At 41.0% G+C, this 526505-nt stretch overlaps 7 protein-coding genes across 26 annotated transcripts; 4 read left to right on the forward strand and 3 right to left on the reverse strand.

The window, feature by feature from the left end:
• The first annotated feature begins 11335 nt into the window (after nt 1-11335).
• On the forward strand, nt 11336-48873 carry ankrd13c (ankyrin repeat domain 13C). 2 transcript variants are annotated; one of them, XM_078407353.1, is made up of 13 exons: nt 11336-12050; nt 17748-17789; nt 22822-22926; nt 25546-25631; nt 27021-27066; nt 28699-28765; nt 29029-29173; nt 30683-30814; nt 32940-33101; nt 38340-38419; nt 42783-42881; nt 43343-43443; nt 47054-48873. In XM_078407353.1, the coding sequence occupies exons 1-13, from the start codon at nt 11756-11758 to the stop codon at nt 47182-47184; spliced, it is 1491 nt and encodes a 496-aa protein (XP_078263479.1). In that variant the 5' UTR covers nt 11336-11755; the 3' UTR covers nt 47185-48873. The 2 variants fall into 2 exon arrangements, with proteins under 2 accessions (XP_078263479.1, XP_078263480.1); XM_078407354.1 differs by having other exon boundaries at nt 30683-30709.
• Nucleotides 48874-57167: 8294 nt separating this feature from the next.
• On the reverse strand, nt 57168-85382 carry srsf11 (serine and arginine rich splicing factor 11). 3 transcript variants are annotated; one of them, XM_078407357.1, is made up of 13 exons: nt 84906-85381; nt 80534-80667; nt 77371-77490; nt 76946-77055; nt 73387-73485; nt 71296-71342; nt 70689-70816; nt 69345-69426; nt 60574-60702; nt 60344-60427; nt 59388-59507; nt 58223-58376; nt 57168-58054 (listed from the first exon to the last, which is right to left on the reverse strand). In XM_078407357.1, exons 3-13 carry the CDS (start codon nt 77390-77392, stop codon nt 57851-57853), a joined length of 1179 nt encoding a protein of 392 aa, XP_078263483.1. In that variant the 5' UTR covers nt 77393-77490; nt 80534-80667; nt 84906-85381; the 3' UTR covers nt 57168-57850. The 3 variants fall into 3 exon arrangements, with proteins under 3 accessions (XP_078263483.1, XP_078263481.1, XP_078263482.1); XM_078407355.1 differs by lacking the exon at nt 77371-77490 and having other exon boundaries at nt 85037-85382; XM_078407356.1 differs by lacking the exons at nt 80534-80667; nt 84906-85381 and having other exon boundaries at nt 77371-80518.
• A 3312-nt stretch (nt 85383-88694) lies between these two features.
• lrrc40 (leucine rich repeat containing 40) lies at nt 88695-140523 on the forward strand. Its single transcript, XM_078407984.1, has 15 exons — nt 88695-88910; nt 93253-93434; nt 94525-94598; nt 100549-100678; nt 101754-101877; nt 104846-104988; nt 105573-105745; nt 107272-107362; nt 109427-109472; nt 112999-113098; nt 116069-116176; nt 124898-125008; nt 126445-126522; nt 138087-138272; nt 139423-140523. The coding sequence occupies exons 1-15, from the start codon at nt 88766-88768 to the stop codon at nt 139526-139528; spliced, it is 1797 nt and encodes a 598-aa protein (XP_078264110.1). The 5' UTR covers nt 88695-88765; the 3' UTR covers nt 139529-140523.
• Nucleotides 140524-140930: 407 nt separating this feature from the next.
• On the reverse strand, nt 140931-407266 carry lrrc7 (leucine rich repeat containing 7). Of its 15 annotated transcripts, none has more exons than XM_078407368.1 (27): nt 407000-407266; nt 283498-283564; nt 268448-268536; nt 247361-247558; nt 244672-244789; nt 241292-241370; nt 234184-234273; nt 229368-229424; nt 227016-227079; nt 219246-219320; nt 217508-217652; nt 211079-211151; nt 209443-209572; nt 208609-208724; nt 199089-199158; nt 197347-197446; nt 192287-192411; nt 189160-189360; nt 187889-187985; nt 184743-184914; nt 178828-180508; nt 162900-163019; nt 155190-155468; nt 153125-153217; nt 152981-153040; nt 148140-148214; nt 140931-145742 (listed from the first exon to the last, which is right to left on the reverse strand). In XM_078407368.1, the coding sequence occupies exons 4-27, from the start codon at nt 247547-247549 to the stop codon at nt 145641-145643; spliced, it is 4311 nt and encodes a 1436-aa protein (XP_078263494.1). In that variant the 5' UTR covers nt 247550-247558; nt 268448-268536; nt 283498-283564; nt 407000-407266; the 3' UTR covers nt 140931-145640. The 15 variants fall into 15 exon arrangements, with proteins under 15 accessions (XP_078263494.1, XP_078263493.1, XP_078263489.1 ...); XM_078407367.1 differs by having other exon boundaries at nt 178828-180505; nt 187874-187985; XM_078407365.1 differs by having other exon boundaries at nt 140932-145742; nt 187874-187985; nt 192287-192408.
• A 7240-nt stretch (nt 407267-414506) lies between these two features.
• Nucleotides 414507-440625, forward strand: LOC144598102 (DEP domain-containing protein 1A-like). The gene is made up of 12 exons (XM_078407985.1): nt 414507-414554; nt 418069-418334; nt 421131-421269; nt 425957-426078; nt 428651-428781; nt 430112-430159; nt 431591-431731; nt 432076-433110; nt 434877-435049; nt 437080-437256; nt 437369-437554; nt 440467-440625. The coding sequence occupies exons 1-12, from the start codon at nt 414507-414509 to the stop codon at nt 440623-440625; spliced, it is 2625 nt and encodes an 874-aa protein (XP_078264111.1).
• A 15592-nt stretch (nt 440626-456217) lies between these two features.
• Nucleotides 456218-485605, forward strand: LOC144597785 (retinoid isomerohydrolase-like). 2 transcript variants are annotated; one of them, XM_078407374.1, is made up of 14 exons: nt 456218-456357; nt 456494-456576; nt 462491-462641; nt 464561-464668; nt 466586-466727; nt 469536-469683; nt 474723-474804; nt 475690-475822; nt 476110-476249; nt 477017-477146; nt 478657-478771; nt 478866-478960; nt 479054-479165; nt 480050-485605. In XM_078407374.1, exons 1-14 carry the CDS (start codon nt 456347-456349, stop codon nt 480196-480198), a joined length of 1599 nt encoding a protein of 532 aa, XP_078263500.1. In that variant the 5' UTR covers nt 456218-456346; the 3' UTR covers nt 480199-485605. The 2 variants fall into 2 exon arrangements, with proteins under 2 accessions (XP_078263500.1, XP_078263501.1); XM_078407375.1 differs by lacking the exons at nt 456218-456357; nt 462491-462641 and having other exon boundaries at nt 456505-456576.
• A 3316-nt stretch (nt 485606-488921) lies between these two features.
• LOC144597787 (biotin-dependent 3-methylcrotonyl-coenzyme A carboxylase beta1 subunit) lies at nt 488922-521028 on the reverse strand. 2 transcript variants are annotated; one of them, XM_078407376.1, is made up of 13 exons: nt 520860-521028; nt 517695-518048; nt 513641-513837; nt 511229-511407; nt 510974-511054; nt 508762-508940; nt 506860-507052; nt 504009-504100; nt 497659-497815; nt 496524-496646; nt 492664-492806; nt 491899-491980; nt 488922-490254 (listed from the first exon to the last, which is right to left on the reverse strand). In XM_078407376.1, the coding sequence occupies exons 1-13, from the start codon at nt 520877-520879 to the stop codon at nt 490171-490173; spliced, it is 1884 nt and encodes a 627-aa protein (XP_078263502.1). In that variant the 5' UTR covers nt 520880-521028; the 3' UTR covers nt 488922-490170. The 2 variants fall into 2 exon arrangements, with proteins under 2 accessions (XP_078263502.1, XP_078263503.1); XM_078407377.1 differs by lacking the exon at nt 520860-521028 and adding an exon at nt 520670-520852.
• Between the last annotated feature and the right edge of the window lie 5477 nt (nt 521029-526505).

Here is a 526505-nt window from a genome sequence, read left to right on the forward strand (position 1 = left end):
CTCATGCCTCTGTAATCCCCTTTGCTATACTGTAATACTGACACTTCCGATTTTCCCTTCTGCCTTTCCATTTGCAGAGTAAAACTTATCATGTTGTGATCACTGCCTCCTAATGGCTCTTTTACCTCTAGTCCCCTTATCAGATCAGGATCATTACACAACACTAAATCCAGAATAACGATATATTCCTATCTATAATTGCTATTGCATTGCCACTCACACATAAGGTTGTAAAGATATGCTGGATAGGGGGAGGAGAAAACTTTGCAGTACTTAGTAAACCTACCCTACTGGAAACACATGTTTAGTACAGAAATTCGGGTTTGGTCTTGTAAAACTGCAGAAGGCGCAATTTTAGGGATTGTCTCCTGGAACAATGATTGCCGGTTGTTACAAGAAAATGCAGTAGTAAGGGCAGTAAACCCCATCATGATAATAGACGAGGAAGTAAAATAAAACATAATGTACAACAAGAGCGGGCGTAGAAGTAGATGGAGGATCTGGGGGAATAATCGTGAAAGCCTTTCCAGAGGTTGGGCAACATGTACAAAGTATTACAATCACCTAAAGGTGGAACCAATAATAGTATAATGGGAATTATGTCCAACCCATAAATAGTATCCTATTAAATCAGAACTGATAGCAGCAGAAGGGGAAGATAAATAATATAAGGAATTGGAGACCCATCACATTGTTGAATGTAGATTACAAGATCCTGTCTAAGGCCATCGCCAACCGGCTCAATTCTGCTCTGGGACGGGTGATCCACCCGGACCAAACCTGTGCTGTACCTGGCAGGAAAATTTCAGACAGCTTGGCGCTGCTGAGAGACACCATTGCCTACGTGCAGGACAGACAGGTGGATGCCTGCCTGGTTAGCTTGGACGAGGAGAAGGCCTTTGACAAGATATCGCGCACGTACATGAGGGATGTGCTCTCCAAAATGGACTTTGGGGAGGGAATCAGGAATTGGATCCAACTGCTATACACCGACATCTGCAGTGCAGTCCAAATCAATGGGTGGGAATCAGACAGCTTCCCCATCAGGTCTGGAGTCAGGCAGGGTTGCCCTCTCTCCCCTGTCTTGTTCGTCAGTTGTATTGAACCCTTTGCCAAGTCCATCAGGAAGGACACGAGCATAAGAGGTGTGACATTTCCAGGCAGTGGGGGCACTCAGGTTAAAACCTCCCTGTTCATGGACAATGTCGCCGTCTTCTGCTCGGATCCAGGGTCAGTCCACAGATTAATTAGCGTCTGCGACCAGTTTCAGTCGGCCACAGGAGCCAGGGTGAACTGCAGGAAGAGCGAGGCCCTGCTCTTTGGCAACTGTCCGACCGATCTCACATCCCCTTCACCATCAAGCCTGACTTCTTGAAGGTGCTAGGGATCTGGTTCGGGGGGCTGAGGCGTGTGACAAGAATTGGCTGGAGCGGATAGCCAAGATGGGGAAGAAGCTGGAGCTGTGGAAGCAGCCCTCCCTCTCTTTCACAGGTGCTCTCTGGGCTGCTGTACTTGACGCATGTGGCCTGTCCCTCCCTCCTACACCACAGGGATCACCCGGGCCATCTTCCACTTCATCTGGGGGTCGAGGATGGACCAGGTGTGATGGGCCACAATGCACAAGTCGGCAGACAATGGGGATAAAAGCGTGCCCAACGTCGCCCTCATTTTGATGGCCACCTTCGTGTGTGGCTGCATCAGGCGGAGCGTAGAGCCAAGGCATGTGGGTACCGTGTCACTACCTGCTGAGGTTCTACCTGTCCCCGGTGTTGCGAAGGATGGGCCTGGCGCAGATGCCATGCAATGTGCCAGTCAGTTGGACATTGCCGCACCATCTGTCACTCGTGGAAAGGTTCTTCTGGACCAACACTTTCGACCACAAGTGCATCGGGCAGTGGTCAGCATGGAATGACCTGCAGGCACTGCAGGGAAATGACTCCATGGATCCTGTGGTGTGGTTCCCAGAGCAGACTGTCCAGCTTGTCTGGCAAAATGCCTCATCACCAGAATTCACCAACAAGCACCAAGATCTGGCTTGGCTGGTGGTGAGGGGAGCCCTCCCAGTCAGATCCTTCCTGCACTGCCGGAACCTCACCACCATCATACACTGCCCTCGGGACGGCTGCTATGGAGAGGAGACGGTTGCCCACCTCTTCGCAGAGTGTGGATTTGCAAAGAGAGTTTGGAGAGGTTTGCAAGGGTCCTTGTCACGATTTATTCCAAACAGCTCCGTCACAGAGGACTCTGTGATTATGGACTGTTCCTAGGGACGCATTCAGAGACTGACATCGAATGCTGCTGGAAGGTCATCAACTTGGCGAACGACGCTTTTTGGTCTGCCCGAGCTTTGTTGACCTCCGAGCAGAGCGAGATGTCCGTCGGGGAATGTTGCCGACTGGCCCACTGCAGACTGCAGGAGTACGTGCTGAGGGACGCACTGAAGCTTGGTGCAGCCAACGCCAAGGCTCTGTGGGGGAGGAGCACAGTCTAGGGTCCTTCTGCTGCCGGACATGGAGGGCAGGGTGTGGTGGAGACGCCCCTCAAAATAAGGGAAGGGATTCCACGCCAGTGGGCCACATGAGTGGCAAGGGTGGTGGGTAATTTTGTGTCATTAGTGTATTGAATATCTTTATTGAATGTATGTATAGCCTCTGAGAATGTCGGATGGAGTTTTGGAAGGAACATATTTTGTATATATTTATTTCTTGAATGAAATATTGTTTAATAATTTTTAAAAAGTTAGGTAGACAATGAAGTCTCTTCAATAGAAACAAGGAACTGCAGATGCTGGTTTACAAAAGACAGAGTGCTAGAGTAGCTCAGCAGGTCAGGCAGCATCTAAGAAAAACATGGAGAGGTGATGTTTTAGGTCAGGACCCTTCTCCAGTTTGAGTGAATCTGAATAAGGGTCCCAATCCAAAATGCAACCTATCCATGTTCTTTCAAGATGCTACCTGACCTGCTGAGCTACTCCAGCACTCTGTGAACTCTCTTCAGGAGCAAGGTAAAATGCAGCCAACTATATTGAGCACTAATTTATCCATTTGGTCAGTAAAGAAACCAGAGAGATTGTACCATCTTTGCCATTCTGAAACCTGAAACTGTGGAAGAGTATCACATATTCACCAATACTCCAATAATCATTATTAACAACATATATTTAAGATATATTTTGGTATTATACATAGTAGTTGAAATTTGCAATGTCCTAGTCAGAACTGGAATAAGATCTAAGGTCTTTTTGACGTCAGTATTGAATGAGAGCAAAGACACACAAGTCAAAAGGATGTAAGCTTTTTAATTTGAAGAAAATGTTTTCAGTTAATGATTGTAATTCTAAAGTTAATTTTAATCATTCAGTTATTTTTTTTAATGCCTCTGAATGTCAGATGCATTAAATGTATGACTTTACATTTTTTAACAAATTTGAATTTGAAAGGTAATCTGGCAACTCTTGTGTTTGTCTCAGTGTAATCTGCCATTCTTACACTCTTGTGATTGTGCCTATGTTTACCAAGATTTTTACTGAACTGTATCCAAAAGTTGAATTTCACTGTACCTAGGTACATGTGACAATAAAGTGCCATTGAATTATTTATTAATAAACATTAATCAATAACTGATTTAAATTTGACAAATCTCATTCTAAAGGTCTGAACGTTGTCAATCTGAAGCATTAACTTTGCATTTCTCTCCCCTGATGTTACCAGACACGAGTATTGAATTTAAATGGGTTTTGGTCAGTGCCAGTACATTCCAACCACTAACTTAAATTTGCTTTAACAATATTTAATTCCATGGGCATGGAATAGGTTGCCCAAGGGGTTTCATAACAATCCGTCATTTTCCATCGACATATGGCACAAGTGCATAGTCAGATCACCCTCAACGGGCCATGGATTAAATTTTCGAGTATGGTCATGACATATTTGTAGCCTTGGAAGGAGTAAAGGTTGATATTGTGGTGGTCTCGAGGAATTAGGCCACTCCCTGGGTCGAACCCCTCGGCACTAGATGGACAGGTCTTGGGGGATGGCCCTAGGCTACAGGGTTTCTTGGAGGGGCAGAGATCATTCCTTTTTCTGTCTCGTGGCTTGGAGAAGAGCAGTTGATAATAAATAGTTTTCCTGAATCTAACCAGCATTTAGCCTCATTCCGTACCCATTCCCCTGGTCGACACGTCTACGGCTACATGTGCACACACCCTGGTGGCCCATTGGATTGCTCGTTTCGGCGTGCCCCTGGACATGACTTCGGACCGGGCTGCCCAGTTCACGTCCGAGCTGTGGTCGGCCATGGCTCGCCTGTTGGGGGTGCAGCTTCACCATACCACCGCGTACCACTCAAAGGACAATGGTCTAATTGAGCGCTTCCATCGTCAGCTCAAGGCCGCCCTGAAGGCTTGCCTCATGGATCCGGATTGGCTCAATGCCCTGCCGTGGGTGTTGTTGGGTATCCGCACTGCCCCGAAGGAGGACTTGGCCACCTCCTCCGCTGAACTGGTTTACGGTGCTCCGCTCACGGTCCCGGGGGAATTCATTCCGTCGGTGTGGGGCCAGCGGGAACTGCCGTCTTCCGTCCTGATGCGCCTCCGTGACCGGGTTGGTACCCTTGCTCCCGTCCCGATGTCACACCATGGGCCTGCCGCTCTCACGTCCCTTCTGCCCTGCAGGACTGTGCCTACGTTTTCTTGCGCAGGGATGCGCACCGCACTCCACTCCAGCGGCCGTATGAAGGCCCCTTCAATGTGGCTGCAGCACGGCCCTACCACTTTCGTGCTGGACATGGGGGGGTCGGCGTGAGATGGTGTCGGTCGCGCGGCTGTAGCCGGCTCATGTGGATATCGACCACCCGGTGCGGGTTGCTCAGCCTCGGTCTCGGGGCCACCCTCCAGTTTCCTGTCTTCCACCTGGGCCTGCGTCGGTTCCTGCGCCGCTGGGGGTGTGCACTGGGGCTGGGCGGCTCATACGGCCCCCTGTCCGTTTTGTGCCTCTGGTTCTGGGGGGGTCCTGTGGCGGTCTCTGGGAATTAAGCCACTCCCTGGGTCGAACCCCTCGCCACTAAATGGACAGGTCTTGGGGGATGACCCTAGGCTATGGGGATTCTTGAGGGGCAGATATCATTCCTTTTTCTGTATCGTGGCTTGGAGAAGAGCAGTCGTTAATAAACAGCTTTCGTGAATCTAACCAGCGTCTAGCCTCATTTTGCACCCGACACCGCTACAATATGATATCTTTTTCAAACCTTGGAACAAGATGAAAACCCTGAATAGGCACAATTTGGACAGTCCCAAATTATGTTTCTGAGGTATCAGATACCACAAGGAGAGAAACATATTCCAAGGAAAGGGAACAGGCTGTTCTGAATCTGCCCTAACCGATAACAGTGAAAGGTGTAGGACAGGTACAGGGATTATTTAACCACTATGAACATTTTGTGGAAAACTATTCAGAATTGGCCAAATCTCTGCAGGAACTTACAAGGGGGTGGCAGACCGTCAAGAGAGAAAATAGAATGAAGGAAAGAACTGTAAAGGGAGGCAGTGGAATGATTCCTGAGCCTTGGAACCAGATAATACCAGCCCCGGCTCCCTGCAAAGAGCTAAACGTGAACTAAAGTGAACCTATGCCTAGATACTGCATGGCAACCAGTACTCAGACTCCAGGGAGGGGTTTTTCATTCTACAAACATGGTAAAAATAGAAATTTACTCAGCTTATGTAACACAGAGAATAGAACGGCAAAAACAACTTACCTCATCCTAGTTCCTCACAGTGCACATCGGGTAGAGATGACGGGGGTGTGGTGAAGTACATAAAGAATATAATTAAAATAATGTACATTTTGGACCAGAGAGCTACTGCTCAAGGACGGGTGTCTCCTAATTTGGCCAACTTGCAGTAAAAAGTTTGTTCTGAATGATAGTGAAGGAAGGAAAAGAACATGAGTATATAGAAGAAATATACACAGGAGAGAACATACACTGCAGACTTGCTGATGTATATTTGGAGGAGCTGGACATATGGGAATTATATATAGATGAATCAAATAAAAATTAGGATGGTTCTCTTAGAACCACATGGGTAGTAATTGGCAGAGAATGAAAAGGGAACCAAATTCTGGGACCAGGTCAGCACAGATAGCTGAATTAATAGCCCTAATGGAAGCCTTTGAATTAGGAGCAGGAAAGAGTCTCCAGGTGGAAATTATTAATGGAGGAGGAACAGCATTGGATAGGGGGCATAAGTCTAATCCCCCAAAAATCGAATAACAAATACATCAGAGAATATGCAGGACATTCAGGAGATCATCCCAGGAGAAGGAAAACAAACGTGGATGCAACAGGGAAGTGGGTCCAGCTGGCCACGGAGTTTGGTGAAAGGAAGGGAGGATAATAGCCCCAGCCAGAATTCAGCAGACTTTGTTAAAGGTTTACTATGGACTAGTGCATTTAGAAAAGGACAGGATGTGACAACGGGTTAGTCATTGACAGTGGTAAAAAGGAAAGGGAAAAGATAGAGCTGTACAGTGCCAAAGGTGTATAACCTAGGCGCAGTGCGAATGAGTGAAAGTACCAAAAATACAAATGGGAAATCAGCCCAGGCCAAGGAGACCATGGGATCTTATGTAGAAAGATTTCACTGAAACTTTGTCCCAACCCTAAAATCAAAGGTAGTGTCTAGTTTTCATTAACCACTTCACCCACTGGGGTAGAGGCACAGGCTTCTTCCCAGCTGATCAATCTTGACAACATGGTGGTGTTGTGGGCTCAGGTTTGTGTCAGTGGCTTAGTCTTCCACAAACCTGCAAGAGGGGAACACAGCTGGCAGGGAGATGCCCCACTTTCTCTCCCTTCTCCCTCCTGCTTCCTCTCCCTTTCTAATTAGACCCAGCTGTCACCAATGATGCTGAGCACTGGCCTCTCCAAGCTTGTCAGCCTGAGATAGGAATCAAAGTGGCTGCCGATGGAGAAGGCACTGTCACACTTAATGTAATTGTATCATAGAAACATAGAAAATAGGTGCAGGAGGGGGCCATTTGCAACGAGCCAGCACCGCCATTCATTGTGATCATGGCTGATCATCCACAATCAGTAACCCGTGCCTGCCTTCTCCCCACATCCTTTGATTCTGCTAGCCCTAAGAGCTCTATCTAACTCTCCCTTTTAAATTAATCCAGTGAATTGGCCTCTACTGTGGCAGAGAATTCCACAACTCTCTTAGTGAAAAAGTTCTTTTCTCATCTCAGTTTTAAATCCCCCCCCCCCCCTTTATTCTTAGACTGTGGCCTCTGGTTCTGGACTCCCCCAACATTGGGAACATTTTTCCTGAATCTAGCTTGTCCAGTCCTTTTATAATTTTATACGTATCGTATGATTTGCTTGGATAGCATATGATTTGCTTGGATAGCACACAAAGTTTTTCACTATACCCAGTGCAATAATAAATTATACCAATATCAAATGGGTGCTTTTCAGGCTAGAGGTATGTAATCAGTGGAATACCACGTAGATAATTTCTTGACTCTCAATTGTTTATAATTTACATCAGTGATCCGGAGGAGGGAATGAAATCAAAGTTTGCTGACGATATAATATTAGGTGGAAGGGCACCTTTTGATGAGGACATTGTGATTCTGCAGAGGGATAGAGTCATTAAGTCTTTTGGTGAAAACCTGGCAAATGGAGTGTAATCTGGGAAAGTATGAGGGCTTGCACATTGGTAAGCAGAATAAATAGGCAGATTATTATCTAAAAGAAGAGAAAGTGCAAATGAATGAATACAGGGGGATTTAAGTGTCCCAGTGCATGAATCACAAAAAGTTAGCAGGCAGGTCCACCTTAACTAAAAAAGGTCCACCTTAACTAAAAAAAGGATATAGTAGCATTGGAGACAGTTCAAAGCAGATGCACCAGACTAACTCCTGGAATGAAAGGGTTGTTCTATCAGGAGAGGCGATAGATTCCTTGGTCTCTAGAAGAATGAGGGGTGGCCTGGTCAAACGTATAAGATCCTATGGGAGTTTGACAGGGTAAATATTGAGATGTATTCACGAGTGGGAAAATCATAAACAAAGGAACATATTTACACGATAAGGGGCTGGTTATTTAAAGCTGAGGTACAAAGAATCGAAAGGTGGAAAAAGATAAATATTTGAGAGGAAGGAATTGAGAGCTCTGGGGAATGAACTGAATTGAGGCCATCATAGATCAGCCATGATCGCATTGAATGGCTTGACGGTCTTGGTTGCCTATGCCTGCTCTATTTTCTTGATCTTGAATTCACCCAAGTTTCATTCTCCATGGCCCTTCCTCCTTCACTCTGCAAATTTTCATCACTATGTTTATCCAATTTCATCTTGAAGGTCACAATGGAAGCTGCCTTCAATACATCTGCAGGCACTGCATTTGAAATTCCAACTTCCACTGTAAAAAAATGTTTTTCCTCCTGAAACATAATTTTCGTTCACTTCATTTTCTCAATCATTAATCTGCCGGATTAATTCCCAAAGCAAACAGTCCCCGCATCTTTAGTTGGTCCTTGTTCTTGTAATCCCTTATCTTAAGAACAATTCTTCTGAACTTTTTCTAAACCCTCTTTAATGTCTTCATATTCTTCCTATGAGGAAACAACCAGAATTGAACACATTACTCCAGCTAAAACCAAACCAGTGTTTTATAAAGATTCAGTATGAGATCCTTGTTTTGTACTGTTTGTTGATAAAGCCCAGAATTGTGTATAACTCATTAACCACTTTCTCAATTTGTTTTATCACTTTTAAAGACCTGTGTGCCCATACTCAGGTTCCACTGTTCCTGCACACTTTTTAGTATACTGTTTACTAGTTTGAAGAAGGGCTCTGACTTGAAACATCACCTTTCCATGTCTTCTAGAGATGCTGATTGATCTGCTGAGTTGTTCTGGTTATTTGTGCAGTTCTTTGTATCTACTATATTATACTATAAAATGCAATATTTCTAGAATTTAATACAATAATGACCATTTCTAGATTGTTTTGCTTTGTATGTTTAAGAAGCAATTAGACAGGTACATGGATAGGACAGGTTTAGAGCGATATGGGCCAAATGCAGGCAAGTGGGACTAGTGTACATGGTACATTTTGGTCGGTGTGGTCAAGTTGGGCCAAAGGGCCTGTTTCCACACTGTATGACTCTATGACCTCAGAAATTTAACAAGCCACATCCTGCCATGAGTCATTCTGCAACTTTTATTAGTTTTGCATGGGAATAAAAGCCATGGTATTCCAGGAAGTGATTATCACGGCCACGCCTGAAACAAATATCTTTAATGATGCTGTGGCAGACTGGGATGCACAAAGGCGGGTCATTGTTTATTATCTATTCTTCAACTTCCTCCTCCTGAAATTCCCGACACAGCCTGATATTCTGTTTCCTCCTCAGAAAACAATGCTCTCTTCTAATCGATACCTTGCCTTTCCCAGCACTGATCTTGTTCACTGAACAACTCAACCACAAACCCAGGCCATCCATGAACCAAAGCCCTAATCAGACCCCTGACTATACTCTCTTTCCCCCTCATGATCAGCACCTGCTCTTGCTCCTCCACGGAGTGCACTTTCACTGTTTTACTTAGCGAAATCTGGTTTCCATTTTCTTCCCATAACGTTACTGTCCTTTTACAGACCCAAAGACCTTGTTAGAAGAAAATGGAAACCAGACTTCTGTAACGGAAGTAGTAACTTCTGTAACGAAGTAGTAACGGAATAACGATCGGCCCTCCTACCTTTACACTCCGACCATTCTCTCACACCTTACCATGTAGTTCTTCTGTCCCTTCCTCGGTGAAAACCACTCCTCTTTCCTCTGTTCTCCCCACTAGAAAACATAGGTGTAGTAGTAGGCCATTCGGCTCTTTGAACCAGCACCGCCATTCAATATGATCATGACTGATCATCCAAACTCAGTACCCTGTTCCTGCTTTTTCCCCATATCCCTTGGTTCCATTAGCCCTAAGAGCTAAATCTAACTCTCTCTTGAAAACATCCAGTGAATTGGCCTCCACTGCCTTCTGTGGCAGAGAATTTCACAGATTCACAACTCTCTGGGTGAGACTCTTCTTCAGACATTGGTTAGGTTACATTTGGTGTATTATGTGTTCATCACACTATAGGAAGAAAGTAATTGTGCTGAAGTAGGTGCTGAGGAGATTCACCAGGATGTTTAACAAAAAATAAAGTGCTAGATGAACTCAGTGGGGCAATATCTGTGGCAGGAAATGGGCACACAACGTTTGAGGTTAGGACCCTTATGACAAACAGAATGGTTGGAATCTGGAATGCTGAAAGGAAAAGTCAAGAGAGATTACTTCCTGACGTAATAGAATGCTCTGTTGCAGCAGCAATCACAAAACAGGATGGTGAGGTAAAATGTATCTCACGCCTATCTGCATAAGTGATCCACTTGACTTAAGAGTGGAAAATTAAAGATATCAAGTGCAACTTGCAATGAATAATTCAGTAATTGACATGATTAAGCGATCTGGCAAATATACTATTTACGTTAATGTAAATACATTACATTAATGTAGTTAACTGATTGTATAATTCCATTAATGTACTCAATGGCTGGTTAGAGAAAACAGGGTAATGTATATAAGTGAAACTAAGTGTAGCGTGATTTTAATATATTATTGTACTAAACAATGCTATATAGTTGAGATTTACTATTTCTTCTAAAGTGCTGTGCATCATTCTACTTGTATATTTGCAACACAAAAGAGCCATCAGACATAGTTGAAGAGCCTCCGTGCAGCTCAGATTCACCTGAAAGATCAGGCACCAGACTGACAGAACCGTCCACAATAAGTGGGCGACTGTAAATTCCTTCATGAAAAAGCTTATTCCATTTTAATATCACTTCCAAACGGTCCCCCTGTATCTTCCTGGAACTTGAGGCCGAGTTGCTCATTTTGCAACAAAGTTTTACACTCTGTGGCCCAACATGTTTTCCTCAAATCCACTGGAGTCTGAAGAAGGATCTCGACCCGAAACGTCACCCATTCCTTCTGTCCAGAGATGCTGCCTGTCCCGCTGAGTTACTCCAGCATTTTGTGTCTACCTTCGATTTAAACCGGCATCTACAGTTGTTTCCTGCACATGTTTTCCTCAAAGTTATTTTATTGTGTGTCAGCCTTTCTGCGACATCTCACCCAGCGCACGCCGCCGGGGCCCACTGGTGAAACCGCGTCGCTGCCCGCGTTGCCACGGCGACGGCGCAACGCGACAATCAGGAGTCATGAAAGATCGCGACAAAAGTGGAGACCGCTCAAAACATCGCGATAGTTGGGAGAGGGGAGTGAGGGGAGTGAGGGGACAAAGATGGCGCTCTAGGCTGGAGTGCAGGTTGAAGAGTTTACGAACTGGATGGTGGCGCCGCCGATCAGCGGCCCTCCGGCTTTATATGCGTCCGTGACTATATTTCAGCGGTTGTTTGGCGTTGCTTTTTCAATCTTCCCGCCCCTCCCCTCAACATTGCTCAGCGCTTGCTGCCTTCCCCGGGCTCTCTCTGGTGCCGCCCTCTCCCCACCCTCCAGGCCGCTGTCTTATTCCTATGTTACCGCAGCCTCCGAGCCCCGTATCTGATTGCTCTACATGTCGTTGTGTGGCGGTCGCGGTGCAACAAAAGCAGCTAGAAGTGCTATCGTCAACCTCCAAGTGTGTGCGAGGTCCACGGCAGCAGTACTGCCACTCTGCCCTCTTCCATCTCCCTCGTCGTCATGACAGGAGAGAAGGCGGAAAGGATTTCTAACGGCCGCTCGGTGCGTAGGGATCACAGGCTGTTCAAAGAGGAAGCTGAAGCGGAGCAAGACGACGAAGCGACCAGGACTAAAAACCGGACTAAACTCTTTGCGAACCATAAACTGATCAAGAGCCCAGCTTCCACCACGGAGGCGGCGGCAACAACAGCCAGGGACGTTGATTTTCCAGTCCACGAATGCGTCTTCAAAGGCGATATCCGTAAATTATCGTCATCGATAAGGACCCACAACATAGCTCAAAAAGATCTCCACGGTAAGTTTCGACACAGCGTTAATGAACTCTTCTGGGAAAATGGGAATCTCTTTGCCAAAGAGTAGTGTTCACTAATCAAAGTTGAATGTATGCGCACGCGTGTTTTATGTTTGATTTGTTGATAAATTTGAATTGTTTAATATTCTTACATTTGGTATACGCTGTTCTCGTCATTTATACAAAAGCGACAAAGATAAGTCTGTAAAGTAGGAGTAATCCTTGAAGGGAAAGAACTGGAATCTGTTTAGTAGTAGGCCTCAAATATCTGAAAAGTTTCAGATAAGAACTGTGGTTTGGAGAATCAATGAAGTGGTGTCTGAATTTTGCTTAAATTAATTAGCTAATTCGTGAATTTTAAAATGAATTAATTTCATTAATTGGTAGTTAGGCTTGTTTTAAAATAATTGTGTTGGAAGGAACTGCGGATGCTGGTTTAAAATGAAGATGGACACAAAAAGCTGGAGTAACTCAGTGGGTCAGACAGGATAAGAATAAGTGGCATTTTGGGTTGCTATCCTTCCTCAGACCTAGTCAGGGGAAAGGGAAAACAATCGTACTGTTTATCTTCAATTTTTGTACATTCTGGAAATTCTATGACAGATTACGTTGACCTTTTTATCCCCTTGTTCTTAAAGTAAGGGGTGGCGCAGTGATTTTGCTACCTTATAGAACTAGAGACTGGGGTTCAAACCCGGGTTTGGTGTTGTCAGTACGGAGTTTGTACGTTCTCTCAGTGACCATGTGGGTTTTCTCCGGGTGTTTTAGTTTCCACTCGCATCCCGAAGACTTACAGGTTTGTAGGTTAATTGGCTTCTGTAAATTGTCCCTGGTGTGCAGGATGCCGTTAGTGGACCCAGTGATCATTGGTCAGCGTGGACTCGGTGGGCCAAAAGGCCTGTTTCCACGCTGCATCTCTAAACTAAACTAATCACCAGCTGGCCATTACAGATATTTAGTGCTCGGGCTTCTCATGTTAACTGTCAAAACACTCCATGATTTTAGAATACTTTAGTAACTTGTTCTGTAATCCTCTCTTTTTCCTCAATTCTTTAGTCTCTTTCATCACACATCCAATTTCTGTAAATTACTGCAACACTTTCTAAGATCTTGACACAGTAAGTTTATTGTCCAGCTTTGCACAGTTTCACAAACAAACAATTGGATTTTTGTGGCGTGTGATGAATGAACAACACTAATCATTCATTACACTTGACCAAATCTTCTATGGGCTTTCACCCTGACCATGTGGAAAATTGACTCAGAACAGCACATTTTCAACAGTGGGAGATCTGGAGCTTTAGTGGACAACTAATCAAGCATTGACCAACAATTAATCAAGTATTCTCTGTTTTTATTTTGTAACAAATTGGATTGATTAGTTATGAAATAAAACAGAAAAATACTTGAAATGCTCAGCAGGCTATGCTGCACCTGTGAGAAGAGGAGCAAAGATCTTTTATCAGTACTGGGAAGAATATTGTTAATATGCAGGGAGGGTGGGATGGAGGAGAGCAAAACCAGTGATTATGGAGCTGTTAATTAGGTTATTTGGTCAATGAGTGAATAAGTACAGTTAAAGAGGGAAATTATAGATTATAGAAGTTGCAATATACAGAGAAGACAGGTCAGGTTGGGCAAGTTCTCCATTTCCAGAAGGGAAAAGGTGGAATGGGGAAGGGAATTAAATCCCTTATTGAGTAATTAGGAAATTATGCTGAAAATATCTAATGCCAAATCATAAAAAGCAGCATAAGGAAACAAAAGATTAGAACTAAGATAAGAGACAAGTTTTCAAACACACAATTTTTATGTTGTAGTAAAATTAAGGTCTAATGTCACCACACCACCACAATTTGTCGCTTCCAAATACATGGTTGGCTATATTTAAGACTTTATCATACAGCTAAAGGTTTACTTGAATTGACAAGCTATACTTTCCTCAATATGTAACTATTAAGTGCAACATACAACTATCTTCAGTCAATGGATGATCTATTTTGGCCTTGTCATTGCCACAGAAGTCAAATCTTAAGCCAACTGAGCCAGTCCATGTGATATCAAGAACAGGCAAAGCATACTGAATACAGAAAAGGTTGTGACCTTCAGCAATATTCTGCAGCAGTGCCAAAGATGTGCTCAAGAACCAGATTTCTCTCTAGCCAAGCAAATCCAGTACATCCACAAAATCGGCCTCTATCCAGCAAAGTGGACCATTGCTCTGAGATGTCTTGGGTCCCAAAACCAGGACAAAAAATCTATATCTATACCCTATCTATTATAATTCTGTTAGTAAAGAAATGGAAGGTATTGTCAACATTCCTATCGAGTGATAATTACTCAGGAGTCACTTGTGCAGACTTCTTTTGGCACTGGAACCATTCTGCTGCTGACCTCAGTATTGTCCTGGTCAAACTAAGAACAAAAGGGTTAAATTCAGGAGAGCAGAAGAGTAACTGAGCTTTATGTTGAGATGCTTGTTGTGGACCAGTGCCGGGGTATTTATATAATCGGAGAAGTGTACTAGGCTCATCCATCGTTAACTGCTTCATTGATATCCAGCACTTCACCCCTCCACAGTTCTTTCAGATTAGCAGATGTGTGCTGATGATTGCAGTGTTCAGTGCTACTTGTATTTTCCTTGGATAATTGCTTGTGCACATATACAGTATGTCCCAATATTATTTGTAACAAAACAGGAAATACAGATTGAACACCAATTATCCAGCAACTGATGGTCCGCCCATCCCTTTAATCTGGTCAAAATTATGAAATCTCATTTGAAATTCTCTGAGCAGCCACAAATGGCATTGCGAGTGGCGAGCGCTCTTTTCAGTCAAGTCCCTCTGTTGTGAAATAATTAACTATACTCTCAATCTTCTCTCCTAACTGTTTTGCAAAGATAATGCAATAAACCTTTGTTTTATGACACCGTTATAACATGTTTAATATACCAGACTGACCTGCTGACCGGTCCCTGGCTTGCACAGTCTCCGCGGCCGTTTAGAGAGCCAGCTTCCGACGCCACTCCCGTCTCGCAAGGAGCTCCAGCAAGTCTTTCTTTATCCACAGTAAGGACCAAAGTGCTGGAGTAATTCAGTGCATGAGGATCTCTGGAGAACACGGATAGGTGACATTGGGGCCCTTCCTCCGAATGATTCAGTCGGCTGTTACTCCAGCATTTTATGTCATTTCAATTTAAAACTGGGAGCCGATGCCGCTGATCTGCAGCAGCGAGCCCTTCTTCACCGGTTCGCATGGCTGGTGTTGCGGCTCACAGAGTAGCCCCTGGCAACGGCGCTTTCATCAGTGTGCCCCCACTGACAGAATGTGCTTCCTCCCCTGTCACCTGCTGTCGCTTCCAAGGTGGAGTATGTCGGTGACTCGGGGGAGAAGGTGCGGGGGGAGGTGGGGGCAGCGACCCGAAAAACCGATGTTGCCAGGGGATAACAACGTGAGCCACAACAACAGCCATATGAACCAGTGAGGAAGGGCTCGCTGATGCAGACCAGCGACATCGGCTCCCAGTTTTAAAGCGAAATTAAGCAAAATGCTGGAGTAACTCAGCTGACTGAATCAGTCTTAGGAAGGGTGCGATGCAACCTACAGTGTTCTCCAAAGATCCTGATGGGCTGAATTACTCCAGCACTTTAATCCTTGGGGTGGGTGAAGAAAGACTCGCTGGTGCACCTTGCGAGTCGGGAGTGGCGTCGGAAGCTGGGGCTCTAAACAGCCAAAGAGACGGTGCAAGCCGGGAATGAGTCGGCAGGTCATTTTATACCTGTTTCTTTTAAGTTTCTGGCAATCCATGGTGCTTTAAAGACACAGGATGGGTGTCATTAGTGGGCCAGGGGTGTATAGCAGTTTCATAATCACCTGACCTCTGTTGGTCCAGAAAAACTGATAATCCAGAAAGGCTCTGGAACGGAGTCTGCCAGAAAATCGGTGTTCAACTTGTACTGGAAAAAACTCATTCCAATGCGGGTGGATAAATAATGCCTTGCATTCTCGATTGGCATTAATCATTGAAAATAACATTTTTGTTTCCTGTCTGCTTACCTACCATTCCCTGACATTTCTTTTGCAATGTTTCTATTACCAAGTCTTTGTTGTAATCTTGTGGGTTGCCATTTACTGCAAACTTAACTAAACCTGTCACACAAATGCTGTGGCTACAGAACAAGTCATAGTTAATGTATTCTCTACTCATTACCTCATTTCCTGATTCCATTGACAAAGAAGATGGACCATGAAGCAGATGATGAAATACTCTACATGGCCTGAATGTGTGCTATTCTAACAATAATCACAGCAATACTTTATTCAGGGCAAAGTTGATTTGTTTGGCTGACCATTTGCAGAAGTTTGTCGGTAGATCTTGCCAAGTCCTCTTCAACATCTGGATCCAAGAGTAACAGCTCCATGCCTGATCTTATCCAAATTGTCTATTTTCTAAGCACCCCTCCCAACCCTTCCGAATTTGGTGGAAAGTTTCCGCTTTCTTATTTCATTTCGGCCACTCTCATTTTGCATCACATTTTTCCGCGAAACAGTCGGTAATTGCAATTTGTCAATTCGGTCGTTAGGGGTTCTGCGAGAACCCCCCCCCCGCCCTGGAAGTCTCCCCGAAGATGTGGCACCTAGGCTGGGCAAGGCTAGCCAATCTCAACCTCATCGGGACTTCCATAGCCGATCGGTGGGTTGAATTTGCAACCTGCGGCTGGGGCTCTGGAACTCAAGCCCAGCAAATCTATCCCCATAGCTAACTTCCTTGGCCAGCTGGATAAACCAGCAAAGCTCTAGAACTAAGAGTGCCAGAAAATCAGTGGTGGAACTGTGAGTAAATATTAAATTCAAGTGCAAGATTATATAACTATATTAATTCATTAAGACAGGGTTAAAATAGAAAACACAGCAGAAAAACCAATTACCACCTTTTTGGGCTGATTATCAATTAATGTGCAAATTTACTTCAACAAGTACTTCCGTCTGCTTAATCGAGTCGCATATATCAACTCTTCATAACTTAGTCATACATTTTATGACTTGTTCTTTTATTCAATACCACGAGAATTGGGACGTGTAAGGAAAAAGCAAAATAGAAAAAACAAAACAATTTTTTCTTTATGTTTCAAAAGGTATCTCTGTTCAATAACTTTTCTATAAATCGCAGAATATAATCATGATAGGCCTGACATTGTACATGTAGTCCAAGAACTACAGACTGTTGGAATAATAGTCGTTTTTCATACATGTAGCACAATGCATTTGTGCATTTGGCGTGCATACTTTTTTTTGCTGAAAAGTTGCATTACATGCCATATTATGAATTTTGAAGTAAAATTCTGAATTTTGGACATCAAAATTATGAATTTGTAAAATCAAATGTTCGGAGGTCTGGTTAAGTCTATATTTGTATGCTTTTACAATTGTCATTGTTAAATTCTTATTTGCAATACAGTGAACCAAACAAAGACTGCGTATCCACCTATGAAACATAATTCTACATATTGCAAAAGTTTTCATTGACGTCATTCTGTTTCACTAAAGTTATATTTCGGGTAACGGTGAAGCTAAAATAAATGGTTCAGTTATTATCAGATATATTTAATTTAGTAAGCGTAATGATAGAAAGTAATAACTGTTATGCTGCTGACAAAAATTATGCACATGTCCCTTGTCTGCATCTTGTCTTTTCAGGAAACACGCCATTACACCTTGCTGTGATGTTAGGGCACAAAGGTAAATACTTTTTCTTTAGCATCTCTTTGCTTAAAAAGTTGCACATTGTATATTGCAGAACATTCGGCAGAAGATTGGATTACGATAGAGCTTGAGGTGCTGTTGGATATATCAGTGGTCATGTGATCTCTTAAAACATTGAATTTGGCGGAATGTTTCTAAAGTTAAATTAGAAATGTTTTCATTGCACTTGCTTGAATGAACCTTGACCATCATTTCACAGAATGTTTGCAGTAACTAAGATAAACCTGCAATTCTTGTTGGTTACTTTCACCTAATTGAAGGTTACAATCGGGTCGGGATCCTTCAGACTGATTGTAGTTGGGGGAGAAAGCTGGAAGACGGGTGGAGGTGGGATAAAGGTTGGTGAATGCAAATGAGGAGGGGTGGTAGTTGATTGGCCGATGGGCGGACACAGGCCAGAGAAGGGAAGAAGACAAAAGGCTTGTGAGATATTGAAAGAAGAGACTTGAAATGTGGTCAGTTAAAGGGATGTGGGTGGAAATTGAAAGGGTTGTGGTTAGTTAGTTACCTGAAAACTGTGAGTTCAATGTTCATACAGTTGAGTTGTAAGCTATATATGAGATGCTGTTCCTCCATTTTCTATGTTGCATCACTCTGGCAGTGGAGAAGGCCCAGGCCAGAAAAGTCACTGTGGCAATTGGGAGAGGAGTTAAAATGGTTAATAGTCTGGAAATCCCGCTGGCATTGGCGGACCGGATCCAACTGTCCACTACCACCTCTCTTCTAGCTTTCTACCCCCTACCATAATTAGTCTGAAGAAGTGTGGACTCAGTGGGCCCCAAGAGCCTGTTTCCATACTGTATCTTTCAATCAACCAATTGAAAGTACAAAGTGAATTTATAGAAACATAGAAAATAGGTGTAGGAGGCCTTTTGGCCCTTCTAGCCAGCACCACCATTCATTGCGATCATGGCTGATCATCTACAATCAGTAACCTGTGCCTGCCTTCTCCCCATATCCTTTGATTCCACTAGCCCCTAGAGCTATATCTAACTCTTAAATTCATCCAGTGAATTGGCCTCCACTGCCTTCTGTGGCAGCGAATTCCACGAATTCACAACTCTCTGGGTGAAAAAGTTTCTTCTCACCTCAGTTTTAAATGGCTTCCCCTTTATTCTTAGACTCTGTCCCCTGGTTCTGGACTCCCCCAACATTGGGAACATTTTTCCTGCATCTAGCTTGTCTAGTCCTTAAAGCAGAGAAAACTGCTTTAAGTGTCGAACAGGTCAGGAGGACGCGTTATTGGCAGCAACGCTGAATACAAGATTCAACTGTCACCTCCTTATGCCAGTTTACCAACGAAACAAAAATCAGATTCCTTTCCTTTTGCATGTTGATTTATTGTAAATGGTGCTTATTTGGGATTTATAAATGTAGTGAATGCATATCTAACAGTTACACCAATCATAATACAGTTTTCATTGTTTCCAATTCATGGACTTCTTGTAAACGGTTTCTGGAATATTTTGATGATTGCACATGTTAGAAGGCTCAAAAACTGGTTGTTTCTAAACCTTCCCATTTAATGGGAAGTGCCTCCTCAGTAAAATCGGTTAGTTGTTCAGAACTCAAAAGTTTTTTTTTTCCTCTATTAAACATAAGAGTATGTAGTGTGAAGTCTTTACTTGAAATAATCATAAATGTAATAACTACAAATACAGGAATAGTAGATATGCACTCTTGAGAGACTCCAATGCTGGATTCTGGAGAAAAGAAACTGGAGGAACTCGGCATGTTGAGCAACATCTGTGGGGGGGAAGATATTGTCAATGTTTTATGTGACAAACTTAATTTAAGAAAAAAAAACCCAGAAAATTCTGATAAAACTCAACTTTTTTCAGGCAGCATCTGAAAAAGAAAGTGGCCCACATTTTGCAGATTCAAAACAGAAACATCTATGACTGTTTCTCTTTTCATAGATGCTGCCTGATCTGCTGATTTAAAAAAAATGTATTTTTTGTTTTTATTCCAGATTTTCAGCATCTTTTTTTAAATCTGAAATATTAAACAATACCAGGTTTTCAGTGTTTCAATTAAGCCATCAATTTATGTTGTTAGAATTGGATAAAATACAATAAATTCCTCTTCTGTTTCTGCCCCTTATTTTCATTAGCACATTTGGATTGCATCCATCAAACTTGCATTTTCTAGTGTGTCTAACCTTGCTTGAATATTGTCCCTGTCTATTTCCGTCTAAACGACTTTCCACCATCACTCTCTGCTTCCTTCCATGAGGCCAGTTCTCTATCCGGTCGGCTGGATCCCATTTGATCTATCCTTTCAGAGCAACCTACCACGAAGAACATTATCAAATGCCTTGCCAAAGTCCAGTTAGACAATATCTACAGTTTTGCGCTCTTCAACCTTTTTGTTACCTCCTCAAGAAAAACGAAATCAGATTTGTGAGACACGATCTTCCACATACAGAACCATGCTGACTCTCCCTAACGGACCCTGTCTATCCAAATGCATATATCCTCTCCCTCAGAAAATACTCCAGATTTGTACATCTTAACTAGGGCGCCTGCAATTTCTTCTCTAGATTCCCACAGTGTTCCCGGATATATCTGATCAGGCCCGGGAGATTTATCCACCTTCATACACCTTAAAACATTCAACACCACCTCCACTGTCCTCGTGGCACTTCCATTAACTGCCCCAAGTTCCCCAGTCTTCGCATCTTTCTCCACAGTAAACACAGGAGAAATACTCATTGATAGGGGCGGTCACAGTGGCGTAGAGGTAGAGTTGCTGCCTTACAGCGATTGCAGTGTCTGAGAGCCGGGTTCGATCCCGACTAGGGGTGCTGTCTGTACGGAGTTTGTACGTTCTCCCTGTGACCTGCGTGGGTTTTCTCCGAGATCTTCGGTTTCCTCCCACACTCCAAAGACGTACAGGTTTGTAGCTTAATTAGCTTGGTAAATGTAAATAATTGTCTCTAGTGGGTGAAGGATGGTGTTAATGTGCGGGGATTGTTGGTCGTCGCGGACCCGGTTGTCCGAAGGGCCTATTTCCGCACTATATCTCCAAGCTAAATAAAAGACCTTGCCCATCTCCTTCAGCTCCACACAGATGTCCGCTTTGGTTTCTTAGGGGCCTTATTCTCTCTCTCTCGTCACTCTCTTTCCCTTAATGTACTTATAAAATCTCTTTGGATTTCCCTTAATATTATCTGCCAGAGCTATCTTGTGTCTCCTTTTTCCCCCATCTGATTTTCTTCTTAAGTATGCTTCTGTTCCCAAAACTCCTCCAGGGATAAACTTGATCCCAGCTTCCTATTCCTGTCCTATGCCTCCATTTTCCTGACCAAAACCTCAATTTCTCTCATCTTCCACACTCCCACATGCCTTGCCCTTCACTCTAACATGAACATGTAAACCCGAAACTCTTGTCATCACACTTTGGAAAACATCCCACAACCAGCAAACAACCTACTCCAGTCAACTTGAGCAGGTTCCTGTCTAATACCATCAAAGTTAGCCTTGCCCCAATTCAGTATTTTAACTCGTGTGCCTGCCCTGTCTTTATCCATTAATATCTTAAAGCTAATAGAACAGTTTAAAGCTAATAGAACAGTATAAAGCTAATAGAACAGTGATCGCTGGTCCCAAAAGGTTTATCCACTAACACCTCAGTCACTTGCCCTTCCCCCTTATTGAAACATACCGAATAGTGAAAAGTTTGGATGAGTGGATGTAGAGGGGATGTTTCTACGTGGGGGAGTCTTGGACCAGTGCACATTCTCCAAATAAAAAAATGTACCTTTAGAAAGGAGATGAGGAGGAATTTATTTTGTCAGAGGGTGGTGAATCTGCAATTCATTGCCACAGATGGCTGTGGAGGCCAAGTCATTCGGTGTTTTTAAGGAGGAGATTGACAGATTCTTGACTAGTGAAGGTGTCCAAGGTTATGGAGAGAAGGTAGGAGAATGGGGTTTAGAGGGAAAGATAATCATCCATGTGGCGGAGTAGACTTGATGGGCCAAATGGCCTAATTATGCTCCTATCACTTGTCTACATTCGACGTCTGTTTCATGATGGCATCCTCAACAAGCAAGACAAAAAGATTGACTCCAGCGGATTGGCTCCCCGGCATGGCCTAGTTCCAGTACCATTGGATGCCTCTTGGAGATCGTGACATCTGGTCCGACAAAACGGATAATCCAGAAAGTCTGAACCAAGGGTGCCGAAAAATCGGTGGTGGACCTGTACAAACATTTAAAGATACTTTTTTCAGAATCTGAATGAATTATAATCCATGTCCTTTTTTTTAAGAGCTTGAGTGTTTATATGGGTGTGATTTATGGACTTGTATGCCATTTTAAATATATATATTCACTACTCGCACATTAAAGCTTAATGTTTAATCTAATGGTGGAAATCTTCGCGTCATCAATTTCATAGTATGATGGCAAAAGGTGTCAGCTTCACCAACAGGGCAACAAAGAGTTGATCCAGTTATGCCTACTCATTCATCTCTGAAGTATTTGGTACCTTGAGCAGTTCATAGAGGAGTCAAATTCCTGATTGATTTGCTGACTCGGGTGCACAGAAACCAGATGTACCATGCATGTTTCAGCCCAATTGAGATTCAACTTGACGATTTGAACTGAGCCCTTTTCCAACTGCTTGTGATGGATTGACCTTTTTTTCATTTAATTTCTTAATTTGCTTGTTAATTAATTTAACGACTTATTTTGGGAGTTGATCGGTGGTGGAGAGTTTTGTTGTACCAACAAAAGATTTTATTAGACTTCAATTTCCTTTTTTGCATTTTCCAGTTATGCAACCTGCTTATTAAACACTTGCTGATACTTAAACATTGCTAGTTAATCTTGAACCATTTATATTATACTTAAGCTGAAACAATGCAAATGGATTTTGGGACTTTATTTTGTGTAATTGAAAGTAATGAATACAGCCAGTAAATACTTGCCATTCAAGTGAAAATGGAGATGCATCATTGTTGCTTGACTTGCGTCATAACTTGTTTTTATTTCCATTTGCAGAGTGCGCCCATTTACTTCTAGCTCACAATGCGCTGGTAAAGGTGAAAAATGCTCAGGGATGGAGTCCGCTGGCAGAAGCCATCAGCTATGGAGATCGACAAATGAGTATGGTTTTTGTTTCATTTATTCAAGTCTGGAGTGCTACAGAATACATTAATACTTCTCACTCCCAATCTACCTCTGCTTATTTTCTCCCTCTTTGTTCAAAGGATGGATAACCTGGCGTTCAATAAGGTTGCTAGCTGTTAAATTGTCGATTTTGATCTAGAGAAAACAACGAATTGGAGAAAATGCTTGAAATACAATCCCCACAGCATTGTAGCTATGCTAGTCACAATGTAATTAGCACTTTGTAAACTTTGACCAACATAAATTGATTGACAATAATCCATTCTAGAATAAAATCATACCACTGTGTAATTTTGTCTGCCACAAAAGGAATCTTAATCTTTTTGTCTATTACTGCCCTTACAACATACAACAGCACAGGAAGAGGCCCTTCGACCCACAATGTCTATGCTGAACATGATGCCATGACCAACCCATATCAGCCTGCATGTAATCCATATCCCTTCATTCCCTGCATATCCATGTTCCTATCCCAAAGTCTCTTGAATGGCACTGTCGAATCTGCCTCACACCACCACTCCCCGCCACGTGTTAAAGGCATTCAACGCCCTCTGTTTAAAAAAAACATCACCAAAAAAATTAGCCCTCTCACCTTTTAAGTACTGTCATCTAGTATTTGACATTTCCACCCTGGTGAAAATGGTTCTGACCATCTACCCTGTCGTAATTTTATGTACTTTTCAGGTTGCCCCTTCAAACTCCATTCCAGAGAAAACCATTCCAGTCTGTCCAACCTCTTTTTGTGGCTAATACCATCTAATCCAAGCAGCATTCTGATTTACAATAAAGAATACAGTGCTGGAGTAACTCGGGGGTCAGGCAGTGTCCCCGAGGACATGGATAGTTAATGTTTGGATTGGGACCCTTCCCAAAAGGGTCCTGACCTGAAATTACACCTACGTTTTCCAAATATGGTCCTGCCCTGTTGAGGTACTCCAGCGCTGCCTTTTTTTTGTAGGCCAGCATCTGCAATTCCTTGTTTTAGCATTCTTGTAATCCTCCTCTTATTCTCTCTCTTGTCACTCTCTTTCCCTTAATGTACTTATAAAATCTCTTTGGATTTCCCTTAATATTATCTGCCAGAGCTATCTCGTGTCTCCTTTTTTCCCCATCTGATTTTCTTCTTAAGTATGCTTCTGTTCCCAAAACTCCTCCAGGGATAAATTTGATCCCAGCTTCCTATTCCTGTCCTATGCCTCCATTTTCCTGACCAAAACCTCAATTTCTCTCATTTCTCGCAAGTGCGGCCAAACCAAAGACCTTTTAAAGATGCATCATGACACACGTACTCGGTGCCACATGCCTACTTTACCACTATCTACTTGTGCTGCCACTTTCATGGAGTTATAGACTTGGACCCCAAGATCTCTCTGTACATCAATGCTCCAAAATTTGGACTGATCCCAGTGGAACTCCACTGGTCACAAACATCCAGCCACCACAAAATCTCTGTCTTCTATCAGTAAGCCAGCTATGACTCTATAGGACCAAGTCGATATTAATCACATGCATCTTAATCTTCTGGATCAGCCTACCATATGGGACTTTATCAATGTCTTGTACTACCTGAGACACAACCTGCTGTGTACAAAGCCATGCTGACTGTCCCTGATTTTCTTCCGAATGAAAATAAATCCTTTCCCAGAATCCTCTCCAATAGATTCCCTTCCACTGATGTGAGGCACACTTGCCTATAATTCCTTAGATTTCACCAGTTAAAAATTAATTTTTGTTGGATGCTTGATGTCTCTGAATAATGTTGAGTTTAGCTGTTGGCAAATCTGATTGTGACATCCCTAAATACTAGACTGTTACTTTTAACAAGTTAGCTCTTGATGTAAGTTTGTTGCTGTCTTAAATTGGCTAATGCATGGCTTGCAAAAGAATGCTGGAGCTAAATTGCCCTGTATTGAACTAATAAACTAAGGAATTTTTATCTGATGGCACAGTGTTGAGGTATGTAGGGATCCACCTAGTTTCATCATCTTTGTAAACAATTGAAGGCCAATGGGGATAGGTAATCGCAGTTTAAACTATTGGAAAGGTTACTCAAACTGACTTAAATGGTTTAGCTTTTAGTTTAGAGATACAGAGAGAAAACAGGCCCTTCGGCCCACCGGGTCCGCACCAATCAGCGATCCCCGCACATTAACACTATCCTATACCCACTAGGGACAATTTTTACATTTACCAAGCCAATTAACCTACAAACTTTGGAATGTGGGGGGAAACTGAAGATCTTGGAGAAAACCCACGCAGGTCACGGGCAGAACGTACAAACTCCTTACAGACAGCACCCGTAGTAGGGATCGAACCCTGGTCTCCAGCACTGCATTCACTGTAAGGCAGCAACTCTACCACAGCACCACCGCGACTGACCAAAGGGTTGCCCCTTTGAAATTTTATAATAGGCATCTCTGGGGATGTAAAGGAGTATCACAATTTACATGGCAGCTTTTCAGGATGTAAGTAAAAGTTTGCATATCTGATCTATAATTAAACATTACAGTAGGAGTGAAATCTGAAAGCCACTGAAACGTTTAATCTTGAGCAATCAAGGTGCTATTGTAATTTTTTTTAATGGATTGTGTTTAGTTACAGCTCTGTTGCGAAAACTTAAGCAACAGTCGAGAGAAAATGTAGAGGAGAAACGACCTCAATTACTGAAAGCTCTGAAAGAGGTATGTTTGAAATTTTGTAACGTTTAAATTAAAAATAATTTAAATACAATAGATTAACGTAAGAATGTTAAATAATAATTAATTAATTGAATTTGGTGGATGTTTACTTCATTCAGTATGACATTTTATATATATCAATGACTTGAAATGTGGTTAAAAACCCATGAGATTAAATTAAAGTTTAATTGTTGATTTGGAGGTTTTATTTCAGATTTCCAAGCTCAGTTTGCTGTATTATAGGTAAAGGATAGTTCCCCACAAGTTGAATGTGTTTCTCTAGCTTTTTCTTGTTCTCCCAATGGTTCATTTTGATGTCATGATTTATGGATTATGTTATGTGATTCGGAGAACTAATAGGTTCTCTGGGGGAAATAGTAAGTGCCCTGAGGTAATAGTTACTCAAAAATTGTGACTTGCATGTTTTTTCATCTTGTACATTTATTTCTATATTATGTCAAGTTATGATATTAAAGTTTCAGAACTGTTTGGAATTTTGGTCCCTCCATCCATTCTTGTATCCAACTTAAAACTGGCTTTGTAAACAGCTTTCAACTGTACGAGAGAAAAATGTGTCTGAAATGTACAGTGAAAATTTGTTCTGTAAACAATGTAACATTGTAAGTCACCACAATTATTTTAAATATTAACACTTGCTTGGCATGAATAACTAAGTTGCCCTTTCAAGAGGTGTGTACAGTATATAATGGATCCATATTGTTGTATTATTGTTACCATAAATTCCGCAACAATACTTAATCCATCTTCAAGTGCTACTTAGCTAATTTACTAGAATCAGAAAAGAAGCAAGTTAAAAGACACTTCCAAAGCTTTCAATCAGGCAAAAGGTACAATGGAAACATTGAGAATATTTTCTTTACCAGAACTGGCTATAAATTGAGATACCTTATTTTTTTTAATTCACCACTTTTTAATCTCTAACAGATTTTAAACATTGGTGAAAACGGTTACAGATTATAAAACTGTCCTTTTAAGTTAGTTTTAAATAAGCTCTTTTTAACTAAATGACATTAAACTTTAAACATTTCACCATTAGTGATTTTAAACTATAGAAGTGCTAGACTCCTGGATTTCTTAAGTCTGATTTTAAATCTATCATTGAGAAAGATTAAAGGAATTATTTACCACGTGATTTTGTCAACAGCTAACCCAAGGTGACTTGATTCCTATTAATTCCATTCCTGAGATCTCGGATCCCTCACATTGTGCACAGAAATTTATTAAAGCCAGCAAGTTCTTGTCTGGACTGACATAGTTAAGTTATAAGCTAACCAGAGGAAACCAAAACTGTAAATTGGAAAATTATTGAATGTTACAGCTCAAAAGATATAATAGGAAATTGACATAAAACTTTGTTTATATTTTCTTTAGCTGGGAGATTTTTATTTAGAGCTTCACTGGGATTTTCAAAGTTGGGGTAAGTGAAATGTTTTTTTTTAATGTGTATATCCTCAGTCACAGAGTCATAAAGCACAGAAATGGGATCTTCGACCCAACCTGCCCAAATCCCCCCATAACCATTGCTGTCCAAATGTCTTTTAAATATTGTTATAATACCTGCCTCAACTACCTCCTGGCAGTTTGTTCCATATATCATCCTCTGTGCAGAAAAAGTTGGCTCTTGGGTTCCTATTAAATTGTTCCCCATTCATCTTAAACTTTTGTCTTTTGGTTGTTTATTCCCCTATTATCCTCTTATTTCAGACTTTAAAAATTATAATATTAGACATCCTTGTAGCAAGTTTGGAATTATTATGTGACATGTATTTATTTTAATATTTATAAATGTTATTGTTCAAATCATGAATGACAAAATAAAATGTCTTAATTTCTCATTTCCCAAATGGATATAAGGAACCTGGGGTATATGAGTGCAATTTGTTGAAAGTGGCAGGATAGTTTGAGGAAATATTAAAACAAATGGAGGATTCGGGGCTTTACAAAAAGAGACATTATGACAGGAATTAGAGAGAAAACAAAGGGACATGTTGCTGAGACTTGGTGGTGCCCATGAAAGAAAAAGCTCTTTTTTTTGCTCATCAAAAAAACAAACTTTTGAAGAAACAGCAGGCCTGGAGGCATCTGTGAAAGGTCATAGACATGATGTTTGGGGTCAGGGCCTTCAGAACATATCCCATGTCCTTCTAGAGATGTTGTCTGGCTTGCTGAATTACTCTGGTACTTTGTCCTTGTTCAAGATTCCAATATCTGTAGTCTCTTGTGTTGCTAGTATTTATTCAGATTTTCTATCTCTGCTTGATCTGTTTGGCATTTCAACATTTGCTGAACTTGTTTCAGCGTTCCAGCATCCTTTTTTTCCCCCAATTATTTTGGAAGATAGGTAGCTAGTAGGTGAGCTTAAAAACTAGAGAAAAATAGATGTTCATAGATAAATTTATTAAATGTTCATAGATACATTTATTTTGTTGATATTAATACCTGGTCATTAAATTAGGCTGATTGAAAATCACTTTCACTTTTGTGCTTGCTTATGCTGCATTGAAACAGTAATTTTAATTTCTATTGATGAGTTTGTGCTGCACTGCAAAGGCTTAAATTATTGGTTGAAATTTGATAAACTTCACTTTTTTTGGAATTTCATGTCATTAATAGAATCAAAACACAAATTTATAATGAGTGGGTTGAACGTGAAATACCTCTAAAAATCGTTAAAATTACATAAAGCAAAAAATGTTCCATTCTGAGCTCCATTTACAACTTGTCTGTCCACAAGCCACAGGCTCCTAGTTCAGTGGTGGTCCTTTATATTCTCTTATTTGTTTAATGTCAACACAGCTTTGTATTTAAATACTTAGATACCCAAAGCCTCCATTAGTTATCAATCACACTGATTTAGTTATTGGTAAACATTTTGTTAAAGTTTATTTTCTACTGTTTCATGTGCTATCTTTGTTATTGAACTTGTTTTCCAGTGAGTTAAGGTTTGTCTGATTGGAAACCACACTGTGTTCTTCAGTTGCTAGAGAATTATTAAATATATAGCTACTGCTAGATTCATTGTTCCCTTCCTGTTGTTTCTCTGTTACAGTGCCTTTACTTTCCAGAATTCTGCCTTCAGATGCTTGTAAGATTTACAAACAGGGTATAAACATCAGGTATGTTTGTTTTGCACCCAAATTTCATAATGAAAAGTGCATAGATATCGGACAGTCCTATAAAACTTGTGCACTTGTGGATACAAGGTTTTTCATGAATTTTTAAAGTATTTGTGTTTTGGATATCATCAACAGACCTGCATTTATTTCTCTTCCCTATGGTCCCTGAGAAAACTGCTTTAAAGCCTTTCAGTGCAACTGAATGGTTTGCTCGGCTTGCATCAATGTGGAGTTAATGGTTATGATTTTACGTGCATTTTCAGGCTTGACACAACTCTAATAGACTTTACTGATATGAAATGTCAACGTGGAGATTTAAGCTTCATTTTCAATGGTGACTCAACACCCTCTGAATCTTTCATAGTATTAGACAATGAGCAAAAGGTTTATCAGCGAATACACCACGAGGTGAGTCTTCTGCTATTTAAATAATGTTGACAAATGCTATTCAACTTGATTACAGCAACCTGTACAATATAGAATCATACAGCCTGCAAAGAGGCCTTTTGGCCCAACTTGCCCACACCAACTAATAACATGCCCCATCTACACTAGTCCCACCCGACTGCGTTTGGCCCATATCCCTTTAAACCTAGCCGATCCTTGTACCTGTTTAAATGTTATTATAGTACCTGCCTCACCTACATCCTCCGGCAGCTTGTTCCATGTACCTATTACTCGGTGTTTTAAAAAAAATGTTGACCCTCGGGTTCCTATTAAATCTCTACCCCCCCCCCCCCCCCCCCTTCACCTTAAACCTATGTCCGTTGGTTCTCATTTCCCCTACTCTGGATAAAAGACTGCATTTACCCTATCTATTCCTCTCATGATCTTATATCATATCATATCATCATATCATATATATACAGCCGGAAACAGGCCTTTTCGGCCCTCCAAGTCCGTGCCGCCCAGCGATCCCCGCACATTAACACTATACACCTCCATAAGATCACCCCTCGTCCTTCTGCAAGCCCTAGCCTGCTCAACTTCTCCCTGTAGCTCAGACTAAATATAGAGAGAAGGTTACAGAGGGATTGGTACAGTAAAGGGAATATCTGATAGGCTGTGCCCAATTGATTTAATAGAGGTAGTTTAAAACTCATTAAGTAATTTTGTCTGTGTAATGTATGTCGCGAAACAGTGGGATATGATGTTAGACTATGTGATTAGTATAAGAAAAACAAAGCCAAAATACCTCTGGTCAGGGATGACCAGTTCCGATACAGACAGAAAGAAACAATAAGTTACCTAAAAGTAGAGAATTCAATATTGAGTTGCTAACATTGCAACATGCCTAGACTGAAGATGAAAAGTTGTACCTTAAGCTTGCATTTTGGCTCGTGGTAATAATGCTATTGTCCATTGAAAGAAGAATCAGGATGTGAGTAGATGGTGAATTAATGTGGCAGGCGATTGCAAGGTCAGAGTTCAGGAAAAAACCTAAAACAACTAGTGTGGCGCAGTGCCTCACATCGCCAGAGACCTGCTGCCTCACATCGCCAGAGACCTGGGTACGATCATGACTAAGGGTGCTGTCTGTGGAGAATTTTTACATTCGCCCTGTAACCATGTGGCTTTTCTCCAGGTGCTACAGTGTCCTTCCACATTCCAAAAATGTGCAGGTTTGTAGGTTAATTGACTTCTGTAAATTGCCTCCAATGTGTACAATGGGATAGCATAGTATGAGTGATCAATGGTTGACATGGACGGTGGGTCGAAGGCCCTGTTTCCACACTGTATTTTTGAACGAAACTAAAAGAATAATGAAATAACTTTTGCAGATATCAGGTACAACTGTTTATCTGTAGGGTGAATTAGGTATTTTCCTGTGGACATGATTGCATTTTATATTTACCAGATTAATTGGGTAAATGACAATTCTTGATTTCTTGCTGCTCAATTATAGTTTTATTTCAGGAATCTGAGATGGAAACTGAAGAAGAGGTAGATATTTTGATGAGCAGTGATATTTATTCGGCAACATTATCTACAAAATCTATTACCTTTGCACGTGCGCAGACTGGCTGGCTTTTCCGAGACGACAAAACGGTATCATTGTTTTAGTGTGTGGATGAATTTTAATCACATTTTCTAAACCCTGTGTATAAATCAAGCTTTCTACGATGTTCACTTTTATGTGGAATTAAATCTTGAAATTTCAACAGGTATTGTCCATGCTCCACTCATATCTTTGTTCTGTCCTTTGTTACTTATCTAGCCTACATATCATCCTCAACTATTCTCTGTGGTAATGGGTTCCACTTTTCTGCCCCATTGTGAATAAAAATAAATTTGTTGCACATTCCCTGATTTAATCTCTTGGTGACCATTAAATGCCCTGAAGACTAGGAAAGGGACTGTGCCTGGTCATTGTTTGCTGATCGGCAAGGCCTGACACTTCTGGAACATTATTTTTCCCAATATCCTTTTGCCAATATTATGAGAAGAAACACGCAAACTCCTCTGTGTGGGTATAGTCAAGGTTTGGTACAAATTTGGCAATTCTACGTCCAAAGGTCAACTTGTCTTTTTTGCCTTATTTTTCTGCATTGCAATTTAAGTGATTTATGTTTGTAATCTCCGATTACCTAGTACTTTTGGATTTCTTTGCTTCTCTAAATTTTCTCCAAGTAATACGTGACCTCAGTTTTACATTTCTAAACAATATCTATTATGTTGAAATTCATGTTCTGATTATTTGCTCATTTTACAAATGTATTAATGACTTCCTACAATATGTTACATTCCTCAGTGTAGACTATTCCTCCTAACTGGTTGTTCACAAACTTAAAGTTTTTTTTGGATTGCTGGTCTATCTATCACCGATATAAATTCTGAGCAATGGTAAACATGCAAATTCTGTGTGACCACATTTTCCCCCTTTAGTTTTGAACAGTTACGCTTTCTCCCTAAATTTTGCTTTTTATGTTGCATCCATCTGGACGTACATTTCTGCCTCTTATCTATTGACTCTGCTTGTATTTAACTGCATTAATCTACATTTTGTTCTTTGATGATAGGATTTTCTTTTCTGCATAATAAAAAAAGGCATTGACCTAACAACAGCTTGTATTTCTGCAGCGTCCTTAATGTAAAATGTCATAATGCTCTTTGCAGGACAATTAGCAGAATTAATTTGACACAAATCTTTTGAGAAATGACGTAAAAGAGGGAAGCGAGGACATTTTAGAGTTTAAAAATTATTGAAGGCATGATGAGGCCCGAATGGAAGGAACCCAACAAGACTATTGTGCTGGAGGAAATTGCAGTTATGAATAGGCATTTTAATGGTCTTAAAATCAATGATTTTTTAAAACTGAGATTACTTTTAACGGGACTAGAACAGATATGGAAACATAGAAAAATAGGTGCAGGAGAAGGCCATTCAGCCCTTCGAGTCAGCACCACCATTTAATATGATCATGGCTGATCATCTAAAATCAGTACCCCGTTCCTGCTTTTTCCCCATATCCCTTGATTCCTTTAGCCCTAAGAGCTAAATCTCTCTCTTGAAAACATCCACTGAATTGGCCTCCACTGCCTTCTGTGGAAAATTCCACAGATTCACAATTCTCTGGGTGAAAAACTGTTTCCTTATCTCAGTCCTAAATGGCCTACCCCTTATTCTTAAACTGTGACCCCTGGTTCAGGACTCACCCAACATCGGGAACATTTCTCCTGCAACTAGCCTGTCCAATCTTTTAAGAATTTTATATGTTTCTATAAGATCCCCTCTCATCCTTCTAAATTCCAGTGAATACAAGTCCAGTCGACCCATTCTTTCATCATTTGTCAGTCCCGCCATCCTGGGAATTAACCTGGTGAACCTACGCTGCACACCCTCAATAGCAGTAATGTCCTTCCTCAAATTAGGAGACTGAAATTGCACACAATACCCAGGTGCGGTCTCACCAGGGCCCTGTTGAACTATATATCTTTGGCTGTGATTGTAAGAACAGAAGTGCGATTGCAATTTTATGAATAATATATAGATTAAGGTATGGAATGAGAAAAGATTATTTGAATAATAGTACCTTTTTTTAACATATTCTTTGCTCTACCAATTCTAATCGTAAGATAGCATTTTGCCTTTCCCTTGATCTTATTTAAATATGATGCTGTGCAATTGATAAAATAGGACTGCTGACTAATTTTGGGAAAATTACTTCCATAGGAGCGAGTTGGGAATTTCTTGGCAGATTTTTACTCTGTAAATGGCCTTGTTTTGGAATCTCGAAAACGACGCGAGCACCTCAGTGAAGAGGATATTCTAAGAAATAAAGCTATAATGGAAAGTCTGAGCAAAGGAGGAAATTTAATGGAGCAAAGTTTTGAGGTAGGTTTGATACTTTTTTGAGTGGTAAGTAAAAGCAAATCTGGTAATTCTCCCATGTCTTCAAACTTGTGAATAAGTAATTTGGGTTTTAAGTAGCAAACCACTTAATCAGAGTGGAATTAATTTGATTTTGTTAGAAGTGCCCAGAAATAACATTTGGTGGTTTAGGTTTAGTATTGTCATGTGTTCAGTGGTACAATGAAAGGCTTATCCATATAGATCAGATATACTCAAGTACAATAGATCGTACAAACGGGAAGATGCAGTGTACAGAATATTGTTCTCAGCATTGTAGCACATCAGTTCCATAGATAAAGTCCAGTGTTCACAATGGAATCCACAATCCAAGCTTCTGTACATTTTACCGGACAAGAGCATGGAGAAGGAAGAATAACAGGGGTGGGACAAGTTTTTGATTATGTTGGCTGCTTTTCTGAGACAGCGTGAGGTGTGGATGGAGTCAATGATGGGAAGTCTTCTATAACTCTGCAATTTCTTGGGGTCTTGTGCAGAGCTGTGATGCAACCAAACAGTATGTGTTCTATGGGCATCAAGAAATTTATAAGGGTCATTGGAGACATTCACAGAAAGAAGAGGTGTTGGTGTGCTGCCTTGGCTGTCGCATGAATGTGGTTGGTTCACGACAGATCTTTGGTAATATTAATGCCAAGGATCAGCTATTTCCACTTCGGCATAATTGATGCTGATTGGGAAAATGAACTCCACCATGCTGCTTGAAGTCGATAACTAGTTCCATTGCCTTACTGATATTGCAGGAGAGGTTATTGTCCTGACACTATTACTAAGTCTCTGTCTCTTTCCCGTACTCTATCTCATCATTGTTTGTGATTTGGCCTACCAGTGTCATGCAGTGTCGAAAAAAGACAGAACGCATCATTGTGGGGCAGTGATGTTGAGAATTATTTTGGAGTAGGTGGTGTCGCTGTCAGTGTATTCTCACTGATAGTGGTCTGTGGTTCAGAAAGTCCAGGATCCAATGGCTGAGTCCTAGGTCTGGGATTTTGGTGATGAATTTGGATGGGATTATGGTCTTGAAGGTCGGGCTATGCCTGATAAATAGGAGTCTAATGGATATGTTTTTATAGTATATATGGTGGGTGACAAGAAAAACAGTGCATGATAATTTGATACTATTTGTAAATAACCTTACCAATTCGTATCCTTGTATTTTACTAATAATTTGCAGAAATAATAGATTTTAAATTGATTCACTTCAAAGCTGAGGGTGTGCACCTTTTACAAACATCCTTTTTATTGTAAGAAATTAGTTTAAAATATCTTGTCAATTTGTTGCAAAGGATCTTGTCCCCTCCCTTCCCTATCATCACCGATCATTACATTCTGCATCACTCTGGATTAATATGAGAAAAGTTAAAATACAAAAATTCTTTTGTGCCTGGATGTATTAGATGCTACCTGTCCGGGTGTTTACTTGGATGTTCTAAGATCTGGATACTCTTGTGCTCAAACCTACTAGCGGAAGAGAATTAGTGTCACAGGACCATTTGCATTCACCAGAGAGAGCAGATGAGCCTTGCTTTAATGTATCATCCTAAAGGATTTACACCCAAAAATGTAGTGGTTGTTTGTCATTGCAAGATACAAGGCAATTGGGTGGCTTGGTTACAAATTATAGATTTAAATCTTGACGAGGAGTTAGATTTAAATCTTCACAAATGTGAGGTGATGAGAATTAGATGATAGGTGGAAGCATGGTATGAGATCAGTAATGTATGACTTGTAGTTTGAAATTCCAATTTGAGTCAGCAAAATCTGCATAGACAAATGAATATGAAGGACTAAAGCAGCTGGGGAAGCAAAGAGCACATCTTTGCACTTCTGCAGCTGTTTGATTGAGCTGGCTTATATCTGCCTAAGCTTGGTTTTATGCATGTGAATATGCCCACCAATGAATACAAGCAAATTTCTCTGAAAGTTTTATATTGAGCCTAAACCTGTTGCAATTGAAGTACATTTTAGAATCACTTGGACAACATAAACATCAACATGTCAGATGTTGATATTCAATAGTCAATAGTCAATAGTCGTTTATTTGTTACATACACATAAATGTGTAGTAAAATGAAACATTACCCGCAGTTGAACAATAAGACCAATAAGATTAATCAATAAAAATGCAATAACACATACAATCACAACTAACACCAAACAAAAAGAAACATCCATCACAGTGAGTCTCCTCCAGTCCCTCCTCGCTGTGATGGAAGGCCAGAATGTCTTTTTCTCTTCCCTGCCGTCTTGTCCCGCGGTCAGGCTGTTGGAGTTGCCTCGTTGGGGCGGTCGGGGCTCCCGATATTGAAGCCCCCGCTAGGCGGTGAAAAAAAATCCCGCGGCCTATTTCAGGCCGCGCCGGATGGTGAAAGGTCCGTGGCGGGCCAACCCAAGCCCCGCGATTCGGGGCGGGCGAACACATTGCCTCTGCCGCTGCCGGAGCTCCCGATGTCGGCCCCCATCCAGGGGCCTGCGGGCTTCCGACGTCCACGCGGCCCGCGCCGGAGCCTCCGGAGACGAGTCGCAGCCGTTCCCGCAGCATTCGCAGGCAGCCAGCGCCGCAGGTGGTGAGTCCGGACCGCGGGCTCTGCGAACCAGAGACCCAGGTGGTCCCAGGTGCATGGCCGGTGGTAGGCCGCAACGGGAACGGAGACACGGCACAGAACAAAGGTCGCGTCTCCGTTCTGGAGAGAGAATGTTACAGTTACAGTTCCCGTTCCCTCCCACCCCCCCCCCCCCCCCCAAAACATAACATACAACACTACATCATATTAACACTACAATTGAGACAAAAACAACAAAAAACACAAAAGACAGACGGACTGCAGGCAAGCCGCAGCTGCGACGGCAGCGCTGGCTCCTCAACATGGCTTGTCAGAATCAACATGACAACATTGTTTCCTTTCTGTATACTCTAATCTATAGTATGTTTAGTATTTTTGGTGAATTTGAAATACATATGAGGCACAAATTAAGTTTTCTACTTTTGAATTTTAGGCTGCATGTATTTTATCAGCCCAGATTGTTAGTTTATCTACTCTCCTAAATTGATTTGTCTGCTTAGTTAACTGAGTGTCAGTTGAGATAATGAAAATGAAATATTTGGAGTAATGTTCTTAAAGAATAGCTTGATCTCTAGGTGGTTGAACTATTCTTCAAAGATTGGTACATTTTCTAAAGAGAATATTGTGTGGTCATGGTATGTATGGTTAATTAATTAGCCATTACAAGTCTACAGCACGCATGCAGACATTATTTGCATTTCGTTCATTAATTTCAGAAAGCAATTAAGTTGAGAAAAATGTCTTCGCTGTTTAATTTTGTAAGAATTTAATAATAAACAAAATTTGAAATTCCAATGACTAAATATCTAAATGTTCCATTAATATATTTGCCATCATGATGACTGTAGTTAAGATTATGTTTTTCAAGTTTAGGTGAGCTGTGACTGAAATACTTTCAATTTTTCTTTGTTCATAGCAGACTTTGCCACTGAACGAATTTATACATTAGCTGGCACATTCATCTTTTCTGGTCTTAACCTAATGTGTGTGTGTCATGATCAGCAGTTCTGTTAGTTTTATGATGTACAGATCTAAAATTCCACTTCAAACACTGTACAAATCAGTTTACAGGAGTATTCTCAGATATCTTTAACCTCTCCCTACACCAGTCTATGGTTCCCACTTCCTTAGGACGCCTATGTCAAATTATTATTTATTGACTATAGCCCCTCCTTAAACATCAAACAAACTCCTTCTCCAAGCTATTGGACCTAGGACTCGGCAACATTCCCTGTAATTGGATCCTTGATTTCCTGAGCCGTAGACTGCAATTAGTAAGGATAGATGACAAAACATCCTTCACAATAATTCTCAACACTGGTGCCCTTTAAGGCTCCTAACTCAGCCCCTTACTATACCTCCTATATGCTCACGGCTATGTGGCCAAACTATGCTTTAACTGCATTTATAAGTTTGCCGATTACACTACTACTGGCCTGATCTTGAACAAACAGACCACAAGAAGGAGATTAAAAGTTTAGTGATCCAGCACAGAAACAAGCCCTTCGGTCCACTGAGATCACCCCGTCTACTAGCACTATCCTACACACTAAGGACAAATTACAATTTCACCAAAGCGAATTAACCCACAAACCAGTACGTCTTCATGCCTTGTACGTTTAGCAATGGGTCAAGCATCGAACCCTGAGGTACACCATGAGTCACAGCCCTCCAGTCCGAAAAACAACCTTCCACCATCACCCTCTGCTTCCTTCCATGAAACCAATTTTCTATTCATTTGGCTTTCTCTCCTTGGATCCCATGCAAACAACCTTCCAAAGCAGCTTACCATGTGGAATCTTGTCAAATGTCTTGCTGAAATCCATATATACAATGTCTACAGCTCGGCCCTAATCAGATTTGTGAGACACACCCTCCCACGTACTAAACCTTGCTGACTATCCCAAATTCGCCCTTATCCATCTAAAGGCACATATATCTTATCCCTCAGAATACTCTCTAGTCATTTTCTGACCACAGATGTTAGGTTCACTGGTCCGTAGTTCCCAGACTTTTCCTTGCAGCCCTTCTTAAATAGAGGCACAACATTTGCCACCCTCCAGTCTTCGTATAGTATGATTTACCTGGATTGCACTAAAAACAAAGTTTTTACTGTGCCTTGGTACATGGAAAGGTTCTGTTTAATCGAGAGGTGAGTGACTAGTGCAGAGAACCCAGCTTTTTGATCTATTCTTGGAACCAAGCTATTTATGTGACTGGTTCCAGTTCAGTTTCTAGTCGGTGGTAATCTCTCAATGATGTTGATGATGAAGAAATTGGTAATAGTAATGTTATTAAAAATCTAAAGTGGATAATTAATCTCCGTTGAAGTTGTTAATACCGTGACATTTTTATGAAACAAATGTTAATTGCCACTTATCTGTCAAAGCTTCAATCTGACTAGGGTTTGCTGCATTTGGATATGGATTAGTTTTGTGATTAATTTAATTAAGGGAGTGGGGAAAATATCTGAAAGGAAAGAATTTGCAAGGCCGCGGCAAGGGTGCAGAGGTGTGAGGCTAGTTGGATTGCTCTTACAAAGTACTGTTATAGACCTAATGAGTTTAAACTTCCCACGTTGTAATAATTTTGAAATTTTCGATTGATATTAAACTTTAAATCTACATTTCTCCCCTTTCAGCCTGTTCGAAGACAGTCACTCAGTGCTCCCCCCGCCAATACAATCACTTGGGAAGAGTACATCTCGGCAGAATCTGGAAAGTAAGTACTGTGTAATCACTGGTAGCAATGTATATTGTTTTCATCATGAAACAACACCTTTGGCCTTTGATTCTAATCCATATCTTGACAAAGGCATTAAAAGTTTGATTTGTTTGTCATATGCACTAGATTGCAATGAAATTGTTCATCTGAAACGTATCAGCAATTCCATGATAATGATAGATAAAATTATAAGTCCAAAACCGCAAAACGGTGCAAAGATTGTAGTGCAATGTGAAGTAGTTTCATAGATTAACGAAATGAGATAGAATTATCGTACATGGCAATGGGTGTGAGAAAGGTGATTGGTTCAGGAATTTGTTGGCAGTGTTTCCTGTTCAATTTGTGTTACACAATCGGCATATCATAGATGAATAATAGCAAGTTTCAAAGATTTGTTTTGTGTCAACAAGATTTTGTGTCAATCTCCTGAATATAAAGATATGGTTGAAAATAAAAAGCAACACCACAGTTGCCCACCAAAGTGGACAGGTGCGTGGCAGATGCAGTATAATGTGGATACATGTGAGGTTATCCACTGGTGGCAAGAACAAAAAGGCAGGTTATTATCTGAATGGTGTCAGATTAGGAAAAGGGGAGGTTCAACGAGACCTGGTTGTCTTTTTACATCAGTCACTGAATGTAAGCATGCAGGTACAGTAGGCAGTGAAGAAAACAAATGGCATGTTGGTCTTCATAGCAAGAGGATTTGAGTATAGGATGAAGGAGGTCCTACTGCAGTTGTACAGGGCCCTAGTGAGACCGCACCTGGAGTATTGTTTGCAGTTTTGATCTCCAAATTTGAGGAAGGATATTCTTGCTATTGAGGGAGTGCAATGTAGGTTCACCAGGTTAATTCCCGGAATGGCGGGACTGACATATGATGAAAGAATGGATCGAGTGGGCTTATATTTACTGGAATTTGGAAGGATGAGAGGGGATCTAATAGGAACATCTTAAGGGATTGAACAGGCTAGATGCAGGAAAAATGTTTCTCCTGTTGGGGAGTCCAAAACCAGGGGTCACAGTTTAAGAATAAGGGGTAGGCCATTTAGGACTGAGATGAGGAAAAACGTTTTCACCGAGAGAGTTGTGAATCTGTGGGATTCGCTGCTGCAGAAAGCAGTAGAGGCCAATGCATTGGATGTTTTCAAGAGAGAGTTAGATATAGCTCAGGGCTAACAGATTAAAGGGATATGGGAAGAAAGCAGGAACAGGGTACTGATTTTGAATGATCAGCCATGATCATATTGATTGGTGGTGCTGGCCCGAAGGGCTGAATGGCCTACTCCTGCACCTATTTTCTATGTTATTTCAGGAATTGCATGAAATTCACTCCAATATTACTCAGTTAATACCTGGTATAGGAACATGGTGGCGTAGTATGTGGAGCTGACATAGTCCTAAAACAGACACAAGCAGCTGGAGTAACTCAGCAGGTCAGGCGGCAACCCTGGAGAAAAGAAACGGATGACTTTTCTGGTTGAGACCCTTCTTCAGACATATTCCTGTTCAGTGAGCAGTTAAAAGAAAATATACATCCCATCCTTGGAATCATTCTGGTGAAGCTTCATTATGTTCCCGCTATCACAATTAGATCCTTGGGTAGGGAAGCCAGATCTGTCAACAAGAATCTAGGTGCAGTCGCATCCAGGCTCTGTAAGGTTTCTTTCCACTTGTATGCAAATTCTCTTGCAGTTAAGCTCAATAAATTTGTTTGCATAATTGCTTATTGTACCATCAAGTTAACTGCAAGTGATTTGTCTACTATTCCACCTAATTTCCTTTGAACACCAATAATTTTTGATCTATCACCATGTTTTGTTTTGTTTTTCAGCAAAGTAGACAATTTGAACTTTTTCCACATTTATATTCAGTCTGATGTCCCTGTTCATTCACTCAGTCGATATTCCCTTTAAGTTTTATGCTGCATCCTAACAATTCTCACTACAATCAATGTTTAATAATTTGGATTAGGGGAGTGTAACACAAGCAAACAAAAAATATAGTGTTGGTCCCCTAATCCAAATCATTAATATAAAGTATAAACAACTGTAAATGCAACACAATTTTCAGGTTACAACCTCAAACTGTGAATGAGCTATTTAATCATGCCCTCCATCTTCAGCCTATTAACCACTTCTTGGTCCATGGTTTGTTCTTGCCTATTCTGCTAATGATAACTTCAACATTTAAATTTCCTGCCAAAATTGCTTGCACTAAGATTACATTGGAAGCAATAGCTAGCCTTTAACATATTCTCCTCACTTCAACTGCCTGTCCTATTACCATGACTCTTTCAAACCAAAATGAAAATAGATGCCTACTGCTGCAAAATTGTGATCTGTTTAGCTGTTGATGCTATTTTCTGTGAGGTTATGTTCACCCAATGTTGTCTTTAAAAAAATATCTGCCCCATGCTATCTTAAATTGTAGTTTATTTTTCTTGGGTACCACCTCTTTTCCCATTTACAAAACCATTGTGGTTACAATCCATCCCTCCTCCCTGCCCTGCCACCCCCCCCCCCCACCTCTCAAGAGTCCATGCTAGGAGTTTTATCAAACTAATGTCCCTTCAGCAATCATCTTTTTCCACTGCAACATCCTTAAGTGTGGAAGCCTCCCAAGTTTTTGTCTGCTTTTGCTGCAAATCCCAGTTTGAATTCCTGCATCTATCACAGCACAAAAATGACCTTAAACTAAATTGATCTCTTCTGACACCCTTCATTGACATTCCCGCATTTTTTAACATGTTTAGCAAGGGGAACTTAATGTATTGCATAGAAATGGGCGTCATCAGTAAAATAAAAATACAAAGGCTATCATGGCATGAAGACCAGCAAATTTTAGAACTCTGGTTAGTGTGGCGGCGCCTAACGGCAGCGGCTGACTAGCAGTCTGTCCGTCTTTTTTTTGTTGAGTGTCGGTGTTGGGATGATTTTTATATATATATTTTTTGGTTGTGTATGTGTGGGAGGGGGTGGTGGTGGTGGGTGTGGGTGGGTGGGTGTGGGGAACTTTTCTCTTCCTCACGGCGCGGGGTGCGGCTCGGCTGCGGGGCCTAACATCCCCCGGTGCGGCTCGGCCGCTGGACTTTACATCCCGGCGCGGCTTGGCCGCTGGACTTACATCGCCCGGTGCAGCTCGGCTGCGGGGCTTAACACCGCCCGGTGCAGCTCGGCTGCGGGGCTTAACACCGCCCGGTACAACTCGGCTGCGGGGCTTAACACCGCCCGGTACAACTCGGCTGCGGGGCTTAACACCGCCCGGTGCAACTCGGCTGCGGGACTTAACACCGCCCGGTGCAACTCGGCTGCGGGGCTTAACACCGCCCGGTGCAACTCGGCTGCGGGACTTAACACCGCCCGGTGCAACTCGGCTGCGGGACTTAACACCGCCCGGTGCAGCTCGGCTGCGGGGCTTAACACCACCCGGTGCAACTCGGCTGCGGGACTTAACATCGCCCGGTGCAGCTCGGCTGCGGGGCTTAACACCGCCCGGTGCAGCTCGGTTGCGGGGCTTAACACCGCCCGGTGCAACTCGGCTGCGGGACTTAACACCGCCCGGTGCGGCTCGGCTGCGGGACTTTTCACCGCTGGTGCGGCTCGGCTGCGGGACTTAGCTGCGCAAGGCTTGGTCGCGGGCCTTTCATCGCCCGGTTCGGCCGCGAGACGTTTCAGCGCCCGGTGCGGGGACTGTGCGGGTCGGTCGGGGACGAGCTGTCTGTCCGTGGGCGTGGGGAAGAGAGGGGAAGTTTTGTTGCCTCCATCACAGTGAGGGGGTGTTTGGAGTCACTGTGATGGACGTTTGTGTTGGGGTTATGTGTCTTGTGTTCTTTTTTTTCTTTTTCTATGACTGCTATGTAGTTTCGTTCGGTACTTCGGTACCGAACGACAAATAAAGCTCTGTTATACCTGTTATACCTGTTAATTGTTAAATATAAATTACTACAGAATACACATTTGCTTCAATAATAATTAATCCAAGGAACTCTATTTGAAATTTATTTTGATTTTTGCATCTGACATTGAATCGTTTAGGTAGAAAGTGGAGAAGCAGAGATTTCAGGGAATAGTAATTTGGGATATTCTGCATTAAATCTGTCCATATGTTCACGTTGTTTTAACAAACTGCAGGCTTTCTGATGCTATTTTTAAGCCAAGCATTTCACTTTTTGACTATGTTTTGGTCTGAAGAAGAGTCCTAACAGGAAACGTCACCCATCTTTTTTCTCTAGAGATGCTGCCTGACCCGTTAAATTCCACCAGTACATGGTGTCTATTTAAGATCACTTGAATTGGATATGGAAGTATAATTAATCTGAAATAAATGGTGATTAAATACAACTTCAATTTCCATTTAGGGCTCCACATCTTGGACGAGAACTAGTCTGCAAAGAGAGCAAAAAGATATTCAAAGCCACAATAGCCATGAGCCAAGAGTTTCCTCTGGGCATTGACTCGTGAGTAGCCTTGTGTGGATGTATAAAGGTTGAAAACTTTATAAATGCACAAATCATATTTGCAATTGAAATATGTGTACAGAGAAATGGCAAAATGAAAATTTGATTCTATAAAAATTTAAATTTCCAAAACATTCCAGCTGTTGGTTGGCATAGTTAATTTAGAGAATATATTTGGTAAAATAACTTTACTTTCACCAAAGTAAAGGTACTGTATAATTTTTTCCCATTCCTGTCCTCTAACAAAATTATGTATTAAATTGATCAAAATGATTTAAAAAGTCCATATATTAAACAAGTTTTTCAATTGTTTGTAAGCTTGTTCTATGTGGATATTGGCACACGATATCAAATGTTTGCGTGACGGTTATATAGAATCAATTCAGGTTTTTTCTTTTCCACTTTAATGCTAACAATTTATGTTTCCTAATTTTTTCATTGTTTTGGTCTCTTATCAATAGATTACTGAATGTTTTAGAGGTCATAGCACCCTTCAAGCACTTTAATAAACTCAGAGAATTTGTTCAGATGAAACTTCCACCAGGATTTCCTGTTAAACTAGGTAAGCAGTCTTGGTAATGTGAAGAAATGCTGGTTTACTAGATGAACAAAACCAGGAATTTGGATTGTTCAGGGCATATTTTCCATTCAGTAATAATTTCACAACTGGTAATGTGGAATTAGGTTTGAGATGATAACAAACCATCAAATTGACCAACAGTAATATCTAAAACTGTCTTGGAGAGTGTGGTGTTGGAAGTTTATTTCCATGGTTTCAAATGGTATTAGGAAATAACAAAACTCCCTCGACTATACTATACTTTCAGCTCTGAAATTTTGAGTGTATGCATTGATGTATTAAATTTCCTTCACTACTATGCTAATGCTTGTCTGATTTGCATTGGAGGTTCCATTGAATATTATCTTTTATTGCAAAATAATTCAAACATTTTGGCCTAGATGAATCGATTGTATCTGATACCTGTCATTTTGTAATTGTTAAATCTCTCTAATCTCTCTGTCTGCTGTATGTTCATTGGATTTTATTTTAATTAAATTAAAAATTCAGGAGAGATACTTTTAGTTTTAAAAAGATTGGAGTCATGCTGGAAGTTGTTCCTGAATTTTCTTGAGTTTCTGCCGAGCTGCTGTAAATATATTAGAAATGTGTTTAAACATGGAGGGATGTTAAGAAAATTCAAGATTTAGAAATACGATGCTCTATAGAGAAACAAAGTCCCAACTATGTATTTAATTTGCTAAACCACTGTGAAGGTGGATAAGCCACTTGGACCGGCTGGACTGCACACCAGGGTGCTGAAAGAGGTGGCTTTAGAGATTGTGGAGGCATTAGTAGTGATCTTTCAAGAATCACTGTAGGCAGGAGTTGTTCCAGACAATTGGAAAATTGCAAATATTACTCCACTGTTCAAGAAGGGAGCGAAGCAGAAGAGTGGAAACTATAGGCTGGTTAGCCTGATTTCAGTGGTTGGTATGATTTTAGAGTCCATTATAACGGATGAGGTTTCTGAGTACTTAGAAGCACATGATAAAATAGGCCGAAGTCAGCATGGTTTTGTGAAAGAGAGATCTTGCCTGATGAACCTGTTGGAATTCTTTGAGGAAGTAAATAGCAGGTAGACAAAGGAGAGTCAGTGGATGTGAGACCACACGTGGAGTACTGTGTGCAGTTTTGGTCTCCAAATTTGAGGAAGGATATTCTTGCTATTGAGGGCGTGAAGCGTAGGTTTACTAGGTTAATTCCCGGAATGGCTGGACTGTCGTATGTTGAAAGGCTGGAGCGACTAGGCTTGTATACACTGGAATTTAGAAGGATGAGAGGGGATCTTATCGAAACGTATAAGATTATTAAGGGGTTGGACACGTTAGAGGCAGGAAACATGTTCCCAATGTTGGGGGAGTCCAGAACCAGGGGCCATAGTTTAAGAATAAGGGGTAGGCCATTTAGAACAGAGATGAGGAAAAACTTTTTCAGTCAGAGAGTTGTGAATCTGTGGAATTCTCTGCCTCAGAAGGCAGTGAGGCCAATTCTCTGAATGCATTCAAGAGAGAGCTAGATAGAGCTCTTAAGGATAGCGGAGTCAGGGGGTATGGGGAGAAGGCAGGAACGGGGTACTGATTGAGAATGATCAGCCATGATCACATTGAATGGTGGTGCTGACTCGAAGGGCCAAATGGCCTACTCCTGCACCTATTGTCTATTGATGTTGTTTATCTTGATTTTCAGAAGCCCTTTGATAAGGTGCCCACATGTAAGGCTGCTAAAGATGATGAGAGTCCATGTTATCAGAGGGTAGATACTAGCAGGTTGGCTGGATGGCCGAAGGCAAAGAACGGCAATAAAGGGGGCTTTTTGTGGTTGGCTGCGTGATTAGTGGTGTTCCGCAGGGGTCGCTGTTGGGGTCGCTATTCTTCACGTTGTTTATTAATGATTTAGATGAGTGAATGGAAGGCTTTGTGGCCATGTTTGCAGTAATATGAAAATGGGTGGAGGTACAGGTAGTGTAGAGAAAGCAGGTACGCACGGAAGGAGTGGGCAAAGAAGTAGCAGGTAGAATGCAGCGTAGCAAAGTGTGGTGTCATGCATTTTGATAGTAGGAATAAAAGCATAGACTATTTTCGAAATGGAGAGAGAATTCAGGAATCGGAGGTGCAAAGGGACTTGGGAGTGCTGGTACAGGATTCCCAAAAACTTCATTTGCAAGTCAAATCAGTAGTAAGGAAGGCAAATGCACTGCTAGCATTTATTTTGAGAGGACTAGAATATAAAAACAGATAGTAAGGAAGGCAAATGCAATGCTAGCATTTATTTTGAGAGGACTAGAATATAAAAACAGGGATGTAATGCTGAAACTTTTTAAGGCACTAGTCAGACCACATTTGGAGTATTGCGTGTAGTTTTGGACCCCATATCCCCATGTGCCACCTTTAGAGAGGGTTCACCAGAGGTTTACAAGAATGGTCCCAGGAGTGATTGGGTTAACATATGATAAGCATTTGATGATACTGGGCCTGTAATCACTGAAGTTTACAAGGATGAGGGGGGACCTCATTGAAAATTGCCGAATAGTGAAAAGCCTTGATAGAGTGGATGTGGAGAGGATGTTTCCACTATTGGGAGAGTCTAGGACCACAGGCCATTGCCTTAGAATAACAGACGTAGCTTTAGAAAGGTGAGGAGGAATTTCAGTCTAAGGTTGGCGAATCTGTTGAATTCATTGCCACAATGAATTCAACAGGCCAAGTCATTTAAAGTGCAGATTGACAGATTCTTGATTCGTAATGTTATCAGGGGTTATGGAGAGAAGACAGGAGAATGGGGTTGAGAAGGAAAGATAGATCGGCCATGATTGAATGGTGGAGGAGGTTTGATGGGCTGAATAGCCTAATTCAGCTCCTATAACTTATGAAAGAGTTCAGACGCACAAAACTACAGATGCTGTAATCTGGAGCAAGCAACAAACTGCTGAAGGAACTCAAATGGTTGGGGAGCAGTGGGATGGTCAACTTTTTGTGTCAAAACCCTGCAACAGGGATCATTGACTAGCTCTTCTGCCTTCCCAGATGCTGCCTGATCTGCTCTGTTCCTCCAGTATCTTTTGGTTTTGCTGGTTATCCTAGGAAATGCCACACAGAACTATTGTTCCATGCACTGGCCACTAGCTATCATGCTGCCATACAATTCTCCTACATTTTATTTAAGATGAACTGACGGTGAATTTGTTGGCAGTACTAAGTAAGGATTGAAATATAACAAAGGCCAAGAATTTTATTGGCTGAATGGATTGTTTCTCTAGTGCAACATTCTATTCTTACTGAGTTGCCTGATGCTTGTCAGGTAAGTATTTAAGGCTATCCAAAAGCAATGGACAAGAAAAATCTAAGAGTATTGGCATCAGAGAATTTCACCTAATTTAATATGGTGATATTTGGTGCGGAAAAGCTTATTTTTAATTTTGTTCTTGAATGAATTAAAATCAATATTTGATATGGTCTGTAACTTCCCATTTAAAATGGTAACATTTATTCCAAAACATAATGATGTACAATGAAAATAAAGTAATAATAAAACCATTTGATGGAAATAACCAGTTTGGAAAGAACAATGTAGGATCAACGTGATCTAATCTGACTTTTCTCCCAATGTCTAGACATACCCGTGTTTCCAACCATCACTGCCACTGTGACATTTCAGGAATTCCGCTATGACGGGTTTGATGAATCAATCTTCAATATTCCAAGAGACTATAGTGAAGACCCCAGCCGCTTCCCTGAACTTTGATCTGGCTGCCTGGTTACGGTCGGATGATGAGAAGTGTTCGGTGCTGTGTGCTTATTTTCCCCCTTCACAAGTTTAACATCTTTCTTCCTTGGTGATATAATGATGTCACTTGGAAAAACTTTGGAACATTCCTAAATGGGAGAGTCTTACAGAAATAGACTATACGGCTTTTTCGTTGATTTGGAAAAATCCTTTTATTAAATTCCTGACCTTAAATTCAAAATGTTCTATTTGTAAAATAACTCTTCACTTTCATAAATGTGTACATGCATATATCTATCATTTGGTTGCTATAAATTTCAAAGGTTATTACTTTGAAGTAATCCACCTTCAAAAATTGGCTAAATGAAAAGAAAAAACGATTATGGAATACATACCAGTAACTTCCAAAATATCACTCTGCTGCGTCATTTGTTTCCAGAATAGGTTTGCTGTTACAATTTTGATATTTATTTGTATACTAGATTTTGTGTACCCTTTTATGATCTTAAACGCTATTGTAACTACATTAATTTAGTTTTATAAGTATCGCAAATTGAAATGCTAGGTTTCGAAAGAGTAACCCACAATGTTAGAGGGAACATTATTCACACTGTATGACTGTTCAGAGAAGGAAACGGTTTGTATTCTACAATTCCAAGTTGAACTTTATTTTAATTAGGTGATTCCATAAGGGAAACCGTTTCAATGCAACTGAATACTGTATAAAAACCATTGTGCATACAGTATCAGTAAGATTTCAAAGTGGTGGTACTTGCTAAAGCATATTATAAATATTCCATTGCTTCAACTGGAATAGCATGGAATTTACAGTAAGATTTTGAGGTCTGTTCAGGTGTAAAGTAGTACAACATTGTTTGGCTATGCCTGACAATATTTATCCCTAGTGAAAAGACAAGTGGCCAGTCAATTTCTGTTGAATACAATTGACGATTCCTAACATCTTCCACATGGGGAAAACCTTGTGTCAAACACACAGGTAGGCCTCAGCTGATGAGAAATGGTGTCATGTTCGATACTCAATCTACACAATTTTGAAGTATTTTTTGTATAAAATGTTTTTAAAAACTAATAGAATAAATCCACAATGTTTTGCAGTTACTGTTCATTCAAACAGTTGTTTTGTGGTGAACAGAATTATTCATTTAATTAATGCACTGTATATAACTACAAATTAAACTACTTTAAAAAAAAAAACTTCTCTGTTTTAAAATTTAATGCTTGTATAACCATGTTGAAAGTCGAAGTAGGACTATCCAAGTGAGAACTGTCTGAAGGCTACCTCACTTGTGGAACAGAGTGATGTGACTCATTTATAGCCTGAGTTGTCATTTCTTGTAATTGATTTACATGTCTTATTCATGACTGCTGACCTTGAGGTTTGCAATTCCCTTCAAGTCTTAGACATCACAAGTTAATTGCAGGGAATTTTATTGTACTCTACTTGAAAGATTGTGTAAAATTAACATTTCAACAATTATCGGAGACTTTCCTTAATGCTAACAAAAATGGGAGCATGAAGCAATGAATACACATGTCATGATATGAAAATATTAAATTGGACGATTAGAGTTTTTAAAGAAAAAGTATCATATATATATATATCAGTATCTTGAGGTATTGATATGATAAACTAGCATAAAGTTGTTTACCAAATGTACTTTGTACAAATAAATATAGTTCAAAATCCAGCGCATTTGTACTTGTTTTCTTTAAATTGTTTTTAGTTTTATAAAGACTGAAAAATTAACAATAATTTAGTAACTATTGTTACTATAAAAGACTTGTTCGGTTATGATTCATTTTGAGTTTTTTCTCTTCTAAGTCTAATTGTATCTTCCTGATTGTAATTCCTAAATTTCCTAAATTGTATTTACCATTAAAATTATATAATTAGACTTTCCTGTTGCTTCTTTTTCTTAATTGAACCCAATTAACCCACTGAATCTGGGAAAGGGATACCAGGTACAAAGTGGTTTGATGGAGGGATATGAATGAATGCTAACAGCCTTTCCTAATGGGGAAGAGAGTACTGTAAAATTCTATGAATAGTTGTATGCATCCCTTTGATACTAACATACAATTTGGAAGAGGTAATCCACTACATTGTGTTGGGAGCCTGGAATGCATTGCCAGGGGTAGTGGTGGAGGCAGATATGATACTGGCATTTAAGAGGCTTTTAAATGGGTACAGAAGTTTGAAAAAGCATTCCTCCAGATTTGGGGATAGTTTCTTCCCAGCTGTAATCGGGCAACTAAACAGTCCTCTCATCAACTTGAGTGTGGTCCTGACCTTCCATCTACTTAATTGGAGACCTTTGAACTGACTATAATTGGACTTTATCAGAATTATCTTGCACTAAAAGTTGTATCATTTATATGTACACTATGGATAACTTGATTTGTAATCATGTTTGTCTTATTGACTGGATGCCATGCAAACAAAAGTTTTTCAATGTACTTTGGTATACGTAACAATAATAAACTAAACTGGAACATTGTGGGCCTAATGCCTGTTCTTGTGCTGTACTGTTCCATGTACAAAAATATATACTTTTAAAAGTTGCTTAATTCTGTATGAAAATGTATTGTATTATTGTTCCTGTGATCAGGGAGCTCCAACTACAGCACTATGTCCTTAATATCATTCCTACTCAATCTGGAAAGGTTGCAATTGCCACCTTTATCTTTTGGTTGCTAAGCAGTAGCCATATTACCACACTCTGCTGTTTTTAACAGTTTCTGCATTTTAAACTGCCACTGTTTGAACCTTTCCCTGGTGTTGATTTCGGCTGTCTCCATTTTATGATTGCAAAATTGTTCATGTGCATTCTTGCAACAATCATGAAGATGGATGGTATTTCCAATTCAGGATGATGTGATTTGGAGATTGAGTGTTTCAGTATGTATGCTGTCCTAGTACTTGCAAGAGATAGAAAACAGTGTTTGGGGTGTGCAGTTGAAGAAACCTTTGGGGAAATTGCTGCATTGCACCAGAATTGCATTGTTGTGGATGGTGTGTCAATCAAACAGGCCATTTCAAATCTCTGCAAGATATTTGGCTGTTTTTAAAAATTAAGAAATTCAATTAGTTGCTTTTCCTGTCATAACATTTGTACAGTGGTTTCAAATAAGTTTAGTTTAGAGATACAGTGTGGCAACACTCCCTTCTACTCACTGTCCAAGCCGATCAACAATCCCAGCAGTTACGAATGCTTTTGAGGACGTTGATCCATATTGAGGGTTAGTGATTAGAATCTCTCTTATTGAAGATGAACTCTGCCTGTTGGTTGTATGTTATGAGTGCTGTCAGCCCAAGCCTAAATGTGTCCAGGAATCACTGCAGGTCCTGATGAAGTCCTACTCACTGAATGATGAAGGAATAATGATAATTTAAATATCTGAAGATTTAGGACAACCCTGAAAAATCCTAGGGCTGATATGATTAGCAATGAAAACTATCTTTTGTGTGAACAATGATAGCTAATCAATGGTTCAATGCAAAATTGTTCCCACTTCCCATAATTTTACTCAGACTCCTTGATTCTACCCTATTAAATGCTGGCATGAAATCAAGAGAAGTCACTCATTTCACTTCTGGAAATAAGTACCGTTCCCAATCTGGAGCAAGGTTCTAATAAAATCAAGAGACAATGTAGTCTTGCAGAACTGCAAAATGAGCTTTAATGAGCAGGTTATCGGTAAGGAAGTACTCTTTGATAGTATTGATTATTTTTAATGATTAAGAATAAATTGTTATGATGGGTATTAGTATGGAAGTACTGTTTGATCGTACTGACAATTTATTTTTCTGACAATTAAGAATAAATTGTCATGATGGTAATTTCAGATTACATTGGACCTGCATTTTGTGGCCAGGATGTCCATGTGTGACCTTTTACATTATTGTACAGACACCAATGTGGTGGTTACACTAAAATTGACGTGCTTAGAGGCATGATTCTTCTTCATTGCAGGGATTTACCAGGATGGTTTCTGGGATGTAGTGTTTCAATTATAAGGAGAGACTGGAGATGAAGGATCTGTTTTCCCATGAGTAAGGAGGCTATCCAGGGGCATGAATAATTAAGGTATTAAATTATGAGGGCTATTTGATGATAATGTAGACTGCAGAAAACATTTCCCTAGAACAAAGGTAGATACAATTAAGAAGACGTGGATCTAGAAGAAATCTAAAGGGGGTGTGTTTTTTCACCCATGCCTGAGTGAGTGCAAGAAACAGTCACTAGCAGCATTTTAAGTCTAGATGGCCACCGGGCATAAAGAATATGGGCCAAATGATGAATGATAGGGTTAAAACATGAGTCCCCAATGTTTTGTGGGGAGGTGAGTCAAATAGCTCGTCCACGTTGTATGACTCTGACTCTTAAACTTTGTGTTCAGTCCATTCAGACATCTTGTTAACACATGAAGTGATCTTAACAAGATTTATATGATGGTGCCCCTTAAAAGGTTAAACTGCATTACCAATCAGCATATATAGATGAAGAATGCCACAACTCCAACCTGCCTATTGGTCTCTGTCATCATTGAAGTCGTTCATGGAACTGTCTACTTTTATCTGTTTGCCTCCCATAACTCATAAATGGTTGTCTCGGGACCATAGAATTTTTATCCAACTATTGATTGTATCCAATTATTGATTGTCATTGATTTAAATTCCACTTTCATAACAAAGGGATCTGACAACCAAAAGCCCCTAATTCACCTAGTAGATGCTGCCAATTAACTATCACATTTTGTTGATTCAGACATTTAGCCTTAACCCTGTACCTCCATTCTATTTTCTTTGTTCTGAAGCTCCAGCTCCACTCTCACTCACTCTTCTGTTCATCCAGAACACAAAAGTACAGCACAAGAATAGGCTCTTCAGCCCAAAATGATGTGCCAAACATGATGCCAAGATAAACTAATCTCATCTGCCTGCATATGATCTAAATCCCTTCATATCCATGTACCTATTTAAAAGCCAATGTGCATCTGTTTCCACCACGTCCCCCCCGGCCCAGCATTCCAAGCACCCACTTTATTAAAAAAAAATACCCAGCATTTTATTACTTTGGATGAAGGGATTAAAATTACCATTAGCAAATTTGCAGATGATACAAAGCTGGGTGGTAGTGTGAACTGTGAGGAAGATGCTATGAGGTTGCTGGGTGACTTGGATAGGTTGTGTGAGTGGGCGGATGCATGGCAGATGCAGTTTAATGTGGATAAGCGTGAGGTCATCCACTTTGGTGGTAAGAATAGGAAGGCAGAGTATTATCTGAATGGTGTCAAGTTAGGAAAAGGGGATGTACAACGAGATCTGGGTGTCCTAGTGCATCAGTCACTGAAGGGAAGCATGCAGGTACAGCAGGCAGTGAAGAAAGCCAATGGAATGTTGGCCTTCATAACAAGAGGAGTTGAGTATAGGAGCAAAGAGGTCCTTCTGCAGTTGTATAGGGCCCTAGTGAGACCGCACCTGGAGTACTGTGTGCAGTTTTGGTCTCCAAATTTGAGGAAGGATGTTCTTGCTATTGAGGGCGTGCAGCGTAGGTTTACTAGGTTAATTCCCGGAATGGCGGGACTATCATATGTTGAAAGACTGGAGCGACTAGGCTTGTATACACTGGAATTTAGAAGGATGAGAGGAGATCTTATCGAAACGTATAAGATTATTAAGGGGTTGGACACGTTAGAGGCAGGAAACATGTTCCCAATGTTTGGGGAGTCCAGAACAAGGGGCCAGTTTAAGAATAAGGGGTAGGCCATTTAGAACGGAAATGAGGAAAAACTTTTTCAGTCAGAGTTGTGAATCTGTGGAATTCTCTGCCTCAGAAGGCAGTGGAGGCCAATTCTCTGAATACATTCAAGAGAGAGCTGGATAGAGCTCTTAAGGATAGCGGAGTCAGGGGGTATGGAGAGAAGGCAGGAACGGGGTACTGATTGAGAATGATCAGCCATGATCACATTGAATGACGGTGCTGGCTCGAAGGGCCGAATGGCCTCCTCCTGCACCTATTGTCTATTGTTTGCCACTTTTACCTAAAGGCTGTCTTCTAAGATTTGACATTTCCACCCTGGGGTGAAAAAGGTTCTTACTATCTACCTAGTTATACTTCTCATAACTTTACATACTTCTATCAAATCTCCCCACAACCTCTAGTGTTCTAGAGAAAACAAACCAGTTCTATTCAACTTGTAGCGAATACCCTACAATTTAGGTAGCATTCTGGTAAATCACTTCTGCACCCTTTCCGAGGTCTCTGCATCCTTCCTGAAACAGGGCCACCAGAACTGCAATACTCAATGTGGTTTAATCAGTCTTATAAAGCTTCCTGACTCTTACATTCCTGATCCTGACAGATGAAGGCAAGCAGACAGTGTCTTATTTACCGTGTAAGAAAGAACTGCAGATGCTGGTTTAATTCCACCGTATGGCGCTGCAATGGCAGCCTCGCCTACAGTGGGTGGTGGTGGTGGTCCGGGGAAAGTTATTTTCAATCTCTTACCTTGCCGGAGATGTGGTTGTTTTCCAGATTGTATCTCTGGTCGCTCTGCCGCCTTACATCACAGAGCTGGAGTCCTTGCCTGGGACTGACTTTGAGCCCCCGCGGGGCGTGGACTTACCATCTGAGCGCACTTCAACATAAGGAGCTCGCAGTCTCGGGTTGAGACCAAGTCGGGAGCTCCAATCTGCATGACGTTCGACAAGCCCCGACCCGGGGTAGATCGCCTGGCGTGGGGGGGGGCTGAGATACCCCCCCCCCCGGATGCAGGAGCTTGATCGCTCCGACGTAGAAGGCCAGCTACAGGAGTCAACGTTCTGTCAACGGAAGGTTAGAGGCTCCCGATCGCTAGAGTACAAAGAAGGGAGAGATTGAACTTTTTAATCTCCTTCCAACTGTGAGGAATGCGGAGGAGTCACTGGTGGATGTTCATGTTAAAATGTATTTTGTGTGTCCTGTTGCTTATTGTTCTGACTATGGCAAATGAACTTCCTCGTATGTTGCAAAACATACTTGGCTAATAAAGTATGATTGTGATTGATTCGAAGGTAAACACAAAATGCATGAGTAACTCAGGAGGACAGGCAACATCTCTGGAGAGCAGGAATGGGTGACGTTATGGGTCGAGTCCCTTCTTCAGACTGATGGAAGGGCCTTAACCCATTCCTTCTCTCCAGAGATGCTGCCTGTCCCCCTGATTTAATCCAGCATTTTGTCTACCATGCCTTCTTTACCACTATCTACTGTGTTGCCACTTTCAGGACGCTTGGACCATCAGATCCCTTTGTACTTTAATGCTGTTGCCATTAACTGCATTACTCTTACATTCACCCTCCCAAAGTGCAACACCTCAATTGGTTGGATTAAACTCCATCTGCCTTTTTCAGTCTACTTATATAGCTAATTTGTATCCCGCTGTGTACATTTGATCATCAGTCTGAAGGGTCTCAACCCGAAACGTCACCCATTCCTTCGCTCCTGAGATGCTGCCTGACCTGCTGCGTTACTGCTGCATTTTGTGACAACCTTCCTTGGTCGACTCTGCTAACCTTGCTGTCAGCTGCAAAATTACTAACCAAGCCATTGAAATTTATGTCTGTCACTTATATATATTGCAAACAGATCCCAGCTGAACTCCAATGATCAGACCTCCAGCCCAGAATAACATCACAACCCTGTCTTCTATGGGTAAGTCTGTCCTGAATCCATACGATGAAATCTTTGTGAATCACCTTAATCTTCTGGATCAGTCTGTTATGGGAACATAACAATGTCCATGTAGACCACATCCACTGCCCTACCCTCATTTCCTCAAAAACTCAATCAAGTTTGTAAGATATGACCTGCCAGACAAAGCTATGCTGGTACAGTGGCACTGCAGTAGAGTTGCTGCCTTACAGTATGAGACCTGGCATGGGGGAACTGTTGGGGGGGGAGGGAGAACCAAAGGGGGAGCCGGCGTGCTTTGTAAATTTGTCAGCGGGTAAGTGGCTGCTATTAGTATACATTGTATGCCAGCAAAGAATCTCACTGTGCCTAGTCACATGTGACAATAAAGTATTCCTACCAGAGACCGAGATTTGATCCTAACAATGTCTGTACATTTCCAAATTGGAACCAATAACTTCACTATTCCATTCATTCTTGCCTATAAATTACAGCCAGGCATCCTCTACTTGTAGTATTATCTCCAATGTACAGAGAGCTAGATAGGGCTCTTAAGGATAGTGGAGTCGGGGGGTATGGGGAGAAGGCAGGAACAGGGTACTGATTGAGATTGATCAGCCATGATCACATTGAATGGTAGTGCTGGCTCGAAGGGCCAAATGGCCTACTCCTGCACCTATTGTCTACATTCTCCCTGACACTGCATGGATTTCCTCCCACACTCCAAGCCAACAAGTTGTAGGTTAAATGGCTTTGGTAAAAATTGTAAATTGTCCCTAGCATGTAGCAGGCTGGTGGTTACCTGGATCAAGTGCATGGACTGGACTTTTTGTTAATGATGCCAAAACAGACTCGTGCATGAGCGATCTATGCAAAAAGAATTTCACTGTGCAGTGCATATGTGATAATAAAGCACCCCTGAATCATTATCTTTCCTCCTATGGCACTGGAACATGCCATCCTAAACTTTGATCAACTGCTCCCAATTTACACTCCCTCGCTCCTGCCTAATAATGTAATAATCTGCCATACTCCAATTTAGTATCTTTCCCCCATGGTCCAAACTGACCCCTATTCAAAACCATCACATTCCCAAAACTGACTGCCTCAGCCAATCCAACCACCCTTTTAAAATCTCCTGCTGCTTCTCCAAGCTTGAAATTGACTACTGTATCCATTGTGGCATCCCATAATTTTTGTTTTCATTTTAGAGATATAGCACAGAAACAGGCCATTCAGCCCAGACTGCACTGACCAGCAATCCCTGCACACCAACGCTATCCTACAGGGACAATTTACATTTACACCTAGCCAATTAACTTACAACCTGCACGTCTTTGGAGTGTGGGAGGAAAACCAAAGATCTGAGAAAACTCATGCGGAGAACGTACAAACTCTGTACAGACAGCAACTCTACCACTACACCACCCGTTCATTGGTGTTGAAACTAATTCTGTTTGGAATTTATTTGAATTGCCTTTCAGGAGTCGTGATTGTCATGCTGCAATTTATCAGACTGAAGAAGGGTCTTGACCTGAAACGTTGCCCATTCCTTCTCTCCTGAGATGCTGCCTGACCTGCTGAGTTACTCCAGCATTTTGTGAATACCTTTGATTTGTACCAGCATCTGCAGTTATTTTCTAACAATAAATAATCTATCTATCTGTCTTAAAAATATCCACTGACTTGGCCTCCAGTCTTGTGTGGCGTTGAATTCCATGGATTCACTACCATCTGACCAACGAAATTCCTCTTCTTCTCCTTCCTAAAGAAATGGTCCTTTAATTTTGAGGCTATCACATCTGGTCCCAGATTCCTCCACAAGTGGAAACATCCTCTCTACATGCACACTATTTAACTATTCAGTAAGTTTCAATGGGGTCCCCCATGAGTATTCTTAAATTCAGCTATGCCACAGTAGGCCTGGACCGAGTGTTTGGCCAGGTAGATGCGGGGGAGAATATTTCTGCCTGCGAGGAGGCAATGACAGGATCCAGATTGGCAATATACTCTTCAAAACAGGTCACAGTAAGGTTCAAATTCTGCCATAGCAAACTGTTCATGATTTCTGGAATCCAAGGAGTAAAAAAAGAATGATCAGCTGTGGGTCTGGCCATTTTACTCCTCAAGCTGTCTGAAAAAGATTGGAGGCAGAAAGTAAAAATCCCTCAAAGATTAATAGCTAATTTAAAATATTTCCCCACAGCTAGTGCGACATTTGAACGGAAAAATTTACAAGAGACGGAATAACTTCTTAAGACTCAAACACATTCCAAGTTAAAATAATGAGGATCTGAGCCAGGCTTTAAAATAGCTTTTATTATGAAAGCTACATGTAAAACAAATTTTCTTCATAGACTGTACAAGACCATGGCACATATTGCAGCCAAAAATTGCTAACCTGGTAGATCTGTCCGTATCAAGGTAAAGAAAACTATTTTCCCCCTCGCATGACGTTGCACAACAAATCCAGTTGGGGCAGATGCCCTTTGTGAACAATGAGCGATACACGAGTGATAAGTTGAAAAGCAGGGAATATCAAAGTAGTTTATTACGTAGATACATACAAAAAGCAGAGTCACTTAAAACTAAGAAAGCCAAATAAACAGTAAACTACAGGAACTCAAATCTACAGTCACAAGGCTCATAGGATATGTAACTATCTACATCAATATTGGTTGAGTCTCTTTAAACAAAAAATACACATTACTGAGGTTCCTACTCTTGTCAAAGGAGATCCCTGCATACATTTCAGAAAAAAAAGCTTCTTACTGGCACACCAATCTGATGCTATAAGAAGTGCAGTTCACTTCCTGAACCAAATCATCTGTACACATTTTTCACAAACCGTGGGAAGGCAGGTGCCAAGGTCACCACTTTCTGTTACTGTAGAAAATATAATAGAAGGGCGACACTTCAATTCTGACAGAAAGCACTGCTAAAAATAATCACTTCACATTAGGAATATAAATCAGATTACACTAAATTTATTCACTCATGTCCATATCTTCTTCATGATGATCGTCACCATTGACTTTTGACTCTTTCACAATATCTGTGCTTCCCTTGTCAGTCGCTTGTACCAACTCTTTCAGTTTTGGCGATGTCCCAGATTCAGAAACATTCTGTTCTTCCTTTTTCTCTTTTTCACTGTCATATCCCTGTTCCTCTTCATCATAATCTCTTGTCACCTGTGCAAGTGCAGAATGACATATCAAATTGAATAAACAAACCCACGTAAAAAGCATCAATCTGCTTTAATACATGCCCCATGGAACAGAAGGATATAAATGTTATGTTACACAATTAAAGTTGTTTTTTCTCTTTCTAACTAAAGCCATATATAGTTCCAAACTTACCTTCACATCTCCTTTCTCACTTTCGGCTTTTTTTTCCCTCTCTTTCTCCCGCTCCTTATCTTTGCTCTTCTTCTTTTTGCTAGCCGACCTCTCCCTTTCCTCTACTTCACGGCTTCGGTCCCGGTCTTTGTCCTTCTTCTTTTCTTTCTTATGCCTGGAAAATAAATCATCCTCAAACATACATTCCCATAATTAAATTTTAAAAGTTCATAAGGCATAGAAGCAGGATTAGACCATTCAGCCCCATCTTTCCCTCTCAACCCCATTCTCCCCATAACCTTTGACACGCTTACTAATCAAGACCATGCCAATCTCCGCTTTAAAAATACCCAATGACTTGGCCACCACAGTTGCCTGTGGCAATGAATTCAACAGATCTGCCACCCTCTGACTAAAGTAGTTCCTCCTCATCACCTTTCTAATAGTACATCCTTTTATTCTGAGGCTGTGCCCTCTGGTCCAAGACTCTTCCATTGGCAGAAATATCTTCTCCACATCCACTCTATCCAGGCCTTTCATGCTTTGGTAAGTTTCAATAAGATCCTCTCTCATCCTTCTAAACTCCGAGTACAGGGCCAGAGCCTTCAAATACATTATTTGTTAATCATCCCCAGGATCATTCTCATAAAACTCCTCTGGGTCCTCTCCAACAACAGCACAATTCTCCTCAGATATGGGGGCCAAACTGTTCATAATACTCCAATGGCAGTCTGACCAGCGCCTTATAAAGCCCCAGCATTACATCCCCACTTTTATATTCTAGTCCTCTCAAAATGAATTCCAACATTGCAGTTGCCTTCTTTACTGATTCAACTTGCAAATTAACCTTTTGGGAATTCCACACCAGCAGGCTAATGGACTCCAAAATATTACCAACCGTTGAAGTCAGGCTAACCGGCCTATAGTTTCCCCTCTTTTTGCGTGCTCCTTTCTTGAGAAAAGTTCTCATTGGTGTTTTATTTTAAGATTTCTATAATGCAGCACTGAAGTATCAGCTTACATGACTGCTATCCAGTACTTTCTGACAATGAACAATTCCATTGTTAACCCAGACCACAACAAAATCTAAAACTACACAAGTTTTACCAAAATTTGCTATGATAAACTGTTAACATAAATTGTACAGAACTGTGTTTAAGTCTAGATCTTTAAAAAAAAAAATTACCTTCGAGGAGATGGTGACCGCGACAGTTTGCGCTTAGGTGATCTTGACTTCTTTGGAGATCTGGTAATTGATCTACTTCTTCTACGTCTTCGCTCTCTTTCTCGCTCTCGTTCTCTGTCTCTGACAAAGCAAAAGTATCTTGATTACAAATTCAATAATTTGTTGAATCATCTGTTGTCATGAGACTTTTAAAACTATCAAATGGTCTTGCAACTAGATTGCTTTAAAAACTGCTACACTTGTGAGAGAAATGTTGCAAAAGTAAATACAGACAAAAAAGAAACCAATGACAATGGTTTCGTTTCAAAAGTAAACTTCAATCTTCAATTGAGCAGCTCCACATCTGTATTACTGCATTAACTCATTTCAAAAATATTTTGAATTTAACAGCTAGGTCAGAAAGCGATGGGAATCAGATATCAGCAGGTGTCCACATTTTTTTTACAAACTTTATGAAAGGTGGTATTTTGGTGAATATTGCTCTCTTTAAAAGCACACTAAATTGTTTAGGTTTATTGGTGACATGTGTGGCAAAGTATAGTGAAACGCTTTTGTTTGCATGCTATCCAATCAAATCATAATACTAATCTGAATACAAACCAAGCACAAATATAAAAGGTAGAGCGAAGAGAAAGATACCAGAGGGCAGAATATAGTTTCTCAGCATTGTATTTTGATGACAAAATACCACACATTCACACTGAACACCATGTTGCACTGAAGACGTAATATCCTATTCCAAATAGCAGTGCAAAGGGAGACTTAACACTCAATTTTGTTTTCCGTTGTAACACATTTCTTGGTAATGTATGGAATAACAAGGCCCCTTTGCTTCAATTTCCCAAGTGCTGCACAGACCAGAGACCAACTAAACTGAAGGAGGAAATGGAAATATATGCTTTCTCCTCACCAACATCTCCAAAACACAAACAACTTTCTATAAAGTACATACATACCTGCTGGGGCTGCGTGATCGCCTGGCTGTGCTATAGCTTTTCGGGGGGGTTTTAGATCTTTTCTTCTCTTCTTTCTTTTTTTCCCTAGAAAATTGTCCAAGAAATACAAAATTCATGCTCAAGTGGCTTACAATAAAACATGATTAAACTATACACAGCCATTTAAAAAACTGCACCAATTCAGTAATATTAAAAAAAAACATGACAAGGAAACTGCAAAAAAAACCAACCTTGTCTTTGATACACTCCGAGATCTCCTTCGCTCCCTTGAACGTGATCTTCTTCGTCTTGGACTCCGTGATCGCCGCCTGCTCCTTGACTTTGAATGTGAACGTCTTCTAGATCTACTCCTGGAACGCCTGTAATAAAAATGCACTTTGTTAAGTACTCAGAAAAATAATATAAATATAAAACAATTATGTTTTAATAGCCTATGACTAGTGGTGTGCCCCAGGGATCAGTGCCGGGCCCCTAAAAAGTTGTACTTTATATCAATGAATTCGTTGAGAATGTACAAGGCACAATCAGCAGGCATGTGAATGAGGTATAAAAAAAAAGAGGAAAAGAGCCGAGCTAAGCCAACACCCTACAGTGCGGTCAAAAAACGGATTTTTTTGGGGAAATTTACACACAAAACTACCAGTTTCAAGCCTCTTTTAGTGCATTTCAAAGTAAAAACACATTACAAAATGTGAATGTCACTGTATACTAATAATTTTTTTATTATTTTAATTAATTTAGTTATAATCTTGCACTTAAATTTAATATTTGTAGGAAAATAACTGCAGATGCTGGTTTAAATCAAAGGTAAGACACAAAATGCTGGAGTAACTCAGCAGGTCAGGCAGCATCTCAGGAGAGAAGGAATGGGTGACGTTTTGGGTCAAGACCCTTCTTCAGACTGATGTGAGGGGAGGGGGTGGGACAAAGATAAGATGTAAGAGGAAAAGGAAGACAGTGGGAGAACTGGGAAGGGGAGGGGAAAGAGAGCAACAGAGGAACTATCTGAAGTTAGAAAAGTCAATGTTCATACCGCTGGTGTGTAAACTGCCCAAGCGAAATATGAGATACTGTTCCAATTTGCACTGGGCCTCACTATGACAATGGAGGAGGCCCATGACAGAAAGGTCAGACTGGGAGTGGGAGTAGAAGTGCTGAGCCACCGGGAGATCAGGTTGGTTAAGGCAGACTGAGCGAAGGTGTTGAGCAAAACGATCGCCGAGCCTGCGTTTGGTCTCGCCAATGTTGACATCTGGAACAGCGGATACAATAGATGAGGTTGGAGGAGTGCAGGTGAACCTCTGCCTCACCTGGAAAGACCGTTTGGGTCATTGGATGGCGTCGAGGGGGGAGGTAAAGGGACAGGTGCTGCATCTCCTGCAGTTGCAGCGGAAAGTACCTGGGGAGGGGGTGGTTTGGGACAATTTGACCAGGGAGTTACGGAGGGAACGGTCTCTGCGGAAAGCAGAAAGGGGTGGAGATGGGAAGATGTGGCCAGTAGTGGGATCCCGTTGGAGGTGAGGGAAATGGAGGATAATTTGTTGTATACAACGGCTGATGGGGTGGAACGCGAGGACAAGGGGGACTCTATCCTTTTTACGAATGGGGAGCAAGAGCGGAACTGCAGAATATAGAGGAGCCCTAGTGAAAGCCTCATCTATAATGGAAGATGGAAACCCCCGTTTCCTAAAGAATGAAGACAACTATGATGCCCTAGTATGAAACACCTCATCCTGGGCGCAGACGGAGGAATTGGGAGTAGGAGATAGTTTTTTACAGGAAACCGGGTGGGAAGAAGTGTAGTCAAGATAGCTATGGGAGTCAGTAGGTTTGTAGTAGATGCCAGTCACTAGTCTGTCTCATGTGATGGAGATGGTGAGATCCAGAAAAGGTAGGGAGATGTCCAAGTATATTTAAGAGTAGGATGGAAATTAGTGGTGACATTTATGAAGTTAGTGAGTTCTGCATGGGTACAAGAGGTAGCACCAATGCAGTTGTCAATGTAGTGAAGGTGGAGTTCAGGGATGGGGCCAGTGTACGCCTGGAACAGGGATTGTTCGACGTACCTTTCCAAGAGGCAGGCACAGCCAATCTCCATCTACCAATACTCTCCTCCACCTAGCAGAGCTGGTTCTTACCCTCAAACAACCAGCCAATCTCCATCTAGCAATACTCGCCTCTGCCTAGCAGAGCTGGTTCTTGCCCTCAACACTTATCTTTGGACCATGACCCCACTGACGAGCACCAGACCTTTATCACCAACACTTTCACTGATCTCACCAATTCCGGCTCTCTGCCCTCTTAATGCCTCCAACCCGTTATCGTTCCCCAGCCTCGCATGGCCCGATGTTACCTTCTCCCTAAAATCCACAAACAGAACTGTCCTGGCAGACCCATTGTTTCTGCCTGTTCATGTCCCAACCAATGAATTTCCACCTACCTCGACTCCATCCTAACCCCCCATGTCAAATCCCTACGCGTGTCCAAGACACCTCACATGCTCTCCGTCTCAATAACTTCCGGTTTCCAGGTCCCCACTCCCTCATCTTTACCATGGATGTCTAGTCACTCTACACCTCCATCCCCCACCAGGTTGGTATTGAAGCCCTCCGTTTCTTCCTCGACCGCAGAACCAGCCAATCTCCATCTACCAATACTCTCCCCCGCCTAGCAGAGCTGGTTCTTACCCATAACAACTTCTCCTTTGACTCCTCCCACTTCCTCCAAATCCAAGGCATAGGCTCTCGCATTGGCCCTAGCTATGCCTGCCTCTTTGTAGGGTACGTCTAACAATCCCTGATCCAGGTGTACACTGGCCCCACCCCCGAACTCGACCTCCGCTACATTGACGACTGCCTTGGTGCTACCTCTTGTACCCATGCAGAACTCACTGACTTCATAAATTTCACCACTAATTTCCATCCTGCTTTTAAATATACTCGGACCATCTCCGACATCTCTCGACCGTTTCTGGATCTCATCATCTCCATCACAGGACAGACTGGTGACCGACATCTACTACAAACCTACTGACTCCCATAGCTATCTTGACTACACATCTTTCCACCCTGTTTCCTGTAAAAACTCTATCCCCTACTCCCAATTCCTCCGTCTACACCCAGGATGAGGTGTTTCATATTATGGCATCACAGATGTCCTCAATCTATAGGAAACGGGGGTTCCCCTCTTCCATTATAGATGGGGCTCTCACGAGGGTCTCCTGTATATCCCGCAGCTCCGCTCTTGCTCCCCCTCTCCCCATTCGTAACAAGGATAGAGTCCCCCTTGTCTTCACCTTCCACCCCATCAGCCGTCGTATACAACAAATTATCCTCCAACATTTCCATCACCTCCAACGGGATCCCACTACTGGCCACATCTTCCCATCTCCACTCCTTTCTGCAGACCGTTCCCTCCGTAACTCCCTAGTCCACCCGTCCCTTCCCACCCAAACCACCCCCTCCCCAGGAACTTTCCCCTGCAACCGCATGAGATGCAACACCTGTCCCTTTACCTCGCCCCCCTTGACTCCATCCAAGGACCCAGTCTTTCCAGGTAAGGCAGATGTTCACCTCCTCCAACCTCATCTATTGATCCGCTGTTCCAGATGTCAGCTTCTCTACATTGGAGAGACCAAACGCAGGCTCGGCGATCGTTTCGCTCAGCATATTTGCTCAGTCCGCCTTAACCAACCTGATCTCCCGGTGGCTCAGCACTTCAACTCCCCTCCCACTCTCAGTCTGACCTTTCTGTCATAGGCCTCCTCCATTGTCATAGTGAGACCCAGCGCAAAATGGAGGAACAGCATCTCATATTTCGCTTGCGCAGTTTAGACAATAGGTGCAGGAGTAGGCCATTCGAGCCAGCACCACCATTCAATGTGATCATGGCTGATCATTCTCAATCAGTACCCCGTTCCTGCATTCTCCCCATACCCCTGACTCCGTTATCCTTAAGAGCTCTATCTAGCTCTCTCTTGAATGCATTCAGAGAATTGGCCTCCACTGCCTTCTGAGGCAGAGAATTCCACAGATTTACAACTCTCTGACTGAAAAAGTTTTTCCTCATCTCCGTTCTAAATGGTCTACCCCATAAACTGTGGCCTTCTGGTTCTGGACTCCCCCAACATTGGGAACATGTTTCCTGCCTCTAACGTGTCCAATCCCTTAATAATCTTATATGTTTCAATAAGATCCCCTCTCATCCTTCTAAATTCCTGTGTATACAAGCCTAGTCGCTCCAGTCCTTCAACATATGAGTCTCGCAATTCCGGGAATTAACCTACGCTGCACGCCCTCAATAGCAAGAACATCCTTCCTCAAATTTGGAAACCAAAACTGCACACAGTACTCCAGGTGCGGTCTCACTAGGGCCCTGTACAACTGCAGAAGGACCTCTTTGCTCCTATACTCAACTCCTCTTGTTATGAAGGCCAACATTCCTTTGGCTTTCTTCGCTGCCTGCTGTACCTGCATGCTTCCTTTCAGTGACTGATGCACTAGGACACCCAGATCTCGTTGTATGTCCTCGTTTCCTAACTTGACACCATTCAGATAATAATCTGCCTTTCTATTCTTACCACCAAAGTGGATAACCTCACACTTATCCACATTAAACTGCATCTGCCATGCATCTGCCCACTCACAACCTGTCCAAGTCACCCTGCAACCTCATAGCATCTTCCTCAGTTCACACTACCACCCAGCTTTATATCATCTGCAAATTTGCTAATGGTACTTTCATCCCTTCATCCAAGTCATTAATGTATACACCCCAGTGGTATGAACATCGACTTCTCTATCTTCAGATAGTTCCTCTGTCCCTCTTTCCCCTCCCCTTCCCAGTTCTCCCACTGTCTTCCTGTCTCCTACGACATCCTATCTTTGTCCCGGCCCCTCCTCTGACATCAGTCTGAAGAAGGGCGTCGACCCGAAACATGACCCATTCCTTTTCTCCTGAGATACTGCCTGACCCGCTGAGTTACTCCAGCATTTGTGTCTACCTACCTCAAATTTAATATTTACTCATTACAGTTCCACCACTGATTTTCTGGCACTCTTGGTTCTGGAGTTTGCTGGCCGGCCAAGGAAATCAGCTAAGGGGATAGAAGTGCTGGCTGCAGCTGGGCTGGAGTTCCAGAGCCCCGGTCGCAGGTTGCAAATTCAACCCACCGATCGGCCATGGAAGTTCCGATGAGGTCGAGATTGGCTGCCTTGCCCAGCCTAGGTGCCACATTTTCAGTGAGACCTCCAAAGCAGGGGGATTAAGTGGGCTCTCGTAATTTTGTCCGGATTTCAATGATTAGTGGCCATTTCTCGCAGAACCCCCAGCGACCTCTAGCAGGACCCCAATGTTTATTTTCTTTTTTTCTTCAATCCGATTTCTCCATTGGTAAATGCGATTTTGGCAAAGTTAAAACATTGAAATCATGCAAAAAGCACGGAAAATGTATTTAAAAAACATGTAAATCCGCTGAAAATTCACATGCCCGACCGAATCAGCGAGTTTCAGATGCCACTAAAGTAGATGGCATCATAGATGGTGAAGACGGTTATCAGGAAGTGCTGCAGCCGGACAACTGGGCCAAGGAATAGTTAATGGAGTTTAATGCAGATAAGTACGTTGTCTTTGAGGAAGTCAAACCTGAGTAATACCCTCCCAATGAATGGTAGGGCCCTGGCGAGTGTTGTAGAGCAGAGGGATCTAGGAGTACAGGTACACTGCTGCCTGACAGCGGTGTCACAGGGTAAGAGGGGTGGTAAAGAAGACTTTTCGTACATTACCCTTCATCTGTCAGGGCATCGAGTATAGAAGTCGGCATATTATGTTTCTAGTTGTACAATACATTGATGAGTATTGAGTCCAAAGAAAGGCCCCAACCTGAAACTACATTCTCCTAAGATGCTGGCTGACCTGCTGAGTTACTCCAGCACGTTGTGTCTTCCTTTGGACTATTGTGTTCAGTTTTGGTCACCCTTTTATATGAAGGATGGCATTCAATGGAAAGATTGCAGAGAGGATTTAAGCTGGGGCTTTATTCCTGGAGCACAGGAGACCAAGGCATATCTAAGAGATGTATAGACATCTTTTACTCCAAGATTTAAGGCGAGAGGTGAAAGATTTAATAGGAACTTAACCTTTTCCACTCAAAGAGTGGGTGGGTATATGGAACGAGCTGCCAGAGCAGATAGTTGAGGCTAGTACTGTAAGAATTATTAAAAGGCACTTGGACAGGTATATAGATAAGAAATGTTTAGAGGGATAAGGGTCAAATGAGTAGCTTAGGTAATAGACAATAGGTGCAGGAGTAGGCCATTCGGCCCTTCGAGCCAGCACCACCATTCACCGTGATCATGGCAGATCATCCACAATCAGTACCCCGTTCCTGCCTTCTCCCCATATCCCTTGACTCTACTATCATTAAGAGCTCTATCTAACTAGTTAGATGGGGCATCTTGGACAGCATGGACAAGTTGGGGTGAAGGGCCCGTTTCCCTGCTGTATGACAAGCCTGACCCAAACACCCAAATACAGGTGCTCCTCAACTTACGATGGCGTTACATTCCGACAAACCCATCGTAAACCTAAAATATCGTAGGTTGGAAATGCATTTAATACTCCCAGAAGCCTCCTCGCTAACCGGTGCATGCGCCCAGGAAGCCGTTTGAGTGATGCTGCTGCAGCCGCAGCGGCGGGTAAATGTTGATCCTGTGGCCGGGCCGAGGAGATAACGGGGCGGCAGCAGCAGTCTGCAAGTCCGGGAAAATATCAAAATTCAAAGTACAATTTCTAATGAATGTGTATGAATTTTGCACCATCGTAAAGGCGAAATATCGGAAGTCGAAGCATCGTAAGCCGAGGTGCATCTGTAAAGGGTGCTCATGAACTTGACAGTGAAATGACAGCACAGCCAGATTACTTTACTCAATGGAAACAGATAAGATAGTAAATTGTAAACCTAAATGTGCACCGAAATGCCGAAGGCCAATAGTTGCTAAATAATACTAGGCATTGGATGTCTAATGTTCTACTGCCAGACTCCCCAATATATACACTGTGAATAAACTCTTGGATCCTTCAACAAGTTGAACATGACACCAGGTGCACAAGACAACTGATTTTAATAGGAATCATCAGGTTTATGGGGGAAAAGGCAACTTATTTGTTTCAAAGTAATTGTAATTTTAAAAAGTGATTTAGTTGACGTTTATTTTGTGTTTAATTGATTCTCAATTCACAATTGTTTTTAAATCCTTGTAACTTTGATAGAAAGGCTCTGGCCAAGGTTTTTGTGACTGATAAAGCTCAGAGCAGTTTAAAGAGTAGAAGTCAGTGGACCATTCACACCCCGCTGCTGTTGCTTGGGCCTTGTCCGGGACGCTTTGGATTAGCAAGGTAGGTTATCCACATCCAGACCAGTTGAGTGGGCAGGTTTGTGCTAGAAAGATCTGGCCAATTGGTTTGTTAGTCTTACTCAAATTGCTGAAAAACTACTAGAGATCAAAATACAAGATGAAGCATAACATCAACTTGGGATATGTTGCAGGAGTTTTCTGAGTGCTTGACAGCACTTGACTCATGTTAAGGAATAATGGACTAAATGCACATGAACAGATTGGATCGGTTTTGTTTCATCCCGAAACATCACCTATCCATGTTCTCCAGGGATACTGCATTACTCCAGCACTTTGTGTCCTTGTGTATTAACCATCATCTGCAGTTCTTTATTTCTACCTAGTAAGAAAAGGTTGTCAAAACTAGTCGGTCTTCAAAATTGATGAACTTCCCAATATCGTATCATCACCAGGTATTGCCTAATACAGATGCTACCCAACTTACGATGCTTCGACTTACGATATTTTGACTTTACGCTGGGCAGCGGCAACTCGCTTCCGATCACGTGATCGGGTATATATAAATGCATTTTCGACTTACGATATTTTCGATTTACGATGGGTTTATCGGAACGTAACCCCATCGTAAGTTGAGGAGCAACTGTATTCGAACGATGAGTGAAGGCCAACAAAAGAATGCAAGCTAATGATCATGTTGATCATTCTATGTTGCAAAATCAGGCAACTTAGAATGAAAATTGGAGAGTAAATACAACTACATGGAAAATTATTTATTACATTTACAATCAATGGGTCCTACCAAGTTTCCCATATCAGTTCTAATTCCTGCATTAGGAATAAACAGTACGAAGAAGCCAATCCATTTCTGAATGGATCCCAAAATCATTTACATTGTAATTAACAATTCCTGCCAATTTTGATTTCTTTTTAAGTTTAATTTATTTATTTGACTATCATCATAGGAATCAAGAATCTCAAAACCTGTTGGAAACGATGTAGTGTGGATTCATGATGACTTTTCAGGGTAACAAGAGCAAAGAAAATATATGTTGAGAATAAAGATTTGATATATTTGACATATATTATGTCACAGAATTTGACATGTATTCTGTGCTGCACCTTTTTACACTTTCCACAATTTATAAAGAAAAACTATTTGGGCAGGCCCCTAATTATTAGAATTTTGTTGTAAATATTTTCCATTCTTAAGACACTTTTCATTGACTTCGAACTAATGTATCTATATACTAAAACTCTTGTTTGTTATCTCGTTTGTGACTAACTTCAGCCAAAACGGTACACGACAGCGTGACAATTTTAGGCCCACCTTACTCACCAGCGTCACTTTAGTGATAATGCAAGTAGTTTTATTGAAATCGGTCGTATATTTTTAAAGTTATTCACATTTTAAAGTTTAAAAGGAGGGGAGGGTGAGAAGGGAGAGGAGAGGGGGTTGAGGAGAGAGGGGGGGGGGGGGAGGACAGGGTGCTGCACCAATGCAGGAGAGGTTTGGGCCCAACGGGTCCACTTGCTCTAGTAAGTACTTCATTAAATTCTCAGTACAATTCACAAGAACTCTTGAGTTGTCCTACTTTGGAGTAATTTGTCTTAATTATATACCTTTTCCAAAAATATTAATTCCTCACCTATGCCTTGAACGGGAACGAGAGCGCCGCCTGCGTGAACGAGACCGTGATCTAGAATGTTTCCTTTTGTCATCCTTTTTTTCTGAAAAACAAATGTAACAATTAAGAAAAATATACACAGCAATGATTCATTTAAGCGAGAGAGAAACTGGTGTCAAAAGTACAAACAGGTTTTGGTGGAATGAACTGAACATACTGTGCACATACACAAAATGCTGGAGTAACTCAGCAGGTCAGGTAGCATCTCAGGAGAGAAGGAATGGTGACGTTTCAGGTCGAGACCCTTCTTCAGATTCCCATTCGATCTCTCCTGAGATGCTGCCTGACTTGCTGAGTTACTCCGGCATTTTGTGTATACCTTCAATTTGAACCAGCATCTGCAGTTATTTTCCTACACTTCCTGAACATACTGTGGTTTGGATTGTAAAAAACCAGTAACGTTCACTGCAACATTCGAAATTGTTGCAAAATACTGTTGCTGCACCATTGAGAGAAACTTTTATCAATCATGGGGAAAGTATGTAATGATGAATAAAAATTACCTGGTACCTTAAATCTCAAATTAAAATCTGTATTAAAATGGAAATGATACTTTTAATTTAATTTTGATTAAACATTGAATTTAGACCTTTAAAAAATGTTCCTCAATTCACTAACTGTAATTTGACATCCCTTAAAACTTAATGGAAATCCTCCAAATGACCAAAAGCAACTTATAGATCGTATATAACAGCAGTTAATATAAAAGAGTGCAGAAGGGCAGAGTGCAGAAAACCAAAAGGGCAGAAAATGCTGGAACAAATGAAGGATCCTCAATCTGAAATGTTAACCGCTTCTCTTTATACGGATGCAGCCTGACCCGTGCATTTCCACACATTTCTGTTTTGGGTCTTTTCAATGGCATTTCTGTTGCAAAGTTGATGGCACTAAACATCTTCAGTCATAACTATTGGGTATAGAAATGTTGTCAATGCATTAAATGGAAACCTTGCCAAAATACCACAATATAGTAGACAGATTGCAGCTCGATGTAAATAGAGCTCCAAGTAAAATTATGTCACAGTACAATATTCCTCTTATTTAACGTTTGTTAACAGACTGCTTGGATACAAAGCAGGTAATTTAATGTTGTCAAGATTAGGACAATTTAATTTTGATTAAACATTGAATTTAGACCTTTAAAAAATGTTCCCTCGCTAACTGCCTCCCACGTTTAAAGATCTTCAGATTTCTAATGGTTTGTGAAAAAGTTGTCCATTTTCAATAATCGTGTTAAAGTATGTAGTCACAGGAATTATATATTAGGCATTGTTCAAAGCAAGACATTAGAACTAGTAGTATTACCGGTTTCTATGGCCGCTGAGATCAGTGACTGGGCTTCTTTAACCCTTTTCATTGCTTCTTCTATGTCTTTGGAAGAAGTATCAGATTTCAGGGCTGGGCTCACAATGGCACCAGAAGCATGGTTTAACCTTAGGAAATAAAACACACGTATGAATAAATGAGTTTCCAATTTTCATGTAATTGAAAAATATTTGCCAGGAGGCATATCCTTGAAGCTTAGTTAATTATTAGCAACCAAATAACAAGACTGGTTTGACTACTTCATGCTTGTGTTTGGACTGCACAATCACCTCAGTGACTCAATTGAAAAGATGCTAATTTCATAGCCGTGAATAAGATTACTGATGTCTTGGGCATTTTTGAGCAGATTGAATTTTGACAGATTACTAGGCCATAAAGCAGCTCATCTCTATACACCATTATACCGGCTATTTTCTTGAGAATTATGTTTTCCATCCCCTTTCCCATGCAAGAACTTATACTACACATTTAAAATTGAAATAAGTGAGGAATAAGCAGCCCATGAGCATCTCTTACTGGATGAACTGGAATGTGCAAAGATTTTATTTTTGCTAAGGACAGAAAGTGCGAAAATGATACAACTTACTTTGGATCAACTTGAGTGATGAGTTTTAAAAGCTGATCTGCTGTAACCTAAAACGATAACATTAAACATTACAAAACAATGATAGGCAGATTTGTAATGCACTTTAGAGATAAAGATAGTGCTAATATAATGCCACTATAGAACTTCCATTTCCACGGCAGAGCATCAAAGTACAAACATCTGTCATTCACCAGCAATTTAAAAAAAAAAAATCATCTTCTAGTGACCACATTTCCAATAATGTGCATCCTGCAACTTTATGTAGCTCAGCAGTGACGATAAAATGTTCACAAACTTTTCCCGAGTGCAACTACTTTTCACAAGGAAAAGGTGAAGCCTAACAAATGCAGCCTTCTGATCTTAGCAAATTCCTTCTAGTAATTTTAAACATGGGACTTCACACAAGTTGTAAACAAAAAATTAATGAAAATCAATATATTGTCTGTCTGAATGTTTTTTAAATTTCTACCAGTATCTTATTTGAAAATTATTTGGTCCTGGCTACTGGAGTAAATACCAAATTATGTTAATGTAGCTTTTAAAATAAAACATTTAGGAAATGAAACTTGAAGCCACTCATCTACTGACCATACAAGGGGAAAAAAAACCTTCACTCACCCGCTCTTCCCAAGTTCTATAATACCTCCCTTTCAGGGCACCTTCCTGCACATCTGGCCCTGTGACACGAGCATTTGGCCACTAACCACATTCTGAACATGCACCTATCAACATTCCACACTGTATATCAGTGAGGATTCCCCAAGACCCATGGTTGCACCCACAATGAAGAACATTGCATTATGCCATATCCACCATCAAATAAACGAATTAACCATGCAGGTTTTAAGCATGCAGCAATAAATTGCACTGTTCATATTTAGCATGTTCCACCACATTTCATTAATCTTTTTCCTGCATTTCCCAAAGGGCACAATTAATTTATATAAGGTGTACACGCCATGGATCATGAGATAGTAGAATTAGGCCATTCGGCCCATCAAGTCTACTCCGCCATTCAATCATGGCTGATCTATCTCTCCCTCCTAATCCCATTCTCCTGCCTTCTCCCCATAACCTCCGACCTGTACTCATCAAGAATCTATTTCTCCCTAAAATATATCCAGACTTTGCCTCCATAGCCTTCTAAGGCAAAGAATTCCATAGATACACCATCCTCTGACTAAAGAAACTCCTCCTCATCTTCCTAAAAGAAAGTTCTTTAATTTTGAGGCTATGACCTCTAGTCCTAGACTCTCCTGCTAGTGGAAACATCCTCTCTATCCAATCCTTTCACTATTCTGAACGTTTCAAGGTCTCCCCTCTTTCTCCAAAACTCCAGCGAATATAGGCAGTGTCATCAAATGTTCATCATAATACCATAGGGAAGTAATACAGAATAGAAAACGGGGCTATGTTGTCTCTTCTGAATTCTAGCCTGGAACATGTGTAATCTCCCCTCCCATTAATTTTGCAAATGCTATGGGTAACACTTGAACGTACAGTAGTGAGGGCGGAAATAGTAACCAAATTGAACAAAAAAAAACCCCAGATGAATTGAAAGCAGAATAAACCAATAAAACAAAAATGATGAGTAAAAGTAACAATATTTATTGGGCAGAAACTTTCACTTAAGGTCGTAAATGAGCACATTGCCCACTATAAGGTGTTTCTACAGTATGATCTCATACATCATTTCCCATCCAGTGAAAGACACCCACATGTTGTACCAGTTCAAAGTGGCAGAAATTGATGGTAACTGAGGCTGTTGGCGGACACAAGAGTAGGAGACGCTTCTGGCCCTCTGAGCTCTACTGTGAGCTTAGAGGCGCAGCATGATCTTCAGACGCGCAATACAGAATGATTGCAAAGACAGGCAGGCAGACAGCCACAAGTATGCCCAAAATCCAAATTGAAAATACTGCAAGTAAAAGCAATTAAAGTATGGATAGCTGCCAAGCCTATGGAAAACGGTACAGTATGGCATCAAATAAATAAGCTTGTAAAATATTAAGTGCCAAATAGCACATGAAGTCAAAATAGCAACAATAACTATTTAACACTATTCTATCACAGCTGTCATATGGTATTTACCTGGGAATTTAAGGTTGCTCCTGGCAGTCCAAGTGCAGCAAGGGTAGGGTCCAAGCCGGGATTAACATTCCCGATAGTAGCCAAAGGAACACCGGTGAGCTGGTTAAAAGAAAACAATAATTGTTTATATTAAAAATCAAACGTGAAAACAAGTCTTATGTTTTAATGCCTGCACTGTGACAATACTTTAAAAAACCTTGCCTTCAAAATTCTGTTTGGCATTTTACAAAAGTACACCATGTTCAAATTACTTGTTCTCAAACGACCAAATTAAAATCAAATCTAGGACCTTCCATCTTGAAGTTGAATTTATCTCCCTTACCATTCCAGGTTTTGTTCATATAATGCCTTGCTTCTAAAGCAAATCATGAACAAATGAATACCAATAGTTTAGTACAAATGCAAAATTAAGAATCTGAATAGACAAAAATTACATTCTACATGTTTGACGAAATGCCACAAATTTCAAGTTCTCCCAATCTCACAAGTATTAACAGACTGAAAGTCAGTATTTTTCATTATTACTGGAATACAGCATATCAGTGAGTGTGCAAATATAAAATACTTTATATCTAGTATGGTGTACAACACAATACTTATACCTGTTACTAGCTTATCATTTCAAATGACTTCCAACAGTGTTTACACGAATCAATATATTAATATTTTGCTTTAAATTCTTCCTTTAAATATATATTATCAAGAATGTTAATATATTAAGCACAACCTGTATTAAGGATCCAGCATTTTGTGTCCATCTTAAGAATGACCAATTAAGAATGGCCAAGTCAATGGATATTTTACGGCATAGATTCTTGATTAGTACAGGTGTAAAGGCAGGAGAATGGGGTTCAGAAGGAGAGAAAGACCAGTCACGATTGAATGGTGTAGTAGACGATGGGCCGAATTCTGCTCCTATTACTTATATATGAACTATAAAACAAAATACTTCATTAAGTGCTTATTGTACCTCAATCATTACAAATTAACAATTCATGTCCGACTGCTTTTAGCTGACCTGCATTTGAACATCTATTGCATAGCACACCAAAGAAAACAAACAATAATAATAATAATATATTCCTTTATTCGTCCCACACCAGGGAAATTTAGTGTTACAGCAGCAAAGTGGATAGCAAGAGATCATTCATTATAAATAAAAGTAAAGACAAGGATAAATTGTCATCAGTTTACTGTGTGTTCCTTAACTATTACCTCGTCTGCTGGGAGCAGTGCTGGTTGTGCAGTCTCACAACAGCGGGAAGGAAGGACCTCCTAAGGACTTCCAAAGACGTACAGGTATGTAGGTTAATTGGCAGGGTAAATGTAAAAAATTGTCCCTAGTGTGTGTAGGATAGTGTTAATGTGCGGGGATCGCTGTGCGGCGCAGACCCAGAGGGCCGAAGGGCCTGTTTCCGCACTGTATCTCTAAATTTAAATCTTTTTAAAAAAAAACTAAATCTCTCCTTCACGCACTTGGGGCGAAGGAGTCTGTCACTGAAGGAGCTACTCAGTTCAGTGACAGTGTCCTGCATGAGGTGGGAGTCATTGTCCAGCAGCGATGTTAACTTTGCCATCATCCTCCTCTCTCCCACCACCTGCACTGAGTCAAGGGGGCAACCCCAGGACAGAGCTGGCCTTCCTGACCAGCTTGTTGAGACTCTTCCCGTCCGCCACTGAGATGCTGCTACTCCAGCAGACCACTCCATAGAAAATGGCTGATGCAACCACCGTGTTGGAGAAGGTCCTTTGGAGTGCCCTGCTCCTAAGGACCCGAGTCTCCTTCGCAGATAAAGTCTGCTTTGACACTTTTTGTCTAGTGCATCAGTGTTTTTGATCCAGTCCAATTTATTATTGAGGTAGACACCCAGGTACTTATAAGAATCCACCCTCTCGATGTCCATTCCCTGGATGTTCACTGGTGTCGGGGGGGACCTGGCTGTGCCTGCGGAAATCTACCACCACGTCCCTGGTTTTCCCCGCGTTGATCCGGAGGCGTTCCGCTGGCACCAGCCCACAAACTCCTTGATCAGTTCTCTGTACGCCCTGTCATCGTCGCCTGTGATGAGGCCGACGATGGCAGTCTTCAGAGAACTTCTGTAGATAGGAGTTTGCAGAGCTGTGCCTGAAGTCCGCAGTGTACAGGGTGAACAAGAATGGCGCTAGCACTGTTCCCTGCGGAACCCCTGTGCTGCAGACCACCATGTCCAAGACCAGATCCTTTGTCCTCACATACTGTGGTCGGTTGGCGAGGTAGTCCAGAATCTAGGATGTGAGGTGGTGATCCACTCCTGTGCGCTCCAGCTTGCCCCCCAGAAACCCCGGCTGGATGGTGTTGAATACACTGGAGAAATCAAAAAACATGATTCTCACAGTGCTATCCGGCTTCTCCAGGTGTGAAAGAACTCTGTTCCATAGGTAGATGATGGCATTCTCCATCCTGATGCGAGTCTGGTTGACGAACTGCAGCGGATCCATTGATGGTCTCATCTGGGGGCGGAGATGGGAGAGGACCAGATGCTCCAGTGTCTTCATCAGGTGTGATATCAGTGTTTTAAAACATGTTAGCCAACCCACCGCTCGTTGGCCAGACAGACATTCTCTTTACCACAGCCCTCAACTAGCTTCTCACACCCACTTCAAGTTCTTCATGCTTAAGAATACAGGTCCAAAACCCTTGTCCCCATTATGAATAAACAGAACCCGTCAGCAACACTCAAAAGTTCTCAATTCTATCTCATCCTTCAAAGTTACCAATCTAGCTCTTTCCTCAATGACATTGCCATCTCCCAAATCCATATTTGTTGAAATTTCACATTTGAACATCGCTCCTCCAATCTGATTTGTTCTCCAGAGTACTAAACCGATCTGATTATGTCATCTTCAAGCATTTCAACTGTTGTTGATATCCCAGTCAAAACTACAGCAACATAATTTTTCTCCCATTCCTTTATCTGACACATGCCAAGGACCAACCTTGGCCTTCATTTTTAAAAATCTATAAGCAATTGCGCAAGACTCTCAGAAATCTGTCAGATTTTAAATAGAGCCCGACTGTACAAAGCCAATGTACAAACCAATCACGGTTCATCTATCCAAATATCTTGCAAGTACTTAATGCAGAATCAGTTAGTTTGCAACCTTGCCATTGTATGTGCACAACTACAAGATATTCCAATCATATATTTACCACTGTTAGAAATATTTTTATTTTCTAATCCATCTCTTACTTGTCTCTGCTTGTTTCCAACATTCCAGATCAGCTTTCCACATTCAACCTTCCATAAGCAAAGGGTCATTGAAGCCCTGCTGCTTGGTTATTAAGTGACACTCAATGACCTTTAATGTTAATATTTATAAATATCAGGCAATAATTGTTGGTATTCAGTTTACAATGGTAAATGTTAATATTTATCAAAGTTTAAGACGTCTTCAATGTAACATATACAATAAATTATACATATCCACATGCTGGGCTCACATCAATGTGCACAAAAACCTGGAAATCTGTGTCAATAATAAATTCTCTTTACGTAACCCAAAATTGAAATTTACTTACTGACGCAAGAGGATTTGGTGTTGGCAAAAGTCCACCTCCAGGCAGCAAACCTGCCACTGCATTAGCTGGCGCCAACAGAGACAAAGCCTTAGATTCATCAGGAATGACTCCTGTAGAAAAATTCAGATCTGCATTAGAACAAACTCTGTGATGTTGCGAGAACACATACATACACCTAGAAAAACAAGGTCTCACTGTTTTCAGCACCTTAGCTTGTAGAAAGTACTTATAATCTTGCTAAAATAGATTTATGATTTACTAATTACAACTGAAACCTTTAAACTGTTAGAATGAAATGTCATAGACGTAAAATTTGATTTTTTTTGCCCTGAATCTACACATCAGTATATACTATAGTAAAAAAATAAAATAAATATCACAATACACACTACTTTTTTTTCGTAACACTGCCAAGATATTATCACCTGTACTCGATTTTTTAGTCATGAACCAAACGTAAGCAAGCACAGTCGGTTCTCCAGGGGTTGTGCTCTCAACTTTTCAAAAGATGTTTTATGAACAAGCGACTCGTGTCGGCTGCTTCACTATAAAGCACACAGAAAAATCAAGATACACAAGACAAAAAAAGTTTATGATTTAGGGACCAAAATCATGAAAAAGTTCACTATGACTTGTTTAGAACTTACCATTAGACAGGAGAAATTCATGAACAAGCTGAAACATACTGCTCATTATATATTAAATGCTACTTTGTGCAAGTGAACCAATTTTTTTTTTTTGCAATGTTACTAGATATTAATTTGCCACTGTGCCCCAATGCCCCACAATCAAGAGTGACATTCGGTAAATATATATACACACCAACTGCATTTCTATCCTTTACAGATAACAGTAATCAGCACTGCATGTATAAGATACAGTGTGGCACCTCAGCAAGAAAACATACAACAAGTAAAGGACACTTAAGAGAAACTGGATTAGCTGCAGAAGGCAAAACTGTTGGGTGGTATTTTCAGCAGGGCCTGGTAAATAGGTCTGGCTGAACCAGGGAAAAGAACTGTAAAACACAACAACAAAAAAAGAAAAACCACTGTTAAACAAAGGCAATGGTTCCACTTTCTGCACTGAGTGGTGCTGATAAAATTAACAGAATGCACTTAGTATAGAGATATCTGGGTTGTTTACATCACTCTGATGCTACCAACTGTCATCAATAAAGGCTCATCTTTTAAATGATTGTATAATATTATGCAGTTCATTTGTACCTTTGGTGTTCATACTCAGATGAAAGACTAATTTGACAGGAGGGAAAACAAAGAAAAAGGGAAAAGGAAAATAGGCAAAAGAATGAAAGACAACTGACAGCCATTGTCTATCAGTAAATAAGAGTTCTGACATGCTGCAAGTCCTTTCTCAAGCTCAGCAGGGAATTGCAGGTATTACTTGCTTACCGTGTTTCTTGTTTGGACTAAATTAATTGAGATCTTCATTACAGTACAAATTACAATCCCACAGAAATTAAAACATGCACATTAAAATCCCTGCATAGTACTCCAGAGAAGTTGAAATTCCATGATGCCGAAACAACAGTATGCTTTCTGTTATTCAAGTTATATACATTTTGAAAAAGCTTTTAATGCAGTTTTACTACACCAGAAATGCTTTTGTGCTAATCCAATTATTTTTCAATAAGCTTGAATGCATCAAATTTAGCATGGGTGAAAGCTACACATAACAGTGAAGTATTTTTGGACTCTATGTGTAATAAATATTTTAAAACTAAAGTTAGTATTCAGTTTGAAGCACTAACGTCTGCAGCTTCAAAAGAAAAATTTAAAGAATAGTTCTTTGGAGTACACCGTGTAATTGCAGATACCACAAAGCAAGTCATTTTGGCATACACAGCTTTGTGTTGCCATTCCTGGTGTGTAATTTGATTCATAAATGTAATTGTTTCAATGAACTTCCAGATGCCTACAAATGGAAATAGAATATGCCAAAATTACCTACTCTATAGTACACTATCTCTTTTAAGCAAATTTCTCCTTTAGCCTGTCCTCTTAAATCTGCTGAATTCTTTCCTTCATAAAATCTAAACTGGATAACATCAAAGCCTAGAAATATAGAAACAGTAAAGAGAAAAGGTAGTTAACAAGAACAAATGTTTACAACAGGACAACACATGGGGACTCTTATGCTTGCTGGCCTTTTGTAAATTGCCTAGAATCCCCTGTCGCTGCAGAGGACCCACTTTTTCAGTCATCGGGGAAGGGGCTCTGCAATTGCCTTCTCCACTATAAAAATCACACACACAAATAACAGAGAGAAGAATTTATTATTTTGGATGATGGTCTGGGTTTTTTTTTTAAATGAAACAATATGGTTATTTAAAAAAGACAACTCCACCATTGCTAAAGCACACAAAAAGCTGGATTAACCAACTTTTTAAAAAAGCAATATTTTTTTACCCTATCCCATTAAAAACCCTTGGTATACTGCATTAATAATAAATTTCTAGCAATATCATTTATTTCTGCAAATATACCACAAATACGAAGGAATGGTATTTCTACTTTTAATTGGGGGTTCTTGTGCAATAAGAACTTGTTTCAACAGGTTTGATACTACTGTTTTTATGATATAGTTTGAATTTAAATGTAGACAGAATGCTGGAGTAACTCAGCGGGACAGGCAGCATCTCTGGAAAGAAGGAATGGGTGATGTTTCGGGTCGAGACCCGTCTTCAGATGTTTCGCTGTACAAATGTGTTACTAAAATATAACACATACAAAAAAAAATAACGGTGGGTAAATTCCAATTTCTTTGAGACAATTGTCATTCAACATTATTGTAAGGTGTTTATTCTTACATACTACCTCATTGCATATACACCATTGGTGCTGTTTACAAATTAAAGACGTGCATTACTGTCTGGGTGAAAAAACCGGTTTCATCCAGTGTTGTGAATCTGTGGAATTCTTTGCCACAGAAGGCAGTAGAGGCCAATTCACTGGATGTTTTCAAGAGAGTTAGATTTAGGTCCTAGGGCTAATGGAATCAAGGAACATGGGGAAAAAGCAGGAATGGGGTACTGATTTTGGAGGATCAGCCATGATCTTATTGAATGGCTTGAAGGGCCGAATGGTCTACTCCTGCACCTAATTTTTATGTTTCTTTTACTATGACCATGATTTATTGAATTCCTTAATGCTGATATCATTTCATCAGAATCAGAATAACCTTTATTGTCATCGCAAAAACCAAGTCTTTTGGACGAAATTCCGTTACCCACAGTCATAAAATATTGTTTTATATGCAGAATTAAACATAACCACCTAGAATCATTTGGGCCCTACAATTTTTTTTAAATGGTCTTGATCCTATGTTAGTTATGAGCCTAGAGGTAATCCACTGAAATAAAAAGAGCAGCCAAGGTCACCAGAAACCTCTCAAGTACACTGCAGCTTTAACATTTGGCATTTCTGATGTTGTTAATAATGACAATATACCAAGGGTTAATTTGTCAATGACGATTAACATGCAGGTCCAATGCAATTTACTCAAAGGCTTTAATGTGTACAACCGAAGTTGGAAAGGGTCAAAATCCCCAAGCAATAAAACACAAACCTTCTGCGTAAGGTACAACTATCAATGCTCTGTCAATGAAGACTGTATTTGTCAAATGCTGCGCCACTCCCACAGCGTCAGGATCATGAAACTTTACGAAACACACACGGGACGTCACTGGCAACGGTGATTCACTGGGAAAAAAAAAACATGGTTGAACCAACACTGACTTCACATGCCAACTTATAAAAAACAAATGAAATTAATAACCGTTCCAAACTTAATCATATAAAGTTACATTGTTTCATAGATGGCCACACCAGATATATCAGTTTTTTCCATACTTTCTACCAACAAGCACTAGGTACATACATACAACAGGACACAAGCTAAAGTCCACGTGTCCCATTTAAATTTTTTGCAGAGCAACTCCTTAATTTTGTCATTGATCATGTCCAAAGAAAATAAATCACAAGCTAGCAGGGTGACAGTGGGGCTGATAGGGGAAAGCAAAGTAGAAATGACACAACTATTTCAGCTGAGCATTAAAAAAAATGAAACCACTCTGGTTTGCCCATTCCTTAAAGATCAAAAGGCAGAAAGAGCAAGATTTGATATACCACATAAGAAAACACAAGCAAAGGTGCCTCCACTTTAATTGCTGAACGTCATTACATTGCCACAGTAATCTTTTGAGTACAACTGAAGGACGTTTTACATTGCCACCCAATCAATAGGTAATTTAAAAAATCATTTAATTTTTTTTAAAGATATTATAGATTGAGTATACTAGAATGGTTTACCTTATGTTCAGTAGTCAACAGCATTAGCAAAAGCATTTAAATTGCTCAATAATATTTTAAACATCTTTTTGATCAAAATGGAATTCATAGAAAAATAAGATGCAAATGAGTTTAACTTCAACAACCATTACGATTTATGTAGCTTTAACCAATCAGATTTTAAAATCTATTTGTTGCTTTGGGAATTGTATCTTTGTCTTGTACAAAACTGACAACTCTTCAGTACAATACTACAAAATATCGATAGCGTCCAAAAACCAGGCAGTAAAACAAGATATTTACTTTTCATTCCAAAAAAAAGACAATCAATATTAGAACATTCATCTGTCAGAACAAATGTACCACCCCTTTGCCTCTTTTATCTGCCATCTTTGCATTTCACTTCTGAGTTTTGATTTTCATCCTTGTTGCTTTTCAGTCTATTATTCTTAACATGCATTCGCTAACTATGGGCATTGAGGGAAAAATTAATACGCATTAATCTCAGCAATATAACGAGAATTACAACTCCCCCCCCCCCCCACCAATGTTTAGAATTTTTTTAAATTAAAAATAAAATGGTACTCTTCTTTATGTGGTATCATTCTCTGATACACTAATGATCTGGATGGGAGATCCCCAAAATTCAGTGTTCCCTGGTCTAAACTCACAACATAAACCTTGACAAAAAAAGATGTAAGTGAAACTAGGGAATGACACAAATTCTCAGACCATGGTGTCAACTTCTAAAACTAGCTAAAATATTCTATCCACATTCTCTTGGAACACTAAAACGCCCTTCAAAAAGTTTGAGATGAGTCAATGTATATTCCATTTCTGAACCCTCCTCCAGCATTTTGAGGAAAATAAGTGAAGTGCATCAATTTTACCTCAAGTCAGCTTCAAAACAAACTGTATATAGTTGTACTCTCTTCTAATTTGGTAGGTTCTTTATAAATATGTAAAATCAAAATCATTCCTTTGGATGTCTAACATCCAGGTTTTGGTATGCCAAATTCTGGCTGGTTGAAAATAGAAGAATAGAGGTTGCTCGGTAGTCCCAGTTAGGCAGATCAGAGCAGCAGCCATTCCCAATGAAACTATGCTACTCAACCCAAGTCTTGTGGATTATTGTTTAGGTGACATATCAAAATGAAACATTACATGGGACTTGTGCAATCTACCAGTTGTACTTTGTGCATGTTACATTTTAAACCTAGCGAGCAAAATATATTTATTCAACCACTCGAGAAATTTACGTTAATTTGTAACAAAAGATTTCCATGTAGCAGGTTTAGAGGATTTATATACATACATACGAATGCAGATGTTTTTGATTAAAAGATATAAATGTTGTAATTATAAAATGATATATACATTTGCAGTACATTATAGCTATATTGCCGTTATTAATACGATGAAATATTGTAAATGCATTACTTAGACATGCTACGTTAACTTTGTTAAGCTGAACCAGAAGTAGCAAAAATTCTGATAGACGATCAAGCAGTACTACAGGCGATTTATTAATACAAGCTATCTGCATTTAAAATATTTTTAAAACATTCACTAATTTCATGAAATTTGAAGCTAAATACTTAAAACCTAGGTATTCTACTTGTATAAACACAAATGCTTATGGCCTGGGTCACCAAATTGTTTTGGATATGCTGCAAATAATTTGTTATGGTGCAAAAGAAATTGTATTTTTATGATAACTTTGATATCTTAGGATGCCTTCTTGGCATGAAAGATGCTGGGAATTACTTCGGAAACAAGTTATAATGATGCAGGCAAACTGACTGAAAAGGATACATTTTTTAATTAGTTCAATATTGATGTACAATGCATACAAATTTTTGATGTAATAGAGAGGGTTGCAGAGCAGGAAGCATTTAGATTTAACAAGATTTTTTTCAAACATGTTATTAGTACTGTATTTAAACAATGCAATAGGACAATAAAATGACATTTTGAATAGAACATGTACCAAGAAAGCACAAGCAGAGCAAAAACTAAGCAATAGGAGTGGAAGAACAAAGTGCAAATATTTGAATGGCGAAAAGGACATGATATAAATTTAAAAGTTTGAATAGATGAAGAAATTCAAGCAAGGTCGTCAGGAATATCTGTAAGACAGCCAGGAGATGTCAAAGCTTTGCAATGAACAGGACTGCCCTAGATGAAAAAGTATAGTTCGGGAAACAAGGTTGCACAAAAGAGAAAAAAAGACATGACAACAGAAATATGAAATGCAGTAATAATATATTAAATTAAAAACAAAACTTACCTGACAAGGAGGAAGAAAATGGAAAGCAGACCTGGGCAATTCGTACCACAGCTCCACCAGTGGTGGGAAGCCTGCTTACACTGACAGGCAATTGTTTACACATAAATTTTCATTATCAATGGATACATCGTACTTTTATAGTGCAAATACTGATGAGTCAAAAGATTGACAACAGGACAATTTTTCAGTCACTGCCACAAGACTTGGTTAAATCTATAAACAGTTACTTCAAAGAAATCAAACATCTATTTCAGGCAATAGAACGTGATACTAATTTGTGGCTTGAAATGGAGCACTTTCTCCAGTGTCTTAGCTTTCTTATTTGCACTGTACACTTATTTTTACAAAGGCAGCTGATTATACATGGTTATCTATATCTAAATGCTCATGGATGTTTCTGTTTCCTTGAATCATAGAATTGAAATATGGATTTATGAGATGGGATTTATTTCAATTCCCTACACAGGGTCTAAAATATGAAGTAAATAGCTTCTAATCAATGTGAACCTTTATTCTTCATCCTTGGTAGTACTCTTCCATGGACCTTGGCATAGCATTTGCTTGCTTCAAACCAATATTTCTAGAGAACAATTAACACACCAATGTGTTGAAACCAGCAACTATAAAAATAACTAATTTAGAATGCATAGATTTGACATTAGAAGACATCCTCTAGTTCCAAGTAAAATTGTGAATTAATTCCCTAGTCTCACACAAGCAAGAAGTTTACTCATTCTCTGTACATTCAACCACATTTCAACAACATAAAACAAACCGTAATTCAAGCTCCACATTAACTATCTACTATGGTTAGGAATGTGTGCATATCCTCAAGAAGGCAAATTACTGTTCGCTTTTCAGCAAAACTAAATGAATTACATGTACCCATTTCTTACTTGATCACTTGCCCCAGTATTCGGTTCCATTTCAAAAATCAGTATTCCGCTATCAGTACTATGCTATCTCAACATTTCATTTAACAATCTGTCTAATATTAGATCTGTAGTGTATCGTGTATCCCGAACACGAGTACCTGGAACAATTATTGCCTGTGCTGTGACTATCCGTGCAGAGGCTTCGCATTGGCGGCCATTTTACATTACTCTGGTAATAATTCTTATGTACACTTTGATGCAACTTAAAGCGATATTTCTTGTTATTTAAGTGCATCATACAGCCTTATCGTTGGTATGTGATTAGACCAGCACGCAATCTACTTCAAAATAAACGCGGCTGTGCAGAAACGTGGCCTGGTGAAATGACATTAGTGGGCGGCCAATGGCCAGACAATGGTGGAAGTTGCCGGAGGCCCGTGAAAAGGGCATCTGCTGACAATTTTGAAAGATATTTGGAAACGTACATCCGAACAAGCAGACTGGACACACGGGGTCGGTTTCCCGCAGCAAGTTAAACGTTTGGCGTCAGGTCATGTGGAGCCGCTGGACGGCGCGGCCTAGGCCCGGCCCCGCCTGCGAGTTTGGAGCTACTCACTCTGAAGGGAAGAGCCGCAAATCGTCGATTTTGCCCAAGAACCCGAACAGAGTTTTCATCTGCTCGGAGGTCGCGCTCGGTGAAACATTGGTCACTTGAATCACGTCCGTAGCCATCGTTTAAAATTATTTATGCTTTTTTTTTTTGAAAAGGGACAGAAATTTATTTTCCCGATCCAACTTTCCACGACGTTTTCACGAACCTAAGACATTAAAATACATAAGAAAAGAAAGTGGGAGAGTACATATGACAATTTGACGATAATTAATCGGCAGCGAACACTCTCGGCCGTAAACGCTCAACAACGACGACAACAGGCAACCTCCGCAGTATCCCACAATACCACGCGCCCGGCCGCGCACGCGCGCTGCTCCCCCCTCGGCCCCGCCTGCGGCAGGTGTGGGCGCGAGCCGCTGCCCCGCGCAGCCGCGGTCCCAACACCCGAGGCGCCCCTTCCCATCACCCGAGCCCCCCCTCCCCGAACCCCCATCATCCGCACCCGAGCTCCCCATCACCCGAGCCCCCCCATCACCCGAGCTCCCCATCATCCTATCACCCGCGCACCCCCTCCCTGATCACCTGAGCCCCCCATCATCCGAACCCCCATCACCTGAGCCCCCCCCCGAGCTCCCCATCACCCGAGCCTCCCCATCACCCAGGCCCACCCCTCCCCATCACCCGAGCCTCCCGATCACCCGAGCCCCCCCCCATCACCCGAGCCCCCCCCATCACCCGAGCCCCCCCCCATCACCCGAGCCACCCAACGCCCCGCCCCCCCCCCCCCCAAGCCCACCCATCACCCGAGCCCCCCAACCCCCTCCCATGACCCAAGCCCACCCATCACCCGAGCCCAGGGGTGCAGTGCTGCTGGAGCTCACCGGAGCGCCGCTCCGGCACCTCTGTAAAATAAAAACCAAAATAAACAGCGGGGAATTTAACGGCGGCTGCTCCGGCACAATTGACAGCTCCGGCACCTAAAAAATGAGCACTGCAACACTGCCCGAGCCCCCCTATCACCCGAGACCCCCCTCCCATCACCCGAGTTTATTTTTTGCTCCACTTTACAGCTTCTACATTCTCTTGTGTCTCCATTATCCCTTGCTTGATTACTGAGAGAAACAACAGGGCGGGGACAGAGTGAAAAAATAATTAAGCCACAAAAGGCTGGAGTAACTCGCGGGACCGGCAGCATCTCTGGAGAAAAGAAATGGGTGACGTTTTGGGTCGAGACAATGAATTCTTCAAATAATGAATGTCTTCAAGCCTCCTTAAAAAATAGTTTCACTTACTGCTGGAAATCCCTGGCCCATTGGAGATGCACTTAGATTGGCATTGAGAACCACGAGTCCATGCATTTACAGACAATGTGAATTACACAATGCCTCCTATAGTGGAAAGTATACACTGCTTCACAAACCACCTTCCTTTGTCAGGTACCTTCTGCTTCATCTGTGAAAGAATCTGAGGTTCCACATTGGCTTCATCTATAACTGCGAAACTCAAGGAAATGGGTGAGGTTTCAAGTCACCATTGTATAGATAAATTACGAAAGAGAAAGAGACAAAGTTAAAAAATGTTTCAATATCTATATACTAAAACTCGTTTGTTATCTTGTTTGTGACTGAACTTCAGCCAAAACGGTACACGATAGCGCGACAATTTTAGGCCCACCTTACTCACCATTGTCACTTTAGTGATAATGCAAGTAGTTTTATTGAAATCGGTGTTATATTTTTAAAGTTATTCACATTTTTAAGTTTAAAAGGAGGGGACGGGGAGGGGAGGAGGAAGGGAGGGGGGAAGGGGGGAGAAGGGAGAGGGGAGGGGGGAGTTGAGGAGAGGGGGTTGAGGAGAGTGGGTTGAGGGGAGGGGGGGAGTGAAGGGTGCTGCACCAATGCAGGAGAGGTTTGGGCCCAACGTGTCCACTTGGTCTAGTTATTTTACATTGTGCATACACACTGTATGTCAGGTGTGATCGTATCTTAACTCAGAACAAGTATAACATTACTTCTTAAATTTTTGCACCAGTATATCAAATAACGATCCTTTCCATTCAAAGGCATTACTGACCCTATCACAAACATTCTGGGATTACCATTTACCAGCAACTGGACTAGTAACATAAAAATTGTAGCAGCAAGAGCAGTTCAGAGTCTGGGTATATTGTGACATATAACTCATCTGTTGACATCTTAAGCCTTTTGGCCATCTTCAAGTTATGCTAGGAATATGAAGAAGTCACCCATTCCTACTCGGCATGATATTTGACTCTGCATTAAAATTTGATAAGCAAGTCAACGCTGTGGTAAAAGCCAGCTTCTTCCAACTTCGTACCATAGCTAAAATCAAACCTTTCCTCCAATTCGACGACACAGAAAAAATCATTCACGCTTTCATTTCCTCCCTCCTAGACTACTGCAACTCCCTATACACTGGGATCAGCCAATCTTCCCTGTCCCGCCTGCAACTGGTCCAAAACGCCGCAGCGAGACTCCTGACGGGTACCTGTAAAAGGGACCACATCACCCCGATTCTGGCCTCTCTCCACTGGCTCCCTGTACGGTACAGAATCAACTTCAAGCTCCTATTCACGTATAAAGCCCTAAATGGACATTCCCCCCCCCCCACATCAAAAATCTTCTAACCCACCTCTCTAACTCCAGGTCCCTCAGGTCGGCCGACTTGGGGCTACTCACTATCCCGCGGTCTAGGCTTAAGCTCAGGGGTGACCGCGCTTTTGCGGTTGCAGCTCCTAGACTGTGGAACAGCATCCCTCTCCCCATCAGAACTGCCCCCTCCATCGACTCCTTTAAGTCCAGGCTCAAAACCTATTTCTACTCCCTAGCGTTTGAGGCTCATTGAGGAGGCGCTGAGAACTGTTTGCGTGCTACTGTATGTTTCATTTTTTTCCTTAGTACCTAATCAGATGTACAGCACTTTGGTCAACGTGGGTTGTTTTTAAATGTGCTATACAAATAAAATTGACTTGACTTGACTTGACTTCTCTCCAGAGATGCTGCCTGTCCCGCTGAGTTATTCCAGCTTTTTGTGTCTACGGTTGAAACCAGCATCCGAAATTCCTACGTAAATATGTACTCTCCACTTGCCTGGTTATGTACTGCTCCAATAACTCTAAATAAACTTGGTAGTGTGTGGCCATTTACAAAATGTACTGCAGTTCATTATCCAGGCTCCCTGATACTATCTCCCAAAACCAGCAACCTCTATCACCAACAAGGACAGGGCAGACCCCCTTCATGTAGGCGCCATCCTGATTTGGAAATGTATCGCTAGTCTTCATTGTTGCAGGATATAAATCCTAGAACTTCCTTCCCAATAGCACTTTTGGAATTCTTCACAAGAAGGACTACAGAAGTTCAAGAAGATAGTTTATCACTACCTTCTCCAGGGCAATAAGGGATGTCCAAGAAAGCCCAGATTCCAGAAAGTAAGTGAACTGAAATTTGAAAATGGTTGAAATTCACTGCAGTATCTGTGAAGAAAGACAATATTGTTTTCGCTTGGAAACTTTTAGGAGGGGAAGACAAACTCAGTAGGTGGGGCAGCATTCATGGGGAAACATGGGTAGGGGGGCGTTTCGAATTGGGACGCTTCGCCAGGCGGTTTCCTGCGCATGCGCACCATAGGAGACGCGGCCTTCCTCGAGAAGACGCTGGCGGCCTGGTGTTGTTGTCGTCGCTGCTGCTGTCGTATTTTGCTCCTGTAGCAATGTCCCGGAAGGGAGGAAGTAGGTTCGCAAATTGCAAGACAAGATTTCAACCCGCAGTGGAAGAGTTGCCTGTGCCTGCGGGCATAATTAAAGCGGCAAGGAAAAGTGGACAACTGAACCTTTCCAACCGAGAGTTGAGTGAAGGTGGGTAGGGACTAGGGGCGAAGCTTGCGAGTGCATTCGGTCGTGGAAGTGATTGGGATGCAAGGTGCTGAAAAATCCTCTAGAAAGAAAATATGAATAAGATCTTGCTTAAGGGGAAAACATTTAAAAATAGATCTACCCGGTTCTCCAGTACTTTGCTAAATATTTGAGTACACATAACACACAATGACATGTTGGTAACTTATATGTAGCAAATTTGTGAGTAAGTGCACAGAATGTTATGAAATATTTCCTGAAATGATTCTTGGATTGTTCTGTTCGATTTAGACAATAGACAACAGGTGCAGGAGTAGGCCAATCGGCCCTTTGCGCCAGCACCGCCATTCACTATGATCATGGCTGATCAGCACCCCGTTCCTGTCTTCTCCCCATATCCCTTGACTCTGCTATCTTTAAGAGCTCTATCTAACTCATTCTTGAAAGTATCCAGAGAATTGGCCTCCATTGCCTTCAGAGTGGAAAATTCCACAGGTTCACAACCCTGGGTGAAAAAGTTCTTCCTCATCTCCGTTCTAAATGGCCTACCCCTTATTCTTAAACTGTGGCCCCTGGTTCTGGACTCCCCCAACATCGAGAACATGTTTCTTGCCTCTTGCGTGCCCAATCCCATAATAGTGTTGTATGTTTCAATAAGATCCCCTCTATTCTTTCTAAATTCCATTGTATACAAGCACAGTCGCTCCATTCTTTCAACATACGACAGTCCTGCCATCCTGGGAATTAACCTCATGAACCTACATTGCACTCCCTCAATAGCAAGAATGTACTTCCTCAAATTTGGAGACCAAAACTGCACACAATACTCCAGGTGTGTTCTCACTAGGGCCCCGTGCAACAGCAGAAGGACCTCTTTGCTCCTATACTCAACTCCTCTTGTTATGAAGGCCAACATGCCATTAGCTTTCTTCACTGCCTGCTGTAGCTGCAGCTGCATGCTTACTTTCAGTGACTGATGAACAAGGACACCTAGATCTTGTTGTACTTCCCCTTTTCCTAACTAGACACCATTCAGATAATAATCTGCCTTCCTGTTCTTACCACCAAAGTGGATAACCTCACATTTATCCACATTAAACTGCATCTGCCCATTCACAGAACCTGTCCAAGTCACTCTGCATCCTCATAGCATCCTCCTCACAGTTCACACTGCCACTTTGTGTCAGCTACGAATTTGCTAATGTTACTTTTAATACCTTCATCTAAGTCATTAATGTATATTGTAAATAGCTGCGGTCTCAGCACCGAACCTTGCGGTACCCCATTAGTCACTGCCTGCCATTCTGAAAGGGACCTGTTAATCCCTACTCTTTGTTTCCTGTCTGCCAACCAATTTTCTATCCATGTCAGTACCCTACCCCCAAAACCATGTGCTCTAATTTTGCCCACTAATCTCCTATGTGGGACCTTATCAAAGGCTTTCTGAAAGTCCAGATACACTACATCCACTGGCTCATCCTTGTCCATTTTCCTAGTTATATTCTCAAAAAATTCCAGAAGATTAGTCAAGCATGATTTCCCCTTCATAAATCCTGTTACTGCTATTTAAATGTGCTGCTATTTCATCTTTTATAATTGATTCCAGCATCTTCCCAAACACCGATGTCAGGCTAACTGGTTTATAATTCCCTGTTTTCTATCTCCCTCCTTCCCTAAAAACTGTGATAACATTAGCTACCCTCCAATCCACAGGAACTGATCCTAAATCTATAGAACATTGGAAAATGATCACCAATGCGTCCACAATTTCTAGAGCCACTTCCTTACGTACCCTGGGATGCAGTCCATCAGGCCCTGGGGATTTATCAGCCTTCAGTCCCATCAGTCTACCCAACACCATTTCCTGCCTAATGTGAATTTCCTTCAATTCCTCTGTCTCCTATTTATTTCTCGCCCAGTGCAATTTTCTTTCACTTCCTCTGTTTCCCTCGATCCTCTGTCCACTAGTACATCTGGGAGATTGTTTGTGTCTTCCTTAGTGAAGACAGATCCAAAGTACCTGTTCAACTCGTCTGCCATTTCCTTGTTCCCCATAACAAATTCATCTGTTTCTGTCTTCAAGGGACCCACATTTGTCTTAACTATTTTTTTCCCCTTCACATACCTAAAGAAGCTTTTACTACCCTCCTTTATATTCTTGGCTAGCTTACCTTCGTACCTCTTCTTTTCTCCCCGTGTTGCCTTTAGTTATCTTCTGTTGCTCTTTAATAGTTTCCCAATCCTCTGGCTTCCCGCTGATCTTTGCTATGTTATACTTCTCTTTTTATACTGTCCTTGACTTCCCTTGTCAGCCACGGTCGCCTCTTACTCCCCTTGGAATATTTTTTCCTCTGGAGTGAACTGATCCTGCACCTTCTGTATTGTTCCCAGAAATACCTGCCATTGTTCTTCCACTGTCATCCCTGCTAGGGTCTCTTTCCAGTCAACTTTGGGCAGCTCCTCCCTCATGCCTCCATAGTCCTCTTTGCTCAACTGTAATACTGACACTTCAGATTTTCCCTTCTCCCTCTCAAATTGTAGATTAAAACTTATCCTAATGGCTCACTACCTCCTAATGGCTCCTTTACCTTGAGTTCCCTTTTCAAATCCAGTTCATTACACAACACTAAATCCAGAATTGCCTTCTCGCTGGTAGGCTCCAGTACAAGCTGTTCTAAGAATCCATCTCGGAGGCACTCCACAAACTCCCTTTCTTGGGGTCCAGTACCAACATGATTTTCCCAGTCTACTTGCATGTTGAAATCTCCCATAACCACCGTAGCATTACATTTGCGACATGCCAATTTTAACTCTTGATTCAACTTGCACCCTATGTCCAGGCTACTGGGGCCTGTAGATAACGCCCACTAGGGTCTTTTTACCCTCAGTTCTATCCATACTGACTCTACATAATATTGCTATCATACATGGGCGGCACGGTAGCACAGCGGTAGAGTTGCTGCTTTACAGCGAATGCAGCGCCGGAGACTCAGGTTCGATCCTGACTACGGGTGCTGCACTGTAAGGAGTTTGTACGTTCTCCCCGTGACCTGCGTGGGTTTTCTCCGAGATCTTCGGTTTCCTCCCACACTCCAAAGACGTACAGGTATGTAGGTTAATTGGCTGGGTAAATGTAAAAATTGTCCCTAGTGGGTGTAGGATAGTGTTAATGTACGGGGATCACTGGGCGGCACGGACTTGGAGGGCCGAAAAGGCCTGTTTCCGGCTGTATATATATGATGATACATCTCCTGATTCTATGTCACCCCGCACAAGGGACTGAATTTCATTCCTTACCAACAGAGCTACCCCACCTCCTCTGCCAACCTGTCTGTCTTTTCGATAGGACGTATACCCCTGAATATTCAGTTCACAGCCCTGGTCCTCTTGCAGCCATGTCTCTGTAATTCCCATAACATCATACTTGCCAATATCTAATTGAGCCTCAAGCTCATCCACTTTATTTTTTATACTTTGTGCATTCAAATACACCACTTTAACTTCGGTATTCACCTCCCCTCTCACACCAATCACTATTGGCCCTGACCTTACTCTCTTATCCCTTCTCGAACTTTCCTTCCCATTAATTCGTGAGTCTTTTCCTGTACTCACTTACCCTTTAACTCCATCTTTATACTCCCAATTTGTCAACCCCTCCCCCCCCGCTATTTAGTTTAAACCCACACGTGTAGCACTAGCAACCTGCCTGCCAGAACGTTGGTCCCTCCCCAGTTAAGGTGTAACCCGGCAATAATATTGCTATCATACATTTTGTATATCTAAATTCTGGTCTTATTTCCCACCTTGCTTGAATGATCATATCATATCATATATATACAGCCGGAAACAGGCCTTTTCGGCCCACCAAGTCCGTGCCGCCCAGTGATCCCCGTACATTAACACTATCCTACACCCACTAGGGACAATTTTTACATTTACCCAGCCAATTAACCTACATACCTGTACGTCTTTGGAGTGTGGGAGGAAACCGAAGATCTCGGAGAAAACCCACGCAGGTCACGGGGAGAACGTACAAACTCCTTACAGTGCAGCACCCGTAGTCAGGATCGAACCTGAGTCTCCGGCGCTGCATTCGCTGTAAAGCAGCAACTCTACCGCTGCGCTACCGTGCCGCCCATGTATTATTTTTTTTATTTCCCTCACTGTTTATTTTGTGCTCTTGCATTTGTAAATCAGTATAAAGAAAAGATTCAATGTAAAGTTTTACTTTGTCATACTATCACAGTTCAGATGCCTTATAATGGAAAAAAGATAATTTTATTAAATGCTACGAATTAGGTTCAATTATAATTGTTGCTTACTACATTTTTTTATTTTAATGCAGTACCCCCGAGTGTATGGCGGATAAATCTGGACCCACCAGAGGATTGTCATTTGAATGTCTCGTTTAACGCAAGTGATCAATGGTGGGATCAGACAGACCTAAGTAAACTTATCCTGGCTTCCAACAAACTAGAGTCCTTATCAGATGATCTTCAGCTCCTCTCAGCTCTCACAGTACTTGATGTAAATATGCACTTGTAATAATCTTTTGAAAACTAGTTTAATACATCTGCATTAAAATGTAATTGGGTATAATACTATATGATTATATAACTATTATTCAAATAAGTTAGCAGTTCTACGTTAATTGCCATTTTTAGGCTCTTAAAAACAATTTTAATCTATTACGATATTTAAGACAACATCAATTGTCATTGGGCATGGATAAACATTTACTGATTACTCCCATTTTCAGTTTGATAAACTATCTGCTTGTATCATGAAGAATAGGAAGCTTTCTTCTGATAAATTTACCAGACAATCTGCTAGAAGATAGCTATAACAATCAAGGAAGATGGTCGGTTAGGCAGAACAATGGGTCAGCTCTGAATAGAAATGAGCTTTTTTAAGATTTACTATGAAAGAAGTTTTAGTAAAACAAAAATACTGAAATTTTACTGTCCAATATAAATTGTAATCCTTAATAACTGAATAGGTTTTTTAATGTCAATAATACCTGTTCAAAGGTTCATTTACTGCTTTTGGGAGGACACATTTTTGGACTGAGGATACAATTATTCAATTTAAAGCACAAATCCCTGTACTTCTGGGAGAAGGGAAGAATTGATTAGTACTCAGCCTCAAGGTAGTTAAGTAGATGCAATTGAAATCTTTGACTGTCTCTATCTATTATTTCAATGTAATTATTGATGTGCTGGTTAATGATTCTGTGATGTATATGCCTGAGAAAAAGTCTCACTAAAATCCTTCACTTTGTAGTTACAAATTATTTTAAAATTGCCTTTTAGGTCAAAGTTTCTTTTGAAATGAGAACTGCTCTGAAAGTAATATCACTAATCAATATGTATATTTATAACTTTACAGATATATAATAATATATTCCTTTATTCGTCCCACACCGGGGAAATTTACAAATTTAATATTGGCTAATCAAGGCATTGAAGAAAAATAGTGTCCCCCAAACATTTGTATTAAAAAGTAGGATCCGTGACTGAAATTTATTATGCAACAATAGCATTCAATCGAATGGTGCACTTTACTATGGATATTAATCTATAGGTCAAGATATTGATTTTATTAAAATTGGTTCCAGGTCCACGACAATCAGCTGACTTCTCTTCCTTGTACAATTGGGCAGTTGTTGAATCTCCAGAAGCTCAATGTCAGGTACATTCATGGATACATTCATGTTTATATATAGATGAGTTTAATATATTACAGAATAATAAAGTAGAATTATTATTAAGTAAGATTAAAATGGTATTAGGCAAGAATATAAGCAGTTTCAAGTACAGACAATGATCATTAAGACTGAAAGCCCTGCCCTCATTCATGTTTCAATGTTGTTTATCTTTCTTACGATATTGATCAATTGCATTTAATTGCATCTTGAACTCACTCATACTGTCCACTTAATGGTATTTTTTGGCAAGGATCCTGATGCATTTGTTCATCAGCTTATCTTTTCGAGTGAAAACCTTGTTTCTCTTTAGAAGTTAAAATTTAAGATTTCGTACCTTGACATTGTTCAAGTGCCTGTCGATTGGCTCTTAAACAATGCTATCGATCCTAATTGCTTAAACCAATCCCCTGACTGTGATTCAGGCACTGACCACTTTATGGATGTGTGTAAAAATAAAAAGACTTGTTGCTCAAATCTCCTTTAAACTTTCCCCTTCTCACCTTAAAACTATGTCATTGTGGAAGGTATACCATTTTGTAGGTAGTGAAAAGACTTTGGGATGTCAGGAAGTGGGTCATTTACTACAGGATCCCCAAACTATGACCTGCTGTGGTAGAATCATGGAATAATACAGCATGGAAAAGGTTCCTTTCGTCTAACTCGTTCATGGCAGCTAAGATGGTCCATCCAAGTTAGTCCCATGTGTACGATAGTGCTAGTGTATGGGGTGATTGCTGCTCAGGTGGACTCAGTGGGCCGATGGGCCTGTTTCCAGTCTGTATCTCTAAAGTCTAAAGAATAAAGGGATAGCCTGGGCAACTTCTCCCTGTAGCTTAGGCCCAGCGTCTTGGCAACAACCTCGTAATTCTTCTCTGCAATCTTTCCAGCTTAATGGCTTCTTTCCTATAGCAGGGTGACCAAACCTCAATACAGTACGCCAAGTGCTGCCTCACCAATGTTTTATACAACTGTAACACTACGTTGCAACTTCTACACTCGATTCCATGATTGATGGCGGCCAGTGTGCCAGAAACTGTCTTCACCACCCTATCTCCCTGCGATGCCACCTTTAAGGAATTATAGATTTGTACTCCTAGATCCCTCTGCTTTAAAACACTCTCTAACCCGAGCAGTCACTGTGAAGGTTGTGCCTTGCTTTGACTTCCCAAAATACACCTCACACTTATATGAATTAAACTCTATTTGCCATTCCTCAGCCCAGTTGCCCAACTGATCGATCCAGCAGTAATTCGTGTTAGTTATCTTCACTGTCTACGATATCATTTTTTGTAGTGTCATCTGCAAACTTACTCTGTACATTATAAATTGTGCATTCTCATCTAAATTGTTGATATAAACCACAAACAGCTACCGATACTGACTGCTGTGGCACACCATTATTTGCAGGCCTCCAGTCCAAAAAGTAACCTTCCACCCCACCCTCTGCTTCCTATCATGAAATCAATTCTGTATCAAGGGCTGGGTCTCCCTGAATCCCACGCAATCTAACCTTCCAGAATGGCTAACCATGCAGAGCCTTATCAAAGGCCTTGTTGAAGTCCACATGCACTATATCTACAGCCCTGCCCTCTTTAACCTTTATGGTACTTTTTCAGAAAAACTGAATAAAACTATGCTGAATATCCCTAATCAGCCCCTGACTTTTCAAATACATATATGTTTTATTCCTCAGAATCCTCTCCAGTAACTTGTCAATCAATTAAAAAACTTTTGAAGCAAGAGTCTCGGGCAAAGTGATTGAAGTGATTAAAAGTGTGGTAGGTTAGAATGTCTTAGAAAAGAGGTGAAAATTAAAAAGGAATCCCAGAGTAAGGGCGTTGGCAGCTGCAAACGTATTGATCAATGATGGAGTGAATGAAATTGGGAATGTTCATGGGCAGGGTTGGAAGAGTGCATTTTGGGAAGGGTCAGACCATGGAATTATTTTCAATCAAAATTGCGTATACATGATTTGGAATTGTGGCGTTGCTTCACCAGGATTTATTGAAGGTCAGTGCACTGATGATGGTTGTACAGTGTAAATTAAGAGTGCAGAGAACATGGCTTTGGATAACCTCAGATTTAGGGAGCATTGAGAATAGGAACTCGCCATGATTTGGAACCATTCAGCCCAGCCGTAGTAAAGGTATATTTATGTTTGAAGAATTGGGTTGGATGATATTAGAGACAAACCGATGGCTTTGATGTATTGCTGGTGTTAATTTTTGAATTAGGTTAGGTAACTGGAGGGATTGGATTCCCAAAGACAAGTGTAAATTTGCAAACACAAAAAGACATATTTGAATATTAACGAACAATGAAATAACAAATGAATTATCTTTGCTATTCACATACAGATTTTAAAGGATCATTGATAGACAATAGACAATAGGTGCAGGAGTAGGCCATTCGGCCCTTTGAGCCAGCACCGCCATTCAATGTGATCATGGCTGATCATTCTCAATCAGTACCCCGTTCCTGCTTTCTCCCCATACCCCCTGACTCCGCTATCCTTAAGAGCTCTATCTAGCTCTCTCTTGAATGTATTCAGAGAATTGGCCTCCACTGCCCTCTGAGGCAGAGAATTCCACAGATTCACAACTCTCTTGACGGTTTAAACAATTTTCAAATTCACAGCGGACTGCCAAGCTGTTTATATAGTATAGGTAGTTCTGTTATAATGTGATAGTTGTATTCTGAAGAAACCTTGTATTATATAAACCATGAAATGTAGACAATTTTGACAAGGGAAAGGGGTGTAGTAGTTAGAGAGTTTCACAATAACAAAGTAATTTTTCTGTGATTTTTAAAAATAGAGGTCTTTTCAAGAGAAATGTTTATTTTTATTACTGCAAGCCAAAAATACAAAAGGTATACTACATTGTTTAATCAAGTATAGTTGCACAAATTTCAATATAAGCTTGTCAATTTCAATGATTGCCTGTGGTTAAGGTAGCAGCTAATAGTCTTAAGAGGCAGTGGTGTCTGATTTCTATGGGGAGGTTGCATAATTTTCCCCCTATTCTGTTTAAATCCAAGGCAGTTTTTTTGCTTGTTGGTTTCCAAATTAACATTTAAGTGGTTCTTCCTGTCAAAACCGCTTTATCACAATTCGGCGCATGTAATGCAAAAAGTGTTCTCTAATTCACCATTCCTACCTTGTCCGATGGAAACACACAAAGGTTGAGTTAGAAAAGCAGCTGGCTGACAAGGGAAATCAAGGACAGCATAAAAGTAAAAGAGAAGTATAACATAGCAAAGAAGAGTGGGAAGCCAGAGGATTGGGACTCTTTTAAAGAGCAACAGAAGATAACTAAAAAGGCAATACGGGGAGAAAAGATGAGGTACGAGGGTAAGCTAGCCAATTATATAAAGGAGGATTGTAAAAGCTTTTTTAGGTATGTGAAGAGGAAAAAAATAATCAAGGCAAATGTGGGTCCCTTGAAGACAGAAGCAGGGGAATTTATTATGGGGAACAAGGAAATGGCAGACGAGTTGAACCGGTACTTTGGATCTGTCTTCACTAAGGAAGATACAAACAATCTCCCAGATGTTCTAGTAGCCAGAGATCCTAGGGTGACGGAGGAACTGAAGGAAATTCACATTGGGCAGGAAATGGTGTTGAGTAGACTGATGGGACTGAAGGCTGATAAATCCCCAGGGCCTGATGGTCTGCATCCCAGGGTACTTGAGGTGGTTCTAGAAATTGTGGACGCATTGGTGATCATTTTCCAATGTTCTATAGATTCAGTCAAGTCAAGTCAAGTCAATTTTATTTGTATAGCACATTTAAAAACAACCCACGTTGACCAAAGTGCTGTACATCTGATTAGGTACTAAGGAAAAAAATGAAACATACAGTAGCACGCAAACAGTTCACAGCGCCTCCTCAATGAGCCTCAAACGCTAGGGAGTAGAAATAGGTTTTGAGCCTGGACTTAAAGGAGTCGATGGAGGGGGCAGTTCTGATGGGGAGAGGGATCCACCCTCCTGTGGATTGGAGGGTAGCTAATGTTATCCCACTTTTTAAGAAAGGAGGGAGAGAGAAAACGGGAAATTATAGACCAGTTAGTCTGACATCAGTGGTGGGGAAGATGCTGGACTCAATTATAAAAGACGAAATTGTGGAGCATTTGGATAGCAGTAACAGGATCGTTCTGAGTCAGCATGGATTTACGAAGGGGAAATCATGCTTGACTAATCTGGACTTTTTTGAGGGTGTATCTAGGAAAATTGACAGCGGAGAGCCAATGGATGTGGTGTACCTCGACTTTCAGAAAGCCTTCGACAAGATCCCACATAGGAGATTAGTGGGCAAAATTAGAGCACATGGTTTTGGGGGTAGGGTACTGACATGGATAGAAAATTGGTTGGCAGACAGAAAGCAAAGAGTGGGGATAAATGGGTCCCTTTTAGAATGGCAGGCAGTGACTAGTGGGGTACCGCAAGGCTCGGTGCTGGGAACGCAGCTATTTACAATATACATTAAAGACTTGGATGAAGGGATTAAAAGTACCATCAGCAAATTTGCAGATGATACAAAGCTGGGTGGTAGTGTGAACTGTGAGGAAGATGCTATGAGGTTGCAGGGTGACATGGACAGGTTGTGTGAGTGGGCGGATGCATGGCAGATGCAGTTTAATGTGGATAAGTGTGAGGTTATCCACTTTGTTGGTAAGAATAGGAAGGCTTATTATTATCTGAATGGTGTCAAGTTAGGAAAAGGGGACGTACAACGAGATCTGGGTATCCTAGTGCATCAGTCACTGAAAGGAAGCATGCAGGTACAGCAGGCAATGAAGAAAGCCAATGGAATGTTGGCCTTCGTAACAAGAGGAGTTGAGTATAGGAGCAAAGAGGTCCTTCTGCAGTTGTACAGGGCCCGAGTGAGACCGCACCTGGAGTACTGTGTGCAGTTTTGGTCTCCAAATTTGAGGAAGGATATTCCTGCTTTGGGGGCGTGCAGCGTAGGTTTACTAGGTTAAATCCCGGAATGGCGGGACCATCATTTGTTGAAAGACTGGAGCGACTAGGCTTGTATACACTGGAATTTAGAAGGATGAGAGGGGATCTTATTGAAACATATAAGATTATTAAGGGGTTGGACATGTTAGAGGCAGGAAACATGTTCCCAATATTGGAGGAGTCCAGAACCAGGGGCCACCGTTTAAGAATAAGGGGTTGGCCATTTAGAACGGAGATGAGGAAAAACTTTTTCAGTCAGAGAGTTGTAAATCTGTGGAATTCTCTACCATGTGTGGAATAAAATTTGAATAATCTGCAATCCCATTATTCGGTAATTCTGATGGTTCAGCATCTGGCTTGGGGCATATTTCCCTTAACCCTTTTAAACTCAATGGTGCCCTGTGCCAGTGCTATTTTTAAATTCACAAATCCCAGTCCCTACTCTCCCTTTAAGATCACCTGATTGGAAAACCTATTCCACTGCTGTGTAACATATTTTTAAAAAGTGAATTCAGAGTGTGTAGTTTTAATAGAAGTAACATTCAATAATCTAGAAAACCTATCAATTCAGTTCCGCCAACATTGTAAATATGCCTGATGATTGGAGTTTTCCTGTCTTTATGATTGTATGCTGCAGCATATTGACTGATAAAATATGTCAAGTCAAGTCAAGTCAATTTTATTTGTATAGCACATTTAAAAACAACCCACGTTGACCAAAGTGCTGCACATCTGATATGAAGTAATATGTTGGTTTTGAAACTTAAATCCTTAATGTCAAACAGTTCTTATTAAAATATAATTCTGCAGGATTTTCCATGAATGCTTTATTATTTCAAAGGAATGAAAAATATGGGAAACATTTTTTTTACAAATGCCATAAAAATATATATAAATACTGTATATATTGCCTTCAGAAAATGTAAATATATGAATATATACATATTCACTCCCTCTTTCAACTCTTAGCCACAATAAACTTAAGGAATTGCCAGATGAACTTTGGAATTTAAGGTCCTTGAAAAATCTCCATTTACAGCATAATGGATTGGAGTACATTCCAGATGATATCGGTCAACTTGTTCATTTAGAAGACCTGGTATGTTGATTATTAAAAAAGTTGCTTAGAATGTCAAATACAAATCTTACATTTTGCCAAAACACTAAACGTTCCCCAATCACTGTTCTCTTTAATAATCCCTTTTACTCTTAGATTACATCTTTTTACATTTACATTTTACATTGCATTTCTTTTTACTTGTTGCAGAAAGCAGGACAAATCCAATCCAGTTAATTACCACCCAATCAGCTTTACCAGCACAGCATGAGCACTGCATTGCAAGATGTCTATCATGCTATCACTTTCTGACTAAAGGTCCCCTTCGAGCAACATTTATCTCACAGTTTCCGGCTGACATGCTTACTGCTCCAGCATTTTTCTCTTTCTTTTTCATGTTTCCACAGTTTGGATATTTAATTTTTTGACACTTACATATTAATTGTTCGCCTGTGTCCAGTTTGGGTTTCACCAGGGCTCCATGGCAACAGATCTTGTCGGAGCTTTAGCCAGACACAAAAAGCTGGAGTAACTCAGTGGGTCAGACAGCATCTCTGGAGAAAAGGAGTATGTGACGTTTTGGGTTGAGACCCTTCTTTGGAGCTTTAGTTCAAACATGGGCCAAATGAAATAATAAAGCAATTTTAGCCCTTCATGCTTTACTGTTTACAATTATATTGCGTTAATCGATTGTGCACAATGTAAGTGAACTTTGGACACTTATACCAAATAAAATCTCTCCCATTGTTTCAACATTTCGCTACTGTTGTAAAACTGCAAACACTTGGCACCCAAAAATACCAGAGTCTCCATGTTGGCTTTCCTGGTCTCTCTACCTTATTACTTATCCTGTCAATATGTTGCAATTTCATATAATATCCTTTATTGCATAATTTTAAACTTTAAATATGTGGTTATGTCTATAAAGTGAATAAGCATATTTTAAAGATAAACGACTACAATCTGAAATGAAACCAAAGTTTCATGCAAAATGTTTGGATTTTCATACCAATTTGCTTTAAGGATGTTCTTCTCCTCTCCACATCCAAAGACTGTTATTTGGAAATCCGCTGTATGATGGCAGTGGGGGTACTAATTAAGCGGTGTATCTTGACAGGATGTATCCAATAACCGACTTTCAACAATTCCAAGCTCGCTTGGCGAGCTGACAGTTCTGCTGCGATTCAACCTGGCTGCTAACAAACTGAAGAGCATCCCCCCAGACATCAGCAAAATGACAAGTACGTTGGGAAATAAGATAAATCCAATATTTATTTTGTCTTAATTATCCACATTGAAGCTATCTTTTGACCTTATATATGCTAGCAAATATGTAGGTATAGATAATAATGTCACATGAAAAACAACAACATTCCCAAATTCTGTGATAAGACTTGTAAATTACCATAACGAAAATCTTAAAACCTACAATATTACGTACCGTGTCTAAATTGTGGTATTAAATGCACGGTTTAAAAATTCAAACTCTGAAACTATGGCTCAGAATTTCATAAGACATCGGAGCAGAATTAAGCCATTTGGCCCATTGAGTCGACTACGCCACCCAATCTGGCTGATCTATCTTTCCCTCTCAACCCCATTCTACTGCCTTCTCCACATAAGCCTTGACACCCTTATGAATCAAGAATCTCTCAATCTCCGCCTTAAAAAATACCCAATGACGACCTCCACAGCTGTCTGTGGCAATAAATTCCACAGATTCACCATCCTCTGACTAAAAAAAAATCCTCCTCATCTCCTTTTGAAAGGTATTTCCTTTTATTCTGAGGCTATGCCCTCTAGTGGGAGAGACTAGGACCAGTGTGTTCAACAATAAAGGCATGCCACTAGCTTTGATTACTGCAAAAGGCAAACACACTACCTTTAAAATGGAATGATAAAGGATGAAAGAGTGATGAAAGTGTTAGTGGCCACAAGCAAGTAATTAATCAAACTGAGGCCCACTTCATATTAAAACAGCTGTGGGGCTTGGGCCTTGCCTATATCCTCCCTCCTTCCAGTCTTGCCATCCTTTTCTTTAAATCCTCCATATCTCTACATCTTTCTTTCTATCTTATCCTCCCCTCCTTTTTCAACAGAGCGAAGTAATGCAGGACTAGTTTTTTTCCACAGACGATCAGCCTGCTTGTTTTCACAGTCCCCACAGTTCACTGCCAACAAACCCTGTCACCTCACTGGTAGTGGTAATTGAGGAGTGGCTTGTTCATCCCCGTTTAGCTCAGGAGTCAAAGAGTGAGTGGTGAGGGTGACATCATGGTATGGTGGCAGAGGTCATGGTGGGGAGATCGGGAAGCTAATTGGGTGCTTGATGTGTCCAACTGTGAAGGCCTATGGAAGATTTATGCACCTAAATAATTCTGCAGCACACCAATAATTCTTTAGCTCGCAATGCATTCTTAGCGTTTTTCTCAAGGGGGGTTAAATTAACAGCTCGTCTCCCTCAAAAAACATTAATGATTATTTTCTGAGATCAATTTCATACTGAACAAAAAATAGTTGTTTTTTCTGCTCTTGGATGGATACAAGTGCCAGAATGCACTAGATCTATTATTTTCTCATGTTTTTCTGACACACAAGATGATATTGCCCACTGAATCTATACCAGCACCCAGATCAATCCCACTCTCCTTATTTCTCTGCAACCTATTTCCTCTCTGCTGCCATCAACTCCTCTCAGATTCTCCTACCACCCACCTGTGGGACAGTGACCAATGATCTGAGTAATCATTGTGCTGTTTGGTTGGGAAAACAACACTGGAGCATCTGAGGGTAGTGGTGGAAGGATACCTTTCTGAGACCCATGGTACTGTAGGGATCGTTGCTGGGACCTTTATTGCTTGTGATATATATTAATGACTTGGATGCGAATGTCGAAGGTATGATTGAGATTTGTGGAAGACATGAAAGTTGGTATGGTATAGATGCGAGGAAGGTCATCTCAGGCCACAGTAGATCAGATGGAAATATGGCGGATGGAATTTAATTCTGACACTGAGGTAATGCATTTTTGGGAGTTAAATAGAAGTAGAACATATATGCAGTAAATGGTAGGGTGCTCAGGAATGTTGATGAACAGAGGGACCTTGGGGCTCGTCCATAGTTCCTTGAAAGTGGTAACGGAGGTGGTGAAGAAAGCATATGACATGCTTACCTTCACAGGTTTGGCCATAGGATATAAAGGTTGTGTTAAGCAACTGGGCCAAACACTTGTTAGACAACACTTGGAACACTGTTCAAGTCAGCACAATGTAAGAAGGAAGCGGTTTGCGCTGAAAGAATGTAGAGGAAATTCATCAGGATGTTCTTTGGAATTCAGGATGTTAGTTATGAGGAGAGATTGGATAGGCTGGGCTTGTTTTATCTGGAGCAGAAGAAGCTGACAGATGTCCTGAAAAATTATGAGGTAGATAGTGGGATTTTTTCCCCATGGTAGATGTATGCAAAACAATAGGATTTAACGTGATAGGAAGGAGTTTTCAGAAGGATTTGAGGGGAAACATTACACAGCTGCATATAATTATATACAATCACTATGTTTAAGAGACATTTAGAGAGGTACTTGAATGGGCAATGCATAGAAGCATATGTACTTAATGCATGCAACTGGGATTAGTATAGATGAGTAAAAAGTGTGGCTTGGGCATGGTTGGCTGAAGGGCCCATTTCTGTGCTGTACAACATTGAGTCTATCTGCAAATTCCACACAGACAGAACTGGGGGCTGGAATCAAATCCAGGTCTCTGGACACAGCACAATCATCTAGCAAAGAATGCACTGTTTTGCTGCACGATCCAATTAAATAGCATCATTGAATAAATGAGGAATTGGAAATCAATTGAGAGTTCATAATATACTTGTAAATCAACTTTTCTTTTAATTTATAATATAACTTTCTTGGTTCCAAAATGTTATCAAGATGGGAAAAGAAACTTACTGAGGAATTGTTCAGAATTTCCCAACACAGCTGAGGCATTGAATGCATCGTTAGATGTATATTTATGGTCTGTGAACTGTATTGTGCAAATTTTGCTGTAAAATAAATTATATTATGAGAAAGGAAAAAGATGTATAAAATTAATTGGGAAGGTTCTGGATGAATTATCATTCCAAATGGTATCTGAATCCTATGGTTGTAGTGTGAAACCAGCTATATTAAATTTATTTTATAATTTGTCTTAATTTATTCAGGCTTAAAGTTTCTGGATACGACTCATAATGAACTGGAATGTGTCCCTCCAGAATTAGCGGGCTTGGTTTCATTAGAACAGCTTTATTTGAGACATAACAGGCTTCGCCACCTGCCAGAGTTTCCATCCTGTAAATATCTGAAGGTACTTTGAGAATACTATCATTTTAATATATTTTGTAACTATCTCCAAGTTGCTAGTATGTTTTGGGCTGTTACCTGTATAGATCTATTCTCTCGTCTATGTTAAGGCATTAAAACTAAGCTTTGACATCTGATGCCGTTACTACCATACTTTAAATTTAAAATTTAATAAAGTTCATCTCACTTTTGAAATTGTTAGAAGGTCAGTGGGAAGATTTGAATGATACGGATTTACAGCTCAGGTGTTTGAGCATTATATGAATGAGTAGACATTGTCTAAATCCATGTTTGTGATGTTAAATAATCTACTTATTTTTCTGTCTGTGGTCTGACATAGTAAATATTAATGGCATCCATATTTATAGATTTGAAAAATGTTATCCAGTTTTCTATTTGGAATATCTTCAAAAACTAATGTTTATAGTTTTGTGCATTTCCTGTGTCCTCTGGAAGGAAAAACAATCTGATTAATAGGTGGTTAAAAATAACATCTTATAATATAATTGAAATGAAATATTATGCCTGTGCTGGATTACATGTACTTTTACAGTAGTTACCAATTGTACTGTTGCCTCTGCACTTCAGGAACTGTATGTTGGAAATAACCAAATAGAGTATTTGGGGTCAGAGCACTTGCAACCTTTAAGTGCCATCAGTGTATTGGAGCTCCGTGACAATAAACTGAAATCACTGCCCGATGAAATTCTTCTGCTTCAAGGTCTAGAACGATTGGACCTCACAAATAATGATATTTGCAGGTATGTTTTTTTAGTTCAGTTTTGAGATACAGCACGGAAATAGGCCCTTCGGCCCACCGAGTCCACACCGACTAGCGATCCCCACACATTAACGCTATCCTACATACTAGGGACAATTAAATTTATACCAAGCTGATTACCTACAAACCTGTCCGTCTTTAGAGTGTAGGAGGAAACTGGAGCACCTGGAGAAAACCCATGCAGGTCACAGGGAGAACATACAAACTCCATACAGACAGTACCCATAGTCAGGTTCGAACCCGGGTCTCTGGTGCTGTGAGGCAACATCTCTACTGCTGTGTTACCATGCTGCATACGATAGTCATTAAGGCATGCTATCTTACTTTTCTTTGGCACCGGGGTGAGTGGTCCTCTTAAGCAGATGGGAATCTCATAATGGAGTTGGGAGAGGTTAATGATGTCTGCGACTATTCCTGCCATTGGGCTTCTGAAGCCAAGATTGGGGACTCCAGGACAATTGTTTTGCATGGGTTCACTTGCAGGAAAGTTGATCTGATTTCTGTGACAGTAGACATGGGTGCAACTGAGACTATCGGTGACTGCAATGTTTGCCCCAGCACCAGCTCTCGCAAGCTACCTCTCCACACTGACCATGGGGTGGTCCATTGCTGCAGGAGGGCCAGTGGTGGGTTCCTAACACAGCGAGTGTAGCAGTGGAGAGAGCAGGGGTACCTAATATAGGCTGCTGTCAGTAATGCATCAATATGATATTTGTTACTGTGAATGCATCCTGGACACTAAAAGAATTACCAGCTTATCTGGAAGTAGGAATAATATGACACATTATGCTGTGCCATTTTGTTTATTGAGATCGTAGGTGCAATTGGACCAGCTGTGGCTATAAGGTAAGGTCAGTAAGAAGTGACCTACTATGGCGAGTGACTCACCAACTGACACCCCATTGCCTTTCCACCATCCATAAGGCCTAAATCAGGACTGTGATGGAATGTTATCCACTTGCCTGGATGGGTGCATTTCCAACAACTCTTGAGTGGCTTGATGCCATCTGGCTTACTTGCTTAATATTCCATCAATCACTCAATCATTCATTGCCTCTACTGCAGGCTCATAGTGGCAGCAGTTCACACTGACGTTACTCATTTTGGCAAACCTATGATCTCCTCCAGCAAGACAAAGGTAGAAGGTAACATCCCATTAGCTGGTTTCCCTCATAGTTACATACCATCCCAATTTGGAAATATATCAGTATTCCTTTTGTCTAATTTTTGGAACTCCCTACTATAGCAATGAGGGAGTACTTTCACTACATGGTGGTTTCAGATTGAATCGGGAGAATCAATCTATTGATCTGAAGAAAGGCCTCGACCCGAAACATCACCCATTCCTTCTCTCCAGAGGTGCTGCTTGGCCGTTGAGTTACTCCAGCATTTTGTGTCTACCCTGATCAATCTATTAATATTTATACAAAAATCCCATAAATAATTAGGATGTAACATTTGCTGGAAAATCTCTTGTTCATTCATGAAATGCTCTTTGACATGCAGCTTGCCGTATCAACTAGGAAATCTTCCAAATTTGAAATCTCTCTTGCTGGAGGGCAACCCACTGCGTTCTATTCGCAGAGACATTATTAATGTGAGTAATTCCATATTTTATCATGTCTTCTTTATTAATTGTCATTGTGATTGATTATGATTTGTAGAATACCTGAAGGATTAATGTTGGTGTGCCAGATTTTCATAGCAACAAAGATAGACTCAAAATGCTGGAGTAACTCAGCGCGTCAGGCAGCATCTCAGAAGAGAAAGGATGGGTGACGTTTTGGGTCGGGAACCTTCTTCAGACTGCAGGTAGAAGGGAGGTAACTGGAGGTAAGGAAAGGCCAGAATAGAAAAGGGCCAGCAACAGATGACCAAGGAAGAGTGGAGCCCATAATGGCCCATTGAAGGCTGGGGCAGAGGTGATAACAAAGGTATACAAGGATGCAAACAGTGGAACTGGTAGGACAACTAGGATGGGGGAGAGGGGGAATGCTGGGGGTTACTTGAGATTAGAGAAATCACCATTCATATTGCTGGGTTGTAAGTTGTCCAAGCTAAATATGAGGTGCTGTTCCTCCAATTTGCGTGTGGCCTCACCCTGACAGTGGAGGAGGCCCAGGACAGATGGGTCAGTATTGCAATAGGAAGGAGAGTTAAAATGTTTGGAAACAGGGAGATTGTGTAGGCCAAGGTGGACTGCGCTTGTGTTCAGCGAAACGATTGCCCAGTCTCCGCTTGGTCTCGCCGATATATCGGAGCCCACACAGAAAACAATGGATACAGTAGGTGAGGTTGGAGAAGGTGCAAGTGATCCTCTGCCTCTCCTGAAAGGACGGTTGGGGACCCTGGATGGAGTCAAGGGAAGATGTATAAGGACAGGTGTTGAACTCTCTGTCTACTCCCTTTCCTCATGGTCACCCACCTACTCTCTTCCTGTACCTTAGGTATGGCCACCTCACTATAACTCCTATCTATGAAGCCTTCAATCTCCATGATCCAGAAGTCATCTAACTGCAGCTCCAGTTCTCTGACGTGGTCTGTAAACATGTAGGAAAAAAAACTGCAGATGCTGGTTTAAATCAAAGATAGACACAAAATGCTGGAGTAACTCAGCGGATAGACACAAAATGCTGGAGTAACTCGGGAGAGAAGGAACTCAGGTCGAGACCCTTCTTCAGACAGTGGTCTGTAAGCAGCTGCACCTGGACACACCTCCCACAGGTGTAGTCATCGGGGACACCAGCAGTTTCCCTACTTCCTTCCCCACAGGCTGCAGAAGGACATTGCACCATTCTACCCGCTACCTTGACTGCACCGAAGGAAGACACAAAAAGCACGAATCACACATGACAGGTTACACAACAGGCTGTATCTTGACCTCCTGCCCCCTCCCCTCCCCTCCCGTCCCCTCAGAAGAGACAGAAGCAGATCTACAATCACACATTACAATTGCTCCACACTTTTAAATCTCTATTCTGACTGTACACTGTAAATGGCTTGATTGTAATCATGTATTGCCTTTCCGCTGACAGGTTAGCACGCAACAAAAGCTTTTCACTGTACCACGGTACATGTGATAATAAACTAAACTGAACTGAACTTAGTTCCTTGAAGGTGATGTCTTAGGGGTGGTAAAAAAGGATTCTGTACATTGCTTTAATTAGTCAGGGTATTGAGTATAGAAGTTATCATATCATATCATATATATACAGCCGGAAACAGGCCTTTTCGGCCCTCCAAGTCCGTGCCGCCCAGCGATCCCCGTACATTAACACTATCCTACACCCACTAGGGACAATTTTTACATTTACCCAGCCAATTAACCTACATACCTGGTTGGGACATAAGTTGGGACATTATTTTGCAGGTGTACAAGATGTTGGTGAGGCTGTATTTGTGTTCAGTTTTGGTCAGTCTACTCTCGGAAGGATATCATTAAACTCAAAAGGGCATGAAGACATGAACAATAGGGAAAGATTGGACAGGCTAGGACTTTATTCTTTGGAGCGCAGGTGGCAGAGGGGTGATCTTATAGTGGTGTATAAAATCATGAACAGAATGTATAGGGTGAATGCATAGTCTTTTATTCAGAGTAGGATAATCAAGAACAAGACATGGGATCGATGCGTATGACTCTGATTCTGTGTCTTTTTTACAGAGAGGAACACAAGAACTTCTCAAGTACTTAAGGAGTAGGATGGAAGGTACATAAGCGACTTCAAAAGGCTACATAAGTAATTTTCAAGTGTAAATTTATTGAAAATGAATCCATTTTTTTGGAATGTTAACATAGGGATTTTTGGCTTGAATTTTTCTAGCTCGCTAGCTAGCTAATTGGAAGCAAGCTTCCTTATCATGGGTGCTCACAATGGCCTTCAATGATTCAATGATACTTTATTGTCACATATACCTAGGTACGGTGAAACGCTTTGTTTTGCAGACAACCCGGTAATATATAGCAGACCTCTTCTAGGCAGTATACAATTTGGCGCCAACAAATTTGCAGACGTTCACTGAACAGTCTCTTCTACTGTTTACCCCTGCTGGGTCCCCCTTCATTCTCGGCACTGGTATTTTCTTCCCCAGATTGTGAATATTGCTGAAGATATCAAAGTCATTACCCATAAAACATCAAAAAACATGAATTTTCTTCCAATGTCACAGTATAAGACATGTGGACAAGGGAATGCCTATATGTGACAGTTGGGATTGCATATATTGAACCCAAGGCTCCTATGCTTTTCACCATCTTTATGAACAACATCCTGATGGAATCAAGAATATGTATAAGAAAATAACTGCAGATGCTGGTACAAATCGATTTATTCACAAAATGCTGGAGTAACTCAGCAGGTCAGGCAGCATCTCGGGAGAGAAGGAATGGGTGACGTTTCGGGTCGAGACCCTTCTTCAGTCTGAAGAAGTAACCTGCTGAGTTACTCCAGCATTTTGTGAATAAATCAAGAATATGTATCCTTGTTTACTATTAGACTATTTTACTTAACCATGATGTTTTGTTAGATAAAAGCAAAAAGCAATAAAGAGGCAACATTTAGTTATTGGGGGAAAACTGGCAGATGGAATTCAATGCGGATAAACCAAAATATTCTCAATTCAGGAGATGAGGAGTTCATGATAATGGTATTTAAGAATGCACGTGCACAATGTTAAAAGCAATAAAAATGACAATTGGAATAGTATCCTACATTGCACAGTAGAGGTATGAAATAAAGTGGCAAATGATGCTGGAATGGTGGAGAAGCTTGGTCAGGCCACACTGGGAGTTATACAGTGCCATCCATAATGTTTGGGACAAAGACCCATCATTTATTTATTCACAAAATGCTGGAGTAACTCAGCAGGTCAGGCAGCATCTCGGGAGAGAAGGAATGGGTGACGTTTCGGGTAAAGACCGATGCTGCCTGACCTGCTGAGTTACTCCAGCATTTTGTGAATAAATCGATTTGTACCAGCATCTGCAGTTATTTTCTTATACCCATCATTTATTTATTTGCCTCGGTACTCCACAATTTGAGATTTGTAATAGAAAATAATCACATGTAGTTAAAGTGCACATTGTCAGATTTTAATAAAGGCCATTTTTATACATTTTGGTCTCACCATGGAGAAATTACAGCATTGTTTATACAGAGTCCCCCCATTTCAGGGCACCATAATGTTTGGGACTCAGCAATGTCATGTAAATGAAAGTAGTCATGTTTAGTTTTTTGTTGCATATCCTTTGCTTGCAATGACTACTTGAAGTTTGCGATTCATGGACATCACCATTTCTTGGGTGTCTTCTCCGGTGATGTTCTGCCAGGCCTGTATTGCAGCCATCTTTACCTTAAGCTTGTTTTGGGGGCTAGTCCCTTCGGTTTTCTGTCCAGCATACAAAAGGCATGCTCAATTGGGTTCAGATCGGGTGAGTGACTTGGCCACTAAAGAATTGACCATTTTTTTAGCTTTGTAAAACTCCTTTGTTGTTTTAGCAGTGTGTTTAGTATCATTGCCTTGCTGTAGAATGAACCGCCGGCCAATGAGCTTTGAGGCATTTGTTTGAACTTGAGCAGATAGGATGTGTCTATACACTTCAGAATTCATTATGCTGCTACCATCAGCAGTTTTGCATTAATTAAGATAAGTTAGCAGTACCTTCAGCAGCCATACATGCCCAGGCCATAAGCCCCACCACTGTGTTTCACAGATGAGGTGGTATGCTTTGGATCTTGGGCAGTTCCTTCTTTTCTCTATACTTTGCTCCTGCCATCACTCTGATGTGTTAATCTTTGTCTCATCTGTCCACAAGACCTTTTTCCAGAACTGTGGTTGATCTTTTAAGTACTTCTTGGCAAACTGTAACCCGGCCATCCTATTTTTGCGGCTAACTAGTGGTTTGCATCTTCCAGTGTAGCCTCTGTATCTCTGTTCATTAAGTCTTCTGCGGACAGCGGTCATTGACAAATCCACTCCTGAAGAGAGTTTCTGACAGGTGTTTAGGGATTTATCTTTATTATAGAGAGAATTCTTCTGCTATTGGCTGTGGAGGTCTTCCTTGGCCTGCCAGTCTCTTTGCGATTAGTAAACTCACCAGTGCTCTCTTTCTTCTTAATGATGTTCCAAACAGTTGATTTTGGTAAGCCTAAGGTTTGGCTGATGTCTCTAACAGTTTTATTCTTGTTTCTCAGTCTCATAATAACTGGGACTTTCTTTGACTTTTGTTGGCACAACGTTGGTCCTCATGTTGATAAACAGCAATAATAGATTCCAAAGGCGATGGAAAGACTGGAGGAAAGACTAGGTGCTGAGAGGTTTCTTACACCTGCATTAAGGAGGCAATTAAACACACCTGAGCAATTACAAACACCTGTGAAGCCATGTGTCCCAAGCATTATGGTGCCCTGAAATGGGGGGAACTATGTATAAACACAGCTGTAATTTCCACATGGTGAAACCAAAATGTATAAAAATACCCTTTAATACAATCTGACAATGTGCACTTTGACCATATGTGATTTTTTTTTTTAAATTCCAAATCTCAAATTGTGGAATACAGAGGCAAATAAATAAATGATGGGTCTTTGTCCCAAACATTATGGAGGGCACTGTATGTGTTGTTTCGAGAATCAAACATCAGAAAATAAATCGTGGCCTTGAAGAGATGGAAGGCAAATTCACCAGAAATATTCCAGAACATGAAATCATCTTTAACTGTCTTGTATTTAAGTCCTCATCTCTATTTATTTATTGTAAACTTTGTCTTTGACTGCTAGTAACCTGAGAATAACGAATTGCAAGGCGGCACGGTAGCGCAGCGGTAGAGTTGCTGCTTTACAGCGAATGCAGCGCCGGAGACTCAGGTTTGATCCTGACTACGGGTGCTGCACTGTAAGGAGTTTGTACGTTCTCCCCGTGACCTGCGTGGGTTTTCTCCGAGATCTTCGGTTTCCTCCCACACTCCAAAGATGTACAGGTATGTAGGTTAATTGGCTGGGTAAATGTAGAAATTGTCCCTAGTGGGTGTAGGATAGTGTTAATGTACGGGGATCACTGGGCGGCACGGACTTGGAGGGCCGAAAAGGCCTGTTTCCGGCTGTAGATATATGATATGATATGATATGATATTGATCAAAGAACTGAAAAACCAAGTGTCAGAAGCTTTTTTTAATGCATGTGTGTTCATCACAAATATATTCCTTGATTTGTTGTGTTTTTGATTTGAACAAGCAGATGGCGAAGGTGACAGTGGCCCAGGAACAGCTATGACATTTCCAAGTGAATCTAATGCCACTGTCTACAACATAGGAACACACAAGGTGTTAGAATACAGGTATGTAATGTGGAAAAAGATTAAATTTGGTGATATTGAAATTTCTGCAGATTTATTAGTTTGTTCTTATAATGCGTACTTGATATAATGCCCAGTTTCACAGCAAAGATTCAACATAAAGTTTGCTTTCTCTCCCTCCCCCTGATATCCTCTCTATCACACTCTCCCCTTCTTTGTGCCTCTCTTCGTGTATCCCTGTCAAATTGGTTTGACGATAAGAGACAGGGTGGCAGTGGAGCATTGTTATTCAGATTGGATGTCAGTGATTAGTGGTGTGCTACAGGGATCATTGCTAGGTTAAGTATTTGGACAACAATATTGTTAATATGGTTTATGTCTGTGAATTACATAAAAATGGTGCTATGATGGACAATGAAGAAAGTTATCTAAGATGACAACACAATCTAGATGAACTGGGTAGTTGGGCCAAAGAATGGCAGATGGAATTTAGCTTGGATATGGGTGAGGCATTATATTTTGGGAAGTTAAACTACGGTAGGACTTAAATAGCAGGGCCCTGGGGTGTGTGATAGATGGAGAAATCCAGGAGAAAAGGTACATGGACCCCTGAAATTGGTGACACAAGTAGTTGGGGTGGTGAAAAGGCATTTGACACGCTTGGCTTCATTGGTCAGGGCATCAAGTACAATTGTTGAGATGCCATGATGCAAATTTACACATTGTTGGTGAAACCACACTTGGAGTATTGTGCACAGATCTGGGTGCCCAGCTTTAGGAAGGATATCAGAAGCTGCAAAGGGTGCAGAAAAGATTCACTAGGATGTTACCAAGGAGGGTGGGGGGGTATTGGCTGAGTTACAACGAGACTCTATAGGCTGGGGGGGGGGGGGGGTTCCCCAGTGTGTAGAAGGTTGAGGGGTGACTTTACAGAAATATATAAAATCATGATGGACATAGATAAGGTGAATGGTCACAGTCATTTTCCCATGGTAGGGAAGTCTAAAATAGAGGGCACGTTTTGAAGGTGAGAGGAAAGATTTAAAGGAGACCTGAGGGGAAACGTTTTCATAAATGGAACAAGCTGCCAGAGGATTATCAAGGCAGGTACAACTAGCTTGGATCGACATCTTGTTTACAATGGTGAGTTGGGCCAAAAGGCCTGTATATATATAACTATAAAACTGACTTTATACTCTCAATTATTTCAATATAGTTTCCGTCTATCATAAGCAACTCACAATATCCTTATTTGTTTTATCCAGATCAAATTTAATTCCACTTTTCAGGTGAAATTTTACCAGATAATTTCCACTTAACAAATACTTTAACCACTAGAATATAAATTCATTATTTTGCATTAACAGTAATAGATCTAAAATAGATTGTTCCCATGTTGCTTCCTTACTTTTCTGATCTGGATGACTATCTCTTTTACACGCAATTAGTTGCAGTTTTAAATTTAACATATGAGCTTAAAACTTTACGATGGGAAAGCATATTCAAGAGAAATGTAATATTTTTACCATATCTGTAAATACATATAATGTGATTTGCTGTGTAATTATTTAGGTACATGGCTAACAAAAGCCATCTGTTTTCAGACTTAGTGATTTAATGTTGCAGAATTATTTTGCATTATAAACTGTGGATTAAATAAAGAATGCATGGTTTATCAGCATTGATGTTCAAAGGAGGTTATGTTTTTGCTGAAGAGTAGCTTTTTTAAAAAAAATCATTTAATCTCTGCATTGATTCATAGAAATCCTCTGAAATGATCTGGCAAGCCACACAGTTCTAGGGCAATTATTGATGCCCAATAAATGTTGGCCAAGCCAGATTCTTTAACAAAACAAGCTTTTAAAAGAAGGATTTGTGCTGACATCACTGTTCTAAGGGCAATAATCTTCACAGTGGCCTAGACATTAAATATTAACAGGAGGAAGGCACTGAGGTAATGTCACACTCTAGATTTGAACATGGCTATTTTAACACAGGTGGAGTCTCTTATGCTTCCCTTTTTATGCTTGAGTACTTTCTAATCTCTCCAATTCCACACCAATCTGGGAAGTGTACGTCTTTTGCTCCATTGCAAAAGATGATTCTTAATCTTAATTGTCTACTATTGTAAAGCATGCTGCAGAATTATGAATATGACCATCACATCATCCCTTTTTTACAAGCATTATTCTGAAAATGACATAACAGTTATATAATTAAAATCTATTTTGACCAGCTAAACTGTGCAGCACATTGATAAGGTGTCTTCCTACAGTTGTGTAGCTCAGATTAGCTTTAATTTCATAGAAAATAAGTGATGCATTTCCAGAAAATGTAATTAAACAAAATAATTCAGATTCTGGCACATTTATTAAAAAAAAAGAAAAATTGGAATGTAATCTTTCAAAATATCCAGACAGATTCATAGAAAGCTGAGCAACATTTCCTACATAATAGGTAAAATTGATCTCTCAGTGTTTCCCTGAATTAGGTTGTAATATAATGCACATTTAAAATTTAGGGAATTGGTACAGGCTAAATGCTGTGAAATGACACGAGATAGCCCTCAGGAGAGGATCTCAAACCCCTGCAGGCTCCTCTGAGATATATATGCATATTATAGCTTTCATTTTTATTCATGAAGCATACATTATTTGTGCTTTTTATTGCACTACAATCATGCACCATTCTGTGGCCTTGCATTCATCATTGTATTTATTGTTGTATTTATCATTTGTGTATGTATACTGTTTACTTTGAACTTCGTGTGACATTAAACTAATCTGAAGCAGAATAACATTAGAAGACTTTAACTTAAGCGAAAGAATCGTGCGCCATAAACACAGTGCTGGAGTAACTCGATGGACCAGGCAGCATCTGTGGAAAACACGTAGAGGTGATGTTTTGGATCAATCTGCTGAGTTACTGCAACACATTTTTAAAGAATTTTTGTTACTTGACCCGAAGTCTTCAACAACTAAACATTCTCTTTGTTATTTTGTCTTGGTCTAGTGACAAGAAAGCCGTGGTTGTTCCAGATGAAGTATTTAATGCCTCTAATGGAGTTCCCATTGTTAGTGTGAACTTGAGCAAGAACTTGTTGACTGCAGTGCCTTCTAGGTAGGTCTAATATACTGACTGCTTGTGATCCTGTTTTGTGTAGTAATGTTTAAAAACATTCTAATTCATAGCATAATCTCAGGTCTCAGTAGTGTTTGGACATGAAATACAAATAATCTGTTTCAAATGTATTCTATTATTAAGAAGCACTTAATGCAGTAAGTAATTTGTAATGCTTGAAATTGATTAATAAGTAAAAAGAAAACAATTATCCAGTAGTATTTTGCATTAATGTTAATTTTTGTTATGCTTTAAAGAATCTTTTGCAAATAAAAATCTGCTTATTGGGTTATTGTAAAATGACTATCATGTATTCTGATAATTGGAATTTTATTTTTCTCCTTTGTTTAATATCCAGTTCTGAATTAGAATTATGATTCATTTTCCCGTAATGTAAAAAGAAACACTCGCAGTAGACCTATATAAAATTCTGTCATGGCTGGTAAACGGTTTACATGAGTGCAACACAAGTGCCAGATAATGACCATTTCCGTTAAGACAAGGTGCAATCACCTACCCTTGATATTTTATTAGCATAATCTTTACCATTTGTACCCCCTTCCCAGTTAAGAATCTTGGAGTCACAATTGACCAGAAACACAACTACACCAGCCACACAAATGCTGTGGAGATAAAAGAAGAACAGATATAATGTATCTTACTATAAAGGTATTACTTCCTGCCCTCCTACTTTACTCCATCTACACCAGGAGATCCCAACCTTTTTCGTCCCGATTACCCCTTTGCAACTTTTCAAAAGTAAATTCCCCCCCACCCTGTTTTGTTCAGTAACTTGAGTTTACACTTCTACCATAATAAAGCAACCGGCAAAGGGGAAATTTTAAAATACTGTTTATAACATTATTATTTGAAGTTCAAATAACAATAATAATAGCACATAACAATGTTATTTCACTTATTTATGAACAACTAATGATGAACAGATACCAGAACCAAACACAATCAGTCAATATGTACAAATCCAGAATCACCAAATGCACCCCCTGGGTAGGCGAAATTTACTCCCTGGGGGTAAATTTACCCCAGGTTGGGAACCCTTGATCTACACTTCAAGGGAAAGCAGTAAACAGTATCAAGGACCATTCCAACCCTGGTAATTCTCACTTCTCCCCTCACCCTTGGAATACAAAAGGTTTAAAGCACATACCACCAGATTCAAGATTGGTCTTGTGAGCAGACCTCTCAGACACTAAGGATGTATTCCCGATCTTCCAATTTACCTCGTTGTGGCCCTTGCACTTAAAAATATCTTCACTTTCTCTATAGCTGCTAACTATATTCTGCACTCTGTTTCCTTTCTCTCTACGCACTACCCGTTGTACTTGTGTATGATATGATTGGCCTCGTGTACAGTATGATCTGCCTGGATAGCACGTTAAACAAATTATTTCCACTATATCATGGTACTTGTGACAATAATGGAGCAATACTGATAGAAGTGATGAGTTTAGAATAATCCCAAGTTGACACCGTTCTGGACACAGTAGCCTGCTTGACTGGATCTCCATCAACCACCTGCAGAAGCTTTTAAAATAGCTCTTCCCCAACCTATAATTAGAACTATTTAATAGGACAAGGGGTCATGAATCTATAGAATACAGAAACAGACCTTTGGCCCATGTTCATGCCAAGCATTTTTCCCCACATTCATCACCCCATTGGCCTGCATTTGGTTCATATCATTCAATGTTGGGCGAGTCCAGAACCAGGGGCCACAGTCTTAGAATAAAGGGGAGGCCATTTAAAACTGAGGTGAGAAAAAACTTTTTCACCCAGAGAGTTGTGAATTTTTGGAATTGTCTGCCACAGAGGGCAGTGGAGGCCAAATCACTGGATGGAATTAAGAGAGAGTTAGATAGAGCTCTAGAGGCTAGTGGAATCAAGGGATATGGGGAGAAGGCAGGCACGGGTTATTGATTGGGGACGATCAGCCATGATCACAATGAATGGTGGTGCTGGCTCGAAGGGCCGAATGGCCTCCTGCACCTATTTTCTATGTCTGTTCTAATGCATTGCCTAAATTAAGTGTCTGTTTTAATGTTTCTTGCACTGGTGATTATATATCATTCCACCACCACCTTTGACTGCTGCGTGTTCCAGATATCAATTACTACGATGTAATTTTACATTCCTCCATCAGATTACCTTTCAGCCTCCTTTGCTCCAGAGAAAACAAGCCTAGCTCATCTACGCCCTCTCCACAACTAAAGTCCTCTAATCCAGTCAACCTCCTTTGCACTCTCTCCAGTGCAAATGTGTCCTTCCTAGAGTATGGTGACTAGAACTGCGCACAATACACCAAGTTATTTAGTTTAGAGATTCAGCTTGGAAACAGGCCCTTCAGCTCTTCTGCGCCAATCAACGATCACCCGTACATTTCACTTTGACGTGCTCATAAAGTTTCATTCATTCATTCAATTTACAGAAGCCAATTAACCTACAAACCTGTACGTCTTTAGGACAGTTTAGTTTAGAGATACAGCATGGAAACAGGCCCTCCGGCCCACTGTGTCCGCGCCGACCAGCGATCCCTGTACACTAGTTCTATCTTACGCACTAGGAACTATTTAAGGCCCATTAACCTAAAAACCTGTATGTCTTTGGAGTGTAGAAGGAAACATGAGCTTCCAGAGAACACCCAAGTCTCTGAAACTACGGCCCGGCCGAAGCAGGCAGATCCGTTCCCATAGCCGACTTCTGAGGACATCTTGCTGGCCTGTGTCTAGGCCCCTGGGCGGGCGAGGCGGACCGTTCCGGTACCACTGGACTCCTTGGGGATGCTCTAACCTCTGTTTGTTCAACAAAATAGATAGTCCAGAAAGGCTCTGAAAAAAGGGTGCCAGAAAATTGGTGGTGGACCTGCATATATATCCCAAAACTTCCTTGATGCTTGGGGCACGTCTTGGGGAAAAAAAGGATTCTTTGTTCCATCAGCTTCACACAGAAACATTTAAGAAGCAGAAAAGGAACATGCAATACTAGGATGATGGTAACAAAGACAATCCTTGCACCAAGGAGTTCCCTATCAATCCCAGCCATTCCATTGCCCATCCCAACATAAACCATGGACTCTTCCTATTACCATCATGTATCTTGGCTGTTTCTTTGCAGATGCAGTCAGCCAGATGAGTTTGAGTTTAGTTTATTGTCATGTGTACCGAGATACAGTGAAAAGCTTTTGCTGTGTGCTAATGAGTCAGCGAAAAGACAAGGCATGATTACAATCGAGCCTTCCACACGTACGGATACACGAAAAGAGAATAACGTGAATACCATTTCATGCAAGATAAACCCAGTAATGTCTGATCAAAGTTAGTCCATGGGTTTCCAATGAGGTAGATAGTAGTGCAGGACTAAGAAGGGTCTCGATCCGAAACGTCACCCATTCCTTCTCTCCAGAGATGCTGCCTGTCCCGCTGAGTTACTCCAGCATTTTGTGTCTACCTTCGATTTAAACCAGCATCTGCAGTTCTTTCCTACACAGTAGTTCAGGACTGCCCTCTTGTTGTGGTAGGATGGTTCAGTTGCCTAATAGCAGCTGGGAAAAAATCTGTCCCTGAATCTGGAAGTGTGCTTTTTCATACTTCTATACCTTTTACCCAATGGAAGAAGGGAAAAGAGGAAGTGGCCAGTGTGCGACTCGTCCTTGATAATGCTGGTGGCCTTGCCGAGGCAACATGAAGTAGTACGGGAATCACGATCATAGGGTCATAACGTTTATGAACTCACTTATTCATAGTAGACAGAGAGTTGTGGTGGAAGATAGATATTCTAACTGGAGATCTGTGACCAGTGGAGTTCTGCAGGGATTTGTGCTGGGACCTCTGATGTTTGTGATATATATAAATTACCTAGATGTAATATCGTCCGAAGAAGGGTCTTAACACGAAACGTCACCCATTCCTTCTCTCTAGAGATGCTGCCTGTCCTGTTGAGTTCCTCCAGCATTTTGTGTCTACCTTAGGTGTAATATAGATGTGTCTCTGTAAGTAAGTTTGCTGACAACACCAAAATTAGAGGAGCTGCAGTGAGGCAGGCTGTCAGAAAATACAGCGATATATAGATCAGCTGCAGAAATGGGCAGAGAAATGGCAGATTGAATTTAACCCGAACAAGTGCAAGGGAGTTGTACTTTGGGAGATTGAATGTTGGGCGAGAGTATACAGTTAATGGCAAGTCCCTTAACTGCATTGATGTGCAGAGAATCTTGGAGTTGGTTCATAGTTCAATGAAAGGTGCAGCGCAGGTAGATAGGGTGCTAAAGAATGCATATGGTGTGCTTGCCTTCATTGAATATAAGAGTTAGGAAGTCATGATGGAGCGCCAGAGGACTTTGGTTAGGCTGCACATGGAGTATTGCAAGCAGTTCTGGTCGTTCCATTACAGGAAAGATGAGGAGGTTTACCAGAATACTGCCTGGATTAGAGGGCTCAATTACTGGAGAAGTTGGATAGACTTGGATTGTTTTCTCTGAAACATTGGAGGTTGAGGGGAGACTTAATAGAATTGTATAAAATCATGAGGCTTAGATAGGTTAGACAGTCAAAATCTTTTTCCCAGGTTGAAATGTCCAACACTAGAGGCATAGCTATAAGGTAAGATGGGAAAAGTTGAATGGAAATGGGCATGGCAAGTTTATTTGCACAGAGGGTGGTGTTGGTTGCACCACAATTGTGGTGTTTAAACAGCTTTTAGATGGGCACAGGGAAGTGTAGGGAATAGAGGGATATGTTTTGGGCAGATGAGATCAGCTAGGCATCATGTTCAGCACAGACATTGTGGGTCTTGGAGCTTGTTCCTGTGCTGTACTGTTCTCAGTTCTATGCTTACTGGTCTATACTTTACAGATTGAGAAGTTGCATTAGGACTGAGAATGGAGTGGGAAGATACCAGTGTGCAGAAGTAATTGGGAGATATGGGACAGAGGGATGGTAGGTGATAGGTGGAACTAGACGAAGATGATGGGCAGGTGGAGCTAGGTTGAGGGTGTGTTGGGGTAATGAGTCTTGGTGATAATGTAGCAATAGGAGCCTGTGGGCTTTTACTGGATCTTGGTGGCTTGTCTACACCTGAGATGGACACAGAGATCCAGATAGGGCAGGGAAGAGTCAGAGATGGAGAATGTGAAGGCCAGACCACTTGCCAAGGACATTTCATGGCCCATTTTAGCCCCTCTAATTTCTTGTTTGTTATTTCCTGCTTTTATGCTTCCCAAAGGCTTCATCTGATTTCAGCTTCCTAAACATTCCACATGCTTCTTTCTTTTTTTTAATTCAACTTATAATATTTATTGTCCACAGCTTCCATGGAGCAAAGAGCACTTTCTCTAGAACATCTTTGTTTCAGTCCTATTTGAGCCCACACACCAAACTGTTTATGTGGTACATAAAGATATATCTGGATCTCTGTGTCCATCTCTGGTGTGGACTAGCCACCAAGATCCAGTGAAAGCCCACAGGCTCCTCTCGCTACCTTGATTATACATCTCCTTCCTTGCCTTCACTCCACTTTCTCAGTTCCTCTGTCTCTGTTGCATTTGCTCGTGTGGAATGAGACACAAGATGCTCCACAAAGGTGATTCTGAAGTATTGCTGAGAGCTACCTAGCTACCTCTACTGCAGTGGACAGAGCCGCTGATTGTATCTATCTATTTTCTGTACCTCTGCTCTTGCTTCACCTGCTGGGCAGAGCAAGAACAAAGTCCCCAGTTCTCACCTTCCATTCCATGAGCCTCTTCATTCAACTATTATCCTTTTCAATCGGCAAGTAGAATTCCTGCTGTAGGATGTGGATATAGGATGTGGGCATTCAGGGAAACTGCTGGTGTCCCTGATGACTACACCCGTGGGAAGTGTGCCCAGATGCAGCTCCTTACAAACCTTGTTGCGGAACTGGAGCTGCAGCTGGATGACCTCAGGATATTCCGGGGGAATGAGAGCTTCATAGATTGGAGTTACAGCGAGGTGGGCCCGCCTAAATACAAGAAGAGAGTAGATGGGTGATCATGATGGAAGGGAGTAGGCAGAGAGGGCAGGTGACCCCTGTGGTCATTCCCCTTCAAAACATTTATATCCTTTTGGACACTGTTGAGGGGGATGACACATCAGGAGTGAGCGTCAGTAGCAGTCAGGTCTGTGGCACTGTTGGAAAGCGTAATCTCAGGTAGGGCCATAGTGGTAGGAGACTCATTAGTTGGGGGGATAGGCAGGAAATTCTGTGGCAGCAATCGAGATTCCAGAATAGTGTGTTGCCTCCCTGGTGCCAGGGTTCAGTATGTCTCCGAGCGACTGCATGACATTCTCAAAGTGGTGGGTGTGCTACCAGATGTCATTGTGCACGTTGGCACAAATTACATCCTAAGAAAAGGGATCAGGCCCTTTAAGTAAATAAAGGGGGTTCAGGAAAAGGTTAAAAAGCAGGACCTCTACGCTAGTGATCTCTGGATTACTCTTGATGCCACATGCTGGTGTGGTTAGGAATAGGACGATAGACCGATGAGTGCGTGGCTGAGGAGTTGGTGCAGGGGCAAAGGTGACCTATACAAGAGGGACGGTTACACCTGAAATGGAGAGGAACCAGTAGCCTGGCAGGCAGGTTTGCTTGTGCTACACGGGTGGGTTTAAACTAGATTAGCAAGGGGGCAGGATCCAATGCAGAACCAAGGGAGATGAGAGGCTGGAAGTCAATATGGAAGGTGATGAAAGCGAGTTTAGTGGGAAGAATAGGCAGGAGCATGGCAGGGAGCGAAGAAGGACTTTTGGTTTGAATTACAATTTTTTTAATGCAAGAGGCCTGGCAGTTAAGGGAGAAGAACTCGGGGGGTGGATAGGTATGTGTGACTGGGACATTGTAGCCATTTCGGAAAACTGGCTAAAGAGGGGCAGGATCGGCAGCTCAATGTTCCAGGGTACAGGTGCTACAGGTGAGATAGAGGTGGTGGGGGGGGGGTTAAAAGAGGAAGGGGCTCTGATTAAGGAGAACGTCACCACAGTAGTCCGAGATGACATAATTGATGGCTCATCCAGTGAACTATATGGGTGGAACTGCAAAATAAAAAGGGGATGATCAGTTTATTTGACTGATCAATATATAGTACACTTGTTGATCAATATATAGTACATTTGAAATGCCCCCATAGCCCCCAAATAGTCAATGGGATTTCAAAAACAAATGTACCGGAAGATGGCAGGGAGCTGCAAGACTAATAGGTTTGTCATTGTAGGGGATTTTAACTTTCCCAATGCAGATGGGACTATTATAGTGCTGAGGGCTAAGATGGGGTGGAATTTGTCAAATGAGTTCAGGAAAGTTTCCTCAGAGCTGTACATGTTGAAGTTTTGTGTGCCAATCTCGTTGCCACAATACAGGAAGGATAGGAGAGGCTTTGAAAAGGATGCAGAGAAGGTTTACCAGAATGATGTCTGGATTAGAGGATACTAGCTACAATGAGAGGTTGGACAGACTTGGATTGTCTTCTTTAGAATGCCAGAGGTTGAGGGGAGACCTGATAGAAGTATATAAAATTATGAGAGGTAGACAGTTGGAATCTTTTTCCCAGGATGGATATATCAAATACTGGAGGCCATCGCTTTAAGGTGAAAGGGGCAAAGTTTAAAGGAAGTATGCAGGACATGTTTTTTTAAAGAGTCTGATGGTTGCCTGGATTACCTTGCTGTGTGATGGTGCAAAAAGATACGATAGCAATGTTTTAGGTTTTTTGGATAGGCATATAAATATGAAGCGAATGGAGGGAAATAGATTATGTGCAGGCAGTTGGGCTTGGAATCATGTTCGGCACATCAATTGTGGGCTGAAGGGCCTATTCCTGTGCTGTACTGTTCTATGTTTGAGAGGCTGATCAGCTGTTTCCCTTTGTGGGCTATTCTAGAAGTTGGGGGCATAGTTTCAGAATAGGGGATTGCCATTCAAGATGTAATGATGAAGAATGTCTTCTCCCAGATTGTGTCGAATCTTTAGAAATCTGTGGCCCGGGAGCTGTGGTTGTTTAATCAAGGTAGAAAGATATAATCAATATTCTCATGGTCAAGCGGGTCAGGGGAGTTCATGTGAAGGGGAACAGACAGGAAAGTGAATCTGAGACCAAAGTCAGATCAGCCATCGTCTTATTGAATAATCAAGGAGCCAGTTGATGTATCCTACTTTCTTACATCTATATTTATTTTCTTAAGGAGAAAAGAGAAGTAGAGGGAAAGTCTTGGTAAAGCTGTTCCTGACAGTTGAGGGTTAAGGATGTATAATTATTCATTGTATTCAAATCAACAATTAACGAACCTTATAAATAGAACAGGGGCATGCTCTTTCACCACAGATGCTGAACTAATGTACTCAAGATTTTTAAAGGCAGAATTAATTGCAATTCTGAATGTACGATTTATATTTTAAAACATTGTTGATAACATTGCATAACTTTGATTTTAATTTCTTTTTTTCAAAAGCCCCGATTGTTGTAAACAATCTTTACGTCAATAAATGAGCAATAAATAGTTGGGTTTTTGTTTTGATAAAATTATTTGCTGTTGTGAAGGATATTTTCTTATCAACTCCTTTAAAAAGATATTGTAAAGAAAACTACCTGAATTGTTGGTCTAAATGGTAGCTATATATAAATAACCATTTGGTGTTCTTATGATAAAGATACAAAGAGGATGCCAATAATATTAATATTATCTTTTTGTGCAGGATTACAGAACTTAAGGCCACAGTGACTGATGTAAATCTTGGTTTTAACAAGCTTGGTTCAATTTCCTTGGAGCTTTGCACACTGGAGCACCTGATACATCTGGATCTTAGGTATGTTGGGATCATCCGTACATTTGTGTTGCTCTCATTTGTGACTTCTGGGGCAATGTAGATCCATCCATCTTTTACAGAAAATTAGCTTTCACATTTTTTTGCTTAATAATGAGGTGGAAATTCCACCTGTGCTAAACAACATGGAGCATGAAGGAAGAGGTCTTTAGCAAGACTTTTGACAAGGTCCTGAATGGCAGATTGGACCAGGTGAGATCTCATAACATCCAGTGCGTGCTAGCAAGTTGGATACAAAATTAGCTTGGGGAAAGAGGCAGAGGCTTGTCTATCAGATTGGAGGCCTGTGACCAGTGCTGTGCACATGGATCTGTGCTGGGTCCCCTGCAGTCTGTCACATACCAGTAGTCCTGGTAGCCAGTGCCATCTTATTCGCTGCCGTGTGCTGGAGCAGCAGGGCGAAAGCCACGGACACCAATAGGATTAACAAACTCATCAGGAAGGCTGGCTCTGTCCTGGGGGCGGAGTTGGATTAGTTGGAGGCGGTCTTGGAGGGGAGGATGCTCCTCAAACTGCGGAGCATCCTGGACAATACAGCTCACCCCCTCCATGACGCACCTGACGAGTACCTTCAGCAACTGGCTGGTTCTACCAAGATGCAGGACAGAATGTCACAGGAGATCCTTCTATCCTGTGGCTATCAAACTGTACAACTCCTCCCCCTTCTGTCGTGGGGTAGATTGAGACTGAGACTGACCCCCTCCCCAATCTCTGCACATCTCCAATTCTTTCCACTTGTTACTTTAATTTCATATTTCATGAATTTTGTGTATTTATGACAGTTGGCAGATCAATTTCCCTCCTGGATCATTAAAGTTCTATCGTACCATATCGTATGCCATCAGCTGGTCAAGAATGCATAAATGGTTGCTATGGATATGGAATCAATCTTTATTTGCATACTTTTGATGCTACTATGTCAGTGGGGTTGCTTCTGAGCATCAGTGCAGTGTGATCACAAAAGGCCCTGATGCAAATTTCAGGATCAACTGCTAAATCAATTTGATTTCTGATAACTCTGTCTTTAGGGGTATAATTGTTCTATATGATGGAGTTTCCAGCCCAGGCTATTAGCAGAATAATGACATTTCCACTTTCTATAACAAGAGCAGTTGTAGGCTAAATAACAGCATGGACATTAAAACTGGATGTCAAAAATAATAATGGTACAAAATGCATCAAGATATAGTCTATATTAAGTTTCTCAGCAAACGTTTTTCAGTTGTACTTTTTAACTTGTTCCTAGTTTTAACTTGTTTCTCTTTTAAAAGAGAAAGTGATTGATAGGACTTGCGGGAGGATGATGAAGATTTGGTCAGTATGGTGTGTAGGGTGGTCGGTACATATGAAACTTGTACTTCTGCACATACGATAACTTTTTGACATTACCTTATCATTATTATTTCCTTTATTCTAAGAAATAACCTTTTGACTTCACTGCCTATGGAAATGAAAAGACTGCAACGATTACAAACTGTAATCCTCTCATTTAACAGGTTAGTATTTTACTTGGGGTTAATGTAGTATTTAAAATGTGTTCTTTAGATGACGGATTATAGATATTGTCTTGCATTTTTTAGGACCGGTGTGAATTTATTTCTATCTGCATTTTACATTTATTTCTATCTGCATTTTACTCTGTTCTGCTGAGAAAACCAGTATGAACAGAACATCCTCATTCAGAACAGTATTCTTGCATTCAAAACCTACATAATTTATTTGGTCCACAGTAAGCAGCACCTACTTGTATGTCATGAAAGGCCCAAGTTACCACACACATGAAAACGACTTTGGGGGCAGGTGAACATATTGTGCCATTAATGCCATGGTGCTAGGTGGAATTTGTCAAGTATGTTCAGGAAAATGTTCTCAATCAATATGTAGATGGCCCTACTAGAGAAGAGGAAAAACTTGACCTCTTTTGGAAATGGCAGGGTAGGTGATTGAAGTGTTAGTTGGGGGGCACTTTGAGACCAGTGAACATAATTTTATTGGTATTGGTTTATTAGTGTCACACAAACTGAGAAACAGTGGAAAACTTTGTTTTGCTTGCTATCTTGGTAAAAACATCTGTACCTGTTAACAATTAAAACCAGACAATGGGTAGTGCAAAGAGAAAAGGGTGCAGAAGCAGAAAAGTGCAGAATATAGTGTTCCAGCTGCAGAGAAAATGCAGATAAGAAAAAGTGCATGGCCGCAGCGAGGTAAACAGGAGGCCTGTGACTAGTGGAGTACCTCAGGGATTAGTGTTGGGCTCATTGAGAATAAGAGTCGGGAAGTAATGATGCAGCTCTATAAGACTTTGGTTAGGCTGCATTTGGAGTATTATGTACAGTTCTGATCACCTATTACAGGAAGGATATGGAGGCTTTGGAGAGGGTACAGAAGAGGTTTACCAGAATGCTGCCTAGATTAAGACGTACAAGGAGAGATTTGACTGACTAGGATTGTTTTCTCTGGAACACCGGAGGTTGAGGGGAGATCTGATAGTGGTACATAAAATTATGAAAGGAGTCGGTAAAGAAGACAGTCAAAATCGTTTTCCCAGGGTGGAAATGTCAAATACTAGAGGGCATAGCTGAACATGGGATCGGCAAAGCCTAAAGGAGATGTGTGAGGTTAGTTTTTTTTTTTACACAGGGATGAGGAAAGATTGAAAAGACTAGGCTTGTATTCACTGGAGTTTAGAAGGATGAGAAGGGATCTTATAGAGACATATAAAATTATAAAAGGACTGGACAAGCTAGATGTAGGATAAATGTTCCCAATGTTGGGCGAGTACAGAACCAGGGGCTACAGTCTTAGAATAAAGGGGAGGCCATTTAAAACTGAGGTGAGAAGGAACCTTTTCACCCAGAGAGTTGTGAATTTGTGGAATTTTCTGCCACAGAGGGCAGTGGAGGCAAAATCACTGGATGGATTTAAGAGAGAGTTAGATAGAGCTCCAGGGGCTAGTGGAGTCAAGGGATATGGGGAGAAGACAGGCATGGGTTATTGATTGTGGACGATCAACCATGATCACAATGAATGGTGGTGCTGGCTCAAAGGGCCGAATGGCCTCCTCCTGCACCTATTTTCTATGTTCTAATATCCACTGCCCTACCCTCATTGATCACCTTCGTCACCTCAAAAAGGAATAAATCCAATCCCTAAGAAACTTCTCCCAATAACTTCCCTATCACTGGCCAATAATTCCATGGATTCTCTCTACTTCCCTCCTTAAATAAAGGATCAACATTAGCTACTCTCCAGTCCTCCGGAACCTTGCCTGGAGTTAGAGAATACGCATAGATCTATATCAAGGTTCCTGCAATCTCTTCTCTTGCCTCTCTCAATAACTTTAATAGATCCCATCAGATCTGGGGATTTAACCACGTTAATGCTCTTCAAGAGCTCCAACACCTCTGCCTTCTTAATCTGAAACTGTTCTTGCATATTAGAATTCTCCACATTGATCACACCGTTCTCCCTGTCCTTCACCTTGGTGAAAACAGATGCAAAGTACTTGTTTAGTAGCTCACCTATATCCACAGGCTCCAAGCACAAATTCCCTCCCGCCAAACCATTTTGTGTCTCTTTTTGGCTATTCTATTCGCCCACTTGAGTTCATTCCTCTTGTCTTTATATTCCTCAAAGGCCCCTTCTGATCCTATCCTCTTAAACCTTGCATGTATTCCATTTTGACCAAAGTTACAACCTCTTTGGTCATCCAAGGTTTTCTTACTTTGTCATCCTGATCCTTCTCTTTACCGGAACATGCCGGTTCTGAACTTGATCAATTGGCCTTTAAACCACTGTCACAAGTCAGATAAAGACTTGCCCAATAATAACTGTCCCAAGTGAACCCTCTTGAGTTCCTGCCTAATAACGTAGTTTGCCTTGCACCAATTTTATACCTTTCCGCAAAGTCCAACCTTCTCCCTATTCAAAACCTTCTTAAAGCTGTGGGGTTGTGATTGCTATCCCCAAAACGCTCTTCCACTGTAAGACCAGTCACCTGGCCTGGCTCATTTCCTAACACAAGGTTCAGTATGTTCTCTTCTCAGGTTGGACTTTCCACCTACTGTTTCTAAGAATTCCTCTTCGATACACTTCACAAATTCTGCCCTGCCTAAGCCTGTTTGAGCAAGTTCTAGTCAATATTGGGGAAGTTAAAGTCTCCCACGAAAACAACCCTGTTACTTTGGCATCTATTGTTAATGTGTGTATATATATCTGTTCCTCTTTCTCCCGCTTGCATTTGGGGGCCTATAGCACTATCCCTTTAGTCCGCTGGCACCTTTCATATTTCTAAGTTCTACCCATATCTCCTCTGGGAGAACCCTCCAGTATGCCCTCGGAGTGCCGCCGTGATAGCGTCCTTGATTAGTAAATCTATTTCTCCAACTCTTCTGCCTCCCTCACAATCACTTCTAAAACATCGGAGCATTGAGATGCCCTCTCCCAACCATGATTCTGCAATGGTCACAACATCAAGCACTGATCCAGACCCTAATGTTTTTTCCACAATGCTACTTGAATTGAAATAAACACACTTCAACCCATTAGCATCACCATATTCCTTCACCTCTCGAAGGCCATCTTTGTCCCTCCCCCTCCCCTGACATCAGTCTGAAGAAGGGTCTCGACCCGAAACGTCACCCATTCCTTCTCTCCCGAGTTGCTGCCTGACTCGCTGAGTTATTCCAGCATTGTGTGTCTACCTTTGATTCAAACCAACATCTACAGTTTATTTTCCTTCCGTCACCTCTCGCTGCCTTTCTTTCCTTTTGAGATTTACTGGTCTTAACCTTCCCATCACTCCTACCAATTTTTGATCTGCTACCCTGATTCCCACCCTGCTGCCTTTCTAGTTTACACCCTCCCAAATAGTTAGTGAATCTCCCTGTAAGGATATTAGGGCCTCTCCAGTTCAGATCCACTCCGTTCCTCTTGTACAGGTCACCTCTGCCACAGAGGAGATCCCAATTGTATAAAAATCTGAATCCCTGCCCCCTGCACCAATTCCTGAACCACGTGTTAATCTCTCCTATTTTCCTATTCCTATCTTCACTAGCATATGGCACCGGGAGTACCCCAGAGATTACTATCCTCGGGGTCCTGCTTTTCAATCTTCTGCCTAACTCCCTATATTCACATCCTTTTTCCTACTTATGTCATTTGTTCCAATGTGCACGGCGACTTATGGTTGCTCACCCTCCCTCTTGAGAATGTTCTGCAACCGCTCGGAGACATCCTGGACCCTGGCACCAGGGAGGTAACACACCATTTGGCAGACGAGCAGGCAGGCAGATGAAATTAACTTATCTTAGCATTATGTTTGTGACATACATGATTGGTCAAAGGATCTGTTCCTGTGCTATGATTATTTGACATGGATGCTCGGGAACTCTGAGAAGTTAATAATGACATCTTGAAGAGAGTTCACTTTGCAGAAGTAGAGGTGTTGGAAGTCTAAAACCGCATAACATGCTAATTGTTATAGACCTCAAGGAAATGTGTGGAGGAGTGTGTGCCCACCAAGTCTATCCAAGTGTTCCCTAATCAGAAGCCTTTGATGAACTTGGAGGTCCACAATCTACCGAAGACCAGATGTCAGACATTCAAGTCTGGCGATGCATGTTCATATAAGAAGTCCAAATATGTTGGTGTATCTGGCCATGTTCTTAAAACCCTTGCAGACCAACTGGCTGGACTTTTTGCTGATATCTTCAACCTCTTACCACTAAGTTCCAAAGTCCCCGCCTGGTTTAAAAGGACCTCTGTAATATCAGTGCCAAAAAGATCAATGATTACTGATCAATGATTACTGACCGACTGCTCTAATGTCCATGGTGATGGTGCTTTGATTGGTTATGATACGTATCAACTCCCAGCCTTAGCAAGGATACGGATCCACTACGGATCACCTACCATCACAACAGATCAACATGGGATGTGATCTCGCTGGCTCTCCACTCTGCATTGGACCATTTGGACAATAAGAACATGTACATCGTGATGTTGTTCATCAACTACAGCTCGGCGTTTAACACCATCATCCCCTCTCATCCAACTCTGAGAACTGGGTCTCTGCTCGTCCCTTTGCAATTGGATTCTTGACTTCCCATTGGCAGACCACAATCAGCCTGACCAGCAAATAACACTTCCTCCTCCATAATTGTCAAAATAGGAGGCTGTGTGCTCTATATCCATGATGGCGGGGCCAGACACGGCTTCAACACCATCTATAGATTCGCCAACAAAATCACCTTTGCTGGATCAATAACGAGTAATGATGAATCAGAGTACAGGAGGTAGATTGATAATCTGTTTAAATGCGACCAGAACAATAATTTTGCTCTTAATGTGAGAAAGACCAATCAGCTGATTGTTGACTTCAAAAGTGGAAAGCCGAAGATCCGTGAATCTGTCTTCATTGACGGGATGGCAGTGGAGAGAGTCAGTTGAGCTAGGCATCATGTTGGGCACTAACATTGCTCCTGGGCTGTACCGTTCTCTGTTCTATGTTCATCGACAGGAAGGTGCTGCAGATTGTCAACAACTTCAAGTTTTTGGGCGTGCATATGTCTGAAGATCTGTCCTGGACCCAGCACATTGGTGCAATCATGGAGAAAGCCCATCAACTCCTCTACTTCCTTAGAAGATCGGCGTGATTCGGTATCCCTCTGAATACGAAATTATCGAATTTCTTCAGCTGACTGGTCACATCAGTCTGGTTCGGTAACTTGAACGCCCAGGAATGAAGTGGTAAATGTTGCCCGATCCATCATGGGCCCAGATCCCCCCACCATAAAAGAGATCTACCAGAGGCAATGCCTCAAAAAGGCAGCCAAGATCATCAAAGACTCACATGGCCATGCTCTCATCTCACTCCCACCATCAGGAATAACATACAGAAACCTGAAAACCATGCTTCAAAATCAGCTTCTTCCAGCTACCATAAGGATCTTGAACACTGCATAACACTAACCACTATATACATTAATGACATATGAAGGGATTAAAAGTACCATTAGCAAATTTGCAGATGATACTAAGCTGGGGGGTAGTGTGAATTGTGAGGAAGATGCAATAAGGCTGCAGGGTGACTTGGACAGGTTGTGTAAGTGGGCGGATACATGGCAGATGCAGTTTAATGTAGATAAGTGTGAGGTTATTCACTTTAGAAGTAAGAATAGAAAGGCAGATTATTATCTGAATGGTGTCAAGTTAGGAAGAGGGGATGTTCAACGAGATCTGGGTGTCCTAGTGCATCAGTCACTGAAAGGAAGCATGCAGGTACAGCAGGCAGTGAAGAAAGCCAATGGAATGTTGGCCTTCATAACAAGAGGAGTTGAGTATAGGAGCAAAGAGGTCCTACAGTTGTACCGGGCCCTGGTGAGACCGCACCTGGAGTACTGTGTGCAGTTTTGGTCTCCAAATTTGAGGAAGGATATTCTTGCTATTGAGGGCGTGCAGCGTAGGTTCACTAGGTTAATTCCCGGAATGGTGGGACTGTCGTATGTTGAAAGGCTGGAGCAATTAGGCTTGTATACACTGGAATTTAGAAGGATGAGGGGGGATCTTATTGAAACATTAAAGATAATTAGGGGATTGGACACAGTAGAGGCAGGAAACATGTTCCCAATGTTGGGGGAGTCCAGAACAAGGGGCCACAGTTTAAGAATAAGGAGTAGGCCATTTAGAACGGAGATGAGGAAGAACTTTTTCAGTCAGAGAGTGGTGAAGGTGTGGAATTCTCTGCCTCAGAAGGCAGTGGAGGCCAGTTTGTTGGATGCTTTCAAGAGAGAGCTGGATAGAGCTCTTAAGGATAGCGGAGTGAGGGGGTATGGGGAGAAGGCAGGAACGGGGTACTGATTGAGAGTGATCAGCCATGATCGCATTGAATGGTGGTGCTGGCTCGAAGGGCTGAATGGCCTACTCCTGCCTACTATTGTCTATTGACTATTGTCACTACCTCAGCAACTGTGGATTTTGTTTTGGGTGCATTATGGACTTAGGTTTTGCATATTATGGTCTGGTTACCTAATATAACAGATTATTAATTTATTATATTTATTATTGTACATTTGTATGTTTTACATCAATAGGCCTGTAAAGCTGCAGTGTGGGAATTTTGTTGGTCTGTTGCCGGACATGAATAAAACCCCACAAACTGATCAAGTTTATCCAAGGTCATTGTGGGAAGCTAGTGAAGAAATTGCAGGACCCCCTGGCAGAGTTATTTGTATTATTAGCAGCCTAGGGTGAGGTACTGGAAGACTGAGGCTGGCTATTGTTATGCCTCAATTTAAGAAAGGCTGCAAGGAAAAGCCTGGGAACTACAGAGCAGTGAGCCTAACATCAGTGGTGGATAAGTTATTGAAGCAGGTCTGATCTTCAGAGACAAGTTCAACTAGTATTTGAATAGCATGGACTGATTAGGGGTAGTTGATATGGCTTAGTGCATGGAAATTATTTTCTCATAAATTTGATTGGTTTTGAAGAAGTGACCAAGAAGGTTGTGGAGGACAGTGCAGTAGACGTTATTTATATGAATTTGACTAGGTACCGCAAAGTAGACTAATATGGAAGGTTAGATCACATGGGAACCATGACAAGCCAGCCAATATAAAATTGGCTTGACGGTGGAAGAGCAAGGGTGTTACAAGAGGACACACAGTACTGGCGTAAAGCAGTAGTTCAGGCAGCATCCCTGGAGAACATCGATGAGTGACGTTTCGGGTCAGGACCCTTCTTCAGACTGATGAGATTTTGCAGTGGTGCAGTCAAACTGTAGAAACCAGGAATTGCAGATGCTGGTTCAGAAAGGACACAAAGTACTTGTATTGAATTATAAGGAAAGACTGGATGGACTTTTTTCCCTGGGCATATGAGGCTAAGGAATAGCAGAGGTACAGTGCCCTCCACAATGTTTGGGACAAAGACCCATCATTTATTTATTTGCCTCTGTATTCCACAATTTGAGATTTGTAATTAAAAAAAATCACATGTGGTTAAAGTGCACATTGTCAGATTTTATTAAAGAGTATTTTTATACATTTTGGTTTCAGCATGTAGAAATTACAGCTGTGTTTTTACATGGTCCCCCATTTCAAGGCACCATAATGTTTGGGACACATGGCTTCACAGGCGTTTGTAATTGCTCAGGTGTGTTTAATTACCTCAATGCAGGTATAAGAGAGCTCTCAGCACCTAGCCTTTCCTCCAGTCTTTCCATCAGCTTTGGAAACTTTTATTGCAGTTTATCAACATGGGGACCAAAGTTGTGCCAATGAAAGTCAAAGAAACCATTATGAGACTGAGAAACAAGAATAAATCTGTTAGAGACATCAGCTAAACCTCAGGCTTACGAAAATCAACTGTTTGGAACATCATTAAGAAGAAAGAGCTGGTGAGCTTACTAATCGCAAAGGGACTGGCAGGCCAAGGAAGACCTCCACAGCTGATGACAGAAGAATTCTCTCTATAATAAAGAAAAAAACCCAAACACCTGTCCGACAGATCAGAAACACTCTTCAGGAGTCAGGTGTGGATTTGTCAATGACCATTGTCCGCAGAAGACTTCATGAACAAAAATACAGAGGCTACACTGCAAGATGCAAACCACTGGTTAGCCGCAAAAATAGGATGGCCAGGTTACAGTTTGCCAAGAAGTACTTAAAACAGCAACCACAGTTCTGGAACAAGGTCTTGTGGACAGATGAGACGAAGATTAACTTATATCCGAGTGATGGCAAGAGCAAAGTATGGAGGAGAGAAGGAACTGCCCAAGATCCAAAGCGCACCACCTCATCTGTGAAACACGGTGGTGGGGGTTATGGCCTGTGCATGTATGGCTGCTGAAGGTACTGGCTCACATCTTCATTGATGATACAACTGTTGATGGTAGTAGCATAATGAATTCTGAAGTATATAGACACATCCTATCTGCTCAAGTTCAAACAAATGCCTCAAACCTCATTTGCCGGCGGTTCATTCTCCAGCAAAGCAATGATTCCAATGTTGCTAAAGCAACAAAGGAGTTTTTCAAAGCTAGAAAATGGTCAATTCTTGAGTGGCTAAGTCAATCACCCGAACTTAACCCAATTGAGCATGCCTTTTATATGCTGAAGAGAAACCTGAAGGGGACTAGCCCAAAAAACAAGCATAAGCTAATGATGGCTGCAATACAGGCCTGGCAGAGCATCACCAGAGAAGACACCCAGCAACTGGTGATGTCCATGAATCGCAGACTTCAAGCAGTCATTGCAAGCAAAGGATATGCAACAAAATACTAAACATGACTACTTACATTTACATGACATTGCTGTGTCCCAAACATTATGGTGCCCTGAAATGGGGGGACTATGTATAAACACAGCTGTAATTTCTACATGGTGAAACCAAAATGTATAAAAATGGCCTTTATTAAAATCTGACAATGTGCACTTTAACTACATGTGATTTTTTTCCTATTACAAATTTCAAATTGTGGAGTACAGAGACAAATAAGTAAATGATTTATTTACATTATGGAGGGCACTGCATATGTAATAGTGAGAGGTATAGATAATGGGAATCACCACAGTCTTTTTCCCAGGGTAGGGGAGTTTAGAACTAGAGAGCATAGGTTTAAGGTGAGAGGAGAAAAAATTATCGAAACCTGAGGAGCAACATTTTCACACAGAGGGTGATGGGTTTGTGGAATGAGTTGCCAGAGGAAGTGGTAGAGCAGGTACAATAAAAAAAATTCAAAGACAGGTAAACAAGAGCATGATAGGATGTGGGCTGGATGCAGGCCAGTGGGACTTGGTTGGTTGGGCAACTAGCTCTGCATGGGGCGGAGCTTGTTTCCAAGCTGTATTGCTCATGACCAAAAGCTTAGTCAAAATATCGTTTTAATGGTGGATTTGAAAGGAAGAAACACAATGACAGGAAATTTATTGAGGTAAATTTCATGGCATGGTGTGTGAATGAATGAATACAGAACAGATAGTCCAAGTGTGTAGAAAGTGGAGTAGATTAACATTTAAAGATGAACACTTTTGACAAAAATGGCAATTTCATCCACATTATGTGGACAAATTATGTTGAATTTCATGAGTTCAGGCTATGTTACCTATGCTAATGTAACCCCACTTTTCAAAAAGGGAGGGAGAGAGAAAACAGGGAATTACAGACCAGTTAGTCTAACATCGGTAGTGGGGAAAATGCTAGAGTCAGTTATTAAGGATGGGATAGCAGCACATTTGGAAAGTGGTGAAATCATTGGACAAAGTCAGCATGGATTTATGAAAGGTAAATCATGTCTGACGAATCTTATAGAATTTTTCGAGGATGTAACTAGTAGAGTGGATAAGGGATAACCAGTGGATGTGTTATATCTGGACTTCCAGAAGGCTTTCGACAAGATCCCACATAAGAGATTAGTATGCAAACTTAAAGCATACGGTATTGTGGGTTCAGTATTGATGTGGATAGAGAACTGGCTGGCAGACAGGAAGCAAAGAGTAGGAATAAACGGGTCCTTTTCAGAATGGCAGGCAGTGACTAGTGGGGTACTGCAAGGCTCAGTGCTGGGACCCCAGCTATTTACAATATATATTAATGATTTGGACGAGGTAATTGAATGCAAAATCTCCAAGTTTGCAGATGACACGAAGCTGGGGGGCAGTGTTAGCTGTGAGGAGGATGCTAGGAGGCTGCAACGTGACTTGGATAGGTTAGGTGAGTGGGCAAATGCATGGCAGATGTAGAATAATGTGGATAAATGTGAGGTTATCCACTTTGGTGGCAAGAACAGGAAAGCAGACTATTATCTGAATGGTGGCCGATTAGGAGAAGGGGAGATGCAGCGAGACCTGGGTGTCGTGATGCACCAGTCATTGAAAGTAGGCATGCAGGTGCAGCAGGCAGGGAAGAAAGCGAATGGTCTGTTGGCATTCATAGCAAGGGGATTTGAGTATAGGAGCAGGGAGGTTCTACTGCAGTTGTACAGGGCATTGGTGAGACCACACCTGGAGTATTGCGTACAGTTTTGGTCTCCTAATCTGAGGAAAGACATTCTTGCCATAGAGGGAGTACAGGGAAGGTTCACCAGATTGATTCCTGGGATGGCAGGACTTTCATATGAAGAAAGACTGGATAGACTCGGCTTGTACTCGCTGGAATTTAGAAGATTGAGGGGGGATCTTATAGAAACTTACAAAATTCTTAAGGGGTTGGACAGGCTAGATGCAGGAAGATTGTTCCTGATGTTGGGTAAGTCCAGAACAAGGGGTCACAGTTTAAGGATAAGGGGGAAATCTTTTAGGACCGAGATGAGAAAGTTTTTTTTCACACAGAGTGGTGAATCTGTGGAATTCTCTGCCACAGAAGGTAGTTGAGGCCCGTTCATTGGCTATATTTAAGAGGGAGTTAGATGTGGCCCTTGTGGCTAAAGAGATCAGGGGGTATGGAGAGAAGGCAGGTACGAGATACTGAGTTGGATGATCAGCCATGATCATATTGAATGGCGGTGCAGGCTCGAAGGGCCGAATGGCCTACTCCTGCACCTATTTTCTATGTTACGCCTTATAAGTGAAATTTGTGTCGGCTTTCTTCGTCTGCTTCTGCTTCATTTTCTTTTTTATTATTATTCCACATCCATCAAGCAATGTTAACAGGATGCAGATACCAACATTATTATAAGATATTATTTTGCTACCTACTTAACCATTTGGAGTAGGTGGTAAACAGAAACATGGAAAAATACTGTATCAATGGATGTATTTAGTGATCACTGAAGGAATTATTTGAGTGTTCTAGCTTTGCGTTCATGGGTTCTTTCATTGAACCTTTTATTAAAAACATTTATAAATTCCACACACGAAGCTTAAGTCATGAGCGGATATTCATAGAATGGCCTAGGAAAAAATATTGTGGATTAATTACAGAGGCCCATTTCTACTCAATTATAATGACCCATTTATTTTTGTGTCAATGATGGATAATTGGATAATAATTTGCATTTATCAATAACTTGCTAGATTTTTTTTAGATGTCTTATTAACCACACTTCATTTGCTGCCCTCAGATTTAAAGAATTCCCTGATGTCTTATACCATATTCCAGCCCTGGAAACTATTCTTCTTAGTAACAATCAGGTTGGAGCAATTGATTCTGTCCAGTTGATGCAACTTACCAGACTATCTACACTGGATATGCAGAACAATGACCTAATGCATGTACCACCAGAGCTGGGAAATTGCATAAACCTAAGGTGAATACTTGTAATTATTACTTTTCTTCACACCTTGCATCTTTGGTTCCATTGTCCGTCTTCCTTTCCCATCAGATTCCATCTTCCTCAGTCCTGGTTACCTCCACCAATCAAGTCCCACCCTCTGTTGTACCCCCCTCCTCTCCCCCACATGAATCCACCAGTCCATCCCACCTCAACGGATGCACATACAGAGTGCCAGCTCTTGCCCCTCCTCTTTAGATTGGCTATCTTCCCTTTGTTTTCAATCCAGAGGAAGGATCTTGACATGAAACATTGATTCTCCATTTCCCTCCACTGATGTTGCCTGACCTGCTGAGTTCCTCCAGCAGATTATTATAGGAGCAGAATTAGACCATTCGGCTCATCAAGTCTACCCCACCATTCAATCATGGATGATCTATCTTTCCCTCTCAACCCCATTCTTCTGCCTCCTCCCCATAACCCCTAACATCCTGACTAATCAAGAATCCGTCAATCTGCTCCTTAAATATACCCAATGACTTGGCCTCCACCCTCTGACTAAAGAAATTCCTCCTCATCTTTTAAAGGTATGGTATTGATTTTGCTCAATTCTAACATCTGCAACCTCCTCTGTCTAAAATGGTTAATTATATAGATTTACATATAAAAGGACATGTTTTGTAATTTAGAAATGAAATTATGGATATTATTTGTATACACATACATCTTCAACAGTTTATTTAGCTAAAGTAAAACATGAATGATTAGTTTAAAAACATACTGTCACTGAGATTGTTTGAATTATGAATATGCTATTAATGTACTCAGCAACTTCAGTCAATAATCATTTAAAGATCAAATGTTGATGGACCATAACCATGGTATTGTGTGCCTTTGACTTTCCTTCAGTTGGCAGTAGTGATTCAAACAATTCTGCACCAGAATGTGAAATAAGGAATGATTGAGATTGCTCAGCTACTATGTCTCACACAGCTGTTGAGTAAATCTTAAATTATAGTTCCATGTTCTCTTCTTGTGCATATTTTCAGCTAAGCTTACATTTGGATTTCCTTGTATACTTTTCCATCTTCCCAGGGATTGTGATTTACTATGTTGAACAATAAACACATGACATATAACTGACTATCTTTAGCAGTCAACAAATGTGCCACCTTATGTTTTGTAGATCTCTCTTACTTGAAGGGAATAAATTTCGTAATCTAAGGCCAGCTATTTTAGCCAGAGGAACAACGTCAGTGCTGGAATATCTGAGAAGCCGCATTCCTACATAAACGTGTGCCTTTGAGAATAGGATTTCTCTTTTTTAATAGATTAATGCGAATAAAATTTGGGGGTTCTGGTGAGAAAGTTTGTTTATTTCGTGAGTATTTTCTTGATTACTTCTGTTTCTGTAGGTCTCAAAGTCTAGGGTTTCACTTGACAAATTTCAGTGCAGATTGAAAACCTTGAATGGTAATTATTTGAATAAGATGTTTTGTTATGCTCTGTTTGTTTTGAATGCTGCTGATTACATTATCATTTAAGTCTATACACATATTTTGTTAAGCAGATATTCTTTGAAATTCGTCGAATTTTATTTTGCTTAGATTGTCTTTTTTTGTGAATTTGTATAAAAATGAATGCAGTAGGACAGATTTTACTATTCAAAGTTAATAGCATTCTCCTCTCTCCATTCTCCCTCCTCTTTCACGCCCCTTCCATATTTCTTCAACATTTCCACAAACTCTCTTTTCTCAAAGCAGTAAGCCTATTTGACGTGTTATTCATATCTGAAATATACATTTCTGATGTCTTGCCTTCCTATTATTAGGTTGCTTTACTCATGATGGTGAATTTCACCAACGTTGGATTAGAATGATTTGTACCTTGCAGGTGGTTGTGAAATTCATCAACTGAGTTGGAAAATGTTCCATTGATGAAGTTGATCAGATGAATTTGAAAGTGCTGTTAAAAAATGACCTTGATTGGCAGTGAAATCTAGCAATAATCAGCTGTTTTGCTACTTGGAAGTTTAAAACTCTTGTATCAAATATGTCAGCTGTAGAAATTTTGAAACATTACTTGTGGGAAAATAATCTCATGATAATTATATTTTTTGTCAACTGCTAAATTTGCTCAATGTTTTAGCAAAACAAAATTATAGCTGTTGCTTGATTCATCATCTAACAGATACATTCCAATCCATTTAATATTGTATAGAATTTTGTAAACTTCTAATCTTGTTTTTAGAGTTGGAATTACTACCTTTTTGCATAATTGTAATTTGTGTGGGTTTTGAAATTGAATTTGCGATCAAATTATTCAAAATATAATTTATTCTGAAACAATACTTTCTAGCAATTCTTAGTGTTGAATTTTAGATGCTTTGCATTAATTAGGTTATAAATAAACTATATTAATGAGTCATTTGAGTGCATATTTTGTAGCTGTTTATATTTTAAGAGATTAAAATACAACATTAAATATTGATTTCTATTGATTGTTTGGGATAAAGTGGTGTGATATTAAGCCATGTAAATTAAATTGAGTTTTCTGCACAGATTTTGTTTCCATGTTTAATACATGTTTAATACATGTGTAGCAGTCTAATACATGAGCAAAACACAAAGTGTTGGAATAACTCAGTGGGTCGGACAACTGAGTTACTCCAGCAATCTGTGTTTTGCTCAAGATTTCAGCATCTGCCGTTTCTCAATTTGCACTGCAATACTTGCCTGGTTGAGGGTTGATAAGTCCAGACAGAGTGTTAGGATCAGGCATGGAATGATCATGGTCTGGTGTTTGGTACCACATCTTTGGAGTTCAATTATTGATAACTACAAGCAGTGCTTTTTTTGTGACTGTACGTGCCGGTACAGTAAATCGGCACCTCTTAAAAAGTTCATGTCATTATTTTGTTTACCAGCCATGTGACATATGTTTATTAATCGTGTGGACCAGAATCTTTTTGTGCACAAAAAAAGCACTGACTGCAGAAAAATGCATCTCAAAAATATAATTGGTTGTTGGTTTATTTGAATCAATATTCCATCGACTCCCATCCTTGCCCAAGTCTGAAATAGAATTTTGTTCCTATGAAAGCTATAGATTGTGTTTGACAATGAAAAAATCAAAATTACCTGCTCCAGAAATGCAAATCATTAGCACAGTTTTATATTTTGACAATAGCATTAATACATTAAGAATTCATTAATTCAACCTAAAAATTGGGATTTAAAAAAACAGACAATGAAATCCGATAATGAAACTTATGCAATACAGCATTAACATGATAAATCCATTCAGCAAAGAGATTATTTACAAATGTGTGACAATTTAAATCAATATCTGTTCATTAAAGAGACTTCATACATTATTCACTCTTTTGAATACAGAAAAAAATCCCAGAATTTCAAAGCCCAAAAATAGCTCTGTTTTTACTTTCACCCAAATTGGAAATGAGTAGTTTAGTTCCTTTTAATCTGGTACATTTCCCCAAGTATGTACAGAGTATGCAAAATGCATTTTGAACACAGATATACACCAGTAAAATTGTTGATTCTTAAATAAAATTGGAAGGATAGACTTTTATGTGCATTTGAACAGACAAGTTTTGTCAACTTCACTAGAGTCTGTGAAATTAAAAACGGTAAAATCCTGCAACTTTTTTTTGTCTTTTGTTGCACATAAAGCAGCTTTCAATTCGATTAAAATATTTTTGACTGCAGAAGCAAATGTTTACATTCACAATCTAAATGATAAGTTATTTAAATGCCATTGTTGACAATTATTTACAAAATACTGCAGTAGACTAAATTTTACCATACTTTCTTATTTATGAATTATGACATAGAAAAATGATTGTTTTCTCTTACATCAACAAAGCTGAATTTACACGGGTTCATTTTTACAATGTAACCTGCTCTGTAATATCAAACAATGTGGCCTGAGGATTGTTTTCCTTCTGTCTCATGCACGATGGAAACTTTATCCACGTACAGCTATAGAATGTTGACTAAACTAGGATTTCTTCTCTCTTACAATCTGACAAGAATGTTGTATTGCAGTTGGATTTATCCCAGATTCCAAACAGCAAGGGGGCTAAGAGCAAATAACCTGTACAAATAGGTTCTCTTTACACTTTACTCTTAATGTTTCAGTGATCTAAGTTTGGAACTCACTTTGTGGAGAGCACAACATTCCTTGCTGCTCTTTTTTTTGGCAACATTCTTCAAAATAGCCACCAAGAAAAATTGGAAGTGTGACTTTAAGTTAGAAGTTGAGTTACAAAACTGCATTATTAAATAAGAAAGAACTTTTAATGGAGCCAAAGGGGGTGTGGGCGGAATATGAAATAAAAAAAGATATAATTAGTCTACAAGAGCTTCAACAGAAATGACTGTTTAAATTATACTTCCCTCGCACTATGTTAAAAGCCCAAAAAGATACAGAATGAGATAATCAATTTTTATTATGAGAAATTTGAGGACATTTCAGTGCATTTAGCTGGAGGTGATGAATTCTCTGCCCCACATCTTTAGTGGAAATGAAGAAATATAAGAAAAACAAAAAGTTGAAAATATTGGATTTAATTATTAAAACAAATTGTAGTTGACAGTGAAGAGTAAACTAGAGGAAGGTATAAGTCATCTGGTTAGTTGGCAGAAAAATGGTAAATTAAATTTAATTGGATAATTATATTGGGGAAATGCAACAAGACAAGAAAATATACAATAAAAAGGAGGCTTTGGAACCTTTTAAGGAATTTTGCACATCCCTTCAAGGTATGGGGAGAAGGCAGGAACTGATTATGGATAATCAGCCATGATCAAATTGAATGGCGGGGCTGGCTTGAATGGCCTATTCCTGCACCTATTGTTCATGTAACATACAAATCAATTATAATTAAAAGAGCATGTATAGTGTAATATGTTATTAGCTGGGATGACGAACATGAGAGTAGAGATATTACACTTGAATTGTAAGCAACACAAGTTCAGCCATGACTTAAGTAATATGTGTAGTTCTGGTCATCATAGTACAGAAAAGATATGATTGCAGTGCAAAATGCAGAGGAGATTAACTAGATTGTAGCCAGGACTGGAAAATATCATCATGAGGAAAGATCGGATAAGCTGGTCTAACAGAAGATGTTAAATGAAATGTATTAAAATGCCTAGAATAAATAGGAAGAACCCATTACCCTTAGCAGAACCTTCAACATGTTTAATAGTACTTGAATGCCTACTTGTACTGTCATTATCTGCATGGGAATAGTATAATTTTTGTGACTGACTTGATGGGCCAAGCAGTCTCCAGTGTTCTAGATTTTTGGGGGGGATTTATTAACTGATGTTCCAAAGCTCACTACACCAGTGTGATGTGAAATTCTGAATCTATGAGAGCCTCAACAGAAGGGGATTAAACATCAAAGTTTTAAGAGATTTGATGTTGATATTGAATTTCAAAAGAAAATGAGGACCATGTGAGAAAAGTGGCAATAATGCATGAATATAAATGTTTTCGCAAAATCAAGTAGTAACAATTCAATAGTACTAGATTATTTCAGTAAAACCCAAGTATCATTCCAATTGTCGTAATATTTCAATATCTCTAACCTGAAACTTGCAAAACCAATTATCTACTTTGGGTGCTGTTGCAAAGTTTAACTCTTGATTATTTTTTTTATATTTAATTTTCCAACATCTAACCTTTGTACTGCATATTGGTTTAGATTATTTAAAATACACTGCAAATTAATTACATGAATTATCTTTCATTAATCTTGATCTAGCAAACAAGTGATGTTGTAAAAATAGTTAAATTCCTCCCTTTCACAAAGTTGCATATTTTTAATTATATCTCTTGTATGACAATATAAACTGACATTTGTCAAAAAACTCCAATTGAAAATTTAGTTAAGTATTGAAGTATCGAAATGTATAGATCAACAGTTAACCGCTTTGAGTGCCAACTTTTATATATTTTCAAATTCGTAATATTTGTATAACCGAATTATACCATACAAATAAGGAAACCCATCACATCAACTGTCTGTTCTGAAAGATTTTAAAAAAGCAAAATAAAACATTGTTTCTTTCAATGCAATGAGAAAATAACATTCCTAACTGGAGATTAATGGATTCCCCATCATTAAAAATTTAAAAATATCATGAATGAGAAAAGCAAAATTGTTTTAACAGTAAAATGTGAATGGCTGCAGTATTGAAACTTACATATTAACCTGAATGCTAATATCCCTACTATATATATAAAAATATTGTCTGCATCGTTGGTTGCTCTTATCTTAAGAGCCCAGATGATTGTACTTAACTCAATTTATGGACAACATCATTTCTATGTTGCTTGTTAAATTCAATCAAATATGACAGTGAAATGAGACAACCTGAGATTTTGCAGACATTCATTCTTCTCTCAAGATGAACAGATTTGTTGAAGGACAATTGCAACATTTTGGTTATGTTCTGTTTTCAAATGAACAACTTGAAGGTACCTTTTCAGTTCTGGTGCAGGGTACATGTGCACACATGCATGTGGGGTATTATAATGCACATGCAAATTAAATTTCCCTTAAATTTCAAAAAGAACAAATGTCTCATGAGTAATTTGCTCATGCTGATGTGCTTTTATCAATGTTACTTTTGAAATAAATATTAGCGGTGGTATTCTAAATAAACTTTACTTTTCCCTTCTGCTCCAACATTCTTTCCATATCTAGAATTTCTCAAAGAAAGGCAGTTTAAAACAGGGGTACTTTTTTACCCCTTTATATGGATGTATATAAAAGCATCTTACACTTCCAAATTTTTTGTTATTTTTTTGATTTTTTTTATGGAACAGATAACATCATTTGCTGAACCCTCCACATCCAAATTCTCTTTCAATTATTGATAAGAAAATAGCTTTAAATTTCTCAGTTCATTTGCATTTGTTGATGCATTTGTTGATGCATTTTTGCTTTATACAAAAAAGGACATGTACAATTTTGAGGCAGTGTTAATGGTGGTGCAATTCCGAAAGACCTGTATATGCTTTTGGTGCTCTGATACTTGACAAAAAAAATCTACTCCAAAAATGAACGATATATGTAATAAATATATAGAAACATTTGCACCGAATGACCTGCCATTTCACAACCTCTCACTGGCTGAAAAATCACCACATAAACATCAATTTCATAAATTATTCATTTGTGAAGATAAAATATTAAACATTGTAATACTGGTTGATAAGTATCTTAGTAATAAGTTTGGCACAAGTGTCGCCATTGGTCCAGCAATTGGCAAAAAAATTTGGAAAAAATTGCCTGGCTTTCCTCACACAGGAAGCTGCAGTAAAGAATTTTAATCTTGTTGGTTAAACATTTTTCTACAGAAAAATCAATTAAACCTCACGCTGGATTATCAGATCCACTGTATTCTGGAAACTCTTAAGAAGCGAAACTGCCTTGTCATGTTCCATGTGTATAAAATTATGTCCGTTGGCCTACAACAAAACAAAAATACATGAATGTTTAAACAATAACTGGGGAAACAAGCAATAATCTATTGACTAGGTGCTTTAGCTTTAGGCAGTTAACCTCACAATCGCTGGAACTCAACTTGGGTTTTTGAGGTAGTCTGGTCCTAATGGAACTCAAATTTGGCAGTTTATTGGTCGATGACTATAAACACGGCCAGGTGGGACTAGGGCAGACGAGGCATCTTGGTCAGCATAGGCAAGTCGGGCCGAAGGGCCCGTTTCTGTGCTGTACTGTTTTTGTGCTGTATGAATGAGTACCACATGTAACACTGTTAAACATTCTACACCTCCTCCCCCGACCCCTCCAACTGCAATTCTCTATCAGCTTAATTTAATTTTGTAAAGTGGACGTGTCTCAACTATTGCATCTCAGTCCTTCAACACCTCTTATTTTCTCATTTAATTCTCTTCCTTTCAAATTTATTTTGAGTCTGTTATACTTTCATTATAATCTGTTATATTTTAATTATTATTTTACATCTATTGTATATTCTGTGGCAGTAAGCTCTACATTCTGATTAAAGGCATTTCTCATTTTGTGATTTTGTAGTAATTATTCTTTTATTCATGGCAACTGGTGTTATTGTTATTGCAGCTGAAAACATTATATTCTTTTTAAGATGCTTCTAAATCTTCTCCATTCTAAGGAAAAGCCATTTCAAACTTAATCCAAATTTATAATTCCTCAGTTTATTTTCTGTTGCAAGATGGAGATTTTCGCTGGCTAAACCAACATTTATTGCCCTTCCCCCAGAACCAGGTGATTGCAAAGCCTTTTCAGAAGTCAATTCAGCATCAGCCACAGTTGCAGGTCCAAAGTCAAAAACAGGCCATATTGGTAAGAGTTGTGGCTTTAATAGGGCATTAGTAAACAAGACAGATTTTTACGACAATCCAATAGTTTCTTTGACATTAGCTTTTATTGTGAATTTATTTTAGTTAATTGTCGAAGTGGCATGTTTTTCAATAAATAACAGTCTGATACATAAATAAATACTCTTGAATTACAATGACAGAAATATGAACATCTTGCTATCAAAATTAGATGAAACTAAACTGAATTTATTTGGGTAGGAAGGAACTGCAGATTATATTTTTTAGAAACTGAAGTTAAACATTACTTCTGAATTTTATATCCTAGTGATAAGGGTCATTTTAAATACTAACAAAGACTGTTTACTCCAAGTGAGTGCATCACCTCATATTTATCCATTAAAAGTTAATTTCTTGTTGACCGGCAAGTCCGCAAGTTATTGAAAGCCTCCCCATATGTTTCATGTTTAGCATCCCCAATCACATTCCCAAATGAATTCCCAGTCTAAAGAAGGGTCTCGACCCAAAACATCACCCATTCCTTCTCTTTAGAGATGCTGCCTGTCCCACTGAATTACTCCAGCAGTATGTGTCTATCTATGGTGTAAACTTGGAATCTGCAGTTCCTTCCTACCCAAATAAATTCAGTTTAGTTTCATCTAATTTTGATAGCAAGATGTCCATATTTCTGTCATTCGGCTTGATTTGGCAGGAGAGTATCAGTAAACGTGTCAAAATTTGTCATCCTTATCCCTTTTCACTCAATTTCTTCATTTTCATGTGGATACATAGAACTGCAAGTGCTGGTTTACAAAAAAAGACAGTACTGGAGTAACTCACAGGTTAGGCAGCATCTTTATGGATAGGTGACATTTCGGGATCGGGTCTGAAGATAGGTGCCGGTCAGAAACGTCACCTGTCCATGTTTGCAGAAACTGTCTGACCACTGAGTTACTCTAGCATTTGCGGGGTTTTTTTCCCCTGTCCACACCTTGGCACGTGAATTAGGAAATCAGGTTTGCTGCTGGCGAGCCAAATTATGCGCTCCCTGTGGAGTTCAGTGCAGGAGTGAGAATTTTCAAAACCAAAATGTTCGATGTCTATGTTCCAGACCTGCTAAAGAATCCTGCGATAGGTTCCCATATTAGTACTAATGGAACACCACTTTCTACCTCCTTTCAACCTGAAACATTAGTCCTTTAAACCAGCACTCACTTTTCCATACTTTAACCAGTTCACCACCATTCAGCCAATTATTTTCTGATTTCGCCCTAATCACTGTCACCAGTATGCCATGTCGGATTTAATTTTTAACTACTCTGCTAATTTTGGTGTTGAACTATTTGTTCTTGTATCTAAATTGCAGGTACAAAAATACAGATTAAAACTTTTGGCTTGTAGCGGTTAATTTCCATTTTTCTTTCAGATCTGGAATTGACTTCATCGTCAACTGATATTAAAAGTTAAATTTTTGTAGGACTATTATGTCAAATAAATTGCCAGTTGGATATGCATAACAAATTGGTAATTCCCAAATCTTCAGCTCACCTTGAGGATCTTGTCTCCGGGCTGTAATAGATTGGATGCTGGCCCATCAGATTGCACTCTAGTAACAAAGATGCCCTGTTGAAGCAAGAGAGACAGTTATGGATTGACTTTATTATTGAAGAAAGTGACTTACAATGCATAATTCCATATTATGTTTTTATTTCATATGAGATTTGTTTAAAAGTTCTATTTCACTTGGAGTGAGGCAGTTTTGCTACAGTAGAAATTGAAAAACTGGTATAGTAGAGGGACTTGTGTGAGTTACGGTAATCTGTACTTGATCTTGGAATTGTCCAAATTTAAATTTGTTGTACAAAATAGAATGTTGCCGGGTCCTGCTCTGGCAATTCTAAAGTTTAGAAAAATATGTTTATTGAACAATTGTAGAGAAATAAGAGAGCCACAAATGGATCAAACTAACATCTGCATAGTAAAGAAAAAAATTCCTTTTGTGTTTAGATTAAATTTATAACTATTGAAATATGACTTTTCATAGAAATATGTTGACAATATGATGGTGAGTTCTCTTTATTTTTTGTTGCAACAAACTTTGGATCTGCTAATAATACAATGCGAGTGCAGTAAATTAAATGGCACTTATGTTTTCAAGATCTGAATAGATCTTCATACACCAGTCATGAATCATGAACATTTCCTATGACAACTCCTTGTATGTATTGCCTTTCCTCATGACACATCAAGTAATTAAAGAAGACTATTACAAGAAATTCAAAGAATAATAACCTGGCTGTATTTTCCATTGTCAAAAAAGCTGTTTTTTTCCTTGCTGGTCATTGCCTTGTGTTTGTTTATCTATGTAGTAACTTGCAGTCAACAATTAGAAGTGCAAAATGAGTCACAATACAAATCACTTGAGTTCCCTCCTCTTTAGACTTCCAGATATGTTGAATTAATTAACACTATTGATTAATTCCCTTATGAAGCCAATTATTAAAAAAAGTTATAAAGAAAGTTAGCAGAAAGCTACTTAAGTAATGTGAAAGCAGTGGGAAGAAACAGTGAGAAAGGAGTTTCATTATCTTTGAGGAATAACCTATCTGAGATAACAGATTCTGATGTGAAAAAGTAAGGTAATAAATATCGAACATTCTGAGCATTCAAGAATTGTTCTGGGCAGTGGCAGAAAGGAAATTATTTTGGTAGTAATGTGTACAAGCAGATGTTCAGCCTGAAATAATTATCAATAAAGCACCTGAATAAGGAAGGTTTAGAAGGATATGGACCCAATGCGTCCAGGTGGGACTAGTGTAGACGGGCATCTTGGCCGGGGTGGGCAAGTTGGATCGAAGGGCCTGTTTCCATGCTGTATGACCAAGTGCTTATAATGTTAAATCTATTTGATAGTATATTGCCAAACCGGTGACATTGATTAGGGTGAGCAAAGTTAGAAGACAGATAGCTGAATGGTTGTGCACTGACTAAAGAATGAAATGTTATATTAATCTTGTACAATTCAAAGGTATTTTGAAGTGTAGCATTCAATCCTGGTCACCTTATCTCAACAAGCATTAGAAACAAATGGATGTCAATTAAAAAGATGCCATATGATTCAGGGCTTTAAGAGCTACTTATAAACTAAGGCTCAATGACCAAAAGCTGCTTCAGGAGAGATATAATTCAAATCTGTAAAATAATAAAACATTGTGGTCAAGGGAGAAGTAAACTATTGAAGTTGAGGGAGCAAGAAAAGAATTCAAAAACATTAAGCAAGGTCCCAAATCCAGAGAAGATGGTTACATTGGATTAATTCACATCTTTAAAAGGGGCCAAGAAAACCATCCATAAAGAAGTCATTTGTGCAGATAGTAAGTCCTTAAAATGAACTTTAAGTGGTGATGGTGTAAGCCATATGACATGAATCACATGTAGGGTCGAGTTGGTTGAATGAACCAAATGATCACCTATTGCTGATGCATGGAAACAAATCTGCCATTTGATAGAATTCAATGCTGTAGTAACTTAATACAAAAGAGTAACAGTCCGTAGTGGAGAGGCAAGTAAAAGAGATTGGATTTTCTTCAAAAGTTCTTGCTCTGCTGTGCTGCCAAAGATACTTAAATAATGTTAAAATAATTTCAAAAATGCCACTTAGAATTAAGCTGTAAGAAAATTGCCCCCTACACAGTAGAAGTGGCTGAGCCGAGAAGTGCTGAACAAAACCTGGGCACTTTTAGTCACCACTTATTTTAATGACATTATTTTCTGCACTTACACTATTGCCCTGACAATGATGTCCATGAGTTTATGCAAGGTGATATTTTGACTTTAAAATCATTGAAAGTTATGAAATGAGAATTGTTTGTCCCATAAGTCTTTCAACAATAAATACTATGATGGCCTAACTATGTTTGTTTGTTTCAGGAATTCGGAATTTTTAAAATCCATTTAATTCACTGAGCTATATTTCTGTTTAATGATTCATGCATCAAAACAATATTCATTGTTCCATCTGAATCATCTTGCAGAATTATTGGTGCATCATCTCTGCAGATTACTGGCATGGAAGCTCCACAGTGTGAGTGGCTAGGAACCTAAATATAAACTTAATCTTTTTACTTTCCAGGCTCGCATTCAAGGCTATCTTAAAAATAATGGGCCTCTTACCATTGCTGAGAGTTTCTGGACTGAAAGGTTACACATCCATATCCTAGCCATCATTGGAATTGCTGGTTTCCATTTTTAGAACATTGCTTTGTCCAATGAATCTTTTGTCTGCGTTCTCTCCCTCTATGTGTAGGAAAGAACTGCAGATACTGTTTTACATCGAAGGTAGACACAAAATGCTGGAGTAACTGGTAAAAACCACTAGTCTTACTATCTAAATAAAAATCTCTCTATCCCCTCCCCCTTCCAAGTTCTCCCACCAGTCTTACTGTCTAAAATCTAGACTACACTTCTTCCCACCCTGCTTCCTGTAAAGACTCTATCCCCTACTCCCAATTCCTCCATCTACACCGCATCTGCACCCAGGATGAGGTTTTCCATACCAGGTCATCGGAGATGTCCTCATTCCTTAGGAAAGGGGGATCCCCTCTTCCATTGTAGATGAAGCTCTCAATAAGATCTCCTCGATAACCCGCAGCTCCGCTCTTGCTCCCCCTCCCCCATTCGTAACAAGGACAGTCCCCCTTGTCCTCACCTTCCACCCCATCGGCCGTCGCATACAGTATATAATTCTCCAACATTTTCGCCACCTCCAACAGGATCCCACTACTGGCCACATCTTCCCATCTCCACCCCTTTCTGCTTTCCGCAGAGACCGCTCCCTCCGCAACTCCCTGGTCAACTCGTCCCTTCCCACCCAAACCACCCCCTCCCGAGGTACTTTTCCCTGCAACTGTAGGAGATGCAACACCTGTCCCTTTACCTCCCCCTTCAACTCCATCCAAGGACCCCAACAGTCTTTCCAGGTGAGGCAGAAGTTCACTTGCACCTCCTCCAACATCTACTGTATCCGCTGTTCCAGGTGCCAACACCTGTACATCGGCAAGACCAAGCGCAGACTCGGCGATCGTTTTGCTGAACACCTCTGCTCAGTCCGCCTTAACCTACCTGATCTCCCAGTTGTTCAGCACTTTCACTCCCCCTCCCATTCCCAATCTGACCTTTCTGCCCTGGGCCTCCTCCATTGTCAGAGTGAGGCTCAGTGCAAATTGGAGGAACAACACCTCATATTTCGCTTGGGTAGCTTACACTCCAGCGGTATGAACATTGACTTCTCTAACTTCAAATAGCCCTTGCTTTCCCTCTCTCTCTCCATCCCCTTCCCTGTTCTCCCACTGGTCTTACGGTCTCCGACTACATTCTATCTTTGTCCCGCCCATTCCCCTGACATCAGTCTGTAGAAGGGTCTCAAACCGAAACGTCACCCATTCCTTCTCTCCAGAGATGCTGCCTGTTCTGCTGAGTTACTCCAGCATTTTGTGTCTACCTTCTATCCCTCTATCATGTATCATACCAAACATTGATGGTTGAGGGGAACTTAACATAGAGTCTTGGCGTACAGCGTGGAAATAGGCCCTTTGGCCCAACTTGTCCATGTTGACCAACATGCCCCATGTACACTAGTCCCACCTGCCTGCTTTTGGCCCATATCCCACTAGAACTACCCTAGACATGTACCTGTATCAATGTTTCTTAAACATTGCCATAATACCTGCTTTACCTCCTTGGGGAACTTGTTCCATACACCCACCACCCTCTGTGTAAAAAAGAAATGTTACTCGTCAGGTTCCTATTAAATCTTTCCCCCCTCACCTTAAACCTATGACCTCTGGTTCTCAATTCCCCTACTCTGGGCAAAAGATTCTGTACATTTACCTGATCTATTCCTCTCATGATTTTGTACACCATCATCCTCCTGTGTTCCAAGATAATCTAAACTCTCCTTACATCTATTACCCTCTAATCCCAGCATCAATCTGGTAAATGCACCACCTCCAAAGCTTACTTTTCTTGACACAATATTCAAAGCCCTGACCAATGAAGGCAAGCACACCATATCCATTCTGCTATTCTCCCAAATGCTCATTCATTTATACGTAGGTCAGGTGATTTTATCCTACAGAATTAAAGTAATATTAATGCGATAATCTAACTTCAGGGCACAAATTGTGATCTATATTTGGATGGCAAGATGCTAAAAATAAATAAACTCGACTACAAAGGCTGTACGCTAACCAATTGAGGTTTTTTGATGTTGTTAATTTTTTGATAGAATAATTCAATCTTAATTATGTAGAAAACATTATTCCCAATTTGTGGAGTAATAAAAAGCATGCTGTTTATTGTTAATGAAGTACCCAGCTTTGCTGACTTACACCATTTCCCTTTACCATCTGTAGCTGACTTCTGCCCATCCTTTGATGGCTGGCATCAACCTATGGAGGATAAGGCAGTGTTACTATAGTCGATAAATTATCACGGAAATTGCAATTGCATTTTATTGTCTTGTTTCAGATTACCATATCAGATGGCTTGAATGGATTCCCTTGTCCACTTATTCCTCCACTTATACTGAAGCCAAGACCAGGGTTCTTCTCTATTCTTACGCAAAACTGAGTTTAAAAAGAAAACAAAAACATCATGGTTAGTGTAAGTACATCAATGAAGACCATTTTGGTATAAATATTGTAATGACAATATGCTTAAATTAATCATCAGGGAGTTTATTTGGTGATCATTTGTAAGGGATCAGTTGCTAAGTCCATTGTTTACAATAGAATCAAGCAATTCTGATCATATTTCACCTTTCACTACTCCACTCTGAGGTCCCCACCTGCTTCAAAAAGACCACCATTATCCCGGTGCTGAAGAAAGATAACAGCATTCTTTAATGATAACTGTCCAGTGGCTCTGATGTTCACCATTATGAACGGCTTTGTGAGACAGATGATGACGCATATTAACTCCAGCTTTCCAGACACAGTTTGCTTAAAATTGCAGTAGGTCCACAACAGACATCATCTCCCTGGCTCTAAACACATCTCTGGAACACCTAGACAACAAAGACTCCTACATTAGGCTGCAGTTTATCAATTATATTGTTGCTTTCAACATCCAAATTAATCTTCAAACTCCAGGACCCATCAATCAGCTTCCCCTTCTGGCACTGGATCCTCAACTTTCTGACCCACAGACTTCAATCAGTGAGGATAGGTGACAACTCTTCTACATTAACTCTCAACACCCCTTAAAAATGTGTTCTCAGTCCCTTAGTATATTCGCTTTACACTCGTGACTACAGGCAAATTCTTCGGCGTTAATAGTACCAATGATCCATCATAGACCAACTATGGCACATCAAGAAAGCACACCAACGCCTCTACTTCCTGAGGAGACTGGGGAAATTCAGCATATCTCCAGTGACTCGTACAAATTACTACAAATGCAGCATAGAAAGTATACTGGGTGCATCCACACCTTGGTCTTTCCATAAGCTAGGGTACCATTTGACTCATCTCTACTTTGAGGCCATTGGACTTGGTCTAAGGAACTGCTATGCTACAATGCTGAGAACCACATTCTGCACTCTGTATCTTCCCCTTTGCTCTATGTATTGTACTTGAGTTGGAACTGATTGCATAGTATATCTGATCCATTTGGATAGCATGCAAAACTAAGCTTTTCACTGTAGCTCAGTACACGTGACAATAATAAACCTAAACCTCAAAGTGTTTCAGATTTGAATATCCAAAAATACTGGAAACAGTCAGACGAAGCAGCATCTCTGCTCTTAATCAAGAGTCAATTGTTTTATTGTCAAATGTCTCAAAACAGAACAATGAAATTCTTACTTGCAGAAGCACAACAGATGTGTGAACATAGTACTCTATAAAACCCATAATAAACACCAAAACAAAATTCAGTATATATATTTTAAAAAATCAAAATAGACAAATAAATAGACAATATTAGTGCAAAGTCAGAAAGTAATGTCCCCAAATCTATAGTTCAGAGCTTATTTTGAGATTGTAGTATTTAAGATGATTGTGGGGAAGAAGTTGCTCCTAAACCTGTATGTCATATCCAACATATTTTAATAATTTTTGCCACAAGATCTGTGAGACCATCAGCATCATTCCCTTGTGCATCTTGCTAAAACCAAACCCCTTCTTGCCTCACTTAAATCCTGTTCCACACAATTATACATTTGGTTTAGGTTATTAGTACTTTGGGTACATTTGTGTACCTTGAGTTTTGTCCAACAGCATTTCTAGGATTTATGTGAAATATTGTTCACAGTTACTGTTTTTAAATTGATACCACAGGCGACTTTTGATCTCGGCCTGGACATTTAACTTGCGGGCAAGTTAGATAATAGCCAGCAATTCACAAAAGAATAAATATTAATTTTTCACCTCCTGATAGTGGCTTGTTGCTTTAACATCGAAGTCAGAATACTAACCATCTGATATGAGGACCAAAATAGTGAATTTACCCACTGAATCTTCAGGATTTTTATTTACAGACTTAATGTTTAGCTGATCTTTTCTTAATATGGACATGTATACAAGACAGCCATTTTACCTGCTCCTGGTAGCTTTCTGTACTTTTTTGTGCTTTAACACTCGTTAGACATCTGCTGGGTTGAGCTGCTCGAGCAGTGGGAAGGTTCTGCGTCGATGAAATGGCCATCTGCAAAGGCTTTTGATACTGTTGAAGCGTCACCTTCGACACAGCTCCTTCATATTGCTGTTCCCTGGATCGATGCTGTAGGCTTTGTGTTGACCCTAATGCACTCTGCCCTTGATGAGGGTGGCTACCTGCCTGTGGGTAATTCAGCCCATTAGGCAAAGATTCAGGAAGCTGTAAAGGACAATCATAACTTACACAGACAGATAAAAGAAAAAAAAGGACACAGGAGACCTAAGTGACGATGACATCAAAACCTGGAGATATAGGCAGTTTCTAAAGTGTATATATATCCAAATTTTGAATATATCACACTGCAAAACAGGAACTGTTTAGTGAATACGTTGTCTTTATTTCCACACTTCCTAAAGAAGCTATCAGTTTTATGGGATAATTTATTTGGAATAAAGGTGCATTTATTAGAAGCAGCATGCCTTTAGAACATTTGTAACTATGATCTTTATGCTGTTATTAATAGGATGAACGGTTGCTTAATCGACTCAAGAAGCCGAAGATAAGACTGATAATTTAAGATTAAGATGAGGAATCAAAATGAGAACAGGAAGCAAAAATAGAATGTTCAATTAATTTAAAACAAAAATAATGCCTGTAAAAAGGGAATAGTCTGTGTGAGAAAGTGATTGATGTGGAATATATTCAATAAAATCTACTGCAGTCGGCCCATTTACTCTCAGTACACAAGGCAAGGATTGTTATGTACTTTGGTGAGGAATAAAGTAATCATTGTGGTGAGATGGGAGTAATAGGAAAGTCCAAATAGGACTCAAAGTCTGAACCATGAGAATTAAATATGGAATATCCTTAGAGTGATGGAGGCAACAGTTGCAACAGGGCTTGTAACTAGAATTGGATCTGTTCATAAACTAGTGACAGCAATGGCATTTATGTGACTCATAACAGTACCACTCACAGCACTGCCACTGATGATGGAGGAGAAATCATTTCTGAGACTAAATATGTATTGTGAAAATTTACAATTGTTCTGTCAAGAAATATTTTAGATATATTTCAAGATCTACAGTTTGTTTCTATGTTTTACCTGATGTTTTCCTTGGGTTGCATAGTTTACTATTAGTTCTGAAGATTAGCTCCAGTCTCTCCCACAGTGGAGTCATACACTTGGAGGACGAGCTCTAAATCATCATTGTCTTGCTGACTGAAATAAGGGAGAGAATGGGCCTGACATCAGCAACAGTAAGGCAAGTACTAATCAGCCCCTTCTGTGCAACACTGACATCTGATAATAAAGGTTCACAGTGAGATCCTAGAGAATGTATGTTTTATGTAGTTCCTTGTTTCTATGTTTTACCTGATTTATAATTTTGTTTTAAGGCTGTGGCTACCTTGAGCACCTTCATTAATAAGATAGGTTTCCCTATGCTTTATTGTTGTCGGTATTAACAGTCTAAAGATTGGTGGTATGCATATTTAGATGCTACTTAGCAAGAGCACACTTGATCTTGTACAGACACACACAAACAAGCATGCCCAGACGTCAAAAAGGTATATCCCAATAAAAATCAACAATCAATACACTCCCTCAGAACTCAGGTCACTCGAACCCCAGTAAAGTTCCAGGTTGCAGCTTATGCTTGCGAGTGCACATATTTGGAGGACTAGCTCTAAATCATCATTGTCTTGCTGACTGAAATATGGAAGCAAACGGTCGCCATGTCTACACGGGTTTGCTGATGTACTGAAGGCCACATCGGGAGAGATTTAAGAGGGACCTTGTGTGAAACATTTTCACTTAACAGGGTAGACCATATCTGCAATGAGCTGCCAGTGGAAACATAGACATAGAAAATAGGTGCAGGAGGAGGCCATTCGGCCCTTTGAGCCAGCACCGCTATTGTGATCATGGCTGATCATCCACAATCAGTAACCCGTGCCTGCCTTCTCCCCATATCCCTTGATTCCACTAGCCCCGAGAGCTCTATCTAACTCTCTCTTAAATCCATCCAGTGATTTGGCCTCCACTGCCCTCTGTGGCAGTGAATTACACAAATTCACAACTCTCTGGAAGCTGTAGAAGTGGATACAATTATGTTTTTTCAACAACATTTGGACAGATATATGGATAAGAAGGGCTTAGCAGGCTATGCACAAAATGCAGGTAAATGGGACTAGTCCACAATAAAAATTGTCGGTATGGACAAGGTGAGCTGAAGGGCCTGATTTTATGCTGTATAGCTCTATGACTTCAAGAAGAATAAAGTCAGAGCTAAGTGCTTTTAGACCATCACCTACAGACCAGACCATGTTACAAAATGCAGTTAAACAAGCAGTTGAAAAAAACTGCTGGAGGAAGTTTATGGGTCGAGAAGCACCTGTGGCAGCAAAGGGGCAGTTAACTTTTGGATTAAGACCCAACATCAAGACTGACAGTGGAAAGGGGAGACAGTCAGTATCATAGGGGCAAGGCAGAGCTGGTAAGTGGTAAATTTCCGCATCACCTTCCAGCTTCTTTCTCTACCTTCCCCCCTCCCATTCCCCACCTGGCTCTATCTGCCCCGTTTTGTGTCTCTGTTTATCTGTCTCTACCTATTACCAACACCCATCTATCTGAACTCCACTCGTCCTCCTCTTCCACTTGGCTTCATATGCCTTTCATATCTCTCCTCACCTGATCTCACCTGCCAGCCCCAGACCTCACTCTCACCTCTTTATATTGGTTGTTTCCCTCTATTTTGTTGGATCTCGACCTGAAACATCGACTACTTTGCTGCCACTGATGCTGCTAAACCGGCTGAGTTCCTCCAGCAGTTTATTTTTTGCCCCAGTTTCCAACATTTGCTGTCTCTTGTGTCTCCAAACCACATCTATCTGTATTTTCCCAACAAATTGACATGCGTCTAACCCTATAAATATATGTTTGATATTTAACATTTTTGAACATAGACCACAAACAACATTGAGTAGTACAATATATGAACAGGGCCTTTGACCCACAATGTCCAGGTCAATCATAGTGCCAAGTTAAACTAATCTCCTCTCCCTGCATGTGATCTATGTCTCTTCATTTCTTGCATATCCACATGCCTATGCAAAAGCCTCTTAAATGCCACTATAATATTTGCCTCCACCACTACCCCAGGCAGCACATTCCAGGCAGCCACCACTCTCTGTGTAAAAAAACTTGCCCCGCACATCTCCTTTAAACTTTGCTCCTTTTACCTTAAAGCTATGCCACTAGTCTTTGACATTTCCCCTCTGGGAGAAAGGTTCTGACAGTACACTCTATCCGCCTCTCATAATTTCAAATATTTCTATCATATTTCATCTCAACCTCTGATGCTCCAGAGTGTTAAAGTTTGAATCCAAGTTTGCCCAACCTCTCCTTTTGGCTAATACCCTCTAATCCAGGCAGCATTCTAGTAGACCCCGTGTGCACCTTCTCCAAATTCTCCTAATCTTTTCTGTAACAGGGTGACCTGAACTGTACACAATACTTCAAATGCTGTCCGACCAAAGTCCTATAAAGCGGCAACATGACTTTCTGACTCTTATACTCAATGCCCCAACTGATGAATGCGAGCCTATCATGCAAATTCTTTAACACTATCTACATATATTGCCACTCTCGGAGTTATAGACTCCAAGATTCCTCTGTACTTCAAAGCTATTAAAGGTTTGGCTGTTTACTGTATACTTTACCCTAACATTCAACTTCACAAGGTGGAACACCGCACACTTGCTTGAATGAAGCTCTATCTCCCATTTCTGCAGCTGACTGACATCCTGCTGTACACGGATTCCTCACAATCCGCAACTCCACTAATCTTGGCATCATCTGCAAACTAACTAACAAACATAACTACATGTAAATCCAAGTAATTTATATATATCACAAAAAAATAGAGGTATAGCTCCCCCAGCCAGAATAATACCCTTCCATCACATCCCTGTCTTCCATGAGTAAACTAGATCTGAATCCAAACCACCAAGTCACCATGGCTCCCATGTTTATCAGCCTACCATGTGGGACTTTTTCAAAAGCCCTACTAAAATCCACTGCTCAAAATCCACAGGAACAAACTTGAGTCCTAGTAAGATCACTCGGACACACAGAGAATATGGCAAGGTTTAAATAAGATAACTGGCTGCAAAGCGAGGTCAGGCAACATCATTGGTGATAGAGAGTCCATACCTGATGAGCTGAATGCTTTCTATGCTCGCTTCGAGCAGAAGGCAAACAGGGCGGCGACACCTGGTCCTTCAGACTCAAGTGTGCCTCTCCCGAGGGTGACTGTTACTGAGGTTAGATCAGCCTTCCTGAGGGTAAACCCACGAAAATAGTACCTGGCCATGTCCTCAGTAGCTGCGCGGACCAGCTAGCGGGAGTATTCGTGGACTTCTTTAATCTCTCCCTACTCCGATCTGAGGTACCCACCTGCTTCAAGAAGACCACCATCATCCAAAGAAAAGCAAGATCTCATGCCTAAACAACTACCGTCCAGTGGCCTTGACATCCATCATCAAGAAATATTTTGAGAGGCTAGTTATGGAATGCATTAAATCCAGTCTATCCAGCGGCCTTGACCCAATGCAGTTCGCTACTGCCACAACAGGTCCATGGACGATGCCATCGCCTTAGCCCTTCACTCATCCCTAGAACACCTGGATAAGAAAGACACCCACGTCAGATTCCTATTCATAAACTACATGTCTGACTTTAACACCTTTCTACCATCCAAGCTTATCAACAAATTTGCGGGACTTGGTGTCAGCACTCATCTTTGTAACTGGGTCCTGGTCATCCTGCCCAACAGACCCCAATCAATGAGGATATGGGATAAATCATCCTTATGATAATCCTCAACATTGGTGCTCTGCAAAGATGCTTTCTTAACCCCATTCTTTACTCCTTGTACATCCATGACTGTGCAACCATCTAATTCAATTTTCAAATTTGCAGACGACATCATCATTGTGGGCTGGATATCAAACAATGATGAGACAGAATACAGGAAAGAGATTGAGAACCTTGTGTCTTGCTGTCGAGACAACAACCTTTCTCTCAATGCCAGCAAGACAAAGGAGATAGTGATTGACTTGAGGAAGCGAAGCAGTACACATACCCCTGTTTGCATTGATGGCGCTGAAGTAGAGATGGTTGTCAACTTCAAATTCCAAGGAGTCAATATCACCAACAACTTCTCCTGGACCTCCCATATTGAAGTAACTACCAAGCACACCAACATCTCTACTTCCTTAGAAGGCTTAGGAAGTTTGGTATGTCCCCAACAACTCTCACCAACTTCTACAGATGCGCCATTGAAAGCATTTTATCAGGATGTATCACAGCTTGGTTTGGGAACAGCACCACCCAAGGCAGCAAGAAATTGCAGCAATTTGAGGATGTAACCCAGACCAGCATACAAAGCAACCTCCCTCTATTGACTCCATTTCTACCCCACGCAGCTTCGGCAAGGCCAACAGCATAACAGCACATTAGTATTACCAATCGCACTGTCCTCCATGTCCTCTTTGATGAACAAAGATGCAAAGCGTTTAGTATTGTGCCTACATCCTCTGACTCCATGTATGAATCAAAGTGTAAATTAAAAAAAAATCTGATAATGAAAGAGCAACTTGTATTTATTTATTTAGCACTATCTCTCAATATATGTTCCAAAATACTTCATACACAACAAATAATGTGAAATTGCAATAGAATTTATGATGCAAATTAAGTAGACATTTGAAGCATACAGTTGGGAGATGAATCATCAGCTAATCTGAGATCAGAATAGCTTTGTTTTCCCACTCTGCTAACGTAAATTCATCATGTACTACATTTTCCAAAATAAATATTGTATTGGCGAAAGATCAGTTCTGAGGACATTTGCAGTCCAATTTATAATCAGAAATACAAAGGTGCAAATTTTGATAGTAGTTCCACAACAAAGTGCCCGCGTTTATCTTCATAGATGACAACATGTTGAGAAACATAAATTAATTGTCTAAGCCCTGCTGGCAATTTCCAGCTGTGCTCTGCCAATGGATTCTGCTCAAGTCCAGTAATGTAGCAGGAAGTGGCTAAAATTCCACAAAGAATCTGCACTTAGATCCTGTGCCATTTAATATGGCGCAATGTCTGTGAGCCCATTCATTTGAACAGGGATTTTATTGATGTAACAAAATAAAAGAATAAAGTGTTTTCTTAATTATTTGTGGTAGCTGTAATATTGGAATTATTTTAACAATTTAAGTGTTAAAAAGTTATTATTAAATGTGTTTAATTGTAAAATCATCCACTCATAATAATTTTAAAAATATTTTTGAATGTCAAGGACATTCAAAAGAATCAAGAATTCTTGTGATCTTTGACAGACACCAACATTGGGGATTTTACTGATATCAAAAGGAATTCCTTGGGAGGTTCTGGCCCACTGAAATTGCCCAATTATATGACATGATAATTTGTCAAGTGCAAGGTCTTGCTGTTTGCTCAGATTCGAGTCAATCTTGGCCAGCAGGTTGTCTATCCAGATAAGGACAGGGAACTGTGTGATATTAATACATTTCAGCTGCAAATGAGAGCAGTGATTCCTACTTGGCAAAATCCAGACAATTATGGTATAAATGAAGATTCTTTTTTCACATGACTTTACTTAAAAATGTCACGTTAAGAACTTAGAAAAGTGAAGCTGAATAAATATCAGATACTATAAAACAGAACTAAGTTGCTTAAAGCTGAGGATTAAGTTCTGTAATCATTTAAATTATTACAGTGAAGTTACTGTAAAACTTGATTTGGATCTTTTGTGTAATATTTTAGCATTTGCTTTGAAATGACAGTGCCGATGTTTAAAAACAAATCTAAACAATTCAGCATAGAAAATTAATTTTGTTCTGTCAGTGGCCAAGGATTAATTCAATATATTGGAGGCAATTTTAACTTCTCAGTCAGTGGGAATAGAGTAAGGGAAAAGTTGAAACAAAGCAAATCTATTTCCCACTGAATCCATAATTTACCACAAAGACAGACACAAAAGGCTGCAGTAACTGAATGGGTCAGGCAGCATCTCCTGACACGCTGAGTTAATCCCGTCTTTTGTATCTGTCATCGGTTTTGTATCTGTCATCTGCAGTTCCTCCCTACACATAATTTAGCACCTTTGTTTTGGTGCCAGATGAGGCCCACATATTCCTGCCTGTTTATTGAAGGAATCAGTCTTCTTACAACATTTGGTGACTGCTTGATTTCAGTTTATTCCGAATTGGACTAATTCCACTTTCCACTGGAAGTGGGCAAATGGTTGACTAGTACCATTCAAATGAAGGCTGACAGTAGAAAATTTCAAGGCCTACAGAAATATTCAAGTGTGAAATTATCATCCCTCTTGCTGGAATGGACTTTATGGTGTTCAAAAAACACATGTTCATAAACATACCAGACTAACTATTTATTTTAAAAAAATACATAGAACAGATACATGAATAGGTTAAACTCACCATATGACAAAGTGAAATTGAATACACTATCAGGAATGCAAAGAAACATCAAGCAACAAGAATGAAATCACAACATATATGACATAAGGTGGCTGTAAATTAAATCCACCTCTGAGTTCTAACCTTTTTAATCATGTTCTCTGGTGGCACATCCCTCCTTCCCAATGCATACGAACTCCACTGACTAGTTGGAGACAAATCTTCCAGTTCACTGTCATGAACATTGCTTTGTTGTGATGGTGTCTAAAAACAAGAAAATCAAACATGCCAGTGCTCTGTACCAGACACTTGCTCAGTTTAATGAGTAACATGGACAATTGAAGATTTTGCACAATTAAGTGCCTTGGCTGGTGCTAATAATGGTAACACAAAGTTTAATTCCTGTAATGTTTTGTTATCCAAGTGTCATTGGCTTCAACGTTCCTGCGCTATTGGGGTAAAAAACATCAACCAGTATCAAACAGAATCCTTGTTTCCCTGTGGCTCAGGCTGGAAAGTGAATATGGAATGGTTTTACAATCGTCATCATGTTGATATTTTCAGAACTAGAACTACCAAGGCTTTAAGAAATTGTTTTAAAACAGCCCCATTAAATTAAAGCTGATACACAAGCGTACAATCGTTAATTAATGGTATAGATGTGCTACCTTGCTAGGAATGTGATAAAGTTGGAAACTGGAATTGAGCTTTTATTAACATTTACTAAATTAGCAGGCTACGGTTACATTTTAAAAGCAGTAATTGAAACAAATAGCGGCAGTGCATGCTGTGAGATGGTTTAGGCTCAGCATGCACTCTTTTTATTTCTACGTATTACACTGACTTGTGCAGCATACGGCGGCACGGTAGCGCAGCGGTAGAGTGCTGCTTTACAGCGAATGCAGCGCCGGAGACTCAGGTTCGATCCTGACAACGGGTGCTGCACTGTAAGGAGTTTGTACGTTCTCCCCGTGACCTGCGTGGGTTTTCTCCGAGATCTTCGGTTTCCTCCCACACTCCAAAGACGTACAGGTATGTAGGTTAATTGGCTGGGTAAATGTAAAAATTGTCCCTAGTGGGTGTAGGATAGTGTTAATGTACGGGGATCGCTGGGCGGCACGGACTTGGAGGGCCGAAAAGGCCTGTTTCCGGCTGTATATATATGATATGATATGATATGATACATCTAAATACTAAAAATCTAGTTTGTTTGTTTGTTCCTGAACTACAGCCAAAACGGTACACGATAGCGCGACAATCTTAGGCCAACCTTACTCACTGTCGTCCCTTTGGTGCTAATGGAAGAAGTTTCATTTAAATCGATGTTATATTTTAAAAGTTATTCACATTTTAAAGTTTAAATCTATTTCCTAGGGAGGGAGGGAGGGAGGGAGGGAGGGAGGGGTGGAGGGAGAGGAGAAGGAGGGAGAGGAGAAGGAGGGAGGGGGTAGGAGGGAGGATAAGGGAGGTTGGGGGAGGGGAAGGGGGAATGGGGGAAGGGGAGGGGAGTGGAAGGGGTGTGGAGGGAGGGGAGGGGGGCAGGGGAGGGGGGCTGGGGAGGGGGGAGGAAAGGGTGATACACCAATGCAGGAGAGGTTTGGGCACAAATGGGTCCACTTGGTCTAGTATGTATTAAATTTCTTTTCTTCAGATAAAATCATAAGGTAAATTATTTTTTTACTGTATGTTTACAGCATAACAAAGTCATGCAGTGCCACTTTGCCCCTGGATTTGGCAGAATGGGACCACAATTGGCATAATAGTTCATGCTTTTGAGAATGGAAGGAATACTCCTGCACCTCCTTTGTCACAAGGAAGTTTCAATACTTTGAAAAAACTTACCTCACCAGTGAGATTTATACTGGAGTACAGCACTGAATAGATCTGGCCTGGTGGGAAACCCATCATTGCCCTCCAACTCAACCCTTAGCTAAAGTTACTATAGCCGCACATCTCTCATGGCATAATTATCAACACACTTGAGCATACACCACCATCCCTCTGCCTACACTTTGAAATATCTGACCACATGGCAGTGTTTCTTCTTCCTGCCTAAAGACAGACAGAAGAGCATGGCATTGGCAAAGAGGACTACAAAGTACTTTTCAGGGGAGAAAGAAGAGCTGTTAATCAGTAGACTGGGCCATGTTCAAAGATTCATCAACGGACCTGAATGGATATGTCACAATCATCATTGATTTCGTAAGGAATGTTTAGATGAGTGCATAACTATGCAAATATTCGGAGTCTTTCCCAATCAGAGGCCCTGGAAGAATCAGGAGACTCGTACTCTGCTGAGGGCTAATCTATGGTGTTTAAGACTGACAGTGTCATACAAGAAGTCCAGGAATTACTTACTGAATGCCATCGAGACAATTTTGAACTAAGCTGGAGCCACAAACAGACAACAACTTGCACACTAGCAAAGTAGGTAGCTTAAGTGGCAATGCACATCTTCACTGGATGAGTTCAATGTCTTTTATGCTCCTTTTGAAAGGGAGAAAAGTGACCCACTGACTTGAGCCCCCACGGTCCCTGAAGCTGTTAGTGAGAAGAACTATCAATGTATACAACAGAACATATATCAGCTGTAGAAATGAGCAGAGAAATATCAGGTGGAGTTTAATCCAAGCAAGTATGAGCTGTTGCATTTTGGGAGGTTAAATGAAAGGATGAGGTATTTGGTTGATGGCAAGACCCAGAACAGGTAGACACAAAATGCTGGAGTAAATCAGCGGGTCAGGCAGCATCTCGGGAGAGAAGGAATGGGTAACGTTTCCGGTCAAGGCCCTTCTTCAGACCCTGAGCAGCATTGATATACAGAGGGATCTTGGGGTCCAAGTTCATAGCTCCTCGATAGTGGCAACACAAATAGAGTGATATAGAGGGTGTATGGTATGCTTGCCTTCATTTGTCAGACCATTGATTACAAGACTCAGGAAGTCATGTTGCAGCTCCACAAGATCTTTTGTTGCATTTGGAATATTGCATGCAATTCTGGTCACCCCATAGTAGGAAGGACGTGGAGGTTTGAGAGGGTGCATGAAAGGTTTACCAGAATGCTGCCTGGATGAGCAAGTATTAGCTCCAAGTAGAGGTTTGACAAACTTGGATTGTTTTTTCCAGAAAGCAGGAGGTTTCAGACGTGATAGAAGTATTTAAAATTCTGAGAGACATAGATAAGGTAGTCAGTTGGATCCTTTTTCCTCCGTGGACATGTCAAATGTTTAACGGAGATGTGCAGGGTAATTTTTGTTTTACATTGAGGGATGTGGGTGTCTATGAGGCAGGTACACGAGTAGCATTTAAAAGGCTTTTAGACAAGCACAAGTATATGCATGGAATGGAATGTTACGGATCATGCAGAGGCAGATGCGATTAGTTGGTCTTGCCATTATTTTCAACCCAGACATTGTGGGCCAAAGGGCCTGTTTCTGCACTGTACTATTCTATTCTGTTTAGAGTTTAGAGGTACAATATGGAAACATGCCTTTCGGCCCACCAAATTCACTCCTGTTCACGCAATAGTTCTATGGTATCCCATTTTCTCAACTATTCCCTACACACTAGAGGCAATTTACAGAGGCCAATTAACCTACAAGCCCGCATATCTTTGGGATGTGGAAGGAAACAGGAGCAGCCGGAGCAAACCCATGTGTTCACAGAAAAAGCTGGAGTAACTCTGAAGAGGCAGCATCTCTGGAGAGAAGGAATGGGTGACGTTTTGGGTCGAGACCCTTCCTCAGACTGGTTAGGGATAAGGGAAATGAGAGATATAGACGATGATGTGGAGCAATAAAGAATAATGAATAAATGTATGCAAAAAATCACAGAGGGTGGTGGGTATGTGGAACGAGTGGACAGTCGAGGCAGGTACTACAAGATATTTGGATAGGTACATGGATATGAACAGTTTAGAGGGATATAAGCCAAACACAGGCAGGTGGGACTAGTATAGATGAGGCATCTTGGTCAGCCTGGGCAAGTTGGGCCGAAGAGCCTGTTTCCGTGCTGTATGACTGACAAGTTCAGCCAGATGAATGTCTTGTGGAGGCGATCTGGTTGGGTCTTTATTTAAGGAGGAAGTGGGAGGCCTTTAGATTCTACTCATGTAGGATGTATGTGGAGGGATTGTATGTCCATGGGGAAGATGAACTGGTTGGAAACAAGGAACTAGAAACTATTGAAATGGCAGAAGGCATCTGAAGTGTCATGAATATAAATGGAAAGAGATAGGACTAGGGGAGAAAAGTAGGAAGAAATAAGTTTGATTGGGCAAGAGTACGCTGAAGCAATCAGTCTTCTGGGACAATCCTGTTTGTGGATCTTGGATAGAAAGTAGTAACAGGTTATGTAGGTCTGGGGCAACACAAAGTTAGATGCTGCAGGGGGACACAAGACCCATAGAGCCTCTGCAAATTTTTGATTTTTAATTCAGTTTTAAATTATTCCTAAACTCCTTTGGGGGATTTAAAGTGAAATGCACAAAAGAATGTAAGCTAATTTTGACATATATTGATATTGTGCAAGCTGGCTTTTATATTTTATAACCATTTTATAACAACATTTGTTGCCTATTATTTGGTTTTTCAACTGAGACACAGATTTGCATTTATTAACAATGATGCTAATAATAAATTTCCCTGGTTGATATATGAAACTATTTAGTCTGCCACATTTAATTCTCAAGTTCAAATTATTCCTTGGGGCTGATTAGACTGAGAGATTCTGCTAATCTCCAACCAACAGCGGTTATTAATGGATCATTACACAACTGGAAAATATTTAGAAACATAGAAAATAGGTGCAGGAGGAGGCCATTTACCCTTCGAGCCAGCACCACCATTCATTGTGATCATCGGTGATCATCTACAAGCAGTAACCTGTGCCTGCCTTCTCCCCATATCCCTTGATTCCACTAGCCCCTAGAGCTCCATCTAACTCTCTTTAAAATTAATGCAGTGAATTGGCCTCCACTGCCTTCGGTGGCAGAGAATTCCATAAATTCACAACTCTGGGTGAAAAAGTTTCTACTCACCTCAGTTTTAAAGTATCCCCTTTATTTTTAGACTGTCCCCCCTGGTTCTGGACTCTCCCAACATTGGGAACATTTTCCCTGCATCTAGCTTGTCCAGTCCTTTTATAATTTTATACGTCTCTATAAGATCCCTTCTCATCCTTCTAAACTCTAGTGAATACAAGCCCAGTCTTTCCAATCTTTCCTCATATGACAGTCCCTGCATCCCAGGGATTAACCTCATGGACCTACGCTGCACTGCCTCAATAGCAATGACGTTCTTCCTCAAATTAGGAGACCAAAACTGCACACAATATTCCGGATGTGGTCTCACCAGGGCCCTATACAACTGCAGAAGGAGTTCTTTTCTCCTGTACTCAAATTCTCTCGTTATGAAGGCCAATATGCCATTAGCTTTCTTCACTGTCTGCTGTACCTGCACGCTTACTTTCAGTAACTGGTGTACAAGGACACCAAGATCTCTTTGCACTTCCTCTTTACCTAATCTGACACCATTGAGATAATAATCTGTCTCCTTATTTTTGCTGCCAAAGTGGATAACCTCACATTTATCTACATTATACTGCATCTGCCATGCATCTGCCCACTCACTCAACCTGTCTAAGTCACCCTGCAACCTCCTAACATCCTCTTCGCAGTTCACACTGCCACCCAGTTTTGTGACATCCGCAAACTTGCTAGAGTTACTTCTAATGCCATCATACAAATCATTAATATATATTGTAAATAGTTGCGACCCCAGCACCGAGCCTTACGGCACTCCACTCTCCGCTGCCTGCCATTCTTGAAAGGACCCGTTTAATCCTCCTCTTTGCTTCCTGTCTGCCAACCAATTCTCTATCCATGTCAACACCCTACCCACAATGCCATGTGTTCTAATTTTGCTCACCAACCTCCCGTATGGGACCATGTCAAAGGCTTTCTGAAAGTCTAGATACACTACATCCACTGGCTCTCCTTCATCCATTTTACTTGTCACATTCTCAAAAAATTCCAGAAGCTGGTCAAGCAGGATTAATGAAAAGGTATTCATCATGATGTCTTTTCCCACATGGTTTGAAATAATAAATGAGAAACAGAAGACTGACAATTAGAATACATACTGGCTATACCCATATTCTATTACTATGTTCAAGCCTCAAATTGCCAAGATTCTCATCTTTGTTAGGCATTTTGTATGGAGTATTGTTACATTTTTTTAGAAGTTCGGAGAGTCTTTACCAAACATATTAGTTATCTCAAAAATGTAAACAGCGTACATTTTACCCATTTCAAATCTATCTGGCTTTTATTGATCATCTTATTTTTGTTCAAAGTTCAGGCCTTCTGTCTCTAATAATATATCTCAATTTTTTTTTTCATTTCCCCTGAATCATGCCTTTCATTCCCCAATGATGGTTACACATGTAACAATGAGGCTTCACAGAAACTGACATGTCACTTGGAGCATTTTCCTTTTAAGAGCAACTCTGACAATGAAAAGGGAAGAACTTCCACCACAGTGGGAAATATGCAGATTACAATGTGTGAACAGTCATGTCTTTGTGAAGCCATGCAGTAAACACAAAAATTATTGTGTCAATCTCATTATCACAATTTCAATGTCCAATGAACAGCACCTAATCTTAGTGTATGCTCGCGAAGCCCAAGTGATTGAAGAGATAGCACCAGGTTGGCAGTTGGATTAACTTCAAACCTTGTCCACAGAGAAGTTCTCTATTCCCATCAACAAGATGGAAGTCAGTTTGTATAATTTTTATATGTTTTAAGGGATGATGGAAGCTAAGGAAAACCATGAGAGCACACCCTGCTGATGTCAAACTCTTCGTGTCTAGATTAGTGATGAGATAGAGAGTGGACTTCAATAAAGAATTTAACAATATTGCACATAAAAGGTTAAAAATTCATTGTTGTTGCAGAGACACACTGAAAGGATGGTCAATCTCTGATGTAGAAATTGTGATATCCAGGCATGCACAAATTGCAACTAGAAATGTGTAGCAAATTTGCGCATGCACAAAACATCAAATAGATTGGGGTGATTCAACTCTAACCTCGATATAGGTTTATAACGAGCTTGGAGCCCAACCTTTCCAGAATGGAAACAGTGAGCAGATCAATTTCAACCCTTGCAGTCTTCAAGTACCCAGCATCCATCCTTTGTTATCATTGTCTCAGTTTCTCTGGACACAGAAACAGAAGCCACCAATATTTGAGTACTACAAAGAACACTCTGACATTAGATGTTTAGCCTCAGCATATTCTTGTAAATTCAGACTGTTGCATTAATGAGTCAAATCATGGAGTAACCCAATGGGTCAGGCAGCGTCTGTGGAAGGAATAGATAGGCAATGCTTTGGGTCGGGGTTGCTTCTTCCAACTGAAGCTTTCTCCTCCAATAACCGACCTGAAATGTTACACAACCATTTTATCCACAGATATTGCCTGATCTGCTGAGTTTCCACAGCATTTTGTGTTTTACATAAGATTCCAGTATCTGCAGTTCATTGTGTCAAACCATGTTGTTCAAAAATGCTCTGACAATGTGTTCCATTTCAGCAATCAATCCTCCAAGGTTATTAGGATGCTGTGCTGATGGTCCTAGGGTGACAGCAATGGCTTGATGAAACATGAATCAGTACCTTCTTCAGGATAACAGCATTCAAAATCCTACTGCTGCCACAGATTTGAATGACCATATTGTTTCTTATCGTATATTCACATAGCTTCTGAAATTCTAATATTGACCAGCAATGAAACTGCAATTAATGTATAGCCAATCCATCTAAACAGTTTTCATCATTCTTGAAGATACTGGCATCCCATTAAACAAAACAATAGACACAAAAAGCTGGGGTAACTCAGCGGGTCAGACAGCATCTCTGACAATGGAGGAGGCCCAGGACAGAAAGGTCAGATTGGTAATGGGAGGAGGAAGTTGAGGTGTTGATCAATTCTGAAGATCAGGTAAGTTAAGGAGGCTGAGTGGAGGTGCTCAGCGAAACGATCACCGAACCTGCGCTTGGTCTCGCCGATATACAGAAGTTGACACCTGGAACAGCGGAAGCATTAGATGAGGTTGGAGGAGGTGCAAGTGAACCTCTGCCTCACCTGAAAAGACTGTTGGGGTCCTTGGATGGAGTCGAGGGGGGAGGTAAAAGGACAGGTGTTGCATCTCTTGTGGTTGCAGGTGGAAGTATCTGGGGAGGGGGTGGTTTGAGTGGGAAGGGACGAGTTGACCAGGGAGTTGCAGAAAGCAGAAAGGGGTGGAGATGAGAAGATGTGGCCAGTAGTGGGATCCCGTTGAAGGTGGTGAAAGTGTTGAAGGATTATATGCTGTATGTGACGGCTGATGGGGTGGAAGGTGAGGACAAAGGGGACTCTGTCCTTGTTACGAATGGGGGGAGGGGGAGCAAGCGCGGAGCTGCGGGATATCGAGGAGACCCTAATGAGAGCCTCATCTATAATGGAAGAGGGGAACCCTCGTTTCCTAAAGAATGATGATCTAGTATGGAAAACCTCATCCTGGGGTTTAAACAATATGTGTTCATGGGAAGGCCAAGGGTAGTTTCTCCTTAAATGTCAAATTCCCTGACTGCAAGGTCTTGTTGTGGGCATGAAGGTTTTTATATTTGTAAGGAATTTCAAAGTAAGTAATTAAATAGGAAAAATATTGAGATGTAAGCAAAAGACAAAAAATTAACTTATTTTTAAAAGTGCATTAACTTTCATGAAATTGACTTAGCTAATGCCAATTGTTTTAATATCTGGTAAATGTCAGTACTCATTGGCATGAAGGTGCTCAGATTTGTAAAGGAATGTTCTCCTACTCCAGCAAACATTAGCATGAAGCTATCTCAGGTAAAGTCTAATATTGTGAGTTACAGTCTAAAAAACATGACATCCCAAAGACAGAACTGCAAACCAAATTGCATTATTATGATATTTGCATTTCACAAACAGGTTCTCTTAATAAGGTAATTAACGTACTCTTAAATAGATATTACATTTGGAGAAGTTCTGTGCTGCAAACCTATGCCAACTAGGAACTTCGCCCATACTAATTTCATGCAGTTTCCTTTTATGTAGCAGACAAAGTATATATTTTCATCTCCAAAATCAGGGCCAGATTTGAATCTGAATGAGACTTCAAATAATGGTAAATAATGTGCAATATAAGCTTGATTTCACCAATAAACCCTGTTCCATGTTTATATTAATTTGACACAAAGGGCTAAGTGCAAGTGAGGAAATGAGCCATTCAGATTTCCATTTCATCCAGGTCGGAAATGATTCACCTTAGCTGGGACAGGATGTAGCAAATGACATTTAGATTGTCATTTATTTCAGATGTTTTAGGACAACCTTTCTTTAAATGAGAATTAATCGATGAAGAAAGCTTTCCCAGCAATTTTCTGTTTGTTCAGACTTTCAACATAATCTTTTTTTTGGTGTTAATTGTAAATATTAGGCTGAGTGTAAGGATCATTTAATAGGATAGGATATCCCTTTCCATCCAACTCAAGTGTACAACAGTTCTGCTAATAGTTATGTTCAGATCTAACACTGAAAAATAGATGCGTGGGTACAATGCAACAAGGTAGCTGCACTTCTTGAATGGTGCTGAGAATAGGGTGGGAGGTGGTGAAGTGTGGGGGGGGGGGGGGGGGGAGGGGGGTAAGTGGTGCACTATTTTTTACAAAAGGATAAATTACATTGAAACATGAACAGATTTTTTGTGTTAGTTTCATTGGAGGCCAAAAGACAATTTTTTGTTAATACCCATGCTGCTGACCTTCAAGTGAACCGGTGAACAAGCACTTGAAGATAAAAGTCAAAAATCACTGTCTTAACCTGGTGATTATTCACGGCAGTTACTTTTGATATCCTGAAAGGAATTAGGCAGATAGATAGGATAATTATTTTAATAGCTGTTACTGTCAAGAAATGTGCTGATGCAGAGGAGCTATTTGTTACTGAATTTAATTATTCTGAGAATAAAAAACAGAAACAGAGTCACATTTTATTCATGGCTGTAAAAATGGAGTAAAATGAACTCCATGTACCTGCGATAAAGCAGTAACAGTATCTTTTAGATAGAGAGCAGGGTTTTTATGGTCTGTCCATCAGACAACAAATATACCTACACAGTTCAACATTAATTATGTTGACCTAATTAATTATGGACAACTTAAGCTGAGGCCCAGTAGAGAATAGAACTTGGGGTAAACCGAATGGAGCAAATCTACCTTACATGCCCATATGTAATCTTTTCTCCACAGAAATGTAAATATGGCTGACATTCACAACCATATTGCAATAAACAATGAATGGGATTGTCACTCGCAAAATAGTTAGTTCTTACTAACACTGAAGTTGTTAGGCTGTTGTTTATAGACTATAGCTTGGCATTGAATATTATAATCCCCTCCCAGCAGGTTATCCTCACGGAACTGGGTCTTTGCGCATCCCACTGAAACTGGATCCTCGACTTCCTCATCAACAGGCCAGTCTGTACGAATTGGCAGCAACACTTCTTCCCCGGTAACCATCAGTATGGGAGCCCCTCATGGCTGCATGCTCAGACCCTGTTCGCTATACTCATGACTGTCTAGCTGGACACAGCGCCAACACCATCTTCAGGTTCGCCAATGACACCACCGTTGTTGGACGAATTACAAATATTGATGAGTCAGAGTATAGAAGGGAGATCGATCAACTGACCAAATGGTGTCAGCACAACAATCAGGCTCTCAAATGTCAATAAGACCAAGGAACTGATTGTGGACTTTACAAGAGGAAGTAGGAGGACCCACAAACCTGTCTGTAGTGAAGGGATGATGGCGGAAAGAGTCAAAAGTTTCAAATCCTGGGCCTGCATATCTCTGAAGATCTTTCCTGCACCTAATACACTGATGCATTAATAAAGACCATCAAAGCCTCTACTTCCTGAGAAGATTGCAGAGATTTGATACGTCAGAGACAACTCTCTTGAACTTCTACAGGTGTACAGTGGAGAGCATATTGACTGGTTGCATCATGGCCTGGTTTGGCAACTTGAACGCCCAGGACTGCAAAAAGTGGTGAACACTGCCCAGTCCATCATGGGTAGTGACCTCCCCACCATCAAAGGGATTTATAGGAGTCTGCCACAAAAAGGCAGCCAACATCATCAGAGACCGACACCACCCTGGTCACACACACATTTAACTCCTGCTATCGGGAAGATATAGGAGCCTGCAAATTATAACATCCAGGTTCAGGAACAGCTTTTTCCCTACAGCCATCAGGCTATTAAACAGTAAAGCCTCCAAATAAGAGGGAGGTGTGTGTGTGTGTGTGTGAGTGTGTGTGTCTGTGTGTGTGTGTCTGTGTCTGCCTGTGTCTGTGTGCGTGTGTGTATGTGTGTGTATGTGTGTGTATGTGAGTGTGTATATGTGAGTGTGTATATGTGAGTGTGTCTGTGAGTATGTCTGTGAGTATGTCTGTGAGTGTGTGTGTGTCCGTGTGTCTGTGTGTGTGTGTGTATGTGTATGTCTGTGTCTGTGTCTGTACTTTAAAAATATATATTATATTGTTTACAGTGTACTATGTTGACATATTCTGTTGTGCTGCCGCAAGTAATAATCCCATTGTTCTGTTGGGGACATATGACAATAAAACACTCCTAACTCTTGAGATATTGAGAGAGGCACAAAAGGAGATGGCGTGAGCCTTGATAAAGATCTTTGCATCTTTTCTAGTCACAGGAGAGTTCCTGGAGGACTGGAGAGTAGCTAATATTCTTACTTTATTGGAAAAGATTCTTCGGGATAGGATTTACTCGCATTTGAAACAGATTAGGTTAATTATGGCTTAGTCATAATTAGCAAGTCAGCATGGCTTTACATACGACACGTCATGGCTTACTAACTTATGTATATTACAAACCCTAATATTTGTGTTACACATTCATGACTTGGACATAAACGTAGATGGGCTCGGTTAGTAGGTTTGCTGGGGTTGCAGACTGTGAGGAAGGCTGCTAAAATATACAGCAGGATATAGATCAGCTCCAGAAATGGTTAGAGAAATGGGAGATGGAGTTTAATCCGAGCATGTGTAAGGTATTGCACTTTGGGAGGTTGAATGTAAGGGGAAAATATAGAGTGAACGGCATGACCTTTAACAACATTGATGTACAGCGGGAACTTGGGCACCAAGTCCATACCTCACGTTGTTATATTCCTATAGGAGCTATAGGAAAAGGTTGGTCAGACTTGTGGTGTTTTCTCAGGAATGTCAGATGTTTTAGGGAAACCTGATAGAAGTATTTGTAAAATTATGAGAGGCAGAGTCAGAAGGTTTTTTCCCCAAGATGGAAAGATCAATTACTAGAGGGCATTGCTTTATGGTGAGAAGGGCAAAGTTGTTTTACACAGAGAGTGATGAGTTCCTGGTACACGCTGCCGCGAATGGTGATTGAGTCAGATACGATAATTACATTTATAAGAATTTTGGATAGGCAAATGGTTGTGCAGGGAATGGAGGGATATGGGTTATATACAGGCAGATACGAGTTGGTCTTGGAATCATATTTGGCACAAACAATGTGGGCCGAAGGGCCTGTTCCTGCACTGTTCTCTTTTAGTGGTAGCACACTAAAATGGGTTAATTGATGCACTAATTACATGAAGGTTATCTTGCGGCAATGATCATGGGAACATATTGGGTAGAAATCAGGTGAAATAGATTGGAGAGGCTAGGAACGGTGCAATGGAGTTTTTAAAATGTTGCCACTGATTGGTAAGGTTTTGTTAAGTAAAGATTGTCTAGGTATTTCCTTTATTAGAGAATGCTGCAACTAGGTTTACGGGATATAAACTTATAACATAAAAGGTTTGTAGGTTTAAGATAAATAGGTAGGATTAGAATGGTATTGAGCAAAAATATTTCCATTCAAAGAATGGAATAGTTAGGGTCTCGAGCTTACTATGTGATATAATGGCGGATGCAGAAATTGTCTTTTTTTAAAAGTAAATAAATGAGTGCATACTATCACCTACAAGGCTACAAGCAGGATCTGGGAACTGGAATTAATTGGAAGAGATTTAGCTGCATGCAAAAAACCTAGTGTGATGAAAATTGCAAAGATTCTATGATAATTGGATTAAAGTATCATATTTGTGAGAATTTGAAGTAATTTAATATCTTTGTAATATTTGGTTAAGTTCAGAATTTTGCAGAACTTGTCGATTCTCCAGTATAAGTTATTGTTAATTAAGCTGCCTGCTCGTGCCAGTTGTACAATTAATGAGGCGGACAGCAAGAAATGATTATGTAGCAATTGCTGTTGGCAGAGGTTGACTGTCTTTGTAATTTTAGCTAATATTAAAATCGGATTGTTTTTCTAATGCATGCAGCCCAGTTGCATGAAGTATGAACACTACGAAGGGCCAGTTCCTGTACTGTTCTATGTCTTTTAGTGGTAGCACACTAAAATGGGTTGATTGATGTACTAATTACATTAAGATTATCTTACAACAATGATCATGGGAACATGTTGGGTAGAAATCAGGTGAAATAGATTGGAGAGGCTAGGAAGGGTACAATGGAGTTTAAAAAATGGTGGAATTAGGTAAAGTTGGGGAAAATAATAAAAACAGAAATGCTGGAAACACTCAGCAGGTCAGGCAACATCTGCAAATGCAGAACCAGAGTTAACAGTTTAGGATGAAAATCTTTCGTAGGGAAAATAAGTGTTGTGTTTTAATGGAATATCAGAGTGGAATGTATACGCACATTCAATAGCAGCAGCCCAAATCAAGAGTTTGAGGAAAAGGGGGAAAAGGTTCAAACTATGATGTCATGGGAAAGCTGTAAATTAAAAATAAAAACACCTGTGGGAAAGAGTCATAGAGTGATACAGCGTGAAAACAGGCCCTTCGGCCCAACTTGTCCACACCGGCCACTAGTCCCACCTGCCTGCGTTTAGTCCATATCCATCCAAACCTATCCTATCCATGTACCTGTCTAATTGTTTCTTAAATGTTGGGATAGTCCCAGCATCAACTACCTTCTCCGCAGCTTGTTCCATACACCTACCACCCTTTGTGTGAAAAGTTACCCCTCCGATTCCTTTAAATCTTTCCCCCACCTTAAACCTATGCTCTCTGGACCTCCATTCATCTACTCTGGACAAGAGACTGTGCATCTATTCCTCTCATTACTTTTTACACCTCTCTCGATAGAGGTTCTGGTAAGGGAAAATATATAAAGGAGAACATGATAGTAATGACAGTGAAATGGATAACAATAATCACAGCTTGACAGGAAGGGATAGTGTCTCAATAAAAGAGAATTTAAAAAATCTGATGTGAGAAAAATAATGAAAATATAAAATTATCAGAATACATGTAGCATTCACAAGATTCTGTTGTCAGTTTAGAGGAGTTATTGAATAAAACTCTGAGAGGATTAATCAACACTTGGAAAGGCAAGATTTTGTTAAGGTTAGATCCTGCGTGACCAGTTTGATTGAACTTTTCAGAGGTAACAAAATGTATTGATGAAGGCAGTGCAGTTGCCTACATGGATTTTTGTAAGGACATGGCAATGTACCACATGGGAGACCAGTCAAAAAGCTTAGAGCCCATGGGTTTTAGAGCAACTTGACATATTGGAATCAAAATTGGCTTGATAAAAGGAGGCACAGGGTGTGATGGATAATTTTTGTGATTGGAAGTTGGAGACTTGTGGTATGCCACAGGCATCATTGCTGAACTCTTACAGCTTGTTATGCACAGCATGTTTGGATATGAATATCAGAGGTATGATTAGAAAGTTTGCAAATGATATGTAAATCGGCAGTGTTGCTGAGGAGGATAGTAATAGGCTACATATTGATCATTTGGTAAAATCGGCAAAGCACTTGCAGATGAAAATAAATCCTAATAAGGATGAGGTTATGGACTTTGGGAATACTAATAAGGGTAGGATATGCACAATAAACGGTAGGGTCTTAAGGAATAGTGAGGAACAGAGGAACCTCTCTCTTTTCAAGTCCAAGGATCTCTGATGGTGGCATACCAATAGTTAAGGTGGTGAAGGCATTTGCCATATTTACCACCTCTCATGAGCAGAGAGATTATGTACAATTATATAAACATTGGTTCAGCCACAGCTGGAGTAATGTGTACAGTTATGGTTAACACACCACAGGAAAGACAAGATTACATCATTATATTGATTATGATGATTATGTTTGTTTTCCTTGACGCAAAGAAGGCAAAAAGGAACTTGACTGAAGTACAAAAAATTATAAGGTGCATACATGTGCGGTCATAGTCATAGAGCTACACAGCACTGAAACTGACCCTTTGGCCCACCATGTCCATGCCGACCAGGTTGGCATACTGGGCTAGTCCCATTTGCCTGCATTTAGTCCTGGCGCTCTAAATTCCTCATCCTTATATATCAGTACAGATGTATTTTAAAAGTTGTAATTGTATCTGGTTCTATAACTCTCTATGGCTGCTAATTCCAGATATGGACTACCATCTGAATGAAAAAATTGACCCTGAGGTCCTTCTTGAATCATTACCCTTTCACCTTAAGCCTATGCCCACTAGTTTTAGAATCCTCTACCCTGGAAAAAAGACAGCGAAAATTCACTTTATCCATATCAATCATGATCTGATATACCTCAAAAGTTTCACCTCTCAGGTTTCTACGTTTGAGAGTGAAGAGTTCAAGCCTATCCAGCCTCTCCCTATAACTCAAGCCCGCAATCCGAGGTGAAATTTTGGTGAATCTCTTCCAACTTTCCAACTTTCGCAGGCTTTCCAACTTAATGATATCCTTCCATCAATGGTGGTCAATGGTGCTTTTATTGTCACATGTGCGAAGTGCTAACGCGTAGTGAAATTCTTTTTCTTACAAACAGTCCAGTAGAGTATTGCCATACCCCGTATTAGCAATTGAACAAATTAATATTTTTTATAGAACTGGATAAAAATTCAATATTTATAAAAAACATTTTTTTAAAACACTCACCCTATCTAACCTTTTCGCTTCTATATGCCTGAGCAGTTGTTGTCTCCAGTCTAGAGGTATTTTGGCACTCTCATCGCCTTTCAACTGTGAAGACCTGATTCTTACATCATTGCTCTCTGAAGGCTTTTCACTGTAGCTAGTGATGTTATAATCTGAAGGTAACTTCTCTAACAGAGCTGCCATGGTAGGCCTTGCTGAAACTGGTCTGGTTTGGGAAAACCCATAGCTTTCAGTACTGTAGCTTCTTGCAGACAAAGGCCTCCTCTGAGTCAAAGGTTTATCTTGAAAAGTTCTACCCTGATTTTTCAAGTCTTGGAATGTTGAATAATCTTCATCATATCTTCCATTCCTTTTGAGATATTGTGACTCAACTAATGATGCGCTGTTCTGATGTTCTAAAACTCCTCTGTAATGAGTCCTGACATATCTGTCACTTTGGGGTATCTCAGGAGCTTCATTAACCCTTCGATGCAATGCCATTTCTGTGGAGGTTGCCAGGGAGTCACCCCTTCTTAAGAATCCAACTCTATCCCCTTGAGTTGCAAACCGAGGATTTATTGGTTCATCATTTCCTGAGGGCTGTGAGAATGAATACATGTGTTCCATGGGTTCGTAGCCTCTGAAGGAGTGTGGATTAATGATATCTTTTGAAACATTCTTGTTTTGCTGGACACCGTAGTCAACATTGTGTGTAAAAGAAGTGGTTACCCGTCTCTCAGGTTTAAGATTTGCGGCACCTTGAGGGTTGAAACTTTGGTCAAAATGGTACACTTTCTTTGCGGTTGGAACTTTATGAGAGATCTTTATGCTTCCATATGTTTCCGATAAATCTTCATCCAACATTGGAGCAGAAAGGCTGCGTGACATGCCTAGTTCCTGGGCTGGCATTTGGTCTGGTATATCAATGCTACCAGGATGTTCTGAGCTGGAACCATAACAATCCAGTGGTATATTGTAAATCTTGAAGGCCCCAATGTCAATTTCATCAATGCTTTGGGATTTCTTAAACTGGCCTGCTTTAACTGATCTCATCATTGGTGCAAGTCGTTCAGTACTTTTACTGATAATAATAGCACTCTTGGCAGACTCAGGTCTGCAGGTATGTGTGAATTTGTCCATATGACCTCCACTTAAATTAGATTCTCTAGAATTGAGAAAACTCCATGGAGAACCCGATGAAAATGTTCTGGAAAATTCAGTAATTCCACGTGTTGAATGTTCCAAATCTTTTCTATCAGGAATAGGACTGCTGAAAGGAGTGGTCTCCAACTTTGAAGGAAATGCAGTTCTATCCTCAAATGGACTTGGTGTTCTAGTCCAGTTTTGCCAGGGATTGGATGGAGGCCCTTCAGTTTCTTGTGTATTTCTGACACTGTGCATGCCATGTTCCAAATCCAATGGAACTCCTATAATTCTGTCCTGTCTCATTAATGGCCTACGCCCCTGAGCAGATGTGCTCCTTGATATTGTGCTTATTAAAGGGTTGGCACTAGGATTTTCTAAAATTGATGCGCTTTCTTCTGAGACAAAACCTGTATTATCATAATGCGAGTTGTCATTCCACTCATCATTAACCGGGCGCCTTTCAGCACGTTGTTGTAGACTTGCTGTTGATGCCATTTCCCTCTGACTGAGTAAAGGTTTTGCTTCAATGTTTTGTTGAAATGTCTGTGTTAACCTGCTGAGTCAGAAGAATATCAGATATTTGAATGCATAATCAGAGAATTCCTGATATTTGGGAGTTTACACATTCATTCCAATGACAAACTGCACTAAACAATGTATACACTTTCAACAGTAAAACATTGGATTATCAGAGGACTTTCAAACTTGTCTATCATTTCCTCATTTGGATTGGTCATCACCCATTGATCCAACCTTTTGACCAAGCTCTTGATTTCACACGTTCTTACACTCTCAAATGTTTCATGATACAATCCTAACAAACATTTTCCGGAAAACTCCATTCTGCACAATAGCATAGAATGCGATTAGTCTGTGTCTGTGAACAGTTACCAAATGAAAGACCAACACATTTCCTTGAGAAGGTAGGCATAAATCAACGTGTTTTACTTAATATTATCTGAGCAAAAGTCAGAGTTAAACTTTTATAATGTGAGACCATATAACAAATAAAACTAAGCACAAAAACATTTTATATTGAAGCTTTACAAAAAATGGACAGAGATTTTAGTCCATTCATTTATGTTTTCTCCTAACCTAAAGGCCTAAAGCCATGGGAATGACTCAAGCTTAAAACATTCAAGAAAATGTAATATATTTTAATTAATAATGGCAATAAAAAGGTCTTGGAATTTGCTAAATATCTATATTCAAAATCCTAATGAAAAAGAACCTGCCAATTTGTCCCACTTTTTCGTGAACCCTATAACCTCTTGGAGAATCTGAAATATGGACCTACCATGATGATAGCTGAGAATATTACTTTAGCACCTGTCCAAATGGAGATATCCAATAAAGCTTGCGTTAGAGTCATAGAGTGATACAGTGTGGAAACAGGCCCTTCGGCCCAACTCGCCCACATCGGCCAACAATGTCCCAGCTACACTAGTCCCACTTGCCTGCGCTTGGTCGATATCCCTCCAAACCTGTCCTATCCATGTACCTGTCTAACTGTTTCTTAAATGATGGAATAGTTTCAGCCTCAACTACCTCCTCTGGCAGCTTGTTCCATACACCCACCACCCTTTGTGTGAAAAAGTTACCCCACGGATTCCTATTATTTTAAGAACTAACCACCGAACTATTTGAGTAACAAGGCAGCTCCTTTAATGGAATATGTACTTAAAAATATCACTTTGCTAAGTTGTTTTATCACTCTACCGGGAAAAAAACATTTCTTAATTGTTTGATGGTTTTAGTTTCCATGGATTTAGTTTCTTACAATTAACCTATTATTTATAAACTGTGTTTTTGTAACTACACTGCAGTGTCAAGTTTAAGGTGAAACAAACATACCTATACCTCGACTCAAAGCAGCTGATCAAGATACATTAATGTTATTCACATAAATGATTAAGGTTCCAGCAGTGATCTTTGTCACACTGCATTAGTTTCTGGATGCCAATCTAAAAATAATCAATTTATTCTGTTTTCTGTTGGTTAGCCATGCCAATATATTACCCCAATGTGTACACTCCTATTTTAGGAAGTAATCTTTTATTGGGGGTCATCCAATGCCTTTAGGAAATCTATATATACTGTTTCCCTTTTATCCACCCTGTCAGTTTGCAGTCTCAAAGCCTGCTGATAATCAGCACAGACTCAGTGGGCTATATGGCCCCTTTCCATGCAAGCCCAAACTGATTTTGAAATTTTCCCATGTTATAATCACACTTTTTCAGAGGATTCTTTGCAATGAGATCATTAAGACATTTTGTCTCATTGCAAAATACCAGATTTAAAACAGCATGGTTCCTTGAAATATTGCACCTAGAAACTCTTTTTAAAAAAACTCTACGAACTCTTCCCTAAGGCTAGACTTAGAAATTAGATTCACCCAGTCTTGAGCGGCATAATGGCACAGCTCCAGGGACCAGGTTTGATTCTGACCTCAGGCCCCTGTTCTGTGAATTTTGCACCTAATGTGGAATAATTTGATCATTATTTTTTGGTATCCTGATCGCAGAAGAACTTGTCTATCTCCCTAATAAATGGCATGTGGAAGTGCAAAAGGCTGGAAGACTGCAAATGTTATCTCCTTGTTCAAAATGTTGCAGGAGAAACCTGGTTATCAAAGGCCAATTAGTCAATGGTAAATCTGTCGACGAAAAAGATTAACAGCACGGCCATTTAGTAAATTATGGACAGCTAGCATAAATGTAAGTATATTGGATATCCAGAATTTTGAAGAAATGGAAGGGGTGGATGATAATGCAGTTGCAGTTGTCCATATGGATCTTTGAAAGGAATAAAGTAACATAAATTAAACTTAACACCCTGGGATGAAAGGTGGTAGCAGCACAGGTGCAAGGTCATGTTAGGGCTGGAAAACAGAATTGAGGTGAAAAGACTTGAAAGAGGTACTTGATGGCATTTCTCAATGATCATTAATAGTCGCTGTCAACTATGGCAAAGCCTGCAAACATGCCTCATCTATTTCCTATGCATCTGCTCTTAGAGAGTACATTGGATTTCCTTGTACATTGTCCTAATTTCTCCACATTCAACAGATCATCCCTTGCAATTTATGTTGCCTTCAACTAGATTCCATTTCAGGACACACTCCCACCTCTCTTCTCCTTTCAGCATTCCAAAGGGCCAATACATTTTGCTAATCAATCCCTGGTCTATTCTTCCATCTCCAACAACCATTTCTCTTTTTTTGACATCCTCCCATATAAATACAGTAGTTGCAACATGTGCTCTTTTACCTTGTCCCTTCAGCCATGAAAGGATCTAATCAATCCTTTAAACCTAAGAAGCAATTCACTTAGACTTCCTACAATTTGCACATTGCATTCAATTCTAATGAGGTGGTTTCCTCTATGTGGGATTAATTAAATGCAAATTGGATGACCACTTCATCAGACACCTTTCTTCAGGAGCTCTGAGCTTCCAGTTGCCTACCCCGTCAATTCTCCGTACCACTCCCACTTTGACCTCTCTGTTTGTGGCCTCCTGCACTGGTCTAGTGAGACCCAAAGTAAGGTTGAAGAAGAGCATTTCATCTTCTGTCTGAGTACATGCAGCCTGTGATTCTCAATGTTGAATTTAACAATTTCAGATAATTTGCTTTCTCTACTTGTATCAGAATCAGCCAAGAGTACTGAATGCAATAGATGAGATAGAGGAGGTGCATGTGAACCACTGTCTCACCTGAAAGGACTGCAGGGGTCCCTGGACGGATGTGAGGGAGGAGGTACAGGGACAGGTGTAACATTTCCTGCAGTTGCAGGAAAAAGGGGGCGGTCTGGGTGGAAAGGCATAAGTGGACCAAGGATTTGTGGAGGGAGTGGTCTCTGTGGAAATCGGAAAAGGGTGAGGATAGGAAGATGTGACCGGTGATGGGATCACGTTTAAGTTGGCAGAAATGTTGAGGACAAGGGGAACCAGTTACACTGAAATTTCTGCAAATGTGCAGTATAATGTGGGAATTCCAAAGTTACTCTCAGTGATCCCATGCATCCAGATGCTGTGCTGTTTGTAACCGTCTCCAGTGGGGTCAACTCAAATATCACTTCAGTTTAAATTCCTTTCGGTGTTTTATGGACTAGTGTCACTGTAGGAAAGGCATAGATAGGATAGACAATCATAACCTTTCTCCCAAGCTGGAAATGTCAAATTCTAGAGGACATAACTTGAAAGATGATAGGGGCAAGGTTTAAAGGAGATGTGTGTGGTAAGTTTTTTATTTACACAGAGTGTAGTGGGAGCCTGCTACTTGCTGCAGGGGTGGTGGTGGTGGTGGGGTAGATATGATAGTGGCATTTCAGAGGCTTTTAGATGAGTACATGGATGTGCAGGGAATGTAAGGGGTATGTATCATGTGCAGGCAGATGAGATTAGTTTAGCTTGGCATAAAGTTTGGCACAGACATTATGAACCAGTGCCTATTTTGTGCTGCGGGGTTCGATGTTCTATGTTCTATGAAAATAATTGCAGACATGTGACAAAAAGTAGTGGAATGTGTTAAAAATTGTGCTCTTTCGAACATTTTCTGCAGATTTAATGAGCTAAATTCTCTCCAGTTGTACTACTGTATCATTCAGTAATATTTGCTTATGTCACCCTAATCTCAATTGTATTTAGAATATGCAGCCATTAACTCTCTTATTTCTTAATAAAGATGGGAAACAATTGAAAAATAGTCAAAGTAATTTGCTCAAAATAACTACACCACTGGAATCTGCAAAGAATAAAAGGCAATTAATAATGTTTATGAATTCACACACCTGTTTCCCCAAGAGGAAGCAGCGACACCATCTTTCACTGCTGTCTGCAATGTGTTGACTTTAATAGGTGCTGCGGAAGAACCTGACGATGCTTGGGAAGGTGAGTAATCCGAGTAGGAGCCTGAAGAACCACTATTGTTGATTCTGTCACCTTCTGATTCATCTGTTGATTCTTAATATGCAACATAACACAGAAAAATGTTTTTGCACTAGTTATCAAGAGCACTTGATATATTTGATATATTTATATATTGATATGCTTGAAAATTAAACTTCTGGATACCATTTTGTACATGGAACATTTTTTTAAAAAGAGCCTACTATTGGTTCAGTAGAAAATTAACCACCAGTCTACAAGAACACAAGAACATTCAATCATTGGCCTTTGTTTTGTCAAATCAATTATTTGCAATTAAAGTGATACTTAATGCAGAGACAGAAAACTGGAGATGTTGTAATCTGGAGCAAAACACAAACTGTTGGTGAAACTCAGTGACCCTGTAATAGAACAACTCTTGTACTGAAATGATAACCATCCCCTCTGCCTGCAGATGCTGCCTGACCTTCTATATTCTTCTAGCTGTTAGTTTTTGATCCTTAAAACACTTAGACAGTGTTAAGAAACGTCAATTCCTTTCTCTGTGTTGTAACCCCTGCTGAAAATTTAAGGACTGCAGAAAATTAAATGTATTCATAAACACCCCGCAAAAATACCCCCCCCCCTTATCCACACACACTATTGATAAAGTCATACAGTGTGGAAAATCTTTCCCCCTCTCTTTAAACCTATGCCCTCTGATTCTCGATTCCCCTAATCTGGGTAAGAGACTGTGCATCTACCACATCTATTCCTCTGATGATTTTGTACACCTCTATAAGATCACCCCTCATCATCCTGCGCTCCAAGGAATAGAATCCTAACCCCTCCCTATAGCTCAGACCCTTGAGTCCTGCCAACATCACAGTAAATCTTCTCTGCACCCTTTCCAACTTAACATCTTTCCTATAACATGGTGCCCAGAACTGAACACAATACTCTAAATGTGACCTCACCAAAGTCTTATATCACTGCAACATGGCCTCCCAACATCTATATTCTATACTCTGACTGATGAAGGCCAATGTGCCAAATGCCTTGACCAAATGACTATCTACCTGTGATGCCACCTTCAAGGATCTATATACCTACACTCCTGATTTACAGATGTTTTGCAAAACCCATGCATTAATACCTTCAGAGAAGAGAAGAAAGTAAAAGAAAAGAATATGCCAAAAGATAAATAACAATTGCTTTAATATGACAATGTATGGATTCAATCCCTGTTTTAACAAAATAAATCATGCTTAATGAAAGTATTGTTTTGGATATTAATTCTATATTCTCAGTAGGGTATCCTATAGGATTGCATTAATAACTTTGAGGATTTTTAATGGTTTTTATTTTGTACAAGTGCACATTTCTTTCCATTTCTTCACGTTACAATCTAGGCACCTAATATCCAGGATTTGACTCTTACAACATTAACTCTGTTTTTAATAAAATAATACCAGAGTTATGGAGCTAATTCTGGGCAATATGCCAAAGGTTTGGTAATTTACTTTTCTGCAGATCAATCGGGTGCTCAGGTTCCTGCCCTATCATTTTAATTGTTACTCAAAACATCTTTCTTTGCAACTCAAATTACCGCCGCACAACCAAAGGTCCTTCTGATGAAAAACCAACTTTAATTAATTAAAGCCTACTGAAAGACTATAAAAATGTAATTATAATTAGTGAAGCATTTGATTGCTAAGCCTTTAGTTCTACTGGGCCTTGCACCTCTCTAGTGGCACAGCCAAGGCATAATTATTTTCACGATGATCTAAATACAGTAAACCCTGTTTTAACCGACCCCTTTATAACGGATTTTGGTTATAGCAGGTGGACCCCCAAATTGCATCCGGCCGCTTAGAGTGCAGGCTTCCGAGGGTTGCTGCCCGACTCACAAGATGTACCAACTAGCCCTTCTACACCCAACATGATCCTTCACGGTCCCGTTGAAGCGGCTCATATTGTAGCCCCTGGGGACAACGCTTTCGTCGGGCCGCCACCACTGACAGGACGGGCTCGGTCATCGTGGGGCTCCCTCCCCTCTCACCAGCTGCAACTCCTCTCTTCGCTTTGTCCACCCGATCGCCGCCACCTCCTCCTTCTTCTCCCGTCGCTGTCCAGTCGGCCTCTCCTCCCCCCTCTCCCTCCATCTCCTTAACCTTCTCCCCTGGAGTCACCGACATACTCCACCTTGGAAGCAACAGCAGGTGAGAGCGGAGGGAGCCCCATGGTGACCATGCACATCCTGTCAATCGCGGCAGCCTGAAGAAAGCACGTCCTGTCGGGGGCTACAACATGTGCAGCAACAACAGCCCTGACAATGGGTGAAGAAGGGATTGCTGGTACGGACCCCAGTGAATTGGCACCTAGTATTAAGGTGAAATTATACACAGTCTGAAGAAGGGTCCTTCTGCTATCCATGTTCTCCAGTGATGCTGCCTGACTCAATGAGTTACTCCAGCTCTATGTGTCCATTTGAGTATTAGCCATCATCTACACTTCTTCACTTCAAATACATACAATGATAATACCTTACTCGATTATAACAGACAATTGGCAATAACGGACAGGAATCCCCCCCTGTATAGTCCGTTATAATGAGGGTTTTACTGTATATCATTGCCATTGCGAAATCTGCCAAATGTCATTCTTGAATGGTCTAACTGACATGAGTGATCAAACTAATTTTAGTGATCTTGTGATCTCCATTAACTAATAACAGATGGAGCTGTTGTAACCAGTACAACCACTTGTTGCAGCTGCACAAAATCTAAATTAAATGATGGCATTTCTTTGGTCATTTGCTATAAATTCCTGGCATTCCTCAACACTTCTAATGATGTATGCTTATAGGTATACTATTAATTTGACAATCTTTTCAGAATATTTCATCCCATGTGATATTTGCAGTTAGATCTTTTCAATGTTCATATTCCTTAGGCAAAATGATGATTCTCTCATTCCCCTCTTCTTTGCACTATGGTCAACCCACAAACAATATCCCGGAATGCTCTTGCACTCCATGGAGGTGGCACAGTACCTTTCTTCTCTTTACCTATCAGGACAACTTTGGGCTTGAATAGTGGAGTTTCAGTAAGTGCAGGTCGCAGTTCTCCCATTCTCAGGTCATTTGGTGAGTCACCTAAGGGTCTCTGTAGAAGACATAGAAAAAATATTTTTCAGAAAACAAGTAGGTCTAACATGTATGAAAAGTCACATCTTGCTTGTGACATTGCTCTGAGACAAATACACGGACTTGAGACCCTCTACAATTATTTTGTTCTTTTTATCCGTTTTACTTCCTTCCACCAGCAGTTCCTTAAGCTATAATATGATTCCATTGACTGCAATGGCTGCCTCGCCAACAGTCTGTCTGTCCCTTCCTTCTTTTGTTGTTTGTTTGTATGTGTTAAATGTATGTTTTAGTGGTCTTTAGTTTGTTTTGTGGGGGGTGGGGGGGTGGGGTTGAGAGAAACTTTTTCTAACCTCCTTCCTCGACGGAGATGCGATTTTTTTCCATATCGTATCTCCGTCCGCACTGCGGTCTAACATCGAGGAGTTGGTGGCCTTTGCTGGAGACCAACTTCAAGAGCTCCACCGCGGGTGCCTGCGGACTTAACATCTTGAAGCCCTCGATCCAAGTGCCAGGGATCAACCACTGAGCTCCACTACGGGAGCCTGCAGACTTTAACATTGCGGAGCTTGTGGTCTCTGGTCAGAGACCGACTTCAGGAACTCCAAGCCGCGGGAGCTTCGAGCGCCCCGATTGAGGAGCTTCCCGACGTGGGAGCTACGATCTCTCAGACGCGGGGGCTTCGACTGCCAGCTAAGGGAGCTTTGATCGCCCCGACTGCGGATGGTTCGACTGCCCCGACCGTGGGAGAATAAAGAGGAAGAAGTTTAGAGTTTATTGCCTTCCATCACAGTGAGGAACGTGGGGAATCCGCTGTGGTGATTTTTTGTGTTAACTTTTATGTAGTTGTGTGTCTTGTTGCTTTTCTTTTTAGTATGGCTGTATGGTAATTCGAATTTCACTGTACCTTAATTGGTACATGTGACAATAAACTGACCTTGAACCTTGACCTTGAAGCAGTTATTCCTTCGCAGCAAACAGTGAACATTAGGAGAATGTTTGACATGTCTAAAACAGTTGCGAGAATTAAACATTTCATAGACAATTCTGTTGGCTTTCTAGCGAACTTGGTGGCATGCTTACGCCCAGTCCATGGGTTCCTATTGGTCGAGATTAGCAAGCTAGCAATGGAGATAATTTGAAAGAACACAACAGATAAAGTAGAGACATGACTTTAAAATTTCCTCAGTTACCTCAAGTGTAGCTTCCTTTGTTGATCCAGGCCATTTATGTTCATATTTGTCTTTTATAGAATGTTCTATATTTGTGGCACCTGTTGAATTTTCAGTTGACCTGCCATGATTGCGTTTTCCTACCAAGTGCTGAACAGATTTCACCATATTTTTCAAGTCTTCTGGGTAAGGGGTAGGGTAGCGTTTAAGGTTTATTTCAGCCTGGAATTGAAAAATGCAAGAAATAAATATAATTGCTTGAAAGTTCTTTATCTGTAAGGGTACAGTTGAACTTCAACATTATCATTCCAACAATTAATGCCAACAAAGATAGACACAAAATGCTGGAGTAACTTAGCTGGAGAGGCTCCTGGGAGGCTGCCTGACCCACTGAGTTACTCCAGCCTTTTGCTGTAAATCAGTGTAAATCAGCATCTGCAATTCCTTCCTACACAAGTAATGCCAACTGTCTACTTTTGTCAACTGTCTTCTTTGTACAGCATTCATTACCATCCTCCCACTTAATATCAAACTCAATACAATTTTCTCACTTATTCTTCTCAATTGATCGAATCAGCTGTGATACAAGCAGTTCACTGCTAACTTACTCATGTGATATTTGCCAGTTATGAAATGTAGCAGGGAAGAAATTATAGGAAATCTATGGCAATGGTTAACAGCACCACTCTGCATCCAATATTTTCCTTTGTCAGTTTTGTGTCCAATTAACAGGAGTAAATTTTAATTTCAAATGAGAACAACATCAGCAACAGAGAATAGTGGGTCTTTAATGCACTTTTGAGCTACAATAGAAATTTAGTCCTAAGGTTTCTTCTCACCAGCTGAGCTAAAAACTAGAATATTCAGACAAACGCAGGATTGAGCAAAACCATGATCTAAAAAAAGTATACATGCACGTAGGAATTAGGTGGAAGTGCAATAAATTTTCACTGAATATTAACATCATTCATTTAAAATAATTTAGCATGAAACCAATATCGAAGCAGTGAACAAAGGAAAACATTTGGATTTAGAGATTCATCTGAACATAGAACAGTACAGACCCTTTGGCCCAGGTCTCTGCTGAACATAATGCCAAGAACATAATTTATCTGCTTGCACATAACCCATATCCCTCCATTCCCTGCATATCCATATGCTTATCCACGTCTTTTAAATGTCACAAGCCTATCTGCTTCAACCACCACACCCGCAGAGTGTGCCAGGCATTCACCGCCCACTGTGTAAAAAAACTTGCTGTGCACATCTCCTTTCAACTTTGGCCCTCTCACCTTAAACCCTCTCACCCTCTACTATTTGATTATTCCATCCTGGGAAAAAGACCCTGCCTGTCTACTGAGTCTATGCCGCTCATAATTTTATGTACTACTATATGGGTTTTATATACTACTATTATGGTCTGCCCATAACCTCCAGCATTCCAGAGAAAACAATCAAAGTCCATTCAACCTCTTCGTATAGCTAATACACCCTAAGTTTAGTTTAGTTTATTGTCATATGTACCAAGGTACAGTGAAAAGCTTTAGTTGTATGCTAACCAGTCAGCAGGAAGACGATACATGAATACAATTGAGCCATCCACACTATACAGATACATGATAAAAGGAATAACATTTAGTGCAAGATAAAGTCCAGTAAAATCCAATTTAAGATGGTCTGAAGGCATCCAATGAGGTAGATAGTGGCTCAGGACCATTCTCTAGTTGTTGACAGGATGATTCAGTCACATGTTAGCAGCTGGGAAGAAACTCTCCCTGAATCTGGAGGTTCACCATTCTGGTAAACCTCCTCTGCATACTTTCCAAAGTCTCTACGTCCTTCCTGTCAATGGGCAACCAGAACAATACTTCAAATGTAGCAAACCAAAGTCTGATAAAGCTGCATCATGACTTACTGACTCTTATACTCGACGGCCCTACTCATTAAAGCAAGCATACAATAAGCCTTCTTTACAACTCCGTCCATTTTCAAGAAGTTATGGACTTGGACCCTAAGATCCCTCTGTATATCAATGCTGCTAAGGGTCATCCCATTAATTGTAAATTTTCCCCTTACACTTGACCTCCCAAAAGTGCAAGTTCATACTTTCTTGGATTAAACTCCATCTGCCATTTCTCCGCCCATTTCTGTAGCTGATCTATATTTCGCTGTATACTTTTACAGCCTTCCTCTTAGTCCATGACCTCAGCAATCTTAGTGTCATCTGCAAACTTAATGACCAACCCGTCTACATTTACGTCCATGTCATTCATATATATTTACAAACAGCAGCAGACCTAGCACAGATCCCTGTGGAACTCCACTGATCACAGTCCTCCAGCCTGAATATTGTCCTGCCACCACAACCCTGTATCTTCTATTAGTAAGCCTGCTCCGAATCCACATGACCAAGTCACTATTAATCCCCTGCATCTTAAATTTCTGGATCAGTCTACCATGGGGTCTTTATCAACATCCACCACTCTACCCTCATTGACCTCCTTCATCGTCTCCTCAAAAAGCCCGCTCATGTTAGTAAGCCACAACCTGCCATGTACAAACAATGCTGACTGTCGCTAATTTATTTATTCTCTTCCAAATGGGAGTGAGTCCTAACCTGAAGAATCCTCTCCAATAGTTTCCCAACCACTGTCATGAGGCTCACCAATCTGTAATTCCCTGGATTTTCTCACTTCCCTTCTTCAATAAAGGGACAACATTAGTTACTCTCCATTCCTCAGGGGCTTCTCCTGTGACTAGGTAAGACACAAAGATTTTTGTCAAGACTCCTGCAATCTCTTCTCTTGCCTCTCTCAATTACCTGGGATAAATATCATTAGGTCCTGGGGATATATCCACCTTAATGCTCTTCAATAGCCTCAACACCTTCTCCTCCTTAATCTCAAACTGCCCTTGCATATTAGTATTCTCCACACTTGTCTCACTGTGCCACATGTCCTTCTCCCTGGTGAAAATGAACACAAAGTACTCATTTAATACCGTGAAATATGTTTATTCTAAAGTTGAAAATCTTCTTAATTTTGCACCATGCATCAGCATTTTAACACCCAAAGGTTGTGCAAATTAATTTCTATCCCTTGGTTTCTGGCAACATGTACAACATAAAGTAAGTGCTGCCAGCAATAACCTTGATGACAGAAGCTTCCTCGTCTTCCTTCTTCTCTTCAAACTCAAAAGCAACCTGCATACGTTGTTGCCTTTGTTCTTCCCACAAGGTTGGGTTGAAGCTATCACTGTCAGAAGGGAAATCTACTGGGAAAAATACACAAACAAAAAGTAAAAATATTGTATTGTCATATTATACCAAAATAATAAACATTATAATTAATAACACTGCATTCTGTTGAGTGAATTATTGATCTTCATTTTTTCTCTTCCGAGGACTTGAACTCAGATAATCCAAAGGAGACCCCCTAAGGCAATTTCCTTTAATAACTATTGACCAATGTCAGAGTGGCTCATAGGTGCACTTTGCCATCCAGTTATTCAATCACCTTAAGTATGGAAGAGGTATGGAAGGTAAAACTTAATGTGCTCAGAATCATGCTGGCATCTCATGCTTTAACACTGAATCTAGGTAGGGATATATGTTGGAGTTCACCAGCAGGAGAATAATTGCTAGGATCAAAGTTTTTGCAAGAATCAAAAGACATGAACCAAGCAGCGACTATTTATTATTTTCAGTTTGAAATGTGCACTCATATTTGTAACCTGTTCTCTGGGGTAAAAGAAAACCCCTCCCTTTCCCTAATAACAGTACTGAAGTACTTGCTGATACATTACAAATACAATTATCATTTTGGTTGTGTACCAGTAACTATTTTAGCAAGCAATCACATCACAAATGTCTAATTCTGCTGTTATCATCCCACCTGATCTTTCCATTAGAAAGTCACCAGTTACTTTCTCAAAAACAGAAGGTATATGTGCTCTTTAAGAATAGAGACATAAGGAACTATAGATGCTGGAATCTTGAGCAAAACCCAACGTGCTTGAGTAACTCAGTCGGTCAGGCAGCATCTGTGGAGGGGATGGATAAGCGACTTATTTGGATTGAAAACCTTCTTCAGACTGATTGGAGTGGGGAGAAAAAGCTAGCTAAAAGAGGTGGATTAGCAAGTGAAAGGTGGATTCTATTTAAGAATGCTTTGGATATTTTATCTACTGATTGAATCAGTAGATTTTTTATAATTTAAATTGCAACATTGGATAACAAAAGACATATGTTTTTATTACCACTATTGAAAAAGGATTCTCTATGAAAATTATCACACAGAGAGTTGTGAGAATGTGAATTTGTGGAATTCTCTGCCACAGAAGGCAGTAGAGACCAATTCACTGGATGAATTTAAAAGAGAGTTAGATAGAGCTCTAGGGGCTAGAGGAATCAAGGGATATGGGGAGAAGGCAGGCAAGGGTTACTGATTGTGGATGATCAGCCATGATTACAATGGCGGCGCTGGCTCGAAGGGCCAAATGGCCTCCTCCTGCACCTATTTTCCATGTTTCTATGTTTATTACACTTCTGACAACCTCAGTGTATCCCAAGGAATTTTATGACCAAGAATATTATTTCTGTACAATGACTATTACAGTACAGGAGAAATCACAATTTACAGTGCAGGAAATAGGCACAGCCAATTTATGATCAGTGAGATTCCACAAACAGTAGTGTTATAACAATGAGATGCTCAGATATAATAACAATGCTAGTGGAAACAATGAGCTCCCCAAATCTTAAATGATTGTAAATAGGAAATACCATTGAGGGATAGATTGAGAAAGTTTACAGTTTACATAGTAATTACAACTGTCCAGAATTTCTTCACAGAAGCAAACTCCCCTGTGTTCCAACTCATGTACTCATTAAATTAGTTTAGAGATAGTTTAGAGATACAGCATGGAAACAGGCCCTTTGGCCTATCGAGTCCGTGATGGCCAGCGATCACTATTACACTAGCACACACTACACACGAAGGACAATTTGCAATTTTTAACAAAGCCAATGAAACTAAGCAACTCCTGACATAGCCAAGTTGCAACTTCTATGTTCACAGAAGAGTATAGAAGTTTGTAATGCTTATGGAAAAAGTGCTGACAAGATCGTGCAGAATACTGGCATTTCTCAAGAATATAAAAGCCACTGTATAATCAAGGCATGTCATTTCTTCTGCAACATAATGTAGCAGAAACTACTCAAGTTATTTTTAATGGAGATATACAAGGGACTGCAGATGGGATCTTGAACAAAAAGTAATCCACTGGAGGAACTCAGCAGGAGGCATCTGTGGAGGGAAATGATCAGTCTTGTGATAGTTGATCGCTTTCGGCATGAGTGCTAAATTTCCCTACTATTGAAAAAGGATTCTCTATGAAAATTAGATATTCTAAAATCCTCAGTTGAATTATTTCCTAGAATTTTATAATTCAAGGAATGCAAACATAATTTATGCAACTAATTTTATTGTTGCTTACATAGTAAGAATATAAAAAAATAGGATCTGGAGAAGCCCATACCTATCATCAACTGCTTTGATGATGTTTTACCATAAAATATGATTGTGTCTGAACTGTGTTGGTCGCAACTTCATTTTCTTTTCCAATTCCCAAAATGCGCTGATAATATTGAAGTAGCTTATAGATACTGATTGCATTGTGAGTGCAAAAGCAATCTCTTCCAGCTTAAAGTTTCATTCTCAGCTTTAAACATACATAATGATTCAGCTTCCATTGTTCTCTTCATCTCAATCCTTACCAGGCAATCTTTACTCTAATACTCTGCTCCCCATTTCTAAATATACCCACGTGGAGGCACATTCACACAGCTTAAAGAGAGATAGAAAACTTCTTATAAAAAGGACTAATGAAACAAGATATTTCAAGCTAATACTAACATTGAATTGTACTATTTTAGGTAACTAACCTACAACATCCCCCCCCCCCCCCCCCCCCCCCCCCATCCCACATGTTTCCCCCTCTCTTCCCTGTGGCCCAGCTGGAAGCATTCCAATTTCTCCCTTCCTCCTTCCCCTCTGTCTCCTTCTACCTATTTTCCTTCCTCTGGCTTCATATTTCACGCATCTTCTAACCTCATCTTACACTTTTTGTCTTTTCATCTCTGGCCTTTGCCCAACCATCTGCCAATCAAAAAAAAATCCCTCATCTGTATCCACATATCACTTACCAGTCTTTGTCTCACCCCCAACTTTCTCCCCCACTACAATCAGTCTGAAGAATGGTCCCGACCCAAAACATCACCTATCCATGTTCTCCAGAGATGCTGCCTGACCCATTGAGTTACTCCAGCACGTTGTATCTTCCTTTGTATACCAGCATCTGCAGTTCCTTGTGTCTGTTACAATTTAATTCAGATAAGGTAAAGATTTTAAATCCTAGATTTGATTCTTATTTGTCTTCAGGTTTCTTCTGGATGAGACATCTTAATACCCTGTATTCATTGATACAACAGAAAGGGAACTTCCCTTTGGGGAAGCAACATGACATGTTCTGGGATATGATGCTTTAATATGAAGAAATGGTTCATACAATTAAACCCGTCTCCATTAGCGAGTCCATTTAAAGAGGAAATATATCAGTAATCTAGATTCAAATTGTCTGCTTCAAACTAATTGAAAAACCAGACACAGTGTAAATCTAATCACAGCATGCCTGAAATTGTATTACATTTAAGGTAAAATATTTTTCTCTAGACAATGGAAACAACTCCAAATGTGTAATAAATTTATTTCAGTAGATGCAATAATGTAAACTTGTTTTTTTTCTCTTTGGGTGGTAAGTGCAGTATCTAGTGTGCAACAGAAGGACTCCTACCAAGGGTATTTTATTTTTCCATCTTAAACAGGCTGAGCTACTTAACCCGAACAATTGAAATTTCCTGTTCCACGATAGCAACAGGAAATAAATCAACTTGGATTTCCACTTCTTGAGGAAGATGATTGAGTGCAATATTATGATTCTGCTTTAGAAGAAATGAAGCCTTACAAATTAATAAAATAACAAGGGGGTGTTGATGTTGATCGCCAAACTCCATGATTTTCTATTTTGACTTTAATTTGTCTGCAAATGATTCACCATCATGCATTGTCATCAAAATAACAACCACTCATTAAGGCAGGCAGTCCAAGGAAAGTGAGGCGGACAATGTAGTTAATTTCTAATGAATATATCCCACTTTAGTTCTGTGGATTCTGAGATGGTAATATCATTTCTGATGACACCAATGTGGGATCCACATGCCTTCACGCGGGTGGTGAAGGAGGCGCTGAGCAGTTTATGTTGGGACTCTGCGTTCTCAATGGATGAAGAGATAGTCAATGCCATCCTGTATGGCCATTCTCCAGTTAGAGTCAGACAACATAGAAACAGGCCCTTCAACCCACTGAGTCAATGCTGAACATACCACATAACTACGCCATCTACACTATTCATACATTTTATTCTTCCCAACTCCTCCCAAATTTTACCCCTCACCCACATATACTTGGGGAAATTTACAGAAGCCAATTAACTTACAAACCCACATATCTTTGGGATCCAGGAGGACATGGAAATACCTGGGGTAAAACCACTCTCTCAATGTGAAGTTTGAGTCTCAGTCTGAAGAAGGATCTCGACCCCAAACATCCCCCATTCCTTCTCTCCAGAAATGCTGCCTGTCCCACTGAGTTACTTCAACATTTTGTGTCTATCTTCGGTGTAAACCAGCATCTGCAATTCCTTCCTGCACACTTTCAATGTGCAAACTCCACACAATCAGCGGCCGAGGTTAGGATTGAAATCAGGTCGCTGGCGCTGTGAGGCAGCAATAAGACCAACTGCGCAACTGAAGTGGAACCACCTTGTTTGTGCCAAGTCAGACATTATATCTCAACAAACAGAGCTATGTAATAATGCATTGTTGTATCAAGGTAATACAGAGAAGAAAATATACATGTGAAGTTTCTCTACCACGTATAATTGTGGTGTACCAGGATAGGAACAAAAAAACAAAATAGAAGCCTGGGAGATTAGCAGGCTAAAAATAAATACTTTTATATCACCATAGAGTATCTTGCTAGGATTACTTGCTCATTACCCAGTTTACACATACAAGAAATACGATCAGGTAAAGAAGGTATCACCTGAAAACCTTCACTGATCTCAGCCCTGAGTGTTGAAAAGTCTCACCTTCATCATTACGTGGCTGCTGAGGAAACATATAGTTTGTCAACACTCTCTGTTTTGTTTCTGGATGAGACTCTGTTTGCAGAGGGATTAGAGCCTTGGACTAAAACAAAAGGATAAGAACACAAAGGAAATCATGCATTGAATGCAACATTTGAACATTTACTGCATCACAAGAAAATAACAAAAGTAATTTTTTTTAATGAAAATGAATATCATTTAACTTTAGCAATTTCTCAGGAAAGAATAAAGGATTATTCAAGCACCTCCTTATTAGAATTACAGTCAGTTAAATCCACTTATTTATGGTTAAAAAAACTGTTTTCAAAGATTTAGTTGGTAAGGAGTACAATATTAGCCAGAATGTGGGCTCACTGGCAAAATAACAGTGTTTCACATGGTCCACAAAAAGCTTCCTTTAATGATAATCTATCTGGCCTTTTTTGACAATGGCTGCCAACATGACACAGGCAGAAAAATGCTCCACTCATCAAGCAGGTGCAGCAATCACCAAAGTAATCTCTCAGACAGCATGTTAGGAAATCATTTTTAATCAAGGTTTTAAAACATTACTCAGATGGTTACATAAATGAGAAGAAACACAAAAATAAATTATAAGTTGAAATGTCACACTTAATCTAAAAAATAAGAAAAAGAAGTTTCACATATTTTCCAATATTCATGCATGGAAATTAAAGTATACAAAATTAGATTTGTAGGACCAGAATTTTATGTACATGATTTTCAGTATATTTTATTATGGAAGTTGTTTTCAAGTAACTTAAATTCATATACATTCTTGCGAGTTCAGCTTAGTTACAGTGGAAAATGTTGCAAATAGTACAGCCTGTGAAGACATATATCATGAACTGGAACTTCAGGATTTTCATGTTAAAGTGTACATGCATAAATGAATGGCTATTTCATATAAAATCGATAATTTTGCTGCTGTTACCATTGTAATATTCTATTTATTCTATTCAAATGTCCTTTTCTATTCCAGGTCTTAGGCTCCTGAAATGAAATGCTTCAGTTGAAAATTATCCATTTGCATTTGTGGTGACATAACCAGCAGGAGTGGTTCTGGGGCTCATCAGAATTGGGGTTAGACTATCATCTAAAGAGTGCAGGCTAATTGCCAGCTCTTCCACAGGCAGCCCAAGTATATACAACATCCAATTTTAAATGCCTTTGCAGGCCCCTCGCCCTCACTTTCACCCCACCAGCTTCTGCATCCAACATCTGACATTTCCGCCGCTCTCAAAGTGAACCCACCATCTTCTTCCCATCTGCACCCCTTGCTGGTTTTTGCAGAGACCACTTCCTTGGTTCACTCATCCGTTCCCACCCAAACCGCCTCCTTCCCAGGTACTTTCCCATGTGACCGCAGGAGATGTAACACCTATCCCTACGCCACTTCCATCCAAGGACTCCAGCAGCCCTTCCGGGTGAGACAAAGGTTTGCATGCACCTTTTCAAAACTCTGCTGCAAAATAAGCAAAAAAGTTGCTACTTTTACCAGCTCGGGATAATGCCAAATTTACAATACTGATACTAGCTGAACATGGACAATTGAGAAAAAGGAGGGATGTACGGTTATTCCGCCTTCTTATTTTCCTGCTGCAGCTTCAGTTACCAGAGAAGATTGAACCAGGGCTTTCCCTACAGTCACATACTGAAGTAAGTAATTTATCTTAAAAGCTATAAATTATCTATTTTTCTTCCACATTGTCATGCTTCATTACCTGGTTATCAGATAGCCACAATGCTGCCAGTTCTTTAAGTTTAGCAAAACTGAATGGCAAATTCTTCAACCTAAAAACAAAAAAAACATTTTGTAGATCAGTTTTCTACAGACATAAAGCATTGCTTACTTTAATGATTTTACAAGGTACAAGTTCAGATGCAAAACAACTAGCGCAGTTATGCTAAATAAACAATATCCTCGTTGATTTACCTATGCAGATGGTGGTTTTAAAAGAAACACATTTTAAAAACAAATGCTAAATATATATGGATATTTTTGAACTGCTTTTACAAAATGCAAGGTAATTAGTATTTCAACTGTAAAAAAATAAAATATAGTTTTTCATGTCCTTAAAGAATTTATTTCAAACTAATATTAGACATTCAGATGTCACACTATTATTATTAGACTCCCCATGCTTAATTACATCATAGTTTCTCCAATATTCACAGATTGACAACTATATCCATTTAATTCTCCACAGTAAGGAGAAGAAAATGACATAACCCTTGGGCAACTCCAACACACTGTTAAAGAGCCAAAAAGACTAATACAGTGAAAGACCTCTAAACATTTTACGCTTGCACAGACAATCTAACTAAAACAGTTGAACATCTGTCCATTTGTCTCAGTGGAGACCAAAATTTGAAAGCAGGCCTTCTATTCAAGAGTTTAACACTCTGGCATTATCACTGCTGGGTAACCTGCTCTGATTATGCGTTTGCTGTGATGGTGACTAACCTAATCTTTAAGGTGTTTTGTGCAATTCTCACCTCATCCACTTAAGAGGCTCCCTTCCAGTGATGCAACTGATAGGCCATCTGCCTCAAAGAGAAATCCAGGTCTTGTTGCCTGTGTCGTGATTAAAAACAGTAGAGGATATGGAGGAGTTTCTGCATTCCCTCCCAAATGAAAATAATGGAGGAGGCTGGCAACTATAAAATAGTGCTACACAAAAAGGATCAAACATCTCTTCTCCCCAAGGAAATGAGGCAAAATAAATGTGGAGTTTACTTTAAAAGTGTAAATTATTACACTGCATTTTAATATTGCAATTTATGAAGTTGGCCTTATAGTAACTATTTTTTAAGCTTCACTGAACTTTCTCATTTTTGTAACCATGTATCTGTCCCAATCATAATGAAGTGAATTCTCTCTGAAGATTGACTTTACGAATAAATGTCAAAAACACATTTCTGTAAAACCATTCTTATTATGCCCATTTTTACTGTATCTTCACTCTTCAACCATAGACTCAAAGGTTTATTCAGCATGAAGGATGTCATGCACCACCAAAAGCCAGCGAAAAAATGAAAAATTAAATCTATAATACTGTTCCTGAATGTTTTCAATGTGATGAAAACAAAATGTCTTTTCCCATTAAAACCTAGTGACCCATAGCCACGGCATTTATCTCCTATTCCTTCCAGGTATAAAACATGCACAGTCTAGTTAAGAGGTAATTTTTCATGTTTATGCATCAGCAATGTTAACTGATGTTCAATGGTCAATAGGCACTTTGTAGAAATATAATCATCTCGTCACTGATTTCTACAAATATAGGTTCTGTACCAGGAGCAGGAATTAGATTAGAATTTGCTTTCTTCATTGATGAATGAAGAGGCTAATTTTGAGGTAAGCTAACTGAACATTTATATTGACTTTGAAAATAAATCTCCTTGTGACTAGGTCATTCAGACTAATTAAACATGCATTAATGAATCCACCGTGTTTCTTACCAACGGTAAATATAATCCAAGTTTAAAACCCTATTCCAGGTTGTAGATGTACACACTGAAACTTGCCACTTTTCAAATTGGTGCAGATCAATAAAGTTTTCACAAATTCCCATTAATAATACTAAACATGAATCACGTTTTAACAATGAAAGTACATTACCAACTTTTCCAAATGACTCCAATCCTTTTATTTGCATCAATCTTCCACATTGGTCATTGCAGTTGTTAATTAGCTTTAGCATGTCAATGTTCCCAAATCTTAAAAATGCAAGAACATATTCTCAACCCACCAATTAGCATCATGGGTAGCCCACAGGCTATCTTCCAATTTTATGTTTTGACCGGCGTGTGAGTTTGATATTCAATTTGTTTTAGAATTATCTTGCAGCTAGAATTTATATACAATATACATTAATTCTATAACTTCTGGAAGAAACTATTCTAATTTAGAAGTTTAGTTTTAGTTTACAGATATAGTGTAGAAACAGGCCCTTTGGCCCACAGAGTCCATCCCAACTATTGATCCACGTTATACCACTTTCGTATCCTTCACACTAGGGGCAATTTACAGATGCCAATTAACCAATAAAACCTCCATTAGAATATGGGAGGAAAGTGGGCCACCCAGAGAAAACCCACGCAGTCACAGGGAGAATGTGCAAATCCGCAAAGACAGCACCCGTATTCAGAAGCAAACCCTGGTCTCTGGCACTCTGGGGCAGCAGCTTTACTGCTGCATCACTAGTAAAATTACTATCCCTATATTATAAGACAATTCCAAGACATATTAGCTGTTATTGTACCATAGTCATAGGGGATTTCTTGTACATCACAATCACTGTACCATAAATGTTAGGTTGAAATTTTTTAAAAATCCCCTATTATGTGTCATTAATTCAGACAATGGATTGTGGGTAGAATACCCTGTTCACCTGCACTGAACTGCTGCTGTGCCTTCTGGTAGAGTATTTTGTACTTAATTCCTACTTTCAGATTGCTCCTTAGTCGGAAAACCCAACAATCTCCACATGAGTATCACCTATTTTTTTGTTCGTTACCAGGCACATGGCTTTATACCCTGGTCTGATGGTCTGAAGAAGGGTCTCGACCTGAAACGTCACCCATTCCTTCTCTCCCGAGATGCTGCCTGACCCGCTGAGTTACTCCAGCATTTTGTGTCTACCTTGGCTTTGTACCCAAATCAACTCCCAAACATATATACACACAAAATGCTGGAGTAACTCAGCAGTTCAGATGGCACCTCTAGAGAAAAGGAATAGGTGACGTCTCGACCCAAAATGTCACCTATCCCTTTTCTCCAGAGATGCTGTCTGACCCGCTGAGTTACTCCAGCATTTTGTGTCTATCTACGGTTTAAACCAGCATCTGCAGTTCCTTCCTACACATCTCAGTCATATACGCACCCTTATCAGGTACAACACGTGTTACTGCATTTATATGAGGCAATATTGACAGCGGGATGTACTTTGTATTTTTCTGCCATTACACTGTTCAGTGTGTTTACAATCATATAAAGGAAGACTATAAACTGATGAGCCAAAACATTATGACCACCTGCCTAATATGCTGTTGGTCCTCCGTGTGCTACCAAAACAGCACCGACCCACCGAGGCATGGACTCTACTAGACCCCTGAAGGTGTCCTGGGGTATCTGGCACCTAAACATTAGCAGCAGATCCTTCAAGTCCTGTAAGTTGCGAGGTGGAGCCGCCGTGGATCGGACTTGTCAATCCAGCACAAACCAGAGATGCTCAATCGGATTGAGATCTGGAGAATTTGGAGGCCAGGGTAACACTGTGAACACTTCATCATGTTCCTCAAACCATTCCCAAACAAGGTGTGCAGTGTGACAGGGCACATTATCATGCTGAAAGAGGCCACTGCCATCAGGGAATACCATTGCCATGAAGTGGTGTACCTGGTCTGCAACGGTGTTTAGGTAGGCGACACGTGTCAAATTGACATCCATATGAATGGCCGGACCCAGGGTTTCCCAGCAGAACATTGCCCAGGGCATCACACTCCCTCCACAAGCGTGTCGTCTTCCCACTGTGCATCCTGGTGCCATCACTCCCCCAGGTAAACGGTGCACACGTACATGGCCATCCACATGATCTAAAAGAAAACGGGACTCATCGGACCAGGCGACCTTCTTCCACAGCTCCAAGTCCAGTTCTGATGCTCACGTGCCCAATGTAGGTGCTTTCAACGGTGGACAGGGGTCATCATGGGCACTCTGACCTTGGCTGCGGCTACACAGCCCCATATGTAGCAGGGTGCGATGCACTGTGTATTGTGACACATTCCTCCCGTGACCACCATTAATTTTTTTTGTGACTTGTGCCACAGTAGACCTTCTGTCGGTTCGGACCAGATGGGATAGTCCGTTACCCTTGCGCATTGATAAGCCTTGGGGGCCCAACACCCTGCCGCTGGTTTGTGGTTTGTACCTCCTCGGACCACTGTCAGTAGGTACTCACCACTGCTAACTGGGAGTACCCCACAAGCCTTGCCATTTCAGAGATGCTCTGACCCAGTCGTCTGGCCATAACAATTTGGCCCTTGTCTAAGTCGCTCAGGTCTTTACTCCTGCCCATTTCTCCTGCATCCAACACATCAACTTCAAGAACTGACTGTTCACTTGCTGCCTAATATATCCCACCCCTTGACAGGTGCCATTGTAACAAGATAATCAATGTTATTCACTTCACCTGTCTGTGGTCATAATGGTTTGGCTCATCGGTGTATAATCATGCTAGAAGAAAAGGGAACAAATTAAATCCTGCGAGAAGATACCAAAGGATTCATTACCATTTCACTTCTCAGATAAATATAATGCTTGAATTTCTTGTCATACCTTACCACTGTAATTCTTCCTAGAAATATCTTTGGCAACACTGCCAGCACCGCATGCTTTGCATGAGGCATATACTTCAATGTCTTTGCTACTGATCCTTTTGGGCCCCACTGCCTCTCATGGCCAAGATGCCTCATACCTATTCTAAATATTCTCCCAAATAGATCCCAATGAAGAAGGAATCTTTATGATTAGTAGTAAGGATTTTCTATCAAGAGCCTGTTTACAATCCACTGTATTCATTGCAATAATACACATTACCTTTTGCTCTGAGATTGGCAGACATTAATGATGTTTGCCCAGATATTCAAATGAACCCGGTCCACTAAGTGTGTGAGTACAGTGTTACCACACTACACTCTTTATTGCGATCATGGTCAAAACACAGTAATGTGCATCACATACTTAACTTTCAAACCTAATAGAACAATGGTTTGAACAAGACTTCAACCAATGACACCTCTGAAAATACGACAATCGCGATTCACTTTTACTTTTATTTCCCTCAATGAGATGTGGCTATTCAGCACTTTGTCAATATTGTAGAATCGGACTTATACCACGCTTTGTCATGTATCAGTGAGAAATGTGAGGTGTTGCATTTTGGGAGCACTAACATGGGCAGAACCTACACAGTGAATGATAGGGCTCTGGGGAGTGTCATCGAGCAGAGGGATCTAGAAGTACAGGTACAGAGTTTGTTGAAAGTGGCATCACAGGGGGTCAAAATGACTTTTGGCACTTTGGCCTTCATCGGTCACAGCATTGAGTAAAAAAGTTGGGAGGTCATGTTGCAGTTATACAAGACGTTGGTGAGACTGCATTCAGAGTATTATGTTCAGTTTTCGGCACCATGTTATAGGAAAGATCATGTTGTCAAGCCGGAAGGGGGGCAGAAAAGATTATCAACAATGTTGCCATGAAGTGAGGACCTGAGCGATGGGGAGAGGTTGAGCTAGGACTCTATTCCTTGGAGTGCAGGCAGATGAGGGGTTTAGTTTAGAGATACAGCATGGAAACAGACCCTTCGGCCCACCGAGTCCATGCCGACCAGCGATCCCCACACATTAACACTATCCTACACACAAGAGGGAACAACTTTTACATTGACCAAGCCAATTAACCTACAAGCCAGTACGTCTTTGGAGTGTGGGAAGAAACCGAAGATCTCGGAGAAAACCCATGCAGGTCACGGGGAGAACGTATAAACTCTGTGCAGACAGCATCCGTAGTCGGGATCGAACCCGGGTCTCTGGCGCTGCATTCGCCGTAAGCCAGTAGCTCTACTGCTGTGCCACCTTGACCGCCCATATGATCTTATAGAGGAATAGATCGGTTAGACGCACAGAATCTTTTGCCCACAGTAGAGGAATCGAGAACTAGAGGCATAGGTTTGGGGTGAGGGGTGAAAGATTTAATAAGAATCTGAGTGGTAACTTTTTTACGCAAAGGGTGGTAGGTTTATGGAACGAGGTGTCAGAGGAGGTAGTTGAGGCTGGTACTATCGCAACGTTTAAGGAACATTTAGACAGGTACATGGATAGGACAGGTTTAGAGGGATATGGGCCAAATGCAGGTAGGTGGGACTAGTGCAGATAGGACATGTTGGCCGGTGTGGGAAAGTTGGGCCGAAGGGCCTGTTTCCACACTGTAAGACTCTACAACTCTATGGTGTTTTTGTCATAAAATATGGCTTCTCATAATTTTGCTTATTAACCACACTCCTGTTTATCCACATCATTTAAGTGGTAAGTTTCTGTAAGACCTCTGGAATGTTAATAAATACTAGATAGCTGATGTTTCACATCATGCCTTTGAAGGTACTTGGCTCTTTGCATCGCAACACAACTAAGATAGGAAGTACACAGTTTAAAAAACTGCAGGCATGTATTCTGCTGACGGAACATACAGCATGCCTGCATGTTTGTTATTAACTTTAACTTTAATAGGTGCGGGTGAAGGGCTGGATGTCTGGAGGGTGGCTAATCTTGTGCCTCTATTTACTTCGCCTAACGTCTGTGGTAGGAAAGTTACTGGAGCGGATTCTGAGGGATAAGATATTGGATAGACAGGAACTGATTAGGGATAGTCAGCACAGTTTTGCACATGGGACATCATGTCTTACAAATTTGATTGAGTTTTTTGAAGAAGTAACCAAAAGGGGAAGGCCGTACATGTCGACCATATTGACTTCAGCAAGGCCTTCGATTAGGGTCTATATGGTAGGCTGCTCTGGAAGGTTAGATCACAGAGGATCTCGGGAAAGCTAACTAACTGGATATAGAATAAGCTTCATGGAAAGACGCAGAGGGTGATGGTGGGAGGTTGTTTTTCAGACTGGCGCTTTGTGACTAATGGTATGCCTCAGGGCTAAGTACTGGGCCCATTGCTGTTTGTGGTTTAGATTAACGATTGGGATGAGAATGTACAAGGCATTGAACATAGAACAGTACAGCACACGAACGGGACCTTCAGCCCACAATGTTTGTGCCGAACATGACGCCAAATTAAATTGATCTCATCTGCCTATACATGATCCATATCCCTCTATTCCCTGCACTTCTATGTGCCTGTGTAAAAGCCTCTTAAAAGCCACTATCGTATCTGCCTCCACCACCACCACCCCAGGCAATGCAATCCAGGTCCCGCTACTCTGTGTAAAAAGATTGTCCCACACATCTCCATTAAACTTTTTCCCTCTCAGTTGAAAGCTATGCCCTCTAGCATTGGACATTTCCACTCTGGGAAAAAAGGTTCTGACTGTCTATCTTTGTCAGCTTTTTTATATGCTTCTAGCAAGTCTCCCCGAAACCTCCGACATTCCAAAAGAACCAATCCAAATCTATCCAACCTTTCCTTGTAGCTGACACCTTCTAATCCAGACAGCATTCCGGTAAAATTATGATGAGTAGTTTTGCAGATCTTGATCTGTCTGGCATGTGGGCTGAGGAATGGCTAAAGTCGTTTAATGCTGATAAGTGCGAGGAGTTGGATTTTGCAAAGTCAAAACAAGACAGGACTTTCACGGTGAATGGTTGGGCTCTGGGGAGTGTTTTTTAGTGAGGGAATCTATGAGTGCCGGTACATAGGTGTCAATGTGGGGTCACAGGTCGATAGGGTGTTAAAAACGACTTTTGGTACTTTGGCCTTTATCATTCAGGAATAAATGAGTGTAAAATGTAGAGACAAGAAAGTGTAGATGCTGGTTTACAAAAAAAGACACAGTGCTGGAGTAACTCAGCAAGCTGCATCTCTGGGAGATATGGATAGCCACTGTTTTGGGTTGGGACCTTTCTTTAGACAAATTGTAGTTGGGGCAAAGAAAGTTGAGAAAAGAGGTGGGGGTGGAACAAGACCTGGCAAGTGTTAGGTGGATACCATGAGATGCTGTTGTAGTGACAGTTGGGTTTAAGCCCAGAGATGACAAGAAGTCAAAAGGCTTTAAGATAAGGTGAGAAGAGATGTACATTGTGAAGCCAGAGGCAAGGATATAGTGGAAGGGAATGGGGCAGGGGGTTCCCTCCGCAGCTCTGTAGATCACTCATCCCTTCCCACCCAAAACTCTCCCTCTCTAGGGACTTTCCCCTGCAACTATAGGATATGTAACACCTGTCACTACACCTCCTCCCTCACATTCATCCAGGGATCCCAGCAGCCCTTCCAGACGAGACAGAGGTTCACATGCACCTCCTCTAACCACATCTACTGCATTTGGTGCTCCTGTTGTAGCCTTTGCATCGGTGGGACCAAGTATAGTCCTGGTGACTGTCACGCTGAGCTCGGCCCGCCTCAGCCTGCTGGATTCCCTGGTTGCTAACCATTTTAAATCCCCCTGCCATTCCCATATCAACCTTTCTGTCCTTGGCCTGCTCCAATGCCAGAATGAGTCCACATACAAACTGCAGGAACAGCACCTCATTCTGCTTGGGGGAGCTTACAACCCAATGGTGTGAACCTTGGATTTTCCAATTATAGGTAACAAACCACTCCCACTTCCCCCCCACCTCCTCTTCCCTGTTCCCCATAGTTTAGCCTATCATTTTGTGTGTTTACTTGAGTGTGGAAAATACATGATATTATACGTTGGTGGGGCAACATTTGGAGTACTGTGTTCAGTTTTGGTCAGCCTGCCATAGGAAGCATGTCATTAAGCTGGAAAGAGTACAGAGAAGGATATTGCCAGGATCTGATGGCCTGAGCTGTAGGCAAAGGTTGGTGCAGGCTAGGACTTTATTCCTTGGAGAATATGAGGCTTTGGGATGATGTTACAGAGGTGTGTAAAACCATGAAGGGAATAGATAGGTGAATGCACCCAGGGTAGAAGAATCAAGAACCAGAGGACAGGTTTAAGCTAAGAGACAAAAGATTTAATGGGAACCAGAGGAGCAATTTTTTCACTCAATGTTCGGTATATGGAACGAGCTGCCAGATGACCTAGTTGTCACAGGTACTATAACACCATTTAAAAAATACTGGGACATGTACATGGTTAGGAAAAGTTTTGAGGGATATCGGCCAAACACAGGCAAGTAGGACTAGCTCAGATGGAGCATCTTGGTCAGCATGGCCGAGTTGGGCAGAATAACCTGTTTCCCAGGTAATTAGACTGCTAAATGACTCCATGACTCTTTATACTAAAGACCCTCAACTTCTAGCCAACTGGGAAAATAAATAGAATAAAATCTAATCCCTAATTTTGCAAATAACATTTAAAATAATGAGATGAGAACTCAAAAACAGCATGAGAATATAATGAGAATGATTCTGCTTTTATGTTCCAGCAACACACTAAGTTGCTGTGTAAGTGTATTCTCATCTGATGATTTAGAAATACTACATATAATACAACAAAGTACTGACACACATTTATTTGCATATCTACAAGGTCAAGAGTTTGTTACCTGTTATCGCTTAAATTTAACACTTTCAGTTTTTGCATCTGTCCAATCTCTTCAGGCAACCGCTCCAGTTTGTTTGTTCGTAACGACATGACTGTCACATTTTTACAACTTCCAATCTGCATTAAAAAGATATTAGCAAACAATTGTGTTATAAGACTCTCCAGAACCTATCCTCCGAAGTGATTTCATGCAATGTCTTTTTAAATAATCATTTAGAGTCATCGAGTCATACAGTGTGGCAACAGGGCCTTCAGCCCAACTTGTCCACACCGACCAACATGTCCCATGGTTATGCAGAGTTGAGGTATATAGAACCTAACACCATTCAAGAGGATGATATGTCAAACAGATCATGAAAACACTGCAATACCAAATTTGGGCAATAGGGAACTCATAGACTGTAGAAAGAGGGGAACAATTGGGGGTTGGGGGAGGTAGGGATCCAAAGATATTGGACAGCAGGGAAGGAATAATTTACAATAAAAGAAAATGGAAAGGAATGTTACATGATGGATTGTTGTCAAGTATGAAGTGATCAAAGTACTCATAAATATTTTAGGAATTACTGATGAAACATTGCAGGCTGTACATACAACAATTTTGATGAAGCCTCTTAATTAATGGCAGGAAAGTTAAAACATAAGATCTTTGTCTTAATCTAGCCCAATTTTCACCAAAGCTGAAATTTGTAAAAAAATAAGTTGCTCATGGATCTTATATTGTTGATGAATGAAAAAAGTGGTTTGGTTCCTTAAGGAAAGGTTTCAAAATTTATATCTATATCTGTCTTTAATATGATTTGTTAAAATCACAGTTATATAAAGTCAATCTCACCTCTCTGGGCAACTCGACAAGGAAGTTTTCATCAACTGCGAAGGTTCGGAGGCTGTGCAAGTATCCTATCGTGTGGGGAAGTGATTCGAGTTCGTTACAACTACAGTCAAACTCCTCCAAAACAGAAAGACTAGCAAAAAGAGGGAAATGTAGTTAAGCTTCTTTTGGAATCCAGCATGGTTCAAAAATCTAAATAATTAAATCACACAATTAAGATTAATAAAGTGAAGTTTCTATTTTTAGCAAAATTGCTCATTAAAATGCACATTCAATTTTTTTCATGTTTCTTGTACTCACTGGAATTTAGAAGATTGAGGGGGGATCTTATAGAAACTTACAAAATTCTTAAGGGGTTGGACAGGCTAGATGCAGGAAGATTGTTCCCGATGTTGGGGAAGTCCAGAACAAGGGGTCACAGTTTAAGGATAAGGGGGAAGTCTTTTAGGACCGAGATGAGAAAGTTTTTTTTCACACAGAGAGTGGTGAATCTGTGGAATTCTCTGCCACAGAAGGTAGTTGAGGCCAGTTCATTGGCTATATTTACGAGGGAGTTAGATGTGGCCCTTGTGGCTAAAGGGATCAGGGGGTATGGAGAGAAGGCAGGTACGGGATACTGAGTTGGATGATCAGCCATGATCATATTGAATGGTGGTGCAGGCTCGAAGGGCCGAATGGCCTACTCCTGCACTTATTTTCTATGTTTCTATGTTTCTTCTCACTCATCTTTACATATCGTCAAATATAAATGTTGTTATGGCCTCGCACCATCAAGTAGTGCTTTTAAATATATCAAGGGAAATCTTTCAAAGTTTTTAGAGCAATTTAATTCAAACAGCTGAAAATCAGTTTAACACAGTCATTTTTGATCACAATATCTGATTTTCTAACTGATTTAGAATAACCAAAAAATAATTTCAAAATTTTCTGAGGAGCTATGGGTTAGTCATATAGATTCACACAGGATGGAAAGTGGCCTTTCAGCCCACTGACCATTAAGCACCCAGTTACACTCATTCTAGTTTATTCTTCCCATATTTCTAAATTGTAGTCGAGTTGCCAGTTTCTCAGTAAATTAATAAACATATTTAAAAACCTTTAAAGTTAGAAGTGATTTTGTGTGTATAGAACCAGCTTAATTTTAAAATAGCTTTGAATCTTTCATACAATTAGAAACTCCCAAGTGCGATTAATTTAACCTGGAAGCATGGCCATATCTGCAGATGCTGCCTGTTTTTAGCTTGTTTTGGAATTATGAAAACTTTAGTCACCTTTACTTGCTTGAAATTCCATGATGTTTTGCCTTTGTCTGACTGAATTCAGAAACAATAAAGAAGTCTCACCTCAAAGAAACTCTAACCCTATGTCATCCAACTGAATTTGCTTCACTAAAATTTAAGTCAAGGTTAACTTCACCTCCACTTGAGAATCAAATCTGCAGGACGGAGATCCACATGAATAACAATTTAACCCAGACTGTTAAATATTAATGTTACAAAAAGACCTGGAATATTGGAGTCAAGCCCTTTTCAGTCCTTGCCAGTTTAATCTCAGGGCCCTTTCTTTATGCATGAACCTAAACAGTGAGAATTCGCAGAATATTTATGCACAGGGCACCACAGCAGAGCTCACTACTTACCCTCCAATTGTGTTAGGCAAAATGTTTAGTTGATTGTCATCCACTTTCAATGTTGTTAGTTTTTTCAATAATCCTTATAAGTAGAAAAAAACCCAATTAAATATTCCATAAATGACAATTAAGTATAGTACTACCAAATGTATAATCTATTAAGTCTATTTGTATCGAATAAGGTCAGCCATTATAACATAATTACTGTTGCTCTGCAACAGCCATGCATTCTAATCAGTTGATCTAGCCACAGGCAAAGTCTGGGAGGACTGGAGAGTAAGACCATGGTGTTCCTTTGTTTAGACAATAGACAATAGGTGCAGGAGTAGGCCATTCGGCCCTTCGAGCTAGCACCGCCATTCAATGTGATCATGGCTGATCATTCACAATCAGTACCCCGTTCCTGCCTTCTCCCCATAGCCCCTGACTCCGCTATCTTTATGAGCTCCATCTAGCTCTCTCTTGAAAGCATCCAGAGAATTGGCCTCCACTGCCTTCTGAGGCAGAGAATTCCAAAGATTTACAACTTTGACTGAAAAAGTTTTTCCTCATCTCCATTTAACCAGGGAAATTGAGATAATCCAGGAAATTATAGACCAGGAGCCTTATACTAGTAATTGGGAAACTATTGGAGGATTCTTCGGGATAGGATTTCGTCCCATTTGAAAGAAAATGGACTAATTAGAGACAGTCAGCATGGCTTTGTCCATAGTAGGTCACATTTTACTAATTTGATTGAGTTTTTTGAGGAGATAACAAAGGTGATTGATTAAGGTAGGGCAGTGGATCTTGCTTTCATGGATTTTAATAAAGCATTTGATAAAGTCCCTCATGGTAGGCTGATCTAGAATATTAAGACACATAGGATCCACGGTGTCTTGGTCATTTGCATTCAAAACTGGTTTACTCAAATAAGGCAGAGGGTTGTGGTGGAAGGGTGTTATTCTGGCTGGAGGTCTGTGATCGGTGGAGTTCTGTAGAGATCTATGCTGGGACCTCTGTTGTTTGTCATAAATCTAGATGGATTGGTTAATAAGTTTACAGATGAGACCACAATTGGTTGACTTACAGATAGTGAGGAAGGTTGTCAGAGTATACAATGGGATAAAGATCAATTGCAGAAATGGGCAGAGAAATGGCAGATGGAGTTTAATCCAGGCAAGTGTGAGGTGTTGAATTTTGGATGGTCGAAAGCAAGGGGAATTTATATGGTTAATGGCAAGACCCTGAACAGCAATGGAATGTACCGAGGGATCTTGGGGTCCAGGTCCATAGCACCCTGAAAGTGGCAACACAAGTAGATAGATTGGTATAGAAGTCATCTTTTCTATACTTGCATTCATCAGTCAGGGCAATGAGTATAAGAGTCAGCTGAGAAGGCTGTTGGCTGCAACCTTCCCCCCATTGCCAAATTGTACACGGCAAAGGCCAGGAAGCGAGCGGGCAAGATCATCTCTGACCCCTCTCACCCTGGCCACAAAATCTTTGAAGCACTTCCCTCTGGAAGGCAACTCCGGACTGTCAAAGCAGCCACAACCAGACATAAAAACAGCTTTTTTTCCCACAAGTAGTAGTTCTACTCAATAACCAAAGTCTGTAGTCTCTTTTTTGCTCTGGTTTATTTTCACCCACATGTTTAGACCGTAATGTTGTATCCTTATTGTTTTGATGTGTTTATGCTTTATTCTTAATTGTTAACTGTATGTTTGTGTTGTCATTTGTGAGCGGAGCACCAAGGCACATTCCTTGTATATGCACATACTTGGCCAATAAACTTATTAATTCATTCATTCATTCAAATCATGCTGCAGTTTTATAGGACTTCAATCAAGCCACATTTGGCTTATTGAGTACAGTTCTAGTTGTCCCATTACAGGAAGGACGTGGAGGCTATTGAGATGGTGAAAAAGAGGAAAACTGCCTCAATTATGAAGTATTGGCTACAAGGAGGTTGGACAAATTTGGATTGTTTTCTCTGGAGCATCGAAGGTTGAGGGGAGACATGATAGATGTTTATAAAATTGCGAGAGGCATAGATAGGGTAGACAGAAACTTTTTCCCTTGGTGAAAATGTCACAGACTGGAGGACATAGCTTTAACATGGGATAGGCAAAGTTTAAAGAAGATGTGAGGGGTAAATGTTTTACACAGCGGTTAGTAGCTGCCAGGGCAGCAGATCGGATAGTGGCATTTAAGAGGCTTTTGGATAGGCATCTAGATATGCAGGGAATGGGGAGATATGGATCATGTGAGGGCCGAGGAGATCAGCTTCACTTGGCATCATGCTTGGTGCTGACATTCCTGTGCTGTAAAGTCCTATATTCCATGTTCTATGATCTATGTGCATTCTATGGATTCCAAATAACATTTCAGCTTAAGTTCTGCTCTTAAACCTATATGGAGAAGTTAACGCGACTGAGAAAGGGTCCCGACCCAAAACATTTTCTGTTCACACCTTCCACAGATACGGCCTGACCCACTGGTATCCTGTTTCGCTCAAGACTCCAAGATTGCAGATTCTTCTGTCTCTGGATGAGTCTAGGTTGGACATGCTATTCATTTATAATTTTTTACTAAAATGTCCATGTTAATTTTGAGCATGCTAAATATAATTTTCCTTTATTATGCAATGCTTATGATGATAGGAATATTCCTTTTGCTGCCCATGGAAATTGATATCCTGTTGATGCTTCTCCATTAGGACATAGCTGGGGGTTTACTTATTGGTTGTTACATACTGAAATAACTCAAACCTAGCCCATAAAGAAAAGGGGACTTTGTGATTGCCAACACAACCAAGAGGATAAAGATGAGTATAGAGGCAATGTGCTCTGTAGGGAAGGCTGTTGGATCAGAGATGAAAGGATGAAAAGAGAATGCAACCAAAAATCACCACCAAAATTGATTTCCCTCTTTCAGATATGAAATACAGAATGAAATTCAAGGACCTCGCTCACTTTTAAGAAAACTCAAAGCACATATCATTGATTCAGACACATCATCTGAATTATGGCAATCAATTCATCATAAGATATTGTTATTAATCCTTCTTCTTGCCTCACAAGCTAAAGTGCCATAAATGTTCTATGTAACCAGAGCATTCCTCAACAGCACCATTCAGTTATTCTCATTGTGCAGAACTCAAGGAGACATCATTCACCCAGCAGCACACAACCCTGTCAATACCAGCATTGTAGCAGCATTCAGTGCTACCCAAGCAGAACATGAGGTGCCATTTCTCCATTTTGCATGTACACTCTGGCAATCGAGGAGGCCCAGAACCAACAACTGCAGTTCTTTGTTTCTAGAATTCTTGCCATTCATCTTCCAGCAGCCTATGCACAGTTGAATCAGAGATTTAAGTAGAAACATGCTTTGGATTTTAATGGAATTGTTGAAGCTACCAGCATTACAACTAATACCGTGATGGCTGCCTAATCCTACATGCTATCTAGCATTTAATGATTCACCCGAGTGTGTGATTGCAGGGGCAGATTGATGTGGCATCATCATGAAATATACCGCCCACGTTATTACCTTTTTCAGACAGTTCCCTGATGTTGGGCACTCCTTCATCAAGTCTACTGATCTCTAGGAGAATGGATGATTCAAATTTGCAATGTCCAAGACTTAGTTGAATCCTCACTAAGTTGAAGCAAACCAGAGGACTGCTGAACTGTGAAGGCCAAAGGTACCTTGGCTCCAGTCAGAATTCATCTCTTTTGAAAGTGGACCAAAAGGAACAAGTACCCTCATCTTCATGTGCACCGTGAAGATCAGTGTACAAGCATGGCTAATGCCTCTTTCAGATCTCAATTTATTCCACAGAACACACAACTCAATTCTACGAGACTTCAGTTAGGTCCGAAATACCAGGGACAATGTCTAAAAAGGAACCTGAGTGGGCTATCCCTGATTAGATGTGTCTTTGCTTTTGCTTGTCATTGCTTGATTAGGTAATACAGGACAGTGCACGTGATGAAGATAACAAATGTCTTTGGACTTCCTCCTTTTGAGTGTCTACAACATCAGAAGCATCATCTAAATATGTTAGAATTCAGTTTGTGGTACATCTCTTAAAACTCAGAATGCATAACACATTACCTACACATTATTAAATTTGTCAGATTTTTAGTGAGTGAGAGCAGAAAGAATAATCTAGAAAGGAGATCACTAGCTCTGAACTTGGCAGAGACCTTTGGCCTCACCCATGATCGTGGCTTCTCAGATAACCCTGGCACATCCTTCTCTTCCTAAACGTGAGAAATGAGGTTGGAATTTGTGACAGCCGTTCGTCTCTGCCAAATTTTAGAAGTTCTGCAGGGAAATTTGATCGTATCAAGAGAATTAGCTAGATAACCATTTGAAGCATGGTAAACTACAGTGCTTTTAACAAAAAGCAGGAAAGATAATTATTCCAAATATTCACCGGACACGCGCTCAGTCTGCCAAGGCCTGCTAGATCTCCCAGTTGTTAACCATTTAACTTCCCATCCCATTCTGACCTTTCTGTGCTGGGCCTTCTGCATTGCCAGAGTGAGACCACATGCAAACTGGAGGAACAGTCTCATATTCCACTTTGGGTAGCTTATAATCTAACAGTATGAACATTGAATTCTCAATATTAGGCAACTCACCTACAAAAAACCCTGTTTGTGCCCCACCTGGACTCACACTCACTTCTTCCCTTTCCCCTTACCTTCCACCTTTATTCCTTCCTCTGGTTTTACAATTGACATTTCTTCTATCCTTATTTCACACCTTTTGTCTTTCCATCTCTGGACAACCATATGCCTATCAAACACCCTGCACCTGTATCTGTGTATCACTCGCTAGGTTTTGTCCTGCTTCTAGCTTTCTACCCTCTCTTCCCCCACCACAATCAGTCTGAAGGAGGATCCTGACCCAAAACATCATCTAAGTTATTCAGCGATGCTAGGTCCAGCACTTTTTGTCTTTTATTCTAAATGACTATTTTTAGATGGCATGGACACAGTGGTTCAAATATCTTCTCGGTTGTGTCGTAAATTTTTATGATTCTACATTGGAGCTTACCTGCTCCTCCTCCTCCTCCTGACCATATCTTGAACATTAACCAATCTGCACAAGTAATATACTTGCAGTAATTAAAATGTCCGCTCCACATAATATGTAAAATAAACATGATACATAATAATCCTCTAATTACCGCAAACCCATTTTATAATTTTTGTCTACAAAAACATTACCAAACCAGTAGGTGGTGCTGTTTTGATTTTAAAATTCCACTTTGCACCATCTGGTCAATTTATATTCATTGTTTTTTGTCCTTTCCTAATATCATACAATTAAGTATATTCGCCTTAACATTATAAAGAAAGCAATTTAATTCAAACAACGGCATCAATATAAAAATATCTTAAAACTGCTTCTTATATGTGCATTAGGGTTACAATCCTTAGTGTGTTACAATAAATAATGCTTCAGAAGGGGAAGGGTAATATTGTAAACATGTTGTGGGCTTGAACTGTTTATTTACTTTCATCCTAATGTACGTAATACCTGTAAGACACTACAATCTGTTATTGTACTTGTCTGAACAAACATTAAAAATAATATGGCATGTTATGCTGGAGTGAGTCACTCATCATTATCCAAAAACTCACACACACAGGTTATACAAATCATTTCACCATAGTCCAGTATCAATGTTGAGTTTGGTTATTATTTCAACCTTGCATTGTAGCCACACAAACAGAAATCAGACAGATCATTTGGAATTCAGAAGATTGAGCAGGGACTTGATTAAAGCAAAGGAGGAGAAATTATTTGTCTCACTGTGTTGTGTCTTTGGAACTCACTTCCTCAAAGAGTGGTGAACACCATCTTTAAATATTTTTATTGCATAGTCAAATAGATCATTGATAAGCAAGGAGTAGGAATGGGCAGTTGAAGTTACAATTAGATCAGCCATGATCTTATTAAAATGTGGAGCAAGCTTGAAACACCAAGTGGCTTACACCTGCTCCTAATTTTAATGTTTGTATTTTTCCCTCTTGAACTGAGAGTTGTGCAGGCAGTAGTAACAATCCTGCTGGTTCCCCATCTGAAATCACCTCACTTAGCGACAACAGGATTTTCCTGATTTGTATGTGCAACAAAATCACTACATCATCCTGAGTCACAGGGAGAAGGTGATGAGACTATTTTCCATAGTCTCTTTAATTCAGATAAACTAAACACATTTTAAAAAACCATGTAGCAATTCATGATACTTTTCAGGAGCGTTGATAATTTTGCATTACCACATCATGGTTTTCTTTCCAAATCTTTGCAAATGTTTAAAAATGAGCATTATACCTCAGTCGTTTTCTGTTTCACTTATTTTGTTAAAAAAGATCCATGGATTCTGCACTGGTGCTGATTGAAACTAATGCGAAATAGTAACATTGTTCCCACCTATGGAGTCAGGCAGCTGCTGCAGCATATTGGAAGAAAGCAGGAGGTCCTCAAGGCCTTCACATCCAGAAATATCTGACTCAATAGCTTCTATTCTGTTCTTCGACATATCCAAGTAGGTCAGACGTTTTAACTTCCCAAGTGGCTGAGAAAGTGAAAAATAAAAATGAATATTTTGCATTCCTTTTTATAATTATTTTAACTTTTACTTTCCATTCTTCCCTCTTACCCCCTCCTCCTGAAAACCATGAGCTTTGAGTCATCGAATCATCGGGTAGGTGGGTTTAAATGAATTTGGCAGAGAATGGGACATCGACTCAGTTGAGTGATGCAGTTGAGTGGGGAGGTACAGTCAAATATAGTAAGAAAGCTAAACGTCCAATAAGCAGAGTGGACAGACACGATTAGGCACATGGGAGGAAAGGAAAGCTAAATTGCATTAATATTAATATAAGGAATTAGACTGGTAAAGCAGTCCATTGATCAGTATATACAAATATGACATTGTTATCACAGAGTGTGGTTGAAAGGGCAGGACTGGCAACTCAACATCCCAGGCTATTATCTTCAGATGTGATACTGAGGGATGCAAAAGAGGAGGTGGCATTGCTGTGTTATTAAGGAACCCATTACTGCAATAATGAAGGAGGTTATCCAAGAAGGCTCTTCATAAGGATGTTGCCAGGACTGGAGTTATTGAGATTCTGTATAGGCTGAGACCGTTTTCACTGGAGCAAAGGAGACCGAAGAGTGATATTTTAGAGGAATATAAAATCATGAAGAGTGAATGGTCACAGCCTTTTTCCCCAGCCCAAACCTCATAGGTTTAAGGTAGGAGTAGAAGGATTTAAAGGTGACCTGAGGGGCTGGTTTCTCACCTGAGGGTGATGGGTATAGGAAACATAGTACATATGTACAGTTTAGAATATGGGTCAAAGATGAGCAAACAGGACTAGATTGGATGGGGCCGATTGGTGGACAAGGACAAGTTGGAATGAATGACCTGTTTCCTTACTGTATGACCCTATGACTCTCTGATTTTTGGTCATATTGAAAAAGATCAATCATTCCCTGCCAATATTATTAAAATTACAACCATCATACATCATTTTCAGTTTCATTTCAAATGCATTTTAGAATTTTAAAAAACGAGTATATTTTCAGCTGTTAAAACTAATTTTCAGTTGTGCTTTTCCAGAAACAGGCAGAATGTCTTGGCAGAATAAGAAGTGATTTGATTGTAAAATATTAGACCCTGAGGAGTCTTGATAGGGTTATGTGGAAAGGATGCTTCCTATTGTGGAAGAATCTAGAACCAGTGGTCACTGCTTAAAAAGAAAGAAATAAGACTTTTTTTTCTGTATATTGAGAATTTTCAATCTTTTCTTCCAGAAACACTTTGAATACGTTAAAGGCAGATGTGGATAGATACTTGATACTAGGTGGCTCGTTACTAGGTGGGAAAGGGGATTTGTGGTTACAATAAGATCATGACTGATTTGATTGCATGATGGGGAGGGTGTCTATTCCCCAGATGTTGCCAGGTACGTTAGATTAGAAGCAACGAGTTAGATTGGTGGCATCCTGATGGATGTGGTGATATGGACATTAAAAACCTAGTAGTATTCTTTAACAAAATTCTTCAGTCATGATTATAGGGTCAATTAACTTTGTAGTATGGAGTAAATAATCATACAGGAAGGTTAGAGAACTCTGATGCTGCATTACAGAATCTTACCCCAGGTAATGACTGTATGGAGTTATTGTCCATCCACAACTCCTTCAGACTTTGCAGTTGTTCCAGAACGTCTGGCTAAATAAACAGAATTTCATGCATGATCACAAATACATTTGAATTAAGATCAACGTTTGAATTTGAATCAATATTTTTATATGACATTCTGACCTTATATACCATTTATATAAACGAGATCTGAGCTTAGGAGGAAAAAGTGGATATGCACTAACAAATGTTCGATATTTTTGTGCAATTAATTCTCTGGTAATTTTTTTTGCATACACCCTCTACTCTTTGAAGACTAACTTCATTTCATTTTTCCAATTGCTCAACTCCACCACCAGCGAATTCACCTGATAAAACACAAAAAGCTGGAGTAACTCAGCGGGACAGGTAGCATCTCTGGAGAGAAGGAATGGGTGACGTTTCGGGTCAAGACCCTTCTTCAGACTGATAACTCTTTGTCCCTTACTACTATGTAAGCATTGCAGCTCCCCATCTCCATTCTCCCTTGAGGCATAATTTTCTTGTTCTTATTTTATCCTTCTATTTGGAATCAATCCACATTGTATTGCAAATAACTTTGGGAGGGAAACTACAATATTACTAAAAGCAATTTTTAGTTGGTTGAGATGGCCAAGTCCAGAAGCTGCCAAACTGAAATTCAAATTCAGGACAGATCCAACAGGTCAAAACTGCGTAAGCATTAAGGGCTAGTTGAGGCACCAAAATTATATTCCATCACAATTTGTGATCTCATGACCCAGTATATTCTTCAATCTACCATTTACAATCTACTATTTTTTTTAAGGCAGGAAACCAACCCAGACGTAATGAGAAGGATACCAGGCAGCAATATCTATATAATAAAACTCTTGTTTGTTTGTTTGTTTGTTCCTGAACTACAGCCAAAACGGGGAGGGAAAGGGGGGAGGGGAGGGGAAAGGGGGAGGGGCAGGGGGGAGGGGCAGGGGGAAGGGGAAGGGGGGAGGGGAAGGGGGGAGGGGAAGGGGGGAGGGGAAGGGGGAGGGGAAGGGGGAGGGGAAGGGGGAGGGGAAGGGGGAGGGGAAGGGGGGAGGGGAAGGGGGGAGGGGAAGGGGGAGGGGAAGGGGGAGGGGAAGGGGGAGGGGAAGGGGGAGGGGAAGGGGGAGGGGAAGGGGGAGGGGAAGGGGGAAGGAGAAGGGGGAGGGGAAGGGGAGGAGGGAGGGGGAGGAGGGAGAGGGAGAGGAAACCATGAGCACCTGGAGAAAACCCACGTAGTCACAAGAGTAACGTACAAACTCCGTACAGACAGCCCCCGTAATCAGGATGAAACCCGGCTCTCTGGTGCTGCAAGGCAGCAACGCAACCGCTGTGCCCATGTTCTTGTCCCTCCCTTCAGCAAAGGGTTGTATACACCACACAACAGGGATATGGGGAGAAGGCAGGCACGGGTTACTGATTGTGGATGATCAGCCGTGATCACAATGAATGGCGGTGCTGGCTCGAATGGCCTCCTCCTGCACCTATTTTCTGTTTTCTATGTAACACACAAACAAAACAGAGTAGAGTGGGCAACCTGACTGACTCCAGACCTGATGGGAAAGCTATCCATTTCTCACCCATTGATTTTGATTTTGATAGATGGGAGGAATACAGGTTTATGAAATAGAATTGGAACCTACTGCCACCTGTAAACATTCATGCTGTACACTGATGAGAGATTAATAAAATTGCATTGGAAACTTGTCACCCAAATTCAGATTTATGTCTTTTATAAAAGATTATGAAATTGGTTAACACTGTTAGAGAATCATATGAAAATTCCAGATGCTTAATTAGCAAATAAGCAACAATTTTCTGTATCACAATTAAACTATGTAGGTAACAAGTAGATTTAGGTTGTAAACATCATACAGGAAATTGAATTATGATTAAAATGATAGAATTGGATTCCGGTATTGTACCTTAAATGCTCTTAGCGAGGGAGAAATTGGTACTATTTTCCTGGACCAATTGAAAGAAAATCGGTCATTAAGCAACAATGAAATCAGACAGATTTGCTGTTTTAATGTTACTTATTCATGGAGTGTGGTTTCACTAGCAAGATTATTATTTATCGTTCCTATTTAATCATTGTTGAGAAAGGCTATGACACCTTCCTGAATCAATGCAGTTCCTATGCTGTAGGTATTCCCAAGTACAATTGTGTACGACTATCAGAAACTTGACACAGTAATAAACACCATAGAACCTAGAGCAGTACAACACAGGAACAGACCCTTTGGCCCACACGTCTGTGGCGCACACGATGCCAAGTCCAATTCTTGCCTGTCTGCACATAATCCATATTCCTCTATTCCCTGCATACACATGTGCCTATCCAAAAGTCTCTTTAATGCCACTATGGTATCTGCCTCCTGAACCACCCCAGCAATGCATTCCAGGACTCACCACCCTCTGTGTAAAAAAAACTTGCCCAACACATCTCCTTTAAACTTTGCCCCTCTGCTATACCTTCTCGTATTTGATATTTCCTTATTGGGGAAAAGGTGCCAACAATCTATCCTATCTGTGCCTCTCATAATGTTATGGTTATAAAATTAAATCTGTCAAACCTCCTCCTGTAGCTAATACCCCCTAATCTAGGCATCAATATGGGAAACCTCATTTGCACCCTTTCCAAAGCCTTCACATCCTCCCTGTAACGGGGCAACCAGAACTACAGGTAATATTTCAAATGCAGCTTAACCAAAGTCCTATAAAGTTGTCTCATGACTTACTCTCTCTTATAATCATGCTCTTGAACTGTTAAGTTGAAAGAAACATTATATTTTCCAAATCAGAATAATGTGTAAATTTAAATTTGAGCTTGGACAAGTGGTGTCCGTTGTCCAGTGCTGCTTTTATACCTTCTTGCTAGTAGATCTCATGCTTTGGAAGCTGTTTTTACAAGGTGATGTCCAAGAAGCCTTGATGATTTGCAGCAGTGCCTTTTCCATAACAAAAATGGTATGTAGATGGTGGAAGGATTGAATACTTTGTGCTGGATTTGGTCCAAATCAAGTGGATTCATATGTTCTGGGAGATGTTAAACACCTTGAATAACGGAGCTGTACTCGCCCAGGCAAGTGGAGTGTGTAGAAACATAGAAACATAGAAAATAGGTGCAGGAGTAGGCCATTCGGCCCTTCGAGCCTGCACAGCCATTCAATGTGATCATGGCTGATCATCCAGCTCAGTAACCTGTACCTGCCTTCTCTCCATACCCCAGTATTCCAGTATTTGTGGATACTGGAAAGTCATTAGATAGGGTCATGGAACATAGAACAGTATATTACTGGAAGAAGCACTTTGGCCCACAGTATCTATGCTGACCGTGTTGCTGATTTAAAATGGGCATCTGCCCGCACATGATCTATATCCCACTATTTCTGCCTATTCATATGTTTGTGTGAATACCTTGTGTATATCTGCTTCTATGTCTGCCTCTGGAACGTGACAGCGGGATCCAGGCACTTTTCATCTCTGTGTGTAAAAGAACATGCCTCGGAAGTCTCCTTTCAACTTCTCCCCTCTCAGCTTAAATCTCGGCCCTCTACTACCTGGAAAAAGATTAAGTACCGACCCTGTCTATGGCGCTCATGATTTTATATAGAAGAGCTGAAGAGGATGACCATTCTCTGCAACGTATCAGTCTCTGGCCATAAATTGCCTAATTCAATTACATTTCTGGTCAGTCATGATCCTGCCCAAAATATTGATAGTTAGTAATTCAATGAAGGCAGGAATCGTAATAATACTTAAGATGTATTTGAATAGGTATGTTAATGGAGGGTAATGTGATTAGTATAAATAAGCATGATGGTCGGCATGGATGTAGTCAGTCGAAGAGTCTGTTTTGATGCTGTACAACACTAGGAGACACAGGTGCAGAAATACATTAAAATTATATTAAAAATACATTAAAATTATATTAAAAATTACTAAATACTGCAAAATTTAATTAAATTTCAGGTTTGCAAAAAAACTTTTATCAGCAACTGAATCTGGCATTTCCCTTGTCATTGATTGAACAGACTAGATTCCTCACTCTTTTATGCCATCAAAGTCAAAATACAAACCGGGCAGAGATTTGCAAGATTCAGCAAGGTCAAGAAAGGCATCCCAAAGTTAGCTCCTTCAATTATTTAAACAAAGGCATTTCCATCGCTCATAACTGATACTAAACATAGAAACTCAATGAAATCAAGTTGGCATTTTAATTGCATGAATATTCTTTTTGAGAAATACACTTTTTCCATGGGTCCTATAAAATAATAAATTCCACTCTCAAGATTTCACAGCTATGGTACACCTAAAATAATAGACAATAGACAATAGACAATAGGTGCAGGAGTAGGCCATTCAGCCCTTCGAGCCAACACCGCCATTCAATGCGATCATGGCTGATCACTCTCAATCAGTACCCCGTTCCTGCCTTCTCCCCATACCCCCTCACTCCGCTATCCTTAAGAGCTCTATCCAGCTCTCTCTTGAAAGCATCCAACGAACTGGCCTCCACTGCCTTCTGAGGCAGAGAATTCCACACCTTCACCACTCTCTGACTGAAAAAGTTCTTCCTCATCTCCGTTCTAAATGGCCTACCCCTTATTCTTAAACTGTGGCCCCTTGTTCTGGACTCCCCCAACATTGGGAACATGTTTCCTGCCTCTAATGTGTCCAATCCCCTAATTATCTTATATGTTTCAATAAGATCCCCCCTCATCCTTCTAAATTCCAGTGTATACAAGCCTAATTGCTCCAGCCTTTCAACATACGACAGTCCCGCCATTCCGGGAATCAACCTAGTGAACCTACGCTGCACGCCCTCAATAGCAAGAATATCCTTCCTCAAATTTGAAGACCAAAACTGCACACAGTACTCCAGGTGCGGTCTCACCAGGGCCCGGTACAACTGTAATAGTAGAATAAGCCCTTGTAAATACAAGATGCTGGAGTAACTCAGTGGCTCAGGCAGCATCTGTGGAAGGAGTGGATAGGCAATGTTTTGGGTCGGGATCCTTCTTCAGACCAATTATAGCAGGAGGAAGAAAGTTGGAAAAGAAAGGCAAGGACAGGACAAGCTTGGCAAGTGAAAGGTGAATACTGGTGAGGGAGTGTAATTGGCAGACAGATGGAGTAAGTGAACACGGCTAGAGATGAAACGGAGAGAATAAGCTGTCAGATAAGGACAAAAAATGGATGAAATGTCAAGCCAGGGTTATATAGGAAGAAGGGGATCTGTTTTTGGGGTGAAAGAGAGGTGGGATAGTGAGAGAAATGGCCGTGCACCAGAGTAGGGAGGGGCATAGGAAAGAGAGGGGGTGGGGGATATTACCTAAAATGGAGGATTCAATGCGCATTGTCCTCCTCCATTTCCAGAGTGAGGCCACATGGAAACAGGAGAAACTGCACCTTGTATTCCGCTTAGGTAGCTGACAGCCCAAAGGCATGAACATTGAATTCTCCAATTTTAAGTAATATCCCTCGACTGCGCTCTCATTCCTGTGACCCCACTCACCCAGCGTGCACCCATTTCCCCCACTATCCTGCCCCTCTTCCTCTCAGGCTCCCTTCCACATATATCCCTCCCTCTGGCTGTCCATTTCATTCCTCATCTCTCTTTATCTGACACCCTGTTGTTTCCTTTTCATCTCTAGCTTTTGTCACTGACTCCACTCATCCCCCAATCTAAAACCTCCTTACCTCATCCACCTATCACTGTCCAGGCTTGGTTCCTCCCCCATATCCTCCCCCTCGTTTTCTTCCCCCTGCTACAATCAGTCTGGAGAAGGGTCCTGATCCAAAACATCACCTACATATTCCCTGCACAGATGTTGTCCTCACATACTGAGGTACTCCAGCCGTTTTGTGCTTTGCTCAAGTTTCCAGCATTTGCAGTTCCTTGTGACTCCAATCCCTTGTAAATTATATTTTTCAATTTTCTTACTGGAGTGAGAAATTAAAATAGCAAGATTGTTGAAACCAAATGCTTTTTTCTTTACTTTCCAGTTTATTAAAAATTCACTCAGCTATTAATGAATAATTATTCCACTATAAAGGTATTGTCAGTATACCCTGGAATAATTAAATTAGTCTATGATTTAAAACCCATAAGAAATTATTTTTAATTATATGTCTAACAATACACCAGAGTTCACTCATAAAACTACAAATAAGTACATTATGATTGATATTCAGAATAGGGTCACAATGAAATATTTTTTGGGCAAATATACCTGAATTAAAATTAGTTATAGTGGAAACCACAGACATTTTGGGCAGACTGAAAATGGATACAGTGACATCTAAACTGAAGAGTAACTTTTTGGGCAATGATCATAGAAACAACAAAAAATAGAAAGAGGAAGAACTATTCAGCTCTTCAAATCTATTCCACCATACAATACGATTACAGCTGATTCTCTCTCAATGCCATATCACCATGTTTTTCACAAATCCTTGAATATCTTTTGTGTCTAGAAATCTACCTCCACCTCGAATATACATGAACAACTTGATCTCCAGTTTCATGAAGTAGAGAATTACAAAGGTCCAACACCCACTGGATGAAGTAACTTCCCCTTATCTCAATCCTAAAGGTCTCACCTTGTATACCAAGACATGTCCTGGATCAAAAGTCACAGAGTTATAGAGTCAGACATAGAAAGACAGAAACAGTCCCTTTGACCCTGCTTGCCCATACAGACCAAGGTGCCCCATTTACACGTCCCACATGCCGTATATGACCCATATCCATCTAAACCTCTCCTATCTATGTACATGTCCAAATGTCTTTTACAAGTTGTTATAGTTTCTGCCTCAACTACCTCCTCTGGCAGATCATTCCAAAGAACACACCACCCTCTGTGTGAAAAAGTTGCCCCTCAGTTTCCTATTAAATCTTTCCCCTCTCTGCTGTAACCTATGGTTCTTGATTCCCCTACTCTTGATAAAAGACTCTCACCCTCCTACGCTCTAAGGAATACAGCCCAAGCCTCTTGTTATCAGATCCTCCATCAAATATTTGGAACAGTCAAAGAAACCGAAAAGAATTAATGATATAAAGGATCAAAGAAAAACCTGGATCCATTTTAAAAAGCCATGCTAAAAGTGTCATAAACGAGGAAGGTGCAAGTCCTAAATATCTCGTTCTTCATCCTTATCAGTGTTCCTTTTGTACCTACCCTTCCAATATTCCTTTTCACCCTCTATTTTCTCTGCTACCTCATCCACTTCTCTCTTGACTTGTCATCTTCCCTCATTCCTTGTCATCTGCTTTGTTGTTATCTCCTTTGATGGTTAACTCTCCAAATACATGATCACAGAAAGAAATGTTAAAAGATGGAACCTGACATGATTTATTTGGCTTGTCCCCAATTAGATATTGAACTAAGACTGATCCAACATTCCAACCTCCCTCTATAATAGTGGAATTCCAGTGAAGGTTGACTATTTTTACGGAGTCTTACCAGATCATTAATTCACATCTTAAAGTTGTAAGTGAATAAAAATCTTCTTGATAGGATACCCATTTCTGATTACTATTAAATACCATAAAAGGTGTTCCAAATAATTCTATTGTGTTGACAGATGAATGACAAGGAGTGCCCAGTTAATTAAATGTAAAACAGATACAAGTGATATTACCATGTACAATATTGAATAGGATTTTTAAAAATATGAAACTTGCCCAAGTTAACAGTACCTGATCTGATCAACTCAACATTTAAAAACAAACCTTCTTACCAGCTCCATAAATTCATTACTCCCTAGATCCAATCGATCTATTTGTGTCAGTCTGTGCATTGACCTGTAACAAATAAGAATGAAAGAATTCAGTCCCAAATAATTCTTTCTGTTATGACATTGATGTAAATCCCCCTTACACCACAGGTGATTAATAACTAGCAATATTAGAAAAGAAAATCATCAACTTGTATTTTTGCATTGATTTTTATCTCAGGATATCCTAATGTTCTTGGCAACAAAATTGAAGTGGGATTCCAGTTCTAATGGAGGTAAGATTGGCTGCAATTTTGCATGGATGGACCAACAAAAAAAAAGGGATATATTACTAGTTAATCTGGTTTTAGTGAAAGCGAACAAAAGGTTGGCCAGATAGGCAAAATATGCCAACATGCAACCAATAAACAAGGTAGACACAAATTGCTGGAGTAACTCAGCGGGACAGGCATCATCTCTGGAGAGAAGGAATGGGTGACATTTCGGGTCGAGACCCTTCTTCAGACCGATAAACAAGGCTTGAGTTCATTCAAGCATCTTCATTTTCCTTTGGTGAAATAGCAAGAGAGAAATAAAAACATTGCACAAATTGGAAATCAGAAATAATAATAGAAAACACTGAACATTTTGAGAAGATAACACTACACCAACACAAAGAAAATTGTGAACTTTTTACTCAGGTGAAAATTTGAATTTGAATTTATTTTCATATAGGCCAGGGTGGGATTGGGACTCAAGGAGGAATGTTGACAAATGGAAGTTAATTCCAAGGAAAGGACAAGCATTTGTAAAGGCAAATAGAACAAAGATAAATGGATTAATGGGTGGATTTTAGAGCAGGCCGGAGGAGCTGTACATTTATTAATGTATATTGCTGCTTTTGAACTTAAGATGATCGAAAATTCATTGGAGGAGTTGAAGATGCTTAAGCTTGGTTCTCTCCGCAACTGAAAACATGTTTCATTTCTAACTTTCTTCATTTCTGATGAAAGGTCTTGAACCTAAAATCTGTTTGTCTTTCAACAGATGTTGCTTGACCTCTGGTATATTATCAACATTCTGTTTTTATTGCTTTCTGCTTACCAAAGTTATGTCTGGGAGTGAAGATGACAGGCTTCCAAGAACCTTACCAGGTGTACCCAGATATAATTCTAGCCATTGGATTTCTAATCACTTCAAATTTACTTGGAGTTCTTGAAATTACAATCAGTCAAAACATTGCCTTGATGGCAAGGTCAGACATTCCACTCTAACCTCTGGAATTCAGATCTTGTTGTTTGGATCAAGGCGCTACAGTGGTCTGAAACTGAAGGATCCTTTGAGAATCTAAACAGCATTGCTACATATCACTCGATAGTATTGACAATACTTTGCTAATGATTATGAGCAACAGATTAAGATGTAATAGGATTTGTCCCGTATTCTATAGTTATATCTGACCATTGTACTTTGTCATTAGATGCTGGTATTCAAGCTACTGAAGGGACAAGTTCTGGAATATGTAAAATCAGCATTATGGTCAAGTCAGACCATTTTTTATAATGCTTGGAGCAAATTGAATTGGCTGACTAACGACTTTTATGATAGCTTACACTTCAAGAAGAGACCAACATGGAATATCCATCAAGTATTTTTGGTTGAAGATAGCTGTAAAAACTTTAGCTTTTTTGGTTCATACTTTCATGCTGGCTCCATCATTGAGGATGAAGATTTTCTAATCAGTAATGAAAAAAGATGAGCAGATGCAGTTCTGAATGGCACTGGGAGCAGTGAGCAACTGAGAGTGTGAGAATCACTGAAGAAAAGAATTGGAAAACAACATGACAGATCGAGGGTTTGCAGTGATCCTAAAAGATGCCGAGGTGGAAAATTGAGGAAATCGTAACTTCAAATAAGGACTTGGCAGAAGAGATGGTGAGATGGACTAGCCCAATAAATGTTCACTTTACCAATATATTTCCTGTTGGAAATAAAAGGACTTCCAAGAATACAAGACCTTCAGTGACCCAATCAAGGAGCATTGACTGGCAATTGGATATCAGTGGTTGAAACTTGCAATCTATTTTCTGATTACATCATGACGATTACATCATGGCTGATAAATCTTTTGGCGGAGCTTCTAGCTGACCCTCTGTCAGCACCCCCCAGCTCACACACTCTGCCAGCACGTACCCAACTGCCCGTACTCTGGCTCCACCCAGCCCCTACGTAAGCATTGCATTAACTCTATAGTGTCCAGACTACAGCAGGATACAAGGTAATGATATCAATAAGCAAAAATAACTAATAACTGCAAAATGGCTCCTACAATTAGTTTGATATCAGCATGGTAACTTTACATATATTTTGACGTACTTTGGTAGAGTTTTCAGATGATTTTCTCTTAGCTCCAGAATGCGTAACTTAGTAAGTCTGAAAAATACAAAAACAAATGTACTTCTAAAAAAATATCAGCACAGAATTTTGTTTCATTCATTTCCAAGGTTTCTGGAGCTGGTGATGTCATTAAGCAACAGTGGTACCTCCGTTGTACTCACAGATAGGACATTAAATTGATACATTGAACAGTTAGTCGAGGAACCCATATGAGCATGTATATAATATTAACTAGCTGCCAGAAAATGATAAGAGATCGGAGTCAAAAAATACCTATCTATCTGTTACCATATTAGAGTAAAATTCAAGATAAAGTGTTCGATTGCATAAAACAGAAGTATTCGACTTTATTTGAGGTAAACAGGGAAAGTACACTGGACAGCATTGTTAGGAAAATATATACAAATATACAAATATTGTTAATATTTTAAAATATATACATAATACAGAATAAAAGTGACTGTATTTCAATGGCACAGGATGTGGTGGTGTCAAGATTGATCATGGGAAAATGTTACTGGATTAGCACACAGAGCTTTGGACTATTGATCCAGAGACTCAAGTTCACATTCAGGCATGTGGTCTCCACTAAGACAGCTGGGGAATTTAAATTTAAGTTAATCAATATTCCATGAGATTTCTTTTTTAAACGCTCGATAACATAACAATGATTGTATTGTCATTAAACACCCATCTGTTTAACTAAAGTCTTCCAGGAAAGGACATCTTACATCCTTATTTAATGTGCTTGTTTGTAACCAGATCACCATTATGGCTGATACCTTACTGCACCACTGTTCACAGTGGGTAATAGATGCAGACACCCATGAACAATAAAAAAGTTGTGAAAAAAGATTGATCATTAATACCAGGTTGTTCACTCGTTTACAAAACAGATACATACTACTGGAAAGAAGGATAGGGGGCAAAAGAGGGGAACGTCTGTTGTGGACAATTTGCAATAATTTTCTAACAATTTATGAAGAAAAATCTGTTGATAAAATGTAAAACGAAGGAGAGTACAACAGACCAAAATGAATGTAAAGGCATCAAAAGAAATTGGTCAGGAGCATAAAATAGAAAATGCTAGATCAGCAGTAGCTATTAAAAGAAATGCCAAGCACCAATATATTTACAGCAACCTGGGGGGAAAAATCTAATGATATTTTAAAAAATCGCAACATGAAAGAACCTCAGCTGAATACAAAATTCATCCTTTCTTGTGTTCACACAAAAGATCATAGGGAATATCCCCAACATGAAATTTGTGAACCAGAGTTTCTTACGAATGGTAGGTCGATGAAACTACCAGTCACCAGCCCTGGGATCAGATTATTTCCTCCATTATGTTCTTAAATGCAATCTTCAAGGGATTCAGGAGTGATTATTTGTAATGTGCACCAGATATGAACTGAAATAATGAAATTTCTACTTGCTGTAGCTTTACATATATTAGATGCACCAACAACATTTAATATGCAGTAAATTATTAGTTATTCTAAATAAATCAAACCAGGCTAGTGCAAAAAACAATCTTAAATCTTGCCACTCTCACCTTAAACCTATTTCCCCTGGTTTTTGATTCCCTTACCCTGTGTAAAAGACTGTCTATTTACCTTATCTATTCCCCACATGATTTTATATACTTCAATAAGATCACTCCTAAGCCTCCAACAATTCAAGGAATAAAGTCCTAGCCTCTTCCTATAACTCAGTCCCTCTAGTCCCTGCAACATTCCTGTAAATCTTCCCAGCACTCTTTCGAACTCTTTCCAGAGACCAGGGTGACCAAAACTGAACACAGTACTCCAGATGTGGCCTCACCAAAGTCTTGAACAACTGTAACTCAACGTTCTAACATCATTCCATTATAGATGAGGCTCTCACTAGGGTCTCCTTGATATCCCGCAGCTCCGCTCTTGCTCCCCCTCCCCCCATTCATAACAAGGACAGTCACCCTTGACCTCACCTTCCACCACATCAGCTATCGCATTCAGCATATAATCCTCCAACATTTCCGTCACCTCCAAAATGATCCCACTACTAGCCACATCTTCCCATCTCCACCCCTTTCTGCTTTCCACAGAGACTGTTCCCTCTGCAACTCCCTGGTCAACTCGTCCCTTCCCACCCAAACCACCCCCTGCCCAGGTACTTTCCCCTGCAACCACAGGAGATGCAACACCTGTCCCTTTACCTCACAGTCTTCCCAGGTGAGACAGAGGTTCACTTGCACTTCCTCCAACCTCATCTACTGTATCCACTGTTCCAGGTGTCAACTTCTCTACATCGGCGAGACCAAGCGCAGGCTTGACGATCGTTTCGCTGAACACCTCCGTTCAGTCCGTCTTAACTTACCTGGTCTCCCTGTTGCTCAACATTTCAACGACCCCTCCCATTCCCAATCTGACCTTTCTGTCCTGTGTCTCCTCCATTGACAGAGTGAGGCCCAGCGCAAATTGGAGGAACAGCACCTCATATTTCGCTTGGGTAGTTTACACCCCAGCAGTGTGAACATTGACTTCTCTAACTTTAAGTAGCCCTTGGTTTCCGTCTCTATCCTCTCCCCCTTCCCAGTTCGCCCACCAGTCTTACTGTCTCTGACTACATTCTATCTTTGTCCCGCCCACTCCCCTGACATCAGTCTGAAGAAGGGTCTCGACCCGAAACGTCACCCATTCCTTCTCTCCAGGGATGCTGCCTGTCCCGCTGAGTTTCTCCACCATTTTGTGTTTCCCTTCGATTTAAACCAGCATCAGCAGTTCTTTCTTACACTTTCTAACATCTATACTCATTACCCTGACTGATGAAGACCAGTGTACCAAAAGTCTTTTTTATCACCATATCTACCTATGACACCACTTTCAGAAACCTATGTTCCTGCACTCCTGGATCCCTCTGCTTTACAACACTCAGTGTTGCTCTACTGTTCACAGAGAAGGTCTTGAAAGGTTTGTCTTCTTAGTTAAAAAATAAGAACAATAAACTGTGTAGTAGACAATAGACAATAGGTGCAGGAGTAGGCCATTCGGCCCTTCGAGCCAGCACCACCATTCAATGTGATCATGGCTGATCATTCTCAATCGTACGAGCTATAATACTGTGCAGGGTTCTTTAGCAAATTCTAGAACTGCTACAAATTAATGATGCCCAGATCTACATACTGGGAAGTTGCCACTGCCAGAGTACTCAATGATAATATGAAGCTGGGTCCTTAACCAACCTCCTGTTTCTTGTTGAACATTCATCCTTACATGTGACGTGTTCTTCACCCAGTACTTCTTGTATTAATTTTAATGGCAACCTTCTAAACACATCCTTTCACCTTTCCAAAGAAGTGATATCATTGCTCTGTTGCCTTGAGAAAGTGATGGACTTGCACTTTGTTACTCCTTCAACACCATTATTGGAATCCAATTGAAATCAGCTTTTCTTTCATTTTGTCAGAGTTCTCCTATTCTCAAAATACCAAAATATGATGCATAGACTAATTTAGAAAGTCAATCAAATCTTTAGGCTGTCTTCCCAGAAAAGTTAGTTGGGAAATCCTGCTGGCTGGTCCCCAACTTGGAACCAATGGTCACATTTAGACCGTAATGTTGTATCCTTATGTTTTGATATATTTATGCTTTATTCTTAATTGTTAACAGTATGTTTGTGTTTTCTTTTGTGAACGGAGCACCAAGACACATTCCTTGTATATGCACATGCTTGGCCAATAAACATATTCATTCATTCATTCGTTCTTTTTACCAACATTGACACATTCCAGTGGAGGATCACAAAAGTGACAGAAACCTTCTGGAAGTGAGGAAATTTTGCCCCCAAACATGGCAGTGCATTTAAAAGCTGGGAGTGATGTTATATTAGGTTTTAAATATAGTTGATATCCATAAACATTTAAAAGCTATTCATCATTTAAGGTAAACAATTTAAAATTATTTTAAGTAAGAATAAAGTTAATGTAAAATAACCTAAAATGCAAATAATTAATAATATGAAATTAAAGCAAAATAATTTAAATGGAATTTACCTTCCCCTAGCCTTCTAGTACAAAGCATCACACCCGCATGGAAATCAGTAGAGTCCCAAACCCTGTGATGGGCTCGGCCAGACTGGATTCCACACATAAATTAGCACAGTGTTCAGCAGCAGAGCAAACCAACAGATTCAGCCTGTAAATCTATCAGTAAGTCTGTGATTTGTCCATATATGTATGGGTGCTCCAGACCTGCACTCTCTGTAGAGTTTAATGCCAGAACTAACAAAATTAGCCACCAAAATTTTGCCCAGTAATTTTAAGGCATTGTTTTACAGGGAGAATGAAAAAAATGAAAAAAAGATAAAAGACTCTACAAGTTAAACTAAATTTATAATATTGTTTATCATTACAATCAACAGCAATATCCCCAAATACCTAGGAAAACAGTTTCTCCTGGGTAAGAGGTCAGGATTGCTTATGCAAAATCTGGAAAATAGCCGCTTAATATCTCTGATTTTAACGAATGATGTCTGTTCTCTTTTTATGGGTTTGCATCTGCTGCCCATGTAATCTAAAAAAATTGTGAAATCTGAAGTCCATTCTATAAAGCACCAATGCATGAATTTATTTGGAAAAGGCAGAAGAGGTTTTGGCATGATTTCACAAAAAGCTAGGGCAGTGCAGAGATTCAGTCACAGTTTTCTTTTCAAATGTTTCCTCATATCCATTTCCATTTTCAACAACATCCATCGTTTCCTTTTGATATACTTTCTGATGTAATCATCCATTTTACAAAATAAAATAATTCATTACCTTCCAAAATTAGCTGGAAGAAATTCCAGAAATGCATCATTTAAGTAGAGCTGCATTAAATTCAACAGTTGGGTGAATCCATCTGGAAGTCTGAAATGATTGGAAAAAGATTAATTACTTGTAGTTACCGTAAAAACTATCAGTGAGATTTTTAAAAATGCATGATTCTGAACTTTTTACTGCCTTTGCAAAATTGAAACAGTGCTCATGCTGTGTTTTATCGCTTCAAAATATTCTATTAAGTGGCCAGAACAAACCTTTGCTTAACAAATTCTTGCTGATTACTCAGTAGATTTCAAATTCAGTTACAAGCAGATTTTTTGATCCTTAAAGTTGTTTTTAATTTTTACAGTTCAGACTTTCTTATCCTAAATTGATCTGATGCTCCTCATATTCTCCAAGTGCAAAAAAACCTAAACTAATTATTTCTGATCATTTGTTCAGCCACTGAATTAAAGCAAGAATATATCCAGGAATCAGCATCACAGAGAGGAGCTTTACCCTCAAAGACAACTGGTTGGAAAAGGAGTAAAACACATTAGCTTTAATTTCCTGATCTCTGTGTGGTGTTTCCAATTGAGTGTGAAGGAGTGCTCAATTAAATTTACAGAGTACATACATATTGTGATGATTTATTCACAAAATGCTGGAGTAACTCAGCAGGTCAGGCAGCATCTCAGGAGAGAAGGAATGGGTGACATTTCAGGTCGAGACCCTTCTTCAGACTGATGTCAGGGGGGCGGGACAAAGGAAGGATATAGGTGGAGACAGGAAGATAGAGGGAGAACTGGGAAGGGGAGGGGAAGAGAGGGACAGAGGAACTATCTAAAGTTGGAGAATTCAATGTTCATACCACTGGGCTGCAAGCTGGCCAAGCGAAATATGAGGTGCTGTTCCTCCAATTTCCGGTGGGCCTTACTATGGCACTGGAAGAGGCCCATGACAGAAAGATCAGACTGGGAGTGGGAGGGGGAGTTGAAGTGCTCAGCCACCGGGAGATCAGGTTGGTTAAGGCGGACTGAGCGAAGGTGTTGAGCGAAACGAGCCTGCGTTTGGTTTCGCCGATGTAAAGAAGTTCACATCTAGAGCAGCGGATACAATAGATGAGGTTGGAGGAGCTGCTCTAGATGTGAACCTCTGTCTCACCTGGAAAGAGGTGTTTTTTGTGATGATTTGGCTATTAAATAATTTCTAGAGATTTTGCAGGCAGATTTTTAACACTAGGTAAAAAGCATTTACCGATATCTGAAACAATATTACAGGCATAACATAATTTACATGTAAAACGTTGATTTGCCCAGAAATTGAGTGCATTTGTTTTGTAGAAGATCTTCTTTGTTCATGAGTCCACAACTGAGAAATCTAGTGGACCATAAGTCTGTGAATACTGAAAGTCTTTTTTTTAATCTGTTCAAGTCTTGCAGAGCGTGGAGAGGAAAATACAATTGGTAGGTCCAGCACTAGAATTGGTCGTGAGGGGGATAGGGGAGCAGCTCATAGAGCAGGACAGGTCACACTGAAACAAGGCTTATAGCTGATGTCAAAGGTGATTACCACATGAATGGTATCACAAAATGCTGGAGTAACTCAGCGGGCTAGGCAGCATCTCAGGAGAGAAGGAATGGGAGACGTTTCGGGTCTGAAGAAGGGTCTCGACCTGAAACGTCACCCATTCCTTCTCTCCTGAGATGCTGCCTGGCCCGCTGAGTTACTCCAGCATTTTGTGATACCTTCGATTTGTACCAGCATCGGCAGTTATTTTCCTACCACATGAATGGTCTACAGCTAGCATTGCCAAGCACACATCATTGAAAAGATGGACTGATGTCAAGTGTATTGTGTTCACCTATCATTGAACAAATTCTTATAATTTGCAGGAAGCCTCTGATTTATTACATCCATTTTTCATTGAAAATTAGATGACATGGCTGACAAAAATATGGTGTTACGCTATCCAAATTCTGGGCTCCTATTTATCTCCTGATTAGAGAAGAAACACAAAGTAAATTGGTGGTATTTTCTGTATTCTTCGGAAGCCAATGTTTCTGTGAGTCTCTGTGAGTGAGATTCTGAGTGGTTCTAACAATCAATTGAAGGAGTGGGACAAATGGGGTGAAAATTGATAAACTCCTGTCATGTTTATAAATTTAAGATGAGAAAGGAGAATTTCATCCCATCTACTGCAACACTCTACATTCCCCACACACAACTCTCATAATTTGTTTTAATGTCTGAAGGCTCTTCAAAGACCAATTTAGGTTAGAAATTCTGGGTACAAAATTGGACTGTGACCAAAAACAAGCAAGGAGATCACAATGCACTCCTGTCTTAATTTGCAGCCATTTGATCTGGTATGGCAAAGCAAGCTATTTGTGCTCTCTGCTTGCAGTTAACACTAGGCTGCTTTTCATAAAGGGGAAATGCTCTATTATCATACCACGTGGTAGAATTAGCTGAGAAGTAGAACTTGACCTGCCTGTAAACATGTGCCACAATGGGGAAAATGCATGATCCATAATTCACATACATGTAATAATTTAGTTTTTAGTTTTAGATTTGAAGATACAGCATGGAAACTGGCCCTTTGCCCCACCGCGTCCCCGCTGCCCATCGATCACCCTACACACTTGGGACAATTTACAGCAGCCAATTAACCTACAAACGTGCACGTCTTTGGAATGTGGAAGAAAATCCACGCAGTCACAGGGAGAACATACAAATTCCATACAGACAGCAACCGTAGTCAGGATAATACCTGTCTCTCCAGTGCTGTAAAGCAGCAAATCTATTGCTGCATCACTGTGACGCCCTTTCTTTTATTGAACCAAACAAAAAAAATCTAGCATGTTATCCAATTGGAAAAAACAGAAACCCAGGCAAGAGCTATTCCTGACAACGGAGAGGGGGTGGGGGAGGGCATAAATCACTACATTTTGATTACACTGTACTGGCAAAACTTTATAATTTGCTTTGTTTTGGCTAGGAAGTCCACAACAGCAGAAGTATTTTATTTACATGATCAATACAAATGAATGTAACTTAAGGGACGGAATGGGTGAAGTTTCGGGTAGAGACCTTCTTCAGACTCGGAACATCACCCATTCCTTCTCGCAAGAGATGCTGCCTGTCCCGCTGAGTTACTCCAGCATTTTGTGTCAACCTTCAATTTAGGCCAGCAGCTGCAGTTCTTTCTTACACAATGCAACTTAAGACTTCATTGTACATATCCAACAACACCAGCAGTGATGGGTGCCTTTGCTCTGTACATAGTATACCTATCCAAGAATCCTCCTGACAGTACAGGCCCACTATACATTTTTAATTTAGCACCAAATAGATTTTGTTTATTTTGAAAAATGTACAGCTTATCAGTGTCTTTGGTTTGTTTTATGTGTGGTAGAGCTAACGACAGACCTGCCAGAAAAAGATCCATTAATATTTTCATAGAAAATAAACAGGGAGGAAATTTAGAATTTTGAGCGTGATCTGGACCTCGAATGAGACACTGATCTTGACACAAGAGCGAGAAGATGAACAAAACTTTGAAAGTGATCTGATTTTAGAGATTGATTTAGACCTGGAACTAGATTTAGATTTGGCCTTTGATCTGGACCTTGACAGAATGAGATGCAAGCCTTGATTTTGACTGTTCATCAATGTCCAATTTCCTATCCATTTCGTCACCTCTACCTTTTTCAACATTCGGCTTTCTTGTCTCTATCTCATTTTCCTTTTATTCTGATCTCCTTTAATCTAGATTGTTCTTTGACACCTTTTCTTTTCCTGCTTTTACTATTACTCGTAGTCTTGCTTTCATATCTGTTACATCTTGGTAGAGGAACTGCAGAGAAGTTCTGGATCTTCAGCTAACCAAAGGCAAGGACCTAGGAGATTAACTAAACTCACCTAACTAAACATACCTAACATTCTATTCAACATCGATGGAAATATCAACTGACTATATTGCAACATATTCTCTAATATACATCTTACTCTCTTGCAGGACTAAGAATATATATTATCTTATATAATAGTCGTTATAGATTCCTTGGGCATCACAGGACAGCATTTCTTCCACTGCTGTTTGCTAACTGGTTGCAAGGACTGAGCCCTGATGTTTGGAAAGTTGTTTTGCAAACTTTTGACCAGCTGAATCTTGAACCTTGAGATTTACACCATTCTGACTTGGAAATACATCCTTACTCTTTCACTGTTGCTGGGTCTAAACCCTAGAACTTACTTCCCAATAGACAAAGGAGTACTTTCAACATAAGAACTGCAGTAGTTCAAGAACTCAATCCACAATCACTTTTCTACGTGTAGGGAGGGGAAATGTTGGTCTTTCCAGAATCAGATCCTGAAAATGAATTAAATAAATATTTCCTGGCTTATCAAACTGGGTAGGAAACTGTTAGAAAATTAACAATTCTACTCGTGGCAGTCCCCATATTTTGTAACCTATTTCTGCTCAAACATTATGTTTCTATGTTTGGTTTTGTTCAGGCTTTCTGTGATACTGACCTAATATCCTTTGCCTACTTTGTTTTTCCTTCATGAAATGCACTCTGCCAATACCCTGCTGAAAGATATGACAATGAAACCCATATAAGTGCAAGTAATTGTGAATTGTATTACCTAGCCGTTTATTAAATGTACACCATCATCAATCTTTCATAATTACTAGACCGCCAAAAAGAGGCCGAATCCTGATATTCAGAGACTGAATATTGGTGACTGTGTGTGAGCATGGTGGAGCAATGAACATTAGGTATGAGTTCAGTTAGGTAGGAGTGTGATTTACTGAGTAATATGTGAAGCTGGTTAACACACAACAAAACCTTTTCGCTGTACCGCGGTACACGTGACAATAAAACTAAAGTAAAAAAAGAGCTAGTTGTATATGATGTTTGAAGTTGGAGTAACTGATGCACTCACCTTGATTAAGACATGTGAAATCCATGAATCTCTTACTGTTCTGCATCAAAGTTCCTACCTTTTGTTTCCCTGAAGATCCACAACATCTCCATGGTAACCACCAAGGCATCCATTAGATATGTTAATCATTGAGCACGTTTTATCTCCCATTACTCTTCTAGAATCGTAGTTTTAGCATGCTTTGTCCTTCTCCCTCAGACTACTTGATACATTATCCAAAATGATATTTATATTTTCTACTTGTGCATGGTTTGCTCAAGAGTCCACATTTATTTATTTAGAAGAGTACACATGTAGCCCAGTAGCCACCCTTTTGTATGACAAGACGCAAACATAAATGTGGCATGGATCCTAATGGCGAGTGAGCCATTATTAATTATTTACCTACATAACGAACGATGTAAGGTCACAGTCATGAACAATGAATAATACACCTTTCAAATCATACACAGCACACATAATGTAACATGCTGGCGGTCAATGACACTGTATATGGGACTTGTCTATATTCACAGTGTCTTGAGAACTGCGTCTATGGAACTGATGCATTACAATGGTGAGAACTATATTCTGCACTTTATCTTCTCCTTCGCTCTACCTACAGGTGCTCCTCAATTTACGATGGGATTACATTCTGAGAAACCCATCAGAAACTGAAAATATCGTATGTCGAAATGCATTTAAGACACCTGATCACATGGCTGGAAGCGAGCTGCGGCTCGCTACGGATCGCTGCCATTTGCACCATCGCAAAGTTGAAATATCGTAAGTCGAAGCATTGTTAGCCGGGGAGCATCTGTATTGTACTTGAATTTGGTTTAATTTTATGAAAAGTATTATCCAATCTGTTTGGATAGCATGCAAAACAAAGCTTTTCATTGTATCTCGGTACACATGAAAATAATAAACCTAAACTTGTTTCATCCTTCATTATAGAATATGAAGTCCTAATGTAAAATCAGTGCTGCATGCACATTGATGTCACAGTTTGCCTTTTGCATGCTTCCACCAGGCATTAGAATCTTTTACTTCTGCTCAATATTCCTGTCCAAACCCTAATCCCTTGATTACCTTAATATCCAAAACATTGTTTGAATATACTCAGTGACTGAGCCTGACAAAGAAGAATTTAGTAATATGGCCCTATAGCCAACAAGAGGTTTGCAGAATGTGAGATGATCTTAACAAATCATAAGACCCTGAGTGATGTTGGCAAGATAGATCTGATAGGCAATTTTGTTTGGCTAGAGAACTTAGAACTGGAGGATATTATTTCATGAGAGGCCAGATGAGAAAATATTTCTTTACTCCAAGTTATGATTTTTTGGGGAATTGTCTGCCTCAGATGCAAGTGGATGCTTAGTCATGGACTATATTTATGACTGTGGACAATAGATTTTTTTAAAAGTATGGGAAACGAGAGATTCCTTAATTAACAATAAGTTGGAAAGTGGACAACCTAAAGAATCAGCCAAGATGTTAATAAATTAGGAAGCGCTTGAAGGGGGAGGGTCATATAGAACTTTCCTGTACAGATTTCTTATATTTCTAGCCTACAATAACACTAAATTAGCAGCATAAGCCAAATTGGAGAAGTGTCTCTTAACTACACCAACAGAGTCGTAAATAATTAAACACAGATCCCTAGAAAGCTGGAAAAGTGGTGCGGGCAGGACAGGGAGCGCCAGATCATCACAGCTCTATACATTTTAAGATAGCTAGGAATAGTGAGAAGGCGAAACCCTGCAGAAAGGTACTAAATTGGAGAAAGACAAATTACAATGTTTTTTTAGGCAGTATCTCGGAAGGGTACACTGGGAGCAGTTATTATTGGGCAAGTCCACATCCGACATTTGGGACTTGCTGAAGGGCCATTTGATCAAAATTCAGGACTGGCATGTTCCAGTTATGAGGAGGGATAAGGATGTCAAAGCAAGGGAAATGGATCATCAAAAAGGATCATCAAAACATGTTCATATTCTTGCATTCAGTCAGTTCCCTAATCAGGTCAATATTTTGCTGTCAACTTTGCCCTGTATTTCTGCTTATATCCAGCACCACTGAGCATTTCATTCTGCTGATAATATGAAAAGATATTTTGCCACATTTCGATTTTCATGGAAAAGTTGCACATCTTTTTGCTTCAATCCAAGAAGGAGAGCTACTAACTCACTTGGAAATGGGATTAACACTGGCTTCAATGACCGCTAAGTATTTACAGCATTTAATGTTTTCTGGAAAATCTTGAACACCTGCAGAAAAAATAAAAATAATCACACTTAATGGGAAAACATTGTTTATAAAGGATGTACAATATCTGCAAGATTGAAATATGTTCCAATATTAATAACTTTGCAGGTTCCAAAATATTTCATGCTGTTAGTCCTAATATCAAAAAGATAATTCAAAAGCATAATTTTTAATAAAATGAGCATAATCTTAATAAAAAGAGTAATTCTTGAGGCTTTTTTACTTAATTTACCTTTCTATGTTCCTCATCTTCCTCTGACATTATCAACAATTGGTGAAGTGCCTAGACTGTTCATATGTGGGCCAAAGCATTTACCCCATATATCATCACAGCCAATATTGAAACTGCTGATTTTTCGGATTGAATGAGTGTACCATTGGCAGCCAACATTTATCTCCCATTCCTAATTAACATTGGGAAGATGCAAGCTGCCTAATTAAGCTTCCATATTCCTTTTGGTGAATGTGCTACCACAGTGCCTTAAGATGGGGAGTTCTAGGATGTAGATTGATCTTCCAAATGGGTGTTCTGAAGAGTGGAGTTGGTTGCTATAGAATACTCTTTACCTTTTCTAGTTTCCAAGGTATTAATTAATTCAAGAGGTATGGGTTTTACAGACTGAACCGACATTTGATTGCCTCATCTAGCCCGAACCATCACCTATCCATTTTCTCCACAGATGCTGCCTGACCCGCTGAGTTACTCCAGTATTTTGTGTTTATCTTTGGAATAAACTAACATCTGCAGTTCCTTTTTATGAGGAGTGACTTGCTGCAGGCTTCCTAGCCTCTGATCTGTTCTTGTTACCAATTGTGTCGATGGCTACTCCAGTTCAATTTCTGGTCTACAGTAACTCCCAGATTATTGAATGGGGGTTGGGGGGGGGGGGGGGGGGGGGGATTAAATTATGGTAACGCCAATGGTCCAGTTAAGTTTCTGAACACCCACCCACATGTAGATACTGACATTTGAAGACTCCATCATGGAAATATCGTTGAAGGTCAAGAGAATGTTGCAAGATTCTTTCTTTCTTGACATGGTTAATGCTCAGCTCTTGCGTGGTATCATTGTTGCATGGCAATTTTCAGCCCATTACTGAAGGCAGTGCATGAACAATCATTCTATAATATGAGAAGTTGCAAATGGAATTGAACACCAGCAATCATCTCCTTTTTTGACCCAATAATGGAGAGAATGTATTAATCAATTCATGGCATTTGGGCTTACTTATCTGTCTTGAGGGACATGCAGCAATATCGGCCTTGAATGCTGGGCTTTAAAGGCTCAGGTCCTCTTTTTAATTTTTAACTTTTTAATGGACTGGACGTGGCAGTACTGTAGAACACTGATTTGTTCCTTTGATTATGGAATACTGCATAAAATACAAAGTGCTGGAGTAACTCAATGAGTCAGGCAGCATCTCTGGAGGACATGGATAGGTGATGTTTCAGTCAAGACTGTTCCTCATACTGGTTGGAGAAAGCTATAAAAGAGGTGCGGGCAGGACAAGGAGCACCAGATCATCACAACTGTATACATTTTAAGATAGCTTGGAATAATGAGAAGGCTAAACCTTGCAGAAAGGTACTAAATTGGAGGAAGACAAATTACAATGTTATCAGGCAGTATCTCAGAAGGGTACACTGGGAGCAGTTGTTATTGGGCAAGTCCATATACGACATTTGGGATTTGCTGAAGGGCCAGTTGATCACAGTTCAGGACTGGCATGTTCCAGTTGCAAGGAGGGATAAGGATGTTAAAGTAAGGGAAACTTGGATCATTAAAAAGGATTATCAAAATATGTGGACAAAAAGCAAAAGGAAGTGTATGTAAGGTTTAAGAGGTACGAATTATACCTCAATGCTAGTTCTCTTCCAGTGCTAGCTGAACAATAATCCTGGCTGAAAACTCTACAACAGTCCTAAAATATGGATCAACACAATCATTAATGTAATGCTTTACACTATACTTCAATCTATGATATATGATATGATATTATGGCAGAAAAATCAACTTGTTCACACTTGGTATAATTCACTCTCCTCCTCACCCCCCCTCCCCCTCCCCTTCCAATATCTTCATGAAAGCTTGCACTTCCAATATGGAATGCATGGCTCAATCTGCCATAGTTTAATGATTAACATATGCGCAGAAAAGGCATAGCATAATCTTATTTTCAGGCCAGTGAAGCAACAGACTAAAAGGAAAATATTCCCCGCTAAAAGTGATTTGTTTAAAAGTTCATATTTCTTTTATCGGCAACATCAGACAATAGTTGTCATTTCTGCATCCTAAAAAATATATTACCATAAAAGTATTTAACAAACCTTGCTCTGCTTGTTCACAACTATGTAACATGAAGATGAAAATTACATAAAAATCTTCCCTTAACTCCTCCCTTCCAGAAAAAAATGAACAGGGTATTTCAGATGAGAGGGGAAAGACTTAATAAGAACTTTTTTCACAGAGGGTGGTGTATATATGGAATTAAATGCCAGACAAAGCATTTTAGCCAGCCGCAATTACATTTATAAGATATTGGAACAAGTATATGGATAGGGAAAGTTTTGAAAGTTATGACCAACTGGGACTAGCTTGGATGGGACATTTTGGCTTGCATGGATGTGGAGCAAAAGAGCCAGTGTCCATGCTGTACGACTCTATAACTCTATATGCTCAAAGATGGGAAATAATTTGAGGGTAAGTGGATAGAGTATTAGGCAGAGGGTTTCAGATAAAAATCATCATAAATGAACAGAGCAATTCTGCATGATAGGAATGGAATATGACACTTCCACTGTATTTGTTGGTTTTCCTTCCAAATTGAGCCTCTAAATATTCATGCATAAAGGAATATATTTATGGAAGGATATGAGATTCTGCATTTTCTACATTGCTTTGCAATTTTCTAGGGGTAGCCAAATCATCACTTCATATCAACTCAGAATATTTAATGGGCAGATCTACTCTTCACTCCATAAACAAAGGAATTCCCAGGTTAATTCCTTGGGCTTAAAAACCCAACAATTCCAATCCCATGGTTCTTAAAAAAAACAATAATCTCAATCCCTTACTATTATCAAATGTCAAAACTAAAGCTGTTAAAGTTCTGTGGTTAATCACTCAGAATAGGTTGTTGATAGGCTGACATTGAATTTAAATGAACACATAGGTGACATAAAGGAATATAACTAGCATTTGACAGGCAAATTATCATGAACTGAAGCCTTCAGAAAAGGTGACCATTACAGATGTGGCACGCTAAAAGTAAAACAGTGTGAAAATAGATGTTTTATTCTTACCATTTTTGCTGATGTCTAATTCTCGTAGATTCACCAAGCTGGCAATGTTGGTGGGCAGATTAGAAAGATCATTGTCTGGAATACTCAGTTTGCGGAGGGCTTGGCAGTTGAACAATTGCTGTAACATTGAGAAACAAATTATATAAAATGTTTCTCATTCTCTGCACTTTAAAGTATAATTCCATTATTAGTAATCGCCATGGATACTAGTTTAGCGCCTGTAGCAACATTAAAATAAAATTGAAGCATGCTTCATATCTATAATTTTATTTCCCTATGGATTATATTTGTGATGAAGTTTGATCAAAGAATTGTGCTTTCTTTTTCCTTAAAAAGCATTCACATTCACAACCAATGAACAATATTTTCAGCACAGAAATAAAGTCTGAAAGCAGGCTGCTTGATGTTCCTTTGCCAGTGATATTATTAATTGTTTTACATTATTATGTCACTTCTTGTTTAAATTGCAATGAGCACAAAAATAAGGGAAGAGCTACATTCCCTGTATTCAACAAAGTCGGATTATATTATTTCATACTTTACCTAAAATGTCACAGTAGACAATCTACTTTAGGTATGTCATTTTGAAGTACATTATAAAATAATCAATTTAGATTTGTTAAGCGACACAGACATTGTCATATTGCACACCATATAATTCAACAATGGAAACATACAAATTATCAATAGCTAGATGTTAACGATGCTGGCTAAGAGAGAGTAAGTGACTTCAAATTCAGGAACATTTCATAAGATGAAAACATCTTTGAATGAACAATGCCTTTCAGCTATTGTAATCTTATTCTTCCAAAGCATTAAAACGTCTGGCCAACAAATTAGTCCAAAAAATTATGTCCTTTTTAATCAAATAGTGTAAACGACCGAATTCCCTGTGGAAGTTTTGTTCTTTGGAAATTGGAGTGGATAATCCATCCGAATGCTGAGAAAATTTCACATAATATTTTATACAATTGATGATATTCCTGGTGTTCTACGAGTATTAATTACCTATTGACAGAAAATGTGTCGAAAGCTAGTGACTTACAACTTGCCATATTAATTCACATTAATTTACATAATGCTGCAAGTAGCAAACAATGTGAAATTCGAAGTACACCCCAGAATATCATTCTTTCGTGTTAATTTCTATCTATCTACCTATCTACTTTTGGAACAGATCAAAGCTTTTGTGAACTGGTAAATGCAGTTTTGAGATTTCTCCCTGACTGTGGGGCAAACAATGAGTCATGGGCAGAGGGTGTGATCACCCTGCTCCAGATTTATGGCAGGTCACCCTTGGGATTGTTGCTATATTCTTGCTGCCCTTCCCATTTCTCCTTTCTGAGCCACACCTTTGAGCAACAGCACCCCATTGATCAACTCATCTCTCCGGTAAATTACTGCTAGTATTTGCTGAGCAAGCACCAATGTCCAGATGGGTTTTAACATTTCTTAAAAGGTGTCAACTATTATAAACAATGCTTAAAACAAGCATATTCCTTGTGGCAACCGGCCGTGGTCTGGCATTGTACTAGTCAAGTGGTATAACTAAAGCTGACAGACGGGAGAGATGTTGATTTGGACCACGTATGGCGTCGAACCAACAAAAGACTGGAAGAGGCTACTGAATTGGCTCCTGTTGTTGAGACAGCTACTTCAGTAAATGAGCCAACCGAGGCTGCATCGGATAACAGCAGCAACTGTCCCCTGCACCAGCTGAGCACGAGGATATCCGTAAAGAAACGGCTCCCCTGCAGGGTCCAAGAGGGTACATTGGCCATTCAACCAGTACCAGGCTCGCTATCATCATGGAGATCCTTCCATCGTTCTATGAACATCTAACATTTGTTTTTCCTCTTTTACATCATCTATGTCATAGATTTCTATGATCCCATCTGCCTCGTACTGTTTAGGGTATTGTACTGTTTAGGGTATTTATTTTATAATTCCCTCCTTAAACTCCTTTATCTCTCTATCTCTCTTTCCTTTATGACACTGCTCTACATTTTTTTCACTTTGTTTTATCGGTCAGAATACGGAATCAGCAGCAAACCATTTGCTGACCTTTGGAAACGATTTCAATTTACCAGAGAGTGATTAAGTTGGATGTTGAGAGGTTGGGAATCAGGAACTAGAGGGCATAGGTTTAAGGTAAAAGAGGAAAGATTTAATAGAAACCTGAGAGGCAAGTTTTCCCCAGGGCAGGGGAATCATGAACTAGGGGGCACAGGCTGTAGGGGAATTGTGATTTAGAGGGCATAGGCTTATGGTTAGAGGTGAAAGGAACCTGAGAGGCAACATTTTTACACAGAGGGTGATGGTTAAATGGAATGAACTGCCATAGGAAATAATTGAGGACAGGACAATAATAACATTCAAAAGACATTTGGACGGATCCCTCAATACAAGAGGGATACATGCAAATGGAACTTGCACAGTATGTGCAAATTGGGCCGAAGGGCCTGTTTCTGTGCTGTATAAATACAATCAGGTCCTTTCTGCCTGTCTAATGTACTTCTGAAATTCAGTCTGGATTCTCCATATGACTTACATTAAAACAGAGGCAGGTATGCATAGAAGTTGGTTTATACGAACAATAACTAGCTGCCCTGTTAATTTTCCTTTTGAAAAGAAGCTTTAAATTGTCGAATAACATTTATAGAACACCATATGCTTTTTTTCCCCATACTTTTGGGAGCTCTTCTATCTGATTTGCATCCAAGTAAAGTTCTTCCAAAGATCGCTCAAAATTGAATATCTCCTTTGGTACTTGTTGAAGGCTGCAATGGGAATAATCCAGTACTGAGATGACTTCTTCTTCACCCCGGAAACATCGGCAGGGCACCAGGCGGCCAATAAGTTTTCTCTTCGTTGTCATCTCCAGATGCTGTAGTGCAATGAGAGAAGCAGATTTTCAGTCAGTGAAAAAGAAACTATGGCTAGCAAACTAAAAGTAAAATACATAAAATCCAAACAGTATTTTTCAAGCAACTTTCCTTCATTTCTTGAAGGTAGGAGTACAGAACGGAAACATGCCCTTTGAACAGCCTTGTCCATGCCGACCAAGTTGGCATATTAGGCTGCGTTTGTCTGCATTTGTCCCTTTTAAATTGTCCAAAGGTCTTCTAAAAGTCCATATGGTATCCACTGCTATAGCTTCCTCTGGCAGTTCATTCCATCTTCGGACTATTCTCTTACTGAAAAAGTTGTTCCTGAGGTCCATCTTGCATCTCTTCCCACTCTCTGAAATCACTCTCTTCTTACATTAATCCTATGGCCTCTAATTTTTGAATCTTCTACTCTGGGGGAAAAAAACTGAGTTCACCTTATCCATGCTCCTCATGATTTTGCACACCTCAATAATGTCCCAGCCTCCTACGTTATCAAGAAAAAAGTCCCAGTCTATCCAACCTCTCCCTATACCTCAAGCGCACAAGCCAAAAATCCTGGTGAATCTCTTTTGCACCCTTCCGCTCTTGTGCCATAGCCCACTTTTAATATCTCTCCTATTGTATTCTAATATCTCTCCTATGTATTCTGACAATCATAAAAAGTGATTGTTATCACACTATTCAGTGCAATCACATTACCAGAGCGTACATCAATCAAAGATTGCACTTGAGGGAAATATCAATTGATAACTAATGTAAAACTTTAAAGTAAAGCATTCCCAATGATAGTTATAAATCACTTTTACTAAAAGCACCGCTATTCCTTTTAGCACATAAATGTAACGCAGTTTCAAATAGCAGCTTCAAATTCCTGAACATGAACATCTCGGATGATCTGTTCTGAGCCCAGCCCATATTTGTGATCACGAAGAAAGTGTGCCAGTGGCTCTCCTTTCTTAGAAGTTTAAAGACATTCGGCATGTCACCAAATACTCTAACAAACTTCAATAGATGCAATTCTAACGTACAGCAATGCAAGATGGTACAGAGAGTGGTGACCTCAGACCAGGCCACAAGGGGCACAGCCCTCCCCACCATCAAAACTAAGTATCCCCTCAAGAAGATGGCATCAATTATCTATCATTATCTCGTGCAAAGGAATAATCTTCCTGGCCTCCTTCCCCCTGAGTTGGTTACTGAGGTATAGCCGACAATTGAATTTTGGCATTTAAAGAATCAAACAATAATATTTAAAAAATGATTTCCAACATCTGCAGTTTAAAAAAAAAATTACTAGTGAATATGTAGATTTTTTTGTACTGTTAATTTCTGTAATACTTTCTCTTCATCATTTCAATTACATTCCTGAACAATGATCTGCATTTTAGGGTTCTGAAGGAATGAACAGCATGTTTCTGTTTTGTACCCCTGCAAAGGGTTGGAATATAAGGAAGATCTGTTGCAATTACATGGAACTTTGGTGAGGCCACACATTTTATGCTCTCCTTGTCTCAAAAAGGATAACAATGCCTTAAAAGTGTAGTAAATGATCATTTAGAAAGTTAGGTAGAATGATTCTCTTTTCTCCAAAGCTTTGAAGATTAACAAACTCCCCACCATCGAAAATATCTACAAGAGGCGATGCCTCAAGAAGTTGAAATCTATCATCAAGGATCCCCACCATCTGGGCTGTGTCCTCTTTACACTGCTACAGTTGGGTAGGATATGCAGATGCCTGAAGTCCCACACCACCAGGTTTAGGAACAGCCATATTTGCACAGAGGTAGAGCTCCTGCCTCACAGCCAGAGACCCAGGTTCAAACCTGATCTCGGGTGCTGTCTGTGTGGAGTTTGTACAATCTCCCTGTGACCGCATGGGTTTCCTCTGCGTGCTCTGGTTTCCTCCCACATTCCAAATACATGCAGGTTTGTAGTTTATTTGGCTTCTGTAAATTGCTCCGAGTGTATAGGATGTGAAACTGGGACAACATAGAACTAGTGTACGGGTGATCAATGGTCGACAAACGGCCTGTTTCTGTGCTGTATCTCTAAACTAAACTACACAACTACTTTCCTACAACCATCAAGTTCTTAAACTAACCTGCACAACTCCAATCCGACTTGACAATGAGCCTTACAGACCACCTCTAGCACCATAGACTTATTTTCTAATTGTGTTTTCCATGAATGCCTTGTTTTTTGTACAGTCTTTTTCTTTGTAGAATGTCTGAGTAATTTATGTGTAACGTATGTATAATTAATTTATTTAGTATTTTCTACTGCGGCACGGTGATGCAGCGGTAGAGTTGCTACCATATAGTGCCAGAGACCCAGGTTTGATCGTGACTACTGGTGCTCTCTGTGCAGAATTTGTAAGTTCTTCCTGTGACCGCATGGGTTTTCTCCAGGTGCTCTGATTTCCTCCCACACTCCAAAGATGTACAGGTATGTAGATTGATTGACTTCTGTAATTTGTAAATTGTCTCTAGTGTGTAGGATAGTGCTAGTGTACTATCACTCGATGAGCTGAAGGGCTTGTTTCCATGCTATATCTAAATTACAATATATTCCTGTATTATTAGCCTCCTAGTTCCTGACTTTATCTGAAATGCTTCCTGTGTCTTTCACTGTGAATACAGACACAAAATATTCACTCAGCACCTCTTTGACACATTTCCCCTGACTCATCCTCTGAGCGACCCACACTTCCCTTCATTATTTTCTTTTTAGACATTTTCCATAAGGCTTATCACAGATTGAGCTGCAGTCTCACAGTGCCTGAGACCCAGGTTCGCTCCTGACCTTTGTGGAGTTTTTACTTGTGAGATCTCCCTGTGACTGCTTGAGTTTCTTCGGGGTGCACCAGTTTCCTCCCACATCCCAAAGATGTGTGGGCTTGTTGGTTAATTGGCCTCTGTACATTGGCCCTAATGCGCAGGGAGTGGATGTGAAATCTGAAAGTAGGTGCGGCACAGTGGGGCAGCAGTAGAGCTGCTGCCTCACAGCTGCAAAGGCCCGGGTTCGATCCTGACTATGGGTGCTGGTTGTACGGAGTTTGTACGTTCCCCCTATGACCATGTGGGTTTTCTCCAGGTGCTCAGGTTTCCTCCCACATTCCAAAGACATGCAGGTTTGTACGCTACTTGGCTTCTGTAAATTGTTCCTAGTGTGTAGGATTGAACGAGTGTATGGGTGATCGTTGGTCAGCGTGGACACTGTGAGTAAATAATGCGTTAGTGGGAGACAATAAAATCTCCACATGGTGGTTGAAGGTTATTTTAAGTTCATATATTGAGCATTTACACCTCTTTATCTAGGCCATGGTATTATATACATGTGAAGTCTTTCCATTTTGGATTTGAAACTGTGCCAAAAATCACACACAGTTAATGAAGGCATTAACTGAAAACAGGCCCACATGTATATAATACCATGGCCTGAACAAAGAGGTATAAATGCTCAATATATGAACTTATATTAACCTTCAACTTGCATGTGGAGATTTTATTATCTCTTACTAATGCATTATTTACTTTTATTAATCAGTAAGGTCAGTCTCTGATTGAAAAACACCACATAATATGAGCAGATAAAAATTGATCAAATTATGATGAATTTATAATACAACCAAATTGCCAGTGCTCACTTGCAATCCTGCTAATACCTCAGGGAATGGATGCAAATAAAAGTTGTCATTGATGCCCTGACGCTCCACATTTGACTGTTTTGCAATTATCTCCTGTGTAATCAACACGATCAGATTACATTCCATACAATTTTTACTAAGTTTATCATATTTCAGCTTCTATCGTATCTTTCTATTTTAATTTCACAATCCAGAACATCTTCAAATGTTCGTTTAAAACAGCTTTAACTTCCCGGTTCATTTGTGAAAATTGGTTTCAAGGTGTTTGGTTATTCAAAGTACTTGATGACATAATTGTTACTGGCTCTTTGATATCTCCTAGCAATGGCACTTGTCAACAGTTGGCAACAAGCAGATAAAATCATTGCACGGGCAATGGTTATTGTGGAGCACTCTCGGCAGCCTTCCTCGAGGTGAGCATCAAGCCTCAATGAGCTCCATCTGCTGACTGCAATGTCTCTGTGGAGAGGCACATACTTGTTGCTGGTAAATACTGGGGAGGTGACATATCTACTGCAGTCTAGAACTATAAAGAATGTGTTAAATATCTTAGAAAGGTGTTCCCTGAGAAGCTGTGTACTCTTAAAAGTGCACTATATGATTGTAATAAACTTCAGTAGCCCTCGCAGAGTGCCACTTATCTGCTGTTGCACACATATCTCCATTGACCAATCTTCTCCCACATGCTCATCAACTCTCCTATGATATTTTTGACATTTATCTACGCTAAGTAGTCATTTATAGTAGCCAATTAACCTATTTTAGAATATGGGAGGAAACTGGAGCACACTAGATGAAACCCAGAGAGTCATAGAAAGAATAAAGTCCTAGCCTGCCCAATCTTTCCTGGTAGCTCAGGCCCTCGAGTCCTGACAACATTCTCTTCAATCTTCTCTGCACTCTTTTCAGCTTAATGACATCCTTCCTGTAGCAGTGACCAAAACTGAACACAATACTCCAAATGTTCCTTCATCAACATCTTGTACAACTGTTATATAACGTCGCAATTCCTATACTCAATACCCTGATTGATGAAGGTCAATGTACCTAAGGCCTTCATTACCATCCTATCCACCTCTGGAATAATCCAGATGTTTTGGAATTTAGGGTGAGAATGACCTTGACGTTTACTGGCAGGGCAGTCTCAACACTTGTGCCTGGCTACAATTCTGTCAATAGGTTGAAAATCTCTGTCAACATTTCTGTAGACTCCTGTTGTGACACTTTCAACACTCTTGGGGGTTGGTGTTCCTCCTCTCTCGTGGGCCTCTTACACCTCTTCTAGTTCCAACTCCTGCCACATGCCTTATTGAACCATGACAAAATCACATATCATGATAAACTATAGATGAAGAAATGACAGCACAACTCAACCAAACATTAGTCTGACATTCTGCAGAGTGACTAGTCTGTCTCCAATGATCATTACAGCAGAATGTAGAAGTAAATGTCAAATGGATGAGTAGACCTTTAGAGCTACAGCTGCAGCAGAATGTTGCATTATGAAACCATGGTTCACAGAACAGGCAAAAATTTCACTAAATCTAAAAAATGCAATCCAAGTTTAGCTGTCAAAGCGCCAGACACAGTGCACAGTGCACAGTGATGATTTCACTCTATGCACACACTGCTAGCCAAATATCTGATATGCACCAGCCAACAGCAAAAACAGAAACGCTGGTTGAACTTTATAAACATTGCAATATGTGCGAACTGACTGAATTTTCATGATTTGTGCATCAAACATATTTGATTTGAACAGAAAAAAAAGTGTTACCAAATCTGATTTCAACGCACTTTTTCTAAATATCTGTTATTTCTGGAGATAGGTGGAATTAAAGATTTTATTTACACATCCAATTGTTAATCTGCAATTCAACACAGTACTAAATCTCATATTTCTGTCCATATCAATGTATCTCCAACAGTTAAACATATTTTCAGCTTCACATCATCACATTTAGGTTGCTATGGGAACAAGTGAAAACTGCACAGCTTGTTGTGCACATTGGTTTATTTTTAAACACATAGTTGCACAAATTATAATTAAGCTGCCATTATCACCAAAAGTAAGGTACCAAGGGCTGGACATTTCTTATTTTTTAACTGCTTGTTTCAAGTCAGTGTTGCTGGTCTCAAAAACAACAATATGAACTATCATGACAAAAGCAGTCCAAAACTGTTGTTTTAATATTCCGTTCTTAAAAATCTGTTCACACGTTCAATGGCTTGGGAGCTGACCAGATTTCACCTGGACTCGCTCGCAATTTAAAAAGATCAACAGGATTCCAACGACTTTGAAGCAAGCTCAGAGTTTTCCTAAGGCAGAGTTGCACATATACTCTCAAAGTCAGGAGAGTTACTCCAGTACTTTGGGGGGTTTTTTTCCCCTGGAAATTTGCAAATATTAAAGGAACACAATGCAGTGGTAACTCACACTGTGTTTCATTTCAGCCTGTACAATAATTTTTTGCTGCTTCATATTTTACATAATTGCTGCATACAGCCAGCAATATCTACCCTATTCATTGTCTGCATACATGAGTAAGGATCCAATAATGCAGCTCATACAACAAGTGCCGAGAGTAGCTGCATGGATCAGTGGGTGTCATTTGGTCTCAGCTTTAGGTAAACATGCAAGAATATGGATGTAGTAATTTCGCTTCAGATATGATAAAGAGAGCAGAGTTATGCTACTAATCGGGGAGACTATCACAGTGGCATTCAAAGAGGACATACTGGAAGGTTCATCCCCTGAGGCAACATGGGTAGAGCTCAAAAATAAGAAAGGTATAAGCACTCTAATGGGTTTGTACTATAGGCTCCCAAATAGAAAGCGGGTGATAGAGAAACAGATATGTGGACAGATTATTGAAAGATGCCACAGCAACAGTGTTGTCTTCGTGGGTGACTTTAACTTCCCTAATATTGACTGGGCCCTTCTCGGCACTAAGGGATTAAAGGGGGAAGAGTTTCTTGAAACTGTATGTGGATAATACAACCAGGGAAGGGAGCATACTGGATCTTGTTATGTTATGTTATGTTATGTTATGTTATGTTATGTTATGTTATGTTATGTTATGTTATGTTATGTTGTGTTGGGAAATGAGCCAAAATGATTGATGTTACAGTGGAAGAGCATCTTGTGGATATGGATCATAATTCTACAGGTTTTCAGATTGTTTGAATAGGGATAAGTCCGGAGTTTGCGGGTAGGTACTAACTTGGTGTAATGCAAATTACAACATCATTAGGAAGGAGCTCAGGAGGGTATATAGGGAGCAGATGTTATTGGATAAGTCCACATTCAACACGTGGGAGATAGTTGTTTAAAGTCCAGTTGATCAAAGTTCGGCCTTAGCATGATCCAATAAGGAGGAGGGATAAGGGTGGAAAACTACGGGAAACTCGTTGACCAAACATGGTTGTATATTTGGACAAAAAGAAAAAGGAAAAAGGCAAGGTTTAAGAAGATGAAATCAGACATGGCCTTTGAGGAATATAAAGCAAGGAGGAAAGAACTTAAGCGGGCAAACGTGGCCACAAAGGCTTTGGCAAATCAGATTAAAGAAAATCCCAAAGCTTTTTAGACCAACATTAAAGACCAGAGGGTCATAAGGTCATGTGATAGGAGTAGAATTAGGTGATTCGGCCCATCGTCTACTTCACCATTCAATCATGACTGATCTATCTTTCACTCCTAACCCTATTCTCCTGCCTTCTCCCCATAACTCATGACACCCGGACTGATCAAGAACCTATCTATCTCTGCCTTAAAATTATCCATTGACTTGGCTTCCACAGCCTTCTGTGGCAATGAATTCCACAGATTCACCACCCTCTGACAAAAATAAATTCCTCCTCATCGCCTTCCTAAAGTAATGTCCTTTAATTATGAGGCTATGACCTCTCGTCTTGGACTCTCCCACTATTGGAAACATCCTCTCTACACCACTGATCACAGATCCCCAGCCCAGAATACCACCTTTCCACCACTACTCACTATCTATTTTGCCTGACTTATCCCAACCTCTGATACAGCAGATAAAGTTTGCTATCCTCCAATCGTCTGGTATCTCACAGGTGGCCACTGGAGATTTAAAAATCACTGTCAGAGCCCCAGACATTTCTTCCCTTGCCTCCCATGGGAGTCTGATGACGATGTCATACAATACCTCATCCTTTTTTATCACACAGTGAATGGCAAGGCCACAGTGAATGGCAGGGCTCTGGGGAGTGTTGTAGAGTAGAGTAATCTAGGAGTGCAGGTACATAGTTCGGTGAATGTGCTCTCACAAGTAGATAGGGTAGTCAAGAAGGCTTTCAGCATATCTTCATTACTCAGAGTGTTGAGTATAGAAGTTAGGAGGTCATGTTACAGTTGTACAAGACATTGGTGAGGCCACATTTGTATTGTAGTGTATTGTGTTCTGTTTTGGTCATCCTGTTATAGGAAAAATGTTGATAAATGTGCAGAAAAGATTTATGAGGATGTTGCCAGGACTTGAGAGGCATGAGCTATGGGGAGAGGTTAAGAACAGGAGGAAGAGGGGTGATCTTATAGAGGTGTACAAGATCATGAGAGGAATAGCTAGAGTGAATGCACAGTCTTTTACCCAGAGTAGGGGAAACAAGAACCAGAGGACATCGGTTTAAGGCAAGGGGGAAAACATTTAATAGGAACCAGAGGGGTTATTTTTTACAAAGGGTGGTACATGTATGAAACGAGCTGCCAGAGGAGGTAATTGAGGCAGGTACTATCACAACGTTTAAGAAACATTTAGACAGGTACATGCATTGCATAGGTTTAGAGGGATACGGGCCAAATGCAGGCAGGTGGGACGAGTGTAGTTGGGGCATGTTGGTTGGCGTGGGCAAGTTGGGCCTAAGGGCCTGTTTCCAAGCTATATGACTCTATGCCTCGATTGTATAACATCCAACACCTTCTTTTTGATAGTAATCTGTTATAGAATGTCACTTTCCCTTAAATCTCCAATCACAATCACCTTCAGATGAAAAGGAAACACAACATGATGGAGTAACTCAGCCGGTCAGGCAGCATCTCTGGAGAACAGGGATAGGTTCAATGGCACAGCAGTATAGTTGCTGCCTTACAGCGCCATAGACCCGGATTCGATCTTGACTATGGACGCTGTTTGTACGGAGTTTGTTTGTTCTCCCTGTGACCGCGTGGGTTTTCTCCAGGTGCTCTGGTTTCTTCCCATATTTCAAAGACTTGCAGGTTTGAAGGTTAATTGGCTTCTATAAATTGTCCCTAGTGTAGGATGGAAATCGTGTACCGGTAATCGTTGATTGGTGTGGTCTTGGTGGGCTGAAGGGCCTGTTTCCACGCTGTATCTAAACTAAAAAAAGGTAACATATCGGGTCAGGACCCTTATGAGCCTGACTAATACGAGTTATTTTAGTACTTTTGTAAACCAGCATCCGTAGTTCCTTGTTTCTACAGATGAAAAGGAGGCTAACAGTAATCATGTCCACAATCTTCCTCCGCTAATTCTCCTGGTCCCTACTTTTCACCATAACAGCCACAATATACAACAGATCATCCTTCACAATTTCAGCCAGCCTTAGGATTTCTTTCCCCATACATATCGCCCTCTTCTCTTCCTTTTTAGCATTTCAAAGGGACCATTCCCTTCAAGACACCTCATCTGCTCTTCTGTCTCCACCAAGCACATGGTATTTAGAAACATAGAAACATAGAAAATAGGTGCAGGAGTAGGCCATTCGGCCCTTCGAGCCTGCACCGCCATTCAATATGATCATGGCTGATCATTCAGCTCAGTAGCCTGTACCTGCCTTCTCTCCATACCCCCTGATCCCTTTAGCAAAAAGAGCCACATCTAACTCCCTCTTAAATATAGCCAATGAACTGGCCTCAACTACCTTCTGTGGCAGAGAATTCCACAGACTCACCACTCTCTGTGTGAAGAAATGTTTTCTCATCTCCGTCCTAAAACACCCCCCTTATCCTTAAGCTGTGACCCCTGGTTCTGGACTCCCCCAACATCGGGAACAATCTTCCCGCATCTAGCCTCTCCAACCCCTTAAGAGTTTTATGTTTCTATAAGATCCCCCCTCAGTCTTCTAAATTCCAGTGAGTACAAGCCCAGTCTATCTAGTCTTTCCTCATATGTAAGTCCCGCCATCCCAGGGATCAATCTGGTGAACCTTCTCTGTACTCCCTCTAAGGCAAGAACGTCTTTCCTCAGGTTAGGAGACCAAAACTGCACACAGTACTCCAGGTGCGGTCTCACCAAGGCCCTGTACAACTGCAGCAGAACCTCCCTGCTCCTAAACTCAAATCCTCTTGTAATGAATGCCAACATACCATTCGCTTTCTTCACTGCCTGCTGCACCTGCATGCTTGCTTTCAATGACTGGTGCACCATGACACCCAGGTCACGTTGCATCTTCCCTTCTCACAATCGGTCACCATTCAGGTAATACTCTGCTTTCCTGTTCTTGCCGCCAAAGTGGATAACCTCACATTTATCCACATTATATTGCATCTGCCATGCATTTGCCCACTCGCCTAATCTATCCAAGTCACTCTGCAGCCTCCTAGCATCCTCCTCGCAGCTAACACTGCCACCCAGCTTCGTGTCATCCGCAAACTTAGAGATGTTGCATTGAATTCCCTCGTCCAAATCATTAATATACACTGTAAATAACTGGGGTCCCAGCACTGAGCCGTGCGCTACCCCACTAGTCACTGCCTGCCATTCCGAAAAGGACCCGTTTATTCCTACTCTTTGCTTCCTGTCCGCCAACCAATTTTCTATCCACCTCAACACTGAACCCTCAATACCGTGTGCTTTAAGTTTGTACACCAATCGCCTATGTTGGACCTTGTCGAAGGCCTTCTGAAAGTCCAGATATAACACATCGACTGGTTCTCCCTTATCCACTCTACTAGTTACATCCTCGAAAAATTCTATAAGATTCGTCAGACATGATTTGCCTTTGGTAAATCCATGCTGACTTTGTCCGATGATTTCACCACTTTCCAAATGTAATGCTATCACATCTTTAATAACTGACTCTAGCATTTTCCCCACTACCGATGTTAGGCTAACTGGTCTATAATTCCCCGTTTTCTCTCTCCCTCCCTTTTTAAAAAGTGGGGTTACATTAGCTACCCTCCAGTCCTCAGGAACTACTCCAGAATCTAAAGAGTTTTGAAAAATTATCACTAATGCATCCACTATTTCTGAGGCTACTTCCTTAAGCACTCTGGGATGCAGCCTATCTGGCCCTGGGGATTTATCTGCCTTTAATCCATTTAATTTACCTAACACCACTTCCCGACTAACCTGGATTTCCCTCAGTTCCTCCATCTCTTTAGACCCTCCGTCCCCCGCTATTTCCGGCAGACGGTTTATGACTTCCTTAGTGAAGACAGAACCAAAGTATTTGTTCAATTGGTCTGCCATCTCCTTGTTCCCTATGATCAATTCACCTGTACCAAGATGCAATGGAAAACTTTAGTTTGTACTAGACTGAGGTGGACCCGTTAGGTCCAAATCTCTCCTGCGGGCCTCTCCTGAGGCAACCCTCCCCCAACTGACGATCCTGCAGGCCTGGCAACCCTCTCCAACTGACGAAGCCCGTTGGCGGGCAGGCAGTGTCCCCCGGGGCCGTGGGCAGGCGAGGGGGAACAGGGAAGGGGAGAGGGAACCATCACCTCTACCCCGTGCCGCCAGCGCTGCAGCCAGAGTGACCCAAAGCCTCTCCTCCAGCACGGCGGCAATCGTCGGCGACGGCCATCTTGTTGGACCCTCTGCCGCCGTGCTGCACCACGGGACGAAGGTCAGGCGCGGGGCACGCCGGGACGGGTGCCGATCCTCCCGGCAGGAGGGGGGGAGTGCATCTATTAAATTTAGCGGCAGCTCGTGGCCTCAGGAGCTCCCTCCCCCTAATTGGCCCCAAACCTCTCCTGCATTAGTCCAGCACCCTCTCCTCCCCCACTCCCCGCACTCACCCACTCCATCCCTCCTCAACCCCCTTTATACGCTCCTCCCCTCACACCCCCCTCCCTCACCCACCCGCCATCCCCCCTCAACCCCCTCCTGCATTGGTCTAGCACCGTCCCCTCCCGCACACCCCTTCCCCTCCACTCCCCCACTCACCAACTCCATCCCCCCTCGACCCCCCTTATCCCCCCTCCTCCCCTCTCACCCACTCCATCCCCCTGAACCCCCCTCCTCTCCTCCCCCCCACTCAATCCCCCCTCAACCGTCCCTTATCCCCCCCTCTCCTCACCCCCCCTCCCTCACCCACTCACCAACTTCATCCCCCCGCAAACCCCCATATCTCCCCCCTCCCCTCCTCCCAGCCCCCCTCACCCACTCCATCCCCCCTCATGTGGCCGGAAGCGAGCTTGTCAAAGTCGCTCAGGTCTTTACTCCTGCCCATTTCTCCTGAATCCAATGCATCAACTTCAAGAACTGACTGTTCACTTGCTGCCTAATATATCCCACCCCTTGACAGGTGCCATTGCAACAAGATAATCAATGTTATTCACTTCACCTGGCAGTGGTCATAATGTTTTGGCTCATCGGTGTATACTTGCAGTAAAGGGCCATTCTCTGTGCTATGTGACTATGATTCTATTTTGTATCCTTTTTTCATCTCCAGTTCTGTTAAATGTTTCTGGAAACATTGTCTTTCGAGATCTATTTCTGTATTTCTGACTAATGAACAAACCCATGAGTGTGCACTGAGCTATTACTTTATTATATTACATATTCACTTCTGTGTCTTTAAAAAAGTGACAGAAGATTCAGAGCTAAAGCTCTCTCTCCACAGAACATCTCAGTCACATGATGCTCAAGACATTTCATGCATCAGCCAGCTTACATTTACTCAAGGGATTATTAACATAAAATTACTAAACCCTGCAGAGAAAAGAAGTTAGAAGAAAAAGAACTGGTTCCTTCCTGGAAGACAACCCATTATCTGTTATAAAAGGAGCAATCCAGTTTTCTTATGCAAAACAAAACCTTCCAGTGACCAATAGACTGTTAGTTATAAAATTAAGTTCTCAGTAATATAGTCATAAATATGGAAGAATCATTGTCCTTACTTGTGTGAGGTGCTGAAGTAACACATCAAAAAGCTTACAGCCACTGGTGAAGCAACTAGCATCTCCAGGGCTATTTGATACATGACACTTCACAGCTAAAACATCACTGCTAGTCTCAGATTCTTTTCATCTGCTCAGTAAAGACCATTGACTGTACTGTGCTCCTTTCCAAACACACAATCAGATAAGAAGTGGCTTAAACAGTGGTATTTGCAAAATGCACTGTCAATCCTCCGCACCTCATGTCGTAGACCCTAACCAAGTAACATACATTTAGGCTATGTACTGCTGTTCTGGAAAAGAGAACCTAGCATGAACCCTCATCCTTCATGTTGCTGTACTTACTGTGCCAGGAACCTGGTTTTAATCCTGCCCTCTCCTGTTACTTTTACAGCAATAAATTTCTCATGGCTCAGTGTGCAGAGGATACCTGTGAGTGCTGGTGTTGGGTAAGCAAGGGCGAGTGGTGTGACTGCTCAGCGCTGAGGTATGGGGCTCAGGGGTGCACTCTAGATATTACAATCCATTGGATGTAATGTTCCCCTCTTTGTTTGGCTGCACAAGGTCAAAATCCACCAAGAACCATTGAACTTGTATCATTGTGAAATCTCAGGATTGCTGAGAGTTGTCCAAATAAACAAGGGAAGAAGATACAACTGCTTCCATTCATCTCCAACAAGATCTAGGTAGTAAGTCAACAGATGAAGCAGGGACTGCCAGTGCCTAGCAATGGCAATGTCTCAACTATATTGTCTTCCTAACACCAAATCTCACAGGCAGCATCTCAACACTGTACTGCAGGCAATTCATTGCTGGATTTGTGCTAGCTTCTTGGCACAGTGGTGCCATCAATAACATATCTCTCAATGCATATTATGATAATGGCCCATTGTAGCACAGATTCCATTAGTGCTTTTATTCACATAACTAATATGGAGGGTCACGTAAGGATATTCGTGCATTACGATGCATTTAAAGTGAATAACCCAGAGGAGAATAACAGCTAACATAAGAGGGAACTCAAACATTTAACATTAAGCAAAAACAGAAAACACTGGAAACACTTAGCAAATAGGGCAGCATCTGTGGAAAACAATCTAAGTTAATACTTTAGTTCAAATATTCTTTGTCAGAATTTATTGTAAGCATTAAAATACAAAGCTGGTAACAAGAGAGATATGATCATCCATTATTGAATCTAGTAGCAGAGCAGGCCCAAAGGGCTGAATAGCCTTTTCCTGTTTATATTTCATATATTTTAATTTCTGCCATTTCAAACATAGTTGTCTCACTATTGTTAACCTGTAGATCAAAGTGCATCCCTTTAAATAATAAAATGAGAGGTTTAGGGGATGGCAGTGAAAATGAATGTGGTTAGGTCTTCCGGCTGCTTAGGCCAAGTTTCCTGTGCAAAGTTAAGTCATTGTGTTAGCTGGAAAGAGGAGGTCTACTGTGGCAAGTCTACCATCAAATTGGAAGTTAACTCAAATTAGTGTGAGATGTTGCATTTTGGGAAGGCAAACCAGGGCAGGCCTTCACAGCCCTGTGGGGAGTGTTGTAGAACAGATGAATCTAGGGGTACAAGTACATCGATCCCTAAAAGTGGTATCACAGGTATATAGAATGATGAAAAGGGCTTTTGTCATGTGACCTTCATCAGTCAGAGTAATGAGTATAGAAGTTGGGACATTATGTTAGAGTTGGACAAGCTGTTGGTGAGGCCGCATTTGTAGTTTTATGTTTATTTTTTGTCACCCTGCTATATGAAAGATGCCTTTACGATGGAAAGAGTGCTGAGCAGAATTATAAGGATGGTGCCAGGACTCGAGGGCCTGAGCTATAGTGAGAGGTTGGGCAGGCTAGGAGTTTATTCCTTGGAGTGTAGAAGGCTGGGGTGATTTCATAGAGGCATACAAAATTGTGAGGCGAATAGAAAGGGTGAACACTCAAAGTCTTCTACCCAGGGTAAGGGAATCAAGAACTGGAGGGCATAGATTTAAAATGATAGGAAAATAATTTAATAGGAATCTGAAGGGGAACTTTTTCATACAGAGGATGGTGAGTATAGGGAATAAGTTTCCAAAGGAAGTAGTTGATACAAGTACGATAACATAGAACATAGAACAGTAGAGTACAAGAACAGGCCCTTCACACTGTTTGTACCGAACACAATGTCAAGACCATCACTTATCTACCTACATACAACTCACATCTCTCCATTCTCTGCAGATCCAAAAGTCCTTAAAATGCCACTAGCATATCTGCGTTAATCACCACCCCAACAGTGCATTCCAGGCACCCACCAACCTCTAAATAACTTGTCCTGTACATCTCCTTTAAACTTTGTCCCTCTCACCTTAAATCTGGCATTCCAGAGAAAACAATCCAAATCTGTCCAACCTCTCCCTGTAGCTAATACCCACATGACCTGAAAAGGTCATGACCTGAAACGTCAGCTGTCCATTTTTTCCAGAGATGCTGCCTGACTCAGTGAGTTATTGCCACATTTTGTGTCTAACTTTGGCATAAACCAGCATTTGCAGTTCCTTGTTAATATCATTCTAGTAAACCTCCTCTACACCCTTTCCAAAACCTCCACATCTGTCCTGTAATGATGCGACTAGAACTGCACACAATACTCCAAATGTGGCCTATCCAATGAAGCTGCATCATCACTTTCTTACTCTTATCCTCAATATCCTGAGCTACAAAAGAAAGCATATCTTCTTTTACCACTCTATATAGTGTCAAGGAGTTATGGGCTTGGACCCCCAGAGCCTCTATACATCAATGCAGTTAAGGACAATGCCATTAATTTTATATTTTCCCTTATATATGACCTCCGTAAGTGCAACAGTTCACACTCACTTAGATTAAGGTCCATCTGCCATTTATCTGCCCATTTCTGCATCGGTCTATAATCCCGCTATATACTTTGACAGCCTTCCTCACTGTCCCTGACCCCAGCAATCTTGGAAAACTAACTAAGCAACCCATCTACATTTTCACCCGTCATTTATACATATCTCAAATAGCACCGATCTCAGCACAGACGCTTCACCATAGGTATGGTATTGGCCAGGTGATGAGCAGTGCCTGCCTGGTTTCCTCCAGACATGACGCTAGGCATTCAGGCCAAAGAGTTCAATCTTGAGTCCTTTAGGTGCCTTTTGGCAAACTCCAAGCAGGCTGGCATGTGCCTTTTACTGACGACTGGCTTCCGTCTGGCCACTCTACCATAAAGGCCTGATTGGTGGAGTGCTGCAGATATAGTTGTCTTTCTGGAAGGTTCTCCCATCTTCAGAGGAACTCTGGAGCTCTGTCAGAATGACCATCGGGTTCTTGGTCACCTCCCTGACTAAGGCTCCTTCTCCCCCAATTGCTCAGTTTGGCCAGGGAGCCAGCTCTATGAAGAATCCTGGTGGTTCCAAAGTTCTTCCATTTAAGAATGACGGAGACCATTGTGCTCTTCAGGACTTGCAATGCTGCAGAAATTGTTTTATACCCTTCCCCAGATCTGTGTCTCAACACAATCCTGTCTTGGAGGTCTACGGACAATTCCTTCTTCTTCATGGCTTGGTGTTTGCTCTGACATGCACTGTTAACTGTGTGTCCGTATATAGACAGGTGTGTGCCTTTCCAAGTCATGTCCAATCAATTTAATTTACCACTGGTGGACTCCAATCACGTTGTAGAAACATCTCAAGGATAATCAATGGATACAGGATGAACATAAGCTCAATTTTGAGTGTCATAGCAAAGGATCTGAATATTTATGTAAATATGATATTTCAGTTATTTCTTTTTAATTACTTTGCAAAAATTTCTAAACACCAGTTTTTGCTTTTTTATTATGGGGTATTGTGTGTAGATTGATGATTTAAAAAAAAGAATTTAATCCATTTTAAAATAAGGCTGTAACGTAGCAAAATGTGGAAAACGTGAAGGGGTCTGAATACTTTCTGAATGCACTGTAAGAACACAATGAGCTGAGTAAGTCCAAATGATACATTTATTTTCAAGGGTTCTATCACTAAGAATTTCATCTCATAATTCTGTGCTAACCAAAAAAAAGTGAAAAGTCAATTTACAAACACACTATGTGCATAGTTAGCATATTTCCTTTGGTATAGAAGTATATAAATCAAGTCAAAATTCATCATCACTATTTTATCACAATCCACTGCTCAACCAATTTCCACTCTTCCCCTAAACCAAGCTTACGTTTATCAAATACTTTATCAAGACAATTGACAGTGAGAGTTTAATCCTACAACGAGTTATATTAAATCGTCCACCTACACCACATTTCTCTCAGCAAGTTATAAATATTATACAATAATAAATTCAGCTCTATCACTGTTATTTGCAGAGTTGTTGTAAATATGAGGCAACCCTAAAGCAATCATTGTAAGCAACATAAGCTAAATAAATTACAACACAAGATTTTGTGAAAGCACATCTACTAAAATGCGAAATAGACTAAACTAGGTATTTACTGTAACATGCAATCGTTTTCTATCCATGTCTGTTGTAATAAAGTGCAGTAATTGATTCAACTACATATAAGATGACAATACAAATTTAGATTCAGAATTCATGAGCAGTCCAAAAACCATAAGTCTGGAAATTCAACCGTAAAATATTGATTTATGTTTTATAAATGTGAACAGTGCACAATTGAAAATCATTTCACTTCACCCTCCTCTCATCTCCCTAGAATTTTACAAACGTGCTCTTGATAGCATCTTTAATGTATTAAATGTAATCTAATCTATTAGATTAGATCTGTGGAACACAGAGATTTTATGTCTATCAATCCTTAAACATTGTAGGAATGTTGATTCACAGCTGGACACTTTATCCCATTAGTATTTGGTTTGTTTGTTGTAACTTAATACATCTAATTTTGAAATTATAAAAAATTGCATGCACAGTTCTGTTCCAACCAGATATCTTAATAATATGTATTCTCAATCTAAATTATATATATTGTTTGAACATGCACATTTCAATGTCGTAGCAGGAATTGCTCCCACAGAATTGAAATAAAGGTTTCCCTTTTCTGGTTTGCCCATTCCATGAAGTAAAATATAAACTCTGTCTTTTTTCGTACTGTTATTGCAATTACCAATAGAACAATAATGCATTAGATGCAGTTAATATTGCAATTCCTGGATATAAAGTTATCTCAAAGCTGGTTTTGAATCAATGTCATTCATCTGTTCTCATGTTGTGTTTAATCTATGCCATGTCTCTCCACTATTAATTCTGTTGTACTTGTGTCATGTGCCCAATGGTAGCCCCAAAATGTTAATATGGATAACATTTTCAGTTTTATGTTCGCTTATTGTTTCCAATTTATTCTATGTGCTTAACATACTGACTGTTAGTTTGTACAATGGGTGTGCTCCATTAGTACTGAGGTCAGATAACCTAAACCTTGTTTTACAAGGCGTCTTAAAGTTCTCAAAGCAGCAGCCGTTTATCCCAATCATTAAACCTGCATTTAACCCGAATACCAGAAATGAAAGGACAAAGTTTAAATCTAATACTCAGAAATGTTGAATGTTAACCTGCTTTATCTATATCTATATACTAAAACTCTCGTTTGTTTGTTTGTTTGTTTGTTCCTGAACTACAGCCAAAACTGTACACAATAGTGCGCCAATTTTAGGCCCACCTTACTCACCATCGTCCCTTTGGTGCTAATGAAAGTTTCATTGAAATCAGTGTTATTTTTAAAATGTATTCACATTTTAAAGGTTAAATCTATCTCCTTGGGAGGGAGGGGGGAGGGAGGGAGGCAGGGGGGTGGAGGGAGGGAGGGGGGAGAGGAGAGAGGATAAGGAGGTTGAGGGGGATGGGGTGGGGGGGGGAAGGGAAGGGGGAGAGGACGGGAAGAGGGAGGGGAGGACGGGAGGAGGAAGGGGGAGGGGAGAGGAAGGAGGGAGAAAGGAAGGGGGAGGGGGGGGAGGAGAGGGTGCTGCACCAATGCAGGAGAGGTTTGGGCCCAACGGGTCCACTTGGTCTTTTTTCTCTTTCTCCCTCTCTCTTTCTCCCCCTCCCCCCCTCTCTCTCTATATATATATATCACTCTCTCTATCACTCTCTCTATCACTCTCTCTATCTCTCTGTCTCTCTCTCTCTGTCTCTCTGCCTCTCTCTCTGTCTCTGTCTCGCTGTCTGTCTCTCTCTCTGTCTCTCTGTCTCTCTCTGTCTCTCTCTGTCTCTCTCTCTGTCTCTCTCTCTGTCTCTCTCTCTATCTCACTCTTTATCTCTCTCTATATCTATATCTATATATCTAGCTATATCCAGCTATATCTATCTAGAGCTATATCTATCTATATCTATCGATTACTAACACTCTTGGTTAGTTTGTGTGTAAATGTTTATGTGTGTACCATGCCCTCTACACAGCCAAAACAGTACCTGACAGCGCGACAATTTTAGGCCCACCCTACTCACCATTCCCCCATGGTCTGAATAAACCCACTTTTGTTACTTTTTAAAAACAATTAACCTAATAAACTTTAATAAATGCGCTCCCTCCCCCCCCCCCCAGGAGGACCAGCGAGAGGACTGGCACCCGTCCCGGTGTGCCCAGCGCTTGATCTTCCTCCCGTGGTGCAGCACGCGGCAGAGGTGGCGGCAGAGGATCCACAAGATGCCCGTCACTGCCGCTTGCAGCCAAGCTGCAGGAGAGGCTTCGGCTCCACGTCTGGCCCGCAGGAGAAATGGGGCCGAGGTCAGTGCCTTCTCCCTGTCCACTCTCGCCCGCCCACGGCCACGGGGCCACTCCCCGCCTGACAACGGGCCCATGCCGTCACCGCCGTTCCCCGCTCTAGATTGCAGCCGAGCTGCAGGAGACGCCTCGGCTCCGCAGGAGAGGCCCGCAGGAGAAATGGGGCCGAGGTCAGTGCCTTTTCCCTGTCCCCCCTTGCTCGCCCATGGCCACCGGGGGGGGGGGGGGAGGGGGGGAGGGAGGGAGAGGTGGGGAAGGGATGGGGGGATGGGGGAGGAAGGGGGGAAGGGGAATGAGTGAAGGGGATGGGGAGGGGGTGAGGGGGGAGAGGGGGGAAGGCAGTGAGGAAGAGGGGTGCTGCACCAATGCAGGAGAGGTTTGGATCCAACGGGTCCACTTGGTCTAGTATATTACTAAAACTCTCATCTTGTGTATTTGTGTTTGTGTGTTTGTGGATATATTTGTTTCCGAAATACAGCCAAAACAGTACACGATAGCGTGACAGTTTTAGGCCCACCTTACTCACCATTGTCCTGGTGTTCAAATGGTTGTTATATTTTAAACATTTTTCACTTATTAAAATTTAATAAATCCCTTTTCACTTGCCCTGCCCACCAGCCACGCCTCCCTCCATTATCCACATCACAATGGGAGAAGGTCCGCGCGTGTGCAGTTGGGTGCTCGGAGGGGGGCGGGACCCACCTGAGTGATGGGAGTGGTGGCCAATCAGGGGTGGGGGGATGAGGAGAGCCCTCCTGCTGCTGGCCGCCGGGGCCAGGGTGTGTGGCTCCCTCTCCCCTTTCCTCTCCCCCCTCGCCCACCCCCGGCCCCGGGGGAATTTAAGGGGGGGTTGAAGGGGAATGGAGTTGGGGAAGGGGGGAAGAGAGGAACCGCGGGAGGGGGATGACAATCAGGAGAGGTTTGGACCCAATGCACAGTTAGGAGCTCAGAGGGGAGTGGGGGTGGGAGTGGCGGCCAAGAGGGGGGGGAGTGAGGAGGCGCCCTGCCGGCCAGGAGGTGTAGTCCACGCAGGGTTGCCGGTCCCACAGGAGAGGTTTGTACCAAACAGGGGTTGCCGCGCCCACAGGAGAGATTTGGACCCAACGGATTCATGCCCGTCTAGTTCAGTAATAAAAATAGAACAGAAATTGGTCAGAGTATCAAATGAGATTTGAACCATTTGAATAACAACTATATTCATTGTACACAAGTAGATAGATTAAAAGTGGAACAGAAACATACATTTTTAAAAGAAAACGCTTCATGTGACTAGTCACACAGTTTTTAGGGGTTCTTGACATTAAATCAATTCAAGGTTATGACTTCTTTTCATGCCTATCATAAAATAGATAAATGCTAAATTACACTTTTTAATTAACCCTTACCGCACGACGGATGATTTACTCGTCGGGTGCACTCTTCTTCGCAGAACTATTGCCAAGTACATACAGCCAGGGGCAGCCTGGTTTCAAAGCTGAAAAATATATCAAAAACTGACTGTCAAACTTTGCCATTTGCTTGAATAAAAATGCAGCTTTGAAGCACCTCCGACATAGCCGGTCATCTCATAAGTGAGACCATCTTTGTTGCACCAAAATATGCTTGGGGGGGGCCACAAAAATGATTCAGCAAGCAATCACTGGTGTCTCTGGCAACATGACAACCATTACTCAGGTTTGGCGTTCAAGATTATTAACAGTCAACTCTGAATGGTTCACTATCTATAATGATAAATTGTGAACATTTGCTTAAGTGAAGTAAACATACAAATTTGTAAACCATTCAATAGCATACGTGAGTAAGACTACAAATTCATGTTATTTATATAGATATTTAAAATACTACCAAGCACTGAACATCACAGAATAAATAATTACCAAATATATATGTGTGCTGAAAACCATGGTAACCTATTTGCATTGTGTTTTATGTTCTTGACCAGTGGTTCAGGTGTCACAACATCTATTGCAGCATTCTTCCTATTGCTCTGACTCACATTACTACATTGCACAAACCAGGAATTAAACCTCTAATTTATTGCAAAATTTTAAACCATGCATTTGGGAATAAACCAGGGCTATTGTACATTGTAAATTTGTACATTACATCTTACATGCCCAATTAAACCATAAATCAGCAGATAAAATCAGAGAAATTAAGCAGGGGGAAAACATTAAAAAATAAAAATAACAAAGAAATGTGAGTTGATGGATGAGATAATTTCTGCATTTTAATGGTATCAACACACATACTGTTCCCCACAACACTGATTACACTGCGAGAGGCAGAGCGAACGGCGAGTTTTGCCTACTAAAATGGCGGACGTTCCGCTCCTTTGCGTACTACACTTCAGTATACGCGATTTTGCCGGAGTGGTTCATCTTGCTCCTCTAGTATCTTTGGTAAACAGAGTACAACATGAACAGAGATTTAAAATCAACGAATGTGATCAGCATGAGAAGTCAGCACAGGGTGGAGGAGCATGGAGCAGGTGTTGGATATGTGTAGCATCAAGGAGCCCAGATAAAAATGAAGTCAGCAGGCTTCAAGGGAAAAACAGTCCAAGGAATTTAGTTATGGTTATTAGAGATAAATTAAGCTGCTTCCCTAGCACATTCCTCAAATGAACTCCTGCAGTACGTCCTTGGCCATGGTTAATTGACCTCTAACAACCACAACCAAATTCCTTAGTCTATTTTCAGCTGCTTCATTAATGGCAATAGAAAGGTAGAGTGGACGTGTTTTTGACCACACAATGTTTAATTCCATTGCAACCTCTCAACAAAAGATGTTATCTGTGTCGGCATGCAGCAAGACCTAAGCAACTTACAGAAACAGGGGAGAGCAGCAACAATAGTCAGGTCTGTGTCACCACCCCTAGCGTGGTGAGTCACACGGAAAACCACACGGACACACAGGACCCGTAGTCAGGATCAAACCCGGATCTCTCTGGCACTGTAAGGTTGCAACACTACCGCTGGGCCACCATGCTGCACTCCAGCATGATTAGTAGCATGACTAATCATTTCTAATGACGTGATTAGTAAGTTTACAGATTACATTAAAGTAGGTAGTATCGTGGACAGTGAAGATGGTTATTAAATATTTCAGCAGGATTTTGATCCTCTGTACAAGTGGACTGAGAAACGGTCAATGGAATTTTATACAAATAATTGCGAGGTAGCATTTCAAGAAATCATACCAGGGGAGAAGGGGGGGGGGGGTGGGGGGGATATAATACAGAACAATACATGTATAATCGAATTTATAATGTAGGTATTATTGGGTACTATGAAATGTAACATGTATGAGCTCTGTTAAAATTAAAAAAAGAAATCATACCAGGGCAGACTTTCACAATGAATGGAAGGCCCCTGGGGGGTGTTGTAGAGCAAAGGGATCTAGGAGTACACCTACATAGTTCCCTGAAAGTGAAGTCAAAGGTAGATAAGGTGGTAAAAAAGGCTTTTGGTACATTGGCCTTCGGTCAGAGTATTGAGTATAGAAGTTAGCATATTACATTACAGTTGTACAAAATATCGGTGAGCCTGCAAATGGAGTACTGTATTCGGTTTTGGTCACCCTGCTAAATGTTGGATTAAGCTGGGAAGAATGCAGGTAAGATTTATGAGGATGTTGTAGCATAGGAGACTTAGGTGTGATCTCATAAAGGTGTATAAAATTCTGAGAGGAATTGATAGGGTGAATGTACTGTCTAACCTACCTAGCACAAGATCAAAATCAAAGAACAGTTCCCCCGTAGGTAGAGTTTGGTCCGTAAGTTAAGAATTTCCACATTCACAAAGGAGTCCAAAATTTACATGAAGAAATGCCAGCACACTGGGTGGAACTGCAAGCATTTACCAACAAAACCTCAGCCAAACATTTACAGTCAAGTTGTGAACTCATATTATGTTTAAATGCACAGGTTGTTATCTTTTATCTACAAAGTGAACTTCTGCAATGAGTTTTTCATTGCATTGCACAATATCTTGATACATAATTATACTGCATTATAAGGTTTTGCATGTTTTACAGATATTACAGATACATACCCTGCAGTTTTCACACAACAGTTGATTTTCAAAATCTTCCACTGTCACAAGTTCTTAATAAGTAGAAGTGTGAGATTGAAAATAGAAAGAATATATTTGGATACAAAAATTGGAAACTTTGAAAGATGAAATGATTCCAATGATAGAGAGATATTGAGAGATTGTGATTCTAATATTACATGGTAAATTCATAAAGCTTAACATTGAGAACATTTTAAACTTCCTTATCATTTTATTCCTAGACTTGTTGTTGATGGAACTAGAAATACAGCACAAAAACAGGTCCTTCAGCCCACCTGGCTCTGGGCTAGTCCCGTTTGGCTGCATTTGAGAAAATGCATAGGAAAAACACTTCCTATCCAAAAGTCTGTCCAAATGTCTTTTAAATGTTGTAATTGTATCTGCTTCTATAGATTCCTCTGAAAACTTATTCCAGATATAGACTGCCCTCTGAGTGAAAAGGTTGCCCCGAGTTCCCTCTTAAACCTCTCCCTCTCACCTTAAATTTATCCCCTCTAGTTTTAGATCCTTTACAGTGGAAAAATAATTGAGAATGTTTTCTTTATTAATGCCATTCATGACCTTGCAGACCTTGCACAGCTGATAGAGCTGCTGCCTCTCAGCGCCGGAGTTTACACGTTCTCCCTGTGACCACGTGGGTTTCCTCCGGGTGCTCCAGCTTCCTCCCACATCTGAAAGACGTGTGACTTTGTAGGTTAATTGGCCTGTAAATTGCCTTGAATGTGCAGGGAATGGATGAGAAAGTGGGATAACATTGAACCAATGTGAACGGATGATCAATGGTCAGTGTGTACACTGTAGGCTGGCGGGCCTGTTTCCTTGCTGTATTTCTGTCTAAACTCAGCCTCCTACATTCCAAAGGAAAATATCCCTGCCGATCCAACTTCTCCCAAAAAACTCAAGCCCCAAATCCAGGTAGCATCCTGGTGAATCTCTTTTGCACCCTGAACCAACAGACGCTCCTCATATATTAACCCTCTTCTGCACCCTTTCCACTTAATTGCACCCTTCTCATTGCTGTGCAACCAGTACTCCAAGTATGGTCACTCCATTGACTTGTACAGCTGCATCATGATTTCCCAACGTTTGAACTCAATACCTTCCCAGTGAAGGCAAGCATGCCAATGGACTTCTTCACCACACAGTCCACTTGACTCACCACATCCAGGGAACCAAGCACCTTTTCTCCCAGATCTCTCTGTTCTGTAACACTCTCCAGGACTCTACCATTTACTGTGTAAGTTGTCCCCTGGTTTGGCATACTAAAGTGCAACACCTCACACTTGCCAAACTTCATTTGCCATTCCTTGGCCCACCTATCCAAATAATCTAGATCCTGTTATAAACTCAGATATCCTTTTTTACAGTCCACTAAACCACCAATTTTGGTGATTACAGGTTCACCACTGATTTTCCAGCAATTGATTGTCTGGCTCCTCCTTTAAACTGGACAAAATCACGAGAGTGCCCAATGTAGCGCCTAGGCTGAGTGAGGTGACCGATCTCGACCTCCTCTGGACTTCCGCACTGGAACACCGGCCCAGCCGGAGCCGGCAGATCCGTTCGCACAGCCGACTTCCACGGTCGATCGGTACGTTGACTTTGCCCCCTCCGGCCTGGACTCTGGACCGGCCCCCTGGCCGGAGCTGGCAGATCTCTTCCCCAGACCGACCTCTGAGGCTGACTTTGTGGGCTGGTATCTCGGCCCCTCAGCGGACTGCTCAGGACTTCTCTTGGAGGCCATGACCTCTGTTGGTCTGGCAAAATGGAGGTTAATCCAGAAACGCTCTGGAATAAGGGTACCGGAATATCGGAGGTGGACCTCTATCTGCAAATTTACTATCAATGTTAACTACGTTGTCATCCGAATCGTTAATGTACATAACAAACAACAGCTGATCCTGTAATGTCCCCTGCAGCACTCCAGTTATCACCTCATCCAACATTAGAATTTAAGGTGTTTAAAATTGAAAATATACTGGTAATAATATTGATACAAGATGGGTGGGATGTCTGTCACCAATGGATCAGATTATGCAAGAGAAATCCTGAACATTTGAGAATGGGCAGAGCATGGATCTAATCACTGTTTAAAGAACTACATTCAGACAAAATGCTGCGGAGGCAACTGAATGAAATGACCGCAGCAAAGGGAAAAAAAGACAAGTTTCTAAATTTTCAGAAGTTGATATGAAAGTGTTCCTGACTAAAAGTAAAGGATGAAGTAATGAAGTAATGTTGGAGTGGGGAAAAAAACTAATTGGCATCTGATAAGTTACAGGAAAGAGCTTAGGGTGTAGATTCCCTGGGCAATATTTAAAAATTAGAATGACCTCACAAGAACAGCAAAGGTAAGCCTATTCTAAATTATTAACATAGCTTACTCATAGAGAAACACATGGGCTTTCCCTGGAAAAAGTCAATAATTCACAATTGTTTACTCCCCAACTTCAGGGCTGAGACTTTGCAACAACTAATTAATGTTTAGCATTCTTTTGACAAAGAAGCAATCTTTCAAGTTCAGGGGAATGCAAAAATCCAGCACTTGATGTCACAACCAATGAACAGAAATGCCTTCACTTCTGACCTGGCTGTTGGGGATAGAAACATGACTTCAGGGCTTCCTTCATCTTTGCTATGTGCACACCAATCTCTTCACCAGCTATTGGAATCTTACCAGTTTACGAATCTTCCTGCTTTCATAGATGATTATCTTTGGTAACCAAAATCACCATTCACTACCTTTAACCAAATAACCAGATAGTAAAATCTACCGGAGTTCCAATCACACCATCTACCGCTTTCTTCAACTAATCACACTCTGGCAATTCACCCTGACTTGTTCCTGAGAGCAGGGTGGGCTCAGATAAAGTGGACGGGAGCTTCCACAGGAGTTTCTACACAATTGTTGTCATTTTGATGCAGGTACAATAGAAACCTCTGGCAATGGCAGAAACTGCAGAGTTTTAGATGAAGACCAGTTCATCAGGCAGACCAGACACTACACCTTGACGACATCTGAACTTCATGCTGCTTTGGAAAAACAGCCAAAGTAATCAAAGACTTGTCCCACACTTGTCTCTGCTACTGTCGGGCAAAAGGTACAGAAGTTTGAAAGTGCTCACCACCAGACTCAGGAACAGTTTCTTCTCCTCTGTTATCAGGCTTCTGACCAGTCCTTTCATAAGCTAGGGTACTTTCTGATTCACCTCTATCCCATTGTGGACATTGAACGTTGTCAATGGAACTGATATGGTGCTAAGAACTGATATGGTGCCAATGGTGCTGAGATCTATATTTTCTGTATCTACCTCTTTGCTCTACCCACTGTACTTGAGTTTGACTTGATTACATTTATGTATAGTATTATCCAATCTGATTGGATAGCATGCAAAATAAAGTTTTTTACTGTACTTCGGTACACGTGACAATAATAAACCTAAACAAACATTTCCAGTCTGTGGCAATGAGGGCATTTTCCATCCATTTCCAAAGCAGAAATGTACATGCTGGGAATAATATCACAAACTAGAAGATCTAATTTCATCGTTATGATAAATAATTCATGGGATTTTCATACGAGATCTTTTCTTTCCAGGTAATTTCAATGGAAAATCAACATTAAAAAAACAGAAACCGCATTACACGGCCTGGGTTTCCACAATATATCAGAAGAATATCATGGAAATTGAACCTCAAAGCAACAGAAAGGTACACAGAATCAACAATGAGTGTGGCCAAGGACTATCAGTTGCTAACTATTTTAACTACCCTTCCCATTCACGTGCTGACCTCTCTATCCTGGCTTGCTACATTGCCAGAGTGAGGCAACATGCAAACTGGAGGAACAGCACCTCATAAGTTACCCTCTTGGGTAACTTACACCCCAACAGTATGAACATGGAGTAGAAACAAAGCACTGAAGATGCTGGTTAGCACACAAAACATCTTCAGCAGTCTGAAGTAGGGTCTCAACCCGAAACGTTACCTAACCATGTTCTCCAGATATGCTGGCTGACCTGCTGAGTAGCAGCACTTTGTGTCCTTTTGAGTATGAATATTGAATTCTATAATGTTCGGTAATCTCTATCAAATGCACCCCCCCCCCCATTTCTCCTTCACGCTCCACTTTATTTCACCCCCCCCACCCCTCCCTCCCACAGCGTGAGCTCAGCGTGTTGCCTCACTGTCACCTAAGCTAATAAATAGGAATTTTCCAGAGTTCCTCAATCTCTTCCAGTTCTTTCTGTGATATTACCTGTATCCTCTACAGTGCAGGCTGATACAAACTACTTGTTAAACTTTAGAACCATTTATGAAATATAATGCCAATCATTGGTTTAAAATTAACAACAAACCAGGCAGCAATTTTCATTTACCCTCAACAAGCAGAACAACATTCAAACTTTGCTCCAGAAAGCCGTGGTCTACTTTTAAAACTTAGTCCTCATCTCAGAATCCCTCAGTGAAATTAGTTACTATCTACCCAGTTTATTATTTTTCTAATTTCTCCCATAAGTTTGCCAGGGCTGTTCCCAACATGCAAATATTATTAGCAACTCTTATCAATGCCCTACCCTATGATTAGAACTAGAGGTTCACTGATAATAACAATCATATTTCCAAGATAACAAATAGGCTATGCCTATATGGAACAATGCTTGGCAACAGTCAGACAGGGGCTGATAGTGGTAAGAAAAATATGCACCACACTATGCCACTTATGTCCATCTCCAAAATTGAGCTTCCAAGCAGTTCTCCTATCATTGGATGGCACATAACCATTACCTATTCCCTTATAGCTTTCAAAAGATATTTGGGGCGAGGGGAGGGGGAGGGGGCGAGGGGAGTGGGGGCAAGGGGAGGGGAGGGGGGCGAGGGGGGATGGAGGGGTGGAGAGAGAGGGGGAGGGGGGGAGGAGGAGTGGGGGAGGAGAAGGTGCAACACCAATGCTGGAGTGGTTTGGGCCCATCGGGTCCACTTGGTCTAGTAGAGTATAAAAGTCAGGAAGTCATGATGCAGTTCTTTAAGAATTTGGTTCGGCCCTATTTGATGTATTGTATGCAGTTCTGATCGCCCCCATTACAGGAAGGATGTGGAAGCTTTGGAGAGGGTGCAGGAGAGGTTTACCAGAAAGCTGCTTTAGGAAGTATTAAGTACAAGGAGTGGTTGGACAAATTTGGATTGTTTTCCTTTGAGTGCCAGACTTGAGGGGTGACCTGATAGAGATATATATTTTTTAATCTGAGAGGCATAATGGGGTATACGCTCGGAACCTTTTTCCCCAGAGCGGAAATGTCAAAGACTAGAGGGTTTAGCTTTGTGAGAGGCAAAGTTTAAGGGAGCTGTGCAGGGCAGGTTTTTTTACACAGTGGGTGCCTGGAATGCACTGTCAGGGTAGGTTACGGAGGAATTATGATAACGCGTTTAAGAAGCTTTCAGATAGGCAAATGGGTATGCTCAGTATGGATCATGTGCAGGAAGATGAGATTAGTTTATCTTAACATTATGTTCAGCACTGATATTGTGGGCTGAAGGGGCTGTTCCTGTGCTGTACTTTTCCATGTTCTATGTTCTATGAATGGGCATTAAATAATAGCCTTTCCAAAAATTGTACTGAAAAACAAAACTAAAATCTGTAGCAGATAGACACAAAAAGCTGGAGTAACACAGCAGGTGAGGTAGTATCTCTGGAGAAAAGAAATAGGTGACGTTTCAGGTCAAGAACCTTCATCCACCGACCTACCGCCATCGATCTCCTGTGTCAGCTCCTCAAGAAACACAATCTAGTTAGTAAGTTATGACCTGCCACATAAAAAGCCATGCTGATTGTCCCTAATTAGATAGAGCTCTAGGGACAAGTGGAATCAACAGATATGGGGAGAAGGCAGGCACGGTCTATTGATTGTGGACGATCAGCCATGATCACAATGAATGGCGGTGCTAGCTCGAAGGGCCAAATGGCTTTCTCCTGCACTTATTTTCTATGTTTCTAATTAACCCAGTCTGAAGAAGGGTCTCAACCTGAAATGTCATCTTTTCCTTTTCTCCAGAGATGCTGCCTGACCCGCTGAGTTACTACAGCTTTTTGGTCTGTCTTCAGATTAAATCAGCATCTGCAGTTCCTTCCTACACATAAAATCTGCAGCATTTCATTTTCTTAAGACTCCCTGTTCCTTTTGTCCATTTAAGGTTCAAGGTTATTTAATAATGATTATATAGGTATGTAGGTTAATTGGCTGGGTAAATGTAAATATTGTCCCTAGTGGGTGTAGGATAGTGTTAATGTACGGGGATCGCTGGGCGGCACGGACTTGGTGGGCCGAAAAGGCCTGTTTCCGGCTGTATATATATGATATGATATGATAGATTTCAAAACAATTTTAGAAGATAATTTTGTTATTTAAATAGCTGGTGGCTTAAGATTTCAAGACTAGGAAATGAAGTCTCTCAGTTTACACAAATATCAGCAGCTCCAATACCATCACTATTCACCACTGAACCTTTCCATGGTGTTGGAATAGTTAAGAGTGAGGATAAAGTTCATGATAAAGTGGTTTACACATATTAATGGAGTAAGTGTAATGAGTCATTTCTTTCATTCAATTCTTTTTAATAAAAGTGTATTGCACATCAGTAAATAACATTCAGGCAAGGTTGGGGTGGAGGGGTCTGCTCTGCTTCCTCATCAACTTCTTGTGGTGCTCGCACATGGTGATTCTGGTGAGCTCCGACTCCCCAAACCTAGAATATCTAGTGGTGAAGTGTTGTCACTACTACATCCCAGCCCATACTGATGCTGAGATTGTACTGGATGAACTACTCACTGCTATCAATAGACTTGAAACAAGTCTCAAGTTTATTGAGGTCTGATAAAGGTTTTTTTCATAATAGCTTCAACCAGGTCAACCTCACAAGTGTCCTACCAAAACACGATCAGCACGTCTCCTGTCCCACCAGAGACCCAAATGCCTTTGACCACTGCTACACAATCATCAAAGACCCTACCACTCCATCCTCCAACAGTATTTTGGAAAATCTGACCTCATGGCTGTGTTTGTACTCTCTTCTTAGAAGAATATATGGAAAGCTGTACATTGCTGGTCTGAACAAACTGATGAGATTCTTTGCAACTGCTTTGAGTCAGTGGACTGTCCATATTTACGGACCCTGTGGTAACTCAAATAACGTTGCCACTGCCGAAACAGACTTCATCAGTAAGTGTGGAGAGGAATGCCTGCCAAAGAAGTCTATATGAGTGTTCCCATGGATGAGCAGTGAGGTCCATTCTCAGGTGAAGTCTGCAGCGTTTAAACCAAAACAAACCCCAGTACAAGAAATCTATTTGCGACCTGTGCAAAGCCATCAAGGATATCAAGAGGAAATTCCGGGCTCAGTTAGAGTACCAGGATAACCACACAGACACCTGTCAATCGCGGCAAGGCTTACACGCTATTATGGGCTACAAAGTGAAGTAGGGCAGTATTGCTGTCAACAAGATGTCATTCCCCAACAAGCTCAATGCATTCTATTCTCATTTTGAACAGAAGATCGATGGAATGACATACTCTGACCCAACAGACACAGGTGCGCCTGTAGCTACGATCATTGTCAGATTGTCTTTCCTGAGAGTAAATCCATGGAAAGCAACTGACCCGGATCAAGTCACCAGCCATGTCCTCAGGCACAGTGAAGCAGCGGTAGAGTTATTGCCTTACAGCTCTAGAGACCTGGATTCGATCCTGACCACGGGTGCTGTCTATATGCAGTTTGTACGTTCTCCCCGTGACCGCATGGGTTTTCTTCAGGTGCTCCGGCTTCCTCCCACATTCCAAAGACATGCAGTTTTGTAGGTTAATTGGCTTTGGTAACATTATAAATTGTCATTAGTGTGTAGGATAGTGCTAGTGTACATGGTGATCGCTGGTCGGCACGACTCAGTGGGCCAAAGGGCATGTTTCCGCGCTGTATCTTTTAAGTCTAAAGCCTAAAGATCTGTGTAGACCAGCTGGCAGGAGTATTCACAGACATCTTGAATCTCTCCCTACTTTAAGAAGACCACTATCATCCAAGTGCCAAAGAAATAAAAGGTAGCTTGTATAAATGACCACTATCCAGTAGCTCTGTCATACACCGTCATGAAGTGCTTCAAGAGGCTGATCATGGTGGACTAACTCCAGCCTCCCAGATAGCCACGATACACTACAATTTGCCTCCTGTTGCAACATGTCCCTGATTTTACACTCATTGTTGGAACATTTCGATTACAAGGACACCTACGTCAGACTCCCATTTATTGATTATAGCTCCACCTTCAACACCATAATACCAACCAAACACATCTCCCAACTCCTGCACCTCGGATGCAGCACCTCTCCCTGCAACACAATACTCAACTTCCTGACCTGTAGATCATAATCAGTAACAACTGCAGCAAAACATCCTCTACTATCATTCTTAACACTGGTGCCCCACAAAAATAGGTTCTCAGCCCCTTACTATGCTCCCTGTACACCCTCGACTGTGCAGCCAAATTTTCCATTTACAAGCATAGCGATGACATCACTGTCGTGGGCCAGATCTCGAACAGTAAAGAGATAGAGTACAGAGAAATTCAAACAACTTCTTCAACTTCACCAAGACGAAGGAAGCCAGGTTTTGCCCTATTGTACACACCCCAGCATCAAGGGTGCTGGAGTGAAGATGGTCAAGAGCTTCAAGTTCCTAGATAGACCAGCAATTTGTCCTGGACCAAACACATTGAAGCCACAGTCAGGAAAGCACACCAATGCCTTTACTTCCTCAGAAGACTAAGAAAGTTTGGCATGTCTCCAACGACTCCTACCAACCTACAGATATATCATTAAAAGCATCCTCTCGGGGTGCACCACAGCTTGGTTTGGCAACAGTTCTATTGTGGATGCTGCCTACACCATCACATGAACCAGCCTCGCTCACCCTCCCTCCTCAACCCCATGGACTCTGTCTATGGCTTTACGCTGCCATAGGAAGGCAGCCACAATAATCATTGTTCACCCATTCATTCCTGTCTCTCTTGTCAAGCAGAAGATATAAAAACTTGAAAGCACGTACCATCATCCCAGAAGCTAGGATGTAGTCCCAATCTTCAAAGCTAGTTGGGTTTTTTTTAACCTTCACGTTCTCTGTAAGTTACACTTTCATGCTGTAACACTATATTCTGCAGTCTAGCATTTTTCTCCATGCACTGTTTTACTTGTGTATAATTTGATTGTAGTCATGTGTAATATGATTTGGCTGGATAGCATGCAAGCAAAGCTTTTCACTGATCTCAGTTCCTGTGACAATAGTAAACTAATACCAATATCAATTCCAATCTCAACAGTGGTAGCTTATTGTACAAAAATATCAAAAGTGCGACTTCTGGTATTAGAAATTTATTTAAAAGATCTGTAATTGAATTGTTACCAAAATCATCTTTTAAATCACTATTTTTCAAATGGTTACAAAGTAATGACATTTATGGCAGATGGGACTGCAATTTGAGTAAATATTTGTTGTTTTAATATGCAAATGTGAAATAATTTCCTACAGCCAAGTCACATCTAAATTAATACATTATAACAGAATGGACCTTCAGCTACACCAAGGCATTTTGGAATAATCTGTACTGATTAATAAAACATGTCTGAGTTTTATTTAATCAAACTATGGTCATCTTAACAGTAAAGGCCCAATACATGCTATTACTTTATTTCTAAGAAGGCAAAGATTCTGCTTTCAAAATTAACTAACATATTATTTCCTAAAATAATGGCAATCTTTGTCTAAATTTAAATAAATCCTTTGTCTAACTTTCTTCGTTAGTAAGACTGTTGAAATACACATCTAACCTGTCGTGTGTGTCATGTAACACTCCAACTTTTGATAAGAAATGGGTAAACAACATGCCTCAAAAGTGATTCAGAAGCATATCACATACCAGGTTTCAGTCAAACTAAGTAAATTGCAAGCAAGTGACCATTGAAAAACCACTTTGTAGAAAACATCAAAGATGAATCCAATTCTGCCTAAATCTGAAATCCACTAATGAGCACAGCGTTCTCTGCATTCATCTTCTTTATCTGCACATTTTAACATGCTTGGGTTCCAATCTTTTTTAGTTCTGATCATTAACCCAAAAGTAATTTTCCAGTTCTGATCATCAACCTGAATCTCCAACTAAGTGTCATTCCACAGATATTGCCTATCTTGCTGAGTATTATCGGCATTTTTCATTTTTATTCCAGATTTTCAACACTTGTCGGTTTTTATTGCTTTTCCATTTTTTCCTAGTTCTGCTCAAACCAAGATGAGAAAACTTGGCTGATATTGGAAGAGAAATTGATATCATTTCCCCCCAAAAATGAAGGATCTCTATGAATCATTGTTCAGAAGACAAGAGAAAAAAGAGTCTCCAATGACTCGAGTCAATTTTTTAAAATTCATTTAAAAAAGTATCCAATCCAGACACGTCATAACGGTGGGGCAGCTGCTCTGCCCCAAACCATGAGAAATTGCAGAGTTGTGGATGTAGCCTTGTCCATAAAAAAAGCAGCAACATATTCAAGTACCAGTCATACCCCAGATCACTCTCTCCTCCTCCCTCTTCGGTCGGGCAAAAGACACAAAAGCTTGAAAGCACCTACCGCCAGATTCAAGAACAGCTTCATCCCCACTGTTATCAGACTACTGAACGCTCATGAACTAAGGATTTATTCCTGATCTCCCAATCTATCTCATTGGGCTGCTGCAAATTTTTAATCTGCACTTTCTCTATGGCTGTAATCTGCACTCTGATGCCTTTATTCTTTTGCACTACCTGTTGTACTCATGTATGGTATGATTTGCCTGGCAAAACAAAGTTTTTCACTGTATCTTGGTAAAAGTGACAACAATAAACCAATACCGATACCAATGTGCACTTCTACAATGTCGTTAAATAGCTTTTCATAATGCTGTTCGAACCAGTTTTGTTAAAGAGCATTACACAAGTAGATGGAGTGATAAGAAAATATATGATATGCTTAGTTTCGTAGGCTGGGGCATTGAGTATAAGATTCGGGAAGTCATGACGCTGTTTTATAGGACTTGATTAGGTTGCATTTGGAATGTTGTCTGCAGTTCTGGTCGTGCCATTACAAGAAGAATGTGGAGGCTTTGGAAAGGTTGTGTGGAGATCTGTCCTTTTTCTTTGCTTCAGCCACTAGACTCTGCATGGTTGGAAACAGGAAGACTAGTGGGAGAACTGGGAAGGGGAAGGGGATAGAGAGGGGAAGCAGGGACTACCTGAAGTTAGAGAAGTCAATGTTCATACCGCTGGGGTGTAAACTGCCCAAGCGAAATATAAGATGCTGTTCCTCCAATTTGTGCTGGGCCACATTCTGACAATGGAGGCGGCCCAGGACAGAAAGGTCAGATTGGGAATGGAAGGGGGGAGTTGAAGTGCTGAGCCACCAGGAGATCAGGAAATATGAGACAGACTGAGACAGATAGATTGAGCGGAGGTGTTTAGCAAAATGATCGCCGAGCCTGCGCTTGGTCTCGCTGATGTAGAGAAGTTGGCATCTGGAACAACGGATTCAATAGATGAGGTTGGAGGAGATGCAGGTGAACCTCTGCCTCACCTGGAAAGACTGTTTAGGTCCTTGGATGGAGTCGGGGGAGGTAAAGGGACAGGTGTTGCATCTCCTGCGGTTGCAGGGGAAAGTGCCTGCGAAGGGGGTGGTTTGGGTGGAAGGGACGAGTGGACCAGGGAGTTTTGGAAGAAACAGTCTCTGCAGAAAGCAGAAAGGGGTGGAGATGGGAAGATGCAGCCAGTAGTGGGATCCCGGTGGAGGTGGCGGAAATGTTGGAGGATAATTTGTTGTATGCGACGGCTGATGGGGTGGAAAGCGAGAACAAGGGGGACTCTGTCCTTGTTAGGAATGGGTGGGGGGGGTGCAAGAACGGAGCTGCGGGACATTGAGGACCCTAGTGAAAACCTCATCTATAATGGAAGAGGACCCCCATTTCCTAAAGAATGAGGACATCTCCGATGCCCTAGTATGGAACACCTCATCTTGGGTGCAGATGTGGCACAGACGGAGGAATTGGGAATAGGGGATAGAGTTTTTGCAGGTAACAGGGTGGAAGAAGTGTAGTCAAGATAGCTATGGGAGTCAGTGGCGTATTTGTATCTAGTTATGTAAATAAGTCAGGTGATCAATGGATGTAATTAAACAATCTCAAGTCTATATGATGTAAACATCAGGTAGTGAGTTAATTGATTTTGGAGTAAGAATAAACATCTTTGTTTTAATCTCCCATGAACCGTAACTATTATTGTGAGAGGAACTTACCAGCACTGCGACAGCATCCAAGATCCACCTTAGGATACATTACAAATGGCAACGAGGATTGGAGAAGCTAAAAAGAAACAAATCAGGGAAAGAAAAATCAGCATTCTGCTTTTAAAGAACTGTTCCTACCTTGTGGGCTCTGAAAACTATGTGGCTGTGTGAAAAAAATGGTAAGAAACTGCAGACATGAGTACTGATGGTTTAGCATTCACTAAGTGCATTCTGAGTGTTTTGTGGGTTGGATCAAAGGGAGACAAGAAGGACTGGGAACTACTTTCAACAATGTAGCTGCAGCAATCAGTCCTTTTTAAAGTTGTCCCCACCAATTTTGAAGCAAAATTAAAGCAAGGTAGACTGTACAAGTCTGCACTTAGAAGAATAAGTGGAGAATAAAAGTGCAAATGCACAAGAAGCTTAAATAATGCAGCACTCTGGACACAAAATGAAAGAAAATCATAGATCAACCAATGTTGACTTCACAGCATCTTGAGAGAGTAAGATCATGGCATAAGAATTGTTGATATCCTAGAAGAACACAATGGAAATGTTTTTCAAGACCAATAACATTCTTGAGCTGGAAGAATTGCTGAAGGTGCACAGACATTGAATGCTGCACTGACAAACCAGAAGAAAGCAATATTACTTATGGAAATCAATTCCACAGAGCATAACAATACACACACCACAGAAAGCTGTAGATATCTAATTTTTTAAGGCAGTTCAGAGGTTGGAAGAATATTTCAACCCACAATGATTTGAGATAGCGTAGAGCTATAAATTCAAACAAAAACTCAAGAGCTAGGTTGAACTGGGTGAATATATCAAAGATCCTACAAATATTGCAGCCTTGGAGTTTTCCCAGGTTGTGTTCAGAAATTCATGAGTAGTCCAAGAGACAAAATGGTCCAGTTGAAATTGTTAAGCACAAAAATGCCTCATTTTTAATTTTGCATATTTTATTACCATTTTCATGGATATAGTAACTGAGAATGTCAAGGAATCCCTTCTTATGCAAGCTGCAAATGTAACAATAACTCTCTGAAGAAAAGAAATAGACAACGTTGAGTCGAGACCCTTCTTTGGAATGAGAGTCAGGGGAGAGGGAACCGAGAGATATAAAAAGGTACATAGAACTCTTGTTGGAGACAGGAGGAGAATTTCTTCAAAGTAGGCATATCTTGAGGAGATTTGCAATGAGAGTTCTATCTACCTCCTCCCTCCCCCCTGACTCAGTGCGAAGAGGGTCTTGACCCAAAACGTCACCTATTCCTTTTCACCAGAGATGCTGTTTGACTCGCTGAGTTACTCCAGTTTTTTGGTATCTTTCTTCGGTGTAAACCAGCATCTGCAGTTCCTTCCTGCATACTAAAAATCAAAGGACCATTCTTCATACTTTGGTCCAAATACAAAAGACAAATCATGTGACTGCAAGTGACTAGAGTGATTTTAACAGAAATTATTCCGCAACTATACTTTTAAATAGTTTATGTGAGGTCAAGTAGGTTCATATAAGTGCAGGGGTTCACTGGCTCATGATTGTATGCTCCTCTACAAGATCATCCCTCAGCCTCCTGTGCTCCAATGAATAAATTCCTAGCCTGTCCAACCCATCCCTATTGCTCAAGCCATCGATTCCTAGCAACATCCTCGTAAACGGTCCCTGCACTCATTCCAGCTAAATGACATCCTTCCTTTATCAGGGTGACCAAAATGAACACAATAATCCAAATGCAACCTCACCAATGTCTTATACAACTGTAACATATCATGCCAACTTCTGAACTCAGTACCCTGATGAATGAAGGCCAATGCACTAAAAGCCTTCTATACCACCCTATCCATCTGTGACGCCACTTTCAGGGAACTTGGTACCTGTACAAAACTTTCCAGAGCCCTACCATTTAAGGTTCTGTCATGGTTTGACTTCAAAAATGCAACATCTTGCACTTATCTGCATTAAACTCCATTAGCCATTCCTCATCCCACTTTCCTGGCTAATCAAGATATTGCTGTAATTTCTGATAACCATCTCACTGTTTGCGATACTACCTACTTTAGTTTCATCTGAAAACTCACTAATTACACCTTGTGCATTCTCATCCAAATCGTTGATATGAACTACAAACAGCAATGGGCCAAGCACCAATCCCTGAGGCACACCCCTCATCACAGACCTCCAGTCCGAGAAACAAACTTCTGGCACCTCACCCGTGTTTAACTATGATTGATATATCTCAGCCAGGGTTCCTGCAATTCCTTCTGTCGCTTCTCCAGTGTCCTTGGATATATCTGATTATGCTGGGAAATTTAGTGACCTTCATACATATTAGGATATCCAACATCTCCTCAACTATAATATAAACTGTCCTCAGGATATTTCCATCAAAAGTCCAAAATTCATTAGTCTTCATGTCTGTCTCCACAGTACAAAGAAAGGAGAAATACTCTTTGAGGACCTTGCCCATTTCCATGGTTCTCCACATAGATGTCTGCTATGGTTCATGAAGGGCCCTAATCTCTCTTGTTATCCTTAATGTACTTAATTTACATTCCCTTTCCCTCAATGTACTTGTAAAATATATTTGGGTTCTATTTGGATTTCTCTTATTTGCGAGCGGTATCTCTTGCCCTCTTTTTGCCCTCCTGATTTCCTGCTTAAGTATGTTCCTCAGCCCGTTAAACTTCTCCAGGGTTACACTTGATCCCAGCTGCCTTTTCCTGGCCCATGCTTCCTTCTTTTTCCTGACCAAAGCCTCACTTTCTCTCACTTTTCTTGCTTACTCCCACCTTCACGCTAACAGAAACATGCATCAAACTTTTAAAAGCATCCTACTTTGTGGTTGTCTGGTTGCCTGCAAACAACCGTACTCCAATCAACTTTAGTAGGTTCCTGTCTAATACCATCAAAGGTGGTTTGCATCAAGTCAGAACTTTAACTTGTGGGCCCGCCCATCCTCATCCATTACTATTTTAAGGACAATAGAAATTTGGTGGCTGGTCCCAAAAAGCACAGCCACTGGCACTTCAGTCACTGAAGAGTCATAATCATTCTTTTAGTTTAGAGAGGCAGCATGGGAAGAGGCCCTTTAACTTTGTTAATTTTACATCCATAATGTTAAACATTGTTAGCCCCACCATTATATTTCCAGCAAGTTCCATGCATTGATACTGATGAACATTTCACCACCATTGTTGATACTTAGATTAAATTGATTTTGCTGATTGGTCCTCCTTCGCATGCTGCCAATACTAATTGCATTGCTTAAAGGCACGATGCCCTTCTGGACATTCTGATGAGTGTTAATCTGGCAGCGCAGATGCCAAAAAAGGGGCGACACGGTGGCGCAGCGGTAGATTTGCTGCCTTACAGCGAATGCAGTGTCAGAGACCCGGGTTCAATCCCGACTACGGGCGCTCTCTGTACGGAGTTTGTACGTTCTCCCCGTGACCTGCGTGGGTTTTCTCCGAGATCTTCAGTTTCCTCCCACACTCCAAAGACGTACAGGTTTGTAGGTTAATTGGCTTGGTAAATGTACAAATTGTCCCTAGTGGGTGTAGGATAGTGTTATTGTGCGGGGATCGCTGGTCAGCGCGGACCCGGTGGGCCGAAAGGGCCTGTTTCTGCGCTGTATCTCTAAACTAAAAGATGACTAACTGCGTACCTTACGGGGAAAAACTAGACATATATACAGAGAGTAGGGGTGGGAATGGATAAGGTACATACAATAGCACATTTAGGTAACAAGGAAAATTGATAAGCAGGGCGAGGTTAAGGAATATTGTGAAACTGATGGGATAAACATGTGTTTATTTCAATGCAGGAGTATCATAGGTAAAGCAGATGAACTTTAAGAGAGGATCAGTGCTTGGGACTATGGCCATTATAAAGACTTGGTTGCAAGAGGGACACACTCAATGATCCATGGTTTTGATGTCTCACATGTGATTGAGAGGGAGGTAAAAGAGGTGAAGGAATTGCTCTATTAATCAGGGAGAATGTCGCAGCGGCACTCAGAAAGGACATACTGGATGCTTCATCTGCAGAAGCTATATGGGAAGAGCACAAAAAATTAGAAAGCTGCAATCACTCGAATGGAATTGTACAGTAAGTCCCCCAATAGCTAATGGGAAATAGAGGACGTACACAATAGAGCCAAGGAGCTGCAGATGCTGGATAACAAAAAAAGATACAAAGTGCTGGAGTAATTCAGCGGGTCAGGCAGCACTGGTGGACATGGATAGGTGATGTTTCAGGTCAGGACTTATTCAGACTTATTTGGTGGGAGGGGGGGGGGGGGGGGAAGGGATGAGTTAGAATGCCAAACGGAGGAGAGGCAGGACAAAGCCTGGCAGGTAATAGGTGAACACAGGCGAAGGGTAGTTTTAATAGGCAGATGTTTGGAACAAAGGCCAGAGATGAAAAAAACAGAAGGTGTGAGACTAAATGTTTGAATTGTGAAGCCAGAGGAAAGAATGTAGGTGTAGGGGAAATAGGTGTGCGCCCAGCTGTGGCACGGAAGAAAAGGGTTGTGTGGGGGAGAAAGTGGAAGGGAAAAGGGGTGTGGGTTGTTAGCAATTACCTGAAATTGGAGAAATGTATGTTCATACAGTTGGGTTATAAGCTACCCAAGCGCAATATGAGATGCTGTTCCTCCAGTGTGCATGTGGCCTCACTCTGGCAATGGAGGAGGCCCAGAACAGAAAGGTCAGTATGGGAATGGGAGGGGAGTTAAAATAGTTAGCAAACCAAGAGATCCAGTAGGCCTTGACTTTGCAGCAGTATAGTTGTTGCCTTACAGGCACCAGAGACCTAGGTTCACTCCTGACTACGGGTGCTGTCTGTACGAAATTTGTATGTTTTCCCAGTGATCACGCGGGTTTTCACCAGGTGCTCTGGTTTCCTACAACATTCCAAAGATGTGGTGGTTTGTAGGTTAATTGGCTTTTGTAAATTATCACTACTGTGCCGGATAGAACTGTGCTAGTTGGCAGGACTCAGTAGGCTAAAGGGCCTGTTTCCACGCTCTCTCTCTTTACTAAAAACTAAACTACCTTTATCTTTGCCCACCTGTTCTACTAATGGATTGCTTAAGTACCCATGATACTCCTGATTACTTGTGTACATTATGATTTGACTGGATAGCACGCAAACAAGGTTTTTCACTGCATCTCGGTATGCGTGACAACAATAAAACCAATACCAATACCAATGTTCTTTGGAGAATTGATCAACAGAAATGCAGATACCAAAGACAGACACAAGCTGCTGGAGTAATCGGGTCAGGCAGCATCTCAGGACAGAAGGAATGGGTGACGTTTCGGGTCGAGACCCTTCTTCAGACTGATGTCAGGGGAGGGGGCGGAACAAAGATAGGATGTAGTAGGAGACTGAAAGACAGTGGGAGAATTGGAAAGGGGGAGGCGAAAGAGAGGGACAGGAACTATCTGCAGTTAGAGAAGTCAATGTTCATACCGCTGGGGTGTAAACTGCCCAAGCGAAATATGAGATGCTGTTCCTCCAATTTGTGCTGGGCCTCACTATGACAATGGAGGAGGCCCATGACAGAAAGGTCAGACTGGGAGTGGGAGGGGGAGTTGAAGTGCTGAGCCACCGGGAGGTCAGGTTCGTTAAGGCGGACTGAGCGAAGGTGTTGAGCTAAACGATCGCCGAACCTGCATTTGGTCTCGCCGATGTAGAGACGTTGACGTCTAGAACAGCGGATACATTAGATGAGGTTGGAGGAGGTGCAGGTGAACCTCTGCCTCACCTAGAAAGACTGTTTGGGTCCTTGGGTGGAGTTGAGGGGGTAGGTAAAGCGACAGGTGTTGCATCTCCTGCGGTTGCAGGTGAAAGTACCTGGGGAGGGGGAGGGGGTGGTTTGGGTGGGGGGCCGAATGGACCAGGGAGTTACGGAGGAAAAAGTCTCTGCGGAAAGCAGAACCAGCATCTGCAGTTATTTTCCTACACAAAAAAACATTGTTGGGTTGACTCGCAGCTTGGTTTGGGAACAGCTCTGCCCAAGACCGTAAGAAATTAAAGTTGTGGATGTAGCCCAGTCCATCGCACAGACCAGACTCCCCACCATGGACTCCAGCTACATATCATGCTGCTCGGAACAACAGCCAACATAATGAAAGATTTGTCCACCCCAGATCATTCCTTCTTACCAGCATCTGCAATTCATTGTGTCTATATTTTATTTTGAATATATATATTTAACTACCCTGTCTTCCTTTGACATTGTATTGGAATATTCTTACATTGGTATATGCTTACTAATGTACAGCACAGGCACAGGCCCTTCAATCCGTGCTGATGGGCAGACCACGATGCCAACTTAAACTAACTCCATCTGACCAAATGTGATCCATACTACTTCATTCCCTGTATGTTTATGTGCCAATCTAAATGCTTCTTAAATGTAACTATCATATCTGCTTGAACCATCCGAACACCGACACATTAGCAGCACCTATCAATTGTGTCTCGCACATCTCCTATAAGCTTTTCCCCTTTCACCACCCCAGGTACTTTGCCCTGCAAGAGGTACTTTTCCCTGTAAATCTTGTCCCTGCACCTTCTCCCTCATCTCCATGCAGGGACCCCAACAGCCCTCCAAGGTGAAGCTGAGGTTCACATTCACCATCTCTATCTTAATCTACTGCATTCAGTGCTTCTGATGTGGCCTCCATTACATTGGCTAGAGACTAGACAACCCATTTTGCCAAATAAGCGCTCGATCCGCCAAGGCTGGGTTGGATCCATTGCCATACCAACCTTTCTGACCTGAGCCTCCATTGCCAGAGTGAGGCCCCATGAAACCTGAGGAACAGCATATTCCACTTGGGTAACTTATAACTCCACTGTATGAATATTGAATTCTCCAAATTTACATAATAACCCCTTTCCCCCCTCTCTTTTCTGTGTTCCCCACCCGTGCATACCCATTTTTCCCACCATCCCATTCATCCCCTACTGCCCTTGTCCCCTTCCATTATATCCCTCTCTCTCTTTCATTCCTCTTCTCTCCTTATCTGGCACCCTTTTGTCTCCTTTTCACCTCTTGGCTTCGTCCACCCATCTGCCAATCACCTTCACCCTTCCTCATCTGCACCCACCTATTACTTGCCACGATTTGTTCCCGCCCCACCTCTTTTCCAGCACTCCCCCCCCCCCCCCCCCCCCCCCATCAGTCTGAAAAAGTGTCCTGACCCCAAATCCACAGATGCTGCCTGACCCGTTGAGTTACTTGAGAACTTTATGTTCTACCTCAAAAAATGAATCTTTAACCTTTACAAACTAGCTGCTTGTGGCAAAACATTTAGTGAATTTGTATCCCAGACCTTTTATTCATCTACACCACCTAGACTTCCATACTCTTGATTTACTCCGGAAGGCAGTTAGCTATCTATTCTGCTACTTTTCACCCAACTCCACATTCTCCAACATTCAGTATTGTACTTTGAAAGAAATTTACCAAAGACTTATTAAAACTCTAGCTAAATTACATCAGCTGCATTATTATTGTCTGTTCCCTCTGTCAACACCTCAGAAGAGTATAAAAGATTTTCTCAATGGTAACTATTTTATTATTTTCCTAGGACTGATTGCTAAGCCTATAATTCCCAGTTATGTTCACCTTCTCAAACATAGGTATGGTGTAAACATTTTACTAATCCTCTGACACCATGCCTTAATCTAATGAATTATCAAATGTGTAACAATGCTTCTGCTGTCTCTTCATGGAATCATTGAAAATCTATAATGCAAAGTTTAATCATTTTTAATTGGATTCCCTTTCATTTAATGATTAACCAAATTAGTACACTCCTGTTCTGTAACTAATTGGTCCCTTAATATCCTCCCTTACCTAATTTATTTCTTTGCTCATTTTTCCAAATGTGTTTATAGTTAGGCTGCTTGCATTCTCATGAATCCCTGCATCCTTCTCACCACTTTAAACCTTTACTACCTCCCTATTTATACTCTTTGCTAGAACACAGCTCCATTTATATTCAGTTGGAATCCATCCCAGAATTGTTGCCAACATCCCATTCCTTCTCTCCAGAGATGCTGCCTGTCCCACTGAACTTTTTATGTCTATCTTTGATTTAAACCAGCATCTGCAGTTCCTTTCTACACATCACATGAGAAGGAACCACTCTTTGCCACAATGGGTTTTTAGCCATGTTAATTCTGCTGATTGGTAGGCTTCCATACCACTTTGCATGTAGTTCAGGCAGTAATCTAGGGATTACTTTTGAGATTCTGATTTTTAATTTAGAGAATCACTCTTGATATTTTTATTTGCAGAATTGCTTCCTAATTTTGGTTATACTGTTAGTTCCCACAAGGACCATGACAACTGGAATTGCTCCCTCCGTTCAATATCAGGGGCCTCCAAACTTTTCAGCATGAGAGCCATATTATATATTTGGCACAATTTTGCAGGCCATAGGAAAAAATAAAGAAATGTCAGTTTTATAAATCTAATGAGGTTTATATGGCAACAAATAAATTATATTCAATTTTTAAAAAGAGCTTGAAATATTGGAATATATATATATACCGTAGGTATACAATTATTTATAAAACAGAAAAAATACAGCGACCACCAGTGGGCATGCAGGCAGTATAGAAATATATGATATAATGGCGAAGTGACCACATGTGTGTCACCGTTGCAGTGACTCACGGGAGGGCACTCAGTTAAGAAATCATTAAAATTATAAATTATTATTAAGTCGGCAGCTGCATACAAGCCCTCAACTTGATAGCCTACCTGACGTGTAAGTTTGGAAACTGCCGCGGAGACCGGCCCTGAAGACCGGAGAACCGAGGAGGAGGGAGCCGCTGGCAAGGGTAATGCCTCCAGCACCTGCAAGGTCGGCTGCAGAAGGCGTTTCCCTCGGGACACACAGGCGGTCGGTCAGGCGGGGGGAGGGACGTCGATTGACAGGCCAAGCCAGTCGAGGGCGACGGAGGAGGCCCCACAGCAGCCTGGGGCTCACCTGGATCGGGTGCTCCTCCAGTACATCCAGCGCACAGACCCGACTTTGGACTTTTTGTAAACGGCGGCAAAATATGGTGGTGACTCGTGCACATGTCATCTATGCTAAAATAATTCTACTGTGCAGTGCACACGTGACAATAAACTACCATTCATATAGGCCGCTAAAAAAAAAAGTTCCCACGCTACCACAGAACCCGCAGCATGGAACGTGATTGCTGCAGGCCGGATAAAATCTCGTGGTGGGCCGGATGTGGCCCGCGGGCCACGGTTTGGAGACCGCTGGTCTACATCATGGCTGTAAACCAGTTTTTCTCGTTTCCACAGGGCCATTTTTTTTTGAGGACCTCTTTCTCAGCATCTTGTAAAGCCCTTTGTTGTGTATAAAAGTACTCTGAAGTTCATTGACTGGTCTTGTGTGGAAATGACTCATACACCAGCTCAGTAGGTTGAAAACCTCTTTTCAAATGTGATTGCACAGGATAGTCTGGCTGTCTAGACCGCACGCAAATTGAAGAAACGGCAGCACATATTTTGCTTAGGTAGTGCACAATCCAGTGGTATGGACATTGAATTCTCCAATTTTAGGTAACTTCTTCCTCTCTCTTTCCTCCCATCCTGCACTAAATGTTTGTTAACCAGCTCCACAGTTAACAACTATGTATCCCTCTTGGGCTCGCACCTGTTTCCAAGCAATAGTCGGTCTATCATGGAACCTCCTTGCCCGAGGTCATCTGTTGCCATCACTGATTTGTCCTGTTTTTACCTCACTTCCAATCCTCATCATCAGTCTGAAGGGTCCAGACCTGAAACATCACCTATCCATTTTCTCCAGAGATGCTGTCTGACCCGTTGAGTTATTCGGACATTTTGTGTCTATCTTTGATATAAACATCTGCAGTTCCTTTTTATTACATCAGGATTTAAACTTGTTGTGTTTGTTGTCTGGTTAATTGGCTAGCATAATTTCATCTTCTCTAAGTGGGTTGAAGGAGAACCAGAGAGGTATAAATAAGCATATATGTCAGAATAGGTTATGGGGAAATAGGGGGGATGGAATTGATAGACTCGATGGGTGGAATGGCTTCTGTCTTTGTCAGAGGCATGTAAGAATATATTCAATGCTTTGCTTAGGTTTATGGGAAAATGGCATAAAGTAAAAATCTTAGACAATTGCAGTCAATAACAATGCTGAGTTAATCTGAGTGGTAGGGAATATTTATGCGTGCCGGAATCAACCAGCATTAGTTTTTCAGTTTTTAAATATTATTTTGGATTTAGAGTGAGATGACTCTGCAAAAAATGTAAAAATGTGGTATTTATTAATGGATCTCCCATGCAGCTATCTATAAAATCTTACAAGATATTGACCTAGAATTTTTATTCTACTTGTATAATTTCAGCATATGACTGCAGTGATAATTTTGTAGAAAATTAGAAATTAGTTGTTTATACCATTTTTGCTCCAAAATTGATCCAGTTAAATTCCCTGGTTGTTTTGGCTCTTTACTGCATTTTTGCCTGCAATATCTGAGTGAATCAATTTGCATACATTAAAGTACAGCCATTTGTGTAGCAATCCGTCCACATAGACTTGAATTTGCTTTTGACAGTGTGAGAACAATAGGATATTTTCAACTCCTTGAAGTGAGCACTTTTCAGCTGCAGATAATCATGGAGGATAAGAAGCATGGCAACGTGTAGCAAAGGAGAAAATAAAAATGTAAGTAAGTTCAATTCCTCCAAATATTGCCTTTCAAAAAGTACACAGGTAACACAAATAACATGACATTTCAGTGATCTGTGCGTGAAGAATGTACTTAAATAGAGAGTTAATTTTAAAGCTCTCATTAAGCACTAAATTAGGAACTGAAGCATAAAACTTATCCTCAGTTCCATCTCTGTTGGTGTGATAATGATAACCACGCTCAACACTTCCAGCACAGATTTATTTTGGCAGCCGTGGAGAACTAAATAATACTGAACTTCAGTTACAAGCATAAGTTTGCCAACTGATTGACAAACTACAGAAAACTTTTGAAAGCATAGTTAGGAAACACTGAGATCATTTACGGATCAGTTTTAATTTATCCATTCATGGGATGAAGACGTTTTTAAAACCACACTCTCATTGACACCGAAGAAGTAGTTAAGATTCAAACATGAATTGAATACAAGACAGACCAGTTAATAACTACAGATCTGAAGGATGTTAACAAGTCACAGGGATTTATGACAATCTGGTAGTTCAGTATCTATTCTTACTGAGAAAAATTCAATTTACCAGAATACTGGAATTTAACTTTAACTGAAACTATTGGATTGGTGTTCAAAAACTCACCCGATTCATAAATCTCTTTCACACAATGAAGTCTGCAACTTCGATATACCGGATTGCTGTATACACGCCATCCCCGCATTACAAACACCCAACTTATGTACAGCCTGTACATATGGACAAGTGATTGGGAGATCTGAAGTATGGATTGGCTGGCTGCTGCAGTTGCAGGCATATTCTGCTATGTGGAAATTCAATTCACAATATTATCTAAATCTGAATTAAAAGGCCTGGTTTAATTACACCTTGCCCTTGGCTGGCTATTTTAATATATTCTCAAGCAGTCGCATTTCAGACTTGTGACCTGTTCTCAGTGATGGAACCCTGTCATAACCTGGGGAGGACTTGTATGTGAATTCAGCAGTATTTGATCCTTGATTACCCTCTAAAGTTGTTTGGAAAATTATTTTGTTACCATCAAATCCAGTAAAAATAAAAACAGACTAATCAAATCGAACAGCCTCAACACTAATTTTGGACATATCAAAGTCACACAGTCCAAAAAGCAAATGGAAAATGTTGGAACTACTCAGACCAAATAACATCTGAGCAGATAAAAGCCGATCTTACGTGTCACTTTGATAACTTTTCATAAGAAACTAGGACAAATTTAAAATTGAACAGTTGCTGTGAGAGTCTTAAGTTGATGAGAAAGGCAGATAACCAATAGAATGGCTAGATTAAGGTGGAGACCAAGAGTCATTGAATTTCATTGTCTGTACTTGTGCAGGCTGAAAGTGAGTGATGAAAGTTTGTTAATTGATGCTGTTATGCCTGGAAGAGCGGTCTCCTTACCAAGAACATCCAAATGTTGTATGGCCTATGGCGTTGATGAAGTTCAGCAGCAGAATTGTACTCCATTACAGAGATAAAACCCTGCTAATATAGCATATTAATTGCCACTCACTTTTATCACAATGACTATGTTGAAACAAAGAAGGAATAAAGTCAAACTGACCACCAAGCATTAATCTAGGCATTGAATATGGACATGGCAAAATTACTCCCAATGTTGAAACAGGTGGTTCAAGAGGATGAGTTAATGGGAATGGCAGAATGACAATCAACAATCAGCTGTTGAATGGGGGAGAAATTAGGCACTGGTCATGATCTGAAAATATTGAACTCTGTCTTCAGAGACTAAAGTAATGAGCCTACTTATAAGAGACAATAAGGCTGAGAAATCATCCCTCCCTGCAATCATCTCTCCCGATTTTTCTTTCCTGTAGCCCACCCCTCTCCTGCATCTTTCCTCTGTATTTTGTCCAAATCTTTCATGGATGTCATCTTTTCTCGTGATGATACCCATGTCTTCTATCTTGATCGAAGATTGTGACAATTTCCAATCAGACTGCAGCCCCTTTGAGTACTTTAAGTTATGTTCTCTGTCATTCCCATCTGAACAGCCTCAGCTCTTTTTCCTAATGACCACTGTGCATTACTGGAGCATTAACTTCTATTACCAAGCTGGCACAATGGTACAATTCACACTGTTGCTGAATTAGCACCAGAGATCTGGGATCAATCCTGACCTCGGATGCTGTCTGTGCGGTTTGCACATTCTCCCTGTGACCACAAGGGATTCCTTTGAGTTCTCCTGCTTCCTCCCACATCCAAAAGGCATGTAGGTTTGTAGATTGATTGGCCTCTGTAAATTGCACCTAGTGCAGTGTGTGTGAGAAATTGGAATGATAGGGAACTTGTGTGAACAGGTGATCAATAGTCAGTGGGCCCATTTCCATGCTGTATCTCTAAACTAAACAAAACCTTATGAAGATGAACACAAAAAGGTGCAGCAACTCATCAGGTCAAGCAGCATCTCTGGAGAAAAGGAAAGGGTGATGATTCAGATCAAGGCCCTTCTTCAGACTGAGAGTCAGGGGAAAGGGGAATGAGTTATATAAACCAGGCCAAGAAGATAAGTTGCCTTATTGAATTGCTGCAGTACTTGGTTTGAGGGTACTCTCACAGTGCTTCAAAAGGTACAGGATTTTGATCCACTGAAGAAGGATTGTATTTGTGTTTAATAGCACAGGAATTGACGAAGAAGTGGCGAGGTGAAGTATTCCCGTACATATCCTTGCTACAGGTTGAGCTGGTAGACTTTTGAGGGGTTCTGCCAAAGAAGCCTGGGTGAGTTGTTTATTTTATCGATGGTGCACAACTGCATCAACAGAGATTGAAGTGAATATTTGCTGGATGAACACTAATCTAGTACAAATTGACCAAGGCTTTAATAAGTCAGGAGCAGAACAGTCTTGCAGACCAAACGAGGCACCAGCTAGAAAGTCCTACTTGATAGAACTGACAATCAAACCCTAATATTTGATTGTAGACTGATGGGACAAATTATTATTAGAACAAATCCCTTCTGATTTTTGTTAGCAGGTCACTTTTCTACTTTGTCTTGTAGATGTCATTGCTGTATTCATATGTAAACCTTTGTGTTATGTAATTGGTCATCACCATTCATGACTGGATATGACCAGACTGCAGGAGGTGATCTGATCCATTTATAGTGGAATGGGTTTAGCTCTCTCTTGCATACTCCCTCTGTCCTTAGCATGCATGTAGCTTCACCAGGTTTGAAACTATTTTAATTCTGACTCTTGCTACATCTGGTGTGTTCTTCTGATCCTCAACATACCAGGGTTAGTTTTTGTCATTGTAAAACAAACTGAGTCACAGATTGTGCTGGGATGGAATTCTTCTTCAGCTGCTGGTACAAAGTGCATGCCCAGTTTTGAGCTGCTGTAGCTATTATTAATTTAACCTATGCAGTGTAGTGGCATAGGATAAATTAGCCCTTGTTTTACTGTTAAAGTTTCTGTGTCATCTTGTCAACTGAGCTCCATTCTGTAATCAAGACCTAGGTTTACAGTTATTTGTGTAATCTTGTCATCTGAGAATATTAAAGTTGTACCAATGTCACACTCGGTAGGTCAGCTTTGGCTGGCCTCCTGGTGCACCAGTTTTAATAAATTGGCCATTACTTCGAACACCAACTTCGCATGACCTTTCCATTTACTCCTACAGTTGGCGTAGTTGGCAGGATACCCCACTGGATTGCAACCAGCTATCAGGCTCCTGATTGGGTGAGTGTGTTTGAGATACCACCCTGTTAGGTTCGGGGATAACCCCAAAGTCGATTGCGTCCGTACATTGTGGCGCAAGAGATGTCGGAGCATGAGGAGTTTGGTGTTGGGGAACGGGGGATTGGGGTGTCTGCGTAACTGTGAAATGGACACAGCACGCGGAACATGCGGTGGGGAATTGGTGTGCGCGGGAGGATCCCACATTAATATTTGTCATGCCGAGACACGGGGTTGACGAACCATTCACGCTGAAGTGCGCCAATGAAACTTGTACCAGTTTTAATAAATCATCTGTGACTTTGAACATCATGATTTTTCCATTTTGCTCCAACAGCTTCCAATCTGTGTCCTTCAAATCCTAAATATTTTATTGCATCCTCAAATCCATTTTTATCAGACTGAGCACCAAGCAATTTTAATCCAGAAATATCATTCAAAGCCCATAACAATAAATGGTCAGCAAAAAGTTTAATTAAAAATCTCCATCATGACCACAAACTAAAATCAAAATCTTCATATTGCCCATTTCATAGTGCATCCAAGTTTGAGAACTGCAAACTGTTTAAAGCTGGCAATTTAAATTAACGTTACTTTAGGGCACTTACATGTCCATCTTTCCAACTAAGTTTTATATATATTTCATTGTAAGAAGTCCAATTTTGTTTGAAATAATTATCAATCCAAAGCCTGAAGTGCAGCTGAATATTCAACTTTCATGTACAAAGGAATAATTCATATCTGTAGTGATAGTTTCGATATAGTCATAGAATATGGAAACAGGGCCTTCAACCTAACTTGCCCATGTCGAGCAAGATGCCCCATCTATAGTAGTCACACCTGTCTGTTTGGTTCATATCCCTCTAAATCTTTCCTTTCCATGTACCAAATATGTGGAAATGTAGAAATGATATGTCGAAAAATAGAGAAGATTTGGTTGATGGAGTTGGGTTTCATGATGAGTACATTTGCAGGCATGATTTTGCAAGGCCAATTGATTCGTTTCTTCGCTACTAAAAAGTACAGAAAAAACCCAATGTATCCAATTAAACAAAGACATCAATCCTGAAGTAAAAAATTAAAATCAACTAATTTTAATTATAAACTCAATATTATTTGTGGGCAAAAATCCCAAATTCCATTAATTTAAAATATAACTACCAAGGTAACAATATATAGAATCTAGCTGTGTCATTAATGAAATGCAACATATGAATTACTTGGGTTGGAGGGCACCAATGGCTAGTCTGTGGTTTGATAGAGAAAAAAATGATATTTGTCATGCATACCTCAGCATGTGTAGGAAGGAACTGCAGATGCTGTTTAATAGCCAATAGCCAATAGACGCAAGAGTAGGCCATTCGGCCCTTCGAGCTAGCACCGCCATTCACTGTGATCATGTCTGATCATCCACAATCAGTACCCCGTTCCTGCCTTCTCCTCATATCCCTTGACCCCGCTGTCTTTAAGAGCTCTATCTAACTCCCTTTTGAAAGCATCCAGAGAATTGGCCTCCACTGCCTTCTGAGGCAGAGAATTCCACAGATTCACAACTCTGAGTGAAAAGGTTTTTCCTCATCTCTGTTCTAAATGGCCTACTGCTTATTCTTAAACTGTGGCCCCTGGTTCTGGACTCTCCCAACATTGGGAACATGTTTCCTGCCTCTTGCGGTGTCCAATCCCTTAATAATCTTATATGTTTCAATAAGATCCCCTCTCATCCTAAATTCTAGTGTATACAAGCCCAGTCGCTCCTTTCTTTCAACATATGACAGTCCAACCATCCCGGGAATTAACCTCGTGAACCTACGCTGCACTCCCTCAATAACAAGAATGTCCTTCCTCAAATTTGGATACCATAACTGCACACAATACTCCAGGTATGGCCCTGTACAACTGCAGAAGGACCTCTTTGCTCCGATACTCAACTCCTCTTGGTATGGCCAACAGGCCATTAGCTCTCTTCTTTGCCTGCTGTACCTGCATGCTTACTTTCAGTGACTGATGTACAAGGACACCCAGATCTCGTTGTACATCCCTTTTCCTAACTTGACACCATTCAGATAATAATCTGCCTTCCTGATCTTGCCACTAAAGTGGATAATCTTCCATTTATCCACATGAAACTGCATCTGCCATGCATCTGCCCACTCACACAACCTGTCCAAGTCACCCTGCATCCTCATAGCATCCTCCTCAGTTCACACTGCCACCCAGCTTTGTGTCATATGCAAATTGGCTAAAGTTACTTTTAATCCTTTCATCTAAATCATTAATGTATATTGTAAATAGCTGCGGTCCCAGCACCTAGCGTTGCGGTACCCCATAAATCAGACTGCCATTCTGAAAGGGACCCGTTAATCCCTACTCTTCGTTTCCTGTCTGCCAACCAATTTTCTATCCATGTCACTACCCTACCCCCAATACCATGTGTTCCAATTTTGCCCACTAATCTCCTATGTGGGACCTTATCAAAGGCTTTCTGAAAGTCCAGGTACACTACTTCCACTGGCTCTCCCTTGTCCATGCTTCTAGTTACATCCTCAAAAAATTCCAGAAGATTAGTCAAGCATGATTTCCCCTTCGTAAATCCATGCTGACTTGAACCAATCCTGTTACTGCTATCCAAATGTGTTACTATTTCATCTTTTATAATTGACTCCAGCATCTTGATCTCCTGATCCCTCGCAAGGGACTGAATTTCATTCCTGACCAACAGAGCTACCCCACCCCCTCTGCCCACCTGTCTGTCTTTTCGATAGGATGTATACCCCTGAATATTCAGTTCCCAGCCCTGGTCCTCATGCAGTCATGTCTCTAATTCCCACATCAAATGCCAATCTCTAACTGAGCCTCAAGCTCATCCACTTTATTTCTTATACTTCACGTATTCACATATAACACTTTAACTTCAGTATTCACCTCCACTCACATTTGCCCGGACCTTACTCTTATCCCTTCTCGAACTTTCTTTCCCATTAATTCGTGAGTCTTTTGTAACTTCTCCTGCACTCACTTCCCCTTTAACTCCATCTTTATATTCCCAATTTTGTCAACCCCTCCTCCCCGCTATTTAGTTTAAACCCACACTTGTCGCACTAGCAAACCTGCCTGCCAGAATGTTGGTCCCCCTCCAATTAAGGTGTAACCCGTTCGTTTTGTACAGGTCACCCCTACCTATAAATCTAAATCACTGCTCCCTACACCAGCCCCCCATTCAGATTCCTTATCTCCCTGTTCTGTCCTCACCAGCACGAGGTGCAGGAAGCAATCCAGAGATAACCACCCTAGAAGTCCTGCTTTTCTGTCTCCTTCCCAACTCTTTAAACTCACGTTGCACAACCTCCTTCCTCTTCTTCCCGACGTCGTTTGTGCCAGCTCTTCAGTTCTTCGGACTGCAGAAGGGTCTTGACCCGAAACATTCTATTCCTTTTCTCCAGAATGCTGTCTGACCCATTGAGTTACTCCAGCTTTTTGTGTCTCTCAGGCTTAGCATATGCTGGACTTCCATCCCTAAGCGTAGTAGTATAGAATGCACTGGAGGTCTGATGGCTACTCATCTGACTTCTCACTTTGCCTTTGAGTCTATTAGTGTTTCTATGAAATACTGAGCTTCAGGGCATTATCAAATATAGCCCCATTTATTTGAATATGATCATTGATCTTCATTAAAAATGCAAGTGAAGTGTTTTTTCTTAAAATCTTTATTTCAAATAATATTATTGCTTTAATTAATTTTCCCGAGTAATGTAATTTCAAATGTATTTATTATTTACTTTAAATGTTTCTAAGTGTTTCTGAACATCAGAAATGTAAAAACTGTGCTGTCAGTAGGCCAAAAGAACAGTCAATGGATAGGTATTTATTCACAAAATGCTGGAGTAACTCAGCAGGTCAGGCAGCATCTCAGGAGAGAAGGAATGGGTGATGTTTTGGGTCGAGACCCTTCTTCAGACTAATGGATAGGGCTCACTTTAGACTTAGGCCCACCGAGTCCACGCCGACCAGCGATCACCTCAGACACTAACACTATCCTACACACTAGGGACAATTTACAATTAACCTACAAACCTTTATACTACGTTCCACCATCTGCAAGCTGCAAAAAAGGGCATGGACATTCCATGGGACACTAATGCAAAGTATGGACCAAGATCAACATGATCAGGCCTGTAGTTTACATTGGTTATAACATGCCCAATAAATTACTTTCAAACTAACTAAAAATATAAATTTAATGATTATGTGCTGTATACATTATGCATCTTTGTCATGGATGTGGATTAAGATTTACACTAAGACGTGGTCAGCAAAAAGCACACAAAACTTGAAACTGTACTATTAACTAACAGCGAGTTAAGTTATGTTGATTGATAGCAAATCAAAAGGGAACTGCCAGCTTTCTGCTGTTTGTACCTCCGGACAACTTAGTCTTTTGAACATGAATGATCAAAAGTGGAATTCCAAAACTGGATGAGGTTCACTCACTTGCACATCTCTAAATCTGGGACAGATGACAAATAAAATATATTTGAATGGGAAATAAAGTGCAGATAAGTACTTTACTTAATTTTAATATTTTTAATTATTTGTTATTGCTTTAATGTGGTTTGTTGGATATATTTTTAAAGTGTTAATACTTTAATAATTCTGTTAGAATTATATAAACCTACATGAATATTTTTTATTGTCACTAAATATAGAATAGATTAAAAATGTAACATAGCCTTTTAGCCTCTGGCAGCCACCAAGTTAAGACATATCACGGTGTACAGAATGCAGTGCCACAGGTTAAGATGCCTCAAGACTATTTTCTACTCAGAGCTCTCAACTGCAACTCCCATCTGCGGGTATTGCGGGACAAGAATAACAGCAGGCTAAGCCGGGAATGATCCACTGCTATGTATAATTGAAGAAAAATCTAATATTCCAGTGCTTTCCAGAAAATAATCAATTTCCTAATAGAAGAGGACTGGTCAAAAGTAAGGAGAGTGGATGAGAATGCACAAGGTATGATTTGTAAGTTCCCCAAGTTGATCCCAAAGTAGTTCCCTCTATTAACACTCTCCGTGCTGACCAAGCTGCCCCATCTGCACCCAGAGTCATAGGTTCATGTGCACTCCTTTAACCGCATCTACTGCATTTAGTGTTCCCAATGTGGCCTTCTTTACATCAGCAAGATCAAGTGTGGACTAGGCAACCTTTTCGCTTGGTCCACATAGGCCTCGCGGGTGCTAACTATTTTAACTTCTCTTCCCATTCCCATACAGATCTTTCTAACCTGGGCCTCCTCCATTGTCAGAGCGAGGCCACATGCAAACTAGACGAACAGCACCTCATATTCCATTTGGATAGCTTGGAACCCTATGGTATGAATATTGAATTCTCCAATTTTAAGTAACTAAAAACCCTCCCCTTCCTTTTTTCACAATTCCCCCCATTCTTCCTCCCCCTCTTCCCCTGTGCCCCACCCAGACTTGCACCTATTTCTCCCCTTCCCCTTCCAAGTACATTTCAAACCCCAACTTCAAAATTCACAACTCTTCAATACCTTTTGTCTCATAACTGATGTCTTTTCATCTCTGGCCTTTGTCCAACCATCTGCCTATCAACCCCCCCCCCCCCTTTCTTTAATTCTTTCTTTAAATTAATTGCTGCCTAATCCGCTGAGTTACTCTGGCACATTATGTCTTATGGTTAGTAAGTTTGCAAATGATATAAAAATAGACAATGAAGATGGTTCTCAATAATTACAGTAGGATCTTGATCCACTGTGTAAGTTGGCTGAGGAACAGCTAATGGAGTACAATTAATAGAAGTTGCATTCAAATTGAATAATGGTCATTTCATAATTGACAATTATGTCTTGACAATTGTTAAGTCATGTTTTCATAAACATTCACTTTCCAATCAGTGGCATCAATTTGTTTCTAAATAAGGCCCAATCACATTTATAACATGCTCAATACTCACCTACAAAATGGGCTAAACCCACCTAACATTGGACAACAGGGTATGATTTTTCAATAGCAAAATACTTGAAAATTAAAAATCTGAAATGCATAATGCATGTATAAAAGCATAAGGGGCATCGATAAGTTTTTTTTCTCCAGAGTAATGAAGTCTAAAACAAAAGGACATAGATTTACAATGAATGGGGAAGAATTTATAAGGGATACGAGGGACAACTTTTTCACACATAAAATGGTTGATATATGGATTGAGCTGCCAGAAGAAGCTGCAGAGACAGGTGCAGTTATAATGTTTAAAATACATTTAGACAAACATAGACAAGAAAGGTTGAGAGGATATGGGCCAAAAGCAAACAAATGGGTCAAACTCAGTCCGACATCTTGGTCTTCATGGATGACTTGGACCAAAGGATCTGTTTCCGTGTACCTTGACTATGGGCATCCAGAAATTCTTCAATTACCATGAAATATTCTTTCTTAAAATTAATTATCATGTTTCCAAGTTATTCTTCTGCCTTAAAATGTACATACCTTAGCTTTTAAGAAATTCCATCAACATCAGATATTAAGTCATGGACATGCTCTATTATCTATTCTGTCTGGTTTTGGAATCACCAAACTCTAACAACCTTATTCCTACACTTACATACATTATTCTAATAAATCAATTTTTGCACCATATTGGTTTACTGAAATATCACTGACATTTCCAAGGATCCACAAGGTTGTACTATGTTTTACTAAATTAAACATACCACATCAAAATATGTACTCAATTTACATAGAAAATAGGTGCAGGAGGAGGCCATTCAGCCCTTTGAGCCAGCACCGCCATTCATTGTGATCATGGCTGATCGTTCCCAATCAATAACCCGTGCCTGCCTTCTCCCCATATCCCTTGATTCCACTAGCCCCTGAAGCTCTATCTAACTCTCTATCTTAAATCCATCCAGTGATTTGGCTTCCACTGCCCTCTGTGGCAGAGAATTCCACAAATTCACAACTCTGGGTGAAAAAGTTTCTTCTCACCTCAGTTTTAAATGGCCTCCCCTTTATTCTAAGACTGTGGCCCCTGGTTCTGGACTTGCCCAACATTGGGAACATTTTTCCTGCATCTAGCTTGTCCAGTCCTTTTATAATTGTATACGTTTCTATAAGATCCCCTCTCATCCTTCTAAACTCCAGTGAATACAAGCCTATAAATTGAATTTTGAGAATGAAAGGCACAAAGTGCTGGGGTAACTGTGCATGTCAGGCAGCATCTCTGGAGAACATGGATAGGCAACTTTTCAGGTTGACGCCCTTCTTCAGACTAATTGTAGTAGGGGAGAGAAAGCTAGACTAGAGATGGGGGCAGGACAAAGCATGGCAAGTGATAGGTGGATACAGATGAGGGAGGGGTTTGATTGGCAGATGCTTAGTTAAAGGCCAGAGATGAAAAGACAAAAAATGTCAGCCGAGGAAATAAGGATAGAAGAGATGTTAAAAGTGAAGCAGGTGGAAGGAATACAAGTTGGAGGGGGAAGGGGAAAGGGGGAAATGGGTGCACATCCACATGGGGCACATGGAAGAGAGAGGGGAAAGGGGGGAGCGGGGTGGGTTCTTCAATAGTCTTACCATTGGGTTTTAAACTACCCGAGCAGAATATGAGGGGTTATTCATCCAGTTCGTGTGTGGCCTCACTGTGGCAATGGACAGAAAGGTCTGCATGGGAATGGGAAGAGTAGTTCAAACCGGTAGCGACCAGAGATCCAGCAGGCCTGGGCAGACCAAGCACAAGTGTTTGGCAAAACGGTTGTCTAGACCACGGATGGTCTTACCAACATAAAGCAGACCACATTGGGAGCAGCAAATGAAGTAGATGAAGTTAGAGGAGGTACATGTCTCACTTAGATGGACTGCTTGTGCCCCTGGATGGATGTGAAGGAGGAGGTATAGGGTTGGGTGTTACAGCTGTTGCAGTTACAGGGGAAACAACCTGGTGCGGGGCTGGCAAGTACGAGTTGCAGAGGGAGTAGTCTCTGCGGAAATGGATGGGAAAATGTGACTGTGGGATCATGTTGAAGCAGACAGAAATGTCAGAGAATGATGTGTTGAATGCTGAAGCTGGTGGGGTGAGAGGCAAGGTCCAAGGGAACAATCCTTGTTCGGTCTGGGGGGTGGCGGAGTGAGAGCAGAACTACAGGACACAGAGGAAATGTGGATGAGGGATACATCTAAGAGCAGAGGAAACAATGCTTACTAAAGAAAGAGGACATGTCGAATATCCAAGAATGGAAAGCCTTATCTTGGGAGCAGATGCGACCCAGGTGGTGAAATTGGGAGTAGAGGAAGGAGGATATGTGGTCTAGATAACTGTGGGAATCAGTGGGGTTATTGTAGTCATTAGTCAATAGTCTGTCTACTGTGATGGTGACACAGAGATTAAGAAAGGGGGGGGGGAGAAATGTACATGCTAATCCAAGTCAATTTGAGGGCAGGGTGGAAGTCAGTGGTAAAGTTAATTAAATCAACAAGTTCTGCATGGGTGCAGGAGGCAGCCACAATGCAGTCATAGATGTTGCAGAGAAAGAATTGAGGGATGTTGCCAGTGTATGTTTGGAACAAGGTTGGTTCGACATAACCAATAAAAAGGCAGGCATAGCTGAAGCCCATGCAAGTGCTCATGGGTTCGATTTAAATTGAAGAAAGTGAGAGGAGTGAAAAGAGTAGTTGTTGAGGGCAAGGATAAGTTCAGCCAGGTAGAGGAGTCTTCCTAGTGGGGAATGGAAGTGTAAAGGGACTGGCTGTCCACGGTAACAATGAGGCAATGAGAGCCTAGAAATTGAAAGTTATTGCAGAGTTGAAGGGCGCGTGAGGTGTCCCAGATGGAGGTTGGAAGGGACTGGGATAAGATGGAATCAAGATGTTTTGAGATGACTTCTGTGGGGCAGAAACAGGCAGAAACAATGGATCTGCCTGGCGAGTCCCATTTGTGGATTTTGGGAAAGTGATATAAGCAGGTAGTGACTGTGAAGGGGAGATCATCAGAGGTGATGAGATCGGTAAGGCTCTGGGTGATGGTGGCCTTGTGTTCATCTGTGGGGTCATGGAAAGGGATAGGTTTGGGGAGGTGTCCGAGAGCTGCCTCCTGGCCTCGGCATGGTAGGGATCAGCCTGCCAGTCTACAACAGCATCTTCCTTGTCAAAGAGTCATACAGCACAGAAACAGGCCCTTCAGTCTAACTGGCCCTTCAGTCTATTCTGCAAAGAGAATAGAGGTATACAAATCTGGTTAACTAGCAGTTGGTTCTTCGATGATGTTAGTAAGATGGTAGCATCTACATTACATTCGACCTTGATATGATTGACCTGAAAAATGGTAAGGAAATAAAATCATATGTAATGTTTGTAACACTTTCCATGACCTCTCATGGAAAGTTTATCCTCGAGAGTGTTTGATATAGGTAAAATGCAGCTGATGTGACTTTCCTTGTGGTCGAATGGCCCAGAGGTCTCAGCAAATAGTTACAGAAAGAAAGAAGTAATAATAGGGAAGACATTTGATAGTATTGGACACTTGATTGATACTGTATTCCAGTTTGAATCAGTTTCTGTATAAAATGTCTGGGCTAAGTGGACAACATAACAATTACTGTGCACATGTTATGACTATGTTGATGGATCATAAACTCAAAGACCTCGATTAATAACAGAATTTGAGATCAAATCCCACCTTGACAATTTGAGTGTTTGAAGATTACTTTTTAAATCCATTATTAAATAGAAATAACCATGAAAAGGTGATGCTTTCATCTCACTAACACTAAGATATTAAAATGATCATCCTTTCGTTGCTGTCATCCTTTCGTTGCTGACTTGAGACCCACACCAACATAGTTAGATATTAACTGAGTTTTGATATTGCCTAGGACATAAGAACTGTTCATTTTGCCAGTCTATATAGAGAATTTTAAAAATGGCAATTTTCTAGTCAACAGAAACTGTGTCATAACAAGATAATTATGCCATTCTTCGCATTAAAGCTACACAAACGTTCACCTCATATATATATATATATATATATATATATATAAATGGGCAATAGATAAAATAGGTGAAGACTCCCAAGAACCTGTTCAACTTAATGGATGACCCATTAAAATCATGCTGAAATAGATATTTAAATATGATGTCTCTAGAAGGATAGTGACGAAGATTAAACAGACCCATTATTATCATCAATTCATAATTACATAAATCAGTTAAGCAGCTCTTATTTTCTCCAACTTAAAGATATTTCAGTTTTGTTCCATTTCACTCTCCTATAAAATAAAACTAGTTCTCAATTATGAATTAAATAGTTCAGATGTTGAGATAGAGAGTGTGTCAAAGATTCAGTTGTAAAAGCAACGATGACCAAGATCTGAATTTTGCAAAGTCAAGTTGTTTAAAAGCCAAGACATGTTTTTGATCTGCCTAACTTTTACAATCCAAATATAAAAGCTGAAAGCACCAAGGAACAGATACATTGCACAAAGTGTAGTAAAGTAGGTGCTTTAGAATGTTAGCTATAAAATGGTCATTATATGTACTGCACAACCAGCTAGCAAGCCAACTCTCACCCTTAACCTATCTTCGAGCAGCATAAATAGCTCACAACATCCAACACCTTTTCATTGTTAAATGTTCTTAGAATATATTTAAACATTAAAACCTCCCACTTTATTGAAAAAAATGGTGCTTATATTTTCAGAACTTTATTGCACGATCCAAAAATGTATCTTTGTACAAAAATAATTATAAGTTCCCAGTTTTCCAAACACAGATTTTCAGTGTAACAATTTATTGATTTTAGTACACATTTCAAACATTATTGATACTTTCCAATTATAAAGCCACCTTAAATCAAGGCTTTAATTTACATACTCACATTGAAATGTTGAATAATTGCCCATTAGTAATCCAGTCGTGAGAAACACTGATTCAGCAATAAGCAGCTTCATTTCTAGCAAGTCTGTCGATAGCTGTAGTCTCTCCATCACTTGGGCGCTAAACCCACAAAGCAGATAAGGTCTCATGTGCAAGGTACACATATATTTTTATTGAACCAAGCCATGTGCTTGACAGAACTGACAGTATCGGTTTGCCCCAATTTTGAGAGAAAGAAAGCAAAAGAATTGCAGCAAAATGAATCAGTAGCACGACACACATATAGCCCACTTTCCCAACCCACACACCAAACGTCACTGTTATAGAGTGCTTTAACGTTCTTTCTGCAGTTGCCTTAATGATTCATTATGTAAGGGTCTCTCGACACCTGCTGCCTCTGCATGGCAACGCAATGTTTTTGTCTCATCTTCGGTGAATTAAAATATTTTATTAAAGCACAGGCATTTTATAATTTATACTTGAAGTTATGAATTAAAAGCACATTGATTTCCTGTATCAACTGTAGGAAGAGATCTCATCAAATATCATAGTCATCCTTCAATAAATAAATTGAGTACAATTGTTCCTCATGTCTATCTGCAGAAATTAGCCACCATGGAACTCGAAATGAACAAGGTAGATTATTCACATGACCACGAGGAAAGATTCATTTTCAGAGAGGATAAAATTATATTATAGCATATGTTAATTATTGACACTTGCCAGGAAACCGACAAGAAATAACAATGAGGGAGAAATCTAAAATAGGTTAGACTTCCATTCCTCCCACCGACAGAGGGATTTGGTACAGTCCACTAAACCATGCAGTTACGATGCATTTTTAGAAAGACTTCAGTCCCAGATTCGCCCAAATGAGATCCTTACCATTTTATTAATACATTTATTTTTCTCAAAGTCAGCAAATATATTATTCTCTCAGAGATAAAACCAGACTAAATACTGCAATCTTCTTGCACCCTGCATTTTTTATAATTATGTTTAAGAATGTATTCAACGATTAGAACATAATTTTAAGTCATGTCCAGGTATTATTTATTCCTGTCTTACAGCTGTATAAAATATGAAAAAATACCCATTGTCTATTACTTCATCAATGATAGTGAATAAAGTCACCATCCCTTCAGATCCCATATTTCAAGTCATGATTTTTGCTGATTTTAGTTCTTGCAGCACCACAAAGTCTTAACAGTTTGGTGAAAGGAGAGGTCAATTGGCATTTAAAACGGAACTGCTGTTTCATGACTCTGGCTAAATGTGTATATAGGCATTAAGTCTTAGCTTGAACATAGAACAGTACAGCACAAGAACAGGCCTTGCAGGCCACAATGTCTGTGCAGAACATGCCAAGTTCATCATTTATCTACCGGCACATAACACATATTCCTCCACCCCCTCCATATTCACCACCCCCAGCAACATGTTCCAGGCACTCACAAATGAAATGGACACAAATTACTGGAGTAACTCAGCAGGTCAGGCAGCATCCCTGGAGAACATGAATAGGTGACGTTTTGGGTCAAGACCCTTCTTCAGACTACCAGCATCTGCATTTCTTTGCTTCTACAGATAAATTAACTGGTTATTCGAGCCTAAGTTCGCTTCAGCAGAACGACATAAATTAGATCCCTATGGGGTAATCTTTCCTTCAATTTTCATTCCTTTGCCTCTCATCTGCCCAATTTCAAATATTTCAGCAAATGCAAATTAAATCCTCGTTATAAACACTATTTGCATTATATACAGCCCAGGTTGCACCACAGAAGGCAAAGTCAAAATGATATCAGTCTCAAAAAGGAGATCGTACACATATCTCCAAAGAGTTAGTTAAATAGCAATCTCTCAAAGGAAAAAAGATGTGGAGACAACTTAAGGCCTACATGATCAAAACCAGTGCCACCGATGGAGGTGGTGAGCAACAAAAGGAAAGCACAAAAGATGGGATGGAATGAGATCATGGACAGATTTGAAGATAGGGACTTTATCTTCAAGGATCAGTAGGATAGGAGTCAATATAGATCAGCAAGCATAATAATATCTACAAACACTGGTGCAAGTAGGAATTTTTAGGATTAATGTTAACGTAACATTTAATTAAATTTTAAGAGGCTGGGAGACCCAGATGGATTAAATATGCCGGAGAGCCTGTAAAGTATGGAAATGCATGGAACGGGGTCACAGCAGCTAAAAGGCCAAGCAGATTCATGATACAAACACTGAAATAGCTAAGGAAATGCACCCCATTTAACTTTTAATAGACTGATGTACAACTGCTGTGGCCCAAATGAGAGAAAAGGGAAGAAATGGCTAACAAGCAATTACAAGGAACCCTGTGCAGTCTCTGGAAATAGGTAGCTGTGGAATTCCATAATGTCAAGAACTCTTTGAGCAGTATATCAGAGCTTTATACAATTACTAGACCAAGTGGACCCGTTGGGCCCATTCCTGGTAGAGGGGGAACAGGGAAGGGGAGAGGATGTCGTCACTGAGTGAGCCCTGGACTCAAAGCCTCTCCTGTATTGGTGTAGCCCCCTCAATCCCCCCCACTCAATTCCCCCTTATCCCCCCTCCTCCCCCACTGACCAACTCCCCCAACCCTGCCTCCACCCCATTTCCCCCTCTCCTGACCCCACCCCACCCTCCCCTCCCCCCTCCTCCACACCCCCACTCTCTCCAGCCCCCCACTGTCCCCTTTCCCCCCCACCGTTCCCCCCAACCCCACTGCCCCAACCCCCACTCTCCCTCCCCCCAACCCCACTCTCCCCGACCCCCTCCCCCCACCCCCAGGTTTAGAGATACTGCGCAGAAACAGACCCTTCAGCCCACCGAGTCCTCGCTGACCAGTGATCCCCGCACACAAACACTATACAACACACACTAGGGACAATTTACATTTATACCAAGCCAATTAACCTACAAGTCTTTGGAGTGTGGGAGGAAAATTGAAAATTGGTTGGCGGACAAGAAGCAAAGAGTAGGAATAAACGGGTCCTTTTCGGAATGGCAGGCAGTGACTAGTGGGGTACCACAAGGCTCAGTGCTGGGACCCCAGTTATTTACAGTGTATATTAATGATTTGGACGAGGGAATTGAATGCAACATCTCTAAGTTTACGGATGACACGAAGCTGGGTGGCAGTGTTAGCTGCGAGGAGGATGCTAGGAGGCTGCAGAGTGACTTGGATAGATTAGGCGAGTGGGCAAATGCATGGCAGATGCAATATAATGTGGATAAATGTGAGGTTATCCACTTTGGCGGCAAGAACAGGAAAGCAGAGTATTACCTGAATGGTGACCGATTGGGAGAAGGGGAGATGCAACGTGACCTGGGTGTCATGGTGCACCAGTCATTGAAAGCAAGCATGCAGGTGCAGCAGGCAGTGAAGAAAGCGAATGGTATGTTGGCATTCATAGCAAGAGGATTTGAGTTTAGGAGCAGGGAGGTTCTGCTGCCGTTGTACAGGGCCTTGGTGAGACCGCACCTGGAGTATTGTGTGCAGTTTTGGTCTCCTAACCTGAGGAAAGACGTTCTTGCCTTAGAGGGAGTACAGAGAAGGTTCACCAGATTGATCCCTGGGATGGCGGGACTTACATATGAGGAAAGACTAGATAGACTGGGCTTGTACTCGCTGGAATTTAGAAGACTGAGGGGGGATCTTATAGAAACGTATAAAATTCTTAAGGGGTTGGAGAGGCTAGATGCGGGAAGATTGTTCCCGATGTTAGGGGAGTCCAGAACCAGGGGTCACAGCTTAAGGATAAGGGGGAAGTCTTTTAGGACCGAGATGAGAAAACATTTCTTCACAGAGAGTGGTGAGTCTGTGGAATTCTCTGCCACAGAAGGTAGTTGAGGCCAGTTCATTGGCTATATTTAAGAGGGAGTTAGATGTGGCCCTTTTTGCTAAAGGGATCAGGGGGTATGGAGAGAAGGCAGGTACAGGCTACTGAGCTGAATGATCAGCCATGATCATATTGAATGGCGGTGCAGGCTCGAAGGGCCGAATGGCCTACTCCTGCACCTATTTTCTATGTTTCTATGTTTCTATGAAACTGAAGATCTCGGAAAAAACCCACGCGGTCACAGGGAGCTCGTACAACTCCATACACGGCACCTGTAGTCGGAATCAAACCCGGGTCTCTGGTGCTGCAAGCACTGTAATGCAGCAACTCTACTGCTGCGCCACCCACTTATTCATTGGAATATTTTCAGTCATCAGAAGACTTTTATTCAGTTTAATACTACATCTGAATAACTTCAAAAAGACAAGGCTAATAATAAGTCTCCAACCCATAATCTTTTAACCCTCAGTACAGAGTCACAGGGTCATACACTGTGGAAATGGGCCCTTCGACCCAACTTGCCCACAAAGAGAAAAATAAGTGTGGCCAGTGAATCAAGGTAAGCATCTAGTTTAAGTACATCTGATAGCTTGATAGGTAGTTATTTTAGTAACTACACACAGCAGGTTAGCATTTGATTCTAGCTGTTGCTAATTTAGCTAATATCATCCAGCAAGGCAGCTTAATGCTTTTGAGAAAGAGTTTCAAAGACTCAATGCGTGGAGATGTTTAGGATTTTATTGAAAAATATGCATCGAGTCAGAAAATACTGCAGGTGCTCAGAATTCGAAATGAAAACAAAATCCGGGAAATACTAAACAGGTCAGGAGGCAGTGGAGAGAGAAACAGTTAAGGTCCCAGCTTGTTGGCTTTGTACCACATGCAAGTTGAGGATAGCAAGAGGTCCATACTGATATTTTAAGCTTTTTACATGTAAAAACAATTGAGAGAAAAGAATGATTAAGTGAGAACATTAGTTTGTTTTCAGTATTCTAAATAATTTGGTCATCTCGTTTTGCAATGTCTGCATATTTACCAGATCTCTTTCTGATGCAAAATATAAAGTGCTAGAACAACATACTGGTCAGACAGCATCTGTGGAGGGAATGCACAGGTAAAGTTTTGGGTTAGAACCCATCTCCAGATAGATTTGAAGTAGGGGAGAAAGTTGGAAAAGAGGTGGGGGCAGGACAAAATCTGGCATGTAGTGGGGTGGATACATACAAGAGGGACACAAAAGAACTGGAGGGTCTGGAATTTTAAGTAAAACACAAAATGCTGGAGTAATTCAGCAGGTCAGGCAGCATCTCTGGAGAACATTGTTGGGCGGTGTATCGGGTTGGGACCTTTTTTCTGACAGATGAATGGAGTGAGAAAAACTAGAGGTGACAAGGAAACAAAAGGATGTCAGATACAGAGATGGAGTGAAATGTAATGCCCAAGGAAAGATAAAATGAAAATGAGGGACTCACAGATTGGACACGAGGGTACGAAGGAGGGGAAAGGAGCAGGTAACTTTATCAAACCCTGCTCACCCATTTGCCAATCAAACCTGCCCTTACTTCTCTTCCTCAGCTTTCTCCCCCTACTACAATCAGTCTGGACCTAATCTGAAACATTACCGGTCCATTCCCTCTACAGATGCTGCCTGATCCACCGAGATCCTCTAGTACTTTGTGTTTTACTCAAGATTCCAACACCAATAGTTCCTGCGAGAAACAAGTCACAGAAAATCTAAACCAAGGACAACACATTATTTTACTATTTTTAGGAGAATCTGAATAATTTAGGATTCAATTCTCAACACAAGTATGTCATTGGGGAAATGGGTTTAATTTAAAAACTATATCAAATGGACACTGCATGAGTTATACAATAACTATCAAAAGCCCAAAATGGATCTGTTTAAGCTGACTGTGGGAAGTGGTTCCAAAGAAATGCTCAAATTTAGTACAACCTTGAAATTTATGGATCCTTTGTAAGTTTTGGACAAGGTCTGTGAATGTTATTCTGCTTCTTTCTCTCTGCATGTCCACTGCATGCCACATCAAATTCAAAGCAGAATCCGGTTGTGTTGGGATTTCCCAAACTCTTAAGTAATTTGCTTCTGCAAACCTATGCCAACACGATCGAGTGTAGAATCAGAATACCTAACCATTTGAATGAGAATTCTAGACAAGATCGGGGGGGAAACAATCAAGTTATTTATTTTACATAATTTTACTGCATCTGAGACATTTAAAACCTCTTCAAAGCTTTGCTGACTTTGACAAATGGCAAGGCTTTATCTGAAGCCGGTCCAGTCAAAAAACTATTGTTGGATTTTGGGGGATTGATTGTTGGTGAGGCACTAAGCGTCCTACAAGAGGAAGATTGAGGACCACTTTTCCAACAATGACCCACGGCGGGTATGGCAAGGCATCCAGCACATCACCAACTACAAGACCAGCAACCGCACGACTGCCGACGGCGACGCCTCGCTGGCTGAGGAACTTAACTGTTTCTTTGCTCGTTTCGAGGTGAAAGCTACAGTGGCAGACATTACACCCTCTCCAGCACCTGACAGCAACACCTTCACTGTGCAGGAGTATGATGTTAAGCGCGTGCTCAGAGCAGTGAATCCCAGGAAAGCTGCAGGCCCCGATGGTGTGACGGGCAGAGTGCTGAGGGAATGTGCAGACCAATTATCTGAGGTCTTCACAAAAATCTTCAACCTGTCCCTTTTAAAATCCACCATCCCTCCCTGCCTGAAGTCCGCCATAATCATCCCACTGCCGAAAAAGTCTGTCATCAGCGGTCTTAACGACTACCGTCCGGTAGCACTCACACCGGTCATCACAAAGTGCTTCGAGAGACTGGTCCTGCAGCACATCAAAGCCAGCCTCCCACCCACCTTCGACCCACACCAGTTTGCCTACAGAGCAAATAGGTCTACAGGGGATGCCATCGACACTGCTCTTCACACTGCACTGACCCACCTTGAACACCAGGGGAGCTATGTGAGGATGCTCTTCCTCGACTTCAGCTCTGCCTTTAACACGGTCATCCCGAGCAGACTGGTCACCAAACTTTCCGACCTTGGATTTTCCCAAACCATCTGCCAATGGATCAAGGACTTCCTGACCAACCGCCCCCAGACAGTCAAAATAGGCCCTCACCTCTCCTCCACCATTACACTGAGCACCGGCTCACCACAGGGCTGTGTGTTGAGCCCCATCCTTTACTCCCTCTACACTCACGACTGCGCCCCCACCCATCCCACCAACACCATCATCAAGTTCGCGGATGACACGACTGTGGTTGGACTCATCTCAGAAGGAGATGAGACAGCCTATAGGGATGAAATCCAAAGGCTGGCAGCATGGTGTTCAGTGAACAATCTGGTCCTGAACTCCTCCAAAACAAAGGAACTTATAATTGACTTTAGAAAAACCAGTGGAGATTACGACCCACTCTACATCAATGGGGTCTGTGTGGAAAGGGTACCAGCTTTCAGGTTCCTGGGTACGCACATCGCAGAGGATCTCACCTGGTCTACCAACACCATCACCACAGTAAAGAAGGCACAGCAGAGACTCCACTTCCTGAGGATCCTCAGAAAAACCAACCTGCAGGAGAAGCTCATGTTGTCCTTCTATCGCTGCTCCATCGAGAGTGTGCTGGCATACTGTATAACCACATGGTATGCCAGCTGCTCAGAAAAGGACAGGAAGGCCCTTCAGAGGGTCATCACGACGGCCCAGAAAATCATCGGCTGCTCACTGCCCTCCCTGGAGCACCTGTTCAGCCTACGCTGCCTCAGTAGAGCAGGCAAAATAATAAAAGATCCATCCCACCCCGGCCACCGTCTGTTTGTTCATCTGCCCTCTGGTCGACGTTTCAGGTCGATCAAATCCCGAACAAACAGACTTAAGAACAGTTTTTACCCCAGGGCCATACGAGAACTGAACACTACCTTGCACTAGGCAACACCGTTAAAAAATCGGTCATATAATTGTATTTAATTGTATTTATGTATTTATTTGTTTTTGCATTTATTGCATATATGTTTGTACGCACCGTCAGGATTGGCTATTTTTTAATTTCGTTGTACTCGTTGCAATGACAATAAATGAATATTATTATTATGACACCTCACCACCTCATCAGCCATGATCACGGCGAATGGCGGTGCTGGCTCGAAGGGCCTACTCCTGCACCTATTGTCTAATTCTTACTTCAGGAGGCCCATGTATTGAACATGATTGAACCACAGGTATAAAGAAAACCTGGACCAAATCAGATCTTAGGGCTGTCAAAGATTAACTAATAACTCCCGACAAATCAGTTAGATACCTGCAAATTCGACAAATCTCATCAACTACTCGGTTAAATTTTGCAATAGTTGATGTACATATTAAGCTACTGTCCATTTGAGCACTGCTGCTTTTAGTATTGGTGTTGCCTGATCTTCACACTATCTTACACCAATGGGGATGGATAGAACTAGATCAGTCATTACTGCACCAGAGATTATTGGCAGAGCTGAAACTATAAACAACCTGATACCAGATATTTACCACCTCATATTTCCCACAAATTATGATTACTGGTGATGTAAACATTCACTTTCACTACAATCTGAAATTCCTTTCTCCATTCAGATAGCCAATAATTATAATCAGAGTAGCTTGTGGTTGAATAGCAAAGAGAGAAAATTACAATACATCATCACTAGATTTCACATATGCAGTCATCAGCTCAGATAACAATATTAATTATGATTTAGAGGTTAATCTTGAGGAATATTTTACAAGTGGTAGACTTCAAGCCTGGCTAGCCTGTGCCCATTGGTGAGTGGGAGTGGCAGGGTTGAAAAGGAAATGAAGATTAATCATGTAATTCAGTATATCCAAATGTATGCGTCACCACAGTATAGTGTATTTGATTGGATGTGTTTATGTCTGAGAAGAGCTTTAAATGCTCCAGATAAACATTTTAGAGTTCTTTGTATTTCCCACATAATACTCCACACACACTGCTCTACCTTAAATCCAGGGAAACCATGTTGGCATATGCATTACACGTGATGAGGACAAAACAGAAATTAAAGCTTCAGAAAGTTTGTAGGATTTATTTCTAATTCAAATTCCAGTGAAGCTCTGGGGAGTGCTGCTTTGTTGGGGGTTGCATATTTTGAATGAGCTAATGGGCCAAATGGTAAATTAATGGCATTTAGCCACACTGAAGTTTCAGCCCAGATTCTTGTGCACGTCTCTCAAGTGACACTCGAGTCTGTAATTTGCTGATTTTGGGGTGCGAGTGTTTCCACAGCTTAATTTTACCTTCAACGTTTATACTCAAGCAATGATTAAAAATGGGAAGTCTAAATTTGTTTTGTTACACTGTAAATGTATGAAAAATAGTTATAAGAGAAGGAAGATCCAGGTGTAAATATCATTTCATGTGATGACCAACATCTGACTGAAAAAATGGAAGGTTTGATGCTTAGTATTCCTGGATACAAGATGTTTAATAAAGAAGGGGAAGTGGAGGGGTGGGGGGTGAAAACATTGTGAAACCTGTATGTAAGGCAGGTGTAATAGTGCCAGATGGTGGGAGAATGTCCTTTAAGGATAGAGGATAACATCTACCCGGATTTAACAAGCACATTTAATAATTATTTGTATTTTACCGAGAGCAGATTTGCAAGGAAATTAGGTTTTTTCAAGAATTAGATTGCCAACAATGGAAGACGTCAATTCTTCTAATATTATGATAAAACCTTATTCATCTCCGGAGGAAAATTGGTCTGCCAACAGTCAACAGACAAGGTACACAAAAATTTGAAATAAAAAGTGAAAACAAAAAGAAAAAGACAAGAATGGGATAGCGATTGGTTCAAGTACATAGAATTCTGGAGTATGTCAGTGAATATTTGCTGAATCAATATGTTGCATACCCAGAAGGATGCATTGCAATTGATTAATTGTTGTCATGTGTACCAAGATGCAGTGAAAAGCTTTGGGTGCCATCTAGTCAAATCATACCATACATGAATACAACTAAGTTGCACAGCATGGAACATGCACAGCAGGTAGTGCAAAGAGAAAAATACCAGAGTGCAGAATTATAGTTTTGTTTAATTTAGAGATACAGCATGGAAACAGGCCCTTTAGCCCACCAAGTCCATGATAACCATTGACCATGCGAATGTTAACCCTTTCACACTAGTTTTATGTTAGACTCTCATCCATTTTAGATACATGGGAAAATTTACAGAGGCTAAATAACTTACAAACCCCCATTTATCATATCATATCATCATATCATATCATATATATACAGCCGGAAACAGGCCTTTTCGGCCCTCCAAGTCCGTGCCGCCCAGCGATCCCCGTACATTAACACTATCCTACACCCACTAGGGACAATTTTTACATTTACCCAGCCAATTAACCTACATACCTGTACGTCTTTGGAGTGTGGGAGGAAACCGAAGATCTCGGAGAAAACCCACGCAGGTCACGGGGAGAACGTACAAACTCCTTACAGTGCAGCACCCGTAGTCAGGATCGAACCTGAGTCTCCGACGCTGCATTCGCTGTAAAGCAGCAACTCTACCGCTGCGCTACCATCTTGGGATGTGGCTGGAAACCAGAGACCTCTGAGGAAAACCACACAGACACAGAAAGGACATGCAAACTACACACAGACAGCACCCAAGATCAGGATCGGACCTGCATTTATGGCAGCAATTCTACCAGCTGTGCCACTGTACTGCCTTATAACATTATGTGTTATGGTTGCATTGCTGAGAAAAAGTCAAAGGTCAGCATCGGGGTAGCTTGGAAGATCAGGACTACACCCTACTTTATGGGAGAACTGTTCAGTAGTCTGGTAATAGTATACAGCATTGCCACAATCAATGGATGTTTCGTGTGATTATCCTGGGACCCTGGCTTGGTCAGAAATTCCCTCTAGGCATCCTGAATGCCTTTGTAAAGATTGCAAGCACATTTCTTGTGCCACTTAGGATGGTTTGACTTGAAGTTCTCGACAAAATTCATCCATCGTTGGGGAACATCCGTATGGTCTTCTTTGGCACACATTCCTCTACATACTTACCAATGAAGTATGTGACAGCAATACTCATTTAGGTTGGCTGCTGAGTCCTGAGGCAATGACATGGGTCAAGTAGAGAATGTCTCTGGTGGAGGGAAATACTTTAGACAAATGTTCAGCCAAAACATGTTACATTGGGCAGAGCTACCTTACAATGACCAATTTACCAATGAAGGAGCACAAAAGAGATGGTGTACCCAGTATGTGATGGCAATGCCATACTCATTTAAATTAGTCACCAAGTCCTCAAGTTCTGAGGCAATGAAATGGGTCAAATGGAGAATATTTCTGATGGAGCAAGATACTTTGACAAAAGGTTGAGACAAAACATTGGAGCTAGCATTCCAGAGCTTCTTTACAATGAACAATTTACCGATGAAGGGCACAAAAGAGATGGTGTATTCAGTAATCAACGTACCAAGAGGTATGGCCAATCAAGAAGTAATTATGCAGCTAATCACCTTGGTACCGTTGCAGACAATCAGATAGAGGGAGGGAGGAATGAACATCAGTACTGCAGTCAAAGTCGGTCTCATTAGTAAATTCAAGTATAAATGGCTTAATGTAAAAATAAGGAAATGCAGATGCTGGTTTATACCAATGAGACACACAAAATGCTGGAGTAACTTAGCAGGTCAGGCAGCATCAAATAATGATAACCATACAAATGGCTTAAAGTGGCGAAAGATAAAACTTCAATAATCCAACACACTTGGCACTTAGTCATAGAGTCAGTCATAAAATTACACAGCATGGAAACTGGCACCAGTCCAACTCATCCTTGACAATGAAGATGCCCCATCTAAGCTTACCCCAATTGTCCATGTTTGAGCCATATGCCTCTAAACCTTTCCTATTCATGTACCTGCCCAAATGTATTTTAAATGTTGTTATAGTACCTGTCTCAACTATCTCCTCTGGTTGCTCATTCCATACACCCACCACCTTTTGAGTGAAAAAAAATGTCCATCAGGTTCCTATTAAATATTGCCCCTCTCACCTTAAACCCATGTCCTGTGGTTCTTTTTATTCTATCCTAGGTGAAAAAAACCTCTGTACATTTACCTTATCTAGTCCCCTCATGATTTTAAACACCTCAAAAACATTACCCCTCAGCTTCCACCTCTCCAAGCAAAATAAAGTCCTAGCCTACCCAACCTTTCCCTATAACTCAGGCCCTCAAATACAGGCAAAGTTCTCATAAATCATGCCTCTTTGCACTCTTTCCAGTTAATGTCATCCTTCCCATAACAGATGACCAAAACTGAACACAATACTCCAAATACGGCTTTGGTGGTATCAGATTTGACTTCCAAATTAATATCTCAACATACTTCAATTCATTTTTCTTAGGAGCTCTATAGTTTTACAATAAATTTCCCCATGAAGCAAGCTTAAAAGGAGTATAGGAACTAGGATTTCTGGAGAGGGAAGTACAGCCCCACATTATCTGCAGGCAGGAAGAGAACTGGCATCTTAGGCTTACCCAGCCACTCAGTCTTAGCCTCAGTAGAGCCCAGGGCTTCTTCCTGGCAGCCTAGTCTTGACCACACAGTGGTGCTGGTGATGTCAGATTTGTCCCAGTGGCTCAGTCTTCCTCAAACCTGCAACACAGCACCAAGCTAGGAATCAGGCATCCCTCTTTTCACCCCTTCTTCCATCTCTCCTCTGGCTAGAATGCCTGGGTTTTTTAGGGCGTCGGCTGACAAGATTCAAGTGGCCCATCAGATGTCAACTAATTGGACCCAGCTGTTACCAATGATGCTGGGGGTTGGCCTCTCCTGGCCTGTCAGCCAATGATTGGGATCAGAGCAGCCTCTGAGGGACAGGGTGCTGTCACAAAAGGAATTCTTCCAGTTTGAAAATGTCAAACACTATTGAAACTTAAACAATTGGGAATGAAGAATGAGGTGGAAATGTCCTTACAGGGGAATAGAAATTCTAATTGCCAGAGGAATTTGGCAGCTAGATTACCAAATGAAGTGCAAACTTTATTTCATTTTAAAGTAATTATATACCAGATATTTATAAACACCTGACTAAAAAATATATTACACCCTGAAAGGATACACTATCATGATGTTGCAGTGTCAGGATGGGACCTCAGTAATTTTACACAAACCCTTATAGAGGCAAAATTCAATCATGTAAAAGAACCAAGGCACATTGGGCAACTGTAGAATTCTTACACACTGTGCCTGAATAAAGGGATTGTATCCATCACCTCCATCATTAATAATTAAATATGTTTGGCTTTGGAAAATCATTGTGCCTCATTTAACACCAAACCAGGTGAAATGTGGTGGTGCAGAGTTAAGATTTCAAATTAATAATCCATAAAACTGACTAACAATTCAGATGCACGAGTTCAAATCTCATCATGGCAGTTGTGGAATTCAAAATTTAGTTATAAATGATAGAATATAGAACAGTACGGCACAGAATGTCTGTGTCAAACATGTTGCCAAGCCAAAGTCTTATTTGCCTGAACATAATCTGTAATGGCAACTTTCCGACTTTTCCAATGACTTATTTTCCAATCGCCATTACTACACAGGGAGTAGGAGTGATCTTACGCAGACCCAACAGAACAGATCTTCCAGTCGTTATTTCCAGTTTAATTAGCTGTTTACTGAAGTAGTTGTACAAACAAGGAGATGAACATACCAGGCGTTCCTTACTCCGCATACAAGTTGTAGCTGGCTGCTCTGTCCCTGGGTGGGTCCCAGGTCTGTCCAGTCGTTGGTCTGTCCAGGTCTGGTGAGAACTGTATGCTCTCCCTCCCTGTGTCTGGCACCCCTGTCCCTTATGCATATATATATATATATATACACCACCCTGTGCTTCTAATGACTGCCCCCAAATGTCCAAAATAATATGGAAAGATATATCTAGACAAAATAATATAATATGCCAATAGTAGCTAGCCTAAACATAAATGGCTCCTACATAATCCATATCTCTTCATTTCCTGCAATTTCATGTGTGCCAAACCAAAAACCTCTTAAACACCATCATCATATCTGCCTCCACTGCTACTCTGGCAGTGCGTTCCAGGCACCCACCATCCTCCCGTGTGAAAAACAATGCTCCGCACATCTGCTTTAAACTTTGCCTTAAAACTATGCCCTCTCATATTTGACTTTTCCAAACTGGGAAAAGGGTTCTGATTGTCTACCCTATCCATGCATCTTATAATTGGATTTATTTCTGTCAGGTCTCTCTTTACCCTCCGGCGTTCCAGAGAAAACAATTCAAGTCTGTCCAACCTCTCCTTGCTTCCTTCCAACTTCCTTTAATCCAGGCATTATTCTGATATATTAAAAAAGATATGGAAAATCGGATGGCACAGTAACCCAGCTGGTAGAGCCGCCGCCTCACAGTTCCAGACACCTAGATTCAATTCTGAACTTGGGTGCTGTCTGAGTGGAGTTTGCATGTGCTCCCTGTGACTGCAGGGGTTTCCTCTGGGTGCTCCAGTTTCTTCCCACATTCCAAAGATGGTGGGTTTGTAAGTTAATTGGCCTCTGTAAATTGCCCCCAGTGAGTAGAGAGTTGATGAGAAAGTGGGATAACACAGAACTAGTGTGAACGGGTGATCTGCGGTTGGCATGGACTCAGTAGGCCAAAGTGTCTGTTTCTATGCGATAACTCTAAACTAAACTCAAATCTAGATAGAGTTAAAACTACCAGATCGGCATGAAAACGTACCAAGTTTAATAATATTCTGTAGGGGAGGTAATTATCTGGCCTACATATAGCTGTGGGCGAATGTGAGTGGCTTCTAGTTGCTTTATGAAATAGACAATAACCGCCTGTTCTGCCTTAGCCTCTGCATTACAATAGGAAATGGATTAACTGGATAACTGCTTGCCAATGACTTCTCTGCACCATGTAAGCATAATCGAACTTACAACAGAAGCTGTCTTACAGGCTAGTCAAGCGAAACTGACATATTTCTTCTCAAAGAATCACATCTCAAAAATAATGTATCAAACTTCATCACAATCCCTGAATACTTTGTGTACCATGGCAAGGCACCCTTCAGAGTGGTCAGTGTTCAGGAGCAGCTCAGAGTCTGAATTCAATTAAGTCTCATTCCATCAAGTCAAATTTGGGTAAGGAAACAGCTTCCTGATAACCAACTACAATACTGTCCTCACTCAAGTGATAGAATAGTGGACTGCCTTGTTGGACCACAACTTGAAAGAATCACAAAGGAGAGCAAAGGGCAGACTCTGGTTGAAGGACTTCAACATTAATCATCATGCGTGAAAAGTACTGCAAATGATTGAAGTCCTAGTTTATGAATCACAAAATAATTGAGGACACATCCAATATCACCAGATTTTGGCTTTTCGTGCAACAAGTTGGAGCTTAAGGAACTTGGAGGCCAAACCTAAAATAATATGCAGAGTTTTGGTCCCCTTACCTTGAAACAGATAAGAGTAGCATTGGGAGCAGTCAAAAGACTAACTCCCTGGAGTTGAGTCAAAATCTGGAATTCACTGTGCAACAGGACGAAAACTGTGTTGTCATAAGTAGGATTGTAATAGTTGAAGGTGGTAGCTCATTACTAAGTTGGTAGCTCATTGTCAAGGGCAAATCAGGACTGGCAATAAAGCTGACCATGCTAACAAATGCTACATGAATATATAAAAGAGTCTCACTCCTTCAGTTGGGACCCAGGTGAAAAGGCTCTGTCATTCATACATCTTTTACACACAGATCAATTTTGTGCCAAAGGTAATCAAAACTTGCCTACCTTTCTCAGCAATTCTAGACTGTATTATTATGTAAACCCAGTGGCACCGTACACATACACGTCATAGACACAGAGAGCCCACATTTAATCTAGAGAGATCATTTTTGATAAAATCCAATTATGTATTGCACAGAATCATTAAAAGGTGATAACATTTTAGCCAGTTGTTTTTCGTGACCTGATTTAATTAAGTACAGGGAGTTCTCATAATAGTAATAATGAATTTTTGTAATCTTGTAGATTTTCAATTTAGGAAGGAAATACATACAAGAAGTTCCATAAGTCATCATTTAATTGGAGGGTTGTCAACTGTTTTAAAGGTATGCAAAATAAATTTGTTGTTGCAGCACAGGCACATGACATGGTCTAAATAATAAGCCACAACTCCCGGATCAAAGGACTTCATGCAGAGTAGAATAAAGGTAATGGGCCAAAATATCATGTGTGATATGCAGATTATCCTAAATTCCACAAGATGGCTACTTCTTTTCAGACATGTAGAAGCACAAAAGGGCACAAAGTGCTGCAGTAAACTCAGCAGGTGAACCAGCATCTCTGGAGAAGAGGTAGGTGATGTTTCGGGTCGGGACCCTTCTTTAGACTTATGAAGGATCCCGACACAAAACGTCACCGATCCATGTTCTCCAGAGGCTGCCTGGCCCACTGAGTTGCTCCCGCACTTTTGGTCTTTTTAGACATGGTTCATCAATGACCTGTAAATGAATCTTACTTTTTTTTTTGGTCATTAATAATGAAATCTTTCATTATAACTATGTTAAATGAGCACCACTAAACAGTTTTAAATGAGGACATATTCATAAAACCTGTTCTTTTTAGACCTTTGTGGATCCACAGCTTGGCAACATGTGACCTTTAAAATCATTGTTGGATTTTCAAATTTCTCCATATCAGCCCACTATAGTGTTGCAATCACCTCTATCCCTGCAACTCTCCAACATCTCTGTGGTTATCCAATTCTGCAATTGTGCATATATGGCTTATTTTCACTGCTCCACCATTGGAGGATCCAATTTGAAAAAAAACAGTCAACAGTATTTTACCAATCCTCCGTGCCAGGGAGTGTGATTCTGTTGGCTGTAACATTTGTAACAATCAGTGGGTGCATTGTGCTCTGTCTGACCACATGACATCACTGACGGTCCTGCCTTACCACTGAGCTTGGAACCACTTTCATCCAACATCTTAGCCTTGGTAGATTGCACAAGTATGATTTATTTTTATAGGTCAGTTGTGAACATTATCAGTTCAATCACAAATTCTGGGACAATGTATTTAAATATAGGAAAGTCTAAAAGCGATCCTACTTTTTCCTAACACCATGCTTCTCCTGGATAGACACACATTCATTTCTTGGTTTGGTGCTTAAGATAAACAAGGAGTCAGGGGACTGATGTATTCATGGTCTCACAATAAAAAGATAATCCTTGCTGCCTGCTTCTTTAAAGTCTATTGTCACCTAATTCTGGTGATCCAGATATAGAAGCCCAAAATACATTACTCCTGGAGATGACAGCAGCAGGCTGCCTCCACTCTACTGGCCCTCAATGTATGAGCCAAGTGATTAAAGGAGCAAATTTTAAATTGGAACAAATCAGATCCTGGAAGTCTTTCACGTAAAAGGAAGCAATAAGGTTGCCATGGTCTGAAAATCAGTAGACAGGGTGTTACCTAGAGACAGAAGAGACAGCAGATGCTGGATCCTGGAGTTTTAAAAAAACAGCAATAGAACAATTAAATTCTTACCTTGTGCAGCTAAACAGACCCAATAACACAATAGCACATAAATAAGCATTTAATAATCAATAATAAAATGAATAACCACAATTTTCAGTAATCATCATTGTGCAAATCCGAATTCTGCGACGCAACCAAAAACATAGTCCCTAGAAGATCATCATTGCTGAGGCAGTGGCTAGTGTTGTGCATCAAGAGCCTGGTGGTTGATGCGAAGCTGTTCCTGAACCCGGTGGTCATGGTTTTCAAGCTCTTGTATCGTCTTCCTGATGGAAATAGCGAAAGGAAAGCGTGGCTAGGGTGGTGTGAGCCTTTGATGATATTGGCTCTCTTTTTGAGGTGGTGTCTTCTATATATCCCTCCGATGGTGAGAAGGTCAGTACCTGTGATGGATTGGACAATGTCTACTTCTTTGTGTAGTCTCCATTGTTTCTGAATTATCGAATTGCCAAATCAGATATGACACAGCCAGTCACAATGCATTCTGCCATACAAGTGTAAATGTTCGCTAGTGTATTCATCGACATTCCAAATCTCAATATTCTAAGGAGGTAGAGGCATGATGAGGCATGAGAGTCTGTTGGCCTACAACTGCTTCTGCTTTAAAAATTGAAGCTTTAGGCTATAGATGATATGAATCAGATGGTAAATTGGACAGAGCAATGGCAGATGAAATTTAGCCGCAATAAGCATGGTCTTGTGCATATGGGGATTAAGTAAAGGTAGGGCATGTACAATGAATAGTAGGGTGCAAAGAGATCATGGTGTACAAGTCCAAACAATCCTTTAAGATGGCAACAACAGTAGATGGGTTGGCAAAGGCAGCATACAGGATGTTTGCTTTAATTAGCCACTTAGATCATATGCTCCGAGAGAGATCGTGGTACAATTACATAAAACATTAATTGGGCCACATCTGGAATATTGTGTGCAGTCTGGTCACGACACTATCGGAAAGACAAGATCACACTGGATAGGTGCAGAGGAGATTCATCCGGATGAAGCCTGGGATGAGATTTCAGTTATGAGGATAGGTTGGATTTGTTTACTTTGGAACAGAGGAAACAGAGAGATGAGCCTGATAGAGACAACGGTAGGGTAAATAGTCAGAAAACATGATGGTCATAGACTCGGTGGGTTGAACATCTTGTCTCTGTTGTAGTCTTAAACATCCTTCTGTACTTCATTTTGCACAAGAAATGATGTCTCAATTCCACTTCCATAACCATGTGTGTTTATCTTCTCAGTTTCCACTATGAAGCTAGCACATATTCACCCACTCTTCACTCCCTCGAGTTGTATGAATCATTTGGTATCACTTCCAAGCAATTCCCTCTGAGTAAAATTAATTGAGATAATGTGTAGGAGTGAGAAAGTGACACAGGGAGTGAGTTTCAGGGAGTTAGAATGGAGGAAGACAAAGCAGAAAATCTTTTCCTAAATGCACTGCAAAGGATTTTGCTTGATATTTTCTTCATTCCTCTCGCTTTTGCTCATGGCCACATTTTATTTTTTTCCCCTGCAATATTACCAACTATCGTCTTTTGTGCCCCAAACTTTTACATTTATTCAGGTTTTGCAGGAACGGGGAGCAAAAAATGATTATGTCTGACTAAGAACCCAGATTAGGAGACAAAGGAGGGGTGGAAGCTTCAGTTTGTGTATGTAGATGCCATGGATGCTTATGGCATTCATGCAACTTCCCAGTCACCAACCTGGCTCTAGTGCTATGGTTCGTTATAACGAGGTTTAACTGTAAAGGGACCCATTGAGGAAGGAGTGGTGTCTGTTATTGCCGATGACTGCAGATGATGATTTATAGACAAAAGGACACAAAGTGTTGGAGTAATTCGCTGGGTCAGGATCTCTGAGGAACATGGATAGATACATTGGAACCATTCCTCAGACTGAGTTTAATGTGGAGCTCATCTCACATGCTGTTGCTTCCCAGGTGGAGTATGTCAACGACTCCGGGGAAAGAGGAGGCGGCGGCAGTGGTAGCGGCGCTGGGGGGAGGAGGAAGATGTCGACTGTACAGAGGGATGGAAGAAGCAGGGGACAATGGTGGATTGGAAAGCGGATAAAGCTCCCGCCGACAGCAAGAAACAGCAACAGGTAAGAGGGGCTCACTGATGCATCTTGCAAGTCAGGAGTGGGGTTGGAAGCCAGGCTCTAAACTGCCAGGGGGACGATGGGAGCAGGGAATGGGTCAGCAGGTCCTTCCATTCACATTCAGTTTACATCTTATATTTGTTTTATTTAAGTTTCTGTCACTCCATGGTGCTATAGATACACGGGAGGGGTATCAATGGCGGGCCAGGGGTGTATTGTCGTTTCGTTATCATGTGTCCTCTGTTGGTCCAGGAAAACAGATCATCCAGAAAGGCTCTGGAACTGAGGGTGCCAGAAAATCAATGTACAACCTGTATATAATTTTGGATACTGTTGTGGGGGTAACCTTTCAGGGGAGAGCAGCAGCACCCAGGTCTGTGGCACCACAGATGGCTCATTTGCACAAAAGAAAATGATGGAGACAGGGATAGCTAGAATAACAAGAGACTCAATAGTTAGAGGGACAGACAGGAAACACAGTGGCCACAGATGAGATACCAGGATGGTATGCTGCCTCTAGGTGCCAGGGTTAAGGATGTCTCTGTATGGTTGCAAAAAATTCTCAAGGGGGAGATTGAGCAGCTAGAGATTGTTGTATATAGTGGTATCAATGACATATGTAGAAAAGGGGATGAGGTCTTCAGAGTCAATTTCGGGAGTTAGGCAGTCGAATAAAAAAATGGAGCTCAAAGGTTGTACTCTCTGGATTACTTCCAGTGCCATGTGCTAGTGAGAATAGGAAAATAGGTCATAGATGATGAATGCATGGCTGAGGAACTGGTGCAGGGGCAAGGAATCAGGATTTTTGCCCTTTGGTATCACTTCTGGGGCAGACATAACTTGTACAAGAGGGACAGGTTGCAACAGAACTGGAGAGAAACCATGATCCTGGTGGGGAGTTTTGCTCGAGCTACCTGTGAGAGTTTAAATTAGTCTGGCAGGGACTGGGACCTAAAGCAGCAGTGAGGTACAATAAGTCAGTTGAGGCAAATATTGAAGTTAAAGAGAGCGTTCAAGACACAGAACAAATAGGAGTATGAGGGGAGACTGATGGATTAAACTGCATTTATTTCATTGCAAAAAAGCACAGCAGGCAAGATAGATGAACTTAGGGCATGGATAGGAACATAGAACTGGGATATTATTATTGTTAAAGAAATGTGGCTGAGGAAAGGATAGAACTGTCAGCTCAATGTTCTGGAACACAAATGCTACAAGAGGGATAAAGTGTAACCAAGAAAGGAGAGGGAATTAAGCTTTTGATAAGGGAGAACATCACAATGGCACATAGACTGCGCATTTCTGGGGAATTATCCAGTGAAAATGGAGAAATAAGGAGGGAGTGATCACTTTGATGGGATTGCACTACAAGTCCCCCAATAGTCAGTAGGAATTAAAGGAGGAAATATATATGGAGATCACAGATAGATGCGAATAACAGGGTTGTACTAGTCAAAAGAACACAAAGTGCTAGAGTAACATATTGGGTCAGGCCTCATCCCTGGAGAACGTGGACAGATGATGTTTCGGGCGAGACCCTTCTTTAGATGGGGAAAAGAAGAAAGCCGGAAAAGGGGAGAGGTAGCTTACAACCCAACGGAATGAACATTGAGTTCTCTAATTTTAGATAACCTCTCACTAAACCCCCCACCTTTCCCCTGCACAATATCTCCCCCTCCAGCACAACCCCCCCCCCCCCCCCAATTCCCTCTCCTGTGCCCACCTGGACTCCCGTCTATTTTTCCGATCCACTCACACCACCCCCATCCCACCACTTTCCGTCCTCTGGCTTTACAATCTGCAACACTTCAAACCTGTCTCACATCTTCCTTCCCTTCTTATCTCTGACCTTTGTTCCAACCATCTGCCTATCAAAAACCTCCCCTTGTCTATGTTGACCTGTTGTCTGCCATGCTCCATCCTGCTTCTCCTATTTCCAGCTTTCTTCTTTCCCTACAATAAGTCTGAAAAAGGGTCTAGACCTGAAATGTCACCTATCAAGGTTCTCCAGGGATGCTGCCTGGCCCACTGAGTTACTCTAGCACTTTGTGCCTTTTTGTGTATTATCCAGCATCAGCCATTCTTTGTTTTGTAGGGTTGTAATCATGAGGATTTTAACTTTTTAAATATCAACCGGGGTTGCCACAACAATAAATGCTTAAATTCGGTGGAATTTGTTGAGTGAGTTCAGGAAAATGTTCTCAATCAATTTGTAGATGACTCTACTTGAGAAGGTTAGATCATATGGGATCCAGACCGAGCTAGCCAGGTAGATACATAATTGGCTTGAAGGTGGGAGCCAGAGGGTGTTAGTAGAGAATTATTTTTCAGACTGGAGTTTGCCTCATGAATCGCCGTTAGGTCCATTGTTGTTCATTACTTATATGAACAATTTGCATATGAATAAGTGATATGGTCAATGTGTTTGCAGGTGACACTAAAATTGGTGGTCGACAGCGAAAAAGGTTATGAAAGATTACAGCTGGATCCAATGGGCCAAGGATGGTAGATGGGGTTTAATTCAGATAATGCGAGGTGTTGCAATTTGGTAGGACAAATTAGTGCAGGGCATACAGAATAAATGGGAGTGCCCTGTGTCCTAGGGAGAGTTGTGGAACAGAGACATCCAGGGTTGCAGGTACATAGCTTCATGAAAGTGGCAACACAGGTACACAGGCCGGTGAAGAAGCTGCATTGCAGACTTGCTTGCATCAGTCACATTAAGTAGAGGATGACATGTTACAGCTCTACATGATGTTAGTACGTCCACATTAGGAGACTCGTGCATAGTTCTGGTCCCCTTGCTATGCTTGTCGTTAAACTGGAAAGGGTATGAAAAGATTTGAATATGTAACCGAGTCTGGAAGGATTTTGATTCTCAGGAGAAGTTGGATAGGCTGAGTCTTTGTTCCCTGAAGTGCGGGGAGCTGAAGGGTGAATCTTTCGTGGGTTATAGAGTCATGTGGGGCATGTATCAAGTGAATAAGCACAGTCTTTTCCCTGAGGAGATGGAGTCGAAAACTTGAGGGCATTGATTTAAGGTGAGAGGGGAACAATTTGTAAGGGATCTGAGAGGCAACGTTTGCACACAGAGGGTGGTGTGTATAGAGGAATCTTTGCATTTACCCTATCTATTCCTTTCATGATCTTATACACCTATATAAAATCACCCTCATCGTCCAGCGCTCCAAGCAATAAAGTCCTAGCCTGCTCAACCTCTCATAATATAGCTCAGGCCCTTGAGTCCTGCCAACATCCTTGTAAGTCTTCTCTGCACCATTTCATAAAGACATACAGCATGGAAACAGGCCCTTTGGCCCAGCTACCCCAAGTCAACCAACATGCACCATCTATACTAGTCCCACCTGTCTGGATTTGGCCCATATCCCTCTAAACCAAGGGTTCCCAACCTGGGGTAAATTTATCTCCAGGGGGTAAATTTCACCTACCATTATTGTTATTTGAACTTAAAATAATAATGTTAAAAACAGTATTTTAAAATTTCCCCTTTGTTGATTGCTTTATTATGGAAGAAGTGTAAACTCAAGTTACTGAACAAAACAGGGTGGAGGTAAATTTACTTTCGAAAAGTTGCCAGAGGTAAACGGGATGAAAAAGGTTGGGAACCCCTGCACCTATCCTTTCCATGTGTCCTGTCTAAATGTTTCTAAAAATTTACGATAGTACATGCCTCAACTAACTCCTCAAGCAGCTCGATACATACATCCTCCACCCTTTTGTACAAAAGTTACCCCTCAGGTTCCTATTAAATCTTTCCCCCTTCACCTTAAACCTCTGTCCTCTGGTTTTGGATTCCCCTACTCTGGGCAAAAGACTGTGCATTTACCCGATCTATCCTTCTTTTGGACATCTCTATAAGATCACCCCCCATCATCCTCCTTTCCAAGGAATAAAGTTTTAGCCTGCTCAACCTCTCCCTATAGCTCAGACCTTCGAGTCTTGACAACATCCTTGCGAACGTGTTCTGCACCCTTTCCAGTTTAACAACAATTTTCCTATAACATGGTGACCAAAACTGAACACAATACTCTACATGTGACCTCACCAACATCTTATATAACTGTAACATGATCTCCCAACTACTCTCCTCAATACATTGACTGATTAATGCCAATGTGCCGAAAGCCTTTTTGAATACCCTATCAATCTGTGACACTATTTTCAAGGAACTATGTACCTGCACTCCAGGATCCCTCTGTTCTACAACACTCCCCAGAGACCTACCGTTCACAGTGTAGGTCCTGCCCATGCTAGCCTTCCCCAAATGCACCTCACATTTTTTCTGAAGCTCTTTACTGGAGTCATATGCTTCAATGTTGCAAGGCCCAAAACCTGTACCATCTTCACTATCTACAATACCACCCACTTTTGTGTCATCTGAAAACTTGCTAATCATGCCTTGTACCTTCTTATCCAAATCATTGAGATAGATGACAAACAGCAATGGGTCCAGCACCAAACCCTGAGGCACACCACTAGTCATAGACCTCCAGACCGAAAAGCAACCTTCTACCATCACCCTCAGCTACATTCCATGAAGCCAATTTTCTATCAACTACCTCTCCTTGGATCCCATCTGACCTAACATTCCAGAGCTAGCTACCAATTCAGAACCTTGTCAAATACCTTGCTAAAATCCATGTATGCAGCATCTACAGCTCTGCTCTCATCAACTTTTTTGGTCACATCTTCAAAAAACTCAGATTCACAAGACACAACCATCCACGTACAAAACCTAATCCCTAATCAGCCCTTGTCCATCTAAATGCATGTACATCTTATCCCTCAGAATATTTTCTAGTAACATTCCGACCACAGATATTGGGCTTATTGGCTTATAGGTCCCAGGCTTTTCCCTGCAGCCCTTCTTGAATAGAGACACAACATTTGCCACCCTCCAGTCTTCCGGCACCTCACCCATATTTAATGAAGACACATAAATCTCAGCCAGATTTATGCAATTTTCTCACTAGCTTCCCACAGTGTCCTCGGTTACATTTGAACAGGCCCTGAAGATCTGTCCACCTTCATACGCTTCAGGTCCTTCAGCACCTCCTCGACCGTAATACTGACTTCCCTCAAGACACTTCCATTGAATGCCCATTCCCCGGTCCTTATATCTTTCACCATGGTAAAAACAGAGGAGAAATACTCACTGAGGACCATCTCATGTGGCTCCACACAGAGTTCACTGCTTTAATTTCTGAGGGGCACCATTCTCTCTCTGGTTACCCTTTTCCCTTAATGTACATAAAATCTCTTGGCATTAACTTTAAAATTATCTGCCAGAGCTATCTCCTGTCCCCTTTTTGCCCACCTAATTTCCTTTTTTAGCATGCTCCTCAGTTCCCAAAACCTCCTGGAATATACTTGATCTCAGCTGCCTATACCTGTTTCATGTCTCCTTTTTGTTGACCAGGGCCTCAATTTCTCTCGACATCCAAGCTTCCTAATGCCCACCTGCTTCGCCCTTCATTCTAACAGGAACATACATGTGCTGGATTCTTGTCAGCGCACCTTTTAAAACATCCCACTTTCCAGACATTCATTTTCCTTAAAACAACCTGCTCCACCAACTTGAGCAAATTCCTGTCTTATACCTTCAAATTAGCCTTGCCCCAATTTAGAATTTTAGCTCGAGGGGCTCCATAACTATCTTAAACCTAATAGCACAGTAGTCATTGGTCCCAAAAGGCTGACTTCTTCTGCTTTCCCCTCCCAATTTCCTGAGACTAGATCAATCATTGCCCTCTCTTGTGTGAGGCCCCCTGGATATTGGCTGAAGAAACATTCCTGAAGACATTTGACATATTCTGCCCTGTCTAAACCTTTTGCACTGTGACATTCCCAGTCAATATTCGGAAAGTTAAAATCCCCTACTGTAACAACTTTATCAGTCCTGCAGCTGCCTGCAATCTCCTGGCATATTTGCATTTCCAATTCCCATTGACGATTTGGTGGTCTGTAGTACATGCCCAACAAGGTGATCATCCCTTTCTTATTTCTCAACTCCACCCACGTAGCCTGACTGTCGAACCATTTCTAATGTCATCTCTGGCCACTGCTGTGACATCCTCCTTATCAAGAAAGCAATTCCCTCTCCTCTTTTACCCCACCTCTCTCTCTCCTGAAGCATCTATACCCTGGAACATTAAGCTGCCAATCCTTTCCCTCTCTTAACCAGGTTTCTGTAATTGTTAAGAAACCATTACACACAAAAATGTGACTAAGATTTATGTCGTTTTTTTATGCATGAATGCACCAGTTTAAAATTTGAGATACCTTTTAAATAACAGAAGATGAATAATTGAGAAATTGAAAGTTATTTTCCATGGAACATTTCACTGCATGGGGACTGGACATTGGAAGATTGTGTTTCTTTCTAATCCTTTATTTTTTGTCTTTAAAATGTATTATCCATTAGCAAGATCCAATTTTACTGCTAAACATCATTACCATGGTAGCAATGCCATTTTTACTTACTAATTTTATTATTTTGTTAATTTTAATGAATGCTAGTATTCAGAGGACCAGGATAACTTGGAATTAATTTGCACAAAGAAAGCTAACTGCCCTTACTATTGTGTCTCCAGTTAATAAAATGTGATTACTGCATTCATTAAATGTAGCGTCCTCTGTGTATCGAGGTTAGTTCTTTAATTAATCATTGACTTTGCATGCCTTAAATGCACAATTCAAATTAAATCCTTAATTCAGTAACCAGAACACAATGGATGTAACTTTACCAATTTCAATTCAAATAGTCCTTAATTTACACCCAAAATACATTAATTTAATATTAGCACCGACCTAACAAAGCCTATAACCAAGCCATTCCAGAACATTGACACTGGTACATATTTGTCTAAATGTCATTGTAATCTTTTGCTCTAATAATTTCTGTAATATCCACATATCGAAGAGGGCAATTTCTGTCAGTACAGTCAAGGTGGGAAAGATGGGGGTCTTGAACTAGTTTAGCACACATTTAATGAAAAATAGCAACTTGCAAAGGCAGTTGTAGGTTTGAGAAGATTTCTCCTGAAATTCTTTAAGAGGCTGATGGGAGATGCTGATGGGAACTGTCAGGCTTGTTAAGGATATTGCATGGCATTCTGAGGTTTGCACACATCCGCAAGTCCGCTCCTCACAGCAACCAGCTAGCTTTACTTAAGCAAAGCATAAAGTGCTGGAAGAAATCCTCATGTCAGGCAGCGTCTGTGGAGGGAATGCACAGATTACATTTTGGGTCGGGATCCTTCTTCAGACTGATAGGAGTAGTGGAAGAAAGAGCGGTGGGGGCAGGACAAAATCTGACAAATCATGGGTGGTTGCAGGTGAGGGGGGTTGATTGGCAGATGCATGGAGTAAATGACGAAGCCCAGAGGAGAAAAAGAGATAAAAGGATGTCAGAGAAGGAAAGGAGTGAAATGTAAAGCTGGTGGGAGGAATATGGATGGAAAGGGACAAGAGTAAAAAGAGGGGGGATTAAGGGAAATGGGAACTCATGGATGAGAGGAGCATATATGAAGGAAGGGAAATGATTAGGGTGACTATGGGAGGAGAGGTTGGGAGATGGTGGGAGTAATGAGTGCACGTCTGAGTGGGGAGCATACTTGAAATTGGAGAATTCAATGTTCACAACTGTTGGGTTGTACACCATCCAAGCGGGATGTGAGGTGCTGTTCCTCCAGTTTGTAGCAGGCTTTGTACCAGGTGACCATTTTGCTGAACACTTGCGCTCTGTAAACCAAAGCCTGCTGGAGATCCTGCTTGCCAACCATTTTAACCCCCCTTTCCATTCCAACCTTTCTGCCCTTGGCCTCCTCCATTGCCAGGGTGAGGCCACATGCAAACTGGAGGAACAGCAACTTATATTCTGCTTGGATAGCTTACAATCCAACTGTATGAACATTGAAGTCTCCAATTTTTTTAATAATGTCCTCTACCTCGGTGTGACCGGCTTCTTGCACCATCACCCAATAATTCACCCCCTCCCCCCCACAGCCCCCTACTCCTTTCCCCTCCATACACTCATTTCCCATCCCTGAGTCCCACTTATCCTCCTATATTCCTCGCTGCAGTTTTACATTTCACAACTCTATTCTCTTTTTCTGACCCCCTTTTGCCTGTTTTCCACCTTTAGCAAATGTCACGTACCCTCCTCCTCCATCTATAGTCACCTATATATTGCCAGGCTTTGATCCGTTCCAATCTTCCTTTTCCAGCTTTCTCCTCCCTACTCCTATTGAAGTCTGAAGAAGGGTCCCAGCCCGTAACGTCACTAGTACATTTTCTCCAGAGATGTTGGCTGATGTCTGAGTTCCTCTAGAATTTTGTGTCTTTTTGAAAACCAGCATCTGCAGTTCTTTGTGTCTACAGTTTCATATTCAATTGCTGCAGCAGCTTTAATCAGGACATCAAAGTAGCATCAGATTTTTTCCTGGGGCAGTTCATCAAGACTGCAGAAATACGCTAGAGTTATTCATCCTACATATTCTCTGAGGTCTAACCAACAAGAATAGTCACACACCCTTCTACCTTATTATACACCTTAGACTCACCAGGAGAAAGTGAGTGTCTTAATCTTCAGCATCGTTTTGGTCTTCAAGAGGAATGGCAAGTGTTTGCAAGGTCTGACAAAGCAAGACCAGCTACTACAAGAGCAAAGCAAAGAAGGAAGAGGTAAATTTGTTGCTCCCTACAAGTAAATGACTTCCCTCTGCCAGTGAAACCCTCACTGGGATATCCTGATTTGTATCTAATGCATCCCCTCACTTGGTGTTTGTTGTACAGCCATGTACTGCAACCCCATATCTAGTACACTATGCAAAATTGTGTCTAATCAGTCCTCAGGTGCTAAACATGCAGGTGTTAAATTCGAATCGTGTTCATGTGCAATTAGGAAGGAAATTGTGGTCAAAATCCATATTCTCAATTGGGCATGTCTTATTAACACAATAGTTATTCAATGCCTTAATTGGCCTTTGACCAAAAATAACCGAGTATTTTTCTCAATAAAGTGCTACGTGTATTCTGTATATTATATAAAGCATTTTCTTAACTGAGGATGTTTTGTCAAAAATGGGTCAAATTTTACAAAATAGGTTACAGAATAATGTGTGCTATTATTAATGCATACATTATGTAGCATCAAAGTAAGGAAGAGAAATTCCATGAATTATGAGTTACTACATCGGCTTACAGATTTCAGTCACTGGTCAGACTTCTGGAAACAAGATCTTATGCTTGACCTCCCGACATTTTATGGTTGCTGCAACTGCACATTAAATCTTCATTACACTGTCACAGAAAATTACATGTAGAAATTAATAACTTGTAAATATACTTATAACATGTGAAATTTTCCTTCCAATCACCAAATATTTCAATAGAACACCAAACATATCCATGTGGAAAGTAAAGCTGTTGAAAACTATTTGAATAGAATAGATCTGAATTTTGGACTATACTGTTCTGTGTTATGCCAACTTACAATTCACAAGGAAAGAGTACAAACTGTAAATCTTGCCATACTGATGTGTCCAAAGCAAATTGGTTGTGTTAGAACGAGTAGCCTATGCCTATATAAGAATGCAATAATTAAGAAACTTGGAACATAGATGGGCAGTCAGTCAGGACAGCATGGCCTAGGTTGTCAATCAGAAACTGATCATGCATGTACACAAATGCATAATCAGGATAAGGAAGAGACGTACTGGTTCTGCTGATCTAGTCAGCCAAGCTGCAATTGGATTTGCTGTTGAGATGGGCTGTTGAATTCCAGACACCACATTTGGTCCAACTGACTATCTGAGGAACAATCATGCACCGTAAATGTCAGCTAAATTGGGGTTTTATGAATAAAATGGTTACTTGATTTCAAACTAGGTCAGATTAAGTGCTTCATATCGGTGATGAGAGCAGGTATAGTACTCATGAGGGATGTCACACACAAACTGAATACGATTATTTGGTTACATCATTGTAGACTTCGGATTTGTAAATTAAAAAGTCAAATGTCTGTAAGTGCCTGACTCTGTTCCCACCTTATGATATTTGTTAATGATTGGCAATCAACTTCTCTTGCCCAGAAATTAGAAACTTCTAACCAATGATATTGCATTCTTTCTGATTGTAAATTATTTCAGGAGTCTTTTTAAAAATGTCATATGAGGGGGGATCTTATTGAAACATATAAGATAATTAGGGGATTGGACACATTAGAGGCAGATAACATGTTCCCAATGTTGGGGGAGTCCAGAACAAGGGGCCACAGTTTAAGAATAAGGGGTAGGCCATTTAGAACGGAGATGAGGAAGAACTTTTTCAGTCAGAGGGTGGTGAAGGTGTGGAATTCTCTGCCTCAGAAGGCAGTGGAGGCCAGTTCGTTGGATGCTTTCAAGAGAGAGCTGGATAGAGCTCTTAAGGATAGCGGAGTGAGGGGGTATGGGGAGAAGGCAGGAACGGGGTACTGATTGAGAGTGATCAGCCATGATCGCATTGAATGGCGGTGCTGGCTCGAAGGGCTGAATGGCCTACTCCTGCACCTATTGTCTATTGTCTATTGACATTGCTGAGGAGTGCACCTAAAAATTAGAAACACTCAGTTGAACGTCAACTCAGTTATAATAACATCAATGAACAACAGCTGAGCCATGGGCCTCTGGCATCTATTATCCGCGGGTAACAATTTGCAGCAATGATATGTTGAGTTTAGCCAAGTGCTAGAGTAAGCATGTGAACGCCAAAAACAAGATGCTTGTGTAGAATAAATCCACTTCCCAACATAAAATTCACAAATTCTTCTGAAATCTGTTCTTTATATATTCAGAGGTCACAAAAAGTCACAAAGTGCCAGAGTAACTCAGCAGGTCAAGCAGCATCTCTGGAGAATGTGGACAGGCGATGTTTTGGGCCAGGACCCTTCCTCAGAAAGATTGGAATAGAGGAATGAAAGCTGGAAGAGAGTTGGCGGCAGGAGCCAAACCCAGGCAAATGATAGGTGGATACCGGTGAGGAGGTTTTGATTATCAGGTGGGTAGTCAAAGGTCTGAGATGGGCAGCGGACAAAAGGCTGAGACATAGGAGAGAAAATGCCCAGAAGGTGAAGAAGAATGGATATTGGTCCAAGGGAACAAGGAAAGGGAAAGGGGGATGAAATAGTGGGAGAAATGGGTGCACAACCAGGTGGGGTACACGCAAGAGAGAAGGGACAAAGGGGTGGGTATTGTTGTTGGATAGTTACCTAAAATTTGAATATTCAATGTTCATACCGAAGCTGGACACAAAATGCTGGAGTAACTCAGCGGGACAGGCAGCATCTCTGGAGAAAAGGCATAGGTGAAGTTTCAGGACGAGACCTTTCTTCAGACTTTTATCTCTTCAGACTGCGAGTCAGGGGAGAGGGAAACTAGAGGGATGAAAAGGTACAGAACCAAAAAGGTATAACCAGAATCTGCAGTTCCTTCCTACTCATCAATGTACATACCGTTGGGTTGTAAGCTACCAGGTGTAATATGAGGTTCTAATATGAGGTGCTGTTGGGTTGTAGTATGAAGTGTTGTTCCTCCATTTTGCATGTGGCCTCACACTGGTAATGGAGGAGGCTCTGGACTGAAAGGTTGGTATGGGAACGGCAAAGGGAATTAAAATGGTTAGCAACTGGGAGATCTGACAGGGCTTGGTGAACCAAGCGCAAGCGTTTGGCAAAACTGCCATCTAGTCTATGCTTGATCTCGCTGATGTAAAGTATCATGCACTATTATTTGCAGCAATGTCCACAAAAATAAGAGCATATTTCATTTTCTTTTTCCACTCAACTTCTCCTCTGGGAACACTGTAATTGGGAGTGACAGAATCAATGGCTCCATTTAAACTTACATATAAGGTAATCTGCACAGCTAGTTTTAAAGGTAAACAAACAAGTAATACATATTAAAATTATTTTAATAATTAATGAGATACACAAATTCTTCCTTGCATGGCTGGTAATTATCAGCCACATTTCCAGAGAACAAATGTATAGTGTTTTTTCGTGGTTAATTAGCAATTTTATTGCTGAAAGCAAGCATTCCTGCATCTGCAATAATTGTACTACTTTCATGTCAACCCAAGTACATCTCATTATAAAAAAACAGGTTGAACACAGATATTCCACCTCCCTCTGTTCCAGAGCCTTTCCAGATTATCTGTTTTTCCAGACCAATAGAAGTCACACAATAATGAAACGACTATGCACACACTTGATCTCTCCCCAACCTTACCTTCCCATTCAAATGGGATCGCTACCTGGAACTATTTTCATTCATGTACTGAAGGTGGACATTGCTGGAAATTAAGGCATTTATTACCTATAATTTATTTCCCTGAATGGAGGAGGCAGATAAAATTAAAAACATTAGTAAAAATGGAGTCACATATAGACCAGGCTAAATAAGGATGGCAGATTTCCATCCATGTAGGATATTAATGAGTCAGAAGTTTTTTTTTAACAAAAATCTAGGAATTTTGAAGGCTACCATTGTTGAGACAAATTGTATTTCTAAGACCTATTATTTGGATTTAAGTCCTCTAGGTGCAATGGTAACATTCAAGCTCACATTTCCTGGATCAATGATCTAGCACTCTGGCTGTTTGTCCAGTCACATATTGTTTTGTACTGTAGGTAAAAGCCAATATCTTTGTGAACTGCCAACATTTAAGCAGAAGATCTGGGTAATCAATAATAGCTGAACTCTTGTTCTAAATTGAAGTGACAAATTAATATAAATACTGTGTATTTATCAAAATTATTTTAGTAAGCCATTGTGCAATTCTTTATAACTTACCACATGCAGGTCAATAGACTAATATCGAAAATATCTGATCTATCTTTTCCATTAACCAAATGAAAAGAATAATAGTCCAAGTCACTTACAATCACTGCCTTGAGCTGCCAGCTTTTTATGTTTGATTTTATTTTTCATTTCCCACCGTAGACTTTTTAACTATTTACCTTTTCAATGATTGCACATAGGGATTTGATAATTCTCAGTAAAACGTTGATTCTCCACTACCCGGTTGTTACTGCCCACTTTGCTTTTGCAAACTCAAGGGAGGCATTAAGGCATTATAATTGCTCCTGGCACACAACCGATTCATCTATTCACTTCCAATGGTTTCCCACTCGAACCACCCCCTCCCCAGGTACTTTCCCCTGCAATCGCAGGAGATGCAACACCTGTCCCTTTACCTCCCCCCTCGACTCCATCCAAGGACCCAAACAGTCTTTCCAGGTGAGGCAGAGGTTCACCTGCACCTCCTCCAACCTCATCTATTGTATCCGCCATTCCAGATGTCTACATCGACGAGACCAAGCGCTGGCTCGGCGATTGTTTCGCTGAACACCTCCGCTCAGTCCCTTAACCTACTTGATCTCCCGGTGGCTAAGCACTTCAACTCCCCCTCCCATTCCCAATCTGGCTTTTCTGTCCTGGGCCTCCTCCATTGTCATAGTGAGGCCCAGCGCAAATTGGAGGAATAACATCTCATATTTCACTTGGGCAGTTTACACCCCTGTAGTATGAACATTGATGTCTCTAACTTCAGATAGTTCCTCTGTCCCTCTCTTTCCCCTCCCCCTTCCCAGTTCTCCCACTACTCTTCCTGTCTCCTACTACATCCTATCTTTGTCCCGTCCCCTCCCCTGACATCAGTCTGAAGAAGGGTCTTGACCCGAAACGTCACCCATTCTTTCTCTCCAGAGATGCTGCCCGACCCTTTGAGTTACTCCAGCATTTTGTGTCTATAGCAGGATATCGATCAGCTACAGAAATGAGGGTAGAAATGATAGATGTTTAATCCAACCTAGTGTGAGGTGTTGCACTTTGAAAAGTTGAATGTAGAGGTAACATATACAATTAATGGCAAGACCCTTAACGGCATTGATGTTTAGAGGGATCTTGGGGGTCCAGGTCCATAACTCCTGAAAGTGGCAACACAAGTGAATAGAGCGGTAAAGGTGGCATATGGTATGCTTGTCTTTATTGGTCAGGGCTTCGAATATAAGGGTCAGGAAGTCATGATGCAGCTTTATAGGACTGATTCAGCTGCTTTTGTTGTGTGCAATTCTGGTTGTCCCATTCCAGATAAGATGTGGAGGCTTGGAAAGGGTGCAAAGGAGTTTTCCAAGAATGATGCTTGGATTAGTGGGTATTAGATACAAGGAGAGGTTGGACAGATCTGGACAATTTTCAGTGGACGTCAGAGGTTGCAGGGAAACCTCATAAAAGTATATAAAATAATGAGAGGCTTAGAAAGGGTAGACAGTCAGAACCCTTTTCCCAAGATGGAAAAATAAAACACTACAGGACACCTATCTTTAAGGTGATACAGGCAAAGTTTAATGAAATGTTTTTTTACACAGTGGGTGTTGAGTGACTGGAAACTGTTGTCAGGATTCGTGGTGTAGATATGACAGTGGCATTTAAGCGATTTTTGGTCACCAATTTCTTCACCTCCCAATCCTAAAATGCTTCAAATCACTTGGACATGTTCTTCATCCCCTTCATCGACATGCTGTCCAAAAAGACAGCTTGAATTCAAATGCTCAAGATAATCAATGGCACATTTCTTCATCATCTGTCTCCACTGCCTCTGTGATGCCATGTTGCTTGTTAAACCTGCAGCATTGAATGTATTACACTTTCCTCCAGTTAATCTTTGGAAAGAATGAACAGATTAATTTTGACATACATAATAAACTTAATGCCATTATCATTAATTCCATCAGTTCGCCTTGCTCTTGCCTTAGTTACCTAGTTGGCTGGGAATCTTGCATTGTATATAACCCCGAATTGAGCTTCTTATCACGACTTCCCATCACCTAGACCACGTATTTATGCTTTCCTTACGATTTTTACTATTCATTACTGGGTAGATCCCATTGAAATCACTGTGCTAGAATGGTTTGCAAGGGAGGCAAACTTTCTGGTGTACACATTTTCTCCTTCTTAACAAGAAAAATATTGGGGAGGCCATAGTCTATAGTGTGGAAAATGCAGTCACTATGAAATTATTACATTTATGTATTAGAATCCAAGTTGACTAGACTCTGGCATCAACAATGCTTTCATCTCTTTTTCCACTAAAACTGTTGCCCCTAAAACTATCCTATTTTATTCTATTGCGCTTTTTAAATCCTTCCCCTAATACACCAATGAGTCCTGATTGTGCTGCCTGTATATTTTAGTGAAGAGCAGTGACAATGTGATTTGGAATATCCTCCTTAAAACTGCACATCTTTGATACACAACATGCACTTAGATATAACCATTGGTGTAATAAAATGTTGCAGAACAATTCAGGGAAGGGCGATGAGACACTGATCAATTTTAGAAGAATTGGCAACAGAGCTGAAAGCATAAACAAAAGATATTTTAAACTCCTCTTGAAAACATAAAGGAAATACCACAAAAAAACTTGTTCAGAGCTCTTCTGAATTTTCTGAACTGAAGGCAAATAAAACAAACAACCCAAAAAAATAGAAGTAAAACTCTAATTGCCCCATCTGAAGTTGAACTATCCTTTCCACCAATGAAAAGGATTGAATTTCTGATTTAAAAATGCAGTTTGAATAAACATTGAGGACAGCATTCATAATTAGCCAAGTCATACATATGCCTCTTGATTGTCTAGCTAGCATTTATTTTAAATGTTTTACCTTCAACAAAGCAGCAACTATTCTATGGTACTTGTAATTTAAATCAAATGAAACCTGCCTTCTCTTTCTATGTGTAGAATGATTTCTTGTGATATTTTTCACATTTTCTATTTCTCCTACCAATTTTCTACATTGGCTTATATTCTAAAGCCTTTTTTAAGCTCCTGCTCAACTCTCTTCCACATCCCAATTGACAAGGTAACATCAAGAGGTGAAAATGTGGTCAGGGATTTCTAAAATCCGATTAGGTCATCCCCCTTTATCATGCAGTTCTTCTTCCATCCCCACCCTTCAACCCAATAACCTTCACTATTTTGGGGACATGAGCAGAAATAAAGTCGAATTTGAAGACCAAAACAAAATTCTGTAAATTTACATGTACTTCATTGTGGTTTCTATGTTTAGTTTCCTAGCAACAGTAAAGTAAGCAGAGAGACTGCTGCTGTGTGGGTGGGCAAGCGGGCAAACAGGATGGCAAGAAAACAGAATTAATTATACATAAATTCCTATGAATTCAATATACAGTACTTTAAAAAACCTGAAATGTTACCTGTGATCCCTATGTTGATTATACATGTAGTATCTATGCAAATAGTCATTTTGCATTAATATCCATCACTAATCAAATAGAAATCAGTATTTCTGTCTTTTGATGACATTTTCTTTTCATTTATGAGCCAAAAATCATTTTTAGCTTGAAGGAGCTCCTATACCAGACTTCACCTTCCTTCACAGTGGGCAAGGTACAGTATCCACACAGATACCACATCATCCTAACGAGCAACTTATACGTGAGAAAGAGAGGTATGTCAAGAATTACCTTCTCAGATTGAGTACATACCTAATTCAACCAAACATCTTCTTCATGAACTGCAGAAGATGCAGGAAGAGAATAAATACACAACGATGAAAACCGTGACAATAAAAAAATGGACACACTAGCAATACTCAGATTAAGATTCATGTATTGTTGTATACACCAAGTAAAGTTAAGAGTGAGTGTATGTGGCAGCACCTACAGGAAAGAGGTGATTGGTTCTGGGGTCTGATAGCAGTGGCAAATATGCTGTTCATAGTCAGTTCATCTGAACTTTCAAGCTCCTGTATCTCCTTGCAGGTAGAAGAGAGTGCCCGGGTGGAAGGCATTCTTCATGCTAGAGTTACAGAAACATATAGCTACACAACATAGAAATAGGCCCTTCAGCCCAACATGTCCATGCCGACCCAGTAGACCCGCTGGGTTAGTCCCAGCTGCCTATATTTGGCACATATCCCACCAAAACCACGCCTATCCATACATGTGTTGAAATGCCTTTTAATACTTTTGACCTTCCTTATACTACAGTGAAGATGGGTTGGAAATGAAGAGGTTATGATGGACTGAGATGTGTTCACCACTCTCTGCAGGTTCCGGCAATCAAGAGCAGGCCAGTTGCCTAGATGTAATCTGTCAGAATATTTCCTATAATGCATTTGTAGAAGTTAGAGAGAATCCCTGTGGACATGACAAATCTTCTTGGAGCTTAAGAAAGCAAAGTAAGATGTGTTTTCTTAATCACCTCATCAGTACGATGGGATCAGGTTGCTGGTGACATGGATGCCTCGGAACTTGAAACTGTCGACTATCTCCACAGCAGCTCTGTTGGCGTGGATAGGATTGTGATCACCCCCCAGTTCCTTAGGTTAACAATCAACTCTCTGATTCTTTAGGACTTGGAGAATCCTAAGGTTGTTGTTCTGACACCATGATGTAAGATTTTTTATTACTTTCCTGTCCCTTGTCTCATCATTGTTGTTAATCCAGCCAACAACAGTGTGTGATCAGCAAACCTAAACATCGAATTGGCACTGTACTTGGTCACACAGTTATGGGTATACAGGGAGTAGAGCAGAGGATTGAGCACACAACTTTGAGGAGCACGTCTTTAGGGTCAGGATGGAGAAAATATTCTGACCAACTCTAACTGGATGAGGTCTGATGGTCAAGACGTCTAGTCAGTTGTAGATGCCTTGGTCCAGGAGTTTAGATATGAGCTTATTTGGTATTATGCTGTTGAAGCTAAACTATAGTCAATGAATAGCATCCTGACACAAGTGTTCTTATTGTCAGTGATGCACAACTGAATGTAGTTCAAGTAAGATGGCGTCTTCTAAAAACCTATCTTTTCTGTATACAAATTGTAAGGGGTCAAGATTGTCTGGAAGATTGGCACCGGTGTGGGCCATTACTAATCCTTCAAAACACTTTATTGTGATTGAAGTTTGAGATACTGGGTAGTAGTTATTAACTCAGATCACTTTACTACTCGTTTATCTGTGGAGAGAGATTGCTATGTTCTCACAAAAATTTGCTTTCCCACCCATCTCGATGCCAACAGTGAACATAGCACCCAAAACTTCAGTGCTCCATGTGAGTCATTAATGGAAATTATATAAATTTGAGGTCCCAACACAGATTCAGGTGGTACTCCATTCATTACATCCTTGAAAATGATCCATTTACATTTACTTTGTTTCTTATTGGCAAACCCATCTTGTTTACACGCCAAAAGCTTTTATTTTCTACACCATAAGCTTTTATTTTCCACAGTAACCTTTGAGGTAACATTTCAGCATATGCCTTCTAAAAAATCCAATAAATTGGTTAAATGTGATTTCTGTTTCACAAAGTGAAGTTGACTTTGCCTGATTTCCTTCAATTTTTGTATGTGCCAGTATAATAGGGGCATACTTGGTCAATTAATCCGCCGTCATGGTCTCAACTTCCACTGCTTCGCCGATGATATCCAGCTCCTCATCTCCACCAAGTCAATCTCCTCCACCACACACTCTACACTGACAAACTGCATTACTGAAATAAAATCTTGGCTTCAATCAAACTTCCTCAAACTCAATTGCAACAAATCTGAAATCATCATCATTGGTCCAAAAATGCTCACCAAATCCACCCAAAACTTCATCCTCAACATTGATGGTCTCCCAGTATCCACCTTACCTCACATCCGGAATCTTGGAATCATCCTTGATCAAACCCTCTCCTTCGACAAACACATCAAACACATCACAAAGACAGCCTTCTTCCACCTCAAAAACATTGCCCGTCTCCGTCCATCCCTCTCCTCCACAGCTGCAGAAACCCTCATCCACGCCTTCATCACCTCCCGTCTGGACTACTGCAACAGCCTCCTCTATGGCGCACCCTTAAAAATCATCAATAAACTTCAATACATTCAAAACTCCGCTGCCCGTCTACTCACACACACCTCGATCCGTGACCATATCACTCCCGTCCTTTATAAACTCCACTGGCTCCCCATCCCCCAGAGAATCCAGTACAAAATCCTCCTCATAACCTACAAAGCCCTCCATAACCTGGCCCCATCCTACCTGACCGACCTCCTCCACAGGCACACTCCCACCTGCACCCTCCGCTCTGCCGCTGCCAATCTCCTATCCCCCCACATCCGGACTAAACTCAGATCCTGGGGGGACAGGGCTTTCTCCATCGCTGCTCCCACCCTATGGAACTCACTACCCCAAACCGTTAGAGACTCCCCCACACTCACCACATTCAAAACATCGCTGAAGTCTCACCTGTTCAGTACTGCCTTCAACCACTGAAGGTCACCTCACCTACTGTCTCCTTTCTCTGTTCATTTATTTATTTACTTATTTATCTATTTATTAATTTCCCTATGTTCTCAAAATCTCTGTAAAGCGTCTTTGAGTATATGAAAAGCGCTATATAAATAAAATGTATTATTATTATTATTATTATACATCTCAGACATAATCTCAATATTTTTCCCTCTACTGCACAGTGCAAACAATTTTTCTTTGAGACAAAGGTTGTATTTATGGAGAAACAATCAGCCAATACAGCTCTTGCTGATTGAGACATCATTCGGTAATTGCACCAAATGGCACAGGATTGGCTTCAGCACCTTTTACATAAGGAAATGTTGATAATCACTGATAGCTTTCCGAATGCACGTCACCATCAACTTTGGGAGTATTTTCATTTTCTTCCTCCTTTTCTGCAAAAAACAGAATCCGCGGGAGAACTAATGAAAATTGGTTCTGCATGTTTGCGTAAGGTCTTGAGTTGTCTGGTACCTAACATCTATCAAGTGTTATCTTCACTTGCGGGCATGAATTATAGGGTGATGCTGAAAAGGCTGGTATTTTTTACTTTGGAGGCTGAGTGATGGCCTTATTGAAGTGTACAAAATCATGAGAAGCATGGATAAATTGAATGCTCATAGTCTTTTACTCAAAGTAAGGAATTCCAAAATTAAATGACAGGCTTAAGGTGAGAGGGGGAGATTTTTTTTAAATCTCAGAAGCAACATTTTCACTGAGAGGGTAGTCCAGATCTAGAACAAGCTACCAGGGAAAGTTATAAAAGCAGATACAACTACAACTTTCAAAAGGCATTTGGACAGAAATATGGATAGGAAGGATTTTGGGCCAAATACATGCAAATGGGATGAGCCTAGAATGCCAACTTGGACGGCATGGATCATTTGGGTTGAAGGGCTGATTTTTTGTATGTATAGCTCTGAGACTCTGCCCTGTCAGAGGGGATCCTGCCATGAAAATAGCATGGCCCCTTGAAGAAAAAACTATTTTTAAGCTAACCTACTTCAATGCATTAAACGGAACATCATCAGTCAGAACAGGGGAGATTGCGAGAAACCGCTTCATTCAGCTATTGCTAAGTTAAAGTTAAGCATCAGAAAGTAAGATAGATAGAGAGATTAAAACTGCGCCCAAGAGCTCTGCAGTTTTCTACCTCTTTTCAATAAAGATAACTTTTTACTAATTCCCACAGGACCAATGGCAATGACAGGCTAAAATTCACCTTAATCATAGATACCCATTTAGGACAAATCTGGCCTTTTTTATAGTCGAATAGATTACAGGAAAGGGAGCAATTCTTTCATTGTATTTTCTCCCATCACTATTCAGGGGAACTTCAGGAGTGTTTTAGTCAGCATTCCTGGATTATCAATCTAATCTCCTTGGTTAAGACAAATATATTAATGATTGCTGCAGTGGTACCTTGCAGTCATAAACAGCTTTTTAAGTTTTCATCATTTGTTTGAATTACAAATCATTCCTTTTGCCTTACTTTATGGTCATCTTAATGACTCCGAGTGAGCCATAAAGAGACACTACGTTTGAGGCAAGCCTGTGTATCTGGTAAAAGAGTTGTGTTCTATTGTGAAGCGGCATCTTTGCAATGGAACACAAAGATGTAAAAGGATATATTTGTAGTATAATCAAGATAGATTCTCACATAGGAGAGGAAACAAGGGGAACCAAGTCTTCCTCCTTGGATGATGGAGTTGGAGAATATGATGATATAAAAAATGTATATATCAGGTTAATTCTTCAAGTGATAACCAGGATGAATACAGCAATTGGAGAGAAAATTACATAGAAAATAATACTGGCAAAGGTAGAACTGAATGATAATTAACATAAAAAGACATCTCATATCTTATTATTGCACATAAATAGCAAACAGATAGTAAAATGCAATGTGATATATGCTGAGATCATGACAAGGCTGGAAAACATGAATATATAATTGGTAACATAAGTAACTGCAGATTGTAGTGTGCAGCAAAAACCTGCTGGAAAAAAATCAGTGATTCAAACATCTACGGAGGCAAAAGAATAATCGGCTATTCAGGTCAAGACCTTACATTACGACTATTGAAGCCTGGTCTTAATCCTAAATATTGGCTATCCATTTGGCTCTGCTAATGGTGTTCAACCCATTGAGTTCTTCAAGGAGTTTGATTTTTATTTGATATTTGGTGTTTCAAAGGGAAGAAGGTGCCGACAACATATCAGTAGAAGCAGAAAATGGTTTAAGTAATGGATAAGGTGTAAATTGAGAGGCAATACTTTCCAGAAAAAATTGACTCTGCAAAGACTGTACAAGTCACCAGGTCTGGAAGGCCTGCCTCCCTGGTTGGAAACGGAACTGGGACAGAAGGTAACAGAAGGTCTTCCAATCTTTCTCTGATGCTGGGGAGATACTAAAAGATTAACGTGCCAAATGTGATACCCTTGTTCAAGGACATTCTTAGCAAAAATCCAGGCTAATCAATTTAACATTTCATTCCCTCTCTTTTCCAGTTCATTCAAAGGGTCTTCAACCTGAAATATTAACTCAGTTTCTCTCTCCACAGGTGCTGCCTGACATGCAGAGATATTGCTATCATTTTAATTTATTTTTTCGGATTTCTAGCAACTGCAGATTTTCTCTATTCCAAATTTAACAGCAGATTTTAGAAAGAATAATTAAGTGAAAAATGAATGGATATCCGGGAGGTTGGAGGTAATTAAGGAGTATCAGCACAAACAGATCTTTGAAAGTGGCGGGGCATTGTAAGAGCATAGTCAAAGCATATGATGTTTGTGGCTTCATGAATAGAGACACTGAGGGGATAATATAGCAAATAAGTTTTTATGAAGAGGTTAATCCACAACTATTGCATCTCGTTCTGATCACCATATTTTAGGAAGTGTATGAAGGTTCTTGAGAGGGTGCTGTGTAATTTACCATAAAGTTTCCAGGAAGGAGAGATTTTAGCTACAGGGTTAGGTCTTTAAAATTTGGGGTATTTTTTATTGGAGCAAAGGAGGCTGTAAGAAGAGTTGTTAGAAGGTGAACAAAGTTACTGTCATCAATGGTTGTAAAATAACAAGAATACAGATTTCAGGTTTTAGAGAAAAGATACAAAGATCGAGACAGAGTCATAAAAAGATATGTCAGGGAAAAAGATACACAGACCTTTAGGCCCACCGTCCATTCTAGCTATCAAGCATCCATTCTTTTTTTGCACCAATCCTACCCAAACTCATTTTATTCGTCCTACATTCCCATTAACTCCTTCCACAAATTACATCACTCATCTTCACACTAGGGAATATTTACACAGGCCAATTAACTAACCCATATATTTTTGGGATGTAGGAGGAAATCAGAGTGCCCTAAAGGAAACACACATGGCCACAGGGAGAATGTGCAAATCTACACAGACACGACCAGTTGTCAGCATTGAACCTGGATAGCTGGAACTATGAGGCACTGGAACTATGAGGCAGCAGTTCAACAACCTGTACCACCATACTACCTTTAGCTTTTATTTGACAATAGGGACGATGACCTTGAACTTGTTTCCTCTTAGGGTACTGATACAAAGACAATCAATAATTTGTAAAGGCAATTCTACACGAGCAGGTGGAATAAGGAAACAGGGGACTCTACAGAATGCCAGCATGGACTAAATGGTCTGAATGGCCCTTTATTTTATGACTCAAACTTGGAAATAAAAATCTATTATCAATAAATAGCGATTGCAAAGTTGCTGTTTTGTTCTAAGAGCCCCAAGGAATCATTAACATACTGCATATGAAACAACGCATCCATGCTTATATGGAACTCCAGTGTATATTCATCTGTCAACAATGTCAACTCCTAACTGTGCTCGAAAGGAATCTATCAAAATACTACCCTGGATTGATTCAAGGAAAAGACCTACTAAGTCAGCAAACTTAGGGGAGCAACAAAAAGTCTAAACCTGTCAAAAATATTTTCTTTTAAATTTATTCAAAACAGAATTGTACATTGTTGGTTAGAAGGAGTCAGTGGTGGTAGAGCTTAAAGTTGTGACGGCTTTTTCATCAACTGGTTGGAAGGTTCTCTGATAATGATCCAGAAGTCATATTCCAGCAAAGGCTATGACTGGGAAAGGGCTTCCCTCAAAGTATTTAAAGGAGAAACTATCTCAGCTTCCTTTGAGGAATCCCATCATCAGAGAAGCCGATCTTTAACCAATTCAATTTACTCTATGACCAACAACATTGAGAGGAGTAAAGGATGTGGAAAGAGACAATATCCTGATTGTAATACCAAATATTTGCTCCTCCAATTTGGAGGAGAATGTACAAGGCATGATTAATAAGGTTGCAGATGGTACTAAAGTGGATGGTCTAGTAGATAGCAAAGATGGTTCTCAAAAATTACAACAGGGTCTTGATCAGTTGAGCAAGTGGGCTGAGGAATGGTTAATGGAGCTTAATGCAAATAAGTACAAGATGTTACTTTTTGGGAAGTTAAATCTGAGCAGGACCTTCACAATGAATGGCAGGGTTCTGGGGAGTGTTGTAGCCCAGGCTGTTACCTTTGTACAATATATTGGTGAGGACGCATTTGGAGTATTGTGTTCAGTTTTGGTGACCCTGCTATAGGAAGGATGTCATTATGCAGGAAAGAGTGCAGAGATTGACAAGGATGTCGCCAGAATTTGAGGACCTGAGTTATAAAGAGAGATTGGGCATGCTGTTACTTTATTCCTAAGAGTGCAGGAGGTTTAGGGGTTATCTTTAGGGGTGTATACCCAGAGTCTTTTACCCAGAGTAGGGAAATCAAGAACCAGAGGACATACATTTAAGGTGAGAGGGGATAGATTAAAAAGGAACCTGAGGGGTCAACTTTTGCACAGAGGGTGGTGGATATGTGGAATGAGCTGCCAGAGGAGGTAGTTGAGGCAGGTATTATAACAACATTTAAAAGACATTCGGACAGTTTCAAGGATAGGAAAGGTTTAGAGGGATATGGACGAAACATGGGCAGGTAGGACTAGTCTAGATGGGGCATCTTGGTCAGCTTGGGCAAGTTGGGCCAAAGGGTCTATTTCCACACTGCATGACACTGAGTCCAGCCAAACTATTCCAGTACATTTACAACACTACCATTCACAAAATAATAGAGATGCACTAAGTGTAAACGTCAAGACAAGTCTACATCAAGTTAATCACCACTCAATCATTCATTTAAGGTAATGGCACATCAACAGCACTGTCAGATGTCACCATTACCCAGACTAGGTTTCAAACAGAACTACTCCACTTCACCTTATTGTCATAGCCCAAAAAGGAGCATTGAGCTGAAAGTGAAAGAGAGATGAGTTAAAAGTGATTGCCCTTGACATTTAGGTTAGTTTAGTCTATTGTCATGTATACCGAGGTACAGTGTAAAGTTTTTTGTTGCGTGCTATTCAGTCAACGGAACAACTATACATGATTACAATTAAGTTGTCCACAGCGTACAGATGCCGGATAAAGGGAATAATGTTTAGTGCAAGATAAAGTCCAGTAAAGTCCAATTAAAGATTGCCCAAGGGTCTCCAGTGCGGTAAATGGTAGCTCAGGATCGCTCTCTTATTGGTGATAGGATGGTTCAGTTGCCTGATAACAGTTGGGAAGAAATTGTTCCTGAATCTGGAGGTATGCTTTTGCACACTTCTGTACATCTCGCTGAAGTCGTGGGTGTATGAGGAGTAAAGAAGGTTGAGAATGCATCCTTGTGGACCACCAATGTTGAGGATTATCATAGAGAATGATTTGTCCCCTATCCTCACTGATCGTGGTCTGTTGGTCAAGAAGTCAAGGATCCAGTTGCAGAGATGAGTGCTGACTCCAAGTTCCACAAGTTTGGAGATAAGCTTGCATGTCTATAATTTGGAGATGATCATGGTATTAAAAGCAGAGTGGTAGTCTGTGAATAGAAGTCTGACAGTGTCTCTCTTATCCTGGTGCTCCAGAAATGAGTGTAGGGCCAGGGAGATGGTATCAACCTTGGACCTGTCGTGGCAGTAGGTGAACTGCAGTGGTGAAAAATGTTCCCGATGTTGAGGGAGTCCAGAACCAGGGGTCACAGTTTAAGAATAAGGGGTAGGCCATTTAGGACTGAGATGAGAAAAAACTTCTTCACCCAGAGAGTTGTGAATCTCTTGTGTGGGACCTTGTCAAAGGCTTTTTGAAAGTCCAGATACACCACATCCACTGGCTCTGCCTTATCCATTCTACTTGTCACATCCTCAAAAAATTCCAGAAGATTAGTCAAGCATGATTTCCCCTTCATAAAATCAATGCTGACTTTCACCGATCCTATCATTGCTTTCCAAATGCGCTGCTATAACATCTTTAGCAATCGACTCAAGCATCTTTCCCACTACCGATGTAAGTCTATAATTCCCCGTTTTCTCTCTTTCTTAAAAAGGTGGGGTTACATTCGCTACCCTCCAGTCCACAGGAACTGATCCAGAGTCGAGAGAACATTGGAAAATGATCACCAATGCATTCACGATTTCTAGGGCCATCTCCTTGAGTACTCTAGGATGCAGACCATCAGGCCCTGGGGATTTATCTGTCTGCAGTCCCAACAGTTTACCTAACACCATTTCCTGACTAATGTGGATTCCCTTCAGTTCCTCTCTCCCACTAGATCCTCGGTCCCCTAGTATTTCTGAGAGATCCTTAGTGAAGACAGAACCAAAGTATTTGTTTAACTGGTCTGCCATTTCTTTGTTTTCCATTATAAATTCACCTGTCTCTGATTGTAAGGGACCTACATTTGTCTTCACTAATCTTTTCCTTTTTACATATATAAAGAAGCTTTTAGAGTCAGTTTTTATATTCCCCACAAGCTTTCTTTCATGCTCTTTTTTCCCTCTTAATTAACCCCTTTGTCCTCCTCTGTTGAGTTGTAAATTTCTCCTAGTCCTCCAGTTTGCTACTTCCTCTGGCCAATTTATATGCCTTTTCCTTGTATTTAACACTATACTTGATTTCCCTCGTTAGTCACTGTTGAGCCGCCTTCCCCATTTTATTTTTTCGCCAGACAGGAATGAACAATTTCTGGAGTTCATCCATGCTGTCTTTAAATCTTTGCCATTGCATCTCCACAGTCAACCCTTTAAGTATATTTTGCCAGTCTATCTGAGCCAATTCCCTTCTCATACCTTCAAAGTTCTGGACCCTAGTTTCTGAATTAACCGTGTCACGCTCCATCCTAATGCAGAATTCCACCATATGGTGGTCACTGTTGCCCAAGGGGCTTTGCATAACAATATAAAACTTTGCACAGACTATAAAACAGAATTGAAAGCATGACGGATATTTAATTTGCAAGGATGAGTCCTGCTCTAACAATTCAAGCAGGTTGCCTCCCATCCAAGACAAACTTTCCCATTCTGAATCTTTATTCCCACGGTCCCTGAGGCACCACACAGTTACTCCTCTAGGCTACTCCCTTCACACTCAGCTGTAGAAGGACACCACCACCTGCAGGTTTCCCTTTAATTTGTGCACCATCCCAACTTGGAAATAAATCACTGATCCTTTGCCACTCAAGATTTCTACCCAGCATTGTGGGAATGCCTTCCCAAAGTGGCATGCAGTGTTTCAAGGGCCTGATTCACCACCAACTTATCAAGGGGAGGGTAACAAATGCCACACTCATTAAAATCAATTAAAAATATAAAGCCAAGACTACAAAAAGAAAATTCCTCAGGCATAGAAAAGCAAGTATGCCTGGGCTGCAAGTAAAACATAAATCCTGGGCGGTTACTGAACACTCACAAGTTGAGCACACTTGTCCTTCTTCCTTGGTTTACGTGTGCACAGAATGCATTGTGGGAATTTGCCAAAGAGGTTTTTCAGTAGCACCTCCCTTACACGCGAGCTCCTTAACCAAAAGGCCAATGGCACAGGACCATCACTTTTAAATCACGTATTATCTTTACTTACACATAAATGACAATTCCTTAAAAGATGCCGAGTCAAAATGCTGAGATACCCTATTTAGCAGCATTATGGGTGGATCTTCACTTCTCATCTTGCATCATAGGTCTTGCCAGTCACATGAGTGAAAAAAAATGCTGGCACTTCAGAATACTGATTCCCATTTTTATATTTGGATATTGCATAAAATGTGGATAGGGGTCAGCTCCGGTGTCTTCCAAGGAAAATTTAATGCCTATGGACCTCCATTAAACACACACCACATAAAAATAATAGTAACTGAACAATAAATCAGTTTCACCAAAGCCATTCCCAGACATGAGTCAGAACACTTCATAAAGGATAGGGAAAAATAATCGAGTAAGGCAATGGGAAGGAAAGGAAACGGACTGTACACTTATCAAGTTAGCATGCTTTCCCACAAATAGTGGGTGTAACAATATTTGTAACTGACAGCTTCCTCCAAAAAGATTAAACTGCAGCACTGCATGCTTCTCCACTTATAGTATGTTGGCATGGAAACAAGAATCTCTGATCAACACGAAAAGCATTGAGGGATCTGTTAGTCCCTACTTCTCTGCAATGCAGCTCTTTAGATTCTACAAACACAAACTAAGTATTCTTGGCAGTACTCAAGAGTTAAACATTTTTTTAAATCATAAATGGTATTATATTATTCACCCTATAATTTATTAAGTTGCATACCTTTTTTTGTATCTGAAACCTATGTTATTGATGTTTCATGAGTAAAAACAATCAAAAGGAATAATTACATAAGGAAATGTAGAAAATATTGTCAACCTTTCCTGACTTTCTTATCATATGCTACTAACTCTATGTATGATGGCCTACATTATATAAACTTCATTACAAGTCCCATTGTCCAGAGGTACTCACAGTAATGTCTATATCTTTTTTCATATAGCAACATTTTGATTAGTACTCATTAGCTTTCCTTGTGTGTTTAAAAATTATAAAATATCTTGAAATGCACCACCAAGATGATTTTCCAGCATCAAAATCAACCAATGCTACTCCAGCCTCACAGCACTGTAACACAAGCCCAGGCTGATTATTATTCTGCACCTAGGTATTGAAGATCACATTACAGTCATTTTATATTTACATGCTGGTCTCCTGCAATGTTAGTGGCTTCCAGGAAAAGGCTTCACCATGTAAGTTCTAATCAGATAAAATATGACTTACTATTCTGTAGCAGATTTTTCCCCCGTTTTACTCCAATGTGCAGAGAGTCATTTGGTGTCAGTGAAATACAGGTACTGATCAGTAGCTCCCCCTGGTTTTGGAGACTATATCAGTACTGTTATGCTATCAAAGGTTCAACCATGTATTTGCAAATGCTTGCAGAGTTTATTTCAACTGTAACAAGAATTCGATTCAGTAAATTTAGCAAATATTTGAAGTAGAAACATTGCATATGAATGAAGGATTCCAGGCAAGGATGCAACGATAATTCATATCTCAAAGGGGATCTTTTATTTTGGTGGACACAATTAAGTGGCCAAGAATCCTGATTATTTTGTTTCTATGTCTGTAACCCAGAGTGTCATATGGCCAACATAGAATTCTGCTGACCACCTGGTTCAAAATGCACAATGTTCACACCGATGCAAATGTCATTCCTTCAATCTCCTTAGTTTGGATATAATATGATGCAACTATAAAAGATAAGAATTCTATACACAGGGCCCACTTTAATTATGTGTTTTTACATTCACAATATTAGGTTTCTGCTGCAAAATGTTGCCTTGACCTAGATGCATCTGTCTGCCTTTCTGTCTGTCTGTCACACACACACACAAATACATGCTAACGTTCTGGATTACTGATCCTGAAAAGAGAGGAAGAGATGGTGGTGGAATGTTAAAATTGTGAGTCAGCTCATCCTAATAGCAACTCTCCTTTATCTGATTCTGGGACTAGTTCAAAGGTTCGATAGCAACTCCCTCCGATTCATTTTGAAAAGAGCAAATCAGCATCCCTTACTATCCAATGTTGGAAGGAACTGCAGATGCTGGTTTACACCATAGACAGACACAAAATGCTGGAATAACTCAGCGGGTCAGCCAACATCTCTGGAGAAAAGGAATCGGTGACATTTTAAGTCTTGACCCGAAATGTCACCTCTTCCTTTTTTCAAGAGATGCTGCCTGACCTACTGAGTTACTCATTATTTAAGAATTTAAGAATTACAGTATTTAAGAATAGATGTAGAGAGAATACAAGGAAGTACGGCCCAATTACCAGCCACCAATTGGTAGGGAAATTCTGAAATCTATAATTAAAGAAACCTTTTACGGGCTTTGTATAATAACTGAACTTGTCAGATTTAACATGAATTTATGAAAAGGAAATTGTATTTGACAAATGTGTTGGTATTGTGATTGTAATGAGCAGAGGAGAGAAGTGTGAACCTATCGATGCAGTGTATTTTCACTTTCATAAGGCACTGCATTATTAAACTAAATTACAGCACACGGGGATAAATGGAGGTAATATAATGATGTGAACTGACGATCGGATAACAGGCAGAAATAGAAAATGCATAAATAAGTTGATCATTTTCAGGTTGTGAGGCATTGTCCACTGAGTTAAAAAGTCATAGAGAGGTACAGCATTGAATTACGCCCTTAGGCCCAATGAGCCCTCACTGATCATCAACCACATTCACACTGATCATATTATTCTCCCCACTTCCTCATCACATGCTTATGGTAGGGCGGCACGATGGTGCAGAGGTAGAATTGCTGCCTCACAGCAATGCAGCACTGGAGACCCGGGAGACTACGGGTGCTGTCTGTACGGAGTTTGTACATTCTCCCTGTGACCTGTGTGGGTTTTCTCCGAGATTTTCGGTTTTCTCCCACATTCCACACTACAGGTTTGAAGGTTTTGATTGGCTTGGTATAAATGTAAATTGTCCCTAGTGTGTGTAGGATAGTGTTAATGCATTGGGATCTGCGGACTGGTTGGTGCAGACTCAGTGGGCCGAAGGGCCTGTTTCTGTTCTAGATCTCTAATCTAATCTAATCATAATCTAAACCTCCCCTCAATTTCTGCCATTTACCTATACACTATGGGCAATTTACAGTGGCCCATTAATCTACCAACCCACATACTTTTGGGACATAGGAGGAAACCAGAGTACCTGAAGGAAAACCATGCAGTCACAAGAACGTGCAGACTCCATGATTGAACCTACAGCTCTAGCACTGCGAGGGAGCAACTGTAACCATACTAGATGTGTCACTGTGCCATCAGTGCTTTGATGCTAAACTGCTCACAATCTATAATCAATGAGTTGGATGGTAGAAGTGCAATTTATGTTTGCTAATGCTATATGGGCTGACAGGAGGATGCTGAGGCTTATGGAAAATATTGATGGGGTAAATGAATGTCAAGTACATGGGAAATGGAATATAATGCAGAAAATAAGTTGAAGTCATCCACTTTAGCAGAAAAAAAGTAGAAAGGTAGAGCTGTTTTATGGATTGAAATATGCTAGTCACGGAGGCATACAATATGGAAGCAGGCCCTTTGGCTCCACAATCCATTCTCACCATAAAGCACCCAACTACATTGATCAAACGTTATTCTCCCCATACTCCCATCAATTCTCCCCAAATATTACAAAACCCTACATACTAAGAACTACTTACATTGGCCAATTAATCTGCCAACCCTCACATCTTTGAAATGTGGGAGAAAACTGGAAATTTAACACAGACAACACCAGAGGCAAGGAGGTTTGGTGGCAGTTCCACTAGTTGTGACACTGCTGTCTTCATAGAGACCTGGACATCCTCATACACAAATCAATGGAAGTTAATTTCTGGTCAGCAAGCAATTAGGAGGATAAATCCTACATGAGCCTTTACTATAACATATTAAAGGCTGTATATTACCGTTTAATGGTGTACCGTTGAACAAGTGCCAATAGAAGTGATTTCCTTCCAGTAGGTTGTTACTTGTTCAAGATTCTAGCAGTTGCGGTCTCTTGTGCTTCCAAAATGATTTAAATTTAGTGGAGCAAATTAATATTTAAAAAAACACCATCTAAAAACAGGCAAGGGCACAAAAACATGAGGAAGGCAACTAATAGAACAAAATATGTAAACATGATTAATGTTTAGCTCCATCATCAATCGTCTTGATGTAAGATTTGGTGTTATTTAATGAAAGTAGCAAATAGGTCAGAAAGATAATTGAAGTTTTGACAAAAATCATTAACCTTGCTTCCCTGTCTGTAGATTCTGTCCAAGTATTTCTACCATTTTTAAATTTCAGATTTCCTGTTTTTGATGTATTTTGTATTTGTAAAAATAAATGTACTTGAGTAATCCTGACTGGTGATATTTACTACTTAGAATGTCACCAACAACTGCAGATTTGTAAGCCCAATATCACAACTGGTTTAGTATGTAACCTTGATTGCTATGTTATTAATTACATTGCCATAATACATATCTGAACTCTAAGATCACTTCCAAATTTGTATTAAGATCTTTCTCTTCTTTTTAGCCAGTCCCTCAGGACCAAGGATGACTTACTTACACTGCACTTGGAAGGGTACAAAATAGCTAATAAGGTCAATGTGAGAACATCAATCTTCCAGAAAATGATTGTCAGAATAGGTGGGTAGATAGTTTGTGAAGCATTGCTTACACATGACTACTGTGTGCTTCTGACAAATGGCCTTGAAGTTCTCAATAAACATCTGCCATGCTCAATAAACATCTAACATTTTCTGTTGTTATGGACTAAAGATTCCAATGAGTCTGTGGGGATGAAGCTCTTCAACGATGTTTTGGAGCACATTTTTGAATATTTTTTTCTGTCCACCTGTAATCTTCCATGATAGGACTCAGAATAAACTAACACAGTACTTTAAACACAACATCTAGTGTCAGCTCCTTAAGCTATCCAAATTGAGAAGGAAATCTTCCATCTTCACTCTCATTACATAGCTTAAGTTTATGGTTTTCTATCATTGTGATGTTAGATTAGAATTGGATTGAAATAATTCTGCTAATATTAAAAGATGATCAATAGACAATCTGTAGATACTTGTAGGATCATGCTCAAACAAGAATCAGTGTTTTCAGGACAGAAGCATATTCAAGTGGGAAAAAAAAAGATTTACCAGAACAGATGTCTGTTTAAATGCCGTAACAAATAGTATAAATTGTGATTCAAAACATCTTGAAAACATCACAATACATTTAGTCATAATGTCATTTCGACCCAACTCATCCATGCTGACCAAGATTCCCATCTACACTTGTCCCATTTGCCAGCAATAGACCCATATGCCTCTGAACCTTTCCTACCCACATGCCTGTCCAAATGTCTTATGTCATTATTGTACCTGCTTCAGTCCTCCTCTGGCAGCTCATTCCATTAACGTACCACCCTTGTGTGAAAACGCTGCCCCTCAGATTCCTATTAAATCCTTCCCTTCTCACCTTACACCTATGCTCTCTAGTTTTTGATTTCCCATCCCTGAGAAAAAGGAATACTTGTAAAATAAATACTTGAAAACAATTGATTGGTGAAGAGTATGAACACAAATAAGCTGGGAAGTTTATTCCCAGGGATAAATGCTATTTTTTTTATTTTGCTAGTCTGCTAAATTTTATATTATCCAGGCAGGTATAAAAGTCATGTTAACATTTGGCTTAACCTGGATAAGACAGATTTTAAGCCAAATGGAACAAGCTAAGATGGGGCATCTTGGTTGACATGGGCATGTTGGGCTTAAGGGCCCATTTCCACGCTGCATGTCTCGATGATTCTATTTGTAGCCAATTGCTCAAACTATTGAAATAAATCATTATCTTTACCATGGGAGGGAAGAGAAAAAAGAGGTAATCTTGCAATATATACATACACAATTAGTTCCATTAATTAGGAGTAAATAAGTTGTTTCAACTGGAGTAATGTTAAATTGCAAATAATTGCATGATGCCTATGATTAGTTTAAAGACTGAATGGGGCAGATTATTCAACACAGCAAAATACATAGGAAGTATACCCCAATTTCTGGCAGAATTTTCATGTAGCAGTATTAAGTTTGCAAAAAATCAAATCAACCAAAGTAAACTTGATTTAATCAATCTACAAAAAAAACAAGCTAATTATTTGGAGTTTTTTTTAAACAAGACTGTTTAACATACATCTTACACGATGTTTTATCTAGCAGAGAGCAAGCAATGTTATAAATGTTTGCACATTAAGGCCAAAGATCCACCTCATTGGCCCAGAGAATCAGCACATTACCAGCGGCCTTTATTCATCAATTATGCATGAAAGAGAGGCCCTGAAGATTGAGGGAAAGGAGAATAAGGAAAACAATTCGGGAAGGAGGGCAAAGCTGAGACAATTTTATCCTCAGAAAGTACTGGAAACACCTCACTATGTCAGGGGTATCATAGGAACACATAGTTAATGTTTCAGGTCAAAGACCGGAAGACAGTTTTGCTTTCCCACTGATGCTGCCTGCTCTGTTGATTGCCTCGAGCATTTCCTCTTTTTATTTCAGATTTGGGCAGAATGGCCTATTTCCTCTCTTATGATCTTATGAACAGAGCGATCTGGAAGTACAGGTGCACACTTCTCTGAAAGTGACAAGACAGGTTGACGGGGTGGTAAGGAAGACATTTGGTACCCTTGCCTTCATTGGGAAGGGTATTGAGTACAAAGGTTGGGTCATTATGATGCAAGTGGAGTACTGTGAGGTTCTGATCGCCAGCTATAGTAAAGGTGTGAATAAGTTGGAAGAATGTCAATAAATTAGACAGGGTGCAGAAAACATTCATCAGGATGTCACCCGGACGTGTGCTTGGGTTCTAGGGAGAGACTGGATAGGCTGGGACTATTTTCTTTAGAGCATAGGAAGGTGAGGGGTGACCTTATTAAGGTGTACAAGATCCTGAAGGGCATGGATAAAGTGAACGCTTTTTTTTCCCCCAAGGTAGAAAATTCCAAAACTGGAGGGAATGGAGTCAAGTTTAGTTTAGAGATACAGCGTGGAAACAGGCCCTTCGGCGCACCGGGTCCACGCCGATCAGCGTTTCCCTGCACATTAACACTATCCTACACCCACTGGGACAATTTTTATATTTACTAAGCCAATGGTGTATGTCTTTGGAGTGTGGGAGTAAACCGCAGCTCTTGGAGAAAACCCATGCAGGTCACGGGGAGAACATACAAACTCCATACAGACAGCACCCATAGTCGGTATCGAATCCGGGTGGATGGCGTTACAAGCGCTGTAAGGCAGCAACTCTACTGCTGCGCCACCATGACCGCCAAGAGTTGAGAGGGAGGGATTTAAGAGGTATCTCAGGGCAACTTTTCACTTAAAGGGTCATTCATTAGAAGCTGCAGAAGTAGATACAAATACATATTTCAAAGACATTTGGGTATATATATATGGATAGGAAGGATTGGAGAAATGTAGGCCAAATGAGGGCAAATGGGACTAGCCCAGAATGCTACCTTGGACAATATGGGCACAAGGACCTGTTCTTGTGACTTTATGACCCTTATGACTTTATGACAGTTGTCAAAGCCTGCCTGCCTGCAATTGATAAGCCATGATCACAGTGAATGGCGGTGCTGGCGTGAAGGACCAAATGGCCTACTCCTGCACCAATTGTCTATTGTCTTTTGTTTTCCAGCTGTAAAGGCTGTCTGGATCATTTAAAACATTTTAGAGTGTCTTGGACTTAAAAACTACTATAATTAAGTAAATTTAAACATTGAAGATAAAATTAATCAACACTTAAAACATTTTAACTGAATGAAAATAATTTACTTCCACCTTTGTATGATTTATAGCCCTACAATCCCCATGGTAAACAATAGGATTGCAGACACAGCTGAATGCTAAGTCTGAGTAGTACATAAAGTCCAGCAGCAGCAAAAATCTGCACTATTACAGTAAAATTACCATCAGAGGGCACGTTTGGGATTTTGGTGATGACAGATGTGCACGCTAATATTAACCCCAAAGCTTTTTTAAATTCACCTTTTAAAAACACTGTATTAGGATTTTTTTAGGGATATTAATTTTTTAGGGATCCTAATGAACTGAGATAGAGCAGAAACCAGGGACAAGGTGATTTTAGTGAAGCCATCTAAAACTTCCCCTGGTAAACTAAATGCCAAACCATTTGGATTGAAATGACATTCTGCCACTTGTCCACATATAATTGTTGGACCCAATTCAAATCCAAGATGTGCTGACAGACAGTATGTAGGAGGGCCTCGACCTAGAACATAACCTATCCATGTTCTCCAGAGATTCTGCCTGGTCTGCTGAGTTATTTCAGCACATCGCGTCATTATGTACTGACAGACAGATGTCTGTTCATTTGCCACTGATTGGTCACTAGACTCCACTTTGTGTAGAACATCAAAGCTGTGTCTTGCTGGTAATTTCATCCCTCCTATCCTATCAGTCAGACCTGTTGTAGGACTACAACCCCCATTCGTTTGAATAGTGATTCCCAACCTGGAGAAGAGGCCGAAATAGATAAATTGTTCCGTTTTTTATTTTATCTTAATGTGCCAAAATTAAATATATTGCATTTGAAAAGCAGAAACCAAAAAGTTAACAAGATACTTGAGCCTAAACATTCCATTATACAGCAAAAGTTTTAAAATCTCATTTCTCATTAAGGCAGCCCACCTTGAACGCTGCTGAGTTCAGAGATGAGTTATGTTTTCTTGATGTAATCCTTCTTGCCACAAGTGCATTCATTCATGCTAAAGACATTCATAATGATAATCAAAGGATTGCTGTTCACAGAATATCCTCTTCCAGTTCAAGGCATTACACAAGGGAACAAAAAGTTAATATTTATTCAATCCAGAGAGGTGCTGTTGATTCACCAGTGACCATAAAACCAGTCTATATAATACAATACAAAAATGTCAATAGTTGATCGCAATCACCACTTAAGTATTCAATCGTATATCTGCGGCTCTTACGAATAATAGCACCAAGTAAAACATACTTTATTCAAAAATGTATAATTTTAATTAGTCTCATCCAATAAAACTAATATGCAATTCATAGAAGACTTCTGGTTGAATGTAATTTGTAACATACCAATACAATAAGCTGTTTAACACAGTTTTAGCAATAATTTCAAAATTTGTAGGACCAACAGTTAATAATCTGAAGAAATTTAGTTGTTACTTGTGAGTTATTTCACCTCCATAAGAGAGACACTCTAACATGAAATTCAGATGTATGTCACACCATATGTTCATGAACTGTTGAATTCAGTCTTATAAGGGTAAGGAAGGCAGAAGATTTGACAGCTGAAGCATAGACTAATTCTGTGCTGTCAGTCTGCACTTCCTCAATTTATCCATCTTCAATTTTACACCATTTCCTTGAAAAATAATGATGACTGATATTGGAGCTGAAATGGACTATCACTGGTCTTCAGACACTGAGAAATGAAGAAAAATAACGATCAAGAATTCTTGCAAGATTCCTCAAAAACAGAAGATTTCTTTATAGGATGTAGGCATAATGTACAAGGTCAAAACATAATGCCTATCCCTACCTACCCTTGAGGTAGAACTACTTTCTTGGCCCACAGCAGTTCTTCTGGTGAAGCTGTTAGGTAAGCGAGTTTCTGGATTTAAATTCAGCAACTTAAAAAATAAATGGCAACATATTTTCAAGTCAGGATAGTGTGCAAATCGAATGGGAATTTGGAACAAGTGAAACTTCCAGATGCCTGCCGTCATTTTCGGTGGCTGAGATTGCAAATTTGTAGAGATACAGTGAGAGGAGAATAGGCAGGTAATTGCAGTGTCATTTTCATAACTTTGGCAGCCATAGTGCACCAGATACGGAACTAATCCATGAATAAATTGGTGGACAGGGGTTCCAATCAACAGGCTGCTTTGCCCTGGATGTTGCCAGGTTTTATGGGAGATGTTGGATCTTGGCTTATACAAATAAATGGAGTATTTCAATCACACTTCTGATGTGTCCTGTAGGAAGTCTGGGCAAGAAGCACTCACCATTATACACCATGACTCTGATCTATGCTTGCAACTATAATATTTATATGGCTGACAAATTAAAGGTTCTGGTTAATGATGGGTCCTAGAATATTAATGGGAGAAGCCTCCAAGAGTCCCTCCAGCACTTTGCGTTTTGACATAGCAGCTATGCTGTACCGTGCTGACTGCTCTGAGAACTTGCAATACAACAGCAATCATTGAAGCTGACGTAGCAGAGCATTACACAGGAAAACAGGCTTGTTCTGTGAGATTTATAACTGAAGTCCATAAACTTTTAAAACACTGTTAATATATATATAATGCGTATTAATGCCATTAAAATGTAGTAAAGTAGTTATGAGACCTACAATGTTTAATAACTGACTAGATTCCTTATCCCCGACAATAATAAAAAACATACATTGCATTTAATCTCCCTTTGAGGCCAAACAAGGTCACAAAAGATCGACAGAACTTAACTGAATTGTTTAGTGTTATTTTACTTCAAAATATGTGTCTCACTTTCATCTGACTGGTTGACAAAAATTACAACAGGACATGTAGGGAACAAATAAATTAAAAATGGAATAGAATAAATTGAAGATACAGAAAGTCAACGTAATCATTCAATAACAGAAAGGAAGAGAAGATTTAATAAAATTATTATGTCTTTAATTTTTCCAATATTTCTGCCATCTTGAATTTTCCAATGCATTGATTAAAATTTCTGGTAACATCAAATCAAGCTGATTTTCATTGCACATGTATGGCAGGGTTTAAGGGCAACACAGTGGCGCAACGGTAGAGTTGTTGTCACAGCGCTAGAGACCAGGGTTCGATCTTAACTATGGGTGCTGTCTGTACGGAGTTTGTACATTCTCCCTGTGACCATGTGGGTTTTCTCCAGGTGCTCTGGTTTCATCCCACACTCTAAAGACGTACAGATTTGTAGGTTAATCGGCTTATGTAAATTATAAATTGTCCATAGTGTGCAGGATAGAGCTAGCGTACAGGGTGATCAGCGTACAGGGAGTCCATTGGTGCAGACTCGGTGGGCCAAAGTACTTGTTTCCACGCTGTATCTCAAAAGTCGAAAGTTGAAAGTAAAGTAGAGGTACAATGAAAGTAGCAGCGTTACAGGCACATAGACAAGACAGTGAAATGAAAAAGACTGTATAAAATAAGACATTAGTGCAATTAGTTCACAGAATCTGAGAAAATTTACTATCTAGGAGGCAGCAATGTGCCGCTTGAGGAAGTTACTGCTGGAATATAGCTATAGATATAGAAAATAGGTGCAGGAGGAGGCCATTCAGCCCTTCGAGCCACCACCGCCATTCATTGTGATCATGGCTGATCATCCACTATCAGTAACCTGTGCCCAACTTCTCCCCATACCCCTTGATTCCAGTAGTCCGCAGAGCTCTATCTAACTCTCTCTTAAATTCATCCAGTGATTTGGCCTCCACTGCCCTCTGTGGCAGAGAATTCCACAAATTCACAACTCTCTGGGTGAAAAAGTTCCTTCTCACCTCAGTTTTAAATGGCCTCCACTTTATTCTAAGACTGTGGCCCCTGGTTCTGGACTCCCCCAACATTGGGAACATTTTTCCTGCATCTAGCTTGTCCAGTCCTTTTATAATTTTATATGTCTCTATAAGATCCCCTCTCATCCTTCTAAACTCCAGAGACTACAAGCCTAGTCTTTTCGATACTCCCTATACAACTGCAGAAGAACCTCTTTACTCCTATACTGAAATCCTCTCGTTATGAAGGCCAACATGCCATTAGCTTTCTTCACTGCCTGCTGTACCTGCACGCCAACTTTCAGTGACTGGTGTACAAGGACACCCAGGTCTCGCTGCACTTCCCCCTTACCTAACCTGACACCATTGAGATAATAATCTGCCTCCTTGTTTTTGCCACCAAAGTGGATAACCTCACATTTATCTATATTATACTGCATCTGCCATGCATCTGCCCACTCACTCAACCTGTCCAGGTCACCCTGCAACCTCCTAACATCCTCTTCGCAGTTCACCAGCTTTGTGTCATCTGCAAACTTGCTAGTGTTACTTCTAATTCCTTCGTCCAAATCATTAATATATATGGTAAACAGTTGTGGCCACAACACCGAGTCTTGCGGTACTCCACTCGCCACTGCCTGCCATTCTGAAAAGGACCCGTTTACTCCTATTCTTTGTTTCCTGTCTGCCAACCAATTCTCTATCCATGTCAACACCCTACCCCCAATACCATGTGCTCTAATTTTGGTCACCAATCTCCCGTGTGGGACCTTATCAAAGGCTTTCTGAAAGTCTAGATACACAACATCCACTGGCTCCCCTTCATCCATTTTACTTGTCACATCCTCAAAAAATTTCAGAAGATTTGTCAAGCATGATTTCCCTTTCATACATCCATGCTGACTTGGACTTATCCTTTTACTGCTATCCAAATGCACCGTTATTACCTCTTTAATAATTGACTCCAGCATCTTTCCCACCACCGAAGTCAGGCTAACTGGTCTGTAATTCCCCGTTTTCTCTCTCGCTCCTTTCTTGAAAAGTGGGATAACATTAGTTATCCTCCAATCCACAGGAACTAATCCTGAATCTATTGAACATTGGAAAATGATCACCAATGCGTCCACTATTTCTAGAGCCACACCCCTGAGTACCCTGGAATAGATAAGGGACATGATGTACTTAGATTATCTTGAGACTTTTGACAAAGTTTTACATTACAGATTAATGGGTAATATTAAAGTGCATGGAATAGGGGTCATACAAAATCCATGCATGGATTGGAGTCTGGTTGATAGACAAGAAATAGAACAGGAGTAAATTATTTTTTTTCTCAGGGTGGCACAAGGTGACATACGGGGTACTGTAAGAAACTGTGCTTGCACCCCCGGTATTCATACCATACATCAACATGTTAAATAAATGAACCAAAAGTAGTATTTCTAAATTTGCTGATGGCATGCAACTGGGTGTGTTTGCAATCTGTGAGGAAGATGTGAAGACACTTCAAGGTATTTAGACAAATTGAGTGGGTAGGCATGTAAATGGCAGGTGCAGTATAATGTGGATAAATGTGAAGCTATCCACTTTTGGAGGGCAGGGAGCCCACAAAGGCAGAATATTATTTAAATTGTGATTGATTAGATAATGGAGATCTGCAAAAAGATTTGCTTTTTTTTCTACACCACTTTCTGAAAGTAAACATGCAGGTATATAAGTAGTCAATGTGGCAAATGATACTTGGCCTCCACTGCAAAAGTATGTCTTATTACAACTATATGAACCTTGACAAGACATCACAAATGGTATGCTGTTCTGGTCTGCTTACCTAACAAAAAATATACCAGCCATGGAGCAAGCATAAAGAAAATTAGGTTGGCTCAGCCAGCAATCAGCAGGGTAAGAACGACAGGAGATCTCAGTGAAATGTAAAATGTTCTAACAGACTTTACAGGCTGAATGTAGCAAGAATGTTTCACCTGGCTGGAAGTAGGCGGAAAGGCAACAAGAATGACAGGTCACAGGACATCTCTCAAGAGATTTAGAACAAAAACAATGAGAGATTTCTGGAATTTTCTGCCACCAGAAAGGCTGCGGAAGCCAAGTTGATGAAAGTATATTTAAAGAGATAGATAAATTGCTGGATACAAATGAACAATTAAAGGACTTAGGAAGAAATTGGGAACATGGTCATAAAGTCATAAGAATTATACAGCACGGACACAGGCCCTTCGACCCAGATTGCCCATGCCGACCAAGGTGCCCCATCTCCACTAGTCCCACCTGCCCGTGTTTGGCCTATATCCCTCTAAACATTTTCCAAATGCCTTAAATGTTGTGACAGTTTCTGCTACAACAACCTCCTCCAGCAGCTCATTCCATATACCCACCACCCTCTGTGTGGAAAAAGTTGCCCCTCAGATTCTTATTAATTCTTTCCCCTCTCGCCTTGCATTTTATCAGGATGCATCACAGCTGGTTTGGGAGCAGCTCCATCCAAGACAGCAAGAAATTGCAGCGAATTGTGGACGCAGTCCAGACCATCACACAAACCAACCTCCCTTCTCGTGACTCTATTTATACCTCAAGCTGCCTCAGCTAGGCCAGCAGCATAATCAATGAGGAGTTGCACCCTGGCCACTCTTCTCTCCTCTCCCATTGGGCCAAAGGTATAGAAGTGTGAAAATACACACCTCCAGATTCAGGGACAGTTTCTTCCCAGCTGTTATCAGGCAACTCAATCATCCTACCACAACCAGTGCTGAACTACTATCGACCTCATTGGTGACCCTCAGACTATCCTTGATCGAACTTTGCTGACTTTACCTCACACATGTATCTATACACTGTAAATGGATCGATTGCAATCATGTATTGTCTTTCTGCTGACTGGTTAGCACACAACATAAAGTTTTCCCCTGTACCTCGGTACACATGACAATAATCTAAACTAAACTGAACTGAGCATTACACTCACTGAACTGAACTAAATGTTATTCCCTTATCATGTATCTATACGCAGTAAACTGCTCAATTGTCATCATGTTTTGTGTTTCTGCTGACTGGTTAGCACATAACTAAAGCGTTTCACTGTACCCATGACAAAATACACAAGACAATAAACTAAACAAAACTAAACTGAACCTATGTCTTGTGGTTCTTAACAGAGGCCCAACATTTGCCACCTTCCAGTACCTAACCCATATTTAATAATGACTCATATCTCAGTCAGAGCACCTGCAATTTCTCCTCTAGTTTCTCACAGTGTCCTCAGATACATCTGATCAGACCTGGATTTGTCTACTTTCATACATATTAGGACATTCAGCACCTCCTCGGCCATAAAACTGACCACCCTCAAGATATGTCCAAACACTCAAAATGCTGGTGTCGAGATACAGGATCAGCACTATTTTGTATTCAATGGTGAAGCATTCATTCTCAAAAGGGCCAAATGGCCTGTTTTGGCTCATATTTTTCTATGCTTTCTAATCACTCGTCAAATACATATCCAAGTACTGTTTTAATGTGATATATGTTTATGCTGCTATTACCTTGTCAGGTGTTGATTTCCAACCCTTTCCTCCTCCATTTGAAAAAATATTTAATCTCTCCTCTAATCCTTAATCAATTACTTAAAATCTAAGCCCCTCACAGAAAGAAAACCTTCACATTTATTCACGAATTGTATATATTTCAATAAAATCTGTCTTCAGCCTCCTCTATTCCAAAAATAACATCTCTAGCTTATCCAGTCTGTCTCCATAGCTATCATTTTCTAGTCCTGGCAGCATCTTCTTTAATCTCTTCTGCACCTCTCTACTGCCTTAATATAATAAGGTCACAATTCTAGTAAACAATATTCAAGTTGTTGCCTAAGGGGTGTTGTATACAGCTCTTGCACAACCTCCATGGCATTACTTTCTATGCTTCGACTAGGTCTAACTCATTAACATCAATTTCAAAAATCAATGGACTGCATACTAGTCCCTGCTGAGCTGGAGTGGTAAAAGTCTTCCAAACACAAAAACATTCATCAACCATACCTAATTTTAGATTCAATATGCCACTCTTCCTTTCATCCCATATATTTTGCATTTTCTAATGAAGCAGCCTTGTGAAACCCTGAGAGAGTATTGTTAAAATCAATGTATCCTACGTTAAATGCATTGCACTCTCTGACCCTCCACATTACCTCCTCAAATACAATTATTCTTCAAACAGGGCTTTTCCTTAACAATCCATGCTTCCTTTCCCAGATTATTCTGTGCCTTTCCAACAAAGGTTAATAGCTTTTTCACCAATCAAAAAATTAAACTAACTGGCTGTTAATTGCTTGATTTATTCTTCCCTTTCTGTTCCTGTGCTGTACTGCTTTATTTTCTATGTTCTATGCTGAAATTGGGAAGCAAAGAGGTTACTGCTTCACGTTTTAATTTTGTTTAGGGTTTTAATTATTTTCAAGTATTGATGTTTTCATTTTTTTAATTTGTTTATTATTTAAACTATTAAAATGTGAAATAAATGTTTCTAAACAGCTCCCGGCTGCAGTGCACCAGTAACATTTACACTAGGCAAGTGCAGTTGTGCAGGAAACTCTGGGCTCAGCAGAAACTGACCTATGGAGCAAAATTCATCCTCTAACTCCATTTAAATGATGAGGTGATAGACTTGCTTGTGAAACAGAGGTTCATAAATGAAACATTTCTTTGATGGGGCCATCAAACTCTGGGCTCAGCAGAAACGGACTTATGGAGCAAAATTCATTCTCTAACTCTATTTAAATGATGTGGTGATAGACATGCTTGTGAAACAAGGTTCATAAATGAAACATTTCTTTGATGTGACCATGCGATAATTACTACTTTTTAAAATAAAACATTTCTTTGGACCATTTATTGGTGCTAATCTGCCACTTTGCAAGTGTGTTTAACAAAACAGATCCCTCAGATATTTCACAACAATTCAATTATAGCATATTGATATTTAACCAATCATCATGCTAGTGGAAGATTACAATCCATATCCAGAGTTCCCTATGGCATACTCCCGATTAGAACAAACTCCACATTCTTCTCTAATTAACAGCAATGTGATTGGTGCACATGTGTGCTTAGTCTTTCTCAACCCACAGGAATATTTGGGCAAATATACCATGTGAAGCAAGATGGTGCTCCCTCTCGTCTTTCAAAGCAACCTCTGGACTCGACCACTAACAATGTATTTTTATTATTACAGAATTGGAAACAATTATATAGAATATGAACAATTTTCTTCTGTCCAAAAATGGTAAAAAGACAGTTTTGATGTAAATATGTATGACGGCCTAAATTTACAAATTCAGCCACCATTTTGATTTTTAAAAACCCTCAAAATGCTGGAGTAACTCAGTGGGTCAGGCCACATCTCTGGAGAACATGGATAGACAACTTTCAGGTCACTATCATTCTTCGGGCTGTATGATGCCCGACCTGTTGAGCTACTGCATCACTGTGTCTTTTTTAGTAAACCAGCATCTGCAGTTCCTTGTATCACCATTGTTATCAGTTGGGTAGCTTCAAATATGCTGTGGTGTCAAAGATACATGTAAGTAATGTTTCCAAGAGATAGTATAAAATATCTGATGGATACAGTTCCTTAATGCCTGCTGTCTGTCAACACCCCCATCTCTTCTATTTCTGCCTACCTCCAATTGTTATTTAAATGTATAACACTGATGACTCACAAGGTATGAGATAAGTTTTGAAGCATTTCTTTACCATGTTAGATTAAAAACATTTAAGTATGTGCAATATAATAAATTAGAAAAACTGATATGAATCACATAAAACCATTTTCAAAATTCAATTATTTTCCTTCATTGTACGCAGTATGGAACACAATTTCTCACTTCCATCCATTACTTGCAGCACAATTGCAGAAGGGTAAAATTATTTCAGGAGAAATCTAGTTTTGAAAATTCAATGCATCTTGAAGTAATTGGCATCCAATTTGGTACCCGACACATTTTCAGGGCCGAATATGTTCATATTGTTTGTGGGCAATATTCTAGATGTGGTGGGAAATCTGCAATATGTGCTAACTTCAAGGCACTATGCTATGTGCAATTACAAATAAGCAAAGAGATGAACGTTTTTATTTGAGTAAGCATACCTCCATGAACTGCAGACATGAAACTTAATAAAATTATGAACTGATTTTATCAATGTACACTGTGGAAGCAGGAAGGAGCAAAAGGTAAGGATATTCAGGACTGCACTGTTTAGACAATAGGCAATAAGAATAGAATGTGCATGACAGGTCATATTAGAGGGGAGGCCACAACTTTGTAAATGGAGTTGAATGGGCCCCAGTTATATCAGCTTTTTTGTTGGACATGTTGAATAGTCCTTGTTCCAAATGTACACTCGCACCATCCCCCAACTCTTTCTCCACCACATCGATGACTGCAACAGGCCTGCGCATGTGCAGAACTCATCGATTTCATTAACTTTACCACTAACTTCGACCCTGCCCTCAAACACACCTGGCCTCTCTGAGACCTCTCTCAATGTGCTTGATCTATCTGCATCACAAGGGACAGACGATCGACTGATGTCTAATGGAAACACATCAGCTCCCACAGGTATCTGGACTACATCTCTTCCCACGCTGCCTTTTGCAAAGACACTATTCCCTACTCTCAATTTCACCGCCTCCATAACATCTGCTCCAAAGATGAGGCTTTTCATTCTGGGACATCTGAGATGGTCTCTTTCTTTAGTAAACGTGGTTTCCCCTCTGCTCTCATAGATGGATCCCTCAAACGTGTCTTCTCTGTTTCCCGTTGTTCTGCTGTTGCTCCCCTTCCCTCAGAGAAAAGCCTAGAGTTTCCCTGGTCCTCACCTTTCACCCCACCAGCTTCTGCATCCAACACACCAATCTCCAACATTTCTATTATCTCCAATGTGATCCCCACACCAGTCACATATTCCAATCCCCACATCTTCATATCCCTTCTGCTGAGACCATTCCCTCTGCAACTCTTTGGTTTACTCATCCCTTCCACTCAAACCACCCCCTCTGCAGAGCTTTCCTCTGCATCTGCAGGAGATGTAACACCTGTCCCTATACCTTCACCTTCCTATTCATCCAGTGACCCCAGCCGTCTTTCCAGATGAGACATAGGGTCACAAGCACCTCCTCTAACCTCATCTGCTGTATTCACACTTCCCAATGTGGTTCCTATACATAGGCGAGACAAAGCATAGACTCGGCAATTGTTTCTCCAAAAACGCGCTCAGTCCACCAAGGCCTACTAGATCTTCTGGTTGCTAACAATTTTAACTTATCATCCCATTCTCATACTCACCTTTCTGTCCTCGGCCTCCTCCATTGCAGGAGAGCGGCCACATGTAAACTGGAGGAACTAGTTAGCTTACCATCAAACCCTTTCCCCTACTTCTCCCAACCCCTCTTCCCTGTGGTCCACCGGGACTCACATCTATTTCTCCCCTTCCCTTCCCCCATATTCCTTCCTCCAGCTTCACAATGTGCAACGCTTCAATCCTTTTGTCTCACACACTCTGTCTTTTTCATCCCTGGCCTTTGTCCAATCATCTGCCTCTCAAAAATGCCCCACACCTGTATATTTGCCAAGCATTGTTCCTTCCCTTCTCTCTTCCAGATTTCTCCCCCGCCACCCCCGATTTCCAACACCAATCCACATTACCCTAGTTACACTGGCACCTTATGTCATTTTTTTTGAAAGCCTTCCTCAGAAAATGCAACAGCTCCTTAGACAAGGTTTCTTAGATGTTCAGGTTTCATCTCGGGATACATTAATGCTGTTGGGGTAATTAAGATCCCTGTTAACATCCACTTACACCTTCTGTCCCTCCAACTTCATTCTAGCACTCCCTTTAAGTGAGCATGTCATCAGAAATACGGTTGCAAGACGACGCTCAGAGGTTTAATATGACAATATATAGAAATAGAACAGCAAAGCATCCAGTCCCGTCTTACTCAACAAATCATAGCAAGATCAAAACTAATCTTTTGCATCTTTTTTGCACTAATATAATCTTTTCCCTAAAATGATGATCCATCAATCTCTGCCTTAAATGTACACAATGGCTGAATCTCCACCTCATCATCATATTGATGACGAGGGACTCCGGTGGTATGGTGTTAAATATTCAGGAACTCTCTTTAGAAACTGTCATCACTTCAAACTTTTATGTTATTGATTGTGATTGTTTTGATTTTCTTATTTTGGTATAATAGAAACCAATATGATAAGTTAAAAACCCTGTCAAGCAGGCATGAAGACAGAGAAAAGCATCAATTAGCACCAGAAGGTACATTGGATGGTGTGATTTAATAAGGCTAACTTGGGCATTGCTAAGTGCCAAGAGGGGGAATCTGATGTAGGAAATTTTGAAAATTATAAGAAAGATGATTAGTTTGTAATATGTTTAACTCAAGTGCTTATGTACTAGGAAAGCACGATGGGAAAAGAGGCCAACAATTAAGGATGTTAGGAGAGGTGATAAATAGATTTATCATGTGTAAATTCCACATGTAATAAGAAACAGGTTAGATGTTGATCAGCAGTGAATTGTTTTAAAGGTGTAAAATTAATCTGTAACCATTGGTGTTGTGGGAATGTAAAAATGGTGTGGACGCTGCAGGTTCTCTCAGAGTGTTTCTCTGTGCGCACTGTTAAGGCCTTGAATAAACCGACTTGTTTGATAAACTCACCAGTGCTCCACAAGACGTTCTTTGCGTGTGTTCCTATCTGAGACATTATTAAGAGGACAACTGGGCCCCACGTGAAGCCAGATTTTAGATACAGGTTAAACACAAAATTCCCTCTAACAGTGGTAAAGAAGGCATATGGTATGCTTGTTTTCATTGCTAGGGGCATTGAGTACAAGTCAGGAAGTTGTGATGCAGATCTATGGAACATTGGTCGGGTGCTTTTGGAATATTGTGTGCAGTTCTGTTGGCCTCATTACAGGAAAGATGTAAAAGCTTTGGAGAGGGTGCAATGGAGGCTTACCATAATGCTGAAGAATAACTCAGTGGGTCAGCCAGCATCTCCAAAGAAAATGGATAGCTGGCATTTCAGGACAGGACCCTTCTTCTTTGATTGGAGTAGGGAGAGTGGAGTGGAAAAGCTGGAAGCAGAGAAAAAACAGGACAAATCGGGGCCAAATCCAGATGACCTCAGGGAAAATTCAGAAAAGTAAAAAAATAATGTGATCGACAGGGTTTTGAGGGCAAATTAAGTAGGTTGTATTAGCATGGAGGATACATTTGTGAAGTGAAAATAAAAGGATTTCAACAGCAGGATGCTGAGAAAACAACAAATAAATATTTTTGCCTCCAACGGGATCCCAACACTAGTCACATCTTACCATCTCCACCACTTTCCGCCTTCTGCAGAGACCGTTTAGGGAAAAGATTTAATATAAACTATTGCATGAAGGTTTGAGTACAAGAGTAGTGATTACTTTCTCTATTTAAGTATGATGTTGTGGGAATTACAGAGACGTGGCTACAAGAGGATCGGAGCTGGGAGCTGAATATTCAGGGTTATACGTCATATCGGAAAGACAGAAAAGTGGGCAGAGGGAGTGGGGTAGCTCTGTTGGTTAGGAATGAAATGTAATCCTTAGCGAGGAATGACATAGGATCAGATGTAGACTCATTGTGGATAGAGATGAGAAATTATACAGGTAACAATACTCTAATGGGAGTTATTTACAGCCCCCCAAACAATAGCCAGGATATAGGGTACAAGTTACATCAGGAGATAAAATTGGCATGTCAAAAAGACAATGCTCCAGTGGTCATGGGAGATTTCAATATGCAGATAGACAGGGAAAATCAGGTTGGTACTGGACCCCAAGAATTTGTAAAGTGCCTCCAAGATGGATTCTTAGAGCAGCTTGTAGTGGAGCCTACCAGGGAAAAGGCAATTCTGGATTTAGTGTTATACAATTGATAAGGGAACTCAAGGTAAAGGAACCATTAGGAGGTAACAACCACAATATGATGTTTTAATCTGCAATTTGAGAGGGAAAAGGTGAAATTGGATGTGTCAGTATTGCAGCTGAGCAAAGGAGACTACAGAGGCATGTGGGAGGAGCTGACCTCAGCTGACTGGAAAGGGACCCTACCAGGGATGACGGTGGAACAGCAATGCCTGGGAATAATCTGGAAGATACAGGATCTTTTCATTCCAAAGAGGAAGAAAGATTTTAGGGGGAAAAGAGGCGGCCATGAGGCGGACAAAGAAAGTCAAGGATAGTATAAACTTTTTAAAAAGAGGCGTATTACATAGCAAACATTAGTGGGAAGCCAGAGGATTGGGAAGCTTTTAAAGAACAACAGAAGGGAACTAAAAATGCTATTTGGGGAGAAAAGGTGAAAAACAAAGGGAAGCTATCCAATAATATTAAAGAGGATAGCAAGAGTTTCTTCATTTATATAAAGAGCAAGAAAGAGGCAAGAGTGGACATTGGACTGCTGGAGACTGATGCAAGAGAAGTGATAATGGGGAATAAAAAAATGACAGAGGAGTTGAATAACTGTTTTGCATCAGTCTTCACAGTGGAAGACACCAGCAACGTGCCTGAAATTCAAGAGAGTCAGGGGGTGGAAGTTAGTGGAGTGGCAATTACTAGGGAGAAGGTGCTTGGGAAGCTGAAAGAGCTGAAGGTAGATAAGTTACCTGGATGGACTGCACCCTAGGGTTCTGAGAAAGGTGGCTTTAGAGATTATGGAGGCATTGATAGTGATATTTCATGAATCACTAAAGTCAGGAGTGGTCCCAGATGATTGGAAAATTACCAATATTACCCTGCTGCATAAGAAGGGACCAAAGCAGAATAGTGGGAACTATAGGCCGGTTAGTCTGACTTCGGTGGTTGGTAAGATTTTACAGTCCATTATAAAGTCAAGTCAAGTCAAGTCAATTTTATTTGTATAGCACATTTAAAAACAAGCCACGTTGACCAAAGTGCTGCACATCTGATTAGGATGAGGTTACGGAGTACTTAGAGGTTCACGATAAAATAGGCCGAAGTCAGCATGGCTTTGTGAAGGGGAGGTCTTACTTGACAAATTTGCTGGAATTCTTTAGATTTAAAAATATATATATTTTTAGATTTAGAGATACAGCGCGGAAACAGGCCCTTCGGCCCACCGAGTCCTCGCCGCCCAGCGATCCCCGCACATTAACACTATCCTACACACATTAGGGACAATTTTTACATATTACCCAGTCAATTAACCTACATACCTGTATGTCTTTGGAGTGTGGGAGGAAACCGAAGATCTCGGAGAAAATCCACGCAGATCACGGGGAGAATGTACAAACTCCGTACAGACGGCGCCCGTAGTCAGGATTGAACCAGAGTCTCCGGCGCTGCATTCGCTGTAAGGCAGCAACTCTACCGCTGCGCCACCGTGCCGCCCCAGTTACATTGAAGAAGTAAATAGCAGGACAGACTAAGCAGAGTCAGTAGATGTTGTTAATTTAGATTTTCGGAAAGCCTTCGATAAGGTGCCACACATTAGGTTGCTAAAGAAGATGAAAGCCTTTGGTATCAAAGGGCAGATACTAACATGGAAAGCAGGTACGCTGGATGGCAGAAGACAGAGAGTGGCAATAAACTGGGCTTTTTCTGGTTGGCTGCCAGTGACTAGTGGAGTTCCGCAGCGGTCGGAGCTGGGGCCGCCACTCTCCACGTTGTATATTAATGATTTGGACGAGGGGATTGAAGGCTTTGTGGCCAAGTTTATGGATTATACATAAATAGATGGAGGGCCAGGTAGTATAGAGAAAGCAGGGACTCTGCAGAAGGACTTAGACAAGTTGGGAGAGTGGGCAGAGAAGTGGCAGATGGAATATAGTGTAGCAAAGTGTAGAGTCATGCATTTTGGTAGTAGGAATAAAGGCGTAGAATATTTTCTAAATGGGGAGAGAATCCAGAAATCGGAGGTGCAAAAGGATTGGGAGTGCTGGTGCAGGATTCTCAAAAAGTTAATCTGCAAGTCAAATCAGTAATAAAGAAAGCAAACTCAATGCAAGCATTTATTCCAAGTATGCAAAAACGCTGGAGTTTAGAAGAATGAAGGGGGACCTCATTGAAACATACAGAATAGTGAATGTGGAGAGGATGTTTCCACTAGTGGAAGAGTCTAGGACTAGAGATCATAACCTCAGAATTAAAGGACGTTCCTTTAGGAAGGAGATGAGGAGACATTTCTTTAGTTCAGAGAGTGGTGAATCTGTGGAATTCTTTGCCACAGAAGGCTGTGGAGGCCATCAGTGGATATTTTTAAGGCAGAGATAGATAGATTCTTGATTAGTACAGATGTCAGAGGTTATGGGGAGAAGGCAGGAGAATGGGGTTGAGGGGAAGATAAATCTGCCATGATTGAATGTCGGGGTAGACTTAATGGGCTAAATGGACTAATTCTACTCCTATCATTTGACCTCATTTTGGTAAACCCGTGGTTAGATGACATCTGAAATATTATATATAGCATTTGGTCACCATTAATAAAGGATAGATAAGTTTGCGATGGAAAAAATGCATCAAAGATCACTAGATTGATTCTTGGAATGGAGGTTTGTTGAAAAAGTAGGGATTAAGCAGAATAGGCCTGTACTCTCCTTTAGTAGAATGAGATTTGATCTCATTAAAATGTAATATAATCTTGAAGGACTTGACAAGTTTAATAAAACAGAAAATACTGGAAACATTCATCAACTCAGCCAATATGGGACCTTAGATGGGAGGTTGATAATTCCTCTGAATGCGGTATCTACAAACAGGGGTTACAGTTTCAAAATGAAGGGGTTGTCCATACAGGACTAAGATGAAATATTTCTTCATCCAGAAGGTAGTGGATCTTTAGGAATATCTGCCCAAGAATGCTAGATATTCTCAATCATTGAGAAGGTTCCAGATAGCGTGCAATAGATTTTGTAGAGATATCAAGGGAATCATAGAATCATATGGTGTTAGTGCAGGAAAGTGGCATAAATCTTATCGAATCAGAGCAGGCATCAGGGGCTGATTGGCCTACTCCTGCTACTATTTCTTAGTTGATGTTTCGGAACTCACATTTGAATGTCAAATTCATTCTTCTTTCTAACTAAATCTCTCAAGCCAACATTCTTGTTTAATAATTGGAACTCTAACTGCCTCATACCAGTAAATTCAAAATTTTAACCATTTAAAAAAAAACCTGTTTTCATCTCCCCACCAGATGCCTTCGACATGCATTGTTAAGACTTCATTGTCCTATTTAATAAGTGTGACAATGAGTAATTACTGTAAGCGAATATTCAATCACACCAAGTATTCCCACACACACTGACCTAGATAACTACCAACAGCAAACTGCAATTCAAACAAACTGGCACCCATCCTCTCCACACACATCCTCCAAAAATAATGACAACTGAAGGACATAGGGTCTAGCCCTAGAGCGTTCATATCCGTGTCCATCCCAATACAAGTAAAAATAATGTGTTCTGTGACTCCTGCCTTAGTTACACATTCCATACAATCCTGTGGGTTAAATTGGGCATTAGGCGGAGGAGATCTGTGCTCCAGAATATCCTGTTTTTAGCTGCTTTTGTAACTAATGATGTTATGGGAGTAGTCTAGTTATATTTTTGATCAATGGCAATTCCAGGATGTTACTTGGAGTGGGGTGGTGGTGACATTCAATGATGGTAAAATACAATACATTTGGCTATTGTGTAGAAGTCAACTGATATGGTTAAATTATTATAATGTGTGTATGCACCAGTGTTTCCTGCATCTAAATATTATAAAAATATATTGGTTGGGAATTACAAATTTTAATATTGTCCTGAACTAGCACTACATAAAATCAGCTCATATCAGCTCTGCTCTGATTAAAGGGCTAGAATTTGGCTGAAGCATGTGCTGGGTATGTTTCTGTAGATTAATTTCACATGGGAAACTAAAAATGGGAAAAAAAACCTGGATTTCCAATATTGTACTGGAGGATTCAATGTCAGAAGTAAAAAGGTTTTTCTATTCTTAGAAGAACAGGAGGACGTCAGACACATCACAAAGCAGTGAGATTTTTTTCAGGAGTACAACCTGATGGAATAAATTCAGTGCTACAAAAGCAAGTTAACTTCATCGTACTATGGATGGACAATGTTTCTGACTGAAGAAGTGTCCCAACATGTGTCGGCACGGTAGCGCAGCGGTAGAGTTGCTGCTTTACAGCGAATGCAGCGCCGGAGACTCAGGTTCGATCCTGACTACGGGTGCTGCACTGTAAGGAGTTTGTACGTTCTCCCCGTGACCTGCGTGGGTTTTCTCCGAGATCTTCGGTTTCCTCCCACATTCCAAAGACGTACAGGTATGTAGGTTAATTGGCTGGGTAAATGTAAAAATTGTCCCTAGTGGGTGTAGGATAGTGTTAATGTACGGGGATCACTGGGAGGCACGAACTTGGAGGGCCGAAAAGGCCTGTTTCCGGCTGTATATATATGATATGATATGATATGATGATCCCTTGTATATGAAAATCAAAAAATAAATTGCCAACACTGAAAATCCAAAAGAAAAACAGAAAATGTAGGGAAATACTCAGTAGGTTAATCAGCTTCGTTGGAAAGAAAAACAGACAATGTTTCAAATTAAAAAAACATCTCATCAGAACAAGGAGAGACAGAAAAACAAGTTCATTTTAAGTTGCAGATGAACTCGTTTTCTCTCTCCCTTCTAGTTCTGACAGTCTTTGACTTGCAATATTAAATCTGTCTTCCTTTCCACAGATTCTGCCTGACATGCTAAATGCTTCTCGCATTTTGTATTTCATTCTTAAATATTGATTTCACAAATGGTTAGACTTAGCAAATACATTTTTACATGCAAGATCCCACCACCTGTTCCTGTACCAATTTTATTCAATTCACCATATCCCATCACTTATCTATCAACAATTTTCATCAAATTGTGCCTAAAAATCATGTACCATCTCGCACCGTCACAAAGCATGATTGCAAGTTTAAAACCTGCATATGTTGTCAACAAATTAATATATCAGCCACTTCATCTTAACATATTACACAACATTCACTGACACACTGTCTTTCTTGTTATAGAAGGTAACTCACAGCTAGAAACAGACAGTATCACAAGCAGGAGACATGCAACTGCATGTCCAAACCCCTTTGGAGCATTATGACAAAGGTCATTCCTGAGGGCACATTCTCAGTTGGAACTGAAATCAAGGGTAAATGCATGTTTAACCTTTCCTTCCTCATTCCATTTATCCCTCATCGCACAGGCCCTACTCACTGGATAAATGTTGGTCTTAGTATACAATTTTTTCTTTCACCTCTCCAGTCAATGCATTCTTTTTCGCTTTCAGCTAATAAAGAACTGCAATCTGCCAAGATGACAGAGGAGGACAAAGATACTGATACTCATTTTGCAACACAACTCAGATACTGATCCTGCACATAATTTGGCATGTAGGCTCGAGGCGAGATCAACACAATGCAAGACGTGTTGTAGCGAAGGTGAGAAATAAAGAATAACAGAGGTGTAAACTCGCCAAAAGATGAGGGAGTGTAATAATTCTGCAACAGAGAATTCAGATGAAAATTTCAAATGTGGAAAAAAAAGTTGATTATTGCATCTACTCGTCTAATGCTTACTGCACCAAAAATGTTTTACCAAGAGAATGCATTCATTGTCAAGGGGGAAGGATTTTTGCAGAGTTTAAAAGGCCCCTTCACTTGGCCATTTCCATCAATACACCTGTGGATTTAATTGTGATGAAACATATGTGGCAGTACAAGCAGCACATATCCATTGTCTGAGTGCTGCAATGAAAGCCTAAATTGCAATACCAGCAAGCAAAGGAGCTTCCAAACCATCAACTGCAACTGAAAGAGCAATCTCTCAAACAATGTCTGATGTATTTTGCAATGCCATTCAAGCGCTCTCTGTACCAAAAAAAACGCCAATGCCTGCTATCTGCTTGTCTCCAATATTTCAGAAATAATGCAGTGTCCAAATTTTGGCAAAATACTGGAAAATAATTATCCAATATTGATTCATTTGATTTTCTGAAAATACATTCAAAGGTTCAAAGGTCTGTTTATTGTCCCGTGTACCAATTAAGGTACAGTGAAACTTGAATTACTAGGAATGATGAATTCCTACAGATTATAATCCTTGGTTATTTTTTGCCACAATCTGCACAATCTTAAAATATCCTTGCCCAAACTTAATCCACTGTGTTCCATTTTAACGAATAGATGGGTTTCTCTATTTGCCCTGTTAAGTTTATTGCTATCTGCTTTCCCCATAGGTTTGGCTCTTTTCTGTGGTGCTTATTGCTGATTTTTGATCCCTGAAGTTTTCCATTAAATCTTAAAATTACTGCTCCATGTGCTTACAGCACTGCGTAATAATTCTAAAATGAAATGTTGGTATCAATAAAAATGACAATGAATTTACGCTGTCATGAAAACCCATGCAGATCACTAACGCCCTGCCGATGTATCATCCTTATTTGGTCTCGCCTACATTCATCTCTCAATTGCCCTTTTAAATAGTCTGGTAAGTTATTCTGGAGCAATTTTGGATAAAACAAAATAAATGATGTCCTTGCCAGCAAGGTCCCCTTCCTGTAAATGAATAAATGAAAAATGAATCAGCCCGCTCGACTCCTTTAGTTTATTGTCACCTGTACTGAGGTACAGTGAAAAGCTTTTGGTGCATGCTAACCAGTGAATGGAAAGACTACATGATTACAATTGAGCCACAGTATAAAGGGAATAATGTGTATAGTGGCAACTTCAATCCTTCCCATCGAGTCATCTCCTTTAGTCACCACTTCACAAAAGGAGTGGAGTAATCATTCTTGATGCAAACAACAACCGAGAGATCTTTACGACGTTTCAGTTTAATTAGTCGTTTATTGAAGTAGTGTTACAGATAGTATTTCTCCCGTCATAGATTTGTTAAGAACTGTATCTAGCCATGGATCCGTGTCTGAAGCATCACGTCTCTGCGTTCCCATTTATACTCATAATTCTGGCTCCTCCCAGTCCATATGTGCACATATGCCCATATATGTATTCATCACACAACCCCCAAGTGTCCAAAAATAATACTGCAAGATACAAAATGATATAATATGCTAAGACAGCTAACAAACACAAGTGACTCCTACACACCAGCGCCTAATTGTTCTATGTATATAGAGAAACAGTTACTAATAAACATTAAAAGGAGCCATAAAAAACCCCACACATAATCAAAGCAAAGCATGCACTATATGTTGGCATCTAATCTACATAAGTGATTCTTCAATCTTAAAGGCTACCAGTCTTTGCTGTACTCAGGTATCAGCTTCTAGGGGCAGACATATTTTCATTATCAGTCTTTCCAAGATGTTGCTCTTAGTCTGAAGTCAAACGGTGCGCACAAGACCGTGTGCATCTGGTGTGGTCTCCAATATTCAACCCATTAGCCAGGATCTTCAATCTACTTCTCTTCCAGCTTAAGAAGCGGTCTGCTGCTAGTCCTCTAGATGCTTTATCTGCAGGATTTTCCTTTGTGCTAACATATCTCCATTGTGATACATCAGTAGCATCCCTTACAAAGAGATTCTGTTTGCTACAAATGTTTCAAAGCGTTTGGTTTCGTTGTTGATATACTTAAGCACCGTTATGCTATCGTTCCAGAAGATGGATTTGTCCAGTTGAAGCTGTAATTCTTTTCGCAGCATTGTGTCAACTCTGACAGCAAGGACTGCAGCTGTAAGCTCCATTCTGGGGATCGTCGTCAGTTTTAATCGTGCCACTCTGGATTTTCCCATTATGAATGCAATATGCCCGTCTTTGCTATTGTTTTGCAGTCGTATATATGAAACAGTACCGTAGCCACTTTCGCTGGCGTTTTCTTGCTTGAACGGTAATTCTAGGCAATAATGTCCATCTTCCACTGTGCTATGGTTTCTCAGTTCACCATCCAGAGTAGTTCCATTTGTAACAGAAATTTCTGGATGGTCATCTTCAGTTTTGCTGGTGATGGATTCATTTAGTTTTCCACCATCGACAAAAACTGTAGTTCTCTGTGGTACATGTTTTTTCAGCAATTACTTTGGTTGAAACGTCTTCAAGGTGTGCTGGGTTTTGTGGTGCAGGATCCCCTGAAATTTCCAGTTCTATCATTTCTTGATCCGAAAATTTACGATTTTCTGGTACTACTTCAACTGAATGCAACATCGATGCATTCTCCTCCAACACTTCATACTATGCTTGTGGATTAACATTGGTATCCCGAAAAAAACTCTCAACTGCTTCGTCATACACAGTCAGTTTGATATCTGGTATTAGTTCTGAGTTGGTCTCAGTCATCTCTGTGTTCAGACAAGTATTTTCAGGAGCAGATTCTCCAGCCAATGGATCAGCTTGAACTACTTTGGAGGAGATGCAGGTTTCATCATCGGCCCCAATATGCCCACACGTTTGAGATGGGAGAACAGCATCACTCGCAATTAGCTTTTCTTTCTGTTCTGTAAGTTCTGGTTTATTTTCCATGTCCTTTTGTTCGATGTGAAGTATTTCAGGGTGATTTTCTTTCACCTGTGCTTCTACATGTTTTGCAGTCGTTGCAAAAATGCTTCTGGCTGTTTGCAGCTTTTCTCTTGCCTTACCAAAGGTAGGGCCTTTGACAGTTCCCCTTTTCAAATAAGAGTTCATCCCATCAAATACTATCAAGCTGTATCATGATCTCATTGCATCAAGTACACTGAGTCTTGTCTTGGTTGCTGCCATTGCAGCATCTAGTTCCAATCGGTCCTTCCATCTTCTCAGCTTCTCAGAGCTTCTGTCTCTTCTGTTCTTCCTCCAATTGTTCTTCTTGTGCCTCAATCTCATGCTTGTCTTCCATATAGACATCCTGTTCTTGGAGAATGGCCAGATCTGCCTTAGCTTTTATCCGAGCAGAGAGCATTGAAGTTGCACAAAATGAAAAATGAGATTTGGCTCAATTTAGAAATGTTCTCTTCTTTTCAATTAACAATGCTATGTCTTTCAATTGTTCTTTCTTTCTTCTCAATTGTTCTTCGTTTATTTTCAACTGTCTTTTCTTCTGTTTTTCTTCTTCTTCGGTTGTAACCCATTCCAAGACATAAGAGAACTTTGAAGACCCACAAAATGAAGAAAAAACATTTTCCCCTTGAGAATCCATTCTGATGTTCCCACCTTGTGGCTGAACATCAGATCTAAGTACAAGCATACTTGTACGTCAATAAGACATGTAGATGTAAAGTTGTATCTTCAAAGGAATTCAAAAACAAACTGATATCTTGCGATGCTCAAGGTCACTTCTTTGTTCTCAGCATTTCAAAATGTTTCAGTAGCAGCTTTCCAATGCAACTGCTGAAAAAAGCTTAATGCTGTACTCACAATTCTTGTGCGAAGGCTAACAATGTTTTCAATCTCCGTAGTCAGATTAACGCAGGTAATGACCCTGATCAGTCTGTAGTATTTGGTTCAGGCTTGCAAAATAAAACAATCCCTGTACCGTCCAGTCGATTTCCAAGGTCCAGTCTCACTCATAGAGACAGGTCTACTTTCATCTTCTCTCACCGAGGTCAGTTCTTAGTTTATTCACTCCGACTGAGGTAGTTCACTCCGGGTGAGACAATTCTTAGAATATAGTGGCAACTTCGATCCTTCCCATCGAGTCGTCTCCTTTAGTCACCACTTCACGAAAGGAGTGATCATTCTTGACGCAAACAACACCAGAAAGATCTCCACGACGTTTTTGTTTAGTTAGTCATTTATTGAAATAGTGTTACAAACAGATAGTATTTCTCCCATCATAGACTTGTTAAGAACTGTATCTAGCCATGACTCCTTCGTGTCTGACACATCACATCTCTGCGTTCCCATGTATACTCATAATTCTGGCTCCTACCAGTCCATATATGCACATATGCCCATATATGTATTCATCTCACGACAACCCCCAAGTGTCCAAAAATAATACAGCAAGATACAAAATGATATAATATGCTAAGACAGCTAACAAACACAAATGGCTCCTACAACATGAATAATGTTTAGTGCAAGATATCTATATATTACTAAAACTCTCATCTTGTATATTTGTTTGTTTATTCCCAAAATACAGCCAAAACGGTACATGATAGCGCAACAATTTTAGGACCACCTTACTCACCATTGGCCTGCGGTTCAAATGGTTGTTATAATTTTTTAAGTTATTCACTTTTTAAACTTTAATAAATCACTTTTTAAACTTTAATAAATCGTTCCCACTTGCAGTGCCTGTCAGCCGTGCCTGCGCAGTAATACCTCTGTGTTCAACGTCACAATGGGAACCCAACAGGTCCGCGTCTGCGCAGTTGGAGCCTGTTGATCTAATACTTATGTAAGTTGGCCGTCGGATCTGCAGTTGGGGAGGGTTGCCATTTTGGGATAACCATTTTGAGATCTCCATTTGATTGGCTCTACCACCTCCCCCCCATGTGGGTTCCGGTGCATCCTGATTGGCTCCTGCCACTCCCCTCCATGTGGGGTCGATTGATTGGTTCCGACCTCCCGCTCGATGCCCGATTGGTCGCTGTTCTGGCTCCCACATGGGGGGAGTGCCGCCGCCGCTCTGATTGGTCGCCATCTCTTCCCGCTCAAAGTGCGCTGGTTGTCCGCCGGGGTTTCTTCCCGCTCAAAGCAACTGCCATCACCGTCGAGCCACCGCCGCCTCAAGGGGGGTTGAGGTGGGATGGAGTGGGTGAGTGGGGGGAGGGGGGGAGTGAGAGGGAAGGGGAAGGGGGGAGGGGAGGGTGCTAGACCAATGCAGGAGAGGTTTGGGCCCAACGGGTCCACCCTTTTCTAGTAATAGTTAAATTAAGAAATGTTACTGTAGGAGTAGAGAATTAAAAGAGTGGAGCGATTGTAATGTATGATTGCAGATTCACTTCTGTGACAAGCACACAAAGCGCTCTGGCGCTATGGGACAGCAGTTCCTTTATATTATCAACTCTGTTTGAGCTAGTGAACTAAATAAAGAGCACATCAGGAAGATCAACCTGACTTTCATGCTCACCACTGAACTACAAAGTCAGCTCTGACTTATATTTTCTGAATCTGTTAGTTTCCTTACTGCTTAAAGCCTACAAAATCCAAAATGCCAGGGCTTTAAACAGTGGCATGAATGCCACTGTGCAGGTAAGATAGGAATAGTCTGTCCACAAAGTAGCAGAAAATAAATACAGTGAGAAACATTTACAAGTATTTGAGGTCTAAGCTACCTGCCTAAACTATCTTAGACTTTAAATGCGTCTGTAAGATTCCAGACATTTGATAGCATTTAAGAGGTAAAAATTAGAATATATTAAAAACACACAGAAGGAATGTTAAACATTTTTCTTACAATATTAATCATGTAAGAAAACCAAAAACATGAAAGTTTTTTGTAAACCAGCATCTGCAGTTCCTTACTACTACAGAGTGATATCCCCACTGCAAAATCTCCCCAAGGTAAGCCTACTTTGAAGAAGTTCTCCTCCACTCTGAAGAAGGGTCCTGACCCGGTGAGTTAATCCAGCACTTTGTGTCTTTTTTTGGGGTCATTTTACGCTTATTTGGGTCACTTGCATCCATTCCTCTCTTCAAATTAATCATATTTATTTTTCCTATGTCCAGTTTAATTAAGTAACCAGGATAAGTACTGGATAACTGACAGAAGGTTGCACTTCACTGTTGGATTCTCTAGTCAAATTTTGGGGTTCAATGGTGAATCTGATAAAATGAGCAAATTTCAGACTTTTGCAGTTACAAAATCCCAAAGTAAGTGACATTTACACTGAAAATTTTTGTTCATTTGTTAAAGAACAACCAGCATCTCCCAACAGGCTCTGACATGTTAGTTCTTTTTCCGTCTCCAGAGTTTCTATCCAGCCTCTAATCTGTTCTTGTCATCGATATATTAACGTGGTGACCACATCAGGTTGGTTGTGGCCGTTTATAGTGCCTGTCTAGTGATGGTAATGCTGATGAACTGTAAATTGTACATATTTAAAATCTTGTTGAAGATAGATATCATGTCTGACATAGTGGCCAAAAACCCTATAAGGAGAAACCAAGTAGCTGATGCAAAAGCTATACATCAGTGTATCCCAAACAAATAATTTCCATGCTTGCTTCAAAAAATAGGACATGGTGTACCTTCTCATGTTCATGAGGCATCTGACAACATTGTGATCTCAGTTTCTGAGGTCAATATCAGAAGATCTTTCACGAGGATGGACCCTTGGAGAGCAGACACAAAATGCTGGAGTAACTCAGCGGGTCAGGCAACATCTCTGGAGAGAAGGAATGGGTGACGTTTCGGGTCGAGATCCTGAGGAAGGGTCTCGACCCGAAACGTCACCCACTCCTTCTCGCCGAAGATGCTGCCTGACCCGCTGAGTTACTCCAGCATTTTGGGTCTACCTTCAATTTAGACCAACATCTGCAGTTTTCTTTCCTACAACCCTTGGAGAGCATCTGGCCCCGATGATGTACCTGGCCACATTCCTAAAACCTGCATGGATCAACTGGCTGGAGCATTCAGGGACATCACCTCCACACCCTGAGGTCCCATCTGCTTTAAAGATCGTCCATTAGACCAGTGCCTATGGAGGGCAAGGTGACATGCCTCAATGATTATCAACCCGTGGTACTCACAATATGAAGGAGTGCTTTGAGAAATTGGTTATGATGCATATTAACTCCTGCCTTACCAAGTACAATTGAAATATTTGCAGGCAACGCCACCTTATGCTGGATTTCAAATAATGACGAGACAGCATTCAGTTTGGGTTGATATTTGGAAGGCACTGAACAAAGGGGGCATGTGTTAGAAGGGGGAGGGGGTTTTTAGAGGTTCACTAAAATTAAATAATTCCATTTTCATACTATTTGGTTGCAAGCTCCCCAAGTGAAATACAAGGTGCTGTTCCTCCAGTTTACGTCTAGCCTCATCCAGGCAATGGAGGAGAACCAGGACAGAAATGTCAAGATGGAAATGGGAAGGGGTGTTAAAAAATGGTTAGCAGCCAGGAGATCAAGTAGGTGTTGTGGACAAGCATAAGTGTTCTGCAAAATAGTCGCGGTGAAAACGTTTGGTCTCGCTTATGTACAGGAGGCCACATCACAAACACCAGATGCAGTAGATGAGGTTAGAGAAGGTGCACATGAACCTCTGTCTCACCTGGGAACACTGCTGAGATCCCTGGATGATGGTCAGGAAGGAGGTAAAGGGACTGATGTTACATCTCCTGCGGTTGCAGGATAAATTGCCTAGGGAGAGGGTGGTTTTGACAGGAAGGGGTAAATGAACCAAGGAGTTGCAGAGGGTCTCTGCGGAAGGCAGAAAGGGGTGGAGATGGAAAGATGTGACTGGTGGTGGTATCACATTGAAGGTGATGGCAATGTCAGAGGATGATGAGTAGGATTTGGAGGCTGGGGAGGAGAAAGGTGAGATGAACTCTATCCTTATTCCATCCGGGTGGAGTAGGTGCACGAGCAGAACGATGGGAGGAGATGTGGGTGAGGGATCCTTCTATGACAACCAGGGAGAAACTACGTTTATTAAAGAGAGGACATCTCATCTTCCCTAGAATGGAAAGCCTAATTTTGGGAGCAGATGTGGTGGAGAAGGAGGATTGAGAGTAGGGGCTACCATCTATGCAAGAGGCAGGGTGTGAGGAAGTGAAGTCAAGAAAACAGTGAGAGTTGGCAGGTTTGTATCCAGATACATGTGGGAATTGGTAAGTTTGTATCCAGATAACTGTGGGAAATGGGAATGGAATGTTTGCTTTTCATTCTCTGATGCCCATTGACTTATCAAGGCTTGTGATAACATATTTCTCCAAATGTCTAATATTAGATGTCAATAGCGGTTACATTTGCCTCCTCTCTAGACTTCAGCTATTTTGTTCCGTGGTTGCGGCCAAGTGGTAGCTCCTGTGACATCTTCATCATCCAATGTTTGAGAATAAATTTGGATTTGGGCAAGTATTAGCAGGTTTGGATTTGTTCCGATTTTATTATCAAGGACATTCATTCCTTGATAATTTCCTACAATATTAGATAAAATCAAATGTTATAATTGTATTGAAACAGCATGACTTGAGCTGCAAGTTTCCAGCACAACCATGTTATTGGGAACCCATCACCTTTTGGAATGGCAGGGACCTCATGGGGAAGCTGATATGGATTATTAGTTAAGCGTTTGTGGCTTGAAATGGTCCAGTCAGAGCGTGAAAAGAGGCCCTTCGGCCCAACTTGCCCACACCAACAAGGGTGCCCCATCTACAATAGTCCCACCTGCTTGTGTTTGTCCCATACCCTTCTAAATCTATCCTATCCATGTACCTGTCCAAATATCTTTTTAAATTTGTGATAGTACCTGCCTCAACTACCTCCTCTGGCAGTTCATCCCATATACTCACCACCCTTTGTGTAAACATGTGCCCCTCAGGTTCTTATTAAATCTTTCCCCCCTCACCTTAAACCTCTGTCCTCTGGTTCCCGGTGCCCCTACTCTAGGTAAAATACCACGGAATAAAGTCCTAACCTGTTCAACCTCTCCCTGTAGCTCAGCCCCCCCCCCCCCCCCCCCCCACATATATATATCTTATCCCTCAGAATACTCTTGAGTAACTTGCCTACCACAGATGTTAGGCTCGCTGGTCTATAGTTCCCAGGGTTTTCCTTGCAACCTTCAAAATCGAAGGACACCATTAGCCACCCTCCCATCTTTTGGCACCTCACCCATATCTATGTGATGATTTGTATTTCTCAGCTATGGCACCTGCCTTTTCTTCTCTAACTTCCCAGTGTCCTCGGATAAATCTGATTTGGCCCAGAATATTTATCCAGCTTATACACCCCAAGACGTTCAGCACTTCCTCAACTGTAATACTGACCATCCTCAAGATACTTCCATTAACTGTTTCAAGTTCCCCAGTCTTAGCATCTTTCTCCAAAGTAAGCACAGAGGACAAATACTCATTAAGGACCTTGCCCATGTCCTTTGGCACCACACAGAGATGATCAAAGACGATTTATTTCTAAGGGGCCGATTTCTTTCTAGGTCAGAGAAAGTGGTCGGCGTGGACTGGTAGGGCCGAACGGGCCTGTTTCCGTGCTGTAATTGTTATATGGGCCCTAGTCTCTCTCTAGTTACCTACTTTCCCTTATTATACATAAAATCACTTTGGATTTCCCTTAATATTATCAGTCAGAGCTATCTCTTGCTCCCTTTTTGCCGTCCTGATTTCCTTCTTAAGTCTGCTCCTCAGTTCCCAAAACTCCTCCAGGGATACAGCTTCCTATACCTGTCCCATGTCTCCCACTTTTCCCTGACCATGCGCATCAATTTCTCTCGTCATCCAAGCTTCCTTGCTCCCACCTGCTTTGGCCTTCACTCTAACAAGAACATGCATGCCCTGAACTCGTCACCACACTTTAAAAACATCCTGCATACCAGATGTTCCTTTGGTGGCACCCACCAACACCTGCCCTTCTCAATTTCCTAAGAGTAGATCCAGCTTTGCCCTCTCCCTTGTGGGGATATTGGTTCCCCTCCAGTTGAGGTGCATCCCATCTCTCTTGTGCAGGTTACCTCTGCCCCAGAAGAGATTCCAATGGTCCAAAATTCTGAATCCCTGCCCCTTGCACCAACTCCTCAGCCACGCATTCATCTGTCCAATCTTCGTGTTACTACCCTCACTAGCATGTGGCACGGGCAGTAATCCAGAGATCACTATTCTTGAGGTCCTTTTTTTTTAACCTTTTGCCAAACATATTCATTATGCATGATTTCATCCCTTTTCCTACCTATGTCATTTGTGCCAACCCTACCCCTCAAGAATATCACGTAGCTGCTCCAAGACATCCTGGACACCGGCACCAGGGAGGCAACACACCATCCTGGACTCTCAATTGCTGCCAATGAATCTCCTATCTGCAGCCCCAATTACAGAGCCATCTACCACTATGGCTCAGCCTGACATCACCTTTCCCCGGTGTGCCGCAGAGCTAAGCCCTTCTTGCTTCTGTTGCTCGCCCCTGATGGGGCCCACCCCAAAAGTAACCAAAACTGTATACTTGTTTTGAAGGAGAATGGCCACGGGGTCAACTGCACTCTCTGCAAGTGGACTCTCTACCTCCACCCCTTCCAAGTGGTCACTCACCTACTCTCTTCCTGGACTTTAGGCATGAACACCTTCTTATCCAAGACGCTCTCTGTCTCTCTGATGATTCTGAGGTCCTTCAGCTCCTGTTTCCTAACATGGCTTATAAAGGGCCACACCTGGACACAATTCCCACAGTTGTAGTTATCAGGGATACCAGCAGGTTTTGGCTTCCCGCTAGCTGCAGGAGGAACATTGCAGCATTCTACCTGCCATCACTACTGCACTGAAAGAAGAAACAAAAAGCATAAGAATCACACACAACAGCCCACACAACAGGAACAGACTATACCTTTACACCATCCCCCTTTCCTCTGACTCCTCACCAAAGACACTTGAACCAAAGACTCGCATTGCCCTCAACACAAAGACTCGAGCCAAAGACTCACACTTGCCCTCAACTCAGCCTCTTTCCCCAACACAGCCGCTCCCAATAGGCCACTCTGCTATACCTCGCCTTTTTATTTGCTGCTCATTAGCCTATTTGGATGCAAAGTGGAGATGAAGATGGAGGGCAACGGCAGTGGCTGCTGGTCAAAAGGCTCGGAGGCAGCTGGTCGGAAGATGAGGGCTAGTGATGAAGCTAAAACACTGTCAGGGACAGATAGAGTTAAGCGAGTGTTGGTCATCCTGGATATGGAAACAGCGCATCCGGAGCTCGAGGTGTCCAAGGCTCGGAAGAGGGCGACATGGACCGGGAAGTCTCCCTGACACCAGGAAGCGGTTTACAGTCTGGCTATGTGTGCTGGGATTGGAGGGATGCACATGGGGGAGACATGACTGGGAAGTGGAGGTGATGAGAGGTCGACACTGGAGTCTGGGAGTCACTGTAGAGTCTGTGGAGAAGAAAGGAGAGGAGAGGTCAAACTGACCCAGAGACAGGTGGCAGATTGCTGATGAGTTTGATGCACTTACCTCCGCTCAATCCCGTCTCCTGGAGTCTTATCTCCAGGAGAGTGGGAGTTTATCTCAGTTACGAGTCCGGGACAGTTTCATTTTACAAGGCGGACGCCAGTGTCTCAGTGTACTACTGCTGTACACTTGTATTGTATGTAGCTCTGAAGAAGGGTCTCGACCCGAAACGTCACCCATTCCTTCTCTCCAGAGATGCTGCCTGTCCTGCTGAGTTACTCCAGCATTTTGAGTCTACCTTCGATTTAAACCAGTATCTGCAGTTCTTTCCTACATCCATGTATTGAATTGCGGATGCTTATCTAAGATGTAAACTGATACCTGTAATGAACTGTATACAAAAATTAATTTCATTGTACCTCGTTACATTTGACAAATAAAGTATCATTGAAATAAAGTACCATTGAACCAATCAACTGACTTGATTTACAAAGCTCCCGCCCAAAACTGTCCACAGACTTGCTTTTGAAGTCAAGAGTGTTTATTGCCATATGTTCCGAAACAAAACAATGAAATTCTTACTTGCAACAGATATATAAACATGGTACTCTATGTTTAGTTCTTCAGGTTAAGGGCCTGTCCCACTTTGGCGATTTTTTAGGCGACTGTCGTAGCAGATCGCCGAAAAAAATAACCGTACGACAATGTCCACGACAATCCCCGTGACAAGCTAAGCCAACCTACCACATAGGCGACGGCAAGCTGAAGAAAATCGGCGACTCAGTCTTCGCTACCTAGGACGTCCACTACGACAGGGACCATGGCAAGCAAGACAACCAACGAAAACCTGCACTTATGTGGAGGTGTCACAAGCACAACTCACACGTGAACAAACCGACAGCAAGGTGCGTCCAGTGAAATTTCTAGGTATATTTTGCATTTGTTTGAAGTGCCCGTATTAAAAAAAAAGATTTTTGCATGCAATTACCCATCTTTCATAGGAATATGTTGTTTTGGAATAAAGTTGATTTTGTTGATTTCTTACAAAATAGCTGTCGGAATTTATTGAATTTCTAAATACTTTTTCATGACATGTCATTCACAGATTCTCGTCGCATTCATTTTGACCATTAAAAAGATATACTGAGTTTTATTGCTGTGTTGTTTGTAGGGGAAATGCACACCTGACCATGAGGACAGCAAGGTCCGGCCAGCCCTTTTCACACATCAATGCCGCCTCCGAGCATGACATCTGTGGTCTAAACCCATCCACTGAAAAGCAGCTGCCACAGCCAGGTGTGGATTGTGGGCGGAGTCCGCGATGCATGGTTTTACATCTTTCATAGGAAAAAATTGTTGTTGAATAAAGTTGATCTTGGTGATTTTTAAAAAAAACAGGGGTCGGAATTCATTGAAATTCTAAGTACTTTATCATGACATGTCATTCACAGAATCTAGTAGCATTCATTTTGACCATTAAAATCAAACGCTGACACATGCGCCGTGCTATGAGAACTCTTTTCATTCATTCATTTAGAATCTAGCATCCCTGGAGAGCCTGCATAGGTAACGTTCTGAATCGGGACTCTTCTTAAAACTGAGGGTGGGGGTGGAAAGAAAGCTGGAAGGAGGGGCAGGACATAGCAAAACAAGTAATAAGTGAACATGGGCGAAGGGGTTTTGATAGGCAGATGGTTGGACAAAGGCCACAGTTGAAAAAAAATGTGAGACAAAAGGATTTAAGAGTTGTGAATTGTGAAGCCAGAGGTCGGGATATAAGTGGAGGTGGAAGGGAGAAATAGGTGCAAGTCCAGGTGGGGCTGTTTAGTTTGCATGTGGCCTCACTCTGGCAATGGAGGAAGCCTAGGACAGAAAGATCAGTATGTTAATGGGAAGTGGAGTAAAAGGTAGTTAGCAACCAGAAGGTCTGGTACACCTTGGCAGACCAAGTCCAAGTGCTCGGCGAGTCTATGCTTGGTCTCGTCAATATAAAGGAGGCCATTTAGAGAACACTGGATGCAGTAGATGTGGTTAGAAGTGATGCATGGGAACCTCTGTCTCACCTGGAAGGATTGCTGGGGTCCGTGCATGGAGGCGTTTCTTTGTTCTTGTTCCAGAAGAATAAAGCATAATTTTACTAATTATTTACAAATGGACATCATCTATCTTCATGATGCTGGCTCGAAGGGCCGAATGGCCTCCTCTTGCACGTATCTTCTATGTTTTCTATGTTTCTATGTTTCTTTCCCTTCCTGGGGCCCCATAACGTTTGCAACATATTTCCCTCGGAAACTTTCCTCATTGCAACGGTGTGTTAGTGTCGGTGGAGAGTTGGAGGGAGGGTGGGGGTAGAAGGGATGGCAGGGCCAGTGGAACGATAGTGATGAGATTTGTTAAATGTCAAAATATAACATTTACGAGGATGTTGCGAGGACTTGATGGCCTGAGCTGTAGCGAGAGGTTGGGCAAGCTAGCACTTTATTCCTTGGAGCACAGGAGGATTAGAGGTGATCTTATAGAGATATACAAGATCACGAGGGGAATAGCTACAGTAAACGCACAGAGTATTTTAACCAGAGGAGGGGAATTAAGAACCAGAGGATAAAGGTTTAAGGTGATTTAAGAGGAACCTGAGGGGCATCTTTTTCACACAGGATGACGGGTATATGGCAGGTGTTATAATAACATTTAAAATACATTTGTTCTGGATTGTACATTCTGAATGCAGGTTTGTACTCCATTGGTCCATTGTATTTTTATTTCATTTCTGTGGCAGTTGAATGTACCTTTTTTTCTTTTATGGGAAATGCAAAGAAAATATTTATTTTGGTGGATGTATTCTGTGGCTTTTACTATTTTCATTTCACACAGTGCATTAAACATATTAATCAAACACTGTTTGAAAGCTGAATCAATTAAATCAATTAATCATTCTAAAGGAAAGTGATTCAAGTTTAGGCTTAGCATAAATTGAAATGATCAAATGTCAAGATTAAAATAAGAATCTTGTTCCTGCAAGACAGGTTAAAGATACAAATGTGAATGTGAAAACTTACAAGTGGACAAACGAGAACTCTACATCCTACTTTTTTTTGAAAGGCTGACAGAACTGCAAGCAAAAGTGTGGAAATACAACTGGAGGTGGAAAGGAAAACATGGACACACTGTTAAAGACTTGCTACCATCAAGAAGAGAGATTGTTCTCAAGATCAATTTATTGTTAAATGTACCAATTAAGGTACAGTGAAATTTGAGTTAGCATACAGCCATACTAAGTGAAAAGCAACAAGATATACAGCCACATATAATAAAATTTAACATAAACATTCACCACAGCGGAGTCTACATTCCTCACTGTGATGGAAGGTAATAAAGTTCCATCATCTTCCTCTTTGTTCACCCGTGGTCGGGGCTATTGAACCATCCGCAGTTGCGCTGCCGACTGTCCGAAGCCCTTGCGTCGGGATGATCTAAACTCCCTGCGTCGGGACGGTTGAAACTCTCTCTGTGGCATGGAGCTCCTGAGTTGGCCTCTTCTTACCAGAGACCGCAGGCTTCATGGTGTTAATGTCCACAGGCCCCACGGTTGGAGCTCTCCAGTCGATCCTCGACAAAGGATCGCAAGCTCCGCGATGTTAAAGTCCACACCACATCATGCGGCATGAAGCACCGGGCCGGTCTCCAGGAAAGGCCGTCAACTCCTCGATGTTAGGCCGCAGTGGGGATGGAGATACGATACGGAGAAAAATCACATCTCCATCGAGGTAAGAGATTGAAAAAAAGTTCCCCCCAATTCCCCCCCCCCCCCACCACCCCCCAAGAAACACTAAACATTCTTTGGAATGGAAGATAATGCCAAAGATGACCAAAGAACTGCTGAAGGCAGTTTACTACCTTGACCTTTACTGAATCTGACATCCGGCCACCTCTCGTAAACAAGGGAACCATGAAAAAGGCTCCTTTCATTTTGAATGTCAAACTTTTGCTCATTCAACTTCAGTTACTTCTCTCTGCATCTGCACTTCAAAGCTTATGGTGATGATCCAGCTTTGCCTCTTATACAATTTCTCCTTCTCCAAAAAGGCAATATACATAATCTGCTATTTTTTTAAGGTTTGTAAGTGTAGCATGTAATCTTGCAGAAATCTTATGGACCTGAATTGATTCCAAATGACAACCTCCTCCAGAGGAATCTACTCTAAAATGTTTTGAAATAGGTTAAATAGAAACTCTTCTTGTTCAATTCTATACACAATTTTTTTTTTTTTTGCTCTTCTATGACTTCTTAGGGAGTGCCTCCTCCTCAGAGCCAACTCAGGGTAACTTAGGTTCAGGCAGGTTTTCACCTTGCCTCTTAGATTTACAAACATATACAACATTGTTTGTAAATCTAAATTCAAAATTGATAGGCTTATCTACTGGGGATATTTTCTCAGACTTAGTCAGACACTTCAACTCAGCTTTTAAGTTTCTTCCCGAGAGCAAATGGAACCCTGCTGAGTGGGTGTACAACTGGATATTTTCTGTCATCCAAGACTAGAAGACATTTGTTTTAATTTTGCAGCTGCATGAAAGACATCTGCAGCTGCAACTTAGAGTTGTGCTGTTGAAATTACATTATGTTTTAAAGCAATCTTCCTATTCCAATGACGGTGCATCATTCATGCCCATCTGCTGCAAATGTACCACTTTCTTCGTCTTCTACAATGAAATCCACAACATAACTGATTCTTCAGCTTCATTATCCGTATTAAACTGTCTCGGATGGCTTCAATATCGTCTTGTTCTCAACATTCACAACAATTCAGCCTTCTTGGTTAGCAGCTAATCTCCACCTTAATATTCACTCCCTTCATTACTGATGCCCAGTGACTTCCATGTATAACATTCACAAAATGCACTGCAACAACTTGACAAAGTTTAATGATAGTACTTTCCAACCTGTGATTACACATACCTGGAAAGACAAGGGGAGTGGTCACATGAGAACACTGCCACTTGCAAGTTTTGCTCCTAACTTAACTTAAATATATATCGTAATCCTTTCATCATCACTAGCACTATACACTAAGGAATTCTCCATCCAACCTCAGTGAGGTTTTCATGACAAGACAAACTGCAGCAATTCAGCATGTAGCTCAACATGACTTTCTCAAGAACATTTCGATGGGAAATAGCTGAACAGTTAGCCAGCAATCCAGCATCCTGTATGTAGGTAAAAAAGTAACATGCAACTACCCAAAATGCATTTTAATATTAAATTCTCACATTGTATCCTGCAACTTACTCATCTGACATTTAGGTAGTAAACCCTTTCTCCCTACCAAGCCACCATCTTTACCACAAGCTAAAACCAATCATCCAAACATCCATGCATCCTTTACCCATCCAGTCCTCCCACCGGCTCTCTATTCCACATGCAGAGTGCTGGTCACAAACTAAAAATGGTTCAAATTAACCAGTGGTACAAGTCCATGAGTTTTAAAACTTAACACTAACATTCAATAAAACCATAAACTTCTAAAACCAAGATCTTTGTTTGTTGCTTAGATCTTGGTTCCAAAAACCAACTTAGTCTCAGCTAATATCTTGTTCTCAACACTTCTACACAAGAATAGAAGAGGGGGGAAAAACAGGAGCTATGGGCTAATTAACCTAACAAGTGTAGGAAAATGCCAGAATCTATTACTAAGAAATAATAATAGAGCACTTGGAAAAGCAACGTATGATTGAACTGTCAACATCGTTTTATGGAAGAAAAATCATGTCTCAAAAATGTTTTCTAAGTCTGTGTGAACAGAATAGTTAAAAGAGGGCCAGTGTATCTATTGTATTCAGGAGTCCCAAAAGGTATCTGGCAAGATAACACTTAAAACATATCAAAAATTTGTGGAAACAGAAAATGATGGAAATACTGAGGAATCAGGCAGCATCTATGGGAAAACAAACAGAATTAACTTTTCAGATTAATCTTACTGACCTTTCTGTCCTGGGTCTCTTGCATTGCAAGAGCGAGGCTACACAGCACCTCATATTCTGCTTGGGTAGCTTACAACCTAACAGTATGAACATTGAATTCTTCAATTTCAGATAACACACCCCCTCTTTCTTGTCTGTACCCTACCTGGATTTGCACCCATTTTCCCCCTTCCCTCTCCACCTGTCCCCTTCCAATATTCCTTCCTCTGGCTTCACAATTTGCACTTCTATCCTTAACTCACGCTTTTTTTCCTCTTCCTTTGGTCTTCATCCAACCATCTACATACGAACAAAAACCTTACCTGTATCCACCTATCACTTTCTGGGCTTTGTTCTGCCCCCACCTCTCTTCCAAAAAGATGGAAGAAATTAGAGATTATCTGCTTTAGTAGAAAGAATCTGCCAGAAAAAGCTGGGTTATTTAAATTATATTATTTCATTTCAATCTGAGAAAGTTAACACATGGTGCAGAAATAAGTAAGGAGGTTGGTCTTTATTGTAAGGCAATGAATACAAGAATATAAATGTCTTACCGCAGGGATTGGCAAGACCAAGACTGCGACATGCAGTTTTTGTCTCCTTATTCAAATTAAAATATACTCACCTCAAGGATAGTGCAGCAAAGGTTAATTAACTGATTCATGGCAATGAGGGACTTATCACTCTTTTTATTCCCTGGGGTCCTTTACAGTCCAAAAATGTTTTAATCTTTGTCTTGAATATTCAACATCTGAACCTCCACAACCCTTTAAGAGAAAGAATTACACTCCCATCTGGATGAATACATTTCTCCTCATCTAAGTTATAAACTGTTCCAATTTTACTACAAAGGTTTGGGAGACTGTGTGTCGAGATGCATGTTTGTGTTTTGAGATTAAGGGTTGAGGCTTTGGCTAGAGATGCTTTGGCGAGGAGGCCAAGTGGAATATGATGGCAAAGTAAGGTAACCACTTGCTTTTGTGACTTTCTTTTTCAAACGGGATGGACAGTGGTATGCACCTCCTGCAAGATTTGGGATGTCAGGGAAACTTAGTGTCCCCGAGGACTACAACGGTGGGAGATGCATCCAGCTGCAGCTGCTAACTGACCGAGTGAGGGAACTGGATCTGCGACTGGATACCCTCAGGAATCTTTGGGAGAGAGAATGTGTCATAAATATGAGGTGAAGGTGAGGCAAAAAGTAAAGGGGTGACCACCAGGAAGGTCAAAGAGTGTAAGAATTTCCTGTGGCTATTCCGCTTGAAAATAATCTATTCCCTTTTGGATTATTTTGAATAACTGAATCGGAGAAAGCAGCAGGATCTGTCATAGCAGGTCTGGCACAAGGCACAGCTGGGTAGGGTGAAGGCAAAAAGGGCCTTAGTGTTAGGAGGATAATTAGGGAGACAGATAGGAGATTCTGTGGTCATAAACAGAAAACCAGGAAGATTTTCTGTAATATAAGAAAATAACTGCAGATGCTGGTACAAATCGATTTATTCACAAAATGCTGGAGTAACTCAGCAGGTCAGGCAGCATCTCGGGAGAGAAGGAATGGGTGACGTTTCGGGTCGAGACCACCCGTTTCAGGATCAGAGCGGCTACAGAACATTCTCAAGGGGAAGGGTGAACAGCCAGAGGTCTTATGCATATTATTACCAACAACATAAGTAGATCAGCTTTTTAGATCATTGGAAACTCTTCTGGGGCAGAGATGAACTACACAAGAGGGATGGGTTACATCTGAACTGGAGGGGTACCAATATCTTAGGAGGGAGATTTTGCTCGTGCAACTTGGAAGGGTTTAAATGGGATTGGCAGGGAGGGTGGGTATCTGGGTAGAAAGGGACAGAGGTTGGGGGCAAATAATGTAGTCAAAGGGAGCAAGATTAACAGACAATCAGGCAGATGCACGGTAAAGAGAGCAGAGAGACCTTTGTTTTGAACTGCTATTGCTGTTAAAGGCTAGAGGCTTAACAGGCAAGATGACAAATTCAGGCCATGGATTGGCTCAGGGGACTGGGATATTATGGCCAAAACAAAAATATGGCTGAGAGCAGGGCAGGACTGGCAACTCAATATTTCAGGGTATAGGTGCTATAGATATGAAAGAGATACAGGTAAGAGAGGAGGGGTGGGGGCTTTTTGATCAGGCAAGTCATAACTACAGTGGTCAGAGAAGGCATTCTAGGGGGATCTCCCAGTATATGGATAGAACTTGGAAATAGAAAGGGAATGATTGCATTGTACACATTATAGGCATCCCAATAGTCAACATGAAGAGAGGAGCAGTTATGTAGGGAGATTATAGATAGCTGTAAAAATAATAGGATATTATTGGGCGATTTCAACTTCCCTTACATTTACTGGATCACCCATAATGTAAAGGGCTTGGATGGGGTGGAATGTGTGCAAATTAAATGTGTTGAAGCTTCCTTAACCAATATGTAAAGGGTCCTTCTCGAGAGGGTGCAACACTGGACCTCCTCTGAGGGAATGAGTTAATGCAAGTAAGTGTCAGTGGAGGAGGACTTTGGGAAGTGACCAGTGACCCACAGTTCTATTACTTTTTAAGTAGTTATGGAGAAGGATAGGACTGGCCAAACATTAAGGCCCTAAATTGGGGATAGGCTGATTTTGGAATGTGTTAGGCGGGAATTTGCAGAGGTCGATTGGAAGAGTCCGTTTGCAGGTAAGGGGACTGCTGGCAAGTAGGCGGCTTTCAAATGTTAGATATCAAGAATATATGAGAAGCATGTGCCTCTTTATTCCTGCTAGGGTGAAGAATATGGGGTGAATGGCAAGACTGGCAAGTTTAGAGAACCCCGGTTCACAAGAGGCACACAACAGATTTAGGCAGTCGGGATCAAGCGAATCTCGCCATAAATACAAGTGTAAAAGTACATTTAAGAAAACAATCAGGGGGCCAAAAAGAGGACATGAAATGGAGCTGGCGGACAAGGTAAAGAAATACCCCAAGAGATTCTACAGGTATATTAAGAGTAAAAAAGTGGTTAGGAAAATAATAGATCCCTTTAAAGATCAACATGACCAAATTTGTGTAAAACCACAAGAGATGGGGGAAATATTAAATGAATACTTCTCATCTGTTTCATGGAAGGTAAGACATTGAAGCTCAAGAGTTAAGATGTCTTAGATCATATACAAATTACCAAATAGAAAATATTGGCGGGTTTACAGCAAATTAGTCCAGGGTCTGACCAAGTACATCTTCAGATCTTGTGGGAAGCTGGGTAGGACATTGCAGAGGCCCTTGCAGATATTTATATCACCGTTAGCCACAGGTGGCTTGAAAATATGATGGTGGCTAATGTTGTACTATTTTTTTAAGAAGGGCAACAAGGACAAGCCAGAGAACTACAAGCCAGTGAGCCTGACATCAGTAGTGGGTAAGTTGTTGGAGGGGTTTCTTAGGAACAGGACTTAACAGCTTTTGGGCAGGTATGAACTGATTATGGATGATCAGCATAGCTTTGTGCATGGGAGATCATGTCTCACAAACCTGATAACGTTTTTTTTTTTAAGAGGTCACCTAGAGAATTCCTGAGGGCATGGCAGTGAATGTTGTCTACATTAACTTTCGTAAGGCCTTTGACAGGGTCCCACATGGTATACTTGTCTGGAAGTTTAGATTGCATGGAAACCAAGGCGAGCTACCCAATTGGATTCAAAATTGGCTTGGTGGAAGCAGTCAAAGGGTAATTGTGGAGGGATGTTTTTCCATTTGGGGGCCTGTGACTGGTGGTGTACCGCAAGGTCGGTGCTGGGTCATTAATGCTTGTTATCTATGTTAACATTGTATAACAATGTATTTAACATTACTAGTAGATTTGCAGATGGCACCATAAATGACGGTATAGTGGGCAGTAAGGAAGGATATCCACGTTTACAGCAGCATTTAGATCAGTTGACAAGATAGGCCATGGAAGGTCAATTGGAATTTAACTCTAACAAGTTAAAGGTGTTGCAAACCAGGGCAGGACCTACACAGTAAATGGTAGAGCCCAGGAGGGTGTTGCAGAACAGAAGTCAGGGAGTATAGGTGCATGGGTCTCTAAAAGTGACGAGTCAGGTGGAAAGTGTGGTGAAGATGTTTGATGTGCTTGCCTTCATTGGAAAATGTATCGAGTACAAATGATGGGACATCATGATGCAGCTGAGCAAGTCGTTGGTGAGATCATATTTGCAGTACTGTGTGCAATTCTGGTCACCCGGCAACAGGAAGGATGTCATTACGTTGAATAAAGTGCAGAAGAGATTCACCAGGATGTTACCTGGGCTTGCAGGTTTAAGTTACAGGGAGAGGTTGGATAGGCTAGGACTTTATTGTTGGAGACTGTCGCGTACAAGATCATGAGGGCATGGATAAAGCAAAAACTCACTTTCTTTTAGATTAGAACACACTTAGATTTAAGGTGAGAGTGGACAGATGCAAGAGGAACTTCAGGAGCAACCTTTTCACTCAAAGGAGTATCTCGAATGGGCTGCCAGAGGAATCTATGGAAGCAGATAAAATTATGACTTTTATTAACATTTATACTGATTTACTGATAGGAAGGATTTAGAGGGCTATGGACCAAATCCAGGCAAATGGGACTAGCCCAGAATGCCAACTTGGTCAGTATGGACAAGGTGGGCTGAAGGGCCCGTTTCTATGCTGTACCACTCTATGACTCTCGGTGTACACACTACCAAGCACCACAACCTTCTTTTCTGCTACTCCAAAAGTATTCTGTTCATAGGTAGCCTTCAGAGTGCAGCACCCATGTCTCATTAAAGTCAAGCTCCAGTGCACTTCCAAATCTGCAACCACCTCCACCAAGAACAAAGGCAGCTTGCAAGTCACATGCACCTCCAAACTGGGAAATAGACCATCATTGTTCCTCTGTTGTCATTTGGTCTAAACCTGGAATGTCCTACACGCCAACATTATGGGTTAGTCTTCAGCAGAAAGACCGCAATGGCTCAAGAAGGTGGCTGTTCATGGCAACTAACCGGGAATAAGCAGTAAATGCTAGCCTTGCCATCTCAATAATTCGTATAAAACTCGTTGTTATTTTAGGGATCTTTTATTAAAAATGAAGAAAACCTATACATGTACACACACTCCCTTCATAAGTATTTAATTAGCTGTGAAGCATTCTAACTGTATCTCTAAATATGAAAGATGCCTTAGCCATAAATGCAGCTCTCAATCAAATCATCAGCAAGAATGTCTGCCTCTGGGCAAGAACAATAGAACATTAATAAATTCTTGATCCCATTAACTGCATTGTAACTTTGAAGTGCACATCTATAAGTGGCGGGTAATTGCTGAATATTTGGATACGGCGATACCTCTAGTCAAATATCATGCAACAACCACCTCTTCGGTTTAAACACATAGAAAGATGGCAACTTCAAAATCAGTGTTGAGGTTCTACTGGAACATCTTGGCTCGGAAACAGGTGGCCAATTATGTTGCACAATTATTTTACCATACAACCTACTCTGAGGCAGCTTTGACTGTGTTCAGATGCAGATTGTTTTAATTGATACAGTTCTCATAAGAATCAACAACATTTTATATTGTACAATATTTATTGAATATTGAACTGCTTGAATATGGAATATGAAGTACTTGCCATTACTGTTTGATATTGTAAATATCCGTGTTCAGTAACTATTGCATCTAGATCATTTTCTGACACATATTTAATAAAATATAATTGAATTAAAAATCATATTTGCTACTTGCAGTAACATACTGAATGGCCTTCTATCTAAATCCAAGTTGCAAAACCAACAGTGGGAGTGTGTCCTTTGAAGCGTACATTGCCCACATTAGCAGTGCCGGGAACTCATAGTGAATTTTCAGTGAAACAAGTAGAAACCTCATAGCACGAAGCAGAAATGCAGTGTGTGTGTGGGTGGACAAACGAAATGAACCAACAGTGGTTGTACATAAATACCACCGTAATCAGTGCTCAAAAAATTAATTCCAATTGTACTGCCGTCATTATAAAGAACGCAAAAACATTTCTATCTAGATTAAATAGATGGTAAAGAAGAAAACGCAATGGGGGACGGAACCAAGAAAATGTACAGTACCGCGTTGCCATGGCATACCCTTCCAGTATCTGACAAGTCTATGAATTACTTAAATTTGACTATCACGGCCATATTACAAAAAAACGAATTAATTTCTCGCATGTTAAAAAGGAAGATGGAAATCGAAGAATTTTAATCTTGATTAAACGTGTTCATAGTTTATATTCTCGCAAAATTCTAAGGCAGAAATTCAGCAAACTGATCAAAGGATCACGACAGCATTAGCTAATTCGTGGACCCACAATCGGTTTCAGACTACGATCTCCCCGTAGTTGCTCGAGTCCCCGATTCCCCCATACACGATACGCATCCATATGTCCCCCTCCCTTTGACACCAACATAATATCCAAAAAAACTGTGTCGAACAATTCATCAAAATGTTGGTTAAACAACGATTTGAAATTAAACTTTTGTGCTAAATCTGAAATCTACATGATGCCACGTGGTTAACAATTTAAACTGCACGAAACCTACCGTTTAGCGATGTTCTACATATTTGTACATGCCCCCAAGGTCGCAGTAAAGATGTGACTGACGTGCATTTCCCTCTCAATCCAAGATCATATCGAAGTTGATTTAATTGCAATTTTCACTTGCCAACTATATGCTCTGGCGATTAACACATTTTTTTTATATAGATTAGGCAGATATCCCAATCAGTCTTTTTCTGGATGCTACCTTGCGATTAATTTGTTAAAACATAATGCGGTTTATTGGTGTGTTCTCACGATCGCAGCAATATCTTGCGGCTCGCGGGAACGAATTCAACGCTCAATTGGAATTAGGCTGTCAATCACGCCATTTATTTTACCGAAGTCTTGCCGATTGGTTTTACAAGCAAAGCGTCATTCCAATGGAAACCCTCAATGGCTGCTGTTAGTATTATTTGAATGGTTTTCAGAGCCTGCCAAAATATACGAATCCTAAGATTCTATACAGTTAAGAGTTAAATGTAACGCATGGGAAGGAACTGCAGATGCTGGTTTACACCGAAAACAGACACAAAAATGCTGGAAACACTTAGCGGGTCAGACAGCCACTCTGGAAAAAAGGATTAGGTGACGTTTTTCGAACATCACCTATTCCTTTCCTCCAGAGATGCTGCCTGACCTGCTGCGTTACTCCAGCTTTTTGTGTCTATCTTAAATGTAATCTTGTATCTTGTGGCCATCACGTCCGAAGAGTTCGCCAGGGACTATACTGGAAGTATCCTATACCCACTAGGGACAATTTTTTAACACTATCCTACTTCCACTAGGGACTTTTTTTTACATTTACCAAGCCAATTGACCTGTGCATCTTTGGAGTGCATGTTGAGTGAGCAGCTTTCTTTTCGAGTGTTATATCGAGGTTCAGAACTGATACCCCCTCCCATAAGGCAACCTGTTGCTCCTGCCACTCCGTTATTTAAACTAACTGAGTTCACTCATCTTAATTTGGGAATCTGACTTGCAAACATGCATTTCTCACAAAGGCTACAGCAATTGAGAGATCGTATGTCCATTGATTTGCTCGTGGTTTTTGATCTTTTTTGGTAAATGAGATGGCAGCATGATGGACATTAAGAGATAGAGGATTTTGAGGAATTCACTAGAGGTACTGGCCAGGTCTTTTGGCATTTACATCTATGTGCTGGGCTCAGGACAAGTCAGCCAAGATATTAACAAGCAGGAATTTGAAGCTGCTAATTCCCTCCACCATAGACCCAGCTAAGAGAACTGAAGAGTGGTCTTGTGACTTTCCCTTTCTGAAGTCATCAATTAGTTCCTTGGTCTTGTTGAGTTGTTCTATCTTTCGCCTGTACACTGACTCATCACCACCTGTAACTCAGCCAATAGCAGTAGTGTCATCAGCAAATTTATAGATGTTTTGGAGCCGTGTTAACCCACAGTTGTGAGTGTAAAAAGAATTGAGCAGGTTAAGCATGCGGCCTTGAGGTGCATCTGTGTTTATAGTCAGTAAGGAGATGTTATTTCAATATACAGTGCACTGAGATTGATTCTATCTCCTGTCTGTTCATGTACCTATCTAATTTCCTTCAAAACGGTGCCATCTTATTTGCTTAGAACATAGAACAGTACATGAAACAGACATCACCTGGCCAATACCATACTTACGGTGAAGCATGGTGGTGGCGGCATCATGCTGTGGGGATGTTTTTCAGCGGCAGGAACTGGGAGATTAGTCAAGATCGAGGGAAAGATGAACGGAGGAAAGTACAGAGAGATCCTTGATGAAAATCTGCTCCAGAGCGTTCTGGACCTTAGACTGGGGCGGAGGTTCACCTTCCAACAGGACAACAACGCTAAGCACACAACCAAGACAATGCAGGAGTGGCTTCGTGACAAGTCTGTGAATGTCCTTGAGTGGCCCAGCCAGAGCCCGGACTTGAGCCCAATCGAACATCTCTGGAGGGACCTGAAAATAGCTGTACATCGACACTCCCCATCCAACCTGACAGAGCTTGAAAGGATCTGCAGAGAAGAATAGGAGAAATTACCCGAATACAGGTTTGCCAAGCTTGTAACATCATACCCAAGAAGACTTGAGGCTGTAATCACTGCCATAGGTGCCTCAATAAAGTACTGAGTAAAGGGTCTGAATACTTATGTAAATGTGATATTTCAGTTATTTCTAATTACTTTGCAAAAATTTCTAAACACCTGTTTTCGCTTTTTTATTATAGTGTGTAGTAGATTGTGTGTAGATTGATGATTTAAAAAAATGGATTTAATCCATTTTAAAATAAGGCTGTAACGTTACAAAATGTGGAAAAAGTGAAGGGGTTTGAATACTTTCTGAATGCACTGTACTTTACTCTTGCACTTGACCACCAAAAATATATTGTCTCACACATTTCTGTATTAAAGTAAATATCCTTTTGTTTTCCAAATGGCTTACATTTAAAGGTAGGTATAATTAGCGATAATTTAATTAAAGTCATTTGTGACCAACCAAAATATTTAAGAATACATTTTACGTAAAGTCATGGGCTTGCTAATTTAGCAAGACAGGGTGAACATATTTAAACTTTACTGCCCTCTGCAGCCTTATAGTTGAATTGATTGTTACTGTAAAATCTGTCTCAAAGTATTGGCTCTGAATCTGGAGTTGCACTGGATAAATATACAGCTAAAGCCATTCAGTTTCTTTAAAATTCAGTCCAATCCAGGTGATGGGTCTAAATCTGAAATGTCGACTGTCTGTATCCCTCAACAGATGCTGCCTGATCCACTGAGTTCTTCCAGAAGATCATATTTTGGAAAATTCTTTAAAATTATTTAAAATCTCCAAAGAACGGATTTGAATTTAGAACAATACATTAAACATTACAATGTTGGTACATTGGGATAGTGTAAAACCTTAAAAATCCAGGTTGAAGTTCCCCAGTCTCAGCCATCACACCAGATGATTCAGTGAAACAGAATTTGCTATGGGAGGACACAAGCAAATTAGACAGATCAGCTGGAGGAGCCTTGGAAAATCCCCATCCGTATAACCTCCATACAGAAACAAATGCACAATTTTCCCCACAGGAAGAAATCAAATACAAGAGAATATAATCACAAAATTAAAGCTACATTTTTGGGAAGAAAATTAGGAAACAACTTTTCACAAAAGTTTGGAGAAATTCCACCACTTCTCCTTGTCTTCCCCCAGAAAGGTGAGGTATTAAGATAATGGGCACTTTATCAATCCATTTTTGTCTGATAATGTCATCAAGGAATGAAGAGCTATGGTGGATAAATTAGGTAGTGCCAGTCTAGATGAAAAATCTCGATCCAAACTGTCAACTGCCCACTTCCCTCCACAGGTGCTGTCTGCCCTGGAATTGTTCCAACAGTTTGTTTTTGCTAACTGTTGGTTATGAGTGATGTTATAATGGACACAAATTCATTTCCTAAACTCTACATTCCCATCAATCGATCCTCCCCAATCTCTATTAGTTTCTGCAATTTCAAAAATCCTAAAATTTCAAAAATACTATTTCAAAAATCAAAAATATCCAAACCTCTTGTTAGCAAACTCTTGTCTGAAATCTCATCTAATCCCATCTCATCATAATCCCATCTAAACTCATCTCTAAACTGGATCTTGGAATCAGAACTCACCTGTGCCACTGGTCCTTGACTTTCTGAATTACACATCACAATCAGTAAGAATATATGAGACATTTGCTAGACAATAATTCTCAACACCAGTGCCCCACGAGAATATGTTCTCAATCCCCTTCTATATTCCTTATACAATACAATACAATATATCTTTATTGTCATTGTACAGGGTACAACGAGATTGGGAATGCGCCTCCCATACGATGCAATAAATGAATTAGTCAGTATTAATTTAAACAACCCAATGAAACAAATTAGAACAGTTTTAAAACAGAATAAACCTAAGTAGATCTGTAGATCTGTGCCGGTTCACTGTGCGATGTGACCATCCGGCTCAGCAGGACCGGTTCATAGCAGCTATGGCCCTGGGGATGAAGCTGTTCCTGAGTCTGGAGGTGCGGGCGTAGAAGGCCTTGTATCGTCTGCCCAATGGTAGAAGTTCGAACAGACTGTTGCAGGGGTGTGAAGAGTCTTTGTGGATGCTGGTGGCTTTTCTGAGGCATCGTGTGTTGTAGATGCCCTCCAAGGCTGGTAGCTGTGTTCCGATAGTCTTCTGAGCTCTATGGACTACCCGCTGAAGAGCTTTCCTCTCTGCCTCCTTGCAGCTGAGATACCACACAGGGATGCCATGTGTTAGGATGCTCTCTATGGTGCAGCGGTAGAAGGTCGTCAGCAGCTGTTGGGGTAGACCAGACTTTTTCAGTGTTCTTAGGTAGAACAGTCGTTGCTGTGCCTTCTTGACCAGCGCATCAGTGTTAGTGGACCATGTTAGGTCCTCCGAAATGTGAGTGCCCAGAAACTTGAAGCTGGACACTCTCTCCACACTGTCCCCGTTGATAAAGATCGGGGCGTATTCCCCGTTGTGTGACCTACGGAACTTGATGATCAGCTCCTTTGTCTTGGTGGTATTTAGGGACAGGTTGTTATCAGAGCACCAGTCCGCCAGATTCTGCACCTCCGCTCTGTAGTTTGTTTCATCACCGTTGTGTCGTCTGCAAACTTGACAATGGTGTTGGTGTCGAATGCAGGAACACAGTCGTGTGTGAATAGGGAGTAGAGCATGGGGCTCAGAACACAGCCCTGTGGTGTGCCGGTACCAGCACTATGGTAACCGACTTCAGGCACTTGGGGACCGTAGCCAGAGATAATGACAGGTTAAAGATCCTGGTGAATACCTCAGCCAACTGTTCAGCACAGTCCCTAAGTACCCTGCCTCGAACTCCAGCCGGGCCTGCAGCCTTGCGTGGGTTGACCCTTTGCAGAGCGCGTTGTACTTCCTGTGTGCTCAGTTGCAAGACCTGTCCTTCCGCCTCGGCTGGGGTTCTTCCACTCAAGGTGGTGTTGCCAGTTTTGAAGCGGGCAAAGAAGGTGTTTAGCTCGTTGGTTAGTGTGATATCGCTGTGGGGGCAGGCAGGGCTGCTCTTGTAGCCAGTGATGTCCCTGACACCCTGCCACATGCTTCTGGTGTCCGTGGTGTTGAAGTGGTCTTCCACCCATTGCCTGTGGGTGTCTTTGGCCCTTTTAATACCTTTGTTCAGGTTTGACCTGGCAACACTGTATGCTGAAGTGTCACCAGATTTAAAGGCGTTGTTGCGTGCCCTCAACAGATTCTGTACCTCCTTATTCATCCAGGGTTTCCGGTTTGGGAACATCTTTATTTCCTTGTCCACCGTGACATTCTCCTCACAGCAGTTGATATAGGAGAGCACAGTGGATGTGTACTCCTCCAAGTCTACCTCAGAACCGCAGGTCGCCTGTTGTGCAAACAGGTCCCAGTCGGTGCGATCAAAGCAGTCCTGAAGTTGTAGGGTGGCGTCTTCGGGCCATATTTTGACCGTCTTAATTGTAGGTTTGGTCTTGCGGATGAGGGGTTTGTATGCGGGCAGTAGAAGCAGTGAGAGGTGATCGGATAGTCCCAGACGTGGGCACGGGAGAGCTCTGTAGGCGTCCTTTATGTTGGTGTACACTTTATCCAGCATGTTTGAGCCGCTGGTAGGGCACTGCACATGCTGGTGGAATTTGTGGAGCGCAGCTCGTAGGTCGACCTGATTAATGTTCCCTGCAACAATGAAGGCACCGTCGGGGTACACTCTTGACTGTGCAGCCAAATCCAACTCTAAATCCAACTACAAATTTGCAGATGACACCATTGTTGTGAGCCAGAGCACAAACAATGAAAAGTACAAGTTTCATTGACACTGCAGGCCAGACCACCTCTGCTGCTATGCTGCTCTCCCCTGAGTGATCCTCCATCACAACAGTCCATCTCACAGATCAGTCTTCCCACCATTAACTCCATCTATACTTCACGCTGCCTCAGAAAAGCAGCCACCATAATCAAAGACGTCCCACCCCAGTCATTCCTTCTTCCTGGTCCCAAATGGCAGAAGGTACCGAAGCTCTGACAAATGCAAGGGTGGATATTGAAGGCCTGTAATTCAAAGACATGAAAAATCATGTAAGACCAAGGAGAAATGTTTACAACTCTGATGTCTAGAAATCTTTCGAATAAGATCACCTTAGGTTTTAGTACTCAGTCACTGAGCTACATGCACTGCAGATACATGGAATGGTGTTGAGCTTGATAATAAGCTAAGACATTGAATGACAAAGGAGGTATGAGAGGCTATTGGATCTAAGCGTTGCTATTTATGATTTAGTTTCGTAGTTTAGTTTATTGTCACATGTTTTGAGGAACAGTGAAAATCTTCCGTTGTGTGTTATCCAGTAGAAATTATTTATATAAATACAATCAGCTGACCACAGATACAGACCTATTAAGAGAGGGACATTCCCAGTTAATAATGGCATATGGTACTTTGTTGATGAATGTAATCATTGACTCTTAGGCAAAGAACTGTTATGTTTCTTGAAAATTATATTGATGAAAATGAAGCAACCACCACCCCTTAATTGGGCATCTATTAATTTGTAGTAGGTATAGTCAGGTATAAACTGCTCTCAGGTAGGATAACATGAAAAGACTAATGCAATTTGAGTCCAAAAAAAATACAGGACACTCAAATCAAGCTGACTGATTACTTAATAGGAATCATTTTGAAATTGCACCTTTTTGAAGACTGTTGTTTTCCATCTTTGATAATCTCTACATAAACATAACATTCTACAATAACAATATTCTACCAAGCTGTTAAACAATAAATTTCTCTACATGTTGATCTATTCGAGACATACAGAATGGAAACAGGTCTTACAGCCCAATTTACCTATGCCGTCCAAGATGTCCCATCTACACTAGTTCCACCTACACACTTGCGTTTGGTTTAAAGCTTTCCTATCCGTGTACCTGTTCAAATGTATTTTAAATGACAATTGACAATACCTGCCTCCTCTGGAAACTTGTTCCATATATCCACCACCTTTTGTGTGAAAAAAAAATGCCTTTCAAGCTCCTATGAAAACTTTCCCAATCTCACCTTTGTCCAGCTTGACTCGTTAACATTTGCCTTAGTTCTACCTAACTTATTGACTGTTTCCAGCCTTTTCCGCTTATATTTCCGACTTCCTGCAATTTCGGTATTTTGTTTAAGTAATATATTTCCGAGAAAAAAAAATGCTCTGAAAGAATATACCGCTACTCACATTCAAACATTAATTAATATTATTTGCAGCGGTCAAGGAGCTGCGAACGAGTTTTTGGACACGGAGCAGCCAACGGCCGCTTCCCATATTAGGAGACGTCGCGTGGGAGTTTTAGCCAATGAGCAGCAGAAGATAGCTGGAGCTCGAGATTCAAACGTGAGCAATGGCTGTCGCCGCGAGCTTGTTCTCGGCCGCGGCTGCCGGGTCCGCAACGGGCTAGCGGTCTCCGCATTGCACCGCATCCGAACTGAAGCTGCAAGGTCATGGAAAGACACGTTATTTCACCCGGCCCTTACAGGGCTACGAAGCTGGTAAGTTATCGATTATTCTCGACGAAGAAGCTTTCTTCGCATTGGGGAGGCGGTCGGGGTCCTGAGTTGGAAAAGGGGTGTCGATCTTTATTGAGAACGCACGCAACATATTGTTCCGAAACTAGTTTCGAAAGAGGTCATTTAAACTAGAGGAAATCCTTTTGTTGTTGTTGTAATGACCCACTTTCTCGCATTCGGCTGATTCCTATGAGAACGTGTCATGGTCCTGTCTTCAATTTCAAACTGATCGCGTCTTTCAGTGCAGAATTTGTGAAGACTGGTTCTTGTTTTTAATTAATAGTTGCCACTCACGTAATTTTATAGCCCCCCAATAGTCCCTAACAGGGCTCAAAGTGATGGAGATTAAAATCTTGGTCCATGGTTAAGAGAGAGATTTTTAGGGACCAGGTCCTTGCTTGGTGGCTGAAGGCATGTCCATTTATTTTGAACCAATCAAAAGAACAAAGTACAATAGTTGTGTGAGTAAAGGATGTGTTTATTTGTAAAGGTTTGGGTTTGTTTGAGTAAAGGATGCAGTCATGAAAGGCTTTGCAATATGACAGATTGAAATATGAAGACGAGAAGAATGAAATGTTGGCGAATTGGAGTAGCCAAATCCAAAGAAAACCATTTTAGGAAATCTTATTTGGAAAAAAAGGAATAAATGCCAAATTGATAGTAAAACCCCTGCCCCACTTAGGTGATTTTTTTAGGCGACTAGGCTGTCGCCTGTATGGTGGAGAGTAGTCTCCTCAGTCGCCCTAAGAGTCGTAGCGTCTTTCTGGTCGCTGCTGGATTTTCAGAATGTTGAATCATTTTCGGTGACAGTGGGTTTGACGCCAATGAGCGGAGCTTGACATCTCCTGATATAGGTGCTGTCGTAGGTTGTCGCCAGTGCTGACTTCGGTGAATTCCATTGGCGACTACCTACGTCAACTGGCGACAGGTTCCGGCGTCAAGAGAAGTCAGGTTGCGACAGGCATTGGAAAAACCCAAGTCCACAGAAGTCAAGCTACAACAGCCTGTTGCAATGCTGATGATTAAAGTCTATCTACGCCTATATCGGTGACAATCTATGACAATATGCGACCATACCGGCGACAACTTTCGACAGCTGGTGACCATTGGTGACAGTTGACACGACTAGCTATGTCAGTGGTGCCTCCGTGGGATACGCCCGTGGTCAGGCGACTATAGCGCATGGACATTGTGCGTTTTGTGTTGTGGACATTGGACATCGAATAGTGAAACATGGCTCCAAGGAGAGGGAAGGGGCAGCACAAGGGCAGGGTCACCACCCACCATGCAGGTGGAGACTGAGGGGACCCAAGAGGAGGAGACCAGGGAGGTGGCTCTTGTCTTCACCACCACCCCAGCCTGGACTGGCCTCCCTGCCAAGACTACAGGTACTGCTGCTGCTGCTTCTGCTGACCCAGACTCAGCATCAGATGATGCTCAGGACACTGATGCCTCAATTGTCAGGAGACCCAAGGTACTTCCTTACGAGTTCAGCAGGGAACAAGTAGGAGAGCTGGTCGAGTGGTATCAGTCAATCCCAGAACCAGGGGCCACAGTTTAAGAATAAGGGGTAGGCCATTTAGAACAGAGATGAGGAAAAACTTTTTTAGTCAGAGAGTTGTGAATCTGTGGAATTCTCTGCCTCAGAGGGCAGTGGAGGCCAATTCTCTGAATACATTCAAGAGAGAGCTAGATAGAGCTCTTAAGGATAGCAGAGTCAGGGGGTATGGGGAGAAGGCAGGAACGGGGTACTGATTGAGAATGATCAGCCATGATCACATTGAATGGCGGTGCTGGCTCGAAGGGCCGAATGGCCTTCTGCACCTATTTTCTATTGTCTATTGTATGACAAGAACCACCAACATTACAGAAACAAGGACAGGAAGAACTCACTACTTGACACCATCACAGCAGGTCGCCACTACTTCCACATGCACTGCCTTGCAGCCTGCAAGATCTAGTAGCTTCTCTGCATTCTCAGCTGCATTCACAGACTATCCCAGCCTTGACACACCCAGACCTGCACCAGGGGGTACCCCCAGAACAGAGACCCAGGACACAAGTGGGGACTTGAGTTTGGGTTTTTTATGAGATCACCCGTCGGTGTAATGTGTCCATAAATGATGATAAGTCTTGTATGGTTTTTGTACTTGTATTATGTTTGAAGTTTGAATTTTAAAGTTTGAAGTTTGGTTTATTGAAACTCAATGACCCTCCTTGGGGTAAGGAGAGTACATAAATAATTGAAAAACAATACATATATACAAATTTTACATGACTATAATATTTTTGTATGTACTGTTATCTGTTCTTATCAACCTTTTTTGTTGTTAAAACTTTTGTTTCAATATCAATAAAGGAAATGCTTGACATTTTGACGGCAAATTGATGTATGAAGATATTGTATTTCAGAGTGGTGTCTCATGGCATCACTTTCAAATAGTCATGATGCAGAATGATTGGAAACCCTACACTACACCCCCTTTTATAGGGAAACAGTGATTCCATTGTTTTGAAGGCCAAAATGATGTGATTTGTTTTCAGTTGTCGCTGACAGGGTCGTAGCTTGTTGCGGGTGGACGTAGGTTGACTTCGGTTGTCGTAGGTTGTTGCCTGTGTGGTTGTGGGTTGTTGCCTGTGTGGTCGTAGGTGTGGACGTCCTAAGTCGCGACGATTGGGTCGTCGGTTGACGCCGACTAGGTGGTAGGTTGTTGTAGCTTGTCGTGGGGGGGGGGGGGGGGTCCAGTCGCCGTTTTTTCAGCGACCTGTGACCTCCAGTTGCTTAAAAAAATCGTCTAAGTGGGACAGGCCCTCACAAAAAGCTGGCATAACTCAGTGGGTCAGACGTTTTTATGGCGTTTTAGGTCGAGAGCCTTCAGACTGAGAGTCAGGAGAAAGTTGTTCTGTCAAGAGCTTGAATTCCCATTGTTCTGTGGAAATGGAGGTGTAATAAAAAATAAGCATTAAGTATTGTTCTGTTGAAATGAAGGTGCAATATAAAATAACGGTTAGTATGGGTGTGCAGTTATAAAAATAACTGACTTTTATTCTGTGTTCATAATGGGAAGAGGGACTAGTTCCCAGAAAAACACATTAATCTAAAGTGGCATTCAGCAGGGAAAAATCAGAATCTCTGATCTACATAACCTGCTGCCTACTCGGATGTATTGGGAACTGCATGTTGGTAAGAACTTGTGACTGTTGTTACTTTCATGGAAGTCATTCATAACATCTGTCATAATGCAGTCAGTGGGGAGGCTCATTTGTGTTGTCGATGTTCAGGCAAAGTTTTTTTTAACGTTTAATTTTGAATTTACTGCTCGTGAATTAGAAATTATTCCTTCTGTCTTTCCTTTTGATTTTATGTTGTACTTCAATTGAGATATTAAAGTGTACTGCAATCAGTGGGTGACCATTTGAATGCCGTTAACAATATTTAAAAGGACCAATTCAAATTTCACAAAACCATGACATGTACTTTCCTTTCTTTCTCCAGTGGAATGAATTGGTCAAGCTTTTTAGGGCTGGAATGCCTCTGAGGAAACATAGTGTGCGCTTGAAAAAATACAATAAATGTTTTACTGCTTCAGCGGCAGTTGACTGGCTGCATGAACTGTTGAAAAATAACAGCAACTTTGGGCCAGATGTGACCAGACAACAGACTCTGCAATTGTTGGGCAAGTTTTTGAAGAACCATGTGATTGAGGATGTGAAAGGAAGATCGGGAGAGGAGAATGTGGATGATAACAGTCAGTTATATAGGTAAGAAAAGAGGGGAGTATCTTGCACTTGAATGTTGCCTCATTATATTTCTTTGCATATGTAAATGAAGTAAACTAACTTCTCTGAACTAAATTAATTACTTTGTAAAGTAGTTCAGTCATGATCATAGAGATGTCCTAATTCTTTAGGGAACAGGGGTTTCCCTCTTCTATTATAGATGAGTCCCTCACTAGGGTCTCCTCGATATGCCACGGCTCCGCTCTTGCACCCCCTCCCCCATTCTTATCAGGGACAGAATCTCCCTTGTCCTCGCCTTCCACCCCATCTGCCGTCGCATACAGCATATATTCCTCCAACATTTTCGCCACCTCCAACGGGATCCCACCACAAGCCACATCTTCCCATCTCCACCGCTTTCTGCAGAGACCGTTACCTCTACAACTCCCTGGTCAACTCGTTCCTTCCCATGCAAACTACCCCCTCCCCAGGTACTTTCCCCTGCAACCACAGGATCTGTCCCTATACCTCCCCCCTCGACTCTGTCCAAGGACCCCGACAGTCTTTTAAGGTGAGGCAGAGAGTCACTTGCACCTCCTCCAACCTCATCTACTGTTCCAGATATGGACTATATATCGGCAAAACCAAGCGCATGCTCGGCCATTGTTTAGCTGAACACCTCCGCCTGAACCTACTTGATCTCCCGGTTGCTAACTCCCCCTCCCATTCCCACACTGACCCTGGGCCTGCTCCATTGTCAGAGGCGCAGTGCAAATTGGAGGAACAGCACCTCATATTTTGCTTGGGCAGCTTACACCCCAGCGGTATGAACATTAACTTCTCTAAATTCAAGTAACCCTTGCATTCCTGCTCTCCATCCCCTCCCGCTTCCCAATTCTCCAACCAGTCTTACTGTCTCTGACTAGATTTTATCTTAGTTTGCTCTGTTGTTACCTTCTCCAACAATGATCTATTCTATATTTTCCTTGATCTCCATTCCCTTTGTCCTGTTTTCATACCTTACGTTTCCGTATCTATACACTGCCTTATCTATGTACCTCCCACTCCCCTGACATCAATCTGAAGAAGGGTTTCGACCTGAAACGTCACCCATTCCTTCTCTCCAGAGATGCTGCCTGTCCCACTGAGTTACCCCAGCATGTTGTGTCTATCTTCATATTGTAGGCAAATGTGTGCAACAAAATCCCACCATATTGCGATTAAAGTTTAGTTACTTTGGTGATACAAAGCACACTGCATGGTTTATTTCTCTATTTTGGATAAATGCATTGGACTCTATCATAGATTTAATTACCTTGCCTCTGAATCCATTACGTTCCCGTGCAACTCAGGGTAAAGTAGCCCGTTTGCTATCTTGGTTTTGCATATGGCTCTGAGATGACCTGTGGGTTGTATCTGGAAGCCTATCCCTATTTGTACTTTCATATTGTCGCTCAATCCTACCCCTGCCTTAGTTATCTGCTGAAGCTTTAATTATTCTACTGTTACTTCCAGGCCTGACTGTCTTTATACTCTCATTGCTATTGTTTGCAAGGTGCAATATTACTCTCTATAAACGTGATGTCATCCAATACTTAACTGCACAATGTCATTCATCCATCAAGTCATCTTGTTAACTTATACTGACTTCCATGATGGAATGCCTTGATCTTAAGATGCATGTTTGCAAACCTTTTCATTTCTCAGCTTTTGCAATCTCCTCCAACCTTGCAATCTTGATGGAAATGTGCATTCCTGACATTCTGGTTTTCTTTTTATTATTTCATAGTGTCATGGGGCGTGGAAACAGGCCCTTCAGCCCAACTTGTTCACACTGGCGAACATGTCCCATCTACACTAATCCCACCTGCCTGTGTTTGGCCCATTTCTCTCCAAACCTGTCCATGTACGTGTCCAACTGTTTCTGAAACGTTGCAATAGTCCCTGCCTCAGTTACCTCCTCCGGCAGCTTGTTCCATACACCCATCACCCTTTGTGTGAGAAAGTTACCCCTCAGATTCCTATTAAATCTTTTCCCCTTCACCTTAAACCTATGTCCTCTGGTTCTCGATTCCCCTCGTCTGGGCAAGAGACTCTGCATCTACCTGATTTATTCCTCTCCTGATTTTGTACACCTATATAAGATCACCCCTCCTCTTGCCCTCCAAGGAATAGAGTCCTAGCCTGCTCAACCTCTCCCTATAGCTCAAGCCCCTGAGTACTGGCAGCATCCTCGTAAATCTTCTCTGTACCCTTTCCTGCTTGACAACATCTTTCCTATAACATGGTGCCCAGAACTGAACACAATTTTCTAAATGCGACCTCACCAACGTCTTGTATAACTGCAATATGACCTCCCAACTTCTATACTCAATACTCTGACTGATGAAGGCCAATGTGCCAAAAGACATTTTGACCACCCTATCTACCTGCGCCTCTTCAAGGAACTATGTACCTGCACTCCTAGGTCCCTCTGCTCTATAACCAGAGCCCTACCATTTGCAGTGTAGGGTCTGCCCATGTTAAACTTCCCCAAATGCAACATCTCTGAAGCTCTGAACATTTTTCTGAAGCTCTTTACTGGAGTCATGCTTCAATGTATTAAGGCCCAAAACCTCTAGTCCGTTTCATAAACCTCTATACCTCCTCCTCTAAAACACTCCTTAAAATCTACTTTAACCAGGATTTTAAGTAATGTAACTAATAATAATGTTGTAGCTTGATCCTCTGATAACTTTTTTAAATGTTAAAATTGCTGCATGAATGTAGTTGGCTCATTTAAAATACTACTTCATTAATGTCTCGATAAAAATAATATATTAATATACTTTTAAACAGATTCCCAATTATATCACCATTGAAAGTTGTTCCTAGCCATCGTGCATTTTACCAAACAAATACAACAGGACTGAACAACAAGAAAAATGATTTTTGTACATTATCCAAGACAATGCCCAAGGAGGTTAGAAGTCCTCAGGTATTATTGAGAACTTTTTTTTTTGCTGTGTGTTTTATTAGTAATGTAATGCTAAGATGCATACACTCACCACTGGATGTTGCTATTGTACTTTTATTATGTAGAGTCTCATTGAATACACATAAATTATATAGATGGTTTTACATATTTTATTTGGGATTTTTGTGTAAAATAGGCACATATGGACCATCCAGAATTTTCAAAGTGCTGTATACGATTGACATATGCATAAGTGTAGGGGGATAAAACTGCAGATGCTGGTTTAAATCTAAGGTAGACACAAAGTGCTGGAGTAACTCAGCGAGTCAGGTAACATCTCGGGAGAGAAGGAATGGATGACATTTCGGGTTGAGACTCTTCTTCAGAATAGATGAGCTGTTTCGTAGGTTTGCTGATAACACCAAGATTGCTAGAGTTGTGGGCAGTGAGGAAGGCTGTCACAATATACAGCTGGAAAAGGATCAATGGTATGTCTGAGGACACTGGGAAGCTAGAGAGGAAATTCCTGGAGCCCACACGGAGATTTGTGAGTCGTCGACTGGAGGGAGCCAAATGTTGTGCCTCTCTGCAAGAAGGCTGCAGGGAAAAGGCTGGAAACTACAGACCAGTGAGCTTAACATCTGTGATCAGAAAATTATTAGATCATTCTAAGGGATAGGATATACATGCACTTAGATGGACAAGGGCTGATTAGGGATAATCAACATGGTTTTGTACATGAGAGGTAGTGTCTCTCAAATCTTGAGTTTTTTGAAGATGTGACCAAAAAGGTTGTTGAAGGCAGAGCTGTAGACATTGTTTACATGGATTTTAGTAAGGCATTTGGCAAGGTTCCCCATGGTAGGCTGCTCTGGAAGGTTAGATCCCATGGGATCAAATTAGAAATAGCTAAATGGATATCAAATTGGTTTCATGGAAGAATGCAACGGGTGATGGTGAAAGGTTGCTTTTCAGACTGAAAGCCTGTGACTAGTAGTGTGCCTCTGGGTTCAGTGCTGGACCCATTGCTGTTTGTCTTCTATATCAATGATTTGGATGAGTATGTACATGGCATGGTTAGCAAGTTTGCAGATGACACAAAAATAGGTGGTATTGTAGATAGTGAAGATGGTTGTCAAAAGTTACTGCAGGATCTTGATCTGAGGGGAAGGTGGGCTGAGGAATGGTTGATGGAATTTAATACAGAGAAATACGAGGTTGTTCATATTGAGAGCAAACAGCGAGATCAATGTGGAGATTACAAAAATCCTACGGCAGATTGAGAAGGAGATGGATCTAAGGCTATTGAAAAGCATTAAGACGGATAAGTCCCCCAGGGCCTCTTGGGATCCATCCCAGGTATTGAGGGAGGCAAGAGCGGGGGCTTGGCAAGGATTTTTGTTTCTTCTCAGGCCACTGGCGAGGTCCCGGAGGACTGGAGAATGGCTAATGGTTTTCGAAAGGAAGTAGAGAGATTCCAGGGAAATATAGGCCGGTGTGCTTCATGTCAGTGGTAGGGAAACTACTGGGGAGAATTCCTTGAGATGGGATTTACTTTCATTTGAAAGAGAATGTACTAATTGGGGATAGCCAACACGGCTTTGTTTGCATCAGGTTGTGTCTCGCTAACTTGATTGAGTTTATTTTAGGAGGTGACAAAGGAGATTGATGAAGATAGGGTGGTGGATGTTGTTTGTGTGGAATTTAGTAAGCTTTTGATAAGGTCCCTCATGGTAGGCTGATCCAGAAGATTAAGATGTATGGGATTCTCAATGACTTGGTCATATGGATTCAAAACTGGCCTATTCACAGAACGCAGATGTTTGTGGGGACAGGTAGATATTCTGGCTGGAGGTTTATGACCAGTGGTACGCTGCAGGGATCTGAGCTGGAACTTGTCATATATGTCTAGATGTAGATGGGTTGGTTAGTTTGCTGATGACACCAAAATTGGAGGAGTTTTTGTGAGAAAGGCTGTCAGAAGATAGTGGGGGGATAGATCAGCTGCAGAAATGGGTGGAAAAATGGCAGATGGAGTTTAACCCGGGCAAGTATGACATGTTTCACTTTGTAAGGTTGAATGTAAGGAGCGACTATACAGTTCGCAAGGCCCTTAATAGCATTGACGTGCAGAGGGATTTTGAAGTCCAAGTTCATGGCCTTCTAAAGGTGGCAACATGAGTAGGTATGGTGATAAAGAAGGCATATGGTATGTTTACCTTCATTGCTAGGTGCAATGAATATGAGCCAAGAAATCATGGATACAACTCTATCCACCGGGTGGCGCCACCAGCACTGGCTGTCATGCCAACAGTCTGTCCTTTCTTCTGTTATTTTAAGTATGTGTTAAAAGTATGTTTTAGTGTTCCTTGGTTTGTTTTATGTGGGGGGGGGGGGGTTGGGGAAACTTTTTTCAATCTCTTACCTCAACGGAGATGCGTGGGTTTTTTTTTGGGGGGGGGGGGGGGGTTGGGTTTTCTCTTCCCGTATCGTATCTCCATCCCACTGCGGCCTAACATCGAGGAGTTGGCGGCCTTTCCTGGAGACCGCCCCGGCACTTCATGCCGCGGATGCGGCGCGGACTTTAACATCGCTGAGTTTGTAATCCTTTGCCGAGGATCGACTGTGGAGAGCTTCAACCGCGGGGCCTGTGGACTTTAACATTGTGAAGCCCACGGTCTCGGGTAAGAAAAGACTGACTCGTGAGCTCCATGCCGTGGAGAGTTTTTCAACCATCCCGACGCGGGAGTTTCGATCATTACGATGCGAGGACCTCGGACCGTTGGCTGCGGCGACTGCAAACGGTTCAACAGCCCCGACCGCGGGTGAACAATGAGGAAGATGATCGAACTTTATTACCTTCCATCACAGTGAGGAATGTGGAATCTGCTGTGGTGGATGTTTATGTTAAATTTTATTTTATGTGGCTGTGTGTCTTGTTGCTTTTCACTTGGTATTGCTGAATGGTAACTCAAATTTTACTGTATCTTAATTGGTACATGTGATAGTAAATTGATCTTGAAATCTTGAAATTGGACTTTGGTTAGGCTGCATTTGGAGTATTGAATGCAGTTCTGGTAGCCTCATTACATGAAAGATGTGGAAGCTTTGGAGAAGTTGCAGAAGAAGTTTACCAGAATGCTGCCTGAATTAGAGGAGGTTGAAGGGAGACTTGATAAAAGTACATAAAATTGAGTGGCAGAGATAGGGTAGACAGTTAGAACCTTTTTCTCAAAGAAGAAATGTCCAATAACAGAGGGCATAGCTATAACTTGAGAGGGGGGGGGGGGAGTTTAATGGAGATGTGCAGGATAAGTTTTTATCTTTACAGAGGATGGTGGGGGCCTGGAATACATTGTCAGGAGTGGTGGTAGAGGCAAATACGATAGTGGTGTTTAAAAGGCTTTTAAATAGACACATGGAAATGCAGGGAATAGAGGGTAGGAATCATGTGCAGGCAGGAGATCAGTTCTGCTAGGTATCATGTTCAGCACAAACATTGTGGGTAGAAGGGCCCATTCCTGTGCTGTACTGTTGTGTGTTCTATGTTTCTGACCTGCCCTTGATAAATGCCATTTCACCTGCTGATCTCTTTAAATTTGGGAAAATACTTTAAATAAAAAATAATATGTTGTTCATAACGAGAGGGTTTGAGTACAGGAGTAAAGAGGTCCTTCTGCAGTTGTACAGGGCCCTGGTGAGACCACATCTAGAGTATTGTGTGCAGTTTTGGTCTCCTAATTTGAGGAAGGAAATCCGTGCTATTAAGGCAGTGTAACGTAGGTTCACAAGGTTAATCCCCTGGATGGCAGGACTGTCATATGAGGAAAGATTGGAAAGACTGGGCTTGTATTCATTTGAATTTAGAAGGATGAGAGGGGATCTTATAGAAACATATAAAATTATAAAAAGACTGCAGGAAAAATGTTCCCAATGTTTGGGGAGTCCAGAACCAGGGGTCACAGTCTAAGAATAAAGGGGAGGCCATTTAACTTTTTCACCCAGAGAGTTGTGAGTTTGTGAAATTCTCTGCCACAGAAGGCAGTAGAGGCCAATTCACTAGATGCATTTAAAAGAGAGTTAAATAGAGCTCTAGGGGCTAGCGGAATCAAGGCAGGCACGGGTTACTGATTGTAGATGATCACAATGAATGGCGGTGCTGGCTCGAAGGGCCAAATGGCCTCCTCCTGCACCTCTTTTCTATGTTCCATTTTTCATAACCAGAAATTGTAGCCGGTTGAAATTTTGGCTTGAAATCACAAGCCTAGCCATTTATTTTGTGCATGTACACCTCTAGTTAACTTCTAAAAAAATACTAAAACAGTATTTAGCTGTTTTCGCTGTGTTGTTCCTTGGTTAAATCAAGCAATTCATTTTGTCTTTCTGTGCTTTAGATAACCAATCCATTTTGCCAGTATGCAGACGACCATGCATTTTACTTTATTTTGAAAGTTGGGAAATTATGCCAAAACATACATACTTGTATGTTCTGATAATTGTCGATACCAACACTGAGTTGTCCATTACCCAAGTTATTTAAGATGTTGCTTGTTGATTGCTATAAATCATTTTCTGCTGTTTTCTTCCTGTTTGGGTTTGAGTAGTAAACATTTAGTCTAAATTTACTATGTGCTTTTTGTTTTTACAAAAGAATGAGTTGTTAAAAAAAATTTTTTGGTTTGTTTTAAATTTGTATATTTGTTGCAAGGTAAATAACAAGGAATTGGATAAGGAGGTTCCAGTGGTCACTTCTGATGAACACTTGATGCATGTCAGACCAGTTACTCAAAGTGACATTGAAGAAGCTTGGAGAGAAGTTGTTCTTAATCAGTAAGTCATGATGCAATGAAACAGACAAAATCTAAAATTACAGTCCACTGAAATATCTGAAAGAGGATTCTTCATGAATGAATGAATAAGTTTATTGGCCAAGTATGCATATACAAGGAATGTGCCTTGGTGCTCCGCTCACAAATGACAACACAAACATACAGTTAACAATTAAGAATAAAGCATAACCACATCAAAACAATAAGGATACAACATTACGATCTAAACATGTGGGTGAAAATAAACCAGAGCAAAAAAGAGACGACAGACTTTTGTTATTGAGTAGAACTATCACTCGTGGGGAAAAAAGCTGTTTTATGTCTGGCTGTGGCTACTTTGACAGTCCGGAGTCGCCTTCCAGAGGGAAGTGCTTCGAAGAGTTTGTAGCCAGGGTGAGAGGGGTCAGAGATGATCTTGCCCGCTCGCTTCCTGGCCCTTGCAGTGTGCAGTTCGTCAATGGGGGGGAAGGTTGCCGCCAACAACCTTCTCAGCTGTGCGAACGATCTGTTGCAGCCTCCGGATGTCGTGCTTTGTGGCTGAGCCAAACCAGACCATGATGGAGAAGGTGAGGACGGACTCAATGATAGCAGTATAGAATTGGACCATCATTGCCTGTGCAGATTGTGTTTCTTCAGTTGCCGCAGGAAGAACATCCTCTGTTGGGCCTTTTTGACTGTGGAGTCGATGGTGGCCCCCCGTTTAAGGTCCCTGGAGATGATGGTTCCAAGGAACTTAAATGACTCCACAGATGTGACTATGGATACGCAAGCTGCTGGAATATTGAGCAAAATATAAAGTGCTGGAGGAACTCAGCAGATCCAAAAGCATCCGTGATTCCATCTTAATAAGGCTCCCGACCTGAAATGTCGTCTATCCATTCCCTCCCCAGGTGCTGCCTGACCCGCTGATTTGCTTCGGCGCTTCAACGTTTTGTGCTTCATGGTTATTATTAACCAAAATTGTACCAAAGCTTCTATCAAATATAATAATTATTTATCCATTTTATTTTGAGCCAAAGCTTTGTTTTTAGTAACTTATTAGCTTATTCTCCATGATTTGCCCTATCTAATTTTGCAACAAATGAACACTGAAATATGTATACTCTTAAGCTTAATGTAAACCATTTATTTTTCCCATGTAAGCTCGCAAACCTATCTCTAGCAAAGTCCGAGCCAAGTTTATACTGCCATCCTTTAATACTGCAACAGGTGTTTGTAGGGGAGAAAAGGTTTTGTGTTTTCATTTGAAATTATTCCATTCTAGTTTTCTGCATTTTGCCCCTTTTTTTGAAACCAATGCAGTTTGCTCTTAAAGTAAACATTTAATCTTGGGGCAATGTTCTTGAAATTCCAATCAAGTACTTAAGTTTCTAGCTAGAGTTGCCTATAGTAGATTGCACATCTACCTTTGCAGCTATGCAAAACCACCTTTGCAGTTATGACAGTTAAAGAGTAACGGCTAAAAACTCCCCCACCCCCTTTCTCCCTCGCACCTTCCTGCTTCCCCTGTGCCGCACCTGGACTCCCCTCTGCGCACACACCCCTCTCCCTCCTACCACTTACTGCAGAGTTACTCAAGCACTTTGTGTCCTTTTGTGTATTAACCAGCAGCTGCAGTTCTTTGTTTCTACAATAGCAATACTGAATATGTTGTCCAGAATTTGAGGTGTTTTATGGGGTTGCTGCAGATTGGAGGATAACAACTTTAATCCTCGAAAGAAGGAAGAGAGAAAACAAGGAACTACGGGTAGTGGGCCTGATATCAATAGTAGGGAGAATAGTAGAATATGGTAATAGAACATTGAGCAAGTCATTCCTGATGAAAGTGCTCAACCTAAAATCCCAACCATCCCCAGAATTCTTCAAGTTGTTTTTTGCTCCAGATTCCAGCATCTTCAGTCTATTGTGTCTCCTGGGCAAGTCAACTTGGAGTAATAAATAGGAGATGATATTTTAAAATCTATTTTGAGATTGTAAGTAGCAAAGAGAATATAACAATGATGATATCTGGGATGGTGCAGAGGGTGTACAATGAAAGAGCTTAAGTAGATTGAGCCTATTTTCTGTATAATTTTTTTTTTAAATAGATTAGATGGATTTTTCAATATTTAGGGTAGGTAGGAGGGGAGTGGGAATCAATAATGCTCACTATCAACCATCATGTCTCATTTGTGTTCAGAATTTAGGATATTGAGGATAATTGATGATCTGTAGCAAATAACCTTTGCACCTATGCTCCCCAAAATTTATTTTCCTTTTCTATATTCCAAGACCAATCATGTGAATTCTTGTTTTGTAATCATATTTGCATTGTATTAAGGAATGAATCTCATGCACATTTTTGTTTGTATCAGTGAGACTGAAGTATTGAAAGATTTTATAGATTGCGAAAATTCAAACAATTATGACGGGTGCTTGAATTAATCAGACTTTGAATTCAAACAAAAAGCAATTAAACTTAATTTTTTTTCTCACTGATGGATTTAATGAACCAACAGTAGCTCATTCATGTACTTGTGATAGTTGTTAAAATTCCTGATCCAATTTTTATACTGCAATGTTTTTTGTTTGAGTCTGCAGAAAATATTAGGCTTGGCTTCATTGGATGATGTGTTGGATTTCTCACAAGTTGTTGCTCAGAATATTGTATGCAATGTATGTAACATCAGCAAACATGGGGTTGTTATATTACCAGATAAATCAGGTGAGGCTACTTTCGTTTTAGGTTTCTAATGCCATGTGTTACATCCAGAGGATGGAGCAGACCACTTGTAATAAAAAGCATTTGCGTAGTATTTACACAGCAAGCACTAATCTAGTTTCCCTCTTTTTCTAAATATACTTCTAAAATACCTTGGAATTTTTCCTTAATCTTGTCTGGCTATGATATTTTGTGGTCCTATTTGGCCCTCTTAATTTTTTTTAATATATCCACCAACAACTGCTCCTGAAGGGCCTTGTCTGTTTTAAGTATTCTTATCTAACATAACCTTCCTTTATTTTTAGCAAAATCTTAATTCCCCCGGCTTCCAGGGTTCCCCAAGCTTGACTTCCTTCCTTTCATCTATACATGTTGGCCCTGAATTCATTATTTAACTTTGAATTGGATGTGTTGTATTGTTCACTTGTTTGAATTTGGAATTTTACATAAAATGGCAATGTTGCAATGCAATTTTTATAACATTTACAAATATTTAGTAACTTTTAAGTAGATTTTTAATACTTTTGGTAATTACTCGGGTGTCCAAAAATATATAAAGTAACAAGAAGCATTGTTCATAGAGCTAGCCCAACTCTCCTATACTAACTAAGATGCCCCATTTAAGCTGGTCCCCTTTTACTTGTGTTTGACCCACATCCCTCTCAACCTTTCCTATCGAAGTACCAGTCCAAATGTCGTGTACGTTGTTATTGTACCTGCCTCAACTACTTCCTCTGGCAGCTCGCTCCATATACCCACACCCTCTGTGTGGAAAAAAATTAACTCTCATGTTCCAATTAAATCTTTCCCCTCTCACTGTAAACGTATGCCCACTGGTTGTTGATTTCACTATCTGGGAAAAAGACATTCACCCTATTTATTTACCCTAATTTTTGCATTTCCACAAGATCACGCCTTCGCCTTCCACCCTCCAAAGAATAACGTCCTAGCCTTCCCAACTTCTCCCTTTAGCTCAGACCATTGGGTCCTGGCAACATCCTCATAAATCCGCTCTACAGTTTTTCCAACATGTTGTCTTTCATTAACTCAATACTCCAAGTGTGGCCCACCTATGTCTTTTACAATGAGTTAGTGCAGTTAGCACTGAAGAATACTTTCAGTGAATTTTCCACTGTAAGAGTAGTTTCTATCATGAAGAATTTAGAATAATGATGTACCTTTGCTACCTTTTTTTTCTCCACTGATTTAGGGCATTTGTAGACTCAATTTTAGCAAATTAACAACTTGTATTTTGAGTCTTGGTATGTCAGTCCACAGTGAGTAATTAATGTCAAAATGTTGTATATGTTCTTAAATGCTTTTTTTGTTGCAGAAGATCTACCTCATTGGGTCCTGTCTGCTATGAAATGCCTAGCAAATTGTAAGTCAATAATCTGAAATAAAAAGAGTAATGGCAATAACTTATCAGAATTGGTACAAAGTTGTTCTTTCTAGCAATTCAAAATGTTTGATTGTGATGGAAAGTAGAAGGTGGGAAGTGGATAGTAAACAAATGTGTGATGAGATGCAAAAAAGGAAAGGATAAGAAAGGTTGTTAACAGGTAAGATGAGAATATAGACAATTAATATATGGAATGATTTTCTTACTACAAAGGAGATAAGATGTGTAGGTGGAGTATATATGTGTAAGCAAGAGCGTAATGATAAGGCAAGCGGAAGGACGATTGCAGAGTGGTGGAAAGTTGATATTGTCAAGAGGGAAGATCGTAGCACAGCATATTAAGAGAGTAGTCTCATGTGGAGAAGGAATGATAACTGGTAGATCAGCCAAATGAGGATGGTGCAGAGAGAAAGCCATTGTGCATGGATATAGGTGTGCGTGAGAAGGATAATTGAGTAATGAGCCAATAGTGTGACCTGAGGGTTTATGTAGAGGGAGAAAAATGGAAAGGTAGTCTGTCCAAGACAACATGGAATCAAGAGAAAAACATTGAAGACAATAGTTCTCGGAAAGTGAGAGTTGTTGTGAGATGTTGAAGTGTTCTTGTTGGGGTAATTAAAGTGAAGGAAGAATTTTCATTGCACCCTTTGCTTGGGATCTTTCATTCGACTTTCCTGAATGTCCAATCTTAGCAAAGCTATGAAGATTAGATACTCCTCATCAATTCCATTCATCATACCATCAGAATGAATATTGGAAAGTGCTGTTACACTTGTTTTGGAGAAAGATTTGCACCTTAGTATCAGGATAGAATATGAAATCGTGCTGAAATGAAATTTAGATATAATCGAATTTATATGATAATAGTTTCAATGAAATATCTGAAGTTTTGATCTGAAGAGACACAAGGCTGGAGTAACTCAGCCGGTCAGGCAGCATCTCTGGTTAAAAGGAATAGGCGACCTTTCTGTTCGAAACCCTTCATCAGACTGAGTCTGGGGAAAGGGGAATGAGAGATACATATGGTACTTAGAGGAAATGAATTGAAGATATGCGAAAAGAAATGATGGTCAAGGAAATGTGGGGCACACTTTTGACTGGCTATGAAATAGGTGTTAACGAGTTATACAGACAGGAACTCAACAGGACGACAGGGTGAGGAAGCGATGGAAAGATAGGATTGCATGGGTCACTTGAAATTGGAGACATCAATATTGATTTTTGAGCAATATTGTTTAATTGGGAAATCATTTTACTTGTCCATTTTATTAGAAAATTGACTTTTTTGAAGTGAAACTTTTTCCATTTCAATTATCTTTTTGTTTAGATCCTCTGAACTATTTTGACCTTGTTAATTCCTGTGCAATGTTGTATTATTGCTTTCTGTTGATATTTATGTCTTTAATTTAGGGCCCCGTCACAATGACCTGAATCAGCCAACTTACCCAGGTTTTGAGCGAGATGTATTTAAAACGGTTGCAGATTATTTTATAAATCTTCCCGAACCTCTGCTTACATTTGAACATTACGAACTCTTTGTGAATGTACTAGGTAGGTACTTGAAAACAAAAATAATCAACACTCTCAAATAGACTTTAACATTGATCGTTATGCTACTGGTAATATGTCTCCTTATAAGGGATTTTTTGTGGCTAGCTAAAATTTCATTAGTATACAATTAATTTAATGATATTGCAAATGCCTTTGAGATGTATTTTAAATTGTTTTAAATAAGTTACAGCCGGTTGTACATGTTCCTTGTCACTTTTTCAACCTACTGTGCTTTTGATGTTCCTGATGCGTTTTGTAATGTTCATGTATTTTGTTGTCTTTGCTGCACTCCTACTGCTTAGTGTTTTGCCCTTTGTATTAAATCTCTTTTGATTTTCTGCTAGTTTTGTGTGGCTATATCATGATCTCCAATAAACAACAAGGAAAGCGCAAGATCTTGGATGAACTTGGCTGTCCACAGCCAGCAAAATCACAGTACCTGAACAGCCATAAAAACTCTTTCAAATCGACAGAGTGTCTGTTACTCAGCTTAATTCGCAAAGACATTTCAGAAAAACCAAAGCAACAACAGAAGGAAATCAGTATATCAGAGCATAAACTATTTCGAAATGAGCATTACCTTCAAAAAGGATGTGCTAGACGTTTAAACCAACATGCAAAAACCTATAAGGAAACTGATATGAAAAAGCAGCTAATAGGAGGCAGCTGTCAAAACCTATCTCACTTAAAAAATGATCACATACACCGCTGCCCAGTCCTGTCAAGACATTACTCAGTAGGGCACATTGCAAGTGGAGAGAAAGTGCACAAGCCACTGAGCCATGTTGACCTGAATGTGGCAAGACAACAAAATGATACTGAGCAGCATCATAATCAGAGCATCCAGACCCTCATTAGTGGTAAACCTAAAGCAGAGTCATTGTTAAATCTTTATCTGGCTAGTGACAAACAGCAAATTTCCAATTATACCTCCAAGTGTAACTCGGCATGGACTTTGGCTGAATCCAGAAATGAACCTTGGACTAATTATACAAATCAAGAATTGCTCAATGGAGAGTCAACCAATTCAATCAACCAAAAATCAGTTCAGGGTCATGATCAACAGAATCAAGATTCGCAGTTCGGAAGATTGCATTTTTTGAATGCTAATTGTCACTATTTAAATACAGCAAGTAACTGTAAAATATCCAAGGATGCGGCCAGCTGTTTTAATATAAATGCTCCAATTGCTGAAGTTACCATGAAACCCTATTGTTCACCTCAGCTAGGATTAAGAAGACCAAGCACATTTAGTTTGGCTAACACAGAGGGAACAGGATATCTAACTTCAGATGGAGCTATGTTCCAGTGTTACAAATGTACTGTGGATGGATCTGAGAATCACTCCTCAAATGGTTGCCATTCAACCTCTGCACGATGTTTAAGTGGTACACAAAGTAAGGTTAATGCTTGATACTGCATGCATTGCTTGTTATTTTTGCCTGAGCTTCTGTTTTTTGTCATGTCCCTTCAAAGGTCAAATAAAAGACGAAATTGCTGAGCATTTGGATAGCAGTAACGGGATCGTTCCGAGTCAGCATGGATTTACGAAGGGGAAATCATGCTTGACAAATCTACTGGAATTTTTTGAGGATGTAACTAGGAAAATTGACAAGGAAGAGTCAGTGGATGTGGTGTACCTCGACTTTCAGAAAGCCTTCGACAAGGTCCCACATAGGAGATTAGTGGGCAAAATTAGGGCACATGGTATTGGGGGTAGGGTACTGACATGGATAGAAAATTGGTTAACAGACAGAAAGCAAAGAGTGGGGATAAATGGGTCCCTTTCGGAATGGCAGGCAGTGACCAGTGGGGTACCGCAAGGTTCGGTGCTGGGACCCCAGCTATTTACGATATACATTAATGACTTAGACGAAGGGATTAAAAGTACCATTAGCAAATTTGCAGATGATACTAAGTTGGGGGGTAGTGTGAATTGTGAGGAAGATGCAATAAGGCTGCAGGGTGACCTGGACAGGTTGTGTGAGTGGGCGGATACATGGCAGATGCGGTTTAATGTAGATAAGTGTGAGGTTATTCACTTTGGAAGTAAGAATAGAAAGGCAGATTATTATCTGAATGGTGTCAAGTTAGGAGGAGGGGGAGTTCAACGAGATCTGGGTGTCCTAGTGCATCAGTCAATGAAAGGAAGCATGCAGGTTCAGCAGGCAGTGAAGAAAGCCAATGGAATGTTGGCCTTCGTAACAAGAGGAGTTGAGTATAGGAGCAAAGAGGTCCTTCTACAGTTGTACCGGGCCCTGGTGAGACCGCACCTGGAGTACTGTGTGCAGTTTTGGTCTCCAAATTTGAGGAAGGATATTCTTGCTATGGAGGGCGTGCAGCGTAGGTTCACTAGATTAATTCCCGGAATGGCGGGACTGTCGTATGTTGAAAGGCTGGAGCGATTGGGCTTGTATACACTGGAATTTAGAAGGATGAGGGGGGATCTTATTGAAACATATAAGATAATTAGGGGATTGGACACATTAGAGGCAGATAACATGTTCCCAATGTTGGGGGAGTCCAGAACAAGGGGCCACAGTTTGAGAATAAGGGGTAGGCCATTTAGAACGGAGATGAGGAAGAACTTTTTCAGTCAGAGGGTGGTGAAGGTGTGGAATTCTCTGCCTCAGAAGGCAGTGGAGGCCAGTTCGTTGGATGCTTTCAAGAGAGAGCTGGATAGAGCTCTTAAGGATAGCGGAGTGAGGGGGTATGGGGAGAAGGCAGGAACGGGCTACTGATTGATAGTGATCAGCCATGATCGCATTGAATGGCGGTGCTGGCTCGAAGGGCTGAATGGCCTACTCCTGCACCTATTGTCTATTGTCTATTGTCTATTAAGGAATTTGTGCATTTTCAATATGGCAAATAAATATTTAACACAATTCCCTGATGCTGACAGCTAAAATGGACATGTTACCCATAATCTCTTGCTATCGCTGTATGTGGACTGGGTAAAAAGATTTAATATTTACAGTTGAGTACTGTGATAATTATTGTTAAAATATATTTTCCAATGTGCATTAAATCAGCATGTTAAAATGTTCAAATTTAAGTTTTTGAAATAATTATCTGTACCTTTATGAGTAATATTTCAATTAAATGATAATTGGGAAGAATAAAATGATTCCTTCCAATATCACAGGTTTACTGCAACCTCATCTGCAGCAGGTTGCTATAGAAGCTCTTCAGGTATGTTGCCTCCTTTTGCCTCCACCCAATCGTAGAAAACTGCAACTACTTATGCGCATGATATCTCGTATTAGCCAGAATGTTGATATGCCACAGCTTCACGATGCAATGGGAACAAGGATGTTGGTAAGTGGCTACTTCTCTCTCTCTCAAGTAAATGTTGTGGTACTAAGCTGAATTTGACTAAATTGTAATGCTTTAAACATAAGATGGGCAGTAACTTGATTTAAAAAAGCAATGCTTTCTACTCGGAGGGAAATCATACACACCCAGTCTTAACATTGATGATTTATAGATCAGACTCGGCCAACCGGCAATAAAGTTACTTCTGTTAATCTTTAATTACATTTGCCACTGTACTCACAGAAACAGCAGCCTCATTTGTACCATTATGATTACTTTTTTTTCTTGCACTGGCCACATTTCTGACTCCTGTACACAATTACTAAATTACTGCTACATTTGATTCTGTGGGAATTGAAATCACATGCTTCTTAAGTTTCTTCCATATTATCCCTTTTTCCAGTCAATGTTTTTATTTCTGGCTCTTGTAAGGTTGAATCTTTGGATAAATTCTGCTGATGGGTATACCTTGAGCTTTTGAATTCTGCATTAGTAAGGGGTAATATAAAAAGAATCGAGTGATTAAAAGGTGAGAAATGTTCTTGTCAATGGGTGATGCCTTACAACATCCTGTTAATTAGCATTTTACTAGTTAAAATCTTATCTTGACTAGATAGGAAAGTGCACTTTTTCATTTGAGGAAATTTTCTCTCCATTAAAGATGTACTTGATGTGTATGAATCTCGCATAGCAAATGCCATCATACATCAAATTATTTATTTTAAAAGCTATTTGTAATGAAATCTGAATTCTAAAAGATCTTTATGTGAAAGCTGTTTTAATTTCCAGTTTAAACCTGAATTTATAATTCCCATACCAGTGAAAGCAGTGTATTATTTAGGAAAGCAAACATTTTAAAATCCAATCTTCCATGACGCCCTACTGCCAAAGAACGTTATCTAATAGCTCATTTACAAAGTTATTTTTCAAGTTATCCTCTATTGGTGCAATTATTTCTGTCCACCATCTATTTCCCAATGAAAAGACATAATTTCCCATTACCGCCAACAAACAAGGGTCTTGACCCGAAAAATCACCTATCCGTGCTCTCCAGAGATGCTGCCTGATCCCGCTAGGTTATTCCAAAACCTTGTGTCCTTTTGTGTATTAACAGCATGTGCAGTTCCTTTTTCTTATTGGTAGGTTAATTGGCTTCTGTAAATTGTCCCCAGTGTATAGGATAGAACTAGTGTACGGGTGATCTTGTGTACAGGTTACATTTCTAAACTGAACTCATCGTGTAGGTTTGTTTTCTTCCTCAAGTTTCATCAGTGCTGCATCCAGGGGTAAAATATTTTGCATTTTATTTGATTTGTATAAAAAGAATGTAGACAAAACTTGCAATCATTCCACTAATTGGCCTAATAATTTCCAGTCAGAATTCATGTAAACTCTGTACCATTACCACAAGGGGTCTAGTAGTCCACTGAAACTGATTTGATTGGCATCTATGAAGAATTACCACTTGAGTGACGCAGAGGTGAGCTTTATTACTATATTGGAATGTGTTTCTACCTGTGGAATGGAAAAGAACTGTGGGAGGGCGCTGGCCTCTTGGGAGGGGGTTGATGAGGCTTGGAATTTGTGCCTTGGACTGCAGGAGACTGAGGTCTGATCTTGGCGCATATAAAATCATGAAGGGAATAGATTGGTGATTGCAGTCTTTTTCACAGGGTAGGGGAATCAAGATCTATATGGCATGGTTTAACGAAAGTGGGAAAGATTTAGTAGAAACGTGGGACAATTTTTTCACACAGGGTTTGGATATATGGAAATAACTATCAAAGGACCATTTGAGGCAGGCACGATAACAACAATTAAGACATTTGGACAGGAACAAGGATAGGAAAGTTTTAGACAGATATGGGGCAAACATTAGCAAATGTGAATAGCTTAGATGGGGCATTTTGTTAGGCATAGACCTGTTGGACCGAAGGGCTAGTTTCTCTACTGTATGACTCTGAGGAGGAAAAATAAAAAATGAGAGCAGAATTTGTATCTTATTTCTTCACTGTAAATATTTCACTTCACAGATGGTTCATACTTTTTCACATTGTATATTGCGTTCCAAGAAAGATGATGATCTTAATGAACTACTGGGTATGCGGCTTGTTTCTTTTATACTGGATCACCATCAAGAGATTCTGCAAGTACCATCTTATCTGCAGAATGCTGTGGAAGATCACATCAATCATCTCCAAAAAGTTCAGGTATGCTATATTTGTAGAAAAAAATATTTTGAAACATGGCAACAATATAATATCAGTTTAAACTGAATGTAATATAAAAGTCCATTATTAATTTATGCTCATTGCATTTCAGATTGGGTATCCATGCACAGACATAAATTCTTCAGCTCCAATGTATACATTCTGCCAACAGATAAGCAGTAAAGAATTTGAACAGCAAAAGGTTACTATATCTGAGTTTGCAATAACTGAGCTATTGGAAAATATTGTGGAAGACAGGATATTATCAGTTAAAGACAAGAGGAAAAAACTTAAACAAGTAAGCAAATGAAGTACTGTCTTTTCATTGGGAAATGGAGGGCTGGGCAGAGATAATTGCATCAATAGGGACCAACGAAAAAATTACTTCGTAAAAATTACTTAGTAAAATTACTTAAGATGTTTTTCATCTTGCAGATAAAGGCACTTTTTATTGGACAAATGCTTCTTAGCACTTCTGCAAGGGTATTTTTCATCCCACCACTAGTCTCATCTTCCCATCACCACCTTTTCTGCTTTCCGCAGATGCCACTTCCCCCACACAACTTCTTGGTTCACTAATCCCTTCCCACGTAAACCACCCTCTCCCCAGGTAACTGCCCCTGCAACTGAAGTAAATGTAATGCCAGTTCCTATACCTCCTTCCTTGCATCAGGGACCTCACCACCCCTTCCAGATGAGACAGTTGTTCACATGCACTGCCTCTAACCTCATTTACTGCATTTGATGGCCTCCCATAAATTGATTAGACTAGGTGACTGATTTGCTGAACACTTGCACTCGTTCCACCAAGGCTTGTTGGATCTCCCAGTTGCGAACAATTTTAACTGTCCTTCCCATTTCCCATGCTGACCTTGCTACCCTAGTCCCCCTTCCGGTGCTTCCCCCCCCCCCCCCCCCCCTGTGAAGCCACATGCAAACTTAAACCCAATGGTACGAACAATGAATTCTCCAATTTTAGGTAACTAACCTACAAACACCCTTTCCCCTTCTACCTATATTCCCTTCCTCAGGCTTACATGTCACACCTCTTCTATCCTTGTCAGTGTGTTTCACACTTTTAATCTTTTCATCTCTGGTGTTTGCTGCCAAATCATCGGCCAATCAAAACCCCTCCTCAGCTGTATCTTCCCAGCACTTGCTATGATTTGTCCCACCACCACGCCCTACCCCCCCTTCAGCTTTCTCCCCCACTACAATCAGACTGAAGAAAGGTCCTGACCAGAAATTTCTTCAATCTATGTTCTCCAGAGATGCTGCCTGACCTGCTGAGCATTGTCTTTATTAGTAAACCAGCGTCTGCATTTCCTTATGTCGATTTTCTATTTATACTGACTCATAAGCCACCTGAGAGTTCATAAAAACACCGAAACGTAGGCCATCATCCTTAACCTCGAGGGATAGCCACAACGATACATTATTCACGGTATTTTGACAATATGTTATATAAATGCTAGCATTTTGTTTGGAATTTCTTCCATGATTATGGTCCAATGTGCTGTCTGGCATTTGGGAGCAGCCAGGAGACATGATATGCCTTCCTATAGTGCCTGATGAGGAAGCACCTTGCCACAATTGGGGCAAGTTGTGCTACAACAGCCTTCATTCCTCCTTCAGAGGCTAATTGTAATAGTTATAGGTTGAACGCCTTAGTATGGTAAACCAAATAGTGAAATACCACTGCAGGTGCTTTGTCTTACCCATGAAATTATGGGATTTATGCTGGGATGGGTAACCAATGGTGGCACAGGAAAATGTCAGTATATTGCCATTAGAGTAAATGGCAAGGCTGGCAGTGGTAGGGTAGCTGTCCTCCAAGTCCTTCTCAGTGAACACCAATACAAGGTACTTGTTTAGCATCTCACCTTTAAACGACTCAATGCAAGTTACGCTGTCAACCTCTAAATTCAGCACTTCCCCCTGGCCCCATGTTTTCCAGCCTTTCACTTTTGGAAGAGCTGGATAGTATGTGAAAGATGTAGACCAGCAAAAGCTACTGCCATTGTGATTTTGAAGACTGCTTTTAAAGGAATGTTCCTCCTCCTCCCCCACCTATCCTGATTTCTGTTTATTCCAGAACTGAGTTAGTTTGCAATTGTATCATGCTGCTTTTCTGGGTAGATTAGGTTGATGCACTGAACATGCTCATCTGGAGACCTTGCCCAGCTCATAGGGGTGGCACAGTGGTGGAGTTGCTGCTTTACAGTGCCAGATACTCTGGTTCGATCCTGACTTGGGGTGCTCGGGTCTGTAAGGAGTTAGTATGTTCTCCCTGTGACTGCGTGGGTTTTCTCTGGGTGCTCAGTTTCCCCTCGCATCACAAAGACGTTCAGATTTGTAGATAAATTGGCTTCCGTACATTTTTTTTCCCTAGGATGTAGGGTAGAACTAGTGCATAGGTGATTGTTGGTTGGCGTGGACTCGGTGAGCCAAAGGGCCTGTTTTCACTATCTCTATATCCCTAAACTAAATTAAATCTCTTATAACCCTCCTCCTGCCCCCTTTGCCATGCCCGAATTAATAACCTGAGGTGTCCAAGCAATCGGAGTTGGTGCTTGAGGAGATGGTTTAATCAGCTTCCCCTCACTGACTCGTTTTCCTTTTTGTTTCTGGATCTTCGCTACTGTTAATAGACAATAGGTGCAGGAGTAGGCCATTCGGCCCTTCAAGCCAGCACCGCCATTCACTGTGATCATGGCTGTTGAATTGGTGTGTGTGTAAGAGTTGGAAATCTAACTTAAATGAAAGGAAACCAAGTGGCAAAAGGTGGACCGTGGGAACACGTAAATGTCAGTATAATGACAGTATAAACTGATATTTTCCTTCCCCTTTTAAGTAACTAGAAATCGGACAAGTTGTAAAACGAGGATTTAACCTGCGTCATACTTTCCACCCAGAATGAAACAGTGAACACTGACTCCAAGTTCCACAGATTAAAAAAATAAGTTGGCTTGTAAGCAATAAAGTTGGAGTCTGTAATTATATTGAACATAAATTTCTTTGTGGATCTATATGCCTCTTGCAGTGAATACAACCATCTTGATTTTGTACATGTAACAATAGCTAATGTTAAATTGCCTTTTTACTACTTTTGGACAAATCTTACTCAAATATACTTCAGAGGGGAACCAAAATACTTACAAATGTTTGTCTATTAATCCTATTTTACTGAACATGTTAATTGTCCTGCAGTTCCAAAAAGAATATCCAGAAATCTATCAAAACCGCTTCCCCACATCTGAGTGCGAGAACAAACTCTTCCCGGATAAACCCAAGATCAAGCCACCATTGCTGATTACAATGAAGAAACCACTTAAACTTCTTCAGAAAAAACAGAACCTCAGGAGTTGAATAAAACATAGGTTCAGAATTTTAACATTATTTAAGAATATTTGCACAATTTCTAAATTCTGCGAGCCAACCATATGAAGAAGATTTCTGTACATAGAAAAATCAGATACATTGAAATTCTGGTCATCAGCAAATATCGAAGATTTTCAGACTGTTTAATTTTTTTTGTGATGATTTATGTTCCCCTATAGATGAACTACTAGGCATATCTATTTAAGACATTTGGGGTTCTGCAGTGTTTCAGAATTACTTTGAAATAAAAATTGTGTATTTGATATATCTCCAGTCCATCAACATATCACATGCCTTTTGCCTTGCAGACAATAAGTCAATCATACAGCATGGAAACAGGCCGTTCGGCCCAACCTTTCTGTGCCGACCAAGATGCCCTTTTAACACTGGTCCCACCTGCCTGTGTTTGGCCCATATCCATTTAAACCTTTCCTATAGAGGTACTGTTCAAATGTCTGTTAAATATTGGTATAGTACCTGCCTCAACTACCTCCTATGGCAGATTGTTCCACATACCCATCACACTTTGTGTCCCTATTAAATCTTTCCATTGTCACCTTAAACCTATGTACCAATGTCCTTTAGTTCTTGATTCCCCTACTCTGGATAAAGGACTATCTGAATCTACCCTATCTATTCCCCCCGTGTTCTTAGACACCTTCCTAAGATTGCTCATCGTCCTTCTGCACTACAAGGAATAAATTCCTAACCTGCCCGACCTCTCCCTATAGGTCAGGCTCTCGTGTACAAGATCATGAGAAGAATAGATAGGATAAATGCACAGATTCATTTATCCAGAGTAGGGGAATCGAGAACCAGAGGACATGGGTTTAAGGTGCAGGGGAGAAGATTTAATAAGAACCTGAGAGCCAACTTAGAATTGCTTCTCATAAAAAGGATAGATTTTGAGGGATATTAACCAAACGCAGGCAGATGGGGCATATTGGTTGGCATGGGCGGGTTGAGCCGAAGGTGCATGTTTCCATGCTATACGAGTCTATGACTCCCTATAGTTCAGACCCTAGAGTCTTGGCAACATCCTCGTAAATCTTCTCTACACTTTCTCCAGCTTAACAGCATCCACTGTACATCAGGGTGAACAAAACTGAATACAGTACTCCCAATACACCCTTGCCAACATCGTGTACATCTGCAACACAATATCCCAACTTTCATACTCGACAAAAGCCAAGAGCCATGACCACCCTATCTACCTGTGACATCACTTTCAAGGAACTGTGTACCTCCACTTTTTGATCCTTCTGCTCTCCAACACTTCCCCGGGACATGGCATTCATTGTGAAAGTCCTGTCCTAGTTTGAGTTCCCAAAATGTAATGCCTCGCATATATCTGAATCAACCATTCCTCAGTGCGCTTGTCCTACTGATCAAAATCCTGCTGTAATTTTTTTATGACCATCTTCGCTATCTATGATACCACCCTCTTATGTTAACTGCAAACTTACTAATCATGCCTTCTACATTCTCATCCAAAGCCTTAATGAAACTGAATGACAGAAATGGGTATTGTTAAAGTATGTTGCACAATTTTTAGTGTTTAAAATTTGAAATTAGTAGCCTGCTACCAAAGTTATAATTATTGTTATAGATTTACCATGAGCGAAATGTTTGACTCATTCCAGTTGTAATATTGTAATCCTTATCTCTAACTGATCAAATTTAACTGAGGATTCCTAAAGTTAATCCATTTTATCCATTTAAGAAAAAGAAATGTATAGCCAACTTCCTGGTAGATTTGCATTACTGCCTCTCTTGATTTCCTTTGTGTGTTTTTGTTGAGTTGAGCAGATAGTTCTTGCTTTATAGAAGCTTAATCAGATTTCTCTAATTAGAAATTGAATTATGTTCAATAGTAATGCTTTAACCTAGAATTATTGTGGTAATTATTTCATAATCTTAGTTACGCACTCTGTGATACAAAATGTTCTAAATTAAAGGTAATGACAACAAAAGATGAAGACATATAATTGAGGCACAAGTGTGCAGACAAATGCCTGAGTAGTCAAACCCCCTATTCCACCTGGCAGTAATAGGTAAAAGAGAGCAATTTTCATGTTGCTTCATTTATTTAGCTCATGTGACATCACTTGTAACATGTAACAACTATGCCAAATTTCAAAACTTAGCTGATGGTTGTTCACCTTATTCTGCTTGATAGGTGTATGTGCCTTGCAGTAAATGTCACAACACACTCTCTTCTGTCCGTAACAAGTTTAAAAACAGTGGATTGATTTCATAAATGCTGAAACGCATGACACAACAAGATATTAACACCTCATAGAAGGTAACTGGAAATAGATTGATTACCCGTGTTATACGGAATAATTTCTAAATTTCAATCATTCTGAAATCAAATTCATATTTTCATCCATACACAACTGCTTGAGCAAAATAATTTTGTAGGGCATGGAGAGATTGGCAAAATGGGACTCATTGAATTCCTTTATAAGTAGGAAGTGGCCCAATGGACTGGATTCTCTCATTCTGTGTTGTGTGTAAAATGTTAACTAGTAGGTTTGTTTTATTGAGTTATCCAAACAGATATTGACCATGGCCATGTATGTTTGGGTGCAGTCAATTATCTTGTGTACCATCTTCCTGGAAAGGTGTGTTTTTATAAAATTTTAATGCACAGAAGGGCCATTCAACTCATTACCATATGCCATCTCATTTTTTAAATTATATTGTTTAGCATTGGAACTTGGGTTTATTTTCCTGTAATCCTGCATGATGGTATTTTCAAAGGTAATCAGGGAATCTGAGTCCACCACCTTTCAGGAAGTGTTTTCTGAGTCTTTTCCAGGTCTATTGGAAATAAATTTGAATTTCCCCTCTGGCTCTTGGCAGTTACTATTAAAGGCACTCATTGAGCACATTTTAAACGATTACGCATCTTGTGTGGGTGGATGTCTGTCCAGCTGTGCTACGTGGCACTGAGAGGATGTGCATGGAGCGGCTTGATCTTGGCTGAGATCTAAGGCCAGTCAGTTTAGCAATGTGCTGATGTAGTGGGCTGGTCAAAGTCTGACATCTCTTGATTTTGAAATTCAGGACTTTCATTTAGGATAATTTGGTAATTAGCTCACACCATAATTTGGTCAGCTCACACCCCAACCGAGTAGCCCCTCCACAACAAAGAGACATGAACAGTACCATTCTTCAGCTGGTTGTTATTACTGTGAAATGGCATTTAATGTGCCATTTGGTGCACAACTTTAATAAACAAGAATAACTGATGAAGGAGGTCAATAACGGGTGAAGGAAACCCAGGCAGGCCACTACAAAGGAAGACCCGGCGGCGTGCCCGAGGCCATGCATGGTGGCAGACCTGGTTCGCTGCCACGAAGAAGGGCCCAGCGGGCTGCAGCCACTGGGGGGGATGCTCGGGAGTCGCAGAGCTCATTCTCAAAGACCAGCGGGATGATGATGAGGAGGGAGGCAATGGCGGAATCAAAGTGTGGGCCAAGAGGAGAGGGACCGGGGTATTGCCTCCAGCATCTTCAATGTTGACTAAAAGATCAGGAGCCGCTCCAGTACATCAAGCACCTGGACTGGACTTTGTGCTTTTTGTAAATGGCGCCTAAGTATGGATGTGTGATCAATGCAGTGCATACGTGACAGAAAAGAACCATTGATATTGTCATGCTTGCATGCAAGATACATGTGCATGGGGTAGTAAGATGGGGTCCATAGCAACTACTGATCCATAAGCATTTTAACCACATCAATGTTTAAACATTTTAAAGGCCAGAAACTTTTCAGCAGAAGCCTGTAATGGCTGATCGTTGGAATTTCAAGAAAACATAATTCTCTTGCCTTCCTCCCTTTGTCTCCCACCAATAAACTGAAGTGTCAGAGGTTCCATATTCCTGTCAGTTCCTGAATCTTTGCCATGAGATGTCTATTTTTCACTTTGTTCAAGCATTCGTAGGCAACTGTTGATTGTTATCCTCAAACTGGTTTATGATATCAACAGCAATTGCTTCAAATCACTATGTGTCTAACTGTATTTTGATACCTTTTCTTAAGCATTCAGTGACCTTACTATGTCACTTTTATTCTGGCATACTGGAGCACTGTCCTGAGATGTGTGCCAAAGTTTTGGTGCCTTTCTATAGTTTGTTGTGCTTCTGTTCGGGTACTGATTGTACCTCAGTAATAGTTAATGGTGATATACTTACAATTAATCCAAAAATTTGACATTATATCTGTAGATCAGTGCATGTTCCTTTAACATAGTGACCTCACCACTACTAACCACTCCCCATTGTCTCTTGTATAATTGTAGCTTCCCCACCTCCAGCTCGCTCTCTAGTTCCAGTGATGACCACGGACAGCTAGGGCATAACTTGTGTAGTGACATTAATAAACAATATCCAGTAAAAGACTCTGTGTGCAAAGGACGTCTCTTTACATGGTGTCAGAACGGTAGACTTGCGTCTCCTGTTTATCGGGTTTTTATTTTTAGCATTTGTTCGTCCCAGTTGTGTCCCATCCTTCCACTTTGCCATGGCTCCCTCGTGTCGTCGTCCGGACACGCTTGTTTTTGATGAGGACATAGTGCACCGCTGGACTGTCTTCCAGCGGGACTACGAGCACTATATAGCGATTGCCCATCCTGATGCAACTGCTGCGATAAAAGCTCACCTGCTCCTCAACCTGGCTGGTCCGGAGGCAATGGAACGCTATGCGTCGTTCGAATTCGTCCCTCCGGAGGACCGCAACGACCCGGTATGTCTCATGGCTAAGTTCACTGCCCTGTGCGATATACCCACCAATAACATTATCGAACGTTTCAATTTTTTCTCGCGGCGTCAGACTCCAGGGGAGCACGTTGACGCCTTCATTGCATCTTTAAGACATATGGCTCGGCGGTGCCGCCTTCAAACGATTACACCCGACGAGATGATCAGGGACGTCCTGGTCAACGGTCTCCTAAACTCTAAGCTGCGGGATGAGCTCCTTATGAAGCCTGACCTGTCGCTAACGGACGCCATACATGCCGCACGCATGGCCTCTGCTGTTGGCTCAGTATCTCGGCCGGCGCCACAGGACATAAATTTCACCGGCCACCGGCGATTGAATGACCCGCAGACCAGGGTCGCCCCCTCCGCGCCCACTATGGTCACCCCTCGCAGATGCCCAAACTGCAACTTCTCGTCACACAGGTATAACGTTTGCCCAGCGCAGGGCAAAACTTGTAATTCCTGCGGGAAGCAGAACCATTTTTCTGCAACTTGTCGTTCTCGTGGGAGACCTGTCCCTGCTCCTAGAGGGAGTCTAAACAACCTTGCGAACGATGATAGCGCAACCGGTTCCCGGTACCAACATGAGGAACTCCATGGCTCAGATACGACTTCCTCCCATGGAGACTCTATGCTGTTTTCGCTTTTGGGTGCACCTGCATTGATAACGGATCCATCCGTGCATGTTACAGTCAATGGACACTCCTTCCCTGCCAAGGTCGATACTGGGGCTTTTGCAAATGTTATGTCTGTGGGCCTCTTCGAGCAGATAAGCTCGGGGGAGAGGGTTACTCCTGACAACTCCCGCCTCCATGCCTATGGGGGAGGCATTCTGATTGCCGTGGGAAAGGCAACGGTTATCTGTACTGTTCTGAAGACCTCTCGGCCCCTCACGTTCCTCCTGCTAGCATCTGACAACGTCACCCTGCTGGGCGCCCGTGCATGCCAGGACTTTGGTTTGGTCTCATTCCACCGCGACATCCACCTGGTGCAGGCCCCCATGGACCCCCTGATCGAGTACCCTGACCGATTTGATGACGTCCTGGGGAAGCTGCCCTGCGCCTACAAGATCGTTGTGGACCCGGGGGTCGACCCAGTGGTCAGACCGGCCCACCGTGTGTCTTTTGCCATGAAGGGCCGCGTGGAGTCCACACTACGTGGCATGGTGGACATGGGCATCCTCAAGGAGGTGAGTGCCCCCACCCAGTGGGTCTCCACCATGGTGGTCGCTGCCAAGAAGGACGCGAGCGAGATCAGGATCTGCATCAACCCCAAGGACCTGAACCTGGCTATTAAACGCCCGCACTACCCCATGCGGACGGTGGAGGACGTCGCGGCACAGGTCGGTCCAGCCACAGTTTTCTCGGTCCTGGATGCCAAGAGCTCCTTTTGGCAGATCCCGCTGGATGCACGTTCCTCCTTCCTGACCACCTTCAGCACACCGTTCGGCAGGTTCCGTTTCCTCCGCATGCCTTTTGGGATCAACTCGGCAAGCGAGGTTTTTCAGCGTACGATGGAGCAGCTGTTTGCTGGGTTGCCGTGCGCCATCATTGTGGATGACATCCTGGTGTACGGGAGGGACGTCGCTGAGCATGACCGACACCTCCGCCAAGTCCTGGACAAGGCTCGTGAGATCAATCTCAAGCTTAATCGAAGGAAGTGTCGGTTCCGCGTTGAGGAAGTCACCTACGTCGGCCACGTTTTCACGGCGGGGGGCCTGAAGCCAGACCCCGAGAAGACGGCGGCGATCACCGAAATGCCCGCTCCCACTGACGTGCCCGGCCTGCAGCGCTTCCTGGGCATGGTCAACTACTTGGGTAAGTTCATACCCGACCTCAGCGAACTGAGTGCCCCCCTGAGGGAGCTGACCAAGAAGGACAATGCCTGGGTCTGGCTCCCGCACCACCAATCGGCCTTCGTGGCCCTGAGGTCCAGACTCGCACGGACCCCCACTTTGCAGTTTTTCGACCTGAACAGGCCAATCGTCCTCACCTGCGATGCATCTCGGTTCGGCCTTGGTGCTGCCTGCCTGCAGATCTACGACGACCGACAGCTGCCCGTCTCCTATGCCTCTCGCACAATGACCCCTGCTGAACAGCGCTACGCCCAGATTGAAAAGGAGCTCCTTGCCGTGGTGTTCGCGTGCTCCAAATTCAGAGACTACGTTCTGGGAAAAACTTTCACCATCGAAACTGACCACCAGCCGCTGGTGTCTATTTTAAACAAGCCCATCCACGCAGCCTCGTCCCGCTTGCAGCGAATGATGCTGCAGCTGCAGCGTTTTACATTCGAAATCGTGTACCGCAAAGGCAAGGAGATGTTCGTGGCAGACACTTTGTCCCGTGCCCCACTACCTTCCATTTCCCGCCATCCGTACGAATCGGCTGACCTGATGGTGTTGAACGTCAACATCGTTCCATCTTGGCAGATGCAGTCCCTGGTCACACACACTGCCGCTGATCCGAACCTTCAACAGCTTGAGGGCGTCATCCGCCGTGGCTGGCCTGAACGACGGTCTTCCCTGCCGGCTGGTGCCGTGCCCTACTTCCTGGTTCGGGATGAACTGGTGCTGCACGCGGGCGTGGTGGTGAAGGGTCACAAGGTTGTGGTGCCGGCTGCGCTGCGAGATCACTACTTCCAGACTGCCCACAACGGACACCCAGGGGTGGAGGCCACGTTATCCCAGGCCCAAGCACAGTTTTACTGGCCTGGCATGGTCAAGGACATCCGGGACAGGGTCTCCGCCTGCGCTGCCTGCAACAGCCTATTACCTCATCAGCAGCGCCAGCCTCTCCTGCAGCAGCCGGCTCCCGAGTTGCCGTGGATGGCTGTTGCCGCCGATATTTTCGAGTGGCGTGGCAAACACTACCTGGTCCTGGTGGACTCCTACTCCAGCTGGTTCGAGGGGGACCTGCTGCCGTCCCTCACGTCTGCTGCCGTCATCGGGAAGCTTCGCCGCCACTTCTCTACCTTTGGTTCCCCGGCATCTCTCCAGTCCGACAACGGCAGCCAGTTTACCAGCGCGGAGTTTGCTGCTTTCGCCACCCGGTGGAACTTTCGCCACATCACCAGCAGCCCCGAGTACCCGCAAAGCAATGGACTTGCAGAGCGCGCTGTCCGCAGCGCTAAGGAACTGATGGAACGTTGCCGGCTTGACAGTTCGGACTTGTACCTTGCCCTCCTCAACCTCCGCAACATCTCCCGGGACCCCGCGCTCGGTTCCCCTGCCCAGCGCCTCATGTCCCGCACCACTAGACCCCCTATCCCCGTCTCCCAGCAATCCCTGCAACCCACGGCTCGGAGCACTGCCGCTGTCAGGGAGCGCATCACTGAAAAGCAGCTCATTCAGAAGCGCTCCTTTGACAAATCGTCCCGTCCCCTTCCACCTCTGTTCGCGGGCCAGGTTGTCCGGATGGAGTCCACCTCCGGTCACCACCGGCTGGCCGTGGTCGTCGGCAATGCTGACTCTCCACGGTCGTACCTGGTCAACTACGAGGGCACCGTGTACCGTCGTACCCGCCAGCACCTGATGCTGGTAAACGAGCCTGCACCGCCTCCCGCGGTCCCGTATTCACCTCCCGTCCAGTCCCCGGTGCCTGATGTGCCTCCTGCTCCGGTACATCCGCAGTCGCCCCAGCCCCCTTCCCCTCCCTCGCCTGCGCGTGTATCGCTTCCCAGTCCTCCTCCTTCCCCTGGTTCCCCAGCCTCTGTACCCGCACCCGTCCATGCTGTTCCTTCGACCGGAGGGGATGGTGGGTTGCGCACCCGCTCTGGGAGAGTGGTCAGGCCGCCTGTCCGGTACGGTGTGTACGAGTAGTCTGTGTTGTGCTGCATTCTATCTGCTCCCTGCTTGTAGTTTGAGCCTAGCGCATGAGCCGTGGTCACTTTTGTTTCCAAGAGGAAGGATGTAGATCAGTGCATGTTCCTTTAACATAGTGACCTCACCACTACTAACCACTCCCCATTGTCTCTTGTATAATTGTAGCTTCCCCACCTCCAGCTCGCTCTCTAGTTCCAGTGATGACCACGGACAGCTAGGGCATAACTTGTGTAGTGACATTAATAAACAATATCCAGTAAAAGACTCTGTGTGCAAAGGACGTCTCTTTACAATATCTTCCCGGTTGTCTTTGATCCTGTATCTTTGGCATTCCATGTCTTCCCATTTCTGAAACTTAAATCCTCTCCAATTCCCTTAGATATTTTGCCAGTGCAGTCATAGTTGGTGACACTCATGATGGCCCTTTCTTTGGAATTTCTTTACTCCCCAGAGGATTCCGAGTGCTTTCAATTTTTCCATTTGGTCTTTGTTCTGTTTGCCGATCATTTGGAATGTAGCTCTTATCACCATCATCAGATTGTTCCAACAATATCATTTTCCTTATCACTGCCAAAGGTATTTGGGTAAGCCCAGCCCTCCATTTTGGTTCCCAGCATATTGGGTGCAATCCTCCATCCACTGCCATTCAATAAAATAAAGTGAAAATAAACTCTTGGGACAATGAAGGTCTTGAAGATCTCAATTGTTTTGTAGGGACTTCAGCTTACCCTTTTTTGGGGGCCATAAACCATTTCTCAAATTTAGAGTACCAGTTCTATTTGGTTTCTCCATCTGAAAGGTCAATCTAATCTACAATATATTTTTTAATTTCCCCAGGCTTGAATTGATGCTTTACTGTTCCAATTTATCAAGAGGTTGTATGTAAAGGTCTTACTCTTATTAATAATATAGAAACTCGGTTTTTCTGACATTAATCTCAAGGCCAGTATTTCTGCAAAAGGTGTGAGTTCTTGAGGTTCTCGGCTATTTCAGTGTAGGAGTCACTAAGGATAACCATATCATGTGCAAAGGCCAGAGTATCCAGCTAACACTCTGGTTGCCTGACTTCAGCCACACTCCTTTTCCTAACCTCAAGAGTTTCTATAGCAATATTAAATATGATGAGATCCCATTGCTTGACTCCTTGAAGAAAATGGCATTTGTACCATCCTCAACCACTGTTGGTGGCTACATTCATTAATATACCCAGATATCTAGAAAAGAACAGATGACATAATAATCTATATTCTTTGAAATGTTCCCTTTAACCAGTCCACAGGATATTTTTAGTCACAGGCATGTGTGTATCCGTGCTTGTACACATAAATATGCATGTTCTATTACTGTCCCACTGCAGTTGTACAGGGCCCTGGTGAGACTGCACCTGGAGTATTGTGTGCCATTTTGGTCTCCTAATTTGACATTATTGCTATTGAGGGAGTGCAGCGTAGGTTAATTCCCGGGTTGGCGGGACTGACGTATGATGAAAGAATGGGCCAACTGCGCTTGTATTCACTGGAATTTAGAAGGATGAGAGTGGATCTTATGGGAACATATAAGATTCTTAAAGGATTGGATAGGCTAGATGCAGGAAAAATGTTCCCGATGTTGGGGGAGTCCAGAACCAGGAGACACAGTTTAACAATAAGGGATAGGCCATTTTGGACTGAGATGAGGAAAAACTTCAACCGGAGAGTTGTGAATCTGGAATTCTCTGCCACAGAAGGCAGTGGAGGCCAATTCACTGGATGTTTTCAAGAGAGTTAGATTTAGCTCTTCGGGCTAAAGGAAGCAAGGGATATGGGGGGGAAAGCAGGAACGGGGTACTGATTTTAGATGATCAGCTGGCTCGAATGGACTACTCCTGCACATATGTTTCTATTTGATTGTAAGAGATTAGGAAATTGTTTTCAGAAATGATATGGTTGACCAAATTCTTTGATTTTTTTATATCTTGAGGAAAATATTTTTTATTGGCTCTCTAATTTAGATCGTAAAATAGTTCAGCACAAGAACAGGCCATTTGACCCATAATGTCTGTGTCAAACATGATGCCAACTCTTATCTAGCTGCATATCATTCATATCGCTCGCTGCAGATCCATATGTCTATCCAAAGTATCTTAAAGCCTCCAAAATGCCACTATGGTATGCTTTTGTGGCAGCTTTTACTGATGGCTTACTGATATTCAGGATAAATGGTCTGTGGGTTGGAACCAAAGTGCATCTCCACAATTGTCCTTTGACTCTAATTTATGGCATATGAATTTGGGAATAACGTTGGCTGTATCGGACCGAAGAGTAAACGTAGTTCCTAATATAGGTGGTGTTGCGTTCTTTGAAGATGGTCTGTTTCACGATTTTCTATAATGCAAAGCCAAGTCAACTGTGCATGCATTGAGACAAACAAATTGGGGGGAAAAACATTTTGTTTATTCATTTTGTTCGCATAAATTCTATGATGACCAATTTTATTCCCCATCTCAAAGTTTTGTATTGTATTTTGTGAATTATGTAAAGGTGAATTTTGGTTATCTGAATGGCCATTATATGGAGGTCATCTGCAGATGTGAATAATGCACCTTTGAAATAATATTAGAAATTAACATTTATATTTCAACATTTTACACATTAATTTTACTCTGTTTATAATTTAAAATATATTTCTGTGAATATCTTTTAGGCATATTGTTTGTTCATAGAGATCCCATGTGTATTTCCTATTATTTATGGTTTGATAATGTTTTTTATCTATTTGCAATAATTACCATTCAGCTTTTTTTTTTAATGGATCTGTAGATTAATTAGAAGCAATCATGTCTGTTTCACAGCATTAAGTGCAAAAAACATTACAATTTTCTTATTGCAAATTGATGTTCATAAATACCAATGGTGTAAAGATAATGCTAATATTTTGTTGCAATGATTTGGTCTTAATTGCCTTTTAAATCATGATAATATATTAGTATAGTTCAGGGGACCTGCACAGTTTTATATTTTGGCTCATCCTGTTTGGAGAATGGCATACGTTCTCTCCTGTTTGTTGCCAAATAGTTTGCAGAACATTTTATTACATTTTTAATACTCATCTCCAGTTAAAAGTAATTATTATTCCTCATTTGTACTAATTGTCAAATTAGAGTTGAAAGCAATTACAGTCAGCACATAAAATATATAATTTGTTTCATTTTGTCCTACAAGTTCATGGCAGTGAGAATCATTTTACAATGGTCAAGCTGTTTTTTTTTTTGTATTACAGACTACATTCTATTATTCCACCTCTTGCTGACATATACCTGCAGGAATTATAAAATTATATTATTTTTATTGCATATGGATTATGAGGTTTTCTTTGCTGGAACATATAGCTGGTACAGTTTCAGAAGAATGGTCTGCACATGTAAGACCAGGTATTAAGAATTCTAAGAGCTGTAATATAAGGCAATTCATCAACCCAGCAAGCTAAGGAGGCAGAGATATTGGAAAATATTCAAGGTGGAGATTGACAGACACTTAATGCAAGGTATATGGGGGGAGGGGGTGACACCATTCTCCATTCATATGGGTGACACCATTCTCTCCCCTGTCCTGGCTTCCAATATTGAACAGCAGAGGAACAAACCCTTTTGTTCACAATGTCTGTGCCTGCACATATCCCTCCATTTTCTGCATATCTGTGTGCCTGCCCAGTCTCTTGAATGTATCTTTCTCCACCACGCTTCGTAGTCATGTGTTCCAAGCACCCACCATTCTTTGTTTTAAAAAGAACTTGCCTTGCACATCTCTTTTAAACTTTGCCCCTCATTTTAAAGCTACAGGTATGCCCTCTAGTCCTTGAAATTTCCACTTGGGTGAAAAAGGTTCTGACTATCTACCCTACTTATGCCTGCCATCATTTTATATACTTCAACTTCCAGTGCTCCAAAGAAGACCGTCCATGTCTGTCCAACCTCTCCTTGTGGTTAAGACCCTCTAATGCAGGCAGCATTCTCTAAACCTTTTCTGCTGCACTTCAAAGCCATTCTGTCCATGTGACCAGAACTGCAATACCCAAAATGCAGCCTAACCAAAGAGTTATAGAGCAGCATCATGACTTCTTGATTCTTAACGTGAGATGGTACAAATTATAGGAGATGTGCAGGGTGGGGTTTTTTTTTTACACAGAGTGGTGGGCCCCTGAATTGCCCTGCCAAGGGTGATGATGGAGGTAGATTCGATATTGGCATTTAAGAGGCATTTGGGTGGGCATGTGGATACATCGGGAATGGTGGGAATATGGGTGACACGCAGGCAGAGGAGATTAGTTTAACTTAGCATCATGTTTGCCATGGGCATTGTGGCCATGCTATACTGATCTGTGTTCTAATTGCAGCTTCCATTACCAGGGCCACTTTGGGGTGGATTTGCTCTTGAGAAACAGGTTGATAGTGCTGTCCAGTGGGGACAAGTACCACAAACCTCTAACATCTGATGGGAGGAGAGAGGATGTTGGAAGCCAGGGAAGAGAATGGTGTCAAAGAGCAGGACAAGGGAGGAGAGGTGACTGGGTAGGGAGGAGCAGCAGTTAAGTTGAACCCCCACCACACCAGCCATGGAATTTAAATTCTAGATTTTGTGGAAGGGACAAAAGACAAACAAGTTAACAATAATCAGAATTAATGGATAAATAAACCTGTATAATATTTTAATGTTCTGAAGGGGAGGATATCCTCATCTGATGTAGCCCATATATCTCACAAACGCTCTCTGAAGTGGCCCAGTAAATAAGCTACATGGCCCTTAAATTTCTGATCCTTACACAGTCCACACATACACAGTTCATGAGTCTCAGACAACTCTTGTTCACCTCCCACTAAAGCCCTGACTTCACCTTTGACTGGCAGGTCTCTGTCCCTGAATTTTTTCCCTCAGCAAAGTACAGGTCCAAAACTTGCCCATTATTTTTCTTTGTTTTTCCATCATTATCCTTTGTGAACTGTAATTAATACATCAAATGTACTAACTGTGTTAGTACATCAAGTAACGGAACAGGTAGTATAAGAAAATAACTGCAGATGCTGGTACAAATCGAAGATATTTATTCACAAATTGCTGGAGTAACTCAGCAGGTCAGGCAGCATCTCGGGAGAGAAGGAATGGGTGATGTTTCGGGTCGAGACCCTTCCCCAGACAGTCTTGCCTGTGGGTAAGATATTTCAGTGGAACCCAGTCTTGGCCATTTAAACCTCTAGAGCTGTGCCCAATGAATTTGTAGGCCTTCAATATTATGTTATTTGGCATAATTTAATATCCTGCTGTTTCAGTGTGTTCTGTATATTTTTCCAAATATCTGTTTTTGAGATATGAAAACAGTATTTCAGTACCTTCATAAGAAAATCCAGAAATAAGTAGGTTGCCTCCCGGCGAGGCGAGCCGCGCGGCAGAAGGTCACTTCCTGGTGAGCCGTGGCTCGTTGCCACGACAATAAGAACGGGCCCAGAGAGGTTGCTGCCAAGCCTGGTCTCTGCTCACCCTGTGCGCCGGTGAGAGGGGAGTCGGAACGAGGGCCAGGAAGCGGACCAGCTGCGGCGGTGGTCAGAGCCGCTGGAGGCCCTGCAGCAGTGTGGAACACAGCCTGCATGGAGTCTCAGCTGCATTCCAACTGCAGGCCCGGCTGACATGGAGAGGGAAGGCCACCGATCCCGGTCCCTGCTCTCCCCATGGATCGGGAATCTGAGAGGGGTGGAAGGCAACAGCGGCGGATGCTGGACAAAAGGCCCAGTAAGAAGAACCAGCTGTCTTACCTTCTGCGTCCTCAAGGTCGGCTGCAGGAGGTCCCCCTCCCAAGGACATTAGGCTGAAGAGGTGGGTATAGGCTGAGAAGGAACTTTTTCACCCAGAGAGTTGTGAATTTGTGGAATTCTCTGCCACAGAGGGCAATGGAGGTCAAATCACTGGATGGATTTAAGAGAGAGTAAGATAGAGCTTTGGGGGCGAGTGGAATCAAGGGATATGGGGAGAAGGCAGGCACAGGTTACTGAGTGTAGATGATCAACCATGATCACAATGAATGGCGGTGCTGGCTTGAAGGGCCGAATGGCCTCCTCCTGCACCTATTTTCTATGTAAGAGGGCCAGGCGTAGAGAGGGTAATCGGTTCACGGGATGACCGGAATGGAGGTGACAGCTGCAACGGGTCTTTGTGGCCAGCTGCAGCTGGGATTGTAACATGGCATCTCTTGTATATGGACAGTGGGCTGTTCGCTGCATACTGTATTGACCGGGGGATTGTGCTTATGTACGAGGATAGTGTTGATTTGTATGCAAAAAATGTAATTCACTGCACCTGGTACACGTGACAATAAAGAAACCATTGAGGTAGGGAACTGTAATAGTGAGATTGTTTTTCTTCATGGGATGTGCATGTCAATAGCAAAGCTAACATATAGCACCCATCATGTTGGCCCTTGTGACTTTTAGGCCATTTCACAATTTCCAGCTGCTTTCTTCCAGATCTGGAATTGGGTTAAAGCCTGGCTGGTCAAAGACAGCTAAAGGGCACTGCAACAGATGTCTGTTTATAATAATCTGGTAGTTTTGCAATCAAAAATACAGATACCAGTTTTTTTAATGGGGATATTGTTCAATTGTGAGTTCTAACACACATATGCTCAGCATAAAGTTCTTTAAGATAATTATGTTGTCATATTTTCTTTTGTAAAATACATAATTTGTTGTGGCATGGAAGGTATTCTCAGAACCAATCCAAGCAATGGGAATGGGAAATCATTGCTGACACAGATTTTCAGATGTTTGATCTGTTTAATAGCAGAATTTTATTAGCTTTACGGTTGTGGGAATGTGAACTACTTCATGACGATATATTTTATGTTAATCTGATTGTAAGAAAACAAGGAATAGGTCTTTCAGGAAAATTCTGAGATTCTTGCAGCTCATGAAATAAAGTAGGCAGCTTTGCAAACTGAAAGCAGCTTTTGTTTTCTTAAAACTCTGTGATTGGCCAAGGTATTTGCCCAAATCTCTTAAATCTGCAACGTGATTAGATTTTTTCGTTATAATTCTTGTTGCGTTCAAAAAATCACACGGTATGCTGAAAGTGGGGTTGCCTTGATCTGAATTATTTCAATGGCAAATCGGTAAGCAAAGATCTCTCGGTTTACTTCCATTATACAAATAGTGAAGTAGTTTAAGTTATAAGCCTCGAGTATTTTGTAGTAATTGCAGCTCAGTAACTGAGTGAATGAAATATTTAATAATGTACTAACATTTCAGAATCGAACATCCAAGTGGTGGGTATAGGAAGTTGTTTGAAACAGTGGAGGAAACTGCTCAGCCATTGCCAACCTGCATAAGAGGTTTGTTATTTACGTTAAAAAATTGCTGTTCGAAATTTAGTTTTGCGAATTTATTATTTGCACTTCAGCAGTTTTTATCAGTTTAATTTGTGTATTCTTTACAACAAAATCATTAACATTCATCTATTCCAAAAGCTAATATTGTCACTGATTTCTGGGAAATATTTGGCTGTGGTAATGATGTAGATTTAATGTAATGGAAAATGAATTTCATTTGTTCAATAAGTATTTCTGTAGAAATGCATTTTGCCTTGTCCAAAATGGAAAGACAGGCAAACTCAACAACCACTTCAAGACAATAAAATTGAAACTTAGAAATAATAACCTACCACAAACTTAATTGTGCTTCGGGAAATAGTGTTAAATAAAAGGCAGCGTGTATTTCTTGTCATCCCTTTGACTAATTTTAATAAAGTAACAAGTTGATGGAAAAAAGAATATATATGTACTGGCTTTTAAAAGCCACAATTAGAATACCACATAATAAATTTGCTAGCAAAAAATATTGAAGTCCATGAGATTAAAGTGGCAATAACTCTTAAAAACAGAGCAAGTATTGGTGAACAACAGTCTGAAGAAGGGTCCCAACCCAAAACGTCAAATGTCCATTCCCTTTACAGATGATACCTGACCTGCTGAGTCCTCCAGCACTTTGTATTTTTACTAGTTTTCCAAATGGAGAAAATAAAGTGCTGCCCTTTGGTGGTCACCTTTAATACTATTTTTAATATAACGTGTACAAATTTTAAGTTTGCAGATTATTTAAAATTCAGAAATGTGGTTAACAATGAGGATTTTTTAAATTGTAACATTTCAGTCAGGAGGATTAACAATACTGAAATGGACATGCTAGGTTGATGACATTTATTGCAGGAGGCTGGTAATTCATTTTAGGAGAAAGAATAAGGGTAGACAATATTAGCAAACTGGATAATTTTTAAATAGGAAAAAAAAAAACAAGTGTATATACATTCATCTTTTGAGAATGTTGTTACAAGGGCATATGGGATTCTTGGTCTCTGTAAATAGAGGAGGATGTCTTGCAACATTCTGACAAATCAAATGAGATCCTTTCAGATGTATATGTGTATGGAATTGGAGAATGGCCTGATGTACAGTCCACCAAGCTAACCAGCAGGTTTAAACCTAGGCAGTCTGGTGATTCCCTGTAGTGACTGCACCACCTTTGATCCAACTTCTCCATACTTCATACTTAATGGTTTGTGGACTCTAGTTTTTAGTAGGAAAAATGCATTTCTTGAGACCTTTTTTGACACTGTAATGGATTTTGGCCTTTCTCTGCACTGCAGTCATTTCTTGAATTGGCCCCAGAGCAAGTACTCCATCTGAACTCTCACCCTTTTCTCCCCTCCTCCTCCCCCACCTACATTCCCTCGTCTAGTTTCACAATTTGCAACTATTCAGTCTTTTTATCTCACACCTTCTGTCCTTTCATCTCTGGCCTTTGTCCAACTATCTGCCTATCAAAAAACTTCTCGCCTGTAAAACCTTATTACCTGCCAGCCTTTGTCCTGTCCAGCTTTCTCTCTCTTATTCCCCCCCACCCCCCCCCCCCCAATGCCCTTCACCATTTCAATAACTTTCAGTTTTCAGACCCCCATCACTCATCTTTACCATGGACGTCCAGTCACTTTACACCTCCAGTCCCCATCTGGAAAGCAGCACAGCCCTTTGGTTCTTCCTTGAACAGTGACTTAATCAGTTCCCCTCAATTAACACTCTCCTCTACCTGGTGGAACTTGCTCTCGCCCTGAACAACTTATCATTTGACACCGCTCACTTTCTTCAAGTCAAAGATGTAGCCAAGGGCACTCACATGGGTCCCAACTATGCATACCCCAGCATCATTCCTAACTCTCTACTCATCAAAGACTGCACAGAACTGCACAGAATTCTTTGTTTTCACCAACTTTGCGATCTTGAGGACAGCCAGTATTACAGTCGAGGAAATGCTGAACATCCTCAGTTGTATGAAGATAGACAAATCTCGCAGATCAGATATATCCAAGTACACTGTGGGAAGCTAGAGAAGAAATTGCATGTACCCTATCTAAGATACATGAATCATCATTCAATACATCGTTGGTGCCCGAAGACTGGAGGGTGGCTAGTATTATGCCTCTATTTAAGAAAGGCTACAAAGAAAAGCTTGAGATCTATAGTCCAGTGAGCCTAACTTCAAGGGTTGGCAAGTTACTGGAAAGTACTCTGAGGGATAAGATATATATGCAATGGATGAACAGGACTGATTAGGGATTGTCAGTGTGGTTTTGTACATGGGAGATCATGTCTTGCGAATTTGAGTTTTTTTATAAAAGAAGTAACCAAAAAGGTTGAGGTCAAAGCCATGGATGTTGTCTATGTAGACTTCAGCAAGTCACAGTAGCGCAGTGGCAGAGTTGCTGCGGTACAGCGGCACAGTGGCGCAGCGGTAGAGTTGCTGCCTTACAGCGAATGCAGCGCCAGAGACCTGGGTTTGATCCCAACTATGGGTGCTGTCTGTACGGAGATTGTACGTTCTCCCCGTGACCTGCGTGGGTTTTCTCCGAGATCTTCGGTTTACTCCCACATCCAAAGACGTACAGGTTTGTAGGTTAATTGGCTTGGTAGAAATGTAAATTGTCCCGAGTGTATCGGATAGTGTTAATGTGCAGGGATCGCTGGTTTGCGCGGACTCGGTGGGCCGAAGGGCCTGTTTCTGCACTGTTTCTCTAAACTAGACCTGGGTTTGATCCTGACTACTGGTGTTGTCTGTACGGAGTTTGTGTGTTCTCTCTGATCGCGTGGGTTTTCGCTGGGTGCTCCGGTTTCCTCCAACACTCCAAAGACGTATAGATTTGTACGTTAATTGGTGCTCTACCCACCACTTTAGTCACCCTGCTCCTTCCACTTCCTCCTTATGCTCATCGCCGATCCCCAGACCCATTTTACCCCTTTATCCCCCTCTATCCCCTTCCCCTGTCCTTATCCACCCATATCCATCTTCCAGCTTTACATTGCACTCTGCTTCTTTCCTTATCTAACACTCTTTTGTCCCCTTTTCTCTAGTCTTTAATCCCTATCTCCTATCATCTGCCAATCATCAGTCCCCCCCTTCACCTGTATCCTCCTATCAGTTAACATGCTTTGTATCACTCCCTCACCTCTGTTTTCCAGCTTTTTGTCCCCTACTTCACGAGTCAAAAAAAGGGTCCCAACCAAAAGAATTGTCTATCCGTTCCCTCCAAATATGCTGCTTGAGCCGCAAAGTTGTTCCAGCCATTTGTTTTATGCGCAAGGTTCCAGCATTTGTAGTTTCTTTGGTCATCTTAACAGGTAGGTTTTGAGTTACATAGGACACTAATGATACCACATCTGGAGAATGTGTATTGGACTGGTCACCTTACTTAAGGAAGGGTATTTATGTACGGGATGTAATTCAGAGAAGGATTACTAGATTAATTAGAATGGGTGGTTTGGCTTCTGAAGAAATCTTGGACAGATAAGCTAAGAGACTCTGAAGCTGAGAGCAAGAGGGGACTTGGTTGAAACACACATCAACATGGGTCTCAACAGAGAGAAGGTGAAGAGGATGTTTTCTCTTGATGGAGATTCAAGAATAAAGGATCACAGTTTAAAAATAAGGATTGCCTGGAGTAGGTGGGAATGTGGTGGGAGATTACAATTAAATCAACCATGATCTTATTGAATGGCAGAGCAGCTTTAAGGGAACAAGTAACTTTCTCCTGTTAGTTCAAATGATACCACTCATAAAGGAGGCAGCACGTTTTATAGAGGAAATGCTGTCTGGTTGCAGAGTTCAAAAATCATTTGTAGGGAGAGAAATGCCTGTTCTCCAATCCAAACACTCCCAGATACATTTCTTTGACCCCTCTTGCCTCACCCCCGATTTTGCTCAGGCTGTACACTGCTACATTGGGAACTAGAGTGCTGGTAATCAGTCTGAAGAAGGGTCCCCACCAAAATGTCACCCAAAACCCCACCTACTCATGTTCTCCAGAAATGGTGCCTGACCTGCTGTGTCCTTTTTGTTACTGGGAATCTTCTGCGAATTCCCCAACAATGCATTGCCCACTGCTTGATGTGGAGAGGCTACCTGTGAAAGCTGGCAGTGTAGGTACTGGTTGATGTGGAGAGGCCACCTGTGAAAGCTGGCAGTGTAGGTACTGGAGCAACTGATCCATGGCTCAGGGCAACATCTCTGCAGTAGTGCTGAAGACCTGCACTCCAAAATTCGCTACACCTTTAGCCAAAGTGGTCAATTACAGTTACAACACTAGCATTTACTCAACAATGTGGAATGCCCTGTTCACATTAAAATCCAGACAAATCCAATCCAGTTATTTGTACCCCAATTTGTCTGCTCTTTGTCATCAGTGAAGTGATAATGTGATTGAGAACATTTTCCATCAAGTGGCATTTGCTCTCCACTAACCACCAATGCATACTTTGAATTTTACTAGGATTACTAAGCTCCAGACCTCATTAATCTTGATCAAAACATGGCCAAAAAGCTAAATGACAAAAGCTGAGGTGAGAATGCTGTGCTTGACCGAGTGTGACATCAAGGAGCCCTGATAAAATTGACATCATGGGATACAGTTAAATTGATGGAGTCATATCTTGTATATGGAAGATGTTTACCCCATCTCCAGGGCATTCCTGCATGAGTTCCTTGGGGCAGTGACCTTGGCTCCACCATTATCACTTGCTTTATGAATGGCCTTCCTTGCATCATAAGATGTGAGATGTGTACTGTTGTTGGAACAATGCTTAAATCCATTTGCAATTCTCCAGCAAATGATGCAGCCCACACATAGATGCAATAAGGCCTAGAGAACATTCAGGCATTAAATGATATGTGGCAAATAATGATAATTGAAAAAGCACATCTCCAATGAGTTTAAACACCTAACCTTGATATTTAATTGTATTACCATTCTTGGTGCCCTCCACAATCAATGTACTGGGGAGAGAATCACTATTCCCCAGGAACCTCACTGGACCAGACCTACACATACAAAGGTTGCATATCATAGAAACATAAAAACAGGTGCAGGAGTAGGCCATTCGGCCCTTCGAGCCAGCACTGCCATTCAATATGATCATAGCTGATCATCCAAAATCAGAACCCCGTTCCTGCGTTCTTCCCATATCCCTTGATTCCATTAGCCCAAAGAGCTATACCTAACTCTCCTGTAGCAAACGACTCTTTTCCTGACACCCAAAGCTTTTCTAACATCTTTGTGATGTTTTGGACCATCACTCTGGCATTACCATGAAAGAATGCAGCAGAGGATACATCTTATCAGTGTGGAAGTAATTTTTTTTTAGACACAGCAACTTTCTCCTCAATGCATTTCAGATGGCAAAATGACCACCTCATAGGATTACTGGTCTAGCAATTTAATCACTGCTCACCAGTATTCCCAATCATTGTAAGTATGCAAAGTAATGTAGATGTAGTCTATGGTGCAGTGAAACTTAGATGAACATGCAATGCATTCAAATATGTGCAACAAATTGGTTTCCTTACGCTGTATATTTGTTCTCATTGTTCAAATTTTTTAAATAGATATGATTGCTTGTAGTTTGCATGATTTCTGATTGAGTGATAATTTTATTTTCATGTTGTCATTATCTTTATCCCATACATTTTTAATTGCACAGGTTTAGTACTAGTTATGCGCTAAGAATGGGAGAAAGGGTTGTAAACTTGTTCTATCAAAACATAGATGAGAGTGATACTATTCCCATTAAATGATTTTAAATGCAAATTGTGTATATACTGTAAATATATGCCAAGGGTCAAAATAACCAGACAGAAGTCATAGGCATTGCATTGTCTATTGACAAAGTTACTCCAATACTCCAACCCTTCTGGTATTTTTAGGCACAATTCCCTTGTGGTTAAAAGGCAGCCTGCTACGATGTGGACCTGGGTTATTTGAGGTTGGCTCAGAACCATTTTATCATCTATTTGATGGACAAGCTCTCCTTCATAAGTTTGATTTTAAGAATGGAGAAGTCACCTATTACAGAAGGTAATGTTCAACGTGTAATATTTTTCAATTTTCAATTCCTCTCCGAAAATAATTGTACAATTATTTTACAGTGACACAGAATAAATCTGAAGGAAGAATGTGAGACTTTAGACTAATTACAAAGCAATAAACACTTGATAATTGAGTTGGAATCACTTTGATGATGGTGCTGACGATGGCTGCCATGGTGTACTGTTCCTTGCTGTTTTGTATGTGTTTGTTCGTTTGTGTCATCTGTGAAAATCCTACAAAGATCACTTTCATGAGAGAGGGTAGACGCAAAATGCTGGAGTAACTCAGCGGGTCAGGTAGCATCTCAGGAGAGAAGGAATGGGTGACGTTTCGGGTCGAAATCCTTCTTCAGACTGATGTCAGGGGAGGGGGCTGGACAAAGATATGATGTTGAAGGAGACAGGAAGACTAGTGGGAGCGAGTCTGGGTTAAAACATGGTCGTAGAGTTGGAGGGCAGGAGGAATCACAGAGGGGGAGCAGTGAAACGTCACCCATTCTTTCTCTCCCAAGATGCTGCCTGACCCATTGAGTTACTTCAGCATTTTGTGTCTACCTTCGATTTAAACCAGCATCTGCTGGGTTTTTTCCTACAGTTTCATGAGAGAGGTACTCCTGAAATGTAATGTTGTATTCTTAATGTTTCAATGTTTTATGCTTTATTCTTAATTGTTTGCTGTATGTTCATGTTGTTACTTGCGAGCGGAGCACCAAGCATTTTAGATTTTAAGCTCCTTGTATGTGTACATACTTGGTCAATAAACTTATTCATTCATTCATTCATTAAAACGTCACCAAATACAGGTATCACTTTTGAATAAACACAGCTTATTCTTTGAAACAAGTAACTTTGTTTCCTCCCACCACTTATGCACAATATTATCTTCATAATTTAATCACGTTATGTCATTTTTACAGAAAACAACGTTTTTGGTTCATTTAGCTGCCTTTTTTGTGCCAGCTGACCTTGGGCAGGAAACATATGGGTTGATAACATAGAACAGTAAAGCACAGGAATATAACACAAGGCAGAGAGAAGTGTCAGTGAGGTTCCCCTTCTCATTGTTTTAACAAGTTGTCTCCACTTGGAGTCTGCATGTGTATATTTAGGAGAGAATGGGATTGAGCTCAGTTGGGAATTTATATTCACAAAATAGGTTGTTTACATGTAAAGGGATGTCTGGCAAGTGGGAGGCTTCAAATACAGGGAGAGTTCAGGGACACCGTGTTTCTGCTGATGAAAAGGGAAAGGATGGCAGGATTAGAAAACCTTGGTTGACGATGGATATTGAGACTCTGGTCAGGAAACAGAAGCCAAGTATAGGCAGCTATATATAAATCAACCAAATAATTTGAAGCGTTTAAGAGATGAAGGAGTACACTTAAGGAAATCAGGACAAAAACAGGAATGAGATAGCTCTGGCAGATAAGGTAAAGGAGAATCCGAACACTTCAAAAATGTTAGAGCAAAATGGAAAGCAATGGAAACCTTTAGGTTTAATGTGGTTATCTATGTATGGAACCCTAGAGATGGGAGAGGTCTTAAATAAACATATATCACCTGTGTTACCATGGAGAAGGTCATGAAAGCTGAAATTATAGGATAGTAGCATAGTGGTTATGTTACTGGATTAAGAATACAGACACCTGTTAATGATTCAAAGATACAATTTCAAAACCCATGACGGTCGAGATGAATTTAAATTGGGACTAGAAGCAAGAATTCGCAAGGGCTTCACAAAATTACTGGAACTGTGATTAAAACCCACTCAGTTTACTCAGAGTGTCCAGTAAAGGAGCAAGTTTGCTCTCTTAAGCATTTTGTCTTAAATAGATAATTTGGTTTTTAAAAATTGGTAAATTGCTAAATTATTATTTGTCATTGGGGACTCTTTTTTTGTTGTTGCAGATTTATTCAAACTGATGCCTATGTGAGAGCAATGACTGAGAAACGAATTGTGATCACTGAATTTGGTACTTTTGGATACCCTGATCCATGCAAGAACATTTTCTCCAGGTTATGAAAGTATATTTGTTATAATTTAAATAAGCATGCTTATGTCAAAGGAATTAGTTCTGTATATTACTTTTCTGGTTTTTTTTGTTAAATGTATTTCCATTTAAAAGTAATCAAAGCAAACAGGCTGAAAATTTGAAATGTTTTTGTATTGATTCTTGCTTTATTAACTGTCTAACAATTATAATTAGACAATCAATGCACACCACAGACTGGAACGACTGGAGTACTTTTAGTCTATCTATCTAGTTTCTTCAATTGAGTGGATATTGTTCATAGTTTCTTATTTTCTCTCCATTTTATTGCCCATCCTTTACACTAAAATATTTTATTAACTGAAAAGCAGCTTGAAGTTTGATCATAAAAGGCACAATGTAGATACAAACCTGTTCTTTTACATCACACAACTCTGTTTATGGTCTAAATTGTGATTACTTCAGTGGTTTAAAAACAATTTCCATCAGAAACATGCACTTTCTAGAACAAGAACTGTGCAATGATTCTGATGGTATTTTCCTATAGGCCCCCAAAGCCATCGGGAGATAGTGACACAGATATGTAGACAGATTGAGGAAAGGTAAAAAGGCAAGGGTGTTGGCGTAGCAGGTGACTAACTTCCCCAATATTGACTGGGACTTCCTGAGTGCAAGAGACTTGGACAGGGCAGAATCGTTCGGTATATCCAAGAGGGTTTCCTCAATCAATATGTCGATCATCCGAAGAGGAAGAACCATACTGGACCTTGTATCGGGAAATGAGCCTGGCCAGGTGACTCGCGTATCCGTGGGAGAGCATTTTGGGAACATTAAGCATGACTCCTTAAATTTTTAGATAGTTATGAATAAGGATAAGACTGGACCTTGTGGAAAAGTACTAAATTGGGGTACGGCAACGTATAACACTATTGGGCAGGAACTAGAGAAAGTAAATTGGAAGCAGTTGTTATTGGCGGTCCACATCTGACGTGGAAGCCATTTAAGACCAGCTGATCAGAATTCAGAGCTGCGTGTTCCAGTGAGGAGGAGGGACAAGGATGGCAAGGTAAGAGAACTTGTAAAATGACTGGGGTCCTAAATGAGGTCAAAAAGAAAAAGGTCAAAATGCCAGTCATTTGAAGAATATAAAGAAAGCAGGAAAGAAATGGAGCGGGGAATTATGAGGGCCACATATCAACTTCCACTTAATTTTGTTTCCTCATTTATCTCTCAAGATGTTTTAACTGAAGCCTTCAATGGGAGAGATATAGCAGACAGTAAGGACTCTTCAACCTTTTCAATACAGGTCACTCCTTTGCTGATCACTAGTTGTCTCGATTCTTATAATCTTTGTACAGTATTTTCCAAGTTCTATTCAGTCACTGTTACAATTCACACATCTCTCCATAGATTCTGTGTTCAAAATCACTGGTCACATGCCTAATTAGGCCTTATACAATCTCTGAATGGTAAAACATCTTTATTGCTCCGTATCTATTTAAATCATAGCGCAGTTGAAAAATTAAATGCTATTGTTTGTTTTAAATGATGATGTCATCTTTGCTGTCCCCTATCATTAAGATAGGATTATGATATCCTAGTGAGACAAGGATAATTTTATGCAGAGCTGAAAAAAATACTTTGCGAAGAGCACGTATTATCAATTACTTCTTTCATTATGAAACAGCAAACTGCATATATTCAAAAATGTATGAATATACAGTAAATTAAAATATAAAATTATAGTACTTGATAATTCCCACAAAATAAATATTTTCCTGAGTCTATCCCCTTCATACTTCTCTGGTAACAAATAGAATTTTCTGTATGTACCCAGTGGATTGTTCATGTATGGGAATTATATAAGGTGAATAATAGTAGTTAGTTCAGAATTTTCCAACCATATTGTATTTTAAATTTGTTTAATTTCTCCTTTCTTTAGGTTTTTCTCCTATTTCCAAGGAGTAGAAATTACTGATAATGCTTTGGTAAATGTGTATCCAATTGGAGAAGATTTCTATGCCTGCACTGAAACAAACTTTGTAACTAAAGTCAACCCAGAGACACTGGAAACAATACAAAAGGTTATTACTGCTACATGCAATGTCTTTTTGTTATTGCTTGATTTAAAGCAGTTTTGTCAAGCATAATGGTGATAAACAGTGTAAGGATTCCACACTGAAATCCATGCCCTAGCACCACAAACTAATTGGACTATCATCACATGGTCTTGATCCATAAACAGTATGCATCTTAAAGGGCCTGTCCCACTTAGGTGACTTTAAGGCGACTGCCGGCGACTAGGCTGTCGCCGACAGTTCGACGGGGTGTCTCTGGCATGATCGTGAGGAGACTTCAAAGAATCATAGTGGATTTCGGCGCATCGCTGGGAAATTAACCGGATTCAAATTTCTCGGCTACAGCTGGCTTGTCGCCAGGTATCGTTGCTTATTGCAGGCGCTGTCGCATACTGTCCCCAGGTTTGCTAGGTTGTCGCATTTAGAAGCACGTAATATTAAATTAAGTAAAGTCATTTGAAGATACCATAAAATACTTGTGTTTAACCAATTTATTTACCGTCTGGACATTTGACAGGTAGATTGGAGGCGACAGTTTGACAGTCAGGTAAGCGTGGGAATTTCACGGTGTTTATGGCCATCAACGATTACTTTTAAAGTAGGCTCCCAACCCAGATATGCAACCCAGAAACCAGACATGCATCTCCCGTACATTTTCATAGAATGCCCACATTCGCACAAAAATCCTTAAAATTAAATTTCTTAATACTGCTATTAGTAAACTGGAAGCCAATCCAGTTTATACCTTGTTACTGTGAAGCTTGGTTTTCAAGTAACCCGGGCAAGATGTTATATTTCAAAACTCTCAAGTAATTACAGACTTGTCAGTGATTTCAGCGAAAATTAGGACACTGGAGAAGCATTGATAAGCATGGGAATTTCGCGATGTTTCCGAAGACAGTGTAATCTCTTAGCCAGGTGCTAGTTTCACAAAAAAAGTAACTTGTATCGACCTGACTCGGCATTGTCGTGGTCTTAGTCGTAGGGTAAAAGAAAATATTGGCGATCTGCTACGACTTTGGCAGTCGCCTAAAAAATCGTCTAAGTTGGACAGGCCCTTAAGGCATCCCATCAGCTGAATTGTGCCAATGACTTTTGTCTTTACACCATGTGAGACGAGTGAACATGTTCTTTTTACCTTTTGGAACAAGGGTTCAGATTCAGCTGAGATGAATACATTGATAATCTTAAATTACTACTTTGTTTAATCAAATGTAAGATTAATTGTTCAAGTCAAATGCCATCGCTTTGTCTGCTCCCCTCTTCCAAGGTGGAGTATGTTGGTGATCAGGGCAAGAGGCAGCGGTGGAGGGGGTGAGAGGCCGAGTGGACAGAGCGATGGGAAAAGGAGGAAGAGGAGGAGGAAGTGGTGATGGTGGGGGAGGGAGGCCTTGTGAACAAAATCATGGCCAACAGAAATAAACAGCAGCTGATGAGAGTGAAGGGAGCCCCATAGTGACGGAGCATGTCCTGTAGGTGGCAGTGGCATGAAGAAAGCACTGTCCCCAGGGGTTACAATTCGACCCGCAATGAAAGCACGTGGTGAGTGAAGGAGGGCTCGCTGGTGCATCTTGCAAGCTGGGAGTGTTGTCGGAAGTAGGGGTGCCAACTATCTCACTCCCAAATACAGGACAAGGTGACGTCACCGCCCCGTGCCCCACGTGCTGCCACTTCTCCAATGGCGGCAGGCCGGGAGCCGGGTTGCTATGCAACCTCCGTTAGGCGGTGCCCGGGCCTCCGGACCTAGACAGTCGGGGCCTAGACGGTCGGGGCCTAGACGGTCGGGGCCTAGACGGTCGGGGCCTAGACGGTCGGGGCCTAGACGGTCGGGGCCTAGACGGTCGGGGCCTAGACTGTCGGGGCCTAGACTGTCGGGATCTAGACTGTCGGGACCTACAGCGTCCCCCGGGCCTAATACGGTACAGGACAAACCAATTTAGCCCAAAATACGGGATGTCCCGGCTAATACAGGACAGTTGGCAACTGTAGTCGGAAGCTGGGGCTCTGTAGGCTTTGCAAGCCAGGATGGGGTCGACAAGTCCTTCCGCTATAACTAAAATCCATTATAAAGGATTCCATTACAATGAGGGTTTTCTGTAATTCAAGTGTGGCCTCGCCAGCATTTTGTACATCTGTAAGATAACATCAGTATGTATATATTCAATGATCTAACTGAAGGCCAAGATGTCAGATTTTCACTAGCCTATCTGGCTGCAACGTCGCATTCAGGGGATTATATACTTGTGCTCCTGGGTCCCTCCGCTCTGCCATGATTAGGGTTAACTGAGATTAAGGATCATACTGGCCTTTGCCAATTTTCTTCTGCGACACTAATTTTGAATACAAATTAGTCTTTTGTACATGGCCTTTTGTCTAGTCCTGGAAAGATCGCCTTTCTGACTTAAAGGTGCTTCGACTGTCTCATGCACAGAATCAAAACTAAGCTATTAGCAATATCTATGCATAAAAAGAGCTTAATGGCATCTTTAATGGCAGCAGTGTACATGTGGTCATCATAACCATTCCTAATGTTCTGGTTGTTGCTGTCCACGTAATGAGTGCACATTTTGCTTATGTTCATTGCATTGGTTTGAAATGAGAATAATTGACAGAAAACAGAAAATACAGTACTACAGTTAACATGCGAAGATTAAGGTTTTGTTTATTATGCCTGACTATGTGTCAGTGTCTGAATGGTAAAATATATTAAGTATACAATTACATATCAAATCTTACTAAACCTTATGGAATTGGAAAAATGATCCAAGAAAAACTAAATTCAGACATTTAAAAAAAGTTTTTTTCTTGGTACAGGTGGACCTTTGCAACTACTGTACAATTAATGGTGCAACAGCCCACCCCCACATTGAAGGTGATGGAACCGTCTACAACATTGGCAATTGCTTTGGAAAAAGATTTGCATTTGCGTACAACATTATTAAAATACCTCCGCTGCAGCCAGGTACATTCTTCATTTTTAAAACTATTGTAGCAACAGGTATAATTGAAAACGTGGGAACAGGAAGGAGTGGTGTGGCACATGTTTGCCTTTTGTTGGATTAATTTTACAACCGCCAAACGCTATAGTGCACTGTTATATGATCATAGCATGACATAAAAATGACTATAAGTTTTAGTGCCCAAGGATCAACCAGTAGAGAATTGGCATATTTGTGTGCGCGGGACTCGGAAAAGAATATGTGTCATCCAAGACTAAGGCAGCATCCAAAGAATCAAAAAAGGTCACACTGCACGACAGAGTTTCTTGTCTAGCATGTTTTGGAGTATTTTGTATAGCCACGTGGACATGGTGCTTTAAATGAAAGCCAGTAGTTCTTCAAAAATGTTAACGAAACCTCCTTCAGATCTGCATTAATTGTAATTCCTAAAGCAATGGGCCTGCAATGAATGTCCACCCCAATACTGGCAACTGCTTTTCGTCAATACTACAAATTCTAGTGGACCCTACTGGAACCACTCCCACCTTTCTTGTATAGAACTATACGATTATTTTAAAAAACAAATGCTGAAATCCAGAACAACAACACTTCAAATTCCAGGTTATTCATATCAATGTTGGCGCATGTTCAAAGCTATAAGAATTTCTGTCTTATTATTGCTTTCCATCTTCTGGCCTGCCATTGTCTACATAAAGATGCAATGAAGAATATCAAAAAGGACAGGTTAGGAATTTGTCCCTCTGAGTGCAGGAGGCCAAGGGGTGATCGTGTAGGCGTGTATAAAATCACGAGGGGAATAGATAGGGTGAATGTACAGAGTCTTTTACCCAGGGTAGGGAATCAAGAAACAGTGGACATAGAACACAGAACAGTATAGCACAGGAACAGGCCTTTTGACCTTCAATGTCTGTGCAGAACATAATGCCAAGACCAACTGTTTTCTGCCTGCACGTAATCCACATCCTTCCATCCCCTTGTAACCATGTGCCATTCCAAAAGATTCTTAAATACCACTATCAAATCTGCCTCTACTCCCACTCCTGACACCAGGCACCCACCACCCTCTGAGTAGAAAATCTTGCCCCGCACATCTCCTTCAAACATTGTCCTTCCCATCTTAAAGCAATGTCTTCTCGTAAATACTTTTGCTGACTATCAACCCTATCTATGCTTCATAATTTTATCCTCAGTACTTCTGTCATGTCTTCTTAACCTCCAGCATTCCAGAGAAAACAACCCGAGTCTGTTCAACCTCTCCCTGCAACTAATACCCTATAAACCAGGCATAATTCTGGTAAACCTTCTCTGCATTCTTTCCAAACCATCCACATCCTTCCAGAACATATAGTACAGCACTGGAACAGGCCCTTCAGCCCACAATATCTGTGCCAAACATAATACCAAGCACGTCTTCTCTGCCTGTACATATTCCATATCTCTCTGTTCTCTGCATAGCCATGTGGCTGTTTCAAGGTCTCTTGTATACCACTATTGTATCTGGCCTCCACCACTGCTCCTGGCAGCACATTCCAAGCATCACCCTCTGTAAAAAATGAAACACATCTCCTTTAAATGTTGTCTGGTTCACCTTAAAGGTATGTCCTGTAGTAGTTGACATTTCCATCCTGCGAAAAAGACGTATGGATCAGAATGTTTTCGAATGATATGGGCCAAAATTGGGCAAATGGAACTAACTTGGATGGGGCATCATGATCACTATGGACGAATTGGGCTGAAGCACCTGTTTCTATGCTGTATCACTCTCTGACTGTACAACAATATTTCTCATTTTCTAGATTACTTTGAAGCTTCAGTGACAGCTGTTAATATTTTAGTCGTAGATTATTTTTCTTTTATTTTCTTTGAAATCTTTTGCGATTTTCCAGAAGTTATTAGCTAATACAATATGTAATAATATGTAAATACAATAATATGTAAATTATTACAAACCACAGAGCCCAGCATTGATGACTGAGGCACACCACGACTTGCAGACCTCCAGTCCGAAAAACAATCTACCACCAAAATTCTCCGCTTCCCTCCATGAAACCAATTCTCTATCAAGTCAGCTATCTCTCCATGGATCCCATGCGATCTAACCTTCCACCCTACCATGCGGATCCTTATCAAATGCCTTGCCGAAGTCCATATAGAGAAATATCTATGGCTTTGCCCTCATCAATGTTTTTAGTCAGCTCCTCAAAGAAATCAAGCAGATTCATGAGACACAATCTCCCATGTCCAAAAGCATTCTGACTCTCCCTTAGCAGCCCCTGTCTGTCCAAACCATATATAACTTACCCCTCAAATACGCTCCAGTAACTTGCCAACCACAGATGTTAGGCTGACTGGTCTTTATTTCCCAGGCTTTTCCTTGCAACCCATCTTAAATAGAGGCACATTAGCCACCCTCCAGTCTTCCAGCACCTCACCCATACCTAAGGAGGTAATGATTCATATACTCAGCAAGGGCACTTGCAATTTCTTCTGTAGCTTCCCACAGTGTACTTGGATATATCTGATCTGGCCCGGGAGATATATCTACCTTCATACGCCTTAAGATGTTCAGCACCTCCTCGACAGTAATACTGACTATCCTCAAAACACTCCCACGTGCCCCAGTCTTCAGATCTTTCTTCACAGTAAATATAGAGGAGAAACAATCATTAAGGATCTTGCCTATTTCCTTCAGCTCCACACAGAGATGTCCAAATTGTCTCGAGGGTCCTATTCTCTCTAGTCACCCTCTTTCCCTTAATGTATATCAAATTCCTTAACAGGAATTTGCTAGAGTTATCTCCTGCCCTCTTTTTGCCCTTCCTGAGTTTCCTTCTTAAGATTTCCTTCCCGAAACACCTCCAGGGTTACATTAGAGTCCCAGCTTCCTGCACCTGTCCCATGCCTCCATTTTCCTGACTCAGGGCCTCAATTTCTCTCGTCATCCAAGCTTCCTTACTTCCACCTGCTTTGCCCTTCACTAAATCTGAAATCTTGTCACCACACTTCTAAAAACATCACATTTTTTAAAACATCTGGATAAAGACCTTCCTTATCAGGCAAACAACCTATTCCAATCAATGAGAAAGTTCCTTTTATTCACAAAATGCTGGAGTAACTCAGCAAGTCAGGCAGCATCTCGGGAGAGAAGGAATGGGTGATGTTTCGGGTCGAGACCCTTCTTCAGACTGATGTCGGGGGTGGGACAAAGGAAGGATATAGGTGGAGACAGGAAGATAGAGGGAGCTCTGGGAAGGAGGAGGGGAAGGGAGGGACAGAGGAGCTATCTGAAGTAGGAGAAGTCGATGTTCATACCACCGGGCTGCAAACTGCCCAGGCGAAATATGAGGTGCTGCTCCTCCAATTTCCGGCGGGCCTCACTATGGCACTGGAGGAGGCCCATGACAGAGAGGTCAGACTGGGAATGGGAGGGGGAGTTAAAGTGCTGGGCCACCGGGAGATCAGTTGCGTTAAAGCGGACCGAGCGCAGGTGTTCAGCGAAGCGATCGCCGAGCCTGCGCTTGGTTTCGCCGATATAGATAAGTTGACATCTAGAGCAGCGGATGCAATAGATGAGGTTGGAGGAGGTGCAGGTGAACCTCTGTCTCACCTGGAAAGAATGTTTGGGTCCTTTGATGGAGTTGAGGGGGGAGGTAAAGGGACAGGTGTTGCATCTCGTGCGGTTGCAAGGGAAAGTGCCCGGGGTTAGGGTGGTTTGGGTAGGAAGGGACGAGTGGACCAGGGAGTTGCGGAGGGAACGGTCTCTGCGGAACGCAGAGAGGGGAGGGGATGGGATGGGATGGGAAGATATGGCCAGTGGTGGGGTCCTGTTGTAGGTGACGGAAATGTTGGTGGATGATATGTTGGATCCGCTGGCTGGTGGGGTGGAAGGTGAGAACGAGGGGGATCCTGTCCTTGTTGCGAGTGGGGGGATGGGGAGCAAGAGCGGAGCTGCGGGATGTAGAAGAGACCCTAGTGAGAGCCTCATCTATAATGGAGGAGGGGAAGCCCCGTTTTCTGAAAAACGAGGACATCTCGGAAGCCCTAGTCTGAAACACCTCATCCCGGGCGCAGATGCGGCGTAGACGGAGGAATTGGGAGTAGGGGATAGACTTTTTTCAGGGGACCGGGTGGGAAGAAGTGTAGTCCAGATAGCTGTGCGAGTCGGTGGGCTTGTAATAAATGTCCGTCACTAGTTTTTCTCCTGTGATGGAGATGGTGAGGTCCAGAAACGGGAGGGAGATGTCAGAGATAGTCCAGGTATATTTAAGGGCAGGATGGAAATTGGAGGTGAAGTGTATAAAGTCAGTGAGTTCTGCATGGGTGCAAGAGGTAGCACCAATGCAGTCGTCGATGTAGCGGAGGTAGAGTTCGGGGATGGGGCCAGTGTACGTCTGGAACAGGGATTGTTCGACGTACCCGACAAAGAGGCAGGCGTAGCTAGGGCCCATGCGAGTGCCCATAGCTACGCCTCTGGTTTGGAGGAAGTGGGAGGAGTCAAAGGAGAAGTTGTTGAGGGTAAGAACCAGCTCTGCTAGGCGGAGGAGAGTGTTGGTCGATGGGGATTGGCTGGTTCTACGTTCGAGGAAGAAACGGGGGGCTTCGAGACCATCCTTGTGGGGGATGGAAGTGTAGAGTTCCTATCTAATACCTTCAAAGTTGGCCTTGCTCCAATTCAGAATTTTAACTTGTGGTCCCGCCCTATCTTTATCCATAACCACCTCCATTAATGAGGGAAGGAATATGTTCATGCTCAACTCACTTCTTTAGAAAGTTATGAAACAACAAAAAATATTAGCATTTGTGAAACCTTTGGTTATTTTACAGCAATTTCTCAGTTTTCATGGTGATTTTCCGAGAGCCATCCAATAGATAGCTGTTTTATAGTATCTTTCGCATATGTTTGTTGTGCTACATGTACAGAATTCACAATGTGTATTAGAGTTTTGGTATCTATCAAATATGTCGCTGATGAAAATTATAATATTCTGAATGCCACAAAGTTCAAGTTTGTTGATTAAGATACCAATGCTTATTATTGCAGATAGACAAGATCCCTTGAAAAAAACAGAGGTGGTTGCCCAGTTTCCATGCAGTGACAGGTTCAAGCCTTCCTATGTGCACAGGTCTGTTTAGTTTTAAAGAAGCCAGCTTTAGTTGATAATCCTACATGGTTTTGGAATTAATTTTTTTAACTCAAATTTTGCAAGAGATTAACCTCAAAGATTTCTGCAGTGAATGTATTGACTTTAAATGGATCTAACAATTGCCATTCTTGAGCCAGGAAAAGAAATAAAATTTTCTGCTCATTACCACTCGTCCTTTATCTGAGTGATTGCAAAAGCAAAATAATACACATGCTGGGAATCTGAATTTAAAACATGAAATGCTATAAATATTCTACAGGTCATGCTATATCGTTGGAGATAGGAAAACAGCTTACGCTTCAATTCAATGACATTTTATCAGATCCTACTGATACGTCTGCTGAAAATAAACTACATTTCATCCAGCTGATATGACTCAATTTCCCTCGCCACAGATACTGCCTGTGCAAGTTTGTATGGATTCTGTGTGAGGATGGAATTGGGCAGTGCTATTGCTATGTTCCCATGATTATACAAACTGCATAATGCAGGCTTGCAATAGACAACTATTTATCTTCACAACTAAGTACAAATACTCAGGAAACATTTTAGCTGTGTCTTTATGTAAAATGTGGTCAGAAGCTTTAGAAGATTGTTTTACGGGTTAATTCTAATTTAGCCCAAATTTGTCATTTGCTTATGTTTCTTAATATTTAAAAGGAATAGGTAAATTCATGGTTATACATTATATCACACTGATTTCTACAATACCATGATAAAACAAAATAAAATAAAATAAAACATTACAGTTCCATAAAGCATCTCGCGATATGTATTGATATTAACATCTTCAACATAATTGTACATTGTTGCTGTTGTTGAATTCACAGTTAGTTAAGACCTTGATTATTGTCATTTGTACAGTTTTGGTTTGTGTGAAAACTACATTGTATTTGTGGAACAACCAGTCAAAATTAACCTGTTGAAGTTTCTCTCATCATGGAGCGTACGAAGTGCTACCTACATGGACTGTTTTGAATCGAATGATTCGATGGGTGTAAGTCATGTTTCATTATATGGAAAGGGTTAAATTCTTTTTAAAGATGCATTTTTTTGCTGCAGTAATGCAACTGATTCTCTGTAATTCTGCTTGTAAATATATATTTTTTTTCTCTACTCTCTACCTCTCTTGGTGGTAACTTAAAAGTTAATGTTTTCCATCTCATCATGGGGCTCCTACAACCCTTATGGCATTAAAATATAAAATGACATTTTCCTGCTGGTGTGGCTAAATTTGGACTAAAACATAAGAACAATTGTTTGATATAAAACATTTCTTTTCAGACATGGTTCCACGTTGCAAACAAGAAGACTGGTGAATACCATAAAGTCAATTACAGGACTTCAGCATTTAATATTTTTCATCATATTAATACTTTTGAAGACAATGGCTTTCTTACTGTCGATGTATGCTCCTGGAAAGGGTAAGTGCAAATTGCTTAGCAAGAAGAATTGTTAATCCAGATTGTTCACCAATAGCCTGAGGAGCTGATGTATGCAGACTCGTGATGCCCTTTAACTTCTCATTTTCCCAGTCCCACGTTCTATTTTTTTGTGACTGGACATGAATGCTAGCGAGCTATCTAAGTATGTTGCAGAATAATATTAAAAATGTAGAAGCTAATCCCATTATTCTCCCTTTTCCCCATACACATGTGATTTTTTTTCTCTTCAGATATTTACTAAGTTTTCTCTTGAAAGTTGTTATAAACTGCATTCACCAGCCCTTGAAGCAGAGCCATTTGATTACAAAAGCTCTGGGAAGGGAAATATGTGATTGTCCATGTCGGTTTCGTTTTTGTAATTCATAAGTTTGTTTCCTCTTGCTACTCATTCACCTGCTTAGAAGCAGTTTCTCTTTATTTGCCCTTTTACATTCCCTGGCACCACTGTCAGCAATTGAAAGCTCACAACAGAAAGCAGACTCTCCATTTCATTCCTTTTTTTCTCTTGACCATTGTAACAAAGTGTTTACTTCACGTGCTGTGCTTCCTCTATGGTAATAAAACTTGGAACGTCAGTGTGGAGAAAGAAATTAAATTTCATTGTATGTACCATTTCCAGATATATTAGTATTTGCTCATTTTAAAACTCCAAATGATTTATTGAACCACGGGACAAAATCATTTTTTAAATCAAATTATTTGTGATATTTTGTCCAATTTCTGTTTTGTTTTTTTCTCCAACGCAGATTTGAGTTTATCTATAATTACCTGTGGCTCGCTAACTTACGTGAAAACTGGGAAGAAGTTAAGTTGAATGCTAGGAAAGCACCTCAGCCAGAAGTCAGGAGATATGTTCTACCATTGGACATAAACCAGGTGAGTATTAATTACTATGGTAATTACTGTGGTACTAAAGGACAAGGGAGTTTATTGCCATTACAAACAAGCTATGATAATGGACAGTAGTCCAAGACGTAAATCTGTTGCCACAAGGACAGAACAAATAAGGAGGCATTGCTAACCTGACCTGCCCTGCCCTGCATTCCACATGATTATGGGGCTGATCTGCCCTCTCTCGTTCTCCATAGATTTCAATTACCTGATTAAACAAACCATCTATCCCCTCTTTAAATAACCTCCAATGATCGAGGTTCTATAATTCCTCTGCTGGAAATTTTCCAAAAATCACCAAAGGTGCAAAGATATTCTTAGCCTGTATATCTGCCTCCAATTTTTAACCATGTTACTTTGATTGAGTCACGCCCGTATCTTCCCTGTCATGCACCCTTAAAATGTTATGGGTTTTTTTAACTAGATTACCCACTCATTTATCTAAACTACAAAGAACGCAGTTCACGGAAATCTTTAGAAAGTTCACGCCAATTCACGAAAATATTTTCCAAGTTATTAACCAGGCCTGAATCTCATAGCCATAAGCACATGCAATAGCCATTTCACACCCATTTCTTGGACAGCATAATACCTGTCACTCATTGTAGGAGGGAATTTTGTGATATGTGTGTACCCTGAACCTGGCTTCACATGGGGCTCAGATGGGAACAGGAACAAAATAAAATATCTTGTAGAACAGCATTGAGTTTCTCAAATCGGTTTAGTCAAGGCTTTAACAGTGTGCACGAGGAAAGACTCTGATAGAACCCGAAGTGTTTCAATAGTTCTCAGCACCTACAGCATTTTTACCTTCTCATGATGCAATGATTACTTGTGCATTCTACATTTTTGAAATAATTCATCATTGATCAATATCTCTAACCTTTCATCTTTGTCTTTCCCTAGTTAACTTTAACCTTATGTTTCCTGCTATTTGGAAAACCACTCTCCCATTTGTATATATAAGAGGACGGGCCAAAGGGGAGAGTGTGGGGAGAGTAAGAGTGGGGATGGGGGAGGAGAGAATGGGGGGTGTGGGGACGGGCCCAACGGGCCCTCTTTGCTAGTATAACAATAAAAGTCGGTACTCCCTGATCAGTTTTATTACCCTCAGCTTAGTGTACAACACCCAATCTTATTTTAACTAAACTAGCTATGCTGTGGAACCTAAACACCATGACAAATGTGTTTTTATTGCCTCACTAACATCAAGTTCCTTATGTTGAACATTCTTCTCGTCAAGCTTCCCCTGTATGCAAGCTCTTGTGTTAAACAGATTATAAACTACTCATCATCCTTATAATTTTCTAAATTTCTGACATCACTCATTTAGTTCTACCTGTATCTTTTACCCAAGAATTTTGCTGGCTTTCCAGCCAAAGTGCTCTTCTTGGAATCTCTGAGAACCCATGAAATAAAGCACTCTTATCCTCACAGTTACTGCAACACCAGACAGTGGATTTCATACAGTAAATTATTTCTATGCTTCTTCCAGGTAGAACATGGAAAAAATTTAATCTCCCTCAACACAACAACTGCCACTGCTACAGTTCGACAAGATGGGACAGTTTGGCTGGAACCGGAAGTACTTTTCTCAGGGCCTCGGCAAGGTAATTCTTCTCTTCTGCAGAGTAACTTCTTTTGTTAAAAATGGTTTTGAAAGAATTCTTGAAAGTTGCATGAAACATATTTTCTATGTTACAGCTTTTGAATTTCCTCAGATTAACTATAAGAAGTTTAATGGAAAGGATTACACATTTGCTTATGGACTGGGACTGAACCATTTTGTGCCAGATAAGGTAAAATTGCATTTGTTAAGGAGAAAGTTAGAGCCAGTAGGCTAAATTAAAAAAGCATGAGGTTTCATAAAACTGATTTTTCTTTCCAAACAGATATACAAATTAAATGTAAAAACCAAGGAGCACTGGATATGGCAAGAACCAGATACATATCCATCAGAACCCATCTTTGTTCAACATCCAGATGCACTGGATGAAGATGATGGTATGAATAAGTGTTTGATCTGGCAATAGGCTATATGATGGTACATGTCCTACATTTTATGATTATGACCCTGAGTGGGAGCAAAAGCTTCCAATTCTATTTTGCTTTCCCTTTAAATCGAGCAGATCAGAGAACCAGTGCAATCTGTTATTGTGAACTGGGAAGTTTCCGTTTTTAATTCCAGATTATTATGAAGAAGAGAATCTGAACAGGCAGGATTGATTCTCGTTGAGCACAAATTGGAAAGCTTGTACACTGCACCTGTGCTGCTTTAATTAGCTAAGATCTATTACACATCTCCTCACAGATTTTTGGAATGTTTCTATCTTTTCAATTTGCATCTTAGTATTCCATGAACTGTACTGTTCCTTTAAGAGTAAAGAGTGTGCTTTCTAATTGACAGCAAACAGAAACTAAGATAGATTCTTGGCAGCTTGATTTGGAGTGTTGGATGTAATGATTAGATTACCATATATATTGGCTACTGATCTGGCATATGGAATAGAACCTGTCCTTGAGTTGCATGTTTATAACTAGTTTCCTTGCTCAAAATTCCAGTATCTGCAGTTTCTCTGATTTGAGTGAGCCTGTTGCTATGCAACTTTAAAAACTTATATTTTTAAAAAGATAGCCCAAGAATTGATCAATGAAAATTAATGTAAAAAATTCTTACATCTCACCTGATAAGTTATTTGCTTAGTATGGAACTTTTCCATGACTGGACCAGAGTGATTCTGTGCAGGTTGGCTTAGAATTCACAAATACAGGCACGTACGTGGGTAAGTTATGCAAGACATTATATTTAAACTGTACCCTGATATAGAGGGAAGTTTAAGAATACTGTCACATCTTATGTGGAATGACTGTATATTTTTTGTTGACAGGAGTGTTACTGACATCAGTTGTAAGCCCAGGTTCAGGACAAAGACCTGCCTTTCTTCTAATTCTGGATGCTAAGGATCTCAGTGAAATAGCAAGGGCAGAGGTGGAGACCAACATCCCCGTTACCTTCCATGGAATGTACAGACCTTGATGTCATGTTACCGAGTGTAACTGGTATATTTACTCAAATATGCTGCAATGTGAAAAAAAGCAAAGTATGTGGAACAGAGTATAAACATGCTGGCACATTATCTACCCCTTTCTACATATATATATATATATATATATATATATATTATATATATATTGATGTTTCAGTCACTCATTAGTTTTAAATTGCACAATAAATTGAAATTAGCTTGGGCCAATATTGAGTTTCTGTACAATGCCAAGCATTTAGTATATGACATAGTTTGACAGAGCAGAAGATTAATATCTCAGAAAAAAGGGTAGACTGCCAGTTGCTTTATTTTTTATGCTGAAGGCAGCAAAACATTATCACATCAGAATTCTGTGACGCTTAGGGCATTCCATTCCCACTCCACTGGATTTCACCACAAGCGAAAGGCTTTGTATGTACCCCAGCTCTTAGTTACCTCAGTCCCAGAGGGTGTTAGGGTGATGGAGGTGGGGGGGGGGGGGAATCATTTCAGGCAACTTCAACTGTGCATGTGTATGCGCAAAGAAATCAATGGCACTGGGCACAACATGCTGGTGAGGGCAAGAGGCAACAACTCCATGAGATTTTCCTTGTCTTCTATAAGATTATCGGTTAAAGACATCATAAACACCTTTCTATATCTTTCTGTGGATAATGGGAAAAACTCCTGCAGCCACTTCAGCAACAATCTAAACCATAGCACTTATAAAAGTTTTTAAATGAAGTTTACTTCTAACAAACCCTTAGAAAACAAAGTAAACTTTTTTCTTAGTGCAACTCCTCACGACAAAATACCTGCAGCAATAACAAGTTAATATTGAAATTTCTGGTCTCGATCACAGCATTAGCATGAGCACACTCCATTACTTCAAGCAGTGCAAATTGTGTATCCATATGTGTCACCCAATGAATGAAAGGTGAGAGATATTTTTCTGTTTATTTTTGTTTGACTCGCGGTGGCGCAGCGGTAGAGCTTCTGCCTTACAGCGCCAGAGACCCGGGTTTGATCCTGACTATGGGTGCTGTCTGTTTTGAGTTTGTATGTTCTCCCCGTGACCTGTGTGGGTATTCTCCAGGATCTCCTGTTTCCTCCCACATTCAACTTGTACAGGTTTGTAGGATAATTGGCTTGGTATGATTGTAAAAATTGTCCCTAATATGTGTAGGATAGTGTTAACTGTGTGGGGATCACTGGTCGCTGTGGGCAGAAGGGCCTGTTTCTACACTATCTCTAAAATTAAAAAAACAATAAGGACTAGGTTAGTTCCTTTGTCAGCAAATCTAAGTCAGGCAAAAAAGAATGTGACAATTGGCTTGGTAAACTGGAATGAGGAGAAAGAATCTGTCTCTTTCATGGTATACTATGTAAAATAACCACAACTGAGATTCACTCTTAATTTTCACAATCTATCAACATGGACTGTGTCATAAGGTATCGTACGGGTGTAGATAAAATTCTTGATGTTGAAAAATGTTGCCATATTTTTTTAAAATACCTTGTAGCCTAAGACTGTAATCAAGAGAGATTCTATCATTCCTTGCCACCCTGCCTCCTTGTCCTAAAACGCAAGGAACAATTATGTTTTTGATCTCAATAATCTGTGCTTTAGCTCTCTTGCCTCCAATTAGTTTCCTGTCCCCAACCTTTCACATTGACCTTTCTCAACACCTTCTTTTCCATAATTTCCACAGCACTTTCCAAGTACTCATTATCCATGCTAACCACCTGTTTCTTTGAATCCACCTCCATTGCCTTCCCAAACATTGTTTATTTTTCTTATTCTCATCAGTAGTGTAAATACATCCTTCATTGTTTATTGTTCCCTTTTAAAGCATTTATATAGCCCAGTTCTTCTACTGCACAGCTACCTTTCTGTTCTCTGAAAGCAGAGTTCATATTTATTCATTCTTGCAAAAATACCTCAGTAAGTCCCATCAGTTCACTTCTCCGCAGCATGACAAATGGAACATGTCACCCTCTTCCACCTCGGTTCCTTCATGGTTTAATGTAATATTTCCTCTCCCCTGGATAATACAGCCAGCATATCTTCAGCAATGATTTCAATTCCCACATGCCATGGTCATCTGCATTATACATAAGGTTCCACATTCAGTATCTTTTCTTCATGGTAAGAAAATTTTCTGTCATTAGGCATATTTTTATATACACTGCGGAGCCAAAACATTATGACCACTGATAGGTGAAGTGAATAACATTGATCATCTTGTTATAATGGCACCTGTCAAGGGGTGTGATATGTTAGGCAGCAAGTGAACAGCCAGTTCTTGAAGTTGATGTGTTGGATGCAGGAGAAAAGCCCTGAGTGACTTTGACAAGGGCTAAATTGTTATGGCCAGACGACTGGGTCAGAGCATCTCTGAAATGGCAAGGCTTGTGGGGTGCTCCCGATCAGCAGTGGTGAGTACCTATCGACAGTGGTCCAAGGAGGAACAAACCACAAACCGGCGACAGGGTGTTGGGCGCCCAAGACTCATCGATGCTCGAGGGCAGTGATGGCACCAGGATGCACTGTGGGAAGACGACAAGCTGGTGGAGGGAGTGTGATGCTCTGGGCAGTGTTCTGCTGAGAACCCCTGGCTCTGGCCATTCATGTGGATGTCAAATTGATACGTGTCACCTACCTAAACATTGTTGCAGACCAGGTACACCCCTTCATGGCAATGGTATTCCCTGATGGCAGTGGCCTCTTTCAGCAGGATAATACGCCCTGCCACACTGCACACATTTTTCGGGAATGGTTTGAGGAACATGATGAAGTGTTCACGGTGTTGTCCTGGCCTCCAAATTCTCCAGATCTCATTCTGATTGAGCATCTGTGGGATGTGCTAGATCGACAAGTCTGATCCACGGCGGCTCCACCTCGCAACTTACACGACTTAAAGGACCTGCTGCTAATGTTTTGGTGCCAAATACCACAGGGCACCTTCAGGGGTCTTGTAGAGTCCATGCCTTGACGAGTCGGCGCTGTTTTGGCAGCACACAGAGGACCAACAGCATATTAGGGAGGTGGTTATAATGTTTTGGCTGATCGGTGTATAAGCTATTTACACTGCTTTGGCATTGCTTCCCCAAATCCAAAAAGCTCCTTTGCAGCAGTAACCTACCAATGCGATATTAAAATGATCCCAAGTTAAAAGTTGCTTCAATTAAACGTTAAATTCTTTTCCAACTTTATCTCCCATCCCAACCCAACCATTCATTAATGTAGCTCCATGAATAATGAATAATGTTATTTATTCTATTGCATGCAGATCTCCATATCCAAAGCACAACCCAATCAAATTAATTTAATTTGGAAATATTGTTTACTGTAGCCCCCAAATCATTCCAATTTCTGAATTCCTTTTCTCATTACCTTACAATTTGATTTTGTTCATGTCTTTTCCTCGTGCCCCTGTGTTCTACCCCTCCTAAAGGTCAGCTTATTCTGAAGTCCATGAACTTGTTGGTCCAAATGTTATAAGCCTATCATTCCATATTTTCCAACACATTGACTTCGGAAGCTGTGCTTCCATCTTGCAAACTCCTCCATGATCTCATTTTGCCCTTGCCCTCTGATTTCCTTCCTGCTTATTTCAACTCTCGGGTGCTTTATTCTTCATTTCTGGGTTGTGTAGTCATGCCTCCTCACAACCACTTCTTTCTCCTTTTTCTTTGTCTCAACCACAAGGGCAGAACTCAATCGCTATTGACACCACTTTCCTGCATGTGTTACTTTATTTTCTCTTTTCTGATATCTCAAAACCTGCACATATGAACATAACAGATCAGTGTCCATATTTCCTCTTTAAGCAGCTGCTTCAGAAGCTTTGCTTCACCCAAACGTACAAAATAAATTTGAGACATTTTTTCCAAAATAACTAAGAGGATAAATGTGAACAACAAATGTTAAGATGGGTCAGGGGGATAAAACTCATTAACGAAACACAATGAGCCTATGATTTTAAAACCTTGGAAGTGTGTCAAAATAATACTTTTACTAAGCACAGCTTTGTTCAAGAACTTAATACTTTACAGAGTTTTAATTGTTGATAGTCACCAAGCTTAGATCCTTCCCATGCAAATAAGTACTGCTGGTTTCTACTGACCTACATTTGTGTGTACAACTATGTTGTTGAACAATGTTACTTGTTTTGTAATTTCTTATACAATCATTCCTTGAAAAAAGGCCAAGCTATCTTCAAATATCTTTCCAAAGAAAGTATGCGATTAAGGCTCAGTAAATCTGGTGTTTAAAAATAAAGCTTCGGAAACTATGAGGCATTTAAATGGAAAAGGTCAGCAAATTAAAGCTCCACAATCTGGAATTCTTAGCAGATTTTGCCGTGACAGTTCAAATGACATTTACTAAACCTACTAGCAAACTGAACAGTCCTTGATAATAACTATTGGAACAAAATTAACATCCAGCATATGTTTAATTATATCCTTTAAATGAAAATAAATATCCATTTAAATTTTTGAATGTGCTTATGGGCAAAACGGCTTGAGTTGAACTTGGTGTAGCTAAGTTAGCATAAAATCGAGCTACTTTTCCTGCTCTTTATTGCCAGCTAGTAAGTGGCAACATATAGAAACAGGCAGCACAAGCAAAGTTGTGATATAATCCATGTTTGATTAGCCTCTTTCTACTCATTTTCTATGTGCAAACATTAAGAATGGCTCTCTACTAGCAGTTACGTTCTTGTCCTCCAGGTAGCAGTCGTCATCTGGGGAAACAAGAGAGGCAGAAAATAAAACAGAACCGTACACCACAGGAATAATGGCCATGCCAAGTTAAACTAGTATCCTCTTCATGCACGTGATCCATATCCCTACATTGCCTGAGTATCCATATGCCTATTTAAAAGCCTCTTAAGTGCCAGTATCGTTTCTGCCTCCACCACCCCCTTGACAGTGCATTCCAAGCACCCACATTCAGTAAAAAAAATATTGCCCCCATTTCTTTTAAACTTTGCCCTTACCACCTTAAAGCTATGCCTTCTAGTCCTTGACATATCCACCATGGGAAAATGTTTCTGTCTATGCCACTCGTAATTGTATGTATTTCTATCACATCTCCCCTCAACTTCCAACGTTCTAGAGAATACAATCCAAATACAATACAAACTCCACACCCTCTCCGAAGCCTCCACATCCTTCTTGTAATGGGGCAATGAGAACTACACAGTACTCCAGATGTAGCCTAACCAAAGTCCTATAAAGCTGCAATTTGACTTTCTGGCTCTTATACTCTTATGCCCTGAACAGAGCAAAAACAAAGAAAATACAGTGCATTCAGAAAGTATTCAGATCCCTTCACTTTTTCCAAATTTTGTTACGTTACAGCCTTATTTAAAAATTGATTAAATTCTTTTTTTTTTAATCATCAGTCTACACACAATACCCCATAATAAAAGTGAAAACAGGTGTTTAGAAATTTTTGCAAAGTCATTAAAAAGAAATAACTGAAATATCACATTTACATAAGTATTCAGACCCTTTACTCAGTACTTTGTTGAGGCACCTTTGGCAGTGATTACAACCTCAAGTCTTCTTGGGTATGACGCTACAAGCTTGGCACACCTGTATTTGGGTAATTTCTCCCATTCTTCTCTGCAGATCCTCTCAAGCTCTGTCAGGTTGGATGGGGAGCGTCGATGCACAGCTAGTTTCAGGTTCCTCCAGAGATGTTCAATCGGGTTCAACTCCGGGCTCTGGCTGGGCCATTCAAAGACATTCACACTTGTCACGAAGCCACTCCTGCGTTATCTTGGCCGTGTGCTTAGGGTCGTTGTCCTGTTGGAAGGTGAACCTCTGCCCCAGTCTGAGTTCCAGAATGCCTGGAGCAGGTTTTCATCAAGGATCTCCCTGTACTTTGCACTCCGATCATCTTTCCCTCGATCCTGACTAGTCTCCCAGTTCCTGCCACTGCAAAACAACCCCACAGCATGATGCTGCCACCACCATGCTTCATCATAGGTATGGTATTGACCAGGTGATGAGGTTTCCTCCAGACGTGACGCTTGGCATTCAGACCAAAGAGTTCAATCTTGGTTTCATCAGACCAGAGAATCTTGTTTCTCATGGTCCGAGTCCTTTGGGTGCCTTTTGGCAAACACCAAGCGGGCAGTCATGTGCCTTTTACTGAGGAGTGGCTTCCATCTTTAATTCTTTAATTTACCACTGGTGGACGCCAAATTGTAGAAACATCTCAAGGATAATCAATGGAAATAGGATGAAGCCAAGCTCAATTTTGAGTGTCATAGCAAAGGGTCTGAATACTTATGTAAATATGATATTTCAGTTATTTATTTTTAATTACTTTGCAAAAATATCTAAACACCTGTTTTCGCTTCTTCATTCTGGGGTATTGTGTGTAGATTGATGATAAAAAAATGTTTTAATCAATTTTAAAATAAGGCTGTAACGTAACATAATGTGGAAAAAGTGAAGGGGTCTGAATACTTTCTGAATGCACTGTACATTTGTCATAAAACTGAATCTTAATTTTCTGTGGTACTACAGAATACATGCTAAGAATTGTAATTTATCATTCACAATCCAAATAAAAAACTTGTCCACCTGTGTGTAAATTTGTTATCATTGTACTTTATGCTTAAATGATGCTCACTTCCAGTTTTCTGACACCGTTGAGCAAATTGGTACATTTATTTTCAGTCTACATCCGGAATTATAACTAACAAAGATGTTAAGTGAAAGTTTAGGGAAAATCATGATTTGAAACCAAGTATGTTAATATTGTAAAATGGAACAGGTGTGTCATTTAAATAATTTTCACTCTTCGACACCAACGAATACTTTTGGAACTTCATTTTAAGTCACCAATAACACAAGTGCATCGTAATATCTCACAGCAACCTTGCTTAAGATATGATTATTCTTAATATGATTATATTCTAAAGATTGTAGACGGCAAGAGTCATAATTAGAAACATGACAATTTAGTTGAGACTCAACGGTATTAACATTGAATTCTCCAATTTTCGGTAACTACATAACCCCCTCCCCTTCCTACCTGTGCCCCACTTGGGCTTGCACCTATTCCTCCCCCTCCAGCTACATTCCTTGCTCTGGCATCACCATTTGTAATTCTTCAATCCTTTTGTTTCACACCTTGTCTTTTCAGCTTTGACCTTTGTCCAACCATCTGCCTGTCCTCCTCACTGATGTCCTGCCCCTCCTCTCTTACAACTTCCTATTCCCCACTACAATCAATCTGAAGAAGGGTCCCGACTTGAAACCTCATCTAGCCATGTCCTCATAAGATGTTGCCTGACCTGCTGAGCGACTCCAGTACATTGTGAACTTTTGCAAACCAGCATCTGCGGTTCCTTGTTTCTAGCTGAGATATTCCACGTTTATATTTCCATATCTCTTTATGTCAGAGGAGACCATTTCAGCACATCAAGTCTATGCTGGATTACAGAGCAATCTGTTTCCCCACTACTCTTCCCGCATTCCCATCTACTTCCACTTTCTCATCATCGACCTATTACAACAATTAACTATGGATCTTTCTGAATGTGGAGAGGAAACAGTTGTAGGGAAACCTAGGTGGCCACTGGGAGAATATGTAAACTCTGCAGACAGCAATGGAGGCAAGGATTGAGCTGAATCATGCAGATGTACAACAGTCTCTCAACCAGCTGTGGTACTGTGCTACCCAAATCATTCAGGTAGTATTTAACTAAACATGGTAGCATCTCTAATTTGAATCATGGGATGGGATTGGTCTGGATTATCTTCTATTGTATAGTATCAATAATAAATGCCTTGGGATATTGCATATGGAGGAAAGTTGGCAGCTCAGGACAGAAGGCTCATGGCAAGTTTTTAAAAAAAACCTCAACATTTGCATCTCCATTTTGCTGAATAAGAGAGCAATTCGTCAACTTGACTCTACTTAAAAAAAGACAAAGTGCTGGAGTTACTCAGATGGGCAGGCAGCATCTCTGGAGAACATGGATAGGTGACATTTCAGGTCAGGACTCTTCTTTCGACTGATAGTGTGGGGGGAGAAAGCTGGAAAATAGGAACAGGGCAAAGCCTGACAAATAATAGGTGGATGAGGGGGTTCTTGAGACCTTTCTGGTGAGGGACTGGCTGTCCATGGTAAAGATGAGGGAATAGGGGCTATCATCCATGGTAAAGAGTAGGGCATGGGAGCATTGAGGTTCATTTTGCATGACTGAAATGCATTCTGATTTTAAAAACTTGAATTGAGAAATGCAGAATTGTCTGTTCTGAGCATTCATATCAATCAATATAATATGCATGCTAGTTCAGATATAGTGCAATTAGATGGAACAACTTTGCCTCCATAGTGTTCTCTAGGAATCATATCAGCCTTCAGAATGACACCAAATTGTCCTTGAATAAAATTGCTCATTTACCAAAATGTTGCTTGTGATGTGTACATGTGGCCATTTTCTACCAAACTGAATTTCAAACTCATTAGATTGTTAATGTTTTTATAATACACTTTCCAATACACCATATTCAAACATAGGTCCCAGACATCATGGCACATTTTAAAATCCAGTTTCTTATTTGAAAAAATTGGATAATTTGTACTTAACGTCAACTTAATGTGTGTGGTTTAGTTCGGATAAATGCTCCATTCCAGATCTCAAAATTTGTAATTAAAGATTTTTATTTTTCTAGGATGATAATACATAAAAATTCATCATTATCAAATATTCCACATTAACCAAAGTGAAAATATACAAAGCTTTGATTATACATATCTCTTTTGAAGTTTTGACGGTCTGATGGTGACTTGACAGAAGCTCTGGCTACCCTCAACCACCTCATGCAAGTTGTCATTCCACATAAGAGCCTGATGAATGAACTTTGGCAGATCATTCAATTACTCAGTTATAAAGTACAAGTTAGTGCTGTGAAGTTGTGCAACGAAGGCTATGAATTCAAATTCCAAAGTGGAAAGCTATGAATCTGGATATCGTCATTTTCTGGGTTGCCACCAGTGAAAATTACATAAAAGTTCCCAACTCTCAAAATTACAAGTGCTCTACCGAAATCGTTCTACGAGAGGAATACAGCCCCGTGTTTGTTTGACTCTTAATACACCTTGAAATGAATAAACTAATCACTCAATTAATAGTATGAATTGGAAAGCTCTGTCCATAACCAGAGAACTAATTAGGATGGAATGCCCATAATGTGTAGCACCAGTCATGATATGCTGCTTTGTCAGGGTCTTCAACAGCTTTGATTTTGCTTTAATGTCTCAACTTTTTGTGAATTAATAACCCACTATTATTGTGATATTGAGAATTATTTCCTCATCATAATCTTCACTGAACTAAATAGCAGAAATATTTATCAATACTTCAGATTCACTCAAACACACTTTGCTATGGTTGGGATAGCATTCACCATCATTGGAGAGTATTTAGTGTTCCAAGTTCATAATGATATAACAAACATTATTGAAATAATCAAAGATCTGTCCACACAAACTTTGGGCTGGAATGCTTTGGTCTCACAATCAGGCCAGGTCTCATTGTTTAAATGAACTAATAAGGATGATCAGTTTGAGGATAGAGGTGCCAGACTAAGCTGCAGAAAAAGTTCATTTCAGGTATTTGTTACAAATGAATACGATTGTGTTTTATCTCAGGTGATTGATAAACACTGCATGTTATTTATTGAAAATACTCCATTCTGCAAATATGAAACCTTTAGCAACTTGAACCAGCAGTTTATTATTTCTGCATTTCATGCAACAAATAGGATCTTGCGGAATCACGATGATTTATTTATTTTTCACCAGGCATTTTAGTCATAATAATTACATTAAGCATTTTTGAAAATTGAGTCTGCTCTGCCATCCTTAATCAAAAGAAGCAAAATTCCATGGATTTCTTCATTTTTTTATTCATTAAATTTCTTTGTTCATTGGCCAATTTCTGTGTTTATATCCTCAATATAACCTGCCTTTCTGGGTGAGTGTGAAACCGGGGTTTCTGTTTGATGATATTTAAACACTGACCAATTACCTGTAACATATAGACAGTTCAGAATTAGATTTAGTCAATCCAATAATATATTTCTTTCAGAGCTCTGTATTTGATTAGTTAGTCATAAAACAAGTATTTTTAATTTGGCAACAACCTGAAACTGAATCCCAGGTTTTGCAATAACTTTCACAGATATAGAAAATTAAAATTACAATGAAACAAATAGGTATGCAAAGGGAAATATTTAAAACCTGGAAATATGCAAAATAATCTAAAAAGTTCCCATTACAGACAATCTACATTATCAATTTTTCAAGCTGTTAATTGACTGGTTGTGTATTTATGGATTTTTAAACTGTGGCATGGGATGCATAACTAAAGGACAATGACATTTTTAAAATGGCAAATGCAACAGATTTAAGCTTTACTCCTAATTCTGTGAGCCTTATGAAAGCGAATCCATAGTACATTGGTCAGCTGAATGGTTAAGATTGTAAAACATATCAATGAATCAACAGAATGGAATTTGTAGCTCATTGGGCCGTTTCCAGCAGGCTGGGGACATTGTTATCACAAGCACAGAAGACAGTGGTGAAACACAAGCTACAATGAAAACTATGCAAAACATGCGAATAAATGCCATGCCAGAAATCATGTCAGGCATAAAATGATTGTGGAAGGACTGATTTAACTGGAAATTCAGAGAAACCAATCCAAATCTGTTGAGTTCCTCACATTTACAGCTTGGTAGGGAATGGGAGGATTCTAACATAGGGTGAATACGGTTGTCTAAAGGTTCAATAGAAGGGACAAAATCATAATCAGCAACCAGGCACAATAAAGTTATAATTTGAGCATTTTTGTTAAGAGTGCATCATCATGTTCATTTTCCTCCTTTCTAAATATCTCAAATTACCCTGTCTTGGTAGAAACTTAGTGATTCTGGGTGTCGACAGTCGAATCACAACGTGCATGGCACGGCGCAGGGCAATAATAACTTACCCAGACAAGTAGAATTAAAGTTCTGTTTATGCTCAGAAATTTTATATAAGCTGCAATACTACAAATGGCTTCAATACTGTCAAATAACATGAGAGAATAATTAAATAACACTTCCCAATCCTGAGTGGAGTCCCATTGGTTAGTTTATGTGTGGGGTTAGGTGGACAGGATCAGTCTCAGTTTTGCCACCTCTCACAATTGAAGAGTATGTTACTCTATTGTTTGACATAGACTGACACATGAAGAATATCCACTTGGACACAGGGAGGTCACTGGTGCCCTTGGAATAATTTCCCAAACTCAGAAGGGCTTTCAGAAGAGAGTAGAAGGGAAAGATCTGTCAGCACCCATTCTGCTAAATGCCACACTTATTTACCTCCAAATAGACCAATATAAAATTTACTCTAATTCACAAAAACACTTATTCTGTAACGTGGATGAGGTTACATCAGAATTTTTTTTAAAGTCTGGTTCAGCAAAAACAATCTCATGTAAACTTCTCAAAGAAGATCATCTTGTAAATATGGGATCAGCAGCTCATTTAACAAACAAAACTCATGTTGTTAATAACCCCTGCAGTATGGTACAGAGTGAATCCAAGTGCTGCAGAAATGTAGTAACAATGGAAGAGAAATGCAAAAGAAATTAAAGAAATTGGAACAGATGTAAGTACGAGTTTACCGTTCGAGTATCTGCAGGCAGTATTACACCATCATCCCAAATCCGAGAGGTGGAATGAAAAGCAGAGGTTTCAACCTCAAGCCTAAAGAGTAAAATAATTACTTTAAAACGGAACAATTAGAAACATCTGCATTAAGCTGTACATGGTGCAGAGTATCTATTTTTATCTACTCCATTGAAAACTCATGTCCACATTCCCACATTCAATAAAAATACAATATACATTGTTTTTTTCAAAATTCAGTTTCACTTTCAATTGGTAGATGTTTAATTTACGGTGCATAGTAAACATGTTCAGTGGCCATTTACCTGGGATAGAGATTTTGGTTCAATTTCCACTAAGGCACGGTTAATAAGTGCATTTAATAATCTGGAATTCGATACAAGCGTCATGAAGACCACAAAACTCATAAAAATCCACCTGGTTCACAAATGTCCTTCAGGAGAGGGTATCTGCCATTTTGCCCAATTTAGCCTGTTTTCAGGTCCATAGCAACACAGTTTTCTCTTCAATTGTCCGATGAAATGACCTTGCAAACCACTCAGTCCTGAACAATTAGGAATGAGCAATAAATGCTGGCCTTGTCAGTGATGCCCAAAGCCCCAAAATGTGACTTTAGGGCCACTTACATGAAAGTGAAACATTGTTTGAATTTGATTGCCTAAAAGTAAAATTGCATACTTGTTCATATGTTAAGTAGAACATATGTTTCGAATGAAATTACAGATTATTTTCTCTCAACTCAAAACAGCACAGATACTCACATTTCTTTCAAGGTCTTAAGCTGTGCCTCATCTTGGATGTTTCCATCAATTTCCAGGAACTCTGAGCAGTGCTTTGGGCTAACTAGTCCAATCCTGGCATTAGGCCATAAAAAAAGGAAGTTTGGATCAAATGATCTACCACACTGAAACATAAAAAGATCTTCATTTAAATATTATCCATGAGCCATAGTGTACATGGTGTTGCCTTCAGATGACAGATGCTATCCTCAACTTGACCAGGCGGAAAAAAAAAACCTGGGACCATGGGCTAACATAATGGTAAAACCACAATAGAGTCAGAGTTATGCAGCAAGGAAATAGGCCCTTCAGCACAATTTGTCCATGCTGACCACGTTACCTACCCAAGCTAGTCTTATTTGTCCGCATTGGGGCCATGTATCTGTAAACCATTCCTATCCATGTGCCTGTTTGGTTCAATTGGATCTGCCCTTCCCACTTCTTCTGACAGTTCATTCCACGTGCCTTTTGTGAAAAAGATGCTCCTCCTGCTTTAAATCCATGCCCTCTGGTTTTAGTCTTCTCCACTTGAGGAAAAAGTCGAACCATTCGCCTAATCTGTAACCTCACGACTTTATAAACCGCCGTAATGTCACCCTCGACTTCCTGCACTCTTATGGACAAAAATCCACAGCCTATCCAGTCTCTCCTTATAACTCAAGCCCTCTGGTTACATCCTCTTTTCTGCACCTTTTCCAGCTTAATGATATCTTAAAGCTATGGTGACCAAAACTGCACACAATATTCCAAGTGCGGTCTCACCCTCTTTTACAGTTGTAATACAAGGTACCAACTTGTACTTGATGCTCTGACTCATGAAGGCAAGCAAACCACCGCCTTTCTCACCATCCTGTCGCCACTTTCAGGGATCCATGTACTTGTACCTCTAGGTCACTTTGTTCTACAACACTTTCCAGTACCCTGCTGTAGTTTAACTTGTCAAAATGCAATCTCTTACACTTGACAGTTAAATTCTATCTGCCCATGTTCCCAGTTGATCAAAATCGTATTGTGATCTTAGATAACCTTTTTCACCAGACACTATATACCCAATGTTAGTGTCATCTGCTAATTTACTAACTTTGCCAACAACATTCGCTTCCAAATTATTAATATACACCGATCAGCCAAAACATTATGACCACTGACAGGTGAAGTGAATAACATTGATTATCTTGGTACAATGGCATCTGTCGAGGGGTGGGATATATTAAGCAGCAAGTGGACAGTCAGTTCTTGAGGTTAATGTGTTGGATGCAGGAAAAATGGGACAAGGGCCAAATTGGTACGGCCAGACGACTGGGTCAGAGCATCTCTGAAACGGCAAGGCTTGTGGGGTGCTCCCAGTCAGCAGTGGTGAGTACCTAACGACAGTGGTCCAAAGAGGGACAAACCACAAATCGGCGACAGGGTGTTGGGTGCCCAAGGCTCAATGCGCGAGGGCAAAGAAGGCTATCCCGTCTGGTCCGAACTGACTGTGGGAAGACGACAAGCCGGTGGAGGGAGTGTGATGCTCTGGGCAATGTTCAGCTGGTAAACCCTGGGTCCGGCCATTCATGTGGACGTCAATTTGACACATGTCACCTACCCAAACCGTTGCAGACCAGGTACACCCCTTCACGGCAATGGTATTCCCTGATGGCAGTGGCCTCTTCCTGCAGGATAATGTGCCCTGCCACACTGCACACATTGTTCGGGAATGTTTTGAGGAAAATGATGAAGTGTTCAGGGTGTTGCCCTGGCCTCCAAATTCTCCAGATCTCAATCCGATTGAGCATCTGTGGGATGTGCTGGATCGACAAGTCCGATCCATGGCGGCTCCACCTCACAACTTACAGGACTTGAAGGATCTGCTGCTAATCTTTTGGAGCCAGATACCACAGGACACCTTCAGGGGTCTTGTAGAGTCCATGCCTCGGCGGATCGGCGCTGTTTTGGCGGCACACGGAGGACCAACAGCATATTAGGCAGGTGGTCATAATGTTTTGTCTGATTGGTGATGATGACCAACATCAGTGGACCCAGCATCAATTCTGAAGCAGAACACTGGTCACAAGCCTCCAATATGAAAAAAATGACAGATTCCTACTTCACTGCTACCATATGCTGAGCATATGGGCTATCCAGCCATGGAAGCATCAGAAAACAACCAAATGATTTGATCTTACACGTGTGTGCACGCACTCTCCCCAGATGTCACTGAGCACAGAGCAGCGTGACACAGGAACAGGCCCTCTGGCCAACAATGTTATGACAGACACATCAAGTTACATTAATCTCTTCTGCCTACATGCGATTCATATCCTTCCATTCCCTGCATATCCATGTGCCTATCCATAAGTCTCTTAAATTCCACTAACCAATTTACCTCCACAACACCACACCTCTGGCAGCGCGATCCAATTTCCCACCGCTCTATAAAATACATTTCCTTTTAACTTTGCCCCTTTTACCTGAATGCTATGCTCTCTAGTTTTTTACCTTTCCACAGTGGAAAAAAGATTCTGAATGTCTACCCCATCTATAACCATTCAGCTTCTATATATTACTAAAACTCTCGGTTTGTTTGTTTACATATGTTTATTTGTTTATGTGTTTATGTGTGTACCATGCCCTCCAGACAGCCAAAACGATACCCGACAGCGTGACAATTTTAGGCCCACACTACTCTCCACTCCCCCATGGTCTGTATAAACCCACTTTTGTTACTTTTTAAAAACAATTTACCTAATAAACTTTAAGAAATGCGACGCCCCCCCCCCCCCCCCCGGGAGGACCAGTGGGAGGACCGGTGCCCGTCCCGGCGTGCCCCGCACCTCACCTTCCTCCCATGATGCAGCACACGGCAGAGGATCCACAAGATGGCCATCCCGGCTGATCACAGCTGAGCAGTAGGAGAGGCTTCGGCTCCATGCCCGGCCCGCAGGAGTAATAGGGCTGAGGGCAGTGCCTTCTCCCTCTCCACTCTGGCCCACCCACGGCCCCGGAAGACACTCGCCGCCTGGCAACGGGCCCATGCCATCACCACCGCACGCCGCAGATTGCAGCCGAGCTGCAGGAGACGCTTCCTTATGCCTAATACTCTCTAATCCAAACAGCATTCAGGTAAAATTATTCTGCAACCTCTCCGAACCCTCATCCATTTCCTATAATGGAGCAACCAGAATTGCACACAATGCTCCAATTGCAGACTAACTAAAGTCCTAAAAAGCTGCAACATGACTTTCCGTCTCATACTCAATGCCCCAACTGATGAATGCCAACATACCATATGCCTTTTTCACCATTCTATCTACTTGTGCTGCCACTTTCAGGGAGCATTGGACTTAGACTCCAAGATCCCTCTGTAATTAATGGTACTAAGGGTTGTGCCATTATTTGCACACTTTCCCCTTGCATTCGACCTCCCAACACTTCACACTTGCTCAGATTAAACTCCATCTGCCATTTCTCCGCCCATTTATGTAGCTGATCTATGCCCTGCTGTATACTTTGACAGCTTTCCTCACTGTCTGCAGCTCAACCAATTTTGTTGTTATCCACAAATTTACTAACCAACCCATCTATGTTTATGTCCAAGTAATTTATATATCATAATTAACAGAGTCCCAGCATAGATCCCTGTGGAGCTTCACTGGTCCTAAATCTACAGCCAGAATAACACACTTCCACCACACCCTTCTGTTTTCTATGACTAAGCCAGTCCTCAATCCTAACGACAAATTCACCGTCAATATATTAATTTACAACAGGAAGAAACATCTTACCTGGAAAGAAAATTTGTACATTCATTTAACCATTATATTTTACAGGTGTCATGGAGTAAAACTTCTAGAATATACCATAGCAAAGCTTTCACCACCATAGCAGCCTCCGATTACAATGGTTATCTTGGGAACAGTGGCACATGCTACAGAAGCTATCATGGAGCCTTGCGCCTTCAGTTGGTTCGTAATAGCTCCAGCCTACAAAGGAAATTTATCATATTATACAAAATTAATGGGTTCGTAACGCAAGATGTAGTCATTGCAATGTTTATAATCCTTTCTTCCAGATCTTCAAGACACCAAGTACAAGTAAATTTTCTATATTGTGCAAAGGTCTGAATCCGTTATCTCTTTAAACATATTTAGTGTTTAGAGATACAGTGTGGAAACAGGCCCCTCAGCCCATGAAGTCCATGCCGACAAACGATTACCCATACATTAGTTCTATCCTACACACACGGGACAATTTACAGAAGGCAATTAATCTATAAATCTGCACTTCTCTAGAATGTGGGAGGAAGCTGGAGCACCCAGAGAAAACCCACGTGGTCACAGGGAGAGCATACAAACTCTGTACAGACAGCACCGAAGTCAGGATCAAACCCGGTCTCTGGGGCTGCAAGGTATCTATTCTGTCATTGCACCACTGTGCTGCCTAGATTGTTCCTCAAATCAAAGGATATGCCTGGAAAACAAGGATTTCCACCATTTGCAGGTTTTTGATTTTCAATTACCGAAAAACAAGGATCAACTCTCGGCTGATCATTTAATAACCTCAGACTTCTGTCAAGTTCATACAGACTACAAGCTCGGTGTTCTCATCCAAACAAGAATATTCAATCAGAAGCTGCTACGCATTGAGTGCCCAAAAAGACAACAAAATTATTCTGCTAGCATCACAAACTTTAGTTGCACAAGATGTTTGAAAGATGATTGACTCTTTATTTTGTGCCAAATTTCCAAATTCATTGCTGGACAGTTCCACATACAGATCTAATAGCAACCAAACTATGTAACCTAATTCTTGCCCCAAGTCTGCTTTTGCGTTGAGCTGGAGTTAAACAAACTGTAACATGTATTCTGCAGAGTTTGCCGAAGGAACGTCATAATTTGCCTTGTCCATTTGTTAATTACCAACATTTATTTCTCTTACATTATTTGGGATTTATACAGGCATTCAATCCAGTTATATCAAATATTTCTCTTGTACCTTGGATAGCAATCTTGTCACGGTATGATTTGGTCTTGTATTCTGAAGAAATATGATAGGAATGTTTCTCTGGTCACAAAGTTGTACAAAATGGCTGCCTTTTAGAGATGCATTCTGAGTGAGTTCTCCGTTGTTAGCCACAATTCCAACGAGATGGCTGAAAATAAAACATTGTATTTACAATCAGTTGCCACAATGGGCACAAGTATTCACATAACTAATAATGGTGAACATCTGGTTGCAAAATCAGAAAGGAAATCTTGGGAGATTTATACCACTGCTCACTGCTCTTTGGGTTAAGGAATGCCATTTCAACTCTGTTCTGAATGACCAACCCCCTATGTTGAGACTGTGAACCCAATGCGGAAACCAGCATCAGTCATCAGCTCGCTCAATAATAAGAACATGTGCAATATTAAGAAGTTAGTTTCCTTTAAATCATATGGTTGCTGAAGCAAATAAGTGTATTCACTTGTGTTTGATTTTGGGGAAACTCAACAGAAATATTTACTTTATAAAAAATATAGAAAATTTTAGGAAAATATTTCCACCAAAAAGAAAGTACAGTAAAAATACATAAAACCAAATTTTAGAAATCATCGTAGAACAGATGTTACTTGAATCTTTACTGTATATGACTGAGGATGAATTTCTATACTACGTGCATTAAGATGCTTAAGACGAAGCAGGAATTGACAGTCATATTCACAGAAGTTTTCATATTAGTTGTAATGGCAACTTTCCGACTTTTTCAGCGACCTCTTTTCTACTTGCCATTACTACACAGGTAAGTCGGAGTGATCTTACGCAGACCTAATAGAACAGATCTTCCAGTCGTTATTTCCAGTTTAATTGGTTGTTTATTGAAGTAGTTGTACAAACAAGGAGATGAACATACCAGGATTTCCTTATTCTGCATGCAAGTTGTAGCTGGCTGCTCTGACCCTGGTCTGGTGAGAACTGTATGCTTTCCCTCCCTGTGCCTGCCACTTCCTGTCCCCTATGCCCAACCTGTGCATCTAATGACCGCCCCCAAGTGTCCAAAATAATACTACAAAATATATCTAGACAAAATAATATAATATACCAACAGTAGCTAGCCTAAACATAAATAGCTCCTACACTAGTTACAACTTATATGCAAAAAAAATTATAATAGCATGTTAGTGTAAGGCAGTTTTGACATAGTGAATAAAAGCCGATTTGCTTTGCAGTCTTCCATGTCTTTTTCTGTTTGATAACTTTGGGTGGCCAAATCAAAGAATGATCTTCAACTCAATTTTGACATCCCTCACTGCATTTAGCATATATATTTTGATAAAGTCAAAGTAACAACAAATTTTTGTTCAACTTCCAAATATCACATTCTACTTCCATAGTGTGAAGACTCCCATTCACAAATCTCATTCAATCTTGCGATTTGTATCACACAAATTATATAATTTTGAATGTAGCATATTTAGAAGAAGCCAATTCAATCTTTTTTGTGCAGAACTCAAAGCAAGAAACTTGAATTGAAAGATCAAGATATCAGTTCATTTCTTGTCCTTTTAAAATATTATTTTCCATTTGCTTGTTTTGACCTAGTTGATGATTGCACAATCTAGAATGGTACGATTCATCATTGCTGTGCTAGATTAGTGGAGCAGTGTGCTCAAACAATTCATGTTTCAGAGGCAGGGGTGGAGCAAAATTAATCAGACATCTCTCTGGGCAGCTATTCAATGATTCAAACTGAGAATTGTGCATGCAGTGTTGCCAAGAGAAGATATAAAAAGAGGACAAAGCAACTGCAGATGCCAGAATCATGAGCAAGGAAATAAATACCAGGAGGAATTCAACGTATCAGGTAGCATCAGTGGAGGGAATGGACAGATGACATTTTGGTCAGAGTCCTGGCTAAACACACTTCAGCCCTTCATTGCCCCATATTCATGAATCTCATGAAACATTAACGGTTTTAATCTCTATCTAATCCTCCCTGACCCACTGAATATTTCCCAAATTTGCTTTTATTTCAGATTTGCAGCAGCTGCAGATTTTTTTTGCTTTGCAGTGAGACGAAACATACGTATTCCTGTGTAATCCTATTCAGTCATTTTGTGATTCTTTTCAATCTGTGCTTGTTTACAACCGAAGCCAAAATCAGTTTAAACTAATTAAATAAGGTTCATGGATTCTAGCCCATAACAGTTAGATCCCCTCCCATTACAATGGGATTTCCATGTTATGGAACAGATAATCCTCAACTATTACATAAACTTGTATTTATGGAGAAATCTAGGTAAAACAACAAGGACCACAGGGCAGAGCACCCGCAAACTGAGAAACCAAAGAAAAGGCATGTTAAGGTGAGAAAGGTGATTGGGATATCAAGCGTGTGTGACAAAAGCCTGAAAATTAGAAATGTTTAAAAAAAATGAATCCTGGGAAAGAAACAAGTTGCAGTAAGAATCTGCATTACAAGTCTTTCCTTTGGCACAGTAGTGTAATAGGAAACAGGAAACAGGAGCAAGTGTGACATGCTACATTTGAAATTTACATAGCAAAAAAGCAAAATGGAAAAAGAGTTGGTAGAAATTTGTAATTTGTTGCCAAAGAGGTTTCAAGTATCAGCTATCCGCTCAACTCCCTTCCTAACATTCAATTCCACTGAGGGCAGGGGGGTGAAAAAGGAAATGTCATCCTCAATGATAAGGTCAGACATTTTAACCCCAACTACATTTTTTTCCTGTACTCAATCCAAAAGTATGTGAGACTTGCTACAGATATCCCCACAAATACAAATAATATTCAAGTTGTGGACATATTTATTTCCAAATAAAGAAATTGGCCTTCGAACTGTTTTATCACTTACATTCCTCAAGCTTCCTTAATCTGAGGAGTTAGTAAAAATATAGCACAAGATCTTTGAGGAACAGAAGCAGTAAGGTCATCCAGCCTGTAGCGGCCAGCTTCTCGTCTATCTCAATTAGCTCCCAAGCTGCCACTTGCATAGACCGGGTCAGCGATAAGCGTAATAACTCGAACAACTAATAACAGAGATCCTCCCAGACGTTTAATAGTTAGTCTTCTTTATTTGAAGGTGCAATAAACATATTGGCATATCTCTTGTCATCGACTGATTATTAATTGCTAGGTAAAATTCCATATCTTACCACAGTCTATGCGATCGTTACGAATTGCCAGATATAACTTCGACACAGTTTGTATTAATCTTCTAGTTAATAAAACTTACAGGCGATTACATCATGGCTGATAAATCTTTTGGCGGAGCTTCTAGCTGACCCTCTGTCAGCACCTCCCAGCTCACCCACTATGCCCGGACGTACCCAACTGCCCGTACTCTAGCTCCGCCCAGCCCCTACGCAAGCATTGCATTAACTCTATAGTGTCCAAACTACAGCAGAATACAAGGTAGTGATATTAATAAGCAAAAATAACTAATAACTGCAAAATGGCTCCTACACAGCGCTTTGTGCCTATTCCATTAATCATTGTTCATTGCTGATTTACTTTCTCAGCACCATTTTCCTGCACCACCCATTGAAAGAGATCCAAGTGCTCTTGTACATAAGCCATTGAAGGTGAATATGCATATGGAAATGGCAATTATGAAGGCATAATTTATGGTTGGCTTTATTATCGGAGAGTTTAAATACACTAAAAGTAAAATTTACACCTCCACCATTCATCATTAATTGCTGATCTTCTTTGTTGGGGCCATTCTCCTGATCTATCCCTTCATCCTTTGATTCTCTAATAATCAGAAATCTAACAATTTAGGTTTGAAACAACACTGGCAGAGCTTCCACACCACTCCGGCATAAAGAATTTCAAAGATTCATTACGCACTGTGCGAAGAAATTTCTCCTCATCCTCTCTGCATCCAACCTGTCATGCCCTGTATCTTCAATCAGATCTGTCATTCTCCCAGAGAATACAGCCCAATTAAGCCTCAATTGTTTCTCATACAGTAAACGCGCCATCTTTGAAGCCAGTCCAATGAATCAAAGCTATATTCCCTCCAGGGCATGTACATCCTTTTCTCAGGACGGTGTCAAAGCTGTGCACAATGCTCCAAGTGTGATCTCAGCAAAGACAATACAACTGATGTAAAATCCCACATGCGCCCCTACAGGGTTAACCCAATGCCTTATCGACAATAGGTGCAGGAGTAGGCCATTCGGCCCTTCGAGCCAGCACCACCATTCAATGTGATCATGGCTGATCATTCTCAATCAGTACCCCGTTCCTGCCTTCTCCACATACCCCCTGACTCTGCTATCCTTAAGAGCTCTATCTAGCTCTCTCTTGAATGCATTCAGAGAATTGGCCTCCACTGCCTTCTGAGGCAGAGAATTCCACAGATTTACAACTCTGACTGAAAAAGTTTTTCCTCATCTCTGTTCTAAATGGCCTACCCCTTATTCTTGAACTGTGGCCCCTGGTTCTGGACTCCCCCAACATTGGGAACATGTTTCCTGCCTCTAACGTGTCCAACCCCTTAATAATCTTATATGTTTCAATAAGATCCCCTCTCATCCTTCCAAATTCCAATGTATATAAGCCTAGTCGCTCCAGTCTTTCAACATATGACAGTCCTGCCATTCCGGGAATTAATCGAGTAAACCTACGCTGCACGCCCTCAATAGCAAGAATATCCTTCCTCAAATTTGGAGACCAAAACTGCACACAGTACTCCAGGTGCGGTCTCACGAGGGCCCTGTACAACTGTGGAAGGACCTCTTTGCTCCTATACTCAACTCCTCTTGTTATGAAGGCCAACATTCCATTGGCTTTCTTCACTGCCTGCTGTACCTGCATGCTTCCTTTCAGTGACTGAAGCACTAGGACACCCAGATCTTGTTGTACATCCCCTTTTCCTAACTTGACACCATTCAGATAATAATCTGCCTTCCTATTCCTACCACCAAAGTGGATAACCTCACACTTATCCACATTAAACTGCATCTGCCATGCATCCGCCCACTCACACAGCCTGTCCAAGTCACCCTGCAACCTTATAGCAGCTTCCTCAGTTCACACTGCCCCCCATTTAAATACCCTGTTTAGGTGACCTCACCCTTTTCCATACTTTATTCCATCTACAGAAGCAAAACGAACTGCAAATGCTGGAATCGCGAGTAAATCACAAAGTGCTGGAGTAATTCAGCCGGTCAGGCAGCATTTTTGAAGGACACAGATATACAACACTTTGTATATTACTTTATATTCCATCTATCATATTCTCACCCACTCACTCAGCTTATCAATATCCTTGAAGACTCATTGAGTCACACAGCGCAGAAACCAGTCCCTCAGCCTAATCGCTGGCAGTCGCCTTAAAATCGCCTAAGTGGGACAAGCCCTTAAGTCACACAGAGGTCTTACATAATTCATAGGAGTACGATTTAGGTAGAGGGATCACTCAAAGGAATGCCCCAATTAAGCCAGAATGGGCTGGCAATGGTGCACAGTAATTTTATTTCCAGTACTACCCTATTCCAACAGAAAATCATTGTTAATAATGCTTTTGAACAAAAGAAAGGATATTTATTGCTGCTTCATTTTGCTTAATAATCTTTTCACATTTTTATCCAATACCTAGATAATGTAGTTTTGAAGAAGGGTCTCGACCCAAAACATCACCCATTCCTTCTCTCCCGAGATGCTGCCCGACCTGCTAAGTTACTCCAGCATTTTGTGTCTACCTTCGATTTAAACCTGCATCTGCAGTTCTTTTTCCTACTAATGTAGTTCAGCACTGTGCAATGAGAGGACCATCGAGTACCAATAATATTTTTAATCACTGTAATGCCGTAGGGCGGCACAGTGGCGCAGCGGTAGAGTTGCTGCCTTAAGGTGCCAGAGATCCAGGTTCGATCCTGACTACCCGTGCTGTCTATACAGAGTTTGTATGTTCTCTCTGTGACTTGTGGGTTTCCTCCGGGTGCTCCAGTTTCCTCCCACACTCCAACTCCAGATTTGTAGGTTAACTGTGTTCAGTAAAATTGTAAATTGTCCGTAGTGTGTAGGATAGTTCTAATGTACGGGGTGATCGCTGGCCAGCGTGGACTTGGTGGGCCAAAGGGCCTGTTTCCGGGATATATCTCTAAAGTCCAAATAGACAGCATGAACATACAGCATAGATATCAAAGTTGTCCAAAAAATCAAATGATAAAATGTCAAAAGAAGAAAAGGTGATGTAGAGCCTTTGTAGTAAAATGAAATTATTCATCAAATGTCAGCTATTTGGACACTATAGGAACATCATAAAGTATGTAACATTTAATAAAATTCTGTATTGTTTTCAATACAAAAGAAAAGAGCAATCTATTACTTCTTACCCTTTAATCTGAGCAAAGCCAGTTGACAGTGTAGTTCCAAACAATGCTTTGAACTCCAAGAATTTACTGCCGTCTGTCAAACGACTCAGAACCTGTAAAATATTAATATCTTTAACATTCAATATTTAATTCCTCAAAAATTGAACTTAGTACAGCCAGAAGTACAAGGAACTGAGCATTAACTGTTCTAATATAAGAGCGAAAACCATACATTTCTTTTCAATCCTCAAATGCAGATGACATATTAGAAACATAGAAAATAGGTGCAGGAGTAGGCCAATCGGCCCTTCGAGCCATATGATCATGGCTGATCATCCAAAATCAGTACCCCGTTCCTGCTTTTTCCCCATATCCCTTGATTCCATTAGCACTAAGAGCAATATCTAACTCTCCCTTGAAAACATCCAGGGAATTCCATAGATTCGCAACTCTCTGGGTGAAAAAGTGTTTCCTCTTCTCAGTCCTAAATGGCCTACCCCTTATTCTTAAACTGGACTCCCCCAACATTGGGAACAATTTTCCTGCATCTATCCTGTCCAATCCCTTAAGAATTTTATATGTTACATTTAATTCCCTCGTCTAAATCATTAATATATATTGTAAATAACTGGGGTCCCAGCACTGAGCCGAGCGGCATCCCACTAGTCACTGCCTGCCATTCTGAAAAGGACCCGTTAATTCCTTTCATTAATAATAATTTCGTTAATATTCAAAGATGCTGCTCCTACTAGTGGCACACTGGCACAGCGATAGTTGCTGCTTATAGTGCCCGAATTCCGGGTTCAAGCTGACTAGAGTTTGTATGTTCTCCGTGTGATAACGTGGATTTTCTCCAGATATTCCAATATCCTCCCACATTCCAAAGATGTACTGGTAAGTTAAAGGTAGACACAAAATGTTGGAGTAACTCAGCGGGACAGGCAGCATCTCTGGAGAGAAAGAATGGGTGCCATTTTGGGTCGAGGCCCTTCTTCGGACTAATTGGCTTCTCTAAACAATCCCTAGTGCAAGATAGAACTAGTGTATGGGAAATCATGGTTGGCGCGGACACACTGGGCCGAAGGGCCTGTTTCCACGCTGTATCTCTGAAACTAAAAAAACTACTACTCTTTGAGGAAGAAAGTTCCAAAGACTCTCAATCCTCTAAAAAAAAATCAAAGTTCACTTTATCTCTTTCTTAAATGGGCAATTATTTCTACTTATTCAGTGACCTAATTTCTTGATTCTCCCAAGAACATGAAAGCAAGGTTTTCTTGCTACATGATAAAACTCTTCTGACAATCAGCAAAGAACTACACACCTTTCTCTTCCTAAAAAGGTGAAACTACTGACCCCTGCTGGATAATTGTAGATGATAGATTAGAATACGATTGGCAACAATTTTGACTGCATTATGAGGAATAAGGTTAGTTTCTGCAAGGCTGTGCTCAGTGGCTGTGTAAAATCCTCCTCCACAACTCTTGAATATAATCAGGGTTTATCTTCTTGTTATCTGTGAGCTGAAGAAGAACCCCTTGATGCCAAAGGATGAATAATATACCTTTTTGTTGTGGCCTTGTTTGTACACTTTACCACTTCCTTATCCTCCGGGTTTTAAGCAAAGGAGTATTAAAAACACGAAAGCAAATCTTTCCTTTGTTGTGAGTTTAGCATTTCATCCTCATTCTTCCTCACTTGTCGTGGTGAATTTAAAGCACACCCAAAGGCTTTCTCTAATAGACAAGTGGCAAGAATTGAAAGGAAAAAAGGCAGGGTTGTGTTTTATTTTCAGAAAGTTAATAAGATCTTAGGGGGGAAGAGGGTGGAAGAGGGGAGTGGAAGAGGAGGGTGGAAGAGGAGGGTGGAAGAGGAGGGTGGAAGAGGAGGGTGGAAGAGGAGGGTGGAAGAGGAGGGTGGAAGAGGAGGGAGCTCCGGCTTCTGACCTTCGGGTCGCCGCTCCATCCTTCCCCACCACCACTGACACCTCTTCCTTCCCCCTCATTTTTGGTGACATACTTCACCTTGGAAGCAACAGCAGGTGAGAAGGGAGAGAGCCCCACGGTAACCAAGGGGGCATACTGAAGGGCTGCAACGTGAGCCACAACAGCCATGTGAATCGGTATAGGTGGGTTCACTGGTGCAGACCAACAGCATCGGCACCTAGTTTTAAAGTGAAACAACACAAAGTGCAGGAGTAACTCTGCTGACTGAATCAGTCTGAGGAAGGGTCCTGATGTCGTCTATCCGTGTTCTCCAGATATCCTAACCCGCTGAATTACTCCAGCACTTTGTGTCCTTACGGTGGGTGAAGGAGGGCTCGCTACTGCACCTTGCAAGTCAGGAGTAACGTGTGAAGCCGGGACTCTAAACCGCCTTGGAGACAGTGCGAGCCGGCGATGGGTCGGCAGGTCATTCCATTCACATTCAGTATACATTTTATATTTGTTTTATTTATGTTTCTGGCATTCCATGGTGCTTTAGACACATGGGAGGGGTGTCATTAGCGGGCCAGGGATGTATTGTGGTTTTATTATTACGTGACCTCTGTTGGTCCAGAAAAACAGATAATCCAGAAAGGCTCTGGAACCGAGGATGCCGGAAAATTGGTGTACAATCTGTATATTGTTATCATGCCTAATTCTATCTTCATCATACATATTGACAATTAACAGAAGATGTCACAAAATACTTCTCAGAACCAGGGACTGCTGAATGTAAACATTCTCAGTCCAGGCTATGATACACAAATTGCTGATTCAACCTAGCTCAACTAATTACAAACCAAAGTTTGAACAGGGATCACTCTGGCGTTTATTTCATGGAAGATGCAAGTACTTATAACCTCCAACTGCTCAGGCACCTAAGAACTCACCAGTTTGATATCCAAGGTATATGCGTAATCTCTTGGAGCAAGACCATTTAGTTCTTCAGCTGCATAGAGAGGCTCTTCGAAGTCAGTTGGCATATTTGGTGGAAGTTCAAAATTTAAAGTGGCTATGATGTTCCTGGCACATTTGTATGCTTCTTCTTCTGTGGCTGCAAAATGATCAATGCAACCGCTAACCCTGAAAAGTAGAAAATTCTACTGTTGTATAATTTAAACAGCGAACTGTCGAAGGCTACTTAAATCCAAAATGTCCGCAAGAGAATACATCATGCATAGGGAAGAGAATGGATTGTGAAATAGAAATAGGTGGATTTTGACCCAAAATAACAACAATTTCTTCATTCCCCCATCTCCTTGTAGATATTACTCAACCCGCTGAGTTCCTCCAGCAATTTGTTTGTTGCTGCAGATTCCAGTATCTGCAGCCTCTTATGTCCTTACGCTCTCCGTCTGGTGATTTAGAAAAAAACACCACTGTTCAGCAATTCTCATGCAAGTCAGAGATTTAGTGAGTGACAAATGCTGGCTACTCCATATGTTTAGGCACACGAGTTTGCTATGCAGTGCCTCAATGAAGGTTTTACCAAAATACACATATTTTATACCTCCTATCTTACTCTTATTCTCCCATTCTGTTCCTGCTTCGTCAATTGCACAAGGATTGTTAATGATGACCTTGCCTTTTGAAACCCACAAATATACGTTTGTGCGAGAAGGATCATGTCCCACATCAGAATCTTGATCACAAAAACTCGGGCTGTCCACCAGAGCCACATCGGAGAAGTGTAACAATGTTTGAATGTGACATTAAAACGAGAACCCTGACTGCATCCTCAAGTGGATATAAAAATACACTACTGACATGCCTTTAAAAGGTAACATAGAAAAATTTCCCAGATCCTTGGCCAATATTTATCCCCCAATATATATATTAAAATACATTACCTAATTATTGTCACATTTATTTGTGAGCATTTGCTGTGTGGAAAATGTTGTAATTACATTAGTGACAATGCTTTACAAACTATTAAACCACAAAGTGCTTTGAAATGCCCCAAGGTTATAAAAGGTTATAAAAAACAATCCAACCTCCCTTCCATTGACTCCTTTTATATCTCACATTGCCTCGGCAAGGTCACCGTCATTATCAAGGATGGCCACTCTTTCTCCTCCCATTGAGCAAAAGATATAAAGGTGTGAAAATGCACACCTTCAGGTTCAGAGACAGTTTCTTCCCAGCTCTTATCAGGCAACTGAACCATCCTATCACAACGAGAGAACAGTCCTGAACTACTATCTACCTCATTGGAGACCCTCGGACTATCTTTGATTGGACATTACTGGCTTTATCGTGCACTAATGGTTATTCACGGTATTCCCTTTATCATGCATCTGTACACTGTGGAGGGCTTGATTGAAATCATGTATTGTCTTTCTGCTGACTGTTTAGTACGCGAGAAAAAAGCTTTTCACACTACCTCGGTAAACGTGACAATAAACTAAACTAACTAAACAACTGAAGTGGAAATTAAAATTCCTAATGCCAATATTTAAAAAATGCCTGCAAGCTCCTTAATAATTGTCCAATGTATACTCAAACAAATTATATGCACGCCGGACCCAGGTAAGGAACTAGTTCCATTTTTACAGACATCCGTAAATCTGAAAACATACAAAATCACTTGATATGGTAAACATACCTTCTTTGTATTGTAGTTAATGGCATCAAAGCATATAAGACTGATAACAAAGAACATTTACTAAAAGTGGAAAGGGAGAATCAGCTATTTATATTGTTCATATGTTTGTTTATCAAACCTTTGAATATAATAATATTATGGGAGTTGGGTGTCTATAATCTCCTGATGGCCTGTATTTGATACTTACTTTGCATGCAGAGTTGCTCCTCCCAGATCTTCTGGGCTAGAAACCTCCCCTGTTGCTGCTTTAACCAGTGGAGGTCCAGCAAGGAATATTGTCCCAATCTTATCCACCATTACTGTTTCATCTGCCATGGTTGGGATATATGCCCCACCAGCTGTGCACGAACCACAAACAACTGCCACCTGTAGAGAACACTGAGAAATTGAGGTGACTGCATTCAATGTACACTGCATTCATACGTTAATTTACTTTTTTTTTTTTAATTGATTCCTTTTCTAAAATGTACTTCCTTTCGACTTTTCCCGAAGGTACCGAAAATGCCTCTGGTCAGTAGTGGCTGCCTTTATTTTTCTATGAATAATTCCTATAAGACATAGTTGCAGTGTGCAAATTGGCTGCAACATTTCCTGCATTGAGTGATAATGCTTTAAAAGACTCCATTGAATGGAAAGTACTTTGAAGTCAATGTAGATATTGGCCGCTGCTTCGTAACTTCTTTGCACTATCACAAAAATAGCAATCTCATTCCAGATACATTCCAGAAATCTTGAAAACTACTATTGTGCTGCATTCCTATCCACCCAAATATAACACCAATAATTCAAATTGTCAAGATAAAAAAGCCAGAGGCGTACTTAAATTGCAAAAATAGTGGCCTAATGCCATGGTATCATTGACCTAAAGTTGTAATAAATTGACACAAGAATGAGAAGAGAAATGGGTAAAAGAAAATCATCCAGTGAATGGCAGGGTTCTGAAACTCAATGCCCGAAAAGATGGTAGCACTAGAAACTCATCACATTTTAAAAGTATTTTAAATGTATCTGGATGTTATCTGAAGATCCATGACCTTCAGGGTTACAGCCAAAGTACTGAAAGATAGGATTAGTCTGGGTATCTCTTTACAGCTGTTGCTTTCGGGAGAGAATGAAGGGATCTGAAATTAGTGATCCATTTCAATTGTAAATGTGGATTATAATATTCTTAACATTTCAGGCCATTGCAACTCGTCAAGCCTGCTCTGGGACAGAAAATCGATCTGGATTAAACTGGCAGGAAGATCTCCAACAGCCTTGAGGTACTCAGGAATATGATTATCTATGTGCCAAACAGGTGCGTGGACAATTGCCTCATCATCTTAGAGCAGAAGGCCTTTGACAGGACATATGTGATATGACTGTCATATGAGGAAAGATTGGAAAGGCTGGGCTTGTATTCACTGCAGTTTAGAAGGATGAGAGGGGATCTTATAGAGACATATAAAATTATAAAAGGACTGGACAAGCTAGATGCAGGAAAAATGTTCCCAATGTTGTGGGAGTCCAGAACCAGGGGCCACAGTCAGAATAAAGGGGAGGCCATTTAAAACTGAGGTGAGAAGAAACTTTTTCACCCAGAGAGTTGTGAATTTGTGGAATTATCTGCCACAGAAGGCAGTGGAGGCCAATTCACTGCATGAATTTAAAAGAGTTAGATAGATCTCTCGGGGCTCATGGAATCAAGGGTTATGGGGACAAGGCAGGCACAGGTTACTGATTGTGGATGATCAGCCATGATCAAATAAATGGCGGCGTTGGTTCGAAGGGCCAAACGGCCTCCTCCTGCACCTATTTTCAATGTTTCCCGTTTTCTATGACATCAAGCATTTGCAGATGGATGTGCTCTTTAAAATGCGCTTGGGGAGTCCACAATTGGATGTGACTGCTTTACAAAGCCATCAGTAGCGCACTCTATGCTAACAGTGGTAAATGGAAAGTTTCCCCGAGTGAATCCTGAGCCAAGGCCCCTTCTCGCCTCTTTTTTTCTGTATGTTGTGTCAAGTCTTTTGCTGAATAAGAATGGTGATAATCCCAAACAGTCAGGAAACTCGTGAAAACAATTTGTATATGCACAACAATGCCATGTTCCACTTGGAACCATGATCATCTGCAGATTGATAAGTATTTGCAATCAATTAAACTGGTCTCTTGAGCGGTCAATTGCAGTACCGAGGGCATGTTATTTCGCAAGCTCCTTTGCTCCTTTCACCATCAAGTCAGATCATATGAAGATGCTGGGATTATGGTTCAGGGGAGTTGATGCGTACAGCAAGAACTGCCAAGTGTAGCCCATACCCCACTTCTGTGCCACAGCAGTCATCTTGCATGTCATCTGGAAATTGGTCTATCCATGTACATGACAGGACATGAAGAGGACAGAATGAAAAATGAGTTACCTGAGGAATGCCTGTGGCAGACATTATCGCTTCATTATAAAATGTTCTACCACCATGATTCTTGTCAGGAAATATATCTGCCTGAGTAGGACATATACAGAACATCATTAACAAACATCATTAACAAACGTTGTCCCTCTCACCTTAAAGCTATGCCCTCTAGTATTTGTCTAGTATTTATCAGGTATCTTTTCAACCTTGTTACAGCCTTGTAAAGGCTTCTGACCATAATAAGCAATCCATATAGTACTCTACCTGAAGTGGCAAAAATGCTCCTCCGCTGTCCACCAAATATATACAAGGCAGTCTGTTTTGAGTTGCAATGTCCTGGGCTCTCAGCTGTTTCTTCACTGCAACTGGATAAACTGTCCCTCCTTTGACTGTTGCATCATTAGCAATGAATACACACCAAACTCCACTGACTTTACCTATTCCTACATGAAATATATATAACAAAGATGAATTAGCAGTTAAAAGAAAATTAACATATTTCCATATTGATGTTAATGCTAATTAACTGAACCATTTATAATGAGAACATTGTCTATACAGACAGAAGCTAAAATAGGCAAAGCATTTAATACTGGAGGCACAAGGAACTGCAGATTTTGAAATCTTGAGTAAAATATGAAGTGCTGGATAACTCAACAGGTCAAGCAGCATGTATGGAAGAAATGGACAGGTGTTGTTTTGGTTCAGGGATTTTCCTTTGTCTCCAGGTACAAATGCTGATGTGTGAATGTGTAATAAATGCTGAATTGTCATTCTAGCCCAGTATTCTGAACCAGTTTAATCTTGCAAAATATTCTCCAGAACAAGGTAACAGCTACATTTAATATAAAAACAGCCATTTTTGTTTTGTTTCAATTCAATACCAAGACAGAACCTAAAGAGTTAAGAAGTTTCGGACATACAATCACAATGAACCATTATATTGCAACTACTGAATTTGTAGTCTGTGTTTTAGTTTTTAGGTCAGCATCTTTTTTTAGTTTGACCTTCACGGAAATAACATCAGACCATTTTCATTTTGGCTTACTCATCACTCACACGGGGAATGAGAGTTTCTCTTAAGATCACCCTGATATGTCCAACTTATAAAGGACACTCAAGCATTAGTTCTTACAAAATAGTTAAGACTTTGCACTTTGGTCTCAGATGCAGTCCAACATGGTGGCTCTGCCCAACCCATTTGTTTATTACTTCATACACTCCTGATATACAGGAGTCTAAAAATATTTAGGAAGAATTTTGCGTTTCATCAATAGATTTTTACCATTCAGGAAATGAAAGGGTATCGAGATAGCGCAGGTATGTATAGTTGATTTAGAAGTGCGGCCATAATTTAAATAAATTGCAGAGCAAGGACAAGGAGCTTGAACAAAAAAGGATAGCTGCTGGAGGAACTCATCAGGTCAAGCAGCATCAATGAAGGCACACATGGATTATCCGTGTTTCAGGTCGAAACCTTTACTTTAGACTGAAAGAGTAGAGGGAAATTAGCTAAAAAAAGATGAAGGGGCAAGAGCTAGCAAGCAATAGGTAAATAACGTGAGATGCAGTTGCTTGATAGATAACAGTCAGGTTGAGGAGTGGAGAAAGTGACAAATGCTGGGAGGTGATAAATGGAGGAAAAAAGGTTGCACGTTCTGGGATCTAAAAGGAAAAGCGGTGAAGAAAATAATTATAAAAGGATTTGGTGACAAATGGGAACAACAGAAGGAATCAGAGGGATGAGCTGTGGTGCGAGGAAGGGTGGGAGGGGGGTTCCAGTGGGAGTAGCGTGTGGGTAAATGGCAGATGGTGTAGGTGGGGGGAGGTGGGAAAATAAACTGAAACAGCATCAAGGAGTTGTGTTGGCTAATTCTGTTTCTATTTTGTTTTATATTCTTTACCTCTGTTATCTTTCCTTTGATCAGTTACTTCATTTCAGGGCAATAATAAAGCAAGAGATTTCCTTGATCAGTACCATGGAATATGCTACACAATTCCTTGATGATCATGAAAAAGGAAAAAGACCACATTTGTTTTACATATAATTACAATACCCTTTCGATCTGCCCTGTCAGTATTTGTTTATTTCCAATTTCAATGGTGAATGCTGGCATCATTTGGGGACTAAATTTAAAATCATCAAGTCATCCTTCACGCAACCAAGTTAATGCATGTAGGGCTACAATCAAGAATCTAGAAAAGATTTTCATCAACTGTATGATAATTCAATTCCCACATTCCCTCTGGGCTCACTACACTCTTCATGCCAGAACTCCCAAATAATTTCAAATAATAATTGTATATTTAGTTTGGCTTAAATTGATTGAATAAAATGAAATATATCTGTGTATTATTCAAAGAAAACAATTTGCATCTAGGCAGCACCACCATTGTGAGAAACATCCCATGCATTCAGTTGAATCAGTGCAATCGGATAAATTTTAATGGATGAATATCATTTCTCAAAATATAACATAAATGGTGCACCATAAACACTAGAATTTTTGTAAATTGTAGAAATAAATTTTTGGAATGTTTAGAAAGAATATCAATTATTAAATGGTGGACAAAATAATGTTATCTTAAAATCCAGGAAAAATTGGATTATTAAGAGAGATATAAGACTAACATTTATAATGCTCCTTAATGAAAATTAGACCTAAACATTAATACCAGTTAAGCAGCCTGCAGCAGGAATATCTCCATATGGCATTCCCAGACCAGCAAAAGGAGACAGTTCCAATATCTCCCCTTTGTCCAGAAGCAACCGTAAACGATCTCGGACCAACAGTTTTTTATTCCTCTGGGTGTGCCTCAGAATCGCTCTTTCACCTCCACCTTTCTGCACCTGATCCATCAGTTCCAAATATCTGTTTCAGGAAGCACACTATTAATACATCATCTCTCGCATCAGAATATAAATGGAAAGGAAATTGTGGGGATGTGGAGCAGGAAAAAATGATTGGCCTGGGTTTTCAATCTAGATTTATGTTCACTTTGCAGTAAAAAATGTTTAATATCAGGGAGGCTAATATCCCCACAGTTAAATAATTTGTCAACTATCACTATTGAAATAACTAAGCAAATAATATATATTTTTAAGTTTTAGAGTCCTTCAGACGTACATAGAAATGAATCCTGGAAAAGCAAACATAAGAGACGAAAATACATAAATAAAAATAGGGATAGAACTATAAAATATTACAACAACTATTCAGGATTAGTTGTTACAAATTAAGCTTTGTGGGTCACCCAACAGGTATGATTTGCCACCAAACAATACAATGGGACAGATGAGGAGATTTCACATTTGGTTGACATTTGTCCTCAGTTAGTTAATCATAACCCAACTTATCACAGTAGTGACTTATATGAGTGAAGCGAGATCCAGTAAAAAAGTTGCTGCTCCACTTCATCGCCCGGACTCTTATAATTCCAGTCATCTTGGAGTATTTTCCATAACAGCATAGAAAGTATATTGGTAAAGCAAGGGCTATATTTATATAAAGATTTAATTGTCATACAGTAAGTCCACATAAAATTTAAAGCAGATATCATGTGAGAATTAAGAGTGTGAATACAACTGTTGCAGAACCACTTTGTGTTTAATGTTGAAAGAGGATTTATTTTTTTGTTGCATAGAATTGATATTTATTTAAAACTAGACTGACGTAGACCCGTTGGGTCCAAATCTCTCCTGCAGTCCGAGCAACCCTCCCGCAAGTGACGGTCCTGCGGGCCCAGCAACCCGTGGACTCATTGCCGGGCGGGGAGTGTCCCCCGGGGGCTTGGCTATATATTCTTACATTATTATATTTAAAGTATTATTATTATATCATAATTATTTTTATTATTACCCTGGAGGTGTGTGTGTGTGTGTGTGTGGGTGTGTGGTTGTAGTCTGGTAATGGTCTGGGGCGCTGGGGCCGGGCGGCAGCGTGGACTACACCCCCCCCGGCGGGCAGCGCGGCTCCTCACCCCCCCCCGCCCCCCAATTGCCCGCCACTCCCGTCATTCGGGCGGATCCCACCCTCCTCCGAGCTCCCAACTACGCATTGGGTCCAACCCTCTCCCGATTGCCATTCCCGCCCTGCAGTTCCTCTCTTCCCCCCCCCCCCCCTCATCCACTCAATCCCCCCTCAACCCCCCTTAAAACTCCCCCGTGGCTGGTGCGGGCGAGGGGAGAGAGGAAAAGGGAGGGAGCCACTCACCGCCCCCCCGATTGGCCACCACTCCCATCACTCGGACGGGTCCCGCCCCCTCTGAGCTCCCAACTGCGCACGCGCGGACCTTCTCCCATTGTGACATCAAAAACGGAGGCAGGCGCGGGCGGCTGACGGCCAGGGAAATGGAAAAGTGACCAATGTATAGTCAGCATATCCAACAAATCATCCTCCAACATTTCCATCACCTCCAACGGGACTCCACTACTGGCCACATCTTCCCATCCCCTCCCCTTTCTGCGTTACGCAGAGACCGTTCTCTCCGTAACTCCCTGGTCCACTCGTCCCTTCCCACCCAAACCACCACCTCCCCCAGCACTTTCCCCTGCAACCGCAGGAGATGCAACACCTGTCCCTTTACCTCCCCCCTCAACTCCATCCAAGGACCCAAAGAGTCTTTCCAGGTGAGACAGAGGTTCACCTGCACCTCCTCCAACCTCAACTATTGTATCCGCTGCTCTAGATGTCAACTTCTTTACATCGGTGAAACCAAACGCAGGCTCGGCGACCGTTTCGCTCAGTCCGCCTTAACCAACCTGACCTCCCGGTGGCTGAGCACTTCAACTCCCCCTCCCACTCCCAGTCTGACCTTTCTGTCATGGGCCTCTTCCAGTGCCATAGTGAGGCCCACCGGAAATTGGAGGAACAGCACCTCATATTTCGCTTGGGCAGCTTGCAGCCCAACGGTATGAACATTGACTTCTCCAACTTTAGATAGTTCCTCTGTCCCTCTCTTCCCCTCCCCCTTCCTAGTTCTCCCTCTATCTTCCTGTCTCCACCTATATCCTTCCTTTGTCCCGCCCCCCTGACATCAGTCTGAAGAAGGGTCTCGACCCGAAACGTCACCCATTCCTTCTCTCCTGAGATGCTGCCTGACCTGCTGAGTTACTCCAGCATTTTGTGAATAAATACTTTCGATTTGTACCAGCATCTGCAGTTATTTTCCTACACTACCTGGAACGGCACGGTGGCGCAGCGGTAGAGTTGCTGCCTTACAGCGAATGCAGCGCCGGAGACTCAGGTTCGATCCTGACTACGGGAGCCGTCTGTACGGAGTTTGTACATTCTCCCCGTGACCTGCGTGGGTTTTCTCCGAGATCTTCGGTTTCCTCCCACACTCCAAAGACGTACAGGTATGTAGGTTAATTGGCTGGGCAAATGTAAAAAAATAAAATAAAAATTGTCCCTAGTGGGTGTAGGATAGTGTTGGTGTGCGGGAATCGCTGGGCGGCGCGAACCCAGTGGGCCTGTTCAGCGCTGTATCTCTAAATCTAAAAAAAAAAATCTGAATAATCATAATCATAATTTATTAGCCATGTTTTGCAACATACAAGGAATTTGGTTTGCCATACAAAAAACAAGACACACAACCACATCAAAAATTGCCATAAACATCCACCAGGGCGGCTCCTCCACATTCCGCACTGCGATGGAAGGTTATAAAGTCTTACCTTATTTGCAAAAAGTGCTAGACATTACCAAGTCCATCACGGGTGCTGTCATCCCCACCAATAAAGGGATCTATCAGAATGGCAGCCAGCATCATCAAGGATCCACACCACCCTGGCCATACTCTCATCTCACTGCTGCCTTTCGGAAGAAGGTATAGAAGCCTGAAAACTGACGTCCAGGTTCAAGAACAGCTTCTTCCCAACAATCATTCCGCTATTAAACATTACAAAACCAACTAATCTGCAAACTACGAACTGTCTTGGTTGTCATCGGGGATTGATTTGTTTTGCATTATTATTTTTTATTTATATTTATTTGACTTTATTTGGTTTATTATCTTATCTATTTACTATGTTTACAGACCTGTTATACTGCTGCAAGTAAGAATTTCACTGTTCTGTTTTGGCACATGTGACAATTAAACACTCTTGACTCCTTTTCCTTTACATTTTGTCCAATTAGGACAAATAAATATTATATTCAAGTGGAAGTTTATGCATATCAATGTCCCAAGTAGTGTTATTTATCTTGCATAACACTCCTGACTTTATTCATTCTTAGACAGCCTCAGGTGAGCAAAAGGAGAAATGCTAGTTTTATGTTACATCCAAAATTTATATAACTTGCATTTATTTATTATGTTTCTGCAGTATCTGTTACTCAAGAAGTGTAATGGACTTTACATAGCGTGACACACAATAGATGCATATTAGACTTGAAGGGGAAACTGTGAGAAAAGCTGCACAGGCTTAGGCATTCTTTTTAATCCAGTTTTCTCTCTCCACAGACGCTGTCAGATTTGCTGAGTATTTTAGCATCTTTTGTTTTTATGTCAGATTCCTGCATCTTCAGTTATTTACTTTCAAATCATTTCACTACAGCAGAATTTAAACTGTGAAGATCAGAAGTAATAAGGCTTACTTTGTTTGCTCTCAGCAAGAAATATAAAACTAAATGGAGGCACGCAACTTTTGCCCTAGTTGTGATAAGCTAACTTGGTGTTCTTATTAACAGTTTCAATAAAAACCCTATTTAATAAAACATTGCCTTACCTTTTACTGTGGATCATACTGTTTTGTAAATTAGATTCAAAAACATGTTGGTGAATTGGCTGAAGTTTCCCATTTAAAACTGGATAGTCTTTTGTAAGATAAGTTCTTACCAAACTATTGAACATCAAATTGTGAGGGAAGCAAAGTATCTTCATACACAGAATAGTTTTCCCAAGAATGCGTACTTTAAGGCTAGTGTTGGTTGTCCATAATCTTCTCACATCAGCAGCATACTTGGGTTGTCCTCTTTTGTTACTGTTGCACGATTTCTGTTGCATTTTCAGATATTCTTTAAACACAAAGCTGGAATTTAGCCTTAATCTTGAAACAAATCGACCTGTAACCCACCTGGACCTACCAACAAATAGAAACAAATTATAAAATAGATTTTTTTAAATTCAATAATGAAATTACACCTTTTCAAGAAATTGATACATTAGAATTACAATTATATATTTGAGGCTTGCTACATTTCTAATGCTTATATTTCTTTGGTCATTGTCTTCACTTTTGTTTCACTTTAATTCATTAACCTGACTAGTTTTTATGGTCTCTACCAGAGGATGGACCATCGTTTAGATATAATAAGAAATTAGCACAATTAACAAATGCCAAAAAAGTATTTTCCATCATTCAGCACAGACATTGTGGGTCAAAGGGCTGTTCCTATACTGTACTGTCCTATATAATGCTGGCCTTCGGAAAACAAATACATTTTTAATAATAAGGGAATGAAGAAATATGGCGATAGTGTAGAAAAGCAGCACGAGGTAGAAGATCAGCCATTATCCTTTAAATGACAGAGCAGGTACAAGGGACCCATTTTTATTTCTTATGTTTATGTTCTAGACTAACTAAATACACAGGAATATGTTCTGATAGAAAAACTTACAGGTTTAAACTGGGTTACTATTTCAGTCAAAATTTTAAATCTATATTGCATGATTGCTCTGTGAATGCATAAACTATTAAAAGTATTAGATAACTATAAATATTTCTGCAGAGTCTGTCATTAAACTCAGCCCAGCGTTCTTGGATTTAATTTAATTTGACCATTTAATCGGTGAGGGTAATTCCACATTGTAATTAATCTGCAATGAATTGTCAATGGTAAGAAGGGTGAAAGGATGGTCAATGACAAAAATTACTGGTGCTGGTGCAGGATTCCCAAAAAGATAATTTGAGAGGGCTAGAATACAAAAACAGGAATGTAATGCCGAGGCTTTATAAGGCAATGATCAGACCACATTTTTAGTATTGGCGGCAGTTTTGGGCCCCACATATGTAGAAGGATATGCTGGCGTTGGAGAGGGTCTAGAGGAGGTTTACGAGAATGATCCCAGGAATGATTGGGTTAACATATAATGACTGTTTGAAGGCACTAGGCCTTTACTCGCTGGAGTTTAGAAGGTTGAGGAGGGACCTCATTGAAACTTACTGAATAGTGAAAGGCCTGGATAGAGTGAAAGTGGAGAGGATGTTGCCACCAGTGGGAGGGTATAACCAGAGGCTATGGCCTCTGAATAAAAGGAAGTGCCTTTAGAAAGGTGATGAGAAGGAATTTATTTGGTCAGAAGGGCGGCACGGTAGCGCAGCGGTAGAGTTGCTGCTTTACAGCGAATGCAGCGCCGGAGACTCAGGTTCGATCCTGACTACGGGTGCTGCACTGTAAGGAGTTTGTACGTTCTCCCCGTGACCTGCGTGGGTTTTCTCCGAGATCTTCGGTTTCCTCCCACACTCCAAAGACGTACAGGTATGTAGGTTAATTGGCCGGGTAAATGTAAAAATTGTCCCTAGTGGGTGTAGGATAGTGTTAATGTGCGGGGATCGCTGGGCGGCACGGACTTGGAGGGCCGAAAAGGCCTGTTTCCGGCTGTATATATATGATATGATATGATAAGATGGTGAATCTGTGGAATTCATTGACACAGACAGCTGTTAAGGCCGTCAATTGATATTTTTAAGGTGGAGATTGGAAGATTCTTGATTAGTAAGGGCATCAAGGGTTATGGGGAGCTGGTGGAAGAATGGGGTTGAGAGGGAAAAATAGACCTGGCACGGGACACTTTGTAACTTTGTTGGCGCCCTTTATGTGGCAACTTTTTGCATACCTTGGGTATGTAAAACAAAGAATTTCACTGTGACTTGTCACATGTGACAATAAAGTATTAATTAATTCATTCATTCCCTAGACCCTGCCTAATAATGTTGTAATCTATTTTATCCTAACTTACTACTTTACCCCAAGGGAAGCTTCCTTATTCAACTATCTGAAAGTATGCATTCAAAAACTTATTTCTACACAGCATGTTACAATGATCCCAGCTACATTGTTTACAATTAGTAGTGGAGGTAGATTCAACAAAATTTAATATAGAATTGTATAAATACAAGGTGTTTTGGTAAAAAAAATGGGAGTCCAAGTAATTTGGAGATATTTCTTCTTGTGGGAGAAACTGGAATTTGGAATCATCATTTAAAAATAAGGGAAATTAACCCAGAGATAAGGCAAACTTTGTTATCATCGGGTCATCATTTTCGAGTTCTTGAATGTTGTTAAGACAGACGAGTGAAGGATTACAGCAAACAGTAGGCAATGCAGGGTTGAGCAGAATCAGAGTCGCCATGGCAGAGCAGTTTATTAGTCTGATAAGTTTACTCCCCCTCATTCATATCACGATGAACACTGCAATCAATATAAAGATCATCGTGCAAGAATGATTATATACATTTTGGGATGGACTCCCCCGGGGGAGTGAAGAAATTTCAGCAAAAAGAATCCCACTCGGGAAACAAAACTGCCAAACAATTCAAATGTTTTTTTTAACATTGTACATAACAGATGTTTCAAACTCCCGTTCACAGTCAGATAGGAGAGCAGGCCAACTAACTGAGCGGGGGAAAAGAGGAACCCGTGACTCAATATGCAAGTGTAGAATCTAATGTAAACATTTGAGTGCCAATATTAAGTTTACCCAACGTAAATTTTAATCTCCGCCGGCGGTGCATATATTTCTCGAACAATCCACCGTTGCAAAGGAATGGCAAAGAGCGTGTTTGGCTTTACACTCCATTAGACCGCTCTGCCTGGTCTCCCGAGTACCAGGCGCCGGGGCCGGAGCCACAAGTCTTCAGTAACGCGGGGACCAGGCCCTCGCCACTTACGCTGCCAATTCGCCGATCATGTCGGCCACCCTCCAGTAGGTTCCCGTCGTCCCGCCCGCCGACCGGAAACCGGCCTGTGCGCAAACCCGAGCGACGTCGAGCCCGCCCGCCCGCCGGGGCCGGGCCTGAGCCAAGGCCAAGGCCAGGGTGGAACAGCAGAACTGCCCCCAGATCAATGGCTTTCGCCCATTCCTCCCACTCAGCTAAAAATATAAGCAAGACGTTATCAAATTACTGACACGGTGGCAATGAATGGTTCAACATTGGTGCGTAATTACATTGTAAACCAAGAGGAGGCTGTTCGGCTCAGGGTCCCGGCAGACCACTCCTATTTATTTACATTCCCCTTATTTCCATGTACCTCTGCAATCACATATGCTCATCAACACCCCTTAGATTATTTCGCCCATTAGTGCACACCAAGGAATAATTTACAGTGAAGATAGATACAAAAAGCTGGAGTAACTCAGCGGGACAGTCAGCATCTCTGGAGAAAAGGAATAGGTGGCGTTTCGGGTTGAGACCCTTTTTCAGATTAATAATTTACAGTATCGACTAACACTTAACTTGTCAGTTATGTCAAGGGTAGTTAGGGAGACATGCCATTGAAAAAAGTAATTGCATAGAAACAGGCCCTTCGACCCACCTTGTCCATGCTGACCAAGTTGGCATACTGAGCTCAGGGTTGCCAACTGTCCCATATTAGCCAGGACATCCCGTATTTTAGGCTAAATTAGTTTGTCCCGTACGGGACTGCCCTTGTCCCATATTCGTAGGGTTGCCAACTTCCTCACTCCCAAATAAGGGACAAAGGGTGATGTCACCGCCCCGCACCCCACATGACCACCCAGCTAGCAGCCACATGCTCCCACTCCACCAATGGCGGCCACCTGGTCCGTGCGGCCCAAGACTATCAAAATGTCGGAAACTTAAGAGTGTCAGGACCTAAACTGGTGGGACCTACAGCGTCCGGGCCTACAGCGCCTCCCCGAGCCCTTGTCCCGTATTCGGCCCAGGGGGCCCAGACACTGTAGGCCGGGGGGCCGCTGTAAGCCCGGACAGTGTAGGCTAACGGAGTGTGTTCGGGGAGCTGGGCCGAGTGTGTTCGCCTAACGGAGGTTGCGCAGCAACTCGCCTCCCGGCCCAGGTGGCGGTCATTGGTGGAGCGGGAGCAAGTGGCCGCTGGCTGGGTGAGGTCACGTGGTGCGTGGGGCAGTGACGTCACCATGTCCTGCATTTGGGAGTGAGGAAGTTAGTTACCCAAACTGGGCTAGTCCTATTTTCCAGCATGTGTTCCATAGGCCTCTCAACATATCTACCCGAAAATACCCATGGGCACAAATGTGCGCATGCCAGGAGAGGATGTCGGTTCGCTGGTTAATCCACACGTCCAAGGGAAGGTGATGGCTGGAGGATCGCAACAGCCTGGGGCTTACCTGGAATGGGATCCTCTCAACAACTAAAGCGCAGGCTGGACTTTGAAAAAGGTGCCAAAATATAGTGCCTCTTGCATACAGGCTCAGTGGACTATTTCTGTACAATTTTGCTAATTCGAGCTGTGCTTAGTTATGGCAATACTGGACTGTGAGAAAATAATTTCACTGAGGAGAGGACTTGGAGGACAGCGAATACAAATATGCTAGGCAGATTAAGATCAAGAAAGCGGTGGTGCTGAGGCTCTTGAAGAGCATTAAGGTGGGTACGTCCCCAGGACCTAATGGGATCTATCCCAGGTTATTGAGGGAGGCAAAAGAGGAGATTGCGGGGGCCTTGACAAGAATCTTTGTTTCTTCTCTAGCTGCAGGCGAGGTCCTGGAGGATGGAGTGGCTAATATTGTTCCTTTGCTGAAGGGAAGTAGAAAGCATCCAGGAACCTATAGGCTAGTGAGCATAAGTGGTACAATGGTGCCGCGGTAGAGTTGCTGTCTAACAGCTACAAATCACCCTTCCACCATCAACCTCTGTTTCCTTCCATGAAGCCAATTCTCTATCCATCGGCTAGCTCTCCCTGGATCCCATGCGAACTAACGTTCCAGAGGAGCCTAACAGGCTTAACCTTGTCAAATATCTTGTTGAAGTCCATATAAACAATATCTAGGGCTTTGTCCTCATCAACCATTTTGGTTACATCTTCAAAAAACTCAACCAAATTCATAAGACACAATCTCCCATAAACTAAACCATGCTGACTATCCCTCATCAACACCTGCCTATCCAAATGCATATATATCTTATCCCTCAGAATGCTGTCCAGTAATTTACCTATCACAGATATTAGGTTCACTGGTTTACTGGTCCCAGGCTTTTCCTTGCAACTGTTCTTAAATAGAGCCAAACGTTAGCCACCTATTTGTCACATATGCAACTGCACAGTGAAAGCCCTTTTGCATATATTACACATGCAGGCACCACCATGTTTTTGCACCATTATTCAAAGTCCGGTTGTCCTGTGTGACCGATGTACTGGAACAGTAACCGCGAACTGATATCCCTCTCCTTGTATGGTCACCTTTGTGTCCCGGGGGCGCCTTCTGCAACGACCCTGAAAGCGCTGGAGGCATTAACCTGGTTTACCCTACTACCTTGCTCCTCACACCCTACGTCTCCAGCTCCCTCTCTGTCCGCATTTAATGAGCATTCGGGCGGGTTCCTGGTCTTTGTTACACTAAAGACACAAAATACCCTTGTTGCTGTTCAACTCAAACTTCTTTGCCACTATGATCTTTAGAGGGCGCTATTTGTTAATTTTCTAAGTACAGGTTCTCACCCGAATTACAGCTGGATTTTCTGTTCATGTGTAACCCAGTTTTCAAATTAGAAATACAGCAGTGAACTGAGTTCCCATATGTCAGCAGATGACTGCAGAGATGGATTGTTCCAAAAGAAAAGTCTAGAGAAGCACATTTTGACATTCTTAATAATAAAGTTGATATTAACAAATAATATCATTATTAATCTCACTTGGGCTAATAATGAACATTTTTTGAAAAAATTTACTGCAAGGTTTGGAGAGATTTGGGACAAATACAGGCAGGTGGCACTAGTGTAGATGGGGCATCTAGGTTTGCATTGGCAAGTTGGGCCAAAGGGCCTGTTTCTCTGCTGGAAAACTCTATGACTATGAATATATAACTTTAACATAAATTGAGTGATGCCTGAATTGCTAAATATGCTTATTAAGGAACAGATGAAGTTCTCTCTTTCTAATTTTTCTGAAAAAGTGTATTTGATTCAAATGATAAATCTGTTTCTCTTCCTCGTGATGCTACCTAAGCAGTTGAGCATTTCCAGCATTTTCTCTTACTGTTCTTTAAAGTTTGAGGTTTGTTTTCTGGTGATGCTGAATTGCCTAATTTCAACTGGACACTTGTTTGAACAGCGTGAGCCTCTTTGTCAATGATCAGGGTGAGAATAACTTCTGATTTTTAAGGACAGCCGACTTTATTGCCATATGTTCACAAGTTCACAAGTTATAGGTGTAGAATTAGGCCATTCGGTCCATCAAGTCCACTCCGCCATTCAATCATGGCTGATCTCTGCCTCCCAATTCAATTTTCCTGCTTTCTCCCCATAACCATTGACACTCGTTCTAATCAAGAACTTGTCTACCTCTGCCTAAAAATATCCACTTACTTGGCCTCCACAGCCCTCTGTGGCAATGAGTTCAACAGATTAACTACCCTCTAAAGAAGTTTCTTCTCACCTTTCTAAAGGAATGCCCTTTAACTCTGAGGCTATGACCTCTGGTCCAAGACTCTCCTACCAGTGGAAACCTCCTTTCCACATCAACTCTATCTATGCCTTTCATTATTCTATAAATTTCAATGAGGTCCCCCCTCAACCTTCTAAACAGCTAGTAGAGGCCCAGTGCTGTCAAACACTCATTATATGCTAACCCAAGCATTCCTGGATTCATTTTTGTAAACCTCCTCTGGACCCTCTCCGGAGCCAGCACATCCTTCCTCAGACATGGGGCCCAAATTTGCTCAAAGCACTCCAAATACGGCCCGACCAGCACCCAGAGAGCCTCAGCATTGCATCTCTGTTTTTGTATTCCAGTCCTCTATATATAAATGCTAGCATTGAATTTGCTTTCCTTACAACTGATTCGACTTGCAAATTAACTTTTTGGGAGTCCTGCACCAGCACTCCCAAGTCCCTTTGCACCTCCGAATTCTGGATCCTCTTTCAATTTAGAAAATAATCTACGGCTTTATTTTTTATTACCAAAATGCATGACTCCGCACTTTGCTGTACTAAATTTTATCTGCCACTTCTCTGCCCATTCTCCTAACCTGTCCAATTCCTTTTGCAGAGTCCTTGCTTCCTGTATACTGCCTGTGCCTCCACGTGTCTTAGCATCATCTCCAATTTCGCCACAAAGCCTTCAATCCCTTTATTCAAATCATTTATATGTGAAAAACTTGTTTGCAGCAGCAGCTCAGGCACATAGACTCAGCCAACATACAAAATGATAAAAAACTACACATAAATTCTATTAGATAATGAAAAGAAGCTGTACAATAAACAAGACATAAGTGCAAAATACCAAATTAGAAAATATGTGCACAGTAATGTAGGAAATGGTCGGTAGTGTTAGACAATAGACAATAGACAATAGGTGCAGGAGTAGGCCATTCAGCCCTTCGAGCCAGCACCGCCATTCAATGCGATCATGGCTGATCACTCTCAATCAGTACCCCGTTCCTGCCTTCTCCCCATATCCCCTCACTCCGCTATCCTTAAGAGCTCTATCCAGCTCTCTCTTGAAAGCATCCAACGAACTGGCCTCCACTGCCTTCTGAGGCAGAGAATTCCACACCTTCACCACTCTCTGACTGAAAAAGTTCTTCCTCATCTCCGTTCTAAATGGCCTACCCCTTATTCTTAAACTGTGGCCCCTTGTTCTGGACTCCCCCAACATTGGGAACATGTTTCCTGCCTCTAATGTGTCCAATCCCCTAATTATCTTATATGTTTCAATAAGATCCCCCCTCATCCTTCTAAATTCCAGTGTATACAAGCCCAATCGCTCCAGCCTTTCAACATACGACAGTCCCGCCATTCCGGGAATTAACCTAGTGAACCTACGCTGCACGCCCTCCATAGCAAGAATATCCTTCCTCAAATTTGGAGACCAAAACTGCACACAGTACTCCAGGTGCGGTCTCACCAGGGCCCGGTACAACTGTAGAAGGACCTCTTTGCTCCTATACTCAACTCCTCTTGTTATGAAGGCCAACATTCCATTGGCTTTCTTCACTGCCTGCTGTACCTGCATGCTTCCTTTCATTGACTGATGCACTAGGACACCCAGATCTCGTTGAACTCCCCCTCGTCCTAACTTGACACCATTCAGATAATAATCTGCCTTTCTATTCTTACTTCCAAAGTGAATAACCTCACACTTATCTACATTAAACTGCATCTGCCATGTATCCGCCCACTCACACAACCTGTCCAAGTCACCCTGCAGCCTTATTGCATCTTCCTCACAATTCACACTACCCCCCAGCTTAGTATCATCTGCAAATTTGCTAATGGTACTTTTAATCCCTTCGTCTAAGTCATTAATGTATATCGTAAATAGCTGGGGTCCCAGCACCGAACCTTGCGGTACCCCACTGGTCACTGCCTGCCATTCCG

This window comes from Rhinoraja longicauda, chromosome 11 (assembly GCF_053455715.1).
Source record: "Rhinoraja longicauda isolate Sanriku21f chromosome 11, sRhiLon1.1, whole genome shotgun sequence".
NCBI lineage: Eukaryota > Metazoa > Chordata > Chondrichthyes > Rajiformes > Arhynchobatidae > Rhinoraja > Rhinoraja longicauda.

What these genes read in the sequence shown, in the direction of transcription:
- ankrd13c (XM_078407353.1), top strand. Translation starts at nt 11,756, where the DNA reads ATGACAGGAGAGAAGGCGGAAAGGATTTCTAACGGCCGCTCGGTGCGT. An exon ending in AAACAGGGTATAAACATCAG is followed by an intron (nt 28,766 to 29,028) that starts GTATGTTTGTTT and finishes GTGCATTTTCAG; the next exon opens with GCTTGACACAACTCTAATAG. An exon ending in TTTCCTCTGGGCATTGACTC is followed by an intron (nt 42,882 to 43,342) that starts GTGAGTAGCCTT and finishes TCTTATCAATAG; the next exon opens with ATTACTGAATGTTTTAGAGG.
- LOC144598102 (XM_078407985.1), top strand. Translation starts at nt 414,507, where the DNA reads ATGGAAAGACACGTTATTTCACCCGGCCCTTACAGGGCTACGAAGCTG. An exon ending in AGAGAAGTTGTTCTTAATCA is followed by an intron (nt 426,079 to 428,650) that starts GTAAGTCATGAT and finishes TTTTTGTTTGAG; the next exon opens with TCTGCAGAAAATATTAGGCT. An exon ending in AGAGGAAAAAACTTAAACAA is followed by an intron (nt 437,555 to 440,466) that starts GTAAGCAAATGA and finishes ATTGTCCTGCAG; the next exon opens with TTCCAAAAAGAATATCCAGA.
- lrrc7 (XM_078407364.1), bottom strand. Translation starts at nt 247,549, where the DNA reads ATGACAACGAAGAGAAAACTTATTGGCCGCCTGGTGCCCTGCCGATGT. An exon ending in TTGCCTAACACAATTGGAGG is followed by an intron (nt 209,573 to 211,078) that starts GTAAGTAGTGAG and finishes TCTTTTTGCTAG; the next exon opens with TCTTTCTGTTTTGGAGGAGT. An exon ending in GCAGCCACGTAATGATGAAG is followed by an intron (nt 192,412 to 197,346) that starts GTGAGACTTTTC and finishes TATTTTTCCCAG; the next exon opens with TAGATTTCCCTTCTGACAGT.
- srsf11 (XM_078407355.1), bottom strand. Translation starts at nt 85,152, where the DNA reads ATGGCTACGGACGTGATTCAAGTGACCAATGTTTCACCGAGCGCGACC. An exon ending in AGTTGTACCTTACGCAGAAG is followed by an intron (nt 77,056 to 80,533) that starts GTTTGTGTTTTA and finishes ATTTTTCTACAG; the next exon opens with GAGTCATTCCTGATGAATCT. An exon ending in CACCAAATCCTCTTGCGTCA is followed by an intron (nt 73,486 to 76,945) that starts GTAAGTAAATTT and finishes TCTTTTAACCAG; the next exon opens with CTCACCGGTGTTCCTTTGGC.
- lrrc40 (XM_078407984.1), top strand. Translation starts at nt 88,766, where the DNA reads ATGTCCCGGAAGGGAGGAAGTAGGTTCGCAAATTGCAAGACAAGATTT. An exon ending in TTCGCAGAGACATTATTAAT is followed by an intron (nt 107,363 to 109,426) that starts GTGAGTAATTCC and finishes TCTTTTTTACAG; the next exon opens with AGAGGAACACAAGAACTTCT. An exon ending in CTGATACATCTGGATCTTAG is followed by an intron (nt 125,009 to 126,444) that starts GTATGTTGGGAT and finishes CTTTATTCTAAG; the next exon opens with AAATAACCTTTTGACTTCAC.
- LOC144597785 (XM_078407374.1), top strand. An exon ending in TACCATTGGACATAAACCAG is followed by an intron (nt 477,147 to 478,656) that starts GTGAGTATTAAT and finishes TGCTTCTTCCAG; the next exon opens with GTAGAACATGGAAAAAATTT. An exon ending in TTTCTCAGGGCCTCGGCAAG is followed by an intron (nt 478,772 to 478,865) that starts GTAATTCTTCTC and finishes TCTATGTTACAG; the next exon opens with CTTTTGAATTTCCTCAGATT.
- LOC144597787 (XM_078407376.1), bottom strand. Translation starts at nt 520,879, where the DNA reads ATGATCGGCGAATTGGCAGC. An exon ending in TGCTGCAGGCTGCTTAACTG is followed by an intron (nt 511,408 to 513,640) that starts GTATTAATGTTT and finishes TATTTCATGTAG; the next exon opens with GAATAGGTAAAGTCAGTGGA. An exon ending in TGACAAGATTGCTATCCAAG is followed by an intron (nt 496,647 to 497,658) that starts GTACAAGAGAAA and finishes TTTCCTTTGTAG; the next exon opens with GCTGGAGCTATTACGAACCA.